The sequence below is a fragment of the Anas platyrhynchos genome, chromosome 18 (assembly GCF_047663525.1).
Source record: "Anas platyrhynchos isolate ZD024472 breed Pekin duck chromosome 18, IASCAAS_PekinDuck_T2T, whole genome shotgun sequence".
NCBI lineage: Eukaryota > Metazoa > Chordata > Aves > Anseriformes > Anatidae > Anas > Anas platyrhynchos.
In genome coordinates, this window is record NC_092604.1 from 6,241,946 (window position 1) to 6,749,253 (window position 507,308).

At 52.1% G+C, this 507,308-nt stretch overlaps 4 protein-coding genes and 4 long non-coding RNA genes across 30 annotated transcripts; 5 read left to right on the forward strand and 3 right to left on the reverse strand.

Moving 5' to 3' along the window:
* Positions 1-1,601: 1,601 nt before the first annotated feature.
* Positions 1,602-333,376, reverse strand: ASTN2 (astrotactin 2). Of its 12 annotated transcripts, none has more exons than XM_072025073.1 (23): positions 333,222-333,376; positions 268,686-268,873; positions 238,224-238,608; positions 222,231-222,380; positions 214,792-214,899; positions 199,268-199,414; positions 187,161-187,328; positions 177,844-177,928; positions 177,618-177,692; positions 177,377-177,514; positions 147,754-147,904; positions 138,066-138,232; positions 135,887-136,075; positions 121,896-122,020; positions 121,648-121,752; positions 119,889-120,068; positions 98,286-98,551; positions 88,843-88,976; positions 87,637-87,785; positions 34,093-34,234; positions 10,396-10,496; positions 9,066-9,249; positions 1,602-2,551 (listed from the first exon to the last, which is right to left on the reverse strand). In XM_072025073.1, exons 2-23 carry the CDS (start codon positions 268,869-268,871, stop codon positions 2,314-2,316), a joined length of 3,573 nt encoding a protein of 1,190 aa, XP_071881174.1. In that variant the 5' UTR covers positions 268,872-268,873; positions 333,222-333,376; the 3' UTR covers positions 1,602-2,313. The 12 variants fall into 12 exon arrangements, with proteins under 12 accessions (XP_071881174.1, XP_071881171.1, XP_071881175.1 ...); XM_072025070.1 differs by lacking the exon at positions 333,222-333,376 and adding an exon at positions 323,156-323,617; XM_072025074.1 differs by lacking the exon at positions 333,222-333,376 and adding an exon at positions 294,305-294,442.
* LOC110354480 (uncharacterized) lies at positions 54,322-61,482 on the forward strand. Its single transcript, XR_002406514.4, has 3 exons — positions 54,322-57,458; positions 57,984-58,852; positions 58,955-61,482. It is a non-coding gene; the product is annotated as an uncharacterized lncRNA (long non-coding RNA).
* Positions 107,427-114,873, forward strand: TRIM32 (tripartite motif containing 32). 8 transcript variants are annotated; one of them, XR_011803949.1, is made up of 3 exons: positions 109,095-109,273; positions 110,140-112,766; positions 114,582-114,873. XR_011803949.1 is itself a non-coding variant. In XM_027471011.3 (3 exons), the coding sequence occupies exons 1-2, from the start codon at positions 109,239-109,241 to the stop codon at positions 112,151-112,153; spliced, it is 2,049 nt and encodes a 682-aa protein (XP_027326812.3). In that variant the 5' UTR covers positions 109,095-109,238; the 3' UTR covers positions 112,154-112,166; positions 112,520-114,338. The 8 variants fall into 8 exon arrangements, 6 of the variants coding, with proteins under 6 accessions (XP_027326813.3, XP_027326815.3, XP_071881185.1 ...); XR_011803948.1 differs by lacking the exon at positions 114,582-114,873 and adding an exon at positions 114,159-114,338; XM_027471011.3 differs by lacking the exon at positions 114,582-114,873 and having other exon boundaries at positions 110,140-112,166; positions 112,520-114,338.
* Positions 333,377-363,521: 30,145 nt separating the features above from the next.
* Positions 363,522-367,383, forward strand: LOC106018980 (uncharacterized). Its single transcript, XR_003501071.3, has 2 exons — positions 363,522-365,213; positions 365,309-367,383. It is a non-coding gene; the product is annotated as an uncharacterized lncRNA (long non-coding RNA).
* A 25,921-nt stretch (positions 367,384-393,304) lies between these two features.
* LOC113845453 (CMP-N-acetylneuraminate-beta-galactosamide-alpha-2,3-sialyltransferase 4) lies at positions 393,305-413,876 on the forward strand. Of its 5 annotated transcripts, XM_072025277.1 has the most exons (14): positions 393,305-393,433; positions 400,797-400,893; positions 402,988-403,042; positions 403,707-403,772; positions 404,467-404,594; positions 405,149-405,212; positions 405,984-406,079; positions 406,670-406,862; positions 407,192-407,320; positions 408,776-408,922; positions 409,252-409,433; positions 409,636-410,447; positions 410,799-411,038; positions 412,925-413,876. In XM_072025277.1, exons 1-11 carry the CDS (start codon positions 393,383-393,385, stop codon positions 409,357-409,359), a joined length of 1,134 nt encoding a protein of 377 aa, XP_071881378.1. In that variant the 5' UTR covers positions 393,305-393,382; the 3' UTR covers positions 409,360-409,433; positions 409,636-410,447; positions 410,799-411,038; positions 412,925-413,876. The 5 variants fall into 5 exon arrangements, with proteins under 5 accessions (XP_071881378.1, XP_071881377.1, XP_071881380.1 ...); XM_072025276.1 differs by having other exon boundaries at positions 409,252-410,447; XM_072025279.1 differs by having other exon boundaries at positions 393,325-393,437; positions 409,252-410,447.
* A 2,522-nt stretch (positions 413,877-416,398) lies between these two features.
* Positions 416,399-421,982, forward strand: TLR4 (toll like receptor 4). Its single transcript, NM_001310413.1, is given in 3 exon segments — positions 416,399-416,726; positions 417,562-417,728; positions 419,056-421,982. Coding segments are annotated over 3 exon segments (2,532 nt in total). The 5' UTR covers positions 416,399-416,621; the 3' UTR covers positions 421,316-421,982.
* Positions 421,983-482,574: 60,592 nt separating this feature from the next.
* LOC139999044 (uncharacterized) lies at positions 482,575-500,924 on the reverse strand. Its single transcript, XR_011804035.1, has 3 exons — positions 500,873-500,924; positions 498,540-498,586; positions 482,575-487,895 (listed from the first exon to the last, which is right to left on the reverse strand). It is a non-coding gene; the product is annotated as an uncharacterized lncRNA (long non-coding RNA).
* A 77-nt stretch (positions 500,925-501,001) lies between these two features.
* On the reverse strand, positions 501,002-504,136 carry LOC139999015 (uncharacterized). The gene is made up of 3 exons (XR_011803975.1): positions 503,530-504,136; positions 503,319-503,432; positions 501,002-501,084 (listed from the first exon to the last, which is right to left on the reverse strand). It is a non-coding gene; the product is annotated as an uncharacterized lncRNA (long non-coding RNA).
* Between the last annotated feature and the right edge of the window lie 3,172 nt (positions 504,137-507,308).

Below are 507,308 nucleotides of genomic sequence, written 5' to 3' on the forward strand. Positions count from 1 at the left end.
GGTCAGGCACCCCTTGAGCCACATCAGCCCTGTCACATTTAGGATACCCCAGCTCCTGTCACCAGCCTTACAGAAAAAGCCACCAATTTGTCCATCAGGTAGGGAAACACCGACGCTCACCCCCAGGGAACCCACAGCCCTCCCCATGGCACCCACACTGCTCACAGCATCGCTGAGCAAACTTTTTTTTTTTGCTGTGTTTTGTTTGACACAACAGCAAAGCTGAACAAATATTGCCACAACACCTCCGTGGTGCACGGTTTGTGAGCTGGCACTGGACAAGGCCAAGGCTGCGCACCTCAGCTCACGGAGGTATTTCAGGGCAGGATGGTGCTGAGCTGGACAAGAGCAGGCAAAGTGTGCCTTGGTCTGCAGCAAGGTGAGGCCATCCCCTTCATCCCCTCAACATACACATGCCCAAAGGCTGTGGATACCAGCTGCCTGTGAAGGTTAAAGGGATGGGAAAGGAGCAGAGCAGGGCTGGGGAAGCACTGCTGGGAGAGGCATTAACACCCGCAGTGCCCCCATGGTCCTCGTGCTGGGGCGGAGACCCGCAGTGACGCAGTGCTCACAGCCCAGAGCCCCCCGAGTGGCACTGGCCTCTCCCTCTCCATCAGGAAAAGGGATTTAGCTTTAAAAAAAAGAGCTCTCAGGCAACCTGCAATGCATTGGCTCTTGCTCCAAAGGCTGCTATGTCAAGGCAACATTTCCTGTGAGCTCCAGCAGGACTCTGAGCAGGTACTGGAGGTCTTCCCAACCTGCAACATTAACATGGTTCAAGCCAAGGGAAGAGACAGAACCAAAGGAAAAAAGTGGGGGGAAAAGAAAGAAACAAAGAAAGAAACAAAAAAAAACAAGAGCAATTGAGGAGGCACCATCAGAATTATTTGTGCGTCCAAATCAGGCATATACATTCAGCTCAAGAAGGAAAAAGCCTCTGGCTGAATTTCCTCCACATCAAATCCTGCACCTTTGTTTGGTTTCAAAACATTTTCATTTTGAAAGTCACCGCTTGCTTGTTTATTTTTACTTTAAAGGGTTAAATAACCTGAAAAAAAAATAAGCAAAACTATTTGCTTTGCATTGACTAAACCGATTCATTCAGCCCTCAATGTTCCCCTTTCCCCCTCCAGCCCCCCTCCAGGTTTGTTGTTTTGCTTTAAAAAGAAAAAGCAATAGCTCCGGGCAGCTCTGATTTTTGTTTTTTTTCCTCTCACCCTCCCGCACTTTTTGGTTTGGCTACCAGACTGAGAAATCCATTACCCACACAGATCCCGGGCCAGCCTAACCCACATCTGACAGTAAAAGAAACCAGATTCTCCATGTCTTTTTAGCCCCTGGCTTCCTTCTTGGGCTTTCCCACACGTCTGCAGCTCCCAGCGGGGCCGGTGGCTGGGATGGGTGTTGGGCAGGGCGAGGACCCTACACAAAGAGGCTGCACTTTCCCCTCCTCTCCCCGTGTCTGCTCTCGGGGTCAGCGCTGTTCTCCAGCCACGGCTCGGAGACACCCACCGGGGATGTCCCCACCCAGGTGACACCCACCGAACACCCAGGCAGCGGCGAGACAACATCGGGAAGAAACACCAAGGAGGCAGTGAAGATGGACTTAATATGAACCTTTAATGCACAGAACAAGCTGCCAGGAGCCTTGCGAACAAAGGCACGGAGCCCTTCTGCCACCTCGGGGTGGTAAAACACACCCAGCGTGCCTGCAGTGTCCTCGCACCTGCCTGGCACCCGCCTCCGGGCATGGTGCTCGCAGCCTCCTGCAGCCAGGGTGCTCCTGGTGGCCCTGGCTGTGGTGACACCAAGGTCCCTTGTGCCACGGCTCCTGCCTGGCAGGGCACACAGGGCACGCCGGGCACACAGGGCAGGCAGGGCACAGAGGGCAGGCAGGGCTCTCCCCCCACCCAGCAGCTCTCCTCTGCAGCCTCTCGCTCTAACTCTAGCGGGTACACCTCCTCCTCCCAGGGTTTTGGAGCATGTAGTCCAGGAAATTCAGTAAGAAAAGATTAAAAAGGAGAGACTTTTATGCTGAGACAAATCAGGTGCTTCTTTTTTTTTTTTTTTCCATTTTTTTTTCTTTTCCTCTTGAAAATTAAAAAAAAAAGAAAAAAAAAAAAAAGAAAGGAAATTAAAGTCCAACTTGCTGATTTCGTGTTTCTCTGCAGTTGGTGTGAGAAAGTCCTGTTTGGCCTCGCTGTCCCCTTCCACCCCTCCGACCACCACCCATCCCCAAGCCGCTCAAGCCATCACAAGTCCTCAACTCCTCAGCACCCCTCTGCCTCCCACAGCTCAGGCCCACACCTTCCTTCACCGCCCCTTGGACTCCCCGTAGGTGTTGCGCAGCATGGAGACCATCTTCTCCTCGCACGTCACTTTGGTGTCCTTCAGGATGCTGTACCACACCACGCCGGGCGGCCGCACCTCCTCGCTGCGGCAGAACAGGTAGGGCATGGTCTCGGTGCGGCTCTGGATGTAGGCGCTGCGCAGCAGGGTTGAGCAGTGACCGCTCACCTTCTCCAGCCTCCTCAGGATCAGGTGCGCCTTCCTGCAAGGGAGAACCGGAGGCTGCGTTGTGCAGAGGGAGCCAGCATCCCTGGCTTCCACCCCTGGCTCTGCCTCGTGACACAAATGGATGAGCCCCACACGACACGAACGGATGAGCCCCATCACCAGAGCATCGTCGTGCCTGTTTTAGGTGGAGGGAAGTTCTCTTTTCCCCAAAAGTTCTCAGCAGAGCTGCAACTACACAGGGCATGGGGTTGGGGGGACCTCAGGGCTGAGCCAGCCGAGCAGCTCACATGCCCTGGGGACACCGCCTGCCACTGCCAGGTTGTCACCGCTGCCACCGCGTGCTCCTGGCAGCCCTGGCACACGTGCCAGCCCCCGTGCAAGCCGGCACACCGGGGAGACCCGCGGCACCTTGCTGCTGCCAGCCCGTCAGCACGGCCCTCCCTGCTCCCTTTTCCCAAGTCTCCAGGAGGCAAACGGCCCAGAAGGCCTGACACTAGAAGAGCGAGGAGAAAAAGCACAACACATTAAGACAAAACAAAATAAACCCGTAAGAAACCAAGAATCCCCTCGTGGGAGTCTGCAAAGTGCTAAATCAAACAAAGGGAGGGGAAGAGGGTTTACTTCAGTGGTCTGAAAGTCTCAAGATCACAGATTATTTCCTCTCCCTCTGGTGCCACAGGAAAGCTCTGGATTTGGGGTTAGGGGATTTCGCAGTTCCTGAAGGAATGTAAATTCCCGATAATGATATGTCGGGGGCAGCGCTGTCAGTCAGCGAGGCATAAACACGGGGATTATTTGATTATGAAAGCTGTGTGCTGTTGCAGCCCGGGCTGCGAGCTCCCGGCGAGGAGGCGGCACCGGGAGCATCGTCTGTGGGATGCGGGGAAGGGGTGGGCACCCGCCACCCACGTGCCGTGGGGGCAGCGAAGGCAGACAGGGCGAGAGGGCACAGCGGTGTCACCCACCGGCTGCGGATCTCTCCCAGCAGGGCAGGGAAGCTGGACAAAAGGCTGTAAGAAACCACAGCTCCTCCAGCACTGCACGTGGAGAACGACCCCGCTTCTCCCGCGGCCACCTGAACTGCATCACCCGGTGCTCCTGCTGCACGCCAGCACCTCGCACACTGCCCACGAGGGGTCCTTTGCTGCTGCACGCCCACCACTGGGAATTCACCAAATTCCAGGATGGAGCTGGGTGCTTTCAGCAGAGACACCGATTAAAGCCCCGCCTAGCAGTGATCCAGGCTGCTGTGAGCGGCACCGCGGTGAGGCCAGCAAACCTCATCAAACCGCAGCCACGGGGGTGGAAGGGGCCAAAAGGGATCACCCGTGCCATTTCCTCGTGGCCCTGATTTGTATTTGAGTAACCTGTTTGTAAGCTGAAGGTGGAGCAGAGTTTGTTTCCCCAGGCAATCACTCCAGCACGTACCCATCCTCATGCTGAGGACCCATTCAATGTCGGCTCTGATTCTCCCTTTCTTTCAGGGGAGGTTCCCCAAACACAGAGCCCACGGGCATCCATCGGATGGACATTTCTGTGAGCTGACAGTGCTCGGGAGGAGAGCATCTAGCCAGCCCTCCCTCCTGCTCTAAGGGTAATTATCATTCAGCTCTCAGGGCCATAGCTCTATGGTCACCCCATTTCTGGGTCATCTCTACTGCCCAAAGGGGGCACTGCCCCTTCCCCTGCTCGTTTTGCCCGTTTGTCTGAGCTGTGCAGGTGCCCACAGGGATGACCCCACACTGACATGGGAAAGTCGCCTGTCTGAAGGCCAATTAAGTAATGCCATGGGGTTTTCCCCTAACTGGTTCCTGGTCCAGCTCACCACAAGCAGCGAGTGCCCACGACCAGCCCTATCCAAGTGGTGGTAACCATGCCTTGGCCCCAAATCTGGGTGTGGCGTGGGCACCCCAGCACACACACACCTGCTGGCCAAGCTCTTCTCTTCCTCTCCTCCCTTCCCACAACTTTGCCTGCTTCCTCCCCTCCCCAGGTCTCTTACCCCATCTCTCACTTCCCTCCTCACTCTTCCCTTCCCATTTTCCCTGCTTGCCCCACCGCACCATGGATTTCGCTGCCTGACCGTGTTCTCCTCCTGATCCACTCTCTGCTCTCTTGTCCTGGCAAAAATGAGGAGCAGTAAGAAGCCCAGGGGCCAAACCACCCAGAGCTGTCGATATCTCATTGCTGGGGGTGGTCTGCACACACCTGCTGCATCCACAACCCCAGGAAGGGACGGGTGGGATGCAGCACACGACGGGCTGCCCCTGGAAGGATGCTGAGCACACTCAGCACCGTGGTCCAGGAGAAGGGGGGTGGTGGGGATCAGGCCCCTCGCTTTTGGTTTCCGGTCCCAAAGCCCCAGATTTGATGGGTTTCACTGCCTTGAGACTGAGTCATTTATTTTAGCGGGGTAATGAAGTCATGTGTAAATGTTAGATTTAGCTTTTGGCTGTCAGCTGTTCCCTCTTAAAAAAAATAAGGAGAAAGAGAGACAGAGCGGGTGAGGGGAGGGGTGAGAAAGAGAGAGAAGCTTTCTGGTGAAGGCTGGGTAATAAATTACAGGAGCAGCTCCTGGGCTGCCAATTTAACACCATAAATCAAGCCCTGGGTATTACCCAAGTGCTCCCTGCGGAGGGCTGTCGGGTCAGAACGACCACCTTTTCAAATACTGGAAATGAAATCTTCCTAAATGCTGACCAACCTCATCCCTGCCAGGAACTATAATTTATTGCCTTATTAAAGGGCAGGAATCAGGAGAGGACAGCAGGGGAGTGGGGTGGGGGGGTCATTCCCATGGCCAGCCCCCGAGCTCTTGGCCCTCCAAGGGATGGAGCAGCCCCCTTGTGTCACCCCGCACCCCGGCCCCAATTCAGGGTGCCCCCCGGGGGTGCCCTCCCTCCTGCCCCGCTGCAGGGGCAGTTGTTTTAAGTCGGCGCCAGCCGGGGACCGATTCTGCTCCCTGCTTAAGTGACGGATTTAGGAGGTCACAGCCGAAGTCATAAATGATGGAGAGGGGGATTAAGAACGGTGACGGCTCCACGCGGCTGCTTCCCTCTCCGGTGCGAGGCGAGGGGTGGGGAGGGGGACGGGTGCCTGCTGCGGGGCACTTCCACTTTCCTCCTGCATGAACCAGGGGCCTGGCAGTGCCTGCAGGTGGGACTGGGCACCGGGTGCCTGGTTGCCAGCCCTGGCTCGGGAAGGACGTGCTCAGCCCTGGGGTGCTCCTGCAGGGGAGGGACGTCCCCGTCCCCTGCCCCCAGTGGCACAGGGGACAGCGATTGCTCACCTCAATGGCTGGCGTGGGATGAGAACGCAGCCAGAGCCAGCAAAACCCTGCCCTAGCTCGCCCAGGAGGAAGGTGCAGAAGGAGAAGGGACGTGAGGAAGCAGAGGGGCAACGACACCTGGGCTGGAGGGGAGGACGAGCCTCCCGGGACACTGTGGGAGAGGGTGGCTGCCTGTGCGCTGTGTTCCCACACGGGGCGATTTTGTCATAAATTCCGATTTTTCCACTCTACTGAGAACTGACCCGGGTCTGTCAGACCCTCATCTAGGAGGATAATGAGTCCGGGACTCGATGGCCTCTTATCACAGCCTCCCATCGGTACATTGCATTCCCCTCGGTACCAGAAGACAGCTGCTCTGGAGATGCACTTCGCCTCCCGCGGCCGTCCCGGCTGCCTGCCTGGGGGACTTGCTGAGGGCAAGGCGAGCCTGCGAGCCCTGGTGTCACATCCCGACCCCCTGGTAGCCACAAGCAGGGGCACGGAGGGAGGATTTTAGCCTAATTCTTTCTCCTGCCTCCTCCTAAAAGCCAGGCTGTGCTTGCAGAGGTCACGAGAACCGTCCCAAAGCACAATATGAGAAAATAATAGAGAAATCGCCCTGTCGCTGCGTCAGGAAGCGCTCCCGCTGCACAGATCCAGAGGGCTGAATGCACAGTAGCATTAAACCTTCACTGGTTTAGACAGATTCCTCTGGTTTGTTGGAACAAATTAACTCTGCGAGATTCACTCGGTGTCTGCATGAGGAATGGGGGGAGCAGGAAAGGGGTTGTTGTTGCTCAAGGAGACGAGCAGGATGAAGCAAGCCAGGTGCCAAGATGCTGCTGACCACAGAAAGTCCTGGTTTAGGGCCACCTATGAGCTAAGTTTTTAATGTCTCCTTAATGTAAACCGTCTGGTTGGGACATCTGGCTGTCAGTGTGTCTTCTAGCAAGCAGCTGTTTGCAGTAACCTGTGGCTTTCATGGAAACTGGGCTCACGAGGACTCCAGTGTGATGTATTTATTACACGGAGGCAATCAACTTCCCTCTTGTCGCTCAGTTTTATGAGCGCACATTTACTGTGAATCCGAGGCTCATCTGATAAACATTTCAAGGTACGAAAATGAATGTCCCCCTGGGAAGGAGAACAGCCCGTCAATTAAAATCGTGTTACGAGATGGCCTCCCTTGGCAAATCCTCACTCGCCTCCCGCTACGTCAGTGCCTCCGTTTCTGTCCAAGCTCCCTGAGAAGCTGGGCTGGACTCTGTGGTGCTCTTGGAGAGAGCCTGGCACCGTTTGTGGACGCTTCCCCTTGTCTGCAAGGCACACGTTGAGTCCTCAGGTACAGGACAGGGGCACGCAGGCTCTGCTCGGAGATCGCCTGGCTTGGTGTTGAGGACAGACAGCAGCCGGACTGACCGCTGGCTCCAGATGTAGCCCGGTACAGCGTGGAGCAATACTCAGTTGGTTTAAATGTCACCTTGCAAACCTCACAGCTCCACGCAGGTATCGGGGTAGCCGACATCCTGCAGCAAGCGTGCGGGATCTCAAGTGACAGGGCTGTGTAAGGACAGGCTGATGGTCCCCAGGGGGGTACAGAACAGCTGGAAGGGACGAACACGTCTGCAGTGTCATCAAAGAAGGAGGAAGGCAGAGGGAAGGAAGAGTGGCTCCATGTCAGGCGCTAATGAGCTACCGAAGAAATTATGACCAAGGTCATCTCTGTCAGAGGGCAAGCCCCAGGCCAGCTTAGATTTATGTCCTGGATGAAGGGAGACTGCTGTAGAGTGCTGTCATCCTGGTGCTATGGACAGATCCTCACTCGTGTCTGACAAACAGGAGTGGAGGGGAGAGAAAGAAAATCTTTTTCAGTTATTCAGGGACTGCCAGACCCCACTCCTCTGCGTTTCTCTGCACCCATTTGTCAGAGAGCAGTGTGGTGGGTGAGGGTGCTGGAAGAACGGTGTCCATAAATGCTTCCAGGCAGGTCATGGCTATCCGAATCCCATTGGAGATCTCAGGTTGTCCAGAGAGATGTGGCTACTTCCAAACATTTATTGCTGGCCGCTTCCCAAGGGGCCGTGTCTAACATAAGGCTGTACGTAGGTAAGACGAGGCGCTGTGTGCTCGCAGCCTTGCGTGGTGTCAGTGGCACCACAGGACGGAAATTTAGGAGGACCTTCCTACTGCCGACATCAATGAGCTGAATTCATGTTTGGGGAGAGAGGGGCAGTGGAAAAGGGGATCTTGGAAATATTTAGTTTGTACAGTATTCCACTGGGAGGATAAAGATATGTCAGGTCAGATAGAGAAATAAGTAGAAGGAAATGCCCATGAAGCACACTATTTAGTAGAGCCAAGTTTACCACATACAGATTGCTCCATCGTTGCCCCCCTCTGATGATACCAAACACCAAATCTACAGACAAAAGCAATAACCTATTTGCCAGCACCACGGCTCTCCTTCCAGGGGCTCAGAGCCCTTTTCACAGATGCACACCCCCTGCAGCTGGAGGCTGACGTTTCCCCACACATCCCCAACCACCGGAGGAGGTGGAAGGTGCTCAAAGCCATGCCCCTACTGGCCATGGGGAACATTGTCCAGGTGTGGAGGGAGCCAGTACAAAAGGGGATGACAGAATGGGTCTGTCCTGGGTGACAGAATCCGTCCCACTCTGGGGACAGACCTAGAGGTCACACCGTGCTCCCTGACACAGACGGGCTCCACCAAAGAACACCCAGGAGGGGCTCTGCTGCTGTGCACAAACACTACAACATAAGGATGGATTTGCCCTGTGTTCCTCAGATACCTCCCAACGGCAGCTCTGGCTGCCTCCTGCCTGTACGCAGCACCCTTAGCACACCAGTACCCACTGCATTTTGGCTTCATCCCCTCCATCACCCTTGCCAGCCACGTGCCCTGCAATTAACCTGGGCACCTCTGAATCCAAGGGGAGCCATGGTCTCACCTACCATTGTCTTGAAGATCCAAGTCCTGGATTACACACAGCTCCCTCACTCTGTCCTAGGCCTGATTTACTCCCCCAGTCCCCCCACAGCACTCCCAGCACACTCAGCTCCCTCCCAGCAGCAGCGCCCAGCTCAGGCTGGATTCCTGCTCAGCTGCTCGGTGCCCCAGAAGCATTCATCCAAAGACCAGGTGGGACCTGGCACCCCTCTTGGGTGAACACCAGCAGGGGACATCCCTCAGCCACAGGGGAAGGCCAGGAGGGGCAGGGCAGGCAGCGGGGCCAGGGAAGATGCGGGCCAAGGCCAGTACCTGGGCCCCAGCTCGTCCTCGCTGCGCCAGACGAAGTCCCCGAACTTCTCGTAGTGGGAGTTGTAATGGTGCTGGACTCGGAAGAGCATGGAAGCAGAGACCTCCATCAGCGTGTTGTAGGCTGTCTGCTGCTCCTTCCCGCTGGTGTAGCCGTTGTAGAGGTTGTAGATCTTGTCAGCTATCTCTGGAAGGAACCAAGGGGACAGGATTTTATGAACATGGAAAGGAGAGGGATGAGCAGGGCTCTTGGCAGGAGGAGATGGTGCCTGGGACAGCTGCAAGGCCCCTGGGGGCTGCCTGCAGCACCATTTGGCAACCTGGAGAGCATCTCGCAATGCCTCAGGTACTGCGGCGAATGCCCCACACACATGGGACAGCCCCAAAAACTCCAGCAAAACTCCATGGGGGAATGGGAGAAGGAGAGGATGAGGGCTGCCAGCACAGGCAGAGGCAGCCTTATCCCCGTTAGGGCAGACAAGGTCTTCCCCTGTTCACTGTGATGTGTAGGGTAGGAAGAACACAACTGCTGCTAACGAGATGGTGCTTCAGCCACAAGTGCCGTGCATCATCGTTGTGGGTACCTCCCAGAGCAGCTCGATTTATTAAACAAGAGGGTGCACTTTCTGCTGGAGAAAAGGATCTCTTTTTAGAAATGGAAAATGCACAGAAACCCATTTCATTCCTTTTCTTTAGTCTGCTCATTTGCTCATTTTTCTGGAAATGCTCATCAATAACACTCAGCAAAGTATTAATCAAAACTTCCTTTTGTGTGCTTTACAAAATAGAAAGCAAGAAAGGAAACAGGTAACGTGCCTTTCATGTAGATGAATCTTTTAAACTTTCAAAGCAGCAAAACCCTCAGGGAATCAGAGGGGAGAACAAACAGAATTAGTTTCAAAATTAGGAAATGCAACTATTCAAGTGGTTGGTGTTTCCATTTCAGAACCAAACCGGCCACCACTGACAGCCTTGGAGCACCCAGAGGCGGCCGTGCCCCCATCCCAGCCAGGGCTGTCCCTTGTGCTTTTGCAGGAGGCGATCACCCTTTCCAGGGGACGTGTGTTAGTGGCACCCACGGCCGTGTGAGGGGACAGACACAGTGGCACTGTGCTGCACAGGACCACGGAGCCACCAGCTCCAACCGGGACTTTGCTACAAGATGCTTGCAATTTGTCATCCTCTCCCAACCCGATGCCCAGCCTCATTTATGGAGCTCGTGCGCTGCAAGAGAGGGGACTGCAGGGGGTTGCAGGAGCACAATGGATACAGGAAAAGCAAAATTAACAGGAAATGTCTTTTGTCTTTGAAAATGAGGTGCCTGAGCGCTGACCTTCTGCCTTGCTGTCATCCACCAGCGGGCAGGCTGTCCTCAGGGTGACCGTGCTCAGCTCCGAGTGTCTCCCTCGCGTGTCCACCGCGTAGAGGGTGAATCTGGAAGGCAGGAAGGAAAAATACATCTTTATCCCTCCGCCCAACACCACCGGGTTGTTATGGGAACTGCCCTGGGGAGAGAAGGGAAGAATGCGGTCCAGGCTCCCATCAGTCACTCCTGGCATCTCAAGGAGATGTGAGAAGGTCGTGGGCTCAGAACTGGAGAGCACCCAGAGGGAGAAGCCAGGGCTGTGGGGACAGGTCTGAGCTGCACGCTGCTGCCACATGCCCGGGGAAGGATGCAAACCCCTCCAGGGTGCTCAGCCATGCACCCAGCAGCACCCGGCAGTGCTTTGGGGCTCGTACCTCCTCGCAGCAGGGCAGTAATTCCTGCCCTAAGTAGGCTCGTGCTGACAAGCGACAGCTCGCACACATCCTGCGAACGGCCCTTGAGGTTGTTTTCTCCCTCATTTCCTCACCAGGGTGGGGCTGGTAAAAGGGTGGGAATGATAATTTCACACTTGAAGCTAATGGAGAGCATCTGACAGTAAAATACGGCTTTTGTGCTGGATGGAGCATTGAATAAACAGGCTGTGGCTGCATGGGACGTCCCGGGATGCTGAGCTCAGAGCCCTGGTCAGAATATCAAGGCTCCAACACGAGAATGCTTCTTCGCAGCAGGAGCAGTAATCTTCTGTCCACTCTCCCAAAAGGCATCGGTTTGTGTCTATTCACTCCGAGCCAGGCGGGGGAACTCAAGCTGGCTTTGACAAAGTGCAGGGGCGGGCGAGAACCCCGCAGAGATGGCTGGGAGGGGGGTACCCAGGTCCCAGGAAAGAACACGGCCCCGCTCCTATCCCAAGGGAAAACTGTGCAGAGCGCCATAAAAGCAGCTGAAGCTTAAATGGGATTGAGACCCCCGAGGCATGTTTATTTAAGGAATGGTCCTAACTCCTCAGCACCCTTAGCGGGGACAGGAGCAATGCTTCCCCTTTCCTTAGCCCCCCCGGCAGCCACCCTGCGTGCCCCACAGGCAGCTGATAAGGGCTGACGTTTGTGCGGCAGCGATTCCCAGCGCAGGACATGCTCTCTCAGAGCAATTAGCATCAGCTCCTTAACAATACCCGCTGACTGAAAGGACGCCAGCAGACTGCCAAGGAACCCACTTGTGTGTAGGGACAACTCCCGTTTTCACAAAGCCGGGGCGGGCAGGAGACGCACACGCTGAGCTCGCCCAAGGAGCTGCTATTTAATGCTCTGGCATGACATCATTTTCCATAATTTACAAGGAACGGAGCTCAGAGTGGGAGCATCTCAGGAAGGATGTCCGCACTGCGCGACTTCACAAGTACCACACACAGGCTGTTCTCCCGCTATAATTAAGGGACAGCAGCAGAGCAATAGGGGAATGGGAATTCAGGGCAGCAGTGTGACTGCGGGGCTTTGCAGCCCAGCCCGCAGGAGCCGCCTTCCCTCCTCGTCCTCCAGCAGAGGAGGGGTTCAAGGTGAGGAAGGAGGCTCCCGCTGGCAGCAGGGGATGTTTCTGCGGTTCTGCAGCATGAAATCTCCCCTCTGTGGGTCCGGAGAGCAGCAGCAATAGGGGCACCCAGTGCTGAGTGAGGACCCCAGCCCATCCAGGCACCATTGGTGGGCATTGCTTTTCTTGCTCACCACCATGAGCCTGGCGAGCGGTAAGGGGCTCAACGAGAGGGTTTCTGCTGCGAGCTGATCTCCCTGATCTCCGTCCCCATCCTGGGGTCGTTCACTCAGCTGTGTTTGTTGCATCCCCTTTTGTAAATGGGAGCGCGCAGCTAATGTGCAACCTCTGCTCTGCCCGCAGCAGCTCGGGCTGTGAGGCTCCATTAGCTCGGAGGTAATCGGTGCCAGAGCCCTTCCCTCGAAAACAGCAGACTTTTATCAAAACAATTGTAATAGTTGGCAATTAGTGCCCGCATCACCCATTCCACTGCCAGCGGGGTCAGGAGGGGGCATCTCTGCTTGGCAGGGTGCTAAAGCGCAGCCTGCCCTCCGGGTGATGGTGAGGACCTGCGGCAGCCCTCTGGCTGTGCTTTTGCCCTCCGCCAACAGGAACAGAAACAAAGTCACTCAAATGCCAAGAGCAAGAGCATCTGGAACGGTCAGGGCTGGGTTAAAAAACAGATCAACAAACAAGCCCTCCGTATCATCATGTTCTCAGATGAGATTAAAAAAATAAAATAAAACTAGAGCCTAAATGGAAAAACAGCAGAAATAAAGTGGGGTTGATCTGGTCATAAAGAGTGCTTTGCCTCACCTGAAACCAGTCCTCCTTCAGAGACCCTGGAGGAAAGGTTTTCTTTTCCAGTCACTGAATGAGGGATGTTTTGGAACCAGCACCAATAAATTCAGCTTTGGTGGAAGCTGGCAGCCCCAGCACTACGCAGCCCTCTGCCCCTCTCCAGCTCCTTCCAACGAGTGATCTCAGAGGGTTTTAGCATTAATTATGGTCTAAAGGATCACCCTGAAGCACGGCAGTATTAATAACTCCGTTTTATCGATGGTAAACAGAGACATATGGGGTGAAGCATCTTGCCCAGGAGAGCCTCAGTGACGCAGGCAGTTTGCAAACGCAGGAGAGGACGGGTCCCAATCTTCTTCTCAAACCACTTGACCACCCAGCCTCTCTGCAGCAAAACACTTTTACAGCCAGTTAATGGCACCGCGCAGAGTGCTGGGGGTTATTTTTTTTTCCCCTTTATTCCCAGAAACAGACAATTAAAAGAAGAGAGTGCAAAGATCTGTGGCTCAGCGTAAACCCCGCATTAACAGGTGGCTCCTGCTCAGCGCATCCAAGAGAAACCTCTGGCAGGGCTGGGACCAGCCTGGGACCCAAGGGGCACCAAGAGGGTGGGCAGCTGGTGGGAGGACAGGGACCACTGGCAGGGACAGGGACGTCTGCATGGCAAACACAGGGAAACGAGTGAGCATAAAGGAGGGAGGGAGGCACACAGAGCCCCTGGCTGGCTGGAGCCCAGCTCTGCACGTGCTGGGCTACGTGGGCATCCTCCTGCCATGCTTACATCCCCTTACAGCACCTGAGGACAAAACGGGCAACAGCTCTGACAGCAACGACCTGCACCTGATTATGCCAACACTGCCCCTTAGAGAATTTGTACCACAAAACAGGGCTGGAGAGCGGCTCTGAGGGTTTTGCCCACGGCAGAGGATTTTGGAGGTGCAGTCAGCGCCAGGAACCGAAAGGTCCCAGACCCACACTCACTGCACAAAGTCATGCCAGACAACCTGGGATTCCATACGGGAGCATCCTGGCAGAGCTCCTCCACAACCTGGGGGTGTTTTGTGTAGCCATAACCATGCCCCGTGACGCTTTCTCACGTTCCCTCTGTTTTCCAAAGGAGCTGGGGGCGACCTGCTGCTGCCTCACAGCTGGCCCTCCTTTTCAGCTGTGCCCTCGGTAAGGTCCCACGTGAGCCCTGCCGTCAGAGCGCGAGTGAGATGGGTTTTGCCCAGAGGGGTTCCAAGGAGCGTTTCACCACTGCAAGCACATCCGCTCTTGGCAGAGAGCAGCCCCTCCATGCCTGGAAACGTGGCCACCTCTGCAGCGAAACAGCACACCAAGTCCTATAAAATAAGGCTGCTCCGATGTTTACTACTATATTGAAACCCACTGGGACCAGAAGGAACTTTGAGAGAGAGATAGAAAGCAATTAACATGTGGCCTCATGAAATGTCAGCAACACCTTCCTTGCAGATACCCCACCCAAAGTTGGCTAAAGCCTGGATTTTATCACTAAGCTCGAGATACTTCTGGGGGGGGAAGAGAAAGCGGGATGGGGGGGTTAGAGTTTCAGTTCCTGGAATCCAATGATTGTGGAAGATTGTCAACTGCATTCAAAAAGAAGAAGAAGAAGAAGGAAAAAAAAAAAGAAAAAAAAAAAAAAAAGAACAATATGTTTCTAGTCTTTCTCAATGCAGAGAAAAAAAAATAAAAATGAAAATACAAAATTCTAAAGGCACAAAACCACAAGGCTGAGAACGAAACCCCAGAACGTGTTATTTATTTATAGACAACAATGCCGGCTCATGATTTTTTAACTCCATCTCATGATGCTCATGCTGTTTGAGTGCTTTACTCATGATCCTTATTTGTGGGAAGGGAGATAAGGATTTCTGTGTCTGACCTTCCTTAGTTGGCGGCGGATTTCTTTACATGCTGCAGAGATATCCCAGGCATTTCTGCTCTGGCGCGTGCACTGCTCTTCCCGAAGCTTGCTGGGCTCACGCAGCTGGTCGATGTGATGCTGTACCACAACCGAGCAGCTTGGGCTGCAGAAAAAAGGGCCCAATAAGGAGTCCACGAAGCATCTGCCAAACACCCCTGTGAGGTTAGCGAGTGCCTACGACCAGCAGCTGCGCAGCAAACCCGGCCGTGCTAAGGCATCCCCTGCAGCACGGAAATGGGGCGCAGGGCAGAGACATTGTCCCAGCAGCTCCAGAGCCCAGCGTCACGGAGAAGCTCAGTCTCATGCTTTCCGAAGTGGTGCAACCACGCCGTGCTCTTGCCAGGAGGGCTTGGTGTGAGCTTGGCTGATAAGCCTGGGCTCGGTGCCTTGCTCCTGCAGCCCCAGGGCTCTGCTTTGCTGCTCGCTCCAAGGCAGACCTTTGCAGCTTGGGTACGGTGCCACCACCCCTGATGCTGAGCATGAAAATGCAGCCCCTGGCCTGGCTCGTGCACATCCCATGGTTGGTCACAGATCATCTGTGCCACCAGCACAGCCTGGGCTCCCCGGGCTCACACACAACCGGCACCGCGTGGCTGAGGCTGGCCCAGCGAGCTGACACAAACACATCCCGCCCCTGCTCTTCTCATTTCCTGCTCCAGCTGAAAAACAATTTGATGGCCTCCGTTTAAAAGCCCCTGGCAGAGCAGCTCCTGGCAATCCCCGCCTGCTCCCAGCCGCTCAGTGACCCCACGATGGGATGTGGGACACCGCCAGCAAAGCGTGGGCTGTGCCCGAGCGCATGCAGGATGGAGCATCGCTCAGTTCCCACCAGCAGCCTCCCCGAACCATCACTGCTGCCAGGTGGGAGAGCCCAGGGGTGGACCTGAGCCATGGGTGCTGCAACCCCAGCTGTGTGCCGTGGGGTTGTGCGTGGTCCTGGCCCAGCCATGGAGCTGCTGGGTGCCCACCCAACCCTATCCCCATGTTGGGGGTGCCCAGATGTGGCAGGAGGGAGCTGAGCGTCACAGCAAGTCTCATGGATGGGCACAGAGCAGGAGCAGGAGCAGGAGCAGGGCTTGTCTGCCAGCAGCTATCTGGGCAAACACGGAAGGGGGGTGTTCAGTGCAAGCATTTCCAATTCAGAAACCATTATGTTTTAAAAAATAATCCAATCAAATAAAAAGCAACCCATCCACACCAGCCACAGGAATGCACTTTAGTTTACTGGTAACTCTGTGATTTGAGGTAATTAAGAAAGGTAAATGAGAGCCACCCCTCTGGTCTCTGCAGCAAACAGCAAGCATACAATGAGAAGCGAAGGCTTTTTTGGAAGGAGAAGCTTTCTGTGTCCATCTGCCGGCCTCCTTTTTGGGCTGGTTGGTCATGCTGGGCCCCTCTTTGTGGTGCCAGTTAGTGAGGTGGGCTCGGGGTACCAGAGACCTCACAGCTTGGGGTTTGGGCTGAGCTTTACAAGGCAGTGGATGTTCTCTTGCTGTCTCCTTGGGTCTGGCATAGTGACAAATATCACGGCAATCAGATGGAACTGGTAGGGCATTTGAAGGCTGGCAGGAACACAGGGCTGGGCTGGGGACACAGGGCTGGGCTGTGCCGGCACAGAGGGGGCTTCCCATGGTGGAAAAGGAGCTGCTGAGCACCTCGGAGCCTGCTGCACAGGGAGAGGACCTGAGGGAGGTGACATCAACTCCCACCTCCCAGTGGTGCTGCTCATGGAGCACACCCCTTCCACAAAGGGACCAGCATCTCCTTTGTGCTGCCATCATTTTCGGCTTTGCCTTTCCACTTGTGCCTATGCTGCACTAAGGAAGCCGTGGATCCTGAAAAAAATATTTTTTAGAAAGCTCTCCTCCCATCTCCACCACCCAAGAAAAGCACCTTTTATAACTGGGCTTCTTTCAGCCATCTGTGACGAGTGCCCCGTGTCCCAGCAGCGCGCCGGGAGGACAGGCGAGCAGCACCGCGGGTGCCACGCCAGGTACTGGAGCGCTGCCGCCCCGCGCGCACGAGCCTGTCAGTAACTGTTCTCACCATTCACACCTCTTTTTTTTTCTTTTTCCAGGACAGCAAATGCTGTGAGACTAATCGTTACCCTTCAACAGATGCCTTCCAACAATGCTGGAGAGTGGTTGTCAGATGGAGGGAAATAAATGTACCTGCCACGGCGAGCTTCAGGTGTCGGATGCTTTTTGGAAGCGCGCAAAGCAGCGTCCATCAAATCCTGCTGGCAGGGGGAGGACAAGACAAGGGGCTGCTCGCTGGGGAAGGGTTTTGCTTGCTGAAGGAGACTTCTGAAGAAAGGCAGACCTGGGCTCTGAGATGGTGAGGTGAGCACGTCTATATGCGATCCCCAGGCAGCACCACGGAGTGAGCTCTGCTGGAGCCCCACCAGCTCAGGTGCCGAGGAACAGCAAAATGCCGCTCTGTAACTTTGGGCTCTCAAGCACCGTCTCTGCAGGGCACTGGCTCAGCACGCTGCGCTGCTCCGTGCCTGAAGGCTCGCCCGCTGTCCCCCAGCTGGAAGGCAACGGGCAGCCAGAAGCTGGAGGGAAGGGCTGAGTGCCTGGCCCCTGCACCACGCGGCAGAGCCGGGCTGCCTTTGCTGTGCTCGCACCCCTCACAGCGTTTCATCCATCTCTCCTCATTTCAGAGCCCTGTCAAACACAGTCCCAATAAAAGGATGAAAGGGAAAGCAGGAAGTTAATTAAAAATCCCGTGCAGGCTACTGCCTGGACCCACTGCCTTGCTGCGAGAGAAATCCCTGGTAGGACAGGCGCTGCAGGCACAATGTCTCCGTTTCCCCAGATTTCCCTAGAAGCCCCGTCCATAGCCCCCCCCAGCCCCAGCACAGCAATTCCCAGCACCGCAGTGGCTGTGAAAGAGAGCCTTGATACACGGCCACCTCCTGCTCCCTGGAGCCCTGCTCCTGAATGCGACCTGTGTTGGAGGGCCAACATCCCACAAGGCGCTCCTTTGCCATCCGCACACCTTGCGGGAGGCAGTGCCAAGACGGCCGTAGGCGAAAACGTGTCTCACTGCAACCGAGGGAAAAACCCAGCCAGATCCAGCAGGGCCGAGGTTTTAGGCAGGAGGCGCAGTGCTGCCACTGCAGCCCCTCTTTTCGCTGCATCCCCACGGTGCTGTCACCATCCTGGGGCTGAGAGCACCCACGGTGCCTGCTGAACGCCCCCCCCTCCTTTTTCTCTCTCTTGCAGCTTTCCTCCCGTGGCACCCCTGCTCCGTGCAGCCTCTGCAAGCAGCAGGTAATTGGTCCCTCACCCCTTGCTTGTGACATGGTTTCTGTTTCCCTGGTGCATGGCTCATGTTCAGAACATGTCCTGGCAGCAGCAGCTTTACAGCACTGACCGAGGCAGAGCAAAGCAAGTGCCCGTACAGAGAGGAGCTGCTGCACTGGAAAAAGCTCCTGGTGGGGATGAAATGAGGATGAGAGAACAGCTCCTTGGCACCGGAGCAAGACAGCGCATCCAAAAAGCAGCCCTGAAATGAGATAACGTTAACACAGCATGTTGCAACCCTGAGGCTTCTGCTCCTATGCTCACTCCAAGGACCAAGGGGTCTTGGTCTTTTGTTAGCTTGAAGGTGCCCAGCAAAGCCTCAGGATGTCCCAGAGACAGCTCCCAAATGTTGGGGATGGGACAATGGCAGAAAAAGCTGGATCGCTGTGGAATTATCAGATATGAGAAGAGGGACAGGGGGTGTTCAGGGTCCACATTTTTTGGTAGTTGTGTCCCTTCGTCCTGCTGGCTCTGAGGATGAGGTTTAGCAGACGTGCTCATAGAGGCAATGCAACAAGAGCCGGCCTGGCCCTTCACAGCCTTCACTGCCTGTCCCAGGGCTTGTGGCAAGCTGTCCCCCCTCACCTGGCAAGGTCACAGAGGGACCCAGATCACCCAGGAGGTGAGTCTTAGTGTCCTTTGGTGGAGGGAAGGACCAGGAGGAGGTGGAGCTGAGCCACTCCAGCTGGTGCCTTTGTCTCCAGCGAAGCAAAAGCATCTCCTATCGGTCTGTCCCCGTTCTGCTGGGACTCACCAGGAGATCCCAAACAAAGCCCTTGCACGAAGGTCAAGCGAGTCGCCTCCGGCTCCCCGTGCTGCTGGAACAATTCCCCCCACTCCGCTCGGATGGGAGCTGCAGGCTGCAAACCACAGGAGCTCGCCCTGCTCCGGCTGCAGAGCGTCAGCGAGAGCTGGTGATGGAAGCGAGCTGTCCTGGGAGGGCTTTCCCCAGGCTCTGTGTCCCCCAGCTCCTGCCGCAGTCTTTACCCTGGCACTGTGACACCCATCACTCCTGCTCTCTGCCAGACCTGAGCACCCCGATCCCCCTGCTGCTGGGACCCCCCGACAGCACCCACGTCCTCTCTCCCTCTGGCTGCAATGCCTTCTGCTCTCCCCGCAGCCCCTGCCCTGTCCCTGGGGTCGGGGACAAGCCTGCCCCTCTTCCCTGAGCCCCAGACAACCCAAAGCCTCCAGCCTCAGCTCCGTGATGTTACATGTTTAGGGGTAGGTCGCTGTTCTGAGGTTTTGCTCAGCTTCTTTGTAAAAACCAGTGGCTGGGTGGGTTTCAGCCTCATCTGAAAGCATTAGCATGTGAGTCCCGTGTGCCGGGTGGGTCTCCAGAGAGACACGTCGCTTTGGGTACCTTCCTGCACCTTGGGCCAGCGTGGGACCGCTGCTCTCCTCCCTCCGAGCACGGCTGTGGCTGCAGGAGACGAGAAGGCTGCTCAGAAGGCGAGGGAGAATAAATCAAACTCTTCCTCCCGTTGTGCCAGGGAGAAAGGAGAGAGAAGAGAGGCCCTGGACCCCTGTGGCGAGCTCCACAATGGAAATGTTCGCAGCTAACCATACCAGCCACTTAACCTACAAATGCTCTGCGAAGCTTGGCCATGGCCGGCCCCAGGGAGATGGGGGGAGAGGAAGGTTGTGACCCTTGGCAAATTGGGAAACGTTTGCCCCTCCCAACCTCACAGTCATTCTAAACAAGAACCAGACACTCCACAGTTTGCTACCCCAGGAGTTCCCCTTGGTGGGGCTTGTTCTCATCCTCCTGGGGGCTTGGCTTCCATCTGGACTGCTGGTTGAAATCCAGCCCAGACTGGTAGCGACTTCAAAAGGCAGTGTCATCTGAGGAGTAGTGGGTGGTCTATGTCAAGCGAGTTGATGGCTCTCTGTTCTTATATAAGCCACCACAATAGGGCCTCCTGGTCGAGAGCCTGAGAAGAAAGGCAACGGGCCGCACCGACCGTGGGGAGCGGGGTCTCCCTCGGCCCCGGGGTGGTCGCTGCGGCGCAGGGCGCATCACCTTCGGCCGGCACGGGGCGGCTGCGTGCCCCCTGCCCGCAGCACCCAGCTCCGTTGGGTTTGTCCTCTGGCACCGCCTGCCAGCCCCGGCTTCACCCTCCTCCTAAAACAAAGCAACCCGGAGCCTGCCAACAATCAAAGCACACAATGGGACGGCTGGGAGGCGGGGGATGCCTCCGCTTGCCTCCGCTCGCAAAATCCAAGGAGGGAGCCAAATGTGCCGGCCTCCAAGCGAGAGGTGGCCATGCCTTGCGCTGGTCTGCGAGAGTGGGTCCTTGCCACGGCCTCTCCATGCCCCAAACCCACCCGGCAAGGGCTGTGTGCGCCAATGAGCCCCAGCAGAAGGATGCCAGCCCATTCCCCAGCCACCGTTGCCCACCAGCCTCTGCCCCGTGGCCCCGGCTGGCAGCGGGACGTGGTGAGCGGCTGGCAGCAGTTGGGAGGTTCTCACAGCTCCGGCAGGGACAGGGTGGCGGGGGGGTGGGTGGGAGAGAAACAAATAATAAAAACAAAATCCCAGTAAGCACGTTAGAATTCGTTTGAAGTGCAGGGGAGCTTTCAGGCAGGGTTATGTACATCTCCCAGCCCGGCGTGATTTACACATTCCTTGCAAGCAAAGGAATCTTCCCCGATTTGAAGTAAAACAGATGTTTTGGGTTTTTCTCCCCCCCCTCCCCACCCCCTTTTAATCATTTCTTTATTGAAATGATGGCTATACGGCCAAGCAGTCCTAAGAGCGAGCCCTGCTACCCCCAGCTGGCCTCCGAGGGGCTGGACACCCGCTCCCGTGCACCACGGAGCCGCCTCGCTCCTGCAGCACGGCACGGGACGGGTTGGCGAGTGTCCGGAGGTGCTGCTCCAGAGACACCTCTCCTGGGGGTCTCCTCCCTTGTTTTTCGCTCCAAGAGCAAGGGCTGCAGCTCCTGGCAGCTCTTCTGAGCTAACACACGGGTCCACCAGCCCTGCTCCACCAGCCCAGGTGAGGGCTCCAGCACTTCTTCCATCAACCACCGGTCCAGGGGACTTGCTGTGTTTGATGGTGGGACTTGCCCATGCCCCTAGACCCCAGCACTATCCCTCACCCCATTTGTGATCTGTCCTGAGGGCATTTTTTGAGAACAGAAGCCCAGCGGATGTCCATGAACTGCAAGGGCAACAGGAAGGAAGCACAGAAGCCGCGATGCTCTCGCACCCCCAAGCGCAGCCAAGCACAGGGGATGGAGTTTCTCTCTTGGTTCGAGCACTGTGTCATCTCAGCCAAGTCACTTTGCCCCTATTTTTATCCCATTTTTTCTACCCAGGAAAGTCATTCAGGGAAGGAACTTTCTTTTCCCAGGGGGATGCCCAGCACTGAGTGCAACGGGGGCTTCTGAGCACTGGTTGATGCTGCAAACTACCAGTGCAGCCGTGCTCTCGAATTTACACTCATAATAATAACTCATGGCCAGTAGCAAACCCATCCAGCTACCCCATCTCTCCTTTCTTTCTCTTTTTCTTTCTTCTTTTTTCTTTCAAATCCTGCTGTTATTTCTCAGTACTTCGTTGGTGGCAGGGTGGGAAGGCTTTCTGTGACACATTGGCGTACCGTTGGGACTCACTCCCATTCCCGTCTGGTACACGCGATTGCACAAGAGAGAGAAACAAACGGGGATGAGGAAATGCGTGTTTATGAGAGGCAGCGCTGTCATCGTGAGCAAGGGACCCCCCGCAAGAGAACCAGCCTGGGAGCCGGTTGAGAGTTTCCATTCTCTCCTAACACTCCATTCATGCCTTGTTTCATACCTCCCCGGGGGCTGCGCCACTGGCCGCGGTCCCACCGCGCGGCGCGGGGCTCACCCCCCCACGCACCGCCTTCCGCGAGGTTCGCTGGGAGAGGGGGGTGAGAGGGATGCTGTTGTCTCATAAAGATAATGAATTGAGAAAGAGCAGTGCCCTTTGCTGTTGCATGCGCTCCTCGTTCTCCTCCTCTGGCTGGCAGCAGGGCGGTTTGTCCCCGCAGCATCCTCCCTGCCCGCTGCCCTCGCCCCGTTCCTCCCCGCGCGTGGCTCTCCGTTAGCGCCCGCCAACGAGGCTCGCTCGGCGCGCCCGTGATGAGCGGCCTCCTGACCCGATCGGGAACCCTCCGGATAATCCAAACCACATTGCCGCCTGATCGGATACAGTCACCGGTAAATAACCTTGACTGCAGCGGTCTGGAAGAGCGAGGGATCCTATATCAGCCCTATTAATGATTTAGGGCCGCACATCGCTTGCGGGTGACACACACGGGGTGCATCCCTCGCTAACCCCAGGTGTCTGCCCCAGGACAGTCCCCTCCGAAGTCACCCAGCCACCACTCCTGGCAGTGGCTTGGAGCAGGGACAGCCCTTCTCCTCCCGGCACGTGCTGCAGGGCTCCCAGAGACACGTCTGGGCTCCGATTCCTCCCCCCAAGCAGGTGGGGTATTAATGAAAACAAAAGCAATCCCCCTGCACGCATACTACAACCCACTTGGGTCCCTCTCCCTTCTGCTCCCGCACGCTCCGCCGCCTTGCCCCCCTTCCCCACACACCTCCATTTCATTATCTCTGATCTTGAGCTGCCTATTACGTGCTTTTTGCCAACATAAATATTTAATCCCAGCGCACTGCACGGAAAGGCCCTTGTGGAGTTAACGCTTCACCTCATGTTTCCCCTTGGAAAACAATCCCGCTGCAGCAGGTACAAGGCCACAAAGGCCGGAGGGGGCCTGCGAGGGGCTGGGGAGCCATGGGGGGGACACACACGAGGGGACACCTCGATGGGGAGGCTGCTGGAGGGGTTGGGTTTGTGGTGGAGGAGGCTCGGGGATGGCAAGGTGCTGCCCAGGGGGGTACTGGGGTGCCCTGTCTTCATGGGGCTGGGCCTCAGCGGTATTGGGGCTGCCGCGGTCACTGCGGTGCCGTGGGTAGCACTGATGGGGAAAGGATCTGGCTACGATTTCACCTCAGGCCACAGGAGCGCGGTTTTATGTGGCTGTTGGGTCGGTCTAAGGTACGTGTTTCTGCTACTGGTATGGGACAGAGCCCAGCAAAGAGGTGTCCCAGTCCCAAGCCAATAAATGGTATGGAGACGTGCACACATCAGTCCTCGTCGTACAGCTCCAGGGACATTGGTCCAGTGCTCGTGGATGCCAGGACCCATGGGGACACAGCACCGCAGAACTTACACAAAGCCTAACAAAACCCCCAGACCCAGGGAGAAGAGGGAGAGAGCACAGAGAGGGTCACCCTGGTAGCACTGATGCTCCTCAGAGGTGGCCTGTCCCTCAGGCAAACACCCACCCTGCAGCAGGGCCACAAGGGCTGGATTTATGGGGTTACCCTGGCTGTGTGCTCGCTGCCCTCTGAAGGGCCCAGAGCTCCTTCATGGGCGTCAAGCAGGGAGAGCTGCACTGATGCGACTCTCGGGCAGTATCCCAGATCTCTGGGACAGCTAAGATCACCATTAGGCAGGAAGGTGCTGCTATTAGGACGGCGTTTTGCACCAGAGAACAGGCTGCCCATGCCGGGGACACGCCTCGGCCCTTGGCTGCACACGACGGATGTTCCTGCAGGGAGGGCGGCGCAGCACGGGGCCAAGTGCCCAACCTGCGGCAGCCAAAACGGCCCCAAATCCCTTCCTTTATGTCTCTGGTGACGTGCTGAAGGGCACCGAGGAAGCATTTTGGTTTGGGATGCGTGCTCTGAGAGGTTCCCCAGACAGCTTGAGGCGGGTCCCGCTTGTGGCCCCGGCGAGCACCGAGCCTCCCGCGTGCGGGACGCGCGCTCCTCCCACACCCTGTCACAGGCAGGCCGGGAGGCTGTGATGTTGCAATGACGCACACCAGACAGAAAGAAAATATGAAAGCATCCCAGCCCGGCGGCAGGCTCTTCTGTTTGGGGTTGCGCAACAAGATTAAGAGCTGAGGCGATTTCCATCGCTGCAGGGCGGTGGGAGATGCTCATAAGGAAGGAGAAAACTACACCAGGGGCTGCAGGCATAGCTTGGGTCCCTGCTCTGTGCACTGCCCTCAGGCTTCCCCAGCAGAAACCAAGGGCAGAAAAGATGGAAAAAAAGCAACAGACCCCAATTCGAGGGTCAAACACCCCAGAAGGTCTGCAGCCCAAGGGGTAAGCATCAAGCCTGTGGTCTCAGGTGTCTGGGCAAACATCTACCAGCGACCCAGCACTGAGCTCTCTGAATTTCGGCACCCTTCTCTATATTCCTGCCCAGGCAGCAGGTCTGAAACCCAGCTCCATCAGCTCATCCGATGAAGAGAGGACCCCTGCCCCGCCGCCCCCTCCAGCCATCATCCCCTGAACAAAGAGCGACCCTCGCCCCTGCTTCTTTTTTTAGAAACGTTTAAATTATGACATAAGCTTTGGCTCTGAGGGCTTTCAGTGAAAGCCAGGGTATTTTCTTTCCCCTTTTCATAACAGAAACCATATTGCTGTATAATCAAATTTATTTCATTCCTGACAAGCAGAGGGAAGTGTGTGCGTGTGTGGTGACCAGGAGTGATGAGGGCATGTGTTGGGGGACATCACTCCAGAGGTACTCCAGGCAAATATATCTACCCCTGGCAGTACAAGGTGGCATCGGACTGGAGCATGAGGTAGCCAGGAGGTGCCAAGCTCAGGTATTAGAGTGAGGGGAAGAGCATAACAAAGTGGGAGAGGAAGCGGAGAAGTAGTTGCTTGGTTGCAGAGGTGGCATCTACACGGTGAGGTGGGATTTCCATGGGTGGTGCTCCCTGACAGAGCCTGCCCTGGTCTCTGCTGAACTCCTCCCCATGTCTTGTTCCCTCAGACCTACAGATATGTCTCAACAGAGTGGAAAAACCAGCACGCGGCTTTCTGGATGAGGCTGCCCAAAGGAAGCAGATGACAAACAGCCACCTCCAGCCAACTTGGCTGCAGCAGGACGGAGCCTGGACAAAGGGCTCTGTGCCGAGCGCGTGCGGCTGGCAGCTGCCCCGTGCCGAGCTGTTGTTCTCATGAACCTGGTGCTCACCTCCTGCTGTCACATCGGGCTTCCCAGCTTGGGCTCCACGGGCAGCATTTGGGCTGTAGGAGAGGAACATTTTTTATCCAGTGATGGGGAGAACGTGCTGAAGTCACGCCAATACACCCAAAGGAACCAGAGATGCTCCAGTCAATGTGGTTCATCTCCCTGAGCTCTCTGGCAACCACTTGAGGCAGCCTTCAGGGAGCTTAGCAAAGGATGTAGCTCAGCTCTAGCACCTCTTTTACAGGCAGGACAGCTCAGGAAGCAGCAGCTATTTTCACAAGTATCTTCATTTTACATTGACCTACTCTGGTACAAATTCAGCTGAAGTCAGCGGCAGCCTTGAAGATGGTGCTCCCAAAACGGAGGTACCCAAATTCACTGGTTATTTTTACAAACACAAGTTCTGCAGCAGAGATTTGGCCACCCGAGCACTAACAACTCAAGACAGGCAATGAGGGCTCAGACCTTGGGGGACTGAGGGTTTTCAAACATCTCAGCACAAACAGCTGAAAAAGTTACCAAAATGGGGGGGTTTTCCTGGATATGGACAAATCTGCTTTTAAGCAAGAGTTAAGCAGCAGCAGTTGCAGCTGAGAAATCGCACACCACGCCCTACCACACTCCTGCTCCATCACCTGAAATTAAGGCTCACTGAAGTCCAGGGAAACAATAAATCCCATCACTGCAAGGGGTCTGGGTCAGGCACTGCAGGCGAAGACTGGACCAGCCTGAAAATGCCCAGCTGCACTCAGCATCCTCAAAATTCCCTGTTAAAGAGCTGAAAAAAACACCAAGTAGAGAGTAAAAAAAATGAACAAACTTTTTTTTTTTTTTGGGGGGGGAGGGAAATCCCCAGACACAAGAAGTAAGTTAAAGGCCACTCGAGATCTGGAAAGCCGCTGCATTCAGCAACCTCCCATGCAGGGCTCCATCAATAAATAAATAATAAATAAATGTTTAACCACTTCTATGGCCTCACAGACCATATATGAGATGCATGTACATTGCTGGTCTGAACTGGGACAGATCTTGTAGGTAATGGAATCTAAAAACCTCTAGAGCACAGGGGGAAAGATGGGCAGGCAGGATTAGCTCATGAGTTGTCTTTCTGTGTGGATCAGCAGCACCTTTTGTGCCTAGCATCTCCAGCTTTTGGGACTTGGGGTCCCATCCAGAGCCTGCCTGAGCTGATTGACTCCATGGGATGTGTGGATGGCTCGAGGTTCAGCTAGGAGCTGTGGGTGCGGCAGTACCTGAACACCTGGGCCTCGGAGCAGCTTGTCACATCCTTCCCGTGGCGTATTTATGGATACAGCTGACCTCCTTTTTGCCGCTCCTAAGGCTGGAATTAGCCTATAAAAAAACCTTGACTTGTCTGCAAATACCAGGCTGAGCTGCTCCTGGTTGCAGGGAAGCAGTCGCGGGAGGAGGCAGAATCTTCACATGTAGCTGCTTGGATCCTTCTGCTCGCCCAGAATTTAAATTCCAAGACCCACAGGGGCAGAGCTTGCCCTGGGCTGCACACACCCCAGAAGGGCTGCGGGCGTGATGCCGCACCGCCTTGTGGTGTCCGAGCCCCGGTGCTGCCCCCAACATCACCAGCATCACTCCCACCAGGGCTGGAGGTGCAGCAGGAGGGGGGACCCCAGCTGGTAAAGCAGCACCGCCCGCTGCCTCTGGCACTGTGCAAAAAAGTCACCCTGCTGCCAGGCTGGCTTTGCTAGGAGGAAAACAGAGAGCAAGGACAAGAGAAGGGAGAGTGCAGGACACCCAATGGCTCTGTGGAGATCTCGAGGGCTTGCCTTGACTTCCCTGATGTCATCTCTCAGGTATCTGCTGCCCAGCCCGCTTAAGGAAATTCGGAAGAGGAGGCCCCACTTTTGAGCAGGAGGTGCTGCACAGTCCCCGGCTCAAGAAGCAGCTCTCTTAAGTGCTGCCCTGAATCAGGGCTTGGGTGAAGTTGAATGAGGACACCCCTCACCTCGACGGTCAGATCCAGCTCAAGGAAAGCTTCAGGCACGTCACATCACTGCTCCCTGCCTCAGCTTCCCCATCTAGAAAACGGAGAACAAAGCCACTTGTCCTTCTCCTGACCCACTTTCCCCTACGAGATAAAAGGAATACCCCCTGCAAGCAGTGAAACCCTTGTGTCAAAACCCAATGCTGCTCTGCGAATTAAATCTCCATGGTCCCCAGCTTTCCAGCCTTCAGAAAAAAGGTGCTCTGTGATGTGGAGAACCGAAGAACAAAACAAATGACTCCAGCGCCACAGCACAGTGCAGCTTTTGGTAGCTTAGAGGGAAATCAAAGCCAGCAATATCTGTGCTGATATTTATATTGTGTCTCCTGTACTTGCTCTGCCATTAGTCAATGAGATAAAACTTGGACCGATCTATGTTAGTTTAGGTTTCTACACACACAGAGGTAAGAATACGATCCAAGTCCATGACTGCAAGCGGGGAGTAAATCTGTGATGGGAAGAGGTGGAACTGCAGAGGTCCATTTGTCTACCAGCAGATGAACGGGCCGAACCCCTCCTCTCCACCCCACCACCACTGCCAGGAAGAATCCTCCATTTGTACGCTCCCCCACTGCAATACCCTCCCCAACCATCCGGCTGTGCCTCCTCCTCCTCCTCCCCACCGCCCGCCTTCCTCCCGCCGCCCCAAAGGAGCAATGCAGCCGGGCCGGGACCCAGCCAGGGTTGAAGCTCGGGTGCCAGGAGATTTCAGAACAAAACCACCAAGAATGTTATTTCAATCCGGACGTCCGGAGGAAAGGGTGGGGAGGAGCTGGTTGCGGAAGGCAACAAAGGCTGTTCTGTTTCTCTCTGTGGCACGAGGCGGGAGCAGAAGCAGAGGATTTGGGGAGGATAACTTGGCCTGTCCTGCAAAAAGGCAGGAGATGCTCATGCGCTTGGCAGCTCCTGGGGAGGAAGGCTCCGCTGAGGTCAGTGGAAAGACACCTCCTGGTGCCAGATGTGTCCCAGGTGGCTGGATGCTGGTAGGAGACAGATCCGAAGGAGGATGCAGGCACGAACCCAACTTTCAGACCGGCGATGGCAAACGGTCAGGACAGCAATATTGCAGTAGCACCTGGAGGCCCTGCTCTGAGTCACGCGGGCCGGGCCATGCACAGAAATGGCCAGAGGCAACTTAAAACCTGAGCTTTCAGACCACGGGGGCAGACAAAGAGATGGAGATGAGACCAAGTGACCTGCTTGCATCACCCAGCGGAGCAGATGGCCAAGCTGGGAAGAGCCTCCTGCACCTCGACGGGCCACGATGACAGCAGGGATGTCTTCCATGGCTTCCACACGTGTGCTTCTGTGTAGGGTGCTGAGAAAAGAAGCCCATGTTGGAAGCAAGAGCCCAACATGCATGGGATTTTATTAATCTCAGCAGTGAGACTATCTCCTCCCTCTGCTGACCCTGTCCTCCCTACGGTCTGCCTTTCTTGGGGCCAATCCACCTCCACTGCAGAGAGCTGCACAAAGCCCTGACAGCTCGGTGCTGGGCTCACTTCAGCAAAAACAACCCCACATCCCAGCCAGCGCTGGGGCACCCTGGTTCTGAAGCAATCCTACACTGCTGAGGAAGGAGGAGCCAGCAGCTGGGATTTAGCAAACACTTGTTCCACTCCTGACTTGCCTTGTTTGAGCTTCTGCAAGCCAGGAGCGCTTGAGAAGAAACTGCAGCCATGCACTGCTCAACTTCAGGAAGCTGGAACGCATGTGGAACAGCAGAGGTGGATTCAATGAAGCAGCACAGCTCCTGTGCACACGGGGGCCTCAGCCAAGGGCTGTAACAGATGTGTTTTAACCCATGCCACTGAGCTAGTCGGGATCTGTCTCCGATTTCTCCAGTGCTCATTCATGTGTCTTCCTGACGGAAGACCAACAATAACAATTAGTATCATATAAGGAGCGGCGGACCGCTGCCAGCATTAGCAGACACTTGAGCACCAAGGGTTTCCATTCCACTCGTTATCCCAGCTCTGCATAAGGCAGAGGTCAGTCAACATTAATCAGCCTCGCTCCGAGCCAGTTCCTTCAGCATGTTCAGCTCATTGAGCTGCAGTTGCCATCTCTCAGTGCTACAGCAGGTTCCCAATATTCAGCCACTTTGCCTCTTTCCTTCAGCTTGCCAAAAAAAAAAAAAAAGAAAGAAAGAAAGAAAAAAGTATTTTCACTGCTGGGCATACGATGACAGAGGAGCCATGCGGGAGGTGGCCCAACAGGCATTGATGCTGGGTGCACAGGACTTGGCTGTGGTTGGGAGCCTTGTGGTGGTGGTCTGAGAATCCTAAATGCACTTCCATCCCATGGAGGGGCCTGACCATCCCATGGGAATGGGTTCCTACTGTTCCCAAAACTCACTCTGCCAGAGCCTTTGGGCTGGTTCAGGATCACCCTGGGGAAGCTCCATGTGGGCCAGCAAAGGGAAGGCAAATTGGAGGCTCCTTCTCAGCACATGAACACACTCCAAGGAAAGGCTCTGGAAGGGATCCTGATGACTTCCATATTATTTCCAGTAAATTTTGTGCTGATTCTTGGCACAAACACCGGAAATGAATAGGCTAGGTCAGGAATGTAAATAAAGTGAAACATTGGGATTTAATCTAATCTATAATTATAGTATCTGTGGCACAGGGAAGAGGTTGGTGTGTTTGCACTACAGCTCCATAAGGAGCTGGAGGGGGTTTTCATTTCCTTTTCCAAAATCTCCCTTTCTGGCTCCCAGCTCTTGGTGTATCACCACGTATCCAAAAGGAACGTGCTGGGCTGGCAGAGCTGCGTTCAGGCAGCCGATCGGGTACAGCTCAGCAATGAGGCATCCCCAGGAGCCTGGAGAATGATGGGGTGAGAAGCCGAGATCGATGAGCAGGGCTGAAGGCTCAGGGAGGCTGCGGGATGCACAAGGGAAGCCCCCGTCTCAGCAGCAAAGAGAGCTGTTGGGTTTGTAGGTGGTGAGCTACGTCAGGGTCATGAGCTACACAAGGTCATAGAATCATAGAATATCCTGAGTTGGAAGGGACCCTTAAGGATCATCAAGTCCAACTCTTGACACCGCACAGGTCTACCCAAAAGTTTAAACCATGTGACTAAGTGCACAGTCCAATCTCTTCTTAAATTCAGTCAGGCTCGGTGCAGTGACCACTTCCCTGGGGAGCCTGTTCCAGTGTGCAACCACTCTCTCTGTGAAGAACTTCCTCCTGATGTCAAGCCTAAACTTCCCCTGCTTCAGCTTAACCCCGTTCCCGCGGGTCCTGTCGCTGGTGTTAATGGAGAAAAGGTCTCCTGCCTCTCGACACCCCCTTACGGTCAGTCCTCCAGGCTGGATTTGACCCCCGAAACAAGGCAGAGCCCCTTCTCCCAGCTGGCATTTGGGACTTGGTGCACCACGAGTTGCCTGTCACAGAGCGATGCTCCCAGGCTCCCAAACCATCGGTCTGATTGGCATTAACCTCAGACACGACTGGCTGGCCTGCACCAGCCAAGCACTGAACAGACGCAGAGACAGCTCTCCCTCTGCCTTCCTCACCCCATCCTCTTCCAGATCCACCTGGGAGGCCACTTGGTGGACGGCCTCTGGTCCAGCTGAGCGCTGGGAGAAGAATCCCCAGACCCATGAGGTGTTCCGCAAGAATTACAAGCCTTTTGTTTTTAAGAGCTTGAACCAAACTTGTCATTCTTCAAAGCCCATCAGAGGTACCCCGTGTTTGAGGGCATTCATGGGGCTGTAGCACGGATCCCAAGCTTGGGCACCCCCACCTGTGGGACCAGCAGGAGTGTCCACGTGTGCACGGCAGCCGATGGAGCACACACGTCTTTGTTGAAACAAACTACTTTCCTTTGGAAAACCCTCTGTGCAGGGACTGGAATCTCAGCCCCTACGTACTACAGGCAGGGGAAAGAACAGGGCTGACAGGCAACATATTTTCATCAGGCTGAAATTGCAAAGGACAAAGAAATTAGTTCTCCTTTTGTTAGTTTATGTTTTGAAATTACAGAAGTCTCAAAAGCAGAGGAATCAATCAGGCTGTTTATTTGCTTGTTTGTAGAGCATTTTTTGGTTTTGTTTTTCATGCTCAAGCCCAGCTTTGATCTCAGCCTGGTAATCTGCCAAATGAGTGGCCAACAGCAGTGAAATTGCCGTAGGTACTAGAGAAGAAAAGGGACAGGACGTCAGACACATTTACAAAGCAGAAGAGGCTCCCATGATCTCACAGTCTCCTCTCCTCAGTTTGCGTGATACCCTCAGACTACTGAACAAGAAAAAGCATTTGCTTTTGAAGAGCTCTGATGCTGCAGGGTCCGTGTGCTCACCTACCAGCCTGGAGAAAAGCACAGGTCCCTGCCGAGCTGCTATAACCAGGATTATAGCAGCTCGGGGCCTTCCAACGCAGCTATTTTTTTCCACAGAAACAAATGAAACAAGCAGAAGAAATTCAATTTAAGGAGTGACCCCGTGCCCGTGTTTCTGTTGTTGTTATGTCCGCGCGGGCTCAGAACAGAGTGTTAGCCTCACATTTCACTGTTCTGGCTTTCTTCACGCTGTGTCGCAACTGTATGGACATCTGAACAGCAGAATATTTAATGTGTGTACTTATGTATCTGAGAATGCACAGATGCTAAGTAAACATGTGCTGGTTGGGTCCCGGGCTGGAACAGACGTGTGTGTGCTGGATATGGATGCACCCACGGTAGCGTACATGAACACGGGGAGCACGGGAGCATCGGTCCCCACAGGTGTGCAGGCGCGTGCAGCAGCAGATGCTGAGCAAGGTGTGCTGCAGTGTGTGTGCTCACATTTTTTGGGGTTCCTAGGACAGCAGGTCTGTGCCCCACACGTGCCAGCACAGACGTGTGTCCGTACAAGTGCGTGTCAGCGCGTGCAGCCCTGCAAAGGGCCGCGCCAAGCCCTGCTGAGAATTAGCCGATGGACAGAGCCAGCGCTGTGCGTCACCCCCGTCCTGTCCCCACAGGAACACCAGGTCCAAAGCTCCTCAGTGCCAAGGGACGGGTGTTTGAGGGCTGCACACAGCAGCAGCTCCCCATGGAGAGCTGCTGTCCCTCACCCGGGGGCACCAGGAGCTGCCCACAGCCACCCCGGGGCGCGAGGCACCACCGACCTCTGCTTACCCCCGCCGCGGAGCAGAAGCCTGGCTTTGGCCAAAGGGATGACACAACCCCGGACAAAGCCTCACGCCTCCCACCCAGGGTTCTCCCAGCCCTTTACAGACATCGGGAATTAGATCACGGAGCCCCTGAAGAGACGGGTGAGTGCAATTATCCCTGCCCAGCAGATGGGGAAGATGATCTGGCAGCCCGTGCTGCCGAACAGCCAGACCTTCTGGCTCCCAGCTCCGTGCCTTCACCTCGGCAGCAGCCTCCCCATCGAACCCAGCAGCTCTCCCCGTGCCCAGCGCCCTGGCAGCATAAGCCGAACTGCCGATAGCTCACAATCCACCAATTTTACGGGCGGCACGTTATTAGCAAGCTCTGCGGTTGTTCCAGGCTCTCCTTGGCACCTTTTCAGGGCAGTCCAGTTTCCAGCGATATTAATAATTGTATTTACGCGTTATATATATTTAACGAGAAAACATTTCAAATGATTAAATGGCAAGAGGTATCACTTGGAGCCCGCTCCTGGACACGGCCCTGCTCGAGGGATGCGTAATAAAGACTGCTCCGTTTTTGGAGGCTGTCAACATACTTAACTGGGGGGCGGCGGAGGGGGAGGCAAAGGGAAAGTATTAATCAAGATCTTAAAAAGTTCTCGCTGACAGACCATTTGCCAGCTCTTGCTTTAACTGCTTTTGTGGTCCCATAAAATGTTTCATTACTCACTACGAAATGTGTTTTAATTATTACAGTCTCTCTGACATTAAGCCCTGGGTGTTTCTCTCTTGCTTACTGCATCTCCCCTTCATCTCCTCGCCTCCTCTCTCCCTCCCTCTCTCCTTCTCTGACCCTCCTGACTCCTGCCATCCCCCACAGAACTGAAGATGCCATTTCTAGAGAGTACCCGGGAGGAAGAGGGGTCTGAAGATGTCAGCTCCCCGTCCCCCTGCCTGATGGCAGAGGGCTGCAGGCTGCCCTTGGACCTGGGAGCAGAAGTGCTGCAGGGTGGGGAACATCTTCCCCATCTGCTTCTGCATTTTGGGGCCTCTGAGACAGACAGCAAAACTCCTCGTCACGCCAAGGGCTGTTCTGACTGGGGCAGTCCACAGTGAAACAAGGGATGCTCGAATGGAGCACCTGCTGCACCTGCTGAGCCTCCTCTGTCCTTTTCTGGTGGGAAAAAAATATAACGGGGTCATGCTGCTGTGCCCGTGTCATGGCTCTGCCCTGCCTCCTCTGCTCCTTCATGTTCCTGCCTTCAATCCGCCTCCATGTGCTCTCCATTCCTATGGAAGCTCATTCCTACCCTCTTGACCAGACCCTCTCCATACTGTATTGACACAGAAAGTAATAATTGGATGCTGAAATTTTCCCTTTACTTTGGACACGAGCTACTCCCATAGGGTTCAAACAGAAAATCCAATCCCATTTTCTCAAAGGCATCATCTCAGAAGAGTTCAGTGAACACCAGCACAGATGTGACCAAGCACCACAACATAATCGACAGCATGGTGGGCAGATGCATTTGGGGCATCTCTGAGCTGGTATACAAGTCCTGCTGATACGAGTCAACCGATGTGAGCAACACCTCCCACACCTACAACCTTCTGGCCATCTCGGTCCACCAGGAATTTGGCCAGGGTGGGCAGCTTGCTGCCATCTCAGCACATTAGCTCAGTTTGTCCGTGTGAGACAGCCCTACCCCACTAGGCATGGACCTGGAAGCCTGCTGGAAATCTGAGTTATTTCAGTGGGGTCTCCAATAGACAACCAGTGCCTCCAGTGCCGTACTGGCAGACACTGTTTCTGCATTTCACTGGTTGAGCCTAACGCCCAAAGCAGCAGTCTCATCATTTCTCCAGTGTCTTGTGTAACATGGTAGTGATCAAAAAGATAAATAACAATTAAATAACTGTATTGGAGATCCCCCCTTCCCCAGCACCTCCCCACACGACCCTCCTTACTTGTACAGACCGTCTGGTTCCAGGCATTTGAAAATAACCGAATAGAGGCTGGTTTCGGGGACGTCTCCGTGGCTCCTACCAGCTGCCACACAGGACGTTGCAAGGCCGGAAAGCAAATCATCCGCAAAGCTCAAGGATTCTCCTGGAGAGCGAAGAGACGAGAAAGACCAAAACATCAATACGGATGCCAATTATTGCAGGCCATTGACAAAATAACGCAGGAACACCCTTATCCAGCACAGGCTTACGGGCAAGCAACAAAATCCAGCTGGCTGTGGCTGGAAGGAATGACCACGAGCCTGTACGGGGAACATTGCCTGGGGACAAAGCAAGCAGAAAACATGCACAGGCCGTCAGCTGCAACAGGGATCCACAGCAAGGACTGCGGCCAGTGCTAAGTCATAGCTTGGACAGCAGAAAAGTGCATTCACAGCTCAAACGAGCAACGTGTGGGCTCACTGCACACACCATGTGTGGGACCACCACCCAAGGGTGGGATCTGGGTTCCCAGAACAGCACGGGCACCCACACGAAATAGCTCTGTCCTGCCCTAATGGCGCCTTCAGTTCTCAAAAAGGAGACGGTCTTTTTTCCAAAATTACCTGTCACGGTGAAATATGTTTCCGCTACGTTAGATTATCAGAAAGGAGACATTTATAGAGCGTGGATGTAATTGCTTGCAATGTGCTGTTTATTTTTTTATTCATTCGATGAAAATCGGTAGCTTTGCATTCCCTTTCATGTGCACTCCGCTGGCTCCTGCAGCTGATTGCTGCAGCCCTCGGCTCAGCCGCACTGAAGGACATTCACCCCTTTACAAGCACTCAAAGAAAAATAATAACAATAAAAAAACTGCTGAAAGACTTTTTTTTTTTTGGTCTCCTGGTTTATAAAGCTTATTAAACACTTAGATCATGACCCAGCTGAAACCGAAAATGTCCCATTTATTAAGCTTTTTGGACCCGATTATCCACTGCTGTGCAAGCTGCTGGCTCCTCGCACGGGGGAAGCTGTCGGGCGGTTGGAGCTCATTGCTTTCAATTCCCATTTTACACCAGCTCAAGGTACCAGCAGTAAAAACCAAAACCCAACAGATGCCCTGGTCATGCCCTCACTCCCACAGATGGGAATCGGGGCGAGGGCTGCTGCAGCTGCTGCAGTCAGCAGGGCTGGCCCCAGGTCACTGCGCTGGGCACCTCGTGCACGTGGAAATGTCAAGACACCGCAGCGCAGAGAGGAGAAGAATTCCCCACTCAGCACATTTCTTCCTTTCTTCTTCTACAAGCAAAATTAACCGAGGACTACTGAAATGGAACACAAGTCTAGTTTCTTGGTACAGACCGTAAGAAATATCCCACTGGTACACCCAGCCCGGGCCGCCTCGTTGTGCGGCCAGATTACCCAGGTAGAAGAAAAAATCCTCTCCCCTCCAGCCCCCCCAAGCCGCATTTGCGTCGTCTCAAGATACACAATTCAGTAACAAATGTCCCCCTTGGCTAGAGAAAAGAGCAGCAATAAATTCTTTTCCTCCCTAAAGGAATCCAAGCCTTAATTATTCATTTTAATGCTCCCAGCACGACTTGTTCTTTCCAAACGTTTTTCAGGCAGCCCTGTCACCAGTCTCTGTAGTTTACCCTGGCTACCAGAGCCGGGGCTGTACCAAAGCCCAGGTCAATTCCGCGGGCAGGTTGGGTTGGCAGCTGTAAAATTGCTGCTTGGAAGTTGTGAGCGCTGAATGGCCTTGAGCAAGTCCCTTAGCTCTGGGTTTATGGTTTAAACAAACAAACAAAACCCTACTGCACATTTCCAGTGCTCATTTCCATCCCTTTTCATACGACAGCGGGTTGGGCAGGGGAACTCCCTGTCCCCAGAAGTCACCGAGGACAGACACTGCCGTGACTGATGAATCACAAACACGTAACGAGAAAGCAGCTCCAGATTGTGCTGCTGAACTATGGAAAGACCTTTAAGCCTCTTCAGACCTCAAGCAACCTCTCCTCTGACCGGGAAGAAACTTCATGGGGGCAGATCATCCCATGGGTGCCTGCTGTGGGCATCTCGCACCTTCCTCCAGAACTGGCCACTGTATGAAGCCGTCTAGACGGCCCCTGGGTCAAGCCCATCTGGCAGCTCCTACACCATTACTAAAGATGTCAGTGTTTGTTTCGTTTTGTTGTATTTTCATTACTGCACTTTCTTCACCTCACTTCCTGCTTCGTTTGGACCTCACTCTTTGCGGGCTGGTGCCATCCATCTCCGAGCAGACGTCAGGCTGGTCCCAGGGACCTTTCTCCTATGACAGCTTTGCTATTTGGAGCTGCACCGACAAGCTGAAGCGTTCCCTGCCTTCATGCAGGCAGGCAAGTGCCTCGGGGAAAGCTGGCAGGAGTTTGGGGCTGGGATGACGTGGGATGTGTCGTAAGGACCGTATGTGCGTGTGTGCTCCTGCGCTGCCGCTCCCGGTGCTTGGACACGCTCTTCACTCTAGCGTGCCGGAGAGCCAACGCTCCCCTGCTATCGGTTTGAAACGCTGTTCTGTAGCTGCAGGGTTTCAGAGAAATGTGGTTGTGTCTAGGTGAGAACTTCTGAAACAGCCTCCATCTGGAGTGAGACACCAGGGTAAAAATAATGCTTGCATCAGAGAGCGCGGGGAGGTCAGTCGCTGCCCTGCAGGGAATCTCACAAGCCAAGGATGAGAAAGTGTCAATCCCAGAGTCCTTCCCAGCAGCCTTTCCTCAGGACGTTTTTTTTTTTTAAACATTAAAAGACAGAATAAAACCAAAAAAGCAGCTCCAAATCCGTAGAGCATATTCCCAATCTCACATAGCCAAGAGGACAGAAACCAACTGTCCCTCGCACCCACCTCCTTCTCCCAGTGCCATGGGGTACCCAGAGGTCTGCAAGTTTCTGCGGGTACCTTCGCAGGTCCTGTGCTATGGGCATCTTCGGAGGCTGTGGAGCAAAGCTCATGGGGACTAACAATGTGGTGTCAACCTGGCTTAAACCAAAACCCCTGCAATAAAATCTCAACAGCGAGAGGTTGCTTTGTGTTCAGTCCTGAGCCTCTGGGGAACTTCCCTCTCTTGCTGGTCCTGCTACAGTCGAACAAAAGCAAAGAGGTGGTTACAAAAATAGCAAAACAGATGCTAACAAAGGTGCTGAAAGCCAAGGCTGGCAGTATTCCTGCACCTGTGTAAGCAGCAGTAAGATTGCTGCTGGTGCCAGACTGCACGGGCTGGGGAGAGCAGATGCGGGGTCAGGTAAGGGACAGGTAAGGGACAGCCCAGGGACAAATCAAGTGCCCAGAGCCATCGGCCATCCTGCAACCAGTGCAGAGAGCTGCCCTCTTGTGCTCTCCCCCAGGTGAAACAGCACACGGCAGCTTTGTTCATCTCAGACAAGAAAGTCTCTTTGTTCAGTCCGTGGTGCTCTGTGAGCAGCTGAAGGGAGATTTCCTAAGCTTCCCCTGGGACCAAAAATGATGTTATTCCCTAGATTTAGACCAGGGGCTTGTAGCTGGATGCAACTGAGGCAAGAGGATGGCGGACCACGAATGTAGCCCTACCAGGCAGAAGTGGTCCTGGGATGCTGCAGCAATGAAGGAACCCGCACAGATCCCTGAGGAGTGCCCAGCTGGAGAGCTCAGCTCAGCTGTGCTCACCAACAAGGTACAGGAAAAGCAGGAGAGAAGGCTTTTCATAGGGAAATAACAAAAGGCACAAGTTTACCATACAAGCAGAGACATAAAAAGGCCAAGAAGAGAGAGCTGGTTCTGTGAATACATCAACGGGGCAGGCACTCAGATGGAAACTAAATATTTAGGCTAATGGGCAGTAATGGCACAAGAAAGTAAATTGGATATGAATAGATGGTCGACTCCTGAGAAGGACAAATAACCTAACTATCTCTTAAGATGGAGTTTGATCATTTTATAAAAGGGATTATATGGATAAGTAGCTTGTGATGGAAAGCAACGGGGCTTCTCTTTCCCGTCTGGGCCTGTGTTCTCACACACCCCGCCAGCAAATATAAAGAAGGATTTCAGCCTCCCAGAGCAGCCCCGAAGCACAGACCTAGATTGCTGTAGTATCTTAGCTCGTGTTATTAAATTTCAGTAAGAATCCAAAGATTCTCTGCAGAGTAAATGATAGCTAAGTAGATCATCTCCATGGAGTAGGAGATATTTTATTGACCAGACAGCCATCTGTGTCCTTCATTAATAGTAATAAATAATTGATGTCACGCTAACCAAAGCAATAAGCTTTTACAGATATCAAGGACAAATGACCAGTTCCTGTGAGGATGCCTCACCTGTGTTCACTTCTCAGTAGCAAGAAATCCAGACCAGAGCTCAACACGGCTGTGGTAAGTGTTGCTCACAGAGCCCCAGACTACAGCCAATGGAGCAATGGGACGCGCTCTCCTAACCGTGCACCAAATCCCTCCCAGACTGTCTTCCCCTAATTTCCATGCCACTGCCTTCCCATGACTGGTGGGCCCCAAACCATCCGATTGCCCAGGCAGGTTTTGGAAACCAGTCCCCACTCTGCTGGTGACTGTCAGAGACACAGCTCTCCCCAGGGGGCATTTCCCTTCGCTCGCCATCACAGCCCCACGCTGTAGCCTCGGCCTCTTCTGCAGACAGGGCTGTGGGGTTTGGCAAACCTCCACTTTTTTTGGTCTTGTAAACACGTATCTTACACTAATGCTGCTATCATGGTGAGTCAGAGCTCTCCCTAAAACAGAGGAAAATAACAGCATGCTTGGAACTCGCCGGGGGGACTTGCTTCACCTACTTCATGAAGCTTTGCAGCCCCTGGCCCAAGGCTGCCCACCCGAAGGCACGTAGGTCAGCTCAGCAGTGATGGTTGTGGGAGAGATAACGGGGAGCCCAACCTGATGCCCGCTCTGGTGGAGGACATCCCTGAGCCAGCTGCCGGTTGGCAAGGCCAAGCTGGCAATTTGCTCTCGAGGTAGCTTATTTCTAGTCCCTGGGGGCTAAGAGGGGCAGGAACAGGGACCAAGGAACAAAACCAGAGGCAGGAGGGGGCTCAGGCCCCTCTCGCAGCATCCCGCAGTCTCAGCCTGCCTCGGTCCTTCCACCACGATCCGTGCCAGCGCCCAGCAGTCACGGACAGCACGCAGGATGAATCACTTACCAACTATCCCACCGAAGACAACGGAGTTACGGCATCAAGCTCAACCAGACTAAACAAGAGAGCGAGGCCAAGAGACTTGGTAAGGTTAGAGGAGCAAAAGGAAGCTCTGGGACCTTCAGAGGCGTTCCCGCACCTTCAGGCTGCATCCCTACATGGAGAGCAGCCTGAATGAAACCCAGGTGCTGCAAATCAAAGGGGAAGAGAAGAAGAGAGGAGACCTCTGCTGCAATTTCCTTTGGAGATTCCTAGAAAGAGCATGAAGGCGAAAGTGGAAAGGCACCAATGTCTCCTTCTTGACAGCTTCTTTACTAGACTGGATTAAACCAACCCTGCAACGTTACCAGTCACTTTCCTCTGATTGTGGTTTTCTCTCTCTGTCTTTCTCCCTTTTGCTTTTTTTCAACCTGTTTTCAATTTACTCTTGTGGCATCTCTGACTGTGACCTCATTCTGGTACTTAAGAAAAAAAAAAAGAAAAAGAGAGTGTCCTTTAGAAAAGAAATGAAAGAAATCATATTTTATTTAGCTTGGTTGGTTTTGAAGCTTTAGCAGAAGAAAGATTAACCTTTTCTGCCTAACTTAATGAAAACAAGGAGAAAGCCTGTATGGATAAATAAATATCTGTGTGGGTATGGAGCAGGCACGATCGTGTTACAGCCCCGGTGGAGCTGTAATGGGGAACAGGCGCGTTCCTGCACAGCGGCTCCCAATTCCCTATCCATTTTCAAGGAAAGAAAAACAGAGTAGAATGTCAGAGGCCCAAGTGGGCATGAACGAGGAAGCCCAGGGAAGGCAGATGGGGCCCAGTGAGGACTTCCGTCCCCGGCAGTGACCTCCGGAGCAATGCCAGCAAAGCAGATGGAAAAAGAGGCCCTACTCCACTTTGCTCTTGCCAGGTTTTGTTTCCTAAAATGAGGAAACAAATGGCATGCTGAGCCCTCCAAATTTGTCACGTTTTGGGGGTCCTCGTCGCACACGCTTCTTCCTCCGGGGCTCTGCCTCTCAAGAGGGAGGCTCAAAGGAGGGCTGTGAGCAGAAGGCCTGGACCAGCTTTTGGGCCTGTGGATGGGGAGCAGGGCTGCAGGGGCTGCTCCTTCACAACAAGGCCCTACCTGGCTTGGATGTGCTCCGGGTCTGGCTCTTGGTGGGGGAAGGCAGTGATAGGTGCTTTGTCTTGGAGATGCTGGGCTGATTTAAATTAGCGTAACGTAACTTTAGGCAATGGAGCTGCTCCGATTTGCAACAGCAGATGGTCGGTCTCTCTGCCTAAGAGATCATTAAAAGCAAACTGTCCCCACTGATCCTGTCAAAACCTCCTTCTCTGCATGGCTTGCCAGATTATAAAAGAAATGAAAAGGCCTAGTTATTACTTAAACATTTTCTGCCAACTTTGTGGGAGCACCCACGCATGCCGTCCTCCCGTGTTACATGGAGCGTGCCTAAACCCCCACACCCAAAAAGCCTGCAGCCTCTGAAGTCATGTCTTTGTTGTGACTTCTCTCAAAGACACATCAGGAATCTCTCTGGCTGGGCACAAGTTGTCTAGACTGAAATGGAAGCGCCTGTAATTAGTCTGTGCAACTTCAGGCACGGTTTGTGCGTCACTTGCTAACTCGTACGAAGGTGCAAATTGTAGCACTTCTCTGAATGACTTCATCTTACCTCGGTTATGGATTTGGGGGGAACATCTATGCTTCATACATCTATGCATTCCTAGATGCATTAAGAATGATGAAAGGCTCTCCTCTGAGCTTCCCAGTTCCTCTGCTGATGGAAGACTGCATTTGTCTGGATTTAAGGAGCAGCATTTTAGCTGAGCTAAGAACAAAAGTTGCGTTCCAGTGCCACAACAGGCCCTTGGATGGCTTCGCTGGTGCTCTCCTGGGCTACAACTCACTGCATGCAGAGCAACCACTTGGAACTGAAGGATGGGCTGCTGCATTCTAAAAACATGATGCACAAGGCTAATCATGAGTGTATTCTTCCTTTAGGGTCATCAATAGGTCTCACTGCTCCTGTACCTCCGCAGATACTGCTTACCACTGTTCTTTCACAGTCACTATCTAAGACCTTGGAAAAACTGCTTCAACTTATGTAAAAATGCATCGCCTCCTCCATCTCCCCCAAGGCAGCATGCTGTTGGAGAAGAATGAGAATTAATGCATTTCATTCTGTGCTGTGAGCCCTCCAGTATTTCTCAGGGTTCACTGGGTTGCTAAGGGTCAACCACAGCCAGACACAAGCTGACTCTGCTATGCTCAGAGCCATCCAGACATGAGCCAGTTCCAATCTCAAAGCCACGTACTCACATTAGCATGGTGGAGAGTCCAACTGGATGTACGTATTCCCTGGGAGTTAGTTCTGGACTCTGCAGCATGCTGAAACAGTTACTTGATTTTGAGGCAAAGTGGGAACCCATTTGTGCTGGGAGTTGTGCAGACGCAAAGCAAAGAGAAGGGCTTTGTCCTCAGATACTTCTTGTCTGGGAGAAGATTTTATCTATCACCACAGATCTAGTTCCCACCCTTATTCTTGTTTTCCTTTCATTTTTAGCTTCTTTTAAATGAGAGCTTTCTAAACAATGGACCAGCAGTCCAGAGTCCCCAAGGCCCGTGGTCAGCAGTCTGCAAAAGATTTAGGGACTGCATGGAGCCTTACGTTCAACAAGAAGCCCACCCGCCCTGCTGCAGCCCCAGAGCACTCTTCTACCACACAAACCAACATTTCAGATATGCCTCAGACGGACACAAAGCCTCACAACATCCCAACATGAACCAGCAGTGTGCCCTGGCAGCCAAGAGGGCAAACCACAATCTTGGGTTCATTCAACACAGCATAGCCAGCCGGTCAAAAGAGGTGATTCTCCCGTTATATTTAGTGTTGGTGAAGTCTCACCTTGAATATGGGCAGTTCTGGGCTCCAAAATATGAAAAGGATATTAAGGTACTTAAAAGCATCCAGAGGAGGGCAACAAGGCTGGTAAAAGGGCTGGAAGGCAGGTCCTATGAGGACACATGGCTTGTCTAGTCTGGAGAAAAGAAGAGGAGACCTCATTTCTGCCTGTGACTCCCTGAGGAGAGGAAGGGCAGAGGGAGGCCCTGGCCTCTGCTCCCTGGCTGCCAATGGCAGGATGCACGGGAACAGCACAAAGCTGCACCAGGGGAGGTCCGGACTAGATGTAAGGAAACATTTTGGTACTGTGAGGGCAGCCAAACACTGGAACAGGCTCGCTAGAGAGGTGGTTGATGCCCCATGCCTGTCAGTGCTCGAGAGGTGTTTGGATAGAGCCCTTAACAATATGCTTAAACTTTTGGTTAGCCCTAAGGTGGTCAAGCAGTTGGACTTGATGATATCCATAGGTCCCTTCCAATGCAACTATTCCATCTTTCTCCTTTAATGCACAAAACTACCGCTGTCTCGTGGTTCCTTGGAAAAAAAGTAAGGGTCTGTAAGCTACTGTCTGAACATGACAAATTTTGGATACAAAGACAGCACCAATGAGATGGACTCCACCAGCCCAGAACACTGGGTGGTTCCGTTTGCTGCTGTGATTAAAATACCTAACCATGAAAGGGAGCAGCTTTTGCCACGAGGCACGTCAGAGGACAATCCAGGGAGCCCTCCTAAGTAAAGGTCAACGATTCTGCCCAGTCCAAGTGGGCCCTAACAATATTCCTATACCACGTCTGACACACAAACTTGCCTACCACACAGTCTTCCTAACTTGCCTCGTACATTACGGTCTATGAAGAAAGCAGGGGACACCTGCCAAGCAGCAGGGTCTGGTCCTTTATTTCCAGCTCTACTGAGCAGTCCATTAACTTTATTTTCAATTCTTTATGACCAAAACCTCCAGAACCTTAATACCCTACAGAAACACATTGGCTGACTTGTGTCAGTTGAAGATCAAGCCTTTAGAGAGGTCTTAAGCATATATGCACATGCACACACACTCAGCTAGATTCAAATACCGGTCTAGCAGGAGCGGCAAAGAATATTTCCTGGAAAGAAACTCAGCGTGCAATAAACCTCTACAAAGATGATTATCTTGGGTGATTTGTCAAATCATATTATTGCAAACCTATGCTGAAAAGCCATCAGCTGGTCTGTGCTTCAATTCTCCTTGCACTTTTTGGACTTGTGAGATCAGCAGATTTCTTCTTTATTGCCACTATTTCCCATCCTTCCTCCTTCCCATCCTTCCTTTTTACACTTCAGTGCTGGGGTATGGACCAAGCCACACACCAAAGTTCACTACCTGTAGCGGCAATCAATTTAAATAAACTATTATTTCTTTGGTCCTATTTATTCTAAATAGAGGCAATATGCACAGATGCTGATGTTCACAGAGAATTAGTGCTAAGGCTCCGGACCAGTACATTCAAAAGGGTTCAGCACGCACAACTGCAGCCAGATCTGCAGCCTGTGAGCCAACGAACACTTACAGAAATTGGTCCTGATGGACAGACCTGCATGGAAGCAGACCTCTTACTTGGCCCTAATACTCACTTTTGAATATTTGAGAATGTGGGGGCAGATCCTCAGTTCATAAAATCTCCTGTAGATCCCTTGAAGTCAATGGAACAATAACAGTTTACACTAGCTGAGTTTCTGCATCCTGGCTGTGAGCTATTTGGAACAACCATGCTATAATGATTATTACAGATATTTCAGATCACTTGTCTAAGATGGATAGGAGAATACCACTGCACATGAGAATAGAGTTGGTTTGCTATGATTTCCAAGGAATTATGGACCCATATCTTGCAAACATTTACACATGTTTAGCTTTATTCATGCAAGTTGTCCCATTACACTCGTGTGCCAGATAAACTAATGGACATGTTTGCAGTACCAAGGTTAAACCCTGTGAAAACACAGTGAGTTCTAAATATTTTTGTAGATATGCTCAGTTACCTCACATTCAGGCTAGAAGGCATGCCATTTCCCTGTGCTTCTTTTCAGAACTTTCCATTTATCCAAGCAAGTATCACAGGAGAAGCCAAACATTATCATGATGAAACTCAGGAAAGAAGCAATTATCTGGCCAAGCTCTAGAAAACACCCACTTGGTCAGGACTAACGTATGCAAGAGCTGACATCAGTTCTTGAACAAAGCATACCTGGGTGACTCGTGTGTACTCACAACTGCCTTAGCACAGAGAATAAACCTCTCACTTACTGATTTCATCATAATAAATATCACATTTTGCTTCACAGTTTTGATTCAAGAGAAGACAAGTCAATGAAGAGGAGAACGAGCTGGGAACCTCTTGACCATGAGGTGTCTACTTCAGCAGCACTACCACTGTATCAGCAATTACTCCATCTTTTCCATTACAACCACAAGGTGAGACAGGATCTACTGCATCACTGCACGCTCCCACTGCTCACAAGGACAACATATAAACTCTTATTTTTTAAATTGAGTTGATTTTGTTTTCTTGAGGACAAAACATATGTCAACAAGGCTCTTGACACTCAGAGACCTCAATGCCCTTCACAAAGGCCATGAATACCTCTGACAATGTGGCAGCATTTACATTCCTTGGCCAAGCTATGAGCTCTGTTACCACATGCACCTGCACTGCAGAAAGCTGCAGGGAGAAGCAGCAGGCAAAGGAGCCAGAACGCAAAGAAAGGAAATTACTTTTTCATGACAGCAGGCAAAAGGCAGGTTTGGGGCAAGAGCCCAGGCCCCCAGTCCAGATCTCTAACCTCTAATATCTGGCTTTCATCTCTGAAAGACTATTAACCTCTTTGTATTAGTAAGCAGAACCCAGGCTCTGAGGATATCTGCCACAAGCACACAGCAGGACACTGGCACAGAAGGCAGGACTTCTGCTCTGAATTTTAAGTCCCAATTCCTAGAAACCGAGACAAATCAATCTTGGCATCCACAGGAGCGGGGAGCTGCTCTTAGCCAGGACAGCTCTGACGGGCGATGTCCATGGGGACCCACCTCACCGATGGCCTGCAGTGGTGGGAGAAGCTGTTTGAGTGCCCCGTGCCCTTGGCAAAGGCAGGAACCTGGGCACGCTCCCCACCCCCAGGTCTCCGATTGCTCTAGGACGGTTAGCTGGAGACACGTCATCGCCAGCAACTGCGCAACGTCTTTCAACTCAGACGACAAAAGACAGATTCCCTGAATAAGCAGAGCAGGATTAAGCCAAGTGGTAAATGGATTCCAGGGCTGTTGCAGGATCTGTGCTGATGAGGGAAGCTGGTGCCAGGTAGCCAACCCAGAGCTCGTACGGGAAGGTTATCACTTCCCTCTTTTCTTCAAAACCCTAAATAGAACCCAAACATCGTTTGGGCCATGTTAGGAAGATAAGGTGAGTCTCTCCCATCCCTTGCACAGCCTGAAATAGAAGCCCCACTACTCCCTATCCTGACCATCAGGCGTAGGATGCTGACATTTAGCAGTAGGGAAAATTACCCAAACAACGAACCCTCTCTGTCTCTCTTCCCCCCTCCCTTCCCCTGATCTCCTGGAAAATGTTCATAAAGTGAAGTAGAAAAAAAAAAAAAAAAAAAAAAGAACCACAAAAAAACAAAACCCAAAACACACCACAACACCCAAAGCCCAATGACCAAAGCCCAACCCTCCTAAGGCTGTGGAAATAACAAGTAGAGGAGAGCAGTGAGTCAGGCTCTGCTCCCTGCGCAGGGGCCACCAGTCCTGAAGGCGGAGATGATTCACCGAGGCAAGATCTAGAAGGTAGAAGAGACCAAACAAAGGGTGGGGAAAGAAAGCTGTGTCCAAGGAGGGGAGGAAATAAGAAATGAAACGGTTCCGGGTTGCATGCACCTTGCTCTTCATCAAACAGCACTCAGCTGGAACTGACTCAGGATGATTCACTTGATAATGGCAAAATTATTACTCTGGTGCTTTGTCCAGCTTTTCCTTAAGAGGAGGGTGACAAAACATCTGCAAGGCTTCAATCCATCCCCATTCCCTGCTCCTCCCTCTCATCTTCCCCTGCCTGAGATGCTCAGCGGAGCCTCACCTCCCTTCTGCCTCTGCTTCCGCTGGCCTTTCCTGCACCCATTCCCTCGAACTGCAGCAGCATTTTGGGATTCTGTTTTCCCCATAAAAGATGCCTTCAAGGAGATGAGAAAAGCAGGGCCTGCTTAGGAGCACGGCATGCCATGGGGAGGCCCTCCTGGATGCCACTGGCACAGAAAGCACATTGTCTGTCACAAGAGATGGAGAGGAGGATGAGGCTCAGACGCCTAAGCACAACTCTGCCTGCCAGAACTTTCTCCTGCTCTTCCTCCGTCCATCCTTCCTCCTCAGCTGTACCCCCTCCTTTTATCTGGTAATCATAAAAATTCAATGACAAAAAAACTTGCTCTGAAAAAAAAAAAATAAAGAAAGAAAGAAAAAAAAAAATCCTCCCTCTCAAGTTCACAATGAGAGCTGTAAAACTTTTTCAGCTTGGAAAATTCTCCCGGTCAGTTTTTCCTACTGTTTAATCCCCGCTTTGAGTTACACAGAATGAGTAAACACATTTTATAAGGTTCTAATTCATACCTAACCCATACAGTTTATAGCTTAACATAGTAAAATATACACACACACACACTTTTTATACATGTATATATATACACGCTCACACACATGTATAAAACAGCCTTGGTCCCACTCCCGTGAGCCTCCCAGCAGCAGGTCTGATTGCTCCGACATGTGCTTTGCTATGAAAGGAGCCTGGCATGCTTAGGTGTGAGTTAGCTGGCCTGGGGAGCAGTTTCCGCTCCAGATTCCTGCAACCTCCTTTGTAATAAATAATTAGTCAGTCTCGTTAACAGAGCGGCGGGATCCACTGCTCCGTCCTTGGAGGGCTAAGGCACGCCACCACGTGGCATCCCAGGAAGGATTTTTGTCCACTTTCTGCTCAGCGAGCACCTGGAGCGAAGCCCCATGGCTGGCCTGCAGCTGGAGGCGGTGCAGAGCATCCTCCACCTTTGCATGGGACCACCGAGGCTGGCCACGACGTGCTGTGGATGTGTTAACACCATGGGGCTTCCTGAACCTCAGCCTCCCACTGCAGGACCAGCCACCATCTCGTGCCTTCATCTCCCCAGAGGCAGAGCTGAACAATTTCCCTGGCTGCACTCCGGGTCTCTCAGCTTCTTCAGCCTTTTAACCCAGTGTGGGCAGGCGAGATGGGGGCCCTTTGACCTGTACTTTTTAGCTAATTCCACCCAGGAAAAACACACCACCTGGCACAACGAGCTTGTGGGATGACAGCGAACCCCAGCAGCCCGCAGGGAGGTCTCGCTTACCATATCTGATGGGAGCCGGTGCAGCTCCGGTGCTCCCAAGCATCCCCCAGGGTGAGTAGCTGTGCACGTCAGACCAGGAAACTCAGCATCAGCATTCCCAACCTCTGCACATGGGGAGCTTTTAAACATTCAGAGCTGCCTGCCAATGGCTCTGTAACTTGGCTGTAAGCTGAAGGCAGGGGATCCTTATTACTGTTGACTGAAGAACTGCCTCTACCATTGCTGTGAAGAAGGTGGCTCCTCTTGAGCTTTTGTGTTTTGGGTTTTTCTGCACGTTTCTCCCAGCAGCTTGCTATTAAACTAAACTGAGCATCTTGTACAGCCCAATGCTTCTGTCACAGAGAATAACCACAAGTGCTTGAAATGCCATTTCTGCTGTACTTCTGCAAGGCCACACCAAGAGACCATTTCCTCAAAGGAGAGAGAAATCCAGACAGACCCAGAGAGAAAGGTGTCAGTGGCACAGCCAAGGTCCCTGATAAACAGCAGCTCTGCTGATAAGGCAATTTGAATGAAGCAATTTGTGCCAGCTGGCAATCTGGCTCAAAATCATGCTTGGTGCCCTTCAGCTTTACTCAGCATGAACACAAGAAGGCACCAATAACACCCAGAAAACATCCCTGACACTGGATTTTGTGGTTCTCCAGAAAAACCTTTTCAGAGCATCTGTTTGATTCACAGGATCTGCTGTCCCGAGCCCCATGGGTTCCCTTGATGGGCTCTTCCCTCCCAGAGGGCATCCAATTAACCAGCAGAGAAATCAGTGACAATTAACTTGCTGTCATTTCCCGACTCACCATCATACCTGCCACCACCTCGTTACTCCTTGTCCCTGCTTGTTTACCCCAGCCCCTCTTCTATTCAGAAACCAAAGAAAAACCAGGAACAAATGCAACCATGACCAAAAGGCTGGGACCAGCTGGGAAGCTGTGCTCCAACAACACAACTGCCTGTCTTGGCCTCCTCGACTTTCTCTTCTCACCTTCCAGCACAGCCTCTGCTGTCACTACACCAAAACCCAGCAAGCCAAGCAGAGCTGACCCTTGAAGTCACACCTTTAAGTCAGGATGCCCTGCACCCTCTATGTCCTCGAGCAGCCTCGCACAAAGCTCACGTCCCAGTTTGCCTCCAGTGACCATGCTCTGGGGCTCTGCTAGCGGGGATGGCTGTGGCTGGCTGCACCCAGGTGAGCTAACGCTGCTGCCATCCCTGCTGTTGTTTCTCCTTAGTCTTTCTGGCTGTCAGAACCAAGGCTTCATTTTTTTTCAAGTGCAGAGATTGGCTGAAAGACTCGGACTATTCTGGGAGCTTTTTTGGCTAGATAGTCCTTCCAAGGGTGCAGAAAAACACTCCAGGTCCTCAAGGTGAAATCCTCACCATAATTCAAGCCCATCCTGGCTGGCTCTGTGACAGCTTGTCACTTGAAGGCGAAGACAAAAGCCATTGTTCAAGCTAGTGGCTTGAAGTTGCTTCCAGCCACACAAAATGGGAGATGTGGGCTTCAGGCCCCATAATGCCATTTTCATTTTCCTCCTCTGAGAAAATAAAACAAATGTTTATTTCCTGAAAGCTCTGGTCTGAGAAAGGGCAAAACTTTCCTCCAGGAGCCAGGTGGCTGGAAAGGGATGGCAGAGGCAAATATTTGCTGAATTTGTCAATGAGCTCTTATTCCATTTTTCTTATTAATATTTATTTAGACATAATGTGAGGGGAAACCTGCTCAGACCACAGCAATGTGGGAGATTGCACTGTTATTCTCCTCATGCCAGCTTCTGGCAGGGAGGGGGGGAAGAAGGAAAAACAGAGAAAAAGAGAGAGTGTCAGGGAGTTCACAAGCAATTTAGAGAAAGTCATGGGCTTTTGTGTTGACTTAGCAGAAGACAGGATGCCCTGAGAAAGTCAATGCACCTCCAGACCACGTGGTAGGGCAAAGAGGTTGAAGAGCTCAGCCTTCCATGCTGATACTCAAGGCACAGGTGTAGCTTCGAGAGAGAAAATGATCTCATTATAGATCTTTTTTTTTTCTTTCTCAGGAAGGAATCATTAATGACACAGAGACAAGCAGAATAAACTGCAAAGCCAGGTTTAGTAAATTGTGTGAGACAAACCTTATGTATTTCTTCAGTGAGACAGTTCATTCCCCAGACACAAGAAGTGTGGCATGATCTAATTTATCTGGGTATCAAGAGGCACTAGCCATGACATGACATGGGTAGTTATTAGGTAAGCTTGGAAAGATGGGAATTAACAGAAGAATTATGCAGCAGGTAAGGAACTGAGTAGTGGGCAAATGAAAACAGGCTCTGCTGGAACGAGAGTGATGGGAACTGAGTTATAATGAGCAGAAGTTCCTCAATGATCAGGCTTGTAATCAATCTTATTTCTCACTGGAAATACAACAGTGGTTTTAGCACCGATGAAGTGGAACGCATTATTGGTGCACAAGAGATCAGAGTATCAGCCAAGAGAAATTGAAAGATCTTGAAGACTACAGTAATACAAGTGGAATGAATGTTAATATTTAAAAATGCAAATTAGCTTGAAGATGGATGTTAGGACCGTTCTTTTGTTACCAGGAAGCTCTTCACATAGAAGCAAAGGAGGAGAAACGCTTGGATGCAGTGGCTGATCACAACACAACCACGTGCTATCGCTGGCTGAGAGCTGGGAAAAAGGAAAGTTTTGGATCCATTTAGCAAGCATCTTCCAGATGAAATAAAGAATAAAATCGTTTGGTAGCAAAAGGCTGACTGTGGTGGCCCAGGACCTGCACTGCAGAGAGGCTCACAGAGCCCCCAGCCCCAGCTCCTCTACAAAGCAGGGCCAACTTCAAAGCCAGCACAGGTTGCTCAGGGCTTTATCCAGGTGAGGTCTGAAAACCTCCAGTTTCTCCTCCAAGACTGCCACAGAGCTGGTGTACAAGTGATCCACGTCTGCTAGCAGAAACCCCATCTGACAGAGGAGTCCAAGAGGAAAGCCTTGGATGCATTTCCACGGGGCTCCAAAGCCCCAGCCCTGCTGGTTCCCCAGACTGGTCGGAAGGTGCGTGGCTGTAATCGTGTCCCCTGTTGCCCTCCACTGGATAGAAGGAGAATGCCACACTGCTGTGTCACGTCTGGGGACAGCACATCCTAAAAGCGTCTCCTCTTTCAGCTCGGGTAATAGTCTGTGCTCTGGGAATAGAGCAGCTGAATTCGAGCTCTGTTTTTGCTCTGACTGTGTCTCGTGTAGCAACAGCTGGGGGACATAGGTTTGCTCAAACCACAGCCAGACGATTGGAAATAAAAACGATATTCATATATTAATTAACATCTGCTTACTTGTCTAATTACATGATACAATGCGCATGAGTTTTTTGTTCCCTTCATATTTTATGCATTGAATGAAAACTAAACAAATGTTGCAAAAGCAACACTGCAAAAGCAAAAAAACAAACACAGCCCAAGTTTGCACTTATAACACTTACTGACACATCAGCCTAATTAGCATGTAAAGAAGGACATGACTAAACCATGACGATGAAGATGGTGGTGACACCCAGCTGGAATTAGCGTGCTGCCTGATCGAACCTGGCCATTTTTCATTAAACTAGGCTTCCCTTTAAACATATTCTTAAAATAATACACGTAATAATAAATAAAAACAAAGTCATAATTTGTTAAACTGAGCAGTTCAGGCCCCAATTTAGCAAGTTATTACTTACTTATTTCCAAAAGCCACTTTTAATGTAAACTGGGCCTAACAACATAGCAGGACTGTAACGCACCATCCCAAAGGACCCAAGCTGATGTCACCCTGCGTGTGGAACACATTTGACAGCGTCTGATGTTTTCTGCCACACTTTGGGGAAGAAAATACAGATGAAGAGAGGTGGGAAAGAAAGATTAATTAGGAGAAGTCAGCACTCAGGTTGTCTGTCGGTAGCACATTATCCTGCATGAGCATGTGTGGCCGTCCCCACGCGGGTGGCTGACAGCACGCCTTGTGGCCACCAGGGAGGTGACACAGGACACTGTGCAGGAGTGACAGCCCCAGGCTCACAAACTCCTCCCAGCAATACCAGTGGAATGAGAGGAGGCTCAGGGCTCAGAGAGCTGGAGTTTTACACGGTTTCTAGAAGCAGGGCTCCACAGCACTTGTCCCCACAGTGCCTGCCCTGTTCTGCTGCCTCCTCGGCCTCCAGCCGTTACCAAAAACAAGGCTCTGTTTTATGCTGATGGCATGAGGGGAACAAAAAGCAATTGCTCTCCACTGAGTGAACTGGTGCTGATGCTAGAAGCCTCCCTCCAGCACAGCATGTGTATGGGTACAACCAGGACCTACATCTCAGATGTGAGCTCTAAAGGGTTAATGCCATTAGCTAGCATCTGGCGTCAACCTGAGTTTTCTAAGAGGGATCAGAGAGGATTTCTCTCCTCATTCAAGCCACCCATCCATCATGCTGACCACCCCGGCCACACACAGCCTGGTGATGGCGAGGTGCGGCCTCGCTCACCTCCCTGCGGCACCTCGAGGTGCTGGGGCAGGTCCCACCACAAACAGTGCCTTCATGGTTAGCTCACGGGCTCCCATCACACAGCACAGACATTTCTATCCCTCTGAAGGAGGGCAGATCCTCTCCTGTGCCCGTGGTCAGCCCCTGAGCACCCTGAGCTCAGCTGTGTGGGCCCTGAAGCCCACACCGGCCCGGCCCGGCGCTCTCCATTGACGGCCCGTACGTTCTGCTCCCGCAACGCCGCTAAACTGGAAGCGTTTGGGCTGAAATTTTCCACACTGGGTATCTGCCTCAGGCTGAATTTTTTTTGGAAAGTTTCGGATAAAACAAGTCCAGGCAATTCCAAGAAGGCAGCTCGGGAAAAATATAGTCTTCCTTATATTAAGAAAAAAAAAAAAAAAAAAAGGACAAAAACCCAAACCAACTTACAACTTCAGTCACAAAGCCCCAGTGGCCCTGTTGTTCAGCGCAAGGACTGGGCATCTGGCAGACCGGCCAGTGCATTAAGGACATGGCTTTGTCACCCAGCAGAAATCATATTCAAACTGGCGATGTGACAAGGCCCTGTCACTGCCCAGCCTGCTGTCACAGAGAGGCAGTTCGGCTTCTCCTGGTTTCCCTGAGATGCCCCAGCCCCTCACAGCTCCAGCACCGGATCGTGCCATGGTCACATCCCTCCCAAAGGGCAGGGGAGCATGTCCCAGCCAAAAGGCTCCTCTGCTTCTTGCTCAGGGATGAAAAAACATTGCTGCCTGCTCCCCAGATGCTCGGGAGAGGCAACCAATGCATTAATCATGACTGCAGTCGAGGCACAGCGAGGGCAGAGGGCCATGCAGGGGCTACAGATGATGCTGGCACTCGAAGGGGGCACTGCAAGACCACCACAGCCACCTTGCTGCGTGGAGAAGTGCCTGAACGAAAGGACTTCACTCACCTCCTGCTGAAATGTGCTGGGGGGCTCCAGAGATTTCTGTGGGGCAGCTTATAATGGAAAAACAGATAGAAGGAAACAATACAACCCAGCAACAAAGCTATATAGAAGCTTCTTGGCTCATTATGACCTATTCTGGATAAAAAGGCCTGCTGCCCTGCTCGTTTCAGTGCTCTGGGGTTTCTCTTCTATTAATTTATTGAATCACAAATGGCAACAGGCACCACACGCTGCTGCTGGCTGGGCAGGTAACCCATGTTGGCATGGTGTTTGAGCAGAAAGCTGGGCACACATCGGCTGCCAGGCAAATCCCTTCAGCTGGCTTTACGTCCGCCTCTCCAAGGCAGGCATCTGGCTGGGTTCTTCCTTCAGCCAGCAGGAAGGTTGAGGTATCTCCTGATGGTGATTCCTCACACCCAGACAGGGTTGATGAAGACGAGTGAGAAGGATTTCCACAGAGGAAACCTGTGCAGCTCTACTGCCTACTGCGTGGCTTTGGACATGCAAGGGACATGGTTTAGTGACAGGACTTGGTGGTCTTGAAGGTATTTTCCAACCTAAATGAATGCATGACTCTGCAGGTCAGCAGATGAAGTTAATGAGATAACACGTCCAGGCCTACAGATACAGCCAATTTATTGTTGAAACAACCAGACTCATATCTAGACTATTCTACAGTATACATGGTAAAGTGCAACTGAAATATGGATGGAAACTGAACTTCAGGAAGGGGGAGTGCGAGACACCATCCCAGACCCACGTTTCCAGCCAAGTCGTTTCAATTAGACTGGGCACAATTGCAGCCAGCACAACCCATCAGCGCCACATGGACATTGGTACGTGGTGGTAACTGGGTGCTGGCACCCACGGGCTAGGAGCTCATTGCCCTGGCTGTGGGCACCAACTAGGCTGGAAAGCCCAGGAAACTATTGGTCCTTGAGCAACCCTTCAGGGCTGTGTGCATCATCTATACCTTCTCCAAATGGGAATAACAACAATACCCCGTCCCAGAGACGGTGAGAAAATAATTCATCAAACACTAGAAAATAATGATGGAATAACATCTCAGGTGGAGCAAAAACTCACATGTTGATCTGCTAGAACATTCCATTTCCCTCTGTCTAAATCTTAAAAACCTAGCACTGAGAGAAGCTTAAATCTCCCTCCCTAAATTGGATTGGGACCCTCGGTAGGTAAGAGCTTGTCTTGTATCTGTACCTGCTCTGTGGTTCAACAGATGACTCCAGCCTTCAGGGCTACCACTGTGATCCTTCACTAGCATCAGGAAACGTGTTGGGAGGAAGAACAGAAAAAAAAAGCCGGCACTGCCTCAGCTTTGCTGTCTGACCAACGCCCCGAGGAGACAACTGTCATGTGAAACTCCTGCAAGGATGGCGCAACCGGTTGCATGTCAGGGGGCTTGGGAAGGGGTGGTGGGAGCTGGCAGGGTGGGCAGCTGCTCAAAGGAAACCACAAAGGACTGACCAAGCACTTGAAGGATTCCACGCATACCTCCCAGATACGCCTGCCGGTGCGGTTACAAAATCCCTGCCCGACACTTGGGGTGGCGGCATGCTGTTGAAAAAAATAGGGGGAGGAAAGGAAGAAAAAAGGGAAAAACAAAACCCCAAACAACGGTTCATGGGACACACAGAGGGCTGCAAGTCCTACGCTTTAACGAGACGCCACAGGCAGCGCTGCCTTGGAATTTGGGCTATGCTTGCGGTCCGTGGGGCGACTTGCTGAAGCCTTTGGTCACATTAAGCAACATTACATGATAATGCTGCAGCACTTTCAGGCTGAGGGAGAAGGAAAACAAAACAGATGACTCTGGATGGAAAGGCATTGCTGTAAACCTGGGAGGGAGAAGAACATTCCTTTGGATACTTTTTTTGGCTGGTTGTGTCCTCCCCTCCCCGCCTCCCACCTCTCTCCTCCTCCCCCTCCCCTTGGAGAATTTGTGACAGCAAGGGTTTTGTTGTTGTTCTATTATTATTTTTTTTACTAACATTTCCATATTAAATAGAAAGGAAGAGTGTGAAAGGCCATGCAGAGTGGTGGCAGCTAGACAGTGGAATCTGTAACTGAAGGGTGGAGCGCGAGCACTGGAGAGGTGCCGGTTATTTATAGGGTATGAGTGAACACAAAAAATGTCTGGCCCCTTTAAGGCCCCTTAATCCAAACAACCAATGGAAAGAAAAAAATGGGAAAAAAAGAGCGGAAAGAAAGAAAATAAAACAAAACAAGGAGAAAAGGCATCTCTGCACCAGACTGCGAAGCATGAAGGAGGATGGGGCGATGGCGTGGCACAACACCACCCCTGGCCAGACCTGAGCTCGGTGTCCTCCGGGAGCCACAGCCTCAGCGAGGAGACCACGGGCAGCCCCAGGCACAGCTGCCTCTCGGGTGGGACAAGGAGGCTGTTTTGAGCACGAGAAGAGAAGTTCAAGGAAATTAAGAAGGAGAAGCTGAGCACGTCTGGAGCATGGGCCAGAAATTCACTCTCTTTGGTCTCCATTAGAGCAACCGGGGATCTTTGCATGCCAAGCCGAGGAGAAGAGCCTGGGAGATGCGGCTGTTTACTGCCTTCACTCTTGCCTTGGGATGCATAAGCTGGAAGATCATTGCTGAGGCACAAATCCTCCTTCCCCTTTGCTTAAGGCTGCTGAAGTCTTGGCAAGAGCCCCATGCCTGGTTGCAGGCATCGCACTGCGAGAAAAATGGGGCTGCAAGGAAAGCACGGTCTGACCAGAGCAGGACAAATGGCCATGGTCCAGTGCAACCTGCAAAGAGATACTGAAAGGACGGTGGTTGTTTAGGCTAGAGAGGAGAAGAGCAAAGATATTAAAATAGTCTTCAAATATTTAATATGTTGTACCAAAGAAGAAAAGGATGAACTGTTCTCCAAGTCTGCTGGACAAGAAGAAGGAGGATTACTCTGCAGCAAAAGGAAGGACAAAGCTTTTGTGGCCCGGTATTTCAGCGCAGGTGTGGATGCTCTGGGAAGGCCCTTGTCAGGGCTGGTGTAAGCAGGGTTACTCTGCTCTGTCCCTGGAAGATCATCCCTTCCAGCCCTTTCTAGGACTTTCCTAGGAGTCCTGATTGATTTTAGCCCAGCTGAGCAGTGTTTTCCCTCTACAAGATCTCCTTCCTGAAGAGGAAAGAGAGGAACCTCAGTCCAAAGAGGTGCCACACAAAGTCACAGCAGTTCTGTGCTCTAAGCAAAGCTCCTTTTTGCTTTCTTTCCAGAAGAAACGCATGCAGTTATGCCTATCTCTTCTAAGCAGACATAAGGGGATTGTGAAGAGGTCCTGGAAGACACTCAGCACTTAGGTGATTTAGTGCACAACAAAGTGGATAAGTCATCAACTTCAATGAATACACACCTGGAACCAGAGAAACCGAAGACAGACAATTCTTTGGACAGAGAGGGGTCGGTAAAGAGATTCAAGAACTCGAGTGGATGACAGTGACACTAAATCCTCAGGTCTTTTCACAACCCCTGCTCTTATTCCCTAGGATCCTGTTGAACCCATGAGCCTTCACTAATAGGTTTCATTCTTCTCTGCCAGTATCAAATAACAAATGTCAGATCTCATATGGGAACCACTAACAACATCAAAATAAGATTTATATGGAAAGACGAAGTTCAAAAGAACGGTTACAAAATGCAGAAAGGTTTTGTTTGTACCCAGTCACACACAAATAAAATCAAAATCAAAACACCGCTATTCAGGACTGGGCTCACTGTCACCCATGACCTTCTCCCACCATCATTGCAATTTTGAATGCTGGACGCTGGCTACAAATTAATTTGCTGAAACTGAGGAAAATGCTTCCCTGATGTGTAAACAAGAAAAGGCTAAACATGCATTAGCTAATCCCAGACTTCAGCTGATCGCTTTTGGTTCAAACTCTATGCTAATACTCCCTCTAGCTTTCCTTTCTCCAAAGAGAAGGGCTCCAAAGCTCTAGATCTGCTCCTCACCTTCCAACCCTGTGAGAAGGACAACAGCGTAATAATGGCAAAATCCTCGAGCGCCAGCTGGTGGTGCTGGCTTAGTTGAGTGCCAGCTGGTGATGCTGGTTTAGTTTTTCCGGTGACCACAGAGAAGCCGAAGGCATCTCAGATGTGGAAAAACGGATGCATGGAGAGGTAACAAGACTTGGCCGCAGAAGGGAGAGGCAGATCCTCAAGAGGCATAAATCATTCCAGCTCTTCTGATGTCAGCACCCCAGGGAGGTCGGGCCAGCGTCGAGCGGAGCAGCAAGGAAGAGGAGGGCTGAGCCTCTTCCTGCTTGTCACAATGCGAGTCCAGGAAAGTCGGACCCCGGCTCTCCTCCTGCTCTGGACTTCTGCCACCATCTCATCCTGCTCGGAGAATCTGTCAGCACACCTCAACCCTCGAAAACTGGGGCTCGAGCCAAGGCCCTCAAAAGGGAGCAAAGGAAGGATGGGAGACGGAGTCCAAAAGTGTCTTTCCGCTCTAAAGGTGAGCCCTTTGGAACGAGCTGGAGTCACATTGGCTCTGCCTGGGGACGGCCTGCCAGTGGCTGTTTGATATGTGGAGTGAACGAAAACGTTACCCCCACGCGATGATGTTCCAGCACCTTTCAGCACCAACTTGCCTTTTCCTTTATCTTTTTTTGTTTTAAACACAGACTCTCGGGAAAGCAACTTAACAGACCAAGCTGCAAAGCAGAGACAGAATAGAATTGTCTTTTTTTTGGCTTCCAATACAAGAATGCAAAGCATTGTCTCTCTGGGAGGAGAATTAAGTATGGGCAAGTGTTTTGGCAAGAGAGCCACAGAGGAGAATGGAAGGCGAGGATGAGGCGGGGGAAGAGGAGGGGAGGGAGGGCTGGGGGTCAGATGGATGGTTTGGTCTTTTATAAATCTTGGATGGGGAAGAGGCACACAGATGGCTTTGTGTTTTAAAATTATTCTAATAAATCAACTCCATAATCATAATCAAAATGCCCTTGTCTCTCTCTTCCCCCTCTTCCATGTATCACAGCTGAGCAACAAGGCTGGAGCGTGTGTCTGCAGAGGGAATGGCGAATGCTCAGGACAAAAACAGACCGCGGCGAAAGAGCGAGGGGAAGCGTGCGAGGCGAGCGTGCAAACGTGCATGCATGCGTGACCACAGCGGGGTGTGGGAGCCACCACAAGCACCTCGTGACAGCAGTGTGGGAGCGAACAAACGGCACGAGCAGGGAGGGAAGGGACACGGGGGGCTCTGCAGCACGCGACGGGCAAACCGTTTTTGGGGCGAGGGCAGGCACGTCCTGCAGGAGGGGACCATGTCAAGGCAGGAACGTGCAAACGCGTGCAGGAAGAAGGTCCGAGCGTGAGAGCGAGCCTGCAACTATCTGCAAAGAGAGGAGCTATCCCGATGGCGGGGGAAGGAATGGGAAAAGGCAAGGTCTCGTCTCTCCCAGGCGGGAGCGGACGTGCCGGGGAGGAATGCTGCGTCCCCGTTCCAGTGCTCGCTCTTGGCTGCGAGGAAGGTGCAGCCTCTCCTCCTCCAGCAGGAGCCACCGGGCCTGGTCCGCGGGGGGAGCAGAGGCTCCCGCTGTCCGGGTTTTCCATTCGGAGCTCCACGTGGCACAAAATCCCATCGGTTTCCCTGCCAGAGGGAGCCAGGTGGAGAGAACAATAAAAAGCAGAAGGCGCGGGGTGGGGCGGGATGGTCCAGAGCGGATGCAGAGGATGGAATTAATCAGCTGTCCGGGAGGAATATTAGAGCTCTTCGGCTTGTCGTCAACGCCTTCTCCTCCTTCCCAAAGACAGACACAATGAGAGACCAAGGAACATTTCCTATTGTTACAGGGGATTTGTCCACAAGGTCCAGCCCCATGTGGAAGTCATTACCGGCTGGGAGTGGTAGGTATCTTGCACAGAACATGCAGCTAGATGGGATGGGGGAGGGCAATGGGGAAAAAGTTGAGAGACCAGAGATGATGTGTCCCTGTCTACTTGATTTAGGCATCTCGAGGGAGACTGTCACCATAGCAGCCCAGCTCCCAGTCCAGGGATCGCTGTGGGCTGAGGTACGAAGTGTTTTGCTTAATAGCACCCCTTTGACTGAGCCAAAGTCCTGAGCACTCCTACGAGAAGCCATCAAGGGTAGCTCCGCGCCAACAGGAACGGATCATGAATTTCACTGCTGCTACCGAACGGGGAAGGGAGGGACAGTTACGTCAAGGTTTTCTTTTCCCTGCCTCCAACCCTCCCTAGATAGAAAACCGAAGAGTGGCTGCAGCAACAGCTGTACGAAGCACGAGGTGAAGAGCTGACCACTGCCCACCTGCACGTCCTCCCGCTCCAGCAGAACTTGGCCTTCAGGATCATCCGTGGAAGAACGTAATTATCCGTGGGTGAGAGCCCAGGACTGAGTGATCAGAGAGAATCAACACCTCCGAGCTCCCACGGGGAAGCAGATCCTTTTAGACACATGTTACATCTAAGCCCGGTCGTTTCACGCTAAATCATCCTGAAGTCAGCAGCATCTCCAGCAGTGGTGATGTCAGCGCCCTCAGGACAGCCGGCCTCGTGCACGGAGGAAAGGGGCACCTCGGAAATCAGTGGGAAATCAACATCTAGGTAAAACGCAGCTCTCCCTAGGCCTCCCAAATCCACTCCCGACTTCCCCAGCCGTGAAGGAGCAGATAGAAGCAAAGTCAGCTGTGGGAACTGGGGGTTAAAGTAATCAGATTAAGCCTGGCTTGGCCATTTGGTCCGACAGGAACCGCACAATGCATCCAAGGAGAACTGAGGGGCCAGGGGAGCAAGTGATGGGCAACAGGCAGCTGGCCTGCCTGCTAAATGCCACCCACTGATCTGGCATCTTTAGCACAGAAATATTTCTCCCAGAAATCTCCAAGCACATCAAATGAGCAACTTTTAGGCTCCCAGGAAGCGGAGGTGCCACTTTTACCCAGATGACATTTGGAGCATGCGTACAACTCTTTTAACTGCTTGCCGCTCTTGAACCAGCCTCTCCAAAACCACTCAACATAGAAATACACAAACGAGAAGCAATATCAACACTGAAAGGTGCCTTATCGCTACCCTAACCAGTTGACTTCCACCTGGCGAGTTTGCTCTTTCACACAGCAGGCTTTTGTTAGGTTTCCACAAGGGTAGTGACAGAGGTGACCTGTGGGCTGTGCCAGGGGGTCCACCTCCAGGAGATGCCATACCCCAAACCCAGCTTCACACAACTGCCGTCAGAAAACTGCAATATCTAAAGGGCAAGGCTTTGGGAGGGAAAGGAGGGCAGGCACATAGCCAAGGGGATTCTGGCAACATGGTGGGACAGGCAGCATCTTCTGGGTTTTTCAGAAGTTCCACAAGCATCAAGCACAACTACCACGCTTGCAGAAGGGCACTCATAGCTGTCTCAGACCACACGTCCCCAAACAGTGCTGGGAGAGCAGAAAACCATCACCGTATGGGATGACCACGAGAAACAAGGACTCTCTGCCACCCCAATAAAGTGTAGGACAGCAGCCTCCCAAAAGCCTTTTTTTTGCACCAGTGATTAAGCAGATTTCTCCAGCCTCCTGCCCTTGCTGCAGGGCCCAACCCACACCACACCATTTCTTGCCTGCCTTGAGTTCAGTGCACAAAGAAGCCCTTACAAAAATCAAGCCCAAGCACAGTGGTATGATGCTGTGCTCTGTTTTCTTAAAAATAAATAAAAATACTTGTTATTCTTCCATGGAAAATGAACGCGGGGAAGATCAGCATGGTCAGCTCATTTATCTCCAAGAAATTTCTTCTTAATTGAGCAGGGTGTCCCTCCCCACAGGACAGCTCTCAGCTGGGTATTTTTACAAGTATGAACATTGCAGCTTTTTCTTGTAAATGGTGTGAATGTTCTCCTCTATTTATGTCCTACAAAACCTCATTTTTACCAACATTTATGCATCATAACACATAACCCTGATCCTGCAAAATCTCTACACGGGCACAGATTTGTGTATGCCTGAGATCTCCCTGGCTTCAATGAGCTATTCATCTGCAGCTTGCTGAAGAGGCTGAAACTGTACTTATGTTTTATGTATGTGGAAAAATTATTACATAGCAATAGGGTTCAAACAGGAGCCCCCAGATTCATCAGATGTCTGACTCGCTTGGTACACACAGTATAAAATGGAAAGAGGGGATGGGAAACATAATAAGATGCAATAAAAATGTCCTTAAATGTTTCAGGTTATTGAAAAAATCTCTCTTTGTGAGCTCTCTAACTTTTGAAATCATGAACATGCATTCTTACAAAGTTAGACTTAAAAGTAGCTTATATTTAATTTAAAATTGCATTGTTCCAATTATACCTACAAAATGCACACAACACATATATGTATAAAATGTATTATTACACTGTAAAATGTATATTTACATTATTTAAATTAAATTTAAAATTAAAGTCATACTGAAACTAAATGTACTTGTTTGCCATATGTCTTGGTAGGACACGCTCTGCTCATTCCGTAAGACCAAAGAATAGAAAAATAAAAGCTAGGTATTGAACTCAAGTAGAGCTTTTCTCTTTATTTTTTTCTTATTTTTTTAATTTTTAGGCAACCTTTTTATATCTCCATGTACACATTCTCAACTGTGGAACCAAAGACACAATAAAAACGGGGCAAACCCGGTGCTGCCCTATGGAGTCAGCGCCTCACCCCATCTGCGCGGCACCACCAGCAGAGGTGCCACCGTGGTTGGGATGGACGAGAGCAACTCCAGCACTGCTCTGGGTGCTCTACATCACACCCTTGGTGCTTTGCACCTCTCCTGTGGCACCGGAGAGGTGACAGCCGTGCACTGAGTGCCCCTCGCCACCCAAGTGCGAGGCTGCGCTTCGTCCCGAGCCAACACCGCTCGGACGCAGCCCGTTCCCAGCCCCACGTCTCTCCCACCTCCCTCCCTCGTGCTCCCCCTGCACACCGAGTTTTCCTCTTCGTTGCCTCTCTCTCTCTTTCACTCTCCTACCACAGCTGGTTAAAATTACGCTGGAATTTTGTTTTTCTGTCAAGTGAATTTGGACCTGGTAAATCCCTCCCAGCCATTCCAGTGGCCTCCCAGCGAACATCGAGGCTGCATGTAATATACATGATTTAAGAAAGGTGCTGCTGGAGCTATTTCCGAGCACGTTCGTGATAGAGGGCCCCGGGCAGCCAAGAGGGGCTCCCGCGGCTTGCAGACACCCGGGGCCAGGGAGAGACGGCGGGGTTTCTGCCTGAGGAGCGGGTGGGGGCAGGAGGGGAGGGATGAAGGCATGTCATGTCAGCTGGGGCGGCTCACCTTGCAAGGACGATGCACAAAACTACAGCAAAACAAAACAGAAACATCCCGGGCTTGGAGAAATCCCAGTGCTTTTGTCTTGAGAGACCACAGGAGCAAACATGAAAACCCTCCGGTGAGCCAAGCCAACGGGGAGCTGTGGTACAGCAGGAGCAGGACACGTTCTTGGCTGACCCGGGGAAGCTAAGGTCTTGCAAAACCATACAATAATAAATCAAGGGGTACTCGTGCATGTAGGCACACACGTGCACCTGCACACGTGCCGGGCACAGAGCAGAGGCCGCAGTGCTCCCCCCATGCTCGGTGGTGGTGGAGCCACCTTGGACTCAAGGCAGCAGAACAAAGTGCAGGGAATTTTGGCTCGCTTCGGGGCAAGGATGGGACCCAGCCTGGGGACGTGCCCAAGGACCCCCAATGCTCCCCTCCGCTGCTCCTTTGGGGATCCCAAAGGGTCCTGAAGCTGGTGGCCCCCCAACCAGCAAAAGGCTTGGGCCACCCTCATAGAGCTACAGGAGTTCCCAGAAGACCAGGCTGTAATTATGAGCAGGACCAGTCAGGAATACTAGGTCAAAAGCGGTTCTCCAACAAAAAAAATCCCTTCTGGTTAAAAATAACAGGTTTAGAAACAGGCATAGAGTTCAATGAAATTTTGTTTCGGGGGAAACAAAGCGAGGCAATGTCTTTGATAGTGTTGAAACTGCCCCATTACAACATTTTTTGAATGGAACAATGCAGTTTTAGCCTTCAAAGAGAGTTTCTTAAACACAAAATCACCAAACATTAAAAATATTAACTTTTTAAAAGGTCAGGAAGAGAAAAACTTCTCACTTTCTCACAACAAAGCCTCTAAATTAACCCTAAGTAGGTTTTATTGAGGACTAAGGAATGGAAGTTGGGGGCTATAAAGGGGAGATTTTCTTTAATGGAATATTTCAAATGATTATAGGAGGGAAAAAGGGGGAACTGTTCCCTTTCGTCATAATTAAATACATGCATTTTGTGTGTATATATATATATATCTGTGTACATGTACTTCTCTTCTTTTCGGACTGAATCTCCAGCCACTCCCCAGGTTTAATTAATCGTGCCGGGTACACAAACACGGCCCCTGCACAGGACAAAGCACAGTCCCTGAGCAAACCAAAGGGTGAAGGAGCACTCACGGGTGAAGCATCTCGCTTTAACTCACACAATGGGTCAGCAGCAAACCGGCAACCAGGGTTAGCTTCATACCCGATGCCAAGTACGTGAAGGAAAAGGCATTTATAAGGTGATGAGTGAACAGTCAAAGAGCTGTCTGCTTTGGGCAGGGCTGGATGTGACCATCAAAGGTGGTGTGTGCATGTGTGTGCACGTACGCACGCCCATACCCACCTCCCGGGTGGGGTTAGCAGCCATCGGTGAAACTACCGAGAAGTGTAATGGAAAAATAAAATAAAAATAATAACAAAAATCAAAGGCTGAATCTTGTTACTAGCCTGTATTTCTTCCCCCTGCCCCAAACACAGCAATAAAAAGAGTAAATTAACTTTGAGGTATTTTTTTCCTCTTAGTCTAGTATAAGTTTCAGATGATATGAGAAGCTTTTATATATAATCTAGATTTATGGCTTTTTTGTTTTGCAACTGAAATGTTGGGTTATGAAAGAGAAGGAAGTTGTTTTTTGGTCATAAATAGAAAACATGCAAATAGAAAATCATTCAGCTATTAGTTTTGCAAACTTGATCCATGCATTTGTGTACCTACATAACCACGCACGCACACACGACGATACAGAAACAAACCCCACGCTGCTGCATCACGTTTCTACAACATATCTGTGCGTACTTATAGAGAACCCACTTACTGCCTTATTTTGGTGTTTGAAAACCTGCCAGTAAAAAGCCAAAATGTCAGTAAACACGGTGGATGCCGTCACTGTTTCTCTTTGCAGGTTGGTTTCCCTCGTGTACAAAGGTCAGCTCCAGCTCCAACATAAATTATTACTGCCTACTTGACTCATAATAACATACCCAAATAATAGCCAACACATGCTGGATGCCTTATGGATGAAAAATCTCGATCCCGAAGAACTGGCAATTTAAAAAGCTCACTTGGATAAAAAAAAAATAGGAGAAGAAGTGTCCTTGCCCAGGTTTTGCAGGCGGGGCAGAGCTCACCACTCACTGGGGGAGCACGCAAAGCCCGCGGCACGAGCCTCCACCTCCAAGCCCACCCCATGCTCGCCCTGTGGCATGGAGGAGCACCTGGGGCCGGTTTGTGGAGGCAAAACCTCTGCTAAAATTCAGCCCTAGGATGCTTTGACTTGATACCTGGCTGGGGATGCCCAGGTGGGTGTAAAGGCCGGGTGGGAGCAGCATCGGGCCGCACGCTGCCTGCCACCTGCCCCTGCCCCAGCCGAGCACCCCCCGGCCTCCTGCCGCCCCGCACCGTCCCCACGAGCCCATCGGCAGCGCTCGCTGGCTCTAACCCTGACGTGTAAATAATGACAGACCATTTCCACGGCTTTCCAGCCTATTACACTGCTCTTTGGACCTTGCCTCCGATCAGAACAGCAAACCTGTGTCCCTGCGTGACCCCCCTGGCGCAGCCAAAGCAAACCAACATGCTATATTTGTTTTCCAAGCCCGGGCCAGGAACGATTCCCGTAAGGCTCAGCCTGGCTTAATGGAGCTGTGTCTGTGCTGTGCCTCTAAGCCTACATTTGGCAGCGGGGCCTCGCCTGGCTCGGGCGGGCCGCGGCGGTGTTTGCTGAAGGTAACTCCGAGGCGAGGAGAAGCGGCAGCAAGCGGCGATGGCGGGGAGGGGAGGAAGCAAAAAAAAAAAAAAAAAAATGAGGATGAGGGACAACGAGGAGGAGGAGGGGCAGCCGGAGGGTGCTCCCGACCTTCCCAATGTATCGCGGCTGTTCGGAGACAAAACTTGGCTGTACAGCAGGTTTCCAGAGGAGCACAGTGAGAGGACAGCTGGGGCTGCAGCCCGGCGCGAGAGCCGGGAGCTCCTCGCCCGCCTGCGTCACGCCGCTGCCGCATTCGCCCCGCCGGCCTCTTGCTCAATCGCCGCAGCAGCCGGGATGTTTTCCTTGGAGGAGGCGGCTGCTCAAGGGCAGGCTGTGCTCAGGGGTGGCTGGGGTGCCACCGACAGGGCCCCCCCTGGGTCACTGTTCTGCTGGGTGACAGTCCTGGCTTCCCTTGTGCCACCGTCGCATGCCCAAGCCGTCACAGAGCTCTGCTGTGTTTCCTTGCCCATCCCTTTCCCCAAAGCTCATGTTCTTGAGGCCTTGGCTACCTGGCCCCCTTCCAAAGGAGCATCCTGAGGACTGCACCCGGCATGAGACATCCAGAAATCGCTTCTGGGGCCTTCACACAGCCAGGCAGCACACACACCCTTCCTTACGCCCAGCCAGCTGTGGCTTCCAGTCACTCCAAAGAGCAAGGATAGAAATCTTGCCCTAAAACAGATGAGATCCTGAGGTTTTTTTCATCCCATAGCCCTCCCCTGCATGCTGGCAAAGCCGCTTTCCACACTGCCCAGGCACCTGCTTTAGTGCAGGGCTCTGTGGCTTGCCGAGGCCTGGTACCAGCAGAGAGCCACAAGCTCAGCCCCACGCACCACTGCCCCCGACATCTGGGCATGGAGGGAGATTTTGCTCAAGAAGGGATATTTGCCAGCAGGATTTCCTCACTGCCAGTGCTCAGCAGAGGAACAGGCAGGTTGCTCACACCAATGACACCTGTAACACACAGTCATGGCCTGCACTTAACAGGCACTAAGGTGCTAATTATAATTTCAGAGCAAGTCCCATTAATTGCATCACTGAAACCCAGCTGTCCCACCATACCGTGCTGTGCAGCCCTGGCGTGCCAGGAGCCTTCCCTCCAGGCCCGGTGCACCCAGCACGAGTGGTGCCACCCTGATGCGGGACAGGAAAATCTTTGGGGAGGATGAGGAGAGCACGGCTGCTGGGCCCGAATCTTCTACCGAGTGCTGACACGGGTCCAGAGCAAAGCAGGAGAAAGGAGAGACACTGAATCTGCAAAGTTTGGCTCAAGAGCCAGAGCAGAAGCTGAGCTTGCTCAAAGCTTGGATGTATTCGGACCGGGAAGAGATTCAACTTATTCGGAAGAGGATGGCCATAAAGTTTGGACCCAGAACTGCGCTGCTATTGAGTTTGTCCTGTTTGAGTTCCAGGTTTTTGCTGGACACGTAGGTGGTGGTGTCCCTGTCCTCGGAGGAAGGTGTACGGGGCTGCTCCCGCGTGGACCCCTCACTGCTCCTCAGCCACCTCGACACTGGGGAAGGAGACGGGCTTCTGGCTGTGCCTCCGGGACACAGAGAGGTCCTCTCACTGCCTCGTGGGCAGAACTGCTCTGCGTTCTCCAAACAAGCAACCTCCGAGCCCGGAAAAGGCTCATCAAGGCTGGCTGTGAAGAGGATGAGACATCTTCCTCTGAGAGTCCTCAAAAACAGCAAACAAGCTACCCAGAAAACCACCGAAGAAAAACATCCAAGAGGTCTGGGTGCCTCTAACACGCCCCAGGAAGGGGGCCGGGCCCTGCGCCACAAGGCTCCACTTGGACATCTCCAAGGGCAAGCCCAGGGGACACCAGTGGCTCCTGGAGCCTGAATGCTGCTTGTACCTGTGGCACTTGCTCTCACCCAGCCCTGCTGCTGATGTAGGGGGTGTAGGGGCATCACTTTCAGCCACTAAAAACAGGATGTAACCGCTGGGCCCTGGCACAAAGGGGCTTCAACAGCAGCTCCTGCACTGCAAGGCTGCTGAAGGCCTCCGTCCCTCAGCAGCATGGGCAGGCAGGGAGAGGCAGCTAAGCTTTTAACGGAAAACGTAAAGATTTTCCATGAAAACAAACCCTCTACGACAACAAAACTGGATGTTCTGGCAGCTTTCCCCAGCGTGGCACTGGGCAAGCAAAAACTATTTCCCTGCCACCTCCACCCTCGACGGTCCTGCTGTGGGGACAGGGCTGCGTGGCACCTCTGCCGATCCCATCGGGGATCCCACCGGGATCATCAGGGCTGGGACACAGCCTCCAAAACCCCATCAGGGTGGGAGCACAGGGCAAGACCCCCAGCCGCCCCCAGCCGCTGCCCGATTCTGGACACGGGAGGGAGGCGGCGGTGGCGGCCCCCGAGCCAGCCGGTGCTGCGGCGCCGCGAATGGCAGCGCTGGGGCTGCCTGAGTTCAGAGCGACCCAGACGGGGCCCCCTCGGCTTCCCGGCCAAGGCAGGACGCAGCAGCCCAGCTGCTCGGGCTTGGCTTCGCCTTGCATGGCAGCTGGGGGGGGGAGAGCCAAGCGTGGGGAGGGACGGGACGGGGAGCGCGCGCGCACACGCACGGGGGGCTGCAGGCGGCCTCCCCGGCTTGAAAGAAATAAATAAATAAGGCCGGGCCGGTAATTAGAAGGTGAAATCAGGACATAAAAGCAGCAGAAAGTCATCTCGGAGGGTGCTTTTTCTTTTTAACGGTTTCACCAAGATTTTTGCTTTACCCCAGGGTGTCCTTTGCAAATCAGGCCTCACTGCAAAGGCTATTGGATACGACTCTGACGTCAGCAGGGAAAAGGTCCCCAGACTCTCATTAGAAAGGGGAAGAAAAAAAAATCCATCTTTTTTTTTTTTTTTTTCCCTGACCAATTTAACCTTTTCAGAACAATAAACAGGCTGGTTACAGGACAAAACCAAACAAGCTGGAGGGCTGCGGGCTCGGCACGGGGACGGGAGACGGCGTGCGGGGAGCTCGTGCCGGGGTTTGCGCTGGCTCCGGGGCTGAGCTCAGCACCACAGCTCAGCACCGTCCTGCCCACAGCAGCACGGCCTGGCCTGTACGAGGGGCTTGCTTTTAACCCCTCGGTGAGCAGGGACGACGCTGCCTTGCCTCTCCCTGCGCCAAACCTGCCGACTGCAACCCTGCGGTGCTGGGAGGAGGAGGAAGGAGGAGAGAGGTGGTCAGGGGCACCCAGCAGCAGCACCTTGAACACCCCTGCACCTCCCACCCGTTTGGGAAGGTGTTAGGATGTCAGGTTTCACAAGACCCTCGCACACAGGTGCTGCACAGGAGCAGCATGTGTTTACCAGCAGCCACACACGCTGGGAAGGGAGCAGCTCCTCGCTGCGAAACAACAGCCTCTGGAGACCGAGGCTGCTGTTTTGGGGGGATGACAGAGGTGCAAGGAGGCCCTAAGGGGCCAGGCTTGACCAAGAAGGGTCCCAGCCACAGAGATTGTGCCCAAGCCTCTGGCAAATAACAAATTTAACTTTCATGATGGTGAAGGGTCACACCTTGAGCAAGCAGGCTTTTCTGAAGCAGAAGGATGAGGTTTGTCGGTGTGTGGGGCAGCGCTGACAGAGCCTGGCCTGAGGTGCTCGGGGCGGGCAGTGACCCAGAGGGAACAGCTGCTCCTCGCGGGGTGTTTTGGGCCCCGTTTCCCAGCCATGGACAGGCAGGTGGCGGCGAGCAGCCCTGGCAGAGCCGCTCCTGAGAATGGGGCTGCTGCTGCCCTGACACAGCCATCGCTCTGGGGTGGGGGAACGCTGCTGAGAGGGACAGAGCCAGCTGATGGGGATGGAGGCAGGAGGGACCCAGCTGCCCTCCCAGCTCCACCAGTCACCCCAGGACCAGGCTGGCTCTCCTGGGGGCTTCTCATGGCTCCCTCCATGTGTAACCTGGTTGTCTCTCCTTTCTGGGCTCCCTTCTGCCCTCAGCAACCCCTCACCCTTTCCTTTGAACCAGTTCCCGTGCTGCTCACACCATAAGAAACCCAGTTCCCACCTGACACGGCAGGACTCTGCTCTCAGAGAACCCTAAAGCCCGAGTGCAGCCACCCCACACCGCTCGAGGACTTTCTCCTCGGCCCTCACAGCACCATGGGGGCACGCAGCCCTTCTCCCTGCTGCGGCCCCAGGAGCGCCCCGGTGCCAAATACCTGCTGCCCCAGCTCAGCTGTGCTGGCGAGCGAGGCCGAGCGGCTTGGCCAGGTCCCCACCCAGCCCCAGCCCTCCCCACCCGCCCGCTGCGGGGTGCAGGGGAGGAAGCAAAGAGGCCGCTCGCTTCCGAGCTCGGCCTGGCTGTGCAGGGTGTGTGTGAGCTGGGCTCCTCGCTTCTCCTTTCCACGTCACTGCCCGAAGTGCAAGGCCTCGCCGCCATGTCCCTCCCCTGCTCACCCCTCACCAGCACCATGGTGCTGCCACCCCAGCTCAGCCCTTCCCCGGGGTGCACTGGGCTGGGCAGGGTTTCCAACAGGCTGCGGGGACCTTTCTGTGGCCGGCAGATGACAAACAGCCCCTTCACAGCAGGGCTCACAGCTCCGCAGACGGAGTCCTGGCCATTTTCTCATCTCCCACTGAACGCAGGGGTCAGCAGCAGCAGACAGAGGAGCTGGTGCTGTTGGTTTGGGGATCAGGGTGTGATGCCCTCTGAGCAGCCTTCCCTTACCCTGTGGGTTGGTCAGAGAGCACCAAAAGGTGCCACACCTCATCAAGGAGAGGGGGCAGAAAACAACAGGGGGTCCCTGGCTCTTATCACCACTCGATCTCCAGCCTGCACCTTTGAACACCTTCATTTTGGTCCCTGCAGCCTCCCTGCTTACTTTCCCCCTCCTACCTCCTGCTGTGGCTAAGCCCTCATCCCAGCCTGGCTCAGACATCACCTTGATTTTACCCCGGCGAGGCACACCGGGGGACGTCTGCTTGCCAGCCCCAAAAGGGGCTTTGTGCTGCACGGGATAATCCTGGGGGGGGGGGGGGGGGTTGATAAAGATCTCCTCATCCCCATGGAAATTGAGCCATGTTCCTCACATACCTCTGCTAATTCAATTTTACACAGTGTGAATAGACCTGCCAAGCCTTTATTATTCTTTCTTCCCCATAAGGTTGCTGCAGAGGGGTCCGGCGGGTGGAGGGGAGGGTGGGCGCCTGCCCCGGGTGTCCCCTGGACTCCTCGTGCGCCCCCAAGCTCCATCCCTGTGATCAGTGGCCATGCTCAGTGCTCCTCAGGCATGTTTTGGTTCTCTCCTTTCAAAACACAGGGCTGAGGATGGAGGAAAAAAAAAGTCTGAGGCAAATATGTAATTGCTTAGAAATACCTGGGGCAGGCAGCGGTGGATTTGGGGTTTAGGCGAATATAAGGGAATAAAGCACTTGAGAGCAACAGAGCGGGTGCTACAAGTCCTTATGATCCTCTATAGCTATTCTTGGTTTGCAGTGGTGTCTGCAAACACCTCTGTAACACCCCAACAGACCCATTCAGAGGTCTGGGAAACCAGTAGCGAGCTCAGGGAAAGCTCACTGTCCTGGACAGGCGAATACTCACACAAGCACATGGGTTTCAGAACAGCCTCGGTCTGCTGGAGCCCTAGGTCTGGTCCAGTGCCCACAGCTGACGCTGGAAAGCAGAGAAACGGACTCGAGCCACCAGAGCTGGAAAACCCAACCTCTACCTGCAGCTTGCCTCCTAGCCTGGGCATCACCACCTCGGACTTGGGCTCCTGCACGTGGTGCAGGACACACAGGGACACAAGTCGTCCTCTGGAAAAATAGATTCTCAGTTTCTAAAGAAAAACAGAATCTGAGCCATTTCTCCCCCAAAACCTGTCCCAAATGGAACATGGATTAATGAGTCCATTTGGTGACCAAACACAACTGTTCAACCAGACTTGGAAAAAAAGCACACCAGGACACACAAGTGACAAGATATTTTGACTAAACTACCACCAAGGGCGGGCAAATCTCCTCAAGCTCCAGTTTCCAGAGATGACAGAAGGAGGAGGAAATTAGAAAATGAATAAGTAAATACAGTTATTAAATAAACACACAAAAAGGAGGAAATTCAATATTTACAAGATTTTTTTGTTAAGTGATAGGAAAAAAAATATGAACCTTAACACAAAAATTATTGAATGCATTTTAAATTTAACTATTTTAACGTATTACTGAATCTCTGATGTACTTTATGCCTGCAAATGGCAAGGCTACGCTAAGTAGCTGCAATATTTCCAACCTGTCCTGGCTACTTGAAATGCCAGTCAATGAGCTGAAGCGACTTAACTTTCACAATCAATAGCTCGGGCTTTTTTCTTTCCCCCTGCCCTTTTTTCTAATTTTCTTGCGAGATTACCCACTAGTTTTCTCTTAAACCTGAAATTACTCTTATCCATTCCCTACATTAGTTCCACACTGAAGCTATTTGTTTGGGATTAGTTATTCTTACCCGACTGGAGGGGTGCTGGGAGGATTACCTGGAGTTTGCAGAGGGCTCTGACGATGGAAAGCACTATCTAAATGCTAAGTGTTACGAAGGCAGATGAGCTATTTACTGATCCCGATTGGTAATACCCCCCCCTCCAATTTGGGCTCAGAAATTGAAAGAGCAGAATTCTTTTTTTGGAGAGACAAATAGTGGGAGAAGGCCAAGACGAGGTCCACAAATAAAAGAAATCCTAAACCATCACTTAAGGTCAAAAAAAAGGGAGGGTTGGCTTTATTCCTGGCGAGAGCACACGCCGATGATGCTGCAGGACCCGGAGCCGGGTGGGTGCAGGGGGGAAGAGAACCGCACGGGGGGCGATCGCCCCTCCTCAGTCCAATTTAATCGATTCCAATCATTCCTTACACAAACCTCTCTGGCTCATCTGGCAACAACACGCCCCATGGCTCTACAACAGAGAGATAGACCAAGCTCCTCTTATTTACAGAGAGGAGTTTTACTGATGCGCCGTGACATTTCGCCGTGCGGTGGTATTTGATCGTTTCATCTTACAGTAGCACCTCGAGGCCCCCAGAGAGCTCAGGGTCTTGTTGTATGAGATTTTGTACACATAAGTACCCAGAGACAGCTCCTGCTTCAAATACTGTCACCATCACGGCCCCACATCAGCTCTGTGCAGGCACAGATGGGGGAGATAGAAAAAAAACTATCACCAATCAACCCTTGTCCCCACAAATTCACGATGGTGTTTATGAAGGTGGAAGGGTTGGGGGGAGTATGGCCCCTTGGTTTCCTCAGCACAGCACCAGCTTTGAAACTGCACCCTGCAGCCAGAGCTGAACCTTCCCTGACACGGCCAGGCAAGGTCGAGTGGAGAAATGAGGGAGAAGGGCATGGGGATGAGGCAAAAAAGGGGCTGTTTACACAGGGTGAGCAAGTTTTGGGAAAAGCTTTGAGCAAACACAACAAGGGGATGGGGACAGTGCAAGAATCCTTGTTTACAAGCCTATTAAATAGGCAACAAAAGCAACAGTTGAAACGGTGGGAAGAAACTCAGAGATAGGCAAGAGGTCAACAACAAAGCTGGGAAGCGATGCCCAGCGCTTTACAGTCGAACACGGGCACCGGGGTGGGATTTTTGCACCTGCTGTTGGTCAGAGCTTGCTGGTGTGAGCAAGGAGCCCGACCTGCCTCGGGGGGAAGCGCTCGCATCTGCCCAGGAGGATTTTCCAACGAGCACCAAGGCCCTGGCCCATCAGAGCCTGGCTGCTCTCTGCTGGGTGTTTTGGCTTGCCAGCACTGTGCCGGGCAAGGCAGCAGCTGCAGGGCTTGTGCTCAGCACCACAGCTGAGGAATGGCCACAACAAAAGGCCGTGCTCTGCTCCAGGGATGAGCTGCTCCACAAAACCAGGGGCAGGGCTCCTCTTGTGCTGTTCCTGCTCCATGGGGACATCAGGGTGGAGGTGAGCACCTCTCCAAAAAGCGCTCGGACCAGGAGGAGGGAAGGAGAACAGTGATCCGGATTAGATCTGGATTAGCCAGTGATAACATGTCCAGAAGTCAGTCCTTTTTCTCCCATTTCCTTCATCTACTAGGTTACCTAAGAAAAGATGTCACCTCCCCTAGCAAACCACAGCTCACTCGGTATTTCCACACAGTGGAACTGAGCAGGAAAAAGAGCACGCGAGCACCGAGAGCATCCTCACACACAGAGCTGCCACCCCGCGGCTGGACACTGCCCTGGGGACGGGAAACCCTTGGCCACAGGCAGCGGAAGGAGAGGAGACGGCGTCCTGCAGCCCCCGCGCTTCGCCCAGCAGGGACCCAGCTCTTCGCCCTCGCTCTTTTCCCCAGCCAAAACTATTCCATGAATTTGACCTTAGCTTTTGTAATAGTTTGGGGGGTGACGAACGTGGCATTTTTGACGTAGCCAGTGTTTGTGGAAAAAATAAAAACAAACAGGAGAAAAAAATAAATAAATAAGCTAACACCCAGCCTCAGAGCGTGCTGTGTTTTGCTGTGGTTGGCACTCGCAGCCTGCGGTGAGGATGACACAGCGGGGTGGCCAGGCAGGGCACCGGGGGACAGGCTCGTCCTGGAAGGGGCACCTCTGCTCCCCAGGTCACCACAGTGGTTGGGCACGTTCACCTAGAAATGCTTCTGGAAGCATTCAGCGTTGGTCTGGGGTGGATAACAGCTCAGTTCAGCCTTTAATTCCTTCTGGAAGAAGTGTTGCCCAGCCTGCCTGGCTTCCCACCCCACCTCGGGCACATCCCCTCGCCCCGCTCTGCTTCAGTCCCCCTGGCCTCGGCTGTGGGAAGGAGCAGCCCTGACGCACGCCGTGCCCGGCACAGCAGCGCTTCCACCCCAGCCCTACGGCACTAAGAGACCCGTGAAACCTCTTGGAGGCCTCTTGGGAAGCGCTTTCTTCATTATTCATGAATGAAGATGAGAATTCTAATTGGGAAAAGGAAATCTCTCTGGAGATCAGCTGCTCCAACATGCGTTTTGCTGATTGCTCCTAAGAGCGGAGAGAAGGGGTGAGCTCCTCTCCTCCGTCTGCACGCAGAACAGCATTTGCGAGATAATTTGGTGGTCACAGAGGACTGGGTTTTATTCCTGAATTGAAAACTGGCTATTAAACATCATTTAAAGAACAAAATAAAAATAAAACAGCAATTTCTTTTTTTATTCTCTGCCTACCATCATCATTAACCTTCTTTCTGCATAATATCCCTCTGCCAAGGAACTCCATCCGAGTAATAAAATTTTAGTGCATGAACCTTATCAGTGCTCTGGAAGGGAGTATTCTTCTCATTTCAGGCAGGGAAACCAAGGCACAGGGAACTGAAACGACCTGCTCAAAGTCACACCGAACATTGTTAGCAGAGCCAGGAATAGCTTCCGTGAGCGCTGAACCCCTGGGACGCCGCGCGCCCACAGGTACGCGGCTCTTACAGGCCAATTAGCTTTTATGGAAACGTTTAAGGAAACATTTCCTTTCACAGACTCTGCCTGCTAATTTACTCCCGAGCTTTGTCAGCCGCGAACGACAGCGTGTTACTGCCGGGCTGCCACGGCGCAGCTCCAAGAGCCCCTTCCCTCGCTCCAGACAAACGCACTTCCAGCAAAGATAGCTGAAAACGCAGAGCGATGCGCTGGTAAGAAAAGGGCTCGAGGAGTTTTTTTCTGTGTGCCCATGCCTGTTAATGAAATCTGATTGCAGAGACTTCATCAGAGCAGAGGGCTCTGCATAAGCAGCCCCTGCTCGTGCTGCACGCTGCTCAGAGCACGCTTTGCTCTCCAGCACGCAGCTCGGTCCAGGTCCGCTCCGTGTGCTGGGGCAGAGCCCATTTGTCACCTCGATCCTTCCAGTCCCCACCTAGGTCCTGCTTTTGCAGAAGCCAGGAGAGAAGCCCAGGCAGGGCAAGAGCAGAGCAGGGCAGCGAGGACGGGCGCGAGCGAGGCGCAGGAGCAAAGCACACCCTGGTTTGCTTTCCGCCTCTCGCCGCGGAGAAACAGTTAACGGGTTGCAAGGTTTCCACCCTTCCAGGCCGGAGCCTTTTCCTCCCCTTTCGAGTGCCCCCTGCCTTCCTCCTCCAGTGCCTGGGAAGCTGTGACTGCTCTACACCGCTGACACCTCGGCTGCTCTGGAAACCCATGAACTGTTTGAGAAAGGTCAGCTGGCAGCCTCCGCAGCCCCGCTCCTGCCTCCCCAGCCCAGCCGGCCTCGGGCAGTGCAGGAGCCCCCTCTGTAGGCAAAGACCCTCAGTTACCAGCAGCCCCTTGCTTCTTGACATGCTTTTTTTCAGCAACATCCCTTTTCGGCCACCCCAAAGCAAGCCCCCTGCCGTGGGGATGGCGGGACAGGGGGCTCCGTGCCGGCTGGGTCCCTGCTCTGCCCCTCATTAGGAGGTAGCCCCAATTCAGGAGATGCAAACCCATGCTGGACAGCCAGCAGGACAGCAGATCTGCCATCAAAACAGGCGATTTCTTGCCAGCTTGCTGCTGGCAAAACATAACAAGCACGCCTCCGTACGGCTCCGGGCTTCAGCGCGCCTCCTAGGTCCAGCGCTGCCCTCCCACCCACCTCTCCATAGCAGTCACCTCCTTTTCTCTGCTCCCCGGCCAAACCCGAGCTCCCCAACGCCGCACGAGCACACTCCCTGCCCGTGCTATGGGCTCCTGAGCTCCCCAGCCGAAGGAAACCTCCCAGCTCCATCCCTGCTCCCAAACCTCCTTGCCCCAGCCCTGCCCAGCGGCCAGCTGAGGCTCCCCAGCATCGCCACGGCCCCCCCAGGCTGCGCGGCTCCAGTTCAAAGTGACCCCGTTTGGTCCATTAAAAATGTGCAAAATCCCCCCGGGCGGCCGCTGGGGCCAGCAGTGAATTAAGGGCAGACGCCAGACTGGAAGTAGCCGAGGCAAAATTCCTGCCTGGCTGCAAACGAGCTCCGTCCCTCCCCGAGAGGAGCCTTTCTGGGGGTGGGAGGCGAGGAGCCGAGGCAAGGGCTTCTGGCAATCGTTATCAGGCACTGCTCCCGCAAAAGGGTTTGACCACAGCTTTTAAGAAAATGTGTGAATTCGCCCGTGTTTACTGCTCTGTCCTCACCAGTCCGAGTGCCTCCTCCTCGGAGATGCTCAGCCCGCGCTCACTGCATCCCTTTTTATACGGCCAGTCCTTCAGCACCCCTCCTGCTCGCGAGCACATTTGCCAGCAGCATCAGAAGGATTTGCTAACCTAGAGCAAGCGTCCCCATTTTCAGATGGCTTCTAGCTGGGAGAAACACCAGCCCTTTACACAAAGCCCCGACTGCTTACTATTGCTCAGGCAGACATGCGTCCCATGACAAATAGGAGGGAAAGCTAAGAAGAAAGGCTGCGAGGATCTAAAGCCAATTTGTAGGCACCCTGAAATAACTTGATTTCTGTGGTGTCCCAAGATAACTCCTGTCTGAGACATAACATCACTCACTCTCATTTGGAGAAGTTTCAGCACGCAACAAAAATATCTCAGGCTCAGTAATGAGGCAAGAAATCGTGCTTACGTAGCTGAGCAAGTAACATCACTCAACTTCCCTGTCCTTGCGGCAGAAGAAAAATGATCGGAGAATAAATTAATCCTAATAAATGTAGGATTCTGATCAGGCATATATAACCAGCCGTGCGTCTGCGGGATGAGCAATTGATGAAGTCATTGCTTCGAAGGTGCCTTGATGCAATTAGTCACTTGTGAAACACGCAGCAGAGGAGAAAATCCCGTTCCTTTTGTTAAGGAGCATGAAAATGCTCCACGCATCGGAGTGATTTATGGGCTCCAGGGCAGCAAAATTAAAGCCCACGGCAATTAGGGTTGTTCGCTCAGTAAGCTCGGGGATGAAAGGCAGAGGGGAGGGGAGCGAGAGGATGGACAGGAGGCAAAAGGGCCGGATGAAGATGAGATGCCAACGCCACATTTCTGTGCTGTTGGTTTTTAACAGGGATTATTTCCCCTTTGCACAGCTCGTTACGGGGGGAAGCAGGCTTCACATGTAAAACCGGTGCCACTGGAGATGAACCAAGCCATTAATCACGAGCATGAGTATCCGCAATTAGAGCTGCTGGGAGTCACAGGAGCAAGAGTCAAAGGCTCTAACAGGATTACGGACAGAGCTGGATTGTTTTATGGCTAATATTAGCAGATAAAGGGAACCTGTCACGTGCCCGGGGAGGCCAGCTGATGAGGGCTGGGGCGCAGGGAGGAAGGAATTTCCCACCTCCAGCCCCAGTTCTGGTGTCCGCAGCACCATCTGCCCACAGATGTGGGCACCTCCTTGCAGGGTAGAGCTGCCTGACTTGGCCACACCAAACAGGGTTGGTGCCAGTGCAGCTGGGCACGTTCCCAAAAATTCACCAGCTGCTCGCAGCTGGGGTGAGCACAGGGTGCCTTTTTGGCTGGCGGTGGAACCCAGCCATGCCCAGAGCACCCTGAGTCCCCCCTCCCGGCTCACATACTGGTTTCCGTCCCTGCTCCCAACAAGCCCCAGCATCGGGATGGGACTCTGCACACACACACAGAGGCAGGGCAGGCACCAGAAGCGCTCCCCAGATGCCAGGGAGGGGAGCACGCAGCTGCCCTTGGTGCTCCTGGTGCCCCACTGTAAGCAGTTAGGGCTGCCCCTCTTAGATCATCCTTGAGGGCTTGCAAAGAAAGCTCCTCAGCCTAAATAAGGGGGCAACGGGCTCCTGGGTTCACCCCCGGGTGGGTGCTGAGTCCGGGTGTGCAGTCAGACACCGTCCCAAGGGTCTGACAGAGGAGACCCCATCGGCTGCGGGGTGCAGAAGGACCTTGAGTGAAGCCAGGACACCAAGGGGGAATGGTCCCCACGGTCACCGCATGTTGTCCCATCAGGGTCCCCAGCGGTGACCATCTCCCCATCCACAACCCTGGGCTGCCCCAAGGACAGCAGCTTGCACACACCTCCCCGGGGCTGCGTTAGGATGGGGCAGACCCCAAGGCTTCTTCAGTGCCCTGGGGAGCTCCTGCTTGCCTCGGCCCCTGGCAGGATGGGCACACTCGCCTGGGTCTGACACGCTCCATTTACCAAAAAGGCACTGAGGTTGCCTACAGGAACGGGGAACAGAACTGAAAACAGCCTGAAGCCGAGTGTAAAATTCTGTGGCTTGAGAGGAAAAAAAAAAAATCACAGTAAATATTAACTGTACATGAGCTTCGACCACTTCTTCTTAACTGGCTCCTCTGAACAAGGCTCCGCAAACAATTTCTGGCCATTACTGCTGAGTGCCTCAATTTCCCAGGCTGTACAATGAAGTCAGCGAGATTTATTGATTTCCACAGATGACACAGAGGATAAAGGAAAGCCAAGTATTATCTGTGACTGCGTGCAAGCCCTCTTCTCCCAGGACAGCCGCGGTGCTCGCTGCTCTGCACTCCTGCAGTCAGTGTCCTCACACATGCACACACATGTGCCAGGGGGCAGAAGGCAGTGGGGACCCCCAGGCGTACCCTAACACCCCTGGCTCGCCAGTCCCCTGGGACAGTGTTTAGGGTTAGCACCAGGGAAACAAATCGTGAGCCTCATTAAAGGCAGCTAATTGACCAGGCTGCACAGGACCACAGATCTTTGAGGTTCAGGTCTTACCAGCGGGTGTAAAATGCTCGTGGTGGTGAGGCCAGGCCCAAGGACAACAAAGCAAGTGTAGGAGCCAGGCTGCTGCATGGGAAAAGGAGCCAACGAGGTATTTCCTACCCCAGCTTTGTCAGGGTGAGTCACCAAATCACCACGAAAAACCTCGGGGTTTCACTCCAATGGCTGTGATCAGAAGCTTCCCTCATTAACTCAGCGGCCATCCCCTCTCTGCCATCTCCCTGTTAACGAAAGAGGAGCGAGGGCTGGAAGCAGCGCTGCAGCCCGCAGCCAGCTCTGTGTCAGCAGATCTCACATCCAGGAGCGCTGGGAGCTGCTCCCAGGGCAGCCTGCAGGGTTCACCCCACACACCAAACGGGGCTCAGCACACCCATGGGGGATTTCCCTTTGCCAGTACCCCCAGGATGCTGCTTTGGTGCAGCATTCCCAAGTAGCACAGCCCTGAAACACTCAGGTACGAGCTCGTCTTGCCAGCTTTGACGGGACTGGCACGAGGTCCTTCCCCATGTACATCTATCACACGGGACAGAAGAAAGTGTGTGCCGACATGCCCACTGCCGTAAGTCACCCACCCTGGACCACTAAAAAACTAAACCCCTTCCCTCTGACAAGCCAGCAAGGAGGAGGATCTCACTGTCCAAGTGACACCAGCTCAGAAAACGAAGCTGTTTCTACCCCAGGGTTCCTCATGACACAATACCTGTCTGGGGGAAGGAAAAAAAAAAGAAAGGTTTGTTCTGTTCACAAGCCCCAGCAGCAGGTCATCGCTGCCCACCCCTCCCTGTTTCAAAGGGGAGGTCGTGGTCCTGTTCCGTGGAGCAGCAGGATTACAGGGGAGGAAAGAGTTCAGAGGCAGCCGCTCCCAGCAAAGACCAAGTCAACGTGATGCTGAGATAAGACCGCTCCTTGACCCCTCCATCAGTGGGAACCCAGCAGGGGAGTGCTGCAGAATATCCCCTCTATCCCCCATAACCCAAACTAGCCACAGCAGTATTTCCTATTTTGTCTCCATAACCTAATCTGACCCCCTCTGGGGTCTGCAGATTAATATCTGAGAAAGCTCCCAAGTCCAATCACCCAATTACGGGGAGGAAAGGTTTATCCTATCCAAACAGCGGGCGGTGTAACACAGCCCCGGCTGCCCCCTCCCTCCTGAGAGCCCCATCTCGATCCCCAGCAAGCTGAACAAACTGGGAAGGGGTCACAGGGGAGACAGGGAGGGTCTCTCCCTACTCCTGTATCACACGAAACCTGCGGGAGGAGCAGCTATTTTAATTGGCAAATCCCCCGACTCAAGGCTTAATCCCTCTCTGGTTTTTGCTTCAACTTCCCTCGCTCTGAAGCAAGGCGGGGAACAGAGGCAGCGCCGCGCCTCGAGCCACAGCATCCCGCAGCATCCCAGGGAGCGGGGAGGCAGGGGATGGGAGGCGGTGGTCCTCAGGGCACACGGGATGAAGGGACAAAGGGCCACCTAGCACGGAGCCACCTGGGGAGCAGCGTGGGTTTAGAGCAGCTTTGGCATTGGTATGGCAGAGCAGGATCCCGGCTGGGAACAGCTGTAACATTCAGGGCAAGGCTGATTTACCACCCTGGCTTCTGGGACTGTCCCCAGAGTACCTCCTGCACTTCAAACAGGACAGGACAGGTTGTTAGGGCACCTTTGTGCCTCCTTTCATCTCTTTCCCACCTTTATTTCTATCCAGAAACGCACAGAGGGATGCTATCTAACTGCCTGGATTGCATTTCAGCCTCCTGACAAAATGAACACACGCACGGGAAGCCCCAGCAGCAGGCAGAGGACTGGAAAGCAGCTTCACCGCCCCGATCAGGCTCCCACCTCAGGCTCTGGTTAGCCAGAAGACCACGGGAAGCCTCCAGGAAGATCCAACCCTGGCAGGGAGGGCCGGCCGGGGTGTATCTCACACCCAGCTTTCCGCCCCGAGCAGGGTCGCGCTGCACCCGCCGTGCCCCACATTTTCCAACTCCCTCTGGGCTGCGTGGCCAAGCACCAGCTCTGCAGACACAGCCCGAGCTTCCCTCCAAATCCCAGTCACAACTTATTGACTAGACAGGCTTTTCTAATCAATGAAGGCTCCCACGTACAGGCTGCGCTGACGCGCTCGCACGCCACGAGCAGTCCAGCCGCGTTAGCTGCCTTCTCTCCTGATGCTTTCTGACAAGGCGGATTTGTGGCCTTGACTTTTCCAGATCAGGAGAAACTTTATCCTAGGGGATAAAATTACAGACCTTAAAAAAAAATAAAATAAAATGAAATACCCATGCCTGGCCTCGTTAACTGCCATTTAAGAAGTTCAGAGCCCTCTCTGCTAGAAGGGAGCATCTCCAGCTGCCCGGTGCCGCGAGGCAGAGGTGGCTCCGAGCGCAGAGCCCTTGGCAAGCTCCGAGCCCTCGGCACCATGCAGGCTGCTCCGTCCTCCGGGGCCAGCCCCAGCTCCCCACCTATGAAAGGATTTGGGAGAAAATGAAGATAGTGCCCGGCTCTGTCCAAAAGGTGTCTGGGCAGATAAAAATAGAAGCCTGGAACAACCCTATGGAAATGTGAATTAATGAAATGCTTCAGCAACTGACTCAACTCTAATTGAGGGCTGAGAGCCCTCCACCTCCCTTCTGCTTTCCAGGATACAGAAATGACACTGGTAGGTGGAAAATAACTACAGCTGTCCCAGTGGGAGAGAAGTCAGTGCTTCACAGCGAGCGTAATGGCCAAAATTAAGCACTTGCTTGGTGTTATTACACAACACAGCCCAGGAAGCAGCTTCCAAAAACTTGACCTTCTCTTCAAAGGCTTCTTTTTGAATCAACTTTCCTGTTGTTAACAAGTGAAGTGGATTCAGTGCTCGAGTAAGGTCCTCTGGGCATTGAAAACAGCTTCACCCGTGTGCTGGTTACAGAGGAGGCGGCAGCAGGAGCCCCGGCTGCTGCATTTCCACCCCTGGCACCCGAGGGAGCCAGTCCCCCAGTCCTCACCTCTGTGCTGTTACCATCAGCCAAACACCCCCTGCCCGAGCCCACAGAGGTCCACGAGGAGCCAGCAGGTATGGACAGAGGAGGAGATCAGCAGTGGTGGATCACCAGCTCCTGGCCACCATCAGGTCTTCTCCACTTTTGCTCAAAGACCCTTCCGAACACAAGCCAAATGCACAGATGCCCCTGAGAAGGCTGCAGAAGATGTGCTCTCCTGAAACCAACAGACATTGTGGCTTTTTTTTTTTTCCTCCAAACTACGGCTCTGATCCACCAGTCCCAGAGCTGGTGTCCTCTGGGCCTACTTAGAAACAAAAAAGCCATCTACAAATGTGGCACCTCCATCAGTATGGAGCGTTTTACCTCCGAAGGACTTCACAGTGACAGTCAGTATCACCCACACGAGATCATTAACATCTCTAACAGCAACTGGTTTAAAGACTCCAGCCCTAATACACTCCATGCTTTGTTGGCATTAATTAAGACTCTGGATGTTCACGTAGCCCCTGACCTCAAACTCCCACAGCTTTTGAAGCACAATGTCACCTCTGCGGTGCCCAGCCCGCTTGGAAATAGGGCTCTCCAGATTATTTTAAGGAAGTAACTTGGTTTAAGGAGAGCACACCGACTCCTTCCTGACAGGCACAGTGCTTGTTCTGGCCAAATCATTTTTTCTCCCCTTCTTCTAGTCTGTGGCTGCTTTTCACACGCCTAGCAGCACAGCTTGCACACAAGGGGGGTGTGGAAGCGTTCCACAGCCGGCTCTGCACGGCCCCTGCCACGTCAGAAGGATGCTGTGAGAGCACAGCAAACAGTTATAAATAAGACACCCCAGCCTCTATTCGGAGCGAAACTTGCAAGTGTACAAAGCACAAACCTGCTGGTTTGACCTATTTCACTTTCTTTTATAGGAGATGCGGATTCAAAGAGTCCCCTGCAGAACAGCAGCGCGCTGGAGGAGCCTGCAGTGGTGACACACGGGTTTATAGAGCCATTCCCTCTCCTCCTGCAAGTTATCCCACCCAGCCCGTCCCCCTGGCGCTCTGCAGCTCACCCAGGGGCTCTCCTCCCTGTCACAGCCCTGCTGCATGCAGCCAGGCCGTGCTGGTGTAAGACAGCCCCTGTGAGCCCTGAACAGCCCAAGGCTGCCTTCTCCTCCTGCTCCAAGGTCTACACGACCTCCAAGAAGCGCACTCGGCAGCCTGTGCTGCTGTTCCCCTCCTTTCTTGGAGGTCCCTGTTGGGACTCATCCTTCTGGGACGTGGCGGCACGTAAAAGCACACAAGAGGCATCCCCTGCTGTGTGCTCCGTCCCAGCTAACGTCCCACAGCATCCCCAGCTGCTGGCACACAGCAAGCTGCAGAAGTGAAGCTTCTGCAAGGAAGGACAGAGGAATCTGGAAGGACAGAGGCAATCACAGAATCACAGAATATCCCGAGTTGGACCCGTAAGGATCATTGAGGCCAACTCCTGGCCCCACACAGGTCTACCCAGAAATTCAGGCCATATGACTAAGAGCACAATTAATCACAGCTTAAGAGCCCTGACAGAACTGAAGGCACTGGGCTAGGGCACTTCATTGCTCTGCGTTTTCCCCGTTCTACCCACTCGGCTGCTGGAACACAAGCAGGAGGGGACAGCTCCGTGCCCAAGGAACGTGACCCCTCAATGCTGAGGGTCTAGTGCTGAGTAATTCACTGCCCAGCTCCCACGACCTCAAACAAATCATTTATCTGTGTCTTGGGGGTCCCCATCCTCCACCAAACGTGGGAGAACCCCTTCCTGCCTCAGCAGCTCACAAGGTGCCGTGGTGGGCACCTCCCCAGGCCCCTCCATTACATCCAGGGACTGCCCACGGGGCAGCCTGCTCCTGCTGCTGGAGGAGGGCAGCAGGGAAACGTGAGATGGAGAGAGCACCCTCGGTGCTTTTTCTAGAAGCAGCCCCACAGTTTCCACCCTGGAGCATTGTGAAGGGGCTGCAGGATGGGTGCTGAAGGCAGCACTGGGAGCAGAGGATGCTGGCACAGGCTGCTCTGGGGGCATCCAGAGAAACAGCAGCACTGCCTGGGCACTGCAGGAGGAAGCTCGCAGCGGGGAGCCTCTGTAAAACCTCTCTGGGTAGGGGAACATGTAGAAAGAGACAGAGGAGCTCAAGAACATCACAGCAACATAGCCACCAACCCTAGGGTGGCACAAACTCTGCTCACAGACCCCAACCCATCACACAGCCAAAGCCCACAGCCACTGCCCCGTCCTCCCCCAGCCCCGCTGTACACGTACTATGAATGCAGTTAAAGCACTTTTTTTTTCCCCCTCTAATTTCCAAACCTCTGGCTAACACTGCTCTTTTTGCCCCCAGGCTGAACAGCCACCCCACCACGGCGAGCAGGAGGTGGGATCAGCCATGTCACATCACCACCCCCTTGCACCCAAGAGGAGTCAACCATCGAGGAGCCTCTGCATCACTGCAACCCGAGCCACAGAGCCCAGCCGGTCCCCTCCTGCCCCCTGAAGCCCCACGCTGGGTGCATCAGTGCCTCCCACCCACCATGGCACAGAGCAGCTCCATCTGTCCTGGCACCTGGTACACGTGCCAAAACAGAGGCCTGGGGAGACGTGCATGGAACAGAGGTGAGGAGGAGGATGAACCATGGCCAACACCACCCAGCCTTCACCAACTGCCACCTCCACCTGTGAGGCTCTCGGCAGAGGGGCTTAAGGCACGGTGAGAAGAACACAGCAGCAGGACCCAGCCTCCAAACCCGAAAACAAGCGGCCTTCTGTCCTCCGACCCCACCCTGGCTGGAGGACGCAGCGCCCCACGCACAGGAACGTTTCCCATGGCAGGGCTCAGCTCTTGCTGAGGATCTTTGATGTAAAGCCACCACAACGAGCCCTTGTGATACCCCAGGTCCCTCGTCTGATAGGGGCAGGGACACGGGCTGGCTACGGCAACCAGGCCAGAGAAATAAAAAGCACTTTGCACGGTGGTCACGTTATCCCCTCATCCCTCCCCCTCATCCCCTTTGGAGCTTCTTAACTTCAGAAACCTTCCTCCAGAGGAGTGTTGGAGTGACAGAAAACATTTTCCAAGCCTAATATCAGTTCCAGATGTTCACAGCCATTTCAGTTTGTACCTCACCCTGTAAAACACATTTCTCTCTCTCCCTCTCTCAAGTGCAGCGCCTGCTTCGTCCATGACATAATGCGCTGGCGGCCTGGCTGCGCACACACACGCGCGCCTGCGCCCTCTGCGAGAGCCTCATGTTCAAACAAAGAGCATCACTCAACTACAAAGCCGTCGCACACATGGAGTTATGAGTAATTTCCACAAGTTTTAATAAACAGTTTGGGATGTAATTGCTCTCTGTCTTCTCCGCTGGCTCCCGAGCAGAGACGCTCTCTCCGCGCGCGGTGGTGTTGAAAGCGTGGTTTGTTTCGCACACCAGTTCACCTTGGGAACTGCTCCTATTAGCATCAGACGGTCCAAGGGCCGTGCACTTCCAAGCACCAGTAAGAAGCCTCTTTATGAGCCACGTCCAGCCAGGGGGCAGCCGACCCACGCCAGCTCCCAGCTGCTTCTGCCCCATCCCAGGAGCAGGGGGGCGCGCGTTCCACCAGCCCCCAGCCTCGCTCCTGACTCAGCTCCAAGAAGAAGAGGAGCAGATATTTTATGGCTCAAGGGAAAGGCTTCAGCCTCCAATTGCAAAGCAAGGGGGAGGCTGAGGAGTTTTGCAAGTATGGGAGCCTGGAAGCTTTTTGCAGGGGGGGCAGAAGGCAGGGGCCAGGTACCAGCCAGAAGGGAAGCCTGCCACAGGGCTGAAGAGCACAGCCAGTGCCAGGGAGCACAGTAAGAGGTGGCTACAACTGCAATAAAAAGACACAGCCATAAAAAAAACTACATGCTTGAACACAGGAGATCCAAGGGATGAAGAGCAGCAGTCTCAAGAGCCTTCACACCTTGCAAGATCCTCCCAGCACTGCCCAGGGAGCACCTCCAGCACCGGGAGCACCCTGCTCCTACCTGCCAGCAGCCCCAGGACTGGTGGGGAAGGAAGACCTGACAATATCCATAAACCCCTCCGTATCTCCCTTCCTGCAACCCCCTTCTAGGGTTGACTTCATTTTCTTTTTGTGTGCATGCTGCTTGGACGGGATGGAGCCGTGCTGCAGTGTCGGGTGGGTGGTGGTGAGGAGGAGATCCCTATGGCTGGGTTTTGGGTCAGGGTGAAGCAGTACAGTACCAAGGAAAGCCCCCGAGAGCTGTCGCAGCTCTGCAGACCTACGCAAGGTACTTGCAAGAGTCAAGTCATCTGGTGAGAGGGGCCTGGAGGGTAAGAAAGGAATGAAGGAAGGAATGTTGTTTGGTTATAAACAGCGCAGAGAAAGAGGAGAGGCTTAGGATCGGCTTTTCTCTTTAATTGGTAATGGGGTCATTCTGTCCTGAACAGTCCCCCAGAGCAGGTAGAGGGGAGGGCAGCTCCTCACAACGAATTCAATCGCCTAACACATGGCGGTCATAAAAAGAAAATAATAATAATAATAATCTGCCTTTCCTACTCTGGCTGCCAGGCAGAGCTCCAGCCACTTCAAAGCAGCAACCCCACATTTCCCCGGTCTGGCCTCACCTGACCGAGGTGTGAGCAATCTGGAATCCCCATCCCAAACACGGTGCTTCGGTGGCTTGTTTTCCCTCCCCGTTACTGGAGTGTGCCCCTCCAAGACACAGAGCAAGACTTCTTCCACCCTTCACCTTTTGTACACCAAGGAATAAAGAAAGTGGAGGCACAGCCCTGGCAAGAAGGTGCAGGAGGAAGTTTCTGCAGGGTGGGACTGATGTGGGAGCAAGGAAGCAGAGCTCCTTGTGGGGGTCTCCAGCTCTCCCCAGCAGGAAAAGTCCAGATCTCATGGAACAGAAGCTTGCACCTGACGGTAAAAGCAGCCACAGCAGCACCAGCCCCGTGCCCACACTCAGCTGTGTCCTTGCAGGCAGCCTGGCCACGCACACCTTGCCACAAGCTGACCGAGCCCAAGCTTTAAACCAAGGAGGTTTGAATCACCACAAGCCCTCGCAATGCCTCGCTCCAGCTGCAGGTGGAAACCTCCTCCCGCAGCCCCCCCAGCCAGAGGTGGGGGAGCTGTGGTACTGCCTGCACCTGTTTTTTTTTTTTGCAGAAGGCAGCTCCAGCTTCAGCCAGCACCAGGCTGCCTCTGGCATCTCCCACCAACCTCTTTAATGAGCTAAACCCAAAGTCCTTGAGCAGAAAGCAGCAGGAGGTTTTGCCTGGTTTTCCACGCAGCAGTAGCATCACGCAAGGCCTCCAGTGATGTTTTCCGAAATAAATCATTGATTCGCTCAAATCCAGCTCCGTCCTTCACATCCTGCACCTTGCCCAGCAGCTCCTGGAGCACGGCTTGAATTGCTGACAAAGCCTTCGCAGGGCACAGAGCACTCAGCCCACGCCTGAGCTGAAAACTGAGCTCCAGCCCAGGGAAGGTTCAGGTTCCCCTGGAGAAGTTATGTGCTGCTTAAGTGATCCCTCTACACATCGCAGGCTTCGGATTGCCTTGCTGGCTGCGCAAGGTAACTCGACGTGTCCTTCTAACCACCAGCACGCAATCCTGTGCAGCCCTTGGCTGCTGTATGCTGACCTTCCCCCTGCACCCAGCACCCCGAAGCACTTCAGGCTGATGCATCAAACAGTCAATTCAAGTCATTTCAACCAACAACTCCAGCTCACAGCTCCCCTATCCAGAAAAAGCAAATCACTTCCTTCTGCTACACTGTATTTTTGTTTTTCCCCTTCCCCTCCTATACCCATCTCCACAGAAGCCTTCAGAAACCTCTCCTGGAGCTTCCAACAGCACACCTAACACCTCTGCTCCTTGCACCTTTCTGCACACAAGCAGCAGCTCCGAGGAGGACCCCATCAGGGCTCAGCACCATGCACACCGCTGTGCGCCCTCTGGAGCGCACAGAGCCGTCCCGCCGCGGCGCCACCCACCTGTGTAGAGGTCGGTGTCTGTGTACTCGTCCACTTTCTTGTGGTGCAGGACGTAGTCGGACACCTTGGTCCCGATGGCAGGCTGCACGTCCAGCCACTCCAGAGACACCACGGTGCTGGAGGGCTCCACATTTGGGGACAGCCGCAGGCTGGGCAGGAGGAAACCGAAGAGCACATCAGCTCCCCTCCCAGGGGATCCCCTCTCCCAGCAGCACAAACCCCAAATTCTCACCCTCACACACAGGGACACACACACAGACCATGGGAACAGGGGGGTGAAGGGAGAGCAGGTATATGGGCAAAAGAGAAGCTGCCAGCTGGGTGCAGCCTGTTGGGGTTGGTGTTCTTACCTCCCAGCTCCTACAAGAGCTTCGTACAACCCCAAATGTGCTGTCTGCAGGAGGGCTCATCGCCTGGGAGAGCTGCTGGAGCTCAGCAGCTCCACGGGGAGCTAAGAGCCAGCTGCCCAGGAGCAAGAAAACAGGGGAGGACCCAGCTTAACCTCCACGTAGCCCAGTGGGGCTGAGCCTACACGAAGGGAGGGCCCGGGCTGCACGGGGAGCGAGCAAAGAAGGGGCAGGTGTGGCCGTGAGCTTACCCAGCTGCAAACGAGCAAGCCTCTGATGGGCGTGAGCAAAAGGAAAACCAGGGCAGCTGCATGCAGAGCGCTGTGGGGACCAGAGTGGGGTACAGGGGCAGGCAGAGCAGCTTTGGGCTGCTGGCCGTGCTAGCACAGAGGTGCTGCAACACAACACAACACAACGCGGGGCTACGGAGCGCCTGGCTCCAGCATGCGAGCGTGTTTGTTGAACTTGGGGTGGGAAAAGACTCCCCTCTGAGGATGTTGGCTCGCTAAGGTGTTCTGCTCCTCGTGGCTCGCTGGAGCCAGTCTTCCTGCTTTCTCAGCTAATTCCCCATCACTTTGCTCCTTATTTGCTCTCGCTCTGACAAGCCGCAATGGATCGCGCTGTAATTCCATTTCTTTCAGCATTTGAAATCCCGTTCTCCGAGCCCTGCTAATCGGGTGATGAAAATCTGGAAGGAAACCTTCCAGGGGCCACGGCCGGAGCCAGGATATCCTAAAGGCATCACTTAGGCAGCGAGGCGCCCTGGCCCTCAGCCCTGGGCTCAACGATGCAGGGCAGGAGGTGCCCGGGGGCTGAGCCACATCCCATGGGACTGGGGTGGGGATACGGGGATACGTACATGGGCTGCGGGAGGGGGCTGCAGTTCGGCAGTCCGTTCTCGTCGAAGGCGTTGAGGTCGCACCTGCACCAGTCTTCGATCACGTCGCCTTTCCCCGAGCACCAGTAGGAGCTCATCAGGGCGCCCTTGAAAGCCTGCCGGGAGAGCACAAAGCGTGAACGTGTGCGCTGAGGACACGGGGAAAGGCGGCCAGCAGCTCGGCCGTGTGCACAGGGAGGGTTTTGGGAAATGCTGGGGGGGTTTAGGGTCCTCCCTGCATTGTCCCGGGTGAGGTGTTTCACCTCCCTGGGCTTCAGCTCCCTCATAACAGCGATTGGGGTTGGGGCTCCCCCTCTGTGCTGCTGTGGGGTGGGGATGGGAAGTGTCGGCACGATGCACAGAGGGCTCTTGTGGTGCACCGAGCTGCCCCAAACACAAACAGGAGCCCCTTGGTGACACAGGACATCGCCTCTAGGGGACCTTCCAGTGCTGTTGCAGTAAAACTTTTCCACATGTCCATGCCCCAGGTGTTTCTGACCCCATGCAGTGACCCCACAACACGCACCACTTCCATCCCTCAGGTTTACACACGCTGCCTCCTGCGAGCAAACCGATGGTTTATTCACTCCCATAAAGAATATTCACCAGAAAAAAAATGCAGTATCAGAAAAAAACAACCCCAGCAGGTACCTGTGGGTGCTCTCCAGCTGGAAGCCTCCCCTCTGCAGCCTGCCCTCAGCCTGCCCAGGAGCTCCCCGCAGTGCAAGCTGACCCCAAAGCAGCGCCCACCCGCTGCCATCCGGGGCTGAGCCTCTCACACTGAGCTCCCCAGCCTGACCCCACGGAGCCTCCAGCTTGGGTTGGGGTCCCCGTGGTCCAGGACGGGGCACCCCTCACCCCAGAGGCTGCTCGGCTCAGCCTGAGTGGTTTTACGGTGGCTCCTCCTGCTCCCTTTTGCCTGTCCCATGGGCATCGAAGCCAGCACCTCTCCCCGCACACAAACCCAGCCAGAGCTAAAACCGACTCCGCTAGAATACCCACCCCACCACCGGCTCAAACAAACCTCTCTGTGATGCCTTTAACCTTTTGGCACGCACATTTCGGGGCCGGGCTGCCTTCCCAGACCCTCCTTCGTGCCCGGCAGCGCTGCAGGAGCCGCTGCCTGCGGATGCCTGGCCCCGGCGATACCGCCCGCGCTGCCGGGTCGCACCCTGCAGATAAAGCGTGCCCTTTGGGGGGACAGGGACAGCTCCGGGGGATGTGGCATTTAGCAGAGAACTGTAGGAAAAGCGCCGTCCCGGGGACGTTTATGAAAGGAGAAGGTATAAATAGAGCCTGACGTCAGGGCTGCTATTGTTTGGGGTCGTGCCGCTTTCCCCAAACACACCGGCACCTTCAGCGCGGCGCCTGCCTCTGCCGTACCTCTGCTCCCAGACATTTACGGAGCGGCACTGTTCCAGAAGGGGGAAAAAACACCGAGAGAGAGAAAATGTGATGTTATTTTATTTCGTTCTTTAGGAAGTAATTAAAGCACCGGGCTGGAAAGGGCATCACAAAGCAATGGGACGCGTGGAGGGCAGAAAGGAACCTATCTGGCACACGGCTAGATGGGTGTGGGTGCGTGCCCGCAGGGACTGCAGGGTCTGTGCAGGACAGAAGCAGAAGGAGGGCCACAGGAGCGGCCCCTGGGCTCCCTCGGGGGCTGCAGAAGGCACCGAAGCCCCTTCGCTGGATGGATGCAGGCAGGAGGCAGCGGCCGTGCTGCCTCAGCTAGCTGGTGCGCTCTGCGCACACAGCAGGCGGTGGTGACAAATAACTAGGTCGTCTGAAAAAAATCCAGGATGACAAAGAGACCAGGCAGCGGATGCTCTGCGAATAAGGGTCTGAAGGACAGGCGCAGGGACAGCTCCTCTCCTGTGCCAAGCCCAGAGCCTCGACCCTCTCCAGGGGCCATAAGGGGGTGTCAGGAGGGTCCCTGTGGGGATGTCCAAGGGAACGTGTCCCACCCCGCGTGTCCCCCATGCCTCTGCCTGCTCCCTCTGCCCTGCCCCGTCCCCATCACCCACACAGATGTGCTGTGCCTCCTCCTGTCCCCACAAGCTCGCTGCCTGCAGATCCCTGTCCCCCTGCCTGGTCACAGCAGCAGGCTGGCACTCTCTGTGCTGTCACACCAGTGGCACCGCTCTGCTGTCACCCCAACCCCGCCACTCAGCACGCTCCCTCCCTGGCCACGAACCCCCTGCACAACCTTCAGCCTGGGGAAGAAATCCCACCCGCCCCATCCCTGCCCTTTTGCCAAACCCAAGAGTCAATCCTTCTTTTCTGGGTGTATTTTTTTTTTTCCATGCTAAGTGCAACACTGGATGAGCAATCCCCTCCGCTGCGCCTGCCCAGCCTTACCCACGTCGTAATTAGATCCTGCAGGTACCCAGCCGTCATCTGCCTTGTGTCAGCCCTCGCACAAACAAGGTTAGCAAATCGATGCGGCCTCCAATTGCAGGCTGCAGCCTCCCATTTCCCAACCCTCGCTGACGGAGGAGCGGCAGAACAGCACACGCTGGTGCTCAGCCTCCCCCAGTGCCCAGCAGGATGCCCAGCCAGGTGTTTTCAGGGTTTTCCTGCCTGCAAGGGTGGGGAAGTGGCAGGAGCAAACTGAGGGGGAAATAAGATTGTGCAGAAAGGAGCGCCTTGCGCATGGAGCTCTTGCTGTGCCCTCTGTAGGGTCTCCTGCCTGCCCCTTGGGGATGCTCGCTGGCCCCACAGAAACTCCAGGTACAAATGAAGGGTCTCAGGGAGCTTTGGGAGCTCTGTCTGTAATCCTCCCAGCCCTGAAGCCAAGTGTCCAGACCAAGCCCGTGCTTCTTTCCCATAGCCTCACCCAGGAGCCCGGTGGCAGAGGATGACCAAGAGCAATGGACAACAGATGCAGGGAAGGTGCTGGTCGCAGAACATGCAGACACCGAGAGCATCATCCCCTGTGGGCATCTCCTGCCCTCCCTGCCACCTCGCTCAGCAGCCTGCAGCCTCCCCTCCACGCCAGGAGGCAGCAGGCACAGTTATGAGCCCGTCTCCGGCACCTCCAGCTCCTCAGCGGATGCCTGGCCGTGGTGGCCACACCAAGGCAGGGAGCCATACAAAGCCACCAGGCTCTGCAAGGGCTCCCCGGGACCAGCTCTGCCCCCTGGCCGCGCTGTCCCTGCTCTGCCAGCTGCATCTCAACGCCCCTCCGTGCCCTAAGGCAATTTTGTCTTTCATTTAAAAGTATCCAAATTGTATTGTTTGCCTGTGAGTCAGCCCATTTAGTTTATGTCCTTCAGTGCCAGAGGGGAAATTTATGAGATGAGAAACTGGCTCAAAACGTTTATTTTCTAGATGACGAGTCATGCCATTAGATATATAGCATTATGAATCATAGGAACAGCATCTAATTTGCTCTTAAAGGTATAATAGGTCTGACTCCCCACACCCATGCGCACACATATATCGGATTGATAGCTCCCCCATAGGATGGCTAGTTCATTTGTTTTGACATGAGCAAGACTTACAGGACCATAAAGTCCCATCTTACCATAAGTTAAGCCTATTCATAAAAAAAAATATTAGGAAATGAATGATCAGCTAGGCACATTCATCCTACACTCGATTGCATATGGATCTATCTCCTGTTGTTATTTGTGCTCAGGGGGAGGCCATTTGGCCCCGTTTTATAGCTCAGACGCTCTGCAACGAGCAGAGAAGAACATTTCCTCTTTGTCCTCTGTTAGACCTAGCTGCAGGAGGGAGAAGCAGCAAGTTATTTCTGACCGCGGGCTTGCTGTTGACATCCCCGGAGAGAAAAATTATAGGACACGAGGAACACTGCAGGTCAGCATTTGCAGGATGCAGCACGCAGCCCGTTGTTTCCAGATGGGGCACTGGGAAGGGTGTGAGCTGGGTGCTGATCTCCCCTCGCAGATCTGGTCTTCTCCATGGCTGGTAGGGATGTGAAAATCTGGCCTAAGTGATGCTTTATGTCTACGTTTCTTTATGGTTGGTGGGCACACCTCAGTTTCTGCTAGAATTAAAAAGGAAATTCAGGGAGATGATGGAAAAAAAACAAACAAACAAAATGCAAACAAGCAGGAGGCTGGAGGCTGATGTGCTGCAGGTACCCTGGGTGAACCAGAAGCTGGGGCTTTGGCACACTGTGGTTTGTGCATTGCCTTCCTTCAGAAGTTTTTCTTTGAGGCCACCGATGAGTGCAGCTCCCCAGCGCTGCCACACTCCGTGCAGCCTGTAGCTACCGGCAGTGCTGCCTGTTCATCAAGGGAAAGGAGAGCAGGGGATGCAGGATCAAGCAGGCATTTTACAGCCTGGCCGGGATGCTATCACCACGACAGGGTGGCTGGAAGAAAAGCTTTCCGTGCCCTTACAGTGAGGCTCACAGGAGATAAACGCTGCTCCTTAGTCGTCTAGACATCTCTGGGAGGAGGAAAACAAACAGAAAGGAGGAGGAAAATGAAGGATTTCCCAGGCCAGAGACTCTTTCCAGGATCACGCAGTTCGCGTCTGAAAGTCTGCTCCAGGTTCGCGGCGAAGGAGGATGAAGTTTCCCCGCTGCTGCTGGCAGGTGATCTCATCTGCTGCTGCTCACACCCTGCCTGCCTCCGGCCGCCGGGCCTGGGGGAGCAGCATCAGCAGCACTTCATCCCGGGAAGGCTCTGCAGCGGTCTGCCGGAAAGGTCAGGGTGCTGGAAGGGACCCAGGGTGGGCAGCATCCTGGCTTCTGGCAGCGATGGGAAGCGAGGGAGCAGCAGAGGACACCGTAAAAGCTGGCAGCGGGGGAAAAGGAGAGCCTTCGCAGGGCAGGGAGCGGCCCCGTTCACACCTCGGCTCCGAAGCTCCCCCCGGGGTGGTTACAATGCCTCCATTCTTCCCCCGCCTAACGCGAGTCGGATGTGGGCTGGAGCTGCGTCGGGATGCACAAGTGCCGGGCTTTGGCACGAGGAGGAGGACGGCCAATTAACAGATATTCAAATAAAGCAAAACCAAACCCAAAAGCCCAGACCAAAACAACAACAACAACCAAAAAAAAATAAATAAATCTCACCTCGACAATACAAACATTGTCCCCGCTCGCCCTGGCTCCCTTTCAGGTTTTGGCAGTGGAAAAAGAAATCACTGGCACCAGCTCCCCGCGCCTTTGGAGGCTGCTCCGGAAAAGACACAGGGAGGGACGACGTTCTGCGTGCGGCGCTGAGCCTGGGCTCCTTTCCCCCTGCTCTGCCCTTCGAGGGCCACGTCCCCAAGGCCACGCAACAGGGACACACAGAAAGCTCCCTGCCCAGGTGCTGGAGAGCCCCAGCGTGAGTCTTGTCTGCACAGATCAGGGTGGGCTCCCCCTCACCCCGACCAGTGAGTGGTGGTGGATGTCTGAGGGGTGTTTCACCCCGTTACGGGCTCTCAGTGTCCCTCCGGGTAATTCAGGGCTGGGGTAAAGGCACAGCGGTGCTCCAAGCATACAGCCAGGGTAAGGCTCCGTCCCACATCATCATATGAACAGCAAGTAGGAGACAACCTTGACCCTGAGATCTGACCAAATCCCACCGACAGGAGATGCCAGAGCCATCTGCACTTTGCACTTGTGCTGAAATGCAGCCGTCAGGGCAAAGCATGCACCCGGGAAGGGTGCAGAGATCAGCAGGAACCAGGGAGGAAAAGCGGCACCGCTCTCCAAAACCACTGCCACCATCTCACCACCACCTGTACCTCTGCTCCGGCACACGCACACCGCTGGTGCAAGCATGTACAGGTGGCGAAGCAGCTCCTGGCCACACGGAGAGCCCTGGAGGGGTCCCAGCCACGTGCTGGGCACCTGTCAAGCCCGGTGGAGACAAATCCCGGCCAGCCCCACGCTCCCTCCACACTGCGGGCTGGGTTGGGTGCGCTGCGAGGGGTTTGTGGCTGCAGACGAACGCTGAAATTACTCAATTTTCAAATTAAACGAAGGTCCTAGGGGTCTTCTAAAATCCAAGCTCAATGTCCATTTGTCTCCTTAAATACAAGCAACGGGGCTTCAGTGCATTTCCCCAGCAGGAGCAGGATAAATCTCTCCTGCCCGCCACCCTCTAAGCACTTCTGCAGCTGCTCCGCACGAGCCGTGGGGTTTGTGTGTGTGTGTTTGTGCTGGGAGGAAAGGGAGGAGGGAGAACAGCGCACAAAGCAGACAGAGCTCGCTGCTGAAGGCGCCTGCCCCTGCCTCCCCCAGGTCCCAGGGCCGTGTCGGGGTGGGAGGGATGGGGATTTGGGTGTCCCCGCTCGTCCCGGGGAGCCCGCTGTCTCCTCTCGGTGCCTCTCGGTGATTATCGAGGTGAGCTGGGCTCTTTGTCAATCCCACAGCTGCATGGGAGAGAAGCGTTTTGCCGGTCCCATGGGGTGAAGCTGGGCAGGATTATCTCGGTGGAGCAGCGAGGAGGAGGAAGGCCACCAGAACTGGCTCTCTGGCTGGGGTGATGTGCAGCTCTCCTCTCCTTTGGCTTTGGGACCTTCACTAGAGGGAAACCACACAGAGCCACCAGGTCTCTCTTCTCTCCTGGGCACTTCTTTCAGCAGAAAGGCACAAAATGGGCAGAGGCTGGTTGCTGTTGGGTCTGCCCAGCCACGGACACGGGTGCAGGTTTCTTCCACAATCCCACAATGAAGAATCTCCTCCAGTTTCACCCGGACACAGCCATGGAGGGATCTTTGCTTTAACCACTCTGGTGCCTGCACTGCTACAGGGCACAAGCAGTTGTGATGGCTACAGAAAAGCCATCCAACAACGCTCTCCAAAAGGTACCTGCACTTCTGAACACGTTTCCTTGGCCCACACCTCTTCTCGCCCCCCTCCCCAGAAGCTTTGAGCTCCTGGGGCAGCTGAGATCGCCTTTCAGGAACGTTTTCTTGGACAAAGCCTGAAATCGCCGTGTGTCCTTGGATGGCAGCAGCAGCCTGGGATGTCCCTGCCCTAGCACCAGCGCAGTCCCCAGGTATCAGTGACCGTGCAAGCCCTCCAACAATGCTGTTAAGCCACAGAGGGAACCGTTTACACTGCCGGGGGCTGACCAGAGGCTTTGAACTGCAGCCATAAACCAAAATTCCCCCCGATCAGCCACAGCTGAGGGTTTCCTGATGCTTACGGCACAAATGGCTTCGGAGGAGCGTTCCCTGGGCAGCACGAGGCAGAACCTGACTCCTGGAGCCCTTCTAGATTTCATGTCCTTGCTTCAAAGCGAGGAGAAAACAGCCATCCCCAGCTACGTGGAAATAAGCAGCTTTCCAACCTAGTTCACGTGGGCAAGGCAATATATTGTCACCTAATCTTTCTCTTGGAAATGCTCAGTTTTAGCTGAAATCAAACATGCATGCATACAAAAAAAATAATAATAATTAAAAAAAAAAATCACAAATCAGCCCAAGGCAGACACTCAGCCTGGAAACTTAAATCCCAGCACTTAAAGTCTGGCAAGGTCATCAGAAACCCAGCACAAGGCCCTGTGCACGAGGTAGCTGTAAATTTTAACCAGTGTGTAACTCCCTTTGCTGAGGTGGATGAACAGACACACCTCCTGCAAGCCATGGGCAACATTTCTTTACCTGCAGCCTGCCTTATCTCTGCGGCCAGGCTTATCATAGAAAACTTCAGCAGAACCTCATAGATCTGAGCATCCCTGAGCAAACCTTTCCTTCCTAACGACCTTTCCAATAATGTGTAACAGTCGAAGTGTACATACATGCAAAGAGAAAGATCTGAATTTTTGGGTTGTGTGTCCCCCCCTTCTTTGTTTTTTATTTGACTTCTATGAGGGAATTGGGATCTGACTGCAGTTCCTATGGGGTCAGCCTCTGCTCTACCAGTTATTATCCACAGAAATGGGGAACAAACAGCAGGACAGCAGGCAGGAGAGCTGTGAGCTGTGGATGCTGCACTGGGAGGGGAGGGACGTGGCCGGTCTGGTGTGGTCCTGTCCCCAGCCTGCCACCCCGATGTCCCCCCCCCTGCACAAAGGGACCCTCCCGTGCTCCAAACTGCAGCGTCCAAGTGCTCACCCCAGCCATCTGCAAATCTTGTTTATGCCACAGGCAAATGCCACACTGCCAGTGCCTGGGACCACCCCCAGACTGCAAAGTGATGCTGGAAAAGGGAGTCGCACCCTGCGGGCCTTGCACCAGACCCTGCTGGCAGCACAGCCCCCTCGAGCACCCGTCCTGGTGCACAGAGCGAGGCAGCGATTGAAATCTGCAGCTTCACAGCACGTTGGCAGGGGAAGCAGGCACACCTGCTGGGTCCCACCATGCAGGGGATGGCTTCTCAGAGCAAATAACCTCCTGCTGGTCTCTCTCTCCCCCCAAAAAACCTGACCACTGCCAGCTCCACCTCCCTGGGAGAGGCTGGGGAGGTTTGCCCATCGCACACCGCTGGCAGGAAGGCTCCAGCACCCTGCCCCGTGCAGGCAGCACCTGGAGGTTTGCTTCTTTGGGGTCTGCTTTGTTTGTTTGTTTGGTTGTTGTTCTCCCCAGCGCCTCGGTGGACAGCACAATGCGGGCAGTCCTCCAGCTGCAGCCGATGGGACCAGCCCTCTGCTGAGCCCAGGGAGGAGGAGGAGGAGGAGGCTGGAGAAAGGCAGGCTGTGGCTCCCCAGGACAAGGAAGAGGAGGAGGAAGGCACCCTCCAGGAGGAGGAGGAGGGCGCTTTGCAGCTCTGGCAGGGTGGCATTGCTGCCAGGGCACAGGGCTGGTGCTCAGCAGGGTCAGTGTGGGTGCCCCAGGTCTCTGCTCGCTGTCACTGACAGCCCCTTCCCCGCACCTCACCCACCTCTCACCCCACAAAAGGAACTGCCATCCTGCTGCTGGAAGGATGCTGCTGGAGGCACCAGGAAAATTAACAGATGGAAGAGCAGGAACGGGATCAAGGGGTTCCCAAGGAGGACCAGTCCCCATAAGGGTGCCAGGAGAAGCCTGGCAGCTCTTTTGCCCGTGGATCTGGGAGAGGGGGAAGAATCATTCTTGGTGGTCACACCTCCAGGTTGCTGGGATTGCTTCCAGACCTGCAGCCCCATGTCCCACCCATAGCTGCTGCGCGCTGGCTCTCTCCCTGCATCTTAATCAAGTGCAGGCTCGGTGCTAATAAGTGACTTTAAGCAGGTCTGGCATTCCTGGATTTGGGGTTAGGGGGCTGCAGAGGGGGTTGGGAGGGGATTGCAGGGAACAGAGAAAGTGGGCAATAAATCTCCAGATGATTACCACTGAAGTTTTCACAGGAAGGAGAGGAGCCCAGCCCCAGGGGAGGGTCACCTCCAGCTTTGCTGGTCCCTCCTGGAGTAACAGTGACCTCCTGTGGCTGCGGGCCCGTCCCGAGGGGCTGCTTATTCCCTCCGGCTGCGCTCGTGCTTCCCCCACATGGAGACAGAGGCAGCTCCAGGGTGCTCCACCACCCGCTCACTCACCTCCCTGGTGTCGTTGTCCTGGATCAGGGCGTACAGGGGCACCACGCGGTTGATCTCCAGCAGCACGGGCGTGGGGCTGAGCTGCTCCTTGCCCGGGCGCCGGCACAGGTGGCAGGTGGACGGGCAGCGCCCCTTCTCCTCGCAGCGGATCTCCACGCCGGAGATGAGGTGGTCGTCAGACAGCATCTGTGCAGTCAGCAGCCCCGAGAGGTAGGTGATGAATGGCATGGACTTCAGTTCCTTCTTGTTGCCGAGCTCCGTTGTTTCTGGTTTAGAGAGAGGGGAGAAAATAAGCAGGGTGAAGGAAACCTCAGCATGATCCTTTCCCCCAAAGCCAAACTTCGTTGCAGCCAGGATAAATGCAGCTGCTGGAGGTGTGGGCCAGGTGGGAGCAGGAAAACAGAAAGGTCGAGGAGAGGAGAAAACCAGGGCTGGCAGGTCACTGCTGGGGAGCAGGTCGAAAGCGGGAGCATTTGCAGCCAAACACTTCTAGAAGTGACCGTGTCCTCATTCCTCTTTTATTTGCGATTTGCATCTTCGCTTTCTGCGCTTTGCAATGAAACAAAACCACCCGAGTGCATCTTCCCTGCCAGGAGAAACCTCTCCAAAGGGACTCGTCAGGGACCGAGGGCCCTCACCCCACCCCAGCACCTGCCCTCCCCGGTCCCCGTGCCCTTTGTTTGGGTGATGCATCAGGCAGGGCACTGAGACTGAGCGAAGGCAAGCAGGTTTGGCATGGGATGAAGTCCCACGGCAGAGAGGCTCGGTGGCAGAACAGAACGGTCTCACCACAGGGGGAACAGACGGGAGCATTTCCAACACCGAGCTGTCGAGACCCTGCTTTTAGGAAACATTCAGGACTTGGAAACCCATGGTGAAGCTTCCTGGTGCTCTAATCCACGGGGAGAGAAACCCAGAAAGACTGACTTTTTTTTTTTTTTCTGACTTGGCCCAAAAGCTCAGTGAGGTCCAGGAAAGGATTGCACCTGGAGATACCCCGAGATGAGAAGGCAGGAGTCCCATCTTCGTGCTGTACGCCGCTGATTTAACTCTTTAATCAGAGCTCTCCTCTTGGGTTGACTGAAGAAGGAAGACCCAACCTTCATGGCCTACAGAAGAGAAACCTTTCTTGTGCTGTGCCCAAACAGGGCTCATGGCACCAGATGGGGACGGATGCTGCCTTCACCAACAACTTCCCCATCCTGAGAAGCTGCTGCAAAGGAAGGAGTTTTGTCTCCGTGCCCTCGGCTTGCAGTGACATGCAGCTGATCTGGCGAGGCACTTGTCAATTAGAAATCCAAATAAACACAGCATTCATTCATTCCTCTCGGAGCCCTTCGGGCTAGGGACAGCCCTTCCCCTTCTGCCAGGCTGTCAGGGAACACTTACGTGCGCAGGATCAAAGCCGTCACGGGAAGACGAGCAAATTCCAGGCAGCCCGTCCTCCAGTGGGATTAGGGGGACAGTTGCTAAGATAAATTAAAACAAGGCGGTGGCGGAGGTGTCTCTGTATCTGGGAGGCACTGGGATATACAGACATGGAAAAAGAGCCTCAGAGCTGGCTCTTGGAAAGATTGTCTTCTGGGAGAGTGGCTCCAGGCAACTGCATAAAGGAAAGCCATGGCACTGCTCAACCGGGTGGCTCGTGGAGAGGGAGGCTACGAGGCAAAGCTTGAGCCTCTCCTGGCCTCTGGATCAGACCAATTCTTGTTGTAACACAGCCACTGAAAGGCACTTAGAGGAAGAGGAGAAAAAAGACAACAGTGACTGTTCAGGCTGCAAAGCTTGTTCACCAGAGCCCAAGCAGTCAGCTCTTCCACGGGATGAAGTTTTGGAGTCACGCAGTAAGGGAGAACACGAGCACACAGCAGAAAAGCCGAATCACTTCATCTCACGATGGCAATGGGATATCAAACCTTCCTTCCTGAGCCGGTGGCAGCCCAGGCTGGGTGGGGATGCTTCATTTCAGGAGCATTTCTGGGCTCTCTGCTCTGGGCCTCTCTGCCTGCGTCCCCTCTGCTTCGGAGAGCACGGGGCACGCGGTGCATTTGTGCATGGTGCTTGTGGCCTCGGGGGCTCTCAGAGTACCAACAAATACTGCGGGGTGGGATGGATACGCGGGAAGAACAGCCTCCCCTGGTCCTCCTCAGCTGCCACCTCGCTTTGGAAGGAGCAAGCTGAGGTGAGTAAGGAGTAAAATAAACCTTTGAGCATGAGTTCCTCCCTGCAGGACAGCTAACCCTGCTGGGACATCCTGCCCCTCCATCCACCTCCTTTATCCTCCACTGCCAGGAAACGGCACCGGTGGCAGGGCGCTGGAGGTGGTGGCTGAAAGAGCTCTCCAAAGGGACAGGCACGAAGATGAGGGCTCCTCCATCCTCCTAATGGAAACACAGGTCGGGCACAGCTGTTCGGAGCAGCAGTCACCGAATGGAGCTGCACACGGGGCACAGCAGAGGGCTGCAAATAAAACGAGGTGGAAAAGCAGCGGCTCCTCGGGGAGGCTGCGTGCACAGCACAGCTCCCCGCTCTTCGCAGCCACCTTCTCAGCCACAGAAGATTGACCGTGGAGCCAGGTGACGGGTGGCAGACTTGTCAGCACGGCGGATTTCATAGGTGAGGTGGTAACGGGTGTCTGCATTTAATCCTCTCCATTGCGGTTGAAGCTCCAAGCACTTTGGGGAAAGGAATTGCTTTGTAGATTGGGTTCCCAGGGCCGGGAGGGGTTACTACAGCTGAGGTTAACAGTTCAGGGTGCTGGAAACTAATTCACGGTGTTCCCTCGTACTGCAGAGGCTCTGGGTACAACTCCAAATGAGGAAAATGCAATAGGACGTGGCTCAGCAGAGGGAGACGGGCTTCACTGCCAGCTCTTATCCAGATGAGCACTTGGAAGCCATCAGCACTGGAGAGCAGCTCCTGGTAGCTTTTGTGGAATGAGCTTTGGGGGCTTAAGTACAGTCCTAACAAAATAATCCCCCCTTCCCTGCTATTAAAACCTATCTGAGAGGGCCAGCAGCGCAACCTGCTCACCAGCCAGCTCCTCCAGGGCCGGGGAGAGGCGGTGTGGAAGTGCTGCCCCTGGGCAATGTGCTCTGGGATGAAAGCATCAGCCCCAGGTGCCTCCAGGCTGCACTCATCCCTAGAAAGCTGATTTCCTTGGTGGAGAGCGTGCTGCCCTCTTCCCAGCCACATCACTTGTCACTCGCAGCGACGCACAGAGGAGTTAGTGAGATCTGGGAGGTGTATCCCCAAATACATGGGTTTGTTCCTGGACCTGATGCTGCCCCTTGGGCCAAGGGAGAGCTGAGGGGTCCCTGTGCCTCCCTCTCCCCTCTCTCAGAGGGAGGTTTAAGGGATTTTCTCTGCCGCCTGCACGCACAGCTCCGCTCCTCAAAGCAAACCCAACAGGGAGCTGGAGAAGCCCCCACACTCCTGGAGCCTTGCTCTGGCTTTTATTACCTCGGTGCTGCCGAGGGCTCACCAGCAATGAGAGCCAGCTGACTGGCTTCTGCTGGGACTTACGTACGCGTGGCCCAGCCCTGCTGCTGCTGAAGCCGAAGGAAGTTTCTGCTGTTGGACTGGAGAATCAGAACCAGACCCTGCAACGTAACGCTGCAACACCATGTGAACTCAACAGCACTCCTGTTGTCTTCACTGCAAGCTGGGCCGAGTCAATTGAGCTTCATTGTTCAGGTCCACGTTGCACAAGCCCCGTGGGTAACCTCCCCGAGCGCTCCTTCCAAGCCTCTGCCTCCTTCTCAGGGAAAGCCTTTGCAGGTGAGCGCTGCTGGGGAGCGCTGCAGGGCCTGGCAGCACGGCGAGGCTCGGCCACGGGGCCTGCAGAGCACTGGGAGGGGGGGACAGGGGGATTCCTTATCGGCCCTTGCATCTGGACGTGCTTTCATAATGCTGCTGGAGACTCAGTGAGTCCTGGCAACATCTGCTTGGAAGCACAGCGCCACGGATGTGGTTAGACGCATCACGGCAACTTGTGGGAGTTATTAGTTTGTTTGTTTGTCTGAAATATGTATTTAGAAAGAAAAAAAAAAACAAAAAAACAACACAACAAATAAAATCGCAGCCTTCCGCTCAGCGTCCAGCCTTGCGTAAGGAAGGAGGATGAGCAGCACGGGGCGGGCAGAGGCACCGGCTCCGTGCCCCACTGGGACTCAACAACCCTGCAGCAAGGCCTGCAGTGAGCACGGTGCCTGCTGGGGACGCAGCACTTAGAGACATGGGGAGAGCCTCACAGCATCACCTCCTGGTGCTGGGACATGAGGGAATGTTGGTAACACTCCTGCTGTAACAACCACCAAACAGAGCACCTAACTTTGGTGCCGGAGGGCTCTTCGGTCTTGAGGGCTCCCGGGAGGCAATGGTTTTGCTCATGGTCCAGCCTTTTAAGCCATGCCTTTTCCAAAAGATCCCGAGTCATTCCTAAACCGGGAATCACTCCACTTACCACAAGAATGCAGCCACATCAGGGGTAGGATGTGGTAGCTCTTCAACAGCAGAAAAGCTTGGAACAAGAAGAGGAGGAGGCTCTCCAGCTGACGCTGTGAGAAAATTTAAGGAACAGACCCAGGTGGAGATACCTCTGGGTTAACCCTGCTGACACCCACAGTCTGATCAGCTGGGACTAATTTAGGCTCTGCATTCCCACACAAGGCAGAGGACATTCTGGCCACCAGCTAGGGATTTGGGTGGGGATTTATGGCCAAGACGGCTGCCGGTTTGCTACCTGGCGGAAAAACACCCCATTTGTTTGCAAATCCATCGAAGGGGAGCAAGAAAGGAAATCAATAGGTGTGTTTGCCTGGGAATTTCTCTTGCAGTGAGCTGTGGTCAGAGCAGCAGCCGACGGGGCTGTGCAGAGCTTGGCCGGCTCCATCACTGCCGGCTGGGGCGATGGCCGGGGAACCCTCTCGGGGTGCGTGGGGCCATGTGCACGGGAAGCACGGTGCCAGCCCCTGCTGCCACCCAGGAAACACCATAAGGGCCGAGCCACCCATCCGCCAGCAATACCTGCGTGTCTGGGGCTCACGCACCAGCTGTGGCACACAGGAGCTCGCCGAGGAACCGCGAGCAATGCCTCCATCCATCCCTCGGCGTGGCATCCTGCGGGGACGGCACGGGCACTTTGGGGCTGGGCATCACCTCAGCCTGTCCGGCAGGGACATGGGACTCGAGTGCATCTCTTGTGCCGGTGCTGGCAAGCAGGAGGGTGCCCATGGGAGCCCCCCCCGAGCGGGGTGGGCTGCGTGTGGCCGTGCCAGCGGTGGGGCTGCAGGGGCAGTTGTGGCCAGCTTGGTCCGTGAGGACCTGCTGCCCTCTGGTGGCTCTCGGGCTGCAAAACGCAGCTCGCAGCCCTTCCAGCCCCTCGGCTCTCGCCCCCAGGGCTGCCCCACACCCTGGGGAGCTGCTCTGGCAGCCCCCGGGAGCAGCCTCCTCCCTTTGGGGCTTCCCGACCCTTTCCCACCCCCTCGAGCCCCCCGTGCCCCCTGCGTCCCGCTGCCTCCCTCTGCGGGCACCCCGCTCGCCGCCCCTGCTCTGCCTGCTGGTTGCAGCTGACACACCACAGAGGAGATGTTCCTGAACACCGTGAAGAACAGCTTTGCAAGTCCAGGGCATTCAGGGAAAGAAAATAAACAAATAAATAAATGAAAAACCTCCAGGAGGGTTTTTAGGGCACACAAACAAACCCCTCTAGAAGTGGGCAGCGCGGGTACCACCGGTGAGCTCATTGTTACAAGCCCTGCAGAGCCCAGCACTGTTCCCGCTGCCTGTGCTGGTTCATACCAAAGCCCTGCCCTGCTCACCACATCCTCAGCATCATCGTGGTGCCTGGTCCCTGCCTCCAAGCCACTGCAGACCCCAAGGACAGCTCCACAACCCCCAGATCGCTGCTGTTGGCTCCCATGGGCTGTTTGCTCTGTGTCCTCCCTGCCCTTCCTTGTCACGGTGCAGGGTCCCCGTGCCCTGACACACTGGGTAACAGCCTTGGCTTGTTGTCACCACCTCTAACCAAGTCCACAGAGTCCTTTGCTTTTTTCTCCAGGATGCATTATAGGATTATTTCCTCATACTGTTCATTTTCAGGTGTGGGAGCCCTCACAGAATCTGCCAGACCACGCTGGTTCAATCCTAACATCCACCTTGATGTTAAAATACATCACTGAACACCCTGTAAAATACATCACTGAACAAGCATCTCCCATGGACTCCCAGGGAGTTTCACCCTTTGGCTCTTTGTCCCTGAGCTCACTGTGGTGCAGCCCACCACGACACGGGGCATGGCATGACCTTCGTTCAGGGTCAGGCCACCCTTCTGGACCACCCGGCAGACCAAGCCTTACCTGCTGCATTTCCCTAAGGGCTGGGGGCATTTCCCACAACCGCCTCTGACCTGGATGCAGCGGTGATGCCCGGAGGTGGGAGCGAGCCCCACATCCTCCCTGGGCACAGCTCACCTCAGGGATTTGTGCTCAGCAGCTTCCCGCTGAGGTTTGTCGCGTGGAGCCTGAAGCACAGCACGAAATCAGGAGAACATAAATCTCACTCATTTTCCTTTGTGAGACAAGCCCAGATTTGCATCTGCTCTGTCTCCAAGTGCCTTCGCTGCCTGCATTGCTCTCTCTGCTGTTTCCTGGTCCTTGCTGGGGTCAGCAAACCCCACGCAGGATGCACTGTGCCCTGCAGTGTAAGCTCTGAGCCCCACGGCTGCAGGATGGTGCAGGCTGCGCTGTCCTCCCTGCACACATGGATGGAGAAGCCCCACGCTTATGGCAAACAGTTATTCTGAGAGCTCACATCTTCCACAGAAGGAACTTCTCCATGCCACAGATCCCAACCTGTGTTCCCACAGAAGAAGCCCCAAACCCGGCCATTTCCTGATCTGCTGCACTGCACCGCTGGGTCACAGTAAAACTCATTTCTCTGCTATCAGTGAAGCAGCCTGAAGACTCCTGAATGAAATTCGAGCTGGAGTGGGACCCGTGTTACCGATATTCCTCACACCAGCACCACCCTACAAAATGCCAGGGCAGAGCCACGATCGGGTTGCTGAAATCCTGCCTCTGATTTCAGCCGTCAGAGCCCATCTGATGGGGAGAAGAGTGATCTGATAGAAAGGTCAAAGGGACGACAAGGAGGAGGGAAGAGGCAGGAGGGAAATGACTGATTACATGATTAATGACACTACTCATTAGCCCGTGATGTGCGGCAGAGCTGCCATCCTTTGCTACCTCCCATGTGTGAGAGGCGGAGAGGGATGAGTCTGGGTGAGTGCACATGCTGTGAGCACGTTAAAATCTGCACAGCAAGAAGGTGGTGACAGAAGCAACCTCCTAGGTGGCTCTTTGTGTTTTGGGAAGGGTTGCAGAGCCAACCCCAGCGCGGTCACAGCCTGCGCTTCCACTGCAGCACCCTGGGGCTGCTGAAGAAAATGGCAGGAAAAGGTGCAGAGGCTGGGCACAGATGTGACAGCTTTTACAGGAGGCCTCACAGAAAGTTATGACATCTTCTAGAATTTTTCAATGCTTATGAAGAGCTTCATAAATGGCAGCCTCCACCCTCACACGTTAGCCCTGCGGGAAGCAGAAAGCTGAACATGAAGCTCTTGAATAAAGCTCCTAGGGGCACCCTGTGCCTGGTTTTGCTGAGGGCACAGTCCCACTGACCACCCTGCAGTGACAGCTCTCAGCGTGCCCTGGAGGCTGCTGGTGCTGGCTTGAGCCCTGCCAGAGGAAGCACCAATGGTCAGGAGCCTCACTGACAGGCTGCAGGAAAGGCGCTGCAAATGGATTTTGTTTTCCTCTGAGGTGTTAGGACATGTAAAAAGGAGCATGGTGGCCACAGGGTTTGCTTCCGAGCCCTGGCTGTTGTCCCCTGCATGGTGTGGCTGGGAATTACGGAGGTCTCCCCGCAGCACGTCTCCGTTCAGACACCCTCACACAGCGCCCCGTGGTCCAGCTCGTGTTTGGTAGCCACCTCCTGCACCTCGTCCATCTCAGCTCTTCTGATCCTGAATCCCCAAACCCCAGCAGCGCCGCCTCTTTCAACACCAGGCAAAGCTCTCCCCTGACTGAGGAGCCATCCCCAAAGTGCACAATTCCCCCCAAACCTTTGATTTCCCACTACTGCAGCTGCACCGCTCGCTGGCCACCACTGCCAGCATCTGGGCTACTGTGAGGGAGGGATTAGTGCCAGGAGGAGCCCCATGCAAGTGCTCCAGTAAGCAGCTGCAGCTGCGGATCTACTCATTGGCAATATTTTTGTGTGCCACCCAATCAACTGATTACATCTGCATCTAAAAATAGGCATTTTTGTGCTGCTTCAGAGTGGTTTCTGAGAGGGGCTGATAACGCAGGGCTGTGGTGTGAGACCCGAAACCCGGCCGAGGCGCTGGCCCCACAGGCAAAGGCAGCCTGAAGGCAAAGGGGCTGCGGCCCCGCAGGGGTGGAGAAGGATGGAGAAAACCATCGGAATACAGGGACACGGGTGGGAGCCTCAGCACAGAAGGGTGTGTAAGGAAATAGGGGAAAAAATTGAAAAAAAAATCATAATTAAAAAAAAAAAGATTTTTAGTTTTAATTGACAGGAGTCTCAATGCAGAATAGCGTGTAAGAAAACGGGGAAAAATGGTAATAAAAAAAAAAAAAAGATGATTATGTTTTATTGACAGGAATCTCAATACAAAATGTTGTGTAATAAAACAGGAAAAAATGAAAAGAAAAAAAAAGACTATTAAGTTTCTACAAAAACTTCCCATTCTGTTTCTATTCGAAGTTTTACTGACAGGAATCTCAACGCAGAGTGGCGTGGAACAAAACGGGGGGAAAATGAAAAAAAAAAAGATTTTTAACGTTTATTGACAGGCAGGGGTCTCAGCACAGAATGGCGTGTAATAAAATGGGGAAAAACTGAAAAAAAAATCTAAATATTTATTGACAGGAATCTCAGTGCAGAGTGGTGTGTGAGAAAACTGTGGAAAAATGGGGGGAAAAAAAAGGATTTTTAATTTTATTGATAGGCAGGAACCTCAATGCAGAATATAGTGTAATAAAACCGTGGAAAAATGAAAAAATATATATATATATATATGTTTTTAACTATTCTTGACAGAAGCAGGCAGGGGCAGGCCGCGGACTCCAACTCCCAGCACGCCCCGCGGCTCGGCGCCCTGACGTCACGGCGGCGCGGCGGCGCGGGGCATGGCGGGGGAGCGGCGCGCACGGCCCGGCAGCGGCGGGCAGGTAGGCGCGGGGGGGGCGGGGCCGGCGGGAACGGGCCGGGAGGGGGGGGGGGGGCGGCCCTGAGGGGAGGCCGCGCTGCGAGGCGGCTGCGGTGAGACGGGGCCGGGAGGGGGCGGTGGGGACAAAATGGGGGGCTGGGGATAAAGGGGAGGGCTGGGGGTAAAGGGGGGGGCTGATGGGAGCGGGTAGAGGCAGAACCGGGGGGAAAACCGGGAGCTGGGGGTGGAAATGGAGCCTGGTGGTGGGGCGGGGAGCGGGTAACGGGGTCCTGAGGGAGCTGGGGCCGGGGTAAAGCTGGAATGTGGGGATAAAGCTGGAGCTGGGAACAGCCAGAGCCTGAGGGCTGTGGGGCTGGGTGAGCAGGGCAGGGGGAGCCCGCTGTGCCCACGGCCTGTGCTGCATAAAGGCAAGAGGCCGCGAGAAGCTGTGGCAGGGCAGCACGGAGACACCGAGACGGGGAAGGACCCCCAAGGAAATCGGCTGAATACGAGGAATGCGAATGTGAAGGCCGGCCCGATGCTCAGGCTGCCCCCAGCGCCCTGCCCTGCAGCACAGGAGCTGCCCCAGGACCACAGGCTGCCCCAGGAGCTGCTCCAGGACCAGGAACGTGCCCAGGGTACAGCTGGCTGTGGGGTAACGCTGCAGCCAGAGGGTGATATCACAGCACTGAGATGTGTACCGGCATCCTGACACAAGGGGTTTACGTGTTAAAAGCACATCGTGCACGTCATCGTTCAAAAAACTGGACGGGAGGTAAACCTAAACAAACTCCCCTTGCCATCTCATGCTGATGCCAGCACCTGTTCGGGAGGCAGCTTCTTACATAACTCGCGTTTTCAGATGTCAGCACTTGTGCCTCATCCTTCCCTATGCAAGTTTTCTGGCATATTTTCAGGGAAAATAATAACGAACCTTGGATCTTGTATTCCGTTATTTAAAAAATCACTTTAAAATACAGCTCTTCATCCCCCAGAGGAATGTTCCTGATCTACATGGCAGTGCCCAAGTTTCTCCTTCCACAATGGCTACAAATACAAGAGAAGCCTCTTTGGTGCCAGCACCCCGACTGCTGCAGCCCCCCAGGTGCCACCTGTGTGACATTCACCGTGCCACCAGCCCGGGCAGCCGGGCATCAGATCCCAGCCTGGGACTTGCCGGGGATTCTGCCCCACCACTGAGTCAGTCCCTGAAATCTGGGCCTTAAACAACCGCGGACCCAATAAATTAAAATGATTTTTTTTTTCCTCTGTACGAACATAAAGAACTTTTCCTCACTGCAGTTGTCTCTTTCCACTTGAGCAAACGCTGAGCTGAAACACACTGAACCTTTCTGTCTGAAATGCTCCCGAGGATGAAGCAGGCAAACGCAGCAGGGAAGCGAGAGTGCTGCGTGCGTGCAGCCATTATTCAGAAAAAGCTGTCTGTTCACATCCCTCTGCGACCAGCTCTTCATTTTAAAGACTAACTACTTCCTTCTCCTTCTCTCCCTCTAAAGGAAATGTTTTCTCCCCGTTTCTTTTAAAGGCTAAGCAAGGCAATAGCCAAGGTATTGAAACCCAGTCTGCTGAATAATAACTTAATGATGCGAGCCCTGCTCTGTTCCCTCTGAATGGCTGGCTGCTTTAGCGAGACAGCTGCTGGGATCTGCTCCCCGCTGAGAGGGATGTGGGGCTGGAGAAACCTGGTTTGAAGCTGAATGGCAACCACGGCACTGAAAAACAGAACCAAAACGTAAGAATGAGGGCAGTGCTACAGGAGCACGACACGAGGAGAAATTACATACAATTAAGCTAAGCACAAGAACTCCCAGCGAACGCTTGCAGTCTGTATTACCAAGTGTTTGGAGTTCTGTGAACTCCCTTCAGCTGCTTACCCCTGCTAGCACACTGCTGCCTGAGCTGTGTTTTGTCTGCGTGCTGAAGCACGATGCAGCGTGGCAGAGGCTAACGGGAGGCCCTGGCGTGAGGTCCTCCCCGTGCGTCCTCCCCGTGCGCGGTAATTCTCAGCGAGTGGAAGCTGACAAATCATCCCTCCCAGCTTTACTTCCTGGCAAACGCACGAAACCTCGAACATTTGTTTTGGCTATCTAGAGGAGCAGATTAAAGCAACCGCATTTATTTCATTTGTATCTGATGTCATATCTGAATGTAGGTCTCCAGAGGTGATACATTAATGGCCTAAAGCATCGCACCATCTGGTTCCTCTTTTGATGCGCAACGTTTGAACGCTTGGTTTAATCTCCCCGGGTTTCGGAGTAAATTATGTAAACTCGCATGCTTGGCAGCGGGAGATGGGCACCATGAGGAGATGATTCAGTCATCAATATCTATTGGGCTTCCTTATTGCTGCCATTACACTTCTTTCAGTTCTACTTAGACATTTTGCAAGTGAATAATTCATTGCGCTAGACGCTGCAAGTTAGGTTTGGAATTTTCCCGCTCTGAGATTAGCTGTGATTAATCTGCCCTTTCCAAACGTGGGAAAACCAACTGGGTTTCTTATTTTCCAGGGCTGGGAGGTAAATCAGAAATAAATTGCATGTATGTGTAACTGCTGGTGAAGACATAAATCACGTTTCCTTTTTTCTTTCTTGACAGAATTGGAGCTCTTTGGAATAAATGTGAGTACCGGGCTTGGCACAGGCTAAAGGCGGCTTCGAAAGCCATGGCTTCTGCCCCTCATCTCAACTCGGATGCGCTCCGCGAGGTCCTGGAGTGCCCCATCTGCATGGAGTCCTTCACCGAGGAGCACCTGAGGCCCAAGCTCTTACACTGCGGGCACACCATCTGCAAGCAGTGCCTGGAGAAGCTGCTGGCTAACAGCATCAATGGCATACGCTGCCCCTTCTGCAGCAAAATCACCCGCATCACCAACCTGGCCCAGCTGACCGACAACCTGACGGTGCTGAAGATCATAGACACCGCGGGGCTGGGGGAGGTGGTGGGGCTGCTCATGTGCAAGGTCTGCGGGAGGAGGCTGCCCAGGCACTTCTGCAAGAGCTGTGGCTTGGTTCTGTGTGAGCCCTGCAAGGAGGCATCGCACGTGCCCCAAGGGCACAGCGTCATCGCCATCAAAGAGGCCGCTGAGGAGCGTAGGAGGGAATTTGGGACAAGGCTTGCCAGGCTTCGGGAGCTCATGGATGATCTGCAGAAAAGGAAAGCATCTCTGGAGGGTGTTTCGAGAGACCTGCAGTCGAGATACAAGGCAGTTCTGCAGGATTACAGCAAAGAAGAGCGCAAGATCCAGGAAGAACTTGCCAGGTCACGCAAGTTCTTCACCACCTCTTTATCTGAAGTGGAGAAGGTAAATAATCAGGTAATGGAGGAACAAGCTTATCTGCTGAACTTAGCAGAAGTGCAGATTCTGTCTCGCTGTGATTATTTCCTCGCCAAAATAAAGCAGGGAGATATAGCTCTGCTGGAGGAGGCGGCAGATGAGGAGGAGCCCGAGCTGACGAACAGTCTCCCGAGGGAGCTGACCCTGCAGGAGGTTGAGCTCCTGAAGGTGAGCCACGTGGGGCCACTGCAGATCGGGCAGGTGGTGAAGAAACCCCGGACGGTGAACGTGGAGGAATCGCTGATGGAAACCGCATCCTCCTCCTCCTCCTCGGTGTCGTTCCGGGAGCCTGAGCTGCAGGAGGAGGCCAGCTGCACGCCGCATGCCTCCCCAGCCAAGCCGAGGATGCCCGAAGCGGCCGCAAGCATCCAGCAGTGTCACTTCATCAAGAGGATGGGTTCCAAGGGCAGCCTGCCGGGGATGTTCAATCTGCCCGTCAGCCTCCACGTCACTCAGCAAGGAGAGGTGCTCGTGGCAGACCGAGGCAACTACCGAATCCAGGTTTTCACCCGCAAGGGCTTCCTGAAGGAGATCCGCCGGAGCCCTAGCGGAATCGACAGCTTCGTGCTCAGCTTCCTCGGGGCAGACTTGCCCAATCTGACTCCCCTCTCGGTCACCATGAACTGCCACGGCCTGATAGGCGTGACCGACAGCTACGACAACTCGGTCAAGGTGTACACCATGGACGGCCACTGCGTGGCGTGCCACAGGAGCCAGCTGAGCAAGCCCTGGGGCATTGCGGCGCTGCCTTCCGGGCAGTTCGTGGTCACTGACGTGGAAGGGGGGAAGCTCTGGTGCTTCACCGTGGACCGTGGGGTGGGGGTGGTGAAGTACAGCTGCTTGTGCAGCGCGGTGCGCCCCAAATTTGTCACCTGCGATGCCGAGGGGACCATCTACTTCACCCAGGGGCTGGGGCTGAACCTGGAGAACCGCCAGTACGAGCACCACCTGGAAGGGGGCTTCTCCATCGGCTCCGTCGGCCCCGACGGGCAGCTGGGACGCCAGATCAGCCACTTCTTCTCCGAGAATGAAGACTTCAGGTGCATCGCTGGGATGTGCGTGGATGCCAGGGGAGACCTGATCGTTGCCGACAGCAGCCGGAAAGAAATCCTGCATTTTCCCAAAGGAGGAGGCTACAATATCTTGATCCGCGAAGGACTCACCTGTCCTGTTGGCATTGCCATTACCCCCAAAGGGCAGCTGCTGGTGCTGGACTGCTGGGATCATTGCATTAAGATCTACAGTTACCACCTGAGAAGATATTCCACCCCTTAAAGCATCTCTGGAGGTAAAGCCCCTTCCGTTAGTGATTCTTCCAGCCTCCCCGCAGCCTGACAGGAACCCGTTCAGGATGCCTGTGTGCCATAGCCCAGGGGATTTGGGCGTGGAGGCCGTCGTATTTTGTGTCTAGGAACAAAGTAGCTAATGTGGTGGTCTGCTTTTTCTCTTTTTGAATCTGTACAACAAAAAAAGGACAAGCACGAAGGAGAGGATCCTTCTGGACTCCTGGTTCCTCGCTCAGTAAGCCGTCACTCCGTAAACCCTCTCACTCCTTAACGCCACATCCACTACAGCTTCAGCCACTGCACCTTCCTTTGTGCCATAAACGCTGACTGACTGCTCTAATCACCTTCCTTACAGGACTGGGGCGGCAATCCTCTTCCCGCCGTGGTATTTGCAAGGAACTCGGTAGCAGTTGTCTGGGCAACTGCTGGAGGAGGCAATTTCTGATGGCAGCACTGCATAAAGCAAAACAGCCCTGGGAAACTGCACGGCGATGGAGCTGGGCTTTCAGACCTGAGAGCCAGGCTTTTCTCTCTCCGTTTTTCCAGTATTTGGGAGATCGCCCCCCTCGTGCCGTTTGTGAACCGTGTCTGTTCGATGTGAAGTGAGTACGGTGCAATCGTGGGAGGCCGAACGGAGCCAGAGGGCTGCCCTCTGATGGCAGCGGGGCTTTGACTGCTAGTAGGGACTGAGCTAGTTAGAAGGGGGGGAGATGAGGGGGGTTGGAGGGGAAAAAAGAAGCCTGGGAAACGTCCTGTTGATACTGGGAGGTGTTCTGTTAATTGTATGGTGGGGAACTGTCTTGGGAAGGTAAGTCTGGTACCTTCGTTTGGGGGGAGGGAAGGGCTGGGAGCGGGTAATGAAGGTGCTGGGATGCCGGGGGCTCAGCTGCACCTCCCCCTCTGCACTCCTCGCACCCAGCACTACGCTTCCACCCGCCTGCATTTTGCATCCCACGAAGGGGATGGGGAGCACGGGGGGTTGTTTCACTCTTATTTTATTTTTAATACTCAGAAGCACACCCGTTGCTGCATTGCCTTTCTCTCCTCGCGTAGCAAAACCACTACATTCCTCAGCTTTTTTATGGCACCAGCAGGCACCAGAGTTCATGTTCATCACGGCTTTGGGCCAAATGAAGCACAAAACTGCAGCTGTGTGAACCAAGGCCCCCACAGTGCTACGCTCCTGGCTGATAAATGTGTACCTCAGTGTGGTGCTGCTCGCCTGGAATAGTTTATTGATGGAAAGACGCATTTAAATAGGACACAGTGGTAGCATGTTAATCTGCCACAGATAATAGTTACACTGCAGTGCATTTATTTGTTGCCATCAACAACGTAGTTGCAAATTTGGGGGCACGGCAGACAGTATAAAAGCTGATTTTATGGTGGCTGCCAAACCACAGCAAATTGTTTGCTACTTGTCCAACAACATGTATGCAACAGGTGATTTTTTTAAGCTCCCAGAGACTTTCCCCCGGTGAAGCAGCAAAGCAAAACAGGCTGCGGAGCAGCAGCTGCAGCCAGTTGCTTTGCAGTTGCAGGGTTTCCAGAAGCAGCACTGGGAGCAGAACCCTTTTGGTAGGATTTTACCTTTTTTTTCCTCTCTTTGCTGTGTTCGACCAGCAAAAAGCCAGCTGTGGGATGGAGGTGCCCCCTGACCACGGCAACAAATTTTTCCTGCTAAAATTTGCTGGAAAAAGCTCGTGGAGACAGGGGTAGGAGCTGAGGGTAGATGATGGAAGATGCTAAAGGAGCTCAAGGGAATTTAATCTTCCCTCCTGAGCTGCTCTGTGTATTTGCTGAGGCTATCACCATGCACACAACGATTTACATCCCCTGCTTCTCCTTTTGGGTGGGAGGGGGCAGTCTCCTACGGTATGTAACAGCAATTTGGGGAGCCGATCTCATCTTGCATGTGTGTTTTTGGGAGATGACTACTATTACCGGGACCTTCTGCAGTTAATTACACTGTAACTCCAGGCATTTTTTTCCAGTATTATGGTAATGGCAGCTCCTCTCCTACTGATCTCTTTTAAACATCTCTCCTGTTTCCAAGAACTGCTCCAAGAAGGAAGCTACCGTGGACCTGAATAACTGAAGCAATATTATCTATGATAATATGTACCTCTGTCAGTCTCTGTTCCAATGGAATTTTTTTTTTTTTTTGCAATAAACATCACACTAAGCAAGAACGTTTCCTGGAGTGCTTAAAGCGACGGCAAAGCTGGTCCAGTAAACGGGCTGAGCAGCTGGGTACCCCAGTCTGTTCCTGGTTACACAGCTCAAACAGAACCTGTCTGCTTCTCACGGAGAGATTTGGGAAAAAATATCCCTGCTCTGCATCACTGGGAGCAGGCACAGTGCGAGGTGCCTGGGTGGGCTTTGTCTGCAGCTCTTTTTCTCGTCTGGGGTTTCAGGCAGAAAAGGGAAAAAGAAAACCCGGTGTCCTCGGCCCAGGGTGTGCCCTTCCCCTGACAAAGCTCGACAGTGACAGTGAGGTGATGCTGTGGAGCTGTTTCTTGCCGCGGTGCCCCCACGCGATGTTGTGATCGTCTGCCAAATGAGACGAAGCGCAGTAATTAAGGAGTGTGATGAAACAGCTCGCCTTCTGCTCCTTACCTGGAGAAAGGACTTGTCTGCTTCTACGTCTGTGTTTGATTTTTAAAGGTTGTGTAATAAAGGAAAAATTGATCCAATTAAAAGTGCATTGCGAACGGCTCATTTTGTTATTAAAAACACTTCATCTCCTCCCTTTGGCGGCAGATTGTTTTTTACGGCCGGTGGGAATGAGACTCGCTAACAACAGCTACGAGCCCCCTGTTACACTGGCAGGCTGCGAGGGAGACATCGGATCTCTTCGGCAGCTCTAAGGTAACTTCACCCCACACCTCCCTGCCCACCTCCTGACCAGATGCTGGGGTTTCCTCCATCCACCTGCAGCGATGCTCCCGCAGGGCCAGGACCTTGTATTTAGCCGCTACCTGATGTTTCCAGGAGCACGCGGGTTGTGGCTGCCTGGCTGCGGGCTGGGCTCGGGTTTGCCATCACCCCACTTGCCCCTGGCTCATTTTGGTGCTTTCTGCCCCCGTTTTGCACCTTCCTGGCTTTCCAAGGCCCCAGCACACACGAGCTCGCCCCTCGCCCTTCTGCCTGGCACCGTTTGCTGCGCTGGGTGAAGGCTTTTAGGAGCCCTGCTCATCTTGGCTGATAGGAAGCAGCTCTTTAAGCAGTGACGAGCTGCCAGTTTATCAAACGTGTACGAGCCCTGCAGAACGACTGCTGTGCCGGTGCTGCCAGGCGCAGGCTGACGTTTTACGAGGAGTTATGATTTCTCGGGCAGAGGCAAACTAAGTTGCGAACATTTGTTCCGGGCAGCAGCTGACAGCCACGGCTTCGAAAGGGATGAGGGGGAGAGAGTGTTTCTTAATCAAAGGGGGCAGAGCCACAGAAGTAAAAATAAAGCCAGATGCTTTCGGTCTTTTTCTATTGTATAGTTTAAGTGATTTTTCTGGGTCATTACTCAATGTGAGGATTTAAAGTTATTTCATTTTGCACAACTAATTACTCTACTTGCCTGGCAATTCTGGATTACAATGAGCAGTGCATAAGGTCATTTAGCAGACTGAGTCACAGCACATATTTTAGTCTAAACTAAATTTCACGGCAACTAGCTAAATTGTTTTTTTTCCTTCCTTCTCTGAACAAAATGTCAAAATCAGAGGTTTTGAAATAAATATAAGGATATAAACCACCAGCAGTGAGAGCGTTACAAAGGTAATAGAGCAGTGGTTATAGGAGCAGAGCTGAAGGAGAGGGAAGCTCCCTACATGTTCCTTCGGACAGGCAGGTATCAGGGAAAGCTGTTAGCTCCTCGAACAGAGGCAGAGCTTGTCCTGCACTTCCTTCATGTCTAGGAATTTGAATCTAAAGGTTCCCATGGACCGGCTCCTTCTTAATTGTCTTATGGCAATGCCAGACCTGATGGGAGAGGAATTGGACCTTGGAGGACAGAAGGGATCCACAGTCCCTGCTCAAGAGTATGGACTGCCCATTTAGCAGACCTCTAGGCTGCTTCCTGTGGCTTACATTTTATGAAGGTCTTTGTCTAATTGCCCCGTTCACAAAAAAAGCAAAAAACTACGACCTCTGAAAGGTGAACACAACCAATGGCACACGATCCAAGAGAAGATGAGCAATGGTTGGAAAGCCTTTGTGACCGTGGTGGGAGCTGCCAGAGCACTGCCTCGCCGTGGACTATTGTAATAAAAGATCTGCTCCTGAGAGTGAACATCTTTCAGACCTGCCTCAGCCACTTCCGAAGTCCAGGTGCTGAGTGCCCAGCGGGGCCAGGGAGCCCCAGCCAAGGGCACTCGAGAGCTTTGCTGTTTGTAGGACACGCGGGAAGAGTTCATGCACCAAGGACCTAAAGCACTGCAGCAACACCAGAGTTTGGTATCGAGAACCTCTGCACCTCCACCTGTGCCCTGCACATCCCAAGCACGAGGACAGCCCTCCCTGCTCCTCCAGCCCCTCTCCCAGCCCCTCGGTGGTCCCGGCAATGATCCACGGGCACGGCGTTTCTTCTCCCAGCTCTTCCCAGCTGGAGAACAGGAGTCCCCCCCGCTGAGGCTCTGCCAGGCATCACGGCGCCAAGGGAAAGGGCTGTCACTCAAATGCTTGACAAGACGAGACCCTCCGCGTTGCTGCCGATAATGTCTCCATTTTCTCTAAGTGCCAGAGCACTTACAGGCGTTTGTTCTGCATTTTGTGGAGCGCAGCGGGAACGAGCGAGCTGGAACAGCGCTGGGAGAAACCCACCGGGGCTGTCAGCGGTTGCTGTAGAGCCGCCCTTCCCTTTCCTAGCCAAAGTCTCCTCATCCAGCCAGAGCCAGGGGCCAGGGAGCCAGCACATCCCTGCTGGTGGACAAAACACCCCTGGCAGCTTTATTTGCTGGTGGACGGATCCCTCTCTTTCCTCCTGTGCGTTTCAGGACGGTGTCTCTGCAGTGCAGATCCTGCCAGATCCTCCTTTGTGTGATGTTGCGTGGCGGTCACCAATCTTGGCCGTGTCCTCTCCCAGCCTCTCACCCAGCCCCAGCCTGCTCACGGGGCGAACACAGAGCCCTGATGGTGTGCAGGCACTGCTCGGCCCCAGCCAAGGCACCGGGCTGTCAGCACCCCTGCGTGAGCCACAAACCCCGGCTGCAGCACCACCCACTGCAACCCCATCCCAGGCAGACCCAGCCTGGTCTTAAATGCAATGAGAGGTGGTCTGGGCTGTCACGTTGGCCCCAGCAGCCAAATTAAGACGTTCACACAATTGCTGGGCATTTAATGAAGTGCCGTTGGTGTGAAATGCTGCCTTTGGTGGCGGAGGAAACCGAGGCGGGTTCTCGTGGCACAGATCGATGGCCAGGTTGGTCTCAAGGTCCCCCACCCGGAGGCCCCTCTGAGTTAAAGCATGGCTTGGCTGCACAGAGCCAGAGCAAGTGGGCACTAAAAATGGGATTTTAATCATTCTGCATGAAATAAAATTTGGGTTCGGGTTGGTTTGCTCACTCAGTTCCTCAGGGGAGCCTGGGGAAGCATCCGTGTGTGCTCGGGAAGGGGCACAGCATGGGCACCCAGCTGCTGCATCGCGTGGGCAGCAGCACGGCCTCCCTGCCTCTCGTTTGTAGGATTTGTTCCTGCACACCCTCGGGACTGGGGCAGGCGGCTCTGTCACCACCTACAGCTCCTGCCTCCCAACAATCCCCATAAATCGTCCTGCTGGCTCTGCCCTTCCCATCCCCAGAGCTGGGCTGCTGATGGGGAGGGTTGCTCCTGTCCCCGGCACCAGCTCTGCCCCTCAGTGCACCGTGCAGCCAGAACGGCTCAATTTGCATTTCTACGGCCAGAGCCACTTCAGCAGGCTCACCCCAAAGGGGGAACAAACTTTCCAGCAGCCCCCACGGGAGCCTGCATCACTTTCTCCTCCGTTTGGCTGCGGGAATTGATGCGCAGGCACCGACCCACGTCACTGGCTGCCCTGACAGCCGTGGAGTTGATTAAAATGTTAAAATAATTCTGCGTGATGCTGCGAACATGCTCGTCTCCCCCTCTCCTGGTCTGCTTTGCTCACTAACAAACCGTGGTTATCCTGGCCCTGCTGCTATGTTTATTGGGGATGATGCATGCGTGTGCTCGGAGCGCTTCTGGAAGGAGCCGCGGGGAGCCTGCCGGGCCAGAGCTGTTTCCAAGTCGAGAAGGCATCCGGAGCCGCCTAGCTGGGGCTATTTGTTCAGAGCCTCCTTATGTCACTCCTAAATGAGGGTAAATCAGCGGAGATGCTGGGAATAAAATCTGTCTATCATAAACGCAAGCTCTGCCTCTTCACGGTGGTTTCTCCAGGAGAAAGCCCTGGGCTCCCCGTGGTGCTCTCCTCTACCCACAGAGCCGGCCTCCCCGGCAGCCACAAGAGCCCTGAGCATCCTCAGCCTATTTCCAGGAGCATTTTCAGGCCATCGGAGAGCTCATTACAGTTCTGGTTCCTCAGCAGCACCAACCAACCCACCTCAACATCACCAAGCCTGCCGGCTGCCAAACCCCCTCTAGGACGGAGCCACGCACCAAGAATAGGGAGGGAGCCAGCACCCAGCACCCAAATAACACAGCACAGCCAGAAATGAAACGTTTATGGGCGGGTGTGATGCACAAAATCCCCGTGGGATCTCAGGGATCCAGGACCCTCACCAGAGCCAGGGACCCGGCTGTGGGGGCTGAGGAACTGGGGACATCCTGCAGCAGGGCCGGGTGGCAGCACCGGTCACCGCGTGGCCCTGGCACCACGGAGCAGCGGCGATGCCGGAGGATGTGGGTGCAGAACGGGGGGCCCTCATCGATCCCGTCACCCCTGGGGTTGGACTGGGAGCTGCTCCAGGCCTGCACCCCACAGACACATCCACAAAGGGCTGGCAGGAGCGTGGTGTCTGAGCGCCTCGTAACACCGCGCGTATGCACACAGCTCCCCTCCGCACCGCTTCCTCCTGCTAAACAGGGGCAGCGCTGTGGCAAACTTCAATTATCACAAGTTAAAACCCAGACAAATGAATATGGGGTGTTACAAACATGCCTACAGGAATAGCCGTGCTGGGAAGACGGAGGCAAAGGGGAAGGGGCAGAGGGGGCTGGTGGGCACCTTGGCCAACGCAGTGGAGGAGCCGCTGTCAGCAGCGCACACGGAACGGGATGGAAGCACCTTCATGGCCTCCTGAGCCCTGCAACGTGCCCTAACTCCTCCAGAAACACCACAGACATCTCCAACAGAAAGACTTTGGGCCAAGGGAATATCCCGAGCTCCTCGGAGGAGGGAGATGAATTGGCAAATGGAAGGTGACGGCGATAAGGGAGTTTTTATAAACATAACCTAATTGTATTACTTCAAAGTCCTGAAGTTTATTGCCCTGTTTAATGATGTGTCTCGTTATTTATAGTGTAGCACAATGAGGCTGCTATTGATTTAATACACTTCCTTAAAGACCGTCATTGTCACAAGCAATAAAACGAAGCCATTCTGCGACAGCTCAATTATGTCCCATCTCCATAAACCCACCCGGAGCACCCCGGGCTCGGGGCACGGCGGCGGGGCTGGGAAACATACGGTGAGGGAAGGAAGAAGGGATAGGGGCTGACCGACAGAAAATAGGAATAAAAAGGACCGGCATTTAGGGCTCTGCCCTCCTCACCTTTCTGGTACTGGAGCCAGAGCTGCTGCTGCACCTTCTTGCTGGGGAAGTGGATGGTGCAGCTGAACTCGGAGCCGTACAGCGCCTCCGCGATGTAGTGCGAGCCGAACTGCTGGATGAAGGAGAGCAGCTCCTCCCGGCTGCTGTCCTTGGTCAGGATCTTCAGGATGTTTGCGAAGCCTGTGGGAGCGAAGCACGCTGTGGGCGGGTGGGATAGGCAGGGCAGGCAGCCCCGGGGGATGCACAGACCCCTGCGGGGGCGCAAAGCGTGGTTCCCTCCCTCGCCCCTGCGCTTTGCCTCTGCTCTTGCAATCCACAACCTGCTGCTTACTCTGGGCTGTGGCTCTGCCATCCCTCAGCAATTCCTCTCCCTGAGAGATTTCTCAAGCAAATTTCCAAGGATGTGCACGTGAACAAGTCTCCACGCGCCCAGGCCATCCTGCAGGAAGCGGGCACATTGGGTGGGGCTGTCCCCACAGGACACTGCTTTGCAGCAACCACGGCCAGCAATGCCTTGGTGCAAGGACAAACTGATTACAGGTGGCACCGCAGCCCATCCCCTGCATAAATACCCTGCACAACCCCTGGCTGTGCTTACAAAAGTTGGGGACAGCCCAGGGGGACCCATGGGGCCAGGCTCTGGCTGCTCTGCACCAAGGCAGGTGGGGCAATGCCTCGAGCAGCGTCCTGCAGAGCCCATGCAGGTGGCTGGGGCTGCTGTGAGGGATGGTGCCGTGCACCCTCACTGCGTATGGGGAGCACAAACCACAGAGGAACCACGCCGTGACGCCGGCTGGAGCGGGGCAATGTCATCGCTTTGCTTCATTGGTGACACTGAAAACACACTGCAAGGAAATGCGTCCCAGCCATCACCCAAATGGGGTCATCTGCCTGCCTGGCCGGCCGGCTGATCAAAGGAGAAGGTTGGTGGAAGGAAAAAGCTGGAAGAATTCATTCGGGGCTGACCCCAAAGATTTTGTTCAGCTCCAAGCTGGTTGCTTCGTTCTGGGGCTGTGTGGCTGTTCAATGCTCAATCTTTTTCTATTTTTTTTTTTCCCCTTTAAAAATAGGTTGATTTTTAAATAAGAAATGCTGTTTTGAAATGAAAAGGCAAAACATTCCAGGTCACAACAAAACATTTCAGCGTTTCTGAACCAAAATGGGTAGTTATAAAAACGTGAAAGTGAAATGTTTTGGCGTTTGCAGGATCATCCCACCTGCCCCCTCTTCACCTGACGCTGCCTGCATTATACGACCTGCCTCTACAGCTTGGGTCCTTTTGAAACCACATTTTTCAATTATTATTTTTTTTGTTTTTCACACACTCATGCATCCATGCACACTGTGCATCACACGAATCCCTCCTGTTGTGCTGCTCACCAGCTTGTCCTGGCTCTGACTCCAGCCTCTGCCCAGCCACAGGGCACTGCTCCCTGCTTCATTTCCCCCTGTAATCAGGAGCTCGTGCAAGCACCGAAACCTGCTGCCCCATCCCCATCCCCAGAGGTATTTAAGAGACACGTGGACGTGGCACTAAGGGATGTGGGTTAGTGATGGGACACAGTAGGTTACGCTGATGACTCAGTGATCGTGAAGGTTTTTTACAGTGCAAATGAGTCTGTATTTCTGAATCTCTCTGCCTGCCTCTGCAGCAGCCTGGAGATGGAAACCTCCAGTGAGGTGCTTTGCATGAGAAACCCGTGCAGACGTGCCATCTCCATGCTGGCAGAAACCCACCAGCGTGGCAGGCAGCCCTCACCTGCAGAGAGGGTGATGGAGCTGAGCTTCACCCGGTACAGGTTGCTCCGGACGCGCCAGTGCTGCACCATGGGGTAGCCCATGGCCTCGTCGTACTTGATGTCTCCTGCAAAGGAACAGCCGGCGTTCAGACTCTCTATTTTTGGCTATTTTGCCTGCCCGGGGCAGGCTCGCACAGCCCACGTGCAATTTCTGCAGGCAGGATTGGTGCCGCGAGGTCCCCCGAGATGCAGCCGGGGGTGCCCGTACCGGTGAGGAGCTGGAGGTCGGGCAGGGGCTCGGACAGGACACCACGGCACTGCTCCTCCACGGGCAGCGGGATGACCAGGAGGCCGTCGGCCAGCTGCGGGAAGTCCTTGATGAAGTTGTTCTCCCTGCAGAGACAAAAACACAACTGCAAAGCACGGACGCGGGCTGAGGCTGGGCGGCGGGGCTGAGCTGCGCCGGGGCCAGGCGGGGACGTCTCCAGGTGGGTTCCTGGGAGCAGACCTGGTGGGGGATGCATTTTTTTTTTTCTCTGCCCCATCTTCACGCAGCCTGGGTGATGCTTAATGAGCTCCCCGGGGCTGCGGCTCCGTTGTCTCTCTGCTTTCCAGCAGAAACGCCGCCAGCCTGGGGACCCGTCTGCTGCTTCTGGCCTGGATTTTCAAAGCGTGCCACGGGAGGGCTGGCAGGCAGCATCGAGGGGAGAGAGAAAAGCATCCTCCAGCCCTCATTTGCCCACTTCCCACCACGTGCAGCTTCTTGCCAGGCTGGGGACATCACCAAGGAGTGCCACGGGCACGGCTCTGCCCCGGGGTGAGCGGGGAGAAAAATGCACACTTACAGCCAGGCACCAGGAAAAGCTGAAGCGTGCAGCTCCTGCTGCAATTTCACCACGCGTGTGGGATCTTTTCTAACCTTGGCAGGTATAACATTGTATAATAGGCCCCTAATGAATTGTTTCTAGAACAACGATGCCGGAGAAATTATTTGAAGCAGCGAGCAGACGAGGCTGGGAGACAAACCTCCCCCGGCAAGCAAAACGCCCCACGCCTGCACAGCGAGCACGAAGGGGGGTGTTAAATATTGATCCCAGAGCCAAAATATAGGCCAGGAGGCTGCGCATCCTCCTGGAGCCACGACAAAAGGGTTTCTGAGCCGAAAAGGGGAGGTTCCTGCAAAACCAGGTCAGCCCTGGGAGCCGGGGAGGCTGCAGCCCTCAGGCTGGTGTTGCCTGACCCCGCTGCATTTCTCCGAGCTGATTTCCCCCGACCAGCTCTGAATTTTGCCCCCACCTGCCCCATTTTCCCCCAATCCTGTAGCTTGCCCCCACCAGCCCCATTTTACCCCCTCCCACAGCTTGTCCCCACGCAGCCAGAAATGCTCCATCGTCCCATGAACATCTCGTGAGCGGGGACACGACCACCTCCAAGGGTGCCACCAGCACGAGGAGGTGTAAGGCTGGCGGGGGGAGAGCAGGGGGGAGCAGCTCCCTGCAGCCAGCCCCGGGGATGCTCCCTGCGCCGCGTCTCAAAGCCTCCGGCACCTGACAGCATCTCAGGAGCTTCGCTTTAGACTCTGCCAGAGAAAAAGTGTTTTATTTGTCTGCGGGGAAAATCCTCTCGCTCACGCAGCGGCTCACAAATCTCCCATTGATCACAGGCGGGATCCCCAGCGGCAGGGCGCTGATTTGCTGTTCTAAGCTTTTTGCTGGCTTAGCAAGGCAAATGGGGGGGCTGCAATTACTGCGAGCCCGCAGCCCGGGGCTGGCTGGGTGCTTGTGGGCTGCAACGGCAGGGAAATCATCAGGGAACACGGGAAGGAGCCCGTGGGCACGTCGGCGTCTCCGCTGCTTTGCCCCAGCGCTGCCAGGCAAGGCAAGGTGCGAAATGCAGGAGGTGGCTCACCCGGCACCGACCCCCGCTGCCACCACGGGGCATGGGGACCATCCCGATGGGACAGGGGCCATCCCCGTGCCCTGCGATGGGGGATGAGAGCACCAGGGGAGGGCCCAGGACGGGGTGCACGGTGATGATGGGGATACTGGGTCCCCATCACCAAGTCCCCCAAGCGAGGGGGCCGGTGCGCACAGACACCTGCAGCAGTGTCGGAAGCAGGAGCAGTGCAATGGCACGGGTTTGTTCCCAAGCCCTTTTTGCATCTCCTCCCTCCCCTCTGCCAGACCCACACCTCCCGGGGAGCAGCTCAGCGCTGTTCCCCTCCCACCAGCACCACACACATCCTGCTCCGTGCCACCCATCGGGGCTGACCACCAGCGCGTGGGCACCAGCATCACCAAGCTGCTGGGATGGAGCCTCCTTGCAAACCTGCACTGTGCTGGGGAAGGCTGAGAGCAGGGACACCAAAATCACTGCTCCCAGCCACAGCGTGCCGGGCAGTGTGCTGTGAACCCGCAGCCGGCAGAGGGCTGCAGCTCCTCTTCCTCCTCTCCTTATTAATAACCCTGCGGCTCAGCACCGGGCACCATCAACGCACAAAAAAAGAGTTTCTGCCAGGCTTTTGCAGGAGGCACCTTGTGGTTCCTACCAGCCGTGGGGCCAAGTGTATAATGGTGGGATCAGGGGAAGAAACAGCAAACTTTCAGCAGCTGATAGCCCTGCCACATCCTCCCCTGCTTCTTTCCCTGTCCTCCAGCACCCCCCTGCCTCTCACGCAGCTGGCAGCCAGCCGCTACCCCCCGGCGATGCACGCTGAGTTAACTCCCGCTTCCCAGCACACCCAGAGAGATCTACGAGGCTCTTGGGGTGCTTTACAGACACTGAGTCATTGCAGAGGGAAATGTTTCTCCCTCCTTTCCCCAGTCCCCCCCTCCCAGTATCCAGACCAGCGTACTTCCCACCTCGGGGAAATAAATGCCAGCTGAACGGGTCTCGCTGCTGACAAATACCAGAGGATCAGCAGAGCTCCGGCAGCAAAAGCTCACCATGCCCACATCCTCCTGCCCTTCAGAAACTTGATACGAGCAGTACAGATTCTGGGGGACTTCTGACCTTAAATACCACCCCAATGTCACGCAATAAATCCACGGAGAGGCAGAGCATGGGCTCTGTCCCTGCAGCGCTGCCACCGCATCACGCAGTGGGTGGGGAACCTCTGGGAGGAGCGGTGGCATCCCATGGGGGTCCCAGTGCAAAAGGTGCCCTGGGGAGCAGGACGTGCTGACACAGATATTTGGGAGCAGCCGGAGCACCCTGGATGTCCTGGATGGGGCCACAGCCACCAGGTCCCGCAGCAGCCACCTGAAAGCCAGGGACCAGCTTCTGCCACGGCCCGCAGCTGGCAGCAGATGCTCACAACGCATCGCGGCATCCGGGCAAATATATTCATGAAGGGGTAAAAAAAAAAATAAAAAATGACCCCGCAAGTGATTAGCTGATGCCCTGAAGCGTGAGATTTAATTACCCTTATCTGAGCCGGCACAGCTACAAATGTTAATCACATTATCATCCAGGGTGGTTATGTTCAGCAAAGTGACGACGCGAGGATTGCGCTTTCTGCAGAGCTCTGCTATGTAAGCCAGCCAGGACGCCTTCCCCAGCAAGAATAATTTATTAATCTTGCTTCTTTCTGACCCGCAGTGGCTTGGGGACAATGGATCTGAGGTTGCTTAACGCCAGCTTTTGACCCAAATTCCCTTCAGTGAAGTTTTTCTGTTGGGGTGGCTGTAAGTTCACAAGAGCCCAGCTTGCGGTGGGGATGTTCAGAAATAGCTCCTTCTTTTTCACTTGAATTTGCAAAAAATATCAGCTCGAGTCACTGGGAGACAGAAACGAGGGTGTCCTGTTTCCACAGCCACTTTGGGAAGAGCAAGCACACCGCAGATGTCCCCACGTGTCTCCCTGACCTCAGCCACGGGTGAATGAGGGCTGAACACCAACCTTGCCAAGTACCCAAATTTACTCCAAATGCCATTAGCGCGAGCAAGTCCCCCTGCTGCGTGACGAGGAGGGATGCAGAGGAGACTGAGGAGGTTTTGCCAGGCCCTGGGGTCCCCTCCAGCTCCCAGACTTTTGGTGCTCCCCATGGATTGCAGCCGTGCATGGCTGGATGGGGCTGGGGACAGACTTGGGGGAGCGAGGACAGACCCGTGGGGTGGCGCAGCACGGCCACAGCCGCTGTCCCCAGCCCTCCATCGGCTGCTTGGTGCTGGCACCGTGGAGAAGACCTGTCCTGTGCTGCCATCCCTCCCTGCCACATCCCCAGTGTTCACCACTCCAGCAGTAAACAGCCTGACACTAATCACCAGCTGCTTCACCCCTCGGATCGGGGAGAATTAGCATTTAAATTGAGGTGTTTCGGGGAGGTAAATCACTGCAGCGCTGGGGCTGCAGAGCATCCTCGGTGACGGTGGGCACGCACCGTGCTCCGCGTCCTAGGGCACGATGTCCTGCACGTGCCGTGCGCTTGGGGCTCAGCACCGTGCCCTGCCTTGCAGTGTGCCCTCGGACTGAGCCCCCAAACCTGCCCTCAAATCCTCTGGGGATGGAGACTGGCAGGGACTGAGGGTGGGCACGTGGGGACCTGGACACAGCATGATGATGGTGACAGCCAGCAAATGAAATCTCGACATGGACTTCAAGACCTGAATGCATCCTCTCCTGAAGCTGTTTCTCAAGGAAACACGCAGGAATCTGCTGGGGAAGGGAGCTGGGGGAGTAAGAAGTGATGGGACAGGAGATCTCCCTCTGCATCATGGCGAGCCTGGGCATGGCAGGTGGGGGTGACGTGTTGCTGCAAGAGGTTTGCCAACAGCACATCCTCTGAGCAGCAGAAACAACAAAGCTGAGGATGCAAAATTGGCCAGACACTCACATTACCCTCAGCTCCAGGGGAAAAGCAAGAAGCAGCCACCCAGTGCCCGTCCCCATGCCTGGGAGGCGCAGGAGGAGCACGTCCAGCACACAGCCGAGCTCCCCGGCTCTGTCCCTGCACCCAGCAGCAGCTCCGCTTCCAAAACTGCAAATCCCCCGTGCACAGCCCCAGAGCCCCCCAGGCAGGGCAGCCCCAGCACCCACCTCCTCACACCCGCCTCGTGATCCCCCTCCCCGTTCCCTTCTCTCCCCATTATGCAGCTGTTTATTTCTTCCACCAAACCGCCTCTCCTGTGGGGGAGATCCTGCGGTAGGCTGTGGATCTTTCTACCTCTGGAGTGCCTGTTGGGAGCGAGCTGAAACAGAGAGCGGAGTGGAAACAAATTCGGAAAGTTGCGGTTCCCACAGCAACGCCTCGTGCCTACGGAGCAGGCAGGGCTCAGGTACACAAAGCTGGATTTATGCCTTCATTACGGAGTCAGGGCTGCAAGAGGAGTTCCATGCAAAAGCTCTGAATTTTTTCACAACTTTGCAAATATACAGATTATTCCCTTTGGGACTGAAATTTCCGATGCTTAACCTATGCTCTGAGGTGATTTCCTGCACGAGGACAGCATCGCCGACAGCGAGCGGGGCTGCTTGGCAAATCCCAGCCTTGTGACGAGCTGGGTGGGAAGGTGCCCTGCAGACGGACAGACGGACATCCCGGGGCAGCTCCTGGAGCCCCCGTGGAGCGAGCCGGGATGGGTTTCTGTGTCTGAGCAGCTCCGAGCGGGGCCGGGCTCCTCTCTGCACCATGAGCTGGGCGCCCAGCCGAGCCAAGGCTGCAGGTCCCCTCCCGCAGCTGGCTCTGGGTGCTGTTTGCAAGCATTTCCAGAGCGTTGCTCAAGCAGCCCCGTGCCTGCCAGTTCCATTAGGCTTATTTGAAATGAGGCAACAAATAACACAACTCCCACTGCCTTCAGAGGAGCCAGGGCTGCACGCTGGGGCTTCCCACGGAACCGGCGCGAGGCTGGTGCCCAGCGTGTGGCCGATTCCTGCGGGATTTGGGCACAGCTGCCAAAAAAAGCCACCCAAAGCCCGTGGCCTCTATGCACACCCCCTGCAGCCCCTTGCCCAGCAGCTCTGCCAGGCAGCCCCACGCTCCTACGGCCTGCCGGGAAGCACAAGCACTGCCTTTCAAACAGCATTCGCCTTCCCGACGTAGACGCAGAGCCAGCGCTGTGCCCAGCACTGCCATCCGTTCTCTTAACAATTGGGGAAGTTGAGCGTTTTTTTTTTCTCCTAAGCGTCATCATTAACCTTTAAGATGGAGATAAGGCGTCGGAGTTTGGAAAGGACTCAGAGGAGACCCTGGAAGCGAGCCAGGAGCAGTGCTGAGGCTGGGCAGCACATCATATCTCCTCGGCTCTTCCTTCGCCCTAGGGTGATTCGGCCGGCTCTCGACTACCACCGCGGTATTACAAACTCTAATGAGGTTTGGAAAATAAGAAACCCACTGCGGCGTGGGAGAAACTAATAGAAATTGTTTTGTCTTCTCTCTATTAGTCATTAGAAGCAGAGGAAAAACAGCCACAGGCGGTGGCAGGGCTGTAATATCCCCGCACATTTCATATTCTGGCACGCTGACAGAGGCATTTCAATGCCGCTAACGCGCCCGCATCCCCTCCACGCGGCGCCCACCGTGTGCCAGCGCAGGTTCCAGCTGTGCCAGCCTCCTCGTGTGGGGCTGGGCTGTGCCACAGGGGTCCCATGGGTGCCCCATCCCTGTGGGGTGCCCCATCAGAGCCTGGGGGTCTCCGGTGATGCTGGGGGAAGGTGAGGGCAGCCCCCGGGCAGGGCAGGGCGCAGGGCGCAGCCGTAAGCGACATCTCCCCTGCTCTGCCAGGCAGCCCAGACCATATGGTTAATTAGCTGAAATTTGCTGCCACATCTGCAAAGGGAGGTTGCTGCGTGTGAAGTTAATTATGGAAGCCACGAAACGCCGCGTGTGCCGCGCTGGGGCGGGGTGAGGGCACCTGCAGCCACCTTAACCCCCCCTCGTCCTCCCAGGAGAAGGCACGCGGTGAGAATGAAGCATCAGGAGCAGCTTTCGCTTTGCTTCCCCTCCTCCCAGCTCCCTGCAGAGCTGTGTGCCACCGCTCTCGGCTGCAGGGCCGCCTAATGACAAGTGACAGAGCCATCACACCTTCCAGATGTTCGCCTGCTGCCCTCTGGCACAGCTGCAGCTGGCGAGCGGTGCCCGAGAGCTGGGGCAGCGGCACGGAGCCTCCGCTTGCTGCTGCTCTGCATGCACCTCGCATTCCCTCAGCCACGCGGCTCCCTCAGCCTGCGCTGGGGGAAATGAGCTGGCACAAATGCCCGGAGCCTCCATTGCAGGGAAATTGTTACCGAGCCCAGCAGCCCGGGGGAGGCTCCGTGCGCACCCATGAGCATCACCAGAGGCCGGGGAGGAGGGCGGGCGGTGCTGGGGCCCTGCTGCCCACCTGCCTTCGGGTTTACACAGAGAAATACGAGGCATGTCAAATCTTCCGTCTGTGGGGAGATTCCTTAGGCTGGGGAAGAGACGAGATGAGATTTTCTGCTGCACCAAAGGCTGTGTCCAAGACCTGAGGCTTGGCAGCTGGTGCAGCGCTCAGGTGCCCCCGTGCTGGTGCCTGCTCCCAGCTGCCTGGAGCAGGAACTCGCAGTGTGAAGGCAGCGTCAGGCTGATGCAGTCCTTGGAGGGCAAAGCTTCGGTGACAAGCGCTGGCACCAGCGAGGAAGAGCAGTGATGAGCTGGCACCAGCCCCATCCCCAAGGTATTTCTGAGCAGTGTCCGTGGTGCAAGCAGGAGCCTGCCCTGAGACGAGTTTTGCAGAGCACAAAACCACAGCTCATGCTGCTGGTGGCACTCGCAGCGTGCTGGAAACCCTGGCTGTCACCCCTCAAAGCTGGATGGGTGAAGCTCACTGCCTCAAAGCCTCCCTCCCCAGTCCCTTCCCTCCTTCCAGCAGGACACAACCTTTGTTTTCACCTGTCCCAGGTGGGTGCAGGGCCCCTGCACCCTGTGCAGGAGCAGGGGGAAGGGAGAAGCAATTCCCCTCCGCAGGCCTGCGCACTGCTCCAGGGCTATAAAGCTGGCAGGGACCCCCTGGGACGCACGGTACTTGATAAATCTGAGCTGTTATTATTATAAAACCAATTTCCACCACATCTCTTAATAACACAGATTAACTGTGCAATAACACCGGTTATAATTAGCACTGTAAAAGCCAGGGATGGGGAAGCTGAAGGGGTCAGCGAGTCCATCCCAAGGACTGCTCCCCACGGCCCCGTGCCTGGGGCCTCCCGTGTGCTCCTGCAGCTCGGGAAGGCGAAGCCAGGGCTGGTGGCACCAACACCGGGGAGACAGAGGTGACAGGGAGGGGACAGAGCTCATCACCATGCTGCTGCCAGGCCCAGGAGAGCAGCAGTGCCCCGTGTTTGCTTCCCTGCTGTGTGGGCTTGTTCCCCTTCTCTCCCCTCTTGCATCTTTTTGTCCCTTGAGGCTTGCGAGCAGGCGGTGGCCACCAGCTGGTCACACCGCATGGGCTCTGAACACCTCACTAAACCCCATCACATCAGCCCAGCGGCTGCATGGGGGGACGGGGCTGTCCCCAAAGGTTCCAGACCAGCCCCTCCAAGGGTTCAGCATCCCCGGATCCCCAGGGGATGTCCCCAGCCCCACGTGCTGGCAGCCTCAACCCTCCCACCTGCGCTCCCCTCCCAGTCTGGGTCACCCTGCCCATGCTCCCCCTTACCATCGCCCACCCCACCAGCACACAAAACCCCAGCCCTACACCTGCTGCCTTCCTCCTCCTGCTGCTCCCGGCGCTGTCGGAGGCCCCGGCGCTGCTCCCAGGGGCACGGCAGAGGGGGGAGCTCCCCGCGTGGGCGCCGCGCGGCTCTGCCCAATTACTGCTGCTGGGTGCCAGGCTCTGTTTGTGCTGCGTGATTAGCTGTGGAAATGCAAATCCGAACTTCCTGCGCCACGGCAGCTAACAAGATAATGAATATTTTCATCAGCTGCAGAGAATACAAACAGCTGCGCAGGCACGAACGCGCCGCCAGGGCCGGGGGGAGCGCGGAGCAGGGGCGCGGGGTGGGAGCAGCGGCTCCGCTGCTGGCCCAAGCAGGGGCTCCCACGAGGCAAACTGGGCCCCGTGTTGGGCTGAGCTGCTGCTGGAACAGGCTGGGATGAGACGGAGCAGCTCAGGGGCACGTCCAGAGCAGGGACACGATGGCAGGAGGAGGCTGTGCCGGCCGTGCCCACGCTCACTGCGATGAGCTGGCCTGTTCCTCCTCTCCTCTCTGCACCGGGTACAGAACGAGCCTGAAAACCTCCTGTACTTAAAACACATCTACTGCCAACGTCTCTATCGGTATTTTTTAAACCATCTTTTCTGCCCGGCCCCCTGTGTTGTCTTTAGGATATCGTTCTGCTTTTGTTTTGCTACGAGAATGGAGAAATGCGAACAATACGGTGCAAAGGCACGCGGCTGCAGGCTGCTGGAAATAGCAGCTCAAAGCAGCACAATCTGTTCTCCTGCTCTGTGGGATGCTAACTTTGAAATGGAGCAGGGCTGCTGCACGCAGGATGCAATAGTAAGCTAACTGACGGGGTGCTGTGCTAATTGCATTAGTCATTTATATCCTCGACTTGACAAAATCTCCATGCTTAGCCTGGCCGGCGCGGGTGTGCTCAAAATACGTGGCGTGTGCCTACGTGCAGCCATTACAGGCTCTGGAAAGGGCTGGACGGACACGAGAAAGCAGCCAGGATGTCCCTGAGAGGCTGAGAGCAGGAAAACATGGGAGGGAGGAAAAAGGGTTCGGTGACAACCTGACAGGGGTGGCAATGCCACCGTGTGTGACAAGCAGGGATGCTCCTGCACCAGGCAGCGCAGCTCTGCAGGCAGCTGGGAGAGGGCGGTGGGGAGAGAGCAGAGCCCTGCGTCCCCCCACAGCCCCACAAAGCTGCTAAAACCCTAAAGCCCCCTTACCCGCTCTGGCTGGCACAGCGTGGTTCCGCTCCTTAGGACCGGGGCCCGAGGCATTAGCCTGGCTTGAAAAGCCATCATCGCTTCCAACCAGCATGGCTGAGGCTTCAGGGTTGTGAACAGGTAATAGAATTGCAGCAACAAATAATAAAAAGAGGAATGAAATGGAAGGCAGCCACTGGAAAAGAGATCTATCCGTTATCCCGGCCTGAAGGGTAATAGGTAAACAAGGCGTTTGGGTACCGGCTGGCGCACAGCTCGCTGGCACAGGAATAATAAACAGCACAATTATAACTTCTGCACTCGGAGGGGAAAAAAATCAATAGTGTTAATTTAACTAGTTAGAGACTTACCATTAGTGATGCTGCAGGGGCAGCGGGACGGCCTGGCCGGGGCTGGCACCAGCAAAGCCCCTGCCTGGCTGTGCCCCTGTGCCCACCCAGCACCCACCCTGGTCCCACAGCACCCACGGATGGGGCAGGGGGGCACTGGGTGTGCAGTGGGGCACGAGGCGGGGACCCAAAGCCCTGCGCCGAGCTGTCAGCACGCCCCGCCGTCGCGGTGCTGGTTTATTAAGGGCTGAGAAGCGGCGAGGGGAAGGAGTGACAGATTTAAAATTAACTTGCCAAACTCCCCATCAATATTATGACAATTCCCCAGTTCGGTTCAGCGACCCGGCGTGCTGCCTGACAGCCTCAGCAGCGCTCGGCGGCACCGCCGGCTGCCTGCTTGCAGCGCTGGGGTGTGGGCACCCCTTAACCCCCCAGCACCCGGCTCAGCACCCCCCGAGAGCCCCTCATGTCCCTTCCAGCTCGGGATGTTCAGGGCTAGGACACAGGTCTGTGCTTTCCCATCCCCAAAGCGGGGAAGCAGCAGCTCCAGGCAGGGCTCTGGGAGGCTACGAGGGCTGCTTGGCAGAGGGATGGATCTGCAGGAGGGTGCTCAGCACGGCACAGCAGCCCTGCATCCTCCAGAGCCATTCTCCCTGGCTAGGATGACGTGGAAACACTTGGAGCTCAGCTTTTTATTTTGTCTTGCACCGAGCACCAAGAAGCAACGGAGCACGGACACAAAGCCTCTCCCCACTCAGCCACCAGGCACGCACCCTGCTCCTCCCTGCAGCCGTTTCAGCCACTTTTTTCCCCAGCACCCCAAAAATCCCTGGCTTCAGTGTATCCCTGCTTGGGGGGGGGGGGGACTTGGGCTCCCCTGTTTTGCAGGGAGAGCTGGAGCGAGAGCCCCCAGGAGGGCTGCGCTGTGCGAGTCGCGTGGGCTCCGGCATCCCATGCGCCGTGCGGTAATAAGCTAGCGAGTAAAGCTGGCTCCACGGGTAGTAATTTGGGTTTCCTACATATTAACGGCGTAAAAGCAACAGGCTGAAACTGCCAACAGCACTTAAACAAAAAATCTCTATTCCCTCGTGGCAAAGAGACAGCACAAAACAGATAAGGAACTAACAAACAACCCATTTGGAAAATAATCCCCCGGTGATTTGGGCACCGCGGAGCCGGGGCTCTGCCCCACCGCGAGGCAGTGGGGGAAAAACAGCTCTAATCTAGTCCTTAGCAAGCTGGATCCAGTGCTGAGCCTCCCGGCTAAACCCAGAGGTGTGACTGGAATAGATCAGCTCCGATCCCATTTAGTTATTAATATTTCAGGGCACTTTGCCAAAGAGAAGAAAAAAATGGGAAGAAAAAAAGAAAAGAAAGAAAGAGGCACCCAGAAAAAGCAGGCGGCTCCGAATGAGCACGGAGCTGAACGGGAGAGTTGCAGGGGAAGGGGCGAGGGGTGGTAATGGGGCACAGCTCCTGCTCCATCACCACACCAAAACATCATCCCTGACCTGAAATAAAGCCCCGAGCAGGGGAGGGAGGTGCTGGCGGTGACACCGCGACAGCAGCAGCAGTGTGGAGAGCTCCTCCACGAAGAAACCTTGACGCTGGCTTCTCCAGCAGGTCGGGTGAGCAACGCAACCACCACAGGGCTAATTAACAGCTAGCGAGCCAGCTCAGCACCCGGAGAGCTGGAGGCAGAGCTGCCTGACACCAGCACAAAGGGACAGGGACGGGGCAGGGACAGGCTGCGGGTCCCAGCACGGTGCCACGGCACGGGGTGTCGGTACGGGGCACGTCCAGCACACACCAGCAGGGACAGACACATTGGAGCGGGTGCCCCGCTTCACAAACACCCAACTGTCTCACCAAACACCCTGCCTGCTGTGTCCTGAAGGTGCCAACCCCATCCTTCAGAGCCAGCTGGGCAAAATAAAGCCACCGCTGCTCCACCAGCCCCGTCCCCGTGCTGCGGCCGGCAGGGGCCATCGGCACCGCAGGCTGCTGGGTGACAAAGGGAGCACCCAGCCCCGATGGGATGGGGACAGTGCTGTAACTGCTAGGCGTTGCCCACGACAGCGTGTAAGAGACACCGCTGTTAGCAGCACAAAGGCTTCCTCCCAGCCCCATGCTGGCATGCCTGGCGGATGGGAATATCCTATTTATTAGAGACACTGAAGATGCGGCAACATGGGAAGCAGACACCATTCAAGGGACTGTCACATCTGCATAGCTAAAGGATCCCAGTGGTTATAAATCCCTCTAAAATACTCAGCCCCTTGTTCTGATAGCAGGTTCTTGCTCCTACTTTGCAGAAACAGGCTTTTAATCCCTGGTATTAGGCAGCTTCCTGCTATGTTTCAAATGCACCAAATTAAGGGCTTCTCTAACAGCTGGTGTCTTAATGCTCAGAGAGGTTCTTGAATATCTATGAAAATCAGAGGCAAATTACATCTTTTAGTTAATAATTTCTTCTCCATTAACCTCCTTCTCTTCCCTTGTTAGCAGATGATGTAATGGTGCTCCTGCCGCCGAGCCCTCCGGCGCACGGGGCTGTGGGGGGGACGCGGGGAGCCCTCCTCGTCACCACCCGGCACTGCTGGGCTCAGCCCCCTCCAGCCCGCTCCTTTGGGGTCATTCCGCAGGTTGCTCGTGGTGCAGAGCTGTTTTCTCCTGCCCCCAGGTCTGGTAGAGCCTGCAGCAGCCCCCAGCTGATGGCAGGCAATGAAAGCCCCGTTGGCCGCGCTGAGGACCCAGCTCCCACCGCACAGCCCCTCGCTGGCAGATCCCCCAGCACCATCGTGCTACACGGGGGGGAGTGCGGGGAGCCCTCGGACCCGCTCAGCCTCCCAGCTGATGGAAAATGTCAGCTCCGCAGCCCTGGCTCCGCTCGGGAGGACCACAGATGCTTGCAGCATGGGAGCGAGAGAAGGCAGAGAGGAGCCTACTGGAAAAAATTGCCTTTGCATGCTGTCAATTCTCACTTCCAGCAAAGGCTGTGGATCTGTTGGCTCCGAGCACTCTGCTGGCTGCTGCTTTCTGCGTGCCTTTGTGCTGGTGGAGCCCGTAATTCATCTGCCATCCCCAGAGCAAAAGGACAGAGTTCAGTGTGAATTCCTAGCTAGGAAGGCTTTCACACTCTGCTGGGGAGGAAGAGCCCAGAAAAGCAGCGTGGCCAGAGGTGATGGGCACCCGCAACTCAGCTAAAAGCACAGCAGTGAGCTCTCGGTGCCTGAAAAGGGGAAAAAAAAAAACTCTGTGCATTGCAGGTGCTGTGCAAGGAAGAGCTGGGCCTGGGTGGGATATGGGGTAAGGGTCCTCGCTGGGGCCTCTCCCGACACCCCTCAGCACAGGTGCTATGAAGTTCACAGGCCCGCCTTGGTTTGCACCCGAACAAAACGTGGCTGCATTCTGAAGAAAAATAGACAAATCAGCCAATTCTCCAGCCCTGCATTCAGTGATTAAGCAAGCTCTGCTCTGTGAGCACTGAGGGGCAAAGCCGTGGGCAGCTCAGAGCTGCTCCCCCCCCTCTTTGCTCTCCCAACGCACCCAGGACGCAGCCTGCGAGCGCCCCGCGCTGTGGGGCTGCCCAGGCTTGTGTCAGATTTACCCGCCTCACTCTGCTGGTGTCATTTCTTATTATCCACAGCCACAGCTTCTCCCGGTGCTATGACTCGGGCACGGAATACAATTTGCTCGCACAGGCTGCGAACATGCAAAGGGAAATGCTTTTCCATGCTACAGTTGAGCAAACGGCGGAGCTCATGGCAAGATGTGGAGATGGAAGATAGCAGCGCCCGGGAAGAGACGGGACAACGAGGCAGGGAAAAGCCCATCAAGGACAATCAGACCTCGGCCAAGGAGACAGACACCAACCCCACAGGAGAGCCCTACACTGCTGCCTGTGGGAAGGGTGGATGAGTGGGAAAACCCCAGGGGCTTGGTGTCCCCCTGCTCTCCTCCCCGTGTGTCTGGCAGGGAACGTGTGAGCGCTGCTGTCTCTGCACTGCTGGAGCTTGGTCCCTTCTGCCCACCCCGATGTGCCCAAAACCAGGCGTGGAGCCGGGCCATACCTGAAGGTCATCTGGAACACCTGGCCCTGGTTGACGTGCTGGCTCCTGTTGTTGTAGCCGTGCAGCATCTCCCCGAAGAGCGTGTCGTTGAATTTGGCGTCCGACTTCAGGCACTTGGGGCCCTCACAGATGTCGGACAGCATGAGGCACGACTTGCCGTCGGGGGCCAGCTTGTACTCCTCCACGCACCTGTGGGCACCACGAGCCACGTCAGAGGGACCTTAAACTTAACCCTAACCCTAATCCTAACCCTAACCCTAACCCTGTGGGATGAGCAGGGGGACAGGCGCTGAGCCCAGCCAGGGACACCGTGGTGCCGCTTGGTGCTGTGCCCTGCAGGGGCGCAGGCTTTCTGAGGACACCAAAACACAGCCACCTCCAGCAGTCCTGTGCTGGGGAGAGCTGCAGCAGGCGAGTGCTGGGCTGGGCATTAATCCTGGCTACTCCTGGACAGCCAGAGCAGTGCTCCAGCCCCACAGACAGCCCTGGGAACCACTGACAGCCGCAGTGGCTTTCCCAGAAGCAAAAGGGCAACCCCATAACGCCTGAGCCCTGTGCCTGGGAATCACCCCTCTGCTGCAGAGCAGAGCTGAGCCCACCACACATCATCTGCTCCGTCCTTACAGGCAGCCCCAGCCCCCTGCTGCTGCTGTGGTGCAGGCTCTGATGTTCCTCAGGCAAAGCAAAATCTGGAGCTGCTTCCCCGTTTCTGTCACATCAGTGCCCTCCCGCAAGGACGCAGCTCCAGCACGGCTGCTCCTTTGTTCCTCGGTCCTGCTTTCAAGCACTTTGTGGGCAAGGCAGACACTTGTCTTCCACGCACAGCGAGGGAAACTGAGGCAGGCAGCAGGGATGTGATTCAGCTACAGACACCAAAGCGATCAGTGGCAGCGTCTGCGTGAGCTCGTGCTGCTCCCCTCCTTCTCCTCCCCTTCTGCCTTTCCCTTGGCACTGCAGCTCCCAGGCAATGAGGAACTTCCACGTCCCCTGCCTGCCCCTTCCTCCCTGTGGTGGCTCTGATAACCTCAATCCCACAGCTGCCTGGGCTTGTGCCCCTCTCCCATTTCCCCATTGCATTTGTCCTCCACAAGTGGAACTCCCGCCTGGCTGCTGTGCTTCTGCCTGTCCCCGCCGTGCAGCTCTGCCTTGAGAAGGGATTATACAAAAAGGGAAAAACTCTCTGTCCTCGTAGTCAGACAGCTGAAATCCCAGCCCTGCTGCTGGTGCCTGGTGCGGGCTCAGATGGAGACCACCCAACGTCCCCAGGCTTCCCGACCCTCTCCGTGGAGATTGCTGTGCCCGTATGGATTTCCAGCCCCCTCCCAGGCACGGTGGAGGCAGCGTGCTCTCTCTCGGTGACTCAGCCTCTCTGTGCTGCTAAACAATAATAGAGAGGAAGCAAAAATACAGGAGAAAAGAAAGCGAGCAGCTTTCTGACACGGGCAGCTCCTCCCTGGGGAGCGCTGCGGGAGGTCTGTGCAGCACCTGCAGCGCTGGGACTGGCGGGCGCCCCTCGGAGCTGCACACCCGCCCGCTCCCCTCCGTGCTTCTGCACCACCTCAGGGGCAATTCCTCCTCAGAGGGGCTCCTGCTGCCCTCCTGCCCCCTAATCCTTGCCCTGAGGGGGGTTCCTGCGAAGTGCTGGCACCATGCAGCACGAGGCTGGTGCAGGTGCTGGATGGCGGCTTCTGCAGCCAACAATCACCGCAGGGCACACCGCAGCCGGGGAGATTTTCCTGAGAGCAAATGCTAAACCGTGTAGGATTATAGGATCCCGGCCAAAATCAGGGATGAAGCTCTATTTTAAGAGAGTCACAAGGGGTGGGGGGAAGCAGCTTTTCAAGAATGCAAGTCCTCCACCTTCCCCCTCCAACACACCACGTACAATTTCGGGGTACATCGGTGGTGAGTCACAGAGCGAACCGTAACAGTGCGGTCCCGGGGGGGAGATGAGGAGGGTGCATCTGCTCACCCAGCTTCTTGCACTCCTGTTTGCTTTTTTCTGTAGGCAAACCAAGTGGCTGCTGCAAGCCGGCTCCACAAAGAGCCTCTCTGCTGGGCACCCAGCTCGGCTGTGAGAGGGGACGGGAGGCACAGCAGGAGGGTTGGTGATGATGGGGAAGGGAACGGGGTTATTTAGCTGGGAAGGGGAGAAAAGGGAGCGTGGCAGGGGACTCACCCGCAGAACATGAAGATGGTGCTGGACGAGGGGTCGTGGGGCAGAGGGAGGGTCTGCTGCAGACAGAGCTGCTCGCAGCCGCCGTTGAAGCCGTCCGAGCAGTCGATGCCCTTGGAGTAGTCGTAGCAGCCGGTGCCGTCCTTCATGGGGCGGAGATCCTCGGGGCACTGCAACGGGAGGGCACACGGAGAGGTCACCCTGGGACCCCACAGGACCTGCGGCCACAGCTGGATGGTTGCCCACAACCCACCCAAGGGCCAGAGGGGGCGAGGAGAGGGAAGAAGCACATCCCTGCCCTCCCTCTGGAGAGGGATGGAGCCCCTGTGGCAGCAGAGCTACACGGCTGGACCTGCCCTTGTCTGGCTCAGGACGAAGCCTTGAGCCAGCCTGGGGTAAGCCTGGTGATCTGATCTGCAGCATGCTGCAGAAACCCCCTGCATTCACTGTCTGCTCCTCCGGGACATCGAGGGGTCCTGTGCAACCCAAAAAAACACATCAATGCTTGGGAATGCCAGTGGCTGATACCCACCTGCCTGGGCATCGTCTCCAAATTTACCTCGCTGCCTCCCTTGGGATAAGGCAGCCGTGGCGAGGACTGGGCCATGGTGGGGGAAGGACCGGGGAGGCCAGGAGCATACCCCGAGTACTTGGAACGTCTTCCCTCAGTTGAAAGAAGTGTGCTGATTCACAGAAGCAAGGATCTGCTCCTGGGTTTTAATTTTAGTTCCCCAGCTGGCTCTCCTTGTCCCAAAAGATAAAAGCCAGCAGGCAGCAAACGCCATCAATAAATTGTCGCCCAGATTAAAGCCCTCTTCTGTTCCCCTCCCGTTATTTATCCCTTTTCGCCAAGCATGCGCGTGCACAAACAACAACAAAAAGGCCAGTCCTTGAAAAAATAAATAAATCTTGCTGAGGAACAGCTCGCAATTAAAAATGCATTATGGAATTTCTTGAAGATGAGTTAGACCGGAGCTTGTTCAGGTAGCGATGAAGGCAGGTTATAAATGGCCTCTGCCAAGCAGCAGAAAGGTTATAAAACCACTATACTTCGTGCTTAAAAAAGAAAATCAATTTTCCATGCAAGCAGAACGCCGTACATAGTAATAAAAGTTCAGGAGCCCCCGGACCCTGCATCTGCTGCCACAGGCAGGGTGCTGGCAGCAGACAGCTGCTGAGCCTGGCTCCTGGCTGCCGAGCAGCAAAATGCTCACAGGGGACACCGGGGAGGCCTGGCCCAGCCTGGAGAAGCTTCCCTCCACCTCTCAGCGCACCTCATCCTTCCCTGATGTCCCACAGCCCCGAGCCCTCAGCCCCGAGGCTCGCCAGGACGCCGGCAGCATCCTCGCAGGCAGCGGTACGGTGAGAAGCAGGGGTGAGGGGACGCGGCGAGGCTTTGTAGCCAGGGGATGTGGCAGCGAAGGGCCTGGGCCCACGGTGCTGCTGTCCCTGCGAGGCGAGAGGACAGGCCCCGAGAGGCAGCCCTGGAAGCTGCAGCACGGCCCCGGCACGGCACGGCAAGAGGCACGGGGGCAGGAAGCCGCCTGGCTGCGTAACCAGAATAAATATGAAGGGGGGGGGCTTGGAACAAGCTGTGCTTTTCACTGCTGAGCTGCCTGGGAAACAGGACGGGGATAAGAGTGTTTGTGACTCCCTGCACCTCACGCTCATCTCCCGCAGCCTCCTCCCAGCCCGCGGGCCCCGTGGGACGCTAAGGGCTGCGCGGATGGGCAGAGACGCATCTCCCCGAGGACGCGTGGCTCTGCGGCCACATCTCTGCTCCCAAGGCCGGTGTGTCCCAGCAGGGCTCTGCCCAAGTCCCTGCTGGACCTCCTGGGACACTCTGCAGGATGCTGGAGGGAGCTGACAAGAGCTGGAGTCAACAGGAGCTACAGGAGCACAGCCAGGGGACCAGCCACAGCTCTTCTGCGCTCAGCATCTCCCCCGGGCTGCAGAGGATGACGATGGCTCCTTCCCCAGGACGGTGTCAGTGGGTCACCGAGGGCTGTCCCTGCTTTACCCTGCTCTGCTGGAGGCGAGCCCTCGGGATATCCCTCCCGTTTGGTTTTTAATCACCAGGAAGCACGCTTCATTTCTGTTTGTAATCATGCATCCTAATACGCATTAATTATGGCATGCAAATAGCTCAGCATGAAGCGTGCAAAGGAAAAGCACCTCCGCATCCAGCCCTGTTCTGGCCCTCCAGCCAGCTGCAGGGCTGCAGCACGAGGCTCCCCAGCTTTGGGGAGAAGATGCCAAGGACAGCGAGCAAAACAAATGGGCAAAAGGCAGGGGAGGCAAGAGGCAGCCCCGGGGGCTGCAAGTTTTGGCCTGTGCTTCCCCTGCAGGATGGGTGGTGCTAGCAGAAAGCAGGGGTGCACAAGTGGATGGAGAGATGAGTTGGCACGGTAAAACCTCACTGCAGATCTCCGTGTTGGAGCAGAGGATTTGCAGTGTGGATGTCCCACGGAAAGGTCAGGGCAGAGGGAAAGGTAAATCCCATTTGGGTGCCCCTATGTTCTTGCCTATGGGCTGAGAGTCGGGAATTACCCAGAAAAAAGCTGGGAATGGAAAAAAAAAAGCAACCTCCCCAGCACAGCTGGAGGGTTGCACTGGGCTCCCGGGTGGACTCAGAAAACCAGCACTCGCTCTGTGTTTTCTGGGCTTCGGTACAGGACCATATCTGTTATTGCTGACATTGATTTGTCTGGCTTGGGCAGCAGAGAACCAATAATTACTGAGAGCTTTAATCAATCCCACATCAATTCAGCTGCAGTTCAATTTGTGATCCGCCTTGGCAGTGACACAGGATGGGGGGCTGCGTCTGAAAATGATTAGAAAATCAATGAGTTCCTCAGCCAATAACTCTGTCTGGGCAGTGGCGGGTGACACGTCCCGCCTCGCTCCACCGGGGAAGCTGGCACGAGGTGGCCCCGGCACCCGCACCAAAACAGGAGCTGTCCTTTTCCTCAGGAGAGCAGAGGGATCCCACCACCATCGGCTGCTGCTCAAAGGATTTCTCTGTTGGGTCGGCAGGGCTCGTGATGCTGGCACCAAGACACCCAGCCCGTCCTTCACTGCGGGATCAGACCAGCAAGGGGATGAACCTCACAGCCGGGGAAGTGGGTTTGGTGCTTGAGAGATGCAGAGAGCAAGGAGGAGGTGGGGAGAGAGCCCAGCTCGCCACTGCCATGGAAAGCCACGGAGAAGATGTCACCATCCGAATCTAATTCTGCTGTCCTGCAGAACCACTCAGACCACACAGCAATGGTTTAGGTTGGGAAAGACCTTCAAAACCATCAAGTCCAACCACAAGGACGAAGTGGTTTCTCTGTGGTGATGGCTCACCCTGAAAACTGCTCCTGGGACTGGAAAGAAAACCGAGCTTCTTGTCTTCCCGTGCGTTATCACGGATAACACAGATTGTCCAGACCCGCAGCCACAAAGCCGCAGCCCTGCTGCTGCCCAAAGGTTTGTGAAGGCAGAGCCCATGGCAGCTGGGCACACATTTTGCTGTGCACGGGTCAACTTCGGCTCTTCCTCCTTGTCCGTGCTGGGCAGAGCCCCGAGGTCCTGATTATTGTCACTGCAGTCAGCCAGACAGACTCTGAGTGCACCCAGGGAGCAGAGATGCTGAATAAGAAGTGCTATTTTTACCTGGTTTTCGGAGCAGCGTGCCTTTTACCCTTTTAAATGAAGTCACCGAGGTGACACGGAGAGGCAGAGGGCGCAGGAGCCCTGCCTGCATGTGCTCGGGTGTCCTCAGGCCGTGTAAAACCAAACGGGATCCCCATGCCCCACACCGTCACCCCAATGGGACATCACCGCGTGGCCACCTCCTGCCAGGACCCTGCACCAAGCCCCTGCCCACTGCCACCGTCCCCAGCCAAGCCAGGGCAGGCCCGGCGGGAGGAAGCCCCTCTCCGAGGGGCAGAAAGCAAGCACCCACCGCAACCTGAACGAGATTGTTTCTTAGGAAAACATCTGCCTGCACTGTTTGTGTTAGCGAGCAAAGGCTCTTCCTTTTCTCTCTCATTCGCAAAGCTCATTAGCAGCGAGACGGGCGGCAGGGTCACTGCAAACAAAACGGGAGCCTCATTACCGGCACCGAGCCCCTCGCCGAGAGGAGCCGGCGCTGCCCCGGCACTGCCTGGCAGCTCTCACAGCCCCGCTCCTCTTCTCTGTTGTTAAAAAAAATAAATAAAAATATTTAATAAAGTGTTCCAGTAGAGAGCAAACTGCCCTTTTTGTTATTCCGCTCTGTTTTCTCAACTTCAGCAGCCTTTTTGTCGGAGACAGCAGCCGGGACTTCTCCCACACAGGCTCCCGGTCCTCGGCACGAGCTGGGGACCCCGTGGGGGACCCTGCAGATGTGGCCAGACATGAGGACCTGACCCCACAATGACATCCTGGTGCCCGCAGCCACCAGGAGTGTGATTTACAGCCCCCAGTCCCTCTGTGACGTGCTCGGGCAGTCAGAGCACAACTGGACCAACTCCTCCTTGGCCAGACGGACAGAGGAACAGAGCTGCTCCAGTATCTGCTGCGTGTAAAAGGGCCCTAACGAACCCACCTTCGTTAGAGACATCCTTGCTCAGCACTGAGGAGCCTCTCCAGTGAGAAACAAAACCATTACCCCGAGGCACCGCCGAGGAACCAGCAAGTGCCAGCATTTTAATGAGCCCCACGCTACGCGCTGGCGTGTGTTTTATTTGCTTGTTGGAGCTCAGAAATCATACAAACGCCTCACGCTCCTTTGTGCCCCTCCACGGATATCCAGACAGCTTTGGCTCGTTCTGCCTCCGCTCCCTTGGCACCCGAGGCCCCTCGGGGCTCTGCCTGCCCCTCTCCTCTCCCTTCCTCGCCTCCCCGCGCAGCGATGTCCTCGCTGTCCCCGAGCCCCACCGCAGGGAGCATCCTTCCCGCAGGGCACCGTTCCAGCTGTTTGCTGAAATCACAGGCATTATCTTCCTGCTCTTTTCTCCCTGTTTCCTTTTCCATCCCAAGGCCATCAATCATTACTGTAGCCACAGAAAAGCAAACCCATCTGTCCTGCAGGTCCCACAGCACAGGCTGCTCAGGCTCCTCGGCGTGTCCCCAGAGCACCCTGACAGCACAATTTCGGGCATGCTGCTGGCTCCTGCCCGTCGGGGTGCTTCCCTTCCCGTACGCATGGGAGAGCCTGGCACCTCCAAAACTCTTTTGGGAGACCAGAAATTCAACCACAGCCTCGCCTGGCCCCAGGGCACAAAGCTACGTGCCAAAATCAGTGACCCCAACCAAAGCCAAGGACCCAAGGTGGGTGTGATGTGCCCAGGACACACGAAGCATCCCAGCCTGCCGGGCAGCAGAGGGCTGCCGCTAGCTGGTGACCTCTGAAGAATGTCACAGCAAGAGAAGAAGGAGAAGAAGGGGTTTTATCTCCTAAATTTCCTCTTTCCAGCACGGGCAGAGAGCGCCAGCTCACCTCAGTGCCTCCATCTCAGCGCCGAGGGCTTCTGCTTCCAACCACAATATGCATAAGTAGCAATCTTCTGCTTCAAGGAGCCAGCTAAACTTTAAAGGGATTAGAACAGAGCCGTCCCCTCCCCACTTCCCTCCCCTGCGTGTTGTGCATCTCTGCATAATTAGCTAGGTGCCTCTTAAGGCAGGGACGGATGAGTTTTTATTTTTCAACGAACAATTGTCTGTCGGAAAATGCAGATTTGATGAAGCTTAAGTGCTTTATGGGATTTCATCAATTACAACTCAAAATTCATTGGGAAATTAGGAAAGCGTTTAATTTTGACAAGGTTGAAATGTTTTAGTTTCCACTGCTTAATTTTGTTTTTATTTCAGGCTGTACACCGGGATAATGCCATATATAACATAAAGCTCCAGATGATAATGGTGGAACAAAACATTCCCCCCTCCTTCGTAGGAAGGAGATGTTTTGAACCAACATATTCTTGAATTTGTGCATGGGGGGGTTTCTGCTCTGGTTTTTGGTTTGGGCTGAAGCTCCCGGACACCCAGTGTCCCCAGAGAACACCAGTGCTCAGCTTCACCTGCTTCATTTTGCAGAAGCTCCCTGCTCCCCTCGGTCCCCAGGAAGCCCCTGGACGGCTCGTGCTGGAAGGAGAGGCCCTGGCCCGCTCCCTCCTTCCTAATCCCATTTCTCTGTGGAGTGGTTACACTCCTAAATTAAGCCATTTCTCTGCACCGCTTTGCAGCAGCCGGGGAGCAGCCCATCATTTTGATGCGGAAGAGAGCAAAAGAGAGGGATTAGCTCCAGACAGGCTGAGCTAAGGCTTACGCGTCCGTGTGGACCATGCCAAATTCTCTTCCTTCCATGTCTAAGAAGGCCAGGAGTGACACAGCACGGGTGTCACGGCACGGGCCACAAGGTAATTAAGAGCCCATCTCCCTTCTGCATGCCGTGGAGACAAACTCTCTCCTACCTGATGGGTTGACCCCATGGTCATGAAGAAGAGCAGATTACATTGTGCTTGTGGCCTTTTTTTTTTTTTTTTTTCTTAAATTAGGAAAAAGAATTTTGCTATCAGGAGCTCAGTCTGATGGTGCTCCAAGTCTGACTTGCTCCTCCTGTACAGCTCCTCCTGGCTTGTTGGGATCCCTGGACGATGGCACAACCCTCACACTGCGCTCAAGGGGCAGAGCAGAACCACTGGATTTAGGGATGCTCTCTGGGATTTTTTTTTCCTGGGAAATGCCCGTGGCTTCCTCTGACCCATCAACAATATGGAAACAGAGGCGTTTCCTAGAGCCTGGGGGCTATTTTGTTGTGCTGCAAAGTCGGGCTCCGAGGCAAGGCTGCGGTTAGCAGTCCCAACCACAGGTATAGCAAGGAGGCAGCTCACACTGCCGAAAATGAAGCAAGGAATAAAAATCCTCCGATAAGTAAAGAAGCGCAGAAAACCATTAAGTGCTAATGCCATCTACTGGGTACGAGGAAAAATAACAGAAAAAAAAAAAAAAAAAAAAAACATGAGAAGAGGGAAAAAAGAGACCCCGGTGGGAATCCAGCAGCCGTAGCCCTGAGAATCACCCTTCCCATCCAGAGCCCAGTGCTGAGACTGCGGCTCTGAGCCCCGGGTCTTCCAGGTGCCTTAACAGGGTGATGTGCTCGTGTCCCCGCCAGGAGCCCAAGGAGAGCCCCCAGCCAACATCTGCAAGCATTTGCCCCCGATGTCTTAAACGTGTCCCTTGAAGACCAAACAATTAGGTAATGGCAGGGACTGCGCCGCTAAAAGCCCTAAGATAAATGCGCCCTCGCTCCCCAGAATTACTGGAAGCTGTGTTCAGGGCATGAAGGAGCTGGTAACAGATGATGATTATAAATAAAAGGAAGAAGAAATCTTTGAGATTTGCGCTGTTCCCTGGTTGAGCTGCAAGGCTCCGGCTCTGGTGGGTATTAATTGCTTACAAGCCCACATGTATATTTTATGCTCAGTACCTGCCTGGAACATTTGTTGGATTTAGCCTTGATTGATGAACCACTGATTATATACTTCTGTGGTCCTGGGCAAATTAATAAACTGTTGACTGGTAAAGATTAACAACATGTCATGATTTGAGAAGCAGTGTCCAGAGTGAAGCCGAAGCAAACCTAGTGCTAAAATTAGTATGCGAGTGCTCCCTGAACTCTATAAAAAGGGGATAGTTTAATTAAATTACATCCCGATATTGCCCATAGCACTTACCAAATTGGCAAATTGAGTTCACAGCAGTTCAGCTTTAAAACTAACTGACATCCCTGCAAATGTGCAGCAAATGACCCCATCCCTGCTGGCACTGGAGAGCCAGCTCACGCCCGCAGCTTGGGGAGGAGACGCTGGCACCGAGACCGGGGCCGGGGGGGACTCAAGGTCACGGCCAAAGGTTGTGGCTGGGTCAGAAACTCGGCTCCCACCACCTGCAGTCCCACCCTGCGCCACAAACACAGCCCGCAGGGAGCCCGGATTGGGGAATCGCTAGGTTTGGATTTTTTTCTTTTTTTTTTTGAGCTTTTTTTTTTTTTTTTTTTCCCAGGAAGCAGCCACGTTTGCTTGCAGTGCTGCAGTTCCTGGGCACCTGCAGGGCACCGATGGGTGTAAAATCCTGCATGAACAGCAGTGGGGTGCAGAGCAGGGGCGAGGTGGCTGCACCCCAGCACTGCTGCATCCCCAAACTCCCTGCCCGGCTCCTGCCGAAGCTCCACGCCAGCAGGTGGGATGTTAGGGAGAAAGGCAATTTCCCGAGCAACAGAGCGTGAGGCCGTTTGCAAAGCAGCCCCGGTGTGTCTCCACGGGGAGGGCTGCGTTAAATCCCCCAGCATCACGTCGGGGATGAAAGCAGCCCTCCGTTATGGGGCTCAGCACTGCTGTCCCCAGGCTTTGGGGTAAAAGGAGCCACGAGGAGGGACGGGCATCACTGAGACCGTCTGGTGTGATGTGGGGCACGGGGTCCAGGGCACCCCCAGGGCCCCATGCAGCACCCCTAGCCCACAGCCCTCAGGGAGTAGCATGAGATGACTCCCTGCTTCTTCCTCCCAGCCTTCCTGCCGGACGTGTTTTGTTCTCCTTAAATACAGCCTCGTTTAGCCATTACAAAAGCAGGGGGGGTTATTTTCCCTGAGTGACACAGTTTTCAATTTCTGCCGCTCTGTGTGCCGGCACGGTGAATGCTAGGCCTGTAATTTATTGACAATTTCTATCTTAATATATCTTGACTTTTAAAAAGAGGCATCTCTTCCCAGCGGCACAGGGCAATCAGAGCCCCGATTGTTTCTGACAGTGTCTGGGAGGCACATTACTTTCCAGAGCAAAATGACACCCAAAAAAAAGGAGAAAAAGGAAAAAAAAAAAAAAAAAAAAAAAAGCCTGAAAGCGAGCCCCTCCCTGGAAAGGGCCAGAACAAAAGAAAACAACAATGGCAAAAGAAAGCACGAAAGGGGGAGGAATAGGAAGGAGGAGACGCGGGCGCTGCAGGGCAGAGCGCTGCTGTGACACATCAGGCTGCCGTGCTAAATGGCCTTAACAAGCAATCGGAGAAGGGGATAATGAAAACGCCACCCCGGAGACGGCACCACTCCAGCCTGACCTTTCCAGGCTGCTGCCGTGTATAAACATCTTCAATAAATAAAGAGACACTTAACTCCTGCCTCGGCGGCGGGCAGGGGTGACGGGCGCAGCCTGCGGGAGCTGGGGGCCGTGGAGCAGGGGCTGGGGGCAGCTGGTGCCGTGCTGTGATCCCCTGAGATCCCCTCTGATGGCATTTCCCCTCTGGGCAGCCGTACAAGCATCCCCGTGCTAATCCTTGTCTTGTTCTGGGCAGATGGAGCCGCGATGCTCCAGCTTCCCCTGGCAGTTTCCCGAGGCTCTGCCCCCTGCCCCGTGGTTCAGGCTCACTCCTCGCCCCAAGCAGCGGTGCCGTTGCCATCAGGAGAGGGGGCAGAGCCGGCTGGTGTGCTGAGCCCCGAGCCAGCCTGCTCAGAAGCACGGCAAAACCCCTCTGCGCATCGATAGCTGGGAACAGCTCAGAGCATCTGCCCCAAATCTGGGGTCTGAGAGGGCTCTGGGCACAGCCAGCTGTCAGGTCAGATGTGAGCGTGTTCAGAAACGGATCAAAATATCTGCTGTACTCAGCGTGCAGCCCAGAGCAAGCAGCAGCATCCCCTCGGTCCCATCCCCGGGACGGCCGCGGTACCTACCACGCAGCCCGTCGAGTCCACCTTGCGGTCCGACACGCACTTGAAGTTGCGGGTGCAGCCGCCGTTGTTGCGGGAGCAGTCCCGGACGGGCCCGAAGGAGGAGAGCAAGTCATTGATGGTTTCGAAGTAGGTGGACAGCATCGCTTCTTCCCTTGGAGAGAAAAGGCACCGTTAGAGCGGGCGGGGAGGGACCGGGAGGCAGGGGCAGCGCCACACCGCATCCACGAGGAGGGCTGCTCTGGCAAAACCACGGCGTGAGACGCACAAAACTCGGTCGGGGGAAGTGTGCCAAGAGCACGAAGGCTTGATGACCTTGCTGCATAATTCATTCTCTGCACAGCTTTGCCATCCTTGAGAAAAATCAGCCAGCTCTGAGGTTGCCAGGTCTACCTGCCTGCCATTCCCGTGTGAGCTTCCCGCTACAAGGAGCCTGGTTGGTATTGCTAGTGGGGAACCAGCCCCGTACGAGCCAACAGGGAATCCACAACAGGGAAACTCCTCGTGGAGGTTTTACACCTGAGCCAAGCCTCCCTGAGCACCTGCACCCCATCCATCACGTGGGGATGTCCCTTAGGATTTAAAGCCACACAAAGCGTAGCTTGTTGGGATGTGGACGGGGGATGCTCGTGCCTGCGGGGCTGGGGACCCCAGCGGGGTTTGGGGGTGTCTGGGCACAGCTTCTCCACCACGTCCCTGCACACCCTGGGCACAGCTGTGCTCTGAAACGTCTTTCTTAAATGTGCGAGAAACGCTAACGCTGATGAATTCAGTGGCCATATAAAGACTTGAGAAGCTCCCAGCCCTGCCTCTCCGAGCTGCGCACGCAGCAGATTTTGTCTGTGACAAAGTACTCGGCACTTTGTGCTGGGTTCTTGCTAAGGGAACGCAGATGCTTGTTGAGAGCTCTGAGCATCTCCGAGGTATTTGTCATCTGCAGAGCATGTTCTGTGCATTAACAGATTGCCGCAACCCATCTTGGGCACCGGATCCGGACACCGACAGCAGCGACGCGTGGGAGACGAAGCGCTTTACCCAAGGTCAGGGAACAAGTCACTGATGGAGATGGACCTGCCCTCCGCAGGCTGTTTATTAGATCTTTATCCAGAGGAGGCTGCAAATAAGCACTGACCTTCCAGCCTGAAACCACCCGCGAGGCAGTGCCGGCAGCCACGCGGCGCTGCCACCGCCCTGCGGCACCTCCCCTGCTCTCCCAGCGGCACCGAACAGCCCGCACGGCCACTCGATGCCCGCTGCTACGCTCTGGTTTTGGAGTTTTTTAACTAAAAAACCTCACGCTTGGCAACAGAACGGCAGAGGAGGAATATTCAGCAGTCCCCGAGGACGGTGGTGGAGCAGCGCTGCGCCAGCCGTCAGAGGAGGGCCCCTGCGCACACAGCCGCCGTCACGCTCACGCACGCAGCCCTGCCAACACCCAGTGCTGGAAAAAGCATGAGTCAGGCCTTAAAAAAAAATGGTAATGAGATTGGCATAAAAACGATGAGATTTTAAAAATAAATCAATCATTAGGAGGGTTTTTTCCTTAATTTGCCTTCTGCTTTCTGAGCCTTTAGGGCGTAATTGAGGTTTTTTTCCCCTGCAAACGTGCAGGCCAGAAATCATCCGAAGACCAAACCCAACAAAAAGAAGCAGCTTTCAAGTCGAGTTCTAACAGATTTAGGATTTTCAGGCAATTCTTGGATTCCAGAAGCCGGGACTCACTGTCTGCACTGCCCGCTTTCACCCCAATTAATGCTTCCCAATTAACTTTTCCCTTTTGCTTATCTCGTTTCCCATATTCCCCCTCTCTTGGCCCATCTCCTAGATTTTCCAGTATATTTGGAGCTGAATCTCCCTCTGTCCTTTCTTGGTCATGTTTCAAATATCTTTAGAGGCCCTTTTCTATTAGCACTCTGTTCCCACCAGAATTTGCAGCTCCTCCGAAGTGAGGGAGTGCGAAAGGCAGAATATATTAGATCAGGGCGCATATTTCTGCGGGAGGGAAGTGGGGAGAGAAAGGGCATATTATTCACTAACCAAAAAATAAAAAAAATCAACCAAAAAATCCACATAAAAACTTGATGACTCCCCCACCAGCCACACGGAAAGCTCAGCCCCACCTGGGTTGGATGCTGAGCACATCGGGACCGCACTGGGCTTTAATTCCAGCCTGGAGGCACAAACGCGGGGAGGCTCACGCACCTGCTGCAATCAGAGGGGGGAGCAGGAATCTCACTCTCCAAAACGGTGCCTGGCATCACGGATCACCACAGAGGAGCCTGAATGAGCCATTAAGAGCATTAAAATATTAACGTTTCTGGGAGGTGGGGAAGCACAGCTGGAGGCACGCGTTGAAATGTCACCAGCCCCAGCCGGGCATCCCCAGCCCCTCTGCCTCTTCCCCTCCAGCTCCTGCCCTCGATGCTGCCCGGGTCCCCACTTGGGTGCCCACTCCTCCAGCTACCCAGATGGGTTACGGGAAAATGGATGGTATTTTACCAGTATTTTACGCCTGTCCTGAGTGTAGCCAGAGCACCAGAGCCTTGCTGTGCCTGTCAGGCCGAGCTTGCCATGTGTGGGCAACTGGAGAGTTGTCCAAAGGTAGGGGATCCTGGAACGGAGAGGATGGGGAGCTGGATGCTCGATGCCCCACGCAGGTTGTATTTACTGTGTCACACACCTGGAGGCAGTGGGAGATCTGAAAGGCGTGTATCCTCATCCAAAAAGTAACAGAAAGGTGGAGCAGGGCAGCGGAGCAAAATTTCCCTGTGTGCCTGAGCTCCTTAGTGCTGTGCCACAGCCAGGTGAAGAAAATGGGAGACCCCCAGGGGGTCCCCGACCCTGGCACGCCGGGAGGATGGGGCAGCTCCCCACCAGCCCCAAGAAGGCATTAAGGACTGTCAAAAGGGCATTTAGGTGCGAGTGACCTCATTTCTCACACCAGATTCCCTACAAGCACACGCACACCCGTGAACACTCGCACACTCGTGCTTCACTCCCCAGCCCTCCAGGCACCCCCAGACACCCAGGTGACATTTTTCAATGAAATGCACTCTGCTCCCTGCCAGAGCCCGTCAATCACACAGCACACCTCGGTAAAACCTACCCTCCTGGCAAGTTATAACACCACAAGGGGTCCGTGCAGCATGGCACAGCAGCCCTGCTCTCCGCCACACCTTGCACAGCTCCCGCACAGGACCGTGGTGCCCACCCTGTGCCACCTCCTGTCACCTGTGTGTGTGTCACTTCACTCCAAAATGCTTTCCTCTTCAACCTCATCACGGCTCCGCATCCTCCCCCTTTGTTCCAGGCCCTCATTAATGAAGCAGATTCAGTGACAAATATTGCTGGGGGTTATTTATTCATGAAATATCAACACCGTGCAATTCTCAAAGCCTCCAAAGTGCTCATCTCAGAATAAGCTCCTGAGCATCACAGTGGCTCTGCTCTCCAGCTCATCTTGGAAGGGGATTAGTGGGTGTTATTCAACTCAGCTGCCCCTTTTTATTGCCTACTAATGGTTAAAGACTTCAGCATCTTACAAGGTTAACCATCACTGAGAAAAACAAGGAAGAAAAGGAGGCAAGCTGGGACTTAGCTAGCGCTGCTCCACCATCTGCTCCCCGAGCTGTGTTTGGAGAGGGATCAGGCGGAAGGTTTGGGGCCCATGCCTCTCTGCATGCTGCAGTGCCAAGGCAGCGTCACCCCGAGGAGACAACGCGGTGCCCCACGTGGAGCACCCCATCGCTCTCCTGCACCTCGTCCTCCCCCAGGAGCAGGGCCACGCACAGGGGGTGTCACTGTCACCCCGGTCCCACACCCGGACAGGCCCTGGCTGCCTTCAGCTGCAGGGAGCAGCATACGGGGGGACATGCCTGGCCCCCAGACCCCCATTTCCTACTTCCATCAAGACCCCCCTCGGGGACCTTACCAGCAGATGCACTTGCAAAAGAGTACTTAGCAATGCACACCCAGATTCTCCGTTTTTCAGCCCAACAGATGCTTCCCTGAGCAACTTTGACCGGTTCCTGGCCATGAAGCTTCTGTGCTGCAGGTGTGGGGAAAGGGCTGCCCTCCTTGCTGCTGCGAGGTGTCTCCCTGTGCAGCCAGACATTAAATCCAGATCCCCCCTGCATTTCCCCTTCCTTCTTGGCATCTCACCCAGGGGATGGATTTACCCTGAGCAATACCTGAGGTCCCCAGCTATGCCATGAGCACTTATTTCCCCCCATGCATAATGCTTTCAGAGGACCACCTGTGCTCTCACCTGCTCCTGTCTTTCTCTCTCCTTTTCCTTTTCCCCTCACGTCTCTTTTTCCTCTGCTAAAACAGCCAGCACTGAAATCATTACTGAGGGTGCTGAACTCTGCATCGAGCTGCAGAGCAAACCGCTCGGAGGAACCGCTGGGACCAGGGATGCCAGAGCTGGGGGAGCCCCTGGGTGCCTGGCTCGGCGCTCGTGGAAGCTGGGGAGCTGGGGAGGGCGAATGCTCTCAGCTGCGAGTTTGAAAGATCAGCCCTGAGAGGGAATTGCAGCCTGTAGTGGAAGCCAAGCTCACTTAGTCCTTTGTCCCTGGCTTGCGTCAAACCCCGGCGATGCAGAGCTCCGGGAGGCTGAACAACGCCGAGCACAGCTCGTTACAGAAACGACGCGCTTCCCAAAGCCGAGAGTGTGCTGCAAAACCAATAATCACATTTTGTAAAATACAACTTACATACATATGGAGAAGCATTACCTCTGCAAAGCCGAGCCTGCAGACACGAGGTGTCAGGATCTGACCGGCTCAGCTGCGCACAGGCAGGACACGAGGCGTCCACACTCATCTGCACAGCAGGGCCATGCTGCTCCCCGGGGATTTCCCTTCCCTGGGGTCACCCAAAGACCCCAAAGCCCCCTCTACATTACTTCATTTTCACACCTCTGTCCACGGTCCTGGTATTACTTCATTCACGATCACGTTGGCGAATGAAGGCAATGAGAGAGAGGGATTAAAGGTGCTCGCCACTGTTGGGTCTCCAGCTGGAGATGCTGTCAAAGTTATTTACAGTACTCCTAGCACTTCAGGTGCTCGTGGCACCATTCCAGCTGGTTTCATCATGACACAGGCTCAGCAGTTTTGTATAAAGAGCTGTGCAGTTAAACATCCAAACTATGACAAATGTGCAATAAATGGTCACCTGAAAAAAAGTGGTCTCTGATTAAAAAGCCACAGAGCACGATTCTCCCAAGAATTCAAGATTTATTTTTTTTTAAATTCTGCCTGCAAGAAGAGACCAGCATCTCTACAAACCTCTCCTCCACCCACTGCACTGTTAACAGCATCTGCAGTGAATGAAGTGACCGCTTCCTGCAGCACCAAGCCACGAGTGAGCATTTCCACGCACTGAGAGAGCAAAGATGCTCCGGGAAGCCGGTCTGCAGGCACGGCACCAAAGGGGCCACTAAGCACAGACGTGGTTCATGGGGCTGCCTTAAAGGGGATGGCAGCTTCTGCCTTACAAACTGCACGGTTTCAATATTTAAGCTCACCTCTCCAGCCAGGTTTCTTAACGTGGTACAAGGAGATGCGTGGGCACGGAGCGGATTGCTTATTTTATATGGAGTTTCTCAAGTCTGCCCAGTGTTCCCACAGACGTTTTTCAGTCATTCTGACAGGGGTGGGAGGTTTGAAGAAAAACTGTCATCCATGTCAGGTCCTAAACTGTGCGAAATCAGCCTGATTTGGGTGGCATCAGAGGAGGCATTTCCGTGGAGCTACCTGTCACACCACTGCCGATGAGCTGCTTACTATCAATTTTCCTGATAGTTCCACTTCTTTTGGTAATGCTATAATAAACACTTGCAAGAAAGCAAAAACAAAAACAAACAAACAACAAAAAGCTCTCCTGAGAACCTTGAGGTTGAAAGTGTCAAGAATTTCCTACCACGCTTCAATAATTTGCTAGAGAGTCAATAAAACCATCGTTCCGCCGGAGCGTTTCAAAGCTTGCCTTGGCAACCAGAAGGACCAGAAATTTAATTAAAGCAAAGCAAAACAAACACTACACAATAAAAGCAGCCTGACAAAACCCACCCCATACAGCAAATGTCCCGGTGGGCACAGGGCGGCCAGGGAAAAGTCCCCCCAGTCCCACTTGAGGCCCCCTCAAGCTCTGCAGTGCAGCTCTGCCCCGTGAATGGTTGGGATGCCACACATGAAGTGACCAAGACTTTCCCAATTCTTAACATTTTTCCCACTTCAGGAAATCCTCAGCAGTGCTGCTTTGACCCTGCAGGAGCCAAAAGCTAACCAAGTGCCCTCTGTGCACAGTGGCACCTGCTCACTCTCCCAAGCAACCACAGCATGGGCAGGTTTAAGAAAAGGCAGGAGAACCATGATGAAGTTGATGAACCACATTCGTTAAGTGCCCTGGAGATATGCGCATCAGCAGCCAGTTCACAGCAGCTCATAATGACCCCCAAATTCACCAGGCTGCATGTCCCATGCAGTGGTGGCACCATCCAGATGCTCCCGCGCTGCAGGCCCCGTAACAGCAAAATGCAGGATGGGGTGGGGTGGGACAGGGTGGGATGGATGGGTCGCGATGGGATGGGTTTGTCCCTCAGGGGGACAGAAATCTCCCCAAAAGCACAGGTCTCAGCCTTGCTGTGCCGTGCTGGGCAGACATCGCCACTCGCTGCACGCCTTCCACACACTCCTCATTAGTTTCATCAGGCGCTAATTATTCAAGGCGGGATGTGACTTTCCCTGTTTTGAAGGTGTCTGGCACTGATGGAACCATTTTTCCCCCTTTCACACAAAGGTGGATCCCTGGTGGTGCTGTCACAGCTGCTCCTAAAACCTCAGCTAACTGCCCCGAAAGGACTTCCCAGCAATCTGCTTCCCTCTGTACTGGCACCAAGAGACAGACACACCGAGTCCAGGTGTGCTAGCTTTTGTTATGAAGTTCGTTAAATAACTACGAAAGCCTCAAAATTACCTGAGATGAGCCTGACCCATTTCTTTCCCTTCCCTTCTTGCGCACAGCTACTCCAAACTTCACTTGCAAAGACAAAACTCTTTGCGACCTGATTTGTGAACGTTCAGAAAGCTGCAGCATGCCAGGAGGACGTGGAAAGCACAGCTTCAGCTCCTTAAGAGATGGAATAATATGAAATTGTCACACTTGGAGCACCAGGAAAAGAAACCTGGAGGCTCAGGGAGGAGCCGTGGCAGCCCTGGGTGCAGCCAGGGTCACCCAAGCACTGCAAACACCGACCTGCACCTTGTGGCCAGGGGCTGCAGGCAGCTCCAACCCTTAATAATTTAAACAATTAACAGCGGTGGAATCTGCTTGCTTAACATGGAATCGGTGGTAGTAATACGTCCTAATTGATAGTAATTGAACACTAATTAACTTACAAAGTAATATGTTTATCTAGCTAAATGGATCACGCTAATGGTGCGGGGTTATCAGTCAGGGAAGCAATGCATAATTAAAAAAATACATAAATGGAAATTATCAAACGATTTCTCTATGCTAATTAATATTTTTATTAGCTCAGTTTGCCCAGCAATTCCTTCCATCCCATCTTCCCAATGTATTAATTTCAAAGTTGTGGCTGTGTAAATACATTTCTGCCTTACATTTAGGAACACAAGCGGAGGGACCCTTCCCTGCTCAGAGGCGAGGCGGCGTCAGGCAGGAAGGCAAAAATCTGGGCAGGAGAGGGACCGGAGGCAGCAGCGAGTGCTGCTGGGCACACCTCGATGATACTGCAGTGAGATGAGGCATCTGGAACCACCTCCAAACCTCCCAGTTAAACGATGTGATCTGCTGGTACCTGGGTGCAACCCAGCGGAGGGACTCACCGGACTCACTTCATCCCCAGGGAGCAAAGCCACAAAGCCCTCCAGGCTTTCTCTGCCTGCACGTCGGGATCTCCAGCAGCAAAGAGGTCCTGCAGAGCACCTTCTCTGCGAGGCAGACCCGGAGTGAACCCCCCAGGGAAAGCCCCAAGTGACTGCAGACCCCATGGACAGCACAAAGCCGCTGAGCCATGGACCCAGCCCGCAGCCCCGCACAGCGCGGGCACGCACCGGCTGCGTGTGAAGTACAGGGAAGGAAATGGCACAGGTTGCGAAGTCACATACTCCAAACTTCAGAAAATGTGAGACCTAAGGTTGCCTAGGCAACCTTAATTCAGCCCCCGGTGATTATGCACTCTGATGAAGGTGTTGATTGCCAGACCACACACCCGAGGGTTATCCGAACGACCCGATCCTCCCCGGCTGCCGGAGGTGATGGTGCTGAGCAATAGCTCAGCGTCTCCGGGGGCCAGAAAGAGCGGGGAGCTTGGCATTAGGGCATCCCAAACCGACCCCAGGTGCCTCTGAACACCTGCAGGTTTCTCAGTGCCTCGCAAACAAATCCATTTGCAGCTTCTCGGCGTGTTTTCTCCTCGTTGGAGGACGCAGAGCTCCCCTTCATCGTGCTCTGCCCAGACACTGCTCTGCATGCACAATTACCCGGCTCCTCATGGGCTGCTTGGTGGTTGCTCGACACCAGGAAGCAGCAGTATTTCACAACCAATAAAGTGATTAAGTTCCCAATCTCCCTGTTATCGTCCCCGTTCTACAGATGGGGAGCCAAGACCCGGGAACGGTAATGTAAAAAAAATATCCACTGCATTACGTGAACCAAATCTGAGACATTTAGACTTGATTTTTCAGAGTACTTAGCATTAAATGACACTTCCTCTGCTCGCAGCACAGCTCTCATTGACTCGGGTGGAAGTTTTTACTGCTCCACATTAACGCAGATCATTCCCCGAGCAGGTTCATTGCCTGTGCTGAGCGAGGCAGAGGTGAAAGTCAGTGCATGACCGTGCCATTAGAGACGTTTCCATAATGCATATGCGCAGAGGGGCTGCCTGAAGGCTGCTCTGCAAACTGACCCTGGCACCTGTTGGCTTTGGAGCTCGGCAACCTTAATAACGTTTGCTAAAGAGGAGGTCGCCTGGGGTTTTATTCTGGGGAGGGAGGAAGGGGAAGGTGTTGCGAGCGCTTAGTTTCTTAAGCTGGAGAAGGAGGAATTCATCTCCAGCAGCTGCCAGGCGCAGCCATGGCTCAGCCTGCGGGCGGGCAGAGCTCTTCCCCCTCAGCTGCAGGAGCAGGGCCCTTCCTGCCCCGCTCACGGTCCTGTCCCCTCTCGTCCCAGTGTGTCCCATTCCCCCGGGTCCTCTTCCCGACCCTTCTGGCTGCCTGCTGCCTCCCTCCCTGGGGATGCTTTCTGTGCTCAGCCAGGGAGCTAAAATCAACCAAGACTTCACTCTGCGTAAAGCAGTTGGAGGTTTTCAGAAGAGCTTTTAAGCTGGCCAAATTAATGTATTTTGTTGATTGTTTTTTGTTTGGTTGGTTATTTTTTTTGTTGTTTGTTTGTAAAAGAGCCTCATAAATGTTTGCCTCAATCCCCTGCCATGGTTTTGCCTGGAGAAGCGAAAGAAATCTTAGAAAAACAAGCAATCAAGCAAAATCCTGGACAGAAGGCCTGGGATGTATCATCCTAAATTATTAAAGGCTGAAAACATCACGAGATGGGTCAGCCCCCCCCAGTACGAGGCAGCGACTGCCCGGGCTGACCTAGAATACAGCAGAGCCAAGCAGACCGCACTTCAGCTCCATGCAGCTTGGCCAAAATCCCATTAATCTCCCTTCTGAGATGGCCGGGAGCAGTTCAGCTGACAGCCGACCCCTCTCCAAGGCACACGTGTCTGCACCCGACCCGGCCTCATTAAACGTGAGGATGCTGGGGAGGGCCCGAGCACCTGGTCACCTTCCCCAGCTCTTTGCCTTTCAAAATAATTAGTGATCAGCAGTCCAGGACTTCAGCTCACTGCGTGTTCCCCATCCCCGAGCCACTCGTGGTGCTTCATTCCTCGCCCTTGGGTGCAGGTCAGGTCTGGCACCCACGGCTCTGCTCGTGCAGTGGCATCGTGCGCACCTGCCTGCAAAATGTCACCATGCCTGGGCATCCCGAGCCTCTGCTAGGGGACCGGTGCCTCCAGCAGCACTTTGCAACTGCAAACCTGCAAATCCCAGCCCGGGGCTGCCCGTAGCTCAGCTCCGAATGTTTGCTTAAGCACAAATGCATTGCTGTTTTTTTTTCCCTTCCTTTCTACAGCCTTCCAGGGTATTTTGGGGTAACTTTTGTGATCTAATGGGCTCTTCTGGATCTGAGTTTGTAGCAATTTGTGAGGGTCAGTAGGGAAAGCTGGGCTTTGTAGGGAAACAGGAGAAGAAGCCCATCCGTTCACCTGCAGGCAGGCACCGGGACTAGCCCACATCCCCGCCCCAGCCACCCTCCTTACACAGCGATTGTGGGCTTCTTCCAAGGTACCTATAAAGTGCTTAGATGCAGTGGTGAAAAGCACTTTAGAAATGCCAATAGAATTAGATTAGATAAATAGGAAATGGCCAGGGCTGCGGCAGCAGACGGTTATGCCCTGATTTTTCGCAGTTGCTGAGCACCTGCTGCTCCCATCGATCTGCTGCGAGGAGACGGTGCCGAGTCCTGGGAACGCGGGCGCTGGCGACGGCAGGCAGTGCAGCACCCACGGCTCTCCTGCCACAGCCAGGGCAATGCCGGGCTCTGCGAGAAGGCTTCCTACCCAGCTGACCCCCCAAAAAGCACACCACCATCGGCTTTCCCCGCATCCCAGGTGAAGGTCCTCAGACAGAGGAACGGAGGCACAATGGAGTTATTTAGAGCTCATTTCCCGAAGCAGCCTTTGAAGTTAGAATCCAATTAATTTTCTACCTGGGGAGAGATTTGCATAGGGATTCTCCATCCATATGGATGGATTTTTTTTTTTTTTTTTTTTTTTTTCCAAAAGGCCTCAGCTCTTATCCAAGGCACCCAACGTGGTCCGTGTTTCCCAAGGTGCCCAGCATCCATTGGCAGTCCCTGGGAGCACAGCTGGGTTTGCCCCAAGGGCAGCACACACGGGGAAGCTGGCTGGGCACCAAACCCTTCCGAGGACTGCTCCTCCCTGGCTCTGGTCCCTGGGGCACCCCGATCTGCTGCTGCCTTTGGTAGGGACCCTTCCCACCCTGCCTGGCGATGAGGGCACTGCTTTACCTCCCTGAGCAGGAGCTTTGAAAGGGCTTTCTGCTGCCTTACCTCCCTGAACGGGCTCAGCCCAGGATCAGAGATGCCACCACTGGCGTGGATGGGCATCCGTGGCTAGGGGAGCACCAAAACCACCCCATGCAGCAGCCACAGCCCCGTTAGGTCACTGTGGCTTATCCAGACGCTGCCCACACACTGCCAGAAGGGGTTGCCTTTTTATCCCCTTCCCCATGAAGATGCCACACGCCCCGTGCCCCTCCTGCCACCACTGCAGCTCTGCCAGCACGGCCCCAGCGCTGAACAGCCCCCACACCCTGGCCTGGGCCTGCGAGCTCTTTGGGGCAGGAGCTTTGTTCAGCCCCCTGCGTGGGATAACTCTGCTCATTCGTCAGTTTTGAACCTTTGCTGCTTCACAGCCTGATGTACACCCTGGCAGAGACGGTGAAAGAAGCAAACCACAGACCCAGTGACCCTGCGGCGCGGTGCCTGCACACCTCTCATCCAGGGAACGGCTGCACAATGTGGCCTCCAGCCTTCTGAGGAGGACACCGAGCTCCAAACATGCACTAAGCCCCCAGATGTAAACTTTTTTACCACCAAACCGCACGCACCAGCAGGGAGCAGGCAGCCCTGGCCACCACCTGCAATGAGCTGACCCACGGGCATCCTCCCGGCTCTGCAGCCCCAGGGGAGCTGCTGCACATTTTTAGCCTCGCCTGCAGCCATATCACAGAGCGAATGCTGCCAAGCTGTGTCCAGGGCCAGGTGCATTCAGGAAAAAAAAAAAAAAAGGGAAGATAATCAGCACTTTAAAAAAAAGACAAAAAATCTGGCACTGAACTCTGTTGCATCCATTTTTGTTCCTGCTGAACCAAATTGGCTGCCATCAAAGCAAATGGCAGATGAAGAAAACATTGACTTTCTGCTTGGGTCAATAAACAAGATAAATTGAGCAGGGAGTTGGAAACGGGAACATCATCATTTACCTGGGGAAGGGAGAGGGTTAAAGGCAGAGAGGCCGGAGCTGTGCACTAGCTGTATCTCCGGTGAGGACCAGCTGTCCCCGTTCCCCTGGGAGCTCAGAGCTGGGAGGTCAGCAAATCTTGGGGCTGGGACTCTGCTGCATCACTCAATCCTTAAAACAGAGCACCCCAGACCCAAATCCTGGGATCGGACCATGGGGGATCCCAGCCACGTGATGGAGCATCTGCCGGTGCCAGAGGCACTGCCATGGGGCCAGGCAGGCGCCTGCAGCACTGCCCAAGGACAGGATAACGCAGCACCGAGCTCACACACAAACACACCCCGATGCCGAAGTTTACTTGGAGCTCCTCTGGACTCACTCAGGTACCGAGCACCTGCAGACATCCTGCTGTTTTCTGCAAATCCTCATGTTGTTGCATTATTAAGCGGGGCATAAAGGATGCACGCATTTATTAAAGGCAGAACGGAGCGTGCCCGTTGGCAGATTCCTCGACAGGATCAATTATTGGAACCGAGCGCCCCACATCAAACGTGCCTGGGAGAGCTGTGCTCCTGCAGGGGTGCACCAAGGGCTGAGCCTGCGGGTCAGCGATGGGAGCTGAGGGCAGAGGTGTGTGGGATGGGAGCATCCCCCCCTCGGAGCCGTCCTGCCCTCGGCCATCACCCTCATTCCAGCTGCCCGTCAGACCCGGGTGCTGTCTGAACCACAATTCGCAGAAGATGCTGGCGTGTGGGACATGGGCATCACTGCTCCTGCCCGATCGGATCTGTCAGAGCAGGGGAAGCTCGCTGGGGAATCCACGCTCCGGCCGCACATCCAGCAACAGGAGACTGAGCTCAGGAGAAGAGGAGAGGGGAAAGAAAAGAAAGGAAAAGAAAGGAAAAGCAAAGCCCTTGTGCACTGCAGGACCACCTTCTTCCCCCCGCTCATTGCATTCTGCTTTTATTTTAGTGCCTATTTGAACAAAAGAGACAAAATGGAAAGGTTTCCATGCTAATTAATCCAAGGTCTGCTCCCAGGGAGCCGAGGGGATGGGATGGGGCTGTGCAGAATACAATTTGCTTCCTTCAAGAGGTGTGAGAGACAGCAATGTAAAACCCAGCGCCAAGGAGGCAGCAGCGGGAAGGTGCTCGGTACAAAACAGGCATTTGTACAGCACAAAACACGAACCCGCGTCGGCGGGGTGAATACAAAGGAGGTTACAAGAGCTCCGAGCAGCGAGGCCTCGGCGCTGGATGCCGAGCAGCCACCAGCACAGAGACACAGCCACAGAAAGGGATGGATCTGGCAGCACCGCTGGGGAAATGCCGGGAGCTGGGTGGTGGAGAGAAACCTCCCGGGAGGGGACGATCCCTGCTGTTCCCTGATAGAGTGGGGAAATGCTCAGCACCAGCATCCCCGCAGGTGATGGGATGCCAGGAGTCCCTCGGGCTTGGTCCCTGCACGTCGCAGGAGGGCTGCTGCCCCGCGGGGGCTCGCAGGGGGCATGGGGTGCTTGGGGGCACACAGGGGGCCAGCCCTGGCACAGGGGCGCTGCTTTGGGCATGGCAAAGCCCTGGCTCGTTTCACACACTGAGTGAGGCTGAGCCAAAGCCTCCCAAACAAACAGACCGAGACGTACGTGACAAAGTTGGATTTTTCAGCCACTAAGCAGCATCAGAAGAAACCTCTGGAGTGGCTGTGAACATGACCCTTCGAAAAGGGGTCAACCGAGAGCTTTTTGGACGCAGCGCTCACCAGAAAGACAAACCTGGGGATTTACGAGTGCGAAAACAGGCTGATGTTTGTTTTTTTTACACCGTTCTACCTAAACAGACCTCTGCACACATATTTGCCAAAGGGAAGACCGGACTGAACTTGCCTCTCCAATTTTTTGTCTCGTTGGAAGGAGCAGTGCAAAGCTGAGCCCACCACCAGCCGTCAGCCCGAGGGCAAAGAATTTGTTCCCGTCCGCATCACAAGAGCCTCCCTCCGCCCCAGGTCGACTTCAGCAACATTCACTTCTACCTCTCCACCACCAAAATCAGGTTTAAGGAATGAAGATGACCTTAAACCTCCTAAAGGGCTGCTCTGCCAGAGGAACGAGGAGGGAACGCTACCCAGAAATAAAGCATGGAACAGGAGCTGGATTTCCTGCAGCCCCTGCTGCTGAACGGCTGCACGACCGCGGGCAACTCACGAGCTGTGTCGGTGCTCCAGGCTCCTCATCTGGAACACGGGGACAACACCAGCCACCTACCTCCCACGGAGCCGCGCAGTTAATTAATGCTGCTTTGAGCTGTGAAGATGAAAAGCGGCACGTAACTGCAAAACAGTGTTTTATTATGATTATGAATGGAGCTTCCACTCGTTCCATTAGAGTGAACCTTACAGCAGTGCTACTGTAGATACCGTGAATTGTTCCTGGCGGCTGTACGACTGCTGGCACTCACAGGGGTTTGATTGTAGACTTGCACGTAAGAGCTTTGAACAAGTCAGGGGGAAAAAGAAGAAAGCGAGGTACCGGGGAGAACAAACAAACAGAGATTCCACCACATCTTGTGCTCAGCACCCAGCGAGCACGCGCCCACCCTCCCGGAGGCTGGAACAACAACAACAAAAAGCCCGCAGACAAAAGCATCTCACCTCCTGCTCTCGGCTCTGCTTTGCATGCACGGGCTGCCGCAGCCCTGTGCGTGTCACGTCGGGACAGATTGTACAGCAAGGGCACTCGAACAGCAAATTGGGATCTCACGGCCGCTTTAGGAAGTGCTTCACTGCTTCGTCTCGACTCGACAGGTGAGAGAACTGCGGCACAAGGCGCCGAAGCCACCTGCTCGTGGGTGTGTGGTGAGCTGCGGGCACAATGAGGTGCCCGAAGAGCCCACACCACAACCTGTCCAGGCTCAGCCAAACCCCCCGTGTACCCCTTGTTTGTGCCTGTCCTGAAAAGCCCCTAGCTCTGCAGCCAGCAGCCTGCCCTGCGGGGATGCTCCCCAGCACCGGTACCCAACACCAGTACCCACAACTGGTACCCGGCACCAGTACCCAGCACCGGTACCCAACACCGTGCCAGATGCACGCAGGCACAGTCCCCCTCCTGCCACGAGTGTTTTGGGGTTTGTGACACCACAACACAGCAAACAAACACTCAGTTCCTGACTCAAACCCTTCAGGCAAGTCCCCTTTTTGTGGCTGTTTCCTGCAGGGAAGCCAGCAGCATTTCCTTTCCTCCACCCTGTGCTTTTTTAGCCCATCTCTCCAAGGCAGAAAGCCCTCCTTCCCTGCACAAGCAGCACCTGGCATGGGTTTCCTGACCCTGCAGTTGGCCTTTCAGTGCCCTGGCACTGCGAGCAGAGCAGCACACAGCTCTCAGTCACACCTGCACTGCTGGCACCTCCACCGTGCCCCTCCACCGTGCCCGGCTGAAGGACGCGGTGCCTGCGGTACACAGCGGCAGCGCTGCTCCCGACGGCTCCCTCCCATGTTTAATTCAGAGGCTAGTTTAGTTAATCTATTTTTTAATAATTCATCCCTTCCATCTTAATTTTGGTAGTTGTTGAAAATCCCTAATAAAACATTTAAGGGCTCTTTTACTGAAGCAATGGCATGATTTACTTGATGGAAGCCGGTCTTTGATGTCCTGCCTTAATTCCCTCCCTCCTGCCGTGCCTCGATCCTGTTTATCGCCGTGCTGGAGGTAAGAGGTTCTTGTTGAGTTTTGTAGCGCTCCGACGCTTGGTCAGCGTTAATAATTCAGCCTGGACAAACCGTGTAGAGCACAGGAGCCTCCTCCTTTTATCCGAGGCTGCCTCCGTCCCCGCAGCTCGCGGCAGCGGCGCTGGGAGCAGGCAGGGCATCCCGGCCGACACACGTCAGAAGCGTGAGCAAAATACCACAGGTGCCAACTACATTGTTCAAAGAATATACACCCTTTTATAGCACTTATATTTCATTCTCTACTGCCGGAATGGAGAAACATGCTGGGTTTTTGCATCCGTAATTGGGGAAGAGCAGATGGTAGGAGCACAGTTGGAAGTAATACGGCCATTAAAATAATCTATACGGCTCGTAACTCTCCAACACGTGAGGAGAAGTGGAGCCTGCCTTCGCCAGCACACTTCGCCTGGCCTTTCACCAGGCTGGGATAGGGGTGGGAGTGTTTTTTGTGGTTTGGGGGATATCCGGGTGTCTGGGTGGCTCTGATGGCTGTGGCTGTTCCCCTCTCCCAGGCTGTCGGTCACCTCCCTGCTCAAGAGCTTCTCTGCAGGGTCAGGCCCAGAGGAGGGTCCAGAAAAGCCCCAAGTGCAAGCAGCTACGTGGAAACCAATGTTCTTGCTCTGCATGACCTAAGCTGTGGTTTCAGAAACCTCGGTGCCCTCCAGAAGTCCCAGCCACCAGGTTATTTGGCACCTCTTGCTGGGTGGGGGCTTATTTCTGGGCATGGCGATTGCTCCGCATTGGTTTGTTTTCCTGCACAGACACACCATAGAAAAGTTCCTATCTTAACGATTCGGCATAGAGAAATGTATGAAATCTCAGAGGAACAGAGTGGAAAATGCAATCCTTTCCTACATAGACCCAGCGGCCAACATCCCCATCCTGATTTACAGAGTGAGGAAGCAAAGTGAATCGCTGCAGGAGCCGTTCCCTGGCAGGGAACCCAAGCCCCCCAGACCTCCACGAACACCTCCCCAGGCCAATGCAATGATTTTCCCAGACAGAAACCTCTTCGTTCAGCTTAAAATCTTCACTGCGATCGTGCAAGCGCCTCCCCAGATCCTTACCCTCTGCCCTGAACACACTGGAGCCAGCAGGACATTACCTTGACAGCTGGCTTTGCTTTATGGAGCTGTAAATACATTTTTTAATAGGCTGGCGGCAAGAAAGATGTGTTTCAGACTCGACAACATCCCAAATTAACTGAGATTCATTTCGAAAAGGGTGAAGGGGGAGAGGAAGGGGGAACACGAGCCTGAAACCCACAGAATAAAAAGCCTTGAAAGCAACTGCCAGACAGCCCCTGCACAGCTGCCTCCTGGCCCTGGGAAAGGGAAAAAAAACCTCCAGCAATATCAGGCTGGAGTGGACATCACCGAGGAGGTTGCTGTGGGCCATGCTCATGCTCAGAAAGGCTTTTTTGTTTTAATTACGCTTTTTCTGGGAAGAACCCAGCCTCTGCTGATGCCCAGCTCTCCCCTGCCCCATTCCTGCTCTGAGGCAGCCCCAAGCTGGGGCTGCAGCAGCTCGGGTCGGGGTCCTGCTGCTTCCCAGATTTTAGGGGACCAAGAGCCTCCAGAAGGGGTGGCTGAGCCCTGCACATCCCCCTGGCCCCAGGAGCAGGGGGCTAGCACCAGCATGGGGGGGCCTGCAATAAAAGGTTTGCTGCCTCCACTCTGGTGGCATCTCCTCCTCCTCCTCTTCCTCCTCCTCCTCCTTCTTCTTTCTCCTCCTCCTCCTTCCTTCTCCTCCTCCTTTTCCTCCTCCTCCTCCTCTTCCTCCTCCTCCTCCTCTCTTTCTCCTCCTCCTCCTATTCTTCTCCTTCTTCTTCTTCTCCTCCTCCTCCTCCTCCGTGTGCTGGAGCATGAAGCCTGACGTGCCTTCGTTAGCCCCAGCGCTGCTCTCTGACGCCTAATTTGACTAACCCTTTAGTGACTAATTTAATTACCCCGGCCCACAAACTGACAGACAGCTGTTAAAAATGGTTATTGCATTATTAATACGCTCCAGTAATTTCCCATTAAAACTATACTGTTAATAATTTTTTCCCTGTATTTCTTCCCTCTTAATTAGTCTATTTAAAACTTTGAAGGAATATTCTCTTTATGGTAAATGGGAGCGCCGAGCAAATTACATTTTTGATTGAATACTTCTGTGATAGGCCAGCAAATAAGACCGTTGAGTTGTTAATTATTGTCAGAGTTTCACACGATGCCTGCTAATGAGGCAGTCAATCTTCTCTGCCATTCCTGGAATATTAATGGAAGCCTTTGGTATTGATTTTGTCACCGGGAGGAACCAGGAAATCCTCTCCTCCAGGTGCTGGGGGGCGGGAGGGGGCTGCCTGGTGCTGGATGGGGTCGTGGAGGGGACCGGAGAGCTTTGGGATGGGCTGAGCCAACGGGGACGAGAGGCAGGGTTGGGCTCAGGAAGATGTTCGGTGCTGGCCTGGCTTGCAGTCCCAAAGGGTGAGCCAGCACGTTCCCACTGGGCATGATGCCCTGGAGGAACGATGGACGAGGTCAAAATCCCACAATGAGAATTCAGAGCAGCCAAGTGACAGCAAGAGGCAGGGACTGGGAAGCTGCTCAATGGGGTGCACCCATCAAAAAGGAAAGGGAGCAGCCCCTGCCAGCACAGGAACATTTCTATGGGGTATGTGGGGCTGTGTGGGGCAGCACGGTGTGGTGCTGGGTGTACCCCAGGCAGCTGAAGCACAGTGAGCAGGGACATTTCCCTGCCACCCCAGAGGTTTGCATGGCACAGTCTCACCTAGCACACAGAGTGAGCGGCAGCTGTGCAGGTGCCCCATTTGTGGGATCAGAAAAAAAAAAAAAAAAAGACGATTGTGGACCAAAGGAAACCAATTTCAAAATCCAGATGGGCCTAAATGGATTTTGATTTCAGCTCCGGGCAGCAGTGGCGGACACAGACCTGGATTTGTCGGGACTGTATGGCACCGAGTCAGAGCAGAAACGTGGCTCTCCTAAATAGGTCACACGGCATTTTGTGCTCGGTTTTATTTCTGCAGACGTGCGCTGAGTCTCTGCGATTGTGCCCAGGACGGGCACGATCAATGTGCTCACACACAGCCCCCAGCCTGGCCCAGCTGCCTCCACACTGCCCGAGCATTCCCAGCCCCACTCCCACCAGGGAAAGCCAGGGAAGATGAGATAAACCTTGCAAAGGTCACCAAATCCTGGTGACAGCAGGCGATGTGCCGGCACACACCAGATGGCCCAGCTGCCATGGAGAGGCCAGAGCCTGGGGACATCCCTAGAGCGATCTGCTGCAGCTACCTCACACGGCACAACCCACGCCATCCCCCCAAATTCAATGGGGCTGATATGGGGCTGCCCTATGTCTGCAGGTACAGCAGGAATGGTGAGGAGTTTTTTGGAGCATCTGCTGGGATGCTCCCGATACCCTGCAAACCCCATCACCCGCAGCTGCACAGCCGCAGAGGCTGGGATGTCATCGAGAGAGGGACAGGCAGGGGACATCAGCCCCACGGGATGACAAGCAGAGGGAGCCCAGACCCCGTGCACGCCCAGTGTTGTCCCGAGCAGGCTGCCAAAAGGCCAGGGAGGCAGCCAGCTGACAGCAAACCTCAGACTCCTTTACATCTCCACAAAGCCGCTGCTGATGAGTCTGAGTGGCACACAACCAGGGCGCCCTCCAGATCTCTGCTCAGTTCCACGTGCTTCTTGGCCTCCCTCAAGGCTGGGTGAGGACACAGCACTGATTTCTGGTTTTTTTTTCCCCCATCTGTGCAGCAGGGTGGAGGATTAGTGCCGCTGCTCCCCGGGCACCCGGTGTCCCCCCCGCTGCCACCCCAGCTGTCCCCGAGCCCATCTGATGCCCGCTTTTGCTTTACGAGCGAGCCAGGCGCTGGTTTTACTGCAATGAAGTTTTTCAGGCTCAGGCTAAAAGCTGTATTTTTTTCCTTTTCATAAACTAGGCTTCAGTAAATGAGGAGGTTTCCACTTATAATTAATTGCCTGTGCTGCAGCATACCCTGGGTGTACCGGGAAGGGGGGAGCCTGGAACCCCCTGAGCTCCAAAGGAGAGGCCTTGAAAAGCACCTGGGTCAGTGCAGCCGCTCCTGACTCTCCTCCTCCTACATTGGTATCGTATATTAGTTGTGTTTGGGCACAAACTCTGCCTTTCGCCCCCAAATCCCATGCTATCACAGTGGTCTGGCACCAAGACAAAGTCCTTCGTCCAGGAGACTGGGACCCAATGGAAGCCCACGACCAGCTCCTGGGTAAAACACCCCCACGAACGCTGGGGGCAGGCAGGGAGCAGAACCCCACAAGGTTTTTTCCCCCAAAGGACAGCCAGAGGGAAGGCTCCTGGGCACGTGGGATAAATGGGGAGTGGGGTCAGGAGCCTCGGCATGGGTTAAATTCATTGCTTTCTGTAGGATTTTCGGGGCATCCCTCCGGGGAGCTGGCACAGAGGAGTGGCCCCGCAGAGTTAGCTCAGGTGGACGAGCCCTAGCAGATGCCAGGGCCCGTTACGCACAGCCCCTGCCTGCCACAGATGGCTGTAAGCGACGTGTTCACCCCTCGGACCCCATAGGTCAGGGAGCCTTTTGTTAAACCACCCACCGGGTTATAATTAACCCGCTATCAACTACCCAGCTACAGCCCAAAGCTGCTCCCAAACCCACAGCAACTCCAGGTCAGAGCCACATCCTCAGCTCTGGCCCATCTGTGTTTGATACTCACTGATTAAAAAAAAAAAAAAAAGAAAAAAAAGAGAAAATGTGGACTGAACTGAATAAAGAGACTTCTCACTGCAAAAGCTCAGAGCATATTTACACAGTATCCTGCCTTAATTCTCAGCTTCTTCATTTATGTCATTTTAAGCCCTCCACAGTCGCAGGGAAGTATTAGCTGGTGTTTAATTGTGTGCTCCTGGGTTCAGCACCACTCCCTGCGAGCTGCCACGGGGAGAGAGCCTCCGTCCACGGGGTGAGCGGGTGGCACAGGAGGGATTAGCAGGGACTTGGGCAGGCAGTGACAGGGACATCCCCCGGCACAGCCCTGAGCTGGGGGGGAGCTCTGCCTGCAAACACAGCCAACTCTCAGAGAAGTGAAGGGCCACATACATAAGGCACGTAGCACACCAGCGCTGAGCACGCTCTGGCACGCACCAAGGGCACAGAGCAGCAGTGCCACGGCAGCCCCCGCGTGCCCTGGCTGTGTGACACTCAGGACAAATCCCCAGGTGAGACACCAGGACCTGCCGTGTCCCCCAGCCCCACCCGATCCCAGAACTGCCCGCAGTCCCCTGCAAAGCCAGCTCGGTGCCTCTGCTTTAAGCCTCGTGTGGAGCAGAAATGCGCAGGGCGCTGTGCCGGCACCGCCAGGTCCATCCACACCCGCACCCCTCCGTCCCCGCTGCCACTCCAGCCAGCTCAGCTCGGGGCCCCTGCCTGCACCCTCCGTGCTGTGACAAAAGGCACTGGGTTCAGCCAGCAGCACCTCCTTAAATCAAAAGCATCGGAGGAAATGTCTGGAGCTGCATTGATTAGTGCTCAGGAATTCTTCAGGCAGTGAAAGCAGGGCAATTCCCAAGATGGGCTTATTTTTTTGCAAAGCTTCAACTCATTTTCTACATATTTTTTTTCCCCCTCCTGCTCACTCCCCAGCCTTCTTTCCAATCCTCGCCAGCTTTGCAGCACTCTTTGATTTCGCCTCTCAAAACAATACTCTACTTAATGCACTCTGCCGTGGCACCCGGGAAACCACCACCGCCCACCAGACCCCCGGGCTTTACACGCGTAGCAGCAAGAAGATGTTTAGAGAGCTTTTCCTTTTCACTCCACAGCCAGCAGCCAGACTTAGGGAGACCAGAGAAGCTGCCAGCCACTTATCAGCATCCACATCGGAAAAGGAGAGGTCAAGTGCGTAGCAAATAAAGAGATGAAAAGGGGCAACGATGCGAAACCTGGACACGGCAGAGGCGAAGAGCAGAGGATTTGCAGCTGCGGCACGGCTGCGGTGCCACCAGGCAGCTGCTGCAAAGCACGGGAAGGTCAAGGGCTTTCTGCGCCCATGGGCAACGCTGGACGCTGCACTGACACGGTCTGCACAATGGGTGCTGAGCTTTTTGGTCCTTACACCTGGAAGGTGCTGTGCCATGGGTACCCTGAGAGCAGCGGGGGTGATAAAACCACCCCAAGAGCCGGGTGAGGTCCTGGAGCAGAGCAAAGCCCCTGGGGCAGCAGCTGTGGGACAGGGCACCCAGCCCAGCAGGGTCGATGGAAACCTGGCTCTGGCTGCTCAGGAGTGGAGCCAGTGCTAATTAATTGCATTTGTCTTCAGAGAGTGGGGCCACCCCGGTTCACTGGCTGCAGCTGCGGCTGCCCCATGGTTGAAGCCGGAGCAGGGTTTTCCCCACATGTTCCTGGTGAGCACGATATTCCTCCAAAGCCACGTCGGCCTCCCCCATTCCTTCCACAAACAAACAAAACCCCATAAAATAAGCCTAGGGGTTCATTTTCTCCAAGAGTCCCTTCCAAACCTGCAGGAACGTTGTCCTTTTGGAAATGCCCTTAGAGGAGAAGGACGAACCTGCCCGGCTGGTGTCCACCTCTGCTCCCACTGTCCCCGCTGAGGCCGTTTCTCATCCTCCCAGCAGCTCCGAAGCCCGTCGCAGGTCCCTGGCACGCTCCCAGGAACATTTCAGCTCTGATGGATTTTATTAGTTTTGTCCTCTGAATGAAGTGATCCAACAGCAGTCACGGGAGATAAAAACCAGAGAGGAGGAGCGGAAACGGACCACACTGGGCAACTTGGCGGCGTTTGAAATCTCATCAGAACCGGCTGGAGGATGGTGCCGGCTCTCTCCGCTGAATTGCATTTAAAAATAGCTAAAGAGGAGTTATTAATGTTTTCCCAAGGTCACGACCCCGCACAGGACTGTAGCTCCCAGTCACACACGTGGGAGCAGGGACACCGTCACCCCCCGCTTCAATGCACTTGAAGATGGGGCTGCTTATGGCAGGGAGAGGGCACTGGCTCAGAGCATCCTTCCCCAGACACGTGGGGAGTCCTGGCTGTCCCTGTCCTGCTGCTGCCACCACCCTCGTTTCTCAGCTCCCCCACCAACGCAGCGCTGCGTGCTCACGGCTTGGGATGGGGGAAGGCAACGTGGGGCAGTTGGGCTGGGAACAGGAGTCAAAGCTGACTCCTAACCCTTTGCTTTTGCTGGAGCTCAAGTACCTGCACCACCAGCCCTGCCCCACTCCTGCTGGGCTGCTGTGGTGTCCATCCCCATCACCCAAAAGCACCACGTCCCTGCCAGCAGCGGCCGTGCACTGAGCTCCATCTATTCTGCCTGGCAAATCCCTCGCATCTCCCATCCCCAAACACTGCTGTGGTTTTTAAATCACGTGCAATTGCCCCTTAAAAAAAAACAATCCCTCTTTTTTGCTTGCATACTTGCTCAGCAGCCCAGGCACACCCAGTCCCCAGCCACTTTCTGACACCTCCCCAGGCTGCCTGGGGCTGATACCAGCCCCTCCTTGTAAAAACCCCGGCAGGCTGTGCAGCTCATTCCTCTCATTTTGAATGAAATAAAGAGGCTCGGCACACATGGTGTGGAGGAGCAGAGGAGCAGGAGGAGCAGGGCAGGGTTTCCCAGCCCACGCTGGATGCAGCGTGCCCAGGAGGTGCCAGCCTGGTGCCTCTCCTGCCAGGCTGCCTGGAGCCCTGCGCAGGCAGCGGCCGGTCACAAAGTCACAGGTAATAAACTAAGATGGGAAAAAAGACATAATTAGGGGAAAATAGTGCAGACAGGCTGAATAAACAGAGAGGCCATGGGGCCACGGTGCCTTTGAACAGGCGGCTGCAAAGCGCACTCCAGCCAGTGTTTAACAGGAAGCAAAGGCAGGGACATCAAACCAGACAACACCATCAAACAGGGACGGGAGAGCTCCTTCCACTGAAAGAAACCTCAATGCCTCATTTTGCTTCCTTGCAGCTCTTTACGTGCACGCATCAGCCCCTGCCTGCCCCTCCAAACCCCTTTCTGCTCGTTACTTGTCTGGGTGCCGGCAGGATCCTGCTCAAGAGCTGAGTGGGGCTGGCAGCAGGTGGTTTGGTGTACGGACAGACGGACACACGCGACAGCAAGAGAAGCTCTGGCATAACGAGAAGCTGCAGAGCTCGGTGCCAAATCGTGCTCTGCGCTGGGAGATCCCAGCTACATTAAAAGGAACCATTCTGGGTGTGAGACAGCATGTGCGTATTTGGCGGGTGTTGGGTTTTTTTTAATTGTCTCAATAAATACATAAACAAAATCTGTTTGTGCATTTGTTTGCTTTTCCCTCCTGGGCTCCGTGGCACCGCTGATGAGAGGAACAGCAATCACTCAGCTGCACAACTTGTGGCTGCTCCCCGCGATGGATTTGCCTACCAGCTAGTCCAAATTTACATCACTGCCCCTAGGTGGTTTGATCATTTTCGGTGTAGTTTTATAGCCCAGCATGAAGAGCTCAAGAATTTAGCAGGATCACACACAGAACTGGAGCAGAGAGAGGGAAATTCAGCAGCACTGTACCAGGGACTATAAAAAAGCCCACAAGGAGGGAGGCTGAGATGTTTCTGCACCCTCTCAGTGCAACGGAGGTGCTGGTGAACACTGCTTTCAGTTCTGACCTAACAGAGACAGACACTCCCTCGGTGATTCCAGATTGAGTTTAGTTAATTTTTATTTTTTTCCCCCTTTCCTGCCTGCCCCTCATTTCCCTATCACACCACTCCTTTGACTCCTCTCTCCTTCTGCTGCTCCCAGCCATCGGCGGCTGCCACAAGGTTACGTCCCCGTTTAGTCATCCCTTAGCCAAATGAGACATCGCTGACTCCTCCAATCTGCTCTCATAAATCAAACCAGGAGGCCAGGACCAGGAAAAATCCCACAAGCAGCCTGATGCAGAGTTAACACACGCGTGGCAGAGGCTGGCAGCTGCCTCTCTGCACCACATCCATCCTTCCCCCATGGAGGACGAGGCCAGGGGCTGCCTTTATCCCTGTGTTACGCACCAGAAGCTGTTCCTCCACTGGTTTTGGTGAGCTGACGACGTGCTGGGGTGATAAGGGACCCAGCCCAGAGCTGCAGGGACGTTATCTCCGGGGATACCGGTGTCTCTGTGATGTGCACCGTAATGGATTGTCGTCCCTCCAGAAATGAGTAAGTTGTGCTTGGTGATGCAATGATCAATTTGCTCCACCACGTTAAGCTGTCCATTCATCACAGGCACCTGCTGTCAGCTGCGGCGTCGGTGCCCACGGCTGCTGCTACCAGCAGGACAAAAGCCTGGAAGGCAGCAACGCGGGGTCACTGCTCCTGCTCACAGACAGCCCCAAAAAGGGCTTCCCTTGCATGAACGCACCCCAGGGCTGTGCTGCAGATGGAGGGAACGTGGAGACAGAGCAAAAAAATGCAGCAGGAGTGGGTCCAAGAGAAACCCTTTTGTGCAGAATTGGTGGTGCTCGAGGTGAGCAAGAAACCCTCCTTGTGCTGGAGCAGGGTGCCCAGTAAAACCCTCCCGAGGCTCAGCAGTGCTCCCCTGCAGCAGCACCCCTTTGTCTGTGCTCCTGCACGAAGCCCAGGTGCAGAGCAGATGAGCCCTGCTGATGCTGTGGCAAAGCTGCTTCCCCTCTCCTGGCCCAGATTCTTCTTTTCTTCTCCTTTTTGCTTTCCACCACCCCCGGCAGGGCAGGGAGCCTCACACAGCGGTGCTTGGCACCAACTCGCAAAGCTCCTGAATCATTGCAAAAGCAGTGCCACTCGGTGCTTCTGGCAGAGCCCCTGCAAGGCGGGGGCAGTGGATTTGTCACAGGGGCAAAAAGGATTTGTCCTGGGGCTGAGCCAGGAGCAGCCAGGCGCAGGGGGAGCGATAGCTCCTGTCCTCGGCACGGGCTGGTCCCTGCTCCACGGGGTGCGTGCGCTCAGAGCAGGGGGGGAAAGGCGGCTCGTGTGCAGTGTGTGAAGCACTGAGAGAACTGAAAATGAAATAATAATAACAACAATAATAAAAAATCTTGCTGATTGTACTTTGGCAAAGAATTCAGAGAGCAAAGGGGCTCACTTGGGAGCAAAACGAAGATGAATTGACAGAGAGTTCAAGAGAATTCATTCTGCCACTGAACACTTGTCTCTCCATCAGGACATCTCAAAGGCTTGTCAAGCGAAGGCAAGGCTTTTATTTGTTTCTATGGTTGCCATAACGATGGAGCTATATGTCATGTCAGGCAGCAGCTGAGGCTCACTCCTCTGATTTATAGCCACTCAGAAGAAATTACAAACTTTTCCGCCGAGCTGGGGACACAGCGGGGCTGCAGGGTGCTGGGCAGGGGGTGCCGGCCCGTACCCATCCCCACAGTGATAGGGGGGCCCCCAGCATGTCCCAGCGCTGCTCTCTGCCCCCGGGGGATGTCCCCAGAGGCAGTGCCACCACCATTTTGCCCCTGTCACCCAGTGCTGGGGTGCTGGGTGGGAGCAGCAGTGGAAGCAGGGCTGCGGGTCCTCCCTGCTGCTGTCCCTAATGAGCTGCTGATGGGGTGAGCAGCCTGCTCTGAGCAGAACAGTGATGCCCTGTCCCACAGGACAAGGGCGATATGTCCCAAAGGACCATAAAGTGAAGGCCACGTGTCCAGGGAAGGTCAGCAGAAGGATTAAACACCTGAGAGTAATCTGTTAACACCAGTACAGGCTGCTGTGCTCATCACCGAGCTACTGGAGAAATACGGGATGGGAGAGAGGGGTGGGAGCCATGGGGAGAGGGAAACAAAGGGGGGGGGGGGGCTTTAAAACAAGCGAGACAAGGTGAGATGCTTCTGGACCTGGCAGCTGGAGCATCCAGCCCAGCACAAGCTGGAGGCCAGCACAGGGAGAGCCTCCAGTGCTGGCCACCCTCAAAGGTGTCACCGGCAGCGTGGTGCCACCAGTACTGGGCTGTCACTGCTGGCCTGGCTCCCAGGAGCTAAGACGTATGGCCGATGTGATCACTGTGCAGAGGGTCATGCTCTGGAGTTGCAGAGGGGACGCTTAAAACAGTTACTGCTAAATTATGCACAGGAGCTTCACCAGCTCTGACGGAAACCTTTTGCTCAGTTTAGGATGCGTGGCCCTAACACCCCCACCGCCAAGTTCTGCAGGACGAGCCCGGTCCCTGCTCCCCTCCAGGGGTGTGCAGAGCGCAGGCAGCGTTCCCAGCGGAGTGTCTGCACGCCCCCCTCGGGATCCTACCTGCAGGGCTGGCTGCAGCCGTGGGAGGAAGCTGGAGAAGGCTCTGGCAGTGAAGCACGTGGAGAGCAACATCCCCGCGAGCTGCAGCAGGGAGTCAGCATTGCTCCAGAGAGATGCTGAGTGGTAGAGCCCCACCTGGCCTTTCTGCAGTCTCGAGCATCTTCATAAAACCACAAGGCTACGTTTGAACCTTTAACCCTCCAAGTTGTAAAGACTTCATCACTTGTTTTCTCCAGACCAGGCTTTCTGCAATTTCCCTCCATTAAACTCTTCAAGACGAGTGACCCCAGAGCCAAAAGGTGCCAGACTAATGAAAGGTCTGGAGGAATTCAGCACGGCTGTTATTAAAGGCACAGAAGAAATACAGGACTGAATTACCAGCACGGCATTACAGGACAGCAAACAGGACACCAGGCGCTGGGACGCAGCGTGTTGCAGCTGCTGTCAGGTGCTGCGGATCTGACCCTGGGCACGAGGACGGGGCTGGATCAGAGCTAAAGCACCGCAAGCGGGACCTACAGGCACAGGGGGACAGCAGTGCCACCGTGCTCCCAGTGAGCAGGGCCCTCCGAGGGCACAGGGATGGCTTTTGGATACAGGTACAGTGGGTAGGATGCGTTCAGCTCCAAAATCAGGTCTGACATTACCAGTCATCACTGGGACATCTGGACCACCAAACTGCTGCGTTGCTGCTCCCTCGGCTTGCTGCCAAGGTACCTCTCAATCCAAAGCTCCCCAAAACCTCAGCACAGAGACAGGGCAAGGCGATGCTTGTGAGCACCCAACACCGCAATGTCCCTGTGTGTGGATTGCCTCAGCACTGAGCACAACTTTTTGGCACCAGCTCGGGAGGCACCAGCTCCACCTCCACCCATCACAGGGTGCTCGGGACCCTGCGCCAGCCGCCTGATCCCGGTTTGAGAAGTGTTTAGGTTCTAATGCAGAAATAATAGATCAGTTTTTGGTTTTCACTGTATCTGTGAAACCTCCCATAATTCAACATCAAATATTTATTATTACGTTTATTAAAGTTTTAATAATTTAGCATCTCCTGCATGTACGATACAAGCGCTGTGAACTTGCCTCCCTTATTCCACTTGGGTCACTCCAATATTTATATCTGGAATTCTCAGTTCGGGTTTCATTAGGAGGAGAGCAGGCAACAGCCTCCATGCCAGAAGCTCCCTGCCCTGGCATTCCTCCATCCCGAGGCTCCTCCTCGAGGATCGGTGCCCAGAGACAATCACAGCACTGGGGCAGAAAGTGAGCTTCCCAACCTCTGCTTCTGCTTTCTAACGAGGATGTTAGGGAGCAAGAGACAGCGGTGGTTTGGCTTGGAAAATGTTGGCATGCAACAAGGCGACCCTTCTCAACCAAAAACCAGTCGCCTTCTGCAGACAAGAGCTACCTTTCCCAGCAGAGCCAAATTGTGACAGATATATACCATCAGGCTCCCTTTGCAGAAGAGAAAACGAGCACCAAACATCAACAAACACACCCCTGGAAGCGAGGACTTTTTGGATGCCAGTCCTGGCTCTGCTGCAGGTTTTGGAGGTACCTGCTCCAACTGCAGCCCTGCCAACACCCCTGATGGAGCAGAAACAAGGAAGCCACTGTCCTGTTGCTTTTGGGAAACAGAAGGCAAGATAGGCTGGGGAAATAAGGAGCCTGCTGGTGCCCATGAAGACAATTCCCACCACAGACAAAAATTTGCGTGTCAGGAAATTTTGTTTGAAGTGAACAGGAGAAAGCAGCAAGCAGGGAGGCAGGGAGGGCTCCCACAGTCTCCCTGGCACCCCCAAAGAACACATGCTCAATCTTGATTTAACGGGGGAGAGGGGATGCACACCAAATGCCTTAGGAATCAAACAGTCAAACCCTTGCAAACCAGGCAGAGGCAGACAACCACTTTGCCTGGACTCCCTTTCCAAGCCCCCCACTTTGCCCACCCTCAGCCCCCTCTCCCAGCCCCTCCTTCCCCTGGGGCAATTCTCCTCCCGCAACACCCCGAGGTCACGCTGCTGATTAGACATCAGAGGAGGTCTGGCTGAGGCACGAGCTAGCCAAAATGATGAGTTAGAGAAACACTCGGGCATTTGCTGAACTCCAGGAAGGATAAAAAAATCCCCTAATTGCGCACTAATTGGACAAGCAGCATGGCCTTTCACCAGGTCTGACCTTGGCCCCTCAGGAGACCCGGAGCAGGCTGTAGGGCTGGGCTGATGTGGCACAGAGATGAGATTCTGCACGAGGATGGCACTTCCATACCTGCGAGTGCCCCGATTACAGCTGTGCAATCACACATTAGATTGAAGCCACAGGAAAATTGCCTTGCCACAGGTTGATACCAATCTACCTGCCTGCATCACAGTTATACGCACACACCTGGCCTAGACCCATCAGGACCAAAAAAAAATAAAAATGCTGCAGAGTTATCACGTCGGATTTCTTATTGGAAGAAAATTAATCAAACTTATCATCGCAGAAATTACTGCATCCTCAGGAACAATTTAAAGAGCAGTCTAGTCACTCGAGCATGAGCAGAGCGAGAAATCTGCTTCCTACCTGACATCTGCTGGATCTTCTGTCACCAGCACATCTGTCTTGCAGCTGGCGAGGGGATTGATGGAAAGCTCCACGGGGGGCACCACGAAGCTCTTACTGACCGGCAGCCACAGGCCTTGTCCCAGGCTATAGGTGGACCTGGAGTGAGGACAAACGTGTCAGGTGGGAAAAAGGGGTAGGAGGTGGGCCTCTAGCACAGGAGGTCCAGCAGCTGGAGGAGCCCAGCAGTCATTTGACCCACCTGAGTATCTTCTCCGGCGCCTGCTCTCCTGTGACCAGGTCGTATCCCCTCTCCAGCGTTGTGTAGGGCCACGGCCTGCGAGACCAAGAGGGAGAGAGAAGCTGCGGCACGCCGCCGGCAAGGCCAGCAGCACCCATTGGGCGCCGGGTCCTTGGGGATGGTGGCGGCCAGGGGGGAGCAGAGCTGGCCCCAGCACCCCCCAGGGAGGAGCTCAGCTCCCACTCACCCCTCGCTGTGTCCCCAGTCACTGCGCACACACAGGTGCCGATGGACGGGGTCTGGGGCGTAACCTTCGTGGCAGCTGCACTCCCCTAAAAGAGAGCAGGGAGAGGTGAGACAACTTTGTGCAAGGAGCCCCTGCTGCTCAGCCCTGCTCGTCACAGGCAGTCCAGGTGCCTGCAGTGGATTTGGAGCTCTTTGGAGCCTTCTGAAACCTCCTGGTGAGGAAGCTGGGAGGAAACATGAAGCTTTTCTGAAGGGGTTATGCGACGTGCTCCTGCTGTGAACAGGGATGAGATGTAAGGATGCAAAATGCCTGTCCTCAGCCCGTGCTCCTGTGCACCCCCGCAGCTCCCCAGATTCAGCCGAACTCTGCCCGACGGCCTCCAAGGACAGCTCTGCCTGCAGAGAAACTCCATGAGGATGTGGCTGCTCCCATCCCAGCCTGCAGCAGACGGGCTGCCCTCCGTCCTCAGCGTGGTGCCAGCCTCACCCTCTGCAGCCAGCCTTCGCTGTGCTCCTGCCCAAACCTTAACGAGGTCTCACCCCGCTGCCCCTTCCTCCTGCACCCTGTTACACCCCGCTGAGAGCAGGAGCAGGGATCCCACCCCAATCGATTCTGTGTTTGGTAGAGAGGCGTAACCCGGAGCAAGAAGCAGCGAAATGAGCAGAGGAATTGGGTTTGCACGTGGAAGTTTTCCCCTACAAGCACCCGTCGATAATTTCCCCCTCCCCAGTTGCCCCCATCACACTTTTCCTCGTTGCAGCAGGCTGCTCTTTAAGCACTGGTGCAGAGCCAGGAGGAGAAGGGGGGCACAGAGCCACTGCTGCCCTGCTCAGAGGGGGGAGGCAGGGAGAGGAGAGCCCCCAGAGCCGGCACTGCTGCAGCCTGGCCGGTACCTGCGTGCTCCTCGGGCCCCTGGGCGAGCTCCACACATCTCACGGGGATTACAGCAAGGAGCTTTCTTGTTGGGAAGGAACAAAACGGGGGTGCAGCCTGTGAGGTTTTTTTTGTTGTTTTTTTTTTGAGAGCTGTCTGGAAAGGGGGAGGTAGGGAAACGGAAGGGGGGGGGGAGAAAGAAAGAGCTAATGGCATGCTAAAATGCAACGGCACCTTCATGAAATATTCACTGCTTTAAACACGTCTAATATTAAAGATTAAATGTCCTGGGATTTGTCCTAGCGACTTCGAAGCACTGATTTATGATCTGTCAAAAGCTGCTAACCTCATGATTCATAACGGGAGAGGCAGGAGCATTACTCCTCCAAAGGGAAGGAGTCGGCGTGAGCTCCTGCTCCAGCTCAGCCTGCCTGGCCTGGGGCTGGGGCGGTTTCACGGCAAGGACTGCGCGTCCTAATGGTCCCTCAGTTCAGTTACAAAAAGGGGAAGTTATTTTTTCCTTGGGTGCTTAGTACGCAAGTTTCCCCAGCCAGGCGGCGGCTCATTAATTCCTGGCGCTCATTACATAACAAATATAGGCTCTGCAAACCAGAGGCACCTCAAAGTGCTTGCAAAGCAGAGCTGGGAGGCTTGGGGCACCGGCTCACTCTCATGGAAATGAGAGCAAATTGGGGGAAAATAAAAACACCTACAGAGGTTGGCATCAAACAGCCCCACCACCTCCTTCTGGCTGCAGTGTTTGTTGTGTCCACCCGTTTGTTTCCTGTCGAGGCAGCGTGGTGTGGGAGGAGGAACTCCATCACCCCATGGAAATATCAATTTTATCGACCCCATCCTAGAGCTCCAGCAGCTGCAGCTGGTGCTGGAGGCTTTCCCAGGAGGTTTAGGGGAGGTTTGGGTGAGCGGGAGCACCCTGCGGCCACAGCAGGGGATGCCACGCAGGGCTGAGGCCACCGGCACCTCCCCAGAACCGTGCAGGATGCAGCCCCAGCTTGTCCAGGCAGAGCTTTAGAAACACAACGGGAAAGCTTGCAGCAGGAGCTGAGCATTGCAATCTGCTGGGCTGTGCAATGCAGAACGGGCGGTGCTGCTCCACGTTTCCATGAGCATTTGCTCTCCTCACCCTGCTGGGCATCTCCTCTCCTCCTTCAGTCCCTTCAGATACTCCGTGATTCCCTCTTTGCTCAGCCTGGCCAGGCATGATGCCGAGCCTGCTCCTGCCACAGGGCACGGGGTGAATCCCCATGGAGGGAGAAATGCTCCGTGGGACAGGGATGGGAGCCCCTAATTCCTAGCTCCTCCTCTGAGAAAGTACATTTCCTAAAGAGCAGATTTCCACATGCTGAAAAAAACCCACCACCACCACCAGAAGCCCGAAGAGCAGCGCTGCTGTTCAGAGCTACCCAACCTTGTGTCTGCCTCTGCTGCGGGAGGATGAATGACTCAGGATCTACAAAGTGCTGGGACAAGCATCCCATTTCTGCAGTCACCAACCCGCAAACGGTGCAGACACGGCCACCGGTGGTCATCTGTCTTCTTTCAGATTCATAACCCACAAATCGGACTGGATAACCCACAGCGAGTCTCGGTCTGTTCTGGCGAAAGGAAGGATCACCGCTTGCTTCGTTTAAGCACGAGCAGGTCCCGGTGTTATGTTCGGGAGGCCCCACGCTGTATTTGCAGTCTCATTTAACAAACCACTTCAAGAGGGGGAGAGGAAACCCCTCTGCTCATGCCTGTGGGCTCCAGCCCCGTGGCACTACAGCATTGCCACTGCCCTCCAGCTGGGCAGGGGAGCAAGATGTAAACCTCCAAGATGATGGAGGAGCCGTGTAAACCAAGGACATGCCTGCCTGGTGGCTGCACACAGGCAGGAGGTTGCTCTGCCCCATTTCCAAGCACAGGGCTGCAGTGCCTGCTTCACGTGGTGTAAGTGCTGGAGCTGCAGAAGGGCAGAGTCGGAGCAGTCCGCAGCCATGGTCGGCACCGTCAGCACCCCTGGCTTTTGGCTCAGAGCTGGCCCACAGCAGGGCTCATGCCTAAAGGAGGTGAGTCCTCCAGCATCAGGGCTCCTCGCCTCCAGGAGCACAGGCGAGATGCACAGAAGCTGGTGCTAAGGAGTAAAGCAACCCTTCAGCCGCATCCAGACCAGTGCATTGGGGGCTTCAGCTCTCTTTTCGATACCTGCAGGCTTGAAGCTGCAGAACTTCTTCATTTCACCCAATGCACTACGTTCCTGCTCCTTCTCAAACAGCAATAACCCCAGCCAGCTCTTTTCTTCGTGCAGCTGCACCAACACCGCACAGCCAGGCACGCCGGTGCCAGCGTGCTGGGTAATCCTGTTAGCCTCGTTAGGGCGAGCGGCGATCTGCTGTGATAATGCTGTGGGATCCCCCTAATCCTCCAGCCTGGCACACAGCAGAAGCTCCTGCAGCCCCCGTGCTCCCAGGGAAGCTGCTCACTGCAGGCAGTGGCACTTTTACTGGTGGAGCTGGGAGGGCTGCTGGCAGCAGTGGAGCAAACGGGGCAGCACAGCCTCCCCAGATCCCTCTGAAGGGCCACCCTACCCTCAGGGAGATCGATACCACCTCCCAACCTTCCTGAGGGTGCACTCAATCCCCTCACCCAGTTCATCAAGAAAGGTATTAAGCAAGACAGACCCGAGGTGCCCCTCTCCTTCCCCACGGCAGGGGAGCAAAGCCTTCACCCCAGCTCTGCGGGTCCCAATGTGTCCCTCTGGAGGTGGGGACAAGGGGCTGATCCATGCCCGTCCCTCCTGGCACCCCAGCCACTTCCCTCCCGTGATGAAGCCATCGAGATTTCAGAGGTTCGGGAGCATCCAGAGGAAGTTCGGCATTGATTTATCCTTCGTGAAAGGTTTCTGAGCTCCTGGCAGAGCGTCAGGGAAACAACCTCTTAATCCAGCACTCAGAGAAAGCCTGACAAGGCTGAACCGGCCCCTGCTGTCCTGCAGCCACCCAAAGCACAGGCTCTGGCCCTGTGGACACCTCTCCCACCTGCAGGATCTGCTCGCCTTTATTTGCAGACCCTGGGTGCAGGCTGCAGGGCTCCCTCCAGGTGTGGATGAGGAGGAGCTGAAAACACCCTCAGCAAAAGCCTTCCTTAAAGAGGTCGCTGCAGCCCCGTGGGATGCCAAAGAGGGCGTCTTTGAGAAAGAGATCAGGTAAAAAGTAAACATGGAGAGGATAAAGAATTGTCACATAGATGGTTAAATCCCCAGCTTCAAGGCACATGTGAGGAGTCCTCAGGGAGCAAGTGCTGGAGCTGGGGCTGGCCCAGCTGAGGCTGTGACTCCCCAGCAGGGCAGTGCTGGCTCCTGGCTCTTGTTATCCGTGGTTCCTGCCCTTTGGGGTGAAGTTTCCCAAACTCTGCCTCTGCTTAATCCTGATGAGAAATGCAGCTTCGCTAACAGCAGTTCAGCTTTGGAGGAACGAGAAAGGAAAACTCTTTTCTAATGGGATGAACTTCCTCATTGATTTTTTTGCTCCATCCCTAAGGGGACACAGCCACGAGGCAGGACAACCAGACCCCTCTCCCCCAAGCCTGGGGCTGAGCCCCCTGGGCAATGCTCCATCGCCCCACAGGGGCAGCACCAGCTTGGTGTGGACACGATGGGCAGCTTGAGGTGGCTCCTTGGAGGCTGAGGGCTCGGCTCTGTGCTTTGGGCGTGCAGGGAAAACCTGGAATCAACTTGACAGTTCCCCTCCTCTTCCCCTACTACAAGTCACCCTCCTTGCCCAGACGCATCAAAGCAGTTAAAAGCAAGCTTAACTTGTGAGGCTCGTGCCTGGTTTACGCTCAGCACAGATATTATTCTCATTATCATTTGCTAAGCCCCTGAGCCGTGCTGCCGAGGGAGCTCCCGGGGGGCACATGTGCGTGGCTGATGCAAGGCAGCAGCGTGAGGTCCTGAGCTGGAGGCACCCAAGGGTGTTCTGCAGCGCCCAGCTGCTGTCTTCTGGCATGTCCACTGCCCAAATCAACGACCACGGGTGAGGAGTGACCTTCTGCAGTGCTGCTGGGATGGGTCAGGCAGGTGAGATGGGCCCAGGAGCACTCGCTCCCCTTCCCTCCCCTCCGTGGCCTTTAGACAAGCTCAGAAATGCCATTACAAGAACATTAGTAGCTGCAGGATTAAACACTCTAATGGCAGAAAATGAGAGTGTAAAGACAGCACAGATAACCTTAACTCAGCCCCCTCGCGGGCATGCATTTTGATTGCTGTTTATGTCTAACACTTCAGCCCGAAGCTAAATTAGCTTGGGAGTTAACTGCCTCCTGCCCTGCTTGGTGCAGAAGGCAAGCTGTGCCGCCGCTTGGAAGGAAATCGTATATTACATGGTTTTTGACCAAGTTATTAAACTACATACCTTAGAGAGACGGAACCTCATCTTATAAAAGTCTAAGTCAATAAAGACACTGGGATCTTCCAACAGCGAAAATAGCCGAAGTGTACGAGAACAAACAAATATTACTTGATGTGCACAAAAGCCGCATGATATTACACTGAACTATCAGTGAAAATGACTGTTTTCGTAAACACAAATACACCCTCACTGAGGTTGGTCAGCTGCTGATTTACATGTTCAGCTCTGCAACCTCCAAATCCCCTTTACAAGTGCCTTTAAAAAATGGGGATGTTTAACAACGACTTTCATCTGTTTCCTGCCTGCAAGAGCCTTGTCCTACCAGGACAGCAAAACCATCTGCAGCTCAGGTGACAAACTAGCCCATTTGGAAGATGATGGAAACCTTTTTTTTTTTTTTTTTTTTCCTGCCAATTTCTAGAAAAGACCTTTCACTACCACATCTAATTGGGTTCTTACAAGCATGTGCCTATTGTTTTGTGGGTGCAATCAATTGTGGATGCATAGAAGAGAGCTTTGACGGGTAAGTGCCTGATTTATGGATGGGGAAAAAAAACCAACGCACTTGCACCTGCTAATCAAGGTAGCGATCCATCTCATTTATGCCACTGCTCTAGCAAGCCTGACAGCACAGAATCACAGGCTGTTTTTCCCAGCGTTTGGCCCTCAGGGACCAATTCTCCAGCAGGCCTCTTAAGTGATGCCCACAGAATGTGCAAGTGAATCAGTTTTGTGCATACAAAGCAGGTAATTGTGCTCACAAATCAGGATTTGCATATGCCACCAAAAATGGATGCCCTCGTAAATGTTACCAGCACTGGTGAGGGTGGCGAGTGACAAAGGGCTCTGTGATTGTAGGAGAAGACATCCCAGAGTGTGGCACAGGTGCCACATCCACTGGAAAAAACAGAGAGCGAGGAGAGGTGCCTGCGAGCACCAGCAGGACACAAACCTTCCTTGTCCTCGCTTCAGGCAGCGCCTGCCAAGAAGATGGGGCATTTTGGCTGAAACTCTCCAGCTGAGGAGCAGCTCTGGGCCACGTTGTTTGCACTGCGTGAGGATGTGCCAGCATCTGGAAGAGGCACCCAGCTCACCTGAAGGGAAAGATGGCACTTTGCTCATGTGCAGATGTTGGTGCTCTCTCTGAAAAGCTCTGTTGAGTTGGTACTTTGCAATACGGGCTTGAAATTTGTCAGGGGCAGCAATCATTTAATTAAAGAATGAGTCACACTGCGAAGACACAAGGGAAGGCAAATTAAGGTCAGGCAAGCAAAATGTGTTTTGGCATTTCCTAGCGTTTCAGAGCCACCGTTTTCAGTGTGGATTATTATTTATACTGAAGTAGCACTCAGTGGCCTCAGTCACGTATCAGCACATTGCACAGACAGGCGTTAAACAAAAACTCCAACCCAAAAGAGGTTTTCAGTCCTGGGAAGGGTGAGAGGTTGAGTCTCAGCAGACAGAGCCTGCGTGACCTGGTGGCCTCTGTCCAAACGTGTGCCAGGAGCTGCTGCTGAAAACACCTCTGCCTGAACCCTGGAGCAAAGAAGCTCTGGGCCAAGGCTGGATCCATACTGCAGAAGAGATCAGCTATAAATGTGTGGGAGCATTTCTAGGCTGGCCCTGATGCTCTTCAAAGGGGAAACCTGCAGGGCAGTCATCTCCCAGGCAGGACAAACCTTGGTCCAGCTTTCTCCTGAACACCCAGCAAGAGAGGAGGGAGAGCAGGGAAACTCCCTGCACCCACTGCTTGGGATGCTCCCGGAGATGATAAAATCCCTGACCTGGAAAGGTTGAAACCTAGATGGGATTTATATCCCCTAGTAAAACCACAGGCCTCTCTCTCTCTCACAGTGATAAAAATAAATCACCCTTAAAAATAGAATGACATTAATAAAAATAAATCTCAAAATGCACGCCGGGCATCAGAGAACTACAGTTTGCTCCCAGCCTGGCACGGGAGCTTCTCACCAGCTGAAGGCAGGTGAGAACAGCGACGAATGTGAGCCATGTCTGGGGCTGTCTCCTGGGGCTGGGTGTCCAGCAGGTGCTTCCAGAGGCCTCGTTGTCAGTGGATGGCTGCTCGGCTCTTGGTAAAATTTGGAAAACTGCTCGGAAAACCTGCAGCCTCACCAGCAAGTCCTGCCCTGCCCCTGGGGATCCAACTGGCACAAACAAGGGAAAGGTTTTGCTTCATCCATGTGCAAATTGCCAGGATGGAGAGGGGGGAAGAAGCTGATGTACATTTGGGGTGAGGAAGCTGACAGTTCAGAGCATGGCTTCTCTGCCCTCCCTCCATCATGGGACTGGCTCAGAGCCCCAACATGCCAGGACCACAGAGACCTGCTGCCTTGCTCCTCCTGCTGTGGCTGTCACCTCTGAACAGCTCAGAGACCCTTCAAACCCATTTCTTTCTCCCCATCCCAGCGCCTTCTCTCCATCCAACACCCAGGATGTGCCAGACTTCAGTCAGCATCAGGCAGAGTCATCGCCACCCAGGTTTTGGCCAGATGGGAAGCAGGGATGGGAGCTGTAAAGCAGCAGATGAGGTTAGGACCCAGCACGGCGCCGGAGCTGAGCAGCTCCCAGGTTAACGAGCATCAGTCCCTTCCCTGCAAACGAGATCTGACACGTCCTGCTCAAGCATGGGGCATCCAGCGAGAGGGAGAAGCTGCTCTGGTGCACTGGGGATGCACAGGGAGCAGCAGCAGCTGCTGTGGGAGAGCACGAGACCACGCAGGGGCTGTATCAGCCCTTCTCGGTGCCAGCGAGCGGAGCAACCTCCACAGGGTCTCCTCGTGGTTTCTGCTGGCAGCAGAAGTTTTTCCTTCCTCCTCCCCTGGACCTGGGGAGAGCTGAAGTGATCTTCCCTTGTCCTCAGAGCTGTCTGTGTTTTGCTGATGTGGCTCTGTGCTGAGCCACCTGGGTGTGAAGATCCTCCTCCTGCATCACCTCCACATGCCAGGGGGCTGCTGCCACCTCCCACCTTGGGGCTGCAGGTGACACCCAGGGCTTGTCGGCACGGGGAACTGGCCAGAATGATTTCTGTGCTGTGGCTACGCCTGTCAAGACTTGAAATGAGGACCAGGAATGTGAAAAGAGAACGTTGTCTTGACCACAAAAATGGATTTATGAGACCTAGTTTAGTATTTGCATCTCAGCTGAGAAGGGAGAGACAAAACCAGCCCCCTCCTGCCAGCCCCCAGCACACTCTTTGCTCCCAGCTCATGGCCTGGGAGGGTTTCTTCCTTTCCAGCTGCCATGTATCAGCAGCTCAGCCTATGGCAGTGGGATGCTCAGAAGAAGCCTTCTCCTCCATGAGCTGTCCCTCTGCAAGCCCACCGAAAAACCAGCAGCCAACACGGGGTCACACACTCATGCATTTCCCACCCCACAGACCCCCTTCATTCCCTGGTTGCACTCTCACTGTGTCTGTGTTCCCGGGTGGCTGCAGATCCCCGTGTGTCACCCAGGAACACATGAGCCAGAAGGAAAGGGGCCACTTTACCAGCACAGCAGGGGCAAAACTGCGTACAGGCAGGGTGTGCTCAGTGAAAAACTCATCTGTGGGTTGGGAAAGACAGCAGCAGTGTCTGCAGCTCCGTAAGGCAGGTGGAGTAGAGATCAGACCTAGGTCATATAAGGCAGGAGCACAGATGGGAAATGCTGTGCTCTGCCACTAAACAGTCAAAGAAAGACAAGGGATGGTGATGGGGCAAGATCACGGGTAGGTTTTCCAAAATAGACAGCAAAACAGCACAACTTATACGCAGCCAAACTCCACGTGCCTGCTATCACCACACCAACGAACTGACAGACCCTCTATTTCTAATCCCCATCCTGGCACCCACCTTCTTGATGCCTTGCTAACGGTGGTCACCACTGCGTGGCCCTGTTGGTACCTCTCCTACCCTGTGCCTAACACCAGGCTAACGTGGGCCTGAGCCAAGTGGGCATTGGCTGACCCCGAGACAAACCTCCTCCCTCGCCTCTCCAGCCTCGGAAGGGTTTTGGCTCTTCCCAGGCCTCCCTTACCTGTCTCTTGGTCGCACAGCTGCTCGCAGGCATCGGTGGTCCTCTGCCCACAGAGGTCTCTCACCCAGGGTGACGTGGCATTGATCTGGTAGTAAAGGGACAGCTTGGCTGGGTTCAGCCAGTCGGAGATGTCCAGGTAGCTGCCTTCGCTCACAACGAAGCTGCTGCCTAAGGGTGGAATAAAAAAGTGTGTTAGGTGTGCAGAAAAAGGAAAAAAAAAAAGTAAAAGTAAAAAAAAAATAAATAAAAAAGGAGTATGTCACAGGGAAGAAAAGGGATATCTTAAATAAGGCACCAAGGAATTTGTACAGGAGGCAGCAGAACTTCTGAGCTCCTGCCCCATCATTCTCCACAGCAGAGCCCCTACTGCAGTGGGTCACACCTTGGTACTCCAGCAACAACGGCAGAAACCAGCCCTGCAAAGGCTGAGAATTGGATGAGGGGCATGTGTCGGGGTGCTGTGGGCTCCTCAGCCTTCTCTGACAGATCACTAAGCTACTTTCACTCTCTCGTTTCTGATTTCTCTTTCATGCTGACTGGGGAAAAAAAAAAGAAAAAAAGGAGAAAAAAAATGGCCCAGTATCAGACACGCTGTTCTTCTGTAGCTGGTGTGATGCTGAGATCAGCAAAATACTGCTGGACTCACCAGCACTCACACCAAAGAGCTGCATTTGGCTGTGAAGTTCCTCCACACCGACACCCCAGCAGAAGGTCTGAGTGCTCCACCAGCTGAGATGCTCCCCCCATCCCACCCCTCCCAGTATCACGAGATACTGGCTCTGATTCCCAGATCCCTGCAGGAATGCAGACAGATGTGATTATTCTGACCCGTAAGATCAGAGCATCACGTCCCCGGCTCACACAGGTGGTGCCCACCAGAGGCAGGATCCCAGAGGCAGGAGGCCAGCAGCACCCCAGCCCGTCCCCACCTCCCAACTCAAGGCAGCAAAAACTGGCCCAACACAGCTCCCCCCAGCAGAGAAACTCCCTCACTCTCTCCCCCGAGAATTAGAAGAGAATTCCTGCCAAAAAAAATCTTTCCTTACAAAATCTTACGTTTCTTTATTTTGTGAAATGTATTTTTCCCCACTGGCATCTGGGAATATGCATCATCTAATTAGCCAAATAGATTTTCAGTTCAGCCCAATCATTTCCTTATCTAACATCTGAGGCCCGGCATCGCTTGGGGGATTTTGCAGGCACAGAGGTCCTCATTAACTCTGATCTTCAATTACATTGATTATAAGACTGCCTCCATAATAGTGCTGCACGGATCAGAGGGGAGCCAAAAAACCTCTGCCATTAAGTGGTGTTTTACAAAAGTTACCGGGGTAAAAGCCTCTAAAAACAGGGGAGAAGAAACCTTCAGAGAGGAGTGGCCCAGGTGAACTGCCAGGTAAGGCAGGAGACAGCAGGCATCCTCCCAGGTGCTAGGACATGGAAACAGGGACAAGCTTTGCAGACACTACCTGAAGACTCAAATCCTTCTTAGTGATTACACGAGGATGGCAAGTCTACAGATCCAGGGTGTTATTTTCCTGAAACTGGAGGGCTTATGTCACTTAGAAAAATAATGTCTAAGTGCTTCGCTAAGCACTGCAGAAGTTCTTAGCTCAAAGAAAGCCAAGAAATTAAAAAAGCAGAAAAATAGGAAATATAGCAGCAACCACCCCACATGAACCGGCTTGAACACAAGCTTTGTAATTTCCTTTTGCATGAGAATTGCAGATGCTTGAGGAGGAAGGAGCCCATCTCAACCTCATCCTGCACCACGTTATCCACACAAAGGATAAGAAAGCAAAGCCTGAAGTCAGACGTTCAGGAGAGAGACCCCATTTCCAGGTATCCTGAGATCTCAGCACCATAAAAACATAGCTCCTAATTTATGTGAATTCAAATCGTTTGTATTGATACTGCCTAAACAGATGCATCTCTATGTTGGTAGCTGAGGAATGCAGCCCAACTCCTGACTGCACGAGCACACAGAAAGGAGAGCTGCAGCTGCTTGGGGACCCAGCGGAGCAGGAGCCTGCTCGCCAGGGCTGCAGGAGATATCTCAATCAGCCACACGGCAACAGCAGATTGCAGGGCAAATGCCACAACACCAGAGGAGAGCATCGAAATGCCAGGCTCAGAGAATGTCCTTAGAGCCATCTGATTTCTTCTGTTAATTATCGTCTCTGCCATGAACATTGAAAGACAGCTTTAAATACCAATGGTAACTATTGCTGGTTTGTTTTACCAAGTGAAATGCATCGTGAACCCGTTGGGAGTGTTTACATCCACACAGCATCCTGTCAATCTCGCTTGCTTGTTTTTGTAGCTTCCTAGCACGGCTCAAGAAGCACGTAAGTGCATTTTGAGGCTCGGTTACAGACAACTCCCTCTGTGCCCAAAGACTGAAGAGCAAAACCACCAGCTCTTGATTAAATCCTTACTTAATGAACCCCACTTCTATTTAAAATACAGCCAGAGTAAAAGCAACAGAAGCAAATCAGACATAAAATAGTCGTATAATTAGGATTCGTAAAGAGGAAGGTGACTTGAGCCGTTGGAGTGCCCTGGCACAGGACCCAGCGGGTGACAGCGGGGAAGCTGTCCTGGGACGGGCTGACCACAGCCAGGTGCACTTTTGTTGGGTGAAAAAAAAAACACAGATCTGAGAAGCTTGAAATAATTTGCAGATTTTGCTTTGTCATATTTCTTACAAAGAAAGACCTTCCCAAATATAATGCAATTGGAATTGAAAGAAATAAAAAAAAGGGAAAAAAAAAAAAAAGGAAATGAAAACACTTGAATCCAAAATCCCTGAATTTAAAGTTCAGTGAGATACTGTGTGGTTTTGTTTTGTTTTGTTTTCCTCATTTCAGTCTAAGAAAAAATAAATAAATAAAAAAGCTGGGGAAATTGAAAGTTCTAATTAATTGTAAACCCTTCCTTTCCTTCCTAGGAGGAGGAGGAAAGAGGGGACAACTTCCAGCAAGGAAACTTCTCACATCACGGCCCAGAGACGGGTAAGGCTGTGAGATGTGTTCACAGATACACTCCTCACCTTCACTCTTACTGAAAACACAAACAAACAAAAATCCCAACCTTGATCCTTTCATAGCTTGACTAAAAAAAAAAAAGGAGGAAGAGAAGCTTTACAAATATTTTGAAAGCTAAAATTCTGAAGATTTCAAAGCCTCTCTTACACAAATTTTCTTTTTGTTTTCAAAGAATCCACACACATAAAACAGTTTTCACAAGTCACCAGCGTGCACTTATCAAAAACATCTTGAAAAGCCAAGAAGGGGAAGATTGAATATCAAATCCTTTCAGAAACCACTGAGAACAAACATTTTCTAAGCGAGAGCCATTTCAAACACCTTCAGCTCGTCAGAAACATCCGCCAGATCTGCCTTCTCCAACGCGCGGCGTTCAGCGGAGGTGACAGAAGAGGACAGCACCAGGGGACATGAAACCCATGGGGACACGAAACCCATGGGGACATGAACCCCACGTGGCTCACACCGCCTGTGCAATGGTGAGGGAAGCCCCAGCTCTGAGTTGTCCTCTGGAGATGTGCTTTGAGAACCACAGACCCAGCTGCTTCGCCCAAACCCGGCCTCCAGGTTGAAGCACACACACGGGGACCACGGGGAGCAGGGCCCCAGAGATGCCATCTCCCAGCTGACTGCCTTCAGCTCAGCAAAATTCCCCTTAAATACAGACATTTAGAGCCCAGGCAAACCATCCAGCAGCCTCACATCAGCCAGACGAGGGAACACAACAGCAGCAGCTCCCAACCTGCCACCACCTCCCCGAGGTGTAGGACACGGCCCTTGGGCTCCATGGGCTGTAGGAGCAGGACTGCACCCTGTGCTGGCACCAAGGGGGACTGCACTACAAGGCTAAGCACTGCCAGTGCTTCAGGGGATTGTTTTGTTTGGGTTTTTGCATGCATCTGTGTGTGTTTTTCCCCCCTTCGTTCTCAAATGCTGATCAAAGCCGGACCTGCTCAGGCTGCATCCAAAGTTCGCGTCTCTCGTGCTGAGGTCTCCTTCAAAGTTCAGTGGGACTGCTTAAGCCTTGACAAAAGAACCTTGAAGTTTTGACATTTCAAAAATCATTTTCCAGAACAAAACAGGATAAAACAGCTCAGAAGAGATATCTAACAAGGGAAAAGAACAAAGCGCCCAAAAGGCAGCCAAAAGGGTTTGGCTTCTCTTTTTTTTTTTTTTTTTTTCAAGGGACGAGATCAAATAAAACATTTTTTTTTTGAAGAATTTCTGTTTCTTCCTCCCTCCTCTCTTTTTGTCTTCTTTGGTCAGCTTGCTATATCTTGGACAACGAAACTCCCTTTTATCTAAAATTAGTATTTTTTGTTTGAAAGATACGGGAGGTCATGCGACAGGTTGCTATTCATGTACCCATCCCTGCGCTATCTCACAATTGTAATCCTGTTAAAGATTTACTTATTTTTTTAAAGACCACAGGAAGGATTATCCTCTTGCTCCATTCTGTAAGTACAAAGAATAATTCAATTTCTTTAGAGACTTTCTTTTTCTTGTAAAACTTGAAAGAACATTTCCCAAAGAGATAACTCCTCCCCTACCAGCTCTTCCCATTGATCAGCTCTCACTCTCCTATCCTTGTACTGGGGAATGAGAAATTTTGCTTCTTAAATCTCTTTCAGGAAATTCAGAGGAAAAGACAGACAGATGCTCAGCTCCCAGGACACAGACACCTTGAGCTAAGCAGGGCAACAGGGCTTGGTGCAGGGTTTCATCCACAGGCTAACGCAGGGCCCAGCTCTACCACCCCTCCCCTGCTTAGCACAAAGCTGGGCAATTTTGGAGTAATTTCCATTCTGCCACATGAAATTATTAATTTCTGCTAAACTGAAACCAGGAATAGTATCATAGTGGGTTCAGATCCACAGTAGCCATTTCTGTTTTGGATAATTTTGGAATGATTTCAATTCTGCCAAATGAATTTCTTAATTTCTTCTCCTAAACTGAAACCAGGAATAGCAGCACAGTGGGTTCAAATCCACAGTAGCCATTTCCTTTTTGCTTTTCAAACAGTTTTTCTCTTGAACAAGATAAACACCTAAACAGAAAGTTTAGTAAGCTTTTAAAAGCACAAAAGTCTATACATACGTCTCTCTTTTCCATTTATTTTTTTTTTCTATCAGCCAAGCTGAAAATGCAGCTCATACCACACACAGGGCTTGGCTCCAGGAGGTATTTTCATCACCTGAACTCTGTGCACGGCCGTGGGCTGCTGGCGCCAGCGCTCCCCAACCTGCAGATGTGCGAATCCGGAGCTTCCCATGCATTACAAACGCTGTCAATCCTCACGTTTTTCACCCTGGCACAGCAGAAGCAAATTAGCGATACAAATCTGTATGTAATTACATCTAAGACTAGAAGCATCTTTCCTGTGGGAGGAGCGGGGTTACATTTTAATTGTTAAATCACACTTGCTCGGTAATTTTGACAGATTCTTTCTTTGGATTTTCTTGGAAATCAGTCCAGATTTCACCAGGGATGAACTTCTGTCAAAGAACGCATGTATTTCATTTTGTACAGCAAGTGATCACTTGGGCACCCTTCCCCAGACCTGAGTGGAACCAAAACACCCACATGCAAACGTGCCGGGGCTTCACCTCCGCAAGAGCTGGGCTGAAGCCTCCAGCACCAAGCCCGTGAAGTAAGGGGCCTCTCCGCCTGCTCCACGGTGTTACCAGGCACCAGAACTGCCCAGGTGCCAGTACCAGCACACTCAGGTCCTTAGTAGGCATCTGGGCTAGCAATGGCTGAGACAAATCAGATTCCTGAAGCAAAGCTTCTCTTTAATGCTCTCTATCTCCAAACTCCCTCGCTCCAGCCTGGGGCTCTTTTGCAGTGACACTTTAGATATTGGACAAGAGTTTGGGGAAATCCACCCTAAATCTGATCACTCCGCTAAGTATCTGATGGATGAGCTATGATAAGCTTTAAAGAACATGAAGTGTGTGTTAATATAAGAGAATTTTCAGCCAGCACCAAGAACAAATGTTCCCCCCAGGGCTGCAGAAGCACAACCAGGACACAGCACACGCAAAATCGATGCGCCACAGGACCAAGGTGAGCCACCACCTGCTCATCACACCACTTGGGAGAATTAGCAAGTGCATTGGCATGCTCTTGGCTATGCAGCCTCAGCAGATCCTCTTTGCATTGCTGCTGCAGGTATCCCATGAATTGTTGCTTGAAAGTAAGTGTGGCCTAAGCCAGCTTCCTAGGACTGACCCACCAACACGCTGCTGAGACAGGCAGGGTCTCATCCTGCAAATACCGATGCCCGGGTTTTCATCTTTCCTTCCTATGGAAGGGAGCAGGCTAGCTGGCCAAATACACCCTGCCTTATTGCACTCTGCCCTCACCGTCCCTCCCAAAACAGAGGATGAGCGGTGCTGGTGCAAGCTCAGCAGGCGCTGGGCAATGCCACCGCCCCAGTGCTGGACTCATCCTGCCCCTCTCAGGATGCCACAACCCCCAGCTCCAAGCAGGCCCTGGCTGACACCACCCAAACATCACAACCAGTCCCCCAATTTGCTCCAATAAATCCCACAAGGGACTGAGGAAGAGGAATTTTCCTTCCCTTGCAAGCGGAGCTGTCCCGGCACCAGGACAAGGCAAGCGCGGGATCACAAGCCTGTCACAGGCACGATAAAAACATGATGTACTTCAGCCTCCAGAATCTTATTAGTTCCTCATGCAAAGAGTGTTCATGCCGTAAAACTGCCTTGGAATCCCTTTGATCCACACTGATACAGTTTATAAATTGATGTTAATATTTAGAGTTCATGTCTGGTGATGCTGCAGCCATTTGCTCGCATTTTCTTGCCAGCCAAGCGGGCGCAGGAGCGGGCAGGAGTTGTAAGGCAGGCATGGAAATGACCCAGTGATTAAGAGCTGATGAAATTAAATGCAATCTGCAGAGCTGCCCCCGGCACAGCCACCTGGCCAAGTACATGCTGTGTTTGGGGCAGCCAGACCCAGTGCCGAAGCACGGACCACATCTCCATGCAGCAAATGGGCATTGCTGCAGCAGAGCAACTCCAGGCTGAGAAAGTGCAACAGAAAAGCCCAGTTTCAAGCCAGCCCTTTTCTTTCTGCTGATTTCAGGGGGGTCAATGTGGCTGGGAATGGTTGGGGAGCTCTGGAGCCTGGCTGCCATAGAGGACAGCTCTGAGGGATGGAAATCTTTGAGACCCAAGCCCTTCCTCCATCCTTCTGGTGCCAAGCAGGGATGCTTCATTTGTAAATCAATGAGCATCTCCAGCTTTTCCTTTGCTGTACAACAGAGCCCAGCACTGGGCCGCTCCCCACCGCCTGCATCTCTCCTTGCTGCTTATTTCTATGCAAGCGCATGCGCAGCACGTGCCCAGCACACGTGAGCCAGCGCCTGAGGAGCCAAACTAATGCCTGGTCACCTCTGAGGGCTGCACAACGTTGAGCAGGAGATGTCAAAAGCAAACAATTTAAAGCAACAGATTTAATTAAAACCAAAATGAGAAGTTGTTGTGAGTCCAACAATTGCAGTCTACAGAGCTCAGCCAATCTTTGGGGAAAATTAGCAGAAGCTGCTAATAGCAGCATCCAATTCCACCGGCGTCTTGGAGGAAACAGTCGTAGGGGGAAGGAAACAAATAATCTTCAGATGAAACAATTACTGATCAGCTGTGTGACAACCGCACACCATCATCACTCAGGCGGGCAGATGCAGATGCATGAAAGCTTGGGAAAAATGCCCCAAAAGCTCAGCTTCTTCCAGCTCTGCCCCCTTGCTAGCCACTCACGCCTAAAGTACTGGCTCGCTTTGCACGGCTGCCAGGAAGCAGCCGTGCTTCAGCTACCCATGAGCGCTGTTCCCAGGGATGCTCAGTTTATTTTCCTTCCACCTCGCTTGCAGGGCTGGCCGGAGGAGCTGGTGCTCATCCCGTGGGATGCCCCCACACCTGCAGCTGGGCTGCAGCTGCAGGAACACCGGTGCTCTGAGCCAAGCCGTCTGCGAGCATCCCAGCTGCTCAGGCCATGCCTCTGCTCACTGCTTTTTGGAAACCAGCCTGACCCAAGCTCAGAGCTGTCCCTGACAGAGGCAGCACCACGTTTTCCCTGGCACACGTCTCCAAAGAGGCAGAAAGAAGGCTGCAAATGCCCAGAAATGCCTCTGAAGCACCAGAAGCCTGGTTTATGTCCTTTACTTTATTTCCACTTATAAAACGAATCCCTACAAGCCCCTGGTTAAGCGTAGCTCTTCCTTCCTTCCGCACGCCATGGAGGACCTCGCCTACCTCTCCCACTAAAGTATCCCGATACAAACATCCACCAACACCATATATAACCTCTTTGCAGGCTATAAAAATGGGAAGCTTTAATTGATACTATATTTCAAACTGTTGTGCAGCAAGGACATACTCCAGGCTAAGTCCTCTAGGGTATCTTTCTCCAGCCCTGCTTTCCCTGCAAGCAGCTCCCATTGCTCCCTCTCTACTTTTTGAGTGATTACTTACAAGAGAAAAACCCTCCTGAATGCACAGAGCTGAGTGGCTAACATATTCATAAGGGGTTTTATTGCTCAGATGGAGGGACTCTCTTTTCTTTTTCCCCCCTTTGATGCTGCTAAATGTTCCTCTAAATAATGCTTTGCATTTCCAAGTCCTCATAAAAGCCACCGCAAGCCTTCCTATAAATTCAAGCCTGCTCTGAACCGGGCATGATGCCTGCTGCTGGGTGCAGGCGAGTTCCTGACACAATTTCTGTGCCCTGGGGCAGTGGCAGAAGGGAGCAGAGGCTGCTCGAGCCATTTGGGGAGGAACCAGAAAGGAGCTGGAGGCCTCCCTGCCCTCCTGGTGTAATGCAACCCCCTGCAGCACCGAGGGCAGGGACAAAGCCAGTGCCTTCCTCAGCCCCATGCCAACCCCACAAGACCCGTGCAGCAAAGGAGGTTCCTTGCAGAGCAGCACGAGAGAGGATTTACAGGTACAGATGTGTTTGTCACAGGGGAGACCCCCAGCCTCCCCCCGGCAGCCGGGGCAGCAGAGAGCAGCGCAGCTCGTGCCAGGCTCCTGTGCAGGTGGCTCCAGGGGAAATGAAGGAAGAGCAGCTGTGCAAACCAGTCAGTAATTGTTCAGAGGGGAGCGAAACGGGGGGAGAACCCATCAAATGAGCACAAGGAAGAAAATGAACCAAGAGAGGGAAACAAGGACAACAGAGATTGGCTGGTTATTGATACTGCTGGTGGTAATCTGCTCTCCCACCCCAGCTGGCTTCTTGTCCCAGCCCTTCCCCTGCTCTCTCCCATTCTGCACCTCTAACAGGCTCAGAAGCTTCGTTTTCCAGCACGACTGCTTGTTGCAGGGGGGAAGCTGCTCTCCCCTGGGGCTGGAGATGTTTGGTGGGGATCCTCCCCCCCTCTTTTCCCCAACTTGCTTTAGGATCCTGGCGCACCAGAGCTGGCTCACATCTATTTCCTTCACAGATGAGTCTCACAGCAGAGGGATTTGCTTTCAGCCTCTGCCTTTGTTTGTCTTTTCCTGTAGAGGTGTTGGTAGCTCCTCTGTTTTAAGATTTTCCTCAGCTACTGGCATCTGTTGCAATCCTGCACATCAAACGGGAATTGGAGGGCACCCTCCTCTTGTGCGGGAGCATCTCCCACGAATGCACCTTCCCCGCCCGCTCACACAGCCTGCCTTATCGTCACACGACATCCAAAGGAGAGCAGCTTAAGGATGCAGACTGGTGAAGTGCACGGCAACATTAACGAGACGTTGGGTGCCGTGCGAGCAGCTGCTGTAAGACGGATCAAAGCTCCCAGCCCCATCTGGGCCAATGTAATCAGCTCTGCCGCCGCTCCGCTCACGTGGCAATAACCATGCCAGCACCCCCGCCACCCTCTCCCACTCCCCAGCCCTGATATTTGGCAAAAAGCAGCATTAAGAGCTGGAAATGAACCCAATAAGTCAGGAGCAGGTCCCCCCTTTGCCACCAGTGTAGGACTCTGGGTGACAAGCTACACGCCACCTCCCCAAACACGGCCAGCAATGCTTTCCTGGGTGCCATAAAGATTTCCAAGCCCAGCTCAGTTCAGTGTTGCCTTTAAACGTTTCCTAGCATTTTGCTGCCAGTTTGGTGCTGCCTTGGGATTTGCTGTTAATCAACTAGAAGGGACAACTTTAAGAGCTTTCCTCTTCCCCGGCAGTGGACTCCGCCATCACATAAAACGATGAGATTTCAGTAAAACTGATAGCCACTGCAAAATGTCTTTGCTGCTTCTGTATGAAGAATTTGACTGTTTCCCATAAAAATATTTAAAAAGTTTTTGCAGTTTGTAATTATATTTTACAGTTTCATTACAAAGCTCATTTTAATTCTTTGCCAAACCGTTTTTACCAGTCCTCTTGCCACTTTCTCTTTAAAGAAGTCATTAAGTTGGAACTGGAGATCATCCCATTTCCCACAGTTTCAACGATATTAATCTATTTTATTGGTATTTCATTGTCATTTCCATTCGAGTGTTCTCCGTATTTGCATAATTTGCATTGCCACCCCCTTCCTGGTGAAAAGCACGGACTCATCTTTCCTCTTTATCTCTACAGAGTCGCATTACGTTTTGTTTTATTTTAGTTTTTGAGGACACAAGCCTTCTGTGGGCCAGAGGCTCTGCAGGATGCTGGAGCCTATTTCCACCACTGCCTTCCCCCGGCCTTCAGCACGGCTCCTGTGCTCTCCCTCTCTTCTTGAGGCTGGTTTTGGGCTGGGGACAACATGTCCCTCCCAGCCTAAGCGATAACCTGGCCGGTGCCCCGAGGGTCGCGAGCTGATACTGGGGCAGCCTCATTTCCCCAAAGCAAAATGAGTTTCTGTTCTCTGATTGTTCAGAATAAAAATCTGTGAAACTACAGAATATTTATGTGCAGCCTGGGCAGTACTTAATGCCTTTCAGAAGCAGGTCAAGGCGTAGTCAAGTCCCTTATTTCAAGTTATTCCCTTTTTCAGCTCTGCACTCCTCTAACGCTCCGTTCCCCAATCTGAGGCCACAAAGCAGACACTCTCCTCCTCTTTTTCTTAATAACCAAGCTTTAGCCATTAAGGCAGCCTCCAGCCCCTGAGATTGGACTGCAATTTCCAGAGCCAGCGGCTAAGAAGCTTCCTCAGGGGGCAGAGCAGCAGCAGCCTTCCCACCAGCACAGGGCACCAGCCCACTGGCTGCACGCAGCACCCATCCCAAAAGCATCATTACGGGTGCAGACACACGTGCGTGGTGAGGCTCTGTGCTGGGACTGAAGAACCCACTCTCATCAAGGCTGAAAACCATTTAAAACAGACTGGGGAATCCCTCTGTGTCACGGGGGGATGCTTTAAGCCCTGCTCTTCCACACTGCTGCACCTCATTAAGCATCTAACTCTCCCCACTAAGATCACACCCCCAGGGGACACGCTGCATCCCAACCCCAATGGGTGGACGGGAAGCAGCAGCGGGCTGGGAGCACCACAGTCCTGGCAGGGAGAAGGTGTACCCTCAGCACGCCCCGAGCAGTCAGGCGAGCACGGGAGCTGAGGAATTGGAACTGACTGAATAATGGGTCCCATCGGCTGGAAGAAAATGAAATTTGCCCTCGTGTTACTGAAAACTTGCACTTGACGCTCACTGCACATTATAAAGAAAAGGTCAGTGAAACACAACAAATGCAAGGAGCCCAGTCGGAGAAAGCAATAAATAGTGACAGCAGCCCTTGTCTAATTTTTCAAAGCATCTCTGCCTGTGCTCAAATGCTACCAATTTCACTCTGCACTGCTGCAAGGGGCTGGGACAAACGGATCAGCTGCTGCAGGACAGGAGCATGCATAAGCAGGCTCCCGGGGCTCATCAGTGAGTCCCGATGAGAACAGGAATATCCATCAGATATGTTCAGTGATAACAACAAAGGTGCAATCGAGAAGAGGAAAGTTTACCCCCATGGTGTGGTCCTCTAGAGATGCCTGCTAAGGTGCTGACTCAGGGAGGCTTTAGGTAAGCTATAAAGAGAGCGGCTGCTGTGGGGTGAAGGGGATCTGATGCCCATGGGGTCTTACCATCGGCGATGAAGTGCTCGGGTACATGAAGTGTCACCTTTACAGTCAGCGGGCAGGAGAGCTGGGAGCCGCACACCATGGCAAGAATGCAGGAGCTGACCGCAATGAGGGTCAGGGCTGTCTTGTTGATGGGGCTTTTCATCGAACCTGGAAGGCAAAGAGAGTGGTGGGTGCTGCGGGAGGGACCCGCCTCGGCACCCCCACCCCGAAAGGCCCCCCCAGCTTGCTCTGCTTCCCCCTGCCCCGTGAAGACCAGAGCTCCTGGATCCTTCACACCCTATTCTTCCCAGCACGGTTTGCTCATGGTCCTGCAGGCTCCTGCAGCCAAGCCCCAGGCAGTGCTCAGCAGCCGAGGTTTATGTGGCAAATTTTATCAAGTCACAAAAACAATCAAGCCAAATCCGAGGGCTGCCGGTACCATGGCATCATTTACTCTTGCTTAACACCAGGAGAAATCTATGTCTACAAATTTTATATAGCATTGCTGAGAGTTAATTATTTATACAAATATGTATAAAGATTCAGTCATCACGCAGGGACTATGATGAACAACAAAGCGACCTACAGAGCCAGCCGCTTACAGGCAGCAGAGATTACAAGAGAAGTTGCATTTTGTCAGTCACAGAAGCTTACGGCACCTTCAAAAAAAGCAGCTCACAAAAGATTTTGTTCCAAGTGCCAACTCAACACTTTCCAACGCTAAGAGGGGCTTCTGAAGCCAACACCTGGACGGGACGTGGGTCGCCTGTCCCCAGCTCCATGGCCATGTGCTGGACACGTAGGGCAGGGGCTGTCTGCCCACAGTAGCCATCAGCTGGGGACATCCCATCGTCCTGCTCCTCCCCTGCTGCTCTGTGCAGACCTGCACGCACAGACAGCCCTGTTTGGCACCTTGTGTTTTATTCTTTCTTTTTCCTTTCTTTCTTTTTCATTTTTCTCTCTTTCTTTCTTTCTTTCCTTCTTTCTTATTTATTTTTAAGCAAATGGAGTTATAAAATCATAGAATAGGGACAACTAAGGATGCAACAAGGAGACTAGGAAGCACCAAAAAGGACTTTATGTCTTGGAAAGATGCTGAAGGGATCAAGCCTTGTTCTGACTATAGGAAGCATCATGCTCACAGGCTCTCATCCTCCCGAGGGATTTCAACCACCTGGACGTCTGCTGGGAAAGCCACGTGGCAGGCAGTAAGCAACCCAGGAGCCTCCTGGTGTCCATAGAGGACAACTTCCCTGTCCAGACATTAGACAAACCAACCAGAGGAGAAGCGTTACTGGACCTGGTGCTCACCAACGCGGAAGAACTTGTTAGCAAAGTTAAAACTGGGGGAAGCCTAGGTTGCAGTGACCATGCCCTGGTTGAGTTTGTGATCTCAAGGGATACGGGCCTGGCTGAGAGCAAAGACTCTGAACTTCAGAAGAGCCAGCTTCCAGCTGAATTAGTGGCTAAGATCCCATAGGACACAGTCCTTAGGGACAGAGGATCTGATCAGAGCTGGATCTCTTTAAGGATGTTTTCCTTGGAGCACAAGAGCTCTCTTTCCCTTATGCAATAAATCAAGAAGGGAAGGTAGGAAACCGGCATGGTTGAATAAGGTCCTGCTGCTCAAACTTAGGCAAAAGAAGGAAATGCACAATTAGTGGAAACGGGGCCATGTGCCCTAGGAAGAGCACAGAAACGCTGTCTGGATGTGCAGGGATGGGATCAGGAAAGCCAAGGCACTGACAGAACTAAACTTGGCGAGGGAGGCAAAGAATAACAAGAAGGGGCTCTACAGGTACATTGGCCACAAAAGAAACACCAGGGAGAGCGTAGCGCCTCTGACAAATCGAGATGGAGAACTGGTAATGACACACGTGGAGAAGGCAGAAGTACTTAACAACTTCTTTGCCTCGGTCTTCACTAGTGGTCAGGCTTCTCTCATGTCCCCAAACCTCTGGGGAGGGGCTGGGGGAGCAGAGTCCCCCCACTGTAAGCGAAGAGGAACTTCATAACCTCCTGACGCTACTTAACTACAAGTCTATGGATCCTGACGACATGCACCCCAGGGTCCTGAGGGAATTGGCTGATGTAGCCACCAAGCCACTCTCCATCACATTTGAAAAATCGTGGCAGTCAGGCGAAGTCCCTAGTGACTGGAAAAAGGGAAATGTCTCTGCCATTTTTAAAAAGTGCAGAAAGGAAGACCTGGGAACTACAGACCAGTGAACCTCACCTCTGTACCTGGCACGATCACGGAACGAATCCTCCTGGAGGCAATGTTAAGGCACATGCAGGACAAGGAGGTGATCTGGGACAACCAGCATGGTTTCGCCAAGCACAAATCATGCCTGACCCATCTGTTGGCTTTCTGTGATGGAGTAACTGCATCAGTCACCAAAGGAAGACTGATGTCATCTACCTGGACTTCTTTAAGGCCTTTGACAGGGTCCCACATCACATCCTAATCCATAAATTGGAAACATATGGATCTGAAGGATGGACCATCTGATGGATAAGGAATTGGCTCAATGGCCACACCCAGGATGGTCAATGGCTCCGTGTCCAAGTGGAGGCCGGTGACAAGCAGTGTCTTAAGACGAGCAGTGACTTAATTGCATTGTTCCTAGCCCTGATAGTTCTCATTGAAGACAACCAGAGTGAGGGCATGCTACGTTGTTGGTGAATCCGTGACTGTGATGGTTCGGTACCCTCAATCTGACCGGACCCATATTGGTAAACACGTTACTGGTGAACCTGTGACTGAATCCAACCAGACCCATAATGGTTAATCAGCTACACCCGTTAACACGACAGCTGGAAAAGACCTCCACGATCACCAAGCCCGGTCATCAGCCTGACCTACTGAGTCCACTCACTAAACCTCATTCAAAACATCCCTTGAATACCTCCCAGGATGGGGACTTCACCATGTCCCTGGGCAGCGCAGTCCAGTGCTTGACCACCCTCTCCACGAAGAAATTCTTCCTGATATACAATCTAAATCTCCCCTGCTGCAACTTCAGACTGTTTCCTTATATGCTGTCACTTGTCACCTGAGAAAAGAGACCGACACCTTCCTTGCTGAAACACACTTTCAAGTAGTTGTAGGGAATTCAAGTAAAAGCCAAAAAATAACTCAGACTTCAGCAGGTCTAGAGTCACAAACTCACCAGTGGCATTAGGATGGCTGAATCAGGTCATCTGCAGTGTAGGGGGACAGACCAGCCCCAGACAATGAGGGGAAAGGATGTGAGAGTGGGCAATGAAGAAATGTTTGGCAAAGACCTGGCTGCCCCACGAGATGCAGATGCTCTTGTTCAGTGCAGGCCAGGAGCAAGCATGAGCCACCCTCTGATGATGGAGAGAACCAGGAGAAACCATCCCCTGGCCTCTTCTACCCCATCTGTGGGTCCCTACGGCCCATGCAGGGGCAGTCCCAGCACCCTGAGCCTAGGAGCTGCATGTTGTTCTCCCCAGCCTGGCCACTCCATCAGCATCATGTACCAGGATTGCACCAAGCACCTTGCCCTCCAGCTCTGCAACTCCTGAAAACTATTTGGGGGACACAGAAATGCCAACCAGAGGGCAGGGACCAGCAATACACCCAGCTGCTGCACAGGCTGTTACAGTGCAGCCCAGATGTCTCAGCTGCTGGCAGACCTGTCCGTGTGCCTGACGAGGATTCAGGCAAGGACATGTCTTTATTTTTGGAACGTGATCCAGCTCCCCCCTCCTTGCTCTCTGCCATCATTATTTCATCAGCAAAGAGAGATTTAAAAAGCATCTGCTTAAAAATCGAATGGGAAATGCATCTAGCAAGTTAGCACTCGCGTGTTTCACCCGATAATTTCATCAAACCCACTTAGAGATGCGGGTGTCAGAGCAGGGAACTGGTGTCCAGGCTGGGCCCGACGCACAACCTGAGTTTTCCAGGCCAGCAGTGTGCCCCATCAAAGCCTCCCCTGCAGCAGGATGGAGCCTGCACCATGGGTGCTCCTCCTGACATTTGCAGGACAAGAGAAGTGGCTGATCTGCTGGGAAACACCCCATCTGCGACCAACAGGAGTATGCAAAATGATTATTTATGAAGCATCTTTCACTTTCCTTATGCATGCATCATCTAAACAGCCTTCCCACCTCTCTTTCACAGCTTTATCACCCATCTCCTGTGCCCTCCACCTTGCCATGCCCCTTTTTCCTTTCCAGTCTATTCCTATCATTAGCGTAAGTTAGCACCTCCAAACTCATCCTCTTGCAGGGCATGCTGTGCCTGCCACAAACCCTTCTTTTGGTTGGCATTGCTAAACTAATGCAAAAAGAGAAAAGAAAAAAAAAAAAAAAAGATGGAGAAAACCTGCCATTGAGATAATTGGACACAGTCAAGTACACAATAGAGCAGAGAACACTGGATTTTACCATTATAAATCACCTTTCAATCCAGGGTCTTAAAGTGCTTTGCAAACATTATATCACAAATCCCTTATGAGTTAGGCAAGCATTATCCCCTTTTTACAAAGAGCCTGAATCACAGGTACGACAGCAGCCTTCACCACCCTGCAGCAGAAGCCGAGCTGGGATTAGGGTCTGGGGGCTCCCATCCCCATCTCCTCCCCATCACTTCTCTCTCTGTGACTAAGAGGAAAGGTGCACAGGGGCCTGAAACAGCAAAAAGCCTCTTACAGCTCAATGAGTTTGAGCTTGGCTGCCCAAGGGAAGGGACAACGTGCTGCAAGTCTCCTCTAACTGCCTTCCCCGCTTCTCTGCCTTCCCCTTCCTGCTCGTTTCCACCACGCTGCTAATTGCTGACCTCTAGAACTGCCTGAAGTTGGCTGTCACCAACTGAACCAAATCCAGGGGAATTCTGCTCGAGCAGAAATTCTGTTTCCAGCTCAGCTCTTTATTGCTTACGACCAGTTCCCTGCCAGGCTTGAAGGCAGGCTATTAGCAAAGCAGATCCTTTCCTCCCTCTTTAAACAGAGGTACATTTCTCGATTTCCATCCCCTCGCCTGCCCCTCCGACCACTGACACTCCAGTAGAAGTGTTTGAACACCCATCTGGAGATAAAAAGCTGAGTGCCAGCCCTCTGAAAACGCAGCTGTATTCTTAACAACCCCTTGCTAACTAAACAAACCTCAACAGGTTCACCAGGGCTACGTGCTCCTGTTCAAGATGTGAAACAAAATGAATAATTCCTTCCTTGTCCTGGGGGTGGGAGCCAAACCGGCTCAGTAATTCAGAAGGAGCTGTGCCTGGACACTTTCCCTCCTCCTTTTGTAGTCTCTGGGCTTCCAGGAAAATGTTTAATGTGCAGATTTTAAAACTCAGTTCCACTGAACTTCTTTAGCTACAGGGAAGAAATGCAAGACCTTTCCAGGCAGAGGCTAGGACTCAGCAGCCCGTGAGATCCTCAGCACACAAGCTAAGTCTTGGCTCAGGTATTCTGTGGTCTAAAAGGGCCCACAGTATGTCCAGGCACAGCTGAGACCAAGCTTGCTCCCCAGATTCTTCTGCACTAGCAAATCCTCGCTATGTTGAGATGCTCTCACCCTGTTATTAATTAAAGAGGTCTCTGCTGTGCTTTGGATGCTTTCAGCGGAGCATGAGGGTGCTCTAATGCTCAGTCTTGGCTTTAGCCTAACTTGCAGGGAAAGCAACGGGGGAGGCACCTCTGTGAGCCCTGACACCCCAGCACTGCCTGTGCCCGGGGGGATGCAGCAGGTGGATGGACAAGAAGAAGAACTAACATCTTCTTGAACAGGGAGAAATGAGCTCCCCTTGAGCCCCAGGCTGCAAGAACATCGGAGAGAGGAGAAGAAAGAAAAGGCAAACTGCTCTGGAGTAGGGCAGAATCATACTTGAGAAGCTTTCTTCTACCAGCCCCATTAACCACAGCTTAATTAAGACTGGAAGACGGGAGGAGTTCAGGAATCTAAACCTCGCTTAAAGCCTCTGGCCCAAGCGTTGGAGCAGCTAGGGCAGTGGTTGAGGGCCTCTGGCCCCTTCCACCTTCCCACCTGGGACTTTTTTCCCCATTAAGCACTGGTGCCAGTTAGCCCAGCTCCAGCCTCACAGAGAGCGTGCGAGTCCTTCTGCAGACAGCTCAGAACCAGCTTGCAGAGCACCAAATTCCCCCAAAGATTTTGCACCTGCTGCAAGATGAAGATAATTTCAGAGCCACCAGTGTAAACACGCTGCAAACAGACCCTCCAAATGCACCGTGTCTCCTTGGAAATATAATTTACTTATGCAGTTAATTACTTGCGGCTTTGTATATTTTCCCTTGCCCACCTAAAGGACAGGGGTGGGAGAGATGCACCAACAAAACTCCGGGCTCATTTCTTTTTGCTGTTGGCAGCGCTGCTTAAATTCGAGAAAGGAGAAAAAAAGAAAGGTAAGTTCAGAACACGTATGGATTTACAAGCAACACGAATATCCTGTGCTCTCGGTAATGTGATGTTTCTAAATCAGGCTCATAAATACATGCTTGGGAGATTAGTCTATAAAAAAAAATAAACTTTAATTACCCCATCTTTATCAGCACACAGCCCATAGTGTTAGCCATATGTAGGCGTTAAACGCCAAGTGCTTCACAATCTTCCCCACCCCCCGGAGATAATAGCATAATACAGCATGTTTTGAGGCTACTCGGATATTAAAATGCATTTCTATCACCCGAGAAAGACAGGGATATGGAAACCAAAGCAGCGGCACAGCAAGAGGCGGGACTGCTTAGCAACGCACAGCCACCAGCACCAGCACCACAGCGCGGCACCGACACCGCGGACACCACAGCATGGACACCACGGCACGGACACCACAAACATCATGGCATGGACACCACAGCATGGACACCACGGCACGGCCATCACGCTATGGACACTACAGCACGGACACCACAGCACGGACACCATGGCATGGACACCAGACTGTGAACACCACACCACAGACACCACAGTATGGACACCACACTTCCAACACCACAGCACGGACATCACACCACAGCCACCATGCTGTGGACACCACAACACCAACACAACAGCATGGACACCACACCACACCCCACACACCACACTGTAGACACCACACCACGGACACCACACCACAGCCACCACAGCACCATAGACACCACAGCACCAACACCACACCCCACACCCCACACCACACCACAGCATGGACACCACACTTCCGACACCACAGCACAGACATCACACCACAGCGTGGACACCACACCACAGACACTACAGCATGGACACCGCACCCCCCACACCACACCACGGACACCACACCACAGCCACCACAGCACCACAGACACCACAGCACCAACACCACACCCCACACCACAGACACCACACCACAGCATGGACACCACACCACAGCATGGACACCACACCACAGCCACCACAGCCTCTTTGGCACTGCCAGCGGGGCCTGGCTGCAGCCTCCCCGGGGTGCGGAGCCCCCGATCAAGGCCAGGCCACAGCGTGCCCATGCTCTGCGCTGCTTTCTGCACGCCAGGCGAGTTCACCGCTCCTAATGACGCTTCTTTATGTTCCAGCAGAGGCTCATTAATACGGTACAGCAGCGTTTCCAGGACAGCCTCACACACGGAAACATCTCAAGGTGTTTTACAAGCGGGAGATCATGTTAAATCAAATCAAATACCAATCAAGAGAAGCGGCAGTGGTGGCAGGCTGCTATGGGCACAGAGCGTCCCACACTCCGCTCTCGCCACCCTTCTCCCCACCCTGCCCCACACCAGGTCCCAGGCACTGCTCTCCCCTTCCTCCTGCCGGCCAGGGCTCCCCCTCCACCTCAGGGTGTCCCTGTTCCTGGGCCAGCAGGATGGAGAAGCCCTGACCATGCACGCTGGGGACACTGGCTGCCTGGTGAGCACCCCCCAGCCCTGAGACCACAAGGAGTCATGACGGGGAGACGAGGAGGAGATGCCCACGTTGTGCAGCAGACAGGGGAGATCAGATGGTGCTGGATTTATGGAGGGTTTGATCTTGCTAAGAGCGTGCTGAATCAGATTAATGCTATTAACACTTACGAATTGCCCATTAGCAGTGAGCTGAGCTGCAGCACAGGAGGCTGCGGAGAAGGAAGGCAGTCGTGGGGTGGGGGCTGGCAGCTGAGCCCCCTGTGCACAGCAGCCTGCATGCCCCGTGCTCGCTCACCCCCAGCTGCTGCCATGCTCCTGGAGCATTAATGCTCCGGTACCGAAGGGATGAATTCGGTTTGTACCCGTACAGCCTCCAGCGGGGATCCCCCCTTGCTCTAACATACATCTAGCTGCCTGGAGGGAGATGCCGCAAGCACAAATCAACAGGGAGGAGGAGGAAAAAGGGAGAAAGGGGGGAGTGGAGGGAAAGGAAAAGCCCCAAAAGCCAGCGTGGATGAGGGCAGGGAAGGAGAGGGGAGAAATGGAGAAGGCAGAGGTGGCACAGGTTGGTGCCTCCTTGGGGACCATCACCACCAGGGCCATTTCTCTCCTGATATTGTTGCTTTTCTTGAATTTCCCTGGGCATGTACAATTAAAATCAATGAAGTCAGCTTTGCTTTCATGTTCTCAGTGTGGAATTGGTTGGGATAAAATCACATTAAAGAAACAGTTACATATTTAAAGCCAGAGACTGCCTGCACTGGAATTTTCTTGCACGCAAATCAATGGAAACACTTCTCTCGGAATTAAAGTCTGTTTTTTTTTGTTTTGTTTTGTTTTAAACTCCAAATGAATCCCAGTTTTACACTATACAAGCACAAAGGCAAATCTGAGCGGAAGGCTTTATTTCAAGGAGGGTGGAAAGCAATTTTCAATACAGCACAATGAAAACATATTTCCTCCAGGAAAAGAAAAGTAATCATTATCTAGAAAATAGCTCGCACCAAGTCACAGCCCAGAGAGGATTGCTCTCAGCGAGCACCGGGCTGGGCAGACGGACTGACTGGGGAGGCTGGGGGTGAGATGAACCAGGGGTTGTGGTGCCCGTGGGGCAATGCCCACATCCCTGCTGGCTCTCCACATGCCCTTGCCACCGCCTGCAGAGCCAGGCTGCCCTACGGCCACGCCACAGGGCAATTGGGCTAGGATTTCCAAAGCCAGCCATGCAAAAAAAAAAAAGGCAAACAAACACTTTTCCTCCCCTCCCTTCCTTCTGGAACAGACGCACAATAAAAATCTCAGCTCTGCAAGAGCTCCCCGGGGTTGGGGCATGGCCGTGCCTCAGTTTCCCCAACATGAGTGAGCTTTCCCAGTAGAGCCCTGACAGACGCCGCTCTCCACCTCCTCCCCCTGCTCAAGCAACAGGAGGAACGAATCTCACCATGGGTGGGGAGAGCAGCGGCACTGCACCACGTCCCCTCCGCTACCCGTGAACCCGCGCCCCCCCACCCCGCGCCTGTGTTGTACTTCCCATGGAACAAGAGCCTTGTTACCATGCGGAGGGCAACAGCGGAGCGATTAGCGAAATTTGTTACCCGCATGCTCTGAACAAAATTAAATTAAAAGTGCTGCTTTGCTGTCAAGATAAGGGCCAAGCCGGGGAGATAATTTTTCACTCTCAAACACTCAATTACTCGCGGAGGCTGCATCAGATACAATCAAAAAATAAATAAATAAATAACGAGGCCCACGCTGCCGCTGGGAACAGATGTAAAAGCCGTTATCTCCAGCACAGTCTGGGGATGTTAAAGAGCCTGAGGCTGCCACGGCACCGGGACTGCTTTAATTACAGACCCCTCTGCTCCCCAGCCCATGCTTTGCAGCTGGCTCCCCGTGGCGGCCCCTTTCCCCAAAAAGCTGCCGGAGCAGCCCAAACTGGGCTCCCCTGCAGGAACGGCATCAAACTGTGAAGGAGAGCAGTGCAGGGGCGGCTATTTGCTGATGCAAAAAAAATTTAAAAAAAAAGCACTACGTTTGTTTGCTCTCTGGAAAAGGGGCACTGACGACAGAGCTTTGGTAGCCAAGAATGTGAAGTCACAACATCCCTCATCTGTCCTGGGGGATGGGGGGCAGGGGGTGCACCCCAGCACTCTGCGAGGTAAGGATGTACAGCACAATGTTACCCAGAGGTGTGTCACAGGGGTTGTCCCCTCCTGGGTGCTGCAGGCAGCAGCACAGTGAAGCAACCAGGTCTGTGTGGAGCCATCGGGTCTTCCCCGTCTGTCCATGCTGGCAGGAGGGCTGCGTTTCCTTCCCGGTGGGCAAGCAGCAGGAAAGCTGCAGGAGCTGGGGCACAGCCAGCCCTGGGAGAAGACACACTAAGCGCAGCCCAACAGCAGGAGGCACAGGACAGGCTGATTATTCCCTCTGGCCAGTGTAAGCGATGAAAAATGACATGTTTGCATTATCACCTTTTCTTTCCCATTTGATCCCTGACGGCGTCCGTGATGTGCGAGGGCTGCAGGTGGTCCAGCAGCCGGTGCAGCTCAAAGCAGGGACACGGCTCGCCGAGGGCCTGGTGACACAGTGACACGGTGCCCACACCGCCGCGCATCCCTGCTGGGGCTGGGGGTGCAGTGTGCATGGAGAGAATCACCCAGATTTTATTCTGACTTTTGTTTAGTTCCCCGTGAAATAATAAATGCCTGCTGCCTCTGGAGACGGGAGAGGATCAAAGTGAAACTTCCTCACATGTAACAGCCCCTGAATAACTAATATTCCCTTATAAAAGGCCTTGTTTTATACACCAAATACAGACGCAGATCAAAGCTCATCTCATTTCTCTAACAGCTCTCAGAAAACTTTGCAAGCCATCCAGGCACAAAAAGCACCCGCACGTGGCTGACACCAGTCCAAGACCCCTAACGGGACTCTGCTCACTTGTGCTGATATTCCAGAGCACGGTGCTGGGGAATGATCTGAGAGCCTCATTCGTGGAGGTCTAACCCAAGGGCATGCCACGCCACATCCCTGGGGTGCACAGCGGGTCTGCTGGGGTAGAAGCAGGTTATTGGGACGGGAGAAGGTAAAGGGCACAGGAAGGCAGAACCCAGATGAAAGCGGTGCCTGGAAGTCGGGAAGGAGCTTTCCTCCTCTTGGAAAAGATTTCAGGGAGTGTCAAAGCAATTAAAAAGCCAAGAGTGGCAGAGGAGAACAAGGAGGTAGAGAAGGACTGCTAGAAGTGTCAGTGGGAAAACAGGATTGATGGGAGTGAACGACAGGACAGCGCGTTACGTGAGCAATGAGACAACTGGCAGCAAAAAATCCATGCTCTGAGTAAGGGTAAGGGTAAGGAATGGGTTGGGGATCTAAGGTTTAGGGGTTAGGGTTGTTAGGGTTTCAAGAGAAAGTGCAGAGTCCTGTTGTGTGTGGGGTTTTGTAAAGGCTCCCCAAGGGAGTTCAGGTGTACCCAAAGGCTTCCGTTGGGAGCACTTTTGATGGGAGAAAGTGGCGCCGTATGTGTTTTTTAGGGTCCTAATTAGGGTTTGGTTTAGTGTTCCAGTTAGGGTTAAGTTCAGGGTTGTTTGCATAGAGAGGAGGTGCAGAGTCCTGTTGTGTGTGGGGCTGCATTAATGTTAGGGTTAGGGTTAGAGTTAGGTTTAGGTTTAGAGTTCGGGTTTGGGTTAGGGTTAGGTTAGGGTTACGGTTATGGTTAGGGTTTGGGATAGGGTTCAGGTTAGGGTTATGGTTAGGATTAGATTTAGGGTTAGGGTTAGGGTTAGCTTTGCCATTAGGGTTAGGTTAGAGTTAGGTTTAGGTTAGTGTTAGGGTTAGGTTTATGGTTAGGGTTTGGGTTAGGATTAGCTCCACTGTTAGGGTTAGGATTACGTTTAAGGTTAGGTTAGGGTGAGTATTAGGGTTAGAGTGGAGGTTAGAGAAAGGGTTAGTGTTCGGTTAGGGTTAGGGTTAGGGTTAGGGTTAGGGTTAGGGTTAGGGTTAGGGTTAGGGTTAGGGTTGTTTGCAAAGAGAGAAGGCACAGAGTCTAGTTGTGTGGGGGGTTGTGTTAGGGTTAGGGTTTAGAGGTTAGGGTTAGGTTAGGATTATAGTTACTGTTAGGGTTCGGGTTAGGGTTTAGAGGTTAGGGTTAGGTTAGGATTATAGTTACTGTTAGGGTTCGGGTTAGGGTTCAGGTTAGGGGTTACAGTTTGGTTAGGGTTAGGATTAGGGTGCTTGTTACAGTGAGGGTTAGGGTAAGGGTTAGTGTTCGGTTAGGGTTATGATTAGAGTTAGGTTTATGGTTAGGGTTTGGGTTACTTTTAGGGTTGTTTGCAAAGTGAGAAGGTGCAGAGTCCTGTTGTGTGGGGGCTTGTGTTAAGGCTAGGGTTAGGGTTAGGTCAGGGTTAGGGTTAGGGTTCAGGTTAGGGTTAGAGTGGGTGTTAGGGTTAGGGTTAGGGTTAGGGTTAGGGTTAGGGTTAGGGTTAGGGTTAGGGTTAGGGTTAGGGTTAGGGTTAGGGTTAGGGTTAGGGTTAGGGTTAGCTCCGCCATTGGGGTTAGGGTTAGGGTTAGCTCCGCCATTGGGGTTAGGGTTAGGGTTAGGTTAGCGTTAGAGCTAGGGTTAGGTTTAGGGTTAGGGTGGTGGCTAGGGTTACGGTTTGGTTAGGGTTAGCGTTTGGGTTATGGTTTGGGTAAGGCTTACTGTTATGGTTAGAGTTAGGGTTAGGGTTAGCTCCGCCATTAAGGTTAGCCTTAGGATTAGGTCAGGGTTAGGGATAGTGTTAAGCTTTGGATTACAGTTTTTGTTATGTTTAGGATTGAAGGAGCAGAGTCTTGGGGGGGGGGGGGGGGCGTTGCACAAAGGCTCCCCAAGGGAGTTCAGGTGTACCCAAAGGTTTCTGTTGGGAGCGCTTTTTGATGGGAGAAACTGGTGCCATATGCGTTTTTAGGGTCCTAATTAGGGTTAGGTTTCGGGTTTTGTTTGGGGTTGTCTGGAAGGAGAGAAAGCGCAGCGTCCTGTTGTGTGTGGGGTTGCATAAAGAATCCCAAAGGGCGTTTGGGAGTTTTCTGCCCAACAGGCAGACAAGGACCGAAGCTCCACAGGAAGCCCTCTTTTGCTTTCACACACCTCCCCCTACACTTCTCCAGAGAGTTTCTAAAAGGAGTTGGACATTGGTGATGTAGGGGATCCTACAGCCCTTAAAGCTGGGAAGACACACGTTGCATCATGCTGGGGGCTGCAGACAAGCAACACTCCTACCTCTGCTGCTGGCCTCATCAGCGTTACTCCTCCGTGCATCCCCATCCTGCAAACCAGATGTCAGCGTCTGCTGGTGCTGAGATAACCGAGCAGCCAGACCCAGCACAGCACAGTGAGCTCGCCCTCGCTCAGTATTTACCTCTGGGAACATCCTGCTAATTTACCTTGTCAAGCACACCCGTGGGCCTCGTGAAACCTGCAGCCTTTCTTCTCTAGCAGAAAAATAAAGCCTGCAACCACTTAGCCAGCCTGCTCTGACACAGCACAAAGTCAAAGTGAACCCACGCAACACCTAAGTGGAAACTTCCCATCACATCACCCGGGATCAATGACTCGACGGCATCAGTAATTGTGCTCAATCCTGCAAAACCTGGGCTGAGGAGAGGAGTCTCGAGGAATTTCTCTCCTTGGGCCTGATAGCTATCGCACGGCACCAGCAATGTCACGCAGCCATTGCAGAATCAATACGGGAACATCATTGTAAGAATTAACTGTATCTGACGATGCGTCCTTCTCTATTAGAATTATGATCTTGTCTAATTATGGATCTTTGCTGAACTTGTAATTATGAGTTTGGTACTGTGGCTTCCCACTAAGCTATTGCTTTCCTTCCACAAGGGATAGAGAAGTCAATGAAAGGATAATGGAAAATTCCTTTCAAGGATGCTGCAATGGCAAAATTTACCTAAACGGGAGGGAAAATACAATAGGGACTTTATGCAAGACAATTCCCTTGTTTACCCATTACTGAACACAAACAAAGGTGTTTTCTGCAGCATCGCTCAAGCCCTAACACAAATCTAAAAACCAGCTCTGCCTCCTGAGTTCCCCTCAAAGGCAGTCATCAAAGCTTCCCAGGTGAACAACTCCTCTTTCAAAGAAAAATAAATGTATTCTTCCCATTTATCTGTTCCTTTACATTTGCATACAAGAAGCATAAACGAACAACCCAAAGCCAATGTTCATGTCAGTAAGAATATCTTTGTACTGGGTGTACGCAGTGCAAGCGTGTTTCAAGGCACTGGCAGAGCACTTGACCTGATGGGGATGGTATAAGGGCACCAGGAAAGCAAAGCTGTGTTTGTTTTTCCTTCAAACACAATTTCCTGCTCCTTGCTTGGGCACCACCTCCCCTCTGCCAACAAAACAAAAACCAAACCCCAACCTCAGCAACTTTTCCGAAGTACCCATGGACTCGCCCACAGCCCAGGAGCTCAGATAACTCATTGAGAATACAACTCTTAGTTTGCCACACAACCGATTTCTTCCTTGTTTTCTAAAACAGGCATCAAAAAGTCTTTCAACTCCTAATCCATCTATATTAATACTGAAACAAGTAACTTAAGTCTTGATTTCTCTCCCTGCTTTTCATCAAAAGCTCCTTTTAAACTCAGTGGGAATTTCTCACGCTTCTAAAACACGCTGGGGGAAAAAATAAAACCCGAATTCCTTCCATTCATCAGGAACAAACGCCATACGCCATGCACACGTGTGTTGATTCCAGTGTGCAATCATCACGCTGATCATAGGTGTGGAGGCAATTTCACATTCAAATTAAACACATTGTGAGCATTTATCTGAATGCCTAATCACTGAAACAAACGGAGCTGCACTTGCGGCGCTGGGCGCAGGCACCTACCTAGCACGCTGCTCTCTGCCAACGCCGGGCTCGGTGTGGAAAGCCAACGGAGGGAGCAGCCCCCTGTGCAGTTATTAAATCGCTTCCCAACAGAGTTATTTCCTGACAGCAATTTTGCAAGTGCAGCAGCAGCAAGGCTTGTGCTGGCCTCCTCCAAAAAGACTGGGAAGTGGACAAAACGCTTTGGTATCGTGGCACTGCAGGAAACACGGACACTGGTTTCGAACTGCAGCCAACAGTGCCATATCTCAGCTGTGCTAACTCACAAAACTCTGGTCTGTAAATCCCTGCCCCGGCCCTCATTTTGGATTCGTTCCTTTTAATTGCATCTGTGTTGGGAGGGAGCGGGGGAACTCCCCGTCGGGCAGGTGCTGCAGGTCCCAGGCAGAAGAGCAGCACCCAAAAAATTCTCTGCCCCTGAGCCACCCCAGCGCTGGCCTGGCAGTGGGATGTGGGAAAGGGGCTGGGGAGCCACTGCTTGGGCTGCTGACGTATTTAACATAACCAACGCCAGAAACAATCACAGAAATATTAAGCACCTCAACGACACCGCTGGGAAACGTTACTGATGGATCCTGATAGATCCTGCACCCTGCTGCATGGCGGACACGGCGCTGGGATACCCTCACCATGCAGACTGCTCGCACGGCCCTCACCCACAGCCGCGTGGCAGCAGCTGGCATCGCCCCAGGGCAGAGCCACGGTGCTCAGCTCTTTTTTTCTCTCTTACACCCATTCACGCCATGGGTGGCTGTTTCGTTCTTACCTTTGCTTCGCCTCCTGCTCCGGTACTGCTCGGTGTAGAAGGTGAGCTGGGTTTCATCGTCTGCCTCCGAGCCCGAGTTGCCTTTGGCGCGTCCAAACCCGATGCCACCTGCAAGCAGCAGAGCAGAGCGGATCAGTGCTGACAGGGGGCGTGCAGCAGTGCAAGCAGCGAGCTCCTCCGCACGGCCGGTGCCTGTGGGGTCCAGTAACGGTGCCTTTAGGGTCCCCACCACAGAGCGGGGGGCTGCTCCCCCTCCCTGCAGCATCAGCTCACCCCAACAGCCACAGGACAGCCAGCAGCACGCATCCTTACGCTGCCTGCCAGGCTCCAACGCCATGAATATCTGGCACAAGCTCCACAAGGCGCTGGGCTGGCTCTCAAGCATTGAGGTCTGCCTGCTGAGGGAGCTGGGGACACTGAGGGACCCCCCTGCGTCCCCGTGCCAGTGCCCAGCTGCTAGGGAGGAGCAGGCATCTGAAAATCAGCACGGACTGGCAGAAAGCCTGCAATCCTAACAAAGTTTTGAGCAAAAAGGTCTCTGGGGCTTGCCAGTGGGCCTTTAAACTGCCATTAAAATATTTTAGTGTTTTTTAAAAATCCTTTATTCTGGGCAGAAGCACAATTTCTTGGCAGGAGGACAGAAAATGAAAGTGCTGCCTTCTGCCCTGGGAAATTCTTCACCGCCAGGATGATGGGTGGGCAGGCAGAGCCCCGGGGGCAGCCTGGAGCTCCCGCACAGGGGGATGTGCTGCTACCCCTCTGTGCCCTGACCCCACGCAGCACCCTCAGGGCAGCAGGAGAAGGAAGGGAAGCAGTCCCAGCATCTCCCTTCCTCCTGCAAGCAGCCGGGAGGACTCAGCGCTTGCACATAGGTCCGGGGACTTCACAGCCTCAGCGTAAGCCACCCCCTGCTCTTATTCAGACCTCCCCATCACAGCAAAGATCCCACTTCAACTAAGGTTTTGAGGGGCAAGGCTGCGTGGTAAGAACAATACAGCATATTTTCATCAGGGAGAAAATCTGACCCACGTCCACGGGCTGCAGCCCTGCCAAGCATCCCCTCTGCAGCCCCACAGGGACAGCCCCGGTCCCCTCTGCTCCCAGCGGTGCCCAGGGGCAGGGACAGATGCTGACCACAGGTTTTCCCCCTGGATGAAAGGAGGGAAATGAGCTGCTGGTGCCTGCTGCAAACGCCAGGGCCAGCGGGGAGCAAGCAGCAAGTCCTGGTGGGGCAGCAGGAACGGCTACAGCAGGGCTGCAAAACCAGCAACCAAAGCAAAACCCCTCAGGGAAGGACGAGGAGGGGAAGGGGATCAGGTTCTGCTTGGCCAGGCCCTGCTCTAACAGCGGTGAGTGCTGCCAGCCCGCATCCCAGCCCCTGCAGCTGCCCTGTGTTTGTTTGCCGGTTGCGTGGCGGTGATGGATGGCTCTGACATGTTGAATTACTCAGGCTGGATGTCTTCGGAGAGCTGGTGACAGCAATATTGCATTTTCTTATTACCCAGAACCATGCAGGATGTCAAAGTACGAGAGGTGGGGACCCGCGCCAGCCCACAGCAGACACAGCTCCTCCGACCCAGCGCGCGGTGCCCGGTGAGGACCCGCAGCACCGGGCAGGGAAGGGCTTTTATCCATCCCACCCGCTGGGGACACCGGGATTCATTCTGCCCGTGGTTTGCAGGGAGAAATGAGCACGCAGGATGGAGCAGTGCTGATCTGTGACTGATCCCACCACGACTCTGGTGGGTCCAGAGCCTTGCAGAAGCCTCCCCTGGGCCGGCTGCGTGTCGGGGCGCTGCTGCCAGCACGTGGAGCCCGGCCGGGATGCTCAGGGCGAGAGCACCAACGCTGCTGCCATCTGCCTGCAGCCGCTGGGAGGGAAAAGAGACCCTGATCACTGCAACCGATCAGGGAAGAGTCCCTTCGACATGGGAACAATGACACCAAGGCGCCTGGGACCAGTGATGCACGGGCAGTGCTGTGCTAGCAGCCCCTGGGCTGCCCGGGCTCCCCATGGTGCAGCACTGCGCAGGAGCTTTTTAGGAAATAAGACCTGACGCCGTGCTCAGTTCCCAAAAAACATGCCAAAAATAAAAAGACCACAAGATTTTGAGTCCTGTTTTAGAGGTTTACATCTGCAAAGCACAGCAACGTGCTCTGGAAGGACTCGCAAACCCTGCTGCTGATTTCCCCTGGGGCTGGCACCCAGCAGCACCCCAGTGCAGCCCCTTGCCACCGACACCCGAGGATGGAACCGGACCACAAGGACGGCACTGGAGAAGCAAACAAATTCCCATGTCCCGTGGCCGGGACCAGCCCCACGGCGACAGGCAGATGTCTCAATAAAGGTGCTCTCGTCACTAATCCTGTTTGCAGATTTACAAGCTCGCTAATCCCCTCAAACAGATCCCGGCTCAGCCCCGCGCTGGGCAGGGTGCGCGCTGCCGTTTCCGAGTCAGGCGTTCATTTAGATGGAGCGAGGCAAGGATCCAACACAAACACATCCCGTGGACGCATAATTAAAGAGTCTGTCCTTAATGAGCACCTCTTACAGCCCAGCCAGGGCTGCAGAGCCCCTGTAATTTGGGCACCTGGGCTGTCCGAGTGCAGGTGCACAGACCCCAGGGCTCCAGGCGTCCTGCAGAGCAGCCCCAGCATTGCTCCCCCGGGCTGCTCAGGGGGGGCAGCAGGGCCACCAGCACCCCCACAGCCCCTCCACGGGGGACGGGACACAAAGCAGCCAGGAGGGTGCAGATTTTCTGCAATTTTCCTATTAAGAGGTTCAGCTGCCAGGCAAGAACTAAGGAAGCGAGACGCAGGAGCCGCAGGCTCTGTCCTCCCGAGAGCCTCTTTGCTGGCCAGCCCCACGTGTGTTTTTTAAATGCATGTTTCTGTCATTAAAAATAAATAAATAAATAAATAAATAAAAGCAAACGTGAAATTTTAAATCCCTCCCCCAAAGTCAGGAGGTGATGGAGCTTCCCACACACACGACCGTGGATACAGAGCAGATCACGGCTGAGTTAAAAATGAGGAAATAAGAACTGGGAGCTCTCTGGGCAGCTCCTGTCAGAGGCTCTCACAACCCTGGCCCTGCCTGCTAACATAAAAGGGTTTCCCACACCCGTCCCCTCCAAGAAGGGGCCAAACCCTGACCCCGCAGCTTTCGCTGCCCACGACCTCCCTGCAGGATGGCGGCTGCTGCCTGTGCCGCAAGCTGGAGCCACACAATTAGGTAGGTGGGAGGTTTCAGGTGAATTCATTTACCCCCCAAAAGCGTGCCACAAAACTGAAATGCTGCCTACCCAAACGTGCCCGGAGAAAGGTAAATCAGAAGTGGAGAGGGGGGAAAAAAAGCACGCAAACATTTTATCTTGAAATGTGGACAATCAATGCAAAAATGACAAAAGGAAGGAGCCTCTAAAAAATGAAGCACTCCGCTCAGTTTGTCATTGCAGCAGGCGTGTACACACACACACACACACACACACACACACGGGCACAGTTTCCAGTTAATTACAATTCTTCCTTCTCATCGATCTTCACTGTCCCTTCCCTGGACCACACCGTGCTCCTGCAGCAGGATGTGCCCAGCTCCCTCCCAACCCTTCCAGCGCTCGCACAGCCCACGGGGGCACCCTCGGGGTCCACTTTCAGCAAGGAGCAGCCGAGGGGAGCTGGATGCTTTGACCCAGATGAAGGGAATGCCCTGTCTGAACCCCAAAAACCTCCCCAGCAAAACCAACAGCTCCATGGGAAGGGGGGCAAAGGAAAGGAATTGAAAATGCAGCGGGGATGGGACAGCCTGCCCAAGCCCAGCCCTGCCTGTGAAGCTTTTGGTAAGTTATGGCACAGGGCAGACCTCTAAAATGTATTGAGACACAGCCCTGACCAACACTAAATCAGGTCTCGGGCCCAACAACCTGTTAATCACTTATTTATTTTAAAAGGGGAGAGCACCACGGAGCCTTCCCGCTGACCACGGAAGGTGAGACGAGCCGCGCACGGAGGGCAGGACATCTTGGCCACCAGCCCCAGCACGACGCTGCACTTCGGGACACTTTTTACCAACACAACGATGATTTTTACAAATACAGCGATGATTTTTGTTTACAAATACAAAATGCACCAGTGGCCAGGGTGCTTTTAAGTGCCTACCCCAGGAGAGGGCACCAGACCCCGCTTGGAGCCCCGGCCTCACCCAGCGCAGTGCGACCCTGTCCTGCTGCTGGCCTGGGGACACCGGGCTGGGGGTGCCCCAGGTGTCCCCGCCTTGGAAAAGTGCAGGTGGGTGAAACCCAAGACAACGAGGCTGCTCCAATTAGCACCGTAATTAATGGGCATCCTGCTAAAGAGAGCTGGGCTGGAGGAGTAATTTCATTTTTTTCCCCCCTCCATCTGATTTTCGAAATCTCTCCTTGTCAGCTCCGAGGGATGCTGGTGCCGTGCATCACGCACTGCATCCACTCGGGATCTGCAGAGCCACCAGCGCTCCTGGCAGGACACCTAACCCGAGGAGCCCAGGGCAAACCCCAACAGCTCCGTTCTGCTGTAGGACTGAAAGATGCACAAAGAAACCCAGCGCCCCCACAAGATTGACTTCCCAGCTCAGGGACCAGCCCTGGACCCCAAAAACCCTGGTGACCAGCTCCTGAACGTGGCCCCACAAAGCACGGAGCCCGTCCTGACCCACCCCAGAGCTCGGTGAAGTTCCGCTTCTGCACCTGCGCCCCCGTTATCCCCACTCCCTGTATTACTTATAAACCCTAAATACAGCCCACTCGATAGAAGTGTTTGGGGAGAAAGTTTGTATGAAACAGGCATTCCAAAAAAGGAAAAAAAAAAAAAAGTGGTACTGTAAATAGAGAGGGGGATTTGGGCACTTTTTTTTTTTGTTTGTTTGATTTTGGTTTGTTTTTTTTTAAAAAAGCAAAATCATGGTAAAATACAGGCATTCCCAGAGCTGTTAGAATCCCTTAGTGCAGGATCAGAGGCAGTGGCAGGCAGCAGGCAGCGCTTTAAATGCTCTTAGCGGGGGGAAGCGGAGCAAGGCAGAGCTCATCCGAGCTGTCTGTGCTGGGCTGGGTGTCGGGTTTGTTTGTTTTCCACTGCGGTTTTTATTCCTCCCTTCTTTCCGTGAGGCACTCGGAGCCTTTCTGGAGCCTTTCTGCAAAGGAGGAAATCCTTTTGCTGAGAGCAGTTCCTGCCGAGCGAGCACTCCAGCTGTAGGACTCTGATGAGGTTAAGCATTAATTAAATCGAACCGCGAGGAAATAATTACACACACGCATCCGTCAGGCCGACTTGTCACTACCCAGTAACAAAGTTGGATGCAAACTCCATCAGCACAACTGTCATGTGGCTGTTAGGGGGAAATAAATGCATCCCAAACGGACAATTTCATTTAGAGAGAGGGAAAAAAAAAATGGATTGCGAAGGATTAATGAGGCGAAGGGTTTGTGTTTGCAGTTGGATGTAAAATGCAAACATCCTACATCGTGATATCATCATTTAACCTTAATGTGCGGGAGCGCTCCGACTGCCTGCCCGCCGGAGGGACGATTAACGCTGGCCCTAAAACCCAAATTTCCGAATGGGAGGGGAGTGGAGGAGGCGTGGAGACATCGCTCCTGACCCCGCACAGCGCCCGGCCTCGCTTCACGTGCGGACAGAAATGGGAACGGGAGGGGAGGGGAGGGGATGGTGCCGCTGGGAGCTCTTTGCTGGAGTTGCCGGAGCTGCCTTGGTTCTCAGGGCTCTTTTGGTGGTTTCTGGTGATTAAATCTTTGCAATTTTCTCAGGGAAGACTCCCATAAATCTCCCCTTAAAGTGTACGGGGTCTGGTACGCCCTAGGGCTCCCCACCGTGTCCGAGGGTGCATGCACACAACCACCAGCGTGAGCGCTTCATGGAGGAGCAGAGCCCCACGGAGCCACCGGCACAGAAAGCTCGGGGTGCAGGCACCCCGCTCACCCCACAAACCTGCTGCTGAAAGGGCACCCCCGGCACACAGCCCCCGAGAGAACAGATGCTTTTGAGAGAAGAAAGTTCAGCAAGGGGCAGGGCAGGGAGATTTGTGGCCATGCAGCTGGGTGTGCTCTGCCTCCCAGGGGTCCCCGCTCCCTGCTGGATGCGCAGACAGCAGCAGCAAAGCCCCAAAGCAAAAAAAAATCCTTTTCACAGCATGGAGCTGGCCAAACACGCTCCTGGGGGTGTGCAGAAAACCTCCTGCCTGGAAGATCTTCTGGAGGATGCTCAGAAGACCTCAGCCTGCCCTGGGGCACCCTTGGGTGGGTGCAGAGGGTTTGGTGGGAGGCAGCGAGCAGCAGCAGGGAGCTGGGGCAGGCGGCACCCCAGGGATGGGGGCTCAGCACCTCGGCTGGGGGCTGGCTGCAGCAGTGCCCATCGTGCGTCCTCCCAGCTCAGGGAGGACGAATCGACGTGCCCCACTAACGACCAGAAAGCCTCTTGCCTACGTGTGCTTTAAAGGGGAAATAAAATAATAATAATAAATAAATTAAAAAAAAAATCAGGGTAATTTCAGCAGACAGTCACTTTGGACCCTAAAACATGCCCCCCTCCTCCTCCCTGTGTATGCTAAAATGCAGATATATGGATTTGAATAACTACTAGAAAACAAACCAAATAATTTAAACCAGTTAAAGAGTCAGAACATTTTCTTCACACTAAGTGAATAATTTATGGGCAGAGCTGAAAAAAAAAAAAAAAAGCTCTCTCCAGGCCTGTATTGCAGGAAAATGTATCCAGAATAAAAGATCACATTTCAGACTCATAAATAAATGAAAAACAAAACCAAGAGTAAACAGAAAGCAAAGTATTTCCTCCCTAGCTCCCCGCAGCGTGCCGGGCAGACGCGGCCAGGCCCCCTCCTGCCTAGCCGTGGGGCCAAATCCTGCCCCGGGGCTGTGCCAGCCCACCTTCTCCTTTCGCTCCAGCCTGGTTGCCAAAGCTACACCAAGCCTGGCGGCACCCCAGCACGCTTTGCAGTGCCCTAAAACGCTGCTCCCGCCCTCTGCGTGACCCCTAAAATAAGTGCAAACTAACCAAAATACTGCGAGCACCGGCAGAGCGCGGTGAGGGGAGGTCCCAGGGATGCCAGCTACATCCAAAATGAGCCTCAGCCATTTCTGCAGCTAAAGCCTTTCCATGAAATGGCATTTCACACCCGTGACACCCCAGCTAGGCAGGGCGGCTGGGCAGGGAGCAGCCTCACACCGGACCCAGACGCATCCCTGGGGAGGACACGGGGTGGCACCGCTCCTATCCACCTCCACCAGCCCATGCGGAGGATGCTGCGGGGGGTTTCCCTCCTCACCCCACCACCGAGGAGCTCCAGGGGTCCCTCTGGGCCAAGCCCCTTGTTCCTTTACACCCGGGCCAAGCCACCGGGACACGGCACATCACCAGCAGCAGCCTACCTCGGGGCCGGCTCCGGCGTTTGCGTCTCCCCACGGAGGTGCTGCGCAGCGCGGGCTGGAGCTGACCGATCTCGATGGGCGTGTTGGTGCGGAAACTCTCCTTGAACTTCTGCATCAGGGACTCCACCGTCTCCTGCGTCACCTCGGGAGCTGCAACACCAACAAAGGGACTGTGGTTAGAAGGTGCCCCAGTGCCCCCAGCCCCACCGGCACAGCCCTTTCCTCAGGGAGCCTCAGCCCCTTGGGGCAGCATGGGACACCAGCCTGCCAGGTCACCCAGAGAGCACCTCCCAACCTCTCCCAAAAACACAGAAACAAGCAAAGGAGGAGTTTACAGAAACTACATTTTTTTTTCATGTTGCTTTACAGCTCTCTTGATCATTCCTTGCCCCTTCCTGCACTCGGAAGCCTTGTCCCAAGGGCTTAAAGCAGGCAGAACCCCACCGGCAGCCACACGGAGCCTGCATCCCAACCCCAGGCTTAGCAGCTTTTGGGTTCTCCATTTACACTGCTCAAGCCCAGAAAAGACTTTGCTTCGATAGACCACGGCAGACTTGCTGATATTTATGCAACTGCTCTCCCAGTTCTCACCCCCCAGCACCCAGAAATACCTTTAAAAAAAAAATAACAAAACCCCTAAAAAAAGCAGAACCGCCCTGCCAAACCCTCCACAGCAGGTAGAAAACAAAAATGCTTGCAAATGGCAAAGATGAAATTCAGAATCAAAAGTTCTGTCCTTCAGAAGGTCACAGAGGTCACTCGGGTTTAACAAACAGCCCAGCCTCCGTCAGCCCCCCGAAAAAAATCATCAGCACAACACCACCTCTGGCTCCGTCCCCATCACAAGGGTCCCGGAGCCTCGGGTTGGCTCAAGAAGCTCACCCAGCCTGCAGAGCACCCACGGGGGCTGGTGCAGACCACGCACGTCCTGCCCACCTGGGGATCAGCCCCAGCATTTTGGAGCTCCCCAGGTGATGCCCAGACCCACCGCAGCCCCGGCAGAGCTGTGCTGGACCAGGAGGGGCTCAGGGTGCGCGGCTGCCCCGCACCGTGGTCTCTGATCCCCCCTGCAGCTCGTGGGGAGCCTGTGTTAGTGCGCAGTGAGGAGGTGGTCGGGCAGGACAGGGTGTTTGTAATCCTCAACGAGGATTTGGCTCACACGGGGAGACACAGAAGGCTCCAAAAGTGGCCGTGCAGAGCCCCAAGCACGCAGAGCATCCTGCCCGCACTGCCAAGGAGGGCAGGGGGAGCAGGGAGCAGGGAGCAAGGTGTGCCAGCTCCAGGAGAGGGTTTCCAACCTCACAGCTCCTCCGGACAGCAGGGGCCCTGCAGCCCCAAGGCACCTGTGTCTGTCCTGAGGGATTGAAGCTTTGTGGCACCCCAGGGGGTTCTCTACACCCGCATGCCACAGAGGTGCTTAAAATTTGCCAAGGCTGTCACAAGGGGATGCAGAGGAGCCGCCCGGCTGCTGCTCCTTGTCTGCGCAGGCACACCAGGAGGGCTCGGAGAGCTTCTGCATGAAGCCATCAGCCTGGTGCTGCCACACAGAGCGAGGATCAGACTCGCTGCCTGGTGAGCACTGAAGGTGGACGCATTTCAGGAAAGCTCCAGAGAGATGTTGGCCTCAGGGAGCAGCCACGCTGCATCTCCCGATTATGTGACATCAGGGTCCCCCAGGCACCACACCTCAGAGCCCCACAAACCCCCTTGAGAGGAGAGCTTCCAAGCAGCAAGCACCACGGGACCCTGTGGTGCTGGATCCCCCTTCAGACACCATCCTGGGGGAACTATAAAGCAGGGAAAGGTCCCAAAAGAGCACCTCGTGCCCTCCTCTGTGCTATTCCCAACAGCACAGCACGCGTCCCAGCACAGGGACGGATGCTGGGGGAGCAGCAGCCGGTAGCAGGCACGGCTCAGCCCCCGGCGTGGTGCCTGCAGGATGCAGGAAGGAGGAGGTGGAGATGTGCTTGCAGCTCATGAGGAACCATGGAGAGGTTGCAGCTCCTGCATGTTCCCTGTTCGGCTGAGAGGAGCCATGGGGTGGCCGCTCCCCACCTGGCCACTGCGCTCTGCACCTCCGTCCGCAGCCATCCCAAGGCTCCTGTGCTCATCTGTGGGTAGCAGGGGAAGGGAGCAGGGAACGGGTATCGTCTTCATAGGGAGACAGCCAGAGCAGCCACCAGCTCTTTGCAATGCTGCGGGTATTTAGTCTAACTCCAGGAAGGAGAGAAAGAAAACCCAAGGGTCTGACCACTCAGCCCGTGTGCACTGGCACATCCGTGGCCTTTCTACCCCTGAGCGCTGGGGTTTGGAGCAATGCAGAAAAATGTGAAGATCCCCATGCCAACGTGATCTCAGCAAAAGGAATTTGATGTGGCCGGTGGGGCAGAACCAGAAGGAAACCCCCACTGACAACGGAAAGGTAGCTGTGCTTAAAGCGGCACAGCAACGGGGGGCACGGGTTAAGGGAGGACCCTCCCGCACTGCCAGCCACGACGAAAAGGAGGGAGAAGACAGCAAAGACGACAACATCCAGCAACGCCAGGGTGCACCATGCTGATCGAGGCTACCAGGACCCTACTGAGCCTGGGGGTGCCCACCACAGCTGACCCAGAACCCCCAAACTGCAGCCCCGGCTTTCCCCCCACCAACACGCACACTCTGCCACGGGTGGACGGAGACCTCGCAGCCACACGTGCTTGGCTCTGGACGCACCAGGACCACTGGGCAGAGCCCACCACTTGCCTCCTCTCCTGCCCCCAGCTCCCAAGGGGAAGGAGCTGGATTCATCGGGACGTAGCTCACACCTCGTCACCGCTTCGGGAGTTTTCGAAGCCCCGCAGGGGTGGTGAGATCCGCCCCAGGGCTTGGCACAGCACCGCCACCATCTCGGTCTCACTGCGTCCCAACAACGCCTCTGGCAGCACGGAGGCAGCCCAGCACCCAGCTGAAGCAGAGGAAACGCCGGGTTCCTCAGCCTCCGCAGAATCAGCCTCCACCTCCACCAGCGAGCTGAGGACACAGCTGAAGGTCGCCGTACCTTTGTAGAGCACATCACACATCGCACACCTCCCTCCTGTCCACCCCCGTACGCTATTCTGAAAGGGATTTGTTCTCCTTATGGCTCCCCTATTCGTTTGCACATCTCCCACAAAACAATTCAGCTCAATAGCCTTTCTTTCTTTCTTTTTTTTTTTTTATTTTCTGGCACAAATTGCAGTGAGAAAATATGTTCTTTGGCTTAAAAATTACAAAACCCAAAAAGTCATCAGCGGAACAGTGTGATTTGGGTAAAAATACTCCGCAACCACGATGGGAAGCAGCAGCGTTTGTACCAGCCTCCGTGGGACTCCCACTGCAGCGAGGAGAGCTGTGCCTGGGCTTTGGGGGTTGTTTGGGGGAGAGAGACCCAAACCAGCCCCTTACCTCCCATGGCCAGAAAGAAGCCCTCAGCCTTGCTGTTGGGATGTTTTAATTTCTCTGCACATCCTCAGAGGATGCTCGCTGGAGAAATGCCCTCAGCCTAAGCTCCTGCAGCCACAGAGCCCCTGGGTACACTCAGTCCTACAGTGGGGAAGGAGGAGGACTGGCAGCTTCTCTCCAAACTCAGCGCCTTGGTGAGATGCTGGAGAGCTGCAGAGCCCCACAGCCCAGCCTGCAGCACGTCCAGACACAGCGGCGAGGCTCAGGAGTCCACAAAGGGAACAGCTTCACTGAGCGTCCCAGTGCTTGGTGCTTGGCTTCAAAGTTCAGGTCCCCGGAGCCACGAGCATCCCTGCCCTCACGCACCACCTGCACCCTCAGAGAGAACAGGGAAGGCAACGCCTGCGTGTAGCGGAGCCTCCCACGCTAGATATTGAGCAAAAAGTATTTAAAAATATCTGGGTTTGTAAGCACCTGGTTTTCACGTTGCTCTCTTTGATTTCTGAGTGTCCAAGGGTCGCAAATCGATCTCCTGGTGGTTAAGATGCTCCCAGGTTCGGAGGGGAGGCAGCAGCGAGAAGCCTGGCGAGCAGCTCGAGCGCTGCTCAGCTGAACACGCCGCTGCGCCGGGATCGAAATGCTTCACGAGAAGACGTCAAACTAAATTAAGGATTAACTGCAAAAGTTTGGATGCAATTAGGAGTCAAGGTTGGAGGGGTTTTAGCTCCTCATTTACTTTGACTTTTGCATTCCTTTCTGCTGGCCCCGTGACCACGCGCACGATGCTGCCTCCGCATCTCAGAGGCCAGCTCCTCGTGAGAGCAGCTCCTTCCCTCTCACCGACTGCTTCCAGCATTTTTTGACCAATTCACCTTCAGAGCACAGAGGAGGGTGCTCTCCTGTCAGCCACTGGTGCTCTGACAGCCTCACGTACCACTACAGCCGTAACGCGCTCTGTAAGCATCAGGTACGTTCAGTGGTTTAATACCGGTGTAATTGTTACCTCTAAATCAACCCCCTGACTTTCCATAAGCTTGTTTTGATGTTACTGGAGGGGCATTTTGGAGATTTCTATTTTACAAAGTATTTTAAGAAATCGACTTTCCCATCCTGCTTGGGATGAGCACGACTGTCACAATGCTGGAGGTTTCCACGTGCTGGGAGTCCTCCCTGCTCACCTGCTCTAAATAATGGGTGTTTGTTGTCTTCCGAAGCATGAAATAAGCAACGGTGTTTGTTCTACAACTGGGATGTGGGCTGATTTCCAACACTGCCACCCTAAAGGTACAAAGCTCCACAAAGCGGAGAGCTTCGCTAGCATAAAATTAGATAATTATGACAAAGGCTACGTGATAAAGGTAGGAGAGATTTGTACGACCATTTTACCCTTACAGGGACGCCAGCACAGCTGGATAGCAAAGTCCTGCAACTGAGTACAGTGAATCTAAAGACCTAGGAAACATTAAAAACTACCAGGCCTGCTCTTTAGCCAGCCACCACACAGCTCTGCCACCTCCTGCCTTGAGCAAGAGCCCCCGTCCCCATCGGTCCCCTGCTGTCCCCCCATGTGCAGCCACACCAGGTCCAAGCAGGACTAGGAGAGTACACGGCCAGCTCAGCGGCTGTATAAATAACCCATTATATGCATATAAAATCCAAATATATATATATAAAATATAAAAAATATTTATATAAGCAGGTATTTATTTTTATATATACGTTTGCACATATTTATAAACTTTATGTATATATACAAATTATGTATATACACCTGTGTGTGTCTCTAAATCAAAGCAAAGCACAAATAACCAGGTACAAATCAGGGCCCTGAGCACCTCCTGCAAAGCATACGTCTCCAGGCCACCCCTGCGATGGCAGAGCGAGGCTCTCAACCTCTTTGGGAAGCTCTTTCACTCACAGGGGTTTTCAGGTTGAGCAGCACAGGGCCATGGGAACCCCAAGAGCATTTTGGAAACAGGCTCGAATCCCATCTCAGCTTCCTCCTTCTTTTCCCTCCCTTCCCTTTTTGGCTGGGCTCTAAAATAGCAGATGTATACATTTCTTTACGTAGGCATTAATATACATTAATAGACTATTTTAGACGTTAATAAATCTCTCGCTACAAAAATAGATTTTTATACGTAAAGACCTGATTGGAATTGCAAATCGGCGGGGGGATGGGGTAGCAGCAGGAGCTGAAAGTTTCATTCCCGATGTCTCATTTGAGGGAAGCCGAACAAACGCACTTTCCTCCTTCACACACTCGGCAGATGATGGTTCCCTGCCCCGCTCCCCACCACCCTCGGCTCTGGGCTCGGAGCCAGCGCTGCCCTTATCTGGCACGAGGCAGGAAGAAGCCCTGATAGCATCGCAGGTTTTCAGCAGTTCGACAAACCCAAAAAAGTCTCCGCTGGCTTCTAACACGGCTCGGGGAAGGGGGACGCCAGCAGAGGCGTGCGGCACGGTGGGGACGCAGCTCACGGAGCCACGGGGGCTGTGATCCCACCGAGGGGACAGGTCCGGAGGGTGCCACGGACCCCACAGCCCCCTGAGGTCTGGCTTGGACTCAGCACTTACCCGACAGAGAGCTGTGACCCTTATGGACATCTGGAGGTTTTTCTTGAGGAGATGTTCCTCCGGGCACCCTGCAGTGCCCAAAGCTGGCCGGGGTCACTCCGAGGTGCTGCAGAATCCAGGCCACAGAGGCTGGCTTTAAAAACACCTCGATGGTAAGAAACCATTCAAAGATTTGCTTCCTGAGTAGCAAAGAAAGTCAAGCCTCGGGTGTAAACCCATCTGAGACAGACCATCTTTGGTTGGATGCTGCCAGCATCACTATTTTCTTTAAGTCCTTCAAGCAACATAGTCTAAAGCTCAGGAAGGTAAATGTGGCCACTGAGAAGACCCCGCTGGTGCTGCCCAAGCGTGCAGAGCACGGGGGGTTCTGTGATATCCTCCAGGGGTCACGCCAAGAGGCACCACACACAGCCACGAGCACACCGTCGGCTGTCCTTGGGCACGAGCTCAGCCAAAGCACCCGCACTAAATAAATTCTGGGAGAGCCCTCGCGTTTCATCGCCTTCCTCCTCGCTTTTAGCCCACCACAAAGAGACAGAGCCCCTTTTTTTCCACGCTGATGCAGAGCCATTTGGCTGGCATGGCCCTAAGTCTGCTGTGGATCAGAGCAGCTCGGCTCAACCCAGGTAGCCGGAGCAGAGAGAGATCACAAAGCAAAGCCTGGGAGGGAAAGAGGGTTAATCCGGATCAATAAAACCCAGCTCTTTGCTTCGCCCCTTTTTTTGCTCCCATGTAAAGCTTTGCCAGTCCTCACACCTACACAGAGCTGGGGCAAACACCTGCAGGAGCAAACACCTGCAGCCTCTGCCCTTGCTCTGGGCAGCTGAGCAGCCCCTCGGGGTGCCGAGCACCCAGCCTGCAGGGTTGGGGCTCCGGAACCCCCGGCAGCGCCCGCCCCGTGCCCCAACCCGTCCTCATCCTCTCTCCAGTCACGGCGCTCAATCACTTCCCAGCTAATTGCCTCCACTCATGTGTGCAAACTAACCGTTTACTGGAAAATGCCACGGAATGTTAATTTCATTTGGAATTGGGTAATTGCAAAGCACTTCCTTTTTTTTTTTTTTTTTACGGCACGAAATGAATAAGCATTGTATTAATAGCGCCGCTCCCAGCGCCGACCACAGCCGCGGCCCCACCGCCGGCAGCTGGGAGTTATTGGTCACCCCTCGCTTTCCCCGCCGTGCTTCCTTCCACCTTTCCCTTCCCCTTGCCACGCTCCTGGCGTCCCATTTTGGTAATTAAGATAACGTGGTGTAATTATAAACACATTTCTAGAGATCAAACGCCCGCCAGCCGCAGCCCAACAGCCCAGCTCTGCGCTTCTTCCTAGGGGGTGGCTGTGTTTGTGGCACAGCCCCCCCCTGACATTTCCAAGGCATTTATCCCCTTCACCCATTTCTCCTCCTGATGGGGACTGCAGCAAGGAAAAGCCCCTGGCAGGGGGATGCTGCCCCACCAAGCCTGCCCCATTTCCCTCCAGCCCAGCACCGAGAAGGTCCAGGCCACCCGAGACTCAGCTTCCCCCCCTCCACTCCCACCTTTTATTTTATGAGGCACCGTAACTTTTTAGCTTAGGCAGCAAGCAGAGAGCAGAGAAGATGGGCAGGCCCTCGGCAGCAGCTAACACTCCTCAAGTTATAAAATAATTGAAAACTTAAATAAAAACACTCTGGAGGAAGCTTCCCCGTTCGGTGCTAATGGGCACACGAAGCAGCCCAGGGTAATGTTGCGTGGCAGGGAGGAGAGCTCCTGGCTCCGAGCAGTGCTGACCTCCAGCTTTCCTCATCCCACATTCCCCAAATCAGAGGAAAACCACCCCAGGGAGCCCCGCTGCGAGCCCACCGAGGGCAGGAGGAAGCCTCAACCCTAGGTGGCCGAGGAAACCCAGCGGGAGGACGAAGCTGGATGTAGCAGCACCTGCTCGCCTCAAAGCCCAGGCTATGGGAAGTAAAAACCCTTCGGAAACACCGGCACCAGGCTGAGCTCAGCAGGACCAAGGCCGTAACTCACCGGGGCCTTCAGCGAGCGGTGATTTGAAGCCTTGTTAACGAGCTCCCTGTCCCGCCAGCCCTGCAGGGGGGTCGCTGCCAGGTGATGGATGGGGCTGCGAGGTGCCGGCAGACCCCAGGGCTGCGGAGGAGCCCGGCCCCGATCCATCTTCTCGGGGACAGGCTGGCAACGTGAAGGAGCAGGGTGGCGGGGCCAGGTACAACGCGACCCGAAGGGAGAGGGCACACCCAGGGTGACAAAGCACCAAGTGCCACGTGCCCAGCACCCGGGGCTGAGCGATCCCCGTGCTCCCAGGCAGTGACACGAACTCGGCGATGCAGCCCAGGGGCTGCCCGAAGCTCACCAGCACCTATCTGCTCCCGTCAGAAATGGGAACGTCGCACGTTTTTCTCCCTCCTTGCAGCCTCCGTGCTCCCTCTCCACATTCACTCTGGCTTCAGGAGCCAAAGGCAGGTTTTTTCCATGCTGACACTGTGTCATGGATGGGAAAACAGCTCCAGCCCTCCCAGCTCCACTGCACTGCACGGTGCAATGCACCACGAAGCAGTCCCAGCACGGAAAACCTCAGAGGGGAGGAAACTCCAGATCCCACAGGGTCTTCCGAGGAGAATAAGCAGCCACCACACGGACTTTTCAGAACTTGCATCAGGCAAAAAAAACTTCTCCAAGCTAATCCTGGTCAGCGGCTGGCCCACAGCCCCGCCGTGCCGTTAATAATGCAGCACGTTATCAAACATTCATCGGCACGCACCCAGCGAGGAACAACGCGGGCCCGGTGCCCATATAAATATAGCTCCTGATGGCTTGTTTTCTTTGGACAGCCAAAACTTCACAGCTCATCTTCTCTGAGCTGGTGATTTTGCCTGGATGAAAAGCACTTTGGACACCCAGGGAATTCAGGGCTCCTGCACGCAAAGCTGCCGCGACAGCTTCAGCAGGCGCTGAGGGGCTGAGACGGTCCCACAAAGCCTACAAAACCCACAGCTAAAAGAGCTGCTGCCCTCAGGGAACCCAAGTCACCGAGCTTTGGCCATGACAGGGGATCACAGCGGGTCCTTCCCTTTGCACCGAGCCACCTGCCCGGCTGCAGGCTCGGGCTGCCACAAAGCCCCGAGACGCCAGCAGGGTGTCACGAAGCCACCATCCCTTGGGGATGCTCAGCGAAATGCTGGCAAACTAAAACACCCCGTTTTGTTTTCCGTTCTCTACGGCATCATCAGAAGCTGATTTTCCATCTGCTTCTTCCCTCCTCTGCCTCATAAAATCAGCGAGTGGAGTACAGCGAAGGGAGGGGAAGACAAACAACGACAAAGCCGTCACATCGGGAATCTGCCCTAGGACCCCTTTCTCTACAACGATGCTTGCTGGGTGTCAGGAGCAGCCCTGGGTGGTCTGCGAGATGTTAAAGCCTTCACTGGGTGCTAGAGGGATGGCATCGTCCTAAAATCAAAGGGCCCCATGGCTCACCCAGTCCCACCTCTGCAGCCGAGCCCCCGGTCTCTCCCTTTCAGCGATGCTCTCCAATCAGTGGGAATTAAGCACACGGCACTTTGAGACAGCCTTAATTGCTCTGATAACTACAGGCACTAGCTAAGCGTGTGCTTAAATGCTTCCCTGAATCAGGATCCATTTCCTGCCCTGTTGGGTCTTGTTTATTTTGATTTAAAAATAAAAAAAAAATAGATCTCGCAGTTGGTTGGTTGTGTTTGCGGTGTGGAAGCGGAGGACTGCAGACAGCCCTCTGCACCACGGCCACACGGGCTGCATGAATATACATTTTTCAAAGGTCTCTGCAAATTACACAAGGAGCTGCTGAGGATTAGGTCCGGGAAAAGCTGATCAAATACAAAGAGGGTCATGATCCCATTAGGCCCCTGAAAAGAAGATAAAGCCCCGGGACGCATCAGACGCCGGCCTGACGCACTGTCCCATTTTCCTTTCCAGCCCCAGCAAACGTTAAGCCATCGTTTTATTTATTACAGGCTCGGGAAGCCTCTGGTTGGTGCTGTGCCTCCCAGGGGCCCTGCATCTGCCTGCAGGAGCAAAGCCCAGCGCCCAGCCCCACCGCAGAGGTAGGGGCACCTCTGTGGGATCTCCACCAGGGAGGACAACGTCCTAACCCTGCCCACTGCGGGGCACTGCCTCCAGCTCCGTCCCTGTCTCTAAACCCACCTCCAAACCCCTACAGCACTCTCCTGTTTGTTTTAGGAGCAGCACCTCCTACCTGCCCTATCGCTCCGTATCTCGGTCCTCCCTTTCTCCAGCCTCAGGAATGGGGAGCACATCCCCGGCTCACATCAGACCCCTCCTCCCCTTCCCCTGTGCTGCTGTCCTGCATCCCTGACCCTGCCAAAATTATTCTCCTTTGGCGCCTCCACCTTACAGAGAAACCCAAGAGCAGTTTGGCCATGAAGTGTCAGGACCACGACCTCTTTCATCCCCATTTCTCCCATTTCCCTGTGCTCCCTGGCCCGCTGCTCCCACACCTCAGGCAGAGCCCCCTGTAGAAAAGCAGCTCCCCCCCAGATCCCAGCCCCAGGGGAAGCTCAGGCAGCCCCGCCGGATAACAGCACCTGGTGGAGGTTGTTCCCAGGCCTGGAGCAGATGGATTCAGACCCCTGCCCTACCATTTGTAACTTCTTTAGCCCTTGTGGCACCTGCTGTGGCTACCTTCTCCGGGTCAGAGATGAGGAGCAAACACGAAGGGACGTGGCCACCAAAGCAGGCGGTGGCACCAGGGCTGGATCCACCTCTCCAGGCTCGCTCCCGCTGCCAGAACAACTCCGAGGCAGGCTCAAAGCCTCTCGCTCTCACTACAGAGAAAGGCACGGATTAAGTGAGAGGAACTTCAGAGATTTGCCACCTTAACACAGCGGGTTAGAAGAAAGCCCAGGAGATACTGACTGCACAGCCACACCTCTGATGTGCCTGCAGCGTTAATCGCCGGCACTGCCCTGCCTCCTGTCTAGACTGGGCGGCCCTACCCAGCCTGCGCCGAGGCGAGCACGAGGACCTGCTTGAAAAGGTTTTTTATAGAGAGAGATATTTTTTTTTAAGATGAAAGAAAGAAAGAAAATAAAGAGAGGTCTTTTGTTGCAGACTGGAATTGCTGATATTTGATTTCCAAGTCTGAGATCTATTTTCTGCTCCGCTTTCACCAGGCAGGAGTTTGGGTTCGGCAGCCTCCTCTCCGTGCCCCACTCCTGGCTTCCCAATCCTTAGAGGGTCCAGGGAACCCACGGACAACCCCACAGGCACCTAGAGACATCCCCACCTGCTTGCCGGGCTTCAACTATCTTCGTTTATCAGCTCCATCTAAACATATCCAGCGTGTCCCACCTGCAGCAGCGTCAGCCATACCAATGGACTGGGGGCCAAACCCCTCGGGACAGGGCTTGAGAAGCAGAAGCAAAGAGATCCCGCCACTGAGAGATAAAACAGTGTCGGCAGAGATGACAGCCAAGTGTGCTAACAGATCAAAGTGAGTCGGGAATTCCCACAGGGCTGCAGAGCTCGGGGCCATCTGCTTGGGAAAGGCGAGAGAGCAGAAACCCTCAGGAGCACGGGATGGGAAGCACCTGGGGAGATGGGGCATGGCACAGAGAGGCAGCGAGGACACAAACATTGCCCACACAACTTCACCACTAACTACAGGCTGCCTCATACGAACGGGGACTGGGTTTGGACAGGTGACACCCACAAGGCACAAACCCTGCTGAGATCTTCTAATTGCCAGTGATAACCCCAAACCACAAGGAGACTGTGTGGCTGCCTTTCCATACCGACACAATAGCATCCTCTTGGCTAATTAGAAACAGTTATCACCTCCTCCCTCTACTTCATTTTATTGTATTAATAAAAAAGAGTACTTTCCTTCTTAAGCTGCCTCAGATTTCTCTTCTGTCTAAATTCATCTGGGCTCTGAGCAATGTCACCGGGTCAGCTTGTGCTCCTGCTGCAATTCTAATTTTGTCAGCTTTCCATTTTCTAGGGAGTTGGGGGATTTTTCTTTCTTTCTTTCTTTTTTTTTTTTCCTTCCCCAAATCAAAAATGATTTTGCATAACAGCAATAATGTTAATGGCCCTGCACGGCGCATCCAGATTACAGGCTGCGGCTGGGGAGAAATAAACATCTCATCTTTGCCCTGCTGTTTATCTACCCGCAGCAGAGCCCGGTATCAGGTCAGAACCTGTAATTTCATTAACTTTATCACTCAGACACGCTCGTTGCTGGATGTCGTTATTCAGCACATTGCTCCCCTGGTTGTTTGCACCGGGCTGCACTTCGGGTGCTCCGGCAGCACGAGGGAGCTGCCCTCGCAGCAGCGCCGCCTGAGAAGGCAGGGAACAGGGAACATCTGGCTCAGCGCACCCGTGCTCGGCTCACACATGGTTTGGGAAGCAGTTTACCTGTGCTGCCTGAGCTGCCGGGCTGGGCAGGGACTTTTCTCCCATTTTTCATGGCTGTACCTTGTGGAGATGTCCAGCGTGCTTCCCGCCTGACCTGATAAATACAAAAGCATCACACGGAGCAAAAAACACTTCCTTGTAGAGAGGGTGATTGAGCCCAGCAGCCCAGGGCACGCAGCACGGTGTGCGTGGATCCCAGCGGATGGAAAGCTCCCAGCACCTGCACATCAATCACTGCCCAGCACCTGGGGGAAGGCAAGCGGCACGAGCAGGTGGAGGGCGAGCCGAAGCGCTCCATCTTCATCGCGTGTGCCATCCCTGGTAATTAATGCTGGGGACTGACACTTGAAAGAGCCTTTGGTGACAGCCCTGGCGATGATACCGTTTGGAGCCCGCTGACAAGCCCCAGTTGATGTCTTATCACAATGCTACACGCCGGGAGTGGCAAGGGGAGCTTTTCCCCGGGGTGCTGATGTGCCCCGTGTCCACGGGCACAGCTCCTCACCCAGCCCTGGTAATCGCACCCAAACCCAACAGCCCCGGGCCAGGCAGCGGGGCCATGGAGGCAAGGCAACTGGGGAGAAGCAGCGTCAGGCTCCAGCTGGGATTCCCTTGACTCATCCATCTCAAATCCACCCGTAAAATTCTGCCTGAAGAGCCCCGACACCCCGCGCTGGGGATCAGCAGGTCCGTGGTGTCCGCTGCATCCCACCCGCAGGTCCCCGGGGAAGCCCAGCTGCATCTGCTGCTCGTGGCCAGGTGGCAGCAGCTGCGGCTCCTCGGACGTGTCCCACATCTCCGCAGCTCCCGAGCACATGCAAGCCAGCCAGGAGGGCTGAGAATTTGCATTTCTAGTCTAGGAATCCGGCACCCGGACCGCCTCATCCCCGATGATTCAGTCTCTGTCTGGGCAGCTTTAGCAGAGGAGCAAGCAATGCACACCGCAGCTCAGCTGCTTCAGCAAAGCCTCATCAGAGAGGGGAAGGTGACCGTGGGGGAGGAAACACGGCGAACCAGCACGGTTTTCAGTGACCAGAACCAGAAAGGCACAAATATGCCCCACGTCAAGGCACGAAGCATGATGGCCTCATGGGCTGTACAGGTGGGGGCAGCAGCCCGGCACGCAGCCCCAGCTCGGGGGTTTTGCAGTCAGCATAAAAACGATTTTATTACCCGCTCCTGAAGCCCTCAGATAGTTTAATATTCTGCCCTAGATCTTGTTTACTATTATGTTTTGAAGAGCACTGAAATGCAGTTGCTGCTGTCTTCCCCACTCATACAACTCTAAATAATTTATAGAAAAGCAAAACAAAGAAGATAATATGAAAGAATAAAAGAGGCAGCTCCGTTACAGCATATGAAGGCCTTCATTTGTTCACTCCCGCTAAGCAGAGGGTCGGGGAAACATCTATTAACACGGCAGGCCTGTGAGAGCCAGCTGCACACAAAGGAGGACGCTAACAGGGATGCTCAGAGCAGCACTCGAGGACGGCAGGCGGACCCCTCCACGGCTGTTTGAGCAGCAATAACCATCACTGCTGCGATCACCTTGCCTAAAAGAGCAGAGCGTAAGGATCATTTCGTGGGTGGAAGAAACAGCCTCAGACACCACCGAGGGCTGCCACGCTTGGGGGAGCTGCCTTCCAGGCACGATGCATCGCCGGGGCTCTGCTGCTCAGCCCCACACGGTGTGGTGTGAGGGGTGGCAGGAGCAGGAGCTGAGCCCAGCGGTCCCTGTCCCCATCCCTGCCAGCACGGGTGCTCCAGCGGGGACCACTCAGCCTGTATGGGATCACCACGCTGCCCGGGGGCACGTCCTGGTGGCACCCTGTGAGCAGAAAGCCCCGTCCACCCCTGCGCCCATCCTTCTGCTGGAGGCGCTCAGCAATTAGCGCTGCCCCGTTGTTTATCCAGCTGCATTTCGCCCTGCTGTAGGTTAACTGCATTAAACCGCTCCTAATGACACGTCGATAAGTAGAGGTGGGTGATGCAGCTTCCCAGAGACAGGTTTTAAAAATGCAGGCAATCAAAGGCACATTAACCCGAGCACTCTGGGGAAAGTGCTGCTCCTCTCCGTGCAGGAGGAACAGCCGCGTCCGATGGCACAGGGCCCTGCCTGCCCTGTCACCTCCAGCCTTTGGCTGCCCCAGCTCCAGGCTGCTTTGCCCACAGGGACCCAAGCTGGGACTGGAGCTCCTCCACGCCCCAGCACCTTGGGGAAGGCACAAAGTACCCGCAGCACCTCGCCTGCTTGGAACAGGCACCCCAGCCCCACTCCCTGCAGCTGCCAGGGGGTCCAAACCTCTCCAACAGGCACGTTAGCCAGCTCCACGCCTCACAGAGCACACAGCACCACGCAAGCGGTCACTATAACAGCCAGAACCCACACGTATAATTTTATAGGCTTCAGATGCTACATAAGCTGTGCCTGCCGTGCCCTCTGTAACAGGCTGAGCACCACGGGCAGGCAGAGTTCACACCTGAGACCTGCCACATCCCCACAGGTTCAGCGCCGCCGTTCTTCCCGCACGGGGATTTCTCTGATCTGCCATTCCCAGCTCCTCCACGCACGTCTCAAATCTGCAGCCCTGATCACATTGTTTGTGGGTGACTCCAGGCTCGTTTGTCTGACTGCTCGCAGAATGAGACACGAGGAATGTTTTTGCTGCTCCCGGAAAACACGGCCTTGTGCAGCGGCTCTCGGAGGAGCCTGAGGCTCAGCGGGGCCCTGCCACGCCGACACGTTTGCCAGCTAGAATTGATGCACTGCTCGACAGCGAGGCGATGAGCATTTCTGCCACCCAGAGAATAAAAATCGGTCTCATTGATGCCCCTGTGCCAGCACTCACCCCCAGCAAGAAGCCAGGAGGCATCCCAGCATTTCCGTCCTGCTCAGGAGCCTGGCACAAAGGCTGAGCAGGAGCAAACCTCATCAGCACTGCTGGAGGAGCAGGAACGGCTGCTGAGGTACTGCACAAACCCATGGCAAAGGAGCAAATCCCCTTGCTTGGGGGGTAAACGCTACCTCTGCTCCCCAGCCAGGTATCCTCCAAACCTCAGGGGATTTCACAGCAGTCCCTGCCGCTGCCAGCACCAGATAGGCCACCCAAGCTTGAAATGAGAGCTGTCAGCTTCCCGTCTCATTGTGCTGGGCCAGCTCTCACTGGAAACGGGAGACTGCTTTGTGGAGAGGATTGGGCAAAAGAGACAGGTCACGTCCTAGGGAGCCACATCTCTGAGCCCCTCTTAGCAGCCAGCCCCTGCAGCACCCGAACCTCCAGCACAGCGTAGCAGGGTCACACTGCGAGACCAGGGACAGCTGCGGGCTCACAGTGTCCCCAGTTTCCCCAGTTTCCCCAGTACCAGCCAGCACTGAGTCCCCTCTCATGGCAGACAGCTTCAGGACAAGGTCTGCAAACCACCTCAAGGATCAAAGTTTAGGACAAAACCCCATGAGAGAGGTGATTCCCCTCCCTCCAGCCCCAGGATCCTCCTCTCTCAGTGGCCCCACACAGGGCAGACACCCTGGCAGGGGACGGGGAGAGGGAAAGAGCAGGGAAAAAACCAACAAACCTTTTTTCTCATAGTCGGGCTTCTCCTCCCCGCCTCGGCCCAGGCTCTCCAGCGTCCGTGTCACCTGGCTGCCAAATTCATCCTCCCTGGTGCTGGGCTCTGCCCGCCGCGGCGTCTCCTCCTCCTCCTCGTCCTCGTAGTCATCCAGGATGGGGGTCTCGCGGATGGGCACCCCGATGACCGAGTTGTGGGCCTGCAGGCGCGAGTTGCGGAAGCTCTCGCGGGCCTGGGGGCCCAGCAGCACGGAGGGGATGTAGTGGATCTCGTGGGTGGCCTCGGTGCTGGCGCTCTTCTGCGGGATGCGGCGGCGCTTGTGCCAGCGCCGCTGGGCGTACAGGGCCACCGTGAAGACCAGGAGCAGCAGGAGCAGCGCGATCAGCCCACCCTGCGGGACAGCAAAGAGCACACGTCAGGAGCTGTGGGTAGGGGTGGGGAGGAACTGCTGCGACCAGCATCCACGAATACTTTTCCACTTCCATCTCCAGAGCATCCTTTCAGCAACCCAGAGCCCACCTGTGCTCTGCAAGCCCCATCTGGGTGGGGATGTGCAGCCCCTGGGTGCCCTCAGGCACAGACACAACCAACCCTGTGCGCCCTGCCCACAAAGAGGGGAGGGGACGTACCTGCACCCCACCTCTCGGGAGCAGAGCGAACCTTTAGAACAGCCCAGCAGCCAGGGCAGGAGCAGCGAGGTCTCCGCAGGGACCCCACGTTTTGCACAGAAGGCTGGGCAACGACCGGCACCGCACAACTGCTGCTCCTCAGGGCATGGTTACCCAAAGCCGTTCAACATTCCTGCTTGTACCAGCCCTGTTCCTCCTTTTGGGAGCTCCAGGACAGGGCTGCCCAGCCACAAGTGATGAAGGCAAGGAGCACAAGGGGCCAGCCTCCATGTGTTGTTCTCACCCCCCAGCATGGGCTCCTCTCACGCTGCCGCTCTGCGGAACACCTCACGGCCACATCCTGCACCCAAACCCTTGGCTCTCCAAAACAACCGTGATCCCATCGATCACAGCAACGTTATTTAAACTCTTTCCTCTTCCATCCTTGGGTAGCATCCCTCGAGTCACCCTCAGGCCACAGCGCATGCCCCATGGCACAGCATTCAGTGACTTGGCAGTGGTTATGTGGGGTCAGCAGCAGACCCCCGGGCACACCACCACCTATTCCAGACCACGACCTTCTCGACCAAGCTCTTCATTTCACCCAGCTCCCACCTACATCACCAACAAAAAGACATGCCACCACCAAAATGAACAAACTTCCCCCAAATCAATGTCTCCACGGATGTGGCGGTGCTAGGAAGCGCAGGAGGGCCCAGCCCTGCCCCTGGCTGCTCGGGAGCTGCGCCTTTGCCAGCTTTGAGCCTCTCCATCTCTGCACAGCACCGAGGCATTTTTATCCCGTGGCAGACAAGCAAAGCAAGGCACGTAAATCAGGCACGGTGCGAGCAGTCGGGGCTTTCCGGCGTGACATGTAGCAGGCAGGGCAGGACAGGCATTTGTTTGGCAGAGGGAACGCCGCGGCTGGGAACTTTACAAAGCATGCAAGAGCAGAGCAAAGACATGCAAATATTTCTTCTGCATTCGATGCAAAACACGGCGCCGTGCTCAGACTCATAAAGAGGATGGGTTGTAAAGGGGCGTCAGCAGAAAGGAGCCGGCTGGGAGGCGGCGCTCAGGCAGCCCTGGGGACACGGGCGATGGGCAGCGATGGGCAGGGTGGTGCTGGGGGCATCCTGCACGCCTGGGGCAGGGCTGCGGACACAGGACAGGGAGGGGGGACAGGGAGGGGAGACCCCAGCCCGGCACTGCAGGCAGGAGCCCAGCTCGGGGTCTCGCAGCAGCAGCAGCCCGCTCCCCTCCCCTCCCCTTCCTCGTCTCTTCCCTAATTGACACTAATGGGAGACTGGCGGGGGGATTGGGGATGACATTGCTCAGCGTGACTCTCCCAATTTAGCTGATGTGCCATCACAAACAGCAACGCTTTAGCGGCCAGGAAGCACACCAGGGAGCAGGGCAGGGCTCGCTGGAGCTCCTGAAGGGCCCCTCCTGCACAAGGACCCCCCCGACCTCCCCTGATCAGAAGCAGCAGTGCACTGCCGGGGGCTGCACAGTGCCTGCTGCACGGACATCCCAGAGCAGCCCCAAACCAAGGCTGCTTCCTCAGAAGCCTTGTTTGCATGAGAGAAACCATGGCACAGACCCTCCGAAAGCAAATCCCAGCGAGAAGGATGCAGCAGAGCCACAAACCTGGAGGCAACAAACCACGCGGCAAAATCAGGTCTGCCTTGGAGCTGTACTTAGAGTGAAGCAAGAGCTCTTGTGTTAGACAAGTGTTTAGGAACAGCGCTTGCTGATGTGACTACTGGGAAAAGCCCTCCCCAGGTCCCAAAAGCCAAGCCCCAGGAGCCCCAGGATGGGCACCTCATGCACCAGGACGTGCCCTGCAACTGCAGCACAGAGCTGCTCCTCCCTGCTCTGTACCCTCTGGCAAACAGGCACCGCACCCCAGAACTGCACAAGGGCAACCCAGACACGTGGAAAAGGCCAGGGTGACTGAGAAAGCCCAGGCACGAGGAGCAGCTTTGCCAGCAATGAGCTGGGTACGGCTCTGAGCATCCTCAGCAGTGCCGAGGCCACGCGCCTGCCCGGCTGGGCGAGCAGAATGCCAGCCCTGGGGGAACGGTTTGGACCTGAGCGAATAAAACTCCCAGCCGATTAGATTAGAGATCCGTCCGCTCAGGAGGAATTACAGAAAGGCCTAAAGCCACAGATGTTATTAGTTTGTTGTTCCTCCTGGCTCGGGGCCCATCACTAGCAACAACGGGGGCGGCTCAAGCAAGCCCAGGGCTCCTGCAGGGAGGGGACAGGGGCTGCTGTGACCAGGTCCCCGTCTGCCCTGGGCTCAGTTTTATGGCTCTTTGGGCCCTGCTGGGAGCTGGGCTCACATGGAGCAGGCACTCGAGCAGCCCAGCTGCCCGGCAGCGCTGCCCAGCCCTCGGGGAGCTCTCCTGGCGCTCAGCAGCGGCTCGGTTTCACGCGCTCCCCACGTCCCTGACCCCGCGCAGCAGCGGCTCATTTCAGCGCCGCGCACACGCAGGGAGAGCTTCCTGGGGAAAAAAAAAAAAAAGTCAAACTTAGGAGGCATTCAAGCCAGCCTCATTTTAATCTATTTTTCATGTTAAATTATCCAACTGAGGGAGCGGGAGAGAGAAAGGGGAAGGAAGGGATAATATGAGAAATGTTTTATTTGACAATGTGTCATTCGGAAACTGATTATTTCTGTCTCAGAGCTTTTTAATATTCCCAAACAATGGCCGAGCCGCGAGGGGATTTGGTATGCTAAGGCTGGATTTATAATACTCTGTTCTGCAGTGATAAGAACATGGGCCTTTAATCCTCTGAGCTGTGAACATGCATATTCTCCCGCGTAATGCCCTTCCTTCCCGCGTGCCCCGGGCTCGCTGGAGCCTTCCCCGTGCCACATCCTCCTTGGCCACCACCGGGGACGGGGACGTGTCCCAGTGAGCACCAGGCTGGGAGCAGCCCTCATCCTGCCCCAGGGCTCGGGGCAGGAGGAACCCAGGGTGCAGCGCCAGGGTCTGCAATGAGGCTTGGCAGGAAAAAGTGCCTGGGCGATGAAACAGCGCTCAGAGACACGGCAGGGAAAGCTGCCCGGTGGTAACGAGCCCGTCCCTCCGGTGCCTTGTTAGGGCTGTGCACGGGGACAGGACATGGCACGAGGGAAGAGGGGGCTGGGGAGGAAAAGGTGCAGGTGCAGGACTGCAGAGCTTCACGGCTCATGCATGGGGCGGGAACAAAGCTCAGGTGAAGCTGGAAAGCAGCAAGGCTGAGACTTCTTAAACACCAAAGAAAAACTGTTGGAAGAAGCCACCTCCAAACCCCAGCAAGGACTGCCAGAGACTGGGTGTTGTATCAATGGCACAGGCTGCAAAAGTGCTGATCCAGAGGGTGATCAGCCTTTGGGTACCTGCCCAAAATGCTGAGCGATTTCTGGACAGCCAGAGACACGCGTGCTGCTCCCAACCAACCCAAGCCATCCCTACAGTCTGGGTGAAACACCATGCAGATGTTTCTGCCCCCTGCAGGGAAGGCAACCAGCTGCTACCAAATGGTCTGCCCCACAGAGACCATTTCCAGGTGATCAGAGGATCAGAACTTCAAAATACAACCCCCTACAAGTTATTTTTTTTTATTTTTTTACATGGGAAGAGGATGGGAAAGGCCGCCTGTCCCCACACAAGGTACCATCCTTCCCCAGAGAAGCCGGCACAAGAAATCCTAATGGTCTGCAGCAAAAAGGGGCTGAAGAAGTAGGTCACCTTGGAAACTACCTGAGCTTCATCCCGTTTTTACCAGTGCTGAGCAAGCCCCACTTGCCCCTCTCTCAGCCCTCTCTCCTGGGCTAGGAGACAGCAGGCACCTGCCAGCATTTCCTGACCGTCTCCCTGCCAAGTGCTGGCACCTGCCGGCTTCTGCCCCTGTACTGGCACCAGTGTTTGTGTCTTTGTTACCTGAGGTTTGAGAAAAACATCTTTCAGGCAGGACATTCCCAGCCAGCAGCTCCTGCAGCGTTCCCTTGGTGACCCTGGCTGCTCGCTCGCACCTCCGTCACAGGCTGGCATCCCTCCATGTGCCCCTGCTGCTTTCCCTGGAGGGACTCATCTTTACAGAGAGGCCACAAGTGACCCACGGCACCGTGCACAGCTTTGTGTCCAAAGGCAGGAGACAGCCTGCGATTTCCCAGCCTGGCAGCCCAAAACCCTTTTGGTCAGACCACAACATCCTCTCCGCAGCGCTGAGCAAAGCTGCTGCAAACCAGCGCCGTGCCCAGCCCAGCGCTACAACGAATCCCTGCTGCTGCTCCCCCTGAGCACTAACAAAATGCGAGGCCCTGGAGGAAAAAAAAAAATAATACACATATATATATATATATATTTTTTTTTTATATATATATATTTCTCTTCCAGCTTTGAAGCCACCAGCATTCCTGCACAACACCCATCGCAAGTTATTGCCCCGTGCCATGCTGACAGCCAGCCCCACCGCCGCCTGCTTCTGGCTGAGCCAGGGCCCCCAGCCCGAGGCCACCGCCCTGGGGACAGTCCCCTGGCACGGCCAAACTGTGCCCGAGCAGCAGCCACCCCCGTGGTCACAGCCCGCAGCTTCGGGGAGCAGGGCCAGCAGCGGGGGCACTGCTGGAGCCCTGCTGGAGCCCCCTGCGAGCCCCGGCACGGTGAGCACGCAGAGGCGAAAGCGTGCGGCCCCCGCGAGCTCTTCATGCCGTGTGCTTCTCCCTTCCTTCCCTTTCTGGCGGGGAAGGTAATTAAACACTAGAACAATTTACCAGGGGTTGTAGTGGATTATCCATCACTGTCAAGTTTTTGTTTTTTTTTTTTTGTACCACGGCTGGATGCTTTTAGAAAAGTTACGCTCTACTTCGGGTGAGAACTGGAAGGCTTCAGGAAGTCCCGAGGTCCGAGCAGATGATCACACGGCCCCTGCTGGTCTTTTAGTCCCCTCACTTTGTCCTTCCCACATTTCTTACAAAGATTTCATCCCCTCCAGGCTGATGCAGATGCAGGCAGAGCCCCAGGCCCACAGAGCCGAGCGGGCAGGGAAGGCATGTGCCGTGCAGCAGCCCACCCAGGGGCGATGCCGCAAGGACAAAGCTCCCGGCCCCGTGCCCAAACCTCTCCCGGCTCGTCTCAGCTGCTGCCCAGGGCTGCAATAAAGCAATGCTCAATGAGCAGGTGCAGCAAACATTTGCGTTAGGTGTTAGCCGTGCTGTAATTTGAACTAACAGATTTCTAATTCATTTAACTAAAAGTGATGGTGAACTGCGGGCAGGGACCCTGGGAACGCCGCTTGGCTGGGCAGAGCCTTGCACCCAGCACAGCTCCTCAGGGCAGGCCCCAGGGCACAGCACAACCCAAAACAGAGCTGGGAGCACCCCCATTACCTGTTCTAATTGTGCCTGTTAATTGGCAATTAATGCTCTGCACCCAGTCCTCTGCCACAGCCCAGCTCGGAGGTGTCCGTCAGTCCCTACCATGGCTGCAGGGCAAGCCCCAACTCTGTCCTCTGCCCCCTGTGCTCGCTCACACCCCATGCAGCTGCACGCAGAACAATTTGGGAACCAGAACGCCCCATCCCACTCGCTCAGCCGCCCCTTTTGGGCCAGGAGCTGGCGGGGCTCATTGATAGGGCTTTAAACTAGGTAAGAAGGGGGATGGGGCTGGAGCGAGGACTGTTGGGGCTGTACCAGGGGGAGCAGTGGCAAGGCCGGAGGATAAGGTAAAGGCCCAGCTGAAGTGCATCTACACCAATGCACGCAGCATGGGTAACAAACAGGAGGAGCTGGAAGCCATCGTGCAGCGGGCAGGCTACGACTTGGTTGCCATCACGGAGACATGGTGGGACCAGTCTCATGACTGGAGTGCTGCGATGCCTGGCTATAGGCTCTTCAGAAGGGACAGGCAGCATGGAAGGGGTGGCGGTGTGGCTCTCTATATTAGAGAGTCTTTCGATGTTGTAGAACTCGAGGCTAGGAATGACAAGATCGAGTCCCTTTGGGTTAGGATCGGCAGGGACAACAAGGCTAGTGTCCTGGTCGGGGTCTGCTATAGACCGCCGAACCAGGATGAGGAGACGGATGAGGAGTTCTACAGGCAGCTGACAGAAGTTGCGAAATCGTCAGCGCTTGTACTCGTGGGGGACTTCAACTTCCCTGACATATCCTGGAAGCACAACACAGCCCAGAGGAAGCAGTCTAGGAGGTTTCTGGAGAAAGTGGAAGATAGCTTCCTGACGCAGCTGATTAGTGAACCTACCAGGGGTGGTGCCCTGCTAGACCTTCTCTTCACAAACAGAGAAGGACTGGTGGAGGATGTGACTGTCGGGAACAGTCTTGGGCAGAGTGACCACGAAATGGTGGAGTTCTCTATTCTTGGCGGGGCCAGGAAGGGAACCAGTAAAACCACTGTGTTGGACTTTCGGAGGGCTGACTTTAGGCTGCTCAGGACACTGGTTGGTGGAGTCCCATGGGAGGCGGTTCTGAAGGGCAGAGGGGTTCAGGAAGGCTGGGTGCTATTCAAGAGGCAAATCCTAATGGCACAGGAGCGGTCTATCCCCATGTGCCCAAAGATGAGCCAGCGGGGAAGAAGACCAGCCTGGCTCAACAGAGAATTGTGGCTTGAGCTTAGGAGGAAAAAGAGGGTTTATAATCTTTGGAAAATTGGGCAGGCCACTAGGGAGGACTATAAGGATGTAGCGAGGCTGTGCAGGGACAAGATTAGGAAGGCCAAAGCTCATCTGGAGCTCAAGCTGGCTACTGCCGTTAAAGATAACAAAAAACGCTTTTATAAATACATCAACACAAAAAGGAGGACTAAGGAGAATCTCCATCCTTTACTGGATGCGGGGGGAAACTTAGTTACAAGAGATGAGGAAAAGGCGGAGGTGCTCAATGCCTTCTTTGCCTCAGTCTTTAGTGGTAAAACCGGTTGCTCTCTGGATACCCAGTACCCAGAACTGGTGGAAGGGGACGGGGAGCAGGATGTGGCCCTCACCATCCACGAAGAACTGGTTGGTGACCTGCTACGGCACTTGGATGTGCACAAGTCGATGGGGCCGGATGGGATCCACCCAAGAGTACTGAGAGAACTGGCAGAGGAGCTGGCCAAGCCCCTATCCATCATTTATCAGCAGTCCTGGCTATCGGGGGAGGTCCCAGCTGACTGGCGGCTAGCAAACGTGACGCCCATCTACAAGAAGGGCCGGAGGGCAGACCCGGGGAACTACAGGCCGGTCAGTTTGACCTCAGTACCAGGGAAGCTCATGGAGCAGATCCTCTTGGGAGTCATCATGCGGCACTTGAAGGGCAAGCAGGCGATCAGGCCCAGTCAGCATGGGTTTATGGAAGGCAGATCCTGCTTGACGAACCTGATCTCCTTCTACGACAAAGTGACGCGCTGGGTGGACGAGGGAAAGGCTGTGGATGTGGTCTACCTTGACTTCAGCAAGGCTTTTGACACCGTTTCCCACAGCATTCTCCTCAAGAAACTGGCTGCTCTTGGCTTGGACTGGCGCACGCTTCGTTGGGTTAGAAACTGGCTGGATAGCCGGGCCCAGAGAGTTGTGGTAAATGGAGCCAAGTCCAGTTGGAGGCCAGTCACTAGTGGCGTCCCCCAGGGCTCGGTGCTGGGGCCGGTCCTCTTTAACATCTTCATCAATGATCTGGATGACGGCATTGAGTGCACCCTCAGTAAGTTTGCAGATGACACCAAGCTAGGTGCGTGTGTCGATCTGCTTGAGGGTAGGAAGGCTCTGCAGGAGGATCTGGATAGGCTGCACCGATGGGCTGAGGTCAACTGTATGAAGTTTAACAAGGCCAAGTGCCGGGTCCTGCACCTGGGGTGCAATAACCCCAAGAAGAGCTACAGGCTGGGAGAGGAATGGCTGGAGAGCTGCCAGGCAGAGAAGGACCTGGGAGTGATGGTGGACAGTCGGCTGAATATGAGCCAGCAGTGTGCTCAGGTGGCCAAGAAGGCCAACGGCATCCTGGCTTGTATCAGAAACACTGTGACCAGCAGGGCTAGGGAGGTGATCGTCCCCCTGTACTCGGCTCTGGTGAGGCCGCACCTCGAGTACTGTGTTCAGTTCTGGGCCCCTCGCTACAAGAAGGACATCGAGGTGCTTGAGCGGGTCCAGAGAAGGGCGACGAAGCTGGTGAGGGGCCTGGAGAGCAAGTCCTATGAGGAGCGGCTGAAGGAGCTGGGCTTGTTCAGCCTAGAGAAAAGGAGGCTCAGGGGTGACCTTATCACTCTGTATAAGTATATTAAAGGAGGCTCTAGCGAGATGGGGGTTGGCCTGTTCTCCCATGTGCCTGGTGACAGGACGAGGGGGAATGGGCTAAAGTTGCGCCAGGGGAGTTTTAGGTTAGATGTTAGGAAGAATTTCTTTACTGAAAGGGTTGTTAGACATTGGAACAGGCTGCCCAGGGAGGTGGTTGAGTCACCATCCCTGGAAGTCTTCAAAAGACGTTTAGATGTAGAACTTAGGGATATGGTTTAGTGGGGACTGTTAGTGTTAGGTCAGAGGTTGGACTCGATGATCTTGAGGTCTCTTCCAACCTAGAGATTCTGTGATTCTGTGATTCTGTGGTGCCTGCTTCCTTCCCTTCCAGACCAGATCTCCCAGCAGCTCCTCCCTCAGCCTCCTTTGCCTTGCTGCTCTTTTTCTCGCTGCCGCACCTCTCAATTTAAATATTTCTTCTGCAAATCTTAATTAGCGCCCTGTTTGCACCTGCTTGCAGAACATTAATGATGAAAAATAAGGCCGAGCTCTGCAGATGTATTCAGCCTTCCCTCTCCTACACCTGCCGTCATCTCTGCGCTGGGCTGGCTCCCACCCTGCCAGCTGCAGGACACGGACCCCCGCTGCACAGCCCCTCCAGCAATAAAGGAGGAGCAGGGCAGGGGGAGGACGCTGTGCTCTGCTCTTCCCCGGAGCTGGGACACCGTCAGCTTCCAGCCGTTACCCACCCGCATCACCCCTGGGGCTGCCCACAGGACCAGCCCAACAAAACGAGGCGTTTTCAGGTGTTTGCGGCCAAAAGGGGGTTGCAAAAGGCTGGCACGTCTCCTACAGGAGGGAAACGGGTCTCACGGGCAGCGGAGGAGAATAAAACCTTCGGGAAGGCCTTGGCTCCTCAGGAAGCACTGCCCTTTGCTGCCCACGAAGCGGGGCACCACTAATTGGTGAGCAGCCAGCAGGGGAACTGAGGTAGGGCACCATGCTCGCACCCCGGACAGCCAGCACAAAGGGCAGCAAGGACGAGACTAAACCTCAGGACATAAAAAATTACTCCTCAGATCTCTGGATCCAGCCTCGAGGTCGGCACAACTCAACCACATTTCTCAACAAGAGACAGCAATGACACAGGACAAACCCCAAAACCCATAACATCTCCCCAGGCGCGCTCCAAACCCTCCCAGCACCGCCTCACCGAGCCACATACCCACACACCACCTTCGGGTGTGCTCAGTTCCCATCACAGCCATGAAAGCACAGCACACGCCTCAGCGCCTTGCTCAGCAGGCACGGCTGGGTGAACAGTGGCCAGAAGAAAACCATCTTGTGGCATTTTCCCCTCTTTCCCTGCCTGTTACAGCACTGCTGAGTTGCAGTGAGGACAGGCACTGCCACGGCACCCAGCCCTGCACCACACTCCGGGAAAAGCACCCAAGGGTGCTCCAGGCAGCACCCAGATGCCCATGAAGGGTCACAGACTCAGGTCACCAACACAACTGGACCCACAGTGGTGCAGGTAAATGCAGATCCTGGCCCAAAGGTTCAGCAGGAGGGGTTCCTGCAGCATCCCTCCGCCAGCCCCGTGCCGAGCCATGCACACCCCGGGCATCACCGTAACAGCACGCGCAGTGCTGCGCAGCACGGCACACGCACACGAGCTGAGAGTTACAGTTGCTGTGGGAACCATAACTTTAAAATCTCTGACTCTCCTGCATTAAAAGGAAGAGCCAGACAAAAAGTCACATTTCCATATATTTTTTTTTTATTTTATTTTTTTGAAGCTGCACCAACCTGCATCACACTGAGCACATCGTGTACCTCGCTGGGATACCAATCCGCAGTGGCTCCTAATCCATTTTTGTAACGTCACCAAGGCATTTATTCTCAGGAAAGTGAAAGAGAAGGGCTGGAGGTGCTTCTATTAGGCGCCTGATGGCCGGCTCTTTCTAACAGCAGCGCGTGGATCGCATAAATTGGGATTTTAATGCGCGCTAAACGGCTCGCCGAGACCGGCTGACCTGCTAACCCGGAGCTTGCCCTCAGAGAGGGAAGATTTTAAAATGCATTAGGTCGCGTGCGCTGGCGCTCCTGTTTCCCTGACGTGGGCAGGAGCTGAGTGCGAAGCCCTGAAAAAGCTTTTGTGTCTCGCATTTTAGCCAGGCTCCAAAGCAGAGGAAGAAAATCCACTTGAGCTAAGAACCAATAGCTCTGCTTTTAATGAGATTTAATAAGAGGCCACCGCAGCCGGCGAACCCCTCTCAGCACACACGAGGTGCCAAGGACAAGGAGCGCTGGGGGTTTTGGGGCCCCTCGTGCCATGGGGGAACAACCTGAACACCAGTCCCCGACAGCAGCAAGCAGAGCCACCGCTGCCACCACCCCTCTCCTCTCTCCACCACCAGACGAGCCCAACGCCTGCCTCAGCTCACCTCTCCCTGCAGGCAGCTTCTCCTCGCCTCCCCGTGCCACGAGGATGTCCTGTTGGCTCTCCAGGCATGGCTTTTCTGCCGCAGGCCTCCCCTTTTTTCCAAACACTCCCCCAGGAGCCTTCCAGCAGCAGCCACACTGCCCCCTTGCCCCCAGGCTGAAGGTCAGGACCTCCCTGCAGCCCCCCGGCCCTGCAGTCCCAGCACACACACACCCATCAGCAGCCCTCAGCCAGGGAAAAGGCAAACAGGGAACAGCTCGGTGTCAAGGAGGAAGAGCAGAGACCTTCAGCAGGACCTACAGCCCTGGGCTGAGAGCTGCAGCTTGCCCCCAGCAGGCGCAACCGGTCCCACAGGAGCCCCAGTTCACCCCACAGTTTGTTCCTACACTTCCCACAGAAGTGTCCTGTCCCAGGCCGAGCAGCGCTGGCGTTAGGTACAGCACAGGGTCCAGAGTGGTGGCACAATGAAGGAGGGATACAGGTAAATTAATTAAACAAACTATAATAACTCAGAGAAGCCTCACATTTTTATCAGCCTTTGCAGCACCCCTGGCTGATTTCAGACCCTGTGTGGCCACTCACAGACCTCAGCACCTCTGCTGCTGCCCGGAGCTGTGCCACAGCCACCACCTGCACTCTGCTGGGACACCATGGCATCCTTGGGGTCTCCAAATCCAGGGGTCTCCGACTCCACAGCCCCCAGAGCCTGGAGCCACCCGCTGCAGCTCCCCCTACCAGCTCCAGGCTGAAACACCAAAGCCAGGTCCCAAATTCCTGCCGTTATTACAACGCCCACCATCAGAGCATTTGCTAATGAGCAATGAAGCACAATTAAAAGTAAAGCACGCCCGTCAGATGAACGAGCGCCGCGTGCTGCTGTTGCAAACAGCACCTTTTTTTGTTGTTTTTTTTTTTAATCATTGTGTTTATCCACTTCCTCCCTCGTTTATAAAAACGCAGCTAATTCTCGGTGGGTCTCCCCACCATCCGTGCGAATTAACGCTGCTCCCACTGCCTGTTCTGCATACATTAAAAAAAATTAATCTAATAAGGGATGCGCCTCTCCGGCTGAGGGAACGTGAACGCAGCTCGCAGGGCGCCTCCAGCTTCCAGGGCCCGCCAGCACCACGTCACAGCATCCCTCCTGCTGCTCAATTAGCAGCGAGCTTCCCGGGGCTGCCAGCTCCTGGGCAAAAAGGTGGCAAAGGGTGGCAAACTCGGCACGGTATTAGGGTGTGAGGATCGCAGCAAATTCCTGCTTGGTACCGGTGCTATTTGCATCCCGAGAAACCTGTTAGTGCTTCTGAAAAGCTGTGCAAGGACAAACGGGGACAGGGAGCTGGGCGGTGTCCTCGTACCCGGTGGCCCAACTCTCCTTGGGGTGCCCCAAGTCCCGTTTATGGGCCAGCTCTGTGCTGCAGTGGGGCACGGTGCTGCTTTTCCTCGTACTCAGGATGGAGCAAAGACAGGTGAGAGGATTGAAAAAGAGCCCGAGGTTTATTTTACAGACAGCTCAAAGCAATTCGGAGCTGGTGGGAAGGTGCTTTTGTGCGTGCAGGCAAGGAAGGAAGGAACTCCCTTTGTCGGCACGGGGTCTTTTAAGGGTTTCTTACCGAGCCCGGAGCTGGCAGCTGGTTTGGGAAGGACCCAGCCCATTGTGTCAGTAGGGCCGGGCGCTTTTATAAATGCAAAGATTTCAGCATAACGAGCATCCTTCTGAAAAGAGGCAGCACAAAGCACGGCTCCGCTCAGTATCACCGCGGCGCTGCAGGGGCAGCGGGGAGGAACCTGCCCCCGTGGGTGCAGGCAGCACACGGCACCCATGGGTGCTCCGTAGGGCTGCAGCCACAGCAGAACTGAGCAGCTGGATTTAATTTTCCTGCCTCCCAGTGAGCTTTGAAGGGGACCAGACCCCTGACCTTGCAGATCTGGGCTTGGGGAAAGCTGCCTGCCCCAAGGATGGGATGGGAAAGGCTGAGCCTGGCTCTGCAAGGGGCCCTCGGCACCCCTGGGTGCTATGGGAGCGTCTCCAGGGAGCTCTGCAGCCCCAGGGGAGGCAGCCTCCACCCCAAAGCACTCCTTATCTGAGCTACCTGCAACCCCAGTCCCTCTTTCTCCTCTACAGATACAGCACATCAAAGCTGATGGAAGCAGAACAAAGGGAGAGACAGAAACCACAGCTCCTCCGTGCGTCTTCCCCGGCTCTCACACACATCTTCCCCACAGGACAGAGACGCTGGAAGGCACCAGGATGCTGGAATTGCCAAAGGGTCTGTGCTGGAGCAGTGATTTGGGGCGGCCCAGTCCAGGCTCACTCACCAGCTTTGGATTTAAAGCACCACGATTTGAAAATTTGTCACTATTTCGGAGCCAACGAGCAAGAAAACCCAGACTTGTGCTACAGCAGGGCTCAAAAGAAGAGACCTAAAGGATTTCTTGGGGAAACCCCATCCCAGCCCCTCCAGAACCCCGTCCCTGCTCCGTGCCATCGAGGGGATGCTGGCAGGGGCTGCTGCCAGGGCAGGCTCTCACTTGTGCTCCCAGAAAGCGCAAAGCAGCCCTCGCCCCCAGCTCTAATTACAGCCACATCCTCGCGACGAGCAGACAGACCTTTAATTACGACAAGTTGGGTTCCGACGTGCCCAGCGCTGCCTGGGCAGAGCCAGCAGCAGAGCCAGCTCCTCTCCGCCTCGTGCTGCCGGCAGAGCTCGTGTCTGCTGCAGCGCTGCCCCCACCGCGTCCCCAATTTGGGGACAGGGCAGCAGCATCCCAGCTCCCAGCCTGTCCCTATACTCTGAGCCCACCCCACGTGGCCACCTCCCCCTGTTGCAGCACTCAGCCTGGGAAAGAGGCTTTATGGCAGGCACACCAAGCGCTGCCCCAGCTGGAAACAGCACTGAGCATCCCAGGGGGCTGTCACCCAGCCCCAGTAACCCCAGCCCAGCACTGGTGGTGACCCCAGCACTGATGGAGCAGAGCTGCAGCGCCGATGCCACAGGATGTGGAGCCCAGGTGCTGAGCAGTAACTCCAAAACACCCAGGAGAGCGGCTGCTTCTGACCAAGGTCCCCACTTTTAGCATCTCTGATGCTTCAAGCACTGCCCTGTGCAAGGAGATCTGCCCCTTCTGCCCCCCAGATCCCCTGCACCACCCCAAGGAGGGTTCTCCAAGGCCGCCCAGCCACGGCTGCCCAGCACAGGAGCTCTGAGCTCTCCAGCACCGCCGCAGCACCCTCCCCACGGCTGTTGTCAGCCAGCATTTAACTTCACAGGTGAATTTCCTCGTCCTGCCTTGTGCCACCCCTCCTGCCTCCTTCCCACACCAGGGACGTCCCTGAGCCACATCCCCTGGTGCCCAGCGAAGGCAGAGGAGCAAAATTGGAGCGAGCTGAAAGGAGAAAGGTGAGCAACGAGTTCCGCACTGAGGGGCAAAGCCCTCCAAACAAATCCCTGCCAGGGGTCAGGACTAGGAAAGAGCCACCTCAATCTTCAATTTCATCTCGTGTGGAGGGAGCGGAGGAAATAGGATTTGCCTGCCCCGGGTACTCACGGGGATGGGGCAGCAGCCCGGGACTGCCAGGAGCACATCTCAGCTGAACTAAGCCAAGCACACGCAGTGCTCCTGGCCTCCTGCAGAAGGGAGAGCACCCACGGGAGATGCAAACACGGCCACGTGTTCCTGGGATGCTCACCTGTGGGGCAAGTAAAGGCAGGTGAGACGAGACACCCCCTCTGCAGGTTTGCACGGGGCTCCTCTGGCTTTCTGCCCCTCCACCTGCTGCCTACAACAAGAAACTCTCAGTACCAGAGCACTCAGCTGGCATCCTCAGCACCCGACCTCCTTTCTAGCTTTTATGTCAAAAGTGTGATGTCCTGTGGGACACAGGGAACCAGAAAAATTGTCCCCAGTCCTACGTACAGGTGAAGGGCCTGGGACAGGCTCCAGCACACACACACGCGACCTCAGAAGCCCAAATGAGGCCAAAGTCACTAAATACAAGCAAACAAACAAGCAGAAGAGGCCGAGGTGGGCTCTGCTCCCTCTCTGCAGCCTCGTTTCAAGCAGAGCCCCCTGAAGCAGGGCAGAGCCACCTGCGTGCTGTTCCAAGCCCTGCAGCTGCTCCTTCCCCTTGCCCTGATGCAAAACACATCCATCACTTTAAATTCCCAGCGTCACCTTAGGGCTCCCTTTCCAGCGGACACAAGATAAAAATCTCTGAGCCGGCCAAGCAATTGCAGCTGGCAATTTGCTGTAATAGCCCCGCACAGCATGAGGAGAGGCAGAGCCCGTCCCCAGAGCACCAGCGAGTAAAGTTACACACGGCGGAGGTACACACAAAGGAGAAGGGGACCAGGGGGGTCAGCAACATGTGGGGCTGCTCTGGAGGCTTCTGTAACAAGATCCCAGAGCCTTGTCCATCACTGATGGGTCTCACCAGGACCAAAGGAACCTGCTCTGCCTCCAACATGCAGCCCTTCAGGGAGGAACAGAGCGAGGCGAGCAGCAGGGCGAGGTGCTCAGGCAGCTCACCGGGCTTCAGCTCTTTCCCTCGGTGACCTCCCTGCCGTGCTGGGCACGCTTTCCCTGTGCCCCTGGTGGGACATCATCACTCTATCTGGCCAAAAGTCATTAAATCCATGCACCCCGGTGTCCTTTTGCAACTCAGGAACAGCACAGCCCCTGTTCTGTGGGAGGGGGACACGGACGAACCCAGTGCAGTGAGCAGGGAGCGCTGGGGGCTGTGTGTCTGCTCGCTGCGCCAAGCAGAGCACTCCAAGCTCAATCCTCGGAGCAAAACATTTACAGGGAAAGGATTTCAATCAATCACTTCAAACACCTGCTTATTTAAAGCAGTCCAAACATTGTAAAATTCATCTGAAATACAAGGCTTCTGCAAACTCGGGCTGGAGGCAGTGTGCTGGGAGGCAGCAGTGTCTCCAACCTGCTCCCCCTCGGCTCAGCCCAAACCTGCCCCGGGCAGCGCAGGCTGGAAGCCCTGCACAACAGGACAGGGAAACATCCATCACGGGTGGCAGAGCTTTATCGGTCCTGCCCAGGGCAGGGAGATGGATTTAACGACCTCCCCAAATCCCTTCCACTCCTGAATTCCCATGGAGGAGGAATCCTCACACAGCACAGCCCCCAGGGGAGCCGTCACTCACCGAGCATCCCGATGGGTATCGAGGGTTAAGCACGTGTGTGCGGCTGGAGTACTGAGAACACAACTTCCCCACCCAAAAAATAATAAAATAAACCTTCAGTCACAAAGCAGCACAGCTTCCAAAGCAAAATCACATCAGTGTTAACCTGAAAAACTTGTTCAAAAATGACTCGGGGCTGTCACTTGTGAGAGGACCTCGAGCCTTCTGCTCAGGCAGCCCAGGGCGCGCTGGTGACGTTTCCATTTGCACCCAGTCCCACCAGCTCCCAAACTGGGAGCCTGAGGGCAGCTCTGCAGGGGTGTGGGGGCAGCACAAGGCATGGATGGGTGCAAACACAGCGGAGTTGCTCCCTGATCCCTTATCTCCCGCGTTTGAAGTTTGCAGTATGTGCACTGTCAGGATGTTTTCCAGCACAGATAATCGTTGAGATCCGAAACTCCTCAGAACAAAAACACACAATTAGCAATTCCCCTACCAATTAGGGGAGGAAGAAAGAAGCCCGAGACACGATTAAAGGATTAAAGCCTGTGCAGAATGGAAGCAGCCCACGGCACCAGCCACGAGGCTGAACGAGGACGGAGCAGGTGCTGGGGCAGCGTATGGTGGGCACGATGGGTGCTGGATGGAGCACGAGGACATCAGCAAGTTTTAGGACCTGCTGCATCGCCAGCCAGGTCTGCAGCTGCCCTAGCTTGGGAAAGAACAAGTCACCAAGGACATTTTTCTCTACTGTCAAAGATTTGGGACTGTCAGGGCTGGTCCTGTGCTGGGGCACTGCCTGGTTAGGGCCCTCAGCCACAGAAACCCGATGGGCTCCCCGTTACGCCGATCACAGCAGCTTTCCAGGCAGCTCCCAGGAGCAGCATCCCCCACCCCAGAACCCCAGGACCCTTCCCCACCACAGCCACGCTCCTTCCCCCACCCCATCCCGAGGGCCTGGTGCCGGGGTCACGCTGCTGGAGGCGTTTTTGCTGCCGGGAGCTGCACTGAGCCACGGGCACGCTGTGCCGCGGGAGGCAGCCCACGTCTCCACGCTCCCTGCCACCCGTTTTGAAGGTGACAGACAGCACGCAGAGAGCCGGGAGGCAGCACCAGCCGGGGCCGAGCGAGGGGTTTTCTATTTATACGGCCAGAACCACCGCCACCTCCCAGCCCACGCTCCGGGCAGCCGCTGCATAGAGCTCAGGAGCCATTAACACCCCCCCGAGCTCCGTGGGGTCGGGCAGCGAGGGAGGACTTGCTGCTGAAACCTCAGCACTGGTGTGCACGAGGATTGGGTGCTTTACAGAGACATCCATCCCCTCTGGCCTGCCCCAGGGAGAAGGCAGAAAGTCCCTCAGACCCTGACGTCCCTGCCCAGGGGAGCTCTCATGGTATCCAAATGTCACTGCGATGCCCGAGACTCGCACTCGGGAACCCCTGGTCCCCAGGGACTGCCCCTGCCCTCTGCAGACACCTGTCTGGGCTTCCTTCTCTGGCCTTGTCCCTCCCCACATGAACAAGGATGGTCCTAGTCCTTAAAAAAAACTTTGAGAAGAGGCTGAAGGACACACAGAGAACTCCTGAAGGGCAATTTGTTCCTGGTTATCTCAAGACCAAGACCCCAGCGCTGCTGCCTGGTGCCCAAAGGCTGTGCAAGGTGGGAAGGACAGGACAGGACCTCCCCGTATTTCCAAATTCCCTCCCTCTTCTCAGATCTGTCAGCTCAGCAGAGGAGGAGGTCAGACTTCAGGCTTCCTCCTGCAAAACCACGCCAGTGAGTGCTTTGTGCCAAGGGCACGGGAAGCCGCAACCAGACCTCAACTCCAGAAGAAATCCCTGCCCAAACCCCAGCTCCTCGCAACGCAGAGGGAAACCTGGAACACAGAGAAATCCTGGTACGGGCAGAGAGCCACAGACCCAAAGCCTCACAGCTTTCAGACTGAGCTGAACGTGGCACAAGCTGCACCCAGGCTCTGTGCTGCAACCCCTGCCTGCAGAAGCAGTAACACGTGGCTGACAGAATGGCCAAGCTGCCACCTTCCTGCTCCCCCCGAGCTCCGAGTCCCGCTAAAAGCCTTGGGCTACAGCTCTAGGGACACAACACAGCTGTAGGAAGCCTGCAGGGGACAGCAGCAGCACCGAGACACCGCCTTGCATGGTCAGAAAGGTTGAGGGTGCACCAGCCCAGCAGGAGCCCAGCAACAGCCTCTGACCCCAGGAGGCAGCCGAGCCGCAGGGGAGCTGCAGCTCCAGCCCTGAGAGGTGATCTCAGAAAATGGGGAGCAGAACCACCCCAAAAATGCAGGGGATCTCGCCCTCCTGGAGAGGAAGGGCTCTGAGGACGCACGGCTCATCCACCCCTCGCCCTCCTTCTAGCACCGACTCCGCTGCACTTGCAGATTCCAGCTGCCTAAGCAATTTCTGCAGATATTTCCTCTTTCTTCGCAATCATTTGGCTAATAAGATGAGCAGGTTGGGCTCATTTATTTTGGACACCGTTCGTGGGTCATTAGCAGGAAGGCTAATCATTGCCTTGGCAGAAAACATCGCTGCTGCTTCAGAGCTGGCTGCGTGGTGTGGGGAGGGGGGGAGAGCAGGAGTCTGGAGTAGCCTCGAGAAAGAAAAAGTTGGGAGTGCCTCTAGAAATGGAAAATCCCTCTAGAAATGGAAATTCCCTCTTATTTCCCATAGCAGCTCATTCATAGCAGCTGAGCACCGAGGGACACCTCCGGAGGATCGCTGGAGCTGTTTGAAGAACAACTTGTGTTCAGCTGGGGAGGGCAGGCTGCGTGGGGAGGCTGAACCCCTGGGCATCTGAGCAGCTGAAGGATGAATTTCTGGTGCAGGCTGCAAAACCAAGCCCCCAGCTTTTCTCCCTCAAGATATGGGAAAGCAGAGGCAAAAGATGAAGCCCGGGACACAGCAGCACTGCCAAGCAGAGCTGTCCCCAGGCTCCACCACAGCACAACCACCTCTCCCCAAGGGCCCAGGAAAAGCCCCCCAGGGGATGCCCTGTTAACACAGGGACCCCCAGAGCACATCAGGGCTGCTCCCTTCACCAACTGACCCAGCGAGGGCAGGACAGACACCAGGGAGCTGTGCTCAGACACCTTGAGTTGTCCTGCTCCCCTCTGAGGGCTGCAGCTGGCCCCAAATGTCCCAGCACGTGTGTGCCAGCGATGCTGTGACCTCTCAGCAGCACCCCAGGGGAGGCAGAGGCCGGGCACCCACGGCCCCAGGAGGATTTTGGCAGCCACCAGCTAGCCACGTGCCTCCCCTCCCAGCTGACGGACCCCAGGGTGCTTGCCAAAGGAGCACTGCAAAGCCATTTCAGGGGGCAGCAAAGGCTGGGAGGGTGCCCAAACTCTGTCCCCTCCTCTCCCCGGGGTGCTGCGAGGGGCTCTTCGGTGTCCCTGTGCTCCCCGGGCAAAGCCCCACCAGCCCCAGCCTCATGCCAGAGGTAGTGGGGAGCCGGGTGGGCTCCACAGGGCTCTTTTACCAGAGAAAGAGGAGATTTGGGAGCTAATTTAGAGCTTGTGTTTCCTAAGCCCTTTCAGACACCGAGGCTATTGGCAGGCAGCGCTGCAACCCCTGCCAGTCCCAGCAGCTATACAATGTCCTTTCATTGGCAAGGGCAGCGGCGGGGAAAAAATAACGCAGGGAAACAAGGGACGTGTGATGGAGAGCTTGGCTGAGGGCTCCCTCCCCCTCCCAGGCCTGCATGCCAAGGAGGAAGAGCATAAAGAAGTGAAAAGTGGCTGTTTAAAAAAGGAAAAAAAAAATAAATAATAACCCCCCACACTGCTCATTTTGCTAAGGGAAATGTGGCCAGCATGAGGAGACAGCCGGAGGTGTCCCCCAGCCATCGCCTGCCCTGCATGCTGCACGAGGACCTGTCCTGGACAAGGACACCAGGGGGTGGCTGGCACGGGGGCTGCGAGCCTCCAAGCTTGTCCCCAAAGCAGGCAGCTGGTCCCAAAGTGACTGCCCTGGGGATGCTGCAGGAGATGGGCGCTCACCACGCACCACGGGGTGTGATTTTGTTCATAAAACTCCCTGCAGCTGGAGCACCACGGCTGGGAGTGGTGACCACCGAGGGAATGAGATGAGCCCGATGTTTTATCACTATTGGCCTGGGAATTAAAAGAAAGAGACCGAACAGGAGAGCGAGGAGACTCCCAGCCACCCAGCCAGAGCACACACACCCCAATCTCGTTGGCGTTTCCCCCAAACCCCTCTCAGCTGGGAAGGGCACTTCCACACCACCACAAACACCCGCAGAGTGCCAGAGGCAAGGTCAGGCCTGGCAGGGGGGCTGGAAGGAAAGGGTCCGAGGTCTGGGGAGGGACACACTGGGACTGGGGTACCCAAACGCAAAGCAGTCGGTATCCCATGGTGGGAGCAGCTTGGTCAAAAAAAATCCCTCCAGGTCTGTCCCTCTACATCACTCCAGCCCCAGCTGTCCCTGCACACCACGCAGTTGTGGAAATCCTCGTGCAAACCCACACGTCCCTTGGAGGCAGCAGAGGAAACACGAGACAGGAATCAGTTGGTATCTCCCTTCCGAGGAGCTACGGGCTGAGGTGGGAGGAGGATCAGGTCCCTTCATTTTTGACTTCTGCAAGGTTATTTCCTCACTGGCAGCACTAAGCAGCAGCTACTCCAACAGCTTGGGTGACTGCTCCTCCCCTCAGCCCCCAGACAGCTGAGGACAAGCGGTGAGGGTGGCAGTTCAAGCACACAGCAAGGGCGAGGAGGACGGCGAGCAGCCCCACGCTGCCGCTGCTGCTCCAGCACTGAGCCCAGCACCACCCTGAGCGCCCCAGGTGGGTCTGTAAAGGGCAGACAGCAAAGAAGGAGCTGAGATCTGTCAGCCTGCACCCAAGGGCTGCCCAAGACAACACATCCACAGCCTTTGGGGCTGAACAAGGCCAGCAGCACGCTGGCTGCATCACCCCAGGCTCGGGGAGCTGCAGGCAGTGACAGCAGCAGGCTCTCTGTGCAGGAAAAAGGCGCACAAAAAGCCTTCCCGTGCAGCTCACTGCCTTCCCCAGCCAGGGGGGCACGGCCACATCCTCATCTCCTCCTTAAACCTGACCAAGGGCACAAACCTTCCCCGATAACCCCGTCCTCAGCCGCCACGCGCCCTGCAGCTCGTTAGCTGGATGCTGCAAAGCACAGGGAGTCTTTGGCACTAATTCAAGCAGGAGGTCGAGGTACGTGCAGCTTTTGTCTCATTTCTGTTTGTTTCTGTGAGCCTTGTAGCGAGCGTGCCCTTTGGTTGCAATTTGTAAGCCAGGCTTTTCTTTGCCTAACCCCTTGCCACCGGTGACTGGCAGCCCAACCACTCCAGCGGCTCAGGAGCCTCGAGAAGCAGCTTTCTGCTCACTGCCTCCACTATTTTCCTCTCCAAAAAGCAGAGGCTGGATGTAGCACTCACCTGGATGCAGCAAAGGGGCCACGGGTGAATCTGAACCCATGGGGTCCCCCAGGAGGAAGGGGAGACAGCGTCCGAGGAGCTGCACGTCCCTCCTCGCACCCCGAGCACCCAGAAGGGAGGTGGGGGAGCTGCCTCTTGGCTACTGCCACCACCACCACGGTCCCACCCCAAGACTCCGGATTTAGGGTTGTGGTGAGGAAAGTCCTGCTCAGGACAGTGAGTGAGCTGCAGCTCGCCACAGGGATGGCTGGTGATGGGGATGTAACCAGAAATACCCCCGTAAAGAGGAGCAGAGTCACTAGACATTGCTATGGCACCAGCCTGCCGTGCTGCCATCCTCCTGCAGGATGGTTCTTGCTTCCCCATCCAAAAAAAAAAGAATAAGAAGGACAGGGAGAGAAACATAATGAAGCAATACTAATTGTGGAAGAAGCAGGCCAGCTGGCTAATAACTCTCAGTACTGAACCCTAACAGCTCCTGGTCCCTGCTCGGCGGCGCTTTGTGCTCAGCCAGGCCCAGCAGGGTGAGCTGGGGCTGCCCGCGCCCCCCCAGCCGCTGCAGTGCCTCACCCAGCACCCAGCCAGGGCAAAGCCAGCCCGAGCCAAGGCCTTCAAAAATCGTTATTTTCCTGCGGCTATAGATAATTGGATTTTTTTATTTTTTTTATTTTTAATAACCACCATTAGTTTATTTTCTTCGCTGCGCACCACGGACACCTTGTGGAGGCTAGAAGGGAGCTCCTTCCCTTTGTCCGGGGCAGCAACGCGGAGTGGGAGCAAGGACAGGTAAAAATAACCACACTTGGCCTGATGCTGCTCCCAATTAAGCCGGTGGGAATCCTGCCCAATTTCCTACAGCAGCAAGATCCACACACACACATGCACACACTTTTTTTTTTTTCCCCTCAAAGAAGTTCTCAGCTATATCAGCAGCCCTGTGACAACCAGCACAACCACCCATGTGCAAGCTTCCCCCTCTATTTAACATGAGCAGGTATCGAAGCATCCCCTCAAAATAAAAAAGGAGCAGATCACAGATAACCGGGTTTGAGTTTGTTTCCAGCAGTTCCCTGGTTCCCAGGGGATGGCTGCTCACCAGACTCACCGTTCTCACCCATGGCACTGCCTGCTTCTGGTTTAGCCACAGTTATTTTAAAAATAAAATAAGAAAGAGCTTATCAAGATTTTCAACGCGTGGTTTATCTGCTTAGGCAGTTTCACATCAGCTGAAACGAAAGCGTGAGTGCTTTTGGGGAGGATATGGGAAGCGCTGAAGAATGGAAACATTTCATTCCGACACGTTACCGAACAAAGAGCGCTCTGCCTTGGCGCATCGCAATGCTGCCTCGTGAAACTAAGGCCGATTCATTTGAAATAAAAAAAAAGCCCCTAATGAAATCAAACACCGTATTTCTGGGGACAAACAAGATATTGCATTTCATCCCATCATTAAAACTTGTTCCAGTCTTCGTGCTCTGCCAGCAAAACGAGAGTTCACGCTTTTGTAGCGCTGTAACACAAAAATCTTTCCCAACATCTCCGAGCTCCTCCACATCAGCTTTATCACAGTTCACCTTCACACGAGCCAACTCCCGATCCTGATAAAGTTTAACTGATAACAAGCGTTTCTAACAGGCACCACACAGGTTTCCAAACAAGAATAACTACCATGAGGAGGAAGATCTGCAAACAGCAGCAGGGTTGAAGGAATAAGCAGGACGTCATGCTTCTCGTCTGAACTAGTGTCCCCAGCGCAGGGACAAAATGTGCCACCTAGCACCCATGTCCCCAGCTTGGATTCTCATTTGGGGACTGTTTTAACTCAGCACACCAAAGGGGCTTTGCAGCCCAGCACATAGCCCAGCACCGCTCCCCTGCCCCACAGAACGCTCGGCAGGTCCCACTTGCCTGGGCACACTCATCTCAAAGCCAGCCTGGGTGTCACGACCACCACAACCACATCCCAGGCAGTTCAAGGCTGGCAATTTAGGGTGATTACATCTAGGCTGGTCGCTGCAGAGCGTTTCTGCCTTTACTCCAGTGTTCCAAGGCACCTAGCAAGCGCCTGGTGCTTTACACTCAGACACGACGCAGAAAATCAGCAGGGGGCTGCTGCACGGAGCGGCTCCCTCCAGGAGCTCAGCCAGGCTTCCTGCAGCGGGGGCGAGGACAACAGCCCCATGCGGGACGGGGATGCTCCTTCCTCTCCCTCAGCTCTGCAAGCCGGAGCTGGCCCAGCAGAGCTCGGCTGTTCCATCTGCTCATCCACGCTGAGAGAAAGGGCGCTGAGAAAAGGTCCAGGCTCCGCGACGCACGCGGTGCCCCCTGACACCGATGCTGCACGAGCATTTCTCCCGGACAGATGGCAGGAAGGGGGAGAGGGAGGAGGAGGAAGGAAGGGAACGAGCTCGGGATAAGAAGCTGCAATCTGTGAACTCACAGCCCAGTGCAACCCCCTACCAAAGCACACTCGGTGTTGGCAGCACAGAGGTACAGACAGGGCGAGGGCAGACACACAGCGCCGCGCTCATTGCCCACGTTTCGAGCCATGAGCTAACCCTGCTCTGCTCCTCTCCCCTCTTCCCAAAATATCCGTTCCTCCTCCATCTCCTCATCACTTCAGCATCCCTATTCCAGCTCGAGCATCCCCCAACTTCACAGACTACCTTTCCAACGGGAGCTCCTGCCTTTCCCCCTCCAACCACTCTCCTTTTTCAGTACGCTGAGGTTGGGAAACGTCTACGGCAGCAGATGCAGCCCACGCGTTTGATGCCATCTGCAAAACGCAGGCCCCTCCCGAGCGCCTCTCCGTGCTGCTTCTCCCCAAGCACCGACTTAGATTGCCCTGGGGATGACATGAGAAAGTTAGTTTGCTGCTCAGTTCAGATGAACTAGGAGTATTTATTCATCCTCACTTTATCAGAGATGCAAATCAAGCACTCCAGTTACATATTTTAACACAGTGGGGGGGATCTGCGAGATAGAAAGCTGGGAAGTGTCTAATGTATTCACAGCAACTAAGGTAGAAAACATAGATTAGCGGAGAATTATTAACATAACAGGTGCCTTTGTCACAAAGGTGACACTTTAAAGACAAATCCCCCCCAAACAAATTCCCTAAACACAAGAGCGTGTCACTAATTGCAGTCAGCACCTGCATTGTGCCATCCCTGCAAGGAGGGGACTGGTGAGGATGGGGAACCGAAGAGGCTGCTTCTCCCAGCCCAGAAAGAGTTGGTTAATGGAGTGTGGGGACAAAACTCGAAGCTGGAGCAGGTCCCCAGCCCGGGGACAAGCAGATGCCACCACCACGGCAGGAGGACCAGGCCCCCTGCAGCCCTGGATGCACCTGCGGGTCCGTACAGCTCCTCCTGGCCCCACGGATCAGTAGGGGAATGGCTCTCAGACAAGGACACACTGGATCCAATTAGAAAAAAACGTCTCATTGGAGATCAATTTAGCTCTTTAATACGTTTCAGATAAGGAAATCTGCTGCGGCAGCGATTTTTTCCCCTGCCCTAATTAATTCCTAAACATATCGCAGGCTGGGAGCGCGTGTTTTATGAATCCGGTTGACCTCCTGGTGCAGAAATGATGACACAGATGCTGTGCCTTCTTCATTACCTCATTATTCACGTTCCACCCGCTCTCCAAACGAGCTGCCTGCCACCAGCAAGGAGGCAGAGCAGGGCTCCAGCAGCACCTGCACCCCCTGGAGCACTTGGCTCCTCCAGAGGGGTTCCCTACACCCCCAGCAGCACGGGGCCACGGGACTTTTGGGGCAGCCAAGCTAAATCCAGGAGCCTAACACGAACAGGGTTCCTCAAGGAAACACGGGCAGCATGGCACAGAGCGAGACAGTCACAGAGTTGTTACAGGGCACGGGAGGAAAAAAAGTTTAAGGAACATAAGGCAAATGAATGCACTTCTGGAGAGTGCACTTCTGCAGAGAAGCAGATCCAGAAAGGAGGCAGCAGCTCCTAAACCCCAAAACCTCTCAGATGTGTCCGCACTGCTTCCAAAGGCAGGCGCTGAGCCCCCCAGGAAGGCCACTGGTTGGTGCCCCCCCCAGCACCACGAGGTTTCCTGGGGCCACAGCATCCCTCCCCGGCTCCACTTCAGAGCAGGATGCTGAATCAGAGAGGAGCATTTCGGAGCACACTTTACACCATCTCGGAAGCTGACAGAGCACAGCACCAATGCCTGATCATTAGGGAGATGTCAGGATGCTTAAGAAGAAAAGAGGAAACTCATATAAATAAGAGCTGAAAAATCTGCCGGGAGACCTAGAAACCAGCAGCTGTCTCCTGCCACGGGCAGCCAGCAGAAAGCAGGAAGCAAAAATAAAAAATAAAAGCCATCAGCCTGATGAGGTCTGGTCACCTTTTATTCCAGACGCTCCAATAGTGCCTCGCAGGGAGATGGTATGAGATGAAACGAGAGTTTTTTCTTGTTCCCATCCTCACAGATGCCCACCTCGCTGCTGCTGGAGGCAGAGCAGAGGCGGCGAGTGATGGCTTACATGCACACGGGCACGTTCCCAGCTTGGATCTCCCAAAATCCCCTGGCAGCCGCTGCTGGCATTGTTTGCACAGGTGTAGGGCACAGAAAGCCAGCCCGCAGCACCCGTACCTGCATTTTCTTGGCTACTGCAAGAGCAGATCCGCCAGGAACACCGCAGCAGGATGCAACAGGACTTCATCTCCACTCCTTGACAGCCCCAACCGGGGAAGGTTTAAGGCATGCACGAGGTGGCTGTACCCCTGTGGCACCTCCTGTGGGGTCCCCAAACCTGCACACACCATCTGCGGGGGCAGGAGGAGCTGGTGGGCGCAGCGCAGGGAACCACAAGCCTGCCAAAGAGCTCAAGCGTGACCAGAAATGGCTCAGTTCAAGGGAAATTGAGCTCGTCCTGGTACCCGCAGCCCCGCATCCTGCAGGTAGGCGCCCTCCTACAGCTGGGAAACGCAGCTCTGGGCCCGGATCTGCAGAGACACAGAACGGTAACTGCAGAGGCACAATATGGTGGGAAAAATATCTCTTATGTTTTGTTAAATTCCGCAATTTGCAAGGCTGGAATAATTAGTAGCTTAAAATGTTTTGACACAAGAGGCCCCAATAATCATGATAAATCAAATCAGGCATATGCCCAGATCCTTGAAGTGACAGATGACAAACAGAGCAGTGACAAGACGCTCTATCATGCGGGGAATCATTGAGTTAATGGAAGAATTATTGCTTCTGAAATCCACTCCAGTCCTATTGTGGGGAACATTCCAATTTATCAAAGCCAAATGAACATTAATTGCTGCAGCCTGGTAAGTTTTCGAGCTGCTGTGACCTTCATTGAATTTTAATCCAAAACAGATAAGATTTACTTCCACACAAGAGGAAACAACACAATTAAACCCAAATGACAGCTAAGATTATGGGGAAAAAACACAACAGGCGTAATGACAAAAATATTGATTCCTTTCTACTTGACACTGCAAAAAAAAAAGAGAGTAAATAAATAAAATCTAGCATTTGCTTTTCTTCTTTTTTTTTTTTCTTCCCTTTTCATTTCGGAGACAAATCTTAGATGCTCAAGCCAAAAGGAAAGGGGTGGCAGACAGTAATGGAGACCGAATTCCCTCTAACTACAGTAATTAATGTTATGTTTCACTGGGGAGAGATTAAGGCAAAACAGTGAGGTAAGAAAAAAAAAAAAAAAAAAAGTGTTTTGTTGTTAGAGCTAGCCTTGAGCTTGGGGAGAGGCACGAAGAGGCTCACGGCTGCCCCTTGCCCACCACTTCCCCCCCAGTACCCCAAAGGATCCAGGTCTGAATTAGCCCAGAATTAGCCAAGGCGGCGCATCAGCAGGGAACCCAAAGGCAAAAAAAAAAAAAACAAACAAACCCATCCCGAGCCAGCCAGCCACGCACAGACAACCAACATCGCTGGGGAAAAAAACAGTAACAGAAGCAGAAAGCCAAATTAAATGAGAGCAATGCTGAGATTTGGTTATCTGAGGTCAGAAGCGAGCTGGCTCCCCAGGCAGTGCAGCGGGGCTCCTGGCTTTGGAGGCAGAGCACGAGCGAGGAGCAGAGGCAGCCAGGTCATAAACATCTACACAAACCCACAGCAACGTCTCTGCACGAGAGGCTTCGCCTTGGAGACGTCTCTCTGGCCAATAAAGCTTTGCCAGCACACTCCCTAAACACGTCAAGCCGGGAATTAGAGAGATCCCACCAGGCAAACCTTACCCAGCTTCCTATAACTCAGCCGGAGGATGCCAGGACAGGTAGCAGCGCGTGTTGCAGTCACTTACAGGAGATTGAAGGGAGCTCTTCCCAGCATCTGATCCCAGCCCCTGCGGCGAGACACCAGCCCCGTGATGAACGGGGCACGCAGGGACTGAACGCCAGGTGGGCAGGAGCACGGGAGCTTCTGTGGGGAGCGAGGGCACGAAGGAGGGTGACACAGTGACATCGAGGCGAATGGCACAGCAGGAACAGGGCTGGGGACATGGCAGGCACGAGTGAAGACAGGAGTGGGGCACCCAGGGGGCCAGGCTGGCACCCAGAGGGCTGGGGGGGCTCTCCAGGATGTAACGTAGCTGGGGTGAGGATGGGAAGTAAAAGCACGGGAGAGCAGCCCGGACAAAGCTCAGGGACTCGGGTGAAACCTTTAACCCAAGAAACAGACTTCTGACCAGTTCTACTTCGGCTGCACAAACCCATGTGGCTTTGAGAAGGAAAAATAACAACCACAAAACACATTTACCTTCTGCTAGCTGCTCCAAACTTGGCTTAGGTTCACTCAGAAAAAAGTTAATGAATCTTCCAAAACACTGTGTCAGGTTTCCAGTCCCTGTGACGAGATCCTGACCCAGGGAAGATGTGCCTGGGGCTCCGGCACTGCTCTGCCTGCCCCGAGCCCTGATCAGGACCTCGGATCCCACTGCCAGGATCATCAGGTCTTGTAAGGAAAGCAGAGTTACAGCTCGGTCTGTGCACAAGGAACTCTTGTTGCTGTCATCTTCACCTTGCTCACCTACAAGGGAAGGCTCAGGGCACACGTTAGCTCTCACACCAGTGCCGCGGCTGCTCCCGTGTTACTGATGCAGCGGTGCGTGGCACAGCACGCCGTCAGCAGCCAGCCCAGGAGCAGAGCACAGGAACATCTCCTCTCTGCTATGCACGGGCACGTCTTCAGTTCCACCCGACTGCCACCACGGCACCTACATCACAACTTACAGCAAATGAAGGCTCTGGGTAGGAATTTTTCAAATAAAGCCTCCCTCCCTTTCTCCAAAGCATCAATCCATTGCAATCATCACTTTGCAACCCAGGGATTGAGCTTTGCACACCCCTGACTTGGGTTTTGCTCTCTTTATTCCTTGCTCTCTCTCTCTCGCACTTTTTTTCAGGCTCATTTTCTCAGTATCCCAGTTCCACCTCCCCCCCATACTCCATCACGCTGACATTTTTAGCAGGATGTAAGAAGCGTTCCCAGCCCAATCCGCTGAGCTGCGGTGCCCAGCTCCTGTCCCTTCTGCCATGCCGCTATCATATTAGGTCTTATCTCGCCCAACAGCCTCAATGCAAAGCCTCTCTCCGCATTCACATGCGCTCAGTGCCCAATCTAAAGCCTCACTGACAAGAGCTGAGACACTCCAAAACACAGATTTAAGTTGTAGAAGCCAAATAGCTGCTTGTTCAAGTGGAGAGAGAGGAAAAAAAAAAAAAGGCTTCACGCAGCTATCGTCTCTGCTCCTCCTTCCAAAATGAAAAACCAGAAGGTGCGGAGACAGCACGCAGGCTGTGAGACATGCACAGAGGCACCTTTTGCACAGGTTGGTGACGTGCACACACACACACCACTCAGGGGACCTACAAGTTTGGTTTTCTTTTTTTCTTCCACCTTTTCTTTGAGGGGCAGCTCCTCTCAAAGGCAGGTAGGGGCAGTCCTTTTGGTCCCAGTTTACAGAGGGAGCTGTAAAGCACGGCAGGATGGTGCACCAGATTCGGACACACGGGTAGCTACCTCACCAGGTATTGAGGACAGCATCTCAGAAGGCTGCAGAGCACACACATATGATAATAAAATGCCACAAAAACACCCGAGATGAGGGGTACTCAAAGCATTTCGATCACTCTCAGGTCAAAATTACGCTCTGAAAAAAAAAAAAAAAAAGGATCATACTATGGCTTGTACCCACTCAATAGGTAAAATTCAGTTTACAAAATCTTCAAAAAAGAAGTGATCGAGCCCCTGATCTTGCCTTTGAACACGCCAGAATGCAGGACCAAGGAGAAACACCCCACTAACACGCTGCAACAGTTGCCAGCAGAGGCACAAGGACTCACAAGCTTCCTGCTGTCCTCCTAGCAGCACCTTCCCATCAGTCTGTTGGTTTATTTTATTTCATTCTCACAGAAGACCAATTTTCCTTCTTTTGCTGGCCCATTTGAACACGTTTCTCCCTCTCTGGAGGCTCAGAGTCAGACGAGGAGCACAGAAGGGACGCAGACACGTGCAAACCAGACTCTCCAACCTGTCCTGTACCACCTCCCGTCCCCTCCCCGATGTCCCCCGTGCCCTTGGCCGCAGCTGGCAGCTCCGACTCACCATGACAGAGATGTGAAGAATGTGCATCTGCTCCTCCACTATCTCCGAAGGCTCCTGGAGGCTGGGAGGGGTGGCCCGGGAGAGCTGCTCGGCGCTGCTCATGGAGACGTGGAAGTACAGGGTGCCGTTCTCCAGCCACTGCTGCTTCCAGTGCACCAGCGAGATGTCAGCCACCGTCCCCGACATCTCTGCAGGGACAGAACACACAATCCAGGGTCAGCTTTCTGCACGATGCTGGAAGGCAGGCATTTAGCAGCCCTGCAGATCAGGGCTGGTGAGTCTCTCCCCTAGGACTACCTTCCTGCTGGATGAACCTGAGCGTTGCTTTCTGGTCTCTGTCTGCTATTTCGCCTGCATACGGACAGGAACAGTTTTCTTCCTGAATAAAAGCAAGGGGCTATGAGGTGCCCTGGGATTGCTGGACAAGAAAAGCAACAACAGTAAGTAAAATGCTGCACAGGACTCCATAAACCTCCTACAGGTTGCCCAGCAAGCTGCTGGAAGAAGCCCCCGGAGGTCTGCAGCCAGGCCCAGCAGAGGTTTGCTGGTGGGCAGGAGGCAGATGGAGGGCACACGGTGTCAAACGAGCCAAAACACAGAGAAGTGTGCATGCTCTGGTGGTGTTTACACCAGAAACCTTCTTCCAGGTAGCACCAGAGCTGTGTTTAGCAGGACCAGTCCCAGCTCAGGCTAACAAGCACCAGCAAGGAAAGCTACCCACCAAGCTTGACAAATACCGGCCTCGGGGCTGCACGTCTGCTTGTCTGCCCCTAATTTTACCTGCCACATCCCCCCCGGCAGTGACTTACAGCCTCAGCCCGCCAGGAGCCAGGACGCCAGCACCCAACGCAGCAACAACACATTTAGAGCACCACGCCTGGTTAATTAGGGGTTGGGGCACTGCACAACCAAAAGCAAGCCCCAGGTGTGCGCCCCCAGCCCACCCAGAGGCAGCAGCTCCGGGACTCAGCTGCGGCTCCAGCCTCGGCCAGGCAGCAGCAGGAGCGCTGACAGCTCCGCAGCTGCCCATCAAGTTTTGAACAGCTCTCTGCAAAGAGCCGCTTTGTCAGTTTGGCAGCCAAACCAAAGCCAAAAAAAAAAAAAAAATCCGAGTGCAAAATAAGCCAAAATATTTCTCCTTCCACCACCTCTTTTTGTGTGTGTTTGTTTTTCCATCTGCAGCACAAGCGCTGGGAAGGCAGGCGGGCTCCCGGTGGCGGTCCTCTTAGTCACCGGGCCCACGGCTTCAGCAGCCATCCACGTTGTGGGGGACCCGAATCCAATTCCCTTCTGTTTGGGAAGAGGAACCCAACGCCTGACTCCAGTGGATCGTGACACGCTTCGTAATCCTCGACAAATGCTCTGCCTTACATAGATGCTTGCACCTTCTGTGGCATGGCAGCTGAGGGGCATCCCTCCTCCTGAGGGGACAGGAGTTGTTGGCTGCACTGGCAGCTTTCTGCTGTGCAGAGGATCAGAGTAACTGCTTTTTTGGTCTGCAAAGCACCTCAGAGTAACTGCAGCCCTAAGGGGTGTCTGCTCCACAAAGGCCAGAGGCCCAAGTTCAGATTCCCCCTGCACAGAGGTGGGGATGGAGACGAGGTCCTCCCCACCACCCACAACAAGGTCACCAGGGGAGGATGCCCTGCCGATGGAGCTGCAGGAGCAGCTGGGGCATTTTGCTTTTCATTTTCCTGAACACAGCTGGGCAAAAGCACACCCAGCTCCGAGGGGAAACAAAGACATGAGCCCAGCTGAGGCCATCCCGAGGAGCTACCAACACCAGAGTCCTTCAAGGCACCCGGGTTCTGGACCACTGGTAGCCCCCCAAGGCTGCAAGACCAGGCACTTCCACTGCCACAGACCTTCTCCATTCCTCAGAAATACTTTTTCTTAGCCCTGAAACCAATGCGTTTTCAGCAGCGGCTCCTGGCTTTGTGCCACAGATCAAAGCCGACGCAGCCCCCCCTGCTCGCGGAGAAGTCCCCACCGTGCCGCGGCAGGGCTCAGCAGAGCTGCTCCTGGGGGGTGCCCCCAGCCCCTCCGCTGCCGCAGCACATCACAGCCCCGCCGAGGGCAGGGACAAGGTTACCCCATTACTGCCAACCCCCTTATTCAGCACCTCGCTAATTATGCTGCTGGCATAGCGCTGCCAGCTGAACCTCATCGAGGGCTGTGCTCATTATCGCTGCCTCCCAAGCACAGCGCCGGTCGTTATCCCCAATCTCTGTGCACATCTGAGCACTCAAAGTGAAAAAACTAAACAGCTCCTGACCATGCATGGGATCCATAAAGAGCCCACGCTTGCACTTTGGAGAGGATGCATGAACTCACTGTCACATCTCTGTCATTGCAATGAGATGTCTCCTAATAATCCCTTCTCTGCTTTAATATAAATAGCTGTTTGCTGGAGCAAATCAGTAGCAAGAGGGGCTGCTTGCACTCTTTACCCTGTAAATCTAGCCAGCCCTGTGGCTCACGCTCCAGGACAGGAGCTGGTGCAAGCTCGAACTGTCTAACAAAATGAACACCTTCCCTCTCAGCTGCAAAGAATCACAGAATTATTAGGGATGGAAAAGCCCTCCAACACCATCTGGTCCAACCATACCCCTACCACCCATGTCACTACCAGACCCTGTCCCCCAGCACCATGTTCAACCTCTCCTTGAACACCCCCAGGGACAGTGACTCCACCACCTCCCTGGGCAACCCGTCCCAGTGCCTGACTGCTCTTTCTGAGCAGAAATGTCTCCTCATTTCCAACCTGAACCTCCCCTGGCACAACTTGAGGCCATTCCCTCCAGTCCTATCACAGTTACCTGTGAGAAGAGGCTGACCCCCAGCTCCCCACCCCTTCCTTTCAGGCAGTTGCAGAGAGCAATGAGGTCTCCCCTGAGGCTCCTCTTCCCCAGACCAAACACCCCCAGTTCCCTCAGCCGCCCCTCATAGGATTTGTGCTCCAGGCCCTTCACCAGCCTCGTAGCCCAGCTCTGGACACGCTCCAGGGATGAGAGTGTGTCCAGAGAGATGAGAGCAGAGGGTTTCTTACAGTGTAAAAGAAAGAACAAAACTAGAACAGTATCAGGGCTATTTAACCACAGTTGTCTTCATAGCAGTACTTCAAAGGTCCATTCTGAAGCATCTTGTCTAATTAAAATTGCAGTGAAGGTTACTTTTAGGAGCAAAAGGAATAATTCAGCCGTGGGAAAGACATCACAATCCTTTCTACAAATGCAAGGAGACCATGGGAACAGCACAGAAGCATCAAGAGAGAGGACCCCGCTTATCCAAACCCATCTTAATCCTGCTCTGAGGCACAGACACCCACAGGGGAGGACGATCTACAGCATTACACACTCATGACACACATCACCCACACATCCCTGCAGCAGACCTTTCCAAATGAGCTTGGGAAAGGGGGCTGTGTTGCCCATACCACAGCAGAGACCCCATGCAGGGGTCCCTAGCCATTGGGACCCTACCAGCCCTGTTCCCCAAGGCTGCATGGCAGCAGGGCAAAACTTTGGGGTCAGTATTTCTCCAAAATTCTTACCTTTCACACACGTTTTTGCATGGGATGTTTAAACGGATCACAGAGAACATTTCTGGGGAGTTCTGAGATCCAGGCAATTTTTTGGATTTTAGCCTAGACTGAAGATAAGCCTGTTTCATTTTCAAAAGGTCTCTTCCAAAAGTAGAAACTTCAATTTAACATTCATTTCACAATTTTAAGCAAAACCCAGCAGCGAGGCAATTTCTGACGAAAGCTGACTTGCCAAGCCCGGGTGCCATTTCCCATACTTTCATAAATATCTGAATGCTCCTCACCCCTGAATCCCGTGTTGCAAGAAACCTGGCCATTACTACTCCCAGCACTGCCAGAATATCATGAGCCTTCAATCAGGTTTGCTGCTGCTCAGGGAGGAAAAAAAAAAAAAAAGAAAAACACGTTTTTGAGCCCTGGTAGCTGCTGAACACTTCAATATCCAAATGCAGGCAAGTTTCTTGGCCTCAAATACTTGACATAAATATTATACTGCCTATGTTTCACTGGACACGCATTGTCACTCCACTATCTACACAGTAGTTACAGCAGTGATACGCCATCCATCAGAAAGAATGCAATAGTCTGCAGCAAGATTGCCTGTTATCAGAGCTTTCAAATGCTTTTGGAACAAATTAAGGGCATTCCTGCACCAAAATAGAATGAGATACAGCCACAGTATTAAATGGGCAGCAATGGAAAAGCACTTGTAGTCTATAGCTATTCAAGATTTCTGCACACAGCAGGCAGGGAGATCACACTCAGGGCTCACACACGGAGCTGAAGTCTGTCCCAGCGCTACAGCCACAGCTCCCTGGGTGAAAAATGAAGTAAAACAGCCACATTGACCCCACAGCTCCCACCTCACACTCCTACCTGCTCACTGTGCTGACAGACAGCGCTCACGGGGAGGAAGATGAGAGCCCTCCTTCCCCACAGCGCAGGGCCAGGTCACTGCTCACCAAAGTCCTGCTTCTCCTCCCCTCAGCAGAGCCCCAGAGATGGCTCCTCAGCAGCCTCATCCAGCCTCGTGCCCCCAGCTCCTCACACCTGCCCCTCACCTCCTGTCACAGTCACACAGCTTTGCCGGGCTCCCCAACCCCAAAGCATTCCCATTTCTCCCACCTCAGCCCTCTCCTCCTCCCTCCCGTTGTTCCCTGTGCCCACTCCTGGTGCAGCTGAAGGCGCTTTGCTCTGTCCTGCTGTAATTTTGGCCCTGCAGCCCCGCCACACGGTGCCCTCAGCCAGGCCGCAGCCATAGTGGAGCAGCGGGCAGGCCGGCCTCCTCCGCACAGTCTGCTCTGGGGAAGCAGCACTGGGACAGATCTCGTCCCCTCCCTGTTCCTCCATCACCTCCTTCCTCTCAGCAATGAACCCTCTTTCCCCACACCTTCCCAGTCCTGTGTGCTGCCTCAGTCCCGTCTCGGATGAAGGATTAACTGGGAAGCACCACACATGCTCCCAGTAACCCCACTGAAGGGCTGTTACGGTTAAACAGGGTGCTCCCCACTCATGTCAGAGGTGATATAAACTGCCCCAAAAGGAGGCTGGATGACATCAGCTAATGATTGTCTGAATTCCAAAAAAAAAAAAGAATATACAGAGTGCTTTATCCTTTTCTGCCCTTCCTCTGGGTCCCATAGAGCTGCAGCTTTCACATTTTCCTTGAAAGCTGAGCAGGCCATCCAAATAAAACCCTTCCAGGGCTCATAACCCAGCCTGGGCTCGTGTCAGTCGGATGGTCACAGTCCAGGACAAGGTCAGGGAAGCAAGGGGATGGCAGAGACCATAGCCGGACCCCTTCCAAGTGATTTCATAATTCCATTTTCCCTTCGCTATCTCTGCAATCCTTACATATAAACATTTCATTGAAGTCTTCAACTCCTATTACAATCAAACCTAAAAGCAAAAAGGCCTAAATGCACTTGGTTGCGAACCAAGACGATTCCCATAAAAGCAGATTATGCTGACATGATGAATATAAAATGAAACAGCAGATATTAAAGTTGGAGAATTGTTGCTTCATGCCTTCCGGGCTGCTGGCTGCTCTGCCTCCCTCCTCTCCTCTCCTTTCCTCTCCTCCTCCTCCCGCTTTGTTTCACTGACGGCAGACCGCGGGCAGAGATAGCCTCTTCACCCCTGCCTTCTCCGAGGCAGGCTGCCAGGCCTGAAATATTCAGCAGCTCCCCCCCCCCCGCCAGCCCTTATGCAACGCTTCAGCCTTCATCGGTTATTTGGGAGGTTGCAGCCCTGCCTTATCTGCCGTGCCGTTTCACAAAGCCTGTTTTGTGTTTAATTGGCTCGTTCCTGCTAATCTGCCACGATTGTTGTATTTTTATTCTTGAAGGTCGTTATTAGCTAGGTGAGAATGGTCTAGCTAGGTGAGAATGGTCTCCACCAGGCACGGAGCGCTCTGCAGGAGGTCGGTACACACCCAGACCGAGTACCCGCTAAAGAATGCAGCGGTTCAGGTCACAGGGTGCAGGGAGTGTCAGAGCCTGTTCCTGCCATCGGCAGGAGGCAGAGACGCTGCGTGTGTTAGGTGTGAGCAAGTGGATGACCTGATCCGCATGGTGGCGGAGCTCAAGGAGGAGGTGGAGAGGCTGAGGGCCATCAGGGAGTGTGAGCGGGAGATTGACTTCTGGAGCAACTCCCTGCAGGGCATCAAGGAGAGGTACCGGGGTGAGACACCCCAAATGGGGGTGGACACCCTGCCCAGTCGCCGTCGGGCAGAGGGAGGGGATCTGGGAGCTGAGGAGGAATGGAAACAGGTCCCTGCTCGACATCGCAGGCGATGCCCTCCTCTTCCGACCCCACCTTCCCAGGTGCCCTTACAAAACAGGTTTGAGGCCCTGGAGAATGAGAGATCAACAGAGACTGAGGAAGAGGTACAAAGTGTTCCCAGGAGGACTCCTAGGGTGAGGAGGTCAACTCCACACATCAGGACTGCCTCCGCCAAGAACGAAAGAAGGGTGATTGTTGTGGGTGACTCTGTCCTTAGGGGAACAGAGGGCCCTATTTGTCGGCCTGACCCTACCCGTAGGGAGGTCTGCTGCCTCCCTGGGGCCAGGGTCAGGGACATTGCCAAGAAGGTCAAGCACCTGGTACGGCCCACTGACTACTACCCGCTATTGGTCTTTCAGGCTGGTAGCGATGAAGTAGCAAAGAGGAGTCCGAAGGCGATCAAAAGAGACTTTAGGGATTTGGGGCGACAACTTAGAGGTTCAGGCGCGCAGGTTGTGTTTGCCTCTGTCCTTCCGATAGGGGGGATGGAAGCTGAAAGGTGCGCTGTTCGCATAAACTCGTGGCTTCGTGACTGGTGTGACCGGCACAACTTTGGGTTCTTTGATCACGGGAAGGTCTATGCTACACCGGGCCTGATGGCACCGAATGGGATGGGCCTCTCTCGGAGAGGGGTAAGGATCTTGGGTCAGGAGTTGGCAGGGCTGATAGATAGGGCTTTAAACTAGAGTCGAAGGGGGAAGGGGCTAAAACCAGGCACGCCGGTGAAGACCTAAGGGATGGTACGCTAGAATCAGAGGGGCTGTGTGCCAGTGAGGTCCTTCGGTTCGATCCACAAGGTGCTGAGTGTAAGGAGTCGCACCTGAAATGCTTCTACACAAACGCACGCAGTATGAGGAATAAAATGGATGAGCTAGAAGTCCTGGCCCAGTCCCGCAACTACGACATCATCGGCATAAGCGAAACCTGGTGGGATGAGTCCTGTGACTGGGGTGTTGCGATAGACGGTTACAGGCTCTTCAGGAGGGACAGGCAGGGTAGGCGAGGTGGTGGGGTGGCGATGTATGTGAAGCAGGGGCTGGACTGCGTGGAACTTCAGGTCGGCGATGGCAAAGTTGAGAGCCTCTGGGTAAGGATCAAGGGACGAACGAATAAAGGGGATGTCGTTGTGGGAGTCTATTACAGACCGCCTGGCCAGGACGATAGCGCCGATAACTTATTCTTTACAGAACTAAGAGAGGCCTCGAGATTAACTCCCCTTGTCCTTATGGGGGACTTCAACTTGCCAGACGTTAACTGGGAGTGCCACACGGCTGACACGAGCAAGTCCAGGAGGTTCATGAAGCACCTAGATGATAACTTTTTGGTGCAGGTGCTAACGGAGCCAACTAGGAAAGGTGCCCTCCTAGACCTGTTGCTAGAAAACAGAGAGGGTCTGGTGGGAGATGTGGTGATTGGTGGCCGCCTCGGTCATAGCGACCATGAAGTGGTTGAGTTCAAAATTTACGGTGACAGAAGGAAAAGTGCCACCAAAACCTCATCCCTAGATATGGGGAAGGCGGACTTCAGGCTGCTCGGGGAACTAGTCAGCAAGGTCCCCTGGGAAGCTGCTCTTGAAGGCCTTGATGTCCACCAGTGCTGGTCACTCTTTAAGCGATACCTCCTAGAAGCACAAGATCAGGCGATTCCTAAATATCGCAAGTCAGGCAGGCGGGGCAGGAGGCCGTCGTGGCTGACCAGGAACATTCTTATGGAGATTAGGCGGAAACAGAGAGTGTTTCGCTACTGGAAGGAGGGCCGGGTGACATGGAAAGAATACAGGGATGCTGCTCGTGTCTGTAGGAAGAAAATTCGTGTGGCTAAAGCACACCTAGAGTTGAAGCTGGCTGTGTCTGTGAGAGATAATAAAAAGGGTTTTTTTAGATATGTGAATGGAAAAAGGAGAACTAAAGAATACGTAGGGCCGCTCCTTGACAGGGAAGGTCTTCTCACAGACGATGACATAGGCAAAGCAGAGACGCTTAACGCCTTCTTTGCCTCTGTCTTCAATGCCGATGATGGGCTTCGGGACCCAGGGTGCCCCGAGCTGCAGGACCGGGACGGTGGGGATGACAAACTCCCGACCGACCCTGAACGTGTGCGGGATCTGCTACTCCACCTGGATCCCTACAAGTCCATGGGTCCGGATGGGATTCATCCCCGGGTGCTGAAGGAGCTGGCGGACGTCATCGCGGAACCTCTCTCAATTATTTTTCAACGATCCTGGGAGTCTGGAGAGGTCCCGGTAGACTGGAAGCTGGCAAATGTTGTGCCGATTTTCAAGAAGGGTCAGAAAGAAGACCCTAGCAATTACAGGCCTGTCAGTCTCACGTCAGTGCCTGGTAAAATCATGGAGAAGATGGTTCTCGAACGTATTGAGGCGCACCTGGGGGACAAAGCAGTCATTGGTCCCAGCCAGCATGGGTTTGTGAAGGGTAGGTCCTGCCTAACTAACCTGATTTCCTTTTATGATAAGATCACCCGTATGGTGGACCAAGGGAAACCAGCTGATGTGATTTTTTTGGACTTCAGCAAGGCTTTTGACACGGTTTCCCATAGTATCCTACTGGACAAAATGTCCAGCATACAGCTAAATAAAAACATCATACGATGGGTGAGCAATTGGCTAACGGGCAGGGCCCAAAGGGTTATGGTGAATGGGGCTGCGTCAGGCTGGCGGGCGGTCACCAGTGGGGTCCCTCAAGGCTCCATTTTAGGGCCGGTACTTTTCAATATTTTTATAAACGATCTGGATGTAGGAATAGAAGGCATTTTGAGCAAGTTTGCTGATGACACCAAACTTGGAGGAGTTGTGGACTCGAATGAGGGTGGAAAGGCCTTGCAGAGGGATCTGGATAGGTTGGAGAGCTGGGCGATCGCCAACCGCATGAAGTTCAATAAGAGCAAGTGCCGGGTCCTGCACCTGGGACGGGGAAACCCTGGCTGCACGTACAGACTGGGCGATGAGACGCTGGAGAGCAGCCTAGAAGAGAGGGATCTGGGGGTCGTGGTAGACAACAAGTTGAATATGAGCCGGCAGTGTGCCCTGGCAGCCAGGAGGGCCAACCGTGTCCTGGGGTGCATCAAGCACGGCATCGCTAGTAGGTCGAGGGAGGTGATTGTCCCGCTCTACTCTGCGCTGGTGCGGCCTCACCTCGAGTACTGTGTGCAGTTCTGGGCACCACAGTATAAAAAGGACATGAAACTGTTGGAGAGTGTCCAGAGGAGGGCTACGAAGATGGTGAAAGGCCTGGAGGGGAAGACGTACGAGGAACGGCTGAGGGCACTGGGCCTGTTCAGCCTGGAGAAGAGGAGGCTGAGGGGAGACCTCATCGCAGTCTACAACTTCCTCGTAAGGGGGTGTCGAGAGGCAGGAGACCTTTTCTCCATTAACACCAGCGACAGGACCCGCGGGAATGGAGTTAAGCTGAGGCAGGGGAAGTTTAGGCTGGACATCAGGAAAGGGTTCTTCACAGAGAGAGTGGTTGCACACTGGAACAGGCTCCCCAGGGAAGTGGTCACTGCACCGAGCCTGACTGAATTTAAGAAGAGATTGGACTGTGCACTTAGTCACATGGTCTGAACTTGGGTAGACCTGTGCGGTGTCAAGAGTTGGACTTGATGATCCTTAAGGGTCCCTTCCAACTCAGGATATTCTATGATTCTATGATTCTATGATTAGAATAAGCCATGTTGCTTACGGCACTGCTCCCCAAATAACCAAGCCCTCTCTGCGTTTCCCCTCCTCTCTCCAGCGCTGCTCAGGCTGTGGCACCTGCTGGATGTGCTTAATGAAGGAGCAGGTCCGTGGCGTGACGGGCAGCATGCCCGTGAGTTATTTCCAGTGCACGGATCCAGGCTGCTCCCACCTGTATGCTCGCCACCTGCTTCAGCCCAGCAGGACCCGCACCCTTCAGACAGGCTTCAGCAGCTCACCTGCACGGCTCCGCATCGTCGGCTGTCAGCAGAGGGGAAGCTGGAGATCTAGTTAGCAATTATATTCCCTCTTATGGCAGGCTCAGAAACACAATCTCATCTCACACGGGCTGGCACCGAGGCCAGCACTGACAACTACTTCTTCGTCTCCTTGCCCGTGCATTGCCCTAATCCTGCAACACCGCTTCTCCTGCTATTAGTCCAGGAGCTCTTCTGAGCTAATGTTCTCCAGAGGTGCCAACTGCCGTCCAAGTGTTAGCTTATAGAGACTTTGGTGCTAGCTACCACTTATGTTAATAAACCAAAATTATGCAGAAAGTCATAAACACAGAGCTCTCCCCAGTGCCCTTGCCAGTACAGGATTGCTCCCTGCGGAATAGATTATAGCACTGTGCAGACTCGCTCCAAAATGACTCCGGTAATGGGGCTTCCCCCGTGCTCCCCAGGGGACAATTCTGCAGTCAAACAGGCCCTAACATTTCTTAAGGTTTGGGTCTTTTGGTAGCAATGCGCTTTTTTTTTTTTTTCTCCTCAATCATTAGCTCGCTTCATTATTTTCCCCCTTTCCCTCTGCTCAATGTTAACATGTTCCTTTCCTTCTAGCTGCACTCCCCTCACAGTACTCCCTAGGGCAATGCACAAACACAGCTTAATGTTGTAAGAAGTAATAGAGAAGCTCAGAAGTTTAAGAAGGGAGAAAAAAGATGACAAGATCCCTCTGATCATTTCTTTTCAAAGCCCCTGTGCACGAGGAGCACTGTGCTGCACCCGCAGGGTATTTCATGGGTGGCTTTGGCTGCGTGCGTGCCTGCTGGGGCTCAGCGTGTCCCCGGCGCTGGGGCAGGCAGCCGGTACACACAGATGGATGGATGGATGGGGTCTTAGTCTTGAAGTGACCTATGGGGAACCCCCCCAATGGTGTGAGCAAGTTTGGGTGCTCTCTCAGCATCTCCTTTGCTCTGCCAGCAGCATCGCGGGCCTGGCGCTGGATGGATAAAACGTCAGGCACCCCAGCGCAAGGGGGGGACGGGCAGTAAAGTGGGTTTGGCTATTTTGAGGCTTTGCTCAAAGTGCCTAGAAGGAGAACAATGAGAAGATCCCCCGTAACAGGGATCCACCCAGCAGGAAGCCCCCTCAGTTCAGACCCAGCCTGCCTCTCCCTGCTCTGGGCTGCAGCTGCTGAATGCTTTGGGAACAAGCGCCCCCAGCACCACAACGAGTGGGGATGAGGTGGTGGCATTCCCACCCAGCTCTGACTTGGCCAAAAATCTTTCCCTGTGACTTTTCAGCAGACGCAGTGAAACCTTGCCCGCACCCCGCTGAGCAGCAGTGGCTCCAGGCTGAACCATTCCATGCTTTTGGCAACAGTGAGGCCACCAAGCACCCCAGCAACTTTTCCCCCTTGAACAGCAGCACTCCCAGTTTCGTAAGGCCTGCCACATGCATCCGAGCTCGTGCTCTTCAACATTTACACCCATTTAACAGTAAAGCTCTCCCCTTTTGCTCCAGTTTGTGGGTACAGGAGAAGCACGTGTACAAAGAGCTCACATCATTGCCGACACATTTGACCTTAAAGATAGAAGAGCCATGGCACAAGCCATCCCGAGGCTGAGCATCTGCCCAGCTCCAGCACAGACCAAGCAGCTCCAGCCCTCCTGCAGCAGCCTGGTCTGATGCTCGTGGTCCCACTAACAGTGCTGGATTTCCTCCAGTTAACACAGGCACAGTGAACCCAACCAGAACATTTCCATTCTTCTCATCTTCCCACCAAACTAGTTCATGAACGCACGTGTGTTGTTTTTTGTTTTAGACAGATGTAATTATCGTGGAACTCAACAAGAGGTCAGCAGGCTGCATCACCATGCAGGTGAAGGCTGAGGACCAGATGAGATGGGGTGAACAGTCAAGACAGAGTCAGCCCCTTCCACGAATCTCTCCAGCAGGAGCTTCAAGACAGCCGGAGGGTCTTTGCTCCAGCAAACCCTCTCCCCTCCTCACTCTACAGCCCTCAGCACCATCCCCACGTCCCTACTAATCAAAGGCTGCGGGGCCCCGATGGCAGCCAGCGAGCAGGTATTGATCTGCCTGCACTGCCTACAGATCATAATCTGCCTCCACGCACCTTAAAGAAGCTCAGCGCACGTTCCCCGTTCTTACAGCTGCTTTGATTGCAATTCAGTCTCTAGTACATTACCCTTATTTATAACGCCAGGGCTTCAGCGTGGCGCCTCAGGCGGTCTAAAATTATTACAGGGCCCTTTTGACTTTCAATTCCCTTCCATTCAATTCCATTTTTATTTGTCAGCAGAGACTCCCATTGACCAGCGGTGGAAGCCAACTGCACGCAGGCAGACGGTGCTGCTGCATGTTAAGCCAATCCTATAGAAATTGCTGGCACGCAGCTCAACACCATGGGTCAGCTCAGCTCCAAGACGAAGCGCCAAATCCCTGGGACAGCAGGGCACGGGCTGCAGCTTCCTCAGAGAGCTGCAGGATCCATGCCCAGGAGGGTCAGCTGCCGCCATTCACCCAGCCAACGTAGCCTTCGTCCAAAAAATTGCAAAGGGAAGTGACTTTAAACGTCACAGCCACTCTTGTGGACCTTCTGGAGATGGAAGAGCAGGCTTGCGAGAGAGATGGGTGGGAATGCAGTGTTGGAAATCGCCACGATGTATGGACAGGGTGCAGCAGCCCTCTCCTCTTCCTCAATCCCCACTCCCAACGGAGGCACAGCAGCCTGTTTTTAGGGTCCTCTGAGCTGTTACTGAACAGCTCAAAGCTTTGCCACTTCCCTCAAGGCTCACTCAGGAGACAGAGGGTTCACCTCTGCAAGGGCACCTGAAGGTGTAAGGAAGAGACGAGTGCCTCCTCTAGCCAAAGGAGAGAGCTGCTAGCCCATGCTGCACGAGGAAAACTGCAGCTCCCCCCTGCCTCCCCTTACTCCTGATCCTAAAAGCCAAAGAGACAGAGCTGATAAATGGGAACTGCTGATAGCTGGTAAAAGCCTTTTTAGACTATTTCAAAGGAACAAGCAGGGTTTTGGTTTTTTTTTATAGCTCAGTTATTAGTCCCTGTTAAAGAAACCAGTGCACATCACTTCAGTGGGGAAGCTTTTCTGCAGGTAACAAGTACACAGCACCGCAAACCCTGCCCTGTGGCTGTTTTAAGGTTGGGCTATACAAGACAACAGGGATGTCCTGTGCTGGGAATTTCAGCTCTCTGCATGGGACAGGAGAGCTGCAGCAGCAGGGCAGGCTGCTCTGCTCAGCCCTGACCCCCCAGGGCTGCCCTGCAAGCACCAGGCACAGATCCTGCTCCGTGCTCAGAGTGCAATTTCTCCTGCCCGGAGACCCCCCTGCACAGCGCTGCCACAGCTCCGCTTGGAGACAGAGAGGATCTGAAGTGTCTCATGACACAGGCGGAGGCTGCTGAGCAATATCTGCTCCGTGAGATAACCACCGCGTTATTCTTCACGGCGGCTGAGGGAGGGTGAGGGAGGGCAGGCACGGCGCTCACGCCACCGGCTCTGAGCAACAGCTACGGCACCAAGAGTTTTGTTAAGTGCATGATGGACATTACAGGCATGAATTAACGCTGAACTCTCACTGATAAAAGCATTTGCATGTCCAGAGAAACACGAACAGGAACCTTGGTTAAACAGCAAGGCCACAAGCTGGGAAATGCCTCTGGTTGCAGCACGCGCTCCCCAAGCAGGCAGCACAGGAGAGGGGACAAAATATTTAAACCCAGTCCCAAAGCAATCAAGAGAAGCTGCGAAACCAGCCCCAAGCAGCCTGCATCCCTCCCGCTGTCCTTTAAATGACAAAGGAAGTGACAAGGAGCCCAAGGAGCCGTTATGGCATTAGGTGAGGTTTGTGCAAGATGAGCACTGCTGGAGTAACGGCGCCGTATTCCAGGGGCAAGCATTGCTCAGAGCTTGATTAAAACTAGTCAAGTGCTTTATAACCTCTATGCATTTTTAAATGTCTCTCTTTGGGAAACATAGCTCTTAAAGTGATAAGGTAGCTTGATAGCTCACGGCACTGCTCAGACTGGGAAGTGATTTTTTCTGGCATGGTTCCCCCACGGACCTCCCCGCCCAGCTGGCTCCAGCAGCAGACACAGCCCCTGCAGGACCTGCCCATGCACTAGATGGGATGGGGAGAGGAATGGAGATGGGGAAAAAAGGGTTTGCTGCTTCCTACACGAGCACCAGGACAGCTCTCCCTGCTGAGATGATGCCCTTCTCCAAAAAGATGTCAGCACAAAGCAGAGGAGCACACTCAGGAGACTGGGAATAAGGGAGTGCATGGCTGGTGGCTGGCATCCTGAGAAAAAAATGGGTAGTGGGGAACGTGGGTTCTTCTGCCTGGGTGTCACCTGGAGTGCCAGGGGGTGCATTGAAAGCTGAGCAGCCTGGAAAGGTCTGGGCTTACCCATCCCAAAAAAGACAGAAACATCAGCTGCCAGGAAGGAGTATTTGGTGGAGCCCTTCCCAACACATCGTGATGGGGCTCCCACACTAACAGGGCCCTTCCCTTGCTTTCCAGGCAGACATTTGCTGTTGTTAAAATGTTTTAGGGGCTCTGCCTCTTCCCTGGGAAAGGCTTTGGAGTACTCACTCCCCAAAAAGCCTCTGGTTATCCAAAGCCTCCCAGGTACCCAGGCACCGTGGCGGCTGCTCACAAAGCTCAAGCTCAGCTCTTACAGCAGGGAGGTCCTGCAGCATCACGGGGATTCACTTCTCTCCAGTATTACACCTTCACGCAGGAGAACCTGCTCCTTCATCTACCCCAGCACCCAGAGGGACCCACCTGGCCCAGGGGACACCCCAGGGTGCAGACAGACAGACAGACAGACCCTTCCCAGGCAGGACACACCAGCTGGGCAGCCCCAGCCCAGGAGCAAAGCGCTGCAGCTGGCAGCAGAAGGGGCTTGCCAAAACTTAGCTGCGGAAATCATCGCCTCTCCCTGGAGCGACTGGTGCTGAAATGAACTGGGCTCGCTGCGGCTGATCCCAGATCACAGAGCAGCTGGAGGGCTCGGGAAGCGGCATCGGATGATGAGGAAACATTAACATCGAAATAAATAAATAAATAAAAGGGAATGAATTTATTAAGACTTCTCCGAGCCTGTGGGCAAAATAATTTTCCCCCGTTTAGCAGTGGGTAAACCAAAACAGCGGCAACGCAATTTGTCAGAGATTAAAAGCAACTAAGTGGCAGTGACACTTCCAGCCTGAAGCTGTGATGCTCTCCCAGAGTGACACCATGGCCTGACCCTGGCACGACCACGCTCCCTTCCTGCAGCAGCCACACTGCCCTCCTCTTGCAGAGAGCGCTTTGCCTGCTGAAATAAGAACACGATCTGCCTGGATGCCAGCCCCAGCCAGGCACAGGGAGGTCTCCAGCCACTGCCCTTGCCCAAAGGCTCGTCCAGCTGGAGCATCCCGGTGCCACGTCCCTCCAACATGCAGAGGAAGGCCAGCTTTGCTGTCACTGCTGCCCTCACCCGTTGCCAGCTCGCAGCTCCCACCCCACCCCAGTGTTCCCACTCCTCCCCAGCCACATCTCGTGGTGTTCCCCACCAGTACAAAGGCTTCATGAGGTTCTCCCTGCACCCCCATCCTTCCCTCCTACAGTACCAATGGGGCGACCTCCCCACCCCATCCTTCATCCTTATTTTTCCCCTTCTCCTCTTCCCATCAAGTACAGATCATTTCCCATCCCCTACTTCGCCACAAAGGCTAATTCATGCCCCCATTAACCGAGGACCTGGTCTCCCCAGCATCACCGCACCATTAGATCCACAAGCAGCATGGTCTCACATTTGTATCCCCATTTGTTGTCCTAAAAAGAGTCCTGGGGCCCCAGCAGGGCCACCTACAACATGACAGCGAAGCCACGGAGCGCTTCCAGCCCCGATCTGCATACACAGAGGTCATGGGAGAGGCAGAGGGGGATGAATCCTTGCAGCCTCATTAGAGGGAAGGAAACTGTTTCTGCAAATAATAATTGATTTCTAAATTTATCCCCTAATTAAATAGGTTCCCTGGATGAATCTGCATGCAGGCTGCAAGGTGATGATTTAGAGCCCGGCTTCCTCCGGGAATGCACCAACACATGTCTGCAAATTGTCTCCCCCCCAGATTCAGAGGAGGGGTGATCGTCTCCCCCCCCCGGCAGGCAGGAGCAGACGGGCCCCTCCTGCCACCTGCAGCTTGACGCCAGCCAAGCCAAGCTTTCCTCTGCATGAGGTCTATCGGCTGCTCGCCAGGGAAAAGGGCATTTGTCACCTGTCTCCTTGCTGGTCCCCGCACGCCGGCCCCGCGGGGATGCTCTGATGGACCCGAGCGAGGCACACATCACAGCGAGAGCACACAACTCACAGCCTGCCAGGCAGGAGGCTGGCTGGAGGCTTTTCTTTGGCAGGCAGCAGCCATAAAACTATGGCAGAGCTGGAGCTGTGCTGCCTGAACTCAGCACATCGCGGCAGCGAGAAGGAGAAACATTATCTCCCAAACACGCTCTTGCTTCCTACATCAATTCCACGGCTGCTCCTGTCTCGTCGCTTTGACTTTTTCCTACAGACACCATCAGCTAATAAAACCTCAAGAGACGGATCCTGGGATAAAACCCGGCTACAAGCTCTGCAAAAATTAAACGCATTTATCACTCTTGTGCCGAGAGCTCTTTTGGCAACCAGCGTGCCCTGATGCTCCCAGACAAGCGTCAAAGGACGCTGGATGCGGGAACGGCACGAGGCGGCGCTGCCACGTTGCAGCCCCAGCTCATGAACCACTGCTGCCCAGGACCCCTCTGCCAGCCCTGGGATGCTGCTGCAGCACGTGTGTGTGCACACCCTTTGGGGTGAGCAGGTCCCTTCTCTTTCCGCCCCCATTAGCCTTGCAGAAGCCCAAGGGGGCCGTGCCATCCACGTGGGACCCCAGCTTGCCCATGCACAGGGCGGGTGCCAGCACAGAGATGGCTCTAAGCCCTCCCCTCCTGGGAAATGCCCACAGCTACTCACCACCTGTAGGAAGCAGCAGCAGCACCTTCCACCTCCTCTTTTCTCCTCCCTTCTTTCCAGCCTCCCGCCCCACAGCATCCTCTGGGCTCTGGGCACACGCCATCTTCAGGGCTCCATCCCTTCGGTGTTGAGTTTTTGGGACGCAGAGGCACAACTCATCCCTGCTGCTGCCCCACACGCTGGGGTTCCTTCTCCTGCCACCTGGAGCACGCAAGGACCAGCCCCAAGCACAGCCTGCGCATCCTTTCCCTCACCACTCACCCCATGGTGACTACAGCACGCGCAGACCTGTACCCACTCAGACACGTGCTCTTCCTCAGAGATGCCAAAAATGCCATCTTTTGGCATTTTCTCCCCCCAGTACCCTAAAAGCATTCAAAACTGGAGCATCTCCATGGTAGTTTTGGATTTCTCAGCGCTTCTGGATGAAAACTATCTTGTTAAAGTGAGTTCTCAATCAGAAATCACTGACGCAGATGGAGCTGGGGCCGTAACCTACTTCTGCACTTAAAAATAAAAAAAGCTATTAGGTGGCTAAATACTTTCAGAGCTGCTTCCCTTCATCTCTGCACTGTGGTACTTGGTCTGCGGCAGCGCATCCTCCTTCATAAATTGCCTCTGAGAGCCTCAGATCTCTTCCAAAAGAAAACAGTATTATTCACAGGACAAAGTAGGAGAGAGAGATGCAAGAAAACTAATTAATGCCTGTATGGAAGAGTTTGCAATATACAGCATTTAAATGAAGCCTGGTTTTCAGATCAGAAAGCTAACAACTCCACGTTGCGTCACCAGCTTTCTTTTCCAGAAGTACATCTTTTGCTCACCTTGAGCAGTTTTAAAGCAAACAAAATTCCTGTCGGTACCGAAGCGAATTCAGCTTCTAGCTCTCCACCACTTACCAACTCGAGCACATTAAAACTCTGTTAAAAGCAGAGCAAGATGAGTCCTTGAGGCCCCGTTCCCCAAGGATGCATGCACATAAAGCAAGGAAAATGTGTGGTTATTAGAGTTTAGCTTTATTGTTTTCATAAAACACACTGAAGATTGTGTTTATGATTGTGGAGAAAATAAAACCCTCTCTCCAATTGTTAAAATAATGAACACAGGATACTCCAGTGACTTCTAAACAATCAAACACTTTGGACGTGCTTAGCACCCTCTACTCAGATTTTGGAAGAGTCTTCACAGGGATGGAAATAAGCCTCGTTGGGTGAAGGATAAAGCCACGAGCCCACCCTATAGCCAAAGGCAGCAGAACAGTTTACACAGCCCGTGCATGGGACTCGGTTCCATGGATCAGAAAGGGAACCATTTAAAACTCCTCGCAGAATTACTTAAGAGCCAGTTTTACTGGTTTGCAGTAACACCTGAGCTTCTGAATGATCTAATCCCTTTTGAAAGACAGACTTTGGCATCAGAACCCTTCAAACACATTCAAAAGCAAACAAAAACATGATCTTAGCCTGCACTTTCTCCCTGCTCCCCCCGCACAGGGTTCCCACGTGGCCTCAGATCAGCTTTGTCACTTCACCACGTCGCTGCTTCCTCACTCCTGACGGCTGCTCTCAAAAGCTCCCACAGCCTTTTGCAGTCTTCAAGCAATAAGGCAGCTCATGGGGTCATTCCTGCCTCCCACTCACCCTCCCCAAGTGCTGTAGCACAAATCGTGCCAGTTTCTGCCCTTTCTGGCACCCCCAGCCCCTCCTGCTGGCCCATGGGCACAAGCAGCAGCCCTGGGGACATCACAGGGCAGAGGCTGTCCTCAGTGCCACTCACCCCCCTGATGCCCACGAAGCCTTCTCCAACACAAATTCCACACCTTCAGGGGGATTTTGCCTGCTCCACATCCCCGTCACTCCCGAGGGCTCTGCACCTGGCTGTAAGGAGCTTTGTGTGTCCGTGACCTCGTGCCAGTCACATCGATTGCACCGCGCAGGGAACCGAACCACCTCCGCCACTTTGCTGCTCTACCTGGAGGAAGGACAACCCAAAGGTTTGCTTGTTTGTTTCCTTTAGATATTACAAAGACTGTGCGAGGTTATAAATTAATAAATGGAGCTGTCTCTTCCATTTCGCAGTGTGGTGATGGAAGGAAGGACACACCGTGTGTCCCTTGGGTGGCTGCCAACGCACCTGCACAACCTGGTGGCAGCAGGGCAATGGGGCAGGGAGCCAAAAGGCACCGGGCAGGGTCCTTCCCTGTCTGCTCAGTGCCTCTACCCATCCATCAGTGCCCACCACCTGCCTGGCACCACCAGCACAGCAGGGAGCAAATCGTCTCCAAATGCATCTTCCACGCCAGGTGATGCCTCCGTGTCCCTGCACCCCTACTTGAAATCCTGGCCCGACTCAGGACCTCTTGGCCACATCGATGGTTAACCTGACCTGGCAGAAGACGTATTCTGCAAAGCTCCAGCACAAAGGGACAGACTGGGAGAAGAAAATGGAAAAAAACAAAAACAAAACACACCAGAGATACTGAGAAGGTGTTGGCAGAGTCTCGCATTCAGGCAGTTTTGCACACACTTTCTGGAAGGTATTATTGCCTGCTCTAAAGCATCCCTTTTAGTGTGAGCCTTTGGGGCTTGTAATAAAAACCAAGATGTTTTTCCCGGAGCCAGGTTAGATAGAAGACATCTAAAAATTAAAGCAGCAGCCTAAAAAAAGATTCCAGTACCGTCCTTCCCATTACGGATATTTATTTGCAGGGTCCTCGGAGACAGAGGTCAGCTCGGGAGCGCAGAACCTGAGCTGCGTTTGTTCCCAGAGCTGGCACAGCCTGCACAAGCACTGCCTGCTCCTCGGACCCACCTTGCTGATTAACAGCTTTGTTCCAAGAAGCGCATAACAAGACCGAACTGAGACTCAGCTGGTTTCAAAGAACCAACAAATTCAAAACACACAGCCAGCTCTTCCAGCTAAGGCAGCTCCGAGCGTCCAGACTAACACCACGGTCTCTGTGCATTACAACCCAGCAACACGTCCTAAAATCAATGAAAGTGGAATAAAGCCAGAGCCCTGCTTTTTTCCTCTCCTGCAAACTTCTTTTGGACATAACCAAAACCAACACGCTGCCCTGAGGAGATCTGAGTTTTATGAACCAAAGCACTTCCACTCGTAAAAAGCTGAAAACCAAGTTTTTCCTGCAAGAGATTCGTCACCGTTGGCTGCCCTTGATCATCACATCACAGATGAAATTGCTACCTGTACTCAGTGTTAAGATACTCATTCGAACATCAGAAATGAAAAACGGCACCTTCCCCGAGGAGCACTGACTCAGGGGCCCCGCAGGATCTCGCTCTGCCCTTCGCCCTCACCCACCCGCGGTGCCCACCGCCGCCGGGCTCAGCCCGCTCTTCTGGGCCCCGCTTCTTAATGTGAAGAAAGCTCCGGATCCATTCGAAATGAATTATACTCCAGTAATTGCAGCTGCTGTAGGGCAGTATGAGGTCAAACTGCCCATTTTGTGCTGCGTCTCAAACACTGGAGGTGATGAACGGGCTCGTTTCCAGCAGAGGCAAGTGCCCACGGCTCCAGGTGAAGCCCAGGGAAGCTGAGGGTGCCCAGCACCCAACACCACGCCACCGGTGGGTGCCAGGCTCTTCCCTTAACACAACATCTGAGCTCACTCTGTGTAACCACAACCTTGTCTCGTGCTGCCCACCCCTGGTCTCCCTCCTGCAAGCCCTCCTGGTGCCATCCCCAAGGCTGCCCGCATCTGACTGCTGAAGAAATCTGTCTCTCTCCCCAGAAGGGCTTTTTCAGCCCAAAACAGGGATTTTCCCCCTCCCCTCCCCTCCCCTTCTAAGTCTACGTTAATAATTAAGATAGGGTGGGATTCCAGAGACTAATTACCACTGTAAAGTTACTCTCCTGAAGGCTGATAAGGGAAGTAATTAGGATGGACAAGCATGGATTACAGAGCTCTAAATCTCTCCCTCTTGTCAAGATAACGCTGCTGCCCAGCCTCACAAACGACAAACGAGTCCATAGGCAAACAGGCAGCAGGCAGGGGGCTGGCAGCAGGCTGGGCTCTGCCACATAACCCCAAAACACCTTTCTGCGCCGTGTTCCTTCCAGCCAACACACCGACACCGCTCCCCCTCCAGACACCGTGCCTGTGGCTGTTTTGCCTTCACCTGGTCTCTTCTCACCTCCCCAGATATAAGCTAAGAAGAAGTGTGTGCTCAGACACCGGATAGATGCTGGCAGCTGTTCAATAGGGCTGTCACAAGACCCATGTCCCCTCGAGATGAGGGTAAAGGTGATGCTCACAGTGCCACAGCAGCATGCAACTGCCTGGGGAATGTGGCTGCTTGAAGGGAAACCCAGGGCCTGGGGGATCCCAAGAGGACCAACCCCATCTCCAGCCACCTTCTGTCCTGTGCCTGACAGCCCCAGCGGGTTCATCCACACCAAAGAGGTGGGTCTGGGTATCTGGATTCATCCACAACACCCACAGGGACCACGCTCTGGGACCTTGCACGGGTGATTTGGAGCCTCACAGCGATCAGAATTAAGACCCCAATGCACCACGTCCCTTGGCTGCACAGGCTGCAGACCCCTGCAGTTCTCTGCATTTATGCACTACACAGCAAAACCGAGGGTCAGGCTGCCAGAACCACCCAAATAAATCTTCATCTAGATGGCAAGGCACGCGCACGCCAGCTAACTCGCCCCAGCTCCCCAGCGCCAAGCACTCGGATCGCGCTCCCCTCCCTGCTGCAACGCCAGCTCCGGGGCCATGCACACAGCGAATGCACTCCTCACACACACAGATTATTTTCCTCCAGCAATTTCAGGCACCCTGCACTAGAGCATTTATAACTAATACATATTCCAATGTTCCCATTCACCCGAGACACCCAAAACTTTCCTGGCTCATTTGTCAGATTTTTTGTTATTATTATTTTTTAAAATACCTTCTTCCCCTCAGGCCAGTCAAATCAGCCCAGTTAATTTTAATTTTCATGGACGTGGAAAGTCATCTCAAGGTCACTTTTTGGTTCTTTTCCAGTTTCACGTCTTGTGCATTTTGCAGGATTTGCAATCCAGGCTTCTGATTACCGCTACGTAATGCAACGCAAAGGAAGCGGCTGAGGAAAGACAGTGATGAAGCACCCCATTGACACCCAGGTAATTAAGGAGAAACAAACATGTTTGTTGGCTGAAACAAGGGGAAAAAATCATGCAAACCACTTTATTCTAACAAGGTGGAGAGCGGGGAGGAAAGAAAAAGTGGCAGCTGATGGGTTTCCACCAGAAGGGCACGCTCTGCTCAAGCCGCTCTTCCAGGGGTGTCTGCAGGAAGGTTGCAGGTGCCACAGGAAGACTTTTGTCACTTCTTATCAGAAAGACAGCCCCCCCCAAAAAAAAAAAACAAAAAAAAAAACACCTGTAAAACACAACCTTTGAGATGCCCGCAACAGGCAGATCGACAGAGCCCCATTTGGAAGGGAAAAGCAAACATAGGGAAAACCCACATATGTCCTAAGGGCTCAGAACAAAAGCAAAATCCTGAAGGCTGGATGGAGATCTGTCTCCTCCTGGCCAGGTTAACATCCAGGAGAGGGATCCCTTGGGAAAATGGTGACAATCCGGTGACAGCTGGGTGTTTGCTTGTGCTCAGGGCCATGCTGGGACGATGCTGGTGTCAGGCAGGGGCACGCCGTAGTGGGTTTTACCCTAAATTTTGTCACTTTGCTCCCAAAGTGAGCGCGATGCTGGTGCATCAGGCTGCGCTCCAAACGTGTTTATTAAATGTTTTTAATATTGCGGTGGCAGACAGAGTAATACAACCCAGCCTGAGTCACACATCTTCCCGTGTCCGCGGGGACTGCGGGTACAAGCCTGTTTTTGTTTCTTTCCTAGGGAACGATCGAGATACAGGGCTCGCAGCTCAGATCACAGCCGCTCTCCAGGGGCTGGTGATGGTAATTAGTTTGTGTGCGTTAGAGGCGTTTTTTGGTTTCCATGCCGTCCTCCGAGAGCCTGGCAGGAATACTCAAACTGCCCGGCAGAGAAACCCAGCCTTGATGTGGGTGGTGAGCAGCTGAAAACCTGGCTCCGAGCCCTCAGAAACCAGCCCTGTACCACCAGGTATTTGTCCTCTAAAAAGCACCATATTCCAGGCTGGGTTTTGTATTTTGTTTGTTTTTTTTTTTTTTTTCTTCCCCATGGGCCAACATCGCATAGAAAGGAGCATCAGCAATACCCTCTCTAGTCCCACTTATTAAATCACAGTCACCAACCCGCTGTGCACACCCAGAGGCCAGCCCACCCCGCTGCAGGCTCAGGAGATGTCTCCCCCACACCTAAGCACCCGTTTTGCTCAAGAAGCAGCGCTAGAAACTCCTGCCACTGCCTTGCCGTGGCCAGCTTAAGAGTGAGATGCAGAAACCCATCTGCACCTTTTGGGGCCAGCAAAGCCCTAACACTCCCGGGACTCTCCTAGCACAGAGCTCTCCTTCCTGACGTTGCTCCTCTTGCCCCCACAGCACACAAAGACTTCTTGTGGTCTCCTTGCTGCTGGTCTGGGGGTGCTTCTCCACTAGGAGCTGCTCCCTGCAGGTGGAGCTGATCCAGTTCAAGGTCCCACCATCACCTCCCCAGGAAATGCAATGCAAGGGCAAGCCCACAGACCCCAGCAGCATCATTGCTTGGAGGAGGAGAAGGAACAGCAGCGAGGGCAGCACAGGACACAGCATCCTTAACACCAGCTTTAGCTCTGTGCCAAACAAGGTTCCAGACTTCCTCGGAGCAGTTTGGACACAACACTGAGCGCCACCAAAAGCCTCCACCAGGCAGCAAATTCCTTCCCCTGGTCCTGCAGGAAACCTTGAAAGCCACGAGATGTTCCCAGCTGCACCCTCTGCCTGCACACCTCCAGCTGCACCGGCCAGTTCCTCGTGAGATGCTAATCCCGTGACAGTGCCGCTGAAGTCAGGGCTATTTTCCTGCTGACTGTGAAATCGGTAAGGAAAAAAAAAAGACAAATGTATTGCCACGTACATCTGTCCAAATATAGTGCTGCCAAAGGCAGATTGGACATCAGGGCACAGCCATGAGATTAAGTCATGTTTCTGTTTGCTGAAAGCATTGAGAAAAAAAAAAATCCACTTAAAATGTTTTGCTGTCAACTTAACGTTTCATCTGGCAATTAGTTCCGAAGCAGGGAATGCCTAAAACAAAGTAAAACTAGTTTTAAGAAAAGTTGCATTAAATCACTGTTAGGCAAAAAATATTTTTTTAAAAAGATGTTTGAGAAAAATCTCTCCACTGCGAGAAGGGCGCAAAGGGAGCTTGCTTTGGCCGTGGGAAATTATTACTTAAACATAGAGGGTTTTACTGCCCAGAAGAGGACAGCGGGGCAGGCACGAGGTGTCCCTGGAGAGCCCATTTGGGGTGAGCCCTGTGGTCGCAGCCAGCAGTGAGGACACCCAGGCTCACCCCATATCGCTGCGAATGGTCCACGGGGCATCACCAGGCAGCTCACCAAGCTGACCGGGGGCTGCTCCAGCACCCCCAGCAGACCAAAACCCAACCCAGGCCAGCGGGCTGACCGAACCAGAGCTTGCTGGTGCTGCTCTGCCTCCCTACAGCAGCATTTATTAGGTAGCATTTGTGCGCCGAGGTGCGGGCAGAGCCAGCTGCTAATGGTGAGAACCGGCTGTGTGCAGCAGCCCCGGAATGACTCCAGGGCGAATTCTGCCTGTTAAGCACTTTATTTTCCGAGTCGACACGCTCAAGGACTTGGTGGTTTCACATTCAGACAAACCTGCCGTCACCCGGCGGGGCAGGGCGGGCGGGGGGCGTGCGGGGATGCAGGTGGGATGCAGCGGGCTCCCCGCCGCGAAGCACGAGCTCAGCTGCAGTGATTAGCAATCAAAATTAACACACAAAACAGCGCGCACTGAACCCAGGGGAGAGGGAAGGAGAGCGACGCGGGAGGCAGCCGGTGGGTAATGTTAAGGGGAAAAAAATAAAAGGGGATGTTTTCATCCAAATCCACTTTCTGCCTGTGGTTCCGTGGGGCTGAGCGCTGCCACCCTTCCCGTGCTGCGGGCAGGGGGACGGGATCTGTCCTAATTAAACAGGCTCAGGCAAAATGACCCCGGGCTAAGAGAGGTGCCCTGGAGCCGCAGCATCCCTCCCACCACGCTGGTCACAGCAGGGGCTGCAGGAACAAGGCACCAGGACACAGAGCTGGAGGGGCTGCAGGGCTGGAGGGCTGCTCGTGTGCGCCGAGCTGTGCCGCCGAGCCAAGGGTGGGGATGGGGAGCAGCAGGGAGATAAGTGCTCGCGGAACAGGAAAGGATTAGATACTTACAAATATTTTATCCTAGCTAAAGTAATTGCACCACTTGTTCTTATGAGTCAGAGCTATTTATTTTCATGCTTCAGGGCATCGGTTGATCACACCAGCTGAGGTCAGGCAGAAATTCCCCATTGCTCCTGCGAGCGTTTTGCATATTGCAGGAAGCGCCTGCAGCCCAGGGCGCCTCTTCTCCTGCCTCCTCCAGTGCCCACCAGCTGCAGGGCCCAGCAGGAACAACATCTCCATCCAGTGGCCGCTCAGCCCCCCCGGCACAGCACTGAAACCTCGTCGTGCCCTCCCCAGTTTCGCTTCTGCCCACGGAGAGCTCACATCCCACGCTCCTGTCCTGCCCGGAAGGTGCTGAGGCTTTCGGACCCTTTTGGGCGAAGCACACCCAGCCGAGAAGAGAGGCTATCCGTCACCCAGGAGGCAAAAACAAACCCAGCTCCTTTTCACCCGGAGCACGAGGGAAAACCAGGGGCACCGAAGCTCATTTCGGCAGCCGGTGACTCCGTGGCCTCTGCTGGGAGCAGACACGGATAACTGCTCATTTCCCACCACTTAGTGATTCACAGCTCTAATTGTGTCACCACAGACAACTCTCCCCAAAAAAAAACAGCATTTGGCCATTAGCAGAGGCGAGGAAACAAAACACAAACAGGCAGCACACGCAGGGAAGGGGCAGAGGAATGCAAAAGGCAGCCAGAAGCACTGGACCAGGGAAAGAAATCCACCTGCCCTGCTCCCTCCCAGCGCTAACCAGCCAGCCTGCGGGTAGCTCCAGTAACTCAGGAGCATTTAATAAAGGTCTTGGGAAGAACCAAGCATTGATCTCTGGGCAGCGAGCATGAAATGAACAGGCAGAGGCCAGCACTCACCAAATAAAAGGTTCCCCTTGCACAAACAGCAGTTCTGCTGCTCGCGGAGCAAAGCGCATGCACGCAGGAATGCCAGGGACAAGGGCAGGGAGCCTGCCACGATTTGGGATGGGTGCAGCAGCCCCAGCACAGAGGTACAACAAGGTCCCACCATGCCCCACAAACCCCATGCTTCTGGCTTGAAATGCCTCACAGCTCCACAGCTGTGCCCCAAATGCTCCACAGCCCAGCTCGCCTCCACCCTTCCTTTCATCAAAACTAAACCAAACATTTTTTCTCCCCCCAGCTGGCCTCCCAAGCCCCCTCACCCCTGCCCAGATGCCCACCAGCAGGCAGGGTTCCTGCATTTCTTCATCTGCGCTTCCCCCATCCCCACAGTAATCACAGTGCTGTGGCAGCAGCTCCAGAACTTTAATTCTGAGACCATTTCTGTTACCATCCCTGGTTTTGACTCGCTACCCCAGACCCCGCTCCCCTTGCCCGCATCCTCCCGGTCACATTTTGGCAGTGAAGTCGTGCAGGTAAGGAGGACTCCCAGCAATTAGGTATAACGATAATACAGACACCGCTTTCATGCAGAAAGATGTCTGAGCACTTCTCCAAGGGCAGGAGCACAAGCCTGCTCACTCTCAAGCTTTGACATTACTTATACCATCAGAAACACCATCAGGACCATATTTGCAGCTTGTATTTGTTTACTTCTCAGACAAATAACGTTATTCCCATCCACTCCAGAGCTCTGCCGTACCCTCCTGCTCCAAGAAGGCAAAACCCTTCAGCCCCAAGTCTCCAAACGCAGCTTCCCCACCCAGCTCTGCAGCTCAGCTCTCCCGACTTCACCCAGCAAGGCACTTCACCTCTCATCCCCCCACCTGTCACCGGGGATCAGATTTTTTCCTGACACGCTTTGTTATCCAGAGATAGCAGATTCTGTAAATGCTGAATTATTATCATCAAATTATAATACTCAGAACATTGTCTCCCTTTGGGACTCACGCTGCAAGGGGAGGGAGCGCAGCGCAGCACTCAGCGCCGCGCCGTGCTCGGTTCCCTCAGAGGCAGCGGGGCTGGATGCTGCTTCCCTGCTTTTTCTCTTCCTCAGCTGTCCTGAAAAAGTCTCTCTCTGACAGGTCTTCTGCCAGAGAGGATTGAACTACATTTGAAAGGTAATTTTGGAGCAAATGGGAACAGAAGTGTCAGAGTTGTCACCAAGAGATTTTTGGAATTTCCTCACCGTTTCAGAGGGCGAGGGAAAATCAAGATGTTTGGCACTTCGCTGTGTTCAAAAGGGGACGGATCCAACATGGGACGGATCCAGCATGGGATGGATCCTGCACCGCTGCCTCCCACAGTCTGTGGGGCTGGAGGACACCGCAAAAGCCCTCAAAATGGAGCCAGCCCCCAGAAAGCCCCACACATGTGGGTTTTCTCCTATTTTCACCTTCAGAAATTAAAACAGAGCCTCTCACCACATGGGACAGCTGAGTATCCCACCAAGGCTCCCACAGAAGCTGTCTCGCAGCCTCTTCCCAGCCCCACCAGTGGCAGCAGCACCGGCTGGGCACACCCGTCCCCAGACACACCGGTCCCATCACATCCTTGGGGTGTCCCAAGGTCAGAGCACACAGGCACAGAGCCAGCAACCCCCAGGTCTGGTGTGTGCCACGCAAGGCTTTGTGCCCCCTGCACCTCCACCAAACTGCACGTGGGACAGCCTGATGGGGACAGCATCTTCTGGGCCAGCCCGTGGAAGGACCTGCACCCACCAGCCCATCCCAACCCCACACAACAGGGGTCCTGGCACCGTGCACGGGGCAGACTCGCTCCTGGAGATGTCACCACGTCACCAGCTGGCGGGCGGTTTGGCAGAGCAGCATGACCTGCTACACGGTGTTGGCTCGCTTCAGCATCTCCAAGCCTCTCCAATGTCACCTCTCCAGAAGTGGAAAAGACAGCCAAATCTTCAGGCGTGGGCAAAGGCCAACAGATTGCTAAAAGAAGTCGGGAGAATCGGCCTCCCCGGGCAGCACAGCCAGCGAGAGGAGGAGGGCAGCAGCCTCACTCGGCTGAGCCCTGGTGTCACCACTAACACAGCTCATCCCGTGCCTTCCTGTCTCCATAACTCAGGCCACCAGCCCCCGAAAATCTTCCAATTATTTGGTTCATGCTGGGGGTCCATGGAAGCCCACGTACCCCCCAGCACCATCCTGCCCCTCGCCAGCTCAGGGCACAGCCCGGCTCCATCCCCAGCGCTCCTGCTGTCACATCCACTGCCGCTCCCTGGGGGTTGTGGCAGCGGGTGATGCAACACCTTGCATTTAATTGCAGGGGGAAAAAGGGAAAGAAAAAATATGTTCAGAGTGATGAAGAACCCCTATCATAAGCCACGTTATTTGTGTCTCTTTTCTAGAGAGTTTCAGAGTTTGCTTGGGGTTTGGTTTGTGCTTTGCGATTCAGGTCTGCAGTGTGCACAGAAATAAGTCAGCCACGCGCCCACGGGCCAGCCATCCATCCACTCATGAACCCCTGCAAGGACAGCACAGGAGGTGCCCGGCACTGCCACCAGCTGGCATTGCACACCCAGACAAACACCTCACCTCCCCGTCGACTGCTTGCTGCCCTCCTGCCTGCCCTCAGCGTGGGGAGCAGGCAGGTACAAACCTCCCCAAAACACTTATCGCACCAGGATCACTGCCGGACACCTCAGGGAGAGGAGAAAATATTTCAAAAGGAAACTCCCACACCCTTGCAAGCTCTAGGGTTAAACCTGCTCTCCCTGCCATTGCGCTTTTCAGTTTGCTTGCACCAGAAGATGCGGGCAGGGCTTTCCCATGCCCTTTGTGCTCCCACGCGCAGCAGCGAGCTCGGTGGGCACCGCGGGGAGGGAAGAAGCACAAGGGCAACAGTCACAGGAGCTCCTCCGGAGGACAAGCCGTGATTAAATATTTATAGATTTTAATGCATTGATTTGTTAAGTCGGGAAACAGCCCTTTAGGAGCTTGAAGTTGCCTTTCAAGGCAGCTCTTAATCAGCAACGCAGGTGCAGCAAAGAGGAGCTCAGCACGAGGCAGAAGCCACAAGGAAGGGTGGGCTTGGGAGCAGCGGGAGCAGGGCTTCCCCCTCCGCGGCTGGGATGGGAGCTGGGCAGCTCAGAGAGCCCAGGAAGAGATTTATTCCTCTTTCTAATTAAGGTTCTCCTGACAGGGATTTATTTTTGGGCAGAGCTTTTGCAGGAGAAAATTAAGTGATGCTGCTGAAGGAGAAACAAACTCGGGGGTCTGATGCCAGCCACGAAGCAAAGACTCCGCGCCCCTTCCCAAATCAGCACAAACCGGTGGAGAGAGGCTGCTGCCTGCACCTCTCGCTGCATCTCCAGCCCTAGCTTGGCCCCTAACCGTGCTTCGGGGGGGGAAATAAAAAAAAATAAAAGAAAGAAAAAGAAAAAAAAAGTGCCCAAACCAACTCTGCTTCAAATGCATCAATAACCAAAAGCAGGGGGTGCCCCAGAGCTGCTGGAAGCGCTGCCAGGGGGGCACAGGGGGCTCCTGCCAGGTGAGGACACGGTCACAGCTCTGGGCCCCTATCTGCTCCTCATGGGCATTGACACTGCCCTTGCCCGGGCTAGGACAGAGCCCCAGGACTGTGATATTTGTCCTCTGGAAACACCTCCCCCCTCCTGCGGGAGCGCAGCTCATTTATTATGGTGCAGAACCAGACGCGCAATGCCCACCCAGCAAAGCTTCCTGGAATCCAGCCATGGAAAACAATATTTCCAAGTAAAATGACAGTTGTAATTTTAATTCAGCCAACCGGAGGGTACAAATTAAGCGGTACCCCTTTCCTCCCTCCTTTCCTTGGTGAAATTATGTTTCCTGAGAAGAAAACCGTGAGGAGAGCTTTGGACGCTCCTCTCTGGCTGGGAAGCATCAAGCAGTCCCAGGGCTGCCCGTACAACATCCCATAGTCCATTGAATCCATTAGCTTACTTATCAATATGAGATTAATTATTCCAGTTCAGCGGGATGTTTAGTTATTTCCTTTCTGCTCCAGCTACCGCGCTCAGAAGAGCCGCGGTGCTCTCGCCTTGCTTCGCTGGATTTGCTGGTCCTGGTGGTCACTTCCAGCTTTTAAGACACAAACAAATGCCTCCTCCGGGCTCACAAACAAAAAGGCAAATAAAACCCATTTGAGGAGAATCTGCTGATGGCTCTATTAAAAAATTGTGTGTTTTCCAGCGACAGAAGCAGGGAGCAGAGCCCTGTCCCCGCAGCCACCTCCCACCCCTCTCCAACCCACCCCAGGGTGCTCCAAGAGCCGAAGCTCCTATGAGGGCTGGGGTCACCTTGAAAAGTATAAATGAAACACCTGGAGATTGGGTTCTGGCTGCCCAATTTTAACATTAAAGGGTGGACGGGGGAAAAAATCGGGAGGGAACATGCAAACATGGGGAATACAAACTCGCACACGTTTTGTTCCCGAATCCTCCAAACGTGACTCACTTTGTTCTATTGTGACAAACTGAAACGCCTCTGAGGAGTTCATTTCACGTCTCATCCATTCTCTGAATAATGGGAAAATCCCTCTTTGTTTCTCTAAGATATCAGCACACACTATGCACCACGTATACCCAATTCCATTAGACATAATGGAACGAGATTGTCCCAGAAGTTGTTTTCAATTGCTTGAGTGCATCCTTCATTTAGGGAAACAAGAATATATGAGCTGCTCTACCCGGGCTGACGTGCGGACGCAATCTTTAAGCTCCAGTCAGGGCCATTTGCTTCCTGGCAGGGCTCTGGGATGGGACAAGGGTTGGTCCTCCCTGTTCCCAGCTCCAGAGCTGCCTTCAGCAGGATGCCCAGGTGTCCTCCTTGGGGAAAACCCCAGTGAGATGAACTGCAGCCAGCACCCAGCCATGCGTGAAGCTGGAGGTCAAGCTGTGCCACAGCCCCAGGGGTCCTCCTACTGCATTTCAAGCTCAGGAGTTCCTAGCAGGCTTGGATGCCTTTGAGATATTACAGGAGGTGCAGTGCAATGCTGAGGATGCTGTGAGATGCACCAGGGATGTCCGAGACACACCAAAGATGCCCGAGGTGCACCAGGGATGGAGCTGATTCCTCAGGCTCCCCCTCGTGCCGTAATCACAGCTTCAGTCAGAGGGCTGGAGGAGAGCAGCACCGAGACCTCAGCGCATAACGAGAAGCCTGCTTATCTGCCAAGGAAAACTAATCCCCAAGGAAAGCACGTTCTAGCTGGCTGCCTACAATTTGCTTTGACTTCTTGGGACAAAAGAAAGTTTGAAAGCCTGGGAGACGCAGCGGGCTGCCTCAGAGACACCGCGATAAGACGGCGGCTGGCTCCGCAGCTGGGGCTCGGTGGGGGGGGAGGAAGGATCACAGCAGACAGCTCGGGTTTTGTTTTTTAATTGGCTGCCACCCTGAGATAGCTCTCTTCCCAGCATGAGAGCAAACTGCACCTTAAACCTCCAGGATGCTCTTGTTGCTCGCATTTGCTCGAAGCCTTTGCGGCACAGGTGCTTAAAGCAAAGCGCACGTCGGAGACACGCTGCTGAACGGGACGGATGCTCTCAGAGCACACACACACACACACCCATGTGCTTGCTGCGTGCAGTTACCCCCCAGCCACGCTCCACAGCACAGACTTTGGGCATCTCAAGTTTAACACGTTTTAGATTTCCCCCTTGGAAAAACAGGCGCATGATCCGAGCACAACCAGAACGACAAAAACCGCACCTCAAAGCACAGAGCCGCTTCTGAGCTGTTCTTCTCCACTGCACGTTTATTTTCTTTTCAGATTTACCTCCCCAGCCCCCTGGGGAAGGGACAGACCGGCTCCTGCAGGAGCCCAGTGGAAGCCCAGCAGGGGCTGCGGAGAGAGGAGTGGGGCTGAGCTGGGAGGGAAAGGGTCCCCGAGCAGCCCCTGCACCCCCTCCTCGCGCCTCCCCCCCGCTGGTTCTGCCTCCTGCCCAGCCTCACCTTGGCCACGGGACAGGGCTCAGCATCTCCTCCCCGCCTGCCCAAAAGCTTATTCCAGCCCTGTCCTAGCCTGCAGATGGATGAGCTCAGGGCCACACTGAATCATACTTTTTCCCTTGAGCTGGCACCCGGCCCTCCTTCTATAGCTTCTCCTGGCTTGGCTTCAACAGCAATAGGTTTTATTATTATGCCTTGCTGCCCTAATTCTCTCCGCACTCAATTTTCCACTGACTTGGTGACCCTCTGCCGTGCTGGCTCACTCCGGGCAGGCAGTGCCAGGTCCCATGCCCATGCCAGCACCTGAACTGGAGCAGAAGGGCAGTAGAAGCATCCTCCTGGGGGGGAGGAAGGCTGGGGGGCACCTGAAGGGGGACCTGGAGCTCCTTTGGGCTTCAACTACACACATCCCAGCCCTGCGTTCGGGGAGGGACCTGGACCTGCAGCACCTCCGAGCTGGTGCTAGTGGCTGCCAGGAGCCAGGCTCAACCCCCAGCCTCTCCTCTCCATCCCAAACCTGGCTCGCAGGAGGCTCCCAAATGCTGTAGGGAGCAGCCCCACGGGGCACGAGAGCAAGGGGACAGTGCCAGCACAGCCGGGGGCTCCGGGAGGAAGAGTAGGATGAGGAGAGTGCTGGCTGCAGCTGCCTGCCGAACACAATGCGGAGAGGGAGAATGGCCTGTGATTACAATTTGGAGGGCTTCTATGCACTGAAAGGGAACTGATTCAATTGTGCCACAACTCCTGAGAAGCTGTCAGCAATCAAGGCATCCTCCCTGCTACAATCATCGGAGGCAGGGTGCGTGCAGAGCAGGAGGAGCACCGTTTAGGTGATGGCAAGGTAGGGCTGCGGGGCTCATTCTGCAGCTGTAATTTCCTTCCCAGAGCAAATCCATCGCAGAGGCAAGCGGGGAGGCAGACAGGGGACATGGAGGAGCCCCCGGGTTGCAAAACACTGCCCTGGTGCATGCAGGTAGCACTGAGACCCACCACGCCACTTGCAACCTCACTGCAAACCTCAGCCCAGGCCAAGAACACGTTTAAAGAAAATAGATTTTTTTTTTTTTTTTTTTTTTTAAGCAGACAAGCTAGGAACAACCCCCAAGCTCCCATCCTTCCCTGACACCTGCCATTCCCAGGAGGGGATGTGTGGTTTCCCCAGGAACGTTTGCCAGAGGGGATGGGAATGAAGCTGCAGAGCTGACGGAACAAAATTGGAGCCCGGCAGAGCCGACCCAGCAGCAGCAGCGGGCTGGGAGCATCTCGCTGCTGCTCCCTTACAAAACTCACTTTGCATGGCTGGAAAGCAACCCCAAGATTTCAGCTTTTGTGCCTGCAAGAGTCCAGAGTTTGTCGTAAAGCATAACTGTGCCAGAATCGCAAGGGGGCTGCTGTGCTGCTGGTGGGAGAACTGAGCCACCGGCGTGCTGGGAGCAGCAGTGCAAGTGCTGAATATTTCAGAATTTATCACAAGTGCGGCACGAATGGGACTTTTACAGCTCCATTCATGTGCAGAGACCAGAGCCCGCACCAGCCTGTGCTCCTCCCAGCAATGCAGCACCCAGGAAAACTCTTCATCAGGAAACTCTTCCCTCCACGTCCCATTACCCAGCTCCCAGCCCCAAACGCAGCCTGCACCAGGGCGCTTCTCCCAGCACAAACCTGCCGTGCCAGGCACACATCTCCCACCACGTCCGTGGCTGCAAACCCTCCACAGGGCTCCAGGAGCAAGGGCAGCACACGCAGCATCGCCTGCACAGGACCAGCCAGCAGCCAGCCAGGGACAGGTTTGGGTTTGCACTTGCATCCCTGGAAGAGGAGCCAGGCACCAGCAGCTCAGATGCCCATTGTGCAAGGCATCCTCTCTCCCATTTTTGGGGACACCAGGACTCTCATCCTCACTTGCCAATTTGCAGAGCTCCCTGTCAACCTAAGTTGCCTAAAACTAAATTTTTGTGTTTTTGTTTTTTTTTGTTAAGCTTTGGGATACTCCAGCAGAACACGCAAATATTGCCTGAAATCAGGAAAATCCATCACGTGCACACGGATAGGTAGGAGCCATCCTATTATCCAAGGAGATTGTAATTACCTCGTTTGCCTATTAAAAGGACACTGTGACAATATTTAAGCTGGAATGCTCTGGTTATTTGCTAAAAATTACGTGGTAGCAATCAAGTGAGAATTTAAGCTGTAATACAGTCACAGCAATATTGCCAGTAATTGTTATTGGTTACTCAAATTATTTTTAATGTATTAGCCAACATGTTTAAATATGCTTTTACATGTACACACACATAAAGGTACAAACTTCTATAATGTTTCTCAAACAGCCAGAGCACATTAGACCATGCAAGACCGTGTCAGACCACCCCACTTCACCAAGAGATGGCCCGGGTGGCCCGAGCCAGATCCTACAAGTGGATGCAGAAGATGAAATCCCCCATCAGGCAACCAGCACCAGCGGGGAAGAATTCACTGAGCCCTACAGGGCAGGGGGGAGCAGTATGACAGCAGGATTCTGCCTTCCCTGCAAGCACCCCCTGGGGTCACCAACTCATCCGCCTTGGGATTACTGAAGGAAATGTCCTGGCTCTTTCTTAATTTCTTAAAAGGCTTCTCCAGCCCTGTTCCCGGGCTTAATCCTGGTTTTGCTGCCCTTAATATGGCCCACCCAGTTGTACAGGGTACGGAGCATCATTTTCCCTAAATAACGATAAAAAAAAGGAAACAGACTCATGTTTTTACTTGGCATCTCCCTCAGAAAACAGCAATCTGCTTACTTATTCCTTGCACTCTGCAGGGCTTAAATCCCAAATTACCTTTGCCGGGCCAGACATGGCAAATAAATCCCTGCTCCTAGAGATGTCCTCGCCATTATCAGAGCGCGATGGGACCAGCATCCCATTGACCCGAGGACACCGGGAGCTCCGGCTGCGACCCTGGCTCTGTGTCACCGCCTGCCAGCCGACACGTGGCCCCAGAGGGATTAGCCGGATCGCCCAGGGGACAATGAATTTCCCATCTGTGAGCAGCCCCGGGGAGCACAGGCACCAATATTCAATTTCTCTCTCTGCTCTAGCATTTAACCTGTGGACGGGAGTGACGGGGTGGGGAGAGAAGGGATGCAGGGGAGGATGGATGTTTTTATTCAAGGCATCCCTCCCACGTCCTACCCTCTCTGAGAGGTGCGGGAAGAGGCTTGCTTTATTTGCAGAAAGCAGAGAAAAAAAGAGCAATATTGCAGGATGTTGTAGCCTTCTGGCAACTCGGGTACGGGAGAGCCGACACAAAGCAGCTCTGCCAGAAAGGGGCTGCTCCTACAGCTCGGGAGCAGGAGAGATTGCAGCAATCACACAGCATGACCCCCTGCCTGGCAGTGGCCAGCTAATTTCAGTTTGGGATTTGTGCTTCGTTTTCAGCCTGAATCTATCTAATTGCAGCTTCCAGCTGTTGGATGGGGCTGTGTCTGAGCCCACGAGGCCGGGGGGCTTTGCTCCGAGCAGCCTTATTTTCCCTCCTATACACAGAGACGTGGCCCAGCTGATGTTATTTTTCCCAAGCTTTCACAACAGGGAAAGGCCACGGATGTGTGCCTGGAAAACGATCCACTGCCACAACACAGGAAAGAAAAATAAATCCTCCCAACGCAGGGCCGGGCTCAGCCCTGCATCACACCTGCCTTCCCTCCGCACACCCAAGGACTGACCAGTATTTTAGAAGGAAAAAATACAAATAAAAAGACAGCCACGGCCCCGGGTGTGCAGAGCTAAATATCAGACTGCAGGAGGGAAGGAACTTCGTTCTCGGTCTAATTGGGGGTCAGCCAATTCGGAAAGCAGCAAAGCACAACCTGAGCAGGTCAAGGCAACACAACTTCCTTAAGGGACTGTAGGAGAGAGGCATGCCGGGCAACCTGGCGGTGTTATCTGCAAAAGCAAAGCCTTTTAAAATAGATGAAGGTGATTTAGAGGGTCTAATTTCAGCGGATTTTCGGAGAGCTTATGATAAAAGTGCTTCATAAAAGATTAAGGAAAATAAATGGCTGCCCAGTAAGGGGCACAGCCAGGCGCGGATTACAGCCGGCTAGACGAAAGGAAACAAAGACAGTGCCTCCCAAATTGAGCAGGGGTTAGCAGGGGCCAACTGCATTAAAGGAAGGCTTCAGGAAACAAAGGGTGAGCTACAGTTCTGGAGAGTCTCGGGGAGCCCGGGTGTGCTGAGGATGTGGGGTCTGAGCAGCCCAGAATAGATGGAGGGGGAAATCCTGCACAGCACCAGGTGCTGCACGGGCTGTGCAACCCTCTGCTCCTCCAACACTGCTGCTGTGCTCAGGAGATGGATTTTGGGGACCGCAGGGTCCTGTGGGGTCAGCATCTCGGGGTCCCACAGCACCTCTGCCCCCCAGCCATCAGGTGCACAGCTCTTGGATCAGCGCCTTCTGAGCTGCAACATCCTCATCAACAGTCAGGTATATAAAATAGAGCAGTTTGTGGCTTTTTGGTGCTACCTCCCCTCCCTACCTGCTGCCCCAGAAGAGAAACAAGGTTCATACAGACCCCGAAAGCTTCTTTTTCTCAAGAACTCCCCCAAACATGCTTCTCTGCCAAACTGGACGGGGGACCCTGGGCATGTGTTTGCCTGCATCCACCAAGCTGCAACGCTGCTGGAGAACGTCTGCAGGCAGGACTGTGCACGGAGCTTGCTCTAGAGGCAGCCTCAGAAGCCTCTAAGCAAATATTTGACATATATCTTGGGGAGGTTGTAGGGAGAGGGGGCTGCCGGTTCATGCAAGCAAGTTAAATTGGAGAGAAGCTGCTTCAGTGCTTTTCATTAACAACCCAAGGGAAGAAAAGAATGGAATTCCCAAGTCTAAAGTAAAATGAAAAAAAAAAACACCCTGTTCTTCATGCGAAGCTAACGCACAGTAAATCAATCAAACTCTGCTCCCCCATGACAGGGGAGGACGCATCATTGCGCAGCGCTCATCGCTCCCCCCCGGTGATTTCTCATCTCACCAAAGCCTCTCCCAGCAGTGGCCCGGGGCCACGATGAGCTACACGGCCAGCCCGTCCTGTCCCACCGGCTCCCACAGCCTGCAAAACACCCCCAGTGAGGCTCTTCCCCTCACAACACCAGGAGAAGGATCAGTCCTCAGGCTACTTAAGACCTTTGACAGTTTTTTCAGGAAGCCAGGAGGGTGCCGCATTAGGAGCCTCCGCGCACCTAACGAGAAGCCATTCAGCTACAACTTCTCCAGCAGTCCAGACAGAAAGCGCCCAGCTTCACAGGGATTTTTTGGTAGGGAGCACTAATGGCATCAATTGGGAAGCCAGCCAAGCTTCCTACACCCACCACCACGTGCTGCTGCCTCACCAGCAGCACCCAGCAGAGCGCTTCCACCCAGCCCCCAGCCACGCAACCCGCTCCTGCGGGCAGGAAAGCAGCCGGGCATCGAGGTTATGTAGGATAAAAGTGTTCTCATTTAGCCTGAACTCAGACTTGAGAGCCTGGTTTACATCCAGAAGCACCACCGGGTACCAGCCCTGCAGTAGGGACTGGGAAGAGGCAGTCACCTGCTGGATCCAACTGGAAGAGCCGCGCTCCACCAGCAACAGGAGCTCTCCAGCAGCCAGCTCACGTGCTCCCTGCTAACGAAGACACAAGTGAAACTCGAAAGGGAACACGTTTGACAGTCTCTCTACATTCCCCCCTCAGCCAGAGCCAGCAGAGCACATCGGTCAAATCAACGCCTCCATGCGTGTCCGGCAGCCGCTCTGTGCAAACATTGCGAGGGAAAGCCCCTTCAAATGGGATTTCTCCCCACTGGGGGCTCTTCCTCCGGTACAAATCTATTTAAAAAGAAGATAAAGTATCTCTACTTTGACTGAGGTTTTATTCAGAGAAAGCTCTGGCTCAGAAATAATTGCCATTTGCTATAATTGGTGAGATGCAGGAAGGGACTAGATACAAGTGGAGTCTGGTGCAATTTTGGGAGATTTGTTACGCTTAGCTCACTTCTATCAATTTCAGTGGCTCAGACGCTTATGACCTGTTGCTCAGCTTATTGTGAAAATGGCTTTTATTTACTGCACTTCCATTAAAAGATGAAATCCATGCATAGGGCTCACAGGGCAGAAAATCACAGTTTACGTCTCAGCTTATCTCCCTTCAGCGGCCTCAGCTCATTTTCGCCCTGGCTCGCTCCCAGCTGCCATAAAAAAAATATTTCCGAGCAGTGTTTTGAGTAGCCAAGGCCCCTTCCAGCCCACAGGGCAGGCGGCGCATTCAGATTTTAAGGGCGCGTTTGGTGCTGCAGCCACTGCATCAGCTCGGGCTGGGGCTCGGGGATGCCGAGGGCACCAGCAGCCCTCCTGCAGCAGGCATGGATCCTGCTGGGCTCACAGCCACCCTCAGCACCCCAACCAGCGCTGCTCTGCCACGGGGCTACCAGCTCCCAGCACCTCTAAGCCTGGGAGATGGGGCGAGCAGAGGGCAGACCTCCTGCTACACTCGTGGAAGGCAGGTTCCTGCATCCCTGTATCCCAGAGCCTCACTGCAGAGAGAGCATCGCTGGCACAGAAGCAGGCTCAGTACCTCTCACACCATTTTTCTTGCACTATTTTTCTCCCAGTGCTTCAGCACCAGGCAGCTCCTCGGCCCTCGTGTGAAGATGCTGGCACAGCCCTGCCACCTCGACGTGCAGCTGGAGTGGTCCCAGCACAGAGTTGCTGAGGTTACTTCTAGGCTGCCACCTTAGCGGAGCCGTCACTCTTCAGCAGAGATCAGGAGACACGTGCATGTGGGGGAGAGGAATGGAGCTTCAAACAAAGCAGAGCTTTTTTAGTCCATGAAAAGCACAGAAAACGCCCTAACTCCTGATGGGGCCATGTTGCAGCAGTCAGACTCACCGGCTGCTGGGTGTGCCGTAACCATTTGCTGGGTCAGCATGTGGGGAGCAGCTATCCCAGGCCAGAGACAGCAAATTCAGGGCTGGCCAGCCCATTAACACACCTCCACCCACACGTTTCTTCCTCTTCTTGCTTTGTATTTCCACCCTTGTCCTTTGTGCAGCCCCACCAGGCTGCAGGACAGGACCCCTGGCACCCACTCACCCGCACAGCCCTGGGCAGGGGCTCAGCATCACCTGCACAAACAGGGAGCTCCCCTGGGCCCTGCGAATGGGAGAGAAGGGAGGACACAAGGGGATCTTGCTTAGTCAAGGTCATTTCATGAGTCAGCAGCAAAAATGAGAACAGGATCCCAAAATGACCCAAAAGCCCCATTTTTCACCAGGCACACCTGCATGCTCATTTGTGCTTCCTTGAACTGCAGCAAAGTGAAGACAATCAAGGGAGGCTGCTTCTCTTCCCCCTCCATTCCAAAATGATCAACAAATCGCTTCCACCTCCCCAGCCCTCTCCCGTAACTCAGAAGAGGAAGGGGCACAGCAGATCCCCAGCCCCACCACAATCAGTCGCTGTGGCTCCGCTGAGCCCCTCTGACCTTTGCAGGGCAAGCTGCAGCTGCCAGGCTTGCCAGGAGCTGTGCTCCCAAAGCTCGCTGCTCTGCACGCTGCAAAATCCTGGCAAAAAGCCTCGGAGCAGCTGAAAGCCTCAAGCTGCACCTCCAGCCTGTGTGGCAGGACCTTCCCTCAGCACCTCGGTGACATTGCTGTGCTTTTGCTCGGTCCCTTGGTTTTACAGAGCAGGAACCAAGCTTGGAGCACGGAACAGGACACAGCAAGAAACAGGACACCTTGAAGAGCATCGCTGAAGTCTGCTGCTTTTGGAAAAAGCCGAACACATCCCATCTACAGCAGCCCCATGGTGCAGCCTCCAGCTCGCTCCCACCCCAGCTCCAACAGCAGAAGACTCCTCCAGGAGGCCACCAAGGACAAGACCTCACCCCCTGGCACATGATACACACTCAGATTTGGAGCACCAGGCACAGGGAGCCCAGGGCTGTCCCGAAATGCCCAGCAGCCTGGGGAGGAAACAACAGAAAACCAGAAACCCCTCGGGTTTTGTGGCCAAGCCTTCAAGGAACAGGAGCGGTGCTATTCCTGGTGGCAGTGCTGCCGGGGTGTTACTTTGCTGCTTCAGAAAAAAACTTGAAGAGCAGCAGGATAAAAAAGCAGATGCAGCCAAAAATGCAAAGAGATCCCTGGAAGTGAAGCACTTGCCAAGCTTCTCCCTAACGCTTCAAGACACCCACTCATCCTCCCCAAGGGCCTGTCAGACTCGGATGGCAAAAAATACACGCTCCACTCCCACCCGAACCCAAAAGAAAGGACCCTTAAATAAACCTGGAATCTAGGGCTGGCAGGGAGACCGAGGTGGGGGTGGAAGAGGAATTTTTGGTGTCTATTTTCTAACGGGGGAACCGCCTGACAGCTCTGTCACAGAAGGCCGGGGCTCGCGGCCCTGCAGCTCACGCAGCCCCCGGGGCCTTCGTAAGGGGTTGCTTTGACACGCTCCGAGGCTCCGGGTATCTGAGAGCACATGGTGGAAAGTAGAGTTTAATGGTGCTAAAAACCCACCACCACCACGAGGAAATGGAAAATACCAAGAAAAGGCATGGACAGGTGCCTACAGATGTCATCTTCTGTCCTGCATCTCAGCGGTGCTGCCCGCAGCAGGAGGCAGTGCACAAGCAGCCGGGGCTGCACCCAAGGGCTCACAGCCCAAATATGTGAGCAAGGAGGCCAGGTTGGGGCTGTGGGGATGGGGACAGCCTCTGGAGAAGGCAGGGAAGGAGGTCTCCCTGCTGGGACACCCACCAAGCCATCACACCCCTCCTGACACCGCTGCTCACACATCCAGCCTCTGCCCCCAGCCGGAGGCAGCTGCCTCCAGCCTCCCCCCTCACCCAGATGCTGTCCTCTGGCTGATCCATTATGCAGACGCCTGCTAAACAGCTGTGAAAAATTTGTTTTCATTTGTCAGCTTTCAGACCCGCTCTAATTGCAACGAGCACGGCTCTGCCCGTCACGCCGCACGGGATCCCCGACACAGCAGCCGAGGCTCACAGCCTGGCCCTGCAGATCCTCGGGGACAGCCACAGCGATGCTGGTCAGGGAGGGTTTCAAGAGCTGTCTTCCATGCAAACACTTCTTTCTTCATCTTTTAATGTGTGTCAGTTTAAGTTTAAGGCACTTTCATCTTCCAAACAGCGTCACAACTCCCCTTCAGCAGCTTCGTACCAACGCTGCAGTTCCTGCTGCAGCTTTTCAAACTCGCTGCTCACACACACCCAGCTTCAGAGCTGAGGAGCTGCGATGAAACTGGAGCTGGTCACTCACTGACTAAAGCCAACTTCTCCTTTCATCCCGTGCTAATTAACAGGAACATCCCTCCCTGTACACAGACCCATGGTCAGCGCTCGGTGTGTCCGTGAGATGCTGTGCAGGTGCAGGATGGGGATGCAGGAGCCTTGGGAGCTGCTGCAGGACCCCCTCCAGCTGGGTCAGGGGGCACAGACCCCACTGCAGCCCCGTGCCCTGCAGGGAGGCAGCAGCAGACCCCTGTGGTGTCTCCATCTGTGTGTGCCCTGCTGCGTGGGACAGACACGGGTGGCCCCAGGAGACCACTCTCCCAGGGCAGCCCTTCCTTTGAAGGCACCTCGTGCTCTCTGGGGAGCTCCCTGAGCCCTGCAAATATTTGTGAGAAGTTGGAAGAAGCAGCAGAGAAGGCTGGGGGTGACAGCCTGGCCCCCAGCAGCGCAGGGAAGCTGCAGCTCCTTCCCCAGGGCCTCACATGCCCTCCAGCTGCGAGTACCATTACAAACAACAAAACCTTTTTTTTTTTCCAGCTTACACCTTCCCCCACTCAACAACAGCCAAAGGAGAACATCAACACCTCCTGCTTTGCCCTTGGGTGCCTTCAGAGCAGTTTTATGGAGAGGCACTTATAGCCAGCAGTGATAAAACCCCTAACCCTGTGCTAACAGCCCGTCCCTGCCTCTGGGGCTGCTGCCAGGTCAGGAGGGATTTCCCCCTTTTCCCCTGCCCTTCCCAACCCGTCCTCCCAGAGCAGGGGCCAGGAGCTGCAGTCCTACAGCTCCTTGGGACACCTCTCCCCAGGGAGGTGACCCCGGAGCTGCTGGAGCCGTGCCAGGCATTAACAGGTAGATTTGCCCTGCTCCTGCTGCTGGGGAGCTTCACAGACTGCTGAAAACTTCACTTTAAATAATTCACAGCCCACCCCAAAGCAGCCCAGAAACCTGCCAAAAAGCTACCAGCAGGCAAGTGCAGGTTCACACCCGTTGGGACTGTGGTTTTGGGGAGTCAGTTCTGCTGGGAGAGGCCACTGGAGAGATACCAAAGGGTTCCCTGAGAAGAGGGGGCTCTCACCAAGCCCAGCGCTCCTTCAGCATCCCCCAAACTCCCCACAGCGCTGCCCAGGGCCCTGGCTGCTCAGCTGGGAGGAGTGCTGCAAGCAGGTTTTTTTTTTCCCCCTCCTGTTTTGTATTTAAGTGGCTCATTGAAACACGCTGTAAAACCCTTCACGGGCAAGGAGGGGAAGGTTTTACAACCCTCTAAAGCAAGCTCAAGCAGCAGAGAAAACCTCCCCCAGCACGCACAATTTCGGGTTACCCACGTGGTGTTGGGCAGCACACGCAATCATGGGGCTGCTCAGGTTCAGGTGGCCACAGGCAGACCTCAAATCCTGGCAGACCCCAAATCCTGCTCAAGCCACAGCTCTCACCCCTGTTTCCTCCTGCCATGGTGTGCTAAGGAACAGCTCGGCAGCAAAGCCAGCTGCTACAAAATCAGAATAAAACCCAGAGCAGTGAGGAACAGCATGTCCACAATGCAAACTGCTGCTCCAGCAAGACCCCAAGCTGGCTCCGAGCAGCCCCAACCTCCTCCCCACAGCAGCACCCCATCGGATAAAGGATTTCCTCCTGCAGCACAGCACGAGGCAGAGGCACGGTGAGGCTGGCTGGGGTGCCCGGCTGCCGAGAGCAGGAAAGGGGAAAGAGCAGCGCTGGGATATGACGAGATGTAAAGCAGTGTAATGCAGTCTGCGTCTTCGAGCAGCTCCAGTTCCCGGAATTATGTTAAAAGGCGATGTTGCGGCTGTTTAATTAAGCACGCTCCCGGTCCCTGTGATCGTGCTTGGAAAAAAAAAAAAAAGGCAAGAAACACACGGCTGTTGAGCCAACACAAGGCACTCAGCTGCAACAATGACAGGAGAAGCGACCACAAACTTCTCCTGCCTCTTTGAAATTTAATCAGGATCGAAGGATCTCGATAGCCAGGGGCCAGGAGCTGTGCTGGCAACGCTGCCCCTATATCTTGGTGGCCCAAGAAGCCACCACGGCAGGGCTTGGGGAGGGAGGGGAAGCTGGAGGAGCTGCAGGTGGCAACACCCATGGCTCCTTGGGGATGAGTGTGAGAGGTTTGGAGCTTCCAGTGCAAGAGGAAAAGGAAGAAAAGGCTGCTGCACAGAGGGGAAAACGTTCCTCTCCTGCAGCTCCTGCTTCTGGAGGAAGGATGAGCCCTGCTAAAAGACCTGTGGCCAAAGAGCCCCACGCTCTGCCTGCCAGGCTTCAAGAGTGGGCCAGTGGATGAAGGAAGACAAACCCAAGCTGGAATAAACAAAATTATTTATCCCATTCAAGAATAAAACCCAGATCAAGTCTTAATAAAAGTTTTAAAATAAAAACAGTCCTCACAACTTTTCCCAAAACCAGCATCCACAGCACTAACCTGGGACAGAGAACCCCCTGATTTTGAGGTGCCCTGCTCCATCCTGGGGTGCTCACAGCAGTCCCATACCCCAATACTACAGAATAACCTCCCCTGGTGGTGTGGTGCCTTCAGCTTTATCATGCAACCATCGGGGATCTCAGGGCTGGAGGCACCTCAGCCCCATCTGCACCGTGCATCCTCCATCCCTGAGCACCAGGATGCCTTTAATGGGAGCAAGTTCAGGCCGTTTCTGATCTTACAGCTTGTTTATAGCATAAACTGGAGGAGCTACACAGGATGGGAAAATGCATCCCATAAACAAACTGCTCAACTACGCGGGCTAAGTGTGCACCACTCCAAACAAAAATAGATTCGCGCTAACCTCAGCTTTTCGAGCATATGCCTCCGCTGACGGCTTCATTTAGTGCCACTTATCCCACTTCCAGTTTGGATTTTTGGCCACAGCCACCACCGACAACAGCTCCAGGGGGGCCAGGAGCAGGAGAAAGCAAACCCAGCTCGCAGGAACAGGCTGCACCCCCAGAGCAAGCAGCAGGAGGTGGCAGCAGCCCAGGTGTCCCCAAAGGCTGCAGCACGTGGCCACGGCACCGACAGCATGCCCAGAGCTGTTCCCCACCACCTCACTTCAGAAGGGGACACGGTGACAAAAAAAACACACCAGGGTGCAGGAACTTTCACCATCTCCATCCCCAGAGCTGCCCCGGCAGCAGCCCCACGCCCGGCAGCTGAACCCTGGCTCCTTGCTTACGGCCAGAAGCGATTTCTCGAGCGCTCCAGTTTTATTATCCACTTCCCCGGGGCTGTGCGGAGGGCACATTCCCCTGTGAAAGCTTTTTCTGCCAAGATGCAAAGCTGTTGAAGCTGCGCGAAAGTAATTCCCACCCACTCCTGCTGCCCCAGGAAGGATATTTCTTATTTTTCACCGTTTTTGCATAACAAACAGCTCCACGGCTTTCCTCTCACTCCCAGGGAAGTCAGGCTTAGAGGAAAACACCAGGCATGGAGCTGGGCTCAGACCAGCCTCCATCCAGGTCCCTGGGTGAGGAGGAGCAGGGGGACACATGCAGCAAGGATGAGGCTGCAGCCCTCACCGACAGCACCCTGTGCCCCCAGCAGGCTGCGGCACACCGCGTGCGTAAAGCTCCTCGGGAATCCTTCAAGATGAAAGGTACACCGCGGTACGGAGGCATTATATCCACCGGCTTTGTTACTGCACACAGCTCCCAGCATGGTTTTATTGCCGGAACACAAAGTTCAGCCGAAGCCTGGGGGCTCCTCAGGTGACAAACACAGCCCTCTGTGCTCCCTCGGTGAGGGGTGGAGAAGGCAGGAGCCCCCAGGCAGTGAGGACAGCACCCAGCTCAGCCCCTGTCCCTGCCAAAAGCACCCCTCGGGTCCCCAGGGTGCTGCTATCAGCTCCTCTGTGGTGTCCCCTCCTCTCCAGCAGAGCCCCCATCCCAAACACCCTTGCTGGGAAGGGTCAGGAGCCCAGGGCTGAGCCTCACCAAGGGGTACCCGGTGCTGGCATCCTCCAGCAGGCCCCGAGCTGCCCTCCCAGGGCACCAGAAAGCAGGACATCTGCTGCATTCACACAAGGGCATGACCCTACAAAAGCCCAGAGAAAACCCAACATGATGCTTGAGCCCAGGCTGCCCTTCCTGCAGGCTCCTGCCAGCCCCTGGGAGGGAGTGAAGGAGGCGTTTGTATGCTGGGAAGGAACTGAGATCCTATAAATGAGTCTGTAAGTGCAGCAGGACCCTGGGCTGCCCAGGGTGGATGGGATGGAAAGGAGGGAGGGAACATACACCCACCGCCTGCCTTCCGCATCACCTTCCCCACACCACCCTCTCCTGGGCACCCACCTGCCCACACCGCCCTTCTCATGTCTTGGGGAAAGGGAGCGTGTCCACCAATGATGCCACGAGCCTGCCTTCAGAGAAACCCAGGAGGAATTCCCTGGGCAGCTTCCCACACAGGAGAGAGTTTAAACCTCTCCGATTTATACGGCAGAGAGCTACAGAGGATGAGAAGTGTGACGGGGGTAGAAGGGAAGGAACACAGCGATATGTCCCAACCAGACCCCAAGCTCTCCAGAGACACCCCCTGTGCTGAACCAGACCCAGAGAGCCACAGCAGGGGAATTCCATCTCCCTCAGCACCAGCCTGCATGAGACAGCACTGAAAAACCAAGACCAGAGTGAGAACAAGCAGCAGGCACCTGGTGGGAGCCCCCTGGCCCCAGAAACCCACCCCAGTTGGGAAAGGGGGGCCAAGAGCAGACCCCACTCCGGGCACAGGCTGCACAGACCAGTTAATTAGGAGAGCATCAGCTCCTACCCCAGCTCCTGCCATGCCCCCGGGCAGTAAGAGCAGGAGCAGCAGGGCAGGCACAGCACAGCAGAGGCTTTGCAGCCAGGGAAGAGGTGCAGTGACCACGTTCACCCCAGCCCTACTGCCTGACCCCCCTCACGGCACGCTGCTGGCGTGGGAGCGGAGAATCAGGAGCTGATGTTGCTGAGCAGTTGGCCAGAGGCAAAACGTAAAAAAAATGCTGCTGCCTGGTCCTGTTTTCTGTCACTTGATGCCAAAGTTTAGGGATGATCTGTGCTGCCAGGTACACCACTAGGTCATGAACCCTAAAGGGAGGAATACGGGCTGTGAATGGCCTCAGGATGGACACAGCCACAGCCACGCTGCAACCCCAGCTCGGGTTGTGTGAGCACCACGGGCAGCCCCCGGCCAGCCTGGGAGCCCAGGTCCTGCAGCAGATCCCTGGGGAAGGCTCTGGCCACAGGTGATGCCACCCCTCCTGTGCTGCCTGCCTGCCCCACAGAGATGAGGGAGGGGAAAAACAAATCAAACCAAAGCCTCAAAGATGCCAGCACAGCTGAGCACTTACAAGGATGCCTGTGGGTGCCCAGCAGGGATGCACCAGCCTCCTGCATCTCCCCCCCGCTTCACCATGGGGACTGGTGCAGCCACAGCCAAGTGGCCCCAAAGGGGACAAAATTACCAAATGATGCTGAGAGATGGTCAGCAGCAGAGCCGGGAGCAAACCTCAGCCTCCAGACCCTGCACTGGAGTCCGTGCACTGCTTATTCATCTGCCTTTTGCTTTTGGGAGGATCATTTCCCAGCCTGCGTTAGTCTTTGGGTCTTCACAGCAAGGGCAGCACCTCCCAGTAGGCAAACCTCAGCACTGCAGAAAGGTACCAGGCACCAAAATAAGCATCCAGCCCCCAATGCCAGGCTGAAAGGGGACATCCCAGTGCAGCACCCAGCCCCAGGCTGCAGCACAGCCCTCCTGCCACCCTCTGCTCCTCCAGCTGCAGCTGGGACACAATTTGTGGTTTATTCTCATGCACTGTAAGAGAGGGTGATGGTGCATGGGGGTGCCAGCCCCAGGGGGCTCCCTTACATCCACACCGCTCTCCTTCTGGGCACCACAGCCCTTGTTCCCTCTCCCTGCCTGGATCTCTCCCGTGCACACGCCTGGAGCGGCACCATCAGCTCGGTAATCTTCCCAAATACAGCAGTTACCAGGTGACTGGGAAATCTCTTTTACTGCTGATGCTGCTAATGGAAAATTTCTCCCCTTTCTCTGCTGCTTTCAAAGCCAGTCTGGTTTCACACAGACTTTGTCTCGCACGGAGATGGCGGAGTTGGAGGCACAGAGGGGGGGCGCGAGGCTGGTGGGGAGCAGGTAATGAGAAACGGGGGGGGCTCCTGCCTCTGCCTCCCTCCCCACCAGCCTCCCCTGCCCCAGGCAGACCCAGCTCCAGCCCCTGTCTGCCCCATCTCCTCACAGCCCAGCTGCCCCATGGGGATCCTGCCCTGCACCCCAGGAGGCACGCAGGATGCACTCAGAGGCATAGGGGAGATATCCAAAGGGATCAATAGGCCAAAATTATTTACACCCTGATTTTTTTCCCCTGCCTGTCTCCTTCCCAGGAAGAAACCAGAGAGCCTTGCCCAGCCAGTGCAGATGCAGGAAGCCAAGATTGCTGCCTGTCCCCTCCGCATACCATCCTGCTTCTTCAATACCATTAAGTGTCTCCACGCTGTCTGGACACTGGAAACCTTAACCAAATTAGCCAAGCCCCAAGCAGCAGCACAAGCATTCAATTGTCTTAAGTGGCACCACTTCTTAAGCTGGTTATGCACAAGCAGCATCCATCCCTGCTCCGAGCCCTCGCAGGTAGCGAGCGGGAGCAGCAGGGAGGCTGGACGAGGCTCATCGGTCCCCAGTTCACGTGGCTGCAACTGGAGGAGGGAAACTCCGCCACGAGCCGCTCTGTGGGCACTGCAGATGGGAACAGCATCGCCGATGCAAGGCGCTGCTCAAAGCGCTTCTATTTTCCTCGCTTTTCCTCCCAGCCCCTGCCTCCCCCCATGCTCCACGAGGCGTTTTGGTGTGATGGTAGGTGTTTCCCCAGCCACCTGCGACTGCTAACATATGTGCCAAGGTAGCACAAGATCGATGCCTCCCCGTTCCCACAACACCAACCCATTCTTGTCCCATCTCAGCCAGCCCCATGCCGAGCTCCTGTTACTTGCCCAGCACCAGGGAAGCCCCCAGGTTCAGCCAGGTTTCACAGCCAGCCAGTGCTGTGTATTAGCACCATACGGCTGAGGCAGAGCAGAGCCTTGTCCATCAAACAGCCTGGATTTGCAGTTTTAGGGCTTAGAAAGGCAAAAGCAGCACATTTTACATGTACTGTCCCTCTGTGCCGTGGCACAGGCTTCCTCGGAGGCTGCCCCCCTCCCCAGTACCCAACACACATGAAGAGAAATGTGAGCTGCCCACCTCATTCTGGGGAAAAAAAGCCTATTTATTCCTCCAGCAGGAGAGCAAGAAAGCTCTCTGGCACACCGACAGCCCAGGCAATGTGCTGCCCTGGCTCGGGGAGCGGGGGGATCCCCAGCTCCAGCCCCGCGGCACCGCTCCAGCCTGCCCGCTGCGCAGCGCAGGCAGCTCTCTCCATAGTTAATCTTCTGTTGCCACTAGCTGGTCAACACGGGTACTCTCAGAAAGCAGCAATTCCCCGAGTACAGCTTCCCCTTCAGCTCAGGCTCCAGTTTTAGCTGCGATTTTCTCCCCTGAATGTACCCAAGATGAAGCAAAACCCCTGTACCCCACGGTGCTGGACACGCTGCATCCGACCTCGGCTCAGAGAAGGGAAGCAGACATCCGAGGACTGACCTGTTTTAATGAACACTTTGTGCCCACAGCCCTTCTGGGAGCTGTAGAGCTCATCTTTCCTGCATCCACAGCAGCAGACCTCAAGCTCAGGACCCACATCGCTGCTACAACCCCAGCAGGGCCGTTCTGGCTCTTGGTGCTGCCCTTCCTTTCCCCCCAGGGACCTGGCTCAGCTCCCCGGGCAGCAACACATCAGAGCCAGCAGGCACCAGATTTCCCCGCAGGACCCATCCCAACCTCCTGCCAGCCCTGACGGATTCCCAGGCCAGCAGCTTTGCATCCCTGCAGCCCCACACATCCCATTTCAGATCCCAGCCCCCTTTCAGAAGGCTCCTGAGCATTGCTGGATCTTCCCCCCACACCCTCCAACAACTTGTGCAGCACGGTGCTTGTGGCATTTGTTACCCCTTCCTCTTGCTGTGATACCACCGCCCTCCCCAGGTTGTCCCCACTGATGCAAACCTGACCCGGACCCTAGGCACTGCAATAAAAAACAATCTTAATTGACCCAATCTCTGCCCAAAGTGCTGTGCAAGTCTTCAAGTCCAGCAGGAGGCGGTTAGCAGAAACAGGAGTTATCCAAACCTCACCCACCTCTGCCGCACAGAGAGGACCCACTTTGCTGAAGCCGTGCCCTGGAGAGCTGAGCTCTGCTGCTTAGGGGAAGCCAGAGCATCACAAGAGCCTCAAGCTGGGAACATCATCCCTTTGCCACCCACACGACCCTGCTCAAGACCCCACAGACCAGCTCAAAGAAAGGCAAGAGCCAGGAAGAGCAGCGCTGCTTAAAGCACCACCAGCAAGCTCCGATCTCACCAGGGTTTCCAGGCCAACCCTCGGCCTCTCCCCCCAGGCTCTGCAAAGCCAGGAGATGTTGACAAAAGCAAGCAGCAAAACCCTGCTCATGTATTTTCAGGGGAAAAAAAAACACAGTGAATTCAAACAATCTGCAGGGGACTAAGTGTTTTCCATTACTTTAATGCATTCTCATCCTAGCGAGGAAAAGAAGTTCAAGCTCCAAGATGGCTTCAAGAAAAGTTAAGAGAGGAGAAGAGGAGCAGCAGCACAAAAGCACCGGGGAGATGGGGGAGCTGCACAGCTCCAGGGACGGGGACAGGCTGCACGCAGAGGGGCCACGGCGAGACACCGGCAATGCAGAGGCACGAGCACCTCTCCGCCAGCCCCAGGAACAAAGCGCTGCAGACACCAGTCAAACAGCATCCATTAGAGCCATTTAGCAGAAGCGTGTAGTAAACTGTTCTTATGTAAGCCACTACCGGCTAAGAGCAGTGGTAAAATTCTCTCTGCCTCTTCCTCTCCCCTCTCTCTATATATATCTGCACACACACACAAACAGAGCTCAGCCAAATTAGCTCTGAAGCTAACTGCTTCGTTCCCTGAATTGCACTTAAAGCAGGCTACGCTGCTCGTGGAGCAGCTATTGCACAGAACACATGGCTGCTGACTAAATCAAGACACATACCTTAGAGAGACCTCATTGTATAAGAATAAAGTCAATGATAGGCTGCTCCATTTGCCAGTGTAACACTAGAAGAGTTAGGGGAAAAAAAAAAATACCGCAAAGCATCAGTTGTATCCAAGGTTAAGGAAAGGGCAGGGTGCTTTTTCAGGAAAGGGGATGCACAGCAATTCATAATGCACTGGTGGCGAAGTTACATTTGTCATTTCCTGCCATCACCGTGCTTTGCTGTGTAATTTTCAAGTAATGTAATCGTGGGGTAAGGGGAGAAACATCCTTCTTGTCTCCGAAGACAGAGATAAAGGAAGCAAAACGAGGCTTGGGAAGCGCAGACAGCGAGACGCCCTGCTGGAGAGGGGACACTGAGCTAACTCCAGCTGCCCACAGGCATCTCAGCTGCAGCTCCCCTGCTGCAGCCGGGGAGGGATGCGAGAAGGAGATGAAGGAGATGAAGTTTCCCAACTCCACCGAGGGCAGGAGGCTCCCTCGGTGCCCACACACCTGCAGCCAGCAGCTGAGCATCTCCAGGCTCCCACCACCCCCTAGTGGGCTCCTACCTGTGGCTCTGCCCAGCTGCAGGGGATGCCCCCAGCCATTTTGGGGAGAGATTTAGGCTCTTGGTGAGGTTTCAGGCTCATCATCCACAATGTGTCACATCTCAGATTGGCAGGGAGCAGAAAAAGTTGCCTCCCACCTAGAAGGGCTCCTTTAAAGACGAGGGATGCAGAGCGCTGCACGCGCTTTGTACCAGCCACCGACTCGAAGCATCTGTTTCCTTAGCCCATTTTAACTTGATCTGCCCTTAAAAAAAAAAAAAAGCAGAAGTTTCACACAGCTACAGACAAGGCTCTGGCACCAGCCAGCCTTCAGCTACAGATCCCCCATCCTCCTTCAATGCACAGGAGGGATGTGATGCTCAGGAGCCACCCCAGGCAGGGAATTGCTGAGCAGCCAGCCACAGGACCACAGACCACGTCCCTCGGCCCCAGTGCTTAAATAAACCCATCACCAACAACCAGCCAAGGTTTTATTTCACGCTTCCTGGCCTGGAAAGGCTTTTGAGCCCCGCAGAGGGAGCAGGAGGGGCGGGCAGCAGGCTGGGGAGCAGGGGAGAGGCAGTGCCCGACCTGCTGTCCTCCAGCAGCCACCCCAGAACTCAATTTATTCCCAAATAATTTCTCTTCAGAGCCCAGAGCGTCAGCGCAAAGGCTCTGCACCGCCTGCTTTACTATGCTTTTCTTTTCCTCCCCACCCCCAAAATCCCTCCAGGATGCCAAGCCAATGTAGCTGGCCTGGGGCATGGGTTTTAGGAGCGCTCCCTAACACGTCCTCACCCCAAAGCCAGGAAGCTTCACTAGCAGCCAGCACCCGGACTCAAAGGCATTTGGGAGCCTTCATCCCACTGCAAATCAGCAGGACCTCAGCTCCTCCACAGCTCCTGCAGCTCGGGCCCAGACATCCACTAAACATGCTCAGCACCACACACAAACACACATAAGCATCAGAAATAAAGGCTATCAAAGATTTGGGCAAAGAGAAGCAACTGTTTAAAGCAATCCCTGCCTGCAAGTCCCTGCAAAGCAATTCCACTGATCTCCCACATGTAACATGATTTTCACCTCCAAGAGCCCATTACGAGGCAGCAGCAGCGCTCGGATTCCCAGCCACTGCTGAACTTAGAAAAAGATGGAGTAGGAAAAAAAGACAGCAGAAAACTCCAGCGTTACTTACTGCCCTAGAACAGCCAGCACACAAGCCAGTAGGAACCCTCCACAGCGCTCACCCTGAAAAGAGTTAAGTGCGAGCGAGGCTCAGTTGCCACTCCAGGAGATGGGAAGAAATGCGACAAATTTGAAATATCAGAGCATCCACGGCAATTCATGAGCTAGACCTTGGGGAAGGACAAGTGCTTTACTTTCTCTGGAGGCAACCCCCTGATTAATTTCGGGACCCTGATGAAGCCATCCCACCACAGGCAAAGCTCCCATTTATCTCCCAACCTGCCCGACACCTGCAGGGTAAGGGGAGCAGGAGGGGACGTGCTGGTGTCCTGCACCCAGCCACAGAAGCACAGCTCTGCGAGGGATGTGCTCCATATTTAGGAGCGTGTGCGTAACCAACATCCCAGGCAAGGCAGAGAGATTTTTTTTTAGATGTGGTCTCCTCACCAGCAGTCAGTCACAGGAATAGGATTTGCTCTACAAGATCATGTCTCAGATCTATCAAGACAAATCTCTCTCCTCTAACTTGAGCTGTTACCTACACTACACACAGGGGTTTCTCTGCCTTCTGATATATTTAGAGCAGCGCGCAATTCACACCCAGTCCCTGAAGAAACTGTACTCTAATCTGAAAATTCAAGGCACTGAACCATGAAACTTCTTGTTACTTTTAATCACTGTAAGGTAAATGTCATTCCTACTGCATCAGGTCTGGTTTCCACTGTTATTGCTTCAAATAGACTACCTGGTTTGTTTGGGATTTTTCTGTTTGACCAACCGTGTCTAAGGAAGCCAAACTGCAAACTAGAACCGTGATGATGCTCAGCTCGAGAAGTACCATTAAGCTATTTATTACAGGTTAATCGCTGAGGGAAAGCATCGCAGGAAAGGACTGGGGGATGCAGTCAGTCATTTTCCTGCCCTGGCACATCAGACCCGGGGGAGCAGCGGGGTCACTGCCAGGAGGTGCAGGAGCAGCCCCATGGCTGTGTGCCCGTGGGGTCAGCCTGCCCGCAGAGCACCTCGATGTGCCGGCCACACGCAGCACAAGCCGCCGGCAGCCTCAGCCGAGCTGTGTTAACATGCAGCATCTCAGACACAAAGTTAGGCAGGTGCTCAAACCATCCTGGGTTCAGACACCAAAACGCAAGCAAGCGAGGGGATGAAGAGATCAACAAAAGCCCTCCAGTGATGTGGCACAGCGAACACGCCGCCTTCCACGCAGAATCCTGAGCACTTCGCTCTGAGGAGAGCCGGGCTGATGGCACACAAAAGGCTGAAGGGGACGAGGTGCAGCTGGGGCACCCCATCCACACCAACAGGAGTGGGCACGGGGACCGAAGTACGGCACCAAAATGATTCCTGGCCCCATCCCCCTCCCCGCAAAAGATGAAACGGGGAGAGAAAGTCTGCAGGCACGCTGCGACGGAGCCAAGAACCCGAGTTGTGCATGAAGCAAGAGGGAGCGTGAAGGCAAAGCGTGTCGAAATGTACGAGACACACAGTCCCTGCTGCTCGCCCAGCCGCCGTGGTACCTCCTCTAGGGCTCAGCGGCTAAGTTGGAGCAGGGGAGGCAGCACCCACCACTTCCCAGCGCTGAGCCTTCGCTCCCAGATCGAACCGGCAACGGCAGCAGCGCTCAGGCCCTGCTTAAAAAATAAAAAATAAAAATCCCTCCCCAGCGGAAAAAAATAATTATAAAGAAAAGCAATGAGCAGGCAGCAAGGACAACGCCAGAAAGCCCTGAAACAGCGCCGGGAAGCCGGGTGCGGGGCAGGAGGAGGAGGATGCCGGGGGAGAAGCCGGGCACGGGGGGCTCCGGGCGGCGCGGTGGCGCTGCGGGGGGCTCGGGGGCAGGTGCGGGGGCACCTACCGAGGGTGAAGAAGGGCAGCTCGGTGTTGTCCAGGTCGTCCTGCACGGCGACGCGGCCGGGCAGCTCGCTGCGGACGAAGAGCAGCAAGCGGGAGTCGGCGGCGGCGGCAGAAGAAGCGGCGGAGGCAGCGGCGGCGGCGGGCGGGGGGGCACCGCTCCAGCTGATGTCGTTCTCGCGGAGCACCGGCAGCGTGGACACCGTCACCGTCTTCACCCGGCACGGACCGGGGGGCTCCCGAGGAGGGGACGCCGCCGCCGCCGCCGGGGATGCCGCCGCCGAGCCGGGCCCGCCGCCCGGCAGCACCGCCGGCAGCAGCAGCAGCAGCGCGGCGGAGCGGAGGACGGGCGGCATCCGAGCGGCCATACCGGGCCGGGGCCGGGCAGCGGAGACGCCGAGGAAGGAGCCGAACGAGCCGAGCCCGGCCGCTCCGAGCCGCCCCTGCCCGCCGCCGCCGCCCGGCTCCGCCTCGGGTCCGCCCCCGGCCCCGCCGCCGCCCCCGCCCCGGCCCCGCTCCGAGGCCCAGCGAGGGCTCGCACGGCCCCGCTCCGGGGGCCCGGCCGCCTTCCCCCCGTCCTCCGAGGCTGGGGGATGCTGCACGGGGCGCCGCGTCCTCCCCCCGGGCTGGGGGGCTCGGGGCTCGGCTCTACCTGCGCCTCCCGGGCAGCCCCGGGCCGAGCAGGGGGGCTCCTGCCTGCACTTTAATGCCAGCACAGCCCTGCCACCTGCTTCTCCCTGCCTCTCCCCCACTGCTGGGACTCCCAGCCCGCTGCCTGCCTCGCTTTGCCCCCCTCCCCTTGCAGCAGCCAATTCCTCTCCCCCTGCTGCTGCCCTTTGCAGAGCAGCCCTCGCTTTCTCTGCTTCCTGACATCCAGGTTTTCCTTCCACATCTTCCCCCTGTTCTGGCACCGGGAGCTAAGCTCATTGCCACACGCACCCGCAGGCTCATCGCTCCTTTTAGGCGATGCCTGGCTGCCATAGCACAGAACTGTGCTTCCCGAGAGCTTTTCCCAGTTGTTAGGTCTTTGCAGGTGAACGGGCACCTCCAGGGTCCTGGGCACACGCAAGTGGCTCACAACAAGCCTGGAGCAGACAAAGCAGTGACTTCTAGCAAAGATTTCTGTCCCAGTCTTTAACAGCCAGCATTTAAATGGGAGCCAAAGGACTGAAGGGTGCCGAGGTCTGACCGCAGACCCCCACATCCACCCATCACAGGGTGCCCTGGTACCATCCGAGGGCTGGAGCATGAAGACAAACCAGATGAGCTCCACAGCTGCAGTTTTGGTTCATGCCTCAAGCCAACTTGCTCCTGCAGCAGGGAAGCTGGGATTAGGGGGATCAGCCCAGAGGCAAACCCCATTCCTCCAGGCAGAGGGCACAGGGCTGACCCCAGCCCCGCAGCAGCACGAACCGCTGCCCACAGCCAGCGTGACTAAGGGAGACAAGGAGCAGCCCACAGCCGTTGTGTGTCAGTGACTCACAACAACAATTTCCGAGTGACTGCTAATCTACCTGATTTTATTTGTAGATGTACAGATAAAAGAAGATGTCAAAACCCTAACAAAGCACGCTTAATGCTCAGGCTTATATTATTTCCACAAGCTAATTAAGATCAATTCATCATATGCCTATTGAGGCAAAACAGCCTTCTGAGATACCTAGGTCATCAAATGTTAAAACCGCAAGTGCAGAACAGTGCAGGAGATGAAATGCAGCAAGCAAACAGCACAAGCACTGCTCCGGGGGGGCCAGGCCCTGCTCCAGCTCACAGCCTCGACGAGCCTCAGCCCCCACAGTCAGCATCCACGTGCATGCAGGGCGTATTCCCAGCTTCAGGAGTGAACAGAGACCAAGAAGTGCTCACCAGTACACAGGCAAGCCATTACAAAATGCTTGCCATGGGACCCCGGCTCTGCTTGATTGGGAGGGCCAGCATTTCCAGGAGCACTGGAAATGCAAAATCATGCAAAAATGCAGTCAGAGCAGTCAGCTGTTGGGTGGGAAACCTGTAATCAAAGTTCTCCCCTTCCCCCCCCCCCCCCTTTTTTTGTTTTAAAAGGGAAAAAGGGTAGGCTTGGGACTGGCTTAGGCTGCTGTCACTACATGCCCTGATTTCTTCTTCCTAATTTTCAGAATTCTTCTATGAAAAAAAAAAAAATAAATTAAAGAAACAGTACTGCATAGGCACCCAAAATGACATGATAAAACAGTGTCTAAAAAGTGATGAAACACATTTTAAAGAACTGGAAATCCCCCAGAAGTGCATCTATTTAAGGCCACAGCCCCGTTACTTAGCTCTCCCTGCAGCAGCCACTGCAGCCCCGTACACATCCCACTCAGACCTTTCTTTGCTGTTGGCTGCAGGAGGATCCCACAACCAGCGGCAGGCAAGGGGCTGCCAGCAACCCTTGGGCTGTGAAGCAAGGGGCAGCTCATGCTGGTGTGGGGGTTTCCTTCAGCTCTGCAGTGGGAGGAAAACACCTTTTAGCTGTATCCAGATGTCCTCTGATCCAGTACATGCCATCAAGCAATGAGTTGAATGGTTTTAGGGTTCGGAGTGGGAAAGTAAAGGTCAGGAGATGGGTTCAAACACCTGCTTCAACACTGCCTGACTTTGGGCACGTCCTGAAAGAAAGAGAGCTGGGAGGGACCTTGGGCTGCCTTGTCTGTGCCCCTACCAGAGACCCAGCCAGGTCTGCCTGGATGTAGGATCTTATTCTGCCTCCGTTCCACGTTGATCAAGTACAGCTAATAGCCGGCTTCTGACAAGCACATGGATTTCTGCGAGTCCTCCTGCACAAACACGGACACAGCGATAAAGGAGGACTTGCCTCAAACCACTACCTTTACACAGGCACATGCAGCTTAAAATTAGCCTGGATCCATCCCAGTGTAAATGCAAATCCATTTTCATGAGGAAAGGATTCCACCAGCCTTGTGGTTCCAGAGAACTGAGCTAAACACTGTGCTGTTTGAAAGCCCCCGGTAATATTTGCAAAGTGAAATATTTTAGTCCTGGTTTATAACAGAGGTAATGGATTTCCATTATCCACCCTGAGCAGCATTCAACAGAAAAGTAAATGGCACGAACAGGGCAAAGCACACTGCAGTGAGAAAGTCCCACCTGCCAGTAGGATAGCTGAGGATCGCTTACTGAACTTTGCTTAAGTTGCTAAATTTTTTAGTTCAAGCATGTACAAACTGTGGGTTCCCAAGATAATAGCAATGGGATTTCTCTAAGTGAGGTCCATTTCTGATATATTCCTGGTCTTCATGGATGCAGCCCTCACTCAGGGAATCCAGCAGCAACCCAACCACTGGATGCACCGGGGCCAAGAATAACAAAAGCTGCCACCCCCAGCAAAAAGTCAGGGATGGAAGTTGTCTTATGAGTGGAAATGCATCGTGCTGACAAGACCCATCTGGCTCAGGTGCAATGGGGTGGAAGGGGGCCTGTCAGGAGGCTCCAGTTCCATTCACACCTTGGCTGTGAACCCCTTGTGCAGCATGGGGAGCACCCCATTCTGGGTCCACCCTCACAAAGTCAGCACTCAGGGGGCTGCATCAGCCCCTGCATAACCCAAACGCAAGAAATACCTGTAGCAACCCCAAATGTGGGTTTTTCAGCACCAAAAAGCAGGCTTCCTCTGCCTGAGCTGGGCATTTCTCTGCTATTTAGCCCACCAGTGGGCTGCTATCAGTGGAGCAGCCTCTCGGAGGCACAGCACACATCATGTGCCATGAAATCCAGGAGCCTCAGATACACCGAACTATGCCTGCCTCATGCCTGAGCCTGCCCACACTTTCTGAATTTTCACCTGAGTGGATTTTAGCAGGAACTTAGGCACTTCCTTATTTCCAAGCAGAGCTGCTCAGATCCAGGGCTTGCCCCTTCTGTATGACTATCCCAGGTGGGATTCAGGTAAACCCACGGTTTTGCACCTCTCTGAAGAGCTTTGTGCTGAATTTTGCTGGAAAATGCTTAAAATACTTACACTACCTAGGCATAGGAAGGATGGAGAAGGAAAAGTCATTCTCATTTAAAGGGTCACAGGCAAAGCATTCTTGAACCTTCAGTCCTGTGAGCTGGATTTCTGGACACGCAGAACTAATGCATCTTTTATTGGCTGGCACCGAGGAGGAGGTTATTGCAAAAATATCAATAGCAGCTTTCTGAAGTGGTTTTCAATTGGCTCTATTACCAAATATATGTGCGTAGAGCAACAATCATTAAAACGTACTACGTATTTACAATATACAGAACAATTTATGTCTGTAACACCACAAATCGGACTGCTAGCAAGTGGAAAAAGTCAGAGCTATGATGCAATCAGAGGCTTATATTTCACCCTGCAAGAGTCACCTCAGCATCAATAACTCCGCTACAGAAGCAAGAAGGATTTTTATATTCTGAAGGAAACACCACAAAATTAATTTTGCTCCCAAGCCGCAGTGTAGAAATGCTGGTCTTCAGCCGTATGGTACCTGACTGTGGTCTGCGACCACATTGCTCAAGCTGTGCCTTTGTCAGCTCACGAGCAGAGCACGAGACAGGCTGGGTCAGCAATTCGGAGAAACGCCTCCCGGGAGAGCGAGCGAGGGGATGCAGAGATCACCCTTCGCATTTCAGTAGGTGACATCCTTGCTTCTGGGTTAATGGTGAGCCAACAGACCCCACGCCGTGCTCAGGGCCGCAGGAGATGTCCTCCTGACACAGCATCACGCTAGGATCTTCCTGGCCGCTTGCAGATAAGCACCCCAAGGGGATGCTTTGCAAAAGCAGGGGAGCTAAAGCCAGCAGCCAGGAGCAGCTGGATTCCTTCTTCCCCCTCTCAAATGCAAGTTAGATGCAATAATTCACTCAGACACTGCAGGGATATCCAGTAAAGGATCTCCACACGCAGGGGAACCATCCCTAAGCTCAGTTCAGGAGACCCTGGGCTAGTAATGGGAGGATTAAGAGGGCTGCACAATTTTCACAGCCAGCTAAGGCCTTGGAGCATTTGGAGCCAAGGTATGGAGTAAACATTTGCTTTACAAATAGCCCTGGTACACAGGTGCCCATCACCACAGGGCATTTGTGAATTTTCCTGACTCTGGACTGAAGCAGCACTGAAAAGGGACCCTGCAGAGCCCAAGGCAAGCCCTTACCTCAACACCTGGAGTCAGGCAGGTGCCTCACCACAAATCCCCTCTCCAGACAGCCCCACAGCCAGGGGGAGGCAGGGACAGCCTGGCCAGCACCTTCTGGAGCAGAAGAGACCCCAAAAACAACCAGCAAGCAACCAGTTGCTCGAGCCAAAGGCTCAAAGCGAGGCTGTTTTGCTGGAAGGGGGCTGCAGCAGGAATGCTCCACACCGAGCTTCCCCCTCCTTCACGGCCACCCTCAGCACTGCTCGCCGAGCACTAACAGCCTCCGGCACGGCTCCCTCCTGCCCGAGATGAAAGAAACTTTAAATGCACGTAACTCTTGCACTCTACTTAATTAATCAGTTTGTGCATTACAAGTGAAACTTCTTTGATGCATGAAATATTGAGGAGCAGCAAAGGGAAGGAGAGGGGCGGTGGGGGAGGGAGCAAGGCTTGGCTTTCGCTGCCAAGAGATGGATGGGCTGAGGGACAGGGGCTAAACTGCAGACAGCACAGCTCCAACAGGACAGCCTGGTGTGATAGATGCCAGTAAGTAAAGGATTTTTCCCTGCACTTCTTGCCTCTCAAGCAGAGGGTTTTTACTCCATGTTCAAGCCCTCCATGCTCAGCCAGGTTAGCTCACACTGGCAGAGGAAGGGGACAGTGCCTCATTAAACTTTCATGAAAAATAATCTCTGGTTGATTCATTGTTTTTTATCTCATGATGGCTGCAAGAGAGTGAAGCGAAATGCATCTTTGGTAAAAAAAAAAAAAAAAAAGACAGCTCCGTTCTGGAAAAGCCAGCCTGGCTTTTAGTCAGATGAGGCTCTCCCAGAGGATGGGTGAGTAGTTATCCGTGTTACGGGTCTGCAAGTGCCATTTCCACACCGAACTACAGAGGAGAGAAAGCAGGAATCTGCGCACGTCAGGGCGGATATCACAGCAGCCCTTGATAGCGCACGGTGAGAACTCGGTGCCACAGCGCTGGGCGTACAACAGAGCCACTCTGCTCTTAAAAACAAACAACAAAAGCCCTTTTCTCCCAAAGCACCACACTTGATCAAAGTCACCTGTCAGGTCTGCCCCAGAGTCCAAAGCACAACCCAGAGCTTTTGCTTTCCATCCTGCTCCTTTGGAGCTCATCCCAGAGCAGGCTGGGCTCTGGGCAGGGGCTGTCAGAGCCCCCCCTCCCTGCTCAGCCCCACAGCCAGGTACAGCAGGTCCTTCGCAAACAAATGGTGATGGTGTAGCCTGCATTAGCAGTGTAAAGGGTAATAAATGAATAAATGGGTTAATTATATCCACCACAGAATTTAATTATACCATCTCTGCTCACTCCGCTTCAGCCAGATTCTCAATTATAAGTCTTTATTTTCAAGGTTTTACAGCTTGGACATAAAAATTTGCTCTGGGCTTCAACGTGACACACAAGGTCTTCTGTTCAGGGACTGCTCCAGATTTTTTTTTTTAACCAATCTTTTTAAAAAAGGTCAGGTTGGGGGGACCAGATGGCTCAAGGGGAAGGTAATGAAGACACAGGGCTTCTCTGAAAGTGGTGGCTGGCCGAACCCAGGCAGCTTCACAGAGCTGAGGCATTATTAAAGCCTGGCTGAAACCGTGCTCAACTCCCCTGTCCCTGACAGGTGGGAGTCCTCATCACCAAATCAACATGGGGCTGCTGCTAATTGGCACCCCCAGCACCCATCAGCAGGGACCAGGGGTTGCAGGGCTGGGGCAAGGCACCCCCAGCCCCCAGGGAGCCAGGCACAGCAGGGCCATGCAGGGGAAGCTCACACAGCTGCAGCCTGCACCAAGAATGTGCTCCAGGGCTGCCAGGTGCATGCTATGCTCACTGCCTCCCCCAGCACCACGAACACACCTGTCCCACCTCCCCCTGTCAGCACCCTGCTCCCAGGGGAGAAGGGCTGCAAAGGGTGGGGGTGTGGGGGGGTGAATGGCTTGAAAAGCAGAAGGGGAATGAAGTCTTGCACTTTTTCTGTTATGGTTTTGAAGGTAATTTAGGACCCACCTCCCGCTTTCTGGAGTTGACAGTATTGAAATCCAGTATTTGTCTCGTTAAATGTGCTCTGAAATATTCTGGTCATTCTAAAAATGTCAATAGTGTTACAGGAAAAAAAGCACACAGAAAACATGTTTACCAGCAGCAGAAGCATCTCCAGTCTCAGGTCACATCCTCATTCAATCCAAGGTACATTATTCTTGTTGTTTCCTCATTGAGTTAATTAGTTGATTTGCTTTTCCTGCCCTATGCCAAACCCCCACCTCCCCGCACATGGAAGCACTGACTGCCAGCAGGGACCAGCTCTCAGCAGCCTCCCTGCCAAGGCTCCTCACCTGCCTGCAGCCACCCCACCCCTGCTCTCCCTGCAGCACCAGGGCTGCTCATCCTGGCTGGGCACTGCCTCCTTGCCTGGGAGCACTGCAGGTGCCTGCTCCTCTTCCACAAGCTTTGGCCACCCTGGCACATGAATGTATTTCACAAAGAAGTCCCCCCCACAACCCCAGTGCTGGTCTTTTGCACATGCTACATGTCTTATATGCACTTGGTAAACTAGAACAAATCCACCTGGTAAGTCAGACTCCAGTGGAGCTGAAAACATTTACCCAACAGATCCCAGCAGTTCCTTTTCTAGCTGGTACATGGGAATTTAACCCTTAGGAAACACTGGCACACATCAGCCAGCCAAATTACTGCTCAGAAGGCTATGATATATAACAGGAATTACCGGTAATAAAGGAAAAGATATATGGAATGGATTAATCAAATCATAAATTTCTTAGATCTCCGTGGCAGTCCATAAATCAAACCTGGATCTATGCTTCTGGCCCTCAGTCTGTAACGTGAAATGCAGATGACCTACATGTACATAGATTTATTTTTTTTTAGATGCCCAGTTGGACACACCCTGAGTAAATAATCAAGTGTATTCCCTAAAAATATCACCTCCATGTATTGCAAACTGCACCATTAAGGATGTGCTTTTTGAAAGGTTAAGAAAGCCTGTCCCCACACCAGGAGTTAAACTGGACCCAGAACACAAACTACTGGGCCAGGGTAACCATGGCACAGCTTGGATCAGCTGTAGCTTTGAGACAGGGCTCTCTAAGCACAGGTAACCACCCTGAACTACCAGCCACCCAGTTCGGTATTTTTTAACCCTATTTTTGTGTGCATAGCAGCTGGAAACCCTGGAAGAGGAAATACTTCACTGCTGAAGTTACACTCCGACCTGGCTGATTTAAAAGAAACCCACAACTACAGGGAGCAGGATCTGTCCTGTGCCTTATCCATATTTCCATCGAGAGCTCAGAGCCATCCTCTTACACCAAAGACCTCAGCCAGCTCAGACTGACCCTTGCTTTCAGCCCACTTGTTTTTAGCACAGTTCCACAGCTTCTGCACTTATTAACTTCTGCTGTTCAGGCAGGAAAGCTCTGATAACACTTCTGCCATCCCTAACCCTCACTCAAGCCCTGCCTCTGACACCAGCCCTTGCCTTGGGACCTCTGCTGCCCCAGTCAAAGCTGGATTAACATGCCTGCATCCTAGCCTGGGAAGGTCTCAGCTGCTTTGGTGTGAGATCTTAACAAAATAAGAGCAACAGCGTGCTCAGAGTGAGCCTGCTCCACAGCCCAAACATCAATGTGTATTTACCAGAGGGAGCAGCAGGCTTTAGAAGTTCGATTTCTTTTTGACTGTCCACGAGAGACATGAAACAAGGAGATTAAACACCAGGAATAAACACCTATAAATAAAACTGACTATTTAAGCCCACAAAAGACAGGACATCTGTCACGAAGGCTCCCACTCTCCTCCAGCCCCAGCACAGCAGTGCTTCTGATTTTGTTTACAGCTGCACAGGACAACATCAGAGCCTCCACCTTCCCTTTGAACCTGGCTCTTGCTCTGCCAGGCTCTACAGAGATCCCACTTAGACACCAGTTATCAAAGTCCTGCCTTGACCAAGAGACTGCAGCTGTGGATTATTGTTCCCCCACCCTCTTCCTTCTCTTCTCTCCAAAAGAAAGGTAAAAAAAAACACCACTAAAAAAAGCCTATTTGCTTAAAAAGCCACTGACAATGCTTAACCTGAGCCCAAGTGGGAGAGGGTTAAAAGCTGAGATGTTCTTTAGCTGAATACAGGCGGAGGGTTTGCAGCAGGAGGATGCAGGCTGTGTGTCTGGCAGCGGATGCCCTCTGTTGGCATCTTTCAGAAATATGATTAGCGATGCAAGCTGGCTGCTCCGAATCGATGCGATTTGCTCATTGTTTATCCTGGGCCACGTGGAACAGCCCTCGGTGCAGGGCCTGAGCTGCGAGTACAATGTAAATGGCAGCCCCTGCTCCTGCTCACCAGCGGTGCCCCCGCACACAGGGGGAATATTTACACACCCTGTGCAGCACAGCAATGCAAACAGCACAGGGCAGGGACCTGTGGGACTCATCCTGCTTCTGCACCTGCTCTAGGGGTAGCTGCAGGGAGATGCTCACACCTCACTTGACCCAGGTGCATGCCCTCCTTGGCCATGGATGCAGTGCACTGGTTTATGCTGGTAGGGTGGTGGCTTTCTGCATGGAGCAGCTCTGGCAGCAGCTCCACAAAGAGCACCCAAGGCACAGGGGAGCAAGGGCACAAGAGCACAAGAGGAGAGGAAAGCAGTGAGGCACAAGCAATGATCTTGCAGCAAACATCAGCACTGAGTATAGAGACCGTGGGTTTCTCTAAAATTGCTCCTTCCAAGAACACGAGTAAAAGCCAAACCACCTTAATTGCCTCACACAGCTACTGCTGCCGCCAGGGTTTGTGCACAGGCCAACAGGTTGAAAAATTGCTCCCCTAGGACCAAGCTCTCTCCTGCTCCATGCAGCCCAATAACCACAGCTGTGCTGAGTCCCCCGAAGCCCTCCCACCTTACCTGAGTAAGGCTGGATGCCAAGAGTCCAGGGTATAAGGGAGTTTCCAGAGATAGCACTGAAAGCCCACTCAGGAGGGCAGTTTGTGGGGCATGACCCAGAAGAACAGCACAGCCACAAAAGGCCTGGAGACAGCCCAACACACAGACAGAAGGAGGTTCAGGGCCCTGGTCTGGGCTTAAATACAGCTCTGCTATGGCTGGGCCAGGTGGGGCTCATTGGGGATCGTTAGGGATCGTTAGGGGTCATTAGGGTTCTCCTGGCCCTAACCATTTCTCAGGTGCAAACTTTTAGGCAGGTCAGGAGTAGAAATGATGTCTCCTGCTGCTGGGCTTTGTCTCAGAAACTGCTAAAAGATACATAAGGAGGGCTCCATCTTCCACATCCCATTTAATGGCAGTTCAGAGGTGTAAAGCTGCTCTTCACTACACCCCCAAAAGTTGCCTCGATGCAGAACAAGCACAACAGTTTTTGTGATTGATTTGTGGTCATTTTATTGCTGAAGAAAGCAAAAGTAAACTCTGAACCAAAGGAGATCATAAGCAATAAATGATGATTATTCCAGTTACAGTCTCCTTTGTGCATCTCTCCGAGGAGACTTTATAACAGATTATATGGTCAGAGTAGATTTACCCTTGAAGGAGATCTAAGTGCCTTTTTTCCTGAAATGGGTTGGAATCTTGCTTTAATGGTAGATAAAAAACAAGGTGCAGAGAGGACTTGTCTGTATGTGTGTGGGGAGTCTCGTAAATCCTATTTGGGTATATCAGGGATAATCTAAACAGCTGGTAATAATAAATGTGAATAATCTTAAATAAACCCTGTGAAGCCAATGCAAACATTTAAGTCACTTATTTGAAAGAGGCCATAGCAAGATCTGCCTTAAGAAAGACACATCAAAGAATATCAAAGTTCTTACATCTGAGCACAATCGCACTCATCCTGCTCCATGACCCAAATTTAGCCGGTCTCTGAATTTCAAGCAAACACCTCCTAGCCAATCTGGCCTTTAGAGGAGAAGCTGTCAACACCCTGAGCTATGGGGGCGTTTTGGTACCCTCTTAAATCAGCTCAAAAACGCAAATGAAATTTTGCGGTGGTATTTTACGGCTTCATCTCATCAGTGAATGTACAGCTCAGCATCCTCCTGAACTGCTGGGCTTCCACAAGCCGGCCTGCAACGACCCCAAGCAAAGGATGGGGACAAAGACCTTTAGCTCTGCGCAGAGTTTTCAGACCCCACCTCATCCCCTTGCGTCGTGGGAAGGGTAAATTGACGGCTGTCAGCCCTTCACCCTAGCTGGGGGAAGGACTTGGTAATGTCTTCGGCTCATGAATATGTAATCTGCTGAATGCCTGTGCAGTACACTTCTAATTGCCTTTGTTCTTGCAGCAGGAAATTCTCAGAGCATCTTATGAGTTTTTCTTTTGTTCCGTCAATTTTCTGAGTCATTCTTTTAGTTTCCTCAAGGTTTAATAGTAGCCAAAATTCTGTTTCCAATAAGTCCAAACAACCTTAGTTTTATGTATAAAAGTCTCCTGGCTCTCCAAATAGTCTTAATTTAATTAATTCTTAAAGAATGCCTTTAAACTTGAGCAGTCATTAAAGAAGTTATTGTCCTTTTTTCTTAACAACCTTTAGTGAGGTGCCTCTTGACAGATAAGTAGTTCCCCAATTAATATAAATATTCCATGCTTCAGCTACTGCTGAAGTAGTAACCGACTGCAGCAGCATCTGACCTTGCCGTGTTGTACATAAAGCATCTCACTAGTCATGTAGCAAATGCAAAGGGGAAGCTATTTTCTGAGCGTCTGTACACAGATGCGCAATACTTGCAACTGCACATCTCAGGAGGAGCTTGTCACTGCAAACGTTCAAGGAATCAACCAAGCTTCACGGCAACAAGAGGAAACACGAGTTGAACAGGAGTAGCTAAATCTTCCAGAGACTTGTTTTCCAGTCCTCTGTTTGTTTTTTGTTTGAAGTCTTCAAGGTGCTTATAGACAAAATTACATTCAATCAGAATAATATATCACCTCTTTTGGCTGATTTAAAGTACATATTTTTTCCTGCAGGAATAAAAAATAAATATGGAAGAAGCCTGATTTTTATCAAATGCCTTATGGATCTCACAACACATTTTACATTCCTCTTTTTCCTAAATTTTCTGAAACATTTATTTTAATTTTTTTTGCAATAAAACTCATGTCTATGCTACACGACTGTCCAATATACTATATTTTTTTTCCTCTTTGCTGAAAAATTCTTGTTAGCTGTTGTGTGTTGACCAAATGGTTTCTGGCTTTACAATCTGTCACTAGTACTGCATTTACAGCTTGCAATTAAGGGCTTCGATTAAATATTTTGCACAAAGCTGCATGTTCCAATAGCCAATCCTTATATATTTCCCAAAACATGGCAAAAAAGATAAGTGTATGGAAAATTAAACCGAGACTGAAGTTACAAAAATGGCCTTTGGAGTCTGGATAAATACATACAGTGTTTTATAGCCGAGGATAGTATCTCTTTTGATCCTGCAGCTTGCCCTTGGGTGACAGGAAGCAGAATCTTCCCTGGATTTCTTTAAATGAGGCTGAAAGCCTTCTTTGGTAAAGCGTGCCTATAGCATGGGCTGATATTTGCTGCAAGTACGTGGGGTAGTTTTAAAATGATGTGTTTTTTACAAAAACATATGGTGCTAAAAGCCATTTCTTTTCATCAATATGGATAGGATACCCTTAATTAATGCAGAGACCACCACGCTCTTCTCGCTCCCTTACGGGGGCTGTGAGGCTTGCTGGAAGTTTCCCCCAGCCTGGAGAGGAGAAGGTCCCTGCAGTCCCTAGAGTTACCTATAGCCATCCACGATGGGTTACATAGCGATGTGCAGGCGCTTGGGATCACAAAGCAATCTGACAGAAGACCAGGGATGCCAACAGGAGACCAGAGCTCCTTCGGATGAGCGGAGGCTCTTGGTGATATCCCCTGCACGTCTCCAGCTGCCCCGTGCCTCCTCCTTTGCTGTAGCTCGAGTAGAGCCGATGTCAGCCGAGCCAGGCTCCTGCTCCACTCTTTCTCCAAGGCACGGGGGCTTGGCAGCCCTCCCAGGACACAGACAAGGGGAGGCCAACTCCGCGCTCGCTTGACGTGAATCATTTTCTGCGGGTTGGCTCTTGGAGCCTGCACGGGGCTGTCTGGCGCGAGGCCTGCCAGTGGACCAAAGAGCCCTCTCTCCGCTCCTCTCCTGGGCTTCTGCCCATCTCTGAGTAGCTATTACAAGCTCCTATTTCTCTATCAAATGGCAATTCTGCAAAGGAAAGGAAAGATAATTTCTCTCTCCCCAGACGCTCATCCAGGAGGGCATCCAGGATGGATCAGCGCTGTGCAGACTGCTGGAAGCTGTGGGCTTCTCAGTTGAGACTTCAGGGGTCCATCTGGGGTGGTCCAAAAGGATTTTTCCCTGCTAGCTGCTGTCGTCTGTCTGGTGGAGATGTTGCTTTGGGGATTGCTGCAGGAATGTCATCTCTTGTGCTTCTTCACCTGACACAGAAAGCATAGGGACGCGGCAGTCACGGGTAATAGCTCCCTAAAAAAATCAAAAACAAGTCCCCAAAACAGCAGCAGATGAGACCCAAGGACAAGGCCGTTATGTTCTTTGCTCAAACCTCCCCTTCTTCCCCACCCAGTGCTGCTGAGCATGCAAAGCTGCTCCTCTTGCCATCTCCATCCAGGTGCCTCCACCACGCGCTGACACCCAACCAAGGCAGGGCACTGCAGGGTTTTGCACACGGTGTGCCCTAAATGACAGGCAGAGCCACCAACGTGCCATCCCGGGGGGCTCCGCACAGCCCCAGCACACACATCAGGCTGGGTCAGGGGTACTGCCAGGGGAGGGCATCGACTCAGCCCCCAGCAGAAAGCTGCATGTCACATCCTGCTGACCGTGGCTCTGTCCCTCCTCCCTCCACACGCCTGCATAGGCGGCAGGAGACATTTCGCAAAAGGAAAAATGTTAAATTCAGCATTTCCCCAACCTCCCTGCCATGCCTTTGCAGTGCAGCAGCAGACGCTGGGTGCCACGCAGGGCAGATTCCATTGATGCAGAGCCTGAGTATATCCTGAGCGCAGCTCGCTTTATTTACACCCACTCACCAGTCCTCAAATAAATCCAGTGATCTCTTTTTCCAGGGCTCCCTGAGCTTCCAGGCACTGGCTTTGGCTAGAGCTTTCACTTCAATCCAAGATCCAAGCAGAAAAGAAATCACCGCGTTTTTCTCTTTCCGAAACTGGGTCTGCAGATAAGCCTTCATTCCCCAAACAAATATTCCACTTTCCTTCTCTTCTAGACTACTTTTCTCCTTGTAGCCAGTTCCTTCCAGTTCTCATAATTCCTGCTGTTTCCCCCTGATTTCTGTCCAGTTGTCGAACCTCTTCCTTCCCATATGATAACCCCTCTGGCCACGGAGCTCTGGTTCAGCATCACCAGTCCCCACGACTGCTGCACATCTCCTAGATCATCTGCCTTTTTATACAACCTGGGATGATGTTTGTCTTTTCATACAACCTGGATGATGTTTGCCGTTTTTGTAGCAGCTTGATGTCACTGGCTCCCGCTCACTTTGTGGAACAGAATAAACCCCAGACCTTTTGCTGTTGAACTGAAGCCCAGCTCGCCTGCGCAGTCCATCATCCCCAGGCATATTACTTTCTGGCTGCCCCAGCTGAATCTCAGCCTCTTCATTTTTCAGTTCATTTCTCCAGTTTGTCACAGAGGCATTTGAAGAAGGGTGTCCTTGATAAAGCCATAATCACTGAGACTCCTCTCCTGCACACCTTCTAGATACCCGCACGTACTGTATTTGTATCTTTCAATCAGATTTTGCAGAGATTGCAGTTAAATCGATGGGTCTGTAGCTCCCCACCTCTGCCCACTTTCCCCATACTTTTTAAAAGTTAGGCGATTTTTGTCCCTTTTCAGTCTTCTGGTGCTTCCAGAGATAACCCCTAATGACTCTGAGATTGCCACAGCCAGTTCTGCAAGTATCCATGGCTTAAATTCACCAGGTTTGGAATAATCTTCCCAGAAGGGTTTTCCTCCTTGCTTCTGTCAGTCAGCAGCTGGCTTATCACCAGGAACAGAAGGGATTATATCCCTTGTAAGCATTTTATCCGCTTATCTGTGGATGTTCATTATCTGTCTATCACTCTCTGAATCCTCCAGAGCCCTTGTCCTCCGTGGTCATTCCGTAGCACTGAGTTCCCCAAGTCGGACCCTTCCACTCACCTGAATTTCAGTGTAATCAGAGCCAGGCTCTTCTCAAGCTGAAGGATGAGTAGCAATGGTCACAAGTAGCAACAAGAGAAATTTCAACTAGTTACAAGAAAAACGTTCACAGTGGTTGGAGACAGCCTGGATGAAGCGCCAGCCCTGGAAGCATCCAAGGAGCAGCCCTGAGCAGCCTGACCCAAGTTAGCCCTGCTCTGAGCAGGGCTCAGGACCTCCAGATTTCCCTTCAGCCCATGGTTTTGCAATGAAACATTTCCTTCTGCTGTGGCTGGGGTCTCCACTACATTCTTCCTTTTTGATGTCTCCTTTTCATGGGCCACCAAGAGGAGGGTCAGCTCCTTCCACCTCCTCCAGCAGCACCTGCTGTGTGCAGCATCCAGTGCCAGGGTACAGTGCCTCTGCTGATGTCCTTTTCCGTTCAGAAGCCCCCAGTCCTCCCAGAAAACCCCAAGACTCTTTCTGGCAGCCCAGTTTATGGATAGGTGGGAAGGGAAGAGATGAACACAAAAAGTTCCTGTGAGGATACCCAAAGACAAAAAATCATTCTTTAATTTTTCTTCAACTTTTCCCCGGTGAGGCATAACAGACACCCAACCCTAGTGGAGTTTCAGAAAAAAAATAAAAATGCTGTTACTTCTCCAACATTGAAAGCAGACCAGTGAAAAACTAGACAAAAGAGAAGAAAAATTGAAGGAAAAATGGCAAAATGTTCTTCCCTGAGACCCACCTCCTGTCTCTGCAGGACCTGCTGCCCTCTGCTTTCTGCAGTCTGTCTGTGTGTCCAGGCTGGCCTCAGCTGCCTGAGCTAAAGCCTTTGTGGAGGCAGGAATGTGTCAGTAGCCAGCCCCTTTCCAGCACCCCAGGGGTACGTCTACAAAACTACCAGATTTACTCTGACCTGAGACTTCCCTGCCTTGGAAACTGGCGCCCATATAAGCTTCATCTTTAGGGATGGAGAAAAAACAAAGGACCAAACCAAGAGAGACACTCTGGGTGGGTCTGGGCAGAATATGGCTTCTGCAACATGCAAAGCTGGTTAAAATTTAAAATTCAGAGCACTCACTTTTTGGGGTCAGGTGAGGGACCGCGACTCCAACCCCTGCTCCTGACCAAATATCCGTGACATAAGCTTGGTTTGAACAACAAGCACTTGAGAGTCCTGGATAATCTCCTCCTCTCCTCGTGTCTCCTTCCCCTTGTAAGAGGGTTTTACTGCACGGCTCTTGGCCCTGCTAAACCAGCTTGTTGGGGTTGAATGCTCTTCAGGAAGGTTTGAGTTTTGAGAAATTGCCTTTACACTAATATGAAAAAAAAAAGAAAAAGAAAAAAAGAAAAAAAAAGGGAGCATGGGAGAGAAAAGAAAAACACATTTCTTTGAAAAACTCCAGTCCAGCTCTCTCTACTGGAGAAGAGCTCTGTCGTACACAATGGAGCCTGCTTTCTCCTCATGTGAACTGCTTTCAGCTTGCTCAACAATAGGAGATCAAAACCAGAGGAAGAAGTGATTTCTAAGTATCTGAGCATCTTAATGGGAAATTCTCCAGCAATTGCTCGGCTACTTTTATCTGCAATTAGATATTAACATTCCAAACCGGAGTATTTTCCGGGCGAAAATGTAAAGTACTACAAAGTCTTGTCATCTACTTTTGCTATTTCCCTCAGCCCATGCCCAGCATTTTTTTTTCTTTTTTTTTTTTTTCTTTCTTATCAGCATGATCAAGGACCTGATGAGGAACACGGGGGAGAGAAATGCCCAGGAAGGGCTGCGAAGGGAGATAATAAGAGGATCTTTGCACTCCAGCGCTACTTGCCTGGCCTCTTATTGACAGAGCCTCCAAGATGCTCAAAGATAGCCGTGCTGCGAGTTGCATTACCTTGAGATTTATTTCAGTGCCACAGAAAAGTGGGGGGAGTGAGGGCAGAGGGAGGGAGGACTGCAAATGTTGCTGTGGGTAGAGTGATTATAACCAGAATTTCTTTTTAATGCAAAAATCTTTAGCCCGACAAAGGATCCATCTCTGGGAGAGGTTTTTCACCACCCGATCCCCCACCCCTTTGCATCAGAGCATTGCAAAATGTACTTGGAAGAGCAGTGAGTTCGTTTTAACCGATAGCATTCAGCGCTTTTTACTGTGCTATTCATCCATATGACAAAGCTGAGAGGGGAGCCCATACTTCTTCCTGACTTTTTATTGCTTTTCAGCCCAGTGGGAACCAGCCGACATGAAAAAAAAGTGGTTTAACCGCAAAATATGTTTAAGCTGCTTTTTTTTTCTTTTTTTTTTTTTCTTTTTTTCTTTTTTTTTTTTTTGGCATGTCAGGAGGAAGGAAGAGGGGGAGGAGAATAATGGTGGCAAAACAGTGGCAAAATAGCAGTCATAAAAACTAACCCAAAGCCAACCAAAACGTTGGCGCATCAGTGCCTGTTCCTACACATTGGAGGGAAGGCTTGAAGATGGAGCCAGGTGACGGCCTTCCCGTGCTGGGTCTGTCACGTTATGTGACAAGATAAATGACAGGATGGTTTTCATGTGACCAGGCAGAAGCTGCAGGGAGCCGTGAAGGACCAGGAGGACTGGGGGTCCTGGCACAGGGCCCACGGAGCAGTGCTCACCCTGGGAAATGGCAACCTGCTCTCTGCCCACCGCCTTAGGCTCTCTGAATCTGGCTTTTTTCCAAGCCCAGGCCATGGAAGCACATCTGAACGTGTCTGTCTCAGGGTCGTGCACTTGACTTTGCTTTTTTGAAATCCCAATTTCTGCCTGCTGTAGGTCTCACCAAGTGGGCTGAGATCCATGTCAATCCTTGCTCTGAGACCAAATAACCTTGGAAAGCAGGGAGACTTCCAGAACTTGGACTTTGTAATTAAGTCCTTGTGAATTTATATTTTATTTTATTTCTAGAATAAAATAGCCTTTGATTTTCTTTGGAAATGATTTTTTTAACCTGCACTTATACTTTTTTTTTTCTAAACTAGAAAAGAAAAAGAACCCTGCGTTTAACAGAACTGTTATCAAAGTATATCACACCAGAATGAAAAGGAAAAATGTAAGAAATGGAAGGGAAACTGTATTTACATGATCCCAACTATATTATTTATTTATTTATTTGCAACTAACCCTGCTGATTGACCTGAAACACAAACATTTAATTAGCTCTTTGAAAAAATGCTTACATCTTCAAAAAGAAAGAAAAAAAAAAAAAAAAAAAAAGATTTCTGATTTGAGAGTCTTGCTCTGTGAATAAAATGGAGGTGTCTGAACTGTTACTGCCACCAGACGGTGCAGGACCCCTGTGTCCCTCTCAGTGCCATAATGCCCCTGCCTCCAAACACCCAGCTTTAGCCACACACAGAAATCTCACAGAATCACAGAATTGTCTAAATTGGAAGAGACCTCCAAGATCACCGAGTCCAACCTCTGACCTAACACTAACCAGTCCTTCACTAAACCATATCACCAAGCTCTACATCTAAACGTCTTTTAAAGACCTGCAGGGATGGCGACTCCACCACTTCCCTGGGCAGCCCATCCCAATGCCTCACAACCCTTTTGGTAAAGAAACTTCTTGTAGCAAGGGGACCTGCCCCTAGGAGAGGCCTACGTAGGCCTCACAGCCTTCCACAACAAGCGACCGCTCCCAGGTCCAAACCACCCAGCTCCCCACCAGCTCCGCACTCAGCTACAGAGTCTTTCAAGGGTTTCTTTTTACCATAACCTCTCCTGATAAAGTGATTCTCTCCAGCTGAGCCCAGCCTGGCTCCAGTCTCCTTTGCCTTACCTCCTCCCCACCGAGGGCCTCCTGGTGTCCAGTGGCTGCTGCATGCAGGCTGTTGGTGCTGCAGCTCCTTGGGTGGACTTAAGGCACTTCAGAGTGAAAAGCCACAAAAGATCATGCTTTTGCCACCCCCCCCGCCCCCAGCTCCTGTAATTTGCAAACTACTGTAAGACAGGATGGTAAGAGAAAGGATGGAAGTGTCTACACATGCAGATGCAGGAAGAAAATAAACACCTAGAAATAAATGTATTTCTTATAAAATACAGTGAAGGCATTATCCAAAAACACATTGTTAATTAGCCAGTCCTACTTGGGTGCAAAGCCCTAGAGGCATGGCAAGGTGACAGCCACAGTCTCACCCCTTCTGAGCCATAAAGCATCGAGTCTGCCTATACCTCGGTACATGGGGGTCACAAAGGCTCTGCATTTGTTAGCATGAAGCAGGGCACGGAGCACGCCGGGGCTCAGCAGAGGTCGGTTGTTGCCCTTAGTGCTTCTCGCTGGCTTGTCCAGCCCTTGCTGCGAGTCCTCCTGCTCCAGATCCACCAGTGCCTGGGCTGGAGAGCATCAAAAGGAGATGGAGGTCTAGCAGCACCACAAGGTTCCTCCATCCTTGTGTGATGGCTGGGCAAGAGTAGCTCGTCTGCCAAGTCTGTAGTGACAAAATGCTTGCCCAGTTTAAAGCAAGAGGCAAAGAGACCTGTGCAGTGCATACTAGCTGGTGAGATGCCAGGTGAAACGGATAAATGTCTGTGGCTCAGAATGTGGGAAAGGGGAAAAAAATGTCCTCGTCCAGCTCGGCAGCCCACGAGCCGGCTCCAGCAGACAGTTCTCGCTTGCTCGCTTTCTTCTCTGGCACAAGTCCAAGTGATCGTTCCCCGAAGCTGTCTGCGAAAGTGCTATAGGATTTAATGGGAATGCAGTTGATGGGGTTTTATAGAAAATTAACACAGTTTATTGGAATCTCATTTGAAAACCCATAGAGTGCAACAGCAGGGGGTGATTTTCTAACAGTCCCAAGGAGAATTAGACTCCTCGCAAAGGCTCTTGCTCCCAAGACCTGTGGCCTCTTTTCCCTAAGCCTTCCTCCCCCTGAAGAGACCTTGAAACAAGAGGTCATTTCCCAAAAAGCCATTTCAGTTCAGTTCCAGCAACAAGACCTCGTCTGCCTTCATTAAATGTGAGCAGCTGAAGCGTGAGGAGAGATGCTCTTTGTGTGCCACCCATAGGTTCCTACCATGGCTTGATACTTTGGGACTTACAGAAAGTTTTCATCCTGATTCAGGAAAACAACAACAACAAATAAATTGTTCTGAGGAATTTCATCCAGAAAAGACTTCCAAGAATATATATATTTGTTTCTTTCTAAAAAAATGTTGTTCTGTGGGTGAGTTGACTGGAGTGCCTTTGAGCCGGGGCTCCTGTCCCCATGTGTCTGACCCACCAGATGGCTTCAGATCCCCTGAAAGTGGGTGCCCTGCCTTGTAAAGCTGTTACCAGAGGCTGGAGGCCCTAAAGGTGGCTGTTGAGGAGTTTGATGGTTTCCATCAAGGAATGGTTTGTTTTGGCAAAAAAAATATCCATCAGCATTTTCCAGTGATTTCCTTTTTCTCCTCTTGGTTCCCTACCCTGTGTAACAGCAGCCTGCAGGATGGGTGTCCAGCCTTCCCACCATGAGATGGGGTTAGTTTGGGATAGGCCATTTCCTACAACTCCGTTTCTTATCTTTGTCAGTCTTAGGAAAGTGCCTGCTCACTTGAGGAAATGCTATTCGTTCTTCTTTTCCTTTTTAGATCACTGAAACGAGAAGCGAGCCCATCTCTTCCTCTCTCCTGGCTGCCAAGCCACTCTTTAATGTTTAAGCAGTGCGTGGAGCTTCCTGATTTCCACCTCCAAGGCACTGATTTTCAGGACACGACTTACAGGACACCGATTCTCAAGCCAGGTATCAATACGTACCTGCTGGACATTTTTTCTGGATGTCTTCCTGTGAGCATTTCTCCCGGGACTTTGCAGAGACTGACGCTCAACAGTAAATACTAAAAAATTATCCTGTGTAGTAAAATGAGGTATGAGACAGCAAACACAGAAAAACATTTGGACACAGCCTTGCTGCTAGAGACATTAGAATAACCAAAGGGGCTGTCTGGGGGAAGACACGTTATTTCTGAAAGATAACTTCCTAATGGCACAGCGTCCCTCCAGCCACGCTGCTGTCTTCCATTAGCATCCAGGAGGGGAGATCTCATCCAAGGCCTGCAGCTGAGAGGGAGTTATTGATTTGTTTATCCTGTACGGCCATCGAAAAGCATTTGGTTCTTGTTAAACCGGTGCTGTGGCAGCCTCGGTGGAGAGGGGGGTTGTGGCCAGTGCCAGGCTGGACAGGGCTGCTCCGTTTTGCATTCCACAATTGCAGCAACCCAATTACGGATATTACCCTGGATGCAGGTGTGGAGGGAGGGCCACTCTGCTTATGAGTGATGCTGAGTGACTGCGCCTCTTGCTGACAGCCAGGAGCATTGCTCTCTGCCCAGCACTGCCACAAAGCTGGCCGCAGTACAAGCAAGAGCCTCCTGGGGTACTCCATCTTTGCGGGGAAAAAAATAGCACCCTTCCCTCACCGAGGCTGGAGAACAACAATAAATGAAGAGTAAATTGTTCAGAGATGATCTATTTTGGCTCGGAAACCTGCTCAGAAACTTTTCCTAATGCCTTTTCCCCAGTGCAGGCAGCGCTGCTCCAGCCTGCTTCCTAATGACCAGCATTAGTTTGCATTAGATGGATTTGTGATGATTTCTTTCTGCCTGGCTGCTAAGCCTGCAAGCAATTCAAATGAAGTTCAGCTCCCCGTGCCCCATCTGGCAGCAGCAGATCCCCCATCTACGTGTGCTGCCTTCTCAGCTGCTCTCCCTCTCCCACATCCAGCAGTGGGCTGAGCTGCCTGAGCTTTGCAGGCCCACGGACACATGCTGGGGCTCATTGCAGCCCAGCCCCAGCCATTTCCAGCCACTTGCTCTCGGATGCACGATGGGCACTTGGTGGAGGAGGGCAGAGGAGGAGGAAATTGGTATTCGAGTGCTCTGCGCAGTGGCTGGCCTGAGCAGCAGCAGCAGGAATTGGCGATGCTGCAGCTCCCTGTTGGAAGTGGGGCCGAGGAGGGAGAGGTGCCCCAGCCCTGGCCCCCACCAGCTCGGTCTCTCTGGCCCCTGGTTGATGTTATCACCTGGACTGAGGCAGAACAGCTCGGTACGGTTCCTGTTAATTCCTTTTGGGATGCCAGCAGCAGGGGGACCATGGCTACGTGGGGGAAAACAAGGCAGTTTATCACATTCACTGAGCGCTGAGCTCCCATATTAAAATCCTAACTCAGAAACCGCGCAGTTCTGAAGACATTTGCCCATAAGGGACAACATCAGGGTTCATCCTGACCACCCACCAAGGTGTTCTGTCACTGCCTGGATCTTAAAACATGCCAGGTAATGCAGATTTCAAATCATCCTTTCTTTTTTTCTGGCAGTGGAGAGAAGGCCAGAGGGACTGGGAGAGAAATGGCATCAGCTGGGTGTCCTCAGCCCTCCTTTGGAAACGTTTGGTTTCTGCACCCTGGAGGTGACTCCCAGCGGCTGTCAGACACCCCTGAAGGCTGGGGATGGCACGAAGCAAGGCAGAGAAGTGCCACGTCAGAGCAGCAGTGATTCCTCTTTCTTCCCGTCCCCCTCCTCATCCTTGGCGCTAGGCTAATGACACCGCCAGGTACTGAGCAATAGAGAATTGAGCCTGTTGTTTTTACAGCGAAAATGACTGAAAAGTGCCTGCTGGGTCACATAAACCTGTCAAAAGAACAGCTGGGGCTTCCTGCGAGAGGGATAATAGTTAAGAAACCTGAAATTCTGAGAAGAGGGGATTATGAATCATCAGCAGTATTTACAGTGCAAGCCCCTGTTCCCTGTTTTTTTCCCCTTGTTTCCCTCTCCTTTCCCCATGGCAGGTAAATAAGCCAAGCCCAAAGCTCTGATGGAGCTCAGACTCTTTGACCATCCAAATGGGATGTGTCTGGGGGTCTGGGGGTCCCCCCACACTGTGCAATGAAGCCCATGGTCTAGCAAAGCAAAGCCATGCGGGGCTGAAACCAGAACATCTGAGCAGCCACGCTCGAGCCACGCAAGCCTGAACGCTATTTAATCTTTATTTTAGAGTGTTATTAGAGCTCAGATGGTGCAGAGACCTACTGGGGCTGGTGCGCATGGGGTTAAAGGCTGGCTGAGTGTTTGCAGCCGTGCACATGAAGCTGAGAGCCAAGCTCCCCCCTTCGAGGGCTCATCAGCATCAGGTCTCCCCGGGGGGGTGCCTGCAGAGACAGGGACGTGGATGTGTGGCTGCTGGGGGACAGCAGCAGGTCCCTGGATGGGAGCTGGGGCTGCGACGTGGGGAGGGGAACACGCAGGGAGGGGGGAAAAGCACGCGGTGGTTTGTGCTGGGCAGGTGCCAAGTGGAAATGTAAAAGCAGATCAAACACAGCCGGGTTAATGAGAGTGCCATTCCCTGGGCCTCTCCGAAGTGGGGAGAGCAGGGACGGGCTGGACGGCAGGCACTGAATGATATTCTGTAATTAGCTGGCAAATAGAATATGATATTTAGTGTAATTGCTCGGAAGAACATCTCGCAGCCCTGCTCCATGCATTACGCGCTGAGCGCTGCATCCCAGCTGCCACAGCAACTTTGCTTCCCTTTGTTTCCCCTTGCCTGTCATTTCTAATCACATCGTTCCCAAATTTGATTGCATCATCTCTGAGCTTTAGTTGCTAGGGTAACACCACAAAGTCATTATGTGCAGGAGACGAGGATGCAGCCCCCTTGGAGGACCGGTCATTTGACCACCCCCGTGTGCCCCCCAGCCCGGATTCCTTTGGCTACCCCTTTTAAAGCAGATCCCACCGAGTAAAAACTGGTGAGAGGCTGGTCAGTGATTTCTGTGGGAGCTGGAACAACATGGGGAATGACCATCTGAACATGAGACAAAAAGACCCGAATAAATTGAGCAACTCAATGCGAGAAGTGGGGCCAGCAGCAAAATCACGCTGATTTTTAAAGCACTGGGCTAAGGCGATGACCCTTGCACCACCAACAGCCCAGCCCAAACCTCCTTGTTTTTTTTTGCTTGTGTAAAGACAGACAGCCCCATGGTTTGTGTGGGGTTTGTGGAAGCAAGGGCAGGACATGCAATGAGCAGACGTATGAGCGACACAGGTTGGCTCGGCCGAGTCCAGGTGCACATCTGCGACACCACTACATTTCTGCAGCGAGATGAGGAGGTGACGGCACACCAAAACCGTCCTGACACAAGTGATGGTAGCGGTGAAGACATCATGGAAAAGGTTTCAACAGGGACTACCAGAGTGCAGACTGTGTGTGCTGGATGGTAGAGCAACCCCCAGCTCCATCCCCTTTTTTTGCTATTGATCCCTGGGCTAGGAAGGTGCAACCAGTACTGCCCAAAGCTTGCTCTCGGTGCATAGCCCACAGGTGGGAGCTGTGCAGGGAGCATGGTGGCTCTGATAGAGCAGATCTGGCCCTGCAGAAAGCCCTGGGTGCTGCAGGACTTGCCATCACCCCCTGCCCCATAACATTTCAAACCCTATCTCCCCCAGCACGGGCTGCAGTCCTGCCCAGCAGCATCTCCAGCCCAGCAGTCGCCTCCAGCCCTGCCTTCCTCTCCCCCTGCCTGCACCAAGAGCCATCCCTGTGGCAGTCAGCTCCTTGCTTTTCCACCCCACCACCTCCCCGCTGCCTGCGGAGCCAGGACGGGGAGCTCCCAGCCCCCAACAGTGCAAGGCAGGAAGATGAAAGATATTGTTTTTCAGGTGGAATAGCTTCCAAAACGGTACATTTGCAGTCAAAGTGCTGTTTGGAATGCATATGAACCACTGCCTGCAGCAATAAGAAACAAAGACATTAAAGTTTAGATAGCAGTGTTTTTATTTTTAACCAAATGAGTCAGTCTCCCCTCTAGCTCCGAGCAGGGGAGAGAGAAACTTGGGCACGGCGAGTTCAGAGCGCTTTAACCCCGTTGGGATCCTGCTGCGGGGAAAGTTCAAGCAGCCTGCTCAGTTTAATTGTGTCTGGAAAAGGTATTTAAACCAAAGTTGGCGCTTTGATAGTGCTTTGGTTGGGTGGATTTTTGTTTGTTTGTTTCCCTGGATTTATTTATTTATTTATTTACTTTGAAAGAAGAGCTTTCTTTCCCTGCTTTTCTTACTGTCTCCTTACTCTGAGTCTGTTTTGCCTGTCACGATAATTGCTGAGCAATCTCCCCATCCTTATCTCAACCCTTGAGCCCTTTGTGTCGTATTTTCTCCCCATTCCCTTTGAGGAGGGGGAATGGAGAGTGGCTGTGGCTGAGCTCGGCTGCCCACCCGAGTAAAACCACCCCACCACATGTGCATGGCTCCTTCCCCCTTCTGCACCACAGCCCTGTCTCTTCCTCCAGCAGCCTCTCTCTCTATCCCAGCCCGTTTCCAAGGTTCCTATCCCTGTAGCATCTACAAGATGAAGCATCCAGCTGTTCAAAAATGCCTGGGCTCTTGCCTTGGCCTCCTTCTCTGAGAGCGCGGCTCCCACCGTGGCACAAAGCTCAGCACTCCCACCCTGGACAAGCTTAATTCAGAGCGAAGGCTTATGTCCTCGTGCTGGATCAGGCAGCGAGGGCTCAGCAACTTGCAGGGGAAAAAAAGCCTCAAATAGATGGAAAATTACAAAATGACATCACTACCTCTATTTATTGGTTTTCTATGCCATATGGAAATTTATGTAAATATTCAAACGAGAAACAGGCCCTGGAGCTCTGGTGAGTTCGCCAATGTGCCACCAGTGCTTGAAATGTTGGCCATTGTTGATGCTTTAGGAGAACAGAGTGAGTGAAATGAATCCTGGCTCCAAGAGTTGTCCAGAGACATGGCTTCATTTTTTTTTTTCCAGCACAATGCCTGCTGCTCTCATGAAAAAAACATCCCAGAGTCCCCCAGCTGCTCCAGCGAGAGCTGGCTGCTCAGCCCGATCCCAACCAGTGCTCAGCACGTGGGTCTGACTATGGAGCAGGGATTTTTCACAAGCATTTCCCTTCACCAAAGCTTACAGAGGAAGGTGTGGATTTGCAGAGAGGCTGTGCATAGGCAGGTGGGGTCTGGTGGCATCCGGAGCAGTGTGTCCACGCGGGGCATTTACCATGGCACAAAGGGGACAAAAGCTGCTTCGAGCAGGTGATGGGGGACTCTCCGCTCCCCAGAGGTGTAAGGTTTGATCCCACACGTGATCCCCAAATGACACGGAGGCTTTCTGAGAGAGGAGGTGGAGGTGGAGGGGGAAGCCTGCCAGCCAATTTGTGCTACGGCCATCTCCATCTGTTTCTTACGGGGCGATATAACCTGCTCCTCCCTGGAACATCTGGGGAAATAGGAAATGTCACTGTGAGCAATGTCCCCATTATCTGAGCTGCATGGAGCTGGACTGGACCAAAGGTTCATTGCCAAAGTGTAAAGTTTTGTGGGCTTTATACACGTATACACATGTATATATATATAAAAATATATGTAAATGTGTATGTTTGTCTAACTTACATCCATTTAGCTCTAAAAAGTGTCCCACTTTTAGAATCTCTTCTTCCTTTCATTTTCTTTGTTTTCTTTTTCTAAGACTCAGCATTCTTTTTTTTTTATTGCATGGGGAAATTTTTATTTTTTTTTATTTATTTTTAATTATTTGGCACAGTTTTGGAAGGAAAGCTGGGATTTGCAGAGCACAGGGAGAAATCTGAGCAAAGTTTTCCTGGAATAATAATAATGATAATAAAAAGCTATTCCCGTGAATTAAAGCTGGAAAAAAACTCCCAGCTATGCAATTTCCTTGCTTGTTAATAATTATTGGAAGTTCAAACATTTTTGACATAAACATTACCACTGGTGCTTTGAACGTGTGTAATGCTTTATATGTGCTAAGTGTTATTATTATTTCAAAAGACTTATGCCTTGAGTAAATTATAATTTGGGTAATTGCATTCTGCCTACCAGAACCCATCCTGCAGCTTCACTGGAGTGTGGAAGCTGCCTTTGCTCCCTGGCCTGCCCCGCTTTGCTGTGCTGTGCTGTGTGATTAAACATCTGCTCCCTGCTCCCAGCGGGAGCGAGGATGCGTTTCAGTGGCAGGGTCAGAGCTGGTGAAGTAACGCCACTCGAGAGAGGTGCTCACAGCAGGGAAAGCAAGAGAGGTGAGGCCACAGCGGATGGAGGAGGTGGAAAAGGATTTGCTTTTCCATGCGTGCTCGCTGCTTTGGGAATCCAATCCAGCGTTGTGTTGAGCTAGCTCAGAGTTTTGGGAGAAACCCTAGATTTAGTGTGACTGGCTAACACACCCCCAGGATGCCCATCCCTCACCAACAAAGTCAGCACTGGCACAGTGATGTCAGGTAGGAATATCCAATGTAGTTGTGGTTTGCTGGCCCTTTGTTGGGAGTGCTCTTGTCCAAGTCTTTCCCGTGTTTGGATGGTGGGTTCCATAACACCATGGGAGGATTGATTCGTGGTTATACCTGCCCTGTGTGTGCACTCAAGGCTGAGTCAGCTGAGTCATTTTATGGAAATGCTGCCCTTAACCCTTAAAACACTTTGAACTGGGTCTACAGGCCCACTTCTTGCTTGCCTTTGCCCTCTCCTAGCTCTGCAGCGGGCTTTGTTTCTGGCAGAGACAAAACACCGAGCACCCAGTGGTATGTCTGAAGGACCCCCTGAAGTGCCTGCAAACCGGTGCAGCAGGTGTAAAACCAGGCAGTAAAGCCTCCATCAGGAAAGATTTCTTTCCCCAGGGTTATTTCACTTGTGGTATGCATGGAAACAGCAAGTTCTCATTTCAGTCAACAGCTCTTGGGAGGGGTCTGGTGTCTGGCAAATGCTGAGGCACCTCCTGCCTCTCCAGTGGTGTTCAGCAGAAACGATGGGTGCTGCTCCGTGCTGCCAACCCTGAGCTCTCCTAAACAGGGAGATTAAAGGAAGGGGAACAACAACGAGTTTGTCCTTTAGCTCTGAGTAGGATGGGAACAGGAGCAGGTAGGTGGAGAATGGAACTGGGTGTCTGCTTTTTATTTTTACCAGTCACTGGGGTCCAGAGCTGGAGCTGTAAGAGGAGAGACACAATTCCACCGATAAAAGCATGAGAATTGGCCCTCAAGGACTCCGCAGTGGGGTAGGACTAATATGAGTCATCAGTCATGGCAGTGAATAGGGACATTAACATACTTTTGACTAGCATGTGCTAGCATGAATGCAAACTAGAACAAATCTGACAAGTGCACGAGTCACCGAGCCTCCCGTGCTCCCGTGCATCGCCAGCCTGTGTACCTCAGCAGCTCTGACGTGGCAGATTTCTTCTTCATATGCAGAGGGTATGTGCAGAAAGTGTGTCCTGCGAGCGCTGGGCTCACCAGAGAGGAGTATGTTGCTTATTGCCTCTCAGGCAGTGGGCATTATTCCAGCTTCTGTGGGGTTTTAGCCACTGGGCATCCGGACAGCACGGATCTGCAAGGGCAACGAGTGGGTGCACAGAGCTCGCTGCACCGGTGCTGTGGGGCTGATCCGGGCATTTGGACCTTTGTTGTTGCTACTCCAAGTGAGTGAGCAGCCAAAAAAATCAACCAAAGTCCTCAAATGCACCCCAAATGGAGTTCTCAGGTGGAAGCGGGTGGCACACCTCACCATTCCCAAATATATGGCACCCCTAGAACAAGCCTATTTCGGAGTGCAAAATATCTGGTGCAATATTCTGCTGGTGGATGTTGTTGAAAGCCTATGGAACCATGAATAAATAAGGAAATATGGGTAATAGACCCACACAGAAGCATCTCGAGACCTGGCTTGTTAAGCCTTGTTCTGAACATGTCTCTTTTGCAGTTTATGCCTGTAACTAGGAATTCAATTTCTCTGCTTTTAACCAAAAATCTGATTTTCTGAAAACATGTGAAACAAAGCAGAAAATGATGATATAAAAAAAAAAAAAAAATGAGAGGAAGGGTGGGGAAGCCTACTGGCATGAAAAGAAAATCTTCATTTTCTTGTCTGTGTTTTTGCCCTTTTAGTCTTTGGGAGTAACAGTTTGTGCTGGTAAATTCAGCATTTTTTCGGGATAGGAAATAGGAACTCACCATACACACAGAAACTTGTTATTTTATACCTTGCTGCCAGCATGGATCTTAATCAACCAGAAAAACTCAAAATGACAAACAAACAAGAGACAGCTTTGCTATCTGAGGTTCATTAGCTCCTAGCGACCTTTTAAATCTGCAAGAAGCCAAAGAGAAATGTTCAGAAAATGGGAGGGCTCTCAAGTCATTTTCCCAGTAATTTCCACCCATTCTGCAGTTCCCCCTCATAACGAACGACACTTCTTGGTTGTTCCCCCAAGGTTTGCATTTATCTGAGCAGACGCAGAGTGGAGCTTTGACCCACCATCCATAAGGGGTTGGGAGGCAGTCTCCCTGGAGGAACGAAGCATGCTTGGTGTCTCGCAAGGTTATTTCAAGCTGACTCTCCAGGGTATCATCGTCCTCATCGGGGAAGCTGGAAATGTGAGCGAGGGGCAGCCGGATTCATGCCAGGCACAAACACACACTGGGGAGCCATCAGCGCTGTGTGCTGTGTGGGGTTGGATGCATGTTCATGGGGAGGAGCTGGCAGCCAGCACGGAGCTGGGCTCGGAAGCATCCAGCAGTGGGAAAGGAAAGGTGAGAGCCCAGTGTGGTTGAGGCACTCTCTGGCACGCAGAGTGACCCCTGGGCCATGGGAAGCAGTGAGCAGAAAGCACTAAAGGGATCGGTTCATGGACACAGGCAGGCCAGCCGTCAGGTTGCTTCTGCACAGCAGGAGCTCAGGGCCAGCTCCTCAGCAGCTGAGCACAGCCCTCATCTTTGGTCTATGTGAGGCTAACCCTCTGCACCTTCCACTGAAATTTTCTTCCATGGGGGATGTCATGATGCAGGGCTTTTTTGTTTAACTGGAACAGAGGCAGCAGATGGATATCTTCATGCAGCAAAACATCTGCCCTCTCATCAGGTCTCTCCAGCTTGAGACCCCACCACTGTCTCCAATAAGAACAATGACAAGGGGAACATTGTTGAAGTAGAAAGGGCTGTTTTAACTTCCCCTGAGACCAATGTGTATGGTCCCAGAAAGTGCTGCTCTGTTGGGATCACAGCTGAAGAGCCACTGATTGTAGGTGGAGGACAGAAAAAGGCAACAAAGCATCAGAGAGAGATGAGACAATCAGGGGAGTCAAAATAAGGAGCCCTCAATGCAGCTGGGGGAGATGTTTTTTTGTGTGTGTGTGTGTTTTACTGATGTGTTTTAATGGAAAATAAAAAAAAAGTAAAAAAAAATAAAAAAGATTTTTCAAAGAAGAGATATAAGATGTCACACATGTATTTACAAGGCTATAGTCCTCCTGTCCTCCTTGACAACCTCTGTGAACTCCCTCCATTGAAGAAAGAAGATGAAGAACTTTTGAAAAGAAAGAGAAACTAGAAGATAGGAGCACAGACTGTAGAATGGAAATTCCCTTTCCTCCTCCCAAAAGAGAGCTTGCAGTGGGACTGTCCTCCCAGCCTTATGGTAGCCCCTGGTGCCCTCACTGAGAGTTACTGGGACCAGTGGGGCTGAAAACCAATCTCATCCTGGCACAGAGGTCCACTGGCAGCATGGAGGAAGAGGAGCCCAGGGATGAATAGTGATGAAGCTAGAAGAGGTCTACATCACACAGGAGCAGCTGGGAAGGATAATTTGCCATCTGTGCTAAGTGGTTTCACCCCAGTGCTGTCGGTCACACCAGAATGCAGAATCGCAGAGACCTCAGATTTATTGTGGGGAGGGGAGGAAAAGCAGGGGGAGAAACCATCTGTGGGAGGGAAAACGGCCAGTACGTGTCCTTGGAGAGCCACATCCAGAGGGGTCTGAGCTCGAAAGCACCTGGCATATATCTGGCACCTGTGACACCGTGCAACAGCGGTGCTGAAAGCAGCTGCGGGAAGCACATGGCTCAGGCTGTGAGGGGACGGCAGGTACAGGCTGATGGTGTCAGGGATTTGGGAAGGAGCAGCAGTGCTGGCTGTGCTTTGCTTCCAGAGGGTTGGGGCTCTCAGGGCAGGGCCCTCTAGTGCCTGCCTTCTCCTGCTGCTTTGTGGTGTGGGTTATTGCTGCGGGAAGGCTCCAGGGGCTAGAAGGTAAGGGTAAGGGGCAGGCAGGTTGCTGAAAGGTGTGTTATAGCTGGAAGGGGAAAAAGGTAGATGAAAACAGTTCCCGTGTCCCACCACAAAGTGGTTCAGACCCCTGCTGTGTTAGATGCTGCCTCAGGTCTGGATGAGGCTGGATGAGGTCTCGGGGAATGGACTCCAGTGCATGTTCATCCGTCACTGCCGTTTGTACAGGCTTTCTTGAATACTCACTGGATAATTGCTTTCAGTTCAGTTAATTCAAACAGGGAGAATAAAGTAGAATCTGCTTTCAGAGTCCCTTGTATGTCTTTGTGATGCGATGCCCCATAAAGTTGCCTGTAGATTCATGTGGGGAGCCCTAATGGCCTTTAATTTTTAGGCCCACCATTCAGGGCCTCTCTTCATTAACCTCCCAGCCTGATGATCGGTGAGCGGAGGACCTTACGGACAGAAGTTAAAACCCTGTGAAGCATCGGGGGCAGGATCCTTGACAGGGCACACCACCTTCTTCTCCCAGCAATCTGACAGCACTGCAGTCCTGTAACAAACCGGAGGAGGAACCGAGGAGCATCGATAGGCTTCTTCTCCCTGGTAACTCAAACCTGGCTCTAGGCCATGAGTGTTCTCACACGATTACCTTCTAATGGCTTCTTGCTGCTGGCTCAGCCCTGACTTGGTAAGCCACAGCTGTGTGCATTGCCAGCTCTAGCCTCCCAGTTAGCCTCTTGCTGGGAACCTCAGTCAAGATCACGACTTGTGTCCGTGCTATGGAAATAGCCCCTGTGCAGCGGCTGCTCTCCAAAGCTGCTCCTTCCAGCATGCACCCAACATGTGCCATCAGCTGCTTCCCTGCCGCCGTGGATGGCATCAGCTGCTCCAGCAGAAGATGTGCTTGTAGTCCGCATCCCCTCACTGTGTCCTCTGGGGCTGCTGATGAACCTGTGACAGATTTTGGTAACCGTGCTCCATCTTTTAGCTCTGATGCTGGAGACTTGTAGTACAGAGGCTGGCGATATGCTGGCGTTTCTCTCAGAGCTGCAGTTTTATCTCTGCATTTCACAGCCTGACAGGTGGGAAGGAGCACCTGGAAGACTTCACTGCGATATGATGAACGTGGCCAACAGTTGCCCAGTCAGATGCAGGAGTGCTGCTGACAGAGATGTCATGGCAAAGCTACATTTCAAAGTACTTTATCTAGTTCAAACACATATGAATGCAGGGAAATCCCACGGCCTCTTAGACCAGAGGTCAAATTATTATTATTTTTTTTAGCTTTAGGACCAATGGTTCCACAAGGAGGTCACATCAAGGAGCTAAGTAGGGCAGTATGATACAGCCAGCACCAGCTACATGAGAATGGATAAGCATCAGTGTTTAGGCAACATGCAGTGGGTTTCAGGCCTATCTGTAGGACAGGTGGATAAGGACTCAGCCCTTCTGTCTCCTTCCTATGCTTATTCTGAGGATAAAACAGGAGGTTTCAATGTGCAGGCCCAGCTAAATAGCATGAAATTCATTTAAAATTCAAAAACTAAATTGGAAAAAAAATAGCCCCTAAGAGTTCCATGGAAAATCAATTACCCAGCATGTGAAGGTGATGCCAAGAACACAGCCCCACAAAAACGGCAAAATTCCATGCAATTTTTATCTATTCTTCCTGCAATTTCCCTCCCAAGCCTATTGATATTTTAAGAGATGGATGAGTTTCTTTCTCTAGTTTTAGATATGCTTATTAGAGCTGGAGGGTGGAGACACCAAGAGAGAAAAGCCCAGTAAAAACACAATGTAAATAAGGTGATATTACTGTGTGAATTACTCATTATATTTTGTTTAGAGCCATTGTTGGCTGGAATGGCTCTGAGATTGAATTGTGCTGCACAGCCCTAGCTGATTTTACCCACACTCATTCATGGTCGGGGACTGAATTGGAGCTGGCGAGGAGGAAAGTGTGGATGGAGGAGGGGAGCCAGTTGGGGAGGTGGGGATCTGCGAATAATTTTTTCCTATGCAGAAACTTTCATCAGACAGATGAAGAAACCACATTAAAAAAATACACTTTTGGCTTAATAAAGCAAAATTGACTGGATGCATGCATGTCTAGGTGGCCAGCTTTGGGGAGAGTGAGACCGCCTTGCTGTCCTCAATCGTATCTTCTGCCCTGGAATGAGCATTTGTGGTGGAGGAGCTCAACGTGTGTTTGTGACTAGGAAGAGGGAGATGCTGCACAGCTGTTAATAGCACCGACTCTCCTCTGCTTTCAGTCAATAATGCTCTGAGATGGGTTTGAACCTGTGACCGAGGAGCAAACAGCTCATCAATCTCCCCTGTCCGCACCTCCATTCCCTGATGTCCTTCTGGAGCTGCAGTGATGGGCCAAAGGCTAAGGGCATCCCCACAGCATCCCCACAGCATCCCCACTGATGTCTGGCTTTCCTCAGAGCATGCTGCCAGCTCTCTTGGCTTTGCACTTTTGGGAGACGAGTCTTTCACACCCTCCACCTGCTGCTGGCTGGAGGATGCGCAGTGATGTGAAGGAGAGAGTGTTTGACACAGCCACTGTAGGGCACAGGGACACTGGGGTACCGGTGGCTCTGGGGAGTCTCCTTAAGGAGAACAAGGAGAATGGGAAAAAGTAAGACACAGGACACACTGTGTGCTCTTTTGGCACAAAGGGGCCAAAGCATCCTGCTATGGCTCCTGTGAGGCCGTGCAGCTGCCTGGCAGCAGTGAGGGTTCACATTGGCTTATCGGGGCTGTCTCACCACGGCTGTGCTGCCTACACAAGGTGTCCAGCACTGGCAGGGCATGGTGAGACCCATGGCTGAGAGGTAGAGAAGGGTAAATAAGACACAGAGATATTTTGTGTTAACATCTGTGTCCTCGTTCTGTCATTCTTTGCTACAGGGCTTGGGGTTTTGTCTCCTTGTTCCCTTCTGCACCAAGGCAATCTCCCTGTGCATACTCTGCTCTCAGTTCCTCTGCCTGGGTCCTTGGGTTGGCTGCATGGGGGCACGGTGGGGCAGGGTGCTGCTAACCCAGGGTAGGGGTTTGCTGTGTGATCTGACATGGCCTGGCCTTGGAAAAGCTGCCACCTGTGAAAGGGGACAGGGAGAGGATTTCCTGCATCCCCTTTCCTTAAACTATCTCTCATCTGAATACAGTGGGGGAATTAGAAGGGGATTATCTACCAGCAGGAGAGGTGTAATTCATTTCTGCCACTGTCCGCATGTCAGGTTTGATTTTAATTTCAGATAATGTCAAGGCTAGATTAAAGCCCTATCACCTAGGTGGGAAAAAAGGCCCATCCTTCCCACCCATCTCACTGAGCCACCAGGACAGTCACTCCCAAACCTCCCTTCTCTCCTTCTGCGCTCATTGGGGTCTGGGCACACAACTAAGGCTCCTGCATGGGAGCACAGGGCATCCCCAAAGCATAGGACATCCCCAAAGCATAGGACATCCCACCCAGCACAGGACATCCATCCCCATGCCAGCAGAGCCCCCAGTGTCACCCCCAGGATGCTCATGTGGTCCCAGGGTGCTTTATCTAGGGACAGAAAATGGGGTTGGGAGTTACAGTTTATGGAAGCTCAAGAAATGGACTTCCAGTACAGGAGAGTGTGCAAAAAGAATGGAAAGGTGAGGGGTGGCTGGGCTGACCAGTAAAGAAGCACAGGTAGAGGTCCCTGTTACTTCTGGCTGTTCCCGGGTCCCCTTTCTGGGATGCCTGCAGAGTACAAAAGGGTTATTGTCTTGGGGGGGGGGTGTTATTCCTGGCTCTGCTAGGAATGGAAAATTAGAAAATGGAAATGAGGGATGTCACTTAGGATGGCACCATCAAAAGAAAGAGGCCTTTAAATTAGATGCCTATATCTGTGCTTAACAGCTAATGAGAAGCAGCACGCAAGGAGGATGTTTCACCTCCCTTGGAAGTGGGTGCTCTGGTGGTTTAATGTTATTCCTCCCTCGGCCTCTCCCTTGCACGTGCCGGGTCAGGGGTAGCTCTGCTGAGCGCCAGGAGCTGCTCAGACTTGTGCTCCTGCTGGCTGTGGCTCCTGGGGTTTGCAGATCCCTGCTCTGGTTTCCTCTCCTGCTTAAAGTGGTCTACAGAAGCAGAGCCGCTTTGCTGGAATAAAGATGCTCTCACATGCCTTGAGATCTGCGGATGGGAGGAGTGGAAGCGCCTGGTTATGTCTTCTTCCCTGAGCGAAAGCAGACACAGGTAGTTCCTGCTGCTGCTCATCCAACATTTAAAGCAAAGTGCTTCTGACAAACAAAGGGGAAGATGGACTTTATTAAAAATAAACAAATCTCTTGAGATCTGATCATGCACCGATAACTCCTCCTGGCTTGTACTAGGATTTCGTTCTATTTCTTGGTTATTGCAGACGGCGGCGGTGAAGAAATGCAGCTCTGATACTGATACAAAAGGCCTGCCACCGAGCGGCGTGTGTGCAGGTGGATGGGTGATTCTGATGTTTATCGTGGCAATTAATGTGCTGGTGGACTCTTTTCATTACAGCTGGGTTGAATCAGTGACAGAGTCAAGCCAAGCAACGAGCTGGGTTTTCCCATTGAAAAACATATATATATTGGAAATATGATTAAAAAATAATAAAAATAAAGGGGCAGGCAGCATCCCAAAGGGTGCTCAGCATGTCTTGTCATCCCTTTTTTCACCTTCCCAGCTGAAATTGAGCTCTGCTCAGCAGCAGTCCCACCTGTATTGCATGCACCCTCATGAGCCCAGCCTGGAGCAGGGCACTGCCTGTGGGAGGTGGCCGGGCTGGCTGCTGGGTTTGCCTCCTGCATCAGTTGGTTCTCCTCTAAATGCCTCCAGACACAACACAGAGATAACTGTTCCTGCCCCCTCGGAGACGTGGAGTGGCTGAGAGCTGATATCATCACTCCATCATCTGGGTTTAACAAAATTCATTCTTCAGAAATGTAAATCATTTGCCTTTTGGTGATTTTACCACATCTGCACTGAGTTGTTAACATAAAATACTTTTAAGAAAGATCCGTTCGGCTTCACCAGGCATCAGTGCACACCGTGACTTCCTTGTCGTGTTGTGACAACACCGGACAACTTCTGGGGAGCAGCTCGCCTGCCCCAGGTGGTTTGAAGAGCCACGATGTGAGATGAGTGTTGTGAATCAGCTCAAATTGGTTTCATCCTGCCCAGCTGGTGTGAGATTTGCATACCCCGATTCAGGATTGCAAAGAAACCTGGACTCCAGCTCAATGTTTTTCTGTGTTCACCATGTTCAGCCCTTGTGTACCAGCAAACTCACACCACTCTGCTCTGCTCTGCTCCCCTGGCTGCTACACCCCAGAGCAATGCGTCTCTGTGGGAGCAGGAGGCCCAGCCAGCCCTGCAGGCACAGGATGCGGATTGTTTCTGCAAAATATATGGTCCATGTCTCCAAGCTATGAATACATACAAGATTTTAGGGATTACCAGGGTGTGACATGCTGGGGAGACCTAAAGCCTGGGTTTGGAAACAGCTGAGGGGGGCTGCTTGGATGCCTCACTTCACGGGAGAGAAGCTGGGCCTGCCTCAGGCCGGCACTGGCTGCGTGTCAGGGCATGGGTGGGCCCAGGTTCACCCTAAAACTCTACAAGGTCTTGGGCATCATATGTGAAAATGTGGATATGGATGGGGCCCTAAGCACAGATATCCCTCATGTCCTGCCAACACATGCAGCAAGTGACTGGGCACCTCACCACAGCCCATGCTGCTGGAGTCTGTTTGGAGTTCCAGAAATCCAGATACATCTCTTCACACTGAGGTCCTGTGAGATGGCACTGACGGGGGTGTCAGAAATATCTGCTAATGAGTCAAGAGCTGGTCAGGTGCCTGGGAGGCACAGCTTGGACAAGGAGGAGAGCCCTGTGTGAGCTGAGATAGTCCAGTGATGAGCAAAAGCTGCCACGGGACAATGCCATATCTCTGATTTTAGTGTTTGCAAAAAAACCCACGCGTATCATAAATCCGGCAGCTCTCAGGGAGACAAAACTAACCTAAACAAACCCCTGCTTTGTTTGCATTTAAACCCAGCCTTGGTCCTCGAACAAAACCCATTCTGTCTCATGGACACAATAGGGGGAAACTGAGGCAGGGAGAAGCCCCCACCTCCCAGCTTCCATTACCATCAACTTGCACAGCTGTGAGAGCAGCGATACACACAGGAGCACTGGGAAATGTTCCTATTGATCGGAAATGAATAATTATCACCCGCTCCCTGTTCCAGGGCCTCGCGGTGAGCGGAAGAGCGGAAGCACTAAGCGGGATTAATAACTACTTTTCATTACTTTTAATGCAAACTATTGATTTTAAAGTGTTGTAGGGTATGACAGTTTATTACAATAAGACAATAAAACAGACTATATGAAATAATTGAGAATAATCTCTTCCCTTTTCCTGCACGACGCGAGGACATTATGTTCTGTGCATGTGGAGACATTTATGGCAAACTCTATCCAGCAATGGCAGCTTAAGCACTCTATAAAACAGCACTTTGGAGCTGGAGTATTATAAATAATAGGCAATAAAACTGGTAAATGGGGCTTTAATTTGATTCCATTATGTCACCAAATGACAGCAAGGGGGGGGGGGCAGAGCAGCGAGGGGACGCGGCGCCGCGCCAGGGTGGGGAGCGCTGGGTGCGCGGCGGCGAAGCGGGACGCGGCGGTGCCAGCGGGTCAGGCCCTGCCAAACCCCAACCCAGGCATGGGCTCAGTCCTGGCAGAGTCCACGCAGGGCCCCTCAGTGTCGCCTGGACAGGAGGTGACAGCAGGAACACCTCTGTCACAATATTTAAGGCCCCCAGAGGATGCTCCGGTCTGACAGTGCCAGGCACCACCCAAATATTTAGGTGCCACCCCAAATCCCCCACGCTGCTGCTTGTCCCCAGCTCCTGGAGATCTCCTTTTCCATGCTTTCTGCCCCAGTCTGGCTGTCAGCCAGCAGCAAAGCCTGGAGGAATCTGCTGTGCACCATCACCACTTCCCACCCATGGATGTGGGGACACCCTGGGCAGCGGGATGGTGGCTGGGGGACAGCCCCAGGCCCCAGGGTGCTGGTGCAGAGCTTCCAGCTCTCTGCAGGTGCCAAGAGGAAGCCGCTGCCGGCTGATGGCCTTGCAGGGCCCAGTGAGATGTGAAACGAGCCGAGTCGCAGCCCAGTGGTTTCTCTTGTGGAGCTGTTTCTGCTAATAGGGCCCCTCCTCGTAAAGCTGCGGAGTGAACGCACCAGGCAGACCCCGAGCCAAGCGTGAGGGGCTGAGGAAGCCCTGGGGACATCCCGGTGCCACAGTGCGTGGTTTCCTCCAGCCCATCACGTACCCAGCTCTCACACCCTCAGCCCCTGGGCACTGCCTAAAAATACCTCCAGCAAGAGGGACTCAAAGGCTCTGGTACAGGAATGCACCTGGGCAAGGGCTGAGCTTGTTGCGTGGATGTTTCCTCTCCTCTCCCTCAGGTTTTAGCAACCCCAGAAGTGCCAGAAGGCCCTGGGAGAGAGGAGGTGAAGTTCACCTTGCTCCTGTGGGGTAACCCCATGCCCGGAGCATGAAATGAGGCTGGGCAGGGCCTTCATGGCCCAGTGGGATCACAGTAAATAGCTGTGCACTGGCCCAGGTAACGCGAAATTGGAAAGGGCTGGAGGGGAGCGAAGGGCCAGGACCTCACAGCCAGTGGGGTGGCCACATCTGGCCCCAAATCACCCACATGGGCTGTGCACTGGGGTGCTGGGAGCTGCATTTTGCTGCCCTGTGGGGCCTCCTTCTCCCCCTCCACACCACAGAGCAGGACGTCTCCCAGACCCGTCTGCAGCGGCCCCAGCACCCATCATTATTATTTTCCTTCATTATCATTGTGAAGATTTTTACAAAGCGGGGGAAAAGTGGGTCAATGGCACTTCATTTTGTTTTCAGTTCCAAAAACTCAGCTCTTCCCAGATTCTTCTATAGAGTCTCAGCGTCTCTGGGGCTTTTCTAGCCTCTTGCCTAAGCGTATAATCAGGCAGGACTGTGTTTTAGAGAGGGGATTATGCACACAATAGAGCAGAGGAGCCCCATCGGAGCTATTCCAATCTATTAGGATCTGCACTCTACCCAAAATAAACAACACAAGGAAAAAAACAAACTGCACTAACTTGTCTGCACGTGCTGTGCTGGCAGGGAGGAGGTCTGGGCTCGGGGTTTTAACAAGCTCTTCTTTTCAGTCCCTGCATCAGGAAGTCCCTTGCCCACGGCCTTGAATGCTGAAGAAGTTGCAGGAGAGAGCATCAGCCATGGGAACAAGTGGCCGTGCCCACTGCTTATTGCCTGCAACCACTAGCTCGGTACAGGGCTCTGAGCTGGAGGAGACAGCCTTTTTCTCCACCAGGAGAGAAAAAGCTGCTGCTAGGGCCCGTTCTGGGGAAGAGATTGCAGGGAACAAGGGGATGCTGGAGGTGGGAGAGACCTGTGGAAATAGGAGAGTGGCACCGCAACCTGCACTGGGCGCAGAGCACAGGTCCCCCCGCTGCAGCTCCAGGGGTCTGCAGGAAAGGGGAGCAGGAAGGGACAGCCAGGAGCAAACAACAGCAAACGACAACCCTGCTCTATTAGACCCAAGCATCCTAATATTACCAGGAGCCATGCATTTGCCTGCTCCGTGGGGGTGCTCATGAAAAATAACTATTTGGAGGCATTCAGGCGCTGTGAGAGCTGCTGATGAAGAAACACCCCGTGCAGATCTCTTTCTCCAGCTTTTCATTTTATTTGTTTTCTTCATGTACCCAAAGAAGAGTTACAGCAGGGATACTGCTTTCTTCACACCCTTTCTTACTCACTTTAGTAAGTCCACCAGGAAACGAAGTGCAGCATGTCCTGGCCACACAAATCCCTGCACACACACAGCTGCAGCTTTTGATTTCAATGCGAGGGTAAATTGGCTTCATCTCATCATGGGAAGACTCTTTTTAAGCCCAGAAACAGCTCTCCACGCTTTTTCCCTCCTAGGGTGCACCCGAAGGAAAATAAGCAGTCATCTGTAATCATATGGCTAATGAGGGGTATTGATTAATGAGGCAGAGGGAGGCAGGACCAGGCACAGCCCGTGCCAGGCAGGAAGGGGCTGAGCACAGACCCGTAGGGATGGTTTTTGAGGTAGGAGACTGCAAGGTGAGACAGGGGCAGAGGACTTCCCAGGAGGTGCTGCCAGCCCCTGTATCTGAGGAATCAAGCTGAGAAGGCAGTGAGAAGCAGGTGTGAACATTTTTCTGCCTGCCTGGGGAAGAGTTTGGAGATGGGAAGCTGGGCCAGTGCGGACAAAGGGATGCTTCTGCATTTACTGCCTCTCTCCCCCTGTGTGCTGCCTCCAGGCCACCCGAGCTGAACGCTCACAGCTTGCACTGAAGTGTTGGAGAACTGAAAGGGCCTGAGGCTGTGCTGGCTGGTCCCTGGCATCTTGCATTTCAAATGCCCTCAAAATGATGGATTTGATGCTTCCTCTTTTATTTATTACATTTAAAGCATTTTTGCCAGGGGGGGTAGCTCAAGAGAAGACACAGCTTATTTTCCTGAGGATCCCAGGGGCCGGGCTCTCTGGCAGCTGCCTGCAAAGCAAAAGGCAGGAGCCCACCAGCAGCCAGGCGTGCAGCAATCTGCTCTCCTGGGGGGGCAGAGAGGGGCCAGGGGCAAGGCAGGGAGGAAAGGTCCACCTGGCTCAGGAGCAGGAGGCAGCAGCCAGCAGGGAGTCATTTGCAGAGCTTTCCTCCCGGCCGCTGGGCAGCGATTATCGATGCCACGCAGCTGTAAATGTTCTCTCGGCGGCTGGGACCTGGGAGCGGAGAGTGCGGCTCAGCTGAGTGTGTTATTGGATTAGCAGCTGATTAGAGCTGTTAAGAGTCCACTCTTGAATAATCAACATGGTGCTTTTTGGCTGCTGTGCGGCGGTGGGAGGGGGAAGGAGGCAGAGCAGCCAGGCTGGCTGCTGTTGGTTTGTAGCTAAGCCCTGGGCATTGCTATCAGCAAGCCCAGCTCAAAGGACAGATGTGGTGCCCACCTTCCCCAGGTCCAGGGTGTTAAATCTCCACACTGATGGGATGTGAGCTTGCAGGGGGACCCCTTTTTTCCCTGGCATATATTTCAGACCATGACATTTCCTACCAGCAGGGTTAGGCTCTGAAGCTTCTTAACCCTATGGGAAGAGAGCCATGCAGCTTGATGGTGTGCTGATATTTGTGGTGGGCTCGATCCATTGTGAACCAGGGTAAGAATGTAGCGCACTGGAGACTGAGGCTGTTTGGTTTTGGTGCTGGAAAAGTCAAGTGGAGGAGGTCCAGGTCTTGTAAGGGGATGGAAGAGTTGACTCCCTCTACTGAGCTAACACAATGGGTGGAGATGGTGTGGGCATGTTGGGTCCCCCTGCTTGTAAAGGGGACTCACTGGGCAGGGCGAAAAGGGCAGGGGAGCTTTTCTGGTGAAGAGTTCTTCTAAGTGCCAGTGAGATCAAAAGCTTAGCAGGGGCTTATGGTGTTGTGCTTTAGTGTATTCCTATAGAGACGAGGCAAGGCAGAGGCTAAAGGATGAAGCTGAGCTAGTGAGGCTGGGCTGGGAATGCTTTAGATGAAGAAGGCACAGCGTTCTCCATCCTTTGCTTCTCCTCCAGACTGATGCCCAGCAGCGTGTGGGTGAGGAACAGATAAAAAGCAACGTGCCTCCTGGCCTTCCTCTTTCTCTTTCCACTCATTATAAATTTTTAAGGTAGATTTGTCCTCTTATTCAGCCATAACTTCCCCTGGAGAAGCTTCCTACAGCCACCTTGCGGCAGGAGCCCTCCTGCTCTCCTTTGATGTGTCGGTTTGCTCCCCGGGGCTGAGTCCTCCTGGTCTGGAGAGCTCAATTCACCACCAGCTTCACGCACCCTGCTTTTCCCCTCAGTCATAGCGCTCTTGTTCCCACTAAAATCAATGGCATGGCAACTGTGTGAGCGAGGGGAGAATTTGATATCACAAGGAATAACAAATCACAGGCATATCAAGTGTGCCCTGATATCCAAGGGCACGGAGCAGCAAGGACCAAGGAGATCCCTTGCTCACTCTTTCCCTCCCTCTGCCTGTCTCCGAGGATCAGTATTCTCCTTCCAGAGACCTGTAGGGGTCACAGTTGGATTGTACAACATGCTGTGAGCCTGTCCTTGGGAAGGGAAACCATTCCTGCTGAAGTATTGACCAGAAAGCCAGCAGGACACCAAGTGCCCTCTGCACACAGGCCACTGCCTCAAACCCCACTCAGAAGTGGGCTCCTACCCATCTTCTGCCTATTTCTGACACTAAGGCCCAGATGTCTCCCATGGGATGTGTTTCTTAGCTTCAATGTAGTGAAACCAAATGTGTTGCAGGTTGGAAAGAGCCAGTCTCAAGTCCATGCACAGGAGGGTGTGAGGAACCAAGATTTTATTGGGACAGTTCTATAATGGAGAGGAAAGAGGAGAAGTGATGCTTTAGATAACGTGATTTATACCTGCACAGCCCTATCAAGGGAAGGGAGAGGGACCTAATTAGTAACTTGGAACCTAATTAAGAAGGCTCAAGCTGAAGACTTCTGTCTGTGTCCAGGTTTCTTGTTCATATGAATATTGGTGGACCATCAAGATTGGTGTGAAGGGGCTTTGCTTCCTGCTTGTCTAACCTGATCTTACTCAAAACCATGTGGTACAAACCTCAAAAAACAAAATCCAGGTGACAGAACTTGAAGAACGTCAGGATATGGGCAGACCTCCACTGAAGTGAAATGGATGTGGCAGCTCCTGAAACCTTAACCTGGTTTCCTCTGGGGTCATTACTCATCCCTGCAGTTCTCTCATGGGACTGTGAAGGTTTATCTTAGCTTCCAGATTCAAGCCTCCCATAACAGAAGTCACAGGACATGTGCAAGACCAGGCATCAGTGTGCTGGATGTATGACCTGTGCCTGGACAGATTCCTATTCCCCACGTGAAAGCGGTTGCCTCAGCAGGGTTTTTCTGCCATGATAGCACCAGTCTGGTCCTTCTTCCTTCCACTGGGTAGCAGAAAGTCTTCGTCAGGTGAGCCTGATCCAGTCTCCATCATAAGCAGCAGCCCAGAAACAGCATCACCCGTCTTCATTCTCCAAGGTCCCTGTGGACACACACCCACAGGAACTCTCCAGTCATGGTCAGAGATCCCTTCCCATGCCTGCACTGCACCACAAATTAGGATCTGGCCATGACGCTCACAAGGATGGACCCGTTCCACTGTGCGATAATTAAATTGCCTGTAATTATGTTCTTGACAAGTGAAATACAGGCAGTAAATGATCCTAACATTCTTCGCTCCCTCCCTCTTCCCAAGACTCCCCCAGCTGCCCCTCCCCTCTAAATGCTGAATTATTTTACAGTTGATAGTTCCTTAGATTTGCCGACCTTTAAAAGCTGAACACTACATGCCTGTTGAATTTTAATCAATTTATTTTTTTCAACTGGAAATGTCAGACTTCTGTACGGAATTACTTGGTGCCGGCTGATGTGACAAAGACTCAAAGTTCAGCATCTGAAGCCGCGGAGGAGCAGAGAGTTGCGTGCATTAGCACAGATAATTTGCAGGATGTGAAAATGAGAGCAGGAGTGAGGGAGCATATATTTTTCATTAGCTTTGGTTTAGAGGGTTCGGGGACCTGCATTTATTTCATCCAGTGAACTCTGGCCTCATTAAATCCAGACCGTGGCTGGTAATGACTGGAAGTAAGAAGCTGTGGAGGCCACTAAAGGGCAGGAGGCAAAGTGAGTTCTTTGCAGGAGCACGGAGAGAACCTCGGTGGATGGGGGAGCACCAACCTCTGCTGTGTCTGCTCTACGGTACCAAGCACAGGAAGGTGCCAGAGGCCCAAACCATCCACCATTCTGCACTGGTGCAGTTTGTTAATGCACATTACACCACCTGCTTCATGCAGCTCCAGAAGAGTCCAGCAAAGCTTCCACTTGCAGTGTAGCTTTCCCAACCTGAGTGCAGGGTTGATTAAACTTCTCAGTAGCGTTGAGCTTGGCCGGCATTGCCTGGAAGGATTAAGCATTCCCCAGCTGGAGCAAAGCCCTTCCACAAAGATGGGAGGAGGTTTAGTGGCAAACACAGACCTGCAGACTGATTCCTGATGGGGGGACCATGGCAGTGAGCACACACCAGTGAGGAACCCTGCCGTCCTGACAGGGATTTGCTGGCCTTCACTGTGCCTTTGGCATCGTGTTTGTGAGCAGTGGCTACAGCCAGGGCAATGCTGAGAGCTGCCCTGCCTCCTTTCTGAGCAGGAATTTCTCCATGGTCAGTGGCTGGGTAGCTCCATGCTAGTCCTGCCACGCATCACCTACTTCCCTACTCTGTTGTTTCAAGCAAAAGTTATCACCTTCTGTTTTTCTTGTATCAGCGGCCTCTGGTGTTTCCCTGTAGTGCTGTAGTCTGTTCTAATCTTGGGCCATGACAGCCTACAAACAAGTTTTTGTCCTATTAAAATTTAATTCCTTCTTTGGAATAGAGACTTCTCATCGCACAGAACCGGATGGATAAATGTTTGCTAAGGTGACAAGGATTGAGTATATTTAATCTTCTTCCTTCTCTTTAAAAAACTGTGCCCATCGTCGCCTCTTGGCACAGGTACCTTAAAATCAATAATGAGCCTTGCAAGTGGATCTGTGATAAAATATGGTCTATCCTTCTCCATTGAACTGTAATAAGCATCTTTTTCAAAATCGTGCATGCACCTACACGCAGCAAGAATAATGTGGTGGCTGCGTAGGTTCAAGGAAAGTTCCAGGGCTCTGGTCTTCCCAGAGACTTAGTAAGTTGAGGTACACCTCAAATCCAAGTATTCTTCCAGGATTACAGACTGCATTGAGTAAGAGATGCAACTTCTGGGAACTTGCCAATGGAAAGGGCAATTCTTCATGTGTCCTGGTCCTACACCCTCTCTAAAGCTTTGCAGTTGTTCAAGGCTGTGGTCAAGGATCCTTTGGTCTGAGACAACACCGCAGACCTTTTGTTGTGCTCTCATTTCACTGAAATGGATTTTAATCAGGAAATACACATGGATTGACATCAGTTCTCTCTGGGGCAAATGAGCCAGGTTAGATGAGTTCCCAACTGGGAGAAGCGTAACAGAGAGGTGCAGAACTGAGCCATGGTGCTGAGATGCACGGGGCTGCCACCAGCAGAGTACACACTCCCTGACTTAGACCAGCCTTGCTCTGAAGGAGGCTGAGGCAAAGACTTGAGTCTGTGTTTTCCATGTCTTACGTGGCTGTGCTAATTATCATTATATTGACTCATCCGAGGGAGCATGTTTCTTGGGCTCTTCAGCCATTAACATTTTGAAATTTCATTTTTTCTCTGAGGAAGATGGAAAATTCCTTTGGAATTCTAAGTTTTGCAAGCAAGGGAATCACTGAATCATTCCTACTGTGTAGCTATGTCTTTTTTTTTTTTTTTTTTTTTTTTTTTTTTTTTATTTGCAGGTCCTTCTCCAACTCTCCCATTTGAAAAGTCCTTAGAGAAAACTGAGTGTATGGAAAGCAGCCCAGGCTTACTAACTCTTCATCAGTATTCCCTTTAAAGAAGGCAAATGTTATTATCCTCCTTGCCAAAAGGGAGTGTGAACACATCTGCTCCTCCACCCACCCTCTTGGCACCCCCTCCCAACGCAGACTCCCACAGCTCACCCTCTGTCACAGCTCGACAGCCCATTACAAATGGCAGTGTTTAAGCAAGGTCTTGCTCTTCGTTTATAGCCCTCTCAGTCACTCCGATGGGTTCCTTCCCTGGCCTTTCGCAGCCTCCGTTTGCTGCAGGTTAAGAAAATGTCAAGCTCATTTGGAAGAGCCTCGCCCCTCCTCACTTTGCTGCAGCCATTAGTGGTCCTCTCCTGGCTGCAGGAGGCTGACATTTACATCGCAGGCTAGGGTGGGAATAATAGCCGTTAAGTCGGACTTTGTTAATCACCAGTTATGTCCACCTTCAGAAATCAGCTCAGGCGGCCCGAGCTTATTTTCTTCATTTCCCCTCTGTCACACTGTCATCTCCCCATCCACCCCTGCCTGATCCTCCGCCCTCCCACCCCATCTGCACTTATTTATTGACTGCGGTGGTAAAGTGTCACTCAATTAAAGACAGAATTAAAAAAAAAGAAAAGAAAAGAAAAGAAAAGAAAAGAAAAGAAAAGAAAAGAAAAGAAAAGAAAAGAAAAGAAAAGAAAAGAAAAGAAAAGAAAAGAAAAGAAAAGAAAAGAAAAGAAAAGAAAAGAAAAGAAAAGAAAAGAAAAGAAAGAAGAAGAATTGTGGAGACAAGATTGGATTTATGAATTTACTTCTCCTCATACACGGTCATCCCTCCCAACTCTTCCCATCCCTCTTGAACTGGGAAAGGCAGAGCTAGAGATGATGAGGGTTGGAGAATGCAATCGGTCCTGCTTGTGTTGGAGACCCTTGGGCACTCTGGTTTTCAGGGGCGAGGTAACTTCAGCAAAGAAAGCAGGTGCTGCCCGTTGCATTTTTCTAATCCAAACAGCACTGAGCCAGAAAAAGGAGCTGGCATTCCCTGCTGCTGGTGAGTCTCATGCACGTGGTGCTGTTTGACAAAGGGATGGATTAGGTGACCTCTGCAAGTCCTGTTCATCCCCAATTTTCTGTGATGCTGCGAGGGTGACATTTAAGGATGAGATCAAGTCTGGAAACAGTGGCTTCTGTGAGGCTCTACTAATCACAAGCTTCATTCAGATTTGAAAATGAGTTTTGACCAGGGCTATTGATTTCCCTTCTTGCTTTGCTTTTCCGATGTGTATGCATATGTGTGTGTTTGCAATTTTAACCTGAAAGACTGGAAGGCACCACTCCCCCCTCTTCCTGACTTCTGTGCACCTCCCCTTTGAAGCCCCAGTAAGGGACTTCATTAAAAAAAAGCAGACTGCAGCAGTCAGGAAGTGAACGGGAGGAGAAGTAAGAAGAACTGATGAGGACAGCAAGTGTTTGAAAGCTGAAGAAGAAGGGGAGGAGCTGTGCCAGATGTTGCCAGCTGTTGCTCGGCGCGTGGGTGTCACAGCAGCCCACCCCACAGGGAAGAACAAGCCCACAAATCAAGGCATTGTGCTATGGCCTTGCTGCTGTCCTTTCCTATTTTAGCTGACACCTCTCCCCAGCCCTTTTTTTGTCCTGCTCTCGTAGTCTTCGTTCACCAACATCACTCCTGGGTGCTCTGCTCTGTGCTCTGGCCCTCGCCGCTGTGTCTGATTGCTGTCAAACAGCTGTTAACAAATGGGAAAGGGGAGTGGGGGAAACTGATCTTTATTCATATGACTGAAGTCCTCTAAACACATGAAATCAATCCAGCCTGTGTGTTTTGCGCATATAAAAATAAAAATATATAAAAAAATAAAAATCTGCTCATTGCATGCTTCTCTTTTCCCTTTTTAAAATTTGCTCACTTTCCTTGAGTGACACTTTGCTCTGTCATCAGAAAGGGAGTGCTGACGTGTAATCCTCCTCTATGTCCCATTGCTCCCTGTGTACGTTTGTCTTCTGCTGGCACCCAGAAGGTTTTCTCTGAGGTGTCAGGATTTTCTGAAGCCCCCCCAGGCAGAAGAACTTGACCACAACTCACTGACAAACCATGCCAAAAATCACATTAATCCCTTGTGTGCCTCCCTTTCCTTTCTCTCCCATTTGAACAAAGAATATTAGGGATAGCGTAAAATGGAATAATTTGTATGGCCAGAAATAAAAAGCCGGTTGTCCATCTAACCCTAAATCTATTCCTGATTTAAATTCATTATGCCATCTTTATTCTTTTGTTCCCTTAGTATTTCTCTCCGGGACCTTCACCTTATTCTGTGTCTAACACTTATGCCTTTCGAGAGTGGAATAGTGAAAAGCAATGTAGGAGACTGATGTCTGGAGGACAGTCACTTCATTTTGTGCAGAAGATGATCTTTTCTCTTTTTATCTCTGCTGGTTCCTCCGTGACCCCTCTGCCCCAATCTCTATTCCCACTCCTTCTCCCAAAAGTCAGGAGAAGAAAATGAAAGCTCCTCTGTCCCTGCAGCTAGAAAGGTGTGCCCCTCTGACCGCAAGCTCTCCTGCAACCTTTCCACCGCATGTAAATTTTTATAGCATATCAATAAAAGGATCTTGAGGCCAAATGGAAATCGAGCAGCTGCCTGAACTGCTTCAGGGCATGGAAACCAATTCAAAGGGTTTTATTATTATTATTATTATATTAAACATTCAAATGAATGACCCAATCAATTTCAAGCCTCTTTGTTCTGTAACCCTTCCCAATCCTGGTGCTGTAGCCACAGGACCAGCAGCTGTGCCCTGGGTGCTGCAAGCGCCGCTCCTCACCCTTGGGTCCCTCCTCTCCCCCTGGGTTGTCATTTTGGGGAAAGACCAGGGAAAAGAGCAAGTGGCTCACCAGAGGGCTTCTCCTCAGCCCACGCAAAGCAGGCTGAGCCCATCTGAGTGCTGCTGTGTCTAATATTGGCTTTGCATAATGTGATTAATTGATGGCTTTTCAGAGTGTGTAACTAGCACTGGACTGGACTTCGGTGCATTTCCATTCCGAAGACTCTAGCTGGAGACCCTCAGCTTCATTGCAGTGATCAATATTCTGACCAGAGCAAGGGTAAGCCAGCTGCACACCTCTTGCAAAGCCGCGTGGGCCATGCCTCATCTTTATTCTCCATCTTAGTTCCTTGACCGTTCACCCCTCCAGCAGCAATCAGCCTCTCTGGCCCTGTCATTATCCTTGCTGTAATGATGAAATAATAGCTTGCTGCTTCGAGCTTGCCATCGGGATTGTCCTGAGTGCAGATGGCCTGCGATGCTATCCAGGCAAGGGATGGTGCCAGGGGATGTATGCGCCGGCTGTGAGAGCATCCGCAGTTTCAGTGGTCCAGCTCAGGAGCTGTGAACACCTCAGTGGTGTTTCTGCACAGACTTCGGGGGCAGAGCTGGAAGCGGGCTGGGCACTGGATGCCATGTGTACCTGCAGGGGTGCAGACCCACTCCTTCCCTCATTACCTCATTGAAAAACATCGCCCTGAATGTGTTTAGTGAGTTCTGTTGATGGGGTGCTCAATCCTCGTAGTGAACCAGTCTCATTTTGGTCTCAGGCATGGTATCTTGCCCTAAGAAAAAATTTCCTCTCTGTGTATCAATTTGCCTCTTTTATTATTATATTTTTATTATTATATTATATTTTTATTATATTTTATTATATTTTATTATATTTTATTCTTCTTAATATTATTTTTATATATTATATATATAATTTCATATTATTTTATTATTATTTTTGGCTGCCTTAACATCGCTGACTGCAAACTTCATAACACTGAGGTTGTCTCTTTGAAGTATTTGCATGGCACTTGGCATAAAGAGATGCCCTGGTCCTACCTGAGCAGTGTGAGCACCTGGAGGTGTTATCTGAAGGAGCCGGGTGTTGCAGAGCATCACACACTGCCCTCCGTGCTGGGAGAAGCCCTTCCGCAGAGCTCAGCATCTGCAGGGACTTCGTTTCCACCTCTTTCTGAGCTCCTGAGAGCCAGCCTCCATTGCAAAATTCAGACCAACTTCCCTGCCCATCCGCCTCTTGTTTGTTTGTTATTTTAATCTTCCTCCCCGGTCTACAGTGTGAAGAGAAAGGGCTGATTGACAGCTTAACTGTTTCAAATCAATAGAAAGAGCACTCGGAGATTAAAGCAATTTAAACAAGGTGTTTATGTGGTTTGGAGCTAAAACTGCACTTGAAGGAAACAAGCAGAGGAGACGAAGGAAGTGGGTCAGCCAGGAGACACATGGAAGCTGCCTGAGCAGAGGTAAGATTACAACAATAGGCTGGGATGGCTTTTTCATCAGCTAGAGATCGCTGCTTTCCGTAAAGGAGGCCTAATCTCAAAATTGCTTTAGCCTCCGACTGATTGTTCCATCGATTTAAACACGCCGGCCCTGCCCCTCTTCCTACCCCCACGCTCTCTAATCTCTGGTCTCTCTCTCTCTCTCTCATTTTCCCTGATCCCCACTTGTTGAAACGGGGCTGTAGAGACAAATCCCCTCCCAGCGAACACCTAAAAGAGGTCCCCTGGCTACGTTTGGTTTGCCGGGCTGGAGAATAGATGTGAAGCCCCAGCAGCACTGCGACTCCTGCCTGGAGCTGATGAAGTACCTCAGGGGCAACTCCGAAGCCTTCACAAAGATCCCATTACGTTTTTAATCAATGCAAAGGCCCTGTCCCCTTGCTAAATTACTTGATCTCCTCCCCTTCCCGGGCTTTTAGGTAATTGCTGTAGATGAGCACTACTTCATATCAAGGATAGCTGAGCCAGGGCTATTGATCAATCCAAGCGTGCTGTTGGCATGGTTTAGAAGAGCTTTACTAACCTACCCCAGGGGCAGATCAGGTTTTTGAGTCAAATCAAGCGAGTTTCACGTTCTTTCTATTTTACATAGCCCTAATGAGGAGGTAATTCAACCCCTCCTTCCCTAGACGCCCACTTGTACAATGGCAATAATTTGCCCTGGGACTTGCCAATTGTTCTCCAGTGACCACAGAAGACATGGAGACAATTGTTTTATGGCAAGGGCTTGAGCTCTGGCCAGCTGAAGCTGGGGGAGGGGGCAGTGTGCCACCCAGGGGGGGCAGTTCCCCCCGTGCCAGCATCTGACCCCGCAGGGAAGCAATCCTGCAGAAGAGGCACGGACAAACGGCACCAGAGGTGGAATCAGAGAGAGCAGGTGCATGGGGAAGCAGGTGCATGGGACTGGGAGATGTGGTTTGTCTGTTTCAGTAATTACCGCATTAAAATTTCCTAAAAATCTGCAGCGTAGATCAACAAAGACCTGCAATCCAAGCACGAAGGTTGTCAGCAGCTAAGGGATGTCCTTTAGGGGCCACCACTGAAGATAAGGAGTCCTCAGGCCAGCTCTATGACAAGCAGACCCTGCCATAGCGTCCCTCCTGATTTCAATCAGTCTCAGAGAGGCAATGTCAGGTCCCAGTTCTTCAGCAAGGAGCTGAGAGCAGAGTGGGTGGTAAATTACTGTTTACTCTCCATGTCACCAGAAACATGCAGCGGGATCCTGCCTCTCCGGCTGTACAAGAAGAGCATCAAGTGGAAACACCTGCTCCTTTGGTGGGGGAACCGAGCGTGTTTCGAAGGCCATCCGCAGCACTGATGTACCCTGTTTCTAAGTGTTTATTATTTTCTTGGTGATAAGTGTCCAGCTGACACAGTAATTCACGTGGTGCCACAAGAGCTGTCACAGCTCCGTGCAATTAGAGTGTGCCGCACAAAGGCACGCTCCATCTTCCTGGGCGATGTGGTGCTTGCAGGGATGCTGAGTGCCGCTGGGTTCATCAGCTTAATGTCAAGCTTTTCAGCTCTCCTGCCTTGTGCTCTGGGAGATGCTCACCCCAGCCCACAGCTGGTACCGCTCCTGGGCTCCCCAGGTTGCTGGTGTGGGTCCATGTGGCTCAGATCCCAGGTCACTGGACATGGGTGCAAGGTTTGTCCTGCCACAGAGATATTATCTTTACTGTTATGTGAGTCCAGCAGCTGATCTCCACAAAATGGATCATCATAACTACTTGCCTTACCATTGTTTGCAATATTTATTTTTATTTTTTTTTTAATTGAAACTCCTGCCTGGTGTTTGACCCATATCTTTGGTGATGGACAGCTTGCTCTGGGGAGGGCCTGGTGGCCTGTGTGTGGAGGGGCAGGGCTTTGGGTGATGGTTAATTATAAAGAGCTTTGTTTAACAGCCAGGCTAGAGACCTGAGTGAGGTGTTGGCTGCCACACAGAGCCCAGAGAAACCCAGGCAGTGACAGGGATTCACAAGCTGTGAACAGCCTTAGCACGGCCTGTCTCTGGTGGATGGTGTCCAGCTGAAGCCGTGCCAGCTGGGGCTGGGCTCCTGCCACCAGGTCCTGTCCTGCAGCCCCTGCGTGCTGCACAGATGGGGTTCAGCTGGGGGCTTCGGGATGCGCACGTACAGCTCGTGGGATCAGCCTGACAAGGGGACTGTGACTGCAGATCTGCTCATCCGCAGTGGCAGGCACGTAGAGCTGGGAAGAGGAGCTATCCAAATCCACCTAGGAGAGCATGAGATACGCTCCAGAAAAGCTGGCTTTGACCCGACACCTTGCTTTTCATTTCCTGGCAGGTGTCAGCCAGGGCTGCTCAGGGAGACAGTGAACATTTGGGATTAATTCAGTATCAGGAAAAGCTTCTGCAAAGCCACCAGCCTCCCGTGGGCTATTCCCTCTGTAACGGGCTGGGAAGCTTGCTGGAAATGGGGTGAGAAAAGCGTGGCATCTGAGGCTTTCATTCCTCTCCTCCCCTCTGTGCGTGCTGGGTCCGTGCCATCCCTCCCTGCCCACCCCGGAGCTGGTGCACATGCATCAGCCGCCAGCTGACAGACTCGGCAGTGACAGATTAGCTGAGCTGGAGGAAGGCCATTTGGACCCCAGGAAACTGGTGAGGATTGCAGAAGAGTGCAACGGCCGGCAGCAGGAGAGCAGAGCTGAGCTTTCCTCTTGTGGTTTGAGAGGAGCCAGAAGCAGGAAGGGGCTGCGTTACCCCAGGTCCTCAGCTGGCTCCTCCTGCCACTCTTTTGGGCAGCTTGTAAGCTAAACTCTCACCTAAGCCCAGAAAATGCTCTCCAGCACATTTTCAATGCTAAGCATCCACCTGTGTGCATAAGCAGCGGGGTGGCACAGCAAATTGTCAGCCCTGCAGGGGAGGAAAAAACTCACAGCGCTCCACTGCGGTAGCGAGCCCCTTCCCCACATCCAGCACGTCGAATGGCTGTTGTGTGGAGAAGGGGAAGCTGTAGGGAGATGCAAGAGTGACTGCACAAGTTGGATGTGATGTGACCGGGATGCATGAGAGCAGAGCAAGGTCAGCCGTCACCTCCTCGTGCAGTATCAGCGGGTGCGTTTGCATTGCCAGCCACTGCTCGGTGCCAGTCTGCAGCAGCTGAGCACTCGAGCCATGAGTTTTGTGTGCTGGTGGCATACAAAATGCTTCGTGTTTCGCTGTCTTTAGCTTGTAGAAAGAAAAAGGATTGTATTGGAGCTATAGGGAGGATGACTTCATCAAACATGGTGGATAAATACTGTGCCTTATTTATTAGGCTTTAATTCTCCACCAAATTAGAACCTGACTAAAACATGAATCTAGTCTGTAGTTCTTCACGTCACACAGAAAACAATGCCAATTGAAATCCCCATTAACTCAATTTTTGAAGGTAAAGGCAAGTGGAAAAGGCACTGAGTTCCCACATGTCCTTAGGAACGTGACAAACCCAGCTGCCTCCCTTTGCCTGCTTGGGAGGAAGGTGAAGCTCAGCACCTCGGAGCACAGATGAACTAGGGAAGGTGGAGGTACATCCCCTAAGGAGGTGTCCCAATGGATCACAGTGTGCTTGCCACATCCATGACATCCTTCCTGGACTCAGGAGGCCCTTCTATGATAGTCTTCCTCACATGTATGTGAGGAGCTATTAGTGTAGACAATAGGGGCATGGCATCGGCTACCAAATGCCATGGTTCTCCCAGGGAAAAAGGAAACTGTACAAAGGGACCTCTAGATTTCCAAGCTCATCTGATCTCATGGGTCTGTGAACATCTAGGGGATGAAATGACCTGTGTGGAGGCCTCTGGCTGCTCTATGGAGAGGAAATACCAGCCACAGAGCACCAAGTGCCAACAAAACCACGTTCACCCCCTTCTTGTGCCTCTTGGCGTGATCCCCAGCAGAGACGGGGGGGACCTGCTGGTGGGGGGCACAGTGGCTGCTGCTTTGCAGGATGCAGGCAGAATCCCTTAAACTAGCACTACAGTGGGCTCTCAGATGCTGCAAGGAACGTAGTGTTGTTCAGTAAAGTGAACGAGACCGTGTTCATTGATGTGCCTCACTGCACCAGCGAACAGCTGCATACATTACGGCGTCTGCTAGCAGGCAATTCCAGGGGTAATAGCAGTAACCCAGTCTAATATAACTCCCCGGTGCTGTGAAAGGTGATGGGAGAAGATTGGGAAATTTCTTTCCTAAGGCTGTTCTTTCTCTGCATTCTGAAGTTGGAGATTTCCGTTCCCCCATTCACAGGTATAATGACATGCTCTTAATGGCTGTAAAATTACTGAGCTCTTTTTTAACTCTGGCTCCAGCATATCACTCTCTGACCTCCCGCAGTACTGAATTACATGAACTGACTACACAGGACATCAGGTGTGTGGTGTTTTTTTTTTTTCTTTTTTGTTCTTTTAACCTGCATTAAATTTACCTAGCCATTAATCTAATGGAATAACACCATAGTTTTCATATTATGGGATAAGGCAAGGAGAGCAAGAAATTGCTTTTCACTGTACCTCTTATAATTCTGAAATACTCCTGCCATTAACATTCCTCCCCAGGCTAAGTGTGCTCTGAGAATTCTGGCCACATGGGGTGGCCATAGACAAACCCCATTTAGGCCTTCAATAGCCTTTGTTTCCCTTCATTTTTTCAATCTCAATTAAACATTGACACCTTCCCCAGTGTGAAATGACCCAGAACATACAGTGGTACAGTCTAAGTATATCCAGGCTAAATTTGGCTGGAGTTTTTCTTCAACAGCTGGGAGCCATGGGCAGTGGCTCTTCACCTAATGCAAATGATTGAACTCCCAATTCCCATAGCTCGAATTTCTTTCCCTTCCCTGAAGTAGTCGCGTCGTACTGTGACTGTCCAGTCAATATGCCCACGTCTTTAGGAATGTTTGAAGGTCCCTTTGCTATCATAATATTGATGATCCAATGTGGTCCAATCAATAAAGTTTTCTTTGGGTTGAAAACATTGCTAGACTACCTTCACAAGCCAAGAGCCCAGGTACCACCCAGGATGTTTCATCACTCCGGAGTATCAAAACCAGAACTCCCAATAGGTTTCAGCAAGCAAAAAATGACCCCATCCCTTTCTTGGAAAGACCATTCCTGACATAATTTTAATCAAATTTGATGTTTCCATTTGTTCATCATCATGTTTCTGGGGTGCTACAATCCTTGCTGATCCCAGCTTCTCATATCCCGTCCCTTGATCTTTTCCCCTTTGGCCACTGCTCTGCCTCAGATCAGCAAACACCCCCCTGTGACACAATCAGATCTCAGAAAATCATTTTTTTTGAATCAGGAAAGTCCACAATGGTTGCTACCACAATACCACCCTGCTACTCGGAGTGATCTTGAGAGGCAGGAGAGCATCATTAGCCCGGTTTCACAGGTGGCAGGCACAGGGAAGGGAAGTGATTTATTTGAAGTTGTACCTCAAGGCTGAGGTACAGGCAGGAAAAGATCCCGGGAGTTCTGACTTCCAGTTCCATTACACAGTGTAAGTGGAAACCAACCGAGTGCTCACAAGCTTCTCCAGGTACAAGAAAGGCCGAGGCTGCTCCAGCAGACCTGGCTGCCTGCCAGCTGGAGAAAGAGAGCACATATGGGGTCCAGCTAAAATAAATGAAGTCCTCTCGTGGGAGTTTCAAACTTAATTGGCTGTTTTATGACCAAGTAAGGCAGCAAAAATCTCTGGCCACATCTCTTCCCTACAGCAGAGCAGGCTGTGAAGTCCAAAGCAAGGCCCATAAACACTGCTCGTGCCACCAGAAACCCTCTTTCTGGTTTGTGCTCAGCAAATCCTGCGTGAGATTGGCCTTCCTGCCTTTGGTATGAATTCATCTTAGTGGTGTTGGCAAGGGAAACCACAAAGATGAGATTTGTTGGGGCTGCAGGCCTTCTGCAGAGGTAAATGAAAACATGTTTTCTCAACACTCACCCTGCACCCACCTTCCAGCTCTGTGCAGTCAGCTCCAGCACCAAAAGCGAGACTTTCTAGATGCCTACACACCAGGAAGGCTTTGAGAAGCACTACCAAGAAACCTGCTGTCCCCTAGCAGCTATGATCATGAACAAGAGACATTCCCACAGCTTCCTTCTTTTTGCCCTTATCTCCCCATATTTTTCAGCACCAGCATCACTGTTTTGTTTATTTATTTTATTTTATTTTATTTTATTTTATTTTATTTTATTTTATTTTATTTTATTTTATTTTATTTTATTTTATTTTATTTTATTTTATTTTATTGTTTCTCTTTCAATCTCTCTTTTTCCCTCTTTTACACTCTCCCCCTCCCACCCCCCTCCCCACCCCCAGCGCTCAGGCTAAGCCATAACACCACTTTGGCAAGCTGTACTGTCAAAATAAGTTGGAGTCAAGGAACCTGAGCTGTTTTTCAGTACTGATGTAATTATAGCCCTTGGGGACCTCGGCTGAGAGTCAGAGCCCATCTCTGAGCAGAGCAGCTGCTCCAGTGCAGGGCAAAGCTGGAAGTACCAGGGTGGACGTCCAACATGGGTGATGATTTGGTGAGGATAAGATCTGGAAAAACAGCAAGCAGGATACAGAACATCTCCCTGGAGCCAGGTGCTCCAATAGTTGTGCCTCAGCCCTTGCTTAATGCAGAGCCCAGTGGCCTATATTTGCAAAAGCCGGTGGCAAACGAGATGAGAAAGCTCTGGGTATTTCAGAGCAGTCACAAACTTTCATGATAAGAGATGTGCAGAGAGGTAAGGGAATGCGTGCACAGCGGCGGGCTGTGTAACACCAGAAGGCACTACAATACTGACTAGAAGAAAGCAGATATCCAACATGCAACCCCCACGGGGATCCGTCTACGCTTCCAGCATAATGATCGCTCAGAGTCAGTGCTCTTGTCACTAGCCTGGCAGATAACCTCTTGCCTTCTCCCTTCTCGTATGCCTTAGCTGCAGGCAGGATGCGACCCTTGCAGTGCGGGCACACTGTACCTACACTGCCCAGTGCTTGGCAAGCAGGTGCCTGGACGCAGCTCCTGCTATAAAAATCTGACTGAAGCCAGGCTTCTGACTGGCAAGGAAGAAATGCCCGTCTTCTTTTCCCTTTCACCATTTTCAGGGCTGCACGCAGCAAACCAAACCTTTTTCTAAGTGCGGAAGCGCAGCCTGCAGAGTTTGGTGATGGAGAGGGCAGAGCAGGGCCCTGCTCCTGCCGAGTGTTTCTAGCAGTTTGTTTCTGGCTTGTTGTTCTGAAAATGCCTTGAGCTTTTTGTTCTTTCACTGTTGCTAAAGGTGGCAGACAAGCCAGCACTGTTATTCTGCCAAGGGAGAGGAATAGAAATAAAAATAATAACCATGTGCCTTCACCGTGGCTTGGAGTCACGGGAGGGAGTACAGATTAAAGGGGGACCTGGGACCTGGTCTGCTGCCACCCCATCCGAGTTCAGAGGACTCTGTAACATTTTAAATACCAAATACAGCTTCAAGTAGTCTGATGAAGCCTGATATTTCCCCGTCAAATACACAGGATAACATGAGCCAAAGCCCTCCCTCTGCACAGGTCTGGGTTATATTTGTAAATGGGCAATCAGCTGGTGTTCCTCTCCTTTTCAAAGTCCCTAACCCAGGATATCGCATGCAGACCTCGCTTCACCTGGCAACACGGACACCTACAGCAGAGCGAGCTATTTTGACTTCTGTAGACATCGGAGAGAAACAGATACCTCTGGTGTGCAATTCATCCCGTGCCGAAGCCCAGCAGAGATGAAATGAATCATGCCCTTGATGTGCCCCTTTTCTCCTTGGCCAGGAAAGGCAGCCTGCAGGCAGACAAACAGCACGGCGGCATCCAGATGGAAGAGGGGAGGCTCTCCAGGCATCCCAAGGGAGACATCCCAAAATGAAGGCAACCAGAAAGGCTCATTTGGGAACCTTTACCCACATTTGTACAGACAGCAAATGCCGTTCCCCGGTTGTTTAGCTATTAAACCACGCTTGTGGTGCAGCCTCCCAGCACATTCTCCTTTCCCTGGGGAGAGGCCATGCCTCGAGTGGTGCCCACTGCTGGCCTGGGCTCCAAGTATCCTCCACCCCAGCCCCACAGGGACCTGATCAGGATCACCTGGCTGCTCTTCTGCTGGCCTCATGATGGAGCCAGAGCAGCACGAGGACGTGGCACCGGGTGCCAGGGGAGCCTACCTGCCAGGGAAGGGGCGTGAGCGCCTGTGCAGCTCACTGTAATTTCTCTAATGGCTTTCTTTGGCTTGATAGATATTGAAGAAAGCTTGTTGCCGGGGCAATTTCCATGGAGAGATAATAAGAGATCATTTTCAAGTGAGCGAAACTTTAATGGCACATTGTGGTAATGAGGCAGCAAGGAGAGTAATGACCGGAGACCTCAGAGTGCGAGCACATCACGCGAGGGGGGAGGACTCGGAGTTCACTGCTTGAGGCAGACATTTGAGGCCTGATCTTTGTCCCCTTGAAGTCAAGGCTGGAGTTTTGCTGCTAGCTACAGGGAGAACAAAATTAAGATGTACATGCTGGTAAAGGGGCTGGGTGGCTCCACGGAGTTGCAGGAAGACCCTGGTAAGGCTCAGGCACCAAGCACTCCAGCATCCTCCTCCTGCAGAAGAGAGGCTGAAACAAAAGCCAAGGGAGAGCTGGATAATCCTGTGCACAATTCTGTGCTTCCCTTCTGAAACCAACAGGAAATGTTTTAACCTGTGTGCTAAGAGGCTGTGTTCCTGGACGAGAGGTAAGGCTGTACAACAGAGGGTGAAGGTGCCATCTGTTTTAAGCTCTGGACATCTCCAGAAATCTGCAGAAAGCAGGTCTGAAATTCAGGAGTGGTAGTGCTGGAGGGTTGGTGAGCAGAGATCTTGTGTTTTTGCCTTGTCAGGTCTGAATCTCAGGTAAACCTAAGAAGATTTGCCCAGGAACTGACATGCAGAAGAGTGTGGATGTCCTGCCTCCACCTGAAGGCACGGAGGTGTTTCGTATCTCTCATGAATTCCCTGAATTCATCTCTGCAACCTGGTTTTGGCCTTCCCCTTGAGGAGGTCCCTTCATCAGCTACTTCCTAAGGGCAGCCAGAGCAAGTTGTTGTTTACCTCCCCCCCAAAGAAGGAAGGTGAAGGGTCTGCTTCTCTCCAGCCTCGTTAACAGTTGTTTCATTAATCACAGCTTTCTCTTCAAAACCAGAGACAATCTGTCCAATTAACATTAAAGCTCTGGCAGTCGCCTGCGACGCGGGGAACTTTGCAAGCAGCACTTTGACAACCGTCGCTAATAAGTCTAAAATTTCAAAAGCTGCTTGCAAACAAAACAGCCCGGTCGCACCTCGTTAGTGCCCTGTGCCGCCTGTTTTCACGAGCAGCAGAGCCAGCCTCCTCCCTACTCGCTTTTATGCTGGATCTCAGCAGAGCCCAGGTCCCAAAATACTTCTCCTGCAGACCTCCGTCCACCACATCCCAGGGTTACCTGGGCAAATCCCTTCTCCTGCAGTGTGTCCCCCACCAGGCTTCAACACTGGACCACACCTGGAACAGCTCCTACAACACAGAGCTGTAAGTCAGAAAGAATCAGCACATTGAGGTGGTCCCACATAAAAGATCATTAATAAGAGCCCGTAGGGGTCATGCCATGGGAGAAAAGAAGAGTAGAAGTAGTAAGTAGTGGAGGAAAAGTTACCAAGTTAACTGGAAGCCTCTTAGTCTAACCTTGGCTCAAGATTTCAAAGTGAATTTTGAAGGAAAGAGCAATTAAATACCCGGAGATAAAGAGGAAATGAGATAAGATGCAACATGGGTTTACAAAATGTAGATTGTGTCAGACGAACACGATAGCTTTGTTTTGATAAGATACTTGATTTTCTAGACAAAGGAAATGCTGCCGATCTCCTTTATCTAGGCTTCAGAAAGGTATCTGATAGGTGCCATGCGGGAAATTATTAGTGAAGCTGGAGGAAATGAGGATTAGTAAACTGTAAGGTGAGGTGCAACCCTCAGGAGGGAATTTACTAGAAGAGTTTCTCACAGAACACCTTTGGAACTGATCTTCTTTTCTTCTTGTGTATCATCTCGGCAGTGAGAGCACAATCCTGAAGCTGAAATCCCCCAGTGACACAGCACTGGAAGTTTTGTTAATACAGAGGAAAATGAGAATGCAAGACTGTAAGAACTAAATGACCTTGAGAATAAGAATAACAGAAATGAGATGGAAAACAAAAAGTTTGAGATGACAGGCCATGAATCTGAGGACTTGCAATAGCCTCAGATATAATTTAGAAGATGGTGAGCAGCAAATGACCAAGGAGGAGCTCTGTGTGCTCTGAGTGGCTGCAGACTAACCGAGATGTCAGCCACAGAAAGGCAAATGATATTCTTGGATGTATCAGAAGGGGTACTTCAGCAAATAAAGGTTAAAAATGATGTCATTGACTGTGGGTCTTGGTTTTTAAGGTCAAGATAAGCTTAACCTTCCAGGAATGCAGAGGAAGGCTGGAAGCTGATCTAGAAATGGAAAGCAGATCACAGAGAGGGGAGCAGAAGAGTCAGGAACAGCATGTTTTATGCAGTAGAACACAGGTTGATATGGGTGAAACCCCAGAGAGGTATAAGAGCTCTGTGAGCTGAGGGAATAATGGTGCTGAGGCACCCATGGCAGGAACGTGGTCAGACAAGAATTAGGAAAGCAGGTTCCCTGCCAGCTGGTGGAAGCTGCAGGGACAAGAGGAAACGTTTTGGGGTCTGAGCTTTTCCTTTCATGCCTGCAATGACAAGGACTGGCCTTGCCAACCCAGGAGATCCCTGATATTCGAGTGTTCCCAGGCAGGGCACTTCTCCCTTGAGTCCTTCCCAGTATTCTGGCCAGCTTTCTCAGTCCTGATGCCCCTGCCAGAAAGCCAGTACATCAACGTGGGAAACTGAAGTTACGATTGCAGCCCATGTGGGAACATCTCAGCTCTAAAGCAGCCAGGTCAGGTAACAAAATCAGGGAAACCAGATCAGCAGGAGAGTTAACATGGTGTAAGAACCTGAGCTACCTGACCGGGCTCCTGGTGATCTGCTTGCTATCCTGCACTATCATATTTTTACTCCTTTGGTTAGCATTCCTTTCCTCCTAACTTACATCAATGTATTAGACATACACATCTCCGTTTTGCTGACTAAGGATGCCTAAAGATGTTAAGCTGCCATTTGCAATCAGGTTTGCTGATACAATTTGTGCAGAGCATGTTTTCCCCGCCTGTCTGTTGCTCCTGCATTAGACTCGTTCTAACCAGCACTTACTTTTTTTTTTCTTTTGCTTTATATTTGCCTCATTTTCAGGCCTTTTGTGAAACTGGGACAAGTGCTTTCTGATGAACCAGCTATAGATTTGAGGACCTTGCTGAGAAGGCTATTTACTGGGTGGGTATGAGCTGGGCTTAAACTTAAAGGAACCATTAATGCCTTGTCCGGCACGGGGCTATCACACGTGTCACAGCTTTGATTATTGCTGTATGCCGTGCTGGGAGGTCAATGTGAGATGAATGAAGATTGGGAAACAGTCAGATTTGAGCAATCAAGGTGATATACCCTTGGAAGGGGGTGGGAGGGAGAGAGGGGAAGGTGATCTGGCAGGGTTTCTTCTCAGTTTTGGACCAGCAGCACACGTTATAATTTCATGTAGAAGCTGGCATTCTTCATGTTTAAGATTTTTTTTTTTTTAATGAAGTTTTGTCCCCTAGTGTGATTTTTGCATTAGCAGTAGCCAGACATTGGGCAATCTGCAGGGCCCTAGGGAAGGAAGAAGCAGGAGCTGTGTGTTCAGGGTTGTCAGTGACTTGTTGCCTCTTAAAAAATGCCAACACACCAGTCTGCAGTGGATTGGCATCATGCTGTGGACACGGGCTCTACCTGTCCACCTTCACTACCACTGTAACGTGCATGCTGGAGCAGCTTGTCCTTCTGATCTATGTGATGTATGTTAGGAACTCTGCTGAACCGTAATTGTCATTGTTATTTTCCTTCTCTGCAGCTCCTGACCCAAGTTCGTTTCACACAGAGCATAGGAGGGAGGCTGGTGGGCAGGATTTGGCCTGGGGGATGGTGGTTTAGCCTCAGAGGGGATGGAGATGAGCAGGTAGGGCAGCAAGTGACACCTGTGCTCCTGTGCTACCTCTCCTCAGTCCACTCTTGCCATCCACCCTAAGAAATGCCATAATCCCTGATTGTCAGAGTAGGACACTGAGGCACAGCGATTGAAAGCAGTGGGCCCAAAGTCAAGGTTTACCGCTGTGAAAAGTATTCAGGAGTTTTTAGCACGTAGTGCTTTATTCAACATGACGTGAGAGTCAGGCTATCCAGGCTCAGTGTCTGCATGACAGGAGCGCCCTTCCCTGCCCTGTCCAAGGTGGCCAGCACATAGCCAAGTGCTCAGTGACCTGTATCGCCCCTCCTGGCCCCAGCAGCTCAGAAGACCTCCTTAGAGAGGGTTTATATGGGGAAGACACCTCTGCTAAGGACCAAGTCCTCTTTCAGACACATATGTAGAGTGTCAGGCTTAATTTCCCCGTCTGTGCTGAGCCCCCTCCCTTCCTGTGGGATCACCACTTTGGCAGGTTGATGGTGAACCTCTGAGTGTCAGTATTTGTTCCTTCCAGAAAAGGTCAATGCCCGGCACTTCTGGGCAATGGCACCACGACCTTTTCAAAGCATGGACAGATGGAAGTGGCTCTGTGGAGAAAGGCCAGGGCAGGAGGGCAGCTGGCAGCTTTTCTGGAAGTCTATTTAAGTGGCAGAACATAAAAGTCTCCCAAACCCACACACATTTGTGCACATTTTTGGTGTGATTTTGGACATCTTGGTTTCAGGACAAGACACAAAAGTCTTTGCTAACTGTCTGAACTCAGTGAAAAGCCTATCTCACTACCCCACATGTTTAGAGAGAGGTTCAGGCCCAAATGCACAGCTGAATTGGGTCCAGATCTGGAGCTGATCCAGAGATGAAGAGAACAGACAAAGCAGATCCAACGCCCTCAAAAGCGCACAGTTGGGGAAAATTGCCTTACTGGCCAAATGAGATAAAGCGTGGAGTAAGTTTAATTTCTGTGTTACATTCTTGTTAATAACAATATCTAATTAAGGCATCTGGTGACAAGCTAATGGGCAGAAAAGGAAAAAAATCAAGCAGGCTTTATTGAATTTTTCTTTCAACTCCAGCTCTCTGGATTTGAATGAATCCATCATCGGAGACAGCCTTGTGTGTCTGAGTCTGCCTTCATCCCAGTAGTGTAAGTTGTAGCTTTATTGTCTAGGATCTATCCCTTAAAATTAAGCTCGTCATTCTTACGAAGATGATTGCTTGAAGGGGAGATTAACCTTTACGATGTGATGATGGAAGTTGTTGTTCATTTCAAGAGCCCATGAATATTACTGGGCGTAATGAAAACATGCAACAAGATCCCTATCCCTGCCTAGGAACTTTATGTGTTCCTAAATAAGAGATGGGTTATTTATCAACAGCTGAGCAGTTAGTTTTGTTTGTTACGTGCTGCACATTCCCTTTGCTCCTCTTCCCGCTGGCTTGAGAAAGAGACAACCAGGTTGTCCACAGCCTCTTGCAGAGGAAAAGCCCTTTGGCCTTTTCTTTCTGTTATCCTTTAATATGGCAAGCATCAGGGCTGTGCATATCAATATTGCAGGCTCTGGCCCCTCGGATTGTGTCTACACCACAACCCAAAGGTTTACCACTGGCTGCTGCAGGCAGACCAGAGTTAGCTGTGTGCTCGGGGAGGGAAGTAATGTTCCTAGGACAGTTCACCCATGGCAAATCTCAACCCTCACAAAAGGTTGTTTGAGTCCAGGAAGGACACAAATGCAGCCCTGACTAAACAGTTCTGTGTAAAACGACACTAAGTTGGTTTTGAGCTCCTCTGTATGTGATTGATCTCCTGTAACAGGACACGTGCAATTAACTGACAGCTCTGCTATTAATAAATATCCCTGAGAGTATGGATAAAGTGAATTGGGGTCTCTGTGGATTATTGCCTTTCTCCATCTGACACTTCTTTAGATGAATGACATGGAACAAAAATCTTAAGAGTATATAATTGAGTGTGTATTAGGGTTTATGAAGAGATTCCTACAATAACTGTCATGTTCCACCTGACGGAGTAGCTGTTATGTGAACATGCCAAAGTACCACTTTCCTTGCTACGATCTTTGTTCTCACTTGCTTTCTCTGCATTAGCTTAAAATCTCCTCCAGCCAGTGCCACTGAATGCAGCCTGAATAATGACTTGAGTGGAAAATAAGGACGGGAATAAAGAACGAGATGAACACTTAGTGTCAGAGGCCTCAAATTGAGCACCAAAGCAAAAGAAGGCCCACTGTTCCAGAGGCAGAGAGTTTCTGCTGCTTCCACCAGTGACAGCTTCTCTGGAAATCAGGAATATTGATTTTGTCCTATTGGAAACAGAAGACTCGGGCACAGCCGTGCCAGGTATTGTCAAGCCTCTGCTCCAAAGGGGGTGGCTAGATCAGGAGGATGAAGCACTGGAAAGAAAGGCACCAAGTAATAGGAAGTACTGAGGGGTCTCTGAGACTGCCCTGCATCAGTGGGAGAGGAGAAGATCTGCTTTCACAGTCCTGAGGGTCATGGTGTGTGTCTCTGTGCTCTCTGACAGAGGTGTTTGCTGCTCTCAACTACATCTTAACATGTGTTCGTTCTGATAAACTGAAGTCCTGTTGGGATTTAGGAGTGTTGGGGTGCTCTCATTAAAGGAAAGGTTCAGCTTACAAGCAGGTTTCTGCCCTGCAGGCTGGGAGCAGGGTTAATAACACAGGCACAAACCCTTCCCCTGGCCCAGCAGTGGCTGGTGGAGATACAGGCAGCCTGCCTACACCCGCCTATGGATGTGCATCCCGAGATGGTGTGCAAAAGGACACTCTGCCTTTGCAGCAGCAGCCAGCTCTCGTGTCCTTTCATGTCCAACAGCAAGGAGGAAGCTGTCTGTGCATCCCAGCCCTCCCTCCCCATCGCCAGCCCAGCCCTTTTTTCCATTGCTGCCCAGGATCTTTACATCCTATCTTCTTTCCCTGACCTCTTTTTCTGTCCTCCTTCCCTCACCATCATCCACTTGTCTCATACTCAAGCCTCTCACAGCTTGCATGCGGTGGGGCTGAGGGATGCTCCGTCACCTTCTGCCCCTCCACGCCCCCCCTGCCCTACTCCCCACTGATCTCTTACAGAAGACAGGTAACCTTAGCCAGAAATACACACGCCACGATTACGTTCCCCTTTTCAGCAGCTCCTTCCCCTCGCTTCTATCTGATGGAAATCGTGGGCAAGAAAAATCTATTATTACTCTCCAAATCATATCAAATATTTATCAGGGTAATTCTCTAGTTATCACCACCGATTGCAAGCCTTAGTCACGTAGTAAATCTTGTTAGTGTCATCTCTGGGAACGTGTCTCGTCTGTCTCCTCAGCCGAGTGCTGCATAAACCAGGTTGCCCCAGGGGGACTTGGCTTATGGGGAAGGCAGTGCAGAAGGAGCGGGCGCAGGCGATCAGAGATGGCCAAAGACTTCCCAAATCCCCTTGCTCCCAGGATGTGAGATGGGGGCTGGTCAGGATGGGGCTAAGGGGGAGCAGGCAGGTTGCATGTGGGAAGGGGAGGTCTGCTGGGTCCCAGCAGCTGATGCCTCCCTGATGTGCCAGGTCTCTGGTGCTAAGGCTCAATTCCGTGATTATTCTTTTGGTTTGAAGCAGCACTGTCCTGGGGGTTCTGTAAGTCAGGGCAACCTTGATATCTCTGCTAGCCATGCCAAGGACTCTCCCCTTCCACCTGCTGCATAAAGGACTAGCAAACGCAGATACTCTAGCTGGGCTTTTTTTGTTGTTGTTGTTGGCACCAAAATGTTTCCAGATTGTACCTATTTTTAAACTCTTTATTGGGTCAGATCTGGACAGCTTGGAGACTTCATCTCTTCCCTCTTTCTACCCCTGTGCACATAACTTATTGCTGCAAAGGGAAGAAAAGAGCAGCAAATTTCCTCTGCCAGAACCAATCAATCTGGCACCTGTCATCAGCATCAGAGCAGCTATAAAATATTTAATTTCTTAATGATGAATTGGCAGATTGTTTAAAAAAGACAACAAGGAAACAAAGAAAAGGAAACAGACACTCACAATCTGCAGTCACTCTCTCTGCCAGGCTAAGCCTTTGGAGCTGATAGCAGGAATGTGTTTTTCCACCCAAACTACCTGACAGTGCTGTCTATTAATAAAGCCCTACTGGCTGTTTTGGGGATGTTCCTGCTCATATAGTCATTGGACCCTTGACTTGCTATCCTAGAGTCCCACTACCAATTCCTGATGAGACTCAGTCTTCAAAGGAGCCTCTTTTCATAAAATAGAAAAAAAAAAAAAAATCCTCAATGGAACAGATCTTTCCTCCCTCATGTGCTGCTACTCCAGTATAAATAAAGGAGTGACCAGGCTGGGTCCAGAGCACAAGCCAAGTATTCTGTCTCCAGCAGTGACCAACAGAGGATGCTTTAGGAAATGTACAGGAATAGGTCAATCATGCAGTGCTATTTCTCTAGCAGCCTCCAGCAATCTACAGTCCAGGGAGATCTTTGTGTTTTCTAGCTCCAACTGGAATTTTCTTTCAACAAACTTGCCTAGTCATTTTTTTAAACTCATGAAAATTTTCAGCATCCACAAAATCTCCACTCAAGTAGTCCCATAGTTCTCCTGTACGAAGCTGTACATCTTATTTTATTTTCAGCATATCACCTACTAATTTAACTCAATGTTCCCAGATTTTGCATTAAAGAGACAGTGAAAAATCATTCTCTCTTCACCTCCCATCCCTTGGACATGTTTGGCTCACAAAACAGGGAGCAGCACGGAGATGTCTGGGCTAACAGAGATCAGAATTGGGAAGTCTGCAGTAGATAGGCTGATTTCCGAAGGAAGGTCAGCTGGAGTGTACCCAAGGATACCTTCTGCCTCTGGTACCTCTAGTTGTGAGCTTGGAGGGGAGCCTGAGTCCATACCCATATTATGGTACCCATCTATTTCTCTTTGCAAAGTTGGAAAATGATGGTGGTGGTGGTCTGATGCAGCTGCTCTGGAAAAGGGATGGCACAAAAACCAAGCTCCTCGGCTGAAGTTATATGGATTACTTACAGAACTTAAAAAATACATCCCTGTCCCCATATCAATTTATTCCCATTCCTCTTGCACCTGAGTAAATCCTCTAAATACATAGGCAAGCAAACTGTCTGGCCAAAAACCTCCTTTAACTGTAGCCTGTTCTAGTGGGCTTTATTGCAAACACAGTTATGTTTGTTTTGATGGTTTTCTTTGTTTGATTAACTTTCTAAGTTCTGTTATTGAAACATTTTAATTACAAGAATCACAAGGTTTCACTAAAGCAAATACAAACTTTTAGCCATCATATTTGTGAAGAAAAACCCTCCAAAGAGTTCTAAAAGCTCAGGAAAAGAAAAAAAAAAAAAAAAAAAACTGAAACCCTGAAGAAAAGATGAGGAAGCAAGCATTTATCATGGTTTATTATTTTTAAGTTGGTCTCATGATTTGAAGTGGTGACGCTCCGCAGTGGCGTGACCGAACCTACACTATTCATCTGGACTGGGGGAACACGCAGGGAAGTTTGGCAGACGCAAGTGGGTGGCTGGCAGCTTGCATGCGGAGCCTTCGTGCTTCCTCCTCTGCCTCTCCTTGCAGTGGGTGGGGAGCACGGGCTCCGGCAGACATCCACGGTGGGACTGAACATTTGTAGTTGGGTGGCAATGTCCAGTAGGTAGCACGGGACATGCAACTTCTTAGCTAAAAAAGCTCAATTCACCAAGAGATTTCTGGCACAGCCTTCAAGCTCTGTCTGCTCCAGCGGTTTGATTCAGCCCTCCTGCAGCCATCCTGTGTAAATATGCTAAACAAAAGCTCCCACTTGTAGGGGAAGGGCTTAACCCGCTTTCAAGAGGGGTCAGTGCAATTAAGAGCAGAGCCTGTCGTTGCCAGGAGCTGGTCTGTGATGGCAAACTGCTGCTTCAGACCTCCCCCATCCCTGCTGGCATGGGTTTGCTCTAGGGCAAAGCAGGATTTCCCTCAGCTCCTGTGCAAAGTCTCTGAACCACAGAAGGATGTTTTCCTATGCACCAAAGCACATTGCTCTCCTAAGGGCTGGTTGCTTTGGCACAGGGATAAGATGAAATCAAAGGCCTCTACTTTTGTGTCAGACAGCTCTTTTCCCCATTAACTCTAGATCTGTCTTCTACAGATGGTGTTTAAAGAGAAGTTTGCTCCATTGATCCTGCCTAATATCTCTTTGAATGTTTTGAATGGAAAACATCCCCTTATCTCTAATCAAAGCTGTGTTTTTATCTGCCTCTGGGCCAAAACATTGCAACAGGCTTGGCCCTTACAGGAGGACTGGATGCTGAGCAGAGAGGGGCTGCCTGCTGCCCTTCCAGGCATGGGGACAACCTGAAAACCAGCCTGTTCCCGCTGTGCCACCGGCTGCAGGCTTTTTGGGTACGCAAGGGGTAATTAGAAAGCAGCAATCCAGGAACTTTTAGCTAGGTGGTAGCTGATTGCAGCACAGCGAGTCTGAAGAGGAATCTCTTTCCCATCTACTAAAATAGATACCACCGCCAGCAAAAAAATTGGGAAGTGTGACTCAAAGCGGGGGAAGGAAGAGGGATAGGGCTGATGGGTAGCTAGACACCCACATCAGGAGAGCATCTAAGCAAAACTGCTTGCATCCTACCGTTGTCAACGTGATTTCAAATTAAGCATATGCTTAAGTAGAGAAGGTACCGAGAGAATAGTTAGTCGTAGGAAGTTTTTGGCTCACAGCAGTAGAAGACACATTAAGAGTGTTCTTGGGATGGACAGTCTCGGTACCCTTTCTACCACTCTGCTTTTCTATCAAGCTTTAGCAAAGACCATGAGGTTAAATAGACCCTGCTTTTCTTTCTCTCTTGTTGCCCAGAATCAGCCCTGGGGACTGGCCTGAGGGCATCCCTTGCCCTTGACTCCTTGCCAGGAGTGCCTAGCAGGAAACATTCCTCCAGATGGAGCAGGCTAGGAGAGGTAATGAAATGCAAAGAGGAAAGAAATGAAAACATATGGATATCTCTAATTTTGCTTATGTTTTTGATGTCATTTAGGCCACCATAAAATGCAAGGAAAATATTATGATTCCACTCTAATAACTTTTTACATCTATTTGCACTGGCATAAATTTCTTCTGAGTAGAATTTCTGTCAAAATCTAGTTTAGGCAAATTCTTTATTTTATTGTTTGATTGAAAAGAACCTACTTTCTCCCAGATACATTTTTTTCATTAAAAAGTAATAATGGAACATGGCTAGCCAAAGCCATGTATTATAGTGAATGTAGAGATCTACAGTGTTTGAGAAAAACAGGAATATTGGGCACCGAGGTAGACACATTTCCAGAGCTATTTATAACAGTTTCTGCTTAAATACTTTGGTTCTTTGTTAGCTTTCTTAAAAAATCAAAATTTCTGTGGAAAAGCTTTGACAGGAGGGCTTTGGCTGCGTTTCTCCAAGGGAACGCTGTCCCCTCCAGCTCTCTACTGCCATCCCATTTCAGCTCTCCACTTTTCCACTGGGTTTTATGAAACCAAGCGCTGGCTCATGCTGGTGGTGGGTGGTGAATCACACCTTTACCTCCTTGCTTCCGGGGGAAATTTGGCTGAGGCTGTGGCAGATAAACAGCCTGAAAAAAAAACAACACACAGCTTACCAGAAAAAGCAAATTCCCTCCCGTTTGCGTTGGATGGCAAACTTTTATCACTTCCAGGGATTTTATCAAGATGCCTGGAGTCACAAAGCAGCCAGTCTGGGAGTCGTGCAAAATGGCTGGCACTGGAGGTAGGGGCTGACAGCAGGGGAAGGAGCAGGATGACTTTCCTTGGCCTCTCCAGGGCTGCAGCTTGCTTCCAGAGGACCCATGTAGGTACAAACTCCTGTGCTGCAATCCAAACTGGGGACAGAGACATGGCCCAGGGTCTGCAGTGCCCGAGGTGGGCAGGGAACATAGAACAGGGCCTGTGCAGCACGGGGCTCAGAACCACCATCTTGGGCTTGCAGAGGCCGGCCTGTGGCTAGCTGTCATTTTTTGGGGGGTGAAAGCCACTGTGACCAACACGGCTGGATGGGAGCTGGCTGGGGAGGGAGGGAAGGCTGGCAATGTGCCAAAAGTCCCCCTCCTAACCGCGAAGTTTTCAAGTTCCTGCAGTCCAGCCTGCAGCATGAGGGTTCAGCAGCAAGGGAAGCATAAGCAAGGAGATTTCGGCAGGGCAGGCCAGCACTTCGGTAGGGAGGCCTGCTGTGTGACTGCCAGGTTGTGGGGGAGAGGAGGAGAAAGCAGGGCCAGGACCTTGGGCAGGTATGGTACGAGTGGCCCAGCATCCCTGGGGATGGGGCTGCGGTGAAGAAGGGGGCAGCCCCTCCGGGTGGGCACCACCAGACCCCGGTGCCTCTTGTCTGAGGGGTGTTTGTCACAGATGGCTGGAGCAAGCAGGAGGGTGTGCCCCTTTCTCAGGGAGACAAACAGCCATAAGGCATTTAAAATGTCCTCTGCTGTGGGGTTTCTCCCCACGTCACCCCAAAGCCCAAGGCCCGGCTGTTACTGCCCCTCGTACCCTGCTGCAGGGTGCTCTGGAGTGGGGACGCTCCAAGGGCTGAGCTCCTCTGTCACACTGACAGCAGCCCCGTCCCCATGTAACACCAGGCCTTATTTTCCTCCTTTTCCCCACAGAAAAGCCATTTCAGGCCATGGTTATTATAGCACTTGGTTTTATAACCCAGACCCCAGCATGGCTAGCCAGCGGTGTGTACCCCATTGCTCATCTTGTCTGCTGTCAGACTGCTTCACTTTCCTCGTCTCTGGTGATTTATTTTGTTTTGTTTGGGTATTTTATTTTATTTTATATTTTATTTTAATCTTATTTTACTCTATTTTATTTTTCTTTTTCCTGTGAGTGCAAGAGCCAGAAGCAAAGGCAGAGAAGCCAGGAGTGCCCTTTGCTGCCGCTGTGCCTGTCCCTGCAGTGAAGCTGATCACAGTGACTGCTTCTTGGCCCCACATACAGGCTGCACCCTGCTGTGTGGGGCCCAAGGAGCTGTGACAGGCTTTTCCTCTCTTCTCTCCAGTCCTTTCCTCCTGGCCTGTCTTCCCAGGGACTTAGCTGGGACAGTCTGTGCCCTAGGACATGGTGTGGACAGGCAGGCAGAGAGAGCTGTGAGGGCACCGGAGGGTGAACTGGGGCCTTGTGGTGTGCACATCATCCCCTCTGCTTGCATCAGCCATGTCAGGCTGTGCTCCAGGCAGGGGAGATGTGGGAAAGCGTGTGCATACCCCGGGGCTTCAAGAGCCAGCCTCTCTCCCTGGGCCTGACAGTTCGTGTGGATCCTTCCTCTCCCTCCTGTCCTGCAGGGCTTCTGCCCAGAGCTCTTGGGTTAGCTCATTTTTCCCATGCAGCAGATCGTATTTTTCCTTGCAGAGTAACTTGGGTCTTGGTTAGGCTCCAGGGCCTGGCTGTGCATCTTGCTGCTGTTCTGAGGCTTGGGGAGGGGGGAAGAAAGCTGCAGAGGGCAGTGTGAATTGCTAAAGCTTTGGGCTGGCAAACTGACATCAGATCAGTGGGAGAAAACATGAGGGCTGAAGGAGGGTTGCATCTGGAGTTTTGCCCTGGAGGGGAATGGAAAGAAGTGGCAGCAAGAGCCGTGTGGGGAGACAGGACCCATGCTGGCCACAAAGGGGATGCAAAGTGTTCTGGTTCCACTGAGACAAGGCTGCAGCACCCCATGGTGCCTTTTCTGAACGAGAAGCCAGACCAGAGCAAGCTAAACACAGCGATGCCAGTGGCCCCAGTGGTGCCAGCCATGTGCTCTGCCCTCCCCACGCTGTGCACAGCTCCTCCATCCCCAGCTCTGCTGCTGGATGTCCTCTTCCCAGGTCCCCCGAGGTGGCCGGACACCACGCTGTGCGTGTTGCTTGCTGCTGCCGTCACTGATCGGGGCACTTTGCAGCTCTCACCCTAGGCGCTGTCAAAGCATCATGATGCCATTTGCTGGTGTTGTTAATGAGCACTCTCTCCCATGGACTCGCTTAACAGCGTGGCACGGTGCCCGCTGACAGCGGCCGAGGACCTGCCTCAGCTGGAAAAGGGATTTTTAAGCAGAGAGAAGGCCTTGCTGGGACATCTGTAGGATGGGGAATTTTCCAGGTGAAACAGAGGGCAAAATCCCCGTTTTCCACTCCATGGCTCCTTTGCTGGCAGATCCTTTGCTATTCCCCTCTGAGATCTTGGTAGCCTTGTGAGATGTTGGGCTGATTTCAGGCCCATGCTGAAGGGCACTGAGATTGCTGAAACATTTGGTCTGGAGCTTTCACCCACACTTTAGCACTGTGCCCAGGCTCTGTAGCACAGCCATGCTGGGGTTCAGAGACCTCCCTGGGAAAGGGGACAGTTCTTGCCTGCCTCCCTCCTCTCCAGCCCCATGCAATTCTCTGTAGGTTTTCTCTACAGCTCCTGTAAAGTAATGCAAAGAAAGCAGGAGAAAAATGAATCCCAAGTTGATGTAGGGTGGATGTGGCTGCTCTCCTGTCTCTGTGCATGGATGACTGCAGGGAACGAGAGTCTTCTTAGGGTGGGTGCACTGCACTGGTGAGGTGTTCCCTGCAAAATCCACAATTAATGCATCTGAGGGTCCTCCAAGTTCCTCCTTCCCCACTTTACAAAGTCTTCCCTTTAAGGTTACCGTAAGCAGTGGCAAGCTGAAGTAAGTCTGTGGCAGCTGTGGCACCTCCTGGTCTCATCCTGAGCTACAACACAGCCATTGAGCTGACTTTCTGTGGCACAGGGTGGTCCAGAGAGCAGCATGGTGCAGGGCTCTCCTGTGACCACTTCTTGGTGCCCGTGCACACGTGAAGGTGGTGGCCACAGGACATCCCGCTCCTTGGTGGTCAGTGCTGGGAGCCAGGACCCCGGGGACACCCAGGGTTTTGCTCACAGGTTCCTCTGCCTCCTTGGCCTCTGTGAGTTTGGGCATCCAGGAGGTGCTGCAGTGCATACCTAAAGCACAGGATGGCACTGCAGGAGCGCAAAACAGCCTCGGCCTCTTCCGCAGCTCAGCTGGGCTTTTAACCCCTCCGAGGAGGCAAAGCTGCTGCAAGTGCGATGGTTTTCTAGGGACGAGGTGAGGAGGGCGGCTTGGGGGGGTGATGAAGCCCACTGCTGTCCCCAGCAAGGGCAAAGCCTTGTGCCCGAGCTGCTGGCTGCCTCCAAGGCATCGCCCATCTCCCTGGGACAGGAGGAGCTGAGTGCATGTGGTGCTGCATCGTGGGCCAGAGCACATTTGTGAGCTGGCACCTCCCAAAACGCAGGGTGGATTTGTGCAGTGGCTCCTCACAGCTGCACGGGGGGAAGTTCCTGGTCTTGGCATGCCCGAGGCCGTTCCCCTTCTCTGCAGAGACCCAACGAAATCTTCCCCAGAGACACCAGCTGTGCCTGACCAGGTGGCAAGACAGATGTAGGGCTAATTTGGGCAGCAGCACCTGGACGCCAGCACGCACCAAACGCATTCACCCGGCTGCACTGAGGAGCCTGCCCCGGCCCTCAGCTCGCTCAGATCCTGTCGCTGCCACGTTGAGCTTCACCTCCTGAGCTCACGCAGGCAGAGAGATGGGCTCCAGATATGTGCTGGTCGGAAGCGAGCCCTGGTGCAGGTCTTGCATGATAATATCCCGCTGGCTGGCACCTGGGGCTTGGAACAGGGCGAGCGCATTTGTTAGTTTGCTGGCTCCTGAAGCTGCCGGTCCTCTCGCCAAAATCCAGGGAGAGCTGCAGAGACGAACAGAAAGGCTGCACCAGCATTTCCATGTAGCACATGCTTTCTCCTGAAATAATCCCTGCAGGAGAGAAACTCTGCTTAAAATATTTGGATGTGACAATCGTGGTAGTTAGCTGTTCTTTGTAGATGAACTGAAAATGTATAAATGCGGCAAGTTCTGCCCAAATTATTGCCAGATTGTGTAGGTATGTAGAAGTGTGATCTTCATAGAGGTTGGCTTGAATTATCTGGTGGACACAAGGTGGATGGCTCTGCTTTTCCTCCTGTTGTCATCCCCATAGGAAAAAGTTCTTTTTAGGACTTCTCCATAAGTAACAAGACACACATCCAGGAGAAAAAGCACAAAATCAGGAGCAGAGGAGACAAACACTCTTCCAAGTAAGGAGAGGGGTGGAGGGGCTTGGACTCTGCAGCTTGTGTCCATCTCTCTGGATGAAGCACTCCTTGCTTGATATGTCCCTGTTTTAAATGCAGCTGATTGATTTTCTTTCTCCTTCTCCTTTTGTGCCTGTTTATTTTAATAAAGATAGATTTTTATTTTTTTTTTGAAACCTGAAGCAAAATGTTCCGCTGTCTCCACCCACCCCCCTGGCACTAGGCGCTGATGGGTATTTCAGTGGTTATAATTTGATTTCTGCCTCTCCTGCTGGGCTGATGTGAGAGAAACAACATTTAGAGAAGTAGATTTAAAAAAAAAAAAAATTTGGAGCAGGGGAGGCAGAGGCTGGGAGTGGTGTGGGAAGAGGGAAAGAGAATCAAGGAGAATGCACTCTCATTTTCTAGGCCATTTTTTTTTTTCAAGTTCGCAATCTCTGATGGACCAAAATCCCAGTATAGCTCAACTAATCAATCGCTCTCTGAAGAATAGAAAATGCCTCATCTCTTTAGGTATTTCTGTGTTATTCTTGGCCTGCTGCAGTGACTCATCGGAGCTGCTCTGTGCCAACGATTTTGGGCTCGTAGCCCCTTTGAGAGGTAGAGAGTTCTGATAATTCCATTTTGCAAGCGGAGAAACTGAGGCATGGAGTAGTAAATTGGGTCCTTCCCCTTCAGATCATGTGTGTGGCGAGGACAGTGTGTGGAGCAGGCTTTAAGGGCTGATTTCTGAACCTGGGATTCAATCAGCACACATAATCAAGATGCATTTTCTGCAGCACTCAGCTCCTTACACTTAGACAAAATGAGGTTTTCACTAGTGCTTAGCAGTCAGCCCATCTCCAGTGATAATATTGAGCAGCAGATTTTCAAAAGAACTCAGCAACTCCTCAACTCTTGGAGTTTCTTAGGGAAAAGCTCCTGCTTTTAGCTAACAGGAATGTTTTTTTCTTTGCCAAAAATCTGACCCTTCAGTTCTAGGCACAGAATTAAAAACTCGATCATCATTTTTTTTTTCCTATTTTTAAAAAGAGAAGCATCCTTCTTTTCATTTTTTTTCTTTTTTTCTTCTTGATTTTCCTGGTTTCTAGGGACATGATTAGTGAGTGCTTGTGTGCATATCTGAAGTTAATAGCTTTTCTAAATATTTTTTCCTCCTCTAAAATACATATCGAGATTGTCTGCAGCAGTTTGCATTTCCTGCTGTGGAGACAAATACCTTAATTAGAATGGAAAGGAGGAAAAAAAATCACACAGAAGAAGAAAACATCTCTGTGAAAAGAAACCTGAAAGGCTTGAGAGAAGTAGAAACAGGCAAATGAAGCCTCCTGGCAGGCAGGAGGCATCTTGCAGAAACAAGGGTGTATGCACACGGGCTTTGGGGATTGTTTTGCAGAGGGGGTGCTGCTGGAAGCCGGGCTGGGTGCAGAAGCTGTTGCCTTTCTGCCAAGCAATGAGAGCTGTTCTCAAATTGCTCATCCTCGACCTCCTGCAGCTCCTGCTCTGATCTGTCTGCAGGACTTGGTTTCAATGATCGAGTCTTGAGAACAGGAGGGACAGGGGATGTTCTTTTGCTGTCGTAACTGCCTTGGACATGTGTTTTTCCTTCACTTAAAGTGAGGGTTTACATAAATCCTATGTGGTTGCTGTAGTTCGTTGTGGGACTCTTTGTACCTGCTGGCCCTCCCTTGGCTTTAGCATGCACTGGGGAAAGCACAGCAGCAGAAGGCAGCAAGAAATGCCTACTTATACCAGGCTGGTATTAAATCTGAGGACAAATGAGAGGGATGGGAAGCTGCAAGTACAAAATTGTTGCTCAGACCTGAAGATTTGCTCCTTGAGTCTAGTTAGAGGTGAAAGTACTGCATCTAGTTTCGTCTGCAAAGTTTGACAGAGCAGGAGAAAAGGTGACTGTATTTATAACCGAGAGCACAGTGTAAGTCTGCAACGTTTGCCTGCAGGGAAATGGGGTAAGAGACCTCTTGCCTTCCTTATATTTTTAAGCAAAAGCATCAGCCCGCAAAGGGCACACATTCAGCCCACTCCCACCTCCACAGTAGGTCTGCAGCCAGAAAAGATGAGCTGGCTCTCTCTACACCCCTGACTTAAGGTCTTTCTGGGAAAAACTCCCAATCCCCTTCCCCTAACGGGCATCCATCCACCCAGAAAAAGACCCTGCTGTCCCAAAGCACAGCGGGCTGCCAGGGCTTCCTATTTACGGCCAGCTCTGATGCGCTTCACGTGCTGCCCATAGCTGGGGGAGCACCCAGACCTCCCTGACATCATCCAGGAGAGCAGCAGCTGCCAGCCCTGGGTTTCAGAGGGCAGCCTTGCTCCAGATGAGTGGCAGCCAGCAGAAGGGTCTGCTTGGGTGGATTAATCAGCCTTGCAAAGGTCTTTTTCCAGGCCAGGGGATGGGGGGAAGAAGGTGGACTGAGAGCATCGCAGACTGCCTCCCTGCTGCCGAGCTCGGATTTGTATCCAGCTCATTGAGGATAATTAGATGATCACCATCAGATGGGGAAGCTGAGCACTCACTTTCTGCACCATCCCTCCAAGAGAGGAGCACATTATTCCTGTTTCTCACCAGCCTGAACCACCAATTGTCTACGTGAGCTGCGGTGCTGTCCCTATATAATTAAGGCTGTCAGTCAAACCCCGACACCTAAACACTACCAACTCCACGGCTTAGGAGGATTGATCACAGAACTTTATTGGCAGTCAAAGCAGCACTTTGTGGGCTCTCTTTTCCTTTGTCAGAGGAACAAACTGTGGGGCCGTGAGAAGGGAACATCCCTGGGAAGGTGGGTAGGTGCCTCCTCTGCCTGCTTACTGGGCACGCAGCCGTGATGCCAGACCCTGTGCAGGGGAGGGATGAGCTGCACTGATCCTGAGCAGTGTTTGCAGGGGCCTTGAGGCCAGCAGGCAGAGCACAGGGAGCACCAGTGCTGTGTGGACAGAGGCACAGTGTTGGCAAGGCTAGGCTTACGGGACAGGCACACAGCCTGCCTGTCTCTGCAAAAGCACCAGATGAAAGCTCCCCAGCCTCGTTTGACTGATGATGTCTCTACTTTTTTTGCAGGGTGTGTATGGAGACAGCATGAATGCCAGATCTGTAGCAGGAAGACTTGTCTTTGCCCTTTTCCAGTGGAAAAGGCTAGTGATCTTGCTCTGCGCGGGTAAGAAAACCCCAATTTTTACTGAACCTTACTGTTTCCCAGCCATCACTCACCCCTGTGTCCCCCTGCCCTATGCCTTGCTGGGCTGGGACTGTATAGAGGGAGGGCCCTCTCCTGGCCATGGATGTCTTCACTGGAGAGACCCCCAAAATGGGATAAGCCAAAAGATAGGAGGAAAGGAGACACATTTCCATAAATTCAACACACACTGCCCCGTGTCCCAGAAGACTGAGATGAGGGGGATCTGTGCATTCCCAGTGCATAGGGATGCCCCACCATGTGCAGCTCCCTGTGCAACAGCTCTGCTTTCCTGTGCATGAGCCTTGCACTCATATTTGTCACTAGAAAAGTTTGTTTGTTTGTTTGTTTTCCTCCAAGAGATTCTTTAGCTATGATTGTTTTGGGTGAATTTTCAGAAAATCAAGTCATCTTGGATGTCTCAGGGGGTGTGGTAAGTAGAAAACCATCTAAAAGGTGACTTTTTTTCCCAAAGTACAGAAATCCTTTTGTTGTTTTGAACAAGTGTAGAACAGCTAGGTGTTAACTTCATGAATTCTCCCCTGTTAATATTTATATATATTTATATATATATATATGTTAATATTTAAAAACCTCAGAGCAAGGCAAGCCTCCTGTCTGGTATGTGTGCCCAGGGCTGCGGGAGGCTAGAGCAGGGTTAACGTGCTTCTGTGATAACCAAATGAGATTCCTGGGACGGGGGAGGTCTAGCAGTCACCTTCTGATAAATGCCACTGCAATCTTTGCAGAATTAGGGTCCAGAGGTGGGTGTTTACCTGCATTGTGTGTATGTGTGTAGCAACCCAGAAATTAATCGGCTGATGAAAGCCTCTGTGTGGTATGTGCAGGAGGTCCAGGGGAGACCCACTGGTACGATGTCTGTATGAGTGTAACTGCTTCTGATCTCCCTCCAAGGGAAAGCAAACCAATTCTAATTTCATACCATCATTGAAAGGCCAGTTGTTTGTCACAGAAAAAAATCACTGCTGCTTAATGGCCAAGATGCAAACATTGTCATTTTCATAAAAAAGAAAGAGCCATCGTGGCGCACAGTAATGTAACGACTGTTTTGTCGTACGATGTGGGAAGTGCTGAGGAAAGTCAAATTAAAAGTCTTTATCTCTAATCTAAATGGCCTCTTTGCTAATGGTTAAAAAAACAAACAAAAAACCCACAAAGAAACAGCAAAAACAACTAACGCTGGAAAATCCTTATCCTTACGTGCCAGCACCAGCACACCAGCAGCTCCATGAAGCCAGCAGGAGGAGCTGGGCACGCTGATGGGCTGGGTGAGGGGACAGACCTCTGGGCCTCTCCCAAATCAGACACCCTCAGGGGCAAATCCTTCCCCTTCCTCAGGTGCTTAGAGCTGCAGCAGTGCCTGGAGTGTCAATTCCCTCGCATTTCCTGCTTTGGGTCATGTCACCAGAAGTGTGCACATGATGGAGAAGTCTCTCCCTGCTGCATCCACAGTCCCAAATTCATGCAGGGCACTCAGGGCAAGCCAGGCTTGTGCTCTGGATCAGTGCCTTGCTTAAGGTGAAGAGCAGCTCAGACAAGCTGTGGTCCGTGTTACTAAACTGCTCCCAGCTAATCTTTTGTCTGGCAAGAACCTGCTGATTTCAGCCTGGAAGCAGCCCTGGTTGGGACTGGAGGATTTCTCCTGCATGTGCATTTCTTCTGACTGCTGCGAGCCTTTGCTGTCCTCAGCTTTCTGGATTTTGTACCCAAGCATCACGGAGTGAGTTGTGGCTGCATTGTGCTGCCTGTCTGGGGGATAATGGATTGCTTTGTGCAGCAGGAGCTGTTTGAATGCGCTCGTGGTCCTCGGGTTCACTACCAGAAGGCCCATTAATTTTTGCTAGCAAGGGCCTAAATCAAATACAGCCACTTGGAGGCTCCAAACTCTGAAACAGGGTCTGGTCTGCTCGACTGCAGGTCTGACAGCTGCAGGGACTCAGGAGATGCTGTTGTGGGGGGAGAGGTCCCGTGGGCTGCACGGTGGCTGGTTGTAGCTGTCGTGCTGTGGCTGTGCAGCTGATCTACCTGTGTCTGCCTCTCCATTGCCTTCTGCAGGTCTGTGCATGACGGAGCTGTACTATTTGATGAACACACTTGAAAGTGATGTTGAGTAAGTTAACTTCTTCCCTTTTCTGACCTCAGTGCTGCTGTGGTCTGGGCTAACTGTGGGCGAACAGTTCATTATTGTGGAAAGTAGCTGCCACGGTAAAACCTGGGCTAAGAAACAGCTCCCCCAGTAAGGTCTGAATCTTTGGGGGCTTGGAGGGCTGTGTTCTGCCGGGCAGGGCAGAGCAGATGGAAAAGTAGCAGGATGAAACAGCATTGGTGAGCCTGGAGATAGCTTAGCTACACCACAGCAGAGATTCCCCAGTGTTGATGGTCACTGCCAGAGTAACTTGTGGCTGTCCCACAGTGCTCCTCATTGAGTGCCTCCATGCGGAGTAAAGAACAAGGCTTACCCGAGGCCAATGATTTCCTAAAACTCAAGCTGTTCCAGGCCCTGAGCAGCTTGACCTGACTTTGGCATTATCTCTCCAGAGGTCTTTTTCCATCTAAAATCCTCTGTGTTTCTACTGTCACATGCTTTTTGGAGGGGACCTGTTCATGGACAGCAATGGTTCATGAGCTTAGGAGACAGGACAACATAGTCAGGAGCTCAAAACCCTCCATTTGTAGACATTGTTAAGAGACCTCGTGAACTACCACTGGTTCTCAGGCGATAATCTAAGGTTTGAGAGCCTTCAGGAAGGAAATTAACCTTGTTCCTTTTACAGGAGGCATGTTGGCCATGTTGGTGCTTGCCAGAGACGTTTCATGTGGAGAAAGCCTTTTCTTGGAAGGTTTGTTAGCTGTATCTCATTTGTTTGGGGAATTTTGGTGAGAGATCAGTCAGTGTCTCGGTGACTACTGCCTGGTGGAGACTGGCATTTTGGGGTTTATGTGCAGATATGCAGGAAGGAAGTAGAAGTAAGCTCAGCTAACTCTTGCACAATTGTATCTTGGCCTCATAATAAGTGAGTCAACAGGCCAGCAGGATGATGCAATGCAGAAAGTGTGAGTAAAATGTCCAAGTAGAGAGGAAGAGGTAAGAACTGTTAAATAGGTCAGTGTGCAGTCAGGCTTTGTCATGGGTGTTTTGAGCTTTGTCATGAAGTGAATGAGTAAATGAAATTGTTAACTGGAATTCTCTCCCTCCCTCCTCTGGATAAACAATGAAACAATGAGTAAGCATTCCTCAAACTAGTACAGAGAGAGGAATGACTGAAAAAAGAGAGAAGCTGGGGGGCCAGAACTGGAGAGGAAATGAAATTTTTCTGTCACTGCTGCTCAGAAGATGGGTTAGAAACCACGAGCAGTAAGGACTGTTTTTTAAAAATGTGGGCCATTTCTGGGAAGTACTTCAGGATAGCTCAGCAGCTTTCCAAGGCTCTTCAGTATTCAGCCTGCTTCAGCTGCCCTAGTCCTTGTGTCTGACACTGCTGTGACTGCTCCACTTATCCATGAACTGCTGCCTCTCTGATTCTCTCTTGTTAGGTCTGAATCTCACTGGAATCCTTTCCTGACCAGCAAATCCTTATATTTGCTCATGGACAGGCCTTTTAGACGGAAGGCTGAAGAAGTTCTGTGGTTCCATGAACTTCCTTTTGGGCTGAAGAGTTCAGGTATTGCAGTGCTCTGCCCTCAGTGTTGTGGATGGTCACGGAGTGGCTGGAGATCCTCCCTCTCCCTGGCAGAAGGAGACAGAAATACTGGGTGTCAAGGTCTTAGTCCATCATAGTAGTCATGAAAGAAGGGGAGCAGTGCTTTAATTACAGGCTCTAGCTGTTCAGGGAGGGATGGGAAGTGGAAAACTGAGAGAAATACTCCTGTGGATAGAGTAGGAGCCCCTGCAGAAGTTATTAAATGCCATTGGAAAGAGGATACAGAGTGGGCTGATACCTGTTGCCGTTTTCAGTGTGAGGTACTACAGACCAGCTTCAATTGCTGGTAGTGCTGATCACAAAGTGCATGTCCTTCATGTGAAAAAAATGCCCAGTGTGGACAGTGCTGGGCAGGTGGAGGTGGCGAGCAGTGTTTATGTAGGATGTCCCATGTAAACTGCCCTGGCACTTTACATGGGGATGGAACCCCAAAAGAGAAAAGAGAGTTAGCCTGTTGTCAGTGGTGGGGCCATGATTTTCCTCTGAAGTTGACTCTTCAACTTCTTCTTTTCTAGTTCTCTTTGCTTTTAACACGTTGCAGCTTCTTCCAGAGCAGGAGCTGCCTGGATCCTTTGGCCGGTACGATGGCTGGGCTGGAGATGGGTGTTGGGGGTGCAGGTCTGTCAGGGAAGTGACAGATGGGTTGAGAGCCCTGGTTTCTGCAGCTTTCCTAAGTTCTCTCTCTTAGTGCTCAACTTCACAGTCCTTTCTGCCTCTCACTCCTGCTACTCTTCATCTCCTCTCTCAGTAGGCTTCTCTTTCTCTCCCTTTTAAATGTACCCTTTCAAGCAGTTCTCGTACTGATGAACTTAAGCTGCTAGCTCCCAGCTTCCTCCCTTTAACTTCTGTCATACCCTGAGTTCTTTTCTCAGTGTTGCCCTGTCCCATCTATTTCACTTACTTTAACTCCATCCCAAGCATGACAGACTGGAAAGCTGGGTGAATCCCTCAGTTCTGCCTGCCCACATTCAGGGGGAGCTGGAAGCAAAGTAAGCTGTCTGTGGCAGCTGCTGGCAAGCACTTTCATTTAGGTCCTTCTTCCCTCTAATTCATTAGATGAATTTTTCTGTGATATCTCATTCTCCCTCTCCCCAGTGCACTGCATGCCACAAGCAGAGGTCCACCCTCATAGCTACTGGTCTACTGGGTAAAGCCCAGCATACCAGGTGTCTGGTATTGTATGCTATCTGGCTAGGAAACAGCCAGAGTCCTACTAGTCAGGGATTCTCTCCTCTGATGTCGCCCCAGGAGTTACTTGAGGACATCTAAAAGGCCCTCAGGGATGCTGATTTAGCCTGGTGGAGATGCTAGTCAGAGGATTTTATCTCTTGCAATCTATTCTTCTACCAGCTTATGGTGCCAAAGGTGCATTGTGGTTGGCAATGGCCACTCCATCCATGGACAGCGCTTTGGGAATTTGATTGACTCTCACCATGTTATCATCAGGTACTGAACCCATACTAAAACCTTAACAATTAAGCAAAGCCCAAGGATTGACAATGTGTATGTAGCTTTAGCTTTCTCACCTGGGAAACATCTAGGATCCTGCAGCTCAGGTAATCAAATAACTTTTTTTGGAATTCATGGTTAAGCACAGACACTGCTGGAGCCAGAAACTGTACTGCTCACTCACAGGTGTTGTACCTGGGACTGGAGAGCCACCTCCAGCTCAGTGCAGTGGTGGGCAATCCCAATCTTTGTTTGCATTTTAATTTTACATGCAGATTTAGTCTGACTGAAGCAAGTAATTTAATGTGCTTCATGTCCCTATCTGAAAAATAGTGGTTGTCTGCCACTGCCATCTTTTTAGTGTAAAGGAGGTACTATTGGGTTGTCTGGTGGGGTGGCCCTTTCTGTGGAACCAGGCTGCTGGGTTGGGCCATAAGGTGTGTTGGTGAGTTCATATGAGTCCATATGAATCCTCATGTGAGTTCATATGGCCAGTCTGGTACCTGACAGCACACAGCTACATCCATGGTTGGGAATAGGTGATAATGAAACTGGACCAATCCTACCCTTCTGGCTTTGATTCTCAGATTAAATGATGCTCCAGTTAGAGAGTACAAGAAAGATGTGGGTGAGAGAACCAGCATCCGTCTCTTCTTCCCTGAGTCTGCTCTGCCCAACCCTTTAGAAAACAATGACAATGATACACTGATGGTGTTTGTCCCATTCAAGCCTTCTGATTTCCTCTGGCTGAGGGAAGTGTTGCTGAAAACAAGGAACGAGGTGAGAAGTCTTTAATGAGGGGAGGTTGAAAATAGGTTATTTGTAGTGACATATTCAATAGCTCTAATAATCATGTATCTTTCAAATATTTAATGAGCTGCACCAGGCACCTGAGACCTTATTTTTCACTAATTAGAAAGACCCCAGTCACAGCTAGATTGCATATGGGTGCATGGGAATGAGCGGAAAAGACCAGGAGATAAATTGTTCCTCCAAGTTCTCAGTCCTCTGAGCATCAAGCCAGAGCAACAGACCGCAGCTAACTTTCTCCTGGCATGATCTGGTGTTCAGGGATGTGCCATGAGGACCTCTCTTTCTTTCTTCTGCAGACGAAGGTGGGATTTTGGCACCAGCCCCCACAGCAGTGGAATGGGAACATCTCTCAGCTACGTATTCTCAACCCATATGTCACCTACGAAGCAACATACAAACTGCTGCAGCTGAATGCATCAAGTAGGGTATGATATCGTGCTGGAGAGCAAACAGATGACCATCAGTGTTCTGTGTCTTCCCTAATACCTTACTGCTTCAGCACTACACAAGTGGAAGGAAAACCTAGTCACTAGATCAGCCAGTCCCTTCCCCTAGTAGAGGCAGTCTTTCCCTATAGCATGGTGTTTCAAGTTTTGAGCCCTGCTTCTACAAGGAAAAGGAAGACTTTTCCCCACCTGTCACAACTGTGCAGCATTACTCTAATTCCAATCTGCCCTGTAATCCCTTGCCATTTTGCATTCAAGTGACTTTTCAGAGTTGAATTTCTGGCCATAGTTCTAGACCTTAGGACACCTGCCTCTCTGGCCACTAGCAGCTTTGTCATACAAGCCCTTTCATACATCTTCCTGTGCTTTCCCTGTCTAGACCATTACTGATAATTAGCTAGCATAAAATGTGAGGAATTTTGGTTGGCTTTCCTTAAAACATTCAGTTCTTACAGATCTCTGGCCTGAGGCTGGCTGTTATGCCCACTGCTTCTGGAACGCAAATTTCCCCTTCGCTGCACGATGGAGGATTACTTCATTAATGAATCTAATGATACTTTGTCTTCAGTCCTGATGATCTTTGTGATGGTGCTGTGGAATCTTTAATTAACTTTAAGCCTGCTGGGCACCACCAGGATGTTTATAATCTGCAACAAAGGCAGGAGAAGCTTGAAGGTCTGGTGTGGTGAAATAACCTTGTCCAAGGTCACGCGCTGACTCTTAGCTGGGCTCAGATTAGATACCAAGTCTCCTGCCTGCTGAAGCAATGCTGTAAAAAAATACATTTCCCTACTAAACTGTTTGGAAAGTGCGAAGTGGGACAATCCAGACGAGGGGTGCTAAGTGCTAGGGTGAGCTTGGGGAACCAGGCAGTATGTTCAGCTGCAAGCGTGGTGGCTGTTCTGCACAGCCACAAGGCTTTTAAGGTCACGGTTTGTACATGGTCATGTAGCTTTATGTGAGCAGAGGGCAGTTTTGTAGCACATAGGCCAGGGACAGGAATTTAATGCATGAATTAGAAGTGAGATTTCACATGAGGGCCTCCAGCAGGGAACACACACACAGAGGCACTTGGAAAAGAAAGAGATGCGGGGACTTTGTCCAGGCTCTGTAATGGAAGTGGCCTTATTAAAAATTGTGCTGGTTCCTTCCATCCAAAAGCTTTCTGATTTCCATGGAGCTCCGTGTTTTATCATTTCAGAGGTTTTACACTCCTGAGCCTTCATCTTCTGCAGCACCTTCTCAAAAGATGTTCCTTGTTTGAGTTTGGGGAGCATTGTCCAGGCATTTGTCCTGTTTCATTTACGTATATTTTCTTGCTACGTGGAATATGTGGAAGCTATTGGTCCCAGCTGAAAAGGTGTTGCTAGTGTCGGTTTTGTAATAGTATGAGTTTGAAATGCTAAACAGATGTTCTCTCTTTTCCCTTCCCAGAGATATGCCACCATGGGAATCATTGCTTTGAACTTAGCCCTCCATATATGCCAGGAGGTCAATATTGCAGGCTTTGGTTACCCCGGCAACCACGACAATACTGCACCAATACATTATTACAATACAGGTCGCTCACGGAAAGAAGAGGTAGGAAATGCTTCCCCTTCAAACTGAGGTGTTCTCCATAGGGAAGCCTACTGGCAAAAGCTGGGACTAAAGGAGCTGTGAGCTCTGGTAGCTGTCACTGGTGTTACTTGTGGAAATTCCTGCTGGGGTGTCCTGGGGAAGGTGTTAGGACATGCTTTGCTCCCAGGGAGCAGCTTGAGAACAGATGCTGGCTCCTTTGTGGTGCCTGTCATCTGGCCTAGTTTGGGGAGGAGGGTGCAAATTAGGTCAGGCAGGATCCAGTGCATTTGGGGGAGGATGAGAGGCACTGTAAGGAATAATCTGTAACTTTGGCTCTCTTGTCCTTGCAGCTCATTCAGCATAATCTCACAGCTGAGGGGAACTGGCTGCTGAAGATGATTGAGAGGGGAGTGATTGCTGACCTAGCCAGCCCTGCCTTTCAGGCCCAGAACCGCTGAGAGAAGGCCGTGATGCTTGTTGTCCCCATCCTGACAACCCTGGTGATCCCAGCTGGACTTTACCCTTGTTCCAGGTTGTTCTGAGCATGTGACAGCATGTCCTGCCCCACATGGGATGGGAGATGAATCCTACAAATTCAGAGCACTTGTGCTTTTCTCTGTTGGCATCTGTCTTTCATTGCTGCCTGCTGCACTGGAGGATGAGCAGTATTACACAACCCTTCTTCCTTAAGTAATCCCTTCCTGGTTTGTAAACAACTGTCCTTTGCTCACCAGGTTACTTGTGAAAAGCAACAGACTGAGATGCTAAGCTGGTCTGCACCCCCTGAGAAAGGGAGTAGGGGAGTGGTGAGAGCGCAGTGCCTACCTTGAGATTTCAAACTGCTTCCTACAGATTGGAGTGAGAGAGAGTTGTACCTACCCATCGCCATGGAAAAGGACTGAACACTCAGAAATTTCAGTGTCTTGCTGATTGTTGGCAAATGTTAATGTCTTCAGGAGTTGTTTCTTTTATTGTTCTGTTTGAGAATAAATGCACTTCTCATTTCAAGGGGTTGGCACTGTCTTGTGGGAGGGGGATTCCCCATGCAGACAGGTGAGAACTACCTTAGAATCGCCTCTGAGATCTTTTTATGGCTCCATGACCCCATGCAGTCTCCTTTTTTTTCCCTCCCAGCATTCTGACCCAAGCTTTGCATGTCTCTTCCAGTTTGTGCTGAGCATGGAGCCACCCTGCCAAGTCTACTTTGTGTGCTAAAGATCTTCCACATTTAAGAAACCCCCTTAAAACCTCACCTGTTTGTGGCTGGCTCATCTCCACATCTCACAGGTGGTGAGAGTCTGCGGTGAGATGGTCTCATGACCACCTCTGTGGCCACATCTTCTCATCCTCTACAGCTTCCTTCCAGGAAGCAGCTGTGTCATATTTCCCCATCTTTACTGCTTTATTCCTGGCCTTTTATCATTGTGGGTTCACCTCAGTTGATGCTTTACCAAAATGTTGCCTCTACCGGAGAAAGAACCTACGGCATGATGTTCAACTAATGGTGATGTTGGCAGGACCCCTTTGTTGCAGCCTCTTCAGCCAGGTGCTCACTGAGAAGGTTCCTTCTGCATAGCTGTTTAGAAACAAGCTCTAAGAGTGGGGTTGGCTCAATTTAGATCAAGCTGTACGTGTCTTACAGCAGCAGCATTTGGGGTGTGGGAGAATTATAACTGCTAACTATTTCTATGGGAAACGAAGCTTCTGCTTCCCATTTCCTTCCTCCCCCTGCTTTCACTGTGCTCAGGCTTTCAGGGTGCTTCCCATGCTATTCTGGGCACTTCTTTTCCTGGGTAGCTTATTTTTCAGTATCTCAGGCCTGAAGGCTTTTGATAATGTCTTCTGCAAAAAGTTAATCCACTTTATGTTGTTCCTGCTGCTATTGCCTTTTGTCCAGCTTGGCTCCTGCTCCGCTAGAGCTGAAATGGTTTCGCCCTGGTCAGTGCATGCAGCTCATGGCCAAAGAAATGTTGACAAATCTCCCCCAAAGCTGTCTTGCCCCGGGAGCCTGATGCAAGAACAGGAGGCCCCAGTCCAGCTCAGTTTGAGGAAGGTCACCTGAAGGCTAAAAGGCAATGGCCTGGTCTTGCACGTGCAGACAGAACTGAACTGATCTTGGGAGGAAAAAGCTGCTTCGGTAAGTTCCTCTTCATGGGCTGAACAGTGGCTTCAGGTTATGGTCTGTATGCAAGTAAGTCTTTACTTTCTACTTAGCACATAATAGCCACACCAGTTCTGCTTTGTTCCAGAAATGCAGTGTTCCTAAATGGATACAAATATGCATGTGGGTCTGGCTCAAGCAGGGTTTCAGCAGTTACTGCTTTGTAAGCAATGGCAGTGGGCTCTTGACTATATGGATAATTAATACTCTGTGATCTTCTCCTGTTAGAGTAAAATGGCATAAAAATTTTAACGTCTGAGAGCTGATATATAAAGCATGCTACCAGCTAACCCCAGGAGGTAGCTTACATTTTCTCTCAAGGTAACGCACACAAGAACTTTGCCACAGCTTGCAGGAGCTGCGTCTGCACTTTCCGATGCAGTCATTGCAACATTTTCCTGTCATGTACTGACAAGTCATGGTAGTGAAACCATAAACACGAGGCTCAAGAGTCTCAGCGCTGGTCACTGCCCGTGGCAGCGCTCTTCGTGCTTGCAGCAAGCAGGTCTGCTGCACGCATTTTTGCTCTTGTGTCTAAGAGCTGCCTGGTTTTCCCTCAAAACAGGGTTCTGTAATCTCTCCAGGTGACTACAGATCATTAGAGCTGCCGCTTGATCAGTCTTTCACAAGAGTGTTAGAAGAGGCTTTGTTTTTAACCATGCTTTGGCGGTGGCACTGAACGCCCAAATCTACCTGTCCTGTGCCCAGTTTAGAAAGCCTGAGGTGTGCAATCCTCCATGTCCTACTCACATTTTGTGCCTGGCAGTCCGAATAAATCCATGCCCTACCGCAGACTCAGTATTGTCAAGCGAACTGGGGTAAAGGAGGTGAAATAAGAAGGATAAAGCAAAGCCACAGTAATACAGAACATATGTAAATTAGGCTACCAGACACCATAATAAGGATGTAATGAAGGGGGAAAGAAAAGGAAAATGAGTCCTATTGTTGCTAGAGGAGCAAAAGCTAGCACCCTCCTCAGGGCTGCAGGAAGGCAATTATTCTGCTTCCCAGCACGGTGCATTTCATGCCAAGGCACCGTGAACATCCTCTTGTCAGTGCTGACAGTGAATCCCCGGCTCTGTGGCCAGCTGAGGGGTGCCCGTGGTTTAGCCGAGGCAGAAGGGCAGGGAGCTGTGGGGCGGCGTGGTGCCAGCCTGCCTCCCCCACGGGACAAGGGAGCTCCCCCATCACTCGCTGCCTGTCCAGCACTTGGTGAGTGAATCCAGACACCTCCACCATCCGTGTGAAATCCTTCCAAGCATTTAGACGAAACACTGACTTCAGTAAAATGTAGGGCTCCTATATGACCTGACGTAGTCCATATGGAGTACCTGCCACAGATAGTGACTGCCTTGACACTGATTAATCACTTCCTCTAGTCATATATTCGTCCCTGAACACCTGACACAGTTCTTCCCTAATAGCTTTTGCATAGTTCTGGAGTATTCATATGACCTTGGCTTTGGGGAATAACCCATCTGATGACACACATTACCTACTTCAATGTAGGCTTGGATGCTTTTGATCAAACTAACTTGGACAGGAGCTTTTGGATTTGTTTCCTTCCCTTGTGTACACTCCTACCTGTCTTTTTCTGCAGCGGGAAGGAATTTAGCTGTGCTGGATTGTGCCTTGTTTTGAGTGGCACCATTTGCAGTTGGTTGGGGCTTGGTCAGTGCTACATGGCATGTACAGACTGTCTCTGATTCTACCTTCACGTGCTTACCTGCCACTTAGAGACACAGGCACAACAAGCAATCTGCAGTGCTGATTCCCTGTGCTTCAAAACTAGCAGTTTCTGTGCTGTGATTAGAGGTAATGATGTAAATGATCTGTAACTAGAGTCATTCATTGCTCAACAGGCAGTGGCGAAGCTTTCTAACAACACCTCAAACTCAAAGCGGAGTTTCTCCCTCAATCTGAACACTTATCTTCTCCAATGCTGCAAGATCCAGAAGCAAAGGCAAGAGGTCTGATCTTCCGTCAGATGTGAAATGCTTCCACCCACTTCACACGGCAGAGCATCACAGGTGAGAGTTACAGGCATCACGGCAGTGTAGCGAGGACCCTTTCTGATGACGCCAGCTTCTCAGCTCCTCCACCAGCCCCAGCGCAGCGGGAGGCTCAGCACCGTCACTATCCAGCGTCTGCCAGGTCGGCCGGGGACGGCCGTGTGAGGCGGTGATTCACCAGTTCCAGGAAGCAACGTGTTTGTGATATTTGCAGCAAGAGCATCTTAAAGCCATTTTCAGATTTTTTTTTTTTCATTGTGATTTATAAAAATTGTTTTTTTCCCAGCAGAATAGCTGGGAAAATCCAACATGCTGTTACTTTTTTGAGACGTTTTCTTTTCCTATCTACTCAGACAACCTTTCAGGCTTGGACAGATGACTCAGCTGCGAAGTAAAAGGAGGGACCACGTGTCAGCTGAACCTTAAGCATTCAGTAACTGTCTGCGCACCCTGAGCCTAGACCCCAGCTGCAACATGATGAGATTTAAGCTTAATTCACCCCAAGTGACTGCTAAGCTGAGCTGTATTAACTGATACACTGCTAGTTAGGAAGGCACATATGGCCAGTGCTGCAACCCATCTGAAAGCAATACAGGATCAGGTGGTAGAGCGTGCCTGAGCTGCTCGAGTATATTTGGAAGTTCTCATAGTGCTCCCTATCTCTAGCTCTGCAAATACTGTGTCGTGTAAGTACCAGCATTTCATGGATGCTCTCACCTATCTGATCCCTGACTCACAGTCAAGTAGTTATTACACATGGTTCTTTCACTCAAAATAAAACCTGCTTTGCTCATTCTTGAAACAGTTCTTGCTATGTTCCTTAACACCCATTTGCAGATAGACTTGGGGACCTGTTTAGCCTGACTGCTGAGCCAAAAACAGCCTCTCTTGTGGGCAATAGGTGTTGATCTACATATGATACTGTGTTAGACGTGACCTCAAAATCACCATAGATACAGACTACCCTATTTGTTCTCGTGGCCGGGACATTGTGCAGCTACATTTGTTCCAGCTAACCTCATACTGAACAAACACTGAAGTTCTCTGTCTGTCTTTTGTCTCCGTAGCGAGTTGCTGGGTTGGTTTGCAGATGTTCATATATTGTCTACACACCAGTTCCCTCAATGAAATGCATGCAGGATATCAGCAGTTGTCTTGTCCAAGAGTTTAGCTAACTTTTGTGTTCAGCTGGAGTTCCTTTTTTTTTTCTTTCTTTTTTTTTCTTTTTTTTGGGGGTTTTTAATATATGCAATAGTACAACTTGTTTTGTCAGTACAACTATGTTGTGGCCATCTTATGATAGGTAATACTTTGCTTCAGATGACAGGGGTTGCGTATATGCTGTCTGCTGTTGTGTTACTTATATTATAATAATGTTCAAGAGAACAAAGATTATCCTGGCATGTGTTTTTAGAAACACTGAGATTTCTGTAACACCTCCTTCCTGAAAGATCTTTGATGATCCCACTAGAAAATTGCCAGCACAGTGAATCATGTTATATTTTAGATGTTATTCTTGTCACTTTAAAGGATTCCAAATAATACTTTTGTTTCTTGTGAACTGAAAGAGGCAATTACAGAGACATTATGGCTTTCTACAGTCATTGCACATTGTATGCAAGCTGAAGAATACGAAGTTAACTGGCATTGACTTTCTAAACTGGTGGCTGGGTTTGATTTGCTAGCTTGCATGTTTTCAGCTTGTGCCCTATCTCTTGCAATTTCTGTAGGATTTGTCCTTGAACCAGTGATGATATGCATTGTGAAACTGTCCCCTGTGATAGAAGCAGCACGCTCTTTGAATGTCCTTCAAGTTGTACTTTCCACTTGACTCCTAAGCATGGCTGTTGGATAGATTTTGTGATGCTCCCAAACTCTCCAACATCTTCAGTGAGTCTCCATTGAAATGGTAATTTCTAGAGCATACTTCAGGCTCATCTCAGCTTTAGATAAAAATTAAATGTGGATTGCTTCATTCTGCATATTGAATACTAAAGGACATGCTCATTTGTCCTCTCTGCAGACACATGATGCTCTGCCAATTTCCTTAATCCAGGCACAGAAGCAGTCAGCAATTGTTTCCATTCACTTTTGATTCCATCTGTAAAAGGAAATACCTGCAATCACAAGAGGCTTTTCAGAACAGGGATTTTGTAGAACTTGCCCAATTTCAACAAACTTTTTGTCTGCTGGCTTAATGGGCGCTATCTGGCTGCACATCAGGGTGTCAGTTTTAGCTGCCATTGTGCTGATATGTGTTTTTTATCACAGAGATCATCTGTTATTTTAGGATTTCCTCATCCCTCAGTGGCCCTCTACTGACCTTGCCAAAGAAGTCCTGTGTCCATCCCCCCTCCCTGAGATTTTATCTTTTTCTCTGTAAGTGGATTGCTCACTGGCCTTGTGTTTCAGTTTGTATTTACTATCAATATTCACAGATTTTCATGTGTAGTTGCTCCCTGTTCCATCTATTTCTAGACTAGTATCCTATCCTCATCTCCCATTTTTGCCATTTTTCTGTGTTAATGATATTCCATAACCCTACAGCTAGTTCCCCAGTAACAACTCTTATTTATCTACAGAAAGACATGAGTAGATACAATAAAACACTACCATTTATCAGAGTAAATGAAGGCAAGGAGCTTTATTAGAAAGCTCACAGCTGAATTAAATTGGTATTACCAACACTCGGCTTTTTCAAAGCCTCCCCCAGAAACAGCAGCTGTGTCTACACCGTGAGTTAAGGATGGTGTTGAGATGACCCTCCACTGACTTGATTTTGTAGCAAGGCTTCAAACCCTGACCCCAGCCCTCCCAGCTTGTCCCAGCCAAGGGCAGGGGAGCAGGGAGCCCAGCGCGGTGCTGCAGGCTGAGCCATGCCTGGGGCTTTGACTGCTCCATGGTCAGATCTCCGCTGCTTTGCCCTTGTGCATGGCCCTGTGCAGCCTCTTCCTGGGATGATGCGATACCAAGGCCCGGTAAATCCTAGGTGTGTGTTCATGAGAGCTCAGCCATAGCTAAACCAGTAACGTAATAGTTACTGGGCTCAGGAAGACATGGGCCCAAGGCGTGAACTTGTCCTGGGAGCGTGGCAGGGGGACGAATGCAGAGACTCATTTGCTCTACACAGTGCATTCACATTATGGGATGTGAAACCTGGCCTTCTTGAAATTGGACTCACAATTTCACAAGTTTCCCTTTTTCTCCACCAATTTAGCCTGAGCTAATCTGAGGTAATCGAGTCAAGTGACACAGCGGTACAACTCATATTGCTGTTTAAGTTCTAGTCCAAACTACACCTTTTGGTACTTCCTTTTTTTCTTCCTTTTTTTAAACACAGAGTTGCAAGAAGCGCAAGTCACTCCAAGCATGTCTAGAAACTGGGCAGTCACCAGTTTCACTTCCCCTTGTTCTCTGCAGCTCGCAGTGACGTGCAGTGAGAAGCAGGAGCGGTGGGAGGCAGCGCTCGGCGTTTCAGGAGGTTTCTCTCTCCGGGTCCGTGTGTGACACCCATGGTGCTTTCTCCTGCGTGCCTGGCCTCCTGAAGATGCCCAGGAGAGCAGCTCTCCTCCCGTGGACATTTGTGGGGCTGCTGCAGCTGGTGCTCATCCTGTTGCAGCTGGCAGGCTGCCTCCTCAGTCCCTGTTTGGAGGTACGTGATCTCTGCACGAGCACGAAATCCTTCTGCTTCTCCGGTGCAACTTTCCCCTCTGCTTGGGAGATTTGTGCATCAGATCTGTCGTGTGTTAGTTTTCTTACGGAAGCTCATCTTTCTTCCAAGGCTGTTACCAAGGCAATTGAAATATTTGAAGTAAACGCTGGTCTCAAAAACACCTGAGAACCAGAACAAGCAGCACAAACCATTTCTTCTTCTTGGCTTTCTGTACCTCTGAGGTTACTACACTACAGCTAAACTAATAGATTATGTATCCCTTCAGGAAGAGATCCAAGCCTTGTCTAAAAACTCTGCAAATTATGATATTTTAGCCTGATTTGTGCTGTAGAGTGACTTCACCGGTACCCCAAACACCTGGCACTGATGAACTGCCTTTTGCAAACTTTACTTATTACTCACAGAGCAATTTCTGTTAGAGCTGCCTGCTTCTCTGCAGTGTGTCAGAGCTGAGCGCTGATCCAGGGCACACCACACATCCCCCTGTGTTCGTTTCGCTGGCTCTTTCAGAGGTTGCTGCTGGTTCATCCATAGCCTCGAGGAACACTGTCCTCTGGTTTTGTACCTGCTTCAATCAGCAAGAAATGCAGCTCCTCCTGGGGAGCAGGACTGGTTCTACCAGAGGTGGGAGAGGTGCTTAGGATATATGAGATTATTTCCTGAAGCTCAGGGCGGCTCATTTAGAACTGAACTTCGAAGTTCACTTAGAAATGAACTGTGTGATAGTTGCTCTGCTCCTGCTTTCTTGACAGTATAATTTTCTGGTATTTTGTGAAGAGTGAGTGTTGACTGAAAGGATCTGCCACTGTTACAGGTCATCCCTAGCAAAGCTTTCAGATGCATGGGGCTGAACATCTCTGGAGTTCCCCCTGAAGTCCCAAACACCACCCAGGAGCTGGACCTCAGCTTCAACAATCTGAAATCACTGAGCTCAAATTATTTTTCATCAGTCCCTGAACTGCAGCTTCTGGATCTTTCAAGGTAATGAGCCTTTTTTATGTGGATACTGGTCAACCTTACCCCAGCTGGGCCTCAACAGTTTCAGATTTTGGGGTCTTGTTCATTTTGGCTGTTTGTTGTTTTGCTCTTGACTTTATCCCTCTGTCTGTCTCTCTGCACATGCCCATGGCACTGATGTACAGATTTTAGTCCAGTTACTGAGGGCACACTCTCTCAGGGTTGGGCCTGTCAGTCTGATATTGTAGGACACGATGTGAGAGGGAGGAGGATGTTTTACTTCTTTACTTCTTTCTGAACAAGAAAAATGCCAGACTTTTCACTGTTACAAAAACTCCAAAGTAGAACATGGAACATCTTGGGTGAACTGTTTTTCTAATCACATCTAAAAGAAAAAAAAAAAAAAAGGTACATTCATTTTGTAAAAGGTGGTTGTTTTAAAATATCAACAGATCTCTTCCTTTCTACTCACATATCTGGGGGAGGAGATGAGGGAGGCTTATTAGCAAATTTGAATTGATGTATAATTTCCATTGACTTGAGACAACAGTTTCTATGGGTAAATTGTTTCACTGAAAAATGTCACTCAGTCCCATCACAGTTACAGCTCTGAAGTAGCTGAGTGGCAGAGCATGTTTGCTGTAAGGCACTGACTGGCTTGTAAAGCTCATTGTGCTCGAGTTCATTACAGAATGGGTTTGGGTCTCGAACTTTGGGTCTTCTCATATGAAACCACCTTTAGGCAGCCACTCTCTTCACTCTCTCTTTTCTGTTTTAGAACCAACACAACCAGGGGTCTGTTCCCTCTCAGATATCAGCAAAATTGCTGGGTTGTGAGCTTTGCAACTGCTGCATCAGTCTGGTGCCAGGGGGACTGCCCAGCTGTTGCTGAGAGAGTCTGGAAGCTGTGAGAGTGCAAGATGTAAGGGAGTCCTCCATCTGGTTGGCTCTGCCATCAATGATGAGCATCAGAGTCTTACTTTGGCCTAAAAAGAAAACTAAAATGCTTCTGTCCTGCTGCCTGCCTGAATTTTGACCATAGCTCTGGGTCTCTTGCTTTGCAAATAAAATTCAGATCTAGGACGAGGAGGAGAGAGAAGTTCTCCTGCTATGGGAAGGTTCCTTTTGCACAGCTGGTTAATGATGCTCCTTGCTGGGAAATAACTATGTTCACCTGCAGATTGAGGAAGGAGAAGTTGGATTCAGGAGCACAGCAATGCCAAGCTAAGCTCCAGCAAGATGTTAAGTCTGAGAACACTGCATTAGCACTTAGTGCAGTAGTGTTGGTGAACGTAGAGTAAAAGTACATTTATTCATTCATGTACATTTATCCCCTCTTCTTGCCCAACAGGTGCCACATCCATACAATAGAAGATAACTCTTTTGTGGATCTTCATGAACTTTCCACCTTAATTTTAACTGCCAATTCCCTCCAGTACCTGGGGTCAGCAACCTTCTATGGTTTAACATCTCTGAAAAAACTAGTATTGGTGGAAACCGGCATATCCTCTCTGACTGACCTACCGATTGGACACTTGCATACCCTACAGGAGCTGAATTTGGGCCACAACAGCATTGCTTCATTGAAGCTTCCCAAGTATTTTTCTAACCTGACCTCTCTCAGGCACCTGAGCTTTTTCTCCAATAAGATTACATATATCTCCAAAGGAGACCTTGATGCCCTGAGAGAAGCAAACAGGCTCAACCTCACCTTGGTGCTCTCTCTGAATAGTATAAAATACATCCAGCCGGGGTCCTTTGCAAAGATTCATCTTGGTGAACTGCTTCTGAGGTCCTCTTTTGAGAACTTCCATGACATGCGCACTTCTCTTCACGGCCTGGCAGGGCTACAGGTCAACAGACTAATAGTTGGAGAATTCAGGGACAGTCTGAAACTGGGAGAGTTTCAGAATGGACTCCTGAGTGGACTTTGCCAGGTACAGATGCAGGAGTTTGTCTTAACCTGTTTCAGGAATTTTGAGAATGACACGGACACTCTTTTTAACTGCATAGGCAACGTCTCCAGTATTCGTCTGGTGAACGTCCAACTTGAAGAGGTGTCAGAGGTTCCTATGTCTCCTCAAGTGAAACGTCTGGAATGCAAGAAATGCAAGTTTAAGGAAGTGCCTGCTGTGAAGCTGTCCCTCTTTAAGGAGCTGAGAGTGCTTCGTATTACCCAGAGCAAACACCTTAATAGCTTCCGGCAGAAATTTAAGAATCTAACTTACCTGGAGGTCATAGACTTGAGTGAGAATCGGCTCTCCTTCACTTCATGCTGTTCTCCTCAGTTTCCTGGGTCTGCAAACTTGAAACACTTGAACTTAAGCTTCAATTCTGACATCAGTTTGACCGGAGACTTCACCAATGTGAAGAATCTCTTATACTTGGACCTCCAGCACACGAAGTTAGACAACCATGGCACCTACCCTGTCTTTCTATCCCTTCAGAAACTCATATACCTTGACATTTCCTATACCAAAACTCATGTTAAATCCGATCATATATTTCACGGTCTGAACTCTCTGCAAGTGCTCAAGATGGCAGGCAACTCCTTTGAGAACAATAAATTGTCCAATAACTTCAAAAACTTGAGCCACCTCCACATCTTGGATATTTCAAATTGCAAATTAGTAGAGGTGGATCAAAGCACATTTAATGCTCTGTCTGAACTAAAAGAGCTGAACATCAGCAACAATAAGCTCCTGACCTTCGATCCTGTAGTCTACGAGCCACTCCAAGCTCTCACAGCCCTGGATTTCAGCCACAACCAGCTGAGTGTCCTGTTGGACTCAGCCCTGGAAATCCTGCCTGCTAGTCTGGTCTACCTAGATCTCTCTCACAACTTGTTTGAATGCTCTTGCAGTTACCTGAACTTTATGAAATGGATCACAGAAAAGGAGGACCTGCTGCAGAACGAGCATTTAATGGTATGCCACACACCTGCATACATGAAGAACTTGAGCCTGTCAAGCTTCTACCTGTTCTCCTGCCGTCCCAACCCAGGCATGGTGGCATGCTCAGTGGTCATATTGCTTGCTGCATTGGTGTTCATATTCCTGATTTACAAGTACTACTTCCAGCTCTACTACTTCTTGGTGCTGCTCAGTGGGTGTAAACACTCTGCAGAAAGGGGAACCACCTATGATGCCTTTGTTATCCACTCCAGCAAAGACCAAGAATGGGTGATAAAAGAACTGGTCGAACCCTTAGAAGGAGGAAAACCTCCCTTCCAACTTTGTCTTTACTACAGGGATTTCCTACCAGGGGTACCCATTGTCACCAACATCATCCAAGAAGGTTTTCTAAGTAGCAGAAATGTCATTGCAGTCATCTCTACCGACTTTCTGGAGAGCAAGTGGTGTAGCTTTGAGTTTGACATTGCCCAGTCCTGGCAGCTGGTTGAAGACAAGGCTGGAATCATCATGATTGTACTCGAAGAAGTGAATAAGACCTTGCTGAGGCAGAAGCTGGGGCTGTCCCGATACCTCAGGAGGAACACCTATCTGGAGTGGAAAGACAAGGAGATAAGCAAGCATATCTTCTGGAGGCAGCTCACTGGAGTCCTGCTACAGGGCAAAAAATGGAATCACGAGGAGGAAAAGCTCATGTGAAGAGAAAGATCACTTCAGTTTTGTCTCCCATCCTGGCCTTGGCTGATGATGGCTGGTGCTCAGAAGCTGGCTCTTCCGTGGCTGTTCAGAGCTGGAGGAGGTGGACAGAGGCACTGTAAAAGCACTACAAAAACACTCTCTCATGGCTCATGGGAACTTGCAAGCCAAGGAGTGACAGCAGCTAGAAGAGCTGCAGATGCCTGAGCTCTGTGATTGTCTGTAGCTGTCAGCTGAAGCTGGTCCAGCAATTCTTGTAGGTCTTGTAGGCTGGTGAATGGATGTAAGAATGATGGTAAGATCCATCCATTTGTCTGCCTCTGAAACAGGATTTGGGTCTAGGGGACACTCAGTGGAACTTCACGGTCTGTCACTTTGAGTAGACCCCAGGACTTCCTGGAAAGAGCAAAGGAACAGGAAAGAGAAGCAATATTTGGATCCCAAAAATATTGGGCAAGCCTTTCTAGGAGCCATGACTCAGGGGAAAATCCCTACGGAGGAAAATGGGCTGCCCTACAGCCACTCGGTGAAGCTGAGCAGTTATGTCATCAGTGTGTGGGGAGGTTGTTAGTGGTGGGAAATTTCCCCAAAATGTTTAATGCTTAAAATCTCTATTTTATTTGTACCAAGACCAAATATTGAAACTCACAGATATTTCCATGACCTACAACTCTTATTTATGTCCAAATTACATAGCATATGGGGGAGTGGTTTGGGATTTTTGTGTGCAATCTGAAGGTTAGTGGGACCAGAAGAAGCTGCAGAAATGCTTAAAATCTTTAAAGTCAAGATATTTCTTTGCCACAGTCGCTTTTCCTGGTCCAATGTCTCCTTAGAGCCACACATTCCTACAATAAGCTTTTCTACCACATCTACCAGCCTTAATTCACTGGTGGAAGGTGCCAGAGGAGTCTCCAGCCCATGGGATGACACAGGCCTTAGATATGGTCAGACCCAGCCATGAGCCCCTCTTCCTTCCCCCACCCCCCTGTGGCATCCTCTGGTCCCGTTGGGTGCCTGAAGGGTTTGGCTGCTGCAGTAACGTGTCGGAGGCTGGAAGGGAGAGTTTTGCTTTTGTTTCACAGGGAACGTGCCTGGCATTTCCCAGGGAGAAGAGAACGAGGTGAAAAGTCTGGGTTAGCTAAACTAAATGTATCCCAGCACTACCCTGAATAAAGGGAGGGGAACTCTAAATGCCATTCAGTCATATTGCTGAGAACTCTATTGATGTGTTGAATATTGAATGCTGCTGGAGTATTGGTCTCTATTTACAGAAGGCTTTGGTTGGGATTAATCACTGAATTAGTCTAGTTTTAAACTTGCAAATCCTTCTATAATCAATGACGTTCTACAGAGGTAAAACAGAAGCAATTGAGTGGTGAATCAGATCTGATATTTATTCAGAAGAAAGGGCCTGATCCATCTCACTTTTCTCAGCACCAGCCAGTGACATCGCCATGGAAGCCAGTGATAGGCGAGATTGACTTCAGGCACTGTTTTTCGAAAAAGGGAGAGCTAATTTCAGGGCTCGTGCTGGCAAAAGCCGAATCACGGTCCCCACCCCATGAGCTCTGTCAGCAGTAGATCGGGATAACACTACCTAAAACCCTACAGCCCTCTCTAAGGTCTTTTGTGACCCATGAGGCAAAGCTTTAATAAAACTAAGCTGGATGCTGCGTTTCCTTGCCCAGACAGCTTGTTTTGCATCTGCTGAGCACTGTTGCAGCCATCTCTGAAACAAAATGCTCCTTGCATCTTCTGAGCACTGTTGCAGCCATCTCTGAAACAAAATGCTCCTTGCTTCTGTCCTGACTGCACTGCCCAGAGCACTGCATCTTGCGGCACCCCAGATCCTCACCAGGGCAGGGTTTGGGGTCTGGTGGGGGCCCCACCTGGGGTAGGTGGAGGCACAAGAGACATGGGCACAGCTTAAGGTTCCCTGCATCAAGGCCATAGGAGAGCACGGAGGACAAAGCAAATATTAGCCCGGATCTCAGCAGCCACAAGTTAAATTGGAAAACGGACGAGGGAAAATGAAATAGGGTGGGAGTTACAGCTCCTGAATTGAGCAGCACGGAAGCAGCATTTCTCCCTCGCTCTTTCTCTCTGCGGCTCCTCTGCAAACAATTCAGTGTATATATATTTCTGGCACAAAGCACAGCCTCCTATGATTCTTGATTGTAATTATAATAATGGGTTTCAGAAAGTCTGCAAGTGGTTCTGGGCATTATAATAAGGGTTTAGGACAGTATTGTTTAAAAAGCGAGTGTTTGTTGAATATCAAAGCAACTTCAGGAGGAGAGCAGGGGCGATGATGAGAGGAGGCTCCCACCTGTACAGTTTAAGCAGAAACCAGTCGCTTGTCATCCTCGTCCTCTTCAAACACGCTCAGAGTCTCTGCAGCAGAGGCAGATATGTGAATTGCCCCGGGCCTTCCTGCCACCCAAGAGAAAGCACAAAGCTATCACAGCTCCTGGAAGGTGTGAGGGGAGGGAGATGGTGAGACGGAGACTGGAGCATTCAGAAAGCGAGGGAAATGGATGATGTTCATCCTCTGCGAGCCCAGTCAACACCATTCCTCTTTCCCTCGATGCATTTAGATATTTCCCTTAGCCTTAGCAGTAGCTGGTGCTTTGAAGATACAAGCTGATTTATTTTATTGTCAAGACCTTCATCAGAACCACGATTTTTTTTTATTTTTTTATTTTTTGCTGCAAGGCACAATGCTCAGCAGGACAGGCTGGCTGAGGATGCAAACACCCCTCGATGGGACCTGGGTGCCAGGCAGGGCTGCGTGCTGCAGTTTTCCACCTCTGCAGCCACAGCCTCTGCCGGGTAAGATGCTCCCAGCCTGACCTGGCAGTGACCGTCTGCCACCAAAAGTACTCTGTGGTTTATGAGATGAGGAGGGAAAAGGCTGTGAGCAATTGTATTTTCACTATTTATCTAGCAGAGAAAAATTAGATTTGGTTTCAGAAGACTCAGAACAACTTTCTTTTCCCACTAAAATAAGGGCAAATCTTCCTCTCAAACCAAAACAGTGCTAGGTCAAAGAAAAAATATTGTAGATCACACGCGTGTATATTTGCCCTTGTTATGGGAAGCCAATTTCCAAAAGAACATTCGTGTCTCCAAATACGTTGGTACGCATTTTTGTTTGAAAGTGTTCACTGTGCAGCAGGTAGCTCTAATATTATTATTTACTCATGTGGGTGAATAAATGAGAAAGCAACCAAACATCCGTGCAGGTCTGCGTTCATCTCTCATGTAAATAGCAGAGCATGTTCCAGTTATTAAAGCATCTATGTGGCCCGGGTCATAAAAACAGATGGAGATGAAGCTCCAAAGGGCTGTTGCAGCCAAGATAATTTCATCTCATCTGTAACAGGGATGTGCCCTGATTTCAATATGTGCTTAATTTGACCCAAGTGAAGCACCAGCACAGACAGAGCTCCGGTTCTACTTGCGTGGCAGAGATTGATGTCTCCGAGGAAGGCATCATGATGTGCCAGCATCGTCACTAAGATGTAGTTTGCAGCGAGGGCTCTGAACTGAGCAAGCCCTTGTTAGCATGATTGCATTTGTGGTCTCCACACTGTAGCAGGGACATTATGTAAAAATGGAAAAGAGAGCCACTGGCATTTCTGCCTGCCCAGATCTGGCAGGCTGCAGGAGGTGCACTGCATGAAGGCTCCCTTGGCCTCCCCAAGTATTAGCACAGATTTCTAGTGTCAGTTTAAAAAAAAAAAGCAAAAAACACACAACACAACAAGGAAAAGCAGCTGGTTTCTCTGGACTGACTGATATTTGACAAGAACAGGTTGAAACTTTTCTGGAAGAGTGCTTGTCCTTTGGGAAATGCTATTTTGTAGGTGGTTTATGTAATTTAATGAGGTAGCGCAGAGAATCTATGGAACAGAAATAGTCATAGCAGGGTTTCTGGCTCAGTATTGCATGGGGTTGTAATCTTGGAACAGTCACTTCCCATGGAAACAGCGATCTTAACAATGTTTTGGAGAGGTTGGAAAAAAAGGTTTAAAAAAAAAAAAAGAAAAAGTTAAGTTGCTCCATAACATCACTTTTTAAAATAATGGTTTAGTCTCAGGCTGTTGTGTGTCAAAATAAATTTTAGTTCTGAAATTTCTTTCAATTTTTATAATCTGACTAACCTTCCAAAACAAAAGCAAAATACAAAAATGTTTCCACCTACACAAATTAAAAAAACTCAAAACTTGTGATTTTTTGGCTTTGTACTGTGCTGAGAAGCAAAACTTTTTACAAAATGGAAATTCCACCTCCACAAGAGCTCATACGCTGACCCTCTGAAAGTTAAACCTTCACCTGGCTGTATCACATATGTCGTAGGGGCCATAAAAAAACACTGACAAATCCCCAGAATGAATTTCACTAAGTGCTTTTTGCAAAACATCTCAAGTAAGTGCAGGCAATCAATACGAACTGCCTGAGACTGACTGCGAGCAGTCTAAGAGGGTGGGAAAGAAACTATTCCTTAACAAGTTGTTCTTTGCCGTCGCAGCTCAGGCGGAGAGCTGGGACAAGTAGCAGCAAAGGCAGAACTTCCAGAAGGGGAGCCCATCTGCCAGGGGTGCTGACCTTCCTCAGCACCAAGGTTGTGTGGAGGGCAAAGTCAGCCCAGACCTCCTCATGCTGCTGCATGCAGAGAGAGAAACATCATTTAATTGGGTGCAGCTCTGGCAAAAGCCTTGAAAAACAAGAAAAAAAAAAAAAGAGGGAATAGGAAAGCGCTTGGTGCAGCATTTCAGGGACAGTGGCTGCGTATTAGCAGCTCAGTCGCTGGAGGTGGCTTAGCCCCAGGGTTTCCAGCACTGACAGCCTAAAGCACCTCGAAGGCAGAAGCTCTGTGGTGAGACTGTTTTTAGGTGCCCCCTTTATGCGTAATACTGATAGGAAAATGACGTGAAATCAGTGCCTCTGAGAAGCTGGCTTTCTGTCAAGTTTTTGCATACTGGTGCCTATTCAGAGCATGACTAAGGCAGCAGTGGTGTGCTTTGCATCGCTCCTGAGAGCTGTGTGCGCTCAGTTCAGTGAGTCCTGCCAGGGGAAGCCCAGGTTCAGGACCTGTGAGATCCTCACCCTGCAGCTGCCTTGCTGCAGAGCCTGGTTTGCCCTCTCAGAACTTCAGCCTGATACATCCAGGATGGAAATCTTGTTTTAATGATCCTCTTCATGTCTTCCCTGTATGGGCACTTCCCAGAGGCTCCCACTCACATAGGGGAGAGGGGCTGAGGCATCATTTAAATATATTTAAAAGCAGCTGGTACTGTGGCCTTGAAATCTGTTATGTGCATGCCTTCACGTGTTCATTGGGGGAACCCTAAACTTGTTCTGCAATGCTCCCTACAACTTCGGTCTGCACAAAGTGTGATTTGAGCTGTTGCTGTCACTCGGTGCCATTTCAGACAAGCATGACAGCACTTCCTATAACCAGATTTCTTGCATTGCATTGCTTCCCCCTGAAGCCTCCCTTTTTAGCAGATGAAACATCTGCACCTGAAACTATGTCTTTATTTACAGGCTGCCCAGATCACATCCGTGGGCCTCTTCAGCCTTAGCAATGGTATTGATATATCTCCTGGCCTTGTGGCAGCTCCGTGGCCCACATTCCTGAGTGGGTGCTGGTTTGGGACCTGGGTCTGTGCCAGAGGGATGGAGATGCACATCCCATGGGTGATGCCAGCCTTGTTCTGCTGGTGAGCATGGACAGATGGTTGGAGAGCTCTTGGTGGAGAGGAGAGGGTTGGAAGGGGATGGAAGCAGAGCCTCGGCCATGGCTGCAGCTCAGGTGCATGGCGGGGAGGCAACAAACAGTCCCCAAGATTCCCCAAACCTCTGCTCTAAGGCATTAAGGGCAGTGGGGCAGCTCCTCAGCTGAAGCAAAGCTCACCCCCCTCTAAGTTTTGGGGCTGTATCCTTCCAGCCAGAGGGTTTCGGATAGTGCAGGCAGCTCAGCGATAAGAGAGGGCTGGTGTCTCGAGTGCTGTGTAAATAACAATGGGGTATTGTTAGGCAAAAGAGATTTAATTGCAGCCTACACTCCCAGAGAGGGTAAAACAGACTTTTCTCAAGATCTAATCTCCAGTGTTTATCTCTTCTTTTCCCTAGCTCTCATCCTTTTCCTCTCCTCAAAGTTTCTATTTGCTCTCTTTCAGCTCCCACTGAGTGACCGAAATATGTGAGAGAAGGGCGGCTGGGAGGGGTGTTCTTTTTTTTTTTAACTTTTTTTAAACAGTCTTTAAATCCTTTGGAGTGCCTGGGCCAGCTCGAAGGATTAGCAGTAATTCCCCTGCCATCGCTTGCCTTCGACAATTCATTCCTTCCAGATCCCCTGGACCCTCTGCTGAATGCATTAACCGGGGGACGCACGGGGCCGAGCGGGGCCTGCTGCGATCCCCTCCTGCTGCGGGTGCTGCCGAGTGTCCCGAGATGAGAAACGCTGCCTGCTGTATCCCCCCTGCCTTGTTCTCTCTGTTCGTTAAGTTAATGAGTTCGTTAAGATGTCTCTGTACAGTGGGATTTACAGAGCTGGAGCACCCAGGACAGGTGCGGCCTGGACCAGGGCCTACAAAAACCCCACTTTGTGCTCCCCAGCCCCATTTCCTCCATCCTGGGGTTTCTGGGGTGCTCCACGGCTCTCTCCCCCTGCCAGCAAATATGTGCCTGGAGCTAGATCCTTCCAACCACTTTCCTGTCACCAGTTCTCCTCGCAGTCACTTAAATTTTGCTTTCTTTATGGAAAATAAGTGCAGTGACAAAAGAAAGCAGTGTTTTATGCCCAGGACCCTCTGTGCAGTTTTGCCCTCCAGTTAAAACCCTCCCTGCCAATATAGTTCTTTCTGCCATCCCTCCTCTGTATTGAAATAAGCTGCTAATAAGAAAACCCCAGGGTCTTCCCCCTCTCTGCTCCTCGTCCTTCTCTCCTGCACAGACCCTGCAAGTTTGGGTTCCCCCCAGCAGCCTGGTGCTGCGCTGGGCCAGCCCCATGCCACGCTCCGCTGGTCCCCAAATCTCAGCAGCTGGGGCAGGGGGAGGCAGGAATCGACACAGCCTCAGGCAGAAACTGCACAAACTGAGCATGTTAGAGCTGGGCACATTAGCACAGGATAGGGACACCCTTTGGGACCTGTCCCAAGGGCGCCGCTTTCTTCATCCCTGGGGGTTTGGAGCTGCAAGGGGGGGGGTGAAGATGCTGGGACTGGAGCTGCAGCCAGACCTGGGGAGCCGCTTACCCTCTGTGATAGCTGCTTCTCGTGGAAAAAGTGAATGTTTTATAAAGAGCCTCATGAAAGCAAAGCATATCATGATTTCAGTGTGAGGAGACGGCAAGCGAGATAGGAGCATCCCCTTAGATTTGCCTGCCAGAGGTTATTTACCTTCAGGAAGCTGCTGAATAAAAGATACAAAAATACAGCAGAAAGTAGTATTATTTTCTCCTTTCAAAGCACGATGGGAGGCAGGAAAAAAACACATTGTAAGGGGTATCTTTGAGTGTTGCCAGGCTGGGTTTGTCAGGGCAGAGTTTTCACGGAGCGCTCTCCGGGTGACCCAGTTTCTGAGACACAGGCACAGACACACTCGCATTCACACGCACACGCTGCAAGCCGCAATCCACAACTTTAATAACTGTGTGACATACAAAGCAGATTTTGATGCAAAGTGGAGCTGACAGAGAAGTGGAAGGAAGTATCTGGTTTTTTTTCCTTTATTTATTTATTTTTTTTCCTCCAGTGCCACACCAGGATTGCAGTCAAGGTGGTTTCAACCTTCAGCAAGGACTGATGTTATTGTGGGTTCTGCTTTTAATGACATTTAACAAGAAGTGGTAGCTCAGGGGGAGGGGAAGCAAGGGTTTTCTTTTCTTTTCAGGAAGAATTTACTAGGGCTGTCAGGATTAAATGCATGAAGTGAATGCATATGGGGCTGCAAAGAGGGTTTAATAGCTTCGCTGCTGGTAACCACAGAACTGCCCTGGGACGGTGTTTGACAGCCCTGCCATACATCTGTATTAACATCTGCCTGTGCGAAGGTGTGTGTCTAAGGGTAGGTCCCAGCATCGTGGTCACGCTGGGGTGACTTGGCAGTCATCTATGGTTTTCTGGCTGTGGGTAGGGTGTGGGTGACACAGGGCTGTGGGTATAGCTATGCAGTAATCTGTGTTTGCTTCTGAAAGCTTCCCCTCGGGGATGAGGCTGTGACCGCTCGAGTCCAGGTGATGAACATCACCTCTGCCACCATGATTTTGATCTACGGGGTCCTGCAGTGAGCCCACAAATATTCACCTGGGCAGCTTTGCCAGGCCCCCAGGGCAAGTGCTGGCTGGAGGGGTGCTCCAGGCTGGGAACCCAGATCAACAGCCCCAAATGCTCCAGGCAGCCCCAAATGCTCACATCCTTCCCGAGGTCGTGCCAGGCTGCTGGATCGAGGGCAAGCACACTCTACCCAGGCTGATTCCCACTGTCTTCTTCCATGTACTTAAAGCAAAGCATAGAGTCTATTTACTTTAATATTGCAGAAAATGTCTAAAAATGAACCATCCTCATAAAATCTGGGGCATAAGAAGGGACTGTACATCACAGAGGGAAGAACAACAGGAAAACAACCAAAGGAGATGAATGCTGGGCCAGAAGGACAGCTCAGGATTCCCCCAGGGTCTGTTTGTGGCAGACAGAGTCCTTGGAGTGGTCTTTCGGCTTGGATCTCCATTAGAAAATATCCTTTAACCATAAATAAGCTGGCGATGCATTGTGCACCTCAAGGATACAGTAAGTGGCTAGACTCAAACTTCTGAAAAAACAGCAATGGAGAAATAGAGAAGACAGCCCTACCGCAGAGCTATTGCAGCCCTGACTGTGTGAGCTGGCACAAGGCAGCAGGCATGGCTCAGTGGAGACAGTGCCAAATAACGGGGAAAATAAAAGGAGAAGGAGCTATGGTCTGTGCTGTGTGGTGTTGGTGCCATTCCCACCTGCATTTCAGCCGCTGAACCTTAGCAGATGGTGGGCACGTTCTCTGGACCAGGCTGGGAGACCTTGTCAGAAACCCCCCATGTCTTGAGGCACCCAGGAGGAGGAGATCCAGGTGCTGAGGCTCTGGTGGGGGCCCTGTGCTCCCGGGGACTGTCAGCAGTTTTGTGAAGGGACCTGGCAGGAGAAGCAGAGCCCGTCCAGCGGGGACAGCTGTTGGCTCCTGGCGATGCAGCCAGCTAGAGAGAACAAGCACTCACGCCAAGCAGGTCGCACACCTTGAGCAGGCTGGTGGCGTCTTGCTGTACAGAGAAATGTGGTGGTTCTGGCTAATTTGGGGGAAATCCGTGTGTCTTACAGCGTGGGGAGTTTCTCACAGGCCAGCATGGTGCTAAAAGAGAGGAAGAAACACACCTCTCGGTGGGCACTGAGCCATGTGGTGCATGTGCACGCTGGGGACCGCAGCCTCGAACCCCAGCTTCCCTGCCTGGCCCCAGGGGGACAGTGGGGACACCTCTGTCACCTCCTCCTCCAGCAGCACCCACCCAGCCAGCGCTGCTGGAGCTGAGCTCAGAGCAGATGCTCGGGTCCAACACACGGGCTGCTCTCCTCCAGCGTGGCGTGATGGGCTTGGTGATATCTGCGCGCGTCGTTGCTGCTCTTTGCATCTGATATCCAAACACAGCGTGGGGAAATGACAGCAATATGTGCTCCCCTGACACCCAGGGAATATAGTGATATTGCTGTGAAAATGAGGCTGCTGCCGCGCAGCTAAACTCTGAACCCTTCCCTCTGTGAGGGAGCTATGATTAGAATCTCATCTCGCTCTGTATTGCACAGCACCTGCAGAAGAAAATCCCACCCAGTGGCATGCAACTATTTTTAAAGGCCTGTTTCTAGCGGGCTGGGAGATGGGGCTGGTGAGAATCCTGCTGGTGCTGTGGATTGCTTTCAAACTCCTTGTAGAAGACGGAGCTAGACTTGGGGAATGCGGCTGAAAAAGGAAGCAACGGAATTATTTTGCCAAGCCTGAAACTTGAGCCAGCTCTTCGCCTGCAAAGCTGAATTTCAGCAACTTCTGTGTCTGCTATTTTTTTTTCTGCTTCTCTGTGCTGAAGTCAGTGAGATGCCTCCAGCTGTCGGAAACTCAGCTTGGCTGCTAAAGGGGTGCCAGGGCTTGTTCCATGGGCAATGTGGGCAGGAAGGGGGTCCTGGAGCTGCTCCACTCTCCTGCCCAGGGCTCTGCATTGGGCCGGCTGAGAAAGAGGTGGGGAAACCACAGCAAAGGGGCAGAGAAGGCAACAAGGCTCAAGGAATCATGCCCTTGAGATGTGAGACGTGATGACTTTGAATCTGGGAGGAGAACTTTGAATTCTTGTAGGAGAACAAATACAGCAGCAAGCCCTGGTAGTGCAAGGGAGAGGGAGGGTGCGTGCGGGCAGTCTGAGCCAAAGCCCCCTTCCCACTTGGTATGCCGCTCATGGACAGAGCTTTATGCTATTCAAACATAATTCTTTCTCCCTCTCCGAATGCAACCAGAGAAGTGCATTACATTTATCTTAATATAACACATCATCCCGTGAGCAGTGGAACGGGAAGCCTGCTTTCCTACGGTCGTCTCCCATGTGGGGTCTCTGGTGTTGGGTAGGGCGGCTGAGCCTGTATCACAGCCTGGGAGTGGGGTGAGAAGTGGAAGGATGATGGGAAGAATTGCTAATTTGAGTCCACCCTTCCTTACAAAGCGAGTTAGAACATTATTCCTCTGAGACCTCTATTGTTCCATCACCTCTGATCGCAGGCCAGCAGGTTTAGAAAACTTTTATGCAGCGCCTGTGGGCCAGCTGGCCTAAAACCACATGCCTGGTTTCCTTGGGAAACTGCCTTAAAAAGTGAACAGAGCTGACCTGGAATCCCTGCAAATTATTGGCAATTTATTTGGCAAATTATTTGACATTATATCCCCCAGACTTTGACCCACATACCTGTGCTTTTCAGGGCTGACATTTATCACCAGGGCCGTAATGGAGATATAGATGGAGATGGAGCAATAACCCGAGAACAGGTCCCGCTTAGCGTGTGCCATTGGCCATACAGTCTGCAGATTGAGCACGCAGCATTAAATAGATGTACCCAGGCACAAAACCACTTCCCATTTTGTATAATACAGGCCAACAGAGATTTGAAAGATGTTCCATTTCTGTATAGAAAGACTATTTTTAAAATTGAACAGTAAGTTAGTCCTCTATTGACTTTCAATTTCCATCCTCTTACATTTCCATAGCAACTCTGGCCATTTATACATTTATCTTTGTATTTAACTTTCCTCTTTCATATCATTTCAAGTGGACTCAAGTGCTATGAAAGGGTTAAACTGGCCTCTGAAATATCTCTCCTTTTTTAAGCAATTACTTGAAAATACACATATATATTTTAGGCTAAATTGCCAAGTTTGTGGTTTAATGAAAACTGTCTCTGGAATATTTGCCCTGAAGAATCCTTCAGGGTGATAACACGAACAAGTCACAACCTCTCTCCTCTCACCCTGCCTTCTATTATTACTGTGTTCAAAATTTTCATACAGCATCTAAACTTGCTGTGATAGCTGTGACAGTCAAATAGCTGGTTATCGGGTAGGCTTGCACTTTGGTAATTCTGTTTCTTTATTTTTCTCCTCTTTTTAAAAAAATTTGCATGTGTATTCGGGAACAGTGAGAAAGCAAGTGTGCTTCACAACTTTCTGTGCTTCTGGGCTCGGGGCAGAGATGTGCAGTTCATTGTGTTCTCAGCAAAGGGTCAGGTTCCCACCAGGCAGCTGTGGGGTGTGTGGTGGGGACACAGCAGTCCCCGGGGAGACCTTGCACCTTAGGCAGGTGCAGTAAGGCCAAGTGGATAGCCACAGGTAAAATGGTGAACCTCCATGCACCGGTCATGTCGGTGACACCAGAGCCACACCAGATAGGTTTCATTGCCTGAGCTCTTTGGAGATCTTGTTGGTCCTGAAGTCTTGGGTAAGGTCTGTATGGGGCACCAGGAAGAAAGCTTGCAGTAGGAATCCTCTTCAAAGTCCACACTTGCCATTTCCTCTGTATGGGCTTCAGAGGCCTTGTAGTTCTTTATTCTCTGTTGGGGTTTCATCCTGGTAACCTCTGGGCTTTCAGTTTGCATTGCCAGTGCTGCTTGTTCTTTAATGTCTTCCCACCCTCCTCCATCCCAAAGGAGAGCCGAGTGTTCCCACCACTTGCTCGGGGAAGCATGCACCCTGTCCCCAGGACGCCAGCAGGTGACTTACCTGTGGCACTGAGAAACATTTCCCTGGAGTCCTGGCCACCCACTCAAGTGGAGCTCAGGGGAGAACGTGCTGCTCTGTGGAGACCTCTTCCCTGTGACTGCCTTCACCTTGGGCACTGATAACCCACGGCCGCTCTGCATCAAAGACCTACTTAACTGACCAAGGTGCTTGAGAGCCAAAGGCATTTTTAATTTTTTATTTTAATGGGCATGGGAATCTAAATCTCATTGACTTTCAAATCGACTGTGCAGATCAATGCACAATGCCCTGACAAGGCAAGATGGTTCTTTACAGAATGTCCTCCTGCACATCAGCCCTTCTGCTTCTGCACTGCCCCGGCACCACGGGATTCAGCTGGGAGCTCCTCCTGCCGGGGAATTTCTGGGGAGACCTGGAATAAAACTTCAGGTTGATTTGTGCAAAGATGTAAGTAAGCATCTGATGAAACTGATGCCTGACTCCCATCGAAATCTGGTGCATACCCTGCTTTAATGTGCCTGAAAATCCTACTAAATCTCTTCCCCACGCCTTTAAGCACCTAAATACATTTGAAAATATTTTCTTAGGTCACTCAGGGGTGAAAAGCCAAGATGTTTCCAGTGGTCTGTGCTCCTAACTCACTTTCTGCTCCCTAAAGAAATCTTCTTGTCTGCATTGTGCTGTTGTCTCATGTAACCTTCCCCTTTCATTCCATCACTCGTGTTGTTCCTCAGTGAAGGACTCTAAATAATTCCTCCCCCTTCCTTACTGTTGACACCTTCCTGAGTGTTTGCAGGCCATTATTAAATCACCTCTTTACTCATCCTTTATCTGAGCTGTACATAATTAGTTCCTTTAATCTTTCCTCATAGGTCAATCCTTCTAAACCCTTAATCATCTTTATCTCCTTTTCCTGGAGCCCCTCCAATTTGCTGACAATTTTTTTTTTTTTTAATTTTATTTTGCATCGAGAAACAAGCCACAAGTCCTGAGTGCTTTTCGGAGCTACCGAAGGTAGTGTGGGGCTGCAGGTTTCCCCTGGGGATCGCCCCTGCTTGGCTCTGGCACAGCCTGGTGAGCACCACTGGTGCTGGAAGGGAGCGAGCCTCCTCCTGATGGAGCAGCACAGCTCTGCTAGCAAGGACTGCCTGGTGTCCCTTTATCCTTTGCTAGCACAAAATTTGCATCCCTTCCCAGCTGACTGCTTTGGGTGACAAAAAGAGAAGATTTCCAGGTGTCTTAAGTTCACTGTCCAAGCTGCTTCATGCCACAATGGGTCTTGGATGCTCCTGCAGAGGCTCTGGTGCTGGCAGGTGCTCTGCAAGAGGAGCCAAAGTCATGCCAGTGCTGGGACTGGCTGCAGGTGCTGGATGGGGAAGGCAAGAAGCAGCACGGGTGGCTGGCAGGAGAGGAAGGCTCTTTTATTGCTTTCACTACTGCCAGATATGGAGGACAGGTGATGCATCATGCATTTCACCAAATTGAGATTTTTTTTTGCCAGGTTTTGCGTTCCTGCCAGACGAGGTCATCAGCACCACTACCCTGAAATCCCTTTGCAACGCAGATGAGCTGTACAAGTCTCACACTTCCATCCGTGTGGCCACAGCAGCACCAGGCTGTTTCCCCTGGCCCTTAGACCCGTACCCCTGTGACTTCACCTGCAGGACCTCTGTCCTTGCAGGGGACGGATGCTGCTGCTCCCACCCCTGGTGCTGTGCCCCAAACACAGACACACGGTGCCCAGCTTGGCAGTGCAGGATGTTTGCATGCACAGCCCAGAATAGCATGGCCTGCTTTGCTTTGCTTGTAATAATGCTATTTCTGCTCTTTTTTTTTTTTTTTTTTTGTATTATTTTTGTCCACATTCCTTCCCTCCAAGGAACCTTTCTCAGCCAATATTGCATTCACCTTCACAATATCCTTGGCTGAAAACAACAGGACTGGGGAAACTGAAGCACAATGGCACAGTCCTTGCCCCCCAACCTCTGTCTCAGGGGTCCTGGCTCCTTTGCTGTCTGAAATCACATGGAATGGACCCCAGAAAGAGCAGGCTTTCTGGGGTAACACGATGGAGCAGTGACCACTCAGAGTCTGTGCTTTGCTTGTCTGTCTTATCCTAAATGAACACTTGCAATTTTCTCCCTGGGAAGCACAGCTTCTTCTTTCTCCTAAGCATGCTCACCAGGGTGCTCCCTATCACATACTCTGCCTAAAAGCAAAGGCCACCTTCATCTCCTTTCCTTTTATTAATTATAATTTGCCTCCGGATTAGACTGATTGCAAGGCAAAATAAGGAGATGAAAGGGTGGTGGAACTTCTCAGCTCAGACTCGTGGTACTCCTAAAACTTCAGTCCCCCAGGCCTGTTTCTTGGAGCAGGGAGCTGCCTGTGACCACCAGCCCTGGGGCACAGCCCTGCTTACAGGTTTCTGTGCTACTTAGTGCAAGAGAGCCCTGACAAAGCATCACGGTCACAACTTTGGTGCCTCTCTGCACAGCAGCAAGGACCAGACCCTCTCCAGCACAGATGATAAAGCCTGTGTCTTAGGATGGCTGATAGTTCTTCAGCAAACTGGCTTTTTTTTCTCCTCCCACCCCAGCAAAACTCTGAAAATTGTGTGTGAGAGTCACCCTGACCCCTCAGAGGATGGCTGCGAGGTTGAGCTGATCTGGCAAGTCCCAGCAAGGTGAGATCTGGCCATCCATGGGCAGTCACCTTTCTTGTGCTGCAAAATGAACTTGAGGTTTCCACTGACCATCATGTGGTGCAAGGGTACGAGCAAAGAGTCAGGCAGTGGCTCGTGGTGGAAGTTAAACAACTGAGACTGTTAAATCTGCCTCGAGGTACCGAGGTATCCGCTTGTGCATAACGAGGATGTGAGGCTGCATGATAACACAGGTACTCTTGGATATGATGGGAGAGGCTGCTGACAGAGATGGTTTTGCTTGACAGGGATGTGAAGTACTTGATCAATGTAGCAAGGGTCACCCTGATGTAAGTAGGAGCTCCTTAGGAAGGCGAGCAGAGCGGTTGCGGCATTGTCATCCTATTCCCGTGCCTCTCCCAGGGGATAACAGCAAAGTCTGAAGCCTCCCAGAGCCCACAGCAGCAGGAACGACCGCATCCTTCACCTCCCCTTGGCACCACCAGCAGACCTTGTGATGCCTGAGGTGCACTGCTGTGCTAGGGATTTTGGAGCCTGTTCCCTAAACCTGAACCTGCCTGGTGAACAGGAGACCTGCAGGCTGCAGGTCTGCTCCTCCTGGAGCCTTGCAAGGACTCAGGAGGATCAGATGGAGCTGCTCTGCCCAGGGCCTGCACACACCCACAGCTGTGCACACACCCACAGGTGTGCACATGCACGTGCAGGGGAGGTGCACACACCAAATCTAAAGCACGCTGCAGGCAATCCAGGCTTGCGTGCCCTTCCAGGAGCCACGCTGTGTCCTTTCTCTCCTTCCAGTGCTGCAGGAGATGAGGGCTGCCTGTGTCATATCCTCGCAAAGGCTTTTATGAAGCCCCATACATCCATCTCCTGCTGCTTGGAATTGCCACAACCACTCCGAGCTCCCTCTGAGCTCTGATGTTTCCAGATGGTCCTATTAGACACCCTGGGAGAGCAACTGTAAATATCTGCAGAAATGCCACCCGAGCGCTGCAGTGCAGGAGCCTTGCTAGCACCAGAGCTGCCTTGCCTCTGTGCATCTTGTCTTTGCTCATGAAAGGGGCTGCGACTCCCCGTGGGCTCAAAATCAGCAGTGTTTTGCGGCAGCTCTGCTATCAAGGCTCACAGGAACAGCAAAGAGGTGGATGCAATGCATGGCTGGTGGGACAGGGCTGCCTCGCCTCTGCCACCCAGCCCCCAGGTGGCCACGGTGATGTTGCTGGACCCAGCTGGTTTGGAGCTGCCAGCAGATGCTTCCTTGGCAGCAGGAAATGTCTCCTGCGATGTGAACAGCCTCCACCACCACGACTAGCATAATTTTCAGTGGAACCTTTGCCATATTGGCAAGAAAAACTTTACTTCTTTTCTGCCAATAGAAGTAGAATTGTTGTGCTCTGACTGAGATGCTCTTTATGCGTTTTTCCTTTCGGAGCAGAAGCATAGCTGTGATGCTTCTTCAACCCAAAACGGATTGGGGCGGCACTGCCCGAGGCAGCTCACTGAAAGCAAATCCATTTTCCAACCAGTAAAACCAGCCCCAGTGTTAACCAACTTCCTACCCCACTGAGCAAGCACGGCCTGTGGTTTCCCTTCTCCCCCATGCTGTCCTCGCAGCTGCAGTGGCTCGCTATTTCAAGCCCCTTCTCAGAAAGGGTGGAACCTCAGGCTGTACTCAACACGGTTGCAAAACTCCCAGTGACTTCAAACCCGAGTACCGTCGCCAGCATTTTAAGGAACTCAGCAGGGAGAGCCAGAAGCAGATGCCTCGCTCTGGGAGCCATTTATTTGGAAGCATTCAAACGATCTCGTTATGTTTCTCTCATGGTGCTCTTTTACTGAGCTCTCCCACGCAGCACGGAGCCTCAGCCCCTTCCCCTGTGCCCCCTGCATCACGGCACAAGTGGGGTGACTCCGGCCTCCCCTTGAAACACAGCCCAGGGGTTCTCCCAGGCTGGGAATGCAGCAGCCTTTGCAGCAAATGTTGTTTTCCAGCAGAACACGTGCTTGTCCCTGCAATGCTGCTACCTAATGGCACTTTACACGCCTGTGACCAGCTCTAGGAGAGGGATCCTAGCCATCACTGCTATTGAGGTGTGAGCTCCAGTGTGGCTCGCCCACCAGGACCTGCAGGAGACCAGGACACCTGCTGCAGAAACTTTGTTCTTAAGAGAAAAAAAAGACTAACATTGAATAGGTGAAACTGCTCAGAATTGGTGTTTTCATTTTTATTTTTACACTTTGGGAAGCAAGTTTGTTTTAATGTAAACTTGCCACATTCCATAATTATTCACCGGACATATTATTTCTATTAGAAAACCTTTTTCTCCAATTCCTTTCCTTTCCTTTCCTTTCCTTTCCTTTCCTTTCCTTTCCTTTCCTTTCCTTTCCTTTCCTTTCCTTTCCTTTCCTTTCCTTTCCTTTCCTTTCCTTTCCTTTCCTTTCCTTTCGTTTTTGTTTTGTTTTGTTTTGTTTAATTTTCTTTCTTTCTTTCTCTTTCTCTCTTTCTCCCTTTCCCACCTTCTCTTAGTCTCCAACCCAGTGTGTGATTTTGCATGCCCTCAGCGTGGAGACTGAGTTTCCGATTTTGGCAGACAGATGACTTTCCAAGGGCACGGTGCACAAACATTGTCAGAAATCCTCAAGGTGTGTATGTTTGTGTGTTAATTTGTCAGCAACACACTCCCCAGATTCACGATGCCTTAGGTCCCAAATGCGCCCCCATCCCTCCTGGAGCTGCTTTTCATTACCTATCGAGGCAGACACGAGGCAGCAGATGGTTCAGCAGAACAGTCATGGAGGATGTACTTCCCCAAGGGGAATGCACTTCTCAGACTGATATTTGATCGGGTAGCATGATTGGCAGAAATTTAAAACCGATTTTAAAATATGTGCCCGCATCAGAGGTCCATCAGGGGCTCAGCCCTGAAGAGACCTGAGACATGGGCACGCCAAATCATAGAAGTGCCCAAGCAGTCTTATGGCACAGGTTGATTTTTTTTGTTTTGTTTGTTTGTTTTATGGGAAGAAGCACAGAGGTTGGCATCGTGGTGCTGACTTCCATAGTCAGCTCTGGTCCTGCTGGTCCTGGTCCCGCAGTGCTGCAGCATGGCCGAGCCTCCGGGTTGCATGGGGAAGGACACCAGCATCATCACTGCCATCCTTTTGGGACAGGCTTACCCCGAAATAATGGCATCTTCTAGCAGTCTAACCCTGATGCCTTGTGCCTTGTTTGGTGGTGTTGTTTCCTTTTTTCCTCTGGGGTTAGCAGGTACCTATTTGGAATTGGGGGAGCCCTGATGGGACAAGGGGCAGGGTTAAAGAAATCTCGGGGGGGAGCCACAACGGGGCCCTGGGGCAGGGAGATGGCAAAATACGAAGTGAAAGTTCATCTCAGCTGTGTGCATTGATTCACGTGCCCACAAGTAATTTAGAGAGTCCAATGAGGACTCTTCACATGACTTTGTTTACAGGCAACACTTCCCAAAATCTCCTCTTTCCAAATCAGCTCCCATATAACAGCAGCTTCTGCAGAGCCCCCACACCTCTCACCGTGGTCTTGACACCAAAACTCTAAGAAAAAGGCAGCAGCTCTGGCTTTGTAAAAGCCAAAGCCACCCCTGAGCTCCTCAAATCCCCAATCTCTTCAGTGGGGGACAGCTGTCCTGGCCCTGGCATCTATCCGCCTCCTGAGGGCAACCCCTCCTCGCAAATATTTTCAAACAAACAGTGAAGCAGCAAAGAAGTTCAAAGCCTGGGAGATTTGATAAACATGGATTTGTCCCCTCCTTCTGGGTACTGATGTGCAAATAGTGTCAGAGGTCTCCAGCCTGCACAGAGCCGGGCTGCATCCTCCAGACTCTCACAACCGCACGAGGAGGAGCTGAAGGGGTCTCTGCAGGGAGCACGGCGTTTGCAGACCCCTCCGAAAGGCCCCGTATTAGCAAATTATGTTTGAGATGGGCTTTAAAGGCAGCAGCCCCTTTCATAACGCGGCTTTGAAAACTCCGGCTCCCTTGAGGCTGCGGACTGAAGCGAGACACTTTCACGCCTTTGAGAAAATGGTTTATAATACATATACGAGAGAAAAATGAAGGATAAAGAGTATTCTCTTGTCTGTCTTCTTTTATTTTTTTTTTCCTTTTCCCCTTTCCTTTATTTACCAAAAGTACCTCCAAGGCTAATGGCATTTTCTTTGGCCGCTGGGAGCAGAGAAAGATTGAAGTCTGAAATATGAAAGCTTTTCTCTTGTTTTTTAACAACTTCGGATCACTCTAGTTAACTCTCAGTCTCAGTTCAAAGCACAAGTAGAAACTGAAAGACTGGTTCTGTTTTTCTATTAGAAATGAGCAATAAATGATTTCTCATCTCAGAAAGAAACATGGAGGCTTAAAATTCCTTGTCCTGGATGAAAAGTCAAAATCTCTAAGACTTTTGTGAACTGACAAAAAAAAATAAAAAACTGCCTGTAATACCTCATTTTGATGATATCAAAGTGTTTCATGTGTGACCTCTTTTTCATTTTAAAAAATGTTTTTATTGTAATCAGCTTAAATTTCAAAACAAAGTCACTTTGAATAAAAAGTTAAAACAGGTTGTCTTCATCTCAATTTTTTTTCCCGACAGAAGAAATTCATCAAACTGGCTCTCTTTCTGTGAAGCATTTCAATTGAGATGAATCAGCCTTTTTCAAACTGAAATAAATGTCTTAACAAGATATTCCTGCCCAGCTCTTGTTCCAGAAATAGTGAATTTCTTGGACAAGCGTACACAATGACGGGCAGTGCAGAGGACAGAAGATTGGGGACAATATAAGGCTGAGAAGTCCAAAAAAAGGGGAATATACATCTTGAGGAGTTAGATCCAAGGGTGACAATGATTTCAGCCTTTCCTTAAGGACTTCAAGGTCCTAATCAGTCCTAAAACTGATACTGGTGCCTTAATGCTGTTGCTCATACCAAAGCTCTGGGATTCCCAGCTTGCCTGCTCGAGCACTGGCAGGAAATTTGTTGTGAATGGCCTTTGACGTGTTATTTTGGTGCTCCCTCTCAGGATATAAACATCCAGAAACAGCAATGTTGGGCAAACTAATCAAATTCTTTTTAGCCTCTGAGAACCCCTGGTGTTTCTATTTGAGCTGCCTGAAGTTTTCCTTTGCTGGGTTGCTTGGCTCAGGCAGCAGCTACTGGAGGGAAGTGCCGGGATCTGAAGGCAGGGAGGAGCAGCAGGCTCTGCCCCTGAGCCTCACTCTCCTCTTGCAATGTCAGAAGGTAATAGGGATACACTGGCAAAGTCATATGGTCGGTGCTAGGAGGATCCTAGAAAGTTCCTTGCCCACCAGCTGATTGTATCCCCAGTTTATTTTTAAGCCCAGAGTAGCTTGGCTGGGAGCCACTCCAAGGATTCAGCACTTGACAAAGAGATGACATGATGCTCTAATCTTTGCTCTTCTTCTGACCTTAATTTGCTCTGTGATCGCAAGCTGTTCATGTAATCTCCCCCGGGCATAGGTTCTCCAGGAGTGGAATGAGAGTAATATCTGGTTGTAGAGGAGAGCAGGAAGAAATATCCCAGAAGTTAACCTGTCAGGCCAAACGGTAGCAAAGATGAAGGAAATTTATCACTCCTAAACCAAGTGTCCACTGGATGTACAGCTTGAGCTGCTAGTAGGAACTGACTCATTTCTTTATTATGCTCCAAGTTTCTGATTTCACAGGATTTCTTACCTCCTGTGGATCAGCTTTAGTATATCATGAGCTTGATCCCAGGCAAAGTGGACAGGGCTGGGCAAGGGGCTCCTTCCACAGCAGGCATTTCATCCAGGTCAGCTCCCAGGCATCTCCTCCTGACCACGACAGGTTGCTCTTCTCAACAGCATCAGCAAGAGGAGGTGGATCTGGAGTCAGCGCAGTAATTTTTAGCTTTGGTTGAAATTGTGGATGATCCAAGCAAAGTTATTTTTAAAAACTAGCTGAAAGTACCCCAAAAGATTTGAAGGGAAATAATTTCCACTTAAGAGAAGCGTTAAGTTAGGAATAGGATGATGGCCTCTGGGGAGGACAGAAAATAGAAAGGAGAGGAAAAAGGAGGGTCCTTAAGGAGATGAGGCCTTAGCCCATGCTGTGGAAAAGGCTAATTTCCCAGGAAGGACAGATAATGGGGATGAGGATGCAGGGAGCATGGCAGCCGGGTCTGGTGAGATTCAGCCTGGCAAGCTGACACCTGTGAGGAGATAACAAATGCTTCCCCTCTCCCCCTCGCCTCCTCCTTCGCCAAAGTTTAAAGTTTACCTGGTAATTCCCTTATCGGAAGTTTGTGCTAAGAACGCTTATCTGGATTTTACAGGCAGCTCCTGGCACCAGACCAAGCACAGAGGAAAGCATTTCATTCTTCTCCAGTTGTTAAATGAAAGCAACATTATAAGCCAACAATATTATTCTCATTAATGGGAAGGGACTGCTAATGATGGGAACATGTGTGTTTGGCTTTCAAATGAGACTTGCCATCTATCCCTGCTTCTGACCTGGTGCAGCTTAGCAGGGCTAAATCGCTTTTTAAAGCTGAACAGAGTGAACCTTAATTGAGGCATTAAGAACACGTTCACTTGATCTTCCTGGGACCCACAGCTCTGCACTGGCTGGCGGCTGCTTCGCTCCCCAGCAGGAGCGCCCCGGCAGACAAGTGCGATGCTCGAGAGCGGCTGGGTTTGTCGGTGCCGCCTGCTTTTTTTTTTTTTTTTTACAGCTCTCCCCCCAGCTCTCTCTATTTATTTATTATTTTTTTTTTTCCCTTTCAAATGTGATTGCAAGTCATTCTTTTAACTTTATTTATTTATCGGCTTGATACATTTGAAATAGCAGGCGCCTTCATCTCAGCATTCATTTCCTTGCCCTTTAATGTGGACCTGAGTCAATTCCCCATCTCCTTCAAAGCTGTTTATTAGTTCTGCGGCATTTTACCCCCACCCTTCCCTTCCCAAATTCCTCCTCAGCCTTCAGCAGCAGCAGAGACCAGCAGCCCTGCAGCCCAGGGATGCTCAGTTGTGGAGATGTCGGCTGGGTGTGCAGAGGTGGTGGCACCCCCCTGAGCCTGCCAGGATGAAGCTGATGTTCCCCAAAATACGCAGCCCCAAAATGGCTCTGTGCTGCTGGTGAAATCCCCAGCATGCTGCATGGTGAAGGAGCTCCCTTATTCCTCCCCACTTCACGAAAATCTAGGGGACTCCCTCCCCTGGGTTAGGTGGCTGGCTGACTCCACTTCCCCTCCTGCTATTTTGTGCACCTTCCTCCAAAATGAATCATTTTGTGCCCTCCTGCAATGGGATTTTTTTCTCTAGCTAGCAGCCTCTTAGCATCTGAACCCACAAGGCTTTGTCATGAAGGGCAGGGAATTCAGCAGGGAGGCCAAAGGAGGAACAAACTGAAGGATATAATAAAAATAATAATAATAGTAATAATTTTAAAAAGGTCATTTATCAACAACTTCCTTAATGAAGGATGGTGTCAGCTCTGTTCTTCCCCAGGTGGGGAAACCGAGGCTTGGAGCAAAGGGGCTGATCTGCTCGGTACAGAGTTTGGAGCTGGAGCTCCAGGCTCTGGCCCCTCCTGATTGTGCCCAGGCACGGAGTCCAAGCCGCCCACTGAGACAACAAACAACCCGCTTCGGGTTTGTCTTGCTGGGAGCCGAGTTGCTTTTTCAGCTTGTCACCGAGATGCGGCGATTAAAGAGATCAGCTGTGGGGCTCGGGGCACAGCGAGGGACCCGGCCACTTCGAGAGCTGTCACCTCACACTGTCAGGGCGAGTCTGGTGCGGAGGGGAGCTGTGATAAGGCAGCTGCTTGATGGGACATGGTGCCTCAGGCAGCGTGAAAGAGCCCATGAACCTCTTCTTACTGATGAAAATGGCTCCTGTATTTTATTTTATTTTATTTTTCCCTCCCCCCCCCAAGCCTCTTTTCATCCCCTTATCTTCACCTGTAGTTGATAGATTAATGCATGTCTCGGGAAGATAAATGCAGTTTCAGATCTTCAAAAAGCAAGGCAGCCTCTGAAACCGGTGCTTACAACCCCTCCTGGCTGGCGACAAGGCAGGCGGCGTGGGGCGACCTTCGGCGCAGCCTCCAAGGTCGGGCTGGGCAGCAGACACCAGAGCCCAGGAGGAGCAGTGCGGTCACCGAGCTCCCCAGGACCAAGCTGGAGCAGTCAGGCACCCTGTATTTGGGTTTACTTCTGTTTTCTGCCAGGGCAAAGCCCCTCATGTCTGCCTGCTCACTTTGTTCCTGGACAAATTTAGGATTCCCTAAATCCTGGACCTGGACACAGTTAGGAAAGAGATTTCCAGCCCCCAGCGTGCAGTGCCAATACTGTTCTCCACCAAGGGCTACATCACAATGCTCCTTGAACTCTGTGAGATCCGAAGTCCAACACGGATCTGTCCTGGCCAGCCCCAAACACCCCGATATGCCTTAGGACAGCCACCCAAGGGCCTCATAATGCTGACTCCAGCCTGGGTGTTCCAGGCATGCCTATCTAGGAGCCTTAGCCACGTCCAAGATCCTGAATTTTATAGGTTCCCTGAGTCCCAAGCTGGCTTTGAAATATTCATCCCTGTAGTTGCACTTCTGGAACAAGTTTTCCTCCATCTCCTTCCCTAGAAATCAGGAGCCACAAGTCACAGGCCAGTGTCTCTGGCTGCTGGCTTGCCTGGTGTTGCAGAGAGGAGGAGGAGGAGGAGAAGGAAGAGAAGGAGAAACAGGAGGATGAGGAGGAGGAGGCAGGTTATGCAGGGTCAGGGAAGCAGGGATTGTGTGTACAGAGTTTAAGTGGTGGCTCCAGGGTGGGAGAAAATGTAATTCTGTTTGAGCAGTTTGCAGGCATTTTTGAAACTCGTGCCTGTGAATTAGGGGCCGAGTGAAGTCATTAAACCCTAATCAAAAGCAGCTAATCAGGAATCAGTGGGAGATCTTCCAATTAATCGCAGCTGGAGCCGGTGGAGCTGCAGCACTGGTGGCAGGAGAAGGAGGATGACAGTAAGGGATGAACAGGAGTGTGACATCCCCTGCAAGCCAGACACCCTGAGGGGTCTGTGCCCACTCGGAGGGGCACACAATAGGGCTGAGGGCCTCAGAAATATTCAAGGGGACATGAAAGATGCCTTGCTACCTGGGATTTCCCTACAGGATCAGAAACATACTTTGAATCAGCAGTGGCTTTGTGGTTGTGCTGACCCACTGTGATGGAGGTCTCACGAGGCTGCTCTGCTTTTTGGAGGGGGTGAAGAGCTCTCACACACAGTTGTTAGCAGAGGCCCATTACCGCACGTGTATTTACATCTGAGAGTCTCCAAGTGCTTTACAGATCCCATAGGTAATTATGGTGAATGAAAGTGCCTGGACCTCTGGACACCTCCTACACCAGAATCCCACTTCATGCTCCTTTCTATTTTATGATAAAAACCCCTCAAGCATGTGGTAGACTCCTCGCACCACTGAATACATCTGGGGAAGAATAGGGCTATTCTGGTATTTTGGAAATTCCCTCGCTTCCTGCTCCAGAGAAACGTCTCTCTTCATAAATCTTATTGTACCCATAAAATCTCTTCCTCTTCTTTAGCTTCTGCTTGACTCCCTCTAACGTGACTGTTACACTATTGCATTCAGGCTGCACTATAAAAAGAATAAAGTGCATTGTGTCGGATTGAGCACGGCCATAAATCCTTGCCAGGTTGGAGTCGGCACAAATTGAATTCTATCATGGCTCTTCTTTGGGGGGTTTGCCGACTACCTTTTTAATTTGCCAGGGATGAGATGCAATTTAGTTTAAGTAACTAAAGTGAGAAGTTGCACATTGATGCAGAGCATTGGCTGCCAAGGGTCAAGTCTGTAGGAGAAGGGGCACTGCTCTGTCCAAAACAGTATCCAGAAATGCAGATGAATGCAATTAGCAAGTCTGAGTTCACATTTGAAGATGTGAACTTGATATTTAGACCCCAGGGGACAGATTTTCTGGAAAGCCCACCTCCTCACTAGACAGCAAAGTGACAGCAACGTCTGCTACAATTCCCCAGCGGCTGAGATTTTGCTGTTCATGTGCTTACCCCTTTCTGTGTGTGTGCTGCAGGGGGAAGCTGTGTTCATAGAAGGTTTCAGTCTAGGTTGAGATAAAGGTTTTTAATCCAGGTGACAATCTAGGGTAGTTCCTGTTTTACTGCATGGCCACACAAGTAAATTGACATAACTGAGGAGGGTAGTAAATCAAAGACAAGGATGAGAAATTGCAGGCTGGGCTGACAGAAGATCTGTACCAGCTCTGTGACCAGAGACTTTGCCACAGAGCTGCAGTGTCAGAAACCACCTTAGATTGATGTCTTCCTGGTATTCTGTGACGTTGGGCAGTTTGGGACCCACAAACATCCCCACAGACCTGGCCTGTCCTACTCCAAACCTAGGGGCAGCAAATCTGCCTCTCTGCAGATGGGGCTGGGGATTCCCAGGGCTGGCTTCTTAAACCAGCATCACTTGCCCCATGCCCTCTGGGGCCAAGACCAATGCAGGGCTCTTAAAATTGGCCTCCCGAAGTAGCATGAGTAAGGAAATTCAGTGTCACCAGGGCACCTAAGTCCAGGTATTGTCACAAGGATGGCATGCCTTGCAACATTTGATGCCCCTCTCTTCCCTCCCATGGAACCATGTTTCCCCCAAGGTTTTGTTTCCTGATGCACCGTCCTGTCTGTCTGCTGCTTTCCTCACCGTCTCTGTGACTGTGCTGAGCTATTGATTTCTGGCTGGCTCATTTTGTAGATCTGGGGAAGGGGGGAGGGATGCCCCAAGGGAAGGTCAGGATAAATTGGCAATTTGTCTCCACCTTGCCTTCTGCATCCCTTACTCGAGGTCTCCATTGCATCCTTGTCCTTGTTGCAATTTTTCTGCCAAATGCCATTCTTACCCTCCTCTCAAGTCCCAGAAGGGCTGTTATTTATGACTGGTGGAACAAAACCAAATGACACAAGCTAGTTCCCAACCCACAGGAGGATATCCATCAACAGGGACTTTAGAGAAAGCCTTTTGTTTAATTATGGGATCACTCAGGTTCTCTCCAGTTCCTTGCCCCTCCCGGCCTTCCCTTGCATCATATCAGCGAGAAGTCCATGAGTTGCTTCATTCAGCAGGGACTGGTGGTTTACGTGAACCCAGCTGATTTCTAGATGTTCTCTGTTCATATTCCTGCTGGTCCAAACCCTTCTTCATTGCTCAGAATAATTAATGCTTGGGAGGAGAAGGTGAAAGGTCATCCACTTCACAAACAGTTTGGGAATAGCAAGTATTATTCTATGAATATTTTTCCAGAGGGCACAAGATCGTCCCTGATTTCCATCTTCTTGCACCCATATGTAATCAGAATATTTTACTAAATAACAAAACAAAGACCTTAAGGTATTCCTTGAGCAGGCAGAGACAACTTTTTGGAGGGCCCCTGCATGGTACTGAAGCCAGGAGCCCTCTCCCTGGCAGACCTCAGTCATGAGCGGTGGCGGGGATGAGGAGGAGCAGCAGGTATCTCTCCTCTGGACCTCTAAGAACCAGAAACGTGGATCATGCTGGATGGAGCAAGGACATTTGGTTTCTCTGAGGAGCTGGCACTTCCTGGGTGGTGGCATGTGGTATTAGGAAGAGAAATCAATCTCGTTAGTGGAGGGAAAAACCTGTGAGCTCAGACTACAATAACTCACCTGGCTGTGTGTCTGGCCGTGAGCCCCAGGAACCCTTCCCAGCTCTGCTTTGCATTTTGCGAATTGTTTCTAGCAATGACCGGTTTTCATGGGCATGTCGCACCGTGATGAATGGCTGAGGACGATCCGCGAGGATATCTGTCTCCACTGAGGCTCTGTGAGTCAGCTACCCCATGTCTAGCTGCTACTTTTCTGTCTTAAAAGCCTCAATATTCTCCACTCAGCTCACCTTCCTGCTCTTTCCTGGTCTCCAGATCCATTAGTCTGTCTGGGCTGGTACCCATTAAACTGCTGAACATGGGCTACTCCAAGCAATCTAATCAGTGCTGCAGCTATTAAAGGCAGAAATAGTAAGAAAGCGAGTCACCAGTGCCGGCAGACTGGCACTTGGGTGAAGGGAGAAGTTTTGTGAGGGATTGTCGTCATTTGTGGGGAACTGCAGAAGCTGCTGAGAACAATATTCGGTTGCTGTGACAGTGGTTATTAATAAACACTTTGCTAATAACACACAGCAGTCTGGATTTTGCAAGATTTCCAGCGTGAATGGTATCTGTGCCACCTCCCTAATGCAGAAAGATTTGTGTAATAGGGGAATATTGATGCTGTCCACCAAAAAGTGAGGAAACTGAGGCACAGACCATGGGATGGAAGGATGCTCAGGCAGTCTGTGCCACCGGTGTTGCCTAAGCTGTGCTGGGTAAATAACGTGAAATAGGTGTGCTGGGGGGACATCCTTTGACTGAGGTGTGCTTTATGACAGCACATTCAGTTTTGCTCTTGTGTAACTTGGAGCAAGGCTTTGCAGCCTTGTCCGGAGGCGTGAGGGAGGCTGCAGGCCGCAGCCAGCAGTGAGGCCTCCATTTTGTGTCCTCAGAGCACAAGGGCCACGCTGAGCCGTGGTCAGGAGAACAACATGGCCAGTGCTTGTACAGCAGAGCCCAGGTCCTGGGCTGGGGGCAGTAATTTAATGGTTGGCAGCTCTGACAGGAGGGCACGGGGAATCTACTTTGTGTGCTGAATTTTCACCCATGTTTGGAGGTTCACATGTAACTGTCTTAGTCCTCAAACTCCTGTTTGCTCCAGGCCATGCTTTTTCCTGTTTGGTTGTAAACTTAGCTTAGCTTAGACCCCACTTCTCCTTTACCCTGTTTTTGTGCTTATTTGTCTGCGTTGTCTGTTGAATTCATTGGAATTAGACTTTTTAGGAAGGGCACTGCATGGAAGACAGAAACTTAGCTGATGTCTCTGAAGGCAAGAAAAGTAGTTCTGCAGACCCCAGCTCTGCCTCTGGGTGAAGTTCAAAGGTTTGCCTGGACAGCTGTCCTAGAAAGCAGCTCTTCTACCGATTCCTTCCCCGGATAAAAAAAATAATAATAAAATAAAATATTGCTTTCTCAGTTTTATTCGCTCTCATTTCAGCAAGCAAACTGTGGAAAACTGGCCAAGAGTTTTATTGGCACTTTTAAGTCATAAAAAAATATATAAAAAAATAATTAAAAAAGCCAGTCACCCTTTATATTGGTGCAGCTCAGGCCAGCCAAACTTTTAAGTGTACACTTGGCCTTTATGTGGGAGTGCTTTAAAAATGTAATAACAGAGTGTCAAAATGAATATGTTGGACAATAGAAGCTCTCCTTGCTTGAAAAGCTCCCAGGTAAGAATTTGCTCAGTGGTGACATCCCATCCATCAGAGATGCTGAGGTTTTGTCACAGTTCCCAGTAGAGCAAATTGTCACATAAATCAGAAAAGGTGGGGCCAGTCAAGCCACAGGAGCCAGACGCATTTATTGTAAAACTACGAGTCACATGTTGAAAATTTCTGTCTTCTGCACCTCATGTCAATATAAAAGGAAAAGAAGGCAGTTAATTCTCATTTTGGATGGGAAATCTGCTGAGTGGATTGAAGTGACTGGAGATTTTTTCTCCCCCTATTTGGCATGTGCCCATGATTTAGTTATTTCACACTTGGCCTTTGGGGTTTATTGGTATAAATCCCTATGCACTGTGTGGAAAACCATAAACCTTGAAGCCTGAAGATATGTTTTGCTAGCCTCCCAGATGGTGCATGAGCTACCCTGCTGGCTGGATGGCTTCTTTCACAGCATATAGCCACATCCCTAGGAAAGTCTTACTGGGAAGGATGCTAATTCCTGTGGCTGTTTATTTTGTTTGTTTTTAAGCATTTTTTTTTTTTTCTGTGTGTCTGTGTGTGTCTATGTGTTCAATGTTTTCCTTAATCCCCAGAGAAGGGGCTGCTTACAGCTAATGGACAGCTAAAAGCCCTCACCTCCAGCCAGAGGGGAAGAGTTTTAAAGATGTGTGCAGGGCTGTGGGATCAGACTGCCCAGGGAACCTGGGGCTGCATTTCCAGGTGCTTAAAAACCACCGTTAAAGCCAGAAGTTCTCAGTCGTGACTAGTCTGAATCCAGCATGAAAATCGGCTGTTAGTTCAGGAGCCTTAACGAAGGCTGGAAACCTGCCTAAAAAAGGTTCCCGTTTGGTGAGTGGTCCCAGAGTTTTAATTGGTGCTCATTCAAGACCTTCTCACTCTTCGGGGAGTTTGCTTTGAATGTGTATGAGATGCTGAAATTTGGAACTTTCCTGTAGAACAGAAATTGTCACACTTGCGGATTCAGAACAGCCAAGAGTTTTACCCAGCCCATTTGTAATCCCTTCATTTAGATGGAATGAAGCATTTCGTTCTGATAAGGTCAAAGCATGAAAATATGAATATATTAAAATACGTGTCAAAATGAAGGTAATCAAAATGAGAACTGGAGCAAACACTGTTCAAATAATTCACTCTGATTTTTCCCCCACTATAAATTTCAGTGCTGTGGACATATCCTTATGAAATGTTTTCATGGGAAAACTCTATTTTGCTAGTAGATAGCTACCCTGACCGAAATAATAAGATTTTGATCAACCCTTGGAAAAATACAGGCTTTGGGAGGGCGATGCTTGAGATCCCCTAGCACTACCATCAATCACATGCCTGCCTCCATGCTGGCTGCCCGAGCAAGCCCTGGGACCAATGTTGCTGCTGGTGTGACTCACAGGACCCTGGTGACCCTTAAGCTGAGGGTTCATGCTCAGGGCTGCCTGAGATACTGAGATTTAATCCATAACTTTCCTCCGGCATCTCCATAAAGACTTGCTGGCAGCCTTCGAGTCTTTCCACAAAGCTGTGTTTACTGTCCTGTCCCCTGCAGGACAAGACAGTCGTTCAAAAGGAGGGAATGCAATTGCAGACAAACACCTAACATTGATCCGGGCTATAATCATCTCATAGTATTTTAATTGTGGGTCTCTGCCTCCCGATGCCAAGGCAGTCAATCATTCCCCATCGAGGCGGCTGCCTCTTCTCTCTTGTTTTTCCCCAGTTGGTTTGAATTCGATTTCCTTGCATCTCCCAGCAAAACATGAACACCGCGTCCTCCTGCCGTGCTCCCTGGCTGCTGCTCCCCCATCACCACCAGTGTTTCTATTCTGCTGCAGGCTTCCTTTGAGGAGGGGGATCTATAAAACTTGGCTCATAAAGGGAAAGAGATGGGGTTTGACTCATGAAGGAAAGGCGATGGTGGATAGGTGAAAAAAAGTGGATGCCCCCTCCCCGAAAAAACAAAGAAATATGGACAGAAAATGAAAGAGATTTAAAGCAGCTATCAATCGGTCGCTGTTCCAGCTTTAAGAGCTGTTGAAACAACATAATAAAAGGCAATAAACGTGGGATTTATGACCTACCTGCTGGAAATAGCTTGCTGCATCTATCATGGGGGGTGAGCAAGTGCACAAGGCTGGGTGCGGGCTCAGCACCCGCTGCCCGGGGTCCTGGGGTGTGCATGGGGCCAGGTGCGTGCCTATGGCTCTGCCTCCAATCCCTCTCATCTGCCCCTCGGCCCTCCGAACCCCCACATTGATAGGCTGGGTGTTTTGTGTTTAAAAGATGCTGTTTTGTTCAGTTTGACTGGCAAACCCCAGATGATTCGTTGCAATCGATGGCAGTAGGCTGGTATTTTAAGGGCCAGGTATTTACCGCTGGGGTTCAACCCTTGAGCTAAATCTTGAAGGCAGGGAAGGCGAAAACATTCAGTATTGCCTATGGCAGCATCCAGAAAGGCTTGTAAGCTGCTGGCACATATTTAAATTGCAGGAGAATCACCAGGGGGGGAACAAATCTACAAAAACAAAACCAGACCGAGAAGAAGAAAGTGAGCGACTAAACATGGAGATTTCTAACACCTTCTTCAGGGCTGAAACTGTCCTTTTAAAGAAGAAACAACCTTCCCCCCTTCCCCAAGTGCACAGAGGGCTGAAAGTGTAGGCGTTAGCACAAAAACAGTCAGGCAGCATGTGCCTGCTGTGGGATTGGGGCAATGGTGCTGGCTGTAGCCTTGTGTGCTTTGGGGACCACAGGCACAGGAGAGCTCTGACCATGAGATGAGAGGAGACCCTAGGAAGGTGTCCTCAGAGCATAGAGTTGGGTATCGACCCTGAAAAAAACACTTCTAGAAGAAAGCATCCCATCTTTCCCCATCCTGGATGCAGGAACAGGGTGTGCTGGGCCGTGCTCTGCTTGGTTTCCAAGCTCTGGCATGAAGCTTTCACTTGTAATTCATTTTCCCCTCTTTCTTCCTCAGAAAGAGTTTTAACCTCCCGCTGTCACTCCTGCTTTCAGGCCACAAGGTACACGCTTTTGTTTTGCGAGGCTCAGTAAATCTTCGTGGTGACATGAGAAGCTCTGGCATATCCGATGCTGTTTGTTCTCGTGGAGGAAGGTGGGGAGAAATGCGCCAGGGGTAAATCAAGCCACGGCACAAAAGGAGAGATGCAGCATGGCACAATGCCGTAATCCAGCGGAGCCAGCGCGTGCTGGAGAGACAGATCTGGGACGGGGAGAGGAGGGGTGGTGGGGCTGCACTAATCCCATGTCCCTCTTCAATCCCCAGCACGCAACAAAGCCCCTGTTAGCAAATAAGGCTGAGGGAGTGGTAGCAATAAGCTAAATAAACGCCCTTAAATTTGTCAAAATAAAACGCTGGGAGCTTGCACCAGAGCCCTTGTGTAAACACTTGGGGGCAAGATTGTTCTAATTATAAAAGCCCAATCAGAGGGACCAGCAGGCATGAAACTATGGAATAATTCAGCTGCTTGGATGCTGGTCTGTGGCAGAGAGGCAGAGACTGCCTTCTGCCTCGTGCCTTGAACCCTCTCTTTATCTGGCCACGCTTTGCTAGCAGAAGGGAAAGGGGCACAAAACCAAGAGAAGAGATGGCTTCGGTGTGTCAGCCTTACGGGGGGAAAGCTGCACATCTCAGCAGCACCATGGACTGTGTCCCTCCATTCATTTCAGCCCCCTCCCAAAGTGGATCCTGTCTCCGTAAATGCAGTGCCAGGAAAAGAAAAGTTAAAAGTTTGAGGGTTTGAGAGCCGCAGCTTTGAAAACTTCTAGGAAAGGTCTGGACACTTAAAAAAAAAAAAAAAAAAAAAAAAAAAAAAAAAAAAAAAAAAAGCAATTTCCCATCATTGCAGATTCAAGGGTCAGGTCCTCCCCAAGCTATGTCTCCATCTGAAAAAATGAAAGATTGATTAAATAATAAACCACGGCTTCTCTCAATCTGTTGTAGGAAATTCTAGTGTTGGCATTAGAGTCTTTGAGACTCTAAAGGTTAAAAAATTCCTGCTTCATCAGAAACATAAAGAAATATTTTGAACGGTTAGAAACTGAGAGAAAATCCACCTTTTCTCCCCAGATCACGAGACTTTCAAAAAGATTATCAGGGTTTGGCAACAGCATCTGAGAATGTGTTTTGGAAATTTCCATGGGGAGCTGTTTCAGACCCGTGGACGCTTTCTGCTTGGAGCAAACCCTGATGATGCCTGTGGAAGAGGTTCCTCCTCGCCCTCCTGGAGGAGAGGACCTGTTCTCGTCCCTCTTGCCCAATCGTTTCTCCATTGTAGTCCATCTGCTGCAGACAAATTTTTTGTTAAGAAGCATGGAGTTAATGGAAATTCTGTGAATTTACAAACAATCATTCAGAGAGGAGAATGTGCCTATTTATCTGCTAATACAGTGGTTAAAAAAAAAGGCCTTTCTTTAATTGCATTTGGAATCTATTCTAACGATTTACCCAGGAGAGCGTTAAGATGTCAAGGTTTTTTCATTAGTAATATATTCCCAAACAAAATCTTTGTTAAGATAGGTTAAGGCAGTAAATAGACCATTAATTTACAGGAACATAATTAGTACCTTGCAGTTATTCATGAAAATAGTAGGACTTCTTTTGTCATTATTCAATGGTGAGATTTAAAACAAATATATAGAATCAGCAGGTCAAAAAACACACAGGCCAAAAAGCATCAAAGGTATTGATTAAAGTTTCAACAATAACCTTAACTCTGCCCCAGTACCCAAAACAGCATAATTTATGCAGACAAAATACGTGCTCTAAAGAGTAAATAATCAGCACAGGAAAAAAATCTAGACTTTTGAGCAAATATCAGAACATGACTGTAAAATGGTTTATTTAAAGGACTAGAGGCTATATGCCACGTCTGAAATTGGAATCAGTATTTGAGGCATTTCCTTTCCTAGGAGACTGTTGATTATATTCAGCTGTAACATTACTTCCCAATGACAGTATCGTTTAATTGACACTGACATTGTCTTTGCACTGCTGTCATCATTTCGTTTGAAGAGATGGAAATTAAACATTTTGCAGGGTCAAGGTCCTCTATGTCAGGTTCTCAGAATTAAAAATAAATAAATAATAAATAGTTTTAATGTGAAAATATTTCTCAGTTGGACGTTACTTTTAATTACTCTTAATTTTAGATTATTAAAAAAGAGAAAATTTCAGTTGACATCAGACTAACTGAAAGCTAATTGTTTTGAGTTTGTTCTTGGATCTCCTTATTAGAAAAGTTGGATTCACACAGTACAGAAACTGACTTTGAGCCAATTTTAGCTGTTTCATGTGTATTACTGCAACTTGCAAAGCAAAAAGGAATTTTCAGGGGTCAGTAGCTGTACTCATAGGATAGTGAGGCTATAAATCATGAGCATTGCTCAACAGGTAAAATATCACAATATATTAGACAGTGGTTAATGTTCCAGTTATAAATAATAGTGAATTATCAAACTGAAAAAAAGAAGAAGTAATAAGGTTATCTGGTGCCATACAAAGAAGTTCAAAGTTCAGCAGCATCAGGAGATGAATGTATTACTGCTTACCAGACTAGACCTTTTTCCTAGCAGCTCCAGTGGAGACAGAACAAATAAAGTCTCGCTTGGAGTTTTCAAAGAGAATGGAACAGGAGCCATTACATTTTTTTTCTAATTAACTTCCCTTACCTGTTTGTCATTGCTAATAATGTTGAGGTGATGCACAGGTGGGTAGAAAATAGGGAGAATTCCTTTATGGGAGTTTTGCCAGGGAGTTTCTGTTTTAAATGTAAAAACTTATATATATAATACTATATATACATACATACATATATATATATATATATATATATATGTAATTGGAAAAATACCTGCTAGAAGAGTTTCTAGAAAAAGATCTCAGGAAGCTACACGCTCAAAGAATTAGAATAATTTCCCCATTATTTGCTTGAATTGCTCTTCCACTGACATTTAAATGCAGCCAAACCATAATCTCTCTCTGAGGCTTGCAGCTCCCCATTTTGCTATTGAATGAGAGCAAAAGCGTGATGGAGGGACTGGGGAAACTGAGGCAGGGAGCAGTTTCTTCCCAGCTCGTGGCTGCAGGAGGCAGCAGTGGTGCTCCAGGGCCAGGTCACTCGTGGCACCAGTGCTGCTGTTTGCCAGAGCCCCCCTTCCACCCCCTGGCCTGGAGAGAGACCGGGGGTCTCCAAGCCCTGCCAGCGCTGGCCGTGGAGATGCTGGGATGCAAATTCTGCCTCTGCCTCGCCTGTCTTTGTTACCTCGAATCCAGAGACGTTGACAGCAGGACAGACTCCTACTGGGACAGTGCTACAGCTTGACCCTGCAGATGGTGAGGAGCTCACAAAGTCTCCACGTTGTAAAGCTCTGCTGCAGGGTGAAGAATTTTAATAAGGGGAGGGAAAAAAAAAATAGAGTGAGAGACAGAGAGAAAAGGGATACATTGCAAAGAACCTGACCTTATTTCCTCAGTGTGTGACTAAATCACGCGGCTAAAAATAGGTAAGTGATTTGCTTTGATGCTGTAGGATTTTGCTGATACCACTTTTGTTACACATATAAATATAGAGTTTTAATATAATATTTCCCTTACTGCAGTGTCTTCTATTAAGGCAGTGCTGGAGTCTCGAGAGTTGCTGTCTGTCTGCAGCTTTAGGCTGTGAGCTGCAAGCAGAGGCTTCCTGGCTCTGCAGCTAATACGCTGCTGGCCTTTGGGAAAACGCCTGAGAGATTTCCTCCAGCAGAGATGCTTTGTGCTGGGCACTGTCCCTCCCTGGTTCTCCAGACAGTCACCCCCACACCGGCGGGGACTTCCCAGTGTTTGTTATGAGGCTGATTTGGAAAGTTTTGGCCCCACTCTGCCCCATCTTTGCCATGGGGCAGAAAAAGCCTGGCTGCCTCTGGAGGGTGCCAAGCAAATTGTGCGGGTGGTGCATGGGGACAGCTGCGGGGTGCCATGGGGATGGGCAAGGTGAAGCCCCACGGGTCACTAAGAGGAACCCAGCCCCCAGTGGTGCACCCCAGGGTCCATATTGGGGCCAACATCGCTTTGGTGACCATTAATGACAGGAGGATGGCACAGAGGGCACCCAGCAAGGCTGTGGTTGGCACAAACCTGTAAGGAGCAGCTGGCAGACCTGGTGGTCCTGGCACTGTCAAGAGGGACCTCATCAGGCTGGAGGGAGGGGCACAAACCTCACCGAGTTAAACCTGGGGTTAAAGTCCTGCATCCAGTAAGGTCCCCAGGGGACAGCACATGATGGGGCTGAGCACCCAGAGAGCAGCTTTGCAGAGAACAACCTGGGGGCCCTGATGGGCGTGGGGCTGACCATGAAGCTCTCCCCATACCTGAGTTGTTTTTTTTCCTTTCTGAGTGAGCTGGGAGTGTTGGCTCTGCCAGGCGTCTGAGGCTCGAAGTGTACAAATGGAGAGAGCTGTTTAATACTAAACAATTATTCTGTTGCATAAAACTCTCATATTTGTTTACCGAGGAGCCTATGCTGAACGCAAACCTCCAGACAGAACTGTCATGGAGCAGGAGAAAAGAGATGGGATTTATTTAAATTCAGAGTAGAGTGTCTCACCAGCGCCCATTTTTCTTTTTTATTTCCCTCCGTGCTTTCCCTTTCCTTCATTTCCCTCCACTTCTCCTATTCTTTGGCAAATTCCCTGCTTGCATACAGCGGTGCCAGGCTCTCCAGCCCCTGGATGCACTCCAAGACCTGTCTGCAGCTGGGGAAACTGAGGAAATGGCCACGCTCAAAAGGTTTGGATTCTTAGGTTCCAGGGTCCTCCCTGCTCCTTCTGGGTACCTGACAGAGCCCGTGAATGCTCCAAGTCACAGGATTTACAACCTGAACAGCCTGGTACCTCTGCCACCAGGCAGAGTCTGTCTGAGAGCCTCTTTGCACCGCTGGGGATGCTCAGAGCAGAGCTCAGCCCATGTGTGGCTCTGCCCATGCAGCAGGCAGCCTGCGATGCTCCAGGGGACTCTTAGCAGCCATAAAACCTGCAATTAACCCCCCCACTCCTGCTTCACACCGTCTCGCCAGCTAGGAAAACATTGCAGCTGCGAAGAGATGAGCACAGTGCTTTCAGCCTACAGCTGCAAGCCAGCTACCGGAGGAGAAGCAGTGCCTAAAGGCCAGGAAAAGCAGTGCCTAAAGATCAGGAGAAGCAGTGCCTAAAGACCATGCACCCTCGGCCAAGCTGCCTGCAGCACCCCACGCCTGCTGCCAGCCCCATCACACGTGTTCTGGGGGCATGGAGCTGAGCGGGTACAAAAGCAGGGAATTAATTTTCATAAGAGCCTTTTGGTCAAGCAGCTCAGAGCCTTTTACAGACTTTAATTGAATCTCGGAGTTAACGAAGCCTCACTAACAGGCATGCCGGATAAAGGAGTGGTTATTGTCCTCCGTTTTAATGTTATATCAAAAAGAAATATTCCTGAAACATTCTGGGAACGTTTTGCATCTTTTTTCTCCTGGTTCTCCAAAAGAAACTGCAAGCAAACTTTGGGATTTAAATTCGTATTTTGCTTCTGGAGAAAATTTTCATGCAAAGTAAGCAAAGTGAGACTTTTGCAATGCCCTTGAAAGCAGTAGTGCCCCAAGAAGAGCAGTCCTCTGCATTCAGAGGTTCCCGACCAGCCTCTCAGTGCTGCCAGGTCAGTGCTGCATTGAATTAAAACTAAAGGGCTCCCAAAAGCTGTGCCAGGACCTGACGAGCCCCCTCTCCCCCGAACCGCCCCCATCTCCTGGGCCTGCAGTGCCCTTCTCCAGCACGGCCAGGGGGCCCTGTACCTATGGCCACACATCACGAGCCCTGGCCAAATGCAAATTTTTTTTTTTTTTCTTCTTCTTTTTTTCCCCCTGCTTCCTGCCAGCCCTCACCAGAATGAGCAGCGAGGCTTCCCTAAGCAGCGGTGCCCCTCAGACAGGCTGACCTCAGCCCACTTCAACCAGAGCCTTTCAAAGGGATTCTTCACACTTAAAGCTCCAAAAGCTCGTTTAAAACTTTCCCTCTCTGTATTTTTAAGCCTGGCTGCTGCTGATCCCGTGCACCACTGTGCCCAGGTTTTGCCTGATCCTGCGGCCATCCCAGCCTCAGTCCCTGGGGCTTTGCTCAAAGCCACCTTTGCTTTGTGCTCCTTTGCTCGGGCTGCCCAAATTTTTGGGGTGAGGGCCTGTGGTAGAGTCATGCACTCTGAGTTTTTCCACTTGAGACTCAGCTTTGCATCTGGGGACAGGTTGTGTTAGGATCAGCTCTCCTGTCTCCATCTGCTCTTGTTGCTGTGAATTTGCTCAGAATCCTTGAGGAAATCCTTCTGATCCATGAAAAAAAAAGAAAAAAAAAAAATATATATATATATGTATGTATGTATGTATGTATGTATATGTATGTATATGTATGTATATTAAGGCCAGGTTGGATGGGGCTTTGAGCAACCTGGTCTAGTGGGAGGTGTCCCTGCCCATGGCAGGGGGTTTGAACGGGATGATCTTCAAGGTCCCTTCCAAACCAAACCAGTCTATGGTTCTATAATATTAATATAAACAGTAACATATATAGTAATATATATAGTAGTTGTTATTTTATATATAGCTTTGTGCATGTATATATATACAATCACATATATTTATCCATATATATGCCATATATATATATATATATATATATATATATCCCTTTTCCCAGGGGAAATGCATGAGTATAGATAGATGGATAGATAGATCTACACCTATATCGAAGCCTATATATATATATAAATATATATATCTATATAGATAAATATAGATATATGCCATATATCTGTATCTGTATTGCCTCTATATACATGTAGCTATACAGCCCCGCAGCCCCACAACCCTGCATCCCTCCAAACCCCTAGCCCCCAGCCCCCAACCCTGCAACCCCCCAGCCCCGCAGCCTGCAGCACCTCATCCCCCAGCCCCACAACCCCCCCAGCCCCAAAGCCCCCAGCCCCCAACCCTGCAGCCCTCCCACCCCCCAGTCCCGCACCCTGCAGCTCCCAACCCCACAACCCCTCCGCCCCGCAGCCTGTAACCCCCCAGCCGCTCAACCCTGAAGCCCACCAGCCCCACAGACCCCCGACCCCACACCCCCCATCCCGCAGCCCCCACCCCCCAACGCCCCCATCCCGCAGTTGCGGAGCGGAGCGGGGCAGCCCCGCACGCAGCAGGTGGCGCCGCAGCTCCACCGCGGCTCCGGGCTGAAACACCGGGGAGCGGGGCCGCTAAACCGAGCTCTGCTCGGGAAAAAAACACCGCTGGCAGCCTGAGGGAGCCGCTGAGAAAGCTTCTGAAACCCCCAAACTTCCCCAGAGGCACCTTAGGGTCCCAGCTCGTACCCCTCTCCCTTAACTCCGGCCCCGGTTTTGTCCCACTTGTGCAGGGTTTGTGCACAGAGAGGGTGTGGGGCATCCTCATCACGCATCACATCCCACTTTTTTATTTATTGTTCTTAATTTTGTGGTGCTTTTTAACCACAGCTCAGTTTTCCACTTCCGAAGGGCTGCGGGGTCTTTGCCAGAACCACTGCGGTAGGAATTGCGCTACCACTAAATATAGAAATGAAATTTGGGATGAAATAGAGGCTTGGGTACATTTTGGCAGGAGGCTCACTGCTTTCCTCACGGCGCTGGCTCTGCGTGGAGCACAACATCCCCAGGAATAGACACGGGTGGCACTTTGGGGCCGGTGTTATGAAACGTGGAGGGTACATTTGCATCAGTGTGTGGGGTGCAGAGCAGAGCACAACTCAGATTTTACGTCCTGTGAAAGTCCCAGGGCTCGTTTCATTCCAAAGTAGGAAAAAAATAATAATCTTTTATTTTTTCCTGAAAAAAAACAAAAACAAAAACAAAAACAAAAACAAAAAAAAAAAAAAAAAACAAAAAAAAAAAAAAAAAAACACCAGAATAATCTGGAAAGAAGTGTTTGCATTTAGAAATATCACCGTCAGCGCCGGACTGCTCTGGCTCCGATAGCTGATAAGCACACTCCGAGGCTTCCAGTTTGACTTTTAGAGTCTTTTACAAGTGATGATGTGGTGAGAGTCAAAAAAAGAAAGGCAAAATAAATGGCAAAGAAGAACTGGATCATATATATATATATATATATATTTTTTTTTTTTAGAGCAATAAAATGTAAGTGGAATTGTCATCCTCCTGCAAGCCACTTTGCATGCACTGAGGAGCATCCCCTGCCTGAAAACCCTTCTGCGGGGAAACTTTTGACCCAGCTGTGCTCAGATTTCCATTTGCGATGTAAAGAACAGCGTGCACGTGTAATCTGCAGGTCAGGAGGAATCGTAATTTATAATTTTACTTATAAACCGAGGTGTATTTATATGTAAATATTTGCACAGAAATGTGTATGCATTTCACTGTGAATTTGTAGGGTTTTTTTTTTCCACTGCTCAATTATGATTTAACAGATACAGTTAGCGGGCCACCCTGCTGGTGGGGGCTCAGATCATTTCTTTCTGCTCTTCCCCAGGGACACAGCAATAGGGGATGGGATGGGGAAGGGGGAGCAGAAGGGGGTGCAGGGGACCACAGGAGGGTTTGCTGGGTGAAACAAGGGCCGAGGGCAGCCTTGGCCCAGCCGTGGCTGCATCCTTTAGGGAGAAATGGCAGGCACAGTGATGCCAGTAGGCAAATCAGTCGGTCTGAGGCACGCTGATAAGGCCGGGCCCGGGGAGCAGCTCTTTGAAGGGCTGCTGAGGCACTGGTGTGGCTGGGATGCGATATGGAGGGCCTTGAAAATTAAGTGAACAATGGTCTGTCCTTATGTCCATAAGCATAATTGTACAGGGGAATTTCTTGTGCCTGAGCGTGGTAAAATCCCCTTCACGTGCCCTGCTCTGCCACCAACTTTGTCCCCTGTTCCCCAGCGTGTCCTGGGGCCACACTCCGAGAGTACCCCGACCCTCGCCATCAGCCCAGGTGTAGCAATATGGATCAAGGACATGTACCTACATATGTTTGTGCACACAAAAGATAATTTCTCTCTGCTGCACACACGTACACCAGCGTGCTCCTGTCCTGCAGAAGTTTTGGGTTTGGGTTTTGAGACCCTACCCTGTGCCTGGCTGGTGTGAGCACACACTCCTTGCGAGGTGCGTCGGGTGCACTGCTGGTTGTGCTGAGCTGGTGGAGGCTCAGCCTGCTGGGTGTTTGGTGTGCCGAGCCCATAATATCCCTGTGAAGGTGAGTTGTGTGAGGAGGAGGGATTATCCTTTTCCCAGGGTGGGTGGATGGGAACCTCACCCTCCTGCACAGGAACTCCCCGGGGACTGCAGCTCCCTCCTCTCCTCACTTCTCAGCTCTCTCTCCCGTACTTCTGCTCACAAAGACTGACCCAGCTGAACTCACCAGGGCTTTGATATTGAGAAGCTGGGAATTCAGCACCTCACCCAGTCCCAGAGTGCTCAGTGAGTGGAAAAAAATGAACGCAAATGGAATAAAATTGCCTGGATTCGTTAGCTGCGAGGTGCAATAGGAAGGTGGGATAGAGAGGGAGGAGGTGGTACCTGGTGGGGAGGAGGGGTTGGGGTTTGCTGAGCTTCTGTGGCACAAAGGAGACTTCCCTCGGTGAACAACCCCGCTGATGACTTTTTAGTTCCCGTGCCTCAGATTTATATCCTTGTACATTTCCTGAGCTCCTTCTCAGCCAACAGAACTGGTGTGATTTGAGATTTCTGCAATTTTTAGGCTGCTGGTGAATTAATAACCACAACTGAGCATTCGTGAAATGAGGTACAAGGCTGGGAACCTCAGGTTCATCCTAGCCTCGGCTGGTGACACTTTGCTGTCCCCAAAGCCCCTCATGGGCTTGGCTTGGTGCCATGTCCTTTGTCCCAGCCTGGAGGACTGGCCAGCTCCAAGTTGTCCCCATGTCCCTCTACCTCTGTGGGAGGTGGGGAGAGCCCTTGACACTGCCTCCATAAATGCAAATCAAGATTAATCTTTATTGTTACTTCTATAAATTCCAGTTCTGCTTGCTTGGAAAACGGGTCATTTGGGTAGGAAGGACAGAAGAGTGGCTGGGCTCTCCCCTTAGCTCGTTCATGGAGCTGCACCTGATCAGCATCTCTGTGTGGGAAGAGAATTGGAGCCTGTGGTTGCTTTTGCCTCTGCTAATGGATGGTGCTGATGGTGCTGAATGGTGCCAAGTGGTGCTGATGGTGCTGGGCTCTCCCCGCAGCACGCGGGAGGCAGCTCGGTACGCTCTGTTCCTCCTGTTCTCCCATGTGGAGGGGCTGGGAGCTTTAATTCGATCATATTCCTAAATGGAAAATAAAAGCACGCGGATGTCTGCGAAAAGAGTTCTGTCTTGGGTGAATTTTGATCTGGATCCTGAAAGAGTGAGACGAAACCCCGTGATTGACACCCTTGTTGTGCACAAGCTGCCTTGGGGGAAGCCTTCAGAGCAAAAGGTTTCCTTTGCTGGAGGGGGAGTTGAGAAAGTCCAGATTTCACAGCTTTTATATCCTCTGTGAAAAGATTTGAGACCCTGTGAAGTTTTGTACTTCAGGAGGCAGCAGCCCACCTCAGCAAGAAGACAGGGCTTTACAAACCCCAACTCCCCAGTGCTGTGCTCCATCCTGGCCACCTCTCATGAAACCTCCCCCCTGAGGGACCTGCAAGCATCCAAACCCTTCCCAGCCCTACGGGGAGGGTGCAAGCCCCAAAAGCAAAGGCAGGATGAAGCCAAGGGACTGTCCCAAGGACCACCAGGACTCCCCCAGCCCCTTCTGGGGGCTGCTCCTCCAGCACCAGCCCTCTGCAGGCACCAGGAGGTTTTTATTTTCATTCCCCCGTGAGTGATGCGAGCTGCTTGGAGTCGCAGTCGCTGTGGCTTCGGCTGTAAATCAGCGACGCCTCGTTTCCATGAGGACAGCGCTTCCCCTGCCGGTGCACGGAGCCCAGCTTGGTGCATTTCGCAGGATACCTGCCTCCAGCCTGGCTTCTCAGGTTGGTTTCGTTCAGTTCCCTTTCTGGGAGCACCAGGAACCCCACGACCTTCCTTCAGCACCGAGCGCTGGCTGCGAGGGGCAGGGAGGGATGCTTTGCCGGCAGCTCGCCCTCCTCATATATCATCAAGAAAATGCTGCCGACAAGCAGCGAGATTCATTCTGGTGCCAGCCGACCATAAATTTATTTGCTTGTTAATGCAGCTTCCCCCAGTTCATGTTTTCCCTAACTAGGAGCATCAAAATGTCAACCTGTCCTCAGGGGTATATCAGCCTCCCGAACCCAAGGCAGTAACGAGATTAGAGCCCGTGCTGCTCACGAGTGCTGCCTCCCCACGTGTGCTCCCTCACTCACTCGCACTTTTCATTTTTTTATCTGCTTTTTTTCTCCCACTGCTGCGTTTTTCCTTCCCCTCCATCCCTCTTTTCTTCAATTCTCCATGAAACAAATGCGAGCTGACACACACCTGGCATTTTTCCTCTGTCCCCGTTTGCCATCTTCCCCCAGCCTGGGCATGGGGACGGCTCCAGCTCAGTGTGCTCCCCACAGGAGGTCTCTGACTTCCCCCTGACTATATAAATATGAAATAAGACAAAGAGCTGCTCAAAATGCAGTAAATATGCAAGCATGAGGCAGGAGAAGGGCAGGTTGGTGGCTGGTGGGAGAGGCAGGAGAGGACATCCCACCTGGCTGGATGCAGCCTGGGCAGATTGAGGATGCTGAGTGCTGGAAAGAGATCTCCTGGATGGGGAGGGATGACCCTGGTAAGGCTGAGAAACACCAACAGGACATATGAAACACCTATGAAGGTAAAAGAGGAAGCTTTAGTGCTCTTTTTTGATGCACGGAGTTTTGAGAGCACAGAGAGGAGCAAAGAGCGCTCAGGATGGTGACAGCCCCATCCACTGCCAGGAGGGGACAGGAGGAGCAGTGCTCTGGTGGCTGGAGGGGCACATGCGAGGAATGAAGCTCCTTGCTCTGCCCCAGGCAGGCTGCTCAACTCCTGCCACTCGAGGAGGAAGGGGAATGCTCGCTCATCATCACACTTCTCTTTTAGGTTTGACTTCGAGCCCCTTTTATTAACCTGTAGTCACCTGCTGTAGCAGCGAGCTGTGCGCGTGATTAATGGCCCCTGAGATATTTGCGGATCTGAAAGGCTGCTTGTTAGAAATTTGCACTGAGCGTAGCTAGCTGGATTTTTTTTATTTATTTTTATTTTTTCAGCTTGGCAGCCATTTCACACCACACTTCATCACCATTTCGATTGGCACAAACAGACCAGAGGGATGCAGGTGGAGGTGAGCATGGGAGCAGAACTCCTCCACCAGGGACAGGAGCAAATACCTGTACCTTAACCTTTGCCATGTTTGCTCCTCCTAAGCAGCTGCGAGGCCACCTTGGCTACGTCTGTTGGGCCTCAGTAAGCAAATAGCAAGTCCAAATCTCTTTGGAAAGGTTTCCCTTCTGCACACAGGGTACACACGGACTCTAGTCCTCAAACAGGTGACTCAGAGGGACAGGAGTGTGGCTGAGAAGTTGTTAAACTTTCCTTGAAGAAGAACATACAAAAAAAAATCTTCTACTAAGAAATTATTTTCCTGACTTTTTAATAAAGTATTTGACCTTGCAGGATGAAGGAATGACGTTTTTTTTCCCCCATAAAAAATGTAAAATATAACTTGAAATTTTTCATGGAAGAAGGTGTCCTCCGTCCTCATCTCATTCGGTCTTATACCTGCAAAGCACACTCATTCCACTAATTCTTTGCTTTTCTACGCATGAAATTCACCCATGAAATAAGGGAATTATGCAATTAAGTGTCTTGAGAACTCAGCTTGACTTGACTCAGTCTAACAAGATGAAGGCACACGGTAGGCACGTATATAGATATATATATTTAAAAACTATCTATGCCATGCAGCTGGGCGCAGGCCTGGAGAACCCTTGTGTTGCACCTCTTCTCTAACCTCTCCCTGAGCAGCAGCCCTGATGAAATAGGATGTGTATCACACCAGCTCCTCCTCTGAAAGCCAGCTCTCGGGCTTGGAGCAGCAGCACGGCCCAGGATCAGTGCAAGGGGAGAGGAGCCAGCCTGCCCCCCGGACTGCTCTGAAGGTGGGTTTTTGGTGGCGTTCCCCAGGCAATACATGCCTGTTACAGCTCCTCACTGAGAGGTGTCCAGCAGAAGCTGCAGTTGCTGCATTAGGATTTCTGTGCCACTTTTCAAGCTCTACCAGTGACGTGCATCGTCCTGGACCAGCCTGTAGCATTGCTTCATGCCTTTGTTTCCTCTTGCTTGACTCTGCCTGTTTAAGCTATGATCTCCCCAAGCCAGACATGACACAAACTCCAGGATGCTTCAGCCCAGCACTAGGCAAATGGTGGCCCCTTGTCCCTGAAATTGTCCTGTCAGCCCCGTTTTGTTCCTCCCTACTGCAGCTCTGCTCCAAAAGACCCAGTCCTGCTGTCCCTGCTCTCCTCAAGCACAGCCCCCTCCTGGTGTTCTCCTAGGTTTGATGACTCTAAAGGAAAAATGAAATGAAATAGCCTTGGAAAAGGGGGGTCTGGGGTCAATTCTGGCCACCACGGTGACCTTAGGAGCACCAGCTGCCTCTCTCCTAACTAGAAACTGGGTAAGGAACGAGCAGGGTCTTCTGCTCTGGGGTTTGGAGAGAGGAGGGAAAATAAAAGAGCTGCTGCATGTGAGCTGGGCTTTCCCTGAGTAAATAAATTATAAAATTACTTTAAAGCATCTTTTTAGTTGCATATAAAAGCTAGGAAATGAATGTCTCCTGCATAATTGCTGAGAAGGGCTAAAACAGCCATTTCTATTTGCAGTTTCATATTTCAATAAACTTTTATTTATTTCCATTTGAGTGAATGTTCCTGCTCATGAATATTTTGAGGTATTCAGAACACTGTCCAAAACTAATTCTGATTTTCACTTGGGTAATGCCACATTCCCCTTCAGTCTGTGCTGATATTCCTCCCTCAATGCCCATGGGAAAGCAGCAAGATGACTATAATCAACATCTTCATAAACAATTGCTTTAGCTCAAACACAAAATTAACTTTCTGATAGGTTTTAAGAAAACAAGCAAGCAAGCAAACAAAATCTCTAACTGCTCATTATTTGAGTAGTACATTTATTTCATTTTTTCTTTCCAATGCTAAACCGTGTCATTTGTGGATATAGCTGTACATTCTGCTTTTAAATTGAACCCAAGTTATGCAACTTACTTAGCTAAATTAGGAAATGGAGGAAATTGCTCGCTCACCTTGTTCTTAAAGCTCAAAGCCAGGAAATGAGAAGGCTACCCTGCTCTTTTTTTTTTTTTTTTTTAATATATCCAGAACTGAAATAAGAATTTGTTCTTTCAGATATTTTAAAGGGAAAGAGTTTGGTCTGGCAAGAAATCAGCTCAGTTGGGGGTGTGAGACAGACCCAGTTTTAGATTCCTGCTGTGAATCATGCAGTGGATATTACCTAGCTTCCCATACCCTGCAGGGCTTCTGGTCCTTCTGACTTCTGACCAGCTTTTACACCTTGAGAGCATTTACTCTTGAACCTAAAGAATGTCTGCAGAAAAAAATAAAAATAAATAAAAATAAATCTAATTTTAAATACATTTCTCAATAAATATAAGTAATTACAGAGTGGCCTATTTGACCATTCAGGTTGTGCTGTGAAATGTTGGACCCCTGAATTTAGTGGTCCCCTTCAGATTTCCCATGCAAGCAGCATCGATTGCATTTCACACTCAAGAACAACCTGAGCTGTGCTTTCAGGGATGGTGCCTTTTTTTTCCTTTTTGCTTTTAAATCACTATTTCTGGGGTTGGAATTTTGTCCCGAATTGGGCCTACAAGGCTCCGAATGTCCCCTCTGTACCACTACAGAATTACAAAAACTTTATTTTGCTAAACTGGAGGCATTTGAGTGCCCGGAGGGACAAAGACACGATTCCTTCCTCATCCATCCGCTGAGCTGCAGCTATCGACAGCCTGGTATCAACCTGGTGCCACTCTGGAGCAGCTCCTGTAGCTCAAACCCCTTCCCAGAGCTTTGCACCGATTTCCTTGCTGGTTAAGCCAGTTCATTTCATTTTGCAGGAGTGCAGGATGCAAGCTGCCAGGGAACTCGGTTGCTTCCGAGGATGTGCCCCATGCTGCTGGTGGGTGACTTCTGATGGATGGTTCTTTTTTTTCCTGTGGGGTGGAGACCTGTGTTTTGGGAATCCAGCATGAAACCTGCACAGGAGAATGGGAAAGCGCTGTGAGACAGTGCTTTGAATGGGGTTATTTTGTGCACTTTATTTTTTTTTCCCTGAGAAGACAGTGCAGGAGCACCTGGGGGTCGCCCTGGCTTTTTTCGCCCTGGCAGTGGCGAGGGGAACGGGGGGAGCGGGGGCTGCTGGAGCGCGCTGGGTCCATATGTCCTCGGGCGTCCAGGAGACTGCTGCAATATGGAGCGGTTCAGTGTGTGATGAATGTTGTCATTAGCGTGCGTGGCACTTACGGGCTTCCATTTATCCTGAGCAACAGTGATTTATGTCTGGGGCATGCATCCAGGTAAAAAGTATTTTAAAATCTAAGGGAGGGGCCCTCAAAGAGCTTTAGCCTCTTCCCTTCCTCTCCTTCCCAGCAAACTGATCCCAGATAAAATTGTGATCCCCTCCATGGCTGTCCTCACGGTGCAAAGACCCTACACCCCTAAAAATTAGCTTTTAAGGGTTCCTGGCACTTCTCTTTTCATCTTCCCACCTCTCCACCCTGCTAGGGGTGCATTTGTCTCAGCTGCCTGCTCACGCCATGGTGATGGAGCTGGGGCCAGGCACCTCCCCGGCACACAGTGGGAAATGAAGGGGGGGGCAAATGGGTTTGTGTGTGGGTGTGCAGGTTTGGTGTACAGTGAAAAACAGGTTTCTGTCCTCCCCAGCCCCAATTAGGTTTTAGCTGGGCAAAAAGAAAGCTCAAAGCCAATTGGTTCATTCTGACACTGGGAAAAGTTGGCTTACCCGTGTTTGCTAGATAAGAATAACATTTCAGAGTCAAACTGATAAATGCTACTTTTTATTGAACCCAAGTGCCTTTTTTTTTTCCCACCCATTTTTAGTTCCATTTTAAGAAAAACAGGCCATTTTTGGTCCTGATTTGGATGGGGAAGCTGATCTCAATCTTTCAAAGAATGGGAACTCGGATTCCTGATGAGCTCTGCCTGCGTATGGACTCCCCAGTCAGCAGTTTAGTGCCTCTCCATTCATTTACCCCAGTGTAAATCAGGAGTAATTGTCCTGAAATCAATGTCACTGTGATTGACCAGATTTTCAAAGAAGCTCAGCTCCCAGCTAAGCCCCTGCGATACGTGGCCAGATGTATTTATTTATTTCATTTACAGAGCGCTGTGGATACCTAGCCCCTGTGAAACTGGGCGCTGAGTGGCAATATTGAATGCTGATTGCAGCTTGTTGGAAAATGAGGGAGAGGAGAAAAAGCAATATTTGCAAAAAGCTTTGAAAAGGAGTTGGTTTTCTTTTTCTTCTCCTTTCTGAAGTGCTTTCTGTTTTTCTCTTCCTCCTCCCCCCTCTGAGCCTGTGTGCGCACTTCCTGCGCTCTGTTCCTGAGCCTCTCCCTGCCTCTGACTGCGAGCTCACATCTCATCACCAAGCGTTGAAGCGTGGTTTGAGACTTACCAGTGTGCTGCTACCTTCAGAGGTTGGGGATTTGTTTTCCTTGAGCCAGGCCACCAGGGGTGGCTTTGCACCAGGGCTGGGGGTGGGCACTGCTAACAACAGGGTCACGCTGTCTGCTCAGATGTGCTGTGCTTGGACCCTGCTTTGTGGCTCTGTCATCAGATGTTGCCCTGAAAGTCTTGGAGTTGATGATCTTGAAGGTTTTTTCCACCCTAGATCTTTCTAAGTCTGCTCAATGCCGCAGTGGAAGGGGACACAAGAAAGGGGAAGATGAGCACAGTGGGGCAGCCACCGCAGGGAGATGTGTGGCACCGTGTGTGGAGCACAGGGAGCAAACCTACACGGGCTGCCTGAGGGCACAGCTGATTAATTTGGCCTCCTGCACACTCGGTGCCCTTCCTGCACCGTGGCCTTGCCACCACTCACCTGCACGTGGTGAGGTGCTCCCCGTGGACTGCACGAAGCCGCAGCAAGCTAACAGCATTGCTTATGCACGGGTGGTGGGCCCAAGGGTCTCCCCAGGCTCAGAGTTGCATTAATTGCTTCTCCTGACTGTTTTTCCCCTCTCCCTTTAGCTTTGTCTCATGAAGGACTGGCAAACAGCTCCATGATTCAGGCTCTGGGTGAGGCCAGGACGCCGGGAGCATCCTCGGGGAAGGAGGACGCCGCATGTGTCGGGCTGCGTGTTCTCATTTCGACTCGCAATGAATATGAAAGGCAAGCGGAAACCCAATTAGTAACCTCTGAACTAGCCCCGTGTTATCTCCAGGAACACATGCCATCTGCCAGCTCCTCCGCCACCCCATGGCCCCCTCCTGCTTCCCAGCTCAACGAAACCGGTGGTGGGGACGGCGTTTGGGCTGCAGGCACTGCATGGGGAGAGAGATTTAATAAAACAACACGGAGCTGTCTCCCACCCCCCAAACACAGCTCCTGGCCCATAGCTATATGCAGCATTCTTTCTTCCCCCAGCCCTCACGTTCATCCTGCAGTCAGTCTCAGCTCAGGCTCTCTTTCGGCTCTGCTGCCCCTGGAAGGGATGAGAGTGACCCAGAGCACAGGTGGGGACATTTCTGACATGGACAAGCCTCTGGTGGCTGGGCTGGCAGGGTTCAGCTCCTGCCACAGGCTGCTCTCAGCACTTTGATGCCTGCTGCGGTCAGAGGAAGCTGCCCCCGGCCAGAAAGAGGAAGATTTCCAGGGAGAAAGCAGCAAATGGCCCTCAGCTCTGGCATCCGAGCTTGCAGGATCTGGGCATTGCTGTGATGAAAGCCCCAGGCAGGGGTCTGGCAGGGTACATAGCAAATACATTGCTGGCGTGGATGGGCAAGGGAAGGCTTTTTCTCCAGCACTGATGTTGCTTTTGGGGTGGCCTCTTGTCAGAGGGAGGTTTGCAGGGCTGAGATTTGGTGCAGCGGGAATGTGGGCAGGGATCCCAGGTGGCAGGCGTGGGCTGTCCTCCCTGGTGGGACACAGCAGAAAAGGAGGAAAGTGGGAACATCAGAAGTTGGCTGAGATGACCTGGGTGCTGCAAATGGCCAGGGTTCAGCTGAACACCACATTTGCCCCCTGATGTGGAGGTCCAGGATGGATGGAGCTGCTGGGAGGAGAGAGCGACCACCGCAGAGGCGAGAGGTCCTCACGTCCCAGCTCGGCCCCTTCCAGGAGTGGCCAAGGCCTGGCCGAGCTGCTTTCCTTCCCCAGCAGCCTGGGTAATTGTGTGTTTACAGTAAAATTGACAGATGGGAGTTGCAGCGTTTTGCAGAGGCAGATGGTATCAGAGGAGGGTGGGAAAAGTCTGGCAAGGAAAAGCCAACTGGCTCTCCTTGTGCCAAAGCTGCAACATATGCCTGCCTTATGCAAAGCAGCCCCGCTTTCCTCCAGAAAAGTTTGGGGAAGTGGAGCTGTGAATCAATAACCCGGGTCTCCTGTCAAATGCTGCACGTGCCGACGGGCTCTGCCTTTCCCAAGCAGAGGCAGGCATGTGAGCACGGGCAGGGGAAGGTCGCCTGCAGCCTGCAGCGTGCCCCCAGCTGCACATGGGGGGCAGCGGGGATCGGAGTGGTGCCTGCCCCTTGGTAGGCTTGGAGGGTTAATGACAATCCCCAAAGGCATTTTTCTCTCTGTCTTTTATCATGGCACCAGGACCTGGATTCATTTGAGACTTTTTTTTTTTCTTTTTTCTTTTTTTCTTTCCCCTGTACGTGCCAAATGGTGGGGAAAAGAGGAAAGTTGCTGCGGTAAGGAGTCAGCTCCAGGGTACTGAGGTTTGCTGAAATAAGCAACAAGAGCAGGGCTGCCTTGGCTGTGTTTTGGGGTCCCACTTGCCAAGCAATATCACACTCCTGTACCCCACACTGTCTCTGCTGGGGCTGGATTGTGGTGAGCTTTCAATGGGGGCTCAGCATCAGGCAAAGCCCCCTTCAAATTCGAGCTGCTGAGCCCTTCTTGCCACCAAAAATGCTGGAAAGAAAGTTATAAAGTTTATTGGGGCACAGGCATCAGTGTCAGCTCCTTAAAAACTGCAAAAGGAGATTTATTGGCCATGAATGGCCAGGACTGGGTTGTAAGCCTCCTCTGAAAGCAGTTTTCTCCACTGTGGCTGCTGGCACAGCGTTCAGCTTGCTGCCAGACTCCAGGTTTTCGAGACCTTTCCAGGTTTTCAATATCTTCCTCGGAGCCCCTGATATTAAGTTGTCAACAAGGAGGCTGGTAAACGAGGAGGACTCCACGTTTATGAGGAAGAATAGTAGATTTGGGAATTATCAGGCTACTCAAGCAGAAGATAAATCACAGAAAGTGGTGGGCATTTATCAGGGAGAGAGCATGCTCCCGGGCAGGCGCGGCTGCGTGCAGGGGAATGGCAGGCACAGTCCTGAGCCAGGGCACATATCCTGATCCTGCACCGTGATGGGGAGCAGCAGGAGGTGCTGGGCTTTCACCCCATCCAAGGGAGAGGTGAAACCCCATGCATTAGACTCCGAAGTTGTTCAGGCCGATCACGATATTTTAAGGTGCCAAATCCTTCACTGGGAGTTCAAGGGAGCCCTTTGCAGTGAGGAAGAGGAGCTGGCAGCCAGGTGAGCAAGGAATTCAGCCCTCTAGGGAGAAAAAAGTCTAACCCGAACATGCCTCTTCCTCTCCCAAAGCATAATTAATGGCAGTGCAATGAGCCACCTGCACCTGGGCATCCTGGGCAGTGAGGAGGCTGAGAGCCCATTTGTTGGGTCTGGGCCCCCTCCCATGCAAGGTCCTGCTTCGCTCCCTGTGCTCGCAGCCTGGGGAAGCTTTGGCTGTGGGGTTAGCAGAGAAAGAGGGCCAAGACTCTGTCTGCAGAGGGTTCAGTCTCCTCCTGCAGGGACCCCCTGGCAGGGGAACACCAGACTGCCCAGGGAGCAGCGGGCGATGTGTCAGAAATATTTCAGCTGTACGCAGAGCATCCCGAACACACAGATGAGGGCCTCTCTGCAGCACAGCAGTCCTGCAGCACTGCCCATGCTCCTACCTACAGCAAATTCCCCCAGGCATTTCAGCTGCCCTTGACACATGCTGACATTACTTCGTCGGGACAGCAGCAATCCTGAATTTCTGGGGATGCTGCGAGCATCCCATGCTGCAGCAGCAGTGAGGGGCACAAAGGCAGAGTGAGGTGACATCAGCTGTGCCCTGCAGGTAACAAGTGCATGTGCTCAGCTCCTGGCTCCAAGGCCCTGTTTTCCCACAGCCCTGGTGGATCTGGCACTCTGGCTGTCTGATCCGCTGCTATCCGTGCTGCAATCTGTCCTTTCACCTCCTCCTCACCTCTGGCTTTTCCCCTTCCTCCTTTCTCTTCTCCTCCTATTGTCCTTATCTGCTAGGGCCCTATTACCTGCTTTTATCTGCAAAAGCGTCTAATCTCCGACAGCACCTGGTGCTTGGCTGGATGTGGACAAAACAAATCCACTCTGTTTTTTGTATTCTTTATTTTTTTTTTTATGTGAGATTTTAAATTGCCTTTCAGCTCTCAGAATCCCTCTTGCTCCTTGTTTAATTTTGCAGCAAGGCTTTTTGCTACTCCCCTCTTGCAGGAAGAGGACGAAGGACCAGCTTGTGTGCGCACTGGTTTTGGTCCCTGTCCATTCGGATGACTACGTGCCAGCCCTCGGAGCCCGGGAGAGCTGATGAAAGGGCCGGGGAGGGAGCTCTAAGCACACAGCACCTGCAGGGAGGAGGAGGAGAGGGGCCGTGGGTAAATCCTTCCCCGCACTTTCTGAAACCAGGACACAGTCGCTGCTACTCGGTGACCTTGGAGAAAGAGCTTTCATTTCTCCTTCAGGCTGTCGGTGCTCTGGGAACAAGAACAGTCTCTCATTACAGACGTGCATATAAATATATCATTTAGCACAGTGGTGGGCGTCTTTACTGCTATTACAGTAACAACCTGTCTCCCCCTCCTAGCTCCATCTGAGAAGGGAGAAGTGCTTCCCTGTCTCTGGTTATGATTAACAGGATGGGGTTTGCTGCTGGGTTTTGATTGGGGAAAGGACCCTTTTCTTTGGGAATGAATTTGGCACTGGTGCCCCGTGGCAGGCTGAAGCCTGTGGGGCAGTGGTTGCTCTCCATTCACATGGTGGGTGCCTGGCAGGAGGAGCAGCCCAGATCACTCCTCACGAGCTGCCTGCTCACCCTATCTCAGCATTTCACCCCTTTAGTAACAACACCTCAAGTGTTTGAGCCCGGGGACAGTAGGTGGCCCAAGAGACCTGCTCCTGTCTTGTTCCACCAGGTCTGGGTCCTTCCACCAAGCAGTGCCTCAGTTTCCCTGTGTATAACATGATAACATTGGTTTATTATGAAGCTCTCCTGGAGAAAACCATTGCTCAGGAGTGAGCTTGCTGCTCTCATCGTGACCTTGGGTCTTCAGAAAGCAGCACAGTGAGAACGGGACTGGAAGGCGCTGGCAGCCCCGCTCCATGCTGCAGCTGCGGCAGCTGCCAGGAAGCCAGGCAAGAGTAAATCTGCCACTCGCAGAGGTGAAGGGGGCACGAGAGAAGGACACGATTGTTTCTGTCCCAAAAGGGGAGAAGAAAGGGAAGAGATGGAAAATTCATTTAGTGCCTTTCAACAGCTGGAAGCACAGTTCCCCACAGCGCAGAAAACTGGGGCTGCAAAAGAGCGTGGGGAAAGGAGGAGGTGAAAAGTATCTGAAATCTGTGGGGTGGGTTGGCTGATTCGGAAACACTTCCCTGGGCCGAATGGACATGCTCCAGCCAGGCAGAAATTGTGCCCTGATACACACAGGACCAGGAGGGCCACATGTCAGGAGTGCTGGAAATGCCAAAATGCAGCAAAGGGAAGCAAAGAGGGAGGGAAGGAGAAATATGTGAGCAAAGGCAGTGGACAGGCAGAAAAGCTAAAGTCATATTGATCTGTACAAGGAAAACATATTCTCACCACTTCTCATCCTCCTTTCAGATGATCCTGCATCAAAAAAATACCAAAGGGCTGTTTTCCAAGCCTGGCTTTAGAGATCTTTCCAATGATATAGCAGATAAACAGCCGCTTGCTGACAGTGAAGGTGCCAAAGTGATTTTTTGATGATATAAGCTCTGCTGGGAGGGAGAGGGAGAGGAGGGGTTGCTGAACGTGATAAAATGCAGAGGAAGGTGATGGGCAGGGCTGGAGCCAAGGACACCGTGCTGATGGGGTACGTGGCAGCTCGATGCATGGCAAGCGCCAGGGGTAGATGTGTGGCTGGAGAGGGAATGGTCAATGCCAGGAGCTGGAACTGGATTAAATGTGGGGTAGCCATCCAGGATGCTGTGCCTCCAAAAGGTAAGTTATTTAGGAGCTTGCTAAGTAGTCATCAGACACCCTTAAAAATAACCAGGACCCCAGTGCATTGCTCTTGGCCTGGTTCCCATCACATGCTGGAAGAAAACTGGTAATTTGGCTGGAAGTTCACCCCTGAGGAGGCAAATGCTCATCGTTATTCATGGCTTTCCTGCTTTTCAGGCACTTGTCGTCCAGCCAGAGCAGGAACCAAAACACAAAGTGCTTGGCCAGGCACTCACAGCAGTGGAGGAGAGTCCCAACAGTGCCTACACTCCATGGGGACTGCAATAGGTGCTTCTTGAGGAAAAAAAACAGCCCTGATACCACACCAATCCCTGAGGTATAGAAGGTGCTTCTGATGGGATCTGAATACATGTGACAGTGCCTGTGTCCATGGGAGGGAGCAGGTTCAGGCTCTGTGGCTCACCAAATCCAGCAGCCCATCGAGAATCCAGCCGCACCATGTCCTTGGGACAAAGAAGATGGCTCTCTTCAGGTAGCTTCCTACTTGTAGCTCAGCCTCAAGCAAACCAGAAAGAGCAGGAGAGAAAGGAAAATCATAGAGCAGGAAGGTGGGAGGAGGTGGAGTGATTCCCAAGTGGAGCACAGGAGCTGAAGATGGTATCTCAGGAAGGAGCAAATACGGTCTGAAGCACATTCAGGGTCACTGTTAAAGGACTAAAAGAATTTGTGGAAGAACCTCTGACGAGGCAAAGGGACCTATCTGCTGTGCACTTCTGGGTAGTTCTAGGAAATCTCATTCCTACAGGGACAACAGCATTCAGACGTCCATCCCACACAGAAAACGGGATCTTCACTCAGCTCTGCTCCAGGCCAAGGTCCTCAGCTGAGCACAGGCATCTTCATTTTAGGAACAGCCACGAGGTGTGTTACAAATCTTCTACCACTTCCAGTCCCAGAGTGTTTTATTTCTTCCATAAGGCATTTTGGGTGCGGGGTGAATGGGGCAGAGACAGAACAGAGTCCCCATCCCAAAGGGACCAGAGGACAAAGCCACATCTCTTCTCTGCAGCCTGGCTGGTCCCTGGGAGCAGTGTGGCAGGCAATGAACTCATGAGAAGCACATTAGGAGCAAAAAAGGCATTCTGTGGGGTCCTGGGCACCACCACAAGCCCTGCATTTTCCCAATTCATTTGGGCAATTGAATTCCACCTCCCTTCCCTCAGCACTCCCAGCTGTTTGATGGAGCTGAGTGCTTTTCTCCATCCAGCACTCTGAGATATTCCCATGAAAGGCTGTGTATAACTGTGAAGTATTATTATTGCACACCTTTTGGAAAGTGCCTTGAGACGTCTTGGAATGATAAGGTGCTATAAGGCAGAGAAGTTGTGCAGAGATAAATTCACTGTGAAATGTGTTTTGCTAGAGACATTTATGTAGCATATCATCTTATCAAGGAACTTTGCCCAAGAAACAAATTCTCATGCCTGTATAAAGAGACTATAATTGAACTGTTGACTCACAGTTTTGGGAAAAGACAGAGTGGGGGAAAATTTCCAGGGCCTCTAGGACCCCAAGGAGGAATATAATTAAGGAAGACATAATTGGAAACCTAAAGCAACCCCATCCACCCGGAGCAAGTGCTGAAACAGCAAGCAGGAATAGCTGGGCTGAGCCTGAATCGCAAAGCAGATGGCTGAGGATTTGTAGGTCAGAAGCTCTTGGATCTGCTGGGCCAAGATGGGGTCAGGGCACCATATGGATGAAGGGCAAAAAAGACAGATATCTAAGCATGCCGTGCACTCTGCTGCCCAGAAAGGCAATTCGGAAGCAGGACAAACTTGCATGCAGTTTTTTTCTCATATTCTCAAGAAGAGAATGAGTCCCAGGCTTCTCTGGTGACACTGGGGCTAGTATAGGCTTGGGATATTTGGGATCACACAGCCAAGAAGGGAACAGAGTCTATAAGCAACACTTAATGGGATTTAAAGGTGCCCTGTTCCTAGTTCGGGTTAGCCCTGTCGGCATTTGTAGTAGATTTGGATTAGGAACTGGTTTTCCTCCTTGATGTAGATCTTTATGAGCTTCAACCTGTTATTTTTTTCCTATCCAGCATTAGGATAAGCATATTTTGAGAGAAATGATCAGGAAGTGGGGGGAAAATCTTCTTCGTACCTCTAACCCCCGATTTATGGCCCTCCAGTTAGGGCATATCCTTCAGATGGGGGAATTGCCATGCTGAGGACCCTGTTGTGGGTTGCTCAGGCTGGGTTTCTTCTCGGTGCCCAAGCTCACCAGATCAGCCAGGGCTCCAGCAGAGCCCCGGGACCAGCTGCAGCTCTCCTCTCTGGACCAGAAGAGGTGGCAGAGCAGCCCGAACCCTCCTGCTCAGAAGCTGAGCCCACGATCTCACATCGCTGCAGCTGATCTCTATTTTCCTTAAACTCTACAGACAGCGTCTTCAGAACTTAATTTGATTTTGATTGATTTTTTGAAACTTGAAACACTTCTAAACTAATTTTCAGTATATTACTCTTGTCAACTCTTAAAGATTTTGTCAGTAAGAATTTGCTGAACAGACACAGTAATTTTGTTTCTCATTTTGGCAGATCACCCCTAAAGAGTAAAGTGGGCAGGAGGGGGTGTTATTATAGCTGCAGTTATTAGAATATACATTGCAATTACCCTGCTCCTATTTATGGGTCGTTTCAGAGCAATTTCTGAGAGCAGCCACTAGGAGCTCAGGGTGTACCCGTCTGTGTGAAGCTAACTGCATAAAGCCTCAATGTGCTCATTTCCCTGCTCCCGGAGTGATTTTTAGCACTGAGGGGCGTTCATGTCAGAGGTTGGGTTCTGAGATCCTCCAAGCCTAAGGTCCACATCAAACACATGGCCCAGGTTGGGAGTGGGCTAAATCCCAGTTTATGCTAGAAAAGACTGACAGGGTGGTGGGTGGGAGGGAAGGGGGATATTCTCAGGCAGGAGCTGCATCTAGATCCAGGGGTCAGGGTAATTAATCTGGCATCATTCATTTTATGCTTCCTGAACCCAGTGGGCAACTGGGGACTGGAAGAGATGGAGATCTGTATAAATTCAGCTGAGTAGCACTTTAGCTGTATGGGATGTCATTAAAAAAGTCTGGTTTAGATGTAGCGTCTTCAACAAGCAATAGTATTATTTTAGGGCAAAGCAATTTACATTCCCAAAAGTAGAAACTACTGACTTGTTTGCTGGCTGTACATTTTGGACATCTCATTTCACATATGAAGCAGCCCTTGAACTGGGGTGCAAGGCATCACAGAAGATAGCCCACATCTTCAGGATCTTTAGGAAAAAAACACCAGTACCCAGATCTCAAGGAGCAACCTTGCAGCCCCAGAGTCTGGGCAAAGAGGCAAAGGCAGAGATCTCCAGATTGCAGAAACCCTCCAGGAAACGCCTGCTCCACCAGCCAGGGACTAAGCCCTGCATGTGGGTTACGGAAAAGAGCCAGTAACACTGTGACAGCACCGTCTGGGGGCTCCTGCAAATGTCATTCTCACTGCTGCTAGCTGGGTGTGAAATGCTAGCGAGTGACTTGGTTGTTTTCCCCCCCACGGACAACAACACGAAGAAGAAGCCAAGGTGAAATGGGACACCCAGTCCCAAGGGAGCACGAAAAGTGAGAAGGAGGTTGTTAGAAAAAAATATATATGTATTTTTGAATGTCGAAAATCAAAACGAGGTGAATCAACGTGACACCACGCTGCTGAAGAACCCAGCTCCCCCATCCCAGCTCTGGCTGCTGGCTGCAGGCACTTCCCTAACCACAGCTCATTTTCTGCACTCTAACCAGAAGTTACCTATTTGCATTTTTGAGGGGCTGGGTCAGTCTTCTGCCAGGTTAGAGGCCCTATGGATGGTCTGGTGAGCTCCAGAGCTCAGTGTAGGGAGATGCACGGCCCAGATAGAGGCAGGAGACCCATGACAGCATGAGGAGAAGTGTATTTGACCATCTCTTTTTGACATCCACAAGCTTTTAGTGCAGCTCAACTTTCATTTTGAAGCCCTCCCCCGGGAGGACAAACAGAGACATCACCTCGCTGAAAAGCAGCCTCTTCTGGGGCAGAACCTGACAGCTTTCCACTTATGGACCATGTGTACCACCAGGAGATGTAAAGCGTCTCGCTGCCGTCCCTGACAAGATAATTAGGTTTTATTTTATTTCTTCTTTCTCTCCTTTGTCTTTTTGTATGTGGATCTTCTCCCTTGTTTATAAGCTTAATTGCACAGCAGGGGCAGGCATGAGAAGCCCGATACATGCAGTGACCTCCACGCTGCGGTCTGTGTTTGTGTGCCTGTGCTTGGCTCTGTTGTGCCTGCTGGGAGCTCTCAGCTCAGTGCTGCGCCTGAAGCACCCCGGGGGCTGTTATCTCCTAGGCTGTCTTAGGACGGTGATATTAAAAGTCCATCACTGAGCTGCTAGAGAGTAAATGTTAGGGATATAAACCCACAGTTCCCTTGCTGGCTGGGGTATTAAAATTAGTGAGGAGAGTACCTCAGTGAGTGCTCCTTCTGCATGGGCACCAAAGTGGTGGCTGTGCTGCAGCAGTCCCCATCTGATGAAGCTTTCCAGCGCTGCTTATTCCTCCTGGACATCTCTGAGCAACCTTTGCTTCCTCCTGCTTGTTGCTTTTTGAGCTGGCGACTTCAACATTTAACATTTTGTCTCTTGTTTGTTTTTCTTCTCTCACATGGACAGACACTCAGACATGCTGATTGACTCTGACCATTCACACAAACTGCAACCTTGAAAGTTCCAGTGTGCTATTCTTAAAAACAATAATTAAAATAATAGTGATTTATTTTTTTCCCCCTTTTGAAATGCCAAAGGGGTTGAGCTGTGGCTCAGAGGAGCTGCCTACCATTGGTGCTGGAAGTTCTGCTCAGCATTGTTCTCTCCACTCTTCCATCACTTGCATCGCTCATCAATTATCATCACGGATCTGGTCGATATTGAAATGAAACTGCTGGGGGATCGATAACAGAATTGCTGAGAAGCTTTCTGTATGAATGACATTTTTCTCATTTTGTGGGCACGGAGGATGAATTGGAGCAGGGGGAGGAAGGGGGGGATGGAGGCTGGGAAGTGGTGCATGCTCAGGCCTTTGCCATTTCAGAGAACTTCACATAACATCCAAACTTAACAAGCTGCTCCATGTATCATTAATGTGCTTGTGGGGAACAGTTTTTCTGCTAACAGAGCATTTCTCTGAGCAGTTTGCAAGCCCTCTAGTGGGGCTTGCTGTTTTCTCTGCTTCTTGAAAGCTGCCACAACCAGCCAGAGCAGATAAATAAATGGGGATAGTTTGGGCATGATTGGGTTGAGTTGCTAAACACGGGTATTTAAGGTGCATGTGTGCTAATGGGATAATTGTATTTTTATCGTGTAAGGGGTGAAGACACCATGCCTGCATACAGCACTGGTTTTAACATCTTGCAGTGCGTTGACTCCCTACACTTCTCCCCAAGGGAGGCGTAGACCCTGCGTAGCAGATGTCAGTGCTGTCACAGCAGTCGGTCTTTGTGGTTATCACTCATGGATCCGTTAGCAAAATGACAGAGCGGCTCCAAGGATTCACAGACTCCAGATCCCTCTCTTCAGCTCCCTGAAAGGAAGGGGTGGGGAGCTGGGGGTCAGCCTCTTCTCACAGGTAACTGTGATAGGACCGGAGGGAATGGCCTCAAGTTGTGCCAGGGGAGGCTCGGGTTGGAAATGAGGAGACATTTCTGCTCAGGAAGAGCAGTCAGGCATTGGGATGGGTTGCCCAGGGAGGTGGTGGAGTCACCGTCCCTGGGGGTGTTCAAGGAGAGGTTGGACGTGGTGCTTGGGGACAGGGTTTAGTGGTGACATGGCTTGTAGGGGGATGGTTGGCCCAGATGGTGTTGGAGGGCTTTTCCAACCTCAGTGATTCTGTGATTAGAAACCCCTGGACTATGCAGTTACAGGCACGTCCTTTCCCCGTGCAGCCTCTTCACAGGAAGGTGAAAGGGAGAATTCCTTGGGCTGAGAGCTGCTCCTAAGCAAAGTCTTGCCTCTCACAGGCATATCCAGACAGTGACAGTCCCACCATTTAGCGCAAATTGGATCATAAACTACAAAACATAGAGTTGCATTCTGTACACAGTCCTCCTCACAGAGAAGTGAAATGTAGGTGGGACACGTTCAAGAGAGAACTGGATGTTCTTTTTCTTATGAAGATGTTTATTTATCTTTATGAAGAGAGACTGAGATCTTTCCGCTTAAAAGCATCGTTTAAATTCTTTTTTAAATTAAAAATAAATGGTACGGGGGTGTCAGAAACAAAGGCACAATAACATTTATCAGACTTGCCCAAACAACAACACAAAGCTGGCCACTAAAACACTGGCCTGACTCAGCCTTGCTTTCCAAACAGCGCAGTGCCCGCACAGCCCGAGCGATGCGTAGTTTCTTACTCAACTATTTTAAACTCTCACACCAAGCATTAGCTCCTAACTTTTCACCAATGTCACTGGGAAATGACAACCTAAGTGCAGTGATGCTGACTCCTAGAAGCCGAGCGGCAGACCCCCGTGCCCTGTGCCGATGAGCTGAGCCCAGCCTCTGGGCTGCGAAGCACTTAAATGCCATTTCTCAGCTCCCCGAGGGGCTCTGCGGAGCTGAGCCCCCCTCTCTGCTCGTAGCAGGAGCACCGAGTGACGCACACCTGAGCGGCAGCCCGTGACCCAAATACCTGCTACAAAATTAGTCCCTCGCCTGCTGCTTACCATCCCGTGCCGCCGGCGGTGGAAGGAAGGGATTTTGTTTTAAGCAGGAGGGTATTTTCATCTCTGGCATCGTATCGCTGACCTCACCGGAGCTGGAGCTGCTCGGAGCCCGGCGTGGCGCGTGCTGCTTTGAAGCTGACGCTGCTCCCAGCCCTCCTCCTGCCCGCGCCGCCTGCGTCCCCAGCGAGGGCTCCTCCAGCATATGCTGCTTCCCAGCGTGAGGCTCGCACGCTGTAATTATTTGAAGCTGTCTCCTCCAGTGCTTCGTTTTACATTGTTCTGTCTTTATTTTGCTTCCAAGGGCCTACTTCCTCCTTTTTTTTTTTTCTTTTTTTTTTTTTTTTTTTGAGAAATCGGGTGTGTACAATGATTTGATCTCATCCCTAGGCTGCATTTGAAGGATATTGTCTATTTTCAGAATCCTCAGCTGTGTTTACGCTCCAGGCTCCAAACCTCTCTCTCCCTTTGAAAAGAGGGAGCGAATCCTCCTTTTGCCTCCTGCCCCGCAGAGCCACTGGCTCGGGGATGTGTGGTTCTAAATAACTGTTAACCTCCCCAAAATGTGGGTCAGCTTCTTTCCCGCATCCCTTTTCGGTGTTCGTGCCCGTGACAAACACGCCTGGCCACTGCTGTGGCACATACTGGTTCACCAGGAGAAGAGAGGTGCTCTGTGGACCACAGAAAATAAAAGACAAAATAATAAATAAATAAATAAATAAATAATAATAAAAAGAAGAGGTCTGATTTTGGCCACCCAGAAATCTTCAGGCCAACAGCCAAAGGCCTGGGCAGCCTCACTGAAACAGGAGCTCTGCGATCCTTCCTGGCTGACCAAACGTAGGGAAGTTGTAGGTTCCTCTTTGTGATTCAAAGGGTGAGATAAATCATTCCAGGATATCTGATGTTGATTTTTCAAAGATTATGGTCTATGGAAAAGGCCCTGGATTTGGATAACCAGCGGCTGCCTTTCATGGATCCAATTTCTGTTTCCCAGACCTGGGTAGTTTAGTTGCTGTTCTTGTGCCATCCCTGCCCATACCGAGGGACAGCAACAAGGGTACCCACTAGGTTCAATGTTCTGTCTTTCCAAGGACATTCAAAGATGGGTCCCAGTGGCTCTTAGGGAGCCTGGTCCCTTGGGTGACTCAAGATTTGGGGTACTGCTACTGTTTTCCATGAGACTCTCATCTGCACCAGCCCCACATGAAGGGGCTGAATCCCTCAGGACCACACAGCAGCAACCCTGGGCCACCTGGTTGTGTGCTGGAGGTTAAACCAACCCTCAGCCATCCACCTGGGTGGATTTCAGATCACACACTTAACCAGGAGCCCTGGAGGTCACCGGGAGCAAGGTGACTTCCCCTGTGCTCTCCGGGACAGCCGCAGGCCCTGCAGCACACCCGTTCCCCGCATCCCCTGGTGCCCAGGTCCCGCGGCACCCTGCGGATGACAGGCAGCTGTCAGCGCTCTCAGGGAGTCTCAGCCCCTCGCATTAATTCTCTCTCACATCTCGAGAGGAGTGTGACAGCAGCAAACCCTCCGAGTGAATCCTAGCCCTATATTAATTCGCTCCCAGGTCCAGCTCTCTGATCTGCTGTCATCTGAAAGTGATACTAATGCCAGGTTTCCATATCCAGCATCCCGCTGTGCCTCCCGCTGCAGTCAGAGTCATGCTGGGAGAGATCAGCTCCGCTTGAGAAGGGTAAACCAAGTGCTTGATTTCAAACAGCATCAAATAAGTCAAGAGAGAATGTGCGGCGGGGGAGGAGGGAGGGAGTGAAGGAACGAACGGTCAGGAACACGTTCCCTTGAAAGGGGTGAGTGGAGAAGAGCGCAGATGGGCTTATTTCTCCCTCTGATCTCTGTCCATCTTTGCTGCTCACCCCCCACCACTTTATTCCTCCAGGTTGTCCCAGTTCTCTCTTGCAAGACTGATTTTCTTGCCCCACTTGAACCTAACCAGGCTCTTCGCGCTCCGAAGACAGGCTGACGACCCTGACACATATTTCAGCCCCGCTCTGAGGGATGGGGATGCTGCTCGCTGTGAGGCTTCGTGAGCTATCAGCGGCTGGGCCGGCTTCGTGCTCAGCTGCCCACAAGGCTGCAAGGCTCGGGGCTTGCCAAGGAGATGTAAGGTCCTGTTGGCCATCAGCATAACGGCAGCGGGCAGGCTGGGGTGGGCTGCCCAGCTCTCCTCCCTGCTGACAGCCTCTGACAGCCAACCCCACACCAGTCCCTCCTCTCCACCATCCGGGCAAGGGGGAGGAAGGTGAATTCTGATTTAATTTGGCACTTCCAAGGAAAAGAATGAAGATACTTCAACACAGGCATCATCTTCCCTTCAGAGCGCTGCCTGAGTATCTTACTGGCTAGCAATGCTGTAAAACTTCAGTGAAGGTCAGTAAAAATTACTTAAGAAATCCAAGAAAAAAAAACAAAAAACATTCACAACAGGAACAGTCACTTCTAAAAAGAGCAGAAAAGAGCTTTCAATGGATTCAAAGTGATTTGTGGTAATGCCTGCTTTGCGCTGCTTTTTTTTCCTTTGGTTTGTTGGTTGGTTGTTTCTTGTTTTTCTCCATATGTGTTTTATTTATTCTGTATCTGAGATACCTTCAGAAACCTGATCTTGTTTTTCCAGCACTTTCAGACAATCAAACTTTTGAAGGGGTCTCAGATTGGGGAATGTTGGAATAATAACCTCCAAACCCTCTTGTCACCTCTGACCGTGCTGGCTGCTGGTGTCCGATACTCTCCATCGCGAAGGTGAAGCACTGAGACAGGAGCAGGACCCGCAGTCCCAAAAAGACCCAAATAGAGCCTGAAGATCTGTGCTGGATGGGCCTTGAATGCCTCCCAGGCCTTGCTCTGTCCTGGTCACTGCCACCAGTGGAAGCAGAGCTGGATGTGAGTGCTCCTCACCTGCAGCAGTGCCATCCCCGAGGGCTCAGTAGAAGCTGTCAGAGGATGGATAGGTGCAGGGAGAGGCACTGATGTTAGATTCCCTGCTGTGGTCATGGCACGTGCATGCTCTACATCCACCCGTCTTTCTGGGGAAAATGGGAACCTGCAGGACAGGGGCAATAAAAGCAGTAGGCAGACAATATCTCACATCTCCAGAGCCGCTTCTGATGTCCACCTTGCCCAAGATCTCAATTTCTCAGGTGCTGGGGGCTTGAGTCTGCCAGCACCCACACTAAGCAGTCCCTTACTCCTGGAAGAAACCTCCCAAAAGCCTCCCCAGAGGCACACTGCAGAACAGGAGCCGTCTGTCCCCGCCCCAGCCCTTGTTTATGGCAGCGTGTCTCTCTCCCTTGGCTGCTGCCTTATGCTGTGCCACTTCATTTGCCCTGATGTTCCTTTTTGTAAATGGTAGGAAATCAGTACTTACCGAGTGGTGGCCCAGAATTTATTTGACTTTAATTTCCCTTTATGACCCCGTTTGCTAATCTCTATTGCACAGATAAAGAGAGGTAACCCAGGCACCATTACCTGTGATGTGGAGAATTTTCTGCAGTTCAATTATAATCTCTTTTTTTCCCCTTGAGCAATAAAAATCTCTCTGTCTTCCTCTCTTTCTGTTCCTTTAAAATCGTTCTCATAATTCTCCCTCTCCCGCTCTCAAGATGAGGTTAGGTACTTTTGTGATGTCTTTTTGGCCGCCGTGTTTGTGGAAGTCAAAGCAGTTAGTGCCGGAGCAGAAGGTTCAGCAACGTGCACGCGTTGTTTAATGCGGTGCTGGGAAATGCGCAGAGGCGCGGTGCAGGTGAGACATAAGCACCAAAAAGAATAGATTAGCACATGGAGAGGACTCCGAGTTCTGCACAGACATCTCTTTCTGGATTGTTTTCAACCTTTGTTTCTCTAGAAATGCCAGCTTGTTGAGTAGCAAAGATATTGCTGAATCGATGATTTAATTTGACTTCTTTTTTCCTGTTGCCTTTAGAGGCATTTTAAGGAAGGCATCTGGTCATGCCGCCCCTTTGAAAGGCCGTACTCATTTGTCTGCAACTTTTTGGAAAGGTGAGTAATTCTCAATGCATTTTTCTTAGGCACCACTTACCCTGGCAAGGAGATCTTTCATGTATTCTTGTGACCTTTAGGACAGCAGGAGCCTCAATATATCTTCAGTGCATGCCTTGTCTTTGTCATGTGGTGATTATTTGTAAGAGTGAAACAACTTTCATTCTGAAGGAAAAATAATCTATTTCTTCTCTGATTTTTCCTTCTCTTAACTCTTTTATTGAGCAGTTTGTGTTGTTGCTGCTGTTGTTTTTCATGTAACAATTTAATCTGACTTAAGCTTAAACTGAAAAGGGTAGGAAATGAACAGTAAGTTGGATCTCTGAGCAATGGTGAAGCTGACTTTTAAAAGTACATCAGAATGACAGAGTCCTGGCTGGTTGATTTTATTAATAATAATGGTCACTGTTAAAATAGATCGTCATTACTTGGAGTTGCTAAGTAGGCTTTGTCAGAGCCCAAGCCTCCCAAGTCTGTATTTATAAAGAGAAGGTCCCTCCCCATTAGCGGAGGTTATTAAGTGGTTGCACCTCAATTAAATCAGGGAAGAAATAGCTGAGTGGTGAAGAGGCTAAATCCACGTCCCCAGACCCCAGCAAAACCTACAAGAATTGAACTTGAGGTGTGGTTGGAGCATGCCTCAGTTACATATTTCAGGTCTGAGCCAAAAAGCAGTGTTTACATGACACCAGACTCATGGAAATTCGGTGTGACTCCAAAAAGTCCTGTCGGATATGTAGGAAGACAGGCTGTGGCTGAGCTTCCTTCTTCTGGTAAGATGAAATGATTTAGCCCTAAGCCATCCCTAATGAAAAACCATCCGAGGGCAGTTTGAGACAGATGCCCTGAGACTGACCACTCATAGAGACTAGGCTGTTTTTATTTTCCCATGGGTATGGCTGGAAGTAAAATCCCTGTGTATTTCACTGACTGTTGTACAAGTCTGCTTCATAAAGCAGCAATTTTTTAGCATAGACAACACAGAGACCCACATACTGATCCCCATCCTCAGGCATTTCATCCAATTTCATTGTAGGATTAACTTTTTTGCCATAAGATTGGCCTATAACATCTACTCTTCGGTGTGACAGTGAGATTTTCTCAGCAAAAGCAGCAAAACAATGACCTGCTGTGTATTCTCTGGGTATTTTAATGATCCCATCTCCATATCTGTTACAATTTACAATAGAGCAGGGCTCAGACTGGCATATGGTTGTCAGCCGAGAGAAAACCGCGCGACGAGGAAGCAGATCAATGTTGACATTGTGGAGAAACCTCTGGAAAGAATTAATCGAGTCTGACCTTTGCATACCCTCTCAGTATGGATTTTCATTAGACGTGGTGCTGTTGCCACACAGAGAAAGTCCAAAGTGCTCTCCTCAAGGTCAGCCCAACAAAGCTGGTGAGCATTACATAGACTGTGGGCTCCTTTGGGCAGAGACCTTGGCTGTCTCGGGGCTGCAGTAGCATGCTCTAGTGGAGCTGTGGCATCTGGGCAGGGTACTGTAGCATCTAGCCTTGGCATAAAAGTTGAAAAGAGCCTTTGAATGGCTGTGTGGGGAGGGATTTGAATTTGTGAATAAATTCCTAGGAAATTAAGCACAGTTAACACCCAATCTGACATCAAATTCAGTAGCAGTAGACAATCAGTACCTATTCTCCCTGACAAAGCACAGAAGGATGGGACTTTTTGTTCAGGGGGGTCTCTAAAGGAAAGCAATGGAGGTACTCCTTTGATCAGATGATAAAGGAACCACCAAGCCCTGGTTCAACCTTAGTTCAGCTCCATTGGGTGGACTTGTACTCTAGTAGCTCACCTGAGCTGAGGTCTGGGTTGCCTTCATCTCATCAGTTGGCTGACTCAAACCATCCGTGCCATCTCGTGGCATGTCACCATCTATTTTGACTGGTAGCACAGAGATATGCAAAGGCACAGTATGTGTACAGCTCCATTGCTCCTAAAGGTAAAATCAAGCCCTTCATTAGTATTTGCTATTAGTTGTTAGTTGCAATCAGACATAATGATCTGTCCACAGTGAAGCACAGAACAGTCATATTCCTTAGACAGAACTTAAAGCACTCTAATAGGAAAATGCAAGATGTATCATATTTCACATATGTTGTATTTTAAGACAATGCCAGAATAGGCATCATGGGCTTGGGAATCTAAGCAGTAATCTTATTAATTAATAAAACTGAAGCTATCTAGTAAACAGATTCTGAATTTGTAATACATAATTAGTCATCACAACAATTTCTTAATGGGCTATTAAGTGACTTAGGGTGGAATTCTCAGCAGCTGACATGTAAGTATCTAAAACAAAAAACTCTCTTTTCCAAATAAATAATGGTCTAATTAATATTGAAAAGAACAGCCTGCTTTCACTGTTTCTTGTGTCTTTAAGAACAGAACAGGCTTATAAAGTAGAAACCTATCCAGCATATGCTGATTGCTGCCAGAAACCAATTTTTCAAGAACTGTCATTGAGAGTCATTAATTATCTGCAGGTCCCATTCGCTCTGAATCAACGACAAACTTTGTGAGATCTTGGATGGCTTTAATTAATGCCTGAATATGAGATGTAATATGCTTCTTGTTTGAACAATTATTGTCCTAGCACAACCCTTGAGTTGAAGGATTCTGGGGAAAATAAAAATAAATGGGATGCTGCAAACCTCTGAGCAGAACCCACCTGGGGAAGACCATGTGAGTCAGTGCAGGCTCTCATGATGCTGCCCTGATCCTACACTCTGAAATGTGTGGTTGGAAAAGCTGCTGCGACTGCACACAGCTCTTCACAACACGAAGGCCTGCCGAGGAAATGTTGCAGTTGTATAAGGACAGCCGATCATTTTTCTTAGATGAGTTGATACTGAGATGTAATGTATATTTTTTTTATAACTAATTAGCCAAGAAGCTTACACTTCCATTTCAAAATTAATCAAGATGTTCAGAGTTTTTTTTCCCTTTTTAAATTCAGCACAAGCTCCTTCTTTCCTTCCTTCCTTCCTTGCTTCCTTGCTTCCTTGCTTCATACCTTCCTTTTAATTTTTCACTGAAATAACTGAAAACCAACTGACAACCAGAAAATCCAAGTACGATTGAGCAGAGTAATTTCACCATAGAGGCTGAATAAAATGTCCAAGGCCATATGCCTCCAAACAGGTCTCTCAGTGGATTTTCTATGTTCACAGCTCTGTCCTAATACAGCTACCAGGCCTCCAGATGGGAGACAGATTATTTCTGGCCAGCTCAAGCGGACATAAAGGAATTTGGGTCTTCCATGTCACTGGCTGTAACCGCTGGGGTTTCTTATCTCTCTTGAACGAGGCATACAATGCTGTTCCAAGCAGAATTTCTTCTGCATTTAATAGGCACTGGCTGCACAACAGAGTGGGCAGCAAACACTGAGCAGGGCTTAACATTTGGAGAGGCAGATCAGGAGGGTGTTGAGTCCTTCGGAGTCATGCTTTGTACCGACACAGCTATTTTGGTCAGAGAAACGGTTGTTTTTTGATTCACATAGTTCCTTTGCCTTCCCTATGACGTCAGTAAAAGGTGTGTGGGTGTTTGCCTTTAAGTTGACAAGGAACACACTTTTACTCATGATTTCATGTAAAAGTGTAATATCATCCTGCTCCAGCAATATCTTGGATCCTGTTTAACTTTCAGAACTTGTCTTGAGCTGCCACATTTTCATGAATATACTGGCACCATTTGAATGCTCACGAATAAGGGATAACATGACTATGCATAGCAGACGAGTCAAAAACCCAGAGCTTTTGCTTATGATAATTTTTTTAGTTATTATTTTTGCACCCGGCCAGCTGTTGATCTTGCTAATGTGTAGTCTAGCAGCCAAGCTTTGTTCCCTCTTGGTTAATGAACTATGCAAGAAATCATGGGCCAGTGGCTGCCTTTAAAGCTAATAGTGATGGTCCATAAAGAAAAAATAGCATGGACCACTAGATCTGGAGACCTAGCAGTGCTGTTGTCAAGGATGATGGGAAGAAAAAGTGATTGAACACACTTACTCCTCCTTTAGTGTACTTATATTTCTTGGACACGTGCAGAAGTTAAATCTTAAGATGTGTTGCACATGCTGTGGGATTATCAAGGCTTTGTGGCCTGGTAAAACATACCAGTCTTCATCCAGGAGACCTTGCAACCCATTGGAGGTCACCTGCCTCAAGTGACAAAGCATAGGGACAAGCACAAGGAGATACTGGATGTCTCTGTGCTCTGTTGGAGATGGCCCTCAACCATGGCATTTGGTTAACAAATCCTCAAGTCCAGGAAAGGGCTGTTAGATTTGGGAACCGCCTCACCTCCTAATAGCTTGGAGAACAGGCAGAGTGAGCTGCCCTCAGTCCTGCACGCAAACGTGTCCCCATGGAAGGGCTTATGAGTGTCAACGTGAGCCCATCCCTCTGCTGCTCGGGGTGCTGGTGAGAGGGGGAGGCTGGACATGTGCCCGACAGTGTCGTTTCCACCAGCAGGGAGCTAGAGCCTTCAGTAGCTGATGGTTTGCTGCCAGCAGACTGCCTCATTCTCATTCAGGAGCTGAAACCGAGCTTGCTGCCAGCTCACTCCTATTGCTGGGGCTTCAGGAAGAGCTGCCTTTTCCCCTGAAGCCCCTTCTCAAACATGTTAGCCCTCTGCTTTGTGGAGCCATCTCTCTCTATCCTCCATCGGTTGCTTCTTTTGTTGGCTTTGGGATTTCTCGCAGACCCTCCGCTCCCCCTTCCAAGCACCTCTCGGTTATTAAAATGCAGCTCAGGATAGTTCACTTTGCCTGGTACATTATCATTCCTCGTTAGAGACCCCTCCAGGGCCTGTGATATGCCTGCACCGACTTTATAATTACAAAGTCAATTTCTAAACAGACATTTGCAAATAAGTCAATTTAAATACCGAGATTTGCAAACAATAATTAAGCAGTAGCTTCTTTTTTAATATCTATATATATAATTAATGCCCATGGGCTTTTCATTTTACCTTGCGACTGTGTAGTTTGCAATTGTTTGTTGAGCTAAAGCCTTCTCAGAAAGCAAATCAAATCATTGATGGGTTTTAAAGCTGTTTAAGGAAATGCCCTACCTCATCCCACCCCAGCCCCACAAGTCACGTCTTATGCAATTTCCCGTCCACCTAACAGCTGCTGGGAAGTTATGTCGGATGCCTCACACCAGAGCAGCTGAGCTGCAAGGCTTTTCCCTCCAACATAAGGTCGGCAACCTGATCTGCCAGGAACTATCCCAAACCACAGCAGACTGAGGAATACCTCATTAAAGAAGCTGAGCCATAAAGGTAGTCTGCAAGGGAAAAAGCACTCTGGAGGGGGAGGTGAACATAGTCTACCCCAGGTTTCCTCAAAGGGTGTAAAGTGAGAGGGCTCATGCCACGAGCGGAGTGTTAGGCACACACAGATGTGCCTGGTCCAAGATAAAAAAGGATCTCTCTCCTTTTCTTTGAGACAGGTCTTCATGTTATCCCATGTCCTCCCATCACAGTCTGCCAGAGCTCTTCTTCTACCTCTCCCCTTCTCTCCCTGGAGCCCTGGGCAGGATGTCCATGGCCCCCCTGCCCCAGGTCACCAAAGCATTGGCAGCACCATGGAAAGGAGGCTGTGGGACCCTGGGAAGGAGAGGCATGAGGAGATGAAGCTGGACATAAAGGGCTGCATTTTTTGATAGGATACTCCTTGATCTTCACCCTGTTGGCTCTGCTCTGTTCAGATGCTCTGTGTAATGGCTGCAGCACTGTCCCTGTGTGCCTTGTTAACCCCAGGGCCATTCCCACCTCTCTAGAGAAAGCCAACCCATCCTTCTGTCTCACTCTCCCCTCCAAATCTCCTTTGCATCTCTAAGTGTTTTTTAACTTACCCAATGACCTCAATAAGATCTTAACTCCTCCTATCTGGCCCTCACCGATTTATAGGTTTCCTTTTAGCACATCTTCTGGACAGAGCTTTCCCCAGCATGCAGACCATTGACCGGAGGCCACATTACTGCCGTGAGCAACTCAGATGTTTCACAGCACTGCCCATTCCCGGCCACCCTTCTAAGCCTCTTTTCTCTCACTTTATCTGACCCCCATTACCTTCAGCTTTCTTTTCCCACAGATTATTTCTCCTGTCATGGCTTTCTTGCTTTTCTTCCAGTCCTCACAAGGGCAGCTTTTTGCTTGTCCATTCCTCCAGCCTGCATGACTCTACACCATACCTGTGTCCCCCAGGGGGTTTTAAGAACAAATCTCCACAGGGCCTTGCCTAGAAAGTAACAGGAAAAAGGTTAAGTGCAAAGAGTTTGGTGCCCTCGTGTCGTGGTGCATTACAGACGGGCTGTTCTTTCCTGGTTTGCACTCGTGCTTAGTAATTTCAAAGGGCTTACTCATTATTTTATGTTGGTTCCACATTTTTGAGCATGCTCATGTCTTAGCTCATCAGACTTTAGCCAGCTGGAGCCAAAAATATCCCTGGCATAATCAGTTTGTTCATCCAAACCCAAAAACCTCATTTCCCGATCCAAATAGACATTCATGATCAGCGCATTTGAAGGGAGCGTAGCCCTCAATATCATCTTGAGTGACATTGCTGAAAGGAGACTTCCTTGCGCCCTGGCACCCTGCATCCAACTGCTATAAATATGAGCAACAATTATACAACCCTTCTTTTCCCTTTTTATGGGTGTGTGAGGACAATAACTTAAAGCGCTTGCTGCTATTCAGCACAAAAACAAATAACAGAACAACTCTGGCTGTGATGCACTTCAATGGCATAACTTAGACGTGCCACTGTTATATTAAGTTATAAATATCTATCACTTGACAATGCCAATGCTTTTCGGCAGGGATAGGAGTATTAGAAGAAAAAAAAAAAAAGCCCAAACCCTGAATTGTGGTTGCTATAGCAATTAACAATGGGCGTCCTTCTTCAGGAGCCAGAGATGCTGACGCAGCTAAAACAAATGTTTGTGTATGGCCGTGGCAGGGACGGTGACAGATTAGGGAGTGCTGGCCTTGAGCCTCAGTGTAATCCAATTCTAAATAAATCATAAATCTAAGTGCAGACTGGCAGGCTGGAGGGAATACCAATGTGAGGAGGGTGGTGGCAAGGCAGTTTCAGTTTCTGTTGGGGTGGCAGAAGTGGGATGGCTAGGAAAATCCAGATGGAGAGGTTTGTGGTCTGGATTTCCAGGCAAAACAGCCACAACTTCTTGCTGGTCTCTCATGGGATGGATTCCCATCTGTAGCAGCCCCTGTGTCCACTAAGCATCTTTGCTTTAAGGATGAATATAAGCATTAAAGCTGAAGGAAGGAAAAAAGATGTGAAGGGACTTCATAGCTCCTTCCCATCACCAGATGTGGCCTCTGTAATCCGTCACCTTCCACCTTAGCCCAATCTATTCTGTTACCAGACACTCTGGGAGTCATCTGGGTCCAGGCCCAAATAAAATCATGCCAAGGTCCCTATGGAAGCCCTTCTGTCATATGACATGGGCAAGCCCAGACCCCCTGGGGTTACTGTTGGGCTGAAGACAAACTTCTGCCTTTAGGAAAATAAAACAAGCAAAATGACAATGATCTGGTTTCTTCTAGCCTCTCTGACACATGGATTCAGCCTTGATACGGAGTGAAAAATGAAAATGAGGACAGTTCAGTCAACAGCATGTCTCAGAAATTAATGAGCCCCGTTGCCTTCAACACCTGATAATTACATCTTTCAATTAAATGAACTCTCTCTCTGTCCAAGTTCTTATAAATTAACTCAAAGTGATGCATCTTTGTGGGCTGCCAAAGCTTCCTTATGCCAAAACCTGTGCAAGCTTCCAGGTCCTTGCATTGATGGAGTCCTAGGCTCATACATATTTGAAGGATTTAGTTGGGATGGCGTCCCAACTCCTAGGTTACTATCAGGAGCACAGTCCGTGACCCTGAGTTCAGCACTTTGTCTACCTGTGAAATGAGGGAGAACAAAAGACCTTGGAAGACCCCAGACAGTCAGCTGCCAGCATGGGAATCCCATGTAGAGAGGTTTCTGAAGTCCTGCCCTTAGCTCCTCAGTGCTAAATACAGGATTCCCTTGACTCTAATCATGGCTTTCATATAACGGTTTAGAGATTAGAGCCTTCAGCAAGGTGGTGGAGTGACTGACTGCTTTCTGGGGAAATTCACACCATTATAGGCAATTGTTCGCAGTAAAAGGCACTTCCTAGGGAGAAGAAATACCTGTCACTGTACTAAGGCCCATTACCATATTTTGCACTAAGTGGTCTTAGGGTAAAATAGGCAAAGCTGCTGGAGCAAGGATTGGAAAAGAGGACTTGCACGTCCTCATGAGGTTATAAACTCTCATTCTCAGCTCCAGCAAGAGAGATTGAGTCCATTTTCACCCCAGAAGTGCTCCCAGCCCTGAACTCAGGAATGGGGGAGTAGGTCTTGTGGTCAATCTGGTCTCACAGGTGAACTTTAAATATGCAAAAGCACTTGTAAAAAGGGCAAAACCAAGTTTTAGGATGCTATGGGATCCTGAGAATAGCTGAAGGTAGGTGTGTTTGTGCCCTACACTGGATGGATTTTTTTTTCAACTCTTTAATACAGAGATGTTGCCAGACCTGAAGATCCTCTGGGGCCACCTGGAAGTGACAGAAAGTGTTAGGAGCCTAACTCCTAACAATAAGTTAGGTGAAACATGGGCAACCTAGTCTTCTTCTGTGTCTAGTGAAGAAGCCTGAGGGACCAAGAGCTCAGATCTTCTGCCACTGAGCCGTGGCTACACACCATGGGACGCAGGGGAACTACACCAAGTGCCTGAGGCTCTGTCCTGCTTGGAGAGGGGCTGAGCACTTAGGGATGCACTGAGATATGTGCTCAATTTCCTGATGAGATCACGTGTGTTCAGAGGTAGGGAAGACAGATGACTTTACGTCTCCTCCTCCTCCATTCAAATGAGCCTTGAGATATTTCTAAGGCTCTCCGAACTCTCCCATTTCATTGCCTTCAGCCTGGAGAAAATCCATGCATAAAATGTGGGCTTCAGTTTGCTGTACGTACAAGCCTTAGTCAGACAGAGAGGAGATGCTGAGAGTAGGGAGAAGGGCTGCGGACAGAAATCCCGCTGCATCAGGGTGAATGGTACAAAACCAGACAACTGCTCCATTTTCTTTCTATTCTCCCCTTTTCTTAAGTAACCAAGTGCAACCAATGCAGCTTAAAGCTGGGTTTTTATAAGCTTGCAATAAATCCAGCCAGCTTTTCTAAAGCACAGCAGGCAGCTGATGCAATCACATAATTCAGCCCAAACCCATCGGACAATGGCTGGAAACGCTGAGGATATATTTTCCTCCTAAACCCACACAAGCATGTATTCCCACTTGCGCAGATGCGCGCCGTTTCAATTAAGGCAATTAGCAGTGACCAAGGGCAACTGCAAAGCTCCAATTAAACCAGCACAAAGGCTAACATGATCTACAGTGTCATGGAGCAGGTTGGAACATGCATCCCCGACAGCCGCTATCTGCCAGATTAAAGGGTTTGTAAACTCTCTGTTGTCCCCTCCCAGACCTCCTACAATCTCTTCTCCTTCACTATGCCCAAATGCTAATCTCCAGTCTTTGTATCTCCTCATTAATTTACCCCTTGTAAGGGGCCTCGGGGGAAAATTGAAGCTTTTTTCCCCTGTCTTTCTGTCCCATGTAAAGTGTAGCTTGCAGCCACGGTGCCCTATTCCCCTTCACCTTGTTACGGATAGCCGAGGAGCGTGATTTAGGCTTCAGTGAACTTTTTCTAACACTGACTGGTGCCGGACTGTGTGTTTGCTGTTTGCGTTGGTGGGCTGTGATAGAGAGGAATGGAAAAAGGCTGCAGAAGAGCAGCAAGGGAGGAAACTGCTTCTCTGCTCAGGCACGGTGATTTCCTGCTAGGATGATTTGGGATGGCCCTTATTTTGGGAAGGGGCTGCCTCAAGCCCTCCCACAGAGATGCCTGGTCACCTGGGGGAAGAAAGGCGTCTGTCTGAGACATCTGCTCTGATTTCTATACCCAAGAAGAGTGGGAAGCTCCTTGGCTTGAAGACAGGCCTGAGCTTGGGGTTATTTTGCAATTGAGATGGTGGTTTAGACCCAACTAGAAAATACTCAAGATGCATGTATGTTGAGCTAGACTACTTGCTGTTGACATTCAGAATGGAGGAGGATTTCTAGCAGCAGTGTCTGAGCTCTGCCTGTTGCTAATATCCTATTCCACAGTCTCAGTCCTTGTAGGCTTTAGATTAGGCAAGGCTCTTCCAGCCCCTTCTCAGTGCCTTGACCTGCACATTTGGACACTCCCATCCATGCTTGGTAGGTGGCAGCTCTGAACCACCTCAGAAAAGATATTGCTTGCTGTCTACAAACTACTTTTATTGGCATGTGTTATTAACAGAACACTGCATCAAACCAGGGGCAGAGACTGGCACAGATTGCCTCTTTCAGACTGAGACTGGAGTGCGACTGGGGAAAGAGGGACAGTTAATGACAGAGAAACTTTCTGAGGATGGGGAAAGACTGTCCCAGGGGCACTAATGCTTGCACCTGGATCTCGCAGTCAGTGGTTAAGCCCTGGCAGAGGCAGGTAATGGGGTGCAGTGATTAGCCTCTGGCAGCTGTTCAGTGGCCTGAGCTAAATGCTCAGGTCAGATCCTGAGACGGTCTCACTCGGTTCCTAGCAGACTCCTACTTATACAGCAAAAGCCACGAGTACAGTTAGTGCTAATTGGTGCCTTCGTTAGCAGTTGCTGCTGAAAAGCCACTTGTTGAATAGGCCCAAAGGTTGAACTCTTTTCCTTAAAGGTGAGTGCTCCAATTAAGGGTTGACAGGCAGGTGGGGTAAGCTGCTTGCTACCTGCTTGGAGAATATATAGAAATTTCAGGGTTAGAGCCCCGAAACCTTCCACACGTTCTCTTAAAAAGAACATCCTTCAGTTTGGATATGGTTGTGAAGGGAGAAAATCAGAAGATATATTTGATACAGAAAAATGCCTTTAGCATTTCTTTCTGTGGCTCTTGCACCTTTTGGCCATGTTAGGTTTTTCCTTACTGTTTTAGGTTTTCTCCCATGTTAGCACCGAAGCTAAACCCCATGAAATCCCTTGGGTTTGAGACAGCTCAATAGAAGTGGTTGCGACATGGCCTTGAATTAGCAGCTGATCCAACAAAAGAAAAGAGGTGAAGCAGAATGCCTCACCACGGAAGGTGGAAGGGTTGTTCCTACGGAAATGTTTTGAATTGCAACAGCATCAATAACAGTAATAATGTCACTGACAAATGCAGATATCCCTGATCAAAACGGGGATTGGTGCAAGAGCCATGCAGGTGCAGCCTAACGAGCGTAGCAAAGACATCCCAGGGGCTCCAGCTGGGGCTGGTCCCAACAACAAAACCACCACTGGGAAAAGCAAACTCCCACAAACACACGTGTACTGGCTGCAGGGATCAGGAGCAGCCCATGGGTCACTTTGTTCTGCAACAAGCGGCCTCCTGCAGAGATGATGCTTCTGACCTGGGGACAGTTTATCTCAGCCTGAACCAGGAGCCTCCTCTCACACCTCTGATCTAGACTGCCACTCCAGAGGAGCTCATTAAACTGAGCCTAACAGATCTTTCTCTTCCTTTACTTACTTGATTACTTTTCTCCCCCTGCACAGAATGAGTTAAAAGTCCTTCATTCCTCATCCATTCTTCCTATTAGAATCTTATCTCATTCTAGTCCTCCCCCTCCTCTCTCACACTCCTCCTTTCCTCACACACAACTACTTGCTCCCTCCAGGAAGCCAGCTAATTATTTCCTGAATGCCCCCAGTGTTATTTTGCCTTGAGAACCTCTCCTGCTGGGACTTCTCACTCGCTTATGATTCTCTGTGTGACAAAAGGTTTCTCAGTTTAGCTTTGAATGGGTATTTCTTTAATTTCTACATTTAGTCCTTTTGCCTCATCATCTGCACTTGGGCTGAGAATAGAAACTTCACTTGACATTATCTAAACCATTATCAATTAAATCCCTTCTTAACTTCCCTTTTTTTTCCCCTAAGCTGTGTAAGTTTTGTGTTTTTTTTTTTTCTCTTTCCTCATTCTTGCTTACCTTTCAGTAGAAGATAAAGCCCTTTGCCCTTCTGCATTAACTTTGCAAACGTAAAACTTTTTTCTTTTTTCTTGTTGGTGTTCTCGTTGTTGTTTGTTTATTTTAGTTTAACACCACGGCAGCAATCCAAGAACACGGGATCCTAGCTTATTTCACACCTGAAAGCCAGTGCATCTTCTTGGATCCTGTGCAGACGTGGGTATGCTGGCTGTGTACAACAGAGCTTCTCCAGCAGAGCACGGAGATGACTGCTGCTGAGTCAGCAGCAGAATGGCACTGGTCACAGATGAGTTTGGGACTCATGGCTTTATGTGACCTACAGACACATGGAGACTGTACGGTCTGCAAAGAGGCAACATATGACCCACAAACCAACATTGCTATGGTCCTTCGTACAGAGAAATCAAAGCAGAGACTTGTCCAAGGCACTGCTCTGAGGCAGAGTTTTAAACCCAGCCTTAGGAATGATAACCCAGGAGCTTACCCAAATATTTCCACGTGGTGCTTCACATATTCCCTGGGGTCCAGTGACTGCAATGAGAAGGTATGAGAAGGTGACAAAGAAAAGCAAAGGTATCTCCAGCATGCTTCAGTTCTCTTCCAATAGCCTGCACCTCCACTGCAGTAACAACAACACTATTTTTCTCCACACATAGCACAGAATAAGAGGGTTGTAGTCTGAGCAGGACAGAAAGTGACCCACTGTAGTGAGCAAGCCTTTGATGGGTCAGCATGCACGTGACATTGCACTACGGCTCTGTCGTAGCACATCCCAGCTCACGGTGAAGGTCTCCAGCACACAGCAAAGAGCTGGTGTGGGTGGAGGAACTCCAGAGCTAATGGAGTGGGTGATTAAGGTGGTAAATGCCTCTAGCAAGGTGACTCAAAGGGGAAATGGGGGTGAAGCAGTGACACAAATACATGGAAGCTGGGATTTATTAAGTTTCGGGATTCGTTTGCCCCCCACTGGAACAGAACCAATGCAGAATTATAGTTCTGTGAGTCAAAGGCATACAGGTCACCTCCTTTCGACCCACACATACTTGTCACAACTGGAAGCATGCCAAGTTAAAAGCATAAGCTGCTGGAACTTAACCTAGTCACCATAATTCTGCAACAGTTCATAAACTATCAAACACACTAACACGGGGGGTTAAAAAGTACCAGGAATTTATGACTTGGCACATTTTTTAATAAGAACTTTACAGATCCAAAGAACTGGAGAAAATGCAGGTAAGCAGCTGAAATCCAAACCTGGAGCTCTCTGAAAGTTTGTCTTTTTGAGGTTGCACAAGAAGAAACATTAATTGGTTGCTGTTTCACCTCTTTTCTTTGTTGGATCAGCTGTTAATTCAAGGCCTGTGGCCATGTCATAACCACTTTTATTGAGCTGTTTCAAACCCAAGTCCCAGTGAACCTTTTTGTCATTCAAGCAATGAAGGAGACTGCCTCCCAGCTCTGCAAAGGCTGTGCAACCTAGCCTCAGAGCACCCTGAAATCTATCAGCGCTAATTAGGGCCTACTTAAAGGATCCCAGGCTGCCATTACTGGTTTGAAATGCAGAGTGGCATGTGAAAGCCCTTATGCATGGCTCCTGACAGGAGCAAAAGCAAACAACAGGCCCTGCTGTGACCTCCATTTACAAGACTCATTTGCTGCACTGAAGGCATCAACTTCTTGGAAATCAAAGGGACAAATTAGTTTTGAACCCCTACCAGTTAAGATGGACTTCTCACTGGGACAGTGCTCCCTCCTGGCTGGCTAAATGTTTCCTTAATCTTTGAGTCTGTGGAGTTTCTCCAGGGAGGTTGGGTAGAGGTGCGTGCTGCTGGGAGCAGGAGGCAGCACATGGCAGGCAGCTCTCCAGCTGCCCCTGCTCTCTGACACCAGGTGGGTACCAGCTGCCATGTAACTAAAACTGATGTCATGATTTCCAACTAGTATTACCCACTTTCCCTTAAATAAAGGCAGAATCCTGTGTTCTGCCCCATTATCGTGCTGCTTTTTTCACCATGATAAGAGAGCTCTGTCCAGTGATGCTTTAAGTGATGTGCCCCACGTCTCCTCCCATGAATCATGCTAATCTTAATAACAATTCTCTCTTTGGGGGAAGAAAGGGTCTCTAATTCATCTTTGTTCTTGGCTCCATAAGACTCCAAGACCATCTGTCTATTTTCAGTTAAGTCTACCCAAATTCCCTGTGCAGTGGGCATGGAGCCTCCTGAGGATCTGTCTCTCCTGAAGTTCAGCCTAGCCAAAATTGTTCCCCATGCAGGCCAGCTATTGGAAAATGTGGGTTGAGAATCGGGAGCCTTAGCAAACAAAAATGACAGCATCTTGCCCAAGAATAATAACATGTTTAATTTGTCACCCATGGGATCCCTCAGTCCTTATGGCAGAAATACCAGAGAAATCCTTCCTCATCGCAATCTGCCCCACTGCCACCGCCTTCCCTCTGCATTCCTCTCTTAATCTTCCTGAGACCCAAGTGGCTATCTCAATATGAGATATTTCTATCTCCTATTCCGCTGGCATATGGTTCTGTGAGCCTTCTAAAGTCTTTCAAGGAGAATCTGAATTTATTGAACTCTTCTGTTTCCTCGCTGGGCTGTCTCTGAAAGCCAGCATTAGAGGCCCATCCTCTGAGGTTTCTCTCTGTCTCCTGATGCAGTGCCAACAGGGAGAAGCACTGAACACATTAAACCGTTTAGTGTAGCTCAGCCTTTCCCTTGTTTACCAGTGTCTGGCCAATTCCAGGTCTGTTTGACAAATAAGTGAGCTTTTAGCTTAAGTAAAGGCAGCTTAATATAGCCATACCTGAACAGGAAGGGAATATGTGGATCAGGTGTGTCCAGAGGAGCCAAAAGCTGAAAGATAAGCAGAGATTATACTTTTCCTCATTGAAACCTTGGTGTGAATGTTTTAGATATCGTCTTTACTTTCTACAATCTCTGTAATCCGGCATGGGCCTCCAGTGGTGGCAGTGGCTTCATGTGGTCATGGTCAGACCAGATGCTCTGCAAGATCCCCTAAAAAGAATGGAAATAAACCTGCTCAAATATGACAAATATTCATTAAAAATTGCTCTTTATTATGTACATTGTTTCCCCTAACTATTTATTTTGGAGGGATTTAAAATCTTCATGTGTTGATATTGATAACGAAAAGTTAGTTGAGTAGTCATTATATTTACTCTTCGTGTTAGTATTTATTTAGTGAGTGAAAAAGTAGACTTGCTAATTTTCTTTTATATTAAAAAACGTCTACTGCTTGGTTGGGTACTTCTCAGTCATGAAACAACAGGGAGAGCCCAGGCCCTGGAGGTATTACTAAGGAGACAGCTGGATTCATGATGGGACCTGGCAGGGAACGAACCGAGGAGCTGAGGCATGAAACCCACCTCCTCATACACACTCACAGCCCCCTCTAGGTCCCTGTGATGTTCTGAGGGACCTGTGTACCTAAATAAAAGGCAGGTCCTTTGTGGTTCCAGATGAAGACATGAAGGAGAAGCCACAGCAGAAGTAGGAAATGGAGGCAGGCGATGACCATGGTGGACAGCTGCCAACAATCATTCCTCTGGTTCAGACGGTGGGAAGTGGATCTTTCCTGCATGCAAGGGTGGCACAAAGCAGGCAGCACCAGTGCAAGCTGCTTTGAAGCAGTGCTTCTAGTGAAGCTCAGGTATAAGGACATTTTTCTAGTGCATGAGAAGGAATTGTCCTTCACTGCCTGCTCCATCCATAGCTAGAGGTGGAGCTAATCAGCTCAGGGAATGTTCCCAAACCTTGCTAACATCTGGGTTCAGATCTAAATCAGATCACAATTCCTGCCCTATTTAACATCCCTAGAGGGGACCTTTTCCTCCACTCAGCACAGCAGTCTTTTGCTGAGCACCTGGCCAGGTGAGCAAGCAGTCCATCGTGGGCCTTTCCTTCTCGACCTGCTGGTTGGGACACCCTGAGAAAGGGCACAGCCTGTGCTGAGAGGACACCTCTGAGCCAAATCCCACCTGGGTGCCAGCAGGGTGGGCACAGGGGTCCGGATGGGTGACGTGAAGCAGACAAGGTCACTGTCTGACTGAGCACAGCCTCCTCAGCAGCACTCTGATGTCTTCTTTTTGGCTGTTGGCAGGAGCGGTCTGGAGGGTGGAAATGTTGTTTCTGAGGTTGTACACGGGACAGAAAGAGCATGGGTTTTGGAGGAGAAGACCCATGCCACTGAAATTCACAGCAAGAGAGCTGCCGAGATGAATTGGTTTCATACCCGTGAATAACACCTCTGTAAGGACTGCCAGATGCTTTCTGCAAACCCTGCTGACGTGGCAGGGAGGTTAGGGGATCCAGCTCCCCCAGCCACTGCTGTTCCCAGCCCTGTTCCCAAACTTCGGGACCCCCCATCTCTTCCAGCCCTGCCCATGCAGGAGCAGGAGCCCCGTGGCTGCATGCACATGGTAGGATTCATTGCACCAAGCAGCTTGCTCTGTTGCGTGCACAAGATGAATTATGACACAGGCCCCAAAGAGCCTCTCACAAGCTGTCCCCTCCTATATCGAGACCTGGCCTAAGCCAGGAGGGAGCAGGAGGGAAGCAGATGGCAGCCTGGCAGAGTGATTAAAGCCCAAGATATCTGTTTTAATGAATTGCCCACCCAGCAGATTAAATATTGCAATAGTCAGTCCTATTCTACGCCATCAGTAATCTCAGCCTTATTTACGACACGGGGGAAATGCTGTGCTTTTCCCTCTGCCGTGTGTTGTCACTGCAGGCAGAAATACTAGTTGGGATGGAAGAGACCTGTGGGTCTTATCTGCTGCTCAGAAAGGAGTGGATGGGTGCCACTGCTCGGATGAGCCACCTTGCAGGAGGGTTCAGTGAAGGAAACGGGCCACAGCTGATCTTCTGGCTCATGGGGATTCCTACATGTATGTGTCCTATGCGGATTTAAACCTGAAGACAAGTTCAATTTCTATTCACTTTTTTTTTTTTTTCTGCTTTTACATCTCTCTTGTTCCCCTCTTCTCTCTCATCCCATTTAAATACCTCCAGCTATCCCTCTCTGAGAGCTGATTTGGGAGCACAGAGCCAAATCTTTCTACATTGCCCTGCTTCTTCCTCTCTCCTTTGCTCCTTACAGGGACATTGGCAGAGGAGCTGATTTGGATTTGCTCTGTTAACAGGACTCCTGTCAGTATATTTTACATAGCTAGACAGGCTTAATGAGCACATCGGGAGCCGGTGCCAAACCCCACGATGTTCCTCACCTGTAGGGCAGAGGCTGTGCCATGGCAGCGGTGCTTTCCATGCCTCACTTCTGCTGCTCTCGGGTTCCCAGCGGTGGGGCTGGCAGCCGCCTCTTCCCAGTCCTTTGCAGGATGCTGGAGAGGAGATGAACATGTTGGATTCATCAGAAGAGATGAACAAATCCTCCTGGTGCTTGGTTTCTTTTGGGCTCGGGTTAAGAAAAGCAGTTACCTGTGTCCCTAAGCCCCACAGAGCTCCTGCTGGGATAGCTGCTGGTCGTGCAAAGGGATGCCTGTCCTCAGCGGGTGGATGTGCCCGTGCCCCTCAGGTGCTGTCCCTGCTCTCTGAAGCCTGTGCTGGCAAGGGAAAGAATAAATCATAGCAGGGGGGCAGAAAAAATTCAAAGGAGAGGCCACACAGACGCATCCTTCCCTGGGGAGGCTCATTTTTAGAACGGACCAACCCTCCCAACAAAATGTTTGTCAAACCCGATGCCTTTCTTCAAAAACTCCAGGTGCCAACAAAAGCGTTGGGAGGTTTTCTTGGCTGGGAGCAAGCACAGAGAGCTTAGATGGTTGTTTGGAGGCCAGCTGTGCTGTTTTTCCATTCATTCATAGCTGCTGCGAACAGCGAGGCCAGTTGGTGAATACAGGAGGAACCAGTGCCTGGGTCCGTTCCCTGCACCTCAGCTGCATGTCTGGGGAGAGCTTGGGAACGTTTCCATGCCGTGGTTATTTATACTTGCCACCCCTGGGTTCTGAACTTTTGTGTGCGTTGGTAATAATATCCCATTACTAAACTGTAATTTATGTGTGCATCATTTGCATTATTGAACAGCTGTTAGCCTCTCTAAACTGCTTGCCTGCCATATTGCATAGATAATAATATCTAATCCATATTAATTATAAATACACAAATTGTCTCCTAAATAAGGCAAAGTTTTGTGAGCAATACAAACCAATGGGTGCCAAGAAATGTTAGTGTTACGCCTGACACCTCATCCTCTGGCTGTCATGTCATGAATAAAGAAGAGCCCCCAGCACAAGTTAAGGATGGCATCTGAGCTTTAATAGCCTGCAGCCACTGCCATAAACCCTCTGGCTATGATTTCATCACATCTCACAAGCTAAACTGCGCTGGGTCAATAAGAAACCTCTACAGAGGAACTGCTGCAGGAAGTGGGACTGCAATTATTATTCACTACCTGGTGGTTGTCGGCGGCGGATCCACGCTGGACTAACCCCACCTGGTGGTGCTGATGGGGTCTGGCTGACCTGTTTGGGAAGAAAACGCTGATTTCCGCCCTATTTTTGGTTTGAGGTCCCCTAAAGCTTTGCCTGCTGGAGGTGGAAGTCTGACATAAGCCCTTGCAGTTGGCTTGCTTGCTTCTGTTGGCTCGCTTTCCTCCGTTGACTTTTTCAGACCTCTCTCTCTCTCTCTCTCTCTCAAAAAAAAAAAAAAAAAAAAAAAAAGCCCATGGATGCCCAAGCTTGCATGACCTAAGCTGAAAATTTCTGGTAAAAATCAGAAAATCCACTTGCAGCCCATGTGTGGCCATCCCTTCCCTCCCAGCTTTTTATGGAGGGATTAGCTGTCGCTCCTCTTATTCCCCAGTTTGAGTCCTTACTCTCTGCTTCCCGTCTGCCCCTTGTAATTTCAGGTGGGCACTGTGTAACAGGGCATCAACATTGTCCCTTGGTCCTTTCCAGAGGTGGCTGCATTTCAGTGTGATGCTTGAAAAAAATCGCAGGGCAGCTTCTGCTCCTTTTGGGTAGTGTGTCTGGGAGAGTATCCGAAAAGCAAAAGCAACATAAATGGCAAATTTCTCAGCTTTTTCTGCAGTGTTATAGAGATAATATAAGGACTCTAAACTGCTTGTCCTCCAGGCATATCAGTATAAATGTCAGTGAGATCCTATCTGTGGTTAGACCAGTATGCTTGTAAAGTATCCAGCACAAATGTGACTCCGACTGGAAAAACAACTTCATCACAATAATATTTAAGCTGGGGGTAGCAATTTTTGTTTTCATGATGGCTAAAAATGACCAGGTTTGCCCTTCCCCCTGGCAAATTATGATGTCTTTTTCTTAACAGCATTGATTTCCTTTAGCATTTCAACCAAAAAAAAAAAAAAAAAAAAAGAAAAAGAAGAGTAATTTCTGGAGAGCCAAGGCACTGAAAGACCCTAATTGTTTGCAATACGGATGATCACAGGACCCAGGGAACATTGTTACAGATTTCATTGCATTATAGATGCCATTCTTAAAGATTGCAAGAGGAAGATTATCTAGCAGAAAGAAGTCATCACAGATATTTTGAAAATGTCTAAGAACTACACAGTTTAGCAGGACTCATATTAAAGATCCCCAGCGCACGGCTGCTCTGTAGGTACAAATATTAGCAATATAAAGCAACCTCGGTTTCTCAAGAAAATCATAAAGATGGGGATAGTAATTTCAAATTAGCTTAGAGGCAGATGCAGGCTGTGGTAAGTCTAGAGTTTAAAAACACTCTCATGAAAATTTGTAGTTAAAAGTTCCTACTCTGCCCCCCCACTTCGGACACACACTTTCAAGATACAAACCAGGACTGATTTGGGAATGGGAAATTACAGAGGGAGGTGGTGTTTGTGCCTCTGAGAGCTCGTTCTGAAATCAGAGCCACTCATGTGGCTTCTCTTTGCCTCTCCTCTGCTCCCCTTATACCAAAAACACTCACGGAAAAGCCCAGCAGAGCTGTTCCTGGCCAGCAGAAATGCCTGTCCGGAGAGCATGGAGCCTGGGCTGGGGCTGCAGAGGTGCACAGAGAGGGGATGCTGCGTGCTGAACTGGGGTAGGAAAATTATGGGGCAAGCTGGGGATTCATTAGCTCAGATGGAAACCTACAGCTGGGACTCAGAAAATCAGAGCAGGAGGATCTGAGAAATACTCAGCGCTGAGCATTCATGTACCAACTCTGGAAAGGTGAGCGAGGTACATCTGGTGCTGGTTCCTACTCTGCGTGGTGCAATAATGCCAAAAAGGAGACACATCCTCATGTTTTGTCTGAAAACATCCTGATTGTCTCTGTTTCTTTCAAAGGTGTGTGCTTGACAAGACAGAAAGTACAAGAAAAAAAAGACGGGTGTTGACCGTGTTAGGTGTTTCTGTTGTATTTTTCACCTTAAAAAGCAGCTTGACTCCTGCCTGCCTTGTCTGAGGGCCAGTAGAGGGAGACAAGCCTCTGAGCTTAATTTGTGCATGCTTGCTGCTCTCCAACAAGTTCTTCGGTCTTTTTTTTTGTCTTTTTTTTTTTTTTTTTTCCCCTCTCTTCTGCATTACTATTATTTGGTTTGAAATATTGTTTTTATGAAAAATAGCTATAAATGACCCTCACCTCGCAGTTACAGGGAAGATTAGATTAAAAATGCTGCAGGGAGATTCAGGTGGGTGAACACATGGGAACAATCCTCTAGAGGCAATAACACAAGCGGCAAATTGGCCCAGGTAGGGGCTGCGAACGCTGCACAGTGCCTGTTTTCCTAGGTGAGGGAGTCTCTCCACCACCACTCGCATCCATGCAAAGGTTTGCCAGAGGTCTGGGTTTTATGGGCAACGTGCATGCATCAGGTTTCACAGGATCTGGTGCAAATCTGCAAATTAGATCCTTAAGACCCTTTTTTTTTTTTTTTTTTTTTTTTTTTTTTTTTTTCTGGCTCACAGCAGCTACAGCATTGCTGGAGCAAGAAGGGGGTGCTGTGGAGGGGCACGTCCCTGCAATAAACCTGCCAGGAGTTGGGCGGTAACTACAAGTTTGGGGAGAGCATGGGGTGGGATGGGATGGGCTGTCCTGGCCCTATTTCATTCCAAGCACAGGTACCTGTATTCTCCTCTCCTGCCTTTTTGTGCTCAGGAAGAAGCGGTGCACCGAGGGGTTTGTGTGAATATTGTGTGGGTTTTGCAGTGTGCATGGATGAGGTGCATGTCCCCGTGTGGAAGTGACTTGTCTGCAAGGACAGGGGACAGGGTGAG

What these genes read in the sequence shown, in the direction of transcription:
- TRIM32 (XM_027471011.3), top strand. Translation starts at nt 109,239, where the DNA reads ATGGCAACCACGGCACTGAAAAACAGAACCAAAAC. An exon ending in CTGAAAAACAGAACCAAAAC is followed by an intron (nt 109,274 to 110,139) that starts GTAAGAATGAGG and finishes CTTTCTTGACAG; the next exon opens with AATTGGAGCTCTTTGGAATA.
- ASTN2 (XM_072025070.1), bottom strand. Translation starts at nt 323,519, where the DNA reads ATGGCCGCTCGGATGCCGCCCGTCCTCCGCTCCGCCGCGCTGCTGCTG. An exon ending in GCTGCCCTTCTTCACCCTCG is followed by an intron (nt 268,874 to 323,155) that starts GTAGGTGCCCCC and finishes CTGTCCCTGCAG; the next exon opens with AGATGTCGGGGACGGTGGCT. An exon ending in GACTGGGGACACAGCGAGGG is followed by an intron (nt 177,693 to 177,843) that starts GTGAGTGGGAGC and finishes TTGGTCTCGCAG; the next exon opens with GCCGTGGCCCTACACAACGC.
- LOC113845453 (XM_072025276.1), top strand. Translation starts at nt 393,383, where the DNA reads ATGACTTTCCTTGGCCTCTCCAGGGCTGCAGCTTGCTTCCAGAGGACC. An exon ending in AGTGATCTTGCTCTGCGCGG is followed by an intron (nt 400,894 to 402,987) that starts GTAAGAAAACCC and finishes TGCCTTCTGCAG; the next exon opens with GTCTGTGCATGACGGAGCTG. An exon ending in TCTCACCATGTTATCATCAG is followed by an intron (nt 406,080 to 406,669) that starts GTACTGAACCCA and finishes TTTGATTCTCAG; the next exon opens with ATTAAATGATGCTCCAGTTA.